This window comes from Mobula birostris, chromosome 6, assembly GCF_030028105.1.
Source record: "Mobula birostris isolate sMobBir1 chromosome 6, sMobBir1.hap1, whole genome shotgun sequence".
Taxonomy (NCBI): Eukaryota; Metazoa; Chordata; class Chondrichthyes; order Myliobatiformes; family Myliobatidae; genus Mobula; species Mobula birostris.
The window spans coordinates 117,733-571,104 of record NC_092375.1 but is presented as its reverse complement, the minus strand read 5'-3'; the positions used below and the strand labels follow the sequence as shown (position 1 = coordinate 571,104).

The window sequence follows — 453,372 nt, the reverse complement described above, 5'->3', positions numbered from 1 at the left end:
AGAGAATTTAAAGAGCTAGGTAGAAAGCTGAGAAGCAAAAGCAGTAATTTCTGGATTGCTGACTGTGCCACCCGCCAGTGAGGGTACAAACAGGATAATCTGGCAGATAAATGCGTGGCCGAGTAGCTGGTTCAGGAGGCAGAGCTTCAGGTTCTTGGATCATTGAGATCCCTTGTGGGAGAGGTATGATCTGTTCAAAAGTGATGGGTTGCTAATATTCTCCCGGGCAGGTTTGTTAGAGCTGTTGGGGAGGGTTTAAACTAACTTGGTGGGGGGGGTGGGAACCGAAGTGAAGGGAATCAGGAAAGGACAGATGGTAAAAGAAAAAGCAAAGATAGCGTGCAGTCAGATTGTCAGGATGGGCAGGCAGGTGATGGGAGTTAATTGCAACCAATAGGCTCAGTATCAAATCATTAGGGATGCAGAATCAGAAAGGATAGCAAATACAGTACTCAAGGTGTTGTATTAAAAGCGCGTAGTATAAGAAATAAGGTGGATGATCTTTTTGCAATATTATAGATTGCCAGGTATGATGTTGTGGCCATCTTAACTACATTCTACAGAGGCGTGGCTGAGAGTGTGCTGACCTTTTGCATCACAACCTGGTACTCCAGCTGCAGTGCTGTCGACAAAAAAGCCTTGCAGAGGGTGGTTAGGGGAGCAGAGAAGGTTATTGGGGTCTCCCTACCTTCTGTCCAAGACCTCTTTAGGAGTCGATGCCTCCAGAAGACATGGTACATCATTAAAGACCCCTCACACCCTCTCCATGAACTGTTTGTTCTTCTGCCATCAGGCAAACATACAGGAGCATCAAAACTAAAACCATAAGGCTACTAAACAGCTTCCTCCCACAGGCAGTCAGACTGCTAAATAGCTGCTCCACCTGACTCTGCTTTGGACACTTCAACTTGCACTAGACACTTATAACTGATTTTAACTGACATGTGGCTGTTGTGTTTTACTATTTATTATGTTTATTATTTAGCATTGCGTTTGTTATGCTATGATTGCACTGCCCCTGAGAAACGCTGTCTCATTCTGCCCTGCAGAGCTGATGTATGGTTAGAATGACCATAAAGTTTTTTGAATCTTGAAAAATCTTGAAAAACAAGGCTACACTAGACTATGTAAAACAACACAAAAACTACACTAGATTACTGTTAAGTGGATCAGCAAATTTGTGGATGATATCAAGAATGTGGTGTAGTGGACAGCGAGGAAGACTATCATGGCTTGCAGTGGGATATGGACTTGCTTGAAAAATGGGCTGGAAAATAGTAGATGGAATTTGCAGAAGGACAGAAGATTCTGCCTTTTAACTTAGCTCCTAACTTCCGGAACTCCCTATGCAGAACCTTGTCACTGTCATGGTCTGATCATGAAGTCTGCATTCCAATTCGTGGTCCGGTCCATAGTTCCTTATTCCAGGGTTTCTGGTTTTCCCCAGTTTCTGTTATAGGCACATGATTCTCATTTTGGGCTGAGACATAAATACCTCTGCAAACCAGGGATTCTCTGCCTGGATACTTCGCCTGACTGCCTGCTCACCTAGCCTGGATACCCTATCTATATTGCTGAAGTTTTACTGCAGGAGCAAGCCCGGAGCCTTGTTAGGTCAAGATAAGGAACTATCTTTCGTTATGTGGAATTGTCTCTCTGTGTCCACGCCTTTGCTAGGTGGGTCCGGCCGTTTGCCGCCACCTTGTGTTGGGATCTGTCTCTTCACATTCAGCGTTCTGTGTATGAGTCCCGGCCCCACATCCTGTTCCCAAGGAGGGGTCCTGGCTCTCTGTTATGCTTATGAGTCCCAGCCCTACGTCCTGTTCCCAAGGAGGGGTCCCGGCTCTGTGTTCTGTGCACCCGTCTCTCCTAGTCCAAGGTTCTGTGCTCCCCAAGGCCCTTGTCCAGTCCATGCCTAGTCCAGTCCTATCCGATTCCTGTCCATGTGCCTTTAACTGTCCTTGTGTCTCGCCCTACCCAGGAGTTCCTCACCCAAGCCATGTCCATTCCTGTAGCCTCGTCTTGTCCTCGCCTAGTTCTGGAGTCCGAGCCCGAGTCAAGTCCCAGGTTCTGGGTCCTTGCCCAGTCTCTGGCTCGGAGTCCATCCCCAAGCCTCGAAGTACTCTAGACCTAAGACCCAAGACCTCAAGCCTCAAGACCCCAAGCCTGTCTCCAAACTCAAGCCTTAAGACCCCAGCCTCCAGTCCTGTAGTCATGTCATGCCTTTGCCTGGTTCTGGGCCCCAAGCCCGCGTCAAGACCCAGGTCCTGGGTCCTTGTCCAGTCTTTGGCTCAGGTTCCTAGTTCTTAGATCCTTGTCCTGTTCCTAGTACTTCAGTGTCTGTGCCTTCCATTAGGGTCCGTTCCCACCACCCGCCAATGTGACAGTCACTCGTCCTACCCATGTCATTGGTACCTGTATGGACCATAATTTCTCACTGTTCACCCTCCCATTTAAGAATGCTGAGGATTCAATCTGAGATATCCTGGATCCTGGCACCCGGGAGGCAACATACCATTCGGGAATCTTGTTCTTGCCCATAGAACCTCCTGTCGGTTTCCCTAACTAACGAACCCCCTGTCACCACAACGTGCCTCTTCTTCCCCCTTCCCTTTTGAGTCACAGAGGGAGACTCAATGCCAGAGACTCGATCACTGTGACTTTCCTCTGTCAGGTCATTCCCCCCACACCTGCCCTCAGACAATATCCAAAGTGATATAACTGTTGTTGAGGGGGAAGCTCCTTAACCCTTCCCTCCTCCTCACTGTCACCCATCTGGGAGGGCAGGACGACCTCCAGTGTCCCTGACGACCACAACTGTGAGAAGCTGCAGTTTCTAACAATCTGCTTTGAGGAGCTGGAGGTGGAACTGGATGAACTCCAGATCAGCCGGAGTTGATAGATAGGACATACTGTATAAAGAGGTAATTACACCCAAGGTGCAGGACACAGGAAACTGGGTGACAGGAAGGGGAAAGGGATGAAGGAGCCAGTGCAGAGTACCCCTGTGGCCATCCCCCTCCACAATAGGTATAACACTTTGGAAACTGATGGGGGAGGGGAATGACATGGTTGGGTCACTAGCACTTAGTCTGCCTTTGTGACTCAGAAGGGAATGGTGGGGGGGGGAGAAGATGCACACTTTGGTGACGGGAATTCATTAGAGGAACAGACATGAGGTTCTGTGGGCAAGAACGAGATTTCCAGATGGTATGTTGCCTCCGGGTGCCAGAGTCTGGGATATCTTAGATCGACTCCTCAGCATTCTTAAGTGGGAAGGTAAACAACCTGAAATTATGGTCCATGGAGCTACCAATGACATGGGTTGGATGATTGACAAGGTTTTGCATAGAGAGTTCAGGGAGTTAGGTGCTAAGTTAAATGGCAGGATCTCCAGGGTTGTGATCACAAGATTGATACCCATGCCACATGCTAGTGAAGCCAGAACTACAAAGGTTAAACAGTTTAACATGTGCTAAGGAGTTGGTGTAGGAGGGAGGGCAGAAGATTGTTGGATCATTGAGCTCTCTTCCAGGGAAGATGGGATTTGTACAGAACGGACTGTTTGCTCTTGAACTGGAGGGGGATTAATATTGTAGCGGAAAGTTTGTTAATGCTGCATGGTCAAGTTTAAACTCGAGTTGTAGGGGGATCTGAACCAGAGTGCCAGAACAGTTAGAGGAGAGGATGGGGACAAGATGTTGGTAAGACCTCAGACAAAGTTAGGAATCAAAAGGTTGAGCATGGTGTGACTAGTGTCCTGAGCTGCGTATATTTCAATGCAAGAAGTATCATAGAAAAAGCAGATGATAGTGCTGAAGATGAGGTAGTTGGTTTACAAACTGAGTCAATGTGTAGAGAGGACAGGATGTTGATATGGCAAAATTGCATTCAACGATATGAGTTGCACGTAAAAGGAAGACAAAATCGAAAAAGGTGAATACAGGACTGAAGGTGCTATAATTGAATGCACGCAGTACAGAGAATAAAGCAGGTGAAGTTGCAGTACAATTTCAGACTGGCTGATATGATGTTGTAGGTGTCACTGAATCGTGGTTGAAAGGAAGTGATAGCTGGGAGGTTAATTTTCAAGGATATTGAAAGGACAGGCAGGAAGATGGAAGGTGCTGAATCATTGTGGGTAGAGTGAAGTAAGCACAAGGATAAAAAGATCCTGATTGGGGTTGTATACGGACCCCCAAACAGTAGTTAGGATGTGGTCTACAAATAACAATGGGAGATGGATAAATGCATGCCAAAAGGGCAATGTTACAGTAGTTATGGGGGACATTGGTTCAAAGGTTCAATTTAATGTCAGAGGAATGTATACAATATACATCCTGAGATGCTTTCTCTTCACAAACCATCCACGAAAACAAAGAAGTGCCCCAAAGAATGAAGGACAGTTAAACGTGAGAACCCCAACCGCCCCCCCATACGTAAGTGGCAGCGAGCAGCAATCCCCTCTCCCTCCATCAGCAAAAAAAAGCGCATGATAGATCGGAAAAATCAGATTGGTGCTGGCTTCCAGGATGGAGAATGACTGGAGTGCCTGTGACATGGCTTTGTAGAACAGCTCGTGGTTGAGCCCATCAGGACTGGGTATTGTGCAATGAACCAGAATTGATCAGAGAGCTTAAGGTAAAAGAGCCCTTGGGGAAAATAATCCTACTATGATCGAATTCACCCTGAAATTTGAGAAGGAGAAGATAAAGTCAGATGTATCGTCGTTACAGTGGAGTAAAAGGAATTACAGAGGCATGAGAGGGGAGTTGGCCAGAACAGCCACAGCTGTTGGGAGTGGTTTAAACTAATTTGGCAGGGGTTGGGAACCAGGATGATAGAGCTGAGGATGAGCCAGCAGGTTTACAAGTAGATGATGGGTGTAATTATGAATATAAGGAAGGACAAGCCAATGATTGGGTACAAATGCAGACAGAGCAAGAGTTAAATTGTACCACAGAAGCAAAATTCAAAAGGGTGAAGAATGCAGGACTAAAGGTGCTGTATTTAAATGTGCGTAGCATTCGAAATAAAGTGGACGAACTCGTGACACAATTTGAGATCGGTCGGTATGACGTTGTGGGCATCACTGAGTCGTGGCTGAAAGAAGGCCATGGTTTTCATCTTAACATCAAAGGACATACTTTCAATCAAAATGACAGGCAGGAATGCATAGGTGGTGGTGTGGCTTGTTGGTAAGAGATGGAATTATATCTTTAGAAAGAGGTGACATAGGGTCAGAGAATGTTGAATCTTTGTGGGTGGAGTAAAAAATTGCAGGGCCAAAAAACATGGGAGTCATATATAGGCCTATATATGGGGTTGAGATTGCAGAGGAAGCTGGAAAAGGCATGTAATAAGGGTAATGGCACAATCGTAATGGGGGACTTCAATATGCAAGGGGATTGGGAAAATCAGGTTGGTGACAGATCGCAAGAGAGGAAATTTGTTGAATGCCTACAAGGTGGCTTTTTAAAACAGCTTGTGCTTGAGCCTACTCAGGGAAAGGCTATCTTAGATTGGGTGTTGTGCAATAACCCAGATCTTGGGGAGCTTAGGAAGCAGTGAACGTAATATGATTGAATTCATACTGCAGTTTGAGAGGGAAGTCACATGTATGAGTATCACAATGGAATAAAGGGAGTTAGAGGCATGAGAGAGGAGCTTGCCCAGGTGGATTGGAGGGGGATACAGGCGGGATGACGGCAGAGCAGAGATGGCTGAAGTTTCTGGGAACAGTTCACAAGGCACAGGATAGATATGTCCCACAGGGGAAGTTCTCAAATGGCAGGGATAGACAACCGTGGCTGACAAGGGAAGTTAAGGACTGCAAAAAAAACCAAGGAAAGGGCATAAAAGGTAGCAAAAGTGAGTGGGAAGTTGGATGATTGGGAAGCTTTTAAAATCCAACAAAAGGCAAGTGAAAAGCTTTGAAAAGGGAAAATATGAAATATGAGGGCAGACTAGCCGATAATATAAAGCAGGATACCAAAAGTTTATTTTCAGTTATGTAAAGAGTAAAAGGGAGGTTACAGTTGATATTGGACCACTGGAAGGTGATGCTGGTGAGGTAGTAATGGGGGACAAAGAAATGACAGATGAACTGAATGGGTAATTTGCATCTGACTTCATTGTGGAAGACACTAGCAGTGTGCCAGAGGTCCGTGAGTGTCAGGGAGCAGCAGTGAGTGCCTTTGCTGTTACAAAGGAAGAAGTGCAAGGCAAACTCAAAGTTCTTAAGGTCGATAACTCACTTGGACCAGATGGACTACATCCCAGAGTCCTGAGAGAGGTTGCTGAAGAGATAACGGATGCATTGGTCATGATCTTTCAATGGTTCCAGAGGACTGGAAGATTGCAAATGTCACTCCACTTATTAAGAAGGGAGGAAGGTAAAAGAAAGGAAATTATAGGCCAGTTGGCCTAAACTCAGTGACTGGGAAAGTGTTGGAGTGTATAATTCAGTTTGCGGTTTCAAGGTACTTGGAGACTAATGATAAAATAAGTCAAAGTCAGCATAAATCTGTTAGAGTTCTTCAAGGAAGTAGCAAGCAGGGTGGACAAAGGAGAGGCAGTGGATGTCATTTACGTGGATTATTAGAAAGCGTTTGATAAGGTGCCACAAATGAGGGTGCTTAACAAGATAAAATCCTATGATGTTACAGGAAAGATACTGGCATGGGTAGAGGAATGGCTGACAGGCAGGAGGAAGCAAGTGGGAATAAAAGGGGCCTTCACTGGTTGGCTGCCGGTGACTAGTGGTGTTCCTCAGGGGTCAGTATTGAGACCACTATTTTTCACATTATTTGTCAATGAATTGGATAATGGAATTGATAGCTTTGTGGTAAATTTTGTGGATGATACGAAGATAGGTGGAGGGGTAGGTAGTGCTGAGGAAGCAATGTTATTGCAGCAGGACTTGGGTAAATTGGAAGAATGGTCAAAAAAGTGGCAGATGGAATAGAGTGTTGGGAAATGTATGATAATGAATTTTGGTAAAAGGAACAATAGTGCAGACTATTATCCAAATGGGAAGGTTCAAACATCAGAGGTGCAGAGGGACTTAGGAGTCCTCATGCAAGACTCCCAGAAGGTTAATTTACAGATTGAGTCTGTGGTAACGAAGGTAAATGTAATGTTGCCATTTATTTAATGGGGAATAGAATATAAAAGCAAGGAGATAATGCTGAGCCTTTATAAGACACTAGTCGGGCTGCTCTTAGAGTATTGTCAACAGTTTTGGGCCCCATGTCTCAGAAAGAATGTGTTGTCATTGGAGAGAGTCCAGAGGAGGTTCACGAGGATGATTCCATAAGACCATAAGATATAGGAGTAGAAGTAGGCCATTTGGCTCATCAAGTCTGCTCTGCCATTCAATCATTTGCTGATCTAATTCTTCCAGTCATCCCCATTCCCCTGCCTTTTCCCCATACCCTTTGGTAGATCTGTGAAATTTGTTGCCACGAGAGGCTGTGGAGGCCAAGTCACTGGGTTTATTTAAGGTAGAAATAGATGGTTCTTGATTAGCCAGGCCATCAGAGAAGATTCATGACAATGATTCCAGGAATGAAAGGATGACCGTATGAGGAACGTCTGGCAGCTCTTGGGCTGTATTCCCTGGAGTTCAGGGGAATGAGGGGGGAATCTCAAAGAAACATTCCTAATGTTAAAAGGCCTGAATGGATTATATATGAAGTTATTTCCCATGGTAGGGGAGTCTAGAACAAGAGGGCACGAATTCAGGATTGAAGGGCATCCATTTAGAACAGAGATGCAGAGAAGTTAATTCTCTGAACCCCCTTCAATGTCAGTATATCCTTTCTAAAATAAGGAGCCCAAAACTGCACACAATACTCTACAAGTGTGGTTTCACAAGTGCCTTATAGAGTTTCAACATCACATCCCTGCTCTTATACTCTATACCTCCAGAAATGAATGCCAACATTGCATTCGCCTTCTTCACAACTGACTCAACCTGGAGGTTAACCTTTTGGGTACCTTGCGCAAGGACTCCCAAGTCCCTTTGCATTTCTGCATTGTGAATTCTCTCCCCATCTAAATAATAGTCTGTCCTTTTATTTCTTCTACCAAAGTGCATGACCATACACTTTCCAACATTGTGTTTCATTTTCCACTTCTTTGCCCATTCCCCTAAACTATCCAAGTCTCTCTGCAGGTTCTCTTGTTTCCTCAACACTACCCGCTCCTCCACCTATCTTTGTATCATCAGCAAACTTAGCCACAAATCCATTAATACCATAGTCCAAATCATTGACATACATCGTAAAAAGCAGCAGTCCCAACACCGACCCTTGTGGAACTCCACTGGAAGCCTGCAGCCAGCCAGAATAGGATCCCTTTATTCCCACTCTCCGCTTTCTGCCGACCAGCCAATGCTCCACCCATGCTAGTAACTCCCCTGTAACTCCATGAGCTCTTATTTTGCTAAGTAGCCTCATGTGCGACACCTTGTCAAAGGCCTTCTGAAAATCCAAGTACACCATGTCTACTGCATCTGTTTTGTCTACCCTGCTTGTAATTTCCTCAAAGAATTGCAGTAGATTTGTCAGGCAGGATTTTCCTTTCAGGAAACCATGCTGGCTTTGGCCTATCTTGTCATGTGCCTCCAGGTAAGTCGTAATCTCATCCCTAACTATCGATTCCAACAACTTCCCAACCACTGATGTCAGGCTAACAGGTCTATAGTTTCCATTCTGCTGCCTCCCACCCTTATTAAATAGCAGAGTAACATTTGCAATTTTCCAGTCATCCGGTACAATGCCAGAATCTATCAATTCTTGAAAGATCATCATTAATGCCTCCGCAATCTCTCCAGCTAGTTCCTTCAGAATCCGAGGGTGCACTCCGTCAGGCCCAGGAGATTTATCCACCCTCAAACCACTAAGCTTCCTGAGCACCTTCTCAGTCGTAATTTTCACTGCACAAACTTCACTTCCTTGACACTCTTGAATGTCCAGTATACTGCCGATGTCTTCCACTGTGAAGACTGATGCAAAATATGCATTCAGTTCCTCTGCCATCTCTGTATCTCTCATTACAATATCACCATCATCATTTGGTATTGGTCCTATACCTACTCTCGAACTTTCTTTTACCCTTTATATACTTAAAAAAGCTTTTAGTATCTTCTTTGATAATAGTCGCCAGCTTCCTCTCATAATTCATCTTTTCCTTCCCAATGACCTTAGTTTCCTTCTGCAAGTTTTTAAAAGCTCCCCAATCCTCTATCTTCCCACTAGCTCTGGCTTCCTTATACTGTATGCCCTCTCTTTTGCTTTAATTTGGCTCTGGCTTCACTTATCAGCCACGGTAGTGTCCTTCTTCCATTTGAAAATTTCTTCTTATTTGGAATAATCTGTCTTGCACTTCCCTCATATTTCACAGCAACTCCAGCCATTGCTGCTCTGCTGTCCTTCCTGTAAATATCCCTTTTCAGTCAACTTTGGCCAGTTCCCTTCTCATGCTATTGTAATTTCCTTTATTCCACTGAAATACCGACACATTGGATTTTATTTTTTCCCTCTCAAATTTCAGTGTGAACTCAATAATATTGTGATTACTATTCCCTAAGGGTTCCTTAACCTTAAGCTCTCTTATCACCTCCGGATCATTGCACAACACCCAATCCAGCACAGCCGATCCTCTAGTGGTAAGACTTTTGGCAGTGTGGAGGATCAGAGGGATCTTGGGGTCTGAGTCCATAGGACACTCAAAGCTGCTGTGCAAGTTGACTGTGTGGTTAAGAAGGCATATGATGCATTGGTCTCCATCAACCATGGGATTGAGTTTAAGAGCCGAGAGGTAATGTTACAGCTATATAGGACACTGGGCAGACCCCACTTGTTCTCAGTTCTGGTCACCTCACTACAGGAAGGATGTAGAGACTATAGAAAGGGTGCAGACGAGATTTTACAAGGATGTTGCTTGGATTGGGGAGCATGCCCTATGAGAATAAGTTGAATGAACTTGGCCTTTTCTCCTTGGAATGGTGGAGGATGAGAGGTGACCTGATGGAGGTGTATAAGATGATGAGAGGCATTGATCATGTGGATAGTCAGAGGCTTTTCCCAGGGCTGAAATGGCTAGCATGAGAGGGCACAGTTTTAAGGTGCTTGGAAGTAGGTTGAGAGATGTCAGGGGTCAATTTTTTATGCAGAGAGTGGTGAATGCGTGGAATGGACTGCCGGCAATGGTGGTGGAGGTGGATATGATAGGGTCTTCTAAGAGACTCCTGGATAGATACATGGAGCTTAGAAAAATAGAGAGCTATGGGTAACACTAGGTAATTTCTAAAATAAGTATATGTTAGGCACAGCATTGTGGGCCAAAGGGCCTGTATTGTGCTGTAGGTTTTCTGTTTCTATGCTTTTCTAAGTAACAAGCAGAATCGACAAAGGAGAATCGGTTGATCTTGTGTACTTGGATTTTCAGAAGGCATTTGACATGAGCTACTTAACAAGCTGTGGGCCCATGGTATTACAGGAAAGATTCTAGCATAGATAAAGCAGTGGCTGACTGGCAGAAGGCAAACAGTGGGAATAAACAGAGCCTTATTTGTCTGGCTGCCAGTGACTAGCGCTGTTCCGCAGGGGGTCTGTGTTAGGACAGATTCTTCTTACGTTATATGTCAATAGTGTTGGCACGTGGCCAAGTGATTAAGGCGTCGGTCTAGTGATCTGAAGGTCGCTATTTCGAGCCTCAGCTGAAGCAGTGTGTTGTGTCCTTGAGCAAGGCACTTAACCACACATTACCCTGCGACGACACCGATACCAAGCTGTATCAGCCCTAGTGCCCTGCCCTTGGACATCGGTGGTGTGGAGAGGGGAGACTTGCAGCATGGGGAACTGCTGGTCTTCCATACAACCTTGCCCAGGCCTGTGCCCTGGAAACCTTCCAAGGCGCAAATCCATGGTCTCACGAGACTAACAGATGCCTATTATTAATTATGTGTTAATGATATGAAGGAATTGATTGCTTTGTTGCAAAGTTTGCAGATGATACAAAAATAGTTGGAGAGGCAGGTAGTTTTGAGGAAGTAGAGAGTCCTACAAAGGACTTAGACAGATTAGGAGAATGGGCAAAGAAATGGCAGATGGAATACGGTATTTTGAAATGTATGGTCATGCACCTTGGTAGAAGAAACAAAAGGGTTAACTATTTTCTAAATAGAGAGAAAATACAAAAAAAACCTGAGGTGTAAAGGGACTTTGGAGTCCTTGTGCAGGATTCCTGAAGGTTAATTCGCAGGTTGAGTCAGTGGTGAGGAAGGCAAATGCAGTGTTAGCATTAATTTCAAGAGGACTAGAATTTAAAAGCAAGGGTGTAATGTTGAGACTTTATAACCATCAGTGAGGCTTCGCTTGGAGTATTGTGAGCAGTTTTGTGCTGAAACTAGAGAAGGTTCAAAGGAGGTTACAAAAATGATTCCGGGATTGAATGGCTTGTCATATGAAGAGAGTTTATGGTTCTGGGCATGTATTCAATAGAATTCAAAAAAATGAGGGGTGACCTCACTGAAACCTATCGAATGGTGAAAGACCTTGATAGAGTGGATGTGGAGAGAATGTTTCCTATGGTGGAAGAGTCTAAGACCAGAGGGCACAGCTTCAGAATGGAGGGGTGTCCTTTTAGAATGGTGATGAGGAGGAATTTCTTTAGCCAGAATGGTGAATCTGTGGAATTTGTTGCCACATGCAGCTATGGAGGCCAAGTATTAATGTATATTTAAGGCAGAGGTTGATCAATTCTTGATTGGTCAGGGCATGAAGGGATACGGGGAGAAGGCAGGAGATTGGGGCTGAGAAGAAAATTGGATCACCCATGATAAAATGGCAGACTCAATGGGCTAAATGGCCTAATTGTGTTCCTATATCTTATGGCCTTATGGTCTCTGAACTTCTCCTTGTGGTAGCTCATGGTCGAATTTCTCTCCTGGAGTTCTCTCAGGGACAGTAGAATGCTGCCTCACTCAATTGAAGTACAGACTGTAAGTCACAGGCTCAAACTATTCCAAAAATAAAATTAAGATAAAAAGAGTAAGTAGAAGATGTAGAAAAGCTGAAATGATTGACTATCAACATCAACGTCAGCAAGACGAAGGAATTGGTTGTTGACTTCAGAAGGAGTAGCGGACCGCATGATCCCATTTACATCGGTGGTGCACAAGTGGAACAGGTCAAAAGCTTTAAGTTCCTCGGGGTCAATATCACAAATGACCTGACTTGGTCCAACCAAGCAGAGTCCACTGCCAAGGAGGCCCACCAGCGCCTTTATTTCCTTGAAAGCAAAAGAAATTTGGCCTGTCCCCTAAAACCCTCACTAATTTTTATAGATGCACCGTAGAAAGCATTCTTCTAGGGTGCATCACAACCTGGTATGGAAGTTGTCCTGTCCAAGACCGGAAGAAGCTGCAGAAGATCGTGAATACAGCCCAGCACATCACACAAACCAATCATCTGTCCTTGGACTCACTTTACACCGCACGCTGTCGGAGCAGTGCTGCCAGGATAATCAAGGACACAACCCACCCAGCCAACACACTTTTCGTCCCTCTTCCCTCCAGGAGAAGGCTCAGGAGCTTGAAGGCTCGTACAGCCAGATTTGGGAACAGCTTTCCAACTGTGATAAGACCGCTGAACCAATCCTGACCCGGATCTGGGCCGTACCCTCCAAATATCCAAACCTGCCTCTCAGTTTTTTGCACTACCTTACATTCCCTTTTCTATTTATGATTTATAATTTAAATATTTAATATTTACTATTGATTTGTACTCCAGGGAGCGCGAAGCGCTGAATCAAATATCACTGTGATGATTGTACCCTCTAGTATCAACTGTTTGACGACAATAAAGTAAAATAAAGTATCTCGAAGACGTCGCTCAAGGAATCATTGTTCACTGGCGCAATCTTGACCGGAAGAGGTTCAACTATCCTAATTGGCATCTCTACTGTCCTATCTGAGCAGCTATGAAGGAGTGAAGCAAAAAAAACTTTTCTTTGCTTTCTCTGACAGAGAGAGAGAGAGATGCATGAAAGTTTCAAAGTGCATTCATTATCAAAGAATGTATAAATTATACAGCCGTGAGACTTAGATCATAGAATAGTACAGCACAGTACAGGCCCTTCAGCCCACAATGTTGTACCGACCCTTAAACCCTGCCTCCCATTTAACCCCCCCACCTTAAATTCCTCCATATACCTGTCTAACAGTCTCTTAAATTTCACTAGTGTATCTGCCTCCACCACTGACTCAGGCAGTGCATTCCACGCACCAACCACTCTCTGAGTAAAAAACCTTCCTCTAATATCCCCCATGAACTTCCCACCCCTTACCTTAAAGCCATGTCCTCTTCTATTGAACAGTGGTGCCCTGGGGAAGAGGTGCTGGTTATCCACTCTATCTATTCCTCTTAATATCTTGTACACCTTTATCATGTCTCCTCTCACATCCTTCCCTCCAAAGAGTAAAGCCCTAGCTCCCTTAATCTCTGATCATAATGTACACTCTCTAAACCAGGCAGCATCCTGGTAAATCTCCTCTGTACCCTTTCCAATGCTTCCACATCCTTCTTATAGTGAGGCAACCAGAACTGGACACAGTACTCCAAGTGTGGCCTAACCAGAGTTTTATACAGCTGCATCATTACATCGCGACTCTTAAACTCTATCCCTCGACTTATGACAACTAACACCCCATAAGCTTTCTTAACTACCCTATCTACCTGTGAGGCAACTTTCAGGGATCTGTGGACATGTACCCCCAGATCCCTCTGCTCCTCCACACTACCAAGTATCCTGCCATTTACTTTGTACTCTGCCTTGGAGTTTGTCCTTCCAAAGTGTACCACCTCACACTTCTCTGGGTTGAACTCCATCTGCCACTTCTCAGCCCACTTCTGCATCCTATCAATGTCTCCCTGCAATCCTCAACAATCCCCTACACTATCCACACCACCACCAACCTTTGTGCCGTCTGCAAACTTGCCAACCCACCCTTCTACCCCCACATCCAGGTCATTAATAAAAATCACGAAAAGTAGAGGTCCCAGAACAGATCCTTGTGGGACACCACTAGTCACAACCCTCCAATCAGAATGTACTCCCTCCACTATGACCCTCTGCCTTCTGCAGGCAAGCCAATTCTGAATCCACCTGGCCAGACTTCCTTGGATCCCATGCCTTCTGACTTTCTGAATAAGCCAACCGTGTGGAACCTTGTCAAATGCCTTACTAAAATTCATGTAGATCTCATCCACTACACTACCCTCATCTATCTGCCTGGTCATCTCCTCAAAGAACTCTATCAGGCTTGTTAGACACGATCTGCCCTTCACAAAGCCATGCTGTCTGTCCCTGATCAGACCATGATTCTCTAAATGCCCAGAGATCCTATCTACAAGAATCTTTTCCAACAGCTTTCCCACCACAGACGTAAGGCTCACTGGTCTATAATTACCCGGACTATCCCTACTACCTTTTTTGAACAAGGGGACAACATTCGCCTCCTTCCAATCCTCCAGTACCATTCCCGTGGCCAACGAGGACATAAAGATCCTAGCCAGAAGCTCAGCAATCTCTTCCCTTGCCTCATGGAGCAGCCTGGGGAATATTCCTTCAGGCCCCGGGGACTTATCCGTCCTAATGCATTTTAACAACTCTAACACCTCCTCTCCTTTAATATCAACATGCTCCAGAACATCAACCTCACTCATATTGTCCTCACCATCAAGTTCCCTCTCATTGGTGAATACCAAAGAGAAGTATTCATTGAGGACCTCGCTCACTTCCACAGCCTCCGGGCACATCTTCCTACCTTTATCTTGTTTGCTGAGCAGTTGCAAAGGAAGGAACCCAAAAGACCAACACCCCCATGTTCACAGAGAAAGAGGGAAAAAACAGAAAACAAATCATATAAATTCCCTGGAGTAGGCCCAAAGCCTTGGTATTCAGTTCATCATATTGGTGGGGCAAATCATTGTAAAGTTCATAGACATAAAGCACCGCAGCCGGGGCAGTCTCACAGCCTCAGCACCGTGGAGAGAGAAGTCCACAGTCCATCTGGACTGGCGTTTAAATTGTCCAAACTTCACACTAGGACCTGCACTCTGCTGCTAGCGAATCGCTCCAGGCCTAGATTTTGCTGCCCAAGGAGTGTTCTCAATGTCTTCTCTGCCCACTCTTTACAAGGATGTTGTCTGGATTGGGGAACATGCCTTATGAGAATAGGTTTAGTGAACTCAGCCTTTTCTCCTTGGAGCGACGGAGGATGAGAGGTGACCTGATAGAGGTGTACAAGATAATGAGAGGCATTGATCGTGTGGATAGTCAGAGGCTTTTTCCCAGGGCTGAAGTGGCTAACACGAGGGGGCACAGTTTTAAGGTGCTTGGAAATAGGTACTGAGGGGATGTCCAGGTTAAGTTTTTCCACATAGAGACTAGTGGGTGCATGGAATGCACTGCTGGCGGCGGTGGTGGGAGCGGATACAATAGGGTCTTTTAAGAGCCTCTGAGATAGGTACATGGAGCTTAGAAAAAGAGAGGACTATGTGCTAGGGAAATTCCAGGCAGTTTCTAGAGTGGGTTACATGGTCGGCACAACATTGTGAACCAAAGGGCCTGTAATGTGCCGTAGATTTCTATGTTCTATGTTCTCTCCAAATCGGCTCAGCGCCAGAGCAATCCAGCCTCATCACACTCTGGACACCCTGCCTTTCCAGTCTGTATGGGCTGGCATTTAGATTGTCCAAAGGTGGATAGGATCCGGGCCTTGAACACACCGCCATCGGACCTGGATTTTGCTGCTAAAGAATCTGTTCTCAGCCTCTCCAATTCGGCTCGGCATTTAGAGCAGTCCGTCCTCGTACCTGGGTAAGATGGCTGGGCATCAGAACTGCTCTGTCCTTTCTTCTCCCCTCCAAATCGTTCACTCCGACCAGCATGACTCCAACTCCAGGTGCCTCGATCTTGCAGCGCACCAGTGGGGCACATCCTGCCTATTTGCTTTGGCTTCACTTGCTTCGTTGTTGCTTGCGGTTATAGTTTACCATCATTTACTTCAAAAAGGTGTTATTAATAATGGTTTTACTTGAATTCCTTTGCTTTCAAATTACCAGTGAGCTGTAACATTGCTGTCTTAAACCGGCAAAGTTTGTCAGCATTCTGTAGGCGAGTTCATTTAACGGATGATAAGTTTGTCTCTGTATCACTACTTCATAAACCATTTGTTTTCCTTTCTGTATTGCCTATTTTATATAACCAATTAACATGATTTCTTTTCGTTTAAGGTGTGTGTAGTGCCTCCCTTTGTTTGCAAATACCCTGAGCTGAATCAGGAGAGACCAGAGACGGCATTATAAAATATTTTTGTTATAAGGAGTTAGCACACAGATTGGTTTAATGAGCAGCTTTATTTAGTTTAGCTCGGACCGCTGTTCTTGCTGCCTGTAGTAAGTTTGACGAGTCACTGGCGAGGACTCAACCTTCCTGAGGAGGGCTGAGGCAGCCTGTACTTCACCATCTCCATTTCCAGGTCTATAAAGGTCAGTGGGGTGTAATCGTGGTGCTGAGTGTTCTTGTAAGTAGAAGGATCCGACACTTCCTCAATAGGCTCCACGACTGCTTCTGCAGAAAACACAATTAACATTATTATAATTTATACTGGGTACCCGGCCTCCTGAAATGTCCCAACCTGCAGAACAGCCCGTGAAACCCCCCAGCCTCCTGGATGATGCCTCAGGAAGTGATGTCCATCATTAAGAGCCTCACCATCTGGGTCCTGCCCTATTTCCTTGCTGCCATCAAGCAGAAGCTGCAGAGGCCTGAAAACCCTCACATCAAAGTTCCACAATAACTTCTTCCCACTGCCAATAGGTTCTTGAACCTACGCAAAAAACCTTGAATAGTTCCCTCCTACTGCACTAACATCATTCTCTTTATTTTTCTTTATTCTGCTGTGCAAGACTGTATATTTTATGTTAAGTTTAAGTTGATGTAATTTATCCTTGTCACGTTTGTAATATACTCTGTGACCTCTGCAAAAGCCAATTTTCACAGGATTTATACTCTGGGTATGTGTGCCCATGAAAAGTAAAAATAAAGTTTAATGTCACATGAACAAGTGCATGGATGCACAGGTGCAATGAAAAACATGTACCAGCACCTCAGGTGCCTAAATATTTAATGTCATTTTCTTAAGTTTCTGAATTTGCACTCATATGGTTTTTGGCCTGAGCCTAACTACATATACATAGAGGGGTGGAACAAAAAGAGATATGGGCCAAACACAGGAAATTGGGAACTGCTGGCTGGGCACTGGTTGGGTTGAAGGGCTGGTACACACCATAAAACATAGAAGCAGAAATAGGCCATTTGGCCCATCAAGTCTGCACCACCATGCCATCATAACTGATTTATTGTCCCTCTCAAACCTTTATTTTGTCTGCTCCCTGTAACCTTTAATGCCCAGATTAATCAAGAACCTATCAAACTCCACCTTAACTATACTCAGTGACCTGGCCTGCAGTCACCTCGGCAAAGAATACCACAAATTCACCAACCTCTAGCCAAATAAATATTTCTTCATCTTCATTTTCCCCCATTTACAAAACAGTTTATGCCTTTATTCCTTCTGCCAAAGAATATGACTATATACTTCACGACACAATCTGCCTCTTTATCTATTTCCTTATCTGTCTGTCCATCTGCAGACTCCCTGCTTCCTCAAAACTACCTGCCCCTCTTACTTACCTTCACATTGCCTGCAAACTCTGATTACAAACAGCTTTCCATAGCGGGAGTATTGCTATATTACCATTATCCTAATTGGTATTAACTTATCTTTATAATGCTCACATTACAACACTTCTCCCCCTTTAAATTCGAACATTCCTTAAAAGTTAAAGAACTGAGAAACAAAAAACAGTGGTGTCATTAGCTTGCATACCCCTGAAACTTATACCAGTGTCTCAGTAACAGTTTACCAATACAAAACACTTGAAAAACGTGGCAGATTCAACATTCAGTCTAACAAAGGAAACTGTCCACTCGAATATTCAGTCTGTCAGGAGGTTTGTGAGAGCACTGTGCTGCAATGGTTTGTTGACTTGCTGCCTGAGATAAAGAAACGAGGAGCACGAGGAACTGTCAGATGATGCGTGGCTATTGGATTTAGGGTTTCTGACAGACCTAATGGCTAAATTAAACGCACTTAACAACGAGCTCATGGGAAAAGACCGACACCTGCCCCACATGATAAGCGCAATCAATGCGTTTAAGGCCAAGCTTGGTGTTTGGATTTCAAATTTAAAGAACGGGAGGCTGACACACTTTCCCAACTTGGAGAAATTGTTATAGGCCATCAAGAAAAAAAATGCTTTTCGTCCTGAGCAGTATTGTGCTTATCTAGACAAACTGGCAATAGAGTTCGATCGGCGTTTTGGGGAGTTAAATGTTGTGAAAGATATTGCTGCATTTATTTCAAACCCATTTCTGCCGATCGATATAGAACAGATAGCAGCCAAATTCCGGCAAGTATTTGGTGTGCCAAGTAATACTGAAATGGAAATAATTGATTTGCAAAATGACATCCGAGCTTAAAGCAAGATCAAGGGATGGTGAGTTTTGGGGGCTTGTCAGGGAGTCTTTCCTCATCTCACATGGGTACTAAAAGTCAGTGCCTACTTCGGGTCACTTATCTGTGCAAAATTGCATTTTCACAGCTGAAAATTATTAAATCTAAGTACAGGAGCTGTCTTACTGACAGACAGACTGTCTCAGACTGGCTGTCTGTAGTTATCAGCCAAATTTCAGGGAACTAGCAGAAAGTATTCAGCACCGGTCATCACACTGAGTGCAACAATCAATTTTTAATCATTTATTTTTCATGTTGAAATAAAATTAAATAATGAAACTTAGAATTAAAGGTGTTGTAATGCGAGCATTATAAAGATAAGTTAATACCAATTAGGATAATGGTAATATAGCAATACTCCCGCTACAGAAAGCTGTTTGTAAACGAAGGTTGTTTCTGGGGTTGTGGGGTTTTACTTCTGGTCTTTTCTGCGCATGTGTGTATAAAGCCCCTCCGCCGCATTGGTTTTGCCATCCCAAATAAAGTTGTTCCTTTGGACATGAAGTTGTCAAGTGGTCCTTTTTCAAAGTAGAAGTTACTATATATGACTCACATATGTGCTCTAGGGGTAAAATTTGCTTTTGCATCAAAAGGTTTATCAGGCATAATGTACTTGCGTATTTATTTATGCAAACATGAGGAAATCTGCAGATGCTGGAATTTCAGGCAACACACATAAAAGTTGCTGGTGAACGCAGCAGGCCAGGCAGCATCTATAGGAAGAGGTACAGTCAACGTTTCAGGCTGAGACCCTTCGTCAGGACTAACTGAAAGAAGAGCTAAAAAGAGATTTGAAAGTGGGAAGGGGAGGGGGAGATCCAAAATGATAGAAGAAGACAGGAGGGGGAGGGATGGAGCCAAAAGCTGGACAGTTGATTGGCAAAAGACATATGAGAGGATCATGGGACGGGAGGCCCAGGGAGAAAGAAAGCGGGAGGGGTGAAGCCCAGAGAATGGGCAAGGAGTATAGTGAGAGGGATAGAGGGAGAAAAAGGAGAGAGAGAAAAAGTATATTTATAATAGATAGATAGATAACTAACTAACGGATGGGGTCCGAGGGGGAGGAGGGGCATTAATGGAAGTTAGAGAAGTCAATGTTCATGTCATCAGGTTGGAGGCTACCCAGACGGTGTTGTTCCTCCAATCTGAGTGTGCCTTCATCTTGACAGTAGAGGAGGCCGTGGATAGACATGTCAGAATGGGAATGGGATGTGGAATTAAAATGTGTGGCCACTGGGAGATCCTGCTTTCTTTGGCGGACAGAGCGTAGGTGTTCAGCAAAATGATCTCCCAGTCTGCGCCAGGTCTCGCCAATATATAGGAGGCTACATCGGGAACACCGGACGCAGTATATCACCCCAGCCGGCTCACAGGTGAAGTGTTGCCTCACCTGGAAGGACTGTCTGGGGCCCTGAATGGTAGTGAGGGAGGAGGTGTAAGGCATGTGTAGCACTTGTTCTGCTTACAAGGATAAGTGCCAGGAGGGAGATCGGTGGGGAGGGATGTGGGGGGGGGACGAATGGACAAGGGAGTCGCATAGGGAACGATCCCTGCGGAAAGTGGGGGGGGGGGGGGAGGGAAAGATGTGCTTAGTGGTGGGATCCCGTTGGAGGTGGCGGAAGTTATGGAGAATTATATGTTGGACCCGGAGGCTGGTGGGGTGGTAGGTGAGGACCAGGGGAACCCTAATCCTAGTGGGGTGGTGGGAGGATGGGGTGACAGCAGATGTGCATGAAATGGGAGAGATGTGTTTGACAGCAGAGTTGATGGTGGAGGAAGGGAAGCCCCTTTCTTTAAAAAAGGAGGACACCTCCTTCGTCCTGGAATGAAAAGCCTCATCCTGAGAGCAGATGCAGCAGAGATGGAGGAATTGCGAGAAGGGGATGGCATTTTTGCAAGAGACAGAGTGAGAAGAGGAATAGTCCAGGTAGCTGTGAGAGTCTGTAGGCTTATAGTAGACATCAGTAGATAAGCTGTCTCCAGAGACAGAGACAGAAAGATCTAGAAAGGGGAGGGAGGTGTCGGAAATGGACCACGTAAACTTGAGGGCAGGGTGAAAGTTGGAGGCGAAGTTAATGAAGTCAACGAGCTCAGCATGCGTGCAGGAAGCAGCGCCAATGCAGTCATCGATGTAGCGAAGTCGACTGTCCAGCTCTTGGCCTCATCCCTCCCCCTCCTGTCTTCTCCTATCATTTTGGATCTCCCTCTCCCCCTCCCACTTTCAAATCTCTTACTAGCTCTTCTTTCAGTTAGTCCTGACTAAGGTTCTCGGCCCGAAACGTCGACTGTACCTCTTCCTAGAGATGCTGCCTGGCCTGCTGCGTTCACCAGCAACTTTTATGTGTGTTGGTTGTGTATTTCTTTTTTTTTTCCAGGATCTACTGGGAAAGTTTCAAAGCTCAACTGGTCGATCGCGATTGACCGGTTAGCGACCACTACTTTATGGAATTTGTTTTTATTAGTCGAGGTGCTAAGTTCAAAGTCAGGAGGATATGTTGCAACCTTATAAAACTGTGGTTGGGCCACATCTGGATTATTGCATACAGTTCTGGTCAGCCCACTATAGGAAGGATGTTGAGGCTTTGAAGAGGTTGACCAGGTTGACCAGAATGCTGCCTGGTTTAGAGGGCTGCGCTATCATGAGAGGCTGGATAAACTTGGGTTGTTTCCTCTGGAGCAATGGAGGCTGAGTTGAGATCTGATGGAGGCTTACAAGATTAGGAGAGGCATAGATAGAGTACACAAGGAGTATCTATTTCCCAGGATAGAAATGTCTAATACCAGAGGGCATGTATTGAAGGTGAGGGAGGTAGGTCCAAAAGGGATTTGAGGGGTAAGCTTTTTACTCAGAGTTGTGGATGCCTGGGATGCACTGTCTGGTATGGAAGTAGAGGCAAATACATCAGAGGTTTTTATAAGCCATTTAAATGGGCACATGGATGTGAAGAAGATGAAGGGATGTGGACATTGTGTAGGAAGGAGGGATACTACGCCCACTTTGAAAGGGAGAATATAACTGCAGCTGTGAAGATACCTATTGCACCTGGTGACCCTGTGATCTCTGTCTTGGAGGCCGATGTTAGGATGTCTTTAAAGAGGATGAACCCTTGCAAAGCGGAAGGCCCTGACGGAGTACCTGGTAAGGCTCTGAAAACTTGTGCCAACCAACCGGTGGGAGTATTCAAGGACATTTTCAACCTCTTACTGCTAGGGGCAGAAGTTCCTACTTGCTTCAAAAAGGCAACAATTATACCAAGTGCTTAAAAAGAATAATGTGAGCTGCCTTAATAACTATCACTCGTAGCACTCACATCACTCAGTGATGAAATGCTTTGAAAAGTTGGTCATGACTAGACCGAACTCCTGCCTCCGCAAGGACCTGGACCCATTGCAATTTGCCTATAATCACAACAGCAGATGCAAACTCCATGGCTCTTCACATGGCCTTAGACCACCTGGACAATACAAGCACCTGTGTCAGGATGCTGTTCATCGACTATAGCTCAGAATTTAACATCATCATTCCCGCAATCCTGATTGAGAAGTTACAGAACCTGGGTCTCTGTACCTCACTCTGCAATTGGATCCTTGACTTCCTAACCGGAAGACCACAGTCTGTGCAGATTGGTGAGAACATATCCTCCTCACTGACGATCAACACTGGTGCACCTCAAGGGTGTGTGCTTAGCCGACTGCTCTACTCTCTATACCCATGACTGTGTGGCAAGGCATAGCTCAAGTACCATCTATAAATTTGCTGACGGTACAACCATTGTTGATAGAATCTCAAATGGAGATGAGAGGATGTACAAGAGCGAGATATACCTACTAGTGGAGTTGTGTCGCAGCAAAAACCCTGCACTCAACATCAGTAACACAGAAGAGCTGACTGTGGACTTCAGGAAGAGTAAGACGAAGGAACACATACAAATCCTCATGGTGGGATCAGAAGTGGAGAGAGTGAGCAGTTTCAAGTTCCTGGGAGTCAGGATCTCTGAGGACCTAACCTGGTCCCAACATATCCATGCGGCTATAAAGAAGGCAAGACAGTGACTATACTTCATTAGGAGTTTGAAGAGATTTGGCATGTCAACACATACACTCAAAAACTTCTATAGGCGTACCATGCAGAGCATTCTGAAAGGCTACTTCACTCTCTTATATGGGGGGGGGGGGAGCTACAGCGCAGGATTGAAAGAAGCGGCAGAGAAGCGGTAAATTTAGTCAGCTCTATCTTGGGTACCAGCTTTCAAAGTACCTAGGACATCTTCAAGGAGCAGTGTCTCAGAAAGGCAGCGTCCAGTATTCTATGTTTTACTCTTTATATATCGGAAAAAATCTTGGTATCCCCTTTTATATTATTGTCTTGCTACCTTCATATTTCATCTTTGTTTTTTCAGTTGCATTCTGTTTGTTTTTAAAAGCTTTCCAGTCCTCTACCTTCCCACTAATTTTTGCTATATTATACACCCACTCTTTGGCTTCTATGCTGTCTTGGACATCTCCTTTCAGCCGTGGTTGCCTCATTCTCCCTTTAGAATACTTCTTCGTCATTGGGATGTATCTATCCTGCACCATCCAAATTGCCTCCAGAAACTCCAGCCACTGCTGTTCTGCTATCATCCCTACTCGTGTTTCCTTCCAATCAACTTTAGCCAGCTTCTCTCTCATGCCTCTGTAATTCCCTTTGTTCTACTGTAACACTGATAAACCTGATTTTAGCTTCTCCCTCTCAAACTGCAGGTTGAATTCTATCATATTATGATCACTGTTACTTAAGGGTTTCTTCACCTAGTAAAATCTGGTTCATTACAGAAAACAATCAGAATTGTAGTTTCCCTAGTAGGCTCAAAAAAAGTTGATTAAGATGGTGCCATGTACCAAATCTACAGTATACTACTAATTTCTACAATTATCTTAGCATTTTCTTTTCAAGTAGCTGATAGTCACATCAGATACGATAGACTGACCCTTCTGAGCATCAGAAAGATGGCATTTACCCACTATGTACTGCCTTTCCTACACTGGGAACCCCTGCTTGAGCGATGCATGGGAGACTCATCTCTTACACCGCCACTACCTCGGAAAAAGCGCTGGAGGCAAGGGAGAAGGGCCAACTCTCCCTAACATACTCCTGACTAACATTCAGTCCCTGGATAACAAGCTTTGTGAACTGAGAGCCAGAATCTCCTGTCAGCGGGAAACAAAGGAATGTAATATTTTGTGCTTCATGGAGACCTGGCTGATGGAGGAGATACCGGACCACACTATCGAACCCTTTGGGTTCTCCCTGTTCTGGGCAGACAGTTGTAATAACCTCTCTGGGAAGAGTAAATGAGGTGGGGTATGCTTTATGGTCAACAATCCTCTTGTTCCCCAGACCTGGAGTTCCTGGTGCTGCTGTGCAGACCCTCCTGGCTGCCTAGGGAGTTCATGGATGTTACCATCACAGCGGTGTACATTCCACTGCAGGCTGATACTGACCTGGCTCTCAAGGAACTGTACAAGACTATCAACACGCTGGAGACTGCACACCCAAAGGCTGCCTCCATCATCACCGGTGACGTTAATCGAGCGTCACTGACGAAAGTCTCTCCGAAGTTTCGTCAGCACATCTAAATGAGCACTCCTGGAGATAAGACAGTTGATGACTGCTACACTCCCTTCCCCAATGCTTACAAAGCTCTCCTTCGCCCAGTTTTTGGAAAATCAGACCACTCTTCGATCCTGCTTTTGCCAACGTACAGGCAGAAGCTGAAATAAGAGGCGGCCATAGTTAAAACCGTCCACTGTTGGTCCGACCAATTGGTCTCCATGCTGCAGGACTGCTTCGATGACGTTGACTGGAATGTTTTCCATGATGAGGATGTCTCCAAGTTCACTGATGGAGTCATGTGCTTCATCCGAAGTGCATTGACGATATTGTCCCCCTGAAGTCAGTCAGGGTCTTCCCGAACCAGAAACCCTGGATCAATAGTTCCGTGTGAGCAGCACTTACCGCGTGACACAGAGCATACGGTGTCGGCAATCAGCAGGAGCAGAAGAAAAGCAGCTACCATCTGCACAAAGCTATCAAGGCTGTGAGACAACAATACAGGGAGAAGATTGAGCCAAGATTCACAATGAATAGCACACGTGACTTGCGGCGAGGGCTGCATACCATCACAGACTTCAAAGCCGAACATTGTGGTGCCACCAACATTGCAGCCTCTCTCCCAGATGAGCTCAATCGCTTTCACGCTCGGTTCGATGTCGCCAACTCTGAGTCTTCGAGGAAAGCCACCGCTACAACCTGCAACCTGGTCATCACTGAGGCTGAGGTACTCAGATGTTTCCAACGAGTGGACAGTCGCAAGGCTGCGGGACCGGATGGCATCCCAGGGCGAGTACTCAGGATGTGCGCAGCACAACTGGCAGGAGTGTTTACAGACATTTTGAATCTCTCCCTCTCCCAGTGTAGGGTGCCCTCCTGCTTCAAATTATCCACCATTGTCCTTGTACCAAACCAAGGTATAATGCCTGAATGACTGGCGTCCTGTGGCATTCACCTCAATAATAAGCAAATGCTTTGAGAGGCTGGTCAAGGCTCACATCTGCATCATGCTACACCCAAACTGGACCCCCTACAATTCATCTACCAACACAACCGATCAACAGACGACGCAATAGACACTGCTCTACAAACTGTCCTTACACATCTGGAGAAGAAGGATGCTTAAGTGAGAATGCTGTTCTTGGACGAAAGTTCAGCATTCAACACCATAATTCCATCCAGGCTCGACAGGAAGCTCAGACCTCAGCCTTGGCCCTGCCTTGTGCAGCTGGACTCTGGACTTCCTGTCAGATCGTCGGTAGGTGCTAAGAGTGAGCTCCCTCACCTCCACCCCTCTGACTCTTGTGACGGGGCCCTGAATTACCCCTATGAACTGTGCTCAATTACCCCTATGAACTGTGCCTTTGAAAAGAGAGAGAGAGTTATTTAACACTGACATGTTGTTTTGAGAGAGAGAGGAAGGCTAGCTGTTGGACTGTCACTTTAAGGCATGAGAAAGAACTGGCTAACTTTTGGATTTCTGCTGAGTTGGAGACAGCACCGAGAAGCTCATAAGTTGCTATGGTGACCGAGGGCATTATTTGATGGACACTCAATGTTAATGATTTTTCGGCAGTGTGTTGATACTTCTCAGGGACATTTGCCTGCTTGCATTTCTTACACAGAGAGAGGAAGGAGGAGTTATTTGAATGACAGCTGGTATCCAGTACGGTGAGATAAATAGGAGGTCAGATAATATAGACCTCAGACACATGTTTTGGACACCGAATGAGCTTTGTTGTGCCCGCAGAAAAAGTGGGTTTTTGGAGGATCGATCAGTGGCTCTTGCAGTGAAAAGGAAAGGGCAGTGACCAGTGGGGAGTTGTCCATGTGTCCACGCTTGCCTGGGTGATAGCTCCACCACAGAAAACCGGTCCCCTTTGTTGTGGTCACAGTCGGTGACTTTTAAAGGATTTCGAAGGACAACGAGAAGATCGACGGCGTCAGCTCACCTGAAGACTCAAATCTCTCCCTCCCTCTCTCTCTCTCTCCATCACTACTCAACTCAACACCACGAACTGAACTGAACTTTACTCATCATCGTAAGACTATCTTTTTACCCCTAGACTTAAAGAAGCATATATTTCCACACTTACTAATATATTTACTTATATATATAATCATTGCTAACCTATTTGATTTATCTACATTTCTATTACTGTATTGTGTAGTTACTAATAAATACCATTAGTTAATAGCAATGGACTCCAAAGTGTTTTCTATTTCTGCTGGTTCTTTATTCCCCTCATGGGGCACGTGACACTCTCAACACAGGATCTCCTTAAGGCTTCCTTTACTCTCTGTATACCCATGACTGTATCGCCACGCACAGCTCTAATCTGTTAATTCATTTTGCTAACAACGCTACATTGATTGGCCTTATCTCAAACAATAACGAGGTGGCCTACAGGTTGTTCTCTGGTAAAGATGTGATCGGTAGGTGGGAAGCCTTCAAAGGAGAAATTTTGAGAGTGCAGAGTTTGTATGTTCCTGTCAGGATTAAAGGCAAAGTAAATAGGAATAAGGAACCTTGGTTCTCAAGGGATATTGCAACTCTGATAAAAGAAGAAGAGGGAGTTGTATGACATGTATAGGAAACAGGGAGTAAATAAGGTGCTTGAGGAGTATAAGAAGTGCAAGAAAATACTTAAGAAAGAAATCAGGAGGTCTAAAAGAAGACATGAGGTTGCCTTGGCAGTCAAAGTGAAGGATAATCCAAAGAGCTTTTACAGGTATATTAAGAGCAAAAGGATTGTAAGGGATAAAATTGGTCCTCTTGAAGATCAGAGTGGTCGGCTATGTGCGGAACCAAAGGATATGGGGGAGATCTTAGATAGGTTTTTTGCGTCTGTATTTACTAAGGAAACTGGCCTGAAGTCTATGGAATTAAGGGAAACAAGTAGTGAGATCATGGAAACTATACAGATTGAAAAGGAGGTGGTGCTTGCTGTCTTGAGGAAAATTAAAGTGGATAAATCCCCGGGACCTGACAGGGTGTTCCCTCAGACCTTGAAGGAGACTAGTGTTGAAATTGCAGGGGCCCTGGCAGAAATATTTAAAATGTCGTGTCTACAGGTGAGGTGCCGGAGGATTGGAGAGTGGCTCTTGTTGTTCCATTGTTTAAAAAAGGATTGAAAAGTAATCCGGGAAATTATAGGCCGGTAAGTTTAACGTCGGTAGTAGGTAAGTTATTGGAGGGAGTACTAAGAGACAGAATCTACAAGCATTTGGATAGACAGGGACTTATTAGGGAGAGTCAACATGGCTTTGTGCGTGGTAGGTCACGTTTGACCAATCTATTGGAGTTTTTCGAGGAGGTTACCAGGAAAGTGGATGAAGGGAAGGCAGTGGATATTGTCTACATGGACTTCAGTAAGGCCTTTGACAAGGTCCCGCATGGGAGGTTAGTTAGGAAAATTCAGTCGCTAGGTATACATGGAGAGGTGGTAAATTGGATTAGACATTGGCTCAATGGAAGAAGCCAAAGAGTGGTAGTAGAGAATTGCTTCTCCGAGTGGAGGCCTGTGACTAGCGGTGTGCCACAGGGATCAGTGCTGGGTCCATTGTTATTTGTCATCTATATCAATGATCTGGATGATAATGTGGTAAATTGGATCAGCAAATTTGCTGATGATACAAAGATTGGAGGTGTAGTAGACAGTGAGGAAGGTTTTCAGAGCCTGCAGAGGGACTTGGACGAGCTGGAAAAATGGGCTGAAAAATGGCAGATGGAGTTTAATACAGACAAGTGTGAGGTATTGCACGTTGGAAGGACAAACCAAGGTAGAACATACAGGGTAAATGGTAAGGCACAGAGGAGTGCAGTGGAACAGAGGGATCTGGGAATACAGATACAAAATTCCCTAAAAGTGGCGTCCCAGGTGGATAGGGTCATAAAGAGAGCTTTTGGTACATTGGCCTTTACTAATCAAAGTTTTGAGTATAAGAGCTGGAATGTTATGATGAGGTTGTATCAGGCATTGGTGAGGCCGAATCTGGAGTACTGTGTTCAGTTTTGGTCACCAAGTTACAGGAAAGATATAAATAAGGTTGAAAGAGCGCAGAGAAGGTTTACAAGGATGTTGCCGGGACTTGAGAAACTCAGCTACAGAGAAAGGTTGAATAGGTTAGGACTTTACTCCTTGGAGCACAGAAGAATGAGGGGAGATTTGATAGAGGTATATAAAATTATGGTGGGTATAGATAGAGTGAATGCAAGCAGGCTTTTTCCACTGAGGCAAGGGGAGAAAAAAACCAGAGGACATGGGTTAAGGGTGAGGGGGGGAAAGTTTAAAGGGAACATTAGGGGGGGCTTCTTCACACAGAGTGGTGGGAGTATGGAATGAGCTGCCAGATGAGGTGGTAAATGCGGGTTCTTTTTTAACATTTAAGAATAAGTTGGACAGATACATGGATGGGAGGTGTATGGAGGGATATGGTCCGTGTGCAGGTCAGTGAGACTAGGCAGAAAATGGTTCGGCACAGCCAAGAAGGGCCAAAAGGCCTGTTTCTGTGCTGCAGTTTTTCTATGGTTTCTAAGAAGTCATCTCCCTGACACGGTGGTGTCAAGAAAACAAACTCTCCCTCAATGTCGCAAAAACAAAGGAGTTGGTTGTGGATTACAGGAGGAATGGAGACAGGCTAACCCTTATTGACATCAATGGATCTGGGGTTGAGAGGGTGAGCAGCTTTAAGTTCCTCGGCATCCACATAACCGAGAACCTCATGTGGTCTATACATACCAGCTGTGTGGTGAAAAAGGCACAACAGTGCCTCTTTCACCTCAGACAGTTGAGGAAGTTTGGTATGGGCCCCCAAATCTTAAGAACTTTCTACAGGGGCACAATTGAGAGCATCCTGACTGACTGCATCACTGCCTGGTATGGGAAAGTACCTCCCTTAATTGCAGGATTCTGCAGAGAGTGGTGCGGACAGCCCAGCGCATCTATAGTTGTGAACTTCCCATGATTCAGGACATTTACAAAGACAGGTGTAAAAAGGGCCTGAAGGATCATTGGGGACCCGAGTCACCCCAACCACGGTCTATTCCAGCTGCTATCATCCAGGAAATGGTACCGCAGCATAAAAGCCAGGACCACCAGGGACAGCTTCTTCCACTAGGCCATCAGACACTAGACACTAGAATACTACAGCACAGTACAGGTCCTTCGGCCCTCGTTGTACTGACCCATATATTCCTTAAAAAAAGTACTAAACCCACACTACGCAGTAACCCTCTATTTTTCTTTCATCCATGTGCCTGTCCAAGAGGCTCTTAAATACCCCTAATGTTTTAGCCTCCACCACCATCCCTGGCAAGTCATTCCAGGCACCCACAACCCTGTGTGTAAAAAAACCCCTGATGTCTCCCCTAAACTTCCCTCCTTTAACTTTGTACATGAGCCCTCTGGTGTTTGCAATTCGTGCCCTGGGAAACAGGTACTGGCTATCCACCCTATCTATGCCTCTCATAATCTTGTAGACCTCTATCAAGTTCCCTCTCATCCTCCTATGCTCCAAAGAGAGAAGTCCCAGCTCTGCTAACCTTGCCTCATAAGACTTGTTTTCCAATCCAGGCAACATACTGGTAAATCTCCTCTGCACCCTCTCCATAGCTTTCACATCCTACCTATAATGAAGTGACCAGAACTGAACACAATATTCTAAGTGTGGTCTCACCAGAGATTTGTAGAGTTGCAACATGACCTCTCTACTCTTGAACTCAACCCCCCTATTAATGAAGCCAAGCATCCCAGAGGCCTTCTTAACTATCCTATCAACCTGTGCAGTGACCTTGAGGGATGTATGGATTTGAACCCCAAGGTCCCTCTGTTCATCCACGCTATTAAATAACTGACCATTAACCCTGTACTCAGCCTTCTGATTTGTCCTTCCAAAATGCATCACCTCACACTTACCCGGATTGAACTCCATCTGCCACTTATCTGCCCAACTCTGCATCCTGTCTATATCCTCTTGTAATCTTCAACAACCTACAGCTCCATCCACAACTCCTCCAATCTTTGTGTCATCCGCAAACTTACTCACCCATCCTTCCGCATCTTCATCCAGGTCATTTATAATTATCACAAAGACCAGGGGTCCCAGGACAGATCCTTGCGGCACTCCACTAGTCACTGACCTCTAGGCAGAATACCTTCCTTCCACTACTACCCTCTGCTTTCTTCCTGTAAGCCAATTTTTTATCCAAACAGCCAATGTTCCACTGATCCCATGCCTCATGACTTTCTGGATGAGTCTCTCATGGGGGACCTTGTCAAATGCCTTGCTAAAATCCATGTAGACCACATCTACCGCCCTACCCTCATCCATTTCTTTTGTTACCTCCTCAAAAAACTCAATTAGGTTCGTGAGGCACGACCTTCCCTTCACAGAGCCATGTTGACTATCCTTGAGTAGACTGTACTTCTCCAAATGCTCGTAGATCCTATCCTTAAGAATCCTTTCCAATAGTTTGCAGACCACCGACGTAAGACTCACCGGTCTATAGTTCCCAGGATTCTCCCTATTACGTTCTTTAAACAAGGGGACTACATTTGCCATTCTCCAATCCTCTGGCACCCCCCCTGCAGCCAAAGAGGATTGAAAGATCATAGCTACTGCTCCAGCGATCTCTTCTCTCACTTCCCACAGCAACCTGGGGTATATCACGTCCAGCCCTGGGGACTTATCAATCTTGATGTTTTTAATAAGATCCAACACTTCTTCTTCCTTAATCTCCACCTTGTCCAGCACACAGGCCTGTTCTATTTCGACCTCACCCTGATCAAGATCCTTTTCACTTGTGAATACTTGTGAGGGGATCCAGGAGTGCCCCTATTAACTGTTTGAAGTGAGACAGAGAGAGTCATTTATCATTGATGGTTTGTTTGGAAAGGAGAGGGAGACAGAGTTATTTACCACCAATATGTTGCTTTTGAAAGGAGAGAGAGAGACGAAGATTAACGGTTGGACTGTCACTTTAAGGCATTGGAAGTAACTTTGGATTTTTACTGAGTTTGGAGTTGGAGACAGCACCGAGCAGCTTGAAAGTTGCTATGGTGACCGAAGGCAGTGTTATTTAATGGACACTCGATGTTATGATTTTCGGCAAGTTGTTGATATAACTTCCAAGGACTTGTTGCCTGCTTGTGCATTTCTTCACAGACAAAGGAAGGAGGGACTCTTTGAATGACAGGTGATGCTCAGCCTGGTGAAATAAATGGGAGGTCAGATGATACAGACCTCAGACACATGATCTGGACACTGAATGAGCATTGTTGTGTCCGCAGTGAAAGTGGGTTTTCGAGGATCGATCAGGCGGATCAATCCAAATTGCTATTCCAGCGGTGAAGAAGGGGTTGACTGGTGGGGAGTTGTCTATGCGTCCACCCTTGCCGGGGTGATAGCTCCACCACAGAAAAAGCTGTCCCCCTGGTTAAAGTCACAGTCGGTGACTTGTAAAGGATTTCGGAGGACGACGAGAAGATCAATGGCATCAGCTCACCTGAAGACTCAACTCTCTCTCTCTCTCCCCATCGCTATTCAACTAAATACCACGAACTGAACTGAACTGAACTTTACTCAACATTGTAAGACTGTATCTTTTTACCCCTAGACTTAAAGAAGCTTGGTTTTCATACATATATATTCCACACTTCCTTTTATATATAATCATTGCGAACCTGTTTGATTTATCTACATTTATATTACTATATTGTGTAGTTACTAACAAATATTAGTAGTTTATAGCAATACTGGACTCCAAAGTGGTTTCTATTTCTGCTGGTTTCTTTACCCACGTCACAGGGTACGTGACATATTGAAGCAAAGTATTCATTTAGGACCTCCCCAACCTCCTCCACCTCCAGGCACGTTGCCTTCTTTATCCTTTAGCGGCCCCACCTTCATTCTTATCATCCTTCTGTTCTTCACATACGCATAGAATGCCTTGGGGTTCTCCTTAATCCTACATGCCAAGGCCTTCTCATGTCCCCTTCGAGTTCTCCTAAATCCTTTCTTAAGCTCCTTCCTGGCTACCCTATATTTCTCATGAGCCCCTCCTGATTCCTGCTTCTTATATCTAATATATGCTTCCTTCTTCCTCTTGACGAGTTGCCTCACATGTTTCGTCAGCCACTGTTCCCTTTTCCTGCCAGTTTTTCCTTGTCTCAGCAGGATAAACCTATCCTGAAACCAGCCCAAGTGGTCCCTAAACTTCCTCCACATTACTTCTGTGCTTTCACCCTTGAACATCTGTTTCCAATTTACTCTCGCTAGTTCCTGCCTCATCCCTTCATAGTTAGCCCTTCCCCAGTTAAGCACTTTCCCATTTTGTCTGTTTTTATCCTTTTCCATAGCTATGCTGAAGCTAAGGGAGTTGTGGTCACTCTCACCAAAATGCTCCCCCACCAAGAGGTCTGCCACCTGACCAGGTTCATTACCCAGAACTAGATCAAGTATGGCCTCTCCTCTCGACGGCCAGTCCACATACTGTGTCAGGAATCCTTCCTGAACACACCTGACAAATTCAGCCCCATCTATCCCCCTTGCAGTTAGGAGATGCCAGTCAATATGAGGGAAGTTGAAATCACCCATAACTACAACCCTGTATTTCCTGCACCATTCTAAAATCTGCCTGCTTATCTGCTCCGCGGTGTCCCAAGGGCTATTTGGAGGCATGCAGATTACTCTCAGCACAATGATTGATCCCTTCCTATTTCTGACTTCCACCCACACTGACTCAGTGAGGAAGGTGCAAGACAGGTATATTCCAAAAAAGAAAAAATTTTCAAATGGAAAAAGGATGCAACCGTAGTTGACAAGAGAAGTCAAAGCCAAAGTTAAAGCAAAGGAGAGGGCATACAAGGAAGCAAAAATTAGTGGGAAGACAGAGGATTGGGAAGTTTTTAAAACCTTACAAAAGGAAACTAAGAAGGTCATTAAGAGGGAAAAGATTAACTATGAAAGGAAGCTAGCAAATAATTATCAAAGAGGCTACTAAAAGCTTTCTCAAGTATATAAAGAGTAAAAGACAGGTGAGAATAGATATAGGACCGATAGAGAATGATGCTGCAGAAATTGTAATGGGAGATAAGGAGATGGTAGAGGAACTGAACGAGTATTTTGCATCAGTCTTCACTGAGGAAGACATCAGCAGTATACAGGACACTCAAGGGTGGCAGGGAAGAGAAGTGTGCGCAGTCACAATTACGACAGAGAAAGTACTCAGAAAGCTGAATAGTCTAAAGGTAGATAAATCTCCCGGACCAGATGGAATGCACCCGCGTGTTCTGAAGGAAGTAGCTGTGGAGATTGCGGAGGCATTAGCGATGATCTTCAAAAGTCGATAGATTCTGGCATGGTTCCGGAGGACTGGAAGATTGCAAATGTCACTCTGCTATTTAAGAAGGAGGCAAGGAAGCAAAAAGGAAATTATAGACCTGTTAGCTTGACATCGGTGGTTGGGAAGTCATTGGAGTCAATTGTCAAGGATGAGGTTACGGAGTACTTGGAGGCATATGACAAGATAGGCAGAACTCAGCATAGATTCCTTAAAGGAAAATTCCTGCCTGACAAACCTATTGCAATTTTTTGAAGAAATTACCAGTAGGCTAGACAAGGGAGATGCAGTGGATGTTGTATATTTGGATTTTCAGAAGGCCTTTGACAAGGTGCCACACATGAGGCTACTTAACAAGGTAAGAGCCCATGGAATTACGGGAAAGTTACATACGTGGATAGGGCTCTGGCTGATTGGCAGGAAACAGAGAGTGGGAATAAAGGGATCCTATTCTGGTTGTCTGCCAGTTACCAGTGGTGTTCCACAGGGGTCTGTGTTGGGGCCGCTTCTTTTTACATTGTACATCAACGATTTGGATTATGGAATAGATGGCTTTGTGTCTAAGTTTGCTGACGACACGAAGATAGGTGGAGGGGCCGGTAGTGCTGATAAACGGAAAGTCTGCAGAGAGACTTGGATAGATTGGAAGAATGGGCAAAGAAGTGGCAAATGAAATACAATGTTGGAAAGTGTATGGTTATGCACTTTGGCAGAAGAAATAAATGGGCAGACTATTATTTAAATGGGGAGAGAATTCAAAGTTCTGAGATGCAACCGAACTTGGGAGTCCTCGTACAGGATACCCTTAAGGTTAACCTCCAGGTTGAGTTGGTAGTGAAGAAGGCGAATGCAATGTTGGCATTCATTTCTAGAGGAATAGAGTATAGGAGCAGGGATGTGATGTTGAGGCTCTATAAGGCGCTGGTGAGACCTCACTTGGAGTACTGTGGGCAGTTCTGGTCTCCTTATTTAAGAAAGGATGTGCTGACGTTGGAGAGGGTACAGAGAAGATTCACTAAAATGATTCTGGGAATGAGAGGGTTAACATATGAGGAACGTTTGTTGCTCTTGGACTGTATTCCTTGGAGTTTAGAAGAATGAGGGGAGACCTCATAGAAACATTTCGAATGTTGAAAGGCATGTCAGAGTGGATGTGGCAAAGTTGTTTCCCATGATGGGGAGTCTAGTACGAGAGGGCATGACATAAGGATTGAAGGGCGCCCATTCAGAACAGAAATGCGAAGGGATTTTTTTTAGTCAGAGGGTGGTGAATTTATGGAATTTGTTGCCACGGGCAGCAGTGGAGGCCAAGTCATTGGGTGTATTTAAGGCAGAGATTGATAGGTATCTGAGTAGCCAGGGCATCAAAGGTTATGGTGAGAAGGCAGGTGAGTGGGACTAAATGGGAAAATGGATCAGCTCATGATAAAATGGTGGAGCAGACTCGATGGGCCGAATGGCCGACTTCTGCTCCTTTGTCTTGTGGTCTTATGCCCTTTTTACATGCACAATCTTGTGGGCTGGAAGTCCTAACTCCTTGTTCTGGATGAGGAGATATCCTCTCCATCATCCTGCCATGACCCTCTCAGGATCTTAACACTCCCGCTTTTGACACACCAATGGATAACATGTCCAACCTTTCATATAGGATAATCATCCCATTCCAGACATCAGTCAGTAAACTTTCTGTAACACATTAAACCGGAAACAATACTATCTCTGTGGTATAACTCCCTACATTTGTATCCCCCCAGCAATAAATAATAACATTCTGTTTGCTTTCACAGTGTCTCAATCTCTCCAGGAGGCTAAAGCCATTCAGCATGTCTCTCTTCACTCTCACCAATTTTTTTTATCAATGTACCATAGATCTTACCTGGATGCATCATGGCTTGGTACAGCAACTTGCTTTGCATGTGACAGTAAGAATCTACAGAGAGTTGTTCTCACAGCTCAGCGCATCACAGGAACCGGCCTTCCCTCTCATGGACTCTGTCTATACTTCTTGCTGCCTCAGTCAAGCAGCAAGCATAATAAGACCATAAAATACAGGAGCAGAATCAGGCCATTCGGACCATTGACTCTGCTGCACCATTTCATCATAGCTGATCCATTTCCCTCTCAGCCCCAATCTCTTCCCTCCTCCCCGTACCCCTTCATGCCCTGAGTAATCAATGATCTATCAACCGCTGCCTTAAATATACCCTATGATGACCTCCACAGCCACCTGGGGCAACAAATTCCACAGATTCATCACTCTCTGGCTAAAGAAATTCCTCACCTCCATTCCAAATGGACATCCCTCTATTCTAAGGCTGTGTCCTCTAGTCTTGGACACCCCACCATAGGAAGTATCCTCTCCACATCCACGCTGTAGAGGCCTTTCAAAATTCCACAGGTTTCAATGAGATTCCCCTCCATTCTTCCGAATTCTAGTGAGTACAGGCCTTGAGACATCAAACACTCATCATATGATAAGTCTTTCAATCCTGGAATCATATTCATTGAACCTCCTTTGAACCCTCTCCAATGCCAGCACATCCTTTCTTAGAAAAGGGGCCCAAAACTGCTCACAATACTCCATGTGAGACCTCACCAATGCCTTATAGTGCCTCAACACTACATCCTTGTTTTTATATTCTAGTCCTCTTGAAATGAATACTAATACTGCATTTGCCTTCCTCACCACCGACTCAACCTACAAATTAACCTTTAGGGAATCCTGCACAAGGACTCTATGCACCTTTGCAACTCAGATTTTTTAATTATGCAGTCCATTTAGAAAATAGTGTACAATTTTATTTCTTCTACCAAAGTGCATGACTATACATTTCCTGACACTATATTTCATCTGCCACTTCTTTACCCATTCTCCTCTCTTCTCTCACCACTGAACAGGCAAATGATACCAATGCCTTAAAGCACATCTAACCAAGTTAAAGGACAGCTTCTGTTACAGGACTATTGAACAGTTCTCTAATATGATAAGGTGGACACTTGACCTCACAACCTACTTGGTTATGGCCTTGCATCATCGTTTATCTGCAGTGCACTTTCTCTGCATCTATTAGTCTTTATTCTGCATTCTGTTATTATTTCATCTTACTTAAGGATATGGCAAGAAAGTGTCGGGCGTTAAGTGGGATCTGGGATCAGCCATGTTGGAATGTCAGAGTAGACTCGATGGGCTGCCTGGCCTAATTCTGCTCCTATGTCTTATTTATTTAGTAATCCAGCGCAGAGTAGGCCCTTGTGACCCTTTGAGTCACGTTGCCCACCCCAGTCACCCCCAGCACCCCCAACTAACCTGTTTAACCTTAACCTAGGCACGCAACAATTTACAATAACCAATTAACCTACCCGGTATGTCTTTAAACTGTGGGAGGAAACCGAGGACCTGGAGAAAACCCACACATTGCACACACTCCTTCTAGAATGGCCCTGAAATGGAACTCCATATTCTGGAACGGCCTAAGCTGTATAGCTTTGCCACTGTGGTGCTGTTCTATCTCACTGCACTGTGTAATGATCTGATCTATATGAACAGTGGGCAAGACAAGCTCTTCACTCTACCTTGGTACAATTGGCAATAATAAACCCGTTCCAATATCTATTTCTCATTCAGTATGTAATCATCTAGATGAATGGCATACAAAGCAAAGTTTTTCAGAAAACTGGAGACAAGGATTCCAGCTCCGTCTGGGGCTTGGATCCTCTTATTTTTCACTATACATGTGACAATAGTAAACCAAATTACCACTGTTCTATATTCTAAATGCTTTGTGATCGTTCTCCAAATCTCAGTGGTGTCAGACAATCCATTGGGGATGAGCCCACTGGACTTGGACATATCATCCTTCCTCACTACGTGTTAGCTTGGCTTCTCCATCTTAGCCTGGCTGGGCTTGATGTCAATGGTTTGAGGTTCTCTCTAAGGCCTTTCACACCAAATGTGTTTTGTCTATCCCCACTCCACCCCTGATACTGGGAGTGACAATCTATACGCCAGCCCTGGCTCACAACATTGATGAAAGCAGAGAGTACCCATTGGCGTATCTGTAGCATTGGCTGAAGATGAGGCCCAGGAATCTTCTATCAACTCCTCCTCTATCTGGTGCTCTCTCAGTGTTTCACTCTGTGCCAGTGGCAACCCTGCCCTTTGTAAGCTGCCAGATGTGCCTTCCTCACGGGCGATTTTGGTATCTGGAGGTGTTGCTGCAGCCTCAGTGTGTCTCCTTTGGCCTCCTGCTTTGGGATGGGCAACTTGTGCTTCCTGTCCTCCTGCTGTAGTGCTCGGTTGAGTGGGCAGTTCTCTCACAGAGCCGCTGGAGACAGCAATTCCTGGCTCTGACTGGGGCTTGCTGGCTCTTGGCTCCTCTTGTTTCCTTTCCTTCATCCACCCCGTATTCCTGGTTGGGGAATCGTGTCTCAGAAACTTAACGGGACTTTTTAAGGCATCCCCAGTCATAGTTTCGTCATCAGAGTCGGAGCTGGAGTCAGATTCTTCACCAGCTGCAGCTCTATCATCCACTGGCACCTCTGTAGCACCAGACTGACAGGCTGTCACTGTCTGTTCCTTGCCTTCAGCAGCATCAAAGAAAACCACCTTCTTCTGCCTGCTCTTGGTGAGTGGCAACTGCTTCAGGCCAGAAGTTTTTCTGGGAAAATTCAGCAGGGTTTTCCTGGAAAGGAGGTTTGCCCGTTCTCTGGTAGTCATGTCTGTGGCTTGAACTGAAACTCCATGGGGCCCGGCTCCTGTGCGACAGAGGAGTCAGAAGGAGTCAGAACACTACATTGGCACTTACTGCAAAGCAGTCCAGCTTCATTCACTGGTGCAGTAATAATACCATTCAGAGCATCAAGATTAGATGTTATAGCCTTGAGCTGGCCAAAGGAGAGATAATATTAGCCGGCAACCAAGTTAGAAAGAATTTCTTTAAAGGAATAGGGGTTTGCTTCCAGGACCACCAACTAAATTAGCAGATTGTGAGAGCAGAGCCTGCACCACATTAGTGACAGAGCAAGATGGCTTCAATGTACATACCAAAAAATCACACACAGGTGAGAGGGAGAGGGGGAGGGAGAGAGAGGGGAGAGAGGGAGGGGACAAAGAGGGTAGAGGGAGGTAGAAAAGGGGGTGAGGGGGAGAGAGGGGAGGGGGAAGAGAGGGGGAGGGGGAAGAGAGGGGGAGGGGGAAGAGAGGGGGAGGGGAGAGGGAAGAGAGGGGGAAGAGAGGAGGGGGAAGAGAGGGGGAAGAGAGGAGGGGGAAGAGAGGGGGGAAGAGGGGGGGAAGGGGGGGGGAAGAGGGGGGAAGAGAGGGGAGGGGAGAGGGAGAGAGGGGAGGGGGAGAGAGGGGGGAAGAGGGGAGGGGGAAGAGAGGGGAGGGGGAAGAGAGGGGAGGGGGAAGAGAGGGGAGGGGGAGAGAGGGGGAAAGAGGGGAGGGAGAAGAGAGGGGAGGGGGAAGAGAGGGGAGGGGGAAGAGAGGGGAGGGAGCAAGAGAGGGGGAGGGGGAAGAGAGGGAGGGAGGAGAGATGGGGAGTGAGGCATGAGAAAGAGAGGTAGAGGGAGAGGGGAATCAGTGGGATAAGATGTGGGAGAGATGGGGCGAGATGGGGAGAGATGGAGAGGAGGAGAGAGGGGGCGAGAGTAGGGGGTTGAGAGAAGGGACAGAAAGAGTCAGTGGAGGGAGAGTGGAGAGAGAGGGGAGAAAGAGGAGGGAGAGATGGTGGAGAGATGGGGTAAGGGGAGAGAGAATGGGGAGGGGAGAGAGGGAGAGTGGAGAGAGAGATACAGAAGAGAAGGGGTGAGTGAGAGGGGAAGAAAGGGGGAGAGAAGGGGAGAGAGAGGGTAAGAGAGGTGGAGAGTGAGGAGAGAGAGAGGAGGAGCGAGAGAGGGAGAAAGTGGGGGGAGAGATGATCGGAAGAGATGGGGAAGGGGAGCGATGGGAAGAAAAGGGGGGGAGAGAGACAGGATAGAGAGAGGGGTGAGAAAGAGGAGAGGGGAGAGTGGGGTGAGGGGAGATGGAAGGGAGAGGGGAGAGGGCAGAGGGGGTAGAAAGGGGATGGGGAGAGGGAAGGGAGAGGGAGAGAGAGGGGAGGGAGGAGAGAGATGGGGAGTGAGGCTTGAGAGAGAGAGGTAGAGGGGAAATAGGGGGATAGAGAGGTAGAGAAGGGGGAGAGAGAGAGGAGAGAGGTGAGGGGAGAGAAGGAAGGGGGAGGGGGAAGAGAGAGCAGTGAAGAGAGAAGGGGAAGAGAGAAGGGGATGAGAGAAAGGGAGAGAGGGAGGCAGAGAGAGGGGCGAGATGAGGGGGGAGAGAGCGGGGAGAGATGGAGAGAGAGGGGGAGAGGGGCAAGAAAGGTCAGATAGAGAGGGAGGGTGGGGGTGAGAGAGTGAGAGAGAGGGGTCCCACAAGGATCGGTTCTGGGACCTCTACTTTTCGTGATTTTTATTAACAACCTGGATGTGGGGGTAGAGGGGTGGGTTGGCAAGTTTGCAGATGACACAAAGGTTGGTGCTGTTGTTGATAGTGTAGAGAATTGTCAAAGATTGCGGAGAGACATTGATAGGATGCAGCAGTGGGCTGAGAAGTGGCAGATGGAGTTCAACCCGGAGAAGTGTGTGGTGGTACACTTTGGCAGGACAAACTCCAAGGCAGAGTACAAAGTAAATGGCAGGATACTTGGTAGTGTGGAGGAGCAGAGGGATCTGGGGGTACATGTCCACAGATCCCTGAAAGTTGCCTCACAGGTGGATAGGGTAGTTAAGAAAGCTTATGGGGTGTTAGCTTTCATAAGTCGAGGGACAGAGTTTAAGAGTCGCAATGTAATGATGCAGCTCTATGAAACTCTGGTTAGGCCACACTTGGAGTACTGTGTTCAGTTCTGGTCACCTCACTATAGGAAGGATGTGGAAGCATTGGAAAGGGTACAGAGGAGATTTACCAGGATGCTGCCTGGTTTAGAGAGTATGGATTATGATCAGAGATTAAGGGAGCTAGGGCTTTACTCCGGAGAGGAGGAGGATGAGAGGAGACATGATAGAGGTGTACAAGATATTAAGAGGAATAGATAGAGTGGATAGCCAGCACCTCTTCGCCAGGGCACCACTGCTCAATACAAGAGGATATGGCTTTACGGTAAGGGGTGGGAAGTTCAAGGGGGATATTAGAGGAAGGTTTTTTACTCAGAGAGTGGTTGGTGCGTGGAATGCACTGCCTGAGTCAGTGGTGGAGGCAGATACACTAGTGAAGTTTAAGAGACTACTAGACAGGTATATGGAGGAATTTAAGGTGGGGGGTTATATGGGAAGCAGGGTTTGAGGGCTGGCACAACAATGTGGGCCGAGGGGCCTGTAATGTGCTGTACTATTCTATATTCTATGAAAGAGGGCTGACAGAGAGGGTGAGAGGGGAGAAAGAGGGGAGAGGAGCAGAGAGAGAGAGAGGGGGGGAGAAGGGCAGAAGAGAGATGGGGAGAGAGAGGGGGAGAGGGGAGGGGGAGAGAGAAGAGTGAGAAGGTGGAAGAAGCAAGAGAGTGGGAGGGGACAGAGGGAGTGGGGAGAGATGGAGGAGGGGAGAGAGAGAATGGGGAGGGGGGAGGGACGTAGAGGGGGAGGGGGGAGGGGAGAGGGAGAGTGGAAAGAGGGGGAGAGATACAGGAAGAGAGGGGGCGAGTGAGAGGGGGAGAGAGGGAAGAGAGGGGGGGGAGAGAGTGTGGAAGAGATGGGGGAGAGAGAGGGGAGAAATGGGGGAGAGAGTGGGGAGAAATGGGGGAGAGAGTGTAGGGAGCGGGGGAGAGCGGGGAGTTAAAGCGGCAGAGGCAGGGGAGAAATAGGAAGAGATAAAACTAGAACACACATGAAAGAGCAGCCATGTGCATGGGAGAGAGTAGTATTGGTTGTATACAAGATAACAATCGTCCACATGAGAAAATTGAAAACCAGATGCATCAGAGAGCAAGAGCAACTAAACATGAGAAAGAGCATGGTCACGGAGAGTCTTCTGCACTCTGTGGAAAACAGTCCCAAACTGTTCAGTCTTTCCCCATAACTCCAGTCCTCAAGTCCAGCAACATCCTTTGCATTTACAGGCAGCAATAAGAGGAATAAAGCTGACCATTTCACCGATTTGTGCCTCCAGCCTCCCCCTGTACATCAATGAACGTGAGGGTGCTGCTATTTTGCACTTACATTTGATTTCCCATCTCACACTTAAACTCCATCAGTTATTGTCCACCATATTTCTAACTGGTTTATATCTGACTGAATTCTTTGATGATTTCCTCAAAATTCCTACAATTTTTCATTTTGCTGTAACCTGGTGAATCACTCCACCTACATGTTCACTGAAGTAACAGAGCACTGATCCCCGTGAAACACCGCTGGTCACAGACCTTCAGACACATTAACACTATCTTATTGTTTTCCATGATTGAGCCCATTCTGAATCTGCTGGATCTCATGGGTCTGATGTGTCTTAATCTTCCAGATCAGACAGGCATGTGGAACCTTGTCAAAAGCTTTACTGAAGTCTGATGTCCAGGAGGGGAGGGGAGGGGTCTGAGTTTGAGAGGCAGAGGCAAGTGGATGATAAATGGAGGCAGCTAACAACGTACAGAGGAGATGTCAGGGTAAGCTTTTTACGCAGAGAGTGGTGAGTGCGTGGAATGGGCTGCCAGCAACAGTGGTGGAGGTGGATATGATAGGGTCTTTTAAGAGACTTTTGGATAGGTACATGGAGCTCAGAAAAAGAGGGCTATGGGTAACCCTAGGTAATTTCTAAAGTAAGGACATGTTTGGCACAGCTTTGTGAGCCGAAGGACCTGTATTACGCTGTAGGTTTTCTATGTTTCTACGTTTCTTTTTTCTTTGGCGTGTGCCTGCATGCGTGTACATGCCTGTGCGTGTGCGTCTGCATGTGCGTGTGTGCGTGCCCGTGATGATGGATTTTTCATGGCTTTTTTACAAGGCGTGGAGCGAGAGAGAGAGAGACACTGAGACTGTGTGGCACACCGCTCCTCACACAGACATTTTCACAGTATTCTCCCTTTGTTTTACGAGGTCGAGTTGCGATCTCGACACTCAACCCGGCACGGATGGAAAGCGTACTCGGGGACGGACCTGACTAGTTTCAAACTCGGGAACCTCCGCTCCCGGGTCCGGCGCTGATGTCGTTGCCCCACCAGCCGGCCCTGTTTCTATGTTTCTAAAAGAGAAAAGGCAGATGGAATGAGGTGGGAATGGGAGAGTGAAGGTGGAGACAGATGCTGGCAGAAGATAAGCAGGAATTCCAAGGGCTACCAGTGTTGAAAACTAAGTATGGTACGGATGGGCCACTGCAGAGTATAGGAAAAAGGTGCAGAAGTTATGAACTAGGCCAACTCCAGCACGGATACTATGTAACCCTAGGTTTATATCTAAAGTAGGGACATGTTCGGCACAGGTTTGTGGGCCGACGGCCCAGTATAGTGCTGTAGGTTTTCTATGTTTCCAACATCATCAAGGACACACCCAACCCAGTTATTCTCTCTTCTCCCCCCTCCCATTGGGCAGAAGATACAAAAGCTTGAGATCATACACCGCCAGCCTCAAGGACAGCTTCTATCCCACTGTTATCAGACTTGAACAGACCTCTGTCTGCCCTTTGGCCACAGTCAAGGAGCAAAATTAGCCAACACTTTTTTTTGTTTGAGAAGAGAGGAAGGTAGAAACCGGGAAATTATAGGTAGTTAAGTCATAGGGAAACAATTGGAGAAGTTTCGTAAAGAGATTAATTCCTATCTGGAAGAGCATGGACTTATTAGGGATAGTCAATGTGGTTTTTTGTGGGGGACGTCACATTTGATTTGAGTTTCTGAGGAGGTGACAGAGATGAATAGAGTCACAGAGCACTGCAGCACAGAAAGAGGCCCTTCAGCCCAACTAGCCTATGCTGAAATGTCATTCTGCCTAGTCCCATCGACCTGCACCCAGACCAGAATACCCCATACCCTCCTCATCCATGTACCTATCTAAATTTCTCTTAAATACTGCAATTGAACTCGCATCCATCACTTCAGCTGGCAGTTCATCCCACACTCTCACAAGTAAAGAAGTTCCCCCTTATGTTTCCCTTTAATATTTCACCTTTCACCCTTAACCTATGACCTCTAGGTCTAGTCTCACATAACCTCAGAGGAAAAGCCTGCTTGTATTCACCCTGTCTATACACCTTGTAATTTTGAAAACTTCTATAAGATTTCCCCTCGTTCTCCTGCACTCCAGGGAAAAAATTCCTAATCTATTCATCCTGTCCCTGTAACTCAGGTGATCCAGTCCTGACAACATCTGGTTTAGGATGCTGACTTAATCACAGGGCCAGATTCTTGATTGGACACGGTATCAAAGGTTACGGGAGAAGGCTGGGAACTGGGGTTGAGGAGAGGAAAAAAAGGATCAGCCATGATTGAATGGCGGAGCAGACTCGATGGGCCAGTTGGCCTAATTTTGCTCCTAGGTTGAGTGAACTCGGCCTTTTCTCCTTGGAGCGACGGAGGATGAGAGGTGACCTGATAGAGGTGTATAAGATGGTGAGAAGCATTGATCATGTGGATAGTCAGAGGCTTTTTTACAGGGCTGAAATGGTTGCCACAAGAGGACACAGGTTTGAGGTGCTGGGGAGTAGGTACAGAGGTGATATCAGGGGTAAGTTTTTTTTACTCAGAGAATGGTGAGTGCGTGGAATGGGCTGCTGGCAACAGCGGTGGAGGCGGATACATAGAACATACAATAGTACAGCACAGTACAGGCCCTTCGGCCCACAATGTTGTGCCGACCCTTAAACCCTGCCTCCCATATAACCCCCCACCTTAAATTCCTCTATATACTGTCTAGTAGTCTCTTAAATTTCACTAGTGTATCTGCCTCCACCACTGACTCAGGCAGTGCATTCCACGCACCAACCACTCTCTGAGTAAAAAACCTTCCTCTAATATCCCCCTTGAATAAGATAGGGTCTTTTAAGAGACTCTTGGATAGGTACATGGAGCTTAGAAAAATAGAGGGCTATGGCGAAGTCTAGTAATTTTTCTAAGGTAGGGGCATGTTCGGCACAACTTTGTGGGCTGAAGGGCCTGTATTGTGCTGTAGGTTTTCTATGGGGGACACCTCCCGCTCCCTTGCCAAGGAGAGAGAGAACCTGTGGGTTGTCAAATTCAGATGAAATGGGAAACTCCTTGGGTAACTGCAGGGTCTGTGTCTTTGCTATTGCTTAGCACACGCTTGGGCTCCGTGATTGTACTGATGCGCGTTTCATTTTGCCGGTGGGGGGAGCGGGATCGCTGCTCGCTGCCGCTTACGCGCGGGGGGGGGAGTTGGGGGGGACTTCGGGGTTCTAAAGTTTAACTGTCGTTCATTCTTTGGGGCACTTCTCTGTTTTCATGGATGTTTTGCAAAAAATTTCAGGATGTATATTGTATACACTTCTCTGGCATTACACTTGACCTTTGATGTCTTAGGATCTAAAAGGCCAAATCAAGGTGGCGGGGCTGGGGCTGGGCCCAAAAATGAGGAACAAGGCAATGTTTGTGGCCATTACAGAGACTTGGATGTCTTAGAGCAGGAATGGCTGCTGAATGTGCCAGGGTTTAGATGTTTCAAAAAGGACAGGGAGCGAGGCTAAATAGGTGGGGTGTGGCTTTGCTAATTAGGGAGTGTCGTAGCTGCAGGAAAGGAGGAAGTCATGAAGGCAATATCCACTGAGTCAGTGTGGGTGGAAGTCAGAAATAGGAAGAAGGCAGTAACTCCACTGGGTGTTTTTATAGACCACCCACTAGAGGAGCAGACAGGGAGGCAGATTCTGGAACGGTGCAATAATAGGGTTGTTGTGATGGGAGACTTTAACTTTCCTAATATTGACTGACACCTCCTGAGAGCAACGGGCTTAGATGGGGTGGAGTTTGTTAGGTCTGTTCAGGAAGGTTTCTTGACACAGTATGTAGATAAGCCTATAAGAGAAGAGGCTGTATTTGATCTGGTATTGGGAAATGAACCTGGTCAGGTGTCAGATCTCTCAGTGGGAGAGTATGTTGGAGATAGTGATCACAACTCTATCTCCTTTACATTAGCACTAGAGAGGGACAGGAGCAGACAATTTGGGAAAACATTTAATTGAGGTAGGGGGAAATATGGTGCTGTTAGGCAGGTATGGGAGCATAAATGGGAGCAGATTTTCTCAGGGAAATGCATGGCAGAAATGTAGTAAATGTTCAGGGAACATTTGCATGGAGTTCTGCATAGGTATGTTCCACTGAGGCAGGGAAAGGATGGAAGGGTAAAAGAACCATGGTGTACAAAGAATGTAGAAAATCCAGTTAAGGAGAAAAGCTTACGAAACATTCAATAAGCTACTGCAGAGGTCCAGAAAATTACAAGGTTGCCAGGAAGGAGGCTAAGAATGAAGGTCGGAGAGCAAGAAGGGGCAATGAAGGCCTTGGCAAGAAGGAAAACCCCAAGGCATTCTACAAGTATGTGAAGAGCAAAAGGATGAACCATGTGAGAATAGGACCAATCAAGTGTGACAGTGGACACATGTGCATGGAGTTGAAGAAGGTAGCGGAGGTACTTAATGAATACTTCGCTTCAGTATTCATCAGGAAAAGTACCTTGGCAATTGTGGGAATGACTTACAGTGGACAGCATTTGACAAGGATCCACACGGTAGGCTTATTCAGAAAGTTATAAGGCATGGGATCCAGGGAAGTTTGGCCAGGTGGATTCAGAATTGGCTTGCCTGCAGAAGGCAGAGGGTCATGGTGGAGGAAGTACATTCAGATTGGAGGATTGTATCTAGTGATATTCCACAAGGATCTGTTCTGGGACCTCTACTTTTTGTGATTTTTTATTAACGATCTGGATGTGGGGATAGAAGGGTGGGTTGGCAAGTTTGCAGACGACACAAAGGTTGGTGGTGTTGTAGCTAGTGTAGAGGATTGTCGAAGATTGCAGAGAGACATTGATAGGATGCAGAAGTGGGCTGAGAAGTGGCAGATGGAGTTCAACCTAGAGAAGTGTGAGGTGGTACACTTTGGAAGCACAAACTCCAAGGCAGAGTACAAAGTAAATGGCAGGATACTTGGTAGTGTGGAGGAGCAGAGGAATCTGGGAGTACATGTCCATAGATCCCTGAAAGTTGCCTCACAGGTGGATAGGGTAGTTAAGAAAACTTATGGGGTGTTAGCTTTCATAAGTCCAGGGATAGAGTTTAAGAGTCGTGATGTAATGATGCAGCTCTATAAAACTCTGGTTAGGCCACAGTTGGAGTACTGTGTTCAGTTTTGGTCGCCTCACTATAGGAAGGATGTGGAAGCATTGGAAAGGGTACAGAGGAGATTTACCAGGATGCTGCCTGGTTTAGAGTGTATGCATTATGATCAGAGATCAAGGGAGCTAGGGCTTTACTCTTTGGAGAGAAGGAGGATGAGAGGAGACATGATAGAGGTGTACAAGATAATAAGAGGAATAGATAGAGTGGATAGCCAGCGCCTCTTCCCCAGGGCACCACTGCTCAATACAAGGGGACATGGCTTTAAGGTAAGGAGTGGGAAGTTCAAGGGGGATATTAGAGGAAGGTTTTTTACTCAGAGAGTGGTTGGTGTGTGGAATGCACTGCCTGAGTCAGTGGTGGAGGCAGATACACTCGTGAAGTTTAAAAGACTACTAGACAGGTATATGGAGGAATTTAAGATGGGGGCTTATATGGAAGGCAGGGTTTGAGGGTCGCAACAACATCGTGGGCTGAAGGGCCTGTAATGTGCTGTACTATTCTATGTTCTATGGACTGAAACACTTGAGCATATAGACATTAAGAAAGAGAATGTGTTGGAGCTTTTGAAAAAAATTAAGACTCTTGGCAGTGTGGAAGATCAGAGAGATCTTGTAGTCCGTGTTCATAGGACACTCAAAGCTGAATCACAGGTTGACAGTGTTGTTAAGAAGGCATATGGTGTGTTGCCCTTTGTCAACCGTGGGACTAAGTTCAAGAGCCGTGAGGTAATGTTACAGCTATATCAGACCTTGGTCAGACACCACTTGGAGTACTGTGCTCAGTTCTGGTCATCTTACTATAGGAAGGATATGGATACTATACAGAGAGTGCAGAGGAGATTTACACGGAATGAGAATAGGTTGAGTGAACTTGGCCTTCTCTCCTTGGAGCGATGGAGGATGAGACGTGACCTGACAGAGGTGTGTAAAATGATGAGAGGCATTGCATGTGGATAGCTAAGGGCTTTTTGCCAGGGCTGAAATGGCTAACATGAGGGGGCACAGTTTTAAGGTGCTTGGAAGTAGGTATAGAGGGGATGTCAAGGGCACGTTTTTCACATGGAGAGTGGTGGGTGCAAGGAACGCGCTGCCAGCAACAGTGGTAGAGGCGGATCCAATAGGGTCTTTTAAGAGACTCTTAGATAGGTACATGGAGCTTAGAAAAACTGAGGACTATGCAGTAGGGTCGTGGTCACCGACCTTTTTAAGCCCAAGATCACCTACCTCGACCTTAGTGAAAAGCAAGATCTGCCTACTAAATCGTTTAGAGAAAACACAGCTCAGATTGTACTTCCAATTTGAGGCCTTTTATTTGGGCTAAATGTATTTGAATTACACAAAATACTTTTGTCAAACTTTCAAATTAGTTCAAACAAGAAAACACTGTAACTGGCATATCAAACAGGCCATAGCTGTTTCTTTAAGAATATTACAATACTTCACACATTTAATTCTAAGTTTCATTATTTAGTTTTATTTCAACACGAAAAATAAATGAATAAAAATTGACTGTTGCACTCAGTGTGATGAGTGGGGCTGAATACTTTCTGCTAGTTCCCTGAAATTTGGCTCATAACTACAGGCAGCTAGTCTGAGACAGTCTGTGAGGTGTCTGTCAGTAAGAGAGCTCCTGTACTTAGATTTAATAATTTTCATCTGTGAAAATGCAATTTCACACAGATAAGTTGACCCGAAGTAGGCACTGACTTTTAGCGCACGTGGTGAGATAAGGAAACTTCTCCCTGCTGACAAGCCCCCAAAAGTCACCGTCCCCTGATCTTGCTTTAAGCTTGATGTCATTTTGCAGATCAATTATTTCCATTTCAGAATCACTTGGCACACCAAATACTTGCTGGAGTTTGGCTGCTATCTGTTCTATATCGATCGGCAAAAATGGGTTTGAAATAAATGCAGCAATATCTTTCATGACGTTTAACTCCCCAAAACGCCGATCGAACTCTATTGCCAGTTTGTCTGTGAGCACAGTACTGCTCAGGGCGAAAAGCATTTTTTTCCATGATGGCCGGTAACATTTTTTCCAAGTTGGGAAAGTGTGTCAACCTCCCTTTGTTTAAATTTGAAATCCAAACACCGAGCTTGGCCTTAAACGCATTTACTGCGCTTATCATATGGGTTAGGTGTTGGTCTTTTCCCATGAACTCGTTGTTAAGTGCGTTTAATTTAGCCGTTATGTCTGTCAGAAACGCTATATCCAGTAGCCACGCATCATCTGACAGCTCCTCATGCTCCTCGTTTCTTGTTGACAGGAAAGTCTTTACCTCAGGCAGCAAGTCAAGAAATCGTTGTAGCACTTTGCCGCGACTCAACCACCGAACATTAGCATGAAGAATTATGTCTCCGTAAGCAGCGTCGAGCTCATCCAACAACGCCTTGAATAAGCGTTGCTGAAGTGCTTTTGTTCGAATCAAGTTTATCAGTTTGACCACCAGTGTCATTACATGAGATAAGTCCACAACCTTCCCAGCCAAGGCCTGCTGATGAATCACACAGTGATAATCCAGGAAGTTGGGAAAATGAGGGTCATTACGGCACAGTGCTATAAAACCAACGCGCACACTGCGCACTACTGGAGCCCCATCAGTAGTAATTGCCACCAGTTTATGAATGGGGATGTCATTTTCACGGTTATATTTTTTAAACTCATTGTAAATATCCCCACCTCTCGTTCTCTCCTTTAATTGCGAAAGCGTCAGGAAGTCCATAAGACAAAGGAGCAGAAGTAGGCCATTCGGCCCATCGAGTCTGCTCCGCCATTTTATCATGAGCTGATCCATTCTCCTATTTAGTCTCACTCCCCCGCCTTCTCACCATAACCTTTGATGCCCTGGCTACTCAGATACCTATCAATCTCTGCCTTAAATACACCCAATGACTTGGCCTCCACTGCTGCCCGTGGCAACAAATTCCATAGATTCACCACCCTCTGACTAAAAAAATTTCTTTGCATTTCTGTTCTGAATGGGCGCCCTTCAATCCTTAAGTCATGCCCTCTCGTACTAGACTCCTCCATCATGGGAAACAACTTTGCCACATCCACTCTGTCCATGCCTTTTAACATTCAAAATGTTTCTATGAGGTCTCCCCTCATTCTTCTAAACAAGGAATACAGTCCAAGAGCGGATAAATGTTCCTCATATGTTAACCCTCTCACTCCCGGAATCATTCTAGTGAATCTTCTCTGTACCCTCTCCAACGTCAGCACATCCTTTCTTAAATAAGGAGACCAAAACTGCCCACAGTACTCCAAGTGAGGTCTCACCAGTGCCTTATAGAGCCTCAACATCACATCCCTGCTCCTATACTCTATTCCTCCAGAAAAGAATGAAAACATTGCATTCGCCTTCTTCACTACTGACTCAACCTGGAGGTTAACCTTAAGGGTATCCTGTACGAGGACTCCCAAGTCCTGTTGCATCTCAGAACTTTGAATTCTTTCCCCATTTAAGTAATAGTTCTGCTCGTTTATTTTTTCTGCCAAAGTGCATAGCCATACACTTTCCAACATTGTACTTCATTTGCCACTTCTCTGCCCATTTTTCCAACCTATCCAAGTCTCTCTGCAGACTCTCCATTTCCTCAGCACGACCGACCCCTCCACCTACCTTCGTATCGTCAGCAAACTTAGCCACAAAGCCATCTATTCCGTAATCCAAATCGTTGATGTACAATGTAAAAAGAAGCGGCCCCAACACTGATCCCTGTGGAACACCACTGGTAACCGGCAGCCAACCAGAATAGGATCCCTTTATTCCCACTCTCTGTTTCCTGGCAATCAGCCAACGCTCTATCCACGTATGTAACTTTCCCGTAATTCCATGGGCTCTTATCTTGTTAAGTAGCCTCATGTGTGGCACCTTGTCAAAGGCCTTCTGAAAATCCAAACATACAACATCCACTGCATCTCCCTTGTCTAGCCTACTGGTAATTTCTTCAAAAAATTGTAATAGGTTTGTCAGGCAGCATTTTCCTTTAAGGAATCCATGCTGAATTCTGCCTATCTTGTCATATGCCTCCAGGTACTCTGTAACCTCATCCTTGACAATCGACTCCAACAACTTCCCAACCACTGATGTCAAGCTAACAGGTCTATAATTTCCTTTTTGCTTCCTTGCCCCCTTCTTAAATAGCGGAGTGACATTTGCAATCTTCCAGTCCTCTGGAACCATGCCAGAATCTATCGACTTTTGAAAGATCATCGCTAATGCCTCCGTAATCTCCACAGCTACTTCCTTCAGAACACGAGGGTGCATTCCATCTGGTCCAGGAGATTTATCTACCTTTAGCCTATTCAGCTTCCTGAGTACTTTCTCTGTCGTAATTGTGACTGCGCACACTTCTCTTCCCTGCCACCCTTGAGTGTCCGGTATACTGCTGATGTCTTCCTCAGTGAAGACTGATGCAAAATACTCGTTCAGTTCCTTTGCCATCTCCTTATCTCCCATTACAATTTCTCCAGCATCATTTTCTATCGGTCCTATATCTACTCTCACCTGTCTTTTACTCTTTATATACCTGAAAAAGCTTTTAGTATCCTCTTTGCTAGCTTCCTTTCATAGTTCATCTTTTCTCTTTTAATGACATTCTTGGTTTCCTTTTGTAAGGTTTTAAAAACTTCCCAATGCTCTGTCTTCCCACTAATTTTTGCTTCCTTGTATGCCCTCTCCTTTGCTTCAACTTTGACTTCTCTTGTCAACCATGGTTGCATCCTTTTTCCACGCGAAAATTTCTTCTTCTTTGGAATATACCTGTCTTGCACATTCCTCATTTCTCGCATAAACTTCAGCCACTGCTGCTCTGCTGTCTTTCCCGCCAGTGTCCCTTTCCAGTCAACTTTGGCCAGTCCTCTCTCATGCCACTGTAATTTCCTTTACTCCACTGAAATACCGACACATCAGATTTCGGCTTCTCTTTTTCTAATTTCACAGTGAACTCAATCATGTTATGATCACTGCCTCCTAAGGGTTCCTTCACCTCAATCTCTCTAATCACTTCTGGTTCATTACACAATACCCAATCCAGTACAGCCGATCCCCTAGTGGGCTCAACAACAAGTCCTCATTTGTTGTAAAATCCTGGAAAGCCATTCTGACAAATACAACAAGCTGAGCTGTTTGCATTACGTCCAGGGATTCATCGAACTACAGTGAAAAATATTCACAGAGTGACAAGTCCTTTAACACTTGTTGATCCACGTCCTCTGACCGTGACCCTACCCTCCTTGTCACTGTTGCAGGGCTAAGCGGTATATTATGTATTGCGGTTGTGATGTCGCTTTTGTTTTTAAAGTCATTAAAAACAGTCTCTGCGGTAATGACCATTGCTTCCTTGAATAAATTGCCATCTGTTAAAGGCTTCTTGTGTTTAGCCAAAAGGTGACTTACACGAAATGATGCTTCAATAGCAGCCTGTTTTGTGAAAAACGATTGCTGGGCCTTCAACCCCAATTTCAGCCCCTCAACTTTCCTGGCACGAATTGCGCTCTTTGAGGGGTAGGTGTCTTTAAATTTCTGGTGGCTGGTGTTGCGGTGCCGCTCCAGATTCCCTCTTTTAGACAGTGCTTATGTTTGGTGGCACAACATACATACACACTTGTCTTTCATCAAGGTAAATAGAAATTCCTCTTCCCATTCTGGATGGAAGTTGTACGTTTTCGCCTTCTTTCATGGAGCCTCCGCCATGCTAGCTAGCTACCTTGCAGGATATCACAAGTGAGTGCCCTATATTGATGTTTGCGACAGTTTCTACTCTTATCTAACCTAATTGGTCACTTTGATGCAACACAAGCTACGCTGAAAATGCGGTGCATGGCGGGGGAGCTACACACATGCGCACTGTGCAGAAAGAACCGAACTAAAACCCCACAACCCGGAAACAATCTCTCTTTACAAATAGTTTTAAATAGCGAAAATATTGCTATATTACCATTATCCGAATTAGTATTACTTATTTTTATAATGCTCACATTACAACAGTATTTGTGTATTTATTTTTCATTTTTTTCGGGATCGACTGGGAAAGTCTCAAAGATCGACCAGTTGATCGCGATCGACGGGTTGGCGACCCTTACAGTAGGGAAATTCTAGGCAGTTTCTAGAGTAGGTTACACGGTTGACACAACATTGTGGACCGAATGGCCTATAATGTGCTGTAAGTCTCTGTTTTATGTTTGGCCAATTATGTGCAGGGCCAGATTGAAAAGGTTAGGTTGTCAGGGTTGGAGGCAAGCTCGCAGCTCAGTGCAGTACTGGACTGAGGCTGTGGCCTGCATTTAGCAGGCTCCGGGATTGGCTGCAGTGATGACTGGCTTCCACTTTGGACTCAATCTCATGAAATTTAGTTTTGACTTTTATTCGTTCTCTTTTTATTGTTTGCACGATTTGTTCTTTATTTGCACATTGAATGTTCAACAGTCTTTTTTAAGGGATTCTATTGGTTTTCATTTTTTTTTGTGGCTGCCTATAATGAGACGAATTTCAAGGTATTACATATTATATGTACTCTGATAACAACAGAATCTGGAACTTTGATCAGGGATTAGACAACACACTGGATCCCTCATTGTTGACTGATTATGGCAGATGATGATCTAGCTGCCGCTTTTCATGTGGGCGATCTGTTAGTTTCTGTGCAAGGAAGGGAGGTGGGTGGGTTGGGGTTTGAGAGTTTTGTTTCTATTTATTTTTCATGTGGGGGAAAGGTTGATGTCTTTTCTTTCTACAACTCCCATGGAGTTTCTGTATTTCATAGCTATCTAGAGAACCTAGAGAAGACAAATATCAGAGTTGTATTTTACATGCACACTTTGACAATGAAATGAACGTTTGAACTTTTTAGATCCAGAGATCTGGGAGACTGTATACACAATTGGCATGCCACAGAAGACAGAGGGTAGGAGTGGAGCAGTGTTATTCTGACTGGAAGTTTGTGACTACTGGAGTTCCACGTGGATCAATATTGTGACCTCTTTTGTTTGTGATGTAGATAAATGGTTGGGATAAAAGGTAGGTGGACTGATTAGAAGTTTAAGTAAGATGGATAGGGTGGATAGCGAAGAAAGTTGTTAAAGGATATAGCAGAGTATAGATCATTCAGAAATATAGAACATAGAATAGTACAGCACAGTACAGGCCCTTCCTCTCCAATGTTGTGCCGACCCTCAATCCCTGCCTCCCATATAACCCTCCACCTTAAATTCTTCCATATACCTGTCCAGTAGTCTCTTAAACTTCACTAGTGTATCTGCCTCCACCACTGACTCAGGCAGTGCATTCCACGCACCAACCACTCTCTGAGTAAAAAACCTTCCTCTAATATCCCCCATGAACTTCCCACCCCTTACCTTAAAGCCATGTCCTCTTGTATTGAGCAGTGGTGCCCTGGGGAAGAGGTGCTGGCTATCCACTCTATCTATTCCTCTTATAATCCTGTACACCTCTATCATGTCTCCTCTCATCCTCCTTCTCTCCAAAGAGTAAAGCCCTAGCTCCCTTAATCTCTGATCATAATGCATACTCTCTAAACCAGGCAGCATCCTGGTAAATCTCCTCTGTACCCTTTCCAATGCTTCCACATCCTTCCTATAGTGAGGCGACCAGAACTGGACACTGTACTCCAAGTGTGGCCTAACCAGAGTTTTATAGAGCTGCATCATTACATCGCGACTCTTAAACTCTATCCCTCAACTTCTGAAAGCTATCATCCCATAAGCTTTCTTAACTACCCTATCCATCTGTGAGGCAACTTTCAGGGATCAATGGACATGTACCCCCAGATCCCTCTGCTCCTCCACACTACCAAGTATCCTGCCATTTACTTTGTACTCTGCCTTGGAGTTTGTCCGTCCAAAATGTACCACCTCACACTTCTCTGGGTTGAACTCCACCTGCCACTTCTCAGCCCACTTCTGCATCCTATCAATGTCTCTCTGCAATCTTTGACAATCCTCTACACTATCTACAACACCACCAACCTTTGTGTCATCTGCAAACTTGCCAACCCACCCTTCTACCCCGACATCCAGGTCGTTAATAAAAATCACGAAAAGTAGAGGTCCCAGAACAGATCCTTGAGGGACACCACTAGTCACAATCCTCCAATCTGAATGTACTTCCTCCACCACCACCTCCTGCCTTCTGCAGGCAAGCCAATTCTGAATCCACCTAGCTAAACTTCCCTGGATCCCATGCCTTCTGACTTTCTGAATAAGCCCACTGTGTAGAACCTTGTCAAATGCCTTACTAAAATCCATATAGATCACATCCACTGCACCACCCTCATCTATATGCCTGGTCACCTCCTCAAAGAACTCTATCAGGCTTGTTAGACACGATCTGCCCTTCACAAAGCCATGCTAACTGTCCCTGATCAGACCATAATTCTCTAAATGCCCAGAGATCCTATCTCTAAGAATCCTTTCCAACAGCTTTCCCACCACAGACGTAAGGCTCACTGGTCTATAATTACGCGGACTATCCCTACTACCTTTTTTGAACAAGGGGACAACATTCACCTCCCTCCAATCCTCCGGTACCATTCCCGTGGACAACGAGGACATAAAGATCCTAGCCAGAGGCTCAGCAATATCTTCCCTCGCCTCATGGAGCAGCCTGGGGAATATTCTGTCAGGCCCCAGAGACCTATCCATCCTAATGTATTTTAACAACTCCAACACCTCCTCTCCCTTGATATCAACATGCTCCAGAACATCAACGTCACGCATATTGTCCTCACCATCATCAAGTTCCCTCTCATTGGTGAATACCAAAGAGAAGTATTCATTGAGGACCTTGCTCACTTCCACAGCCTCCAGGCACATCTTCCCACCTTTATCTCTAATCGGTCCTACCTTCACTCCTGTCATCCTCTTGTTCTTCACATAATTGAAGAATGCCTTGGGGTTTTCCTTTACCCTATTCGCCGAGACCTTCTCATGCCCCCTTCTTGCTCTTCTCAGCCCCTTCTTAAGCTCCTTTCTTGCTTCCCTATATTCCTCAATAGACCCATCTGATCCCTGCTTCCTAATCCTCATGTATGCTGCCTTCTTCCACCTGACTAGATTTTCCACCTCACTTGTCACCCATGGTTCCTTCACCCTACCATTCTTTATCTTTCTCACCGGGACAAATTTATCCCTAACATCCCGCAAGAAATCCCTAAACATCGACCACATGACCATAGTACATTTCCCTGCAAAAACATCATCCCAATTCACACCCACTGACTCAGCCTGTAAATTAACCTTCTGGGAGTCTTGCATGAGCATTGACGAGGATTATGCTGTGCTGTACTTCCTACAGGACAGATATGCACGGTGGTAGATTATTTCTATATTACCAAAGCATAGAAAATCAACGCAGAGCAGAAAGGTTTCTCTGGAACTGTTTACAACATACGCCATTGTTTCAGTACTGCGTGCATTTCTTGTCAAACTGTAGGAAAGATGGAATTGCATTGCGAAGGGTGCAGAGGAAATTAATGAGGGTGTTGGGAGTTCAGAGCTGAAGGAAGGTTTAAAAATTGTACATAAAAAACCCTGGTCACACCCCACTTGGAGTACTGTGTTCAGTTCTGGTCACCTCACTACAGGAAGAATATGGATACTATAGAGAGAGTGCAGAGGAGATTTACAAGGATATTTCCTGAATTGGAGGGCCACCTTATGAGGATAAGTTGAGTGAACTTGGCCTTTTTTCCTTGGAGCAATGAAGGATGAGAGGTGACCTGACAGAGGTGTATAAGATGATGTGTGGATTGTGTGGATAGCCAGAGGCTTTTCCCAGGGCTGAAATTGCTAATACAAGGGGGCATAGTTTTAAGGTGTTTGGAAATAGGTACCGAGGAGATATCAAATTTTTCACACAGAGAGTGGTTGGTGCATAGAATGCACTGCCAGCGGCAGTGGTGGAAGCTGATACAATAGGGTCTTTTAAGAGCCTCTTGGATAGGTACATGGAGCTTAGAAAAATAAAAGGTAGTCTCTGGAGTAGGTGACATGGCCAGTACAATATTGTGGGCCAAAGGGCCTGTAATATGCTGTAACTTTCTATGTTCTATGTATCAGTGATGGGGTCAGAATACTCGGAACCAGAAAGAGATGAAAATCCCTGTCACATTAAAGCAATACTTGGATGGGTTCTCAAATAGTCGTTACCTGCAGGTCTTAAAGTGCAGTATATATTTGGTTGAGTAAATGCTTTTCATTTGGCAGGATATGATGGATAAACTCTGATAATAGCAGTAACTGATTCCAATAACCTGGTCCAGTTCTTGGAGACCTTGGGGTACTGAGGAGCAGCTCCTTGCCTAGTGACTAGAGACCTGAAGAGGCACGTTTTAAATCCTTGGTGTCTGCATTTCTGAAATTGGCGTTTACTACCACTTTACTTGCAATGAATCTAAGGTCCATCTAAGGTCCTTGCTGATTCCTACCCCAATGAGCGTGAAGCAGAGACCTTAACTTCAGATTGAAGCAAAATTTATTTCCCCTACCCTTGATTTTCTTCTTCTGTGGCCTGGGTGCTTTGGTGGTGAAAGCTGCCAAAGTTCCCAATTTCTCGAGAAGTAGCATCTGAGAATACAATATAAATATATTACTTTTATTATAAAATCATAAAAGATGTATAACACGATTTAGAATAATTTAGAAAGGACTACGCAATCTCATTCCAGATTGGTACAATTCCAGATTCCCACAATGGGGGGGGGGGGGAGGAGAACCAGAGGACGAAACAAGACTCGGCGGTAAATTGGGACTGACAACAAGCACATCCTTGGATCCCTACTCTCCAAACTTACTCCTTCCCGTCGCCCCCTCCCACACTTTCACACCGACCTCACCCTACCCGTCGAGTTTCGCAAACGCCGAGCCGCAGAAACGACGCCGCCATTGTCCGAGAGCGGAACCAAACGCCTTAGGTTCGGTGCACGAAGGATGGAGGGAAGCAAAGTAGTGGTGCACAGCGCCGGCCTGTCGAGCCGACGGCGCATGCTCTTGGGGGAACGTGGGTCGGGGGTCATGTTGTTCGGTTGTTGTGGTGCCGCGCTTTTCTTTAGTCGCGGCGCTCGAGTCCTGGGGTTAAGTCTGGGACATTGCGGGTGAGAGGGTCCGAGAGACATGGAGGGTGAAAGGGGCCGGGGAACTCGAGGGATGGAGGGAGGGAGGGAGGGAGGGAGGGGGGTTAGAGAGTCCGGGGTATTCAGGCTGTGGGAAGTTGGTGGGTCCGGCGGATTAGGGGCTGGGGTGTTTCGGGGGAGGGGAGTGTGAGGTGGCTGGAGAACTCGGGGTGGGTGAAAGGGGCTGGGAGACTTGGGGAAATGAGAGACTCGGTGGGTGATGTGGGTTGGGAGGTGAGGTCTTATACTGCTGTACTCTTAAGCTATCTTCCTATCCTCTTCCCTTCCCTCCTCGCCTGCCCTCTTCCTCTTTTTTTCCCACTTTTGGAATAATTTTGACTAATTACTTCTTAATTTCTTTGCAGGGAACCTTTTGTTTATGACTGTACAGCTGAAACAAGGTGTGTTTACATTTTAATTCACTAAACTCACTTTGAACTCTTATGAGAAGCTGGGTAGCTGTGCTAGAAATAATGGAAATTTCAGAGCACCAAGTGTTGGCCTTGTACTTTGCAGGTGCAGCCTCTTGTGATCTCTGCCTGCTCTTTCATTATCTTTGCAATATTTTTACTGTGAATCAAATGGGTGTTCTTGCGTGAATGAAATCACTGGTGAAAAGTACTGGTAGATATGAAGCAGCCTCTTTATTCAACAAAAGAAGGTACAGCAGGCATCGTCTGGAGATGCTTTCAGTTGAAATGTCTGTCTATGCCGAGCATTATTCACATTTTATGTGCTGAAGGATAAAGAACATTTAGGACAATTCAAACAAATGAAAGGGTTATCACGCGAGGAACATTTGATGACTCTGGGTCTGTACTCAGTGGAATTTAGAGGATGAAGGGAGGAGATCTCATTGAAACCTTTAGAGTATTGAAAGGCTTAGAGAGAGTTGATGTGGAAAGGATGTTTCCCATGATGGGTGAGTCAAGGACAAGAAGGCACAGCCTCAGGATAGAGGGGTGTCCATTTTAGCCAGACAGTGGTGAATTTGTTACCACAGGCAGCTGTGGAGGCCAGCTTGTTGGGTGTATTTAAGGCAGAGATTGATAGGTTCTTATATTATTCTCCGTATCTTCCACCACCTCCAACGGGATCCCACCACTAAGCACGTCTTTCCCTCCCCCCCCCCCCCCCCCATCCCGCCCCACCGATCTCCCTCCTGGCACTTATCCTTGAAAGCGGAACAAGTGCTACACATGCCCTTACACTTCCTCCCTAACCACCATTCAGGGCCCCAGACAGTCCTTCCAGGTGAGGCGACACTTCACCTGTGAGTCGGCTGGGGTGATATACTGTGTCCGGTGCTCCTGACGTGGCCTGTATATTGGCGAGACCCGATGCAGACTGGGAGATCGTTTCGCTGAACACCTACGCTCTGTCCGCCAGAGAAAGCAGGATCTCCCAGTGGCCACACATTTTAATTCCACATCCCATTCCCATTCTGACATGTCTATCCACGGCCTCCTCTACTGTAAAGATGAAACCACACTCAGTTTGGAGGAACAACACCTTATATTCTGTCTGGGTAGCCTCCAACCTGATGGCATGAACATTGACTTCTCTAACTTCTGTTAATGCTCCTCCTCCCCCTTGTACCCCATCCCTTATTTATTTATATACACACATTCTTTTTCTCTCTCTGCTTTTTTTCCCTCTGTCCCTCTCACTATACCCCTTGCCCATCTGGGTTTTTCCCCCTCCCCCTTTTCTTTCTCCCTGGGCCTCCTGTCGCATGATCTTCTCATATCCCCTTTGCCAATCACCTGTCCAGCTCTTGGCTCCATCCCTCCCCCTCCTGTCTTCTCCTATCATTTTGGATCTCCCCCTCCCCCTCCCACTTTCAAATCTCTTACTAGCTTTTCTTTCAGTTAGTCCTGACGAAGGGTCTCGGCCCGAAATGTCAACTGTACCTCTTCCTAGAGATGCTGCCTGGCCTGCTGCATTCACCAGCAACTGTGATGTGTGTTGCTTGATAGGTTCTTGATTGGACATGGCATCAAAGGTTATGGGGAGAAAGGCAAGAAATGGGGTTGAGGAGTTGGAAAGAAGGATCTGCCATGATTGAATGACAAAGCAGACTTGATGGGCCAAATAGCCTAATTCTGCTCCTATGTCTTATGGTCAAATCCATATTTACAATCTTCCCACCATCGCACCCAGAACAAGTATTAATCACTGTCACATCCATGCAGTGGAATGTGGATTGGAATCATACATGTGCAGGCATCGGTTAAGTGGTGCCTGTTTCCCAGTCTCTGAACCTATTGTTCAGAGCTGCATTAAAATCAAATCAACAATACATATTCAGAAGACTGGTGGCTGGAGTCATTTGCTAAATGTAAATGTACTGAACCCAAAAATCATTCTACAGACCCTCCTCTCCTCTTGGCCCTTCTGGACAGAAGTGAATTTGTACCAGGAAATGACTGCCTAAAGGAGGATCTACTCAAATAGGGCAGCAGAAATGCTGTGACTTGGAACCCCCCCCCCCCAATTATTTTATGTACATCTACATCTTTAAAAAAGGAGGAAGGCAGCAGAAAGGAAATTATAGACCAGTCGGCCTGATCTCAGTGGTTGGAAAGGTGTTGGAGTCATATGTTAAAGATGACGTTATGGAGTACTTGGTAAGATAGGACGTCATCATGGTTTCCTTGAAGGAAAACCCTGCCTGACAAACCTGTTGGAATTCTTTGAGGAGATTACAGGTAGAAGAGATAAAAGGGGATGCAGTGGATGTTGTATATTTGGACTTTCAGAAGGCCTTTGACGAGGTGCCACTCATGAGGCTGCTTACCAAGATAAGAGCCCATGGTATTACAGGAATGTTACTGGCATGGTTAGAACATTGGGCTGATTGGTAGGAGGCAGCGAGTGGGAATAAAAAGATTATTTTCTGGTTGGCTGCCAGTGACTAGTGGTGTTCCGCAGGGTGCGGTGTTGGGACTGCTTTCTATGTTATATATCAATGATTTAGATGATGGAATAGATAGCTTCGTTGCCAGGTTTGCAGATGATACGAAGATTAGTGGAGGGGCAGGTAGTGTTGAGGAAACAGGTATGGTGCTGAAGGACTTAGATTAGGAGAATGGGCAAGAAAGTGGCAAATGAAATACATTGTTGGCAAATGCATGGTCATGCACTTCGGTGGTAGATATAAATGTGCAGATTATTTTCTAAATGGGGAAAAAATCTGAAGATCTGAGATGCAGAGGGACTTGAATCCTTGTGCAGAACACCCTAAAGGTTAACTTTCAGGTAGAGTTGGTGAAGGAGGCAAGTACAATGTTAGCATTCATTTCAAGGGGTCTAGAATACAAGGGCAGGGATGTAATGCTGAGGCTTTATAAGACACTGGTGAGGCCTCACCTTGAGTACTGTGAATAGTTTTGGGCTCCTCATCTAGAAAAAAGTATGTTGGTATTGGAGAAGGTTCAGAGGATGTTCACAAGTATGATTCTGGGAATGAAATGGAACATTTGATAGCTGTGTGTCTGTACTTGCTGGAATTTAGAAGAATGAAGGGGGATCTCATTGAAACCTTTCCACTGTTGAAAGGGAGAGAGAGTAGATGTGGAAAGGATATTTCCCATGGTGGGGGAGTCTCGGACAAGAGGGCACAGCCTCAGGTAGAGGGGCGCCCTTTCAAAACAGATGCGGAGAAATTTCTTCAGCTAGCGGGTGGTGAATTTGTGGAATTTATTACCACAGGCAGTTGTGGAGGCCAGGTCATTGGGTGTATTTTATGGCAGAGCTTGATAGGTTCTTGAACATGACATCAGAGGTTACGGGGAGAAGGCTGGAGAGTGGGGCTGAGGAGGGGAAAAAAGGATCAGCCATGATTGAATGGCGGAGCCAACTTGAATCGGCCAAATGGCCTAATTCTGCTCCTATATCTTATGGTCTTATCTACACTATCATCCCTAATTGCTAACTAAACAGCGAGATTGTTACAAAGATTTGAACATGTGTTTCAAAATGTGTCTTCATTCGTACACTTGTTGGCTGTTTTCCTGTTGGCTGACTGCAGCTTGATCAGATTCCTTGTTTTCACCCCTTTGTTCTCTGGTCCCTTTCCAGGAGCACCAGGAAGGTCACAGGCCCTCTCATCGATGTGCAGGAGGGGTTGGGATGGTTTCTATTTGCAAGGTGCTGGCATCCTCTTCCGAACTGACTCACCCAGCTCATTTGTATTCACTCCCCATTCAGGCTGTGGGTGACTGCTTTCAGATGCTGTGTGCAATCTTGGTCTTCCTTGCTATTGGAGTTGTGGAGCCTGCTGTCTCTGCTTTAACTTAAAACCCTCCCATCTACTTTTCCCAATATCTTTTTTGATATTCAACTAATTATCTGTCTTGGCATTTGCTGTGTATGGTTTTCCATCAGTTATGGTTGGGTCTGGTACGGCCAGCTGTTGTTCATCTCTTAGGTTCTCTGTAATTACATGGATGCTGGGTACACTTGATCCCCACCTACTCGTCTGTGGGAGTCATATGGATTAACTTGAGTCCAGTGTTTCCACTGGCTGCCTCGCTGCGTCTGCACACAGACACAAGTGTCACTTGTTAAGAGTACCCTCTGTGGTCCTATCCATCTGGGAGCAAACACTGCCCTCACTATGACTTGGTCACTCAGCTGTGGGAGGCCTATCTCCTTTCCCTCCGGATGTCTCTGATTAGCAATATGCTGCTATTGTTTTGCTCAGTCCTCCAACACCAAGTTGGTTACAAAGGTCTTTCACACACTGTTGTTCTATACTGGTAAGCCCTAGGCTCACTGCAACCTGTAACTACCCCATAGGGAGTTGCATTATTTGCCCCATCAATGATTCGTAGGGGCTGAGACCCAGTGCGCAGTTTGGGGTTGCTCGTAATCTCATCAGGATTCCTGGTAATACATCAACCCATGTCTTTCCCATCTCAACTCTAGCTTTGGCTAAGGCGCTCTTGTTTGTTTTGTTCATCTTTTATACCATTCCTGAACTTTAAGGGTGGTAGAGTATGTGGAACCATTGTTGAATCCTTAACAGTCGGCACATTTCCTTCATCACTTTCCCTGTGAAATGTGCCCCCTGCTCGGAGTCCATCTGAACTGGGATTCCCCACCTCGGGAGGTTTCCTGAACTAGAATTCATGCAGCAGTGCTAATGGTGCATTCCCTTGCACAAATGCAATGTCCTGCTGCAACCAATGTGTCTGTTTCGTTGAGTAATAAATTGAGCCATGATACTGTGACCATTACAGAGACTTGGATGACTCAGGGGCAGGCATGGTTACTCAGAGTGCCAGGCTTTAGATATTTCAGAATTGGAGGAGCAAATCTAAAGAGAGATAGCAGGTAACTGCAGGAAACATAAAGTTGTGGTGATAGGGGATTTTAATTTTCCACATACAGATTGGGACTCCCATACTGTTGGGGGTCCAGATGGTGTCGAGTTTGTAAAATGTGTTCAGGAAAGTTTTCTAAATCAATATATAGAGGGACCAACTAGAGGGGATGCAATATTGGATCTCCTCTTAGGAAATGAGTTAGGACAAGTGATGGAAGTGTGTGTAGGGGAACACTTTGGTTCCAGTGATAATAACACCATTAGTTTCAACTTGATCATGGACAAGGATAGATCTGGTCCTAGGGTTGAGGTTCTGAACTGGAAGAAGGCCAAATTTGAAGAAATGAGAAAGGATCTAAAAAGCGTGGATTGGGACAGGTTGTTCTCTGGCAAGGATGTGATCAGTAAGTGGGAAGCCTTCAAAGGAGAAATTTTGAGAGTGCAGAGCTTGTATGTTCCTGTCAGGATTAAAGGCAAAGTGAATAGGAATAAGGAACCTTGGTTCTCAAGGGATATTGCAACTCTGATAAAGAAGAAGAGAGAGTTGTATGACATGTATAGGAAGCAGGGAGTAAATAAGGTGCTCGAGGAGTATAAAAAGTGCAAGAAAATACTTAAGAAGGAAAGTAGGAGGGCTAAAAGAAGACATGAGGTGCCTTGGCAGTCAAAGTGAAGGATAATCCAAAGAGCTTTTACAGGTATATTAAGAGTAAAAGGATTGTAAGGGATAAAATTGGTCCTCTTGAAGATCAGAGTGGTTGGCTATGTGCGGAACCAAAAGAAATGGGGGAGATCTTAAATGGTTTTTTTGTGTCTTTATTTACTAAGGAAACTGGCCTGAAGTCTATGGAATTAAGGGAAACAAATAATGAGATCGTGGAAACTGTACAGATTGAAAAGGAGGAAGTGCTTGCTATCTTGAGGCAAATTAAAGTGGATAAATCCCCAGGACCTAACAGGGTATTCCCTCGGACCTTGAAGGAGACTAGTGTTGAAATTGCAGGGGCCCTGGCAGATATATTTAAAATGTCGGTGTCTACGGGTGAGGTGCTGGAGGATTGGAGAATGGCTCATGTTGTTCCGTTGTTTAAAAAAGGATTGAAAAGTAATCCGGGAAATTATAGGCCAGTAAGTTTGATGTCGGTAGTGGGTAAGTTATTGGAGGGAGTACTAAGAGACAGAATCTACAAGCATTTGGATAGACAGGGACTTATTAGGGAGAGTCAACATGGCTTTGTGTGTGGTAGGTCATGTTTGACCAATCTATTGGAGTTTTTCGAGGAGGTTACCAGGAAAGCGGATGAAGGGAAGGCAGTGGACGTTGTCTACATGGACTTCAGTAAGGCCTTTGACAAGGTCCCGCATGGGAGGTTAGTTAGGAAAATTCAGTCGCTAGGTATACATGGAGAGTTGGTAAATTGGATTAGACGTTGGCTCAATGGAAGAAGCCAAAGAGTGGTAGTAGAGAATTGCTTCTCAGAGTGGAGGTCTGTGACTAGTGGTGTGCCACAGGGATCAGTGCTGGGTCCATTGTTATTTGTCATCTATATCAATGATCTGGATGATAACGTGGTAAATTGGATCAGCAAATTTGCTGATGATACAAAGATTGGAGGTGTAGTAGACAGTGAGGAAGGTTTTCAGAGCCTGCAGAGGGACTTGGACGAGCTGGAAAAATGGGCTGAAAAATGGCAGATGGAGTTTAATACAGACAAGTGTGAGGTATTGCACTTTGGAAGGACAAACCAATTTAGAACATACAGGGTAAATGGTAAGGCACTGAGGAGTACAGTAGAACAGAGGGATCTGGGAATACAGATACAAAATTCCCTAAAAGTGGTGTCACAGGTAGATAGGGCCGTAAAGAGAACTTTTGGTACATTGGCCTTTATTAATCAAAGTATTGAGTATAAGAGCTGGAATGTTATGATGAGGTTGTATCAGGCATTGGTGAGGCTGAATCTGGAGTATTGTGTTCAGTTTTGGTCACCAAATTACAGGAAGGATATTAATAAGGTTGTAAGAGGGCAGAGAAGGTTTACAAGGATGTTGCTGGGACTTGAGAAACTCAGTTACAGAGAAAGGTTGAATAGGTTAGGACTTTATTCTCTGGAGCGTAAAAGAATGAGGGGAGATTTGATAGAGGTATGTAAAATTATGATGGGTATAGATAGAGTGAATGCAAGCAGGCTTTTTCCACTGAGGCAAGGGGAGAAAAAAACCAGAGGACATGGGGTAAGGGTGAGGGGGGGTGAGTTTAAAGGGAACATTAGGGGGGGCGGCTTCTTCACACAGAGAGTGGTGGGAGTGTGGAATGAGCTGCCAGACGAAGTGGTGAATGCGGGTTCTTTTTTAACATTTAAGAATAAATTGGACAGATACATGGATGGGAGGTGTATGGAGGGATATGGTCCACGTGCAGGTCAGTGGGACTCGGCAGAAGATGGTTCGGCACAGCCAAGAAGGGCCAAAAGGCTTGTTTCTGTGCTGTAGTTATTCTGTGGTTTCGATGACAGGGAGGGAGGCAAAAGAGGTAGGAGCGTGGTGCTGCTGATCAGAGATAATGTCATGGCTGCAGAAAAGGAGGATGTCATGGAGGGATTGTCTACTGAGTACAGCAGAAATGTGTGCAAATGTTCAGGGGATGTTTGCGTGGCATTCTGCACAGATACATCCCAATCAGACTTGGAAAGGATGGTAGGGTACAGAAACAGTGGTGTACAAAGGCTGTTGAAAATCTCATCAAGAAGAAAAGAAAAGTTTACGAAAGGTTCAAAAAACATAGAAACATAGAAAATAGGTGCAGGAGTAGGCCATTCGGCCCTTCGAGCCTGCACCGCCATTTATTATGATCATGGCTGATCATAATAAGTAGTTAATGATAGAGAGCTAGAAGATTATAAGGCTAGCAGGAAGGAGCTTTCTTTCTTTAATATTTTTATTGATTTTACATAAAAGAATACGGAGTACAGGATGATATATTATATATCAATTACAATATATTTAATTCACACTTATAGTCTCATTACCCCATATTCATGTAAATTAAATTGATTTGTAATATTGGAAAGTAATAATTTTATTATACAAAAAAATCTAAACCCACTTCCAAGAAAAGCTGTTTGGTAAAGAAAGATAAAGGAAAAAAATCCTTATCATATACTAAAACATTATTAGCCAACATCTGTACATAATAACAAAGCAGAGATTTTGAAAATAATTCAAAAATGGTCCCCACAATGTTAAAGTCTTGTCTAGATTCAGAAATTGAACAATGAATCTTCTCTAAATTTAAGCATGACGTAACATCACTTAACCATTGAGCATGAGTAGACGGAGCAACATTCTTCCACTTAAGCAACAATGCCCTCCTAGCTATAAGAGAAATAAAAGCCAAAATGTGCAAATCAGGTGTCTCCAAGATAATATCTTTTCCTCCAACAATACCGAATCAGGCAGTCAAAGGGTTAGATTTAAAATTGACTTTGAAAAGTACAGAAAAAGTTTGGAATATTTCCTTCCAATATTTTTCAAGACTCAGGCATGTCCAGAACATATGAGGCTTCTCCATTGTTACATCTGTCATAATAGGGAGATATATCCAAATAAGAAGGAGACAGCTTACCTTTAGTCATGTGGGCCCTATGGACCACTTTAAACTGTAGGAGGGAATGATGGTCACATAATGATGAGGTATTAACCAATTTAAAAATTTCATTCCAAGTTTCCTCAGACGTTGAAGTCTGTTAGTCTTGTTCCCAGAGATCTTTAATTTTGTCTAAAGGAGTGTTTCTGGTTCCCAACAGCATACCATAAATATTAGGTATTGATCCATTATGAAAAGGTTTCAAATTAAAAATTACATCTAATAAATTCTTATCGGGACTTTTAGGGAATGTATGTGATTGAGATCGCAGAAAGTCTCTAATTTGTAAATATCGAAAAAAGTGGGTTTTTGGTAAGCTATATTTAGCTGACAACCGCTCAGACGAAAAGAGACTTCCTCTAACAAACAAATCCTGGAAGCATTTAATACCCAGTCTATCCCAATTTTTGAAAACTACATCAGTCGTAGAAGGTTTAAAAAAATAATTAGTAAAAATGGGACTTGAAAGAGAAAATCTCAATAAACCAAAATATTTTCTAAATTGTACCCAAATCATCAAAGTATGTTAATTACAAAACTATCAGTTAGTTTACTTAAAAATAAAGGAATTGAGGATCCGAGACGAGAGATGATAGAAAATTTATTAACAGAGTTAGCTTCTAAAGAAACCCAAACCTGACAGTCCTCTTGGTTAATATAATATGACCAAAACGTGAGGTTCCGTATATTGACTGCCCAGTAATAAAACCTAAAATTTGGTAAAGCTAAACCTCCATTCTTTTTAGCTTTTTGAAGATGAACTTTATTTAGTTGAGAAAGTTTATTTTTCCATATATATGAAGATATGATAGAATGAAGAGAATCAAAATAGGATTTAGGAATAAAAATGGGTAAGGCCTGAAAAAGGTATAAAAATTTAGACAAGATAGTCATTTTAATGGAATTAATTCGGCCAATCAACGATAATGAAAGGGGCGACCATTTTGATAGTGCCCTTTTTACGTAATTCAGTAGGATAAAAAAATTTGCTTTAAATAATTATTTATAATTCTCAGTAATTGTTACACCCAAATAAGTAAATTGATCTCTTACAATTTTAAAAGGAAGGTTAGTTTTAATTGATACCAAATTATTCAAAGGGAAAAGTTCACTCTTATGAAAATTTAGTTTATATCCTGAAAACTGACCAAAACAGGAGAGTAAGGAAAGTACGGAAGGTAATGAAGTCTCAACATTAGAAATATAAAGCAGTAGGTCATCAGCATAAAGGGAAACTTTGTGAATAGTACCTCTCCTTAAAATACCAGTGATATCATTAGTTCTCGAAAAACAATAGCTAAGGGTTCTAAGGCCAGATCAAAAAGCAAAGGTCTCAAAGGACAACCTGGTCTAGTTCTATGTTGAAGTTTAAATGGTTTGGAATTCTGAGAGTTAGTAAGAACCTGAGCAGAGGGAGATAAATAAAGTAACTTAATCCATTGAATAAAATCGGGCCCAAAGTTAAATTTTTCTAAAGTTTTAAATAAATAATTCCATTTAACCCAATCGAAAGCTTTCTTATCATCTCAGGATAACACACATTCCGATATCTCTTTTAGAAGGAGAATAAATAACATTTAATAAATGACAAATATTAGAGTGGGAATATCGATTTTTAATAAATCCAGTCTGATTGTCAGAAATGATAGATGGTAAAATATTTTCAATCCTACGAGCCAAAACTTTGGATAGGATTTTAGTGTCAACATTAAGTAAGGCGATTGGTCTGTATGAAGAGCATTCAGTTGGGTTCTTATTCTTTTTAAGAATAAGTGAAATAGAAGCTTCATTAAAAGATTGTGACAACCTACCCAACTTAAAGGAGTCCGAGAGGACTAAATATAAGTGAAGTATAAGCAATGAGGAAAAAGCCTTATAAAATTCTCCAGAAAATCTATCAGGACCCGGAGCCTTCCCCGAGTGCAATGAACATACAGCCTCGGCAATTTCCTCATAAGAAATAGGTTGATCTAGCTTTTCAGTTATCATCAGAAAGTGTAGGGATGTTTAATTGGTCTAAGAAATTATTCATTACAGTATTATCTTTAGGAGGGGCAGAACTATAAAGTTTAGAATAAAATTCTCTAAAGGTATCATTTATTTCTAAATGATCAGTTGTCCTCTCACCATTAGCTTTACAAATTTCTTTAATTTGCAGTTTAGCTATAAAGGTTTTTAATTGGTTAGCCAGTAATTTATCTGTTTTGTCTCCATGAATATAAAATTGACTTTTATGATAGGATTATGAAGACACGTAGTCCTTTTTTATTGTCATTTAGTAATGTATGCATTAAGAAATGATACAATATTTCCTCCGGTGTGATATCACACAAAACACAGGACAGACCAAGACTAAGAAAACTGACGAAACCACATAATTATAACATATAGTTACGACAGTGCAACAGTAATGACTTGATGAAGAAGTCCATGAGCACAGTAAAGTTCGAAGTCTCTCAAATGTCCCACATCTCACGTAGACAGGAGAAGGAAGAAAAACTCTCCCTGCCATCTTATCCTTCAGATCTTATCTTTTAGGAGTTGAATTTCAATTGGATATGTTTAAAGAAGATCATATTTAGTTTTAATTTCAACATGCCTTTTATATAAAGCAGGTTCTGGAGCCAAGGCATATGTTTGATCTAATTGTTTCAACTGATTAGCTAATTCAATTCTCTCTCTATTAGCTTTTTTCTTAACAGTTGCAGTATAAGAAATAATTTGTCCTCTAATATAAGCCTTAAAGGCGTCCCATATAATAAGACTAGAAGTCTCTTTCCGAGTATTCGCTTAAAAAAAGTAATTTGTCTCTCCAAAAATTAAAAAAATTCCTTATCTAATAGGATTATCTATGGATTAAAATGTCAAAATTTGTTTATTTGAGGGAGACCAGGGAGATTAAAGATAAAAACACAGGAGCATGATCTGAGACAGCAATTTCTTTATATTCATAGGGTCAAGCTAATGGAATTATTTGGCTGTCAATAAAAAAAATCAATCCTGGAATTCATGTTATGGACATGGGAAAAAACGAGTGCTCCTTATCTATTGGATGTAAGGAATGCCAGACATCACTAATATCACATTTAATTAGAAAAGATTGAATAAACAAGGCTGATTTACTAAATGTCACTGGTTTAGAAGATGATCGATCTAAAACTGGGTCTAACCAGCTGTTAAAATCTGGCAAAAGTGATAAAAATTGCTCAAAAAACCCTGGATCATCTATATTCGGGGCATACAAATTAGCAAATACCATTAATTTATTATCTAATTTTCATGATACTATAGCATAACACCCATTGCTATCAGACACTACTTTATGTTGAGCAAAAGAAACTGTATTATCTATAAAACTCGAATCTTCCCTAGACTTATCCTGAAAGGAGGTATGAAATTTTAGCCCTTTCCAATGACCAAAGAGGTGTAAATTATCACATTTATGAACGTGAGTTTCTTGTAAAAAAAAATTTAATTGGGACCTTAAATTTTTTAATGTAGGTAAATGTCTTATTCCGTTTCACAGGGTGGTTTAATCCTTTCACGTTAAAACTGAGTAAATTAATCGTATGATCCATTCTTAATACTACTTAAAAGAAAGATTAGAATAGTAACCTCTGGAATGTATATTAAATCCAAACAGTGAACTTTGAGATAGGATAACCAGGCAACAAGTGTGGCTAAGAGACCAAAACAGCTTACAGAAAAGAAAACACCCAACCCTCCACCCCCCCACCCAAAGTCAAAAAGCCGACCAATAGACAGTCAACAGCTAAACCTAATGACATTGCTCTCCCAAAAAAAAACCTACTGGCATAGCTCAAAATAAATTTCCAAGGTTAACTGCATTCCAACCTAGACATTCCAACCTGGCAATGATCTTTGCATCATCAATGGGGATGGGGGAGGTTCTGGAGGATTAGAGGGTTGCAGATGTTGTTCCCTTATTCAGGAAAGGGAGTAGAGATAGCCCAGGAAATTATAGACCAGTGAATCTTACTTCAGTGGTTGGTAAGTTGATGGAGAAGATCCTGAGAGGCAGGATTTATGAACATTTGAAGAGGCATAATATGATTAGGAAAAATCAGCATGGTTTTGTCAAAGGCAGGTTATGCCTTACGAGTCTGATTGAATTTTCTGAGGATGTGACTAAACACATTGATGAAGGTAGAGCCATAGATGTGGTATATATGGATTTTAGCAAGGCATTTGATAAGGTACCCCATGCCAGGCTTATTGAGAAAGTAAGCAGGCATGGGAGCCAAGGGGAGCCCAGTTTTGCATCCTATCAATGTCCCGCCGTAATCCCTGACAGCCCTCCACACTATCCACAGCACCTCCAACCTTTGTGTCATCCGCAATTTTACAAACCCATCGCTCCACTTCATCCAGGTCATTTATAAAAATCACGAAGAGGAGGGGTCCCAGAACAGATCCCTAAGGCACACCACTGGTGACCGACCTCCATGCAGAATATGACCCGTCTACAACCACTCTTTACCTTCTGTGGGCAAGCCAGTTCTGGATCCACAAAGCAATGTCCCCTTGGATCCCATGCCTCCTTACTTACTCAATAAGCCTTGCATGGGGTACCTTTTCAAATGCTTTGCTGAAATCCATTTATGCTACATCTACTGCTCCACCTTCATCAATGTGCTTAGTCACATCCTCAAAAAAAAAACAATCAGGCTCATAAGGCACGACCTGCCTTTGGCAAAACCATGCTGACTGTTCCTAATCATATTATGCCTCTCCAAATGTTTATAGATCCTGCTTCTCAGGATCTTCTCCATCAACTTACTGACCACTGAAGTAAAACTCACTGGTCTATAATTTCCTGGACTATCTCTACTCCCTTTCTTGACTAATGGAACAACATCTGCAACCCTCTAATCCTCTGGAACCTCTCCTGTCCCCATTGATGACGCAAAGATCATCGCCAGAGGTTCAACAATCTCCTCCCTCGCCTCCCACAGTAGCCTGGGGTACATCTCGTCTGGTCCCAGTGACTTATCCAACTTGATGCTTTCCAAAAGCTCCTGCAGATCCTCTTTCTTAAGCTCTACATGCTCAAACTTTTCAGTCCACTGTAAGTCATCCCTACAATCACCAAGATTCTTTTCCATAGTGAATACTGAAGCAAAGTACTTATTAAGTAGCTCTGCTATCTCCTTTGCTTCCATACACACTTTTCCAGTGTCACACTTGATTGGTCCTGTTCTCTCACGTCTTATCCTCTTGCTCTTCACATACTTGTAGAATGCCTTGGGGCTTTCCTTAATCCCTGTCCGCCAAGGCCTTCGCATGGTCCCTTCTGGCTCTCCTAATTTCTTTCTTAAGCTGCTTCCTGCTAGCCTTATAACCTTCTATATCACTTTTTGAATCTTTCGTAAGCTCTTCTTCTTGACTAGATTTACAACAGCCTTCGTACACCACTGTTCCTGTGCCCTACTATCCTTTCCCTGTCTCGATATAGTGTTAATGGTAAGATTCTTGTTGGTGTGGAGGATCAGAGAGATCTTGCGGTCCAAGTCCATTGGACACTCAAAACTGCTGTGCAGGTTGACTCTGTCGTTAAGAAGGCATACGGTGCATTAGCCTTCGTCAACCGTGGGATTGAGTTTAAGTGCCGAGAAGTAATGTTGCAGCTATATAGGACCCTGGTCAGACCCGACTTGGAGTACTGTGCTCAGTTCTGGTCACCTCACTGCAGAAATAACGTATAGAAAGGGTGCAGAAGAGATTTACAAAGATGTTGCCTTGATTGGGGAGCATGCCTTATGAGAATAAGTTGAGTGAACTTGGCCTTTTCTCCTTGGAGTGGCAGAGGTTGACAGGTGACCTGATAGAGGTGTATAAGATGATGAGAGGTATTGATCATGTGGATAGTCAGAGGCTTTTTCCCAGAGCTGAAATAGCTATCATGAGAGGGCACAGTTTTGAGGTGCTTTGAAGTAGGTACAAAGAAGATGTCAGGGGTAAGTTTCTTACGCAGAGAGTGGTGAGTGTATGGAATGGGCTGCCGACAATGGTGGTGGAGGCGGATACGATAGGGTCTTTTAAGATACTCCTGGATAGGTACGTGGAGCTTAGAAAAATAGAGGGCTGTTGGTAAGCCTAGGTAGTTCTAAGGTAGGGACATGTTCGGCCCAGGTTTGTGGGCCGAAGGGCCTATATTGTGCTGTGGGTTTTCTATGTTTCTATGACCACTTGTACAATAAGATGGACTCTTGGCATCACAATTTACCTTATTGCGATCATGGGCTTTATTGTTTACCAGTGTATTTCTGGGTCTGTCCAAATAATGACTATAATGCTCACATTACAACACCTTTAATTCTAAGTTTCATTATTTAATTTTATTTCAACACAAGAAATAAATGAATAAAAATTGACTGTTGCACTCAGTGTTATGACTGGGGCTGAATACCTTCTGCTAGTTCCCTGAAACTTGGCTCATAACTACAGACAGGCAGTCTGTGAGGTGTCTGTCAGTAAGACAGCTCCTGTACTTAGATTTAATAACTTTCATCTGTGAAAATGCGATTTCACACAGAAAGTTGACCCGAGGTAGGCACTGACTTTTACTGCACATGTTATGAGGTGAGGAAGCTTCAACCTGCTGACAAGCCCCCCAAAAGTCACCGTCCCTTGATCTTGCTTTAAGCTTGATGTCATTTTGCAAATCGGTTGTTTTCCATTTCAATATCACTTGGCACACCAAATACTTGCTGAAATTTGGCTGCTATCTGTTCTATATTGATCGGCAGAAATGGGTTTGAAATAAATGCAGCAATATCTTTCATGACGTTTAACTCCCCAAAACGCCGATCGAACTCTATTGTCAGTTTGTCTAGGTAAGCACAGTACTGCTCAGGGCAAAAAGCATTTTTTTTGTCTTGATGGCCTGTAACATTTTCTCCAAGTTGGGGAAGTGTGTCAGCCTCCCGTTCTTTAAATTTGAAATCCAAATACCGAGCTTGCCCTTAAACGCATTTACTGCGCTTATCATGTGGGGCAGGTGTCGGTCTTTTCCCATGAGCTCATTGTTAAGTGCGTTTAATTTAGCCATTAGGTCTGTCAGAAACCCTAAATCCAATAGCCAGGCATCATCTGACAGTTCCTTGTCCCCCTCGTTTCTTGTCAACAGAAAAATCTTTATCTCAGGCAGTAAGTCAAGAAATCGTTGTAGCACTTTGCCGAGACTCAACCACGGAACATCAGCATGAAGAATTATGTCTCTGTAAGCTGCGTCGAACTCGTCCAATAACGCCTTGAATAAGCGTTGCTGAAGCGCTTTTGCTTGAATCAAGTTTATCAGTTTGACCACCAGTGTCATTACATGAGATAAGTCACGACCTTCCTGGCCAAGGCCTGCTGATGAATCACACAGTGATAATCCAGGAAGTTGGGAAAATGAGGGTCATTACGGCACAGTGCTATAAAACCAACGCGCACACCGCGCATTGCTGGAGCCCCATCAGTAGTAATTGCCACCAGTTTATGAATGGGGATGTCATTTTCACGGTTATATTTTTTAAACTCATTGTAAATATCCTCACCTCTCGTTCTCTCCTTTAATTGCGAAAGAGTGAGGAAGTCCTCCTTTGTTGTAAAATCCTGGAAAGCCATTCTGACAAATACAACAAGCTGAGCTGTTTGCGTTACATCCAGGGATTCATCGAACTGCGGTGAAAAATATTGACAGAGTGACAAGTCTTTTAACACTTGTCGATCCACGTCCTCTGACCGCCCTCCTTGTCACTGTTGCAGGGCCAAGTGATATATTATGTATTGCGGTTGTGATGTCGTTTTTGTTTTTAAAGTCATTAAAAACAGTCTCTGTGGTAATGGCCATAGCTTCCTTGAATAAATCGCCCTCTGTAAAAGGCTTCTTGTGTTTAGCCAAAAGGTGACTTACACGAAATGATGCTTCAATAGCAGCCTTATTTTGAGCAGCGTGTTTTGTGAGATTGCTGGGCTTTCAACCCCGATTTCAGCTCATCAACCTTCCTGGCATGGATTGTGCTCTTTGGGGGGTAGGTGTCTTTAAATTTCTGGTGGTTGGTGTTGTGCCGCTCTTTTAGTCAGTGCTTGTGTTTGGTGACACAACATACATACACACACTTGTCTTTCACCAAGGTAAATAGAAATTCCTCTTCCCATTCTGGATGGAAGTTGTACGTTTTCGCCTTCTTTCGTGGAGCCTCCGCCATGCTAGCTAGCTACCTTGCAGGATATCACGAGTGAGTGCCATATATTGATGTTTGCGACAGTCTGTACTCTTATCTAATCTAATTGGTCACTTTGATGCAGCATAAGCTACGCTGAAAAAAATACAACAGCTAAATCAAAAGAGAGAGGCGCTAACTTTTCAGGAAAATCTAAAATTAATGCTAATTACTAGCAGACTATCCGAAATGCTAAACATGAATTCACGCTCTCAAAGGCAAAAAATTTGAAAGAAAGAAAGAACAGTACAATTGATCAAACTTTTGCATAACTGACGTTATATAAATAGCAGCATAATAGAGTCAAAACCGACTAAAGTTGATCAAATTTTAGTTGTTATGAATGCATAAGTGAGTCACTTTTACCCACACGTGTTATATTCTTTCGCCATTGGACAGTTTGCCCGTTTGTTCGTTTATGTTTAAGATAAATGAAGCTCTCCACGCTCCATGGAAATTTGACAGACAGAGGCAATAGTCACATGACGTCAGCACACATGTGACGCACAATGCTGGCAGTGGAAAGAGAGAAACACAATAACCAGGGAAAGCAACTAAGTGTGGGTTAAAAACGACTCACATATGTGCTCTAGGGGTAAAATTTGCTTTTGCATCAAAAGGTTTATCAGGCATAATGTATTTGTGTATTTATTTTTCTTTCTTTTTCTGGATCTGCTGGGAAAGTCTCAAAGATTGACCGGTTGATCACGATCGACTGTTTGGCGACCACTACCCTAAAGGTTAATTTGCAGGTTGAGTCAGTGCAGTGAGGAAGGCAAATGCGATGTTAGCATTCATTTCAAGAGGACCAGAATATAAAAGCAAGGATGTAATATTACAGTGACAAGGCTTTATAAAGCACTGGTGAGGCCTCACTTGGAGTATTGTGAGCAGTTTTGGGCCCTTTTTCTTTGGAAGGATGTGCTGAAACTGGAGAGGGTTCAAAGGAAGTTCATGTAAATGATTTCAGGATTGAATGGCTTGTCATATGAAGAGCATTTGATGCTCTGGGCCTGTATTCACTAGAATGAGGGGTGACCTCATTGAAGCCTATTGCATGGTGCAAGAGCTTGATAGAGTGGATGTGGAGAGGATGCTTCTTGTGCTGGGAGATTCTTAAGACCAGAGGACACAGCCTCAGAATATAGGGGCATCCTTTTAGAACAGAGAATTTCTTTAGCCAGAGTGGTGAATCTGTGAAATTCTTTGCCCCAGGCGTCTGTGGTGGCAAACTCTTCATTTATTTTTAATGCCGAGGTAGATAGATTCTTGATTAGCCAGGGCATGAAGTGATATTGGGGGGGTGAAGCCAGGAGATTGGGGCTGAGAGGAAAATTGAATTAGCCATGATGAAATGGCAGAGCAGACTCGATGGGCCAAATAGCCTAAGTCTACTCCTATAGCTTATCGTCTAATTTTAAAGTACTCACCCACTTAGGCTATTAAGATTGCTGGCTACACGATGGGTTGCACAAAGGTATGTCGCTCCTGACACCAAATATTGTGTGAATGAAATCACTGGAGAAAAGTACTGGTAGCTACGAAGCAGCTTCTTTATTTGATAAAACAAGGTACAGCAGGTATTATATGGAGGCACTTTCGGTCGAGAGGTGTGCCTTTGCCCAGCACTACACGCATTTTATGTGCTAAAGGACAAAGAAAATTCAGGACAATTCAAACAAATCCATAGCTACAATCTTCCCACCATCACACCCAGAACAAGTGTTAATCACTGTCACATCCATGCAGTGGAATGTGGATTGGACTCATGCACCTGCAGGCATCAGTTAAATGCCTGTTTCCCAGTCTGTGAACCTATTGTTCAGAGCTGCATTAAAATCAAATCCAGAAGTAAAGACTGGTGGTGAAACAATTTCAAGAATGTAAATGTGCTGACCCAAAAAATCGCACTAATGTGGGTACAAAAATATTAACATTAACTAAAACTTGTGAGAGCAGTTGTTTATGCTCCCTTTCCCTTCCCCAGATTTCAGTGTTAGGCAGGATAATGCTTTAGCCAAAGTTGGGAACAGTCCTTGCTTTTTATTGTCTATGGTACACCAGACCCTCGAGTGAGCACAGAAGAGATTCTGACAGCTGGGCTGAGACCTGAGTGTGTTCATTTGATTGCTAGAAGTGCTTGTAAACCCAAGAGATTTTGCAGATGCTGGATATCCAGAGCAACACACACAGTCTTACCTGCTGAGTTCATAGAATACATAGAATAGTACAGTACAGGCCCACAATGTTCTGCTGACCCTTAAACCCTGCCTCCCATAGAACCCCCCCACCTTAAATTCCTCCATATACCTGTCTAGTAGTCTCTTAAATTTCACTAGTGTATCTGCCTCCACCACTGACTCAGGCAGTGCATTCTACGCACCAACCACTCTCTGAGTAAAAAACCTTCCTCTAATATCCTCCTTGAACTTCCCACCCCTTACCTTAAAGCCATGTCCTCTTGTATTGAGCAGTCGTGCCCCGGGGAAGAGACGCTGGCTGTCCACTCTATCTATTCCTCTTAATATCTTGTATATCTCTATCATGTCCCCTCTCATCCTCCTTCTCTCCAAAGAGTAAAGCCCTTGCTCCCTTAATCTCTGATCATAATCCATACTCTCTAAAGCAGGCAGCATCCTGGTAAATCTCCTCTGCACCCTTTCCAATGCTTCCACATCTTTCCTATAGTGAGGCAACCAGAACTGGACACAGTACTCCAAGTATGGCCTAACCAGAGTTTTATAGAGCTGCATCATTACCTCGCGACTCTTAAACTCTTTCCCTCAACTTATGAAAGCTAACACCCCATAAGCTTTCTTAACTACCCTATCTGCCTGTGAGGCAACTTTCAGGGATCTGTTGACGTACCCCCAGATCCCTCTGCTCCTCCACACTACCAAGTACCCTGCCATTTACTTTGTACTCTGCCTTGGAGTTTGTCCTTCCAAAGTGTACCACCTCCCACTTCTCCGGGTTGAACTCCATCTGCCACTTCTCAGCCCACTTTTGCATCCTATCAATGTCTCTCTGCAATCTTCGACAATCCTCCACATTATCCACAACACCACCACCAACCTTTGTGTCGTCTGCAAACTTGCCACCCCACCCTTCTACCCCCACATCCAGGTTGTTAATAAAAATCACGAGACGTAGAGGTCCCAGAACCGATCCTTGTGGGACACCACTAGTCACAACCCTCCAAGCTGAATGTACTCCCTCCTCCACAACCCTCTGCTTTCTGCAGGCAAGCCAATTCTGAATCCACCTGGCCAAACTTCCCTGGATCCCATGCCTTCTGACTTTTTGAATAAGCCTACCGTGTAGAACCTTGTCAAATGCCTTACTAAAATCCATGTAGATCGCATCCACTGCACTACCCTCATCTATAAGCCTGGTCACCACCTCAAAGAACTCTATCAGGCTTGTCAGACACAATCTGCCCTTCACAAAGCCATGCTGACTGTCCCTGATCATGAAGCCCTCCCTCCTGCACCAACTTCTTAGCCATGTATTTAGCTGCATTATCTTCCTATTTCTAGCCCCACTAGCACGTGGCATGGGTAGCAAACCTGAGATTGCAACCCTGGAGGTCCTGTCCTTCAACTTTGCACCTAACTCCCTAAACTCTCTTTGCAGGACCTCTTCCTGCTTCCTATCCACATCATTGGTTCCTACATGGACCATGACATCTGGCTGCTCACCCTCCCTCTTGAGAATACTGAGCACTCGATATGAGATATCACGGACCCTGGCACCAGGGAGGCAGACCACAGACCATCCGGGATTCTCGATCTCTCCCACAGAACCTCTTACCTGTCCCCCTAACTATCGAGTTCCCTATCACTACTGCTCTCCTCTTTTCCCTCCTTCGCTTCTGAATTGACGGTCCAATCTTGGTGCCAGAGACGCAACCACTACAACTTGTCCCTGGTAGGTCATCCTCACCAACGGTATACTTATTATTGATGGGAACGGCCTCAGGGGTGCTCTCCTCATTCTGTCTATTCCCCTTCCCTCTCCTGACAGTCGCCCAGCTACCTGTCTCCTGACTTTCAGGGGTGAAAAATCTCCCTGAAACTCCTGTCTATTTCTGCCTCTGCCTCATGAATGATCCGAAATTCATCCAGCTCCAGCTCCAGTTCCCTAACTTGGTTTGTCAGGAGCTGCAGCTGGATGCACCTTTTCCAGCATTTTGTGTGTGTTGCCAGAAGCACTTTGTGACTTCCCATACAAAGCAGAGATAATGAGAGGCAGAGGGGGTAGATGATAGTTGTATCTTGAAGAGAGATGTGCCTTGCTGTGAAATGGGGGTGAGATTGGAATCGGATTTATTATCACTGTCGTACGATGTGAAATGTGTTGTGATGATTTTACTGGCTGTTCTGAAACTAAGATGTCTTCATATTCTCCACTTATGGGTGTTCCTTTCAGGGAGGCTGATGCTGGAGACAGTGATGAGATTGTGGCCTTTGCCTTTTCTCCCTCGGGAACCTATCTTGCTGTGAGTGCAGACAACAAGCAGCTGATCCTGTTTCGGACGAGACCATGGCAGTGCCTTAGTGTGCGGTAAGATTGGCAAAAAAAGTGCCCTCCCTTGCATCTGTGCTCTTGCTCCTCTCTCAAGCATGTACATCTTGCTTCTCTGATTCTATAGATATGCTGTTCGTCGATCCACCTCCCTTGCAATTACTGCAGGCGAGGACCAGATCTTACTCGCTGACAAATCCGGGGATGTTTACAGCTTCTCCATCCAGGATCCACAGAGTCCAGGGCAACTGCAGCTTGGACACCTCTCCATGCTGTTGGCAGTGGTGAGCATATGGGTTCGGGCTGGATGGAGGGGAGCTGCTGGGATGTCCACCGAGGATACTGGGCAGATGTGCTGCATTTATATGTAAATTGCGTCAAGCAGGTGGGCTCAGTGCCTACAATAGTATGCTCACTGTGTATTGGCACGAGGAAAAAATGCTTGGCTCAGTGACAAGTTAGAGCATTTGAAGGCCGAGGGTCAGGGTCTTGCACCCTCTGTTGACACTTGGGGATAATGATTGCCTCTCAGGACTCAAGGCAGAGTTGAATTTATTGTCACATGCATAAGTATGGACAGGCCATATAGCACTGCCCTTCAGCCCATGTCATCTGTGCTGACCTGTTTTCTGCCTAGTCCCGTCAAACTGCACCCAAACCGAGTCTTCCATATTCCTCTCATCCATGTACCTGCCCAGATGTTTCTTAAATGTTATCATTGAACCTACATTCACTACTATTGCTGGGAGCTTGTTCCACACTCAGGCATGAAATTGTTCCCCTTAAAAATTTAACATCTCACCCTAAAACTATGATGTTTGGTCCTAGTCTCACCCAACCTCAGTGGAGAAAGCTTGCACAAGTTCACCGTATCTATTCCCATCATAAATCTGTGCACCTCTATGAGATTTCCCTTCATTCTCCTGTGCTCCAGGGAACATAATCCTAATCTATTCAACTTGTCCCTGTCACTTAAGTCCTCACCTTCTGACAACATCTGTGTGCATTTGCTTTGTATTCTTTCAAGTTTATTTATATCTTTCCTTTAGGTACAGGTGACCAGAACTGCATACAATAGTGTAAATTTGACCTCGCCAATGTCTAGTACAACTTCAACATAAAATCCAAACTCGTGTACCTGGTGCTCTAATTTATGAAGTCCAATGTGCCAAATGTGGGTGGCAGGGTGGAGATACATCTCTATCAAAGGAGGTGAAGCTGCTTCTTCCCTCTGCTAGCCTGCAGATCACCCTTGGGATCCCTCCCCCTGAGCAGGGTCACATCAAGCCATGCGAGTAGGTGGTGGATGGTCATATGAGTATCTGGTGCACATCACAAGTCCTGGTTATGCGACCACTGATGCCAGGCAGATAATCACTGAAGAGTGTTGATAATGGCTGGGGTCGTCCTTGTAAAGGCACTGCCCAGAAGAAGGCAATGGCAAACCACTTCTGTAGAAATTTGCGAAGACCACGATTGCCCGCTGTCATGCAACACAACACATGATGATGATGAATGGGCCAAAAGTTGTTTTAAAGACTTTATTTATCTGTGATGCAACTTTCGAGGAATTATGGATCTGTATTCCCAGATCCCTCTGTCCTACTGCATTCTTCAGTGCCCTACCATTTACTGTGCAAGTCCGACCATGGTTTGTCCTCTCAAAATGCAACACCTCAAACTTGTCTGCATTAAATTCCATCTATTATTCTTCAGCCCATTCTTCCAGCTGGTCCAGATCCTGCTGCAAGCTTTGGAAGTCTTCCTCGCTACCCTCAATCTTGGCGCAATGAATAACTAAACTACAGCCCCGAATATGGTCTGCTGCCCCCACCACCACCAAAGTCTTGGCACAGTGAGTGTCACGGCCTTATAGCATTCACAAAAAAGCCATACGTTATATAGAATGTTTATAAGGGAAAACAATTAGAGTCCATTTTAGTGCAAAGTGGTTGTAGTGTGGTAGTGGTTGGAGTTTTGCTATTTGGCTCAAGACCCAAATGGTTCAAGGGTAGCAGCTGGTTTTAAAGCTGGTGGTGTGGGATATCAGGCTTTTGTAGCTCCTGCCTGATGATTGCTGCAAAAAGATGGCATGGACCTGGCAGTACCTCCTGTTGATACTACCAGTGCTGAGGTGGGATGTGCCTGTGAAGTACTGGGCAGTGTCCACTGCTTCCTGCAGCTTTTTATTTTCCTGTGCATTTGACTTACCATACCAGCCATGATTCACCAGTCAGGATACTTTCAACAGTATATCTGAAGACCAGGGATTCCTAACCTGGGGTTCAGTAGACCCCTTAGTGAATGATAACAGTTCATGGCATAAAAAAGGGTTGGGAACTCCTGCTGTAGAGTTTTGTTAGTGTTCCGTTACAAGCCAAGCTTCCTTAATAGAGGGTGGCCTACTTTCCTCATGATTGCCCCTGTATGCTGGATGCAGGACCATAAGACGTAGCAGCAGAATTAGGCCCACCAGCCCATTCTCTACTATTCCATCCAGGCTGATCCCGGATACCACTCAACGCTATACACCTGTCGTCTTGCCATATCTGTTTGAAGCCCTGACTGAACAGTAAATGATCATCTTCCACCTTAAATATATGCATGGACTGGGCCTCCACCACAGTCCGTGGCCGAGCATTCCACGGATTTACTTCTCTGGCTAAAAAATGCCCTCCTTACCTCTGTTCTAAAAGATCACCTCTCAGTTTTGAAGTTGTGCCCTCTAGTTCTGGATATCCACACAATAGGAAATATCCTCTCCACATCCACCCTATCTAGTTCTTTAAATATTCGGTAGGTTTCAATGAGATCCCTACCCCCCACCAGCATTCTTTCAAATTCCAGTGAGTACAGGCCAAAGCTGCCAAACTCTCCTCATATGTTAACCCCTTCATTCCAAGAATCATCCTCGTGAACTTCTTTTGGACTCTCCAATGACAACACATTCTTTCTGAGATGTGGGGCCCAAAGTTGTTGACGATACTCCCAAGTGCAGCCTGACTAGTGTCTTTTAAAGCCTCAGCATTATCTCCTTGCTTTTATATTCTATTCCCCTTGAAATAAATGCCAACATTGCATTTGCCTTCTTTACCATAGACTCAGCCTGTGAATTAACCTTCTGGGAGTCTTGCACAGGGACTCCTAAATCCTTCTGCACCTCTGATGTTTGAACCTTCTCTCCATTTAGATAATAGTCCGCACTATTGTTCCTTTTACCAAAATGCATTATCATACATTTCCCAACGCTGTATTCCATCTGCCGCATTTTTGCCCATTCTTCCAATCTGTCTAACTCCTGCTGCAATCACATTGCTTCCTAAGCACTACCTACTCCTCCAGCTATCTTCGTATTGTCTGCAATCTTTGCCACAAAGCCATCAATTCTATTCTCTAAATCATTGACAAACAATATTAAAATCGGTGGTCTCAATACGGACCCCTGAGGAACACTAGTGACTGGCAGCCAACCAAAAAAATCCCCTTTTATTCCCACTCGCTGCCTCCTGCTTGTCAGCCATTTTGCTATCCATGCCAGAATCATTCCTGTAATGCCATAGGATATTATTTTAAGCAGCCTCATGTGTGGCACATTATCAAACGCCTTCTGAAAATCCAAGTAAACGGCATCCACTGTCTCCTTTGTTCCCCTTGCTTGTTATTTCCTCGAAAACTCAAACAGATTTGTCAGGCAAGATTTCCCTTTACAGAAACCATGCCGACTTTGACTTATTTTATCATTAGTCTCCAAGTACCTCGAAACCTCATCCTTAATAATAGACTGGCCTATAATTTCCTTTCTTTTGCCATCCTCCCTTCTTAAAGACTGGAGTGACATTTGCAATCTTTCAGTCCTCTGGGACCATGCCAGAATCAAATGATTCTTGAAAGTTCATGACCAAAGCATCCGTCATCTCTTCAGCAACCTCTCTGAGGGCTCTGGGATGTAGCCCACCTGCCCCAGGTGATTTATCCATCTTAAGACCCTTGAGTTTGCTGAGCAATTTTTCCTTTGTAATAGCAATGGCACTCGCCCCTGCTCCCTGACACTCACAGTCCCCTGGCATGCTGCTGGTGTCATCCACAGAGAAGACAGATGCAAGTACCCATTAAGTTCATCTGCCATTTCTTTATCCCGCATTACAACTTCACCATAGTCATTTTCCAGTGGTCCAGTATCAATTGTAATCTCCCTTTTACTCTTCATCTAACCGAAAAAAACTTTTGGTATCCTGCTTTATATTATTGGCTAGACTGCCCTGATATTTCATCTTTTCCTTTCTTATAGTTTTTTTAGTTGTCTTTTGTTGGATTTTTCAGGTTTCCCAATCATCCAACTTCCCACTCACTTTTGCTACCTTATATGCCCCTTCCTTGGCTTTTATGCAGTCCTTAACTTCCTTTTGTCAGCCAAGATTGCCTACCTCTGCCATTTGAGAACTTCTTCCTCTGTGGGACATATCTATCCTGCGCCTCGTGAACTATTCCCAGAAACTTCTACCATCTCTGCTCTGCCACCAGTATCCTCCAATCCACCTGGGCAAGCTCCTCTCTTATACCTCTGTAATACCCTTTATTCCATTGCAATACTGATACATGTGAGTAATGCTTCTCCCTCTCAAATTGCAGTATGAATTCAATCATATTATGATCACTACCTCCAAAGGGTTCCTTTATGTTAAGCTTCCAAATAATATTTCGGTTATTACACAACATCCAATCTAAGATGGTATTTACCGGACTTGGCTCAAGCACAAGCTGCTCCTAAAAGCCATCTCATAGGTATCCAACAAATTTTCTCTCTTGCAATCCGACACCAACCTGATTTTCCCAATCCTCTTGCATATTGAAGTCTGCCATTACAACTGTATCATTACCATTATTACATGCCTTTTCCAGCTCCCTTTGCAATTTCAACCCCACATTTTGGCTACTGTTTGGAGGCCTGTATATGATTCCCTTAAATGTTTTTTTTACCCTTGCAGTTTCTTAATCCCACCCACAAAGATTCGACATTCTCTGACCCTATGTCACCTCTTTCTAAAGATGTAATTCTATCTCTTACCAACAGAGCCACACCGTCACCTATGCATTCCTGCCTGTCCTTTTGATACAAAGTATATCCTTTGATGTTAAGCTTTCAACTATGGCCCTATGTAAACACAAATAATCTGCAGATGCTGGGGTCAAAGCAACATTCGCAACACGCTGGAGGAACTCAGTAAGTCGGGCAGTATCCGTGGAAACGATCAGTCAACATTTCGGGCAGGAACCCTTTGTCAGAACTGAAGAGGGAAGGGGCAGAGGCCCTATAAAGAAGGTGGAGGGAGGGTGGGAAGGAGAAGGCTGGTAGGTTCCAGGTGAAAAACCAGTAAGGGGAAAGATAAAGGGGTGGAGGAGGGGAAGCAAGGAGGTGATAGGCAGATGAAGAAGGAATAGGGGAAAACACAATGGGTAGTAGAAGGAGGTGGAACCATGAGGGAGGTGATAGGCAGCTGGGGGAGGGGGCAGAGTGACATAGGGATAGGGGAAGGGAGGGGGAGGGAATTACCGGAAGTTGGAGAATTCTGTGTTCATACCAAGGGGCTGGAGACTACCTAGACTGTATATGAGGTGTTGCTCCTCCAACCTGAGTTTAGCCTCATCATGGCAGTAGAGGAGGCCATGTCTGGACATATCCGAATGGGAATGGGAAGCAGAGTTGAAGTGGGTGGCTACCGGGAGATCCTGTCTGTTGTGGCGGACGCAGCAGAGGTGCTGGATGAAGTGGTCCCCCAATCTGCGTCGGGTTTCACCGATGTGGAGGCTGCACCGGGAGCACCGGATGCAATAGATGACCCCAACAGACTCACAAGTGAAGTGTTGCCTCACCTGGAAGAACTATCTGGGGCCCTGAATGGTGGCAAGAGAGGAGGTGTAGGAACAGGTGCAGCACTTAACGCCTACAGGGATAAGTGTCGGGTGGGAGATCCGTGGGGAGGGACGTGTGGATCAGGGAGTCGTGGAAGGACCGATCCCTGCGGAAAGCGGAGAGTGGTGGAGAGGGAAAGTTGTGCTTAGTGGTGGGGTCCTGTTGAAGGTGGCAGAAGTTGCGGAGGATAATGTGCTGCTGGGGTGGTGGGCTGACTCTCGTAACTACCTCGACTATACCTCTTCCCACCCCGCCACATGCAAAAATGCCAATCCCTATTCCCAGTTCCTCCATCTCCGCCACATCTGCTCCCAGGATGAGGCTTTCGGTTCCAGGACACTTCAAATGTCCTCTTTCTTTAAGGGTCGTTGTTTCCCTTCTGCCGTCATCAATGATGCCCTCACCCGCATCTCCTCCATTTCCCGCACTTCGGCCCTCACCCCATCCTCCCGCCATAACAACAGGGACAAAGTTCCCCTTGTCCTCACCTACCACCCCACCAGCCTCCGTATCCAGCACATTATCCTCCACAACTTACGCTACCTTCAACAGGACCCCACCACTAAGCACATCTTTCCCTCTCCACCCCTCTCCGCTTTCCGCAAGAATTGGTCTCTCCACGACTCCCTGATCCACACTTCCATCCCCACGGATCTCCCACCCGGCACTTATCCCTGTAAGCATAAGTGCTACACCTGTCCCTACACCTCATCTCTTGCCACCATTCAGGGCCCAAAACAGTCCTTCCAGGTGAGGTAACACTTCACTTGTGAGTCTGTTGGGGTCATCTATTGCATCCGGTGCTCCCGGTGCGGCCTCCACATCAGTGAAACCCGACGCAGATTGGGGGACCGCTTCATCGAGCACCTCCGCTCCGTCCGCCACAACAGACAGGATCTCCCGGTAGCCACCCACTTCAACTCTGCTTCCCATTCCCATTCGGATATGTCGAGACATGGCCTCCTCTACTGCCACGATGAGGCTAAACTCAGGTTGGAGGAGCAACACCTCATATACCGTCTAGGTAGTCTCCAGCCCCTTGGTATAAACATAGAATTCTCCAACTTCCGGTAATTCCCTCTCCCTCCCTTCCCCTATCCCTATTTCACTCTGCCTCCTCCCCCAGCTGCCTATCACCTCTCTTATGGTTCTGCCTCCTTCTACTACCCATTGTGTTTTCCCCTATTCCTGCCTATCACCTTTCCTGCCTATCACCTCCCTGCTTCCCCTCCCCCACCCCTTTATCTTTCCCCTTACTGGTTTTTCACCTGGAACCTACCAGCCTTCTCCTTCCCACCCTCCCCCAACCTTCTTTATAGGGCCTCTGCCCCTTCCCTCTTCAGTCCTGACGAAGGGTTCTGGCCTGAAAAGTTGACTGATCGTTTCCACGGATGCTGCCTGACCTGCTGAGTTCCTCCAGTGTGTTGTGAGTGTTGCTATGACCCTATGTAGATGGGGAGAGAATTCAAAATGCAGAGATGCAAGGGGACTTGGGAGTCCTTGTGCAGGGTACCCTAAAGGTTAACCTCCAGGTTGAGTCAATAGTGAAGAACGCAAATGCAATGTTGGCATTCATTTCTAGAGGTATAGATATAAGAGCAGGGATGTGATGTTGAGGCTCTATAAGGCACTCGTGAGACCATACTTCGAGTATTGTGTTTTTAAAAACGCAAACAACAGGAATTCTGCAGATGCTGGAAATTTAAGCAACACACATCAAAGTTGCTGGTGAACGCAGCAGGCCAGGCAGCATCTCTAGGAAGAGGTGCTCTTCCTAGAGATGCTGCCTGGCTTGCTGCATTCACCAGCAACTTTGATGTGTGTTGTTCGAGTATTGTGTGCCATTTTGGGCTCCTTATTTTAGAAAGGATATACTGACATTGAAGAGGGTTCAGAGAAGATTTGCGAGAATGATTCCAGGTATCTAATCTAATCTAAGGAATTGAAAGGGTTACCTTATGAGGAACGTCTGGCAGCTCTTGGGCTTGTTATGTACTGTAACGTTTTAGAAATAAGCCAGCAGCAAGCGATTTCACACTGAGTTGGGTTTTAATGTTAAAACCACTGTCTTTATTAGTAAACAACAGGAATTCCGCAGATGCTGGAAATTCAAGCAACACACATCAAAGTTGCTGGTGAATGCAGCAGGCCAGGCAGCATCTCTAGGAAGAGGTACAGTCCACGTTTCAGGCCGAGATCCTTCGTCAGGACTAACTGAAGGAAGTGTTAGTAAGAGATTTGAAAGTGGGAGGGGGAGATCCAAAATGCTAGGAGAAGACAGGAGGGGGAGGGATGGAGCCAAGAGCTGGACAGGTGATTGGCAAAGGGATATGAGAGGCTCATGGGACAGGAGGTCTGGGGAGAAAGACAAGGGGGGGGGCAACCCAGAGGATGGGCAAGGGGTATAGTCAGAGGGACAGAGGGAGAAAAAGGAGAGTGAGAGAAAGAATGTGTGTATAAAAATAAATAACGGATGGGGTACAAGGGGGAGGTGGGGCATTAGCGGAAGTTAGAGAAGTCGATGTTCATGCCACCAGGCTGGAGGCCACCCAGATGGAATATAAGGTGTTGTTCCTCCAACCTGAGTGTGGCTTCATCTTTACAGTCGAGGAGGCCGTGGATAGACATGTCAGAATGGGAATGGGATGTGAAATTAAAATGTGTGGCCACTGGGAGATCCTGCTTTCTCTGGTGGACAGAGCGTAGGTGTTCAGCAAAGCAGTCTCTCAGTCTGCGTCCGGTCTCGCCAATATATAGAAGGCCACATCGGGAGCACCGGACGCAGTATATCATCCCAGCCGACTCACAGGTGAAGTGTCGCCTCACCTGGAAGTCTTCCACCCCAGCTGACTCACAGGTGAAGTGTCACCTCACCTGGAAGCACCGGACGCAGTATATCACCCCAGCCGACTCACAGGTGAAGTGTCGCCTCACCTGTGAGTCAGCTGGGGTGGAAGACTTCCAGGTGAGGCGACACTTCACCTGTGAGTCGGCTGGGGTGATATACTGTGTCCGGTGCTCCCGATGTGGCCTTCTATATATTGGCGAGACCGGACGCAGACTGGGAGACTGCTTTGCTGAACACCTACGGTCTGTCCACCAGAGAAAGCAGGGTCTCCCAGTGGCCACACATTTTAATTCCACATCCCATTCCCATTCTGACATGTCTATCCACGGCCTCCTCGACTGTAAAGATGAAGCCACACTCAGGTTGGAGGAACAACACCTTATATTCCATCTGGGTGGCCTCCAGCCTGGTGGCATGAACATCGACTTCTCTAACTTCCGCTAATGCCCCACCTCCCCCTCGTACCCCATCCGTTACTTATTTTTATACACACATTCTTTCTCTCACTCTCCTTTTTCTCCCTCTGTCCCTCTGACTATACCCCTTGCCCATCCTCTGGGTTCCCCCCCCCCTTGTCTTTCTCCCCAGACCTCCTGTCCCATGAGCCTCTCATATCCCCTTTGCCAATCACCTGTCCAGCTCTTGGCTCCATCCCTCCCCCTCCTGTCTTCTCCTATCATTTTGGATCTCCCCCTCCCACTTTCAAATCTCTTACTAACACTTCTTTCAGTTAGTCCTGACGAAGGGTCTCGGCCTGAAACGTGGACTGTACCTCTTCCTAGAGATGCTGCCTGGCCTGCTGCGTTCACCAGCAACTTTGATGTGTGTTGCTTGAATTTCCAGCATCTGCAGAATTCCTGTTGTAAACAAATGTTAGCAGTGTTACGTTTATATGTGTGTAATATGGCTTCCAAACTAAGTTAAGCTTGGGGAAACAAAGCTTAGAGTGTTGAGATGCTAAAGTAGGAAAGTTCAGTTCATCCACAGAAGGAATGTTGGGAGAGAGATATTTGTAATCCAGGGTAGAGAGAAGGCAATTATGTCGAATTCCACAAGTTCCACAATGGTAATTAATAAATGTCAGTTGTCGAAGATCCTCCTTCGAGCCGTTCCAAATGCATATATGAATTACTACCAGAGCGATCTGTCACAGGAATGTTGTCTGTTACCACATAACATACCCAGGCAAGGGTTAACTTCGAGTGGTCTCACAGAACATTCATCCACTCCTATGGATTATAAGAAGTGACAGCCACACATTTGATGTGCACTGGATTGATAATCAACCCACCCTTGTGGGTAGAGCAGAGTTCCTAATCCCCAGCTTCGACAAGCTGGAGCTGCTACCCTTTTCCAGTTTCGCTCCTCCCTTCCCCGTTCTCTCTCTGACTCTCATCTGTATAAACCACAAGTGGTTTCTGAGCTGGGCAAACATAAACATCAAAATGCTGCAAAGCTAGAATAAGTGACAATAATTCTTTCCCTATGGTAGAATAATTTCTTTGATGGTATTGAATTTCCTTGAAAAGTAAGCTACAGGATGTTCAACCCCATCGCAATTATTCTCTTGTAGTAACACTGCCCCTGCAGCTTCATCACTGGCATGCACAGCTATAGAGAATGGCTTCGAAAAATCAGGTGCTCGGAGCACAAGTTGATGACATAAAATGGCTTTTAACTGATCAAATGCTTCCTGACAAGGTTCTGTCTAAACAAACATTTTTGCCCTTCCTCAGGAGGTTAGTCAAAGGAAGAGCAATATCAGCAAAGTTCTTACAAAACTTACGATAATATCCAACCATTTCCAGAAATCTTCAGAGAGCCTTTTTCCCAGTTGGAATGGGAACTTCAGAAATTGCCTGAACTTTTCCGTGAACAGTAGCTAACTCATCTTGACCCACCACATAACCAAGATAGGTTACAGTGGCATGGCCAGATTCACTCTTTACTAAGTTAACTGTAAGGTTGGCCTTCGAAAGCCTTTCAAACAACTCTTCCACTGCAGAGATATGTACTTCCCCAGGTGTCATTCCCTGTGACTAAATCATCAATATAGGCATCAGTGTGTTCTAACCCTCGAATTACAGAATTAATGATTCTCTGGAACGTTCCTGGAGCATTTTTCATTCCAAACAGCAGAACATTGTATTCATACAACCCAGAAGGTGTCACAAACGCAGAAATTTCTCTACCTCTATCTGCCAATGGAACACACCAATATTCTTTCAACAGATCAGTCTTTGTAAGAAACTTAGCTTTTCCAACTTTGTCCATGCAATCATCCACCCTAGGGATGGGATAAGCATCTGTTTTTGTTACAGCATTCACCTTTCTATAATCAGTGCAAAACCTAATATACCATCAGGTTTAGGCACAATAACGCAAGGTGAACTCCAATCTGAATTAGAAGGCTGAATAATACCATTTTTCAGCATGTATTCAATTTCTTGTTCAGCCGATTTACATTTTTCCACATTCCTGTGATAGGGGTGTTGTTTAATCGGCTTGGCATTCCCTACATCTACATCATGTGATGTGACTGTGGTTAGATTCGGAACATCAGGAAATACATTTTTAAACTTCAAAATTAATCCTTTCATTTGTTGTCTTTGCTGTGGTTGTAAGTGAGCCAACTTGTTATCAATGTTTTCTAAAATAGCTGAATTTGTTATTCTTACTGAGACAATGTTTGGTTTAAAATGAATCTCAGCAGAATCAACAATTACTTTCCCAGGGTCTTCAGTCTCACCGCGGCTGTCAACAGCCATCACAGCTGCTGGATGTGTCTCACCAAAGGTCATTTTCTCATCATAAGCTTTTATCATATTGATATGACAAAGCGGTGTTTTTTGTTTATGATCAGGTGTTTTGATTATGAAATTCACTTCACTAACCTGAGATTCAATCTCATAAGGACCTAAAAATCTCGCCAGAAGAGGGTTTGAACTTGTAGGTCAGGGGTCCCCAACCTTATTTGCACCGCGGACTGGTTTAATATTGACAATATTCTTGTGACCAGCCGACCCGGGGGGGGGGGGGGCAGGGGGTGTTCAAGTAGGGTTAAACTCACCTCAACATGTCTTTTAAAGTTAGGGTTGCCAACTTTCTCACTCCCAAATAAGGGACAAAAGTAGCAGTCAAATCCTGGGATACTTTACCCCAGGAAAGACTACCATGACCATGAAGCCTTGCGCAGGCACCTGTGTGCGCATGTGATGTGCGCATGCGTGTATGTGCCGATTTTTTTCCCCCACAAGTCGGTTTTGCCTTCATCTTCCTGACTATACTGTACATACATTATTTCTACTTTATATAGGCTGTGTATTTATCATATCATTCCTGCTTTTACTATATGTTAGTGTTATTTATTTTTGGTTTTATATGTTATTTGGTATGATTTGGTAGGTTACTTTTTGGGTCTGGGAACAGTCAAAAAATTTTCCCATATAAATTAATGGTAATTGCTTCTTCGCTTCACGCCATTTCGGCACGAAAGGTTTCATAAGAACGCTGTACCTTAGCGGAGGAAATACAGGACAAGGGCAGTCCTGTATGGGACAAACCAATTTAGCCCAATGTATGGGATGTCCCGGCAAATACGGGACAGTTGGCAACCTTATGTTCAAGTTCAACAGTGCGTGACAGGGAATGAGGGAAGGTGCAGCTGACTCATATCGTTTCCTCATGGCCCGGTAGCACATGCTTTACAGCCCGGTGGTTGGGAACCGCTGTTGTAGGTAACAGTATTAAAACCTTATCTCCCGGCTTAAAAATTCTCTTTATCGCCTGTCGATCATGCCAAACCTTCATTTCACTCTGGGATGTTTTCAAGTTTGGTTTTGCTAATTTGCAAACTTTGTACAGCCTGTCCTTGAATGTTAGCACATAGTCTAACAAATTAATATGTAAGTCTTTATTAACCCACTGTTCCTCTAACAAGGTCAAGGGACCCCTCACTCCATGACCAAATACAAGTTCAAAGGGGCTAAAGCCCAGTGATTCCTGTACTGATTCTCTTACTGTGAACAAAAGCAAATGTACCCCCTCATCGCAGTCCTTTTCATTTTCAACACAGTATGTCTTAATCATTGTTTTGAGGGTAGAATGAGATCTTTCTAAAGCCTCTTGTGATTCCGGATGGTATGCAGACAACGTAAATTGTTTAGCTCCCAGTTCATAAACTACCTGCTGGAATAATCCGGATGTAAAATTACTTCCTTGATCAGACTGAATTTCTTTAGGCAAACCAAATAAGTAAAAAACTTTATGAGAGCGTTTGACACAGTTTTAGCTTTGATATTTCTGAGAGGTATGGCTGCCGGGCAGTGCACATGATAGTTAGCAAATACTGATGGCCAGCTTTAGTCTTTGGCAATGGGCCAACCCAATCCACAATAACTTTAGAAGAAGGTTCACCGAATGCAGGTATTGGCCAGAGTGAGGCCACTGGAGTGACCTGATTAGGGTTACCAGCAACTTGACAAGTGTGACAGGTTTGGCAAAAGGTCACAACATCTTTCCTCAAATCAGGCCAGAAAAATTCTTTCATAATCTTGTTACAGTTTTAATCACACCAAAATGGCCACCTGATATACCCTACTGGCACTTTCTTAATCTCATCATCTGAGAGAGCTTGTTCTTTTAAAGCTTCAATCTCAGGGTCTCGATTCTGTTCTGCTATAAACACCTTCCTAGACAAAGATAAATCTTTCTCATCAGATTTAATAACTGGATCATGGTGAAACAATGAGGGCAGAAAAGTCTCTGACAAGTCATCACAACCTAAATCCCGATTTTGGCTATCATGGGTAGCAGAATCATGCTGCACAGAACTATCTGCATTGGCTGACATCTTAGCCATACTTCGAGTTACTGCGCAGGAAGGATAAATGTTAAAATCCATCTGTGGGTCATCAGTGGTTGGCTTAGTTGTCAGCTGCACTGCAGGAACAACTTTACCATCTCCTAGGTCATTTCCTAACAACAAAGAAACATCATCAATTGGTAAACTGGGCCAGAGTCCTATTTTAACAGGTCCTGAAACTAATCCTGATTTCAGAATTACCTTGTGCAGAGGTATCGAAACAACGTGGCCTTCAATGCCATTGATAAGGTTTACCTCATCAGTGTCAGTCTCATCACTAAATTTTAGAACACTTTCTAACACAAGTGACTGAGAAGCCCCAGTATCTCGAAGGATTTTCACTGGTAGTGGGGTTGATCCTTCCTTTACTGATACAAACCCATCTGACATAAAATGATCGAATCCTTTCTTAACTCGGTCAGACTTCTCAGTTCTTAATTGAGCCTCATCAGAATGTGGGTTTATAGGTGCTTCACAATGCTGAATACAAGCATTTGGGACTGCCTCCTTTTCCTTTTTCTTTAGAATGGAACAATTAGCCATAACCTGACCAACTTTCTTAACAATAGTAACAAATAAGACCAGAATATTTCTCCTTCACTTGCTTCCCTTCATTCTTTTGTCACTAGCCCCAGATTTAATTTCTGGTTTACCCAGGTTATCCGTGCTACTCTTTCTGAAGCTCGTACTCGGGGTAAACGTAACCTTGTGGGTTAAAGCATTCTCATCTGCTAATTCAGACTCCTGCAAAGGGTGGCAGCATCCTTTTCATCTAAATATGTCTTTATGTCATCAGCGACACACCTTTTAAATTCTTCAATTAAGACCAACTCTTTCAAGTTGTCAAAATCATAATCCACATTCTTAGATATGCACCAGTAGTCAAAACACACAAACTTCTCATAAGCAAATTCCACATAAGTCTGGTTAACAGATTTCCTCAAATTTCTAAACCTTTGCCTATAGGCTTCTGGAATCAATTCATGGGCTTTAAGCACAGCGTGTTTCACTGTCTCGTAATTAGCTGCATCTCCAATTGACAAAGCAGAGTAAGCTTGTTGAGCCTTACCCCTAAATACATTCTGTAACAAAAGAGACCAGCTTTGTTTCAGCCACTTTTGACTCTGAGCCACTTTCTCAAAATGCTAGAAGTATTTATCAACCTCAGCTTCATTAAATGGAAGGACCAATTTAACTTCCTGACTGGCCACAAATTTCTCAGCAGAGTCAAAAGCAAGACCCCTTTGCTCTAGCTTACCTAACTCCTCTAACTCAAACCTCCTTTGTCTTTCATTTGCCCCCTCTGTTTTTCTGCTTCTTCCCTCTGTTTGTCTGCTTCTTCAGCTGCAAACTGCCTCTGTTTGTCTTTTTAAGCAGCTTCTAATCTAAGTCTCTCTCGGTTGAACCTTAATTGGTCCAGCCGTAACTGGAGCTTGGGGTAACTGGTTTACTTTCAGGAAACAAATCTAACGCCCCCTCATCAAGCACCTTCGCAGCTATATAGTGCTCAGCTATTTTCCTCTGAATCTCTGGCTTTCTCATAGATCGTTTTATTAAAACAAGTCTCAGCTTTTTAGCAATGGCCACCAATTTGTTCAGGCTGTATTCCCTGGAGTTCAGGAGAATGAGGGGGGATCTCATTGAGGCATACTGAATGTTAAAAAGGCCTGAACAGATTAGATAAGGCAAAGTTATTTCCCATGGCAGGAGAGTCTAGGACAAGAGGGCATGACTTCAGGATTGAAGGACGTCCATTTTGAACAGAGATGCAGAGAAATTACTTTAGTCAGAGGGTGGTAAATCTGTGCAAATTTTTGCCATGAGTAGCTGTGGAGACTAAGTTATTGGGTGCATTTAAGGCAGAAATAGATAGGTTCTAGCCAGGGCATCAAAGGGTATGGGGAGAAGGCTGGGAGTGGGGTTGACTGGAAGAATTGGATCAGCCCATGATTGAATGGTGGAGCAGGCTCAATGGGCTGAATGGCCTATTTCTTCTCCTATATCTTATGGTCTTTCAGCCACAACTCAGTAACGCCCAACTGTCATACTGACCAATATCTAATTGCGCCACGAGTTCATCCACCTTATTCCGAATGCTACACACATGTAAATACAGCACCTTTAGTCCTGCATTCTTCACCCTTTCGAATTTTGCTTCTGTGGTACAATTTAACTCTTTGCTCTGTCTGCATTTGTACCCAATCATTGGCTTGTCCTTCGTTACATTCATGTTACACCCATCAACTACTTCTGGCTCATCCTCAGCTCTATCATCCTGGTTCGCACCCCCCGCCATAATAGTTTAAACCACTCCCAACAGCTCTAGTAAATCTGTCTGCAAGAATATTTGTCCCCCTTAGATTCAAGTGCAACCTGTCCCTTTTTGTACAGGTCCCACCTGCCCCAGAAGAGGTCCTATTTATCCAGAAATCTGAATTCCTGCTCCCTGCTCCAATTCTTCAGTCATGCATTTATCTGCTATCTCCTATCCTCTCTGTAATCCTGTGATTACTACCCTTGAGGTCCTGTTTCTCAGCTTCCTTTCTCACTCTCTGTATTCTATTTTCAGGATCTCCTCCCTTTTTCTTCCTATGTCGTTGGTACCATTATCTACCACAACTTCTGGCTGCTCATTCTGCCTTTTCAGAATATTGTGGATACGTCCAGAAACGTCTCAGATCCTAGTACCTGGGGGGCAAACTACCATCTGTTTTTCCTTTTTGCATCCACAGAATCCCCTGTCTGTCCCCCTGACTATGAAGTCCCTTATAACTGCTGCCATCCTCTTTAGTTCCTTACCCTTCTGAGCCACAGGGCCAGGAGCACAGCTGATGTTGCTTCCTCCACGATATGAATTTAACGCTACTGACTCCACCACTGATCCCCCCAGTGTAAACTGGTGCTTGTCCGCCCTCCTTTTCCTGAAGTCAATAACTAGGTCTTTAGTTCTGCTGATGTTGGGTGAGAAGTTATTGCAGCACCATTCAACCAGGTAACCAGAGAGAGCTCAGAGGAGATTTACAAGAATGTTTCCTGGATTGGAGAGCATGCCTTATGAGAATAGATTGAGTGAACTTGGCCTTTTCTCTTTGGAGAAAAGGATGGAGGATGAGAGATGACCTGATAGAGGTGTATACAGTGATGAGAGGCATTGATCATATGGATAGCCAGAGGCTTTTTCCCAGGGCTGAAATGGCTAACACAAGGGAGCATAGTTTTAAGTGGCTTGGAAGTAGGTACAGGAGGAATGTCAGAGATAAGCTTTCGCAGTGTTGGGTGTGTGGAATGCACTGCCAGCGATGGTGATAGAGGCAGATACAATAGAGTCTTTTAAGAGACCCCTAGATAGGTACAAGGAGCTTAGGAACGCAGAGGTCTATGCAGTAGGGTAATTCTAGGCAGTTTCTAGAGTAGGTTACGTGGTTGGCACAACATTGTGGGCCGAAGAGCCTGTAATGTGCTGTTGCTTTTTATGATCTATGTTCTATGTAACCTGTCTCCCTCTGGTAAACTGACTCATTGTCACCTGTGATTGGTCCAACATAAGATTTCTAATCCTGCTAGTAATTGCTGTGCTTCTCCCAACAGGTGGTTAGTCCAGAGGATCAATTTGTGATTACAGCAGACCGTGATGAGAAGATTCGAGTCAGTTTACTGGAGCAGCCGTATACCATTGAGGCCTTTTGTTTGGGACACCGCGAGTATGGTCACAGTTGTAACTGTCTTGTGCATGGACTGGGAGCACACGGCACCCTCTGGGTGTGCCTTTGCTTGGGTCTCTTGGCACACTCTAATGTTGCTGGGATAGCTATGAACATACCTGTCTGCAGTGAGCCCTCCTCATTTTTAATTGATGACCCCTGGCAAAGTACCTAAAAATCTCAAGTTGCTGACCTCTGGGCAGTCCACCACAAACACAAGGAATATTGGTTTTCCAAACACAGTTCAGATTTAATGCCATCCATTAATCCTCTGCCTTCCCATTCTCCTTCAACAGAAGCCCAGTTCCTTGTGCCTCTTCTCCTGTGGTTTCCAGCCTAGAGGTGACCATGGCAATTCTAAGGATGGGAAAAGACCATTCATCTCTGTTTCCATGTGTTACATCATCTGTCCTCTGATCTGACCCAATGAAGTGTTTATGTGAATGGGGCCTGAAACATGGAATGTTGCTGACATGTTGGGGATGTTATCTGAAACATACAACTAGGTATACAGATATGGCAAGTAATCAAGAAGACTGATGAAACATTAACCTCAATTGCAAAGACTCCAGGATAGGACTCTGATTACTCTAGGAAACTTTTGATTTGACTTCAGATACAGAAAGGATGTGGTAGAATAGAGAGTGTACAAAAGAGTACTGGCATGTCTGAAATGGAGAGCTGTGGCTAAAGGAAGATTGCGTAGGTTGAGTGTTCTTTCTTGTAGGAGTTTAGAAGATTATGTGGGACAAAGGTTTAGTATCCTTTTCCTTGGGTGGGAGGCGTTTGAAACTAGAGGGTACAAGTTTAATGTGAGGGAGGGCAGGTTGTTATGGAATGAGATGTCAGTGGTAATGACTGATGCTTTTTTAAACTATGAATTAATATACCAACCTTGTCTGTTTCCACAGGTTTGTTAGTGAACTCTGCATTCCACCAAATTACCCCCAGCTGCTCTTGTCTGGCTCTGGGGTAGGAACATACCTTTTATGTTGTCGTTTCTGATGTAGTGATGTTTACAGTACAGTACTGAATCTAGAACTGCCTGACTGGGAGCCAGTAGATGCTAAGTTGCTGTGGGGAAAAAATAAGATTTGTTCCAGAATGGAAAGGATGCTATTAAAGAGGGACGTTATCTCTTTTACATTGTGACGAATGATCAGGGATTGAACATAATCTAATGACTGTAAAATGCAGTAGACTTGGGGCTACAGACCCCCCCCCCCATTAATGGTGGAGATCCATGGCTTAAATGAGGTTGGGACACCTGCTCTAGATGTTAAGTACCAGATATAAAAATCAGAAAATGTTGGAAGTAAGTAGTGGGTCAAGGGGCATCTGGGGAGGGAAACTGATTAATGACTTGTGAATAGATTGAATATTGTGGAGAAAGAAGCCTGAGTAGCGGAGGGAAGAAACAGGGAAACAAGGGGCTGAAAGGTGAAATGATAAATGGTAAGTGTCAAGTCTCCATGGTCAGTAAATTACGAACATGACTAGCAGAGACAGGAAGGGGAGGTAAGCATGATAATGGAAATAATGGAGATAATGGATTATTGAAGCAGAAAGTACAGCACAGAAATAGGCCATTTGTAACCACCTAGGCCATACTGACATCGTCTACCAGTCCCATCTAACTGCACCTGGACCATTATCCCTTCAACCTCCTCCCATCTCCCATCCACATACCCATCCAGACTTCTCTTAAAAATTGCAATCAAAACCATTATCAACCACTTCTTCTGGCAGCTATCCCACACAACCCATGCGTGGGATAACCCTAACCCCTTAAATAGTGGAATTTCTTAGTGGCCATCAATTTTAATTCCTATCCCCATTCCAATTCTGACATATTGATCCCTGGCTGCTCTTTTACCATGGTGAGGCCACCTCATTGAGTGTCTAGGCACCCTCCAACCTGGTGACACAAAAATCGATTTCTCCTTCCAGTTTTATTTTTCATTTTTTTTCTTTGTCCCTCTGCTTTCCCTCTTCTATTCCCCACTCTGGTCTCAGCTGCCTTTCATTTCCCCTTGGTGCCCCTGCTCCTTCCCTTTCTCTCATGGTCTGCTCTCTGTCCTTGTAAGGTTCTTTTTCCAGCCCCCTGGCTTCATCTATCACCTTCTAGCTAGTCCTCCTTTCCCCCTCCCCTCCCCCACCTTTTTATTCTGGCATCTTCCTGTTCCTTTCCAGTCCTGATGAAGGGGCTCGGCCTGAAATGTCAACTGTTTATTCATTTCCATGACCTTCTGAGTTCCTCCAGCATTTTGTGTGTGTTCCCCTTAAATATTTCACCTTTCATCCTAAATCTATGACCTCCAGTTCATAGCTTCAAAATAACATCCTAACTTTTGTATGCATTACTCTGATTTATGAAAGCAAATGTGCCAGAAGTTCTCTTTATGACCTTATTTACTGGGACAATGCTTTTAAGGAATTTAATCCCAGGTCCCTCTGTTCTTTCATACCCAGTACCCTACCGTTCATTGTGTAAGACCTACCCTGGTTTGTCCTCCCAGAGTGCAACACCTTACACTTGTCTGCATTAAATTCCATCTGTCATTTTTCCAGCTGGTCCGGATCCCACTGCAAATTTTGATAGTCTTTCTTGCTGCCTACTACACCTCTAATCTTGGCATCATTTGCAAATTTGCTGACCTAGTTTACCACATTATTACCCAGATCGTTGATATAGATAACAACCAGTAATGGACCCAGCACTGATTCCTATGGCACACCACACCACCAGTATGAATGATAGTCATCTGCTGTAGTGAGGAGTGGGAGATGACGTGGATAGCTCCAGGGTTCAAGGTGCAGCAGCAATAGGCTGAAAACTTGTTGATCAGAATAATGTTAGATGGAGCATTGTACATTGGGAATGTTGGTTTTAATTGTCCTGTTTCCCTATCTCTAGGATGGCACAATCAGGCTCTGGGAATACCAAAGTGGGATGGAGCTAGATTGCTTTAAGATGAGTGAAATTCAAGCTTCAGGATGCCAGAAGGTGAGTAGTCTCCGGAGTGGTCCTGGAAAGTGTCCATGTCATTCATTGGGGTCTGCAGGAGTGTTGGCAGTATTACTGTGCTGAGTCATAGCCAATGACCTATGTTTGAATTGCAGGCCAGGTGTGCTGTGGTACGGATCGTCCATTGCAAACAGGGAGATAACTTTGCTGTTCTTTGTGATGAGTAAGTGTAACTTGTATAATTCAGAAAGAATGGAAGCAACAGTAGACCATCAGTCCTTTTGATGCCATTCTCCAATTGGTTTAGAGACCATTTGCCCTTTTGATGCTGTTCTCCCATTGGTTTAGATCTGGGGTGGCGAACCTTCTACATTCCATGCGTCAATTTTTTCACGCACGAGTTCAGATGTGTCTCATACAACTCTTGTACCCCCATTCAATTCTTGTAAAAATATGTTAATATAGACGTTTTTACATGATATATTGATTTAATATAAAAACAAGATAAACATTACTTACCTTAATGAGACTTCTAACAAATATATTTTGTCGTCTTTTGATTTCTTCCTTTTTCTTAATCACATATTCTTTCAGTAACTCAGACCAAAGCACTAGCTTCAGTTTTCCTTCTATTTCAGTCTGATGTTGTGTTTTATAGTGTCATGTCTTCTATTATGTGAGAAAGTGTTTTCACAAACAATGCACAATGGTTTTCCTGAAGGACCCGCTATAAATAAGAACTCATTTTCCCACTGTTCATTGAATTCACGGTTACTATCACTTTCTGCTTTTCTTTTGCTCATTTTCTTTTGCACTGTGATGGGTAACTGAATGTAAAAACAAGGCTTAATTTTCGAAAAAGTACAAAACTACAAATGTTCACAAAGGACGAACAAAGCACAATTCTGTAGGGCACGAGTGTCAATTGTAAACTGACTGGCAAAAACCTGCAATGCACCGCTGGCGCAGACGCCTGGCGCCTCAGGATCAGACGTGTATTGAACAGTTATGGAACGACTTCTTAACAAAAGTCCTTCTTTCCTAGTTTAACTCATTGACCATTTTTTAAAAATTGAAAACAGATTAATATGAAAGAAAATAACATTCGCCAAAAGATGTGCACAATATAATAAAATCGCTAAAAATAATTGCTAAGTTTTAGATTTATTCTCAGTAAAACCCATTTCTAGCTCTAAGCTACTTGAATTCCTGTTATAGATTTTTTTTTCTACAAATTGGTTTTTAGTTAATACTTTTTGCATGAGTAGGCTTACTTTTTTTATTATTAACACTGGGGTGCCACTTCTAACCATTCAATGTCCCACTTTTGCCGCATGCCCCATAGGTTGACCATCCCTAGTTTAGATCATGGTTGGTCTTCCTCCTTGGTGCTATTTTCCTGTACAATGTACACATCACTGAGTGCCTTGTAGAAACCTATTGATTGATATTTTGTAGAAACTCAAGTGACTAGGGTTCCAAATATTTATCACGCTGGTGTGGAGAAAATTCACATCTGTTCTTTCCAGCCTGGAGGAAAGAATCCCATTCTGTGCAATAGTACATACAACAGAACAGCATGGGGACAGGCCCTGCAACGCACCATGCCTGTACCAATAGTGTGCCAGCGTAATTTCCCAAATTCGACACTCTGTGCCCTGAGTGAAGGCCAGCATGCCAAAAGTCTCTTCACCACCATGTCTATCTGCAACACCACTTTCAGGGAAAGATGTACTTGTATTCCTATGCTCCTGTCTTCTGCAAAACTCTCCAGGGCCCTAATATTTGCCCTATCCTGATTCGTCTTTCCAAAATGTAACACCTCGCACTGATCTGAATTAAAGTCCACTTGCAGCTCCTTGGTTCATTTACCCAGCTGATCAGGAACCTTCTGTAAATCCTGATAACCATTTTCACTGTCAACAGCACCATCTACTTTAGTCTCGTCTACAAACTTACTGACCATACCTTGTATGTTCTCATCCGAATCCAAATAACAATGAACCCAGCACCCAGCTCTGGAGAAAGCCACTAGCCTCCAGTCTGGATAACAACTTCTATTGTCCCCCTCGGCTATTTAACATAAAGCCACTTCTGGATGCAATTAACAACTTTTCCTGGATCCCATGTGACTTAAGTTTCCATAGCACCCTGTCTTCCAAAGGCCCTACTGAACTACATGTAGACCACAGCCACATTCTTCATCTGCAAGGCATTTTATCTGAAGCTCTGCATTATGGGGAACCATGACCAGTTTCTTAAAGTAGTCCATCAGCTTTACTCCACCTCTTCTAAGTCACTGTGCTTTAATCCATTATTCCCGACTCCTCCTGCACCATCTTTCTCCCATAAACTTAGAATTCTATCCCTTTCCCAGATATCCCACTTCCTAACCCTTTCCTAATCCATGTCAGATGAAGAATGCGGCAGTACTTCATCTTGAATTGTCTAATCCTGTGTCCTCACACTGAAAAGATATGTCAAAGGAGGAATTCAGCTGTCTCTGCCAACCTCGTTGATGCAGTGATTTCACATTCATACAAAATAATACTTCTGCGTGGTATTGAGTAACCAAATAGAAACTGACAGAATTTGTTGTTTCTCTCGTACGAGCCTTGTGCTTTCCCTGAGTTTAACAGCCTTAGATTAGGCTGTTAAATTATGGTTGTGAGTCACAGTCATAAAGAAGTACAGCACAGAAACAGGCCATTCAGCCCAACAAGTCCATGCCAAAACCATTGAAACTGCCTAATGTAGAACATAGAAATCTACCGCACATTATAAGGTTCGTCCATCATCATCGATGAAGACCTCGACACTATTAGTACTTCTTTTACGAGGTCGAGTTGCTAGCATGGATGGGGGACGTGCAAGGGAGCCGGCTGGATTCGAACTCGGGACCTCTCGCCCCGAAGTCCAGCGCTGATGCCACTGCGCTACCAGCCTACAACACATTACAGGCCCTTCGGCCCACAATGTTGTGCCTACTCTAACCTACTCTAGAAACTGCCTAGAATTTCCCTAGCACATACCACTCTATTTTTCTCCCATCGACCAGCACTGGGACCACAGCCATCCATGTGCCTATCCACATTTCTCTTAAATTTTGGAATCGAGCACTCATGCACCACTTGTGCTGGCAGCTCATTCCACACTCTCTCAACTCTCTGGTGGGTGAAGAAATTTCCCCTCATGTTCCCCTAAATTTTTCACCTTTCATTCACCCTTAACCCATGACATCTGGTTGTAGTCCCAGCCAACCTCAGTGTAAAAAGTTTGTTTGCGTTTACCCTATCTATACCCCTCTATCAAATCTCCTTTCAATCTTCTACGTTCTAAGGAATACAGTCCTAACCTATTCAATCTTTCTTTATAACTTGGGTCTTCTAGACCCGGCAACATCCTTGTAAATTTTCTTTGTACCCTTTCAAACTTGTTTATATCTTTCCTCTAGGTAAGTGACCAAAACTGCACACAATATTCCCAATTAGGCCTCACCAACATCTTGTACAACTTCAACATGACATCTCATCTCCTGTACTCAATACATTGACTTCTGCCATGTGCCAAATACTTTATCTACCAGTGACTCCACTTTCAATGAATTATGGAGCTGTAATTCCTGTGTAAGATCTATTCTAATTGGTCCTACTGGTGCAAATCCTTGCACTTGTCTGCATTACTTGCCATTTTTCCAGCTGAACCAGATCCCACAGCAAGCAACGATATCCTTCCTTGCTGTCTACTGCACCCCCAATCCTGGTGTTATTCGCAAATTTGCTGATCCAGTTAACCATATTATTATCTAGATCCTTGATACAGAAGACACAAGATAGTACAAAGTCAGCATGGTTTCCTTCAGGGAAAATCCTGCCTGGCGAGATTGTTGGAATTCTTTGAGGAGATTACACATAGGATAGATAAGGGGGATGCAGTGGATGTTGTACATTTGGACTTTCAGAAGGCTTTTGCCACACATGAAGCTGCTTACCAAGTTATGAGCCCATGGTATTCCAGGAAAGTTACTCACATGGTTAGAGTATTGGCTGATTGGTAGGAGACAGCGCATGGAAATAAAAGGATTCTTTTCTGGTTGGCTGCCAGTGACTAATGGTGCTCTGCAGGGGTTGGTGTTGGGACCACTTCTTTTTATGCTGTATTTAAATGATGGAATAGATGGTTTTGTTGCCAAGTTTGCAGATGATATGAAGATTGGTGGAAGGGCAGGTAATGTTGAGGAAACAGGTAGGCTGCAGAAAGACTTAGACAGATTAGGAGAATGGGCAAGAAAGTGGCAAATGAAATACAATGTTGGAAAATGCATAGTCATGCACTTTGGTAGTAGAAATAAATGTGTGGATTATTTTCTAAATGGGGAGAAAATCCAAAGATCTAAGATGCAAAGGGACTTAGGAATCCTTGTGCAGAACACCCTAAATGTTAAATTGCAAGTTGAGTCGGTGGTGAGGAAGGCAAATGCCATGTTAGCATTAATTTCAAGAAGTCTAGAATACAAGAGCAAGGATGTGATGCTGAGGCTTTATAAGTCACTGGTGAGGCCTCACCTTGAGTATTGTGAACAGTTTTGGGCCCCCCATTTTAGAAAAGATGTGCTGGCATTGGAGAGGGTCCAGAGGAGGTTCACAAGGATGATTACAGGAATGAAAGGGTTGTCGTACGAGGAGCATTTGATGGCTCTGGGTCTGTACTTGCTGGAATTTAGAAGGATGTGGGGGGGATCTCATTGAAACCTTTCGAATGTTCAAAGGTCTAGACAGAGTAGATGTGGAAAGGATGTTTTCCATAGTGGGAGAGTCTAAGACAAGAGGGCACAGCCTCGGTATAGAGAGGCGAGATGCAGAGAAATTTCCTTAGTCAAAGGGCGGTGAATTTGTGGAATTTGTTGCCAGGTGCAGCTGTGGAGGCCAGCTCGTTGGGTGTATTTAAGGCAGTGATTGATAGGTTCTTGATTGGACATGGTATGTAAGGTTACAGGGAGAAGGCTGGGAAGTCTGAGGAGGAGAAGAAAAAATGATCAGCCATGATTGAATAGATGGCCTAATTCTGCTCCTATGTCTTATGGACAAACAACAAAGGACCCAGCACCAATCCCAGCAGCATACTAGTCATGGGCTATTGGTCAGAGAGGCAACCACATACTACCACTCTGGCTTCTCTGACAAAGCCATTGTCTGATCCAATTTACTACCTGGTAGTGAATGCTGAGAGACTTAACCTTCTTGACCAACCTCCTATGTGGGACCTTGTCAAACGCCTTGTAGACAACATCTATTGCCTTACCTTCATCAACTTTCTTGGTAACTTCCTCAAAAAAACTTTCTAAGATTGGTTAGATATGATAGCACAAAACACGCTGATTATCCTTAATCAGTCCGTGTCTATCCAAATACTTATATATCCGGTCCCTTAGAATACATTCCAATAACGTTTCCCGAACTGATGTTGGGCTCACTGGCCTATAATTTCCTGGTTTCTGTTTAGAACCTTTTTTCAACAACAGAACAACATTGGCTATCCTCCAATCCTCTGGTACCTTTCCTGTCACTAAGGCTGATTTAAATATCTTTGCTAGGGCGCCAGCAATTTCTTCACCGTAGGGTCTGAGTGAACTCCTTGTCAGGCCCTGCAGATTTATCCATTTTGATTTGCCTCAGGACAGCACGCACCTCTGTCTGTAATCTATATCGGGGTCATGAAATTGTTGCCGCTTCTCCTTGCTTCTCTAGACTCCTGAGTAAATACATATGTAAAATAATTATTTAAGATCTCTCTCATCTGTTTTGGCTCCAGACATGGATTACCAATCTGATCTTCCAGAGGACCAGTTTTGTCATTTGCAATCTTTCTGCTCTGAACACACCTGTAGAATCCCTTAGGATTCTCCTTCACCTTGTCTGCTAGGGCAACTTCATGCTTTCTTTTAGCCCTCCTGAGTTCTTTCTTAAGTGTTTTCTTACATTTCTTATACTCCATAAGTACCTCTTTTGTTCCTACTTGCTATGCACCTCCTGTTTTTTCTCTTAATCAGAGCCTCAATATCTCTTGAAAACCAAGGTCCCATACACTTGTCACCTTTACCTTCGATTCTGACAGACACGTACCGGCTCTATGCTCTCAAAATTTCACTTTTGAAGTCCTCCCATTTACCAAGTACACCTTTGCCAGAAAACAGCTTGTCCCAATCCACACTTGCCAGATCATGTCTGATACCATCAAAATTGGTCTTTCTCCAATTTAGAATCTTAACCCACGGACCAGATCTATCTTTTTGCATATTTTCTTTAAAACTAATGGCATTATGTTTACATGATGCACAGTGTTCCCCTATACACACTCTGTCTCACTCTCTAATCTGATTGGGACTTCTGTGTACTGATTAACGAAACTTCCCTAACACATTTGACAAACCCGATCCCATTTCGTCCTTTTAGAGTACAGAAATCCCAGTCAATATGTAGAAATTAAAAATCATCTTTCTTACAACCTTATGTTTCTTGCGATCGCGCTACAAATTTGTTCCTCTTGATCTGTAGAACTGTTGAGTGGTCTGTAGTATAGCCCCATTAACTTGTTCTTTATCTTTTTTATTTCTCAGTTCCACCCATAATTCCTCACTTGGTGAGTTCTCCAGTCTATCCTGACGGAGCACTGCCTTGACATTTTCCCTGACTAGTAACACTCTGTCATGTCTAAAACAGAACCCTGGTATGTTGAGCTGCCAGTCCTGCCCTTCTTGCAACCAAGTTCCACTAATGGCTTGGCTGCAATGTCATAATTTCAGGGGTTGATCCTTGCCCTGAGCACATGTGCCTTTCCTACGATACTTCTTGCATTGAAATATACGCCACTTAGGACACTAGTCGCACCAGGCTCAACCTTTGATTCCTAACTTTGAGGTCTCACCAACATCTGTCTCCACAACCTCTCCACTAACTGTTCTGGCACTCTGGTTCCCATCCCACTGCAACTCTCATTTAAATCCCACCGTGCAGCATTAACAAACCTTCTTGCTAGGATATTAGTCCCCCTCCAGTTCAGGTGTAAACTGTCCCTTCTTTACAGGTCTCAACTTCCCTGGAAGAGAGCCCAGTGATCCAAAAATCTTATGCCTCCCTCCTACACTAACTCCTTAGCACATATTAAACTACAATCTTCCTACTTCTGGCCTTACTAGCCTGTGGCATTAGTTGCAATCTTGAGATCACAACCCTGGAGGTCCTGCCCTTTTAAGTGCTATGAATTTTTTGAAACTCTCATGCAGGGTTGCCTGTATTTGTTGAGTGTTTGAAGAGGCAGTACATGGGAAACTACTCTTTCTGTTTGGTGTTGCTATGTTTTCTGTACTTGTCAGCTTCTCCTCAGTACACATCTTCAAGTTGGATGCTGTAGCTCAGAAACTGAATCACCTGCATACAATCACAGTGAGACAACGAGCCTGGGATATAGCGTTTGATGATATATCACGTCTCTGGATCTTGGATGGAGAAATGGTGGTTGTGTATCAACCACAGGAGGGCCACTGGCAGGTAAGGGGTAGTTGTGTGCGATGAGGTGCAGGTGAGAGAAAGGTGGGGGCGATGGGTGGTGGTGAGGGGAAGTGTGTGGGGTGAGGATGTTGGTGAGGGGAAGGTGGAGGTGCTGGTGAGAGAAAGGTGGGGGCAATGGGTGGTGGTGCGAGGGGAAGTTGTGTGCGATGAGGATTCAGGTGGGAGCAGTGGGTGTTGGTGCAACTGAGGGGAAGGTAGGAGCGGTGGGTGGAGGTTCAGGTGAGGGGAAGGTGAAGATGGGTTTGCAGTTGAGGGGAAGGTGGGGGTGCAAGTGAGGAGAAGGTAAAGATGGGGTTGCAGGTGAGTGGAAGTTGGGACAATGGTAAGGAGAAGGTCAGGCCGGTGGGTGGAGATATGTGATTTAGTAGGTGCCAGTTATGGAGTGCATGAGAATTCAAACATCCATTCATAGAGGACTGCGTGTCTTCATAATCTAAACTAGAATTGCTGGGGGGTGGGAATCAAACTGAAGTGACAGAGGAAAGGGAGGTTGGCTCACAAATAGAGACAGTTTGGAGACACAGCAGAAGATAAGGTTAGATTAGATTAGATTCAACTTTATTGTCATTGTGCCGAGTACAGATACAAAGCCAATGAAATGCAGTTAGCATCTGACCAGAAGTGCAAAGAATAGTGTTATTTACAAAATAACTGTGAATAAAAAGTAAGTGCTACAGCACATAAATATAAAAGTACTGAGACAGTACAATATGGGTGCAATACTGCTTAGCGCTGTGATGTGAGGTTCAGCAGGGTCACAGCCTCAGGGAAGAAGCTCTTCCTGTGCCTGCTGGTATGGAAGCGGAGGCTCCTGTAGCGCCTACCGGATGGGAGAAGAGTAAAAAGTCCATGGTTAGGGTGAGAAGCATCCTCGAAAATGCTTTTCACCCTGCCCAGGCAACATAGGCAGGAGAGGGAGGATAGGCAGGTGATAGAGAAGGGACACGCTCAGTCCGATAGTTTGAGATGTGTCTATTTTAATGCAAGGAGTATCATGAATAAAGCCGATGAGCTTAGAGCGTGGATCAGCACTTGGACCTATGATGTTGTGGCCATTACAGAGACTTGAGTGGTGCAGGGGCAGGAATGGCTACTTCAAGGGCCAGGCTTTAGATGTTTCTGAAAGGACAGGGAGGGAGGCAAAAGAGGTGGGGTTGTGGCACTGTTGATCAGAGATGGTGTCACGGCTGCAGAAAAGGAGGAAGTCATAGAAGAGTTGTCTACTGAGTTTCTGTGGGTGGAAGTTAGAAACAGGAAGGGGGTCAATAACTCTAATGGGTGTTATTTTATAGACCATCCAATAGTAACAGGGACATTGAGGAGCAGATATGGAGACAGATCCTGGAAAGGAAGAATAATAACAGGGTTGTTGTGGTGGGAGATTGTAATTTCCCAAATATTGATTGGCATCTCCATAGAATGAGGGGTTTAGATGGGGTAGAGTTTGTTAGGTGTGTTCAGGAAGGTTTCTTGACAAAATATGTAGATAAGCGTACAAGAGGAGAGGCTGTACTTGATCTGGTATTGGGAAATGGACCTGGTCAGGTGTCAGATCTCTCAGTGGGAGAGCATTTTGGAGATAGTGATCACAATTCTATCTCCTTTACCATCGCATTGGAGAGGGATAGGAACAGACAAGTTAGGGAAATGTTTCTTAGGAGTAAGAGGAAATATGAGGCTAGCAAGCAGGAACTTGGAAGCATAAATCGGAAACAGATGTTCTCGAAAACGTACGGAAGAAATATGGCAAATGTTCAGGGGATATTTGCGTGGGTGTCTGAATAGGTACGTTCCAATGAGACATGGAAAGAATGGTAGGGTACAGGAACCATGGTGTACAAAGGCTGTTGTAAATCTAGTCAAGAAGTAAAGAGCACACGAAAGGTTCAAAAAACTAGGTAACGATAAGGATCTAGAAGATTATAAGGCCAGCAGGAAGGAGCTTAAAAATGAAATTAGGAGAGCCAGAAGGGTCCATGAGAAGGCATTGGCGGACAGGATTAAGGAAAACCCCAAGGCATTCTACAAGTATGTGAAGAGCAAGAGGATAAGACGTGAGCGAATAGGATCAATCAAGTGTGACAGTGGAAAAGTGTGTATGGAACTGGAGGAAATAGCGGAGGTACTTAATGAATACTTTGCTTCAGTATTCACTATGGAAAAGGATCTTGGCGATTGTAGGGATGACTTGCAGTGGACTGAAAAGCTTGAGAATGTAGATATTAAGAGGATGTGCTGGAGCTTTTGGAAAGAATCAAGTTGGATAAGTCACTGGGACCGGACGGGATGTACCCCAGGCTACTGTGGGAAGCGAGGGAGGAGATTGCTGAGCCTCTGGCAATGATCTTTGCATCATCAATGAGGACAGGAGAGGTTCAGGAGGATTGGAGGGTTGCAGATGTTGTTCCCTTATTCAAGAAAGGTAGTAGGGAGAGCCCAGGAAATTATAGGCCAGTGAGTCTTACTTCAGTGGCTGGTAAGTTGATGGAGAAGATCCTGAGAGGCAGAATTTATGAACATTTGGAGAGGCATAATATGATTAGGAATAGTCAGTATGGCTTTGTCAAAGGCAGGTCATGCCTTATCAGCCAGATTGAATTTTTTGAGGATGTGACTAAACACATCGATGAAGGCAGAGCAGTAAATGTAGTGTATACGGATTTCAGCAAGGCATTTGATAAGGTACCCCATGCAAGGCTTATTGAGGAAATAAGGAGTTATGGGATCCAAGGGGACATTGCTTTGTGGATGCAGAACTGGCTTGGCAACAGAAGGCAACGAGTGGTTGTAGACGGGTCATATTCTGCATGGAAGTCTGTGACCAGTGGTGTGCCTCAGGGATCTGTTCTGGGACCCCTACTCTCTGTGATTTTTATAAATGACCTGGATGAGGAAGTGGAGGGATGGGTTAGTAAATTTGCTGATGACACAAAGGTTGGGGGTGTTATGGATAGTGTGGAGGGCTGTCAGAAGTTACAACGGGACATTGATAGGATGCAAAACTGGGCTGAGAAGTGGCAGGTGGAGTTCAACCCAGATGAATGTGAGGTGATTCATTTTGGTAGGTCAAATATGATGGCAGAGTATAGCATTAATGGTAAGACTCTTGGCAGTGTGGAGGATCAGAGAGATCTTGGGGTCTGAGTCCATAGGACACTCAAAGCTGCTATGCAGGTTAACTCCGTGGTTAAGAAGGCATATGATGCACTGGCCTTCATCAATCGTGGGCTTGAGTTTAAGAGTGGAGAGGTAACGTTGCAGCTATAGAGGACCCTGGTCAGACCCCACTTAGAGTACTGTGCTCAGTTCAGGTTGCCTCACTACAGAAAGGACGTGGAAACCATAGAAAGGGTGTAGAGTAGATTTACAAGGATGTTGCCTGGATTGGGGAGCATGCCTTATGAGAATAGGTTGAGTGAACTTGGCTTTTTCTCCTTGGAGTGACAGAGGATGAGAGGTGACCTGATAGAGGTGTATAAGATAATGAGAGGCATTGATCATGTGGATAGCCAGAGGCTTTTCCCCAGGGCTGAAATGGCTAGCACGAGAGGGCATAGTTTTAAGGAGCTTGGAAGTAGGTAAAGAGGAGATGTCAAGGAAAGTTTTTTTTTATGTAGAGAGTGGTTAGTGCGTGGAATGGACTGCCGGCGGTGGCGGTGAAGGCAGAAACGACAGGGTCTTTTAAGAGACTCCTGGATGGCTACATGGAGCTTAGAAAAATAGAGGACTATGGGTAAAACCTGGGTAGTTCTAAGGTAGGGACATGTTCAGCACAGCTTTGTGGGCTGAAGGGCCTGTATTTTGCCGTATGTTTTCTGTGTTTCTATGTTAAAGTGAGAGGGGAGAGATTTATAAGGGTCCTGAGGTACAACTGTTTCTACATTGCATGTCATAGTTATAATGCAAAGGAAATTACAGTGGCATGAGAGAGGAACTGGCCAAAGTTGACTGGAAAGGGACACTGGCGAGAAAGACAGCAGAGCAGCAGTGGCTGGAGTTTATGCGAGAAGTGAGGAAGGTGCAAGACAGGTATATTCCAAAAAAGAAGACATTTTCGAATGGAAAAAGGATGCAACCGTGGTTGACAAGAGAAGTCAAAGCCAAAGTTAAAGCAAAGGAGAGGGCATACAAGGAAGCAAAAATTAGTGGGAAGACAGGATTGGGAAGTTTTTAAAACCTTACAAAAGGAAACCAAGAAGGTCATTAAGAGGGAAAAGATTAACTATGAAAGGAAGCTAGCAAATAATATCAAAGAGGATACTAAAAGCTTTTTCAAGTATATAAAGAGTAAAAGACAGGTGAGAGTAGATATAGGACCGATAGAAAATGATGCTGGAGAAATTGTAATGGGAGATAAGGAGATGGCAGAGGAACTGAACGAGTATTTTGCATCAGTCTTCACTGAGGAAGACAGCAGTATACTGGGCACTCATGGGTGGCAGGGAAGAGAAGGGTGTGCAGTCACAATTACGACAGAGAAAGTACTCAGGAAGCTGAATAGTCTAAAGGTAGCTAAATCTCCCGGACCAGATGGAATGCACCCGCGTGTTCTGAAGGAAGTAGCTGTGGAGATTGCGGAGGCATTAGCGATGATCTTTCAAAAGTCGATAGATTCTGGCATGGTTCCGGAGGACTGGAAGATTGCAAATGTCACTCTGCTACTTAAGAAGGGGGCAAGGAAGCAAAAAGGAAATTATAGACCTGTTAGCTTGACATCGGTGATTGGGAAGTTGTTGGAGTCAATTGTCAAGGATGAGGTTACAGAGTACCTGGAGGCATATGACAAGATAGGCAGAATGCAGCATGGATTCCTTAAAGGAAAATCCTGCCTGACAAGCCTATTACAATTTTTTGAGAAAATTACCAGTAGGCTAGACAAGGGAGATGCAGTGGATGTTGTATATTTGGATTTTCAGAAGGCCTTTGACAAGGTGCCACACATGAGGCTACTTAACAAGATAAGAGCCCATGGAATTACGGGAAAGTTACATACGTGGATAGAGCGTTGGCTGATTGGTAGGAAACAGAGAGTAGGAATAAAGGGATCCAATGCTGGTTGGCTGTTGGTTACCAGTGGTGTTCCACAGGGGTCGGTGTTGGGGCCACTTCTTTTTACATTGTACATCAACAATTTGGATTATGGAATAGATAGCTTTGTGGCTAAGTTTGCTGATGATACGAAGATAGGTGGAGGGGCCGGTAGTGCTGAGGAAACAGAGAGTCCGCAGAGAGACTTGGATAGATTGGAAGAATGGGCAGAGAACTGGCAAATGAAGTACAATGTTGGAAAGTGTATGGTTATACACTTTGGCAGAAAAAATAAATGGGCAGACTATTATTTAAATAGGAAAAGAATTCGAAGTTCAGAGTTGCAACGGGACTTGGGGGTCCTTGTACAGGATACGCTTAAGGTTAACCTCCAGGTTGAGTCAGTAGTGAAGAAGGCGAATGCAATGTTGGCATTCATTTCTAGAGGAATAGCGTATAGGAGCAGGGATGTGATGTTGAGGCTCTATAAGGCACTGGTGAGATCTCACTTGGAGTACTGTGGGCAGTTTTGGTCTCCTTATTTAAGAAAGGATGTGCTGACGTTGGAGAGGGTTCAGAGAAGATTCACTAGAATGATTCTGGGAATGAGAGGGTTAACATATGAGGAATGTTTGTCCACTCTTGGACTGTATTCCTTGGAGTTTAGAAGAATGAGGGGGGACCTGATAGAAACATTTTGAATGTTGAAAGGCATGGACAGAGTGGATGTGGCAAAGTTGTTTCCCATGATGAGGGAGTCTAGTACGAGAGGGCATGACTTAAGGATTGAAGGGCGCCCATTCAGAACAGAAATGCAGAGAAGTTTTTTTAGTCAGAGGGTGGTGAATCTATGGAATTTGTTGCCACGGGCAGCAGTGGAGGCCAAGTCATTGGGTGTATTTAAGGCAGAGATTGATAGGTATCTGAGTAGCCAGGGCATCAAAGGTTATGGTGAGAAGGCAGGTGAGTGGGACTAAATGGGAGAATGGATCAGCTCATGATAAAATGGTGGAGCAGACTCGATGGGCCGAATGGCCGACTTCTGCTCCTTTGCCTTATGGTCTTATGGAACAAACCCTTTGGCCGAACTGTTCTCTGCCTACTAGGACTGCAATCCAAGCTAGTCCCATTTGCCCATGTTTGACCCATATCACTCTGAGCCTTTCCTATCCATGTACCTGTCCAACTACTTTTTGCTAGAGCTGTTAGGAGTGGTTTAAACTAATATGGTAGGGGGATTGGGACCAGTATGATAGAGCTGAGGATGAGCCAGCAGTTTTACAAATAGATGACGTAATTTGAATGTAAAGAAAGAGAAGCTTTCTTTTTCGATCTTTTTTATTGAGTTTCAAATTGATAAACATAACAGTAATGATACAAAGTGATCGGGATTACATTAATAACGGTTAACGTATACAGACACAGACTCCGAGTATCATATTTAATTTAAACCTCCCAATCTCTTAATAACTGAACATGAAAAAGATTTTAAAAGAAGTTTTTACCCCCTACACTAAAAACAAAACAAAACAAAGGCTGGGCTGCCACATTTCATCAGTTAAAATCATTATTTGCCATTAACTCCGCTCCTCCATACACAAACAAAAAGTTATTGAAAAGGATTTGGAAAAGGTCAGCTTACATCATATGAAAATGTTGAATAAATGGCCTCTAAGTTTCTTCAAATTTAACCAAAGGATCAGTGGTACCACTCCTAATTTTTTCCAAGTTTGAACATGCTATAGTTTGGGAAAACCATTGAAATGTAGTAGGGGATTAGAATCTTTCCATTTAAATAGAATGGATCTTCTGCCTATTAATGTAACAAATGCAATCAAACAACAAGCTGAAGGGGATAAATGACTAAAGTCTATCATTGGTAGTCCAAAAATTGCAGCAATAGGATGAGGTTGTAAATCAATACGCAAAACTACTGAAATAATATCAAAAATGTCTTTCCAATATTTTTCCAAAAGAGGGCAAAACCAGAACATATGTGTCAAGGAAGCTACCTCAGAATTACATCTGTCACAGACAGGATTTATATGGCAATAAAAACGAGCTAACTTATCCTTGGACATATGGGCCCTATGAACCACCTTAAGTTGTGTCAAAGCTTGTCTAGCACACATTGAAGAAGTGTTAACTAGTTGGACAATTTTTTCCCATTTCTCTGTGGGTAAAGATACCTGAAGTACTCTTTCTCATTCATTCTTAATTTTATCAGACATACCTAAATGTATTTTCATAATTAAATCATAAACAATTGCTATTAAACTCTCCTGATAAAGGTTTAAACCTAAAATATCTTGTGTAATTTCAGTTTCATGTGATATCAGAAAAGTAGGTAAAATAACCTTCAAAGAGTTTCTAATCTGTAAATATCTGAAAAAATGTGATCTAGGCAAATTATATTTATTAGACAACTGTTCAAAGGATATGAGACAATTATCCATGAATAAATCACGAAAACATATTATTCCCTTCGTTTTCCATAAAAGAAAAGCTTGATCAGTTCCGGATGGTTGGAAGAAAAAATTGGGTATAATAGGACTTGATAGGATAAATTTATGCAATCCAAAAATTTAAGAAATTGAAACCATATTCGTAGTGTATGTTTAATTACTGGAGTACAGTAATCGTTTGTTTATTCAGTTTAGTAAGTGCAAAGGGAAGCGAAGCCCCTAAAATAGAAGCCAATGAGAACCACGTTCTGACTCACACTCGAGGTTCACCCATCTTGGACACTGAATTTCATCCAAATCTTGTGTCCGGTACTTTAGATATCGAATATTAATTGCCCAATAATAGAACCTAAAGTTTGGCAATGCCAAATAGCATTCTTTTTTTTTTAATTTCTGTAAATATTTCTTGCTTAATCTAGGATTTTTATTCTGCCATATATATGAAGAAATTTTAGAATCAATAATATCAAAAAAAGGATTTAGAGATGAAAATTGGTACCGCCTGAAATAGATACAATAAATTTAGGTAAAATAATCATCTTAATAGCATTGATTTGACCAATCGATGGGGACAATGGGGACCATTTAGTAAGCAGTTGTTTAACATGATCAATTTAGGGTAAAAAGTTAACTTTAAATAGATCCTCATGCTTCTTAGTAATTTTAACACCCAAATAAGTAAAATAATCAGTAACCAGTCTAAATGGTGATTGTCTATAGATTGGAACTTGCATATTTAATGGAAAAAGCTCACTCTCATTAAGGTTCAATTTATAACCAGAAAAACTACTAAACTGAGCAAGTAGTAATATTACTGCAGGGATGGATTTCTCTGGATTAGAGATGTATAGTAACAGGTTATCTGCATATAATGATACCTTATGCGTCTCATTCTCACGAATAATGCCAAATATATTGGGTGAATCACGGAGAACGATTGCTAAGGGCTCCAAGGAAATATCAAATAGTAAAGGGCTTAAAGGACAGCCGTGTCTAGTACCTCGAAAAAGCCTAAAAAAGGGGGATCTCTGATTATTAGTAAGTACAGTAGCCAAAGGTATATGATATATCAATTTAATCCAAGATAAGAATTTTGGGCTAAAATTAAATATCTCAAGGATGTTAAATAAATATTCCCATTCTACTCTATCAAACATCTTCTTGGAGTCAAGCGAAATAACACATTCTGGAGTTTTAGATGAAGTGTGTACAATGTTCATCACCTTCTAACATTAAAATTTTTATTTCTTCTCCCGTAATGGGTGCATCTAATGTTAAACATTCATTAAGTGGTAATTTTGGAATATCCAATTTTCCTAAAAGTTCATGCATTATGGTAGAATCGTCAGGAAATTCTGATTGGTATAAAGAGGTATAGAATTCTTGAAAAGATTTATTAATTTTGTTGTGGTCAACCATCAAAGTACCATCCCATTTACGAACTTTAATAATCTGACGTTTAGCCGAAGCAGCTTTCAGTTGGTTGGCCAGTAATTTACCCAATTTATCACCATGTATATAAAATTGACTCTTAGTTTTAAGTAATTGATTTTCAATTGGGGATGTTAATAACAAACTATGTTGCATCTGAAGTTCAACTCTCTTTTTGTAAAGCTCCAAATTAGGAGCAGCAGAATATTTTTTATCAATTTCTTTAATCTTATCAACCAATGTATGTATTTCATTATTAATTCATTTTTTTCAATCCAGCAGAATATGAAATAATTTGCCCACGGATATATACTTTAAAAGTGTCCCATAATATCCCACTGGAAATTTCTTCCCTAAAATTAGTTGAGAAGAAAAAGGCAATCTGTTCTTTCTTTAATAAAGTTAACAAAATTTAAGTCCTGAAGCAGAGTAGGATTGAACCGCCATTGTCTGGCACTGAAAGTTACATCAGTTAATTTGATTGATAGTTTCAGGGGCGCATGATCAGAGACGTACTCACAGGCAATAACAGATGAAACTAATCGAGAGTCAATAAAAAAGTAATCAACTCTAGAGTAATTCTGATATACATGAGTAAAGAATGAGACCTCTTTATTCTTGGGATGTAAAAACCTCCAAACTTCTAAAATTCTGGAGTCAACTAAAAAGGAATTAATAAAAATAGTGGATTTGCTTGGAAGTACATGACTGGGCGCAGACCTGTCCACATCGAGGGATTCAGGCAACAGTTAAAATCTCCGCCCATTATCAACGTATGTATATTCATTTAAATTAGGAAGAGATGCAAATAAGTGCTTAAAGAATTCAGAATAATTGGTATTTGGTGCATAGATATTAACCATAACAACTTTTTGGTTATAAAGTAAACCAGTAATTAACAGAAATCTACCATTCGGGTCTGAAATTGTTTCATAGTGAACAAATGAAATCAAGGAATCTATAAAAATAGAGACTGCTTTCACCTTAGCCTGTGAATTGGAGTGAAATTGTTACTATTTCCAAATCCTTAAAAAACGCTGATTATCCTCCTTCCTTACATGAGTTTCCCGGGCAAAGATAATCTGAGCATTAAGAAGGAGAAGCTAATGATTGGATACAGCTGCAGACAAAGCAAAGAGTTAAGTTGCACCACAGAGGTAAGATTCATAAGGATGAAGAATGCAGGATTGAAGGTGCTGGATGTAAAAGCGCGTAGCAGTCGAAATAAAGTGGATGAACTTGTGGCACAATTAAAGATTAGTAGGCATGATGTTGTGGGCATCACTGAGTTGTGGCTGAAAGACGGTCATATTTGGGAGCTTAAAATCAAAGGATGTACTTTATCGAAAGGACAGGCAGGAAGGCATAGGCGGTGGTGTGGCTGTATTAGTAAGAGATGGAATTACATCTTTAGAAAGCTGTGACATAGAGTCAGAGAATGTCGACTCTTTGTAGCTGGAGTTCCGAAACTGCAAGGGTGGAGAAAAAACTTTATGGGAATCATATATAGGCCTCTAAATAGTAGCCAAGATATGGGGTTGAGATTGCAAAGGGAGCTGAAAAAGGCATGTCATAGGGGTAATGGCAGAATTGTAATGGGGGACTTCAATATGTATGGGGATTGGGAAAATCAGGTTGGTGTCAGATTGCAAGAGAGGGAATTTTTGTTGAATGGCTTTTTAGAGCAGCTTATGCTCGAGCCTACTAGTGGAAAAGCTATCTTGGATTGGGTGTTATGTAGTAACCCAGATTTTATTAGTCAGGTTAACATAAAGGAACCTTTCGGAGGCAGCGATCATAATATAATTGAATTCATACTGAACTTTGAGCGGGAGAAGCATAAGTCACATGTATCAGTATTGCAATGGAATAAAGGGTATTACAGAGGCATGAGAGAGCAGCTTCTCAGGGTGATTGGAGCGGGATAATTGGCAGGGATGACAGCAGAACAGAGGTAGCTGAAGTTTCTGGGAAGGAACAGGATAGATATGTCCCACAGAGGAAGAAGTTCTCAAATGGCAGGGGTATTCAGCCGTGGCTGACAAAGGAATTTGAGGACTATTATCTAAATGTGGAGAAAATGCAAACATCGGAGGTGCAGAGGGACATAGGAATCCTCGTGCAAGACTCCCAGAAGGTTAATTCACAGGTTGAATCTGTGGTAAAGAAGGCAAATGCAATGTTAGCATTTATTTCAAGGGGAATAGAATATAAAAACAAGGAGATAATGCTGAAGCTTTATAAGACATTAGGCAGGCCACATTTGGAATATTGTCAACAGTTTTGTGCCCCTTATCTCAGAAAGGATGTATTGTCATTGGAGAGAGTCCAGAAGAGGATGATCCCAGGAATGAAGGGGTTAATGTATGAGGAGCGTTTGGAAGCTTTGGGCCTGTATTCATTGGAATTTAGAAGACTGTGTGGGGATCTCAGTGAAACCTACCGAATGTTGAAAGGACTATAAAAGTTGGGTGTGGAGCGGAAGTTTCCTATGGTGGGAGTATCCAGAACTAGAGGGCACAGAGTCAAAATTGAGGGGTGACTTTTTAGAACAGAAGTAAAGAGGAATATTTTTAGCCTAAGAGTGGTGAATTTGTGGAGTGCTCTGCCACAGATTGCAGTGGAGGCCAAATCCATGGGTATATTAAAAGCAGAAGTTGTTAGATTCAATATTAGGGCATCAAGGGATATGGTGAGAGGGCAGGTGTATGGGGTTGAATGGTATCCAGGATCAGTCATGAGAAATGTTGGAGCAGACTCTATGGGCTGGATAGCCTTATTCTGTTCCTATATCTTAAGGTCTTATGGTCTTTTATAAGTTGCTAATGTACCTTTTTTAAACAGTTCCTCTGGAAGATCATTCCATACACTGACCACTCTCAGGGTGATAAGATTGGCCCTCAGGTTCCTATTAAATCTCTCCCCACTCACCTTAAAACCTTTAGTTCTTGATTCTTCAACCCTACAAAGCACATTTAGTTCTCTTTAGTGCTCTTTAGTTCTTGATTCTTCAACCCTACAAAGCACATTTGCTCATTTCTGACCCTAATAATTTTATATGCCTCCTATAAGATCACCCCTTATTCTCCTGTACGCCAATGAAAAAAGGTGTCCTGATCTGCTCAATCTCGTAGTACTTCAAGTCTTGGCAATGTCATTATAGATCTCTTCTGCACTATCTTTTCTATAGCAGGGTTGACTAAAACTGAACAGAGTATTTGAAATGCGGCGTCACCAGTGTTTTGTACAACTACAATACAAGATCCTCATTTCTATACTCAACTCTCGAACTGAGAATGACAATGTGCCAAAAGCTACCTTCACCGCTCTGTTCACTTTCAATGCCACTCCTAACGAACTGTGAGTTTGAATTTCTAGGTCCCTTTCTTCTTTAAAACGCCGCAGGGCTCTGTCATTCACTGTCAAAGTCCTATGCTCATTTGACCTCCCAAAATGTGACATCTCACACTTAATAAAAAATTAAACTGCCGTCTCTCTAGGGCAGGAGTTCCCAATCTGGGGTCCTCGGACCCCTTGCTTAATGGTATTGGTTCATAACGTAAAAAAGGTTGGGAACTCCTGCTCTTGGGGATGGTGCATGTGTGGAGTGAGCTTCCAGAGGAAGTGGTAGAGGCGGCTACAGTTACAATATTTAAAAGACAGACACGTGCACATATAGGAGTGGTTTAGAGTAGGGGTTCCCAACCCTTTTTATGCCATGGACCACTACCATTAACCGAGAGTCCATGGACCTGCAGGATGGGAACCCTTGTTTTAGAGGCATATGGTTGAAAAGTAGGCAGATAGGACTAGCTTGCTTAGGCATCTTGATCAGCATGGGCTGAAGGCCCTGTCCCATGCTGTTCAACTATGAATCTAATCGCTGATGGGGTAACCCCCAATTCAAATGGGGCTGGAGAGCAAGTTCAGGCCCATGTCTGAGTGAAGCAGTGAGTTTAGCTGGTTCCTTATTGAAAATTATTTTAATTGATGCACAGCAACTGTACATAGCAACATAAAATTCTTTTTAACAGCGTATTCCAGAACATCCAGACCAACAGAAAATGGAAGAGGCAATCCGTGCCAATTGGGAGGAATTACGGGGTAAGAAAAGCCTGTGACTTTCCCCAGGAGGTCAGTGCCTGCTTCTCACAACCTTAGAATATTTATGACAAAAGGAGGCCATTCTCTCCTTTGGATCCTTGCCAATGTCGAGAGCATCCTGCCTAATCCTACCTTCCGGCGTTGTCTGTAGCTGAAATGGTCATGGCTCATATACACATGCGTGTGTTTAAATGTGATGAAGCATTGGGTGCTCTGTTCCAGATCCTTGTCACTCTCTTCTTCAAAGACACATTTCTCATTTTCCCTTCATCTTCAACCAATGAATTCTCTATGCAAATAGGCTTGAAGTGCTCCAGTTTGCTCCCACATTGCCCAAGATGTGGGCTGGAGGTTAATTACTGCTGTGGTGCAGCTGAGTGGCAGAAAATACGCAGAGCTGAGGAGAATGTGCAGGTCAAAGTAGGGTAGGGTAGAATAAAAAAGGGGGATTAATGTAGGAATACACACAAAATACTGGAGGAAACCTGTAGGCCAAGCACCATCTATGGGAAAGAGTAAACAGTCAACTTTTTGGGCCAAGACCCTTCATCAGGACTGAGTCGACTGTTTACTCTTCCTTAGCTGTTATCTGGCCTGCTGAGTTCCTCCAGCATTTTGTGTGTGTTGCTTGGATTTCCTGCATCTGCAGATTTTCTCTTGTTTGGGGTTAATGTAGGATTTGTGTGAATGAGTAGGCAATTATTGGTATGGTCTACAATGGATAAGAGTACTAGGAGATGTGTCTGTTAAGCTTTGTGGAAGCTTTTAATGAATTCCTCGTAGGAGGTTGGCTCACAAGATTGAACTAAATAGGATTATTGGTGTAGATTGAAATTTATTGTTGGACAAAACTGAAGAACATTAGGTGGATAAGTCCTCAGGGCCTGATACAATATACCCTGAGTTGCAGAGAGATGCAAGAGATGAGATTGCTGGGACTTTGAGTCCTCTGTAAGCACAAGTGTTGTCCTGGAGGACTGGTGAACAGCTATTGGGGAGGGTTTAAACTAGAATTGCTGGAGGGTGGGAACCGAACTGGAGAGACGAAGGAAGAGGCCATTGGCTCACAAATAGAGAAAGCTTAGAGACAGTGCGAGGGGGAGGATAGGCAGGTGATCAAGAAGGGATGCTCTCAGACCGATGGTTTGAGATGCGTCTATTTTAATGCAAGGAGTATTATGAACAAAGCAGATGAGTTTAGAGCGTGGATCGGTACTTGGAGCTATGATGTTGTGGCCATTACAGAGACTTGGATGGCTCAGAGGCAGGAATGGTTATTTCAAGTACCAGGCTTTAGATGTTTCAGAAAGAACAGGGAGGGAGGCAAAAGAGGTGGGTGCGTGGCACTGCTGATAAGAGATAGTGTCATGGCTGCAGAAAAAGAGGAAGTAGTGGAGTGGTTGTCTACAGGGTCTCTGTGGGTGGAAATTAGGAATAGGAAGGGGTCAGTAACTCTACTGGGTGTTTTTTATAGACCACCCAATAGTAATAAGGACATCGAGGAGCTATAGGGATACAGATTCTGGAAAGGTGTAATATTTGTTGTGGTGGGAGATTTTAATTTCCCAAATATCAATTGGCACCTCCCTAGAGCGAGGGGTTTAGATGGGGTAGAGTCGTTTGGTGTGCTCAGGAAAGTTTTTTGACACAATATGTAGATAAGCCTACAAGAGGAGAGACTGTACTTGATCTGGTATTGGGGTGGCATTAATTGGCTTGCTCAATTCTATATCAACCTCCTGCCTTTCCTTAACAGGCTCGGCCACTGCAAACAGCTACAGCAGTTTGTACAAGATGACTGTGGATAACGTAGCCCAGTATCAGTTGAAGAAAGAACTGCGAGTTCACCAGAGACAGAACAAAAGAATAATGGAGACAGGACAAATGGATGGACACAGCAAAAAAGCAAGGATGTGAAGGATGATATCATGTGTCCAGAGACATTTCTGCAGGATAGAGCAAATCGTCTGCACTGTTTGCTGGTGAAGTGCTCGTTAATGGATAAAAACTGGCTGCTGCAGTCCCCTGGCAATACGGGTATAAACTGGGGCAGGTACAAAAATTGTCACATGTATATCAAAACATCCAGTGAAAGTGATCTTAACGGAGACTGCAGCTTGGCACCATCTTCAACTGCTTTTTTGAAGAGGTTAAAGCTGAACAAAGCATTCTGAATGATTGGCAGAGTTCATTCATGTGCGTTTTGCACTCAGTATCAGTGACAAGCTTTACTCCACTTTTGGTAACTGCACTTCCCTTTGGCCCTCAAACCTGACCTGATCATTCAAAGAGTTTGTAATCGATCTGTGATATTAATCTAGTCATATTTTACCCATGTACCTTAATAAACTTGGCTGGCGCAATATATTGACCTTGGGTTTTAAATTAATGATTAAGTTGGCAGTTGTCAGGCTGAAGTTGTGGTGGTGTGTTAGGTTCCTGCTGGTGGAAGGGGTAGTTTGAATGTCCAAGTTTGGTGGGTCCACCAAGATGTGTTTATCCTTGAGCTTCCAGGTCTATCCATTTGTGTTGATATTCAGCAATTGTATCTGTACTGGTGTGAATGTGGTCTAATTAAAACCCATCAGATTCATTTCAGAAAACATTGTAAATCGCTATAAAGAATATGCAACAATTAACTAAAAACAAACAACATAATGGTGCTTAGTGATGAAGTTCAAATGAAAATAAATAGCAAAAAAGCTTAAAGTCTGCCTGGGCTGACTTTTTTTTAAAAAAAAAAGAGACATTTTCCATGTTTACTTCAGATTCCAGCATCTGCATGTTTTGTAATTGTTACTGGACTAACAACAAAGGTCAGAACTGATTAAACCAGAGGTAACTGGACAGTTGTAAGCAAAAGTTTGTGAACCTTTTGCAGTTACCTGGTTTTCTACATTAATTCCTCATAAAATGATCTTCATCTAAGTCACAGTAATAGACAAACACAATCAGCCTGAACTAATAACACACAAAAAATTGTACTACTACTTGTCAATACTGAGTAAACCATTTAAACAATCATTCTAGGTTCAAAAAGGATGTGAAGCTCTGGGGTAATGCCTTCTACAAAAGCTATTTGGAGTCAGGTGTTCTAGTTAATGAGATGAGATTGGAAGTGTGGGCTGCCGAGGTACCCTGCCCTATGTATAAAAAAAAGACACACAAGTCAGGTTACTGACATTGCCTGCTCTTCTCAAGAAAGATCCCTTTATGTGTACCATGCCTCAATCAAAACAATGTTCAGAAAACCTTAGAAGAAGAATTGTAGAAATGCAAGAAGCTGGAAACGTTGCTAAAGACCTGAGTGTTCATCAGTCCATAGGAAGAGAAATTGTCTACAAATGGCAGAAATTCTGTACTGTTGCTGCTTTTCCTAGGAGTGGGCATCCTGCAAAGATCACACCAAGAGGACAACGTGCAATGCTGAAGGAGGTGAAAAAACGCAAGGGTAATAGCAAAAATCCTGCAGAAATCTCCAGAACTTGATAAAGACCATAAGACATAGGAGATGAATTAGGCCATTCAGCCCATTGAGTCTGCTCCACCACTCCATCATGGCTGATCCCAGATCCTACTCAACCCCATTCACCTGCCTTCTCACCATATCCTTTGATGCCCTGACTGATCAGGAAACAATTAACTTCTACTTTAAATATTGTCACATACCCCGTGACGGGGATAAAGAAACCAGCAGAAATAGAAACCACTTTGGAATCCAGTATTGCTATAAACTACTAATATTTATTTGTAACTACGCAATACAGTAATATAAAAGTAAATAAATCACACAGGTTAGCAATGAATATATATATAAGTACGCAAATCATTAAGTGTGGAAATATATGTATGAAAAACCAAGCTTCTTTAAGTCTAGGGGTAAAAAGATACAGTCTTACGATGTTGAGTAAAGTTCAGTTCAGTTCGTGGTATTTAGTTGAATAGTGTTGGAGAGAGAGAGAGAGAGAGAGTTGAGTCTTCAGGTGAGCTGTTGCCGTCAATCTTCTCGTCGTCCTCCGAAATCCTTCATAAGTCACCCACTGTGACTTTAACCAGGGGGACCAGTTTTTCTGTGGTGGAGCTATCACCCCGGCAAGGGTGGACACATAGACAACTCCCCACCAGTCAACCCCTTCTTCACCGCTGGAAGAGCAATTTGGATCGATCCTCTAAAACCCACTTTCTCTGCGAGCACAACAATGCTCATTCAGTGTCCAGATCATGTGTCTGAGGTCTGTATCATCTGACCTCCCATTTATTTCACCAGGCTGAGCATCACCTGTCATTCAAAGAGTCCCTCCTTCCTTTGTCTGTAAAGGAATGCGAGCAGGCAACAAGTCCTTGGAAGTAACATCAATAATGTCCTGTTGGTCACCATAGCAACCTTCGAGCTGCTCAGTTTTTATCTCCAAAGTTAACTCCTGTGTCAGTCCAACCATCAATCTTGGTCTCTCTCCTTTCCAAACAAACCATCAATGATAAGTGTCTCTCTCTGTCTCTCTTCAAACAGTTAATAGGGGCACTCCTGGATCCCCTCACAATATACCCACAGACTTGGCCTCCACCCTAGTCTATGGATTCACTACTCCCTGTTTAAAAAAACCTTCTCCTTCCCTAAAAGTTTGCCCCTCAATTTTGAAGCTGTGCCCTCTAGTTCTGGATACCCCCACCATAGAAAACATCCTCTCCACACCCACCCTATCTTGTCCTTTCAGTATTCAGTAGGTTTCAATGAGATCCTCCCTCCCACCTGCATTCTTCTAAGTTCCAGTGAGTACAGGCCCAACCAAAGGTGCCAAATGCTCCTAATATGTTAACCCCTTAATTCCCGGAATCATCCTTGTGAACCTCCTCTGAACTCGCCAATGACAGCACATCCTTTCTGAGATAGGGGGCCCAAGACTGTTGACAATACTTCAACGCAGCAATACTTATAAAGGCTCAGCATTATCTCCTTGCTTTTATATTCTATTCCCCTTGAAATAAATGCCAACTTTTTAAATTTAAAGTGTCTGTTCATCTGTTCACTATAAAAATAACATTGAACAAGAATGGTGTTCATGGAAGGACACCACAAAGGAAAGAACTGCTCTCCAAAAAAAAAAACCTTGCTGCGTATCTCAAGTTTGCAAAAGACCATCTGGATGTTTCACAATGCTTCTGGGACAATGTTCTGTGGACAGATGAGACAAAAGTTGAACTTCTTGGCAGAAATGCATATCACTATGCTTGGAGGGAAAAGGGCACTGCACACCAACACCAAAATCTCATCCCAACTATGAAGCATGGTGGAAGGATCATCATGGTTTGTTTCCTATGGTGGGGGTTTCCAGAACTAGAGGGCACAGCCTCAAAATTGAGGGGCAACCTTTTAGAACTGAGGTAAGGAGGATTTTTTTTTAGCCAGAGGGTAGTAAATCCGTGAAATGCTCTGCCATAGACTGCAATGGAGACCAAGTCCATGTGTATATTTAAGGTGGAAGTTGATCGTTTCCTGATCGGTCAGGGCATTAAAGGATATGGTGAGAAGGCAGGTGTATGGAGTTGAGCGGGATCCAGGATCAGCCAAAATGGAATGCTGGAGCACACTTGATGGGCTGAATGGCCCAATTCTGCTGCTATGTCTTATGGTAAAGGTGGTTCTATCAGTTATTAAATACAAGGGTTCATATGCTTTTTCCAGCCTGGACAGTAAATGATTAAACAACGTGTTCAATAAAGACATGAAAAGTATAATTGTTTGTGTTACTAGTTCAGGCAGATTGTTATTTATTATAGTGCAAAGCTCCTTCAGAAAGTAAGGAGGCATGGGATCCAAGGAGACTTTGCTTTGTGGATCCAGAATCACCTTGCCCACAGAAGGCGAAGGGTGGTTGTAGATAGTCTGTTTTCTGCATGGATGTCGTTGACCAGTGGTGTTCCGCAGGGATCTGCTCTGGGGTGCCGCCTCTTTGTGATTTTTTTAATTGACCTGATGAAGAAGTAGAAGGATGGGTTAGTAAGTTTGCTGATGACAGAAAGGTTGAGGGTGTTGTGGATAGTGTGGAGGGTTGTCAGAGGTTCAAGGGCCGAGAGGTAATGTTGCAGCTATATAGAACCTTGGTCAGACCCCACTTGGAGTACTGTGCTCAGTTCTGGTCACCTCACTATAAAATGTGGTCTGATATTGCCTGAATTGGAGGACGTACCTTATGAGAATAGATGAGTGAATTTGGCCTTTTCTCCCTGGAGTGGCAGAGGATAAGAGGTGACCTGATAGAGGTTTATAAGATGATACATTGATCATATGGATAGCCAGAGGCTTTTTCCCAGGGCTGAAATGGCTAACACAAGGAAGCATAGTTTTAAGGTGCTTGGAAGTAGGTACAGAGGGGATATCAGGGGTAAGTTTTTCACACAGAGAGTGGTGGATGTGTGGAATGCACTGCTGGCGGTGGTGGTGGAAGTAGATACGATAGGGTCTTTTAAGAGCCTCTTAGGTACATGGAGCTTAGAAAAATAGAGGCTATGTGTTAGGGAAATTCTAGGCAGTTTCTAGAGTAGGTTACATGGTCGGCACAACATTGTGAGCTGAAGATTACAGAATATGCTGTAAATTTCTATGTTCTATTGTGACTTAGATGAACATCAGACCACATTTTATGAATAATTAATGCAGAAAACCAGGTAATTGCAAAGGGTTCACAAACATTTTCTTGCAACTGTACAAATACAATAGTAAATCAGCTTGGAATTATAAAAACAAACTGGTTTGAGCAACTACGAACATGAAAGTATTGGATTGTGGTTCACTGTCCATGGACAAGGGAACTGTGCTGTGTATGTCTCAGTGTGACCCCTATATGTGACTAGACCCACCAGTATGGTTGTCTTCTAATTTCCTCCTCAGCTGAAGGTAATTAAACAATAAAGGAGCATCCAAATTCCTGTGAAGAAGTGAATAAAAAAAAAAAGCTTATGATGTAGAATGTAACATTGGCATAAATAGACACAGTTCTAGCTAACAGGAAACCCTAGGCATAAGCGAGTCTCTCTCTGGTACAATGTAAAGAATGGTACTAGTTCTGGAACAAACTGGCTTTGCTGGAAGGAGTTAGAGCGTGGTTGTTGAGATGGAAGTTGGTTTTTCAGATCCGAGCCTGTGACCAATGGTGTGCAGCAGGATTTATTGCTGGGTTCACTCATTGTCAGGCACAATTTAGATGAGTATTATTAATGTGGTTGGTAAGTTTGTAGATTACATCAAAATAGGTGATGTCGTGGATGTGAAGATGGTTATCTAAGTTTACAAGGGGTTCTAGACCAATTTGGGAAGTGGGCTGAAGAAAGGCAGAAGGAATCAGGCAAGTGCAAGGTGTTTCACTTTGGTAAGTTAAGCCAGGGCAGGACTTGGACAGTACATGGTATGGCCCTGGAGAGTGCAGTACCACGGAGGAAACTAGTGCTACAGGTAGACTCATGGAAAAGTACAACACAGAAGCAGGCCCTTCAGCCCATCTAGTCCATACTGAAACCATTTAAGCTGCCTACTCCCATCAACCTGCACCTGGACCATAGCTCTCCACACCTTCCTATCCATGTACCTATCCAAACTTCACTTCAATGTTGCGATCGAACTCACATGCATCATTTGTGCTGGCAGCTCATTCTGTGCTGTCATGACCCTTTGAGTGAAGAAGTTTCCCCTCATATTTAAACTATGACCTCTGGTTGTAATCCCACCAACCTCAGTGGAAAAAGCCCTGTAGATACCCCTCATAATTTTGTATATCTCTATCAAATATCCTTCCAATTTTCTATGTTCTAAGGAATAAAGTCCTAACCTATTCAATCTTTCCTTATAAACTTGGGTTCTCCATACCTGGCAACATCCTTGTAAATTTTCTCTGTACTCTTTCAACCTTATTTACATCTTTCCTGTAGGTAGGTGACGAAAACCGCACACAATACTCCAAATTAGGCCTCAGCAACATCTTATACAACTTCAACATAACATTCCACATCCTGAAATCAATACTTTGATTTACAGATACTTCATTGATCCAAAAGGAAATTACACTGTCACAGTAGCATTAGAAATGCACAGGTATAAATATTCGAAGAGAAGTAGAAAGAATAAGAAATAAGTTACCACAAACAGTCTAACAGGAGGGGGTCATCACTTCCCCAGCTACAGGTTGACTCATTATAGAGCCTCATGGCTGACAATAAGAATGACCTCATGTAGCGCTCTTTGCTGCAGCACAGTTGTCTAAGTCCATTACTAACAATACTCCTCTGTTCAGCCGAGGTGGCATGCAGAGAGTGAGAAACATTGTCCAGAATTACCAGGATTTTCCATAGGGTCCTTTGTTCTACCATAGCCTCCACTGTGTCCAGTTTGACTCCTATAACAGAGACGGCCTTTCTAATCAGTTTATTTGAGCCTGCTGGCATCACCCGTGTTGATGCCATTGCCCCAGCACACTACCACATAGAAAGTTGTACTGGTGACAACAGACTGGTTGAACATGTGAAGGAGAGGCCTGCATTCTCCAAAGGACCTGAGTCTCCTCAGGAAGTAGAGGCAACTCTGGCTGTTGTACACAGCCTCTGTGCTGGTGCTCCACTCAAGTCTGTCATCCAGGTTCACCCCCAGGTACTTGTAGGTCCTCACCACATCCATGTCCTCACCATCAATGGTAACAGACAGCAATGCAGGCTTAGTCTTCTTAAAGTCCATCACCATCTCAGCGATTCAGGAACAGCTTCTTCCCCTCTGCCATGAACATTGAACCCTTGGACATGACCTCACTTTTTGAAATATACAGTATTCCTATTTTTTGCATGTTTTTTAAATCTATTCAATATAACTTTACTGTAATTGATGTACTTACTATTATTTTTCATTTTATTTATTATTTCTTTTCTATATTATGTATTGCATTGAACTGCTGCTACTAAGTTAACAAATTTAACGTCACATGCCGGTGATAATAAATCTGATTTGTCTTACTAATGTTGAACTGCAGATAATTCAGCTTGCACCATTTGACAAATTTCTCCACCTGGGCCTTGTATTCATCCTCCATTCCTCCCTTTATACAGCCAACTATTGCTGAGTCATCAGAGAATTTCTACAGATGACATGACTCAGGCTAATGAGCCAAAGCTTTCTTAATGATCCTATCTACCCGTGACACCATTTTCAACGAATCATGGACCTGTTTTCCCAGATCCCTTTGTTCTACCACACTCCTCAGTGCCCTACTGTTCACTGTGTAAGACCTACCCCGGTTTATCCTACCAAAGTGCAACATCTTGCACTTTTCTGCATTAAATTCCATCTGCTATTTTTCAGCCCATTTTTATAGTTGATGCAGATCCCTCTGCAAGCCATGATAGCCTTTCCTCACTGTTCACTGCACCCCCATTCTTGGTGTCATCCACAAATTTACTGATCAAGTTAACCATGTTATTACAGTATTGGGATTGTTGATGTAGATGACAAATAACGATGGACCCAGTACCTACCCCCATGGTACTCCAATAGACAGGGCTCCAGCCAGAGAGGCAACCATTTACTACCGCTGTCTGATTTCTCCCACAAAGGCAATGTCTATTCCAGTTTACTGCCTTATCTTGAACGCAGAATGACTGAACCTTTTTGACCAACCTCCCATGCGGGACCTTGTCAAATACCTTGCTAAAGTCATGTAGACAACATTCACTGTCTTGCCTTCATCCACTTTCCTGGTAACTTCCTTGGAAAACTATATAAGTTTGGTTGAAAACAAGCTTCCAATAACTTTCCCACATCTGATGTCAGACTCACTGGCCTATAATTTCCTGGTTTATGTTTAGAACCTTTTTTTAAATAGAGCAGCAACATTAGCTATCGTCCAATCCTCTGGTACCTCACCTGTCACTAAGCATAATTTACATATCTCTGCTCGGGCCCTGCAACTTCTGCACTTGCCTCCCATAGGGTTCAAGAGAGGCACGTGTCACAGCCTGGGGATTTGTCTCAGTACGGCAAACTCCTCCTCCTCTGTAACCTGCAGAGGGTCCACAAAGTTGATGCCACTTTGCCTTCCTTTTATAGACTCAGTGTCTTGTTTGCTGAGTAAATACAGATGTCAAAAAAAAAATTATTTAAGATCTCCCCCAGCTCTTTGGATTACCATTCCGATTTTCCAGAGGAACAATTTTGTCCCTTGCAACCCTTTTGCTCTTAACATACCTGTAGAATTCCTCAGGATTCTCCTTCACCTTGTCTGCTTGGGCAACTTCAGGCTGTCTTTTAGCTCTCCTGATTTCTTTGTGTTCTCTTGCAGTATCTCTGAAAGTTGGGGCAGTTAGACAACAGTTTTAAACACCTTCATCGGTCAGGGCAGTTGTGATGTCATGTTAGAGCTACACAAGGTATTGTCACGTACCCCGTGACGGGGATAAAGAAACCAGTAGAAATAGAAAACACTTTGGAGTCTCATATTGCTGTAAACTAATATTTATTAGTAACTATGCAATACAGTAAATATCAATGTAAATAAATCAAACAGGTTAGCAATGATTATATATGTAAGTAAGTAAATCATTAAGTGTGGAAATAGATAAATGAAAAACCAAGCTTCAGCTATGGATAAAGAAAGGTCTTACAACCTACCTCTCATTTATAGATAAAAGAGTATTACAAAGTTTCCAAATCCTGCAGGACAAACATGGCCTAGAACACAATGACTTTTTTAGGTACCTTCAAGTACGAAACTATGTTAACCAGAGTTGTAGATATACAGACCTATCAACAGTAGAATTAGAATTTTTCAAGATTCTGAATTCGGCTTGCAGTTCAATACCTAGTAAATCAGTTTCTCGATTATATAATGCACTCTCCCATGCTAAAGATGTAAATACACTGTATATTAAAGAGAAGTGGGAGAAAGAAGCGGGGTTGGTACTTTCAGAGGAGGCTTGGGGGAAAATCTGCAGCTTTCAATGATCCTCGACTAATTCTTTGACTTGGAGAGAACATTGTTGGAAAAACATTATAAGATACTTCAAGACCCCATATCAGGAAAAATATAAAGATACAAACGTGACGTGTTGGAGAAGGTGCGGCTCCAAGGAGGCAAATCATTTTCATATTTTCTGGGATTGCCCTAAATTAAGTCTATATTGGGAAGGTATTCATAGAACATTAGTTAAGGTACTTAGGTCCCAGATACCTCTGAACTTTGAGACGCTCTATTTGGGGCATGTATTGTTTCTTGAACAGAAGGAAGATATAAAGTTGCTGCAGGCCCTCTTAGCGGCAAGTAAGAAATCAATCACTAGAAAATGGCTAAATCCAATACCACCTACATTAGAAGATTGGCACGAAATTATCTTGGAAATATTTAAAATGGAAAAGTTGACTTACCCCCTGAGAATTCAAAAAGAAAAATTTTATCAAATCTGGAATAAATGGATTGAATATATAACCCCAATGCGAGCAGACTTTAGATGACTCTCCTAATGATTTATACTGCTCTTCTCATCAACACAGTAATATTGCTAATGTAAGTACCCCTAGTCTAAATGTCTTTTTTTTTTGTTTTCTTTTGGAAAATAGAGAATTAACACAAGTAAAGGGAAAGATTTGGGAAAGGGATAAAAAATGAAAAAATTAAGTAAATAAGTACATAGGGATTGGATAATTATGTCTGCGGGCAGGAGCAAGCATGAACAAATTAGGATATAAACACCTACAACGTTACATAGGCTTATATACAACATTTTGAACCAGTGGAAATGGTCCAGATGAGTTATATGGAAACTATTACCATTTTTCTTAACAACTAATACCATTACTTAGCCTAATAGATTAGAATTACCACAGTACATAATTATCTATTTAAGTGTCTAATTTGCTTTTATATCATCTCAATGTGTACTTAAGAATGTATAAATAATTATAGTTTTATACATATAAAAAAATGGAAAAGGTTATATGTGTGAAAAAAGTACATGATATTTGTGAATTCCTTATCCAAATAAAAATAAAATTTTAAAAAAAAGAAAAACCAAGCTTCTTTAAGTCTAGGGGTAAAAAGATACAGTCTTACGATGTTCAGTAAAGTTCAGTTCAGTTCAGTTCGTGGTATTTAGTTGAATAGTGTTGGAGAGAGAGAGAGAGAGAGAGTTGAGTCTTCAGGTGAACTGATGCCGTCGATCTTCTCGTCGTCCTCCGAAATCCTTCATAAGTCACCAACTGTGACTTTAACCAGGGGGACTGGTTTTCCTGTGGTGGAGCTATCACCCCGGCAAGGGTGGACACATAGACAACTCCCCTCCAGTCAACCCCTTCTTCACCGCTGGAATAGCAATTTGGATCGATCCGCCTGGTCGATCCTCCAAAAACCACTTTCTCTGCGGACACAACAATGCTCATTCAGTGTCCCGATCCTGTGTCTGAGGTCTGTATCATCTGACCTCCCATTTATTTCACCAGGCTGAGCGTCACCTGTCATTTAAAGAGTCCCTCCTTCCTTTGTCTGTGAAGAAATGCACAAGCAGGCAGCCTGTCCTTGGAAGTAACATCAACAACCTGCCATTGGTCACCATAGCAACCTTTGAGCTGCTCGGTGCTGTCTCCAAAGTAAAACTCAGTAGAAATCCAAAGTTACTTCCAATGTCTTAAAGTGACAGTCCAACCGTTAATCTTCCTCCCTCCCTCCCCCTCCCCCTCCCCCTCCCTCTCTGCCTCTCTCCCTCTCTCTCTCTCTTTTCAAAAACAACATATCGGTGGTAAATAACTCTCTCTGTCTCTCTTCAAACAGTTATTAGGGGCACTCCTAGATCCCCTCACACCCCTTACCTCAGGGAAAAAAATTGTCGAAGACGATTTTTTAAAAAATGTCCATCACAGGGTTTTAAACAATACAGGGAAAAACATCAGATGACAAAGCAAAAATGGTTACAGTTTCCAACTTAACATCTGGATAACCAATCTGCTATGATATTATCAGTATCTTTTACATGTTTGATTTTTGTCATCTTCCTGCAATATCAGACTCCAATTTAACAACCTTCTATTTTTATCCTTCATCTTAGTTAGAAACATCAACGGATTATAACCCATGTAAACCACAAGTGGTCTCTGAGCAACAGAAAGGTTTTGAGGTCTCTGATCATAGGCCTCAAAATGTTGTAAAGCCAGAATAAGTGCCAATAACTCTTTTCAACAGTTGAATAATTTTTCTGGTGTACATTAAAGTTCTTTGAGAAATAAGCTACTGGATGTTCAATGTCATCCACTCCCTTCTGTAACAGTACTGCCCCAGCAGCTTCGTCACTAACACCTGTTGTTATGGAAAATGGCTTTGAAAAGTCAGGTGCTTTGAGCACAGGATGGTTTCCAGACGTTCAAATGCCTCCTGGCAAAGGTCACTCCATTCAAATCTTTGACTCTTCCTTAGGAGTTTTGTTAGGAGGAGAGCAATGTCAGCAAAGTTCTTACAGAATTTTCTATAATACCCAACCATTCCTAAAAACCTTCTCAAAGCTTTCTTGCTAGTTGGAACAGGAACTTCAGCAATCGCTTGAACCTTGGCCAGTACAGGAGCCAGCTGGCCTTGGCCCACCACATACCCCAGATATGTGACTGTAGCGTGGCCAAACTCACTTTTAGCGAGGTTCACAGTAAGACTGGCCTTGGAAAGTCTGTCAAACCGTTTATCTACAGCTGCAATATGCTCTTCCCACGTGTCATTCCAGACCACCAAATCATCGATATAAGCCCCTGTTTTCTAACCCTCCAATCACAGAATTGATTATTCTTTGAAATGGTTCTAAAAGAATTTTCATCCCGAAGTGTAAAACATTGTATTCATACAGTCTACACGATGTCACAAATGCTGGTATCTCTTTAACCCTCTCTGTTAAAGGAACACCCCGGTATCCTTTTAACAACTCAATCTTAATAAGGTATTTAGCCTTCCCCACTCTATCAATACAGTTATCCATTCTCTTTCTTTATTCCTTCTTGTTTCTAATTCCTTGTTCAACCCTTTTACTTTCCTCAAAGTTCACTCTGTGAAGATGCCATTTCATAGGCTGGGCTGAATTCATAATGATGTGATGCACTGCACCTGTGCACCATTTCAAAACACCAATTAGTCCTTTTACTTGTTTTTTCGGTTTTGGGTCCAACTTATCAGTAATATTTTTCAAAACAATGGAATTCTGACATCTGGGTGAGTCTAGATTCAATGAGTAAACATGTCTTTCCATTCCATTATCAGATTTCACAACTCCATTTTGTTCTACAACAATTGTCCCAGCTGCAATTCCAGTAAACAAGTGTCTTATTTTGACTCGACCATTTTGTAAACTTTCCTTAGCAAAGTCACAAAGCTTACTAAATCCCAGTTCTCTGAGTAGGGTCAAAGGTCCTTTTGGCCTGTAACTGAACACAGGTTCCAACAAATTACCCTTCACTGCCTTCTGAATCGGATCTCCAACAATAAATAAGAAAAGGGGAACCCCCTCGTTCCAATTTTCCTCATTTCTCACACAATGATGTCCACCTAAAGGCACACTGTAAGCCATGTTTAAAATTTCAGCCTTGTAACCTTTCAAAACCACCACATGACTTGCAGGCACTTGTGGCTGATCTCCACCTTCTCATCAACACCCCATCTTTAAGGTAACATCCCACTGACTCTCTCTGTACCTACTCTCCTGTGAGAGCCATCTCCCTTAAAGCCACCATTCCAGAATCTCACTTCTGTTCCTTGATACATTCCTTTCTCAGCAAAGACAAACCTTTCTTATACACCTTATCCTTATCAGCTATACTACCCTCCAAGTCCTGCTGAAATCTGGAAGGTAGAAAAGTCTGTGTCACATCATTATAATTTAAACCTCTGGTCTTGCTATAGGCCTCAACAGCAGCTTTGCTCATTAGCTGAATTGCTGAAATACTCTTATCTTGGACAGCTGTCAACATGCCTCCATTGTTTATTAATCTCAGTACAATCATCAGGCTGATCAGAATCATGTATACATTATGAAAGAGACCAAATAAACTACCCATCTGATTACGACCTATACTTCGACTTATATCCATAGCAACTTCCACTCCAAAACCACAACAATTCTTCTTCCTCTCCATAATATCACTCTGAATAACATCATGACCTTGCAGGTACTCAAATGTCCAAACAAAATTCAACAAACTAGTGCATCCTGTCTCAGCAGGCCTTTGTCCTGCAAGCAGGGTCAAAGGTCGTGCAACCAATCCAACCTTTTCCATCACTTTATCCAAAAGTCCAGGAACAGCACTTTTCCCATTACTTCCAGCAATATTGACCTCACCAGCTTTTAAAACACGGTCTACTACAAATGACTGAGAATCCTCACATTCCACTGGTACCAAGGTTAACCCCTTACTCACTGAACCAAGATCATCTGACACACTAAAACTGCATTCCTTTTTAACCAAGTCAGGCACCTCAGACTTCAACTGAGCCTCAACATCACGTTCAGAATCCTGGGAACTCACAGGTACTTCAACAACCTGAACACATTCAATCGGGACAACTGCCTCTTCTGGGCTGTCATCACTTGTCCCAGTTTCAAATTCAAGGTCATCTCGAACCTCCCAGCTATTCTCTGGCCAACTCCTTTCTGGAGTAAACTCAACCTCATGGGTTAAAACTTCTTCGTCTGCTTTCTCAACAAACCTCTTCAGGGTGGGGCATCCTCTGCAACTGGGTATGCCCTTACCTCATCAGGAACACAACTTTTAAATTCATCACACGAAACAAGCCCTTCCGAGCTGTAAAAATCATCAGGGACCAACACTAAACCTCTTTGCTGCAACCTCTCCCTTTTAAACTGTCTCTGCCTTTCTGCTACGTGATCTTCACGTTGCCATTTCTCCCTCTCAAGCTGTCTCTTCCTTTCTGCCTCTCTAGCCTCATGGACCCTTCGTCTCTCTGCCTCTCTGGCCTCTCTCTCGAGCTGTTTTAATTTCCATTCATGCTCCCTGTTTACTATTTCCAACAGAAGCTGAAGCTCATCCTCAGTAGATTCACCTTCCACGAACAACTCTAACGCCTCCTCATCAAATGTTCCCTTATCTATATAATATTCAACTATTTTCCTTTGAATTTCTACCTTCGTCATACCTCTCTTTACCTCAACTTTCAATTCTTTAGCCATGTCCCGCAACTCATACTTTTTAATTAACTTCAAAGTCACCAGGTCTGGTGATTTCAGAAAGTCTCTAACATCCATTTCTGCTGTTTTTCCACACAACCAAATCAAAAGTCCAAATCAAAAGGGATTTTCCTCCTATCAATTCAAACCAGCCTCCAGACCAATTTGTTCATATTGCGGACGCAGACCCCAATTAATTCACATACCCCGTGACAGGGATAAAGAAACCAGCAAAAATAGAAAACACTTTGGAGTCTCGTATTGCTATAAACTACTAATATTTATTAGTAACTACGCAATACAGTAATATAAATGTAGATAAATCAAACAGGTTAGCAATGATTTTATATAAAAGTAAGTGTGGAATATATATGTATGAAAAACCAAGCTTTAAGTCTAGGGGTAAAAAGATACAGTCTTACGATGTTCAGTAAAGTTCAGTTCAGTTCAGTTCTTAGTATTTAGTTGAATAGTGATGGAGAGAGAGAGAGAGAGAGTTGAGTCTTCAGGTGAGCTGATGCCGTCAATCTTCTCGTCGTCCTCCGAAATCCTTCATAAGTCACCAACTGTGACTTTAACCAGGGGGACTGGTTTTCCTGTGGTGGAGCTATCACCCCGGCAAGGGTGGACACATAGACAACTCCCCACCAGTCAACCCCTTCTTCACCGCTGGAAGAGCAATTTGGATCGATCCTCCAAAACCCACTTTCTCTGCGGACACAACAATGCTCATTCAGTGTCCAGATCGTGTGTCTGAGGACTGTATCATCTGACCTCCTATTTATTTCACCAGGCTGAGCATCACCTGTCATTCAAAGAGTCCCTCCTTCCTTTGTCTGTGAAGAAATGCACAAGCAGGCAACCTGTCCTTGGAAGTAACATCAACAATGTCCTGTTGGTCACCATAGCAACCTTTGAGCTGCTCGGTGCTGTTTCCAAAGTAAAACTCAGTAGAAATCCAAAGTTACTTCCAATGGATCCCCTCACAGTATTGAGCCACACCTGGGTTACTGTCTGCAATTCCGGTTGCCTTAGTATAGGAAGGATATGTCATAAAGCTGGAAAGGGTGCAAAAGAGGTTGACAAGGATGTTGTCTGGACTTGAGCCTTAAGGAGAGACTCAGTAGGCTATGGCTTTTTCCTCTAGAGCATTGGAGGTTGAGAGACCTTACAGACATTTATAAAATCATGAGGGGCATAAATAAGATGGTTGGTCGTGTGCGTGTGTGTGTGTGTGTGTGTGTACATCGATCACAAGCAATGAGGACCACTGTCATGAAGAAAGACTGGATGAACTAGGCTTGTACTCGTTGGAATTTAGAAGATTGAGCGGGGATCTGATTGAAACGTATAAAATCCTAAAGGGATTGGACAGGCTAGATGCAGGAAGATTGTTCCCGATGTTGGGGAAGTCCAGAACGAGGGGTCACGGTTTGAGGATAAAGGCGAAGCCTTTTAGGACTGAGATTAGGAAAAACTTCTTCACACAGAGAGTGGTGAATCTGTGGAATTCTCTGCCACAGGAAACAGTTGAGGCCAGTTCATTGGCTATATTTAAGAGGGAGTTAGATATGGCCCTTGTGGCTAGGGGGATCAGAGGGTATGGAGGGAAGGCTGGTGCAGGGTTCTAAGTTGGATGATCAGCCATGATCATAATAAATGGCGGGGCAGGTTCGAAGGGCCGAATGGCCTACTCCTGTACCTATTTTCTATGTTTTCTATGTCATCCTTGGGTGGGTGTGTTTGTTGTTTGGAGGTGGCCAATGAGTCCAATCCAGGCTAGGAAGTACCTCCCACATATAGGGCAAACGTGTAGTTGGGGTGCCTGCTTCTCGTTCTTTCTGCTGTTATCATTTCCTTTTTGCTTCAGTGTTGTGATCCTTTGTCAGCTTTGGTGGTGTCTTTATTGAGAAGGCTACACCAGGATGAGCAGTTCAAGGCTGTACGTTCCCAAGTAACGTGATCGATCTCAAGGGCCTTCTCATAGTCTTTGGTCCAAGGTAGAAACGTCTAAAATTAGAAGGTGCATATCTAGGTGAGAGGGGCAAGTAAAAGGGATTTAAGTGGCAAATTTTCCAGGCTAGTGGGTTTATGGAACAAACTGCCAGGGTAAGTGATAGATACAATGATATTTAAAATGTATTTAGTCAAGTATATGAATAAGACAGGTTTAAGGCCAGATACAGGGAAAATGTGAGTACCTTAAGTTGGGAACTTGATGGCGTCCCTATAGACTTCATCTCCCATCAGGAAGACTTTGAAGTTCTTTGCTTCTGTCTGGACAACAGACCCAACCAGCTCCCCCTCCACCACCACCCTTCTCCATCCAGTGGAACTGGTTTTATATTCAACAGCTCCTAAACTAAAAGTGTAGCTTATATTCCATCCAGATCATCTCCAACCCTCTGGCATGAACACTGATTTCTCTAGCTTCCTGTGAACACGCCCCTCTATTTCCCTCCTCCACTCTTGTGACCCTCTCACCCCTCTTTTCCTCCCCACCCTTATGATCTGCCCATCACCTCTGTGTGGTTCCCCTCTTCCTTCCCTTTAATCTATGATCCACCATCCTATCAGATTCTGTCAACAGCAATTTATCCCTTCCACCAATCCCCTCCCAGTTTCTTACTTCGTCCCACTCCACCACCTACGCACTTTCCCCTCTGCTAGTGTCACTTACCACTTGCCATCTTGTATTCCTTCCTCTGCCCCGTCCTTATTCTGGCTTCTGCCCCCTTCCTTTCCAGTCTTGATGAAGGGTCTTGGTCCAAAACATCAACTCTTTTCCTCCATAAATGCTGCTTGACTGGCTGAGTTCCTCCAGCATTTTGTGTGTGTTATTCTGGATTTCCAGCACCTGCAGAATCTCTTGTCCCTCTAAAGCTCTCCTTACAGAGTCATAGAGTGGTGATGATGCACAGCATTGGGAAACCAAAACTGCAGATATACCAAAGATTGCTGTTTTCTAAAAATATAGAAGAGTTTGTAGCAATTGGGGCAGTATTAGAAAAGCTGAAGAGACCAAAGGCAGACAATCAACCACTCTCTCTGACCTGTACCTAAGGCTTTTTTTAAAAAAAAGCAGCAAATGGTGGGGCGATTGGTTCAAGTTTTTCAAGCAGATTGGAAACTGCAAATATGCTTCCCCTGTTCAAGGAAGGAAGAAGACAAAAAGTGGTTAACTATAGCTCTGTAAACTTCACACTATTGGCAAGGTAGAATAGCACAGGAACAGGCCCTTCAGCCCACAATGTTGAGCTGAACTAATTAAACTACAGTGCATATAAAAAGTATTCACCCCCTCAGAAGCTTTCATGTTTTATTGTTTTACAACATTGAATCACAGTGGATTTAGTCTGGCTTTTTTTTACACTGATCAACAGAAAAAGACTTGCGTCAAAGAGAAAACAGATTTCTACAAAGTAATCTAAATAAATAACAAATATATAAAACAAAATAATTGATTGCATAAGTATTCACCCCTTTTAATATCACACCAAATCATCACTAGTACAGCCAATTGGTTTTAGAAGTTACATAATTAGTTAAGGTGTTCCAGCAATATATAAACCTTTGTGCAGTCAAGGTGTTTCAATTGATTGTAGTAAAAAAGTTACTTGCAGTACTGTGTTCAGTTCTGGTCACCTCACTACAGGAAGGATGTGGATTCTATAGAGAGAGTGCAGAGGAGATTTACATGGATGTTGCCTGGATTAGAGAGCATGCCTTATGAGAATAGGTTGAGTGAATTTGGCCTTTTCTCCTTGGAGCGACAGAGGATGAGAGGTGACCTGATAAAGGTGTATAAGATGATGAGAGGCATTGATCATGTGGATAGTCAGAGGCTTTTTCCCAGGGCTGAAATGGCTAATACAAGAGGGTATAGTATTAAGCTGCTTGGAAGTAGGTACAAGGGGGATGTCAGAGGTACGTGGTGTCCAAGGTGGGTGAGTACTTTATATAGGCACTGTATGTGCCCTTTTGCATACACAATGCCCATATCCCTCCATGAAAGGCCCCCAACACCACCCCTAGCAGTGCTTTTCAGGCACCCGTCATACTCAGTATGGGGTAGGGTGGGAAGTGGCCCCACAATTTCGTTTTAACTTACTCCCTGCCTTTCTGTGAAAACGTTTGTTCACAATAAAGCTTATGATAGTGTTAACATAGATTGAACATTGGAATGAATAGGAATAGAAACATAGAAAACCTACAGCACAATACAGGCCCTTCGGCCCACGATGCTGTGCCAAACACGTACTTACTTTAGAAATTACCTAGTGTTACCCATAGCCCTCTATTTTTCTAAGCTCCATGTACCTATCCAGGAGTCTCTTAAAAGACCCTATCGTATCCGCCTCCACCACCATCACCGGCAGCCCATTCCATGCACTCACCACTCTGCGTCAAAAAACTTGCCCCTGATATCTCCTCTGTACCTAGATCCAAGCACCTTAAAACTGTGCCCTCTCGTGTTAGCCATTTCAGCCCTGGGAAAAAGCCTCCGACTATCTCCACAATCAATGCCTCTCATCATCTTATACACCTCTATTAGGTTACCTCCATCCACTGCCTCTCCAAGGAGAAAAGGCCAAGTTCACTCAACCTATTCTCATAAGGCATGCTCCCCAATCCAGGTAACATCCTTGTAAATCTCCTCTGTGCACTGTCTATGGTTTCCACGTCCTTCCTGTAGTGAGGTGACCAGAACTGAGTGCAGTACTCAGGTGGTGTCTGACCAGGGTCCTATATAGCTGCAACATTACCTCTCGGCACTTAAACTCAATCCCATGATTGATGAAGGCCAATACACCTTATGCTTTCTTAACTGCAGAGTCAACCTGTGTAGCTGCTTTGAGCGGCCTATGGACTTGGACCCCAAGATCCCTCTGATCCTCCACACTGCCAAGAGTCTAGTGTCCAAAACATGTGTCTGAGGTCTATATCATCTGACCTCCTATTTATCTCACCGTACTGGGTACCAACTGTCATTCAAATAACTCCTCCTTCCTTTGACTGTGTAAGAAATGTACAAGCAGGCAAATGTCCTTGAGAAGGATATACACGCTGCCAAAAAATTGTAACATCGATTGTCCATCAAATAACGCCACCCTTGGTCACCATAGCGACTTATGAGCTGCTCGGCTCCAACTCAGCAGAAATCCAAAAGTTACTCCCAGTGCCTTAAAGTGACAGTCCAACAGTTAGTCTTCGTCTCTCTCTCTCTTTTCAAAACAACATGTCGGTGTTAAATAACTCTCTCTCTCTTTTTAAAAGCACAGTTCATAGGGGTAATTCAGGACCCCGTCACACCTTGTCTTAAATATATTTACACAGAATTCCACAGATGCACCACTCTCTGGGAAAAACAATTTCTCCCCATCTCTGTCCTAAATCTACTCCCCTGAATCTTGAGGTCATGTCCCCTAGTTCTAGTCTCACCTACCAGTGGAAACAACTTTCCTGCCTCTACCTTATCTACCCCTTTCATAATTTTATATGTTTCTATAAGATCTCTTCTCATTCTTCTGAATTCCAGTCAGTACAGTCCCAGGCAACTCAATCTCTCCCCATAGTCTAACCCCTCATCTCTGGAATCAACCTGGTGAACCTCCTCTGCACCGCCTCCAAAGCCAGTATATCCTTCCTCGAGTATGGAGACCAGAACTGCACACAGTACTCCAGGTGCGGCCTCACCAGTATCCTGTACAGTTGCAGCATAACCTCCCTGCTCTTAAATTCAATCCCTCTAGCAATGAAGGCCAACATTCCAATTTTCTTTCCCACTCAGATTAGTGCAGATCACTACACTCGGTCCCCTCTTCCAGATTGTTAATGTATATTGTGAACAGTTGCAGGCCCAGCTCACCACTGATTGCCAACCAGGGTAACACCCATCTATCCCAACTCTCTGCTTTCTATTGGTTAACCAATCCTCTATCCATGCTGATATGTCACCCCCAACTCTATGCAACCTTACCTTATGGATAAGTCTTTTGTGTGGCACCTTATCAAACACCTTCTGGAAATCCAAGTAAATAAGGTCCATCTGTTCCCCTCTATCCACTGTGCTCATTATATCCTCAAAGAACTCCAGTAAATGTGTCAAACAGGACCTGCATCTGCTAATTCCATGCTATGTCTGCTTGATGGATCCACTTCTTTTCAGATGCCTCTCAATTTCTTCTTTAATGATTGCTTCAAACATTTTCCCAACTACAGATGTTAAACTAACTGGCCAGGTGAAGTGTCGTCTCACCTTGAAGGAATGTTTAGGGTCCTGAATGGTAGTGAGGGAGGAGGTGTAAGGGCAGGTGTAGCAAGGATAAGTGCCAGGAGGGTGATCAATGGGAAGGGACAAATGGACAAGGGAGCTGAGTAGGGAGCAATCCCAGCAGAAAGCAGAAAGTGGGAGGGGGAAAGATCTGCTTGGTGGTGGGATCCCGTTGAAGGTGACGGAAGTTTCAGAGAATTATGTGCTGGACGTGGAGGCTAGTGGGGTGGTAGGTGAGGGCAAGAGGAACCCAAACCCCGGTAGGGTAGTGGGAGGATGGGGTGAGTAAAATGGAAGAGATGCGGCTGAGGGCAGTGTTGATGGTGGAGGAAGGGAAATCCCTTTCTTTGAAAAAGGAGGACATCTCCTTCGTTCCAGAATGAAAAGCCTCATTCTGACAGCAGAAGCGGTGGAGACAGAGGAATTGAGAGAAGGGGATAGCGTTTTTACAAGTAGCAGGGTAGGACAAAGTACTGTCCAGGTAGCTACGAGAGTCCGTGGGTTTATAATAGACGTCGGTGGATAAGCTGTCTCCGGAGACAGAGACAGTGAGATCGAGAAAAGGGAGGGAGGTGTCAGAAATGGACCAAGTAAATTTGAGGGCTGGGTGGCAGTTGAAGGCAAAGTGGATGAAGTCGACGAGTTCAGCACGGGTGCAGGAAGCAGCACCAATGCAGTCGTCAATGTAGCGTAGGAAAAGTGCGGGATGGTCAACAGTCTTAGAACATAGACTGTTCCACGAAGGTCACAAAGAGGCAGGCAGAGCTGAGACACGTGTGACTACCCATGGCTACCCCTTTTGTTTGAAACCTGTGAGTCTGTTGGGGTCATTTACTGTGTTCAGTGTTCCTGGTGTGACCTCCTGTATATTGATGAGACCCAATGTAGATAAGGAGACCGCTTCACCGAGCACCTACGCTCCATTTGCCAGGACAAGCGGGATCTCCCAGTGGTCACCCATGTTAATTCCACTTCCCATTCCCATTCCGATATGTATATCCATGGCCTTCTCCACTGTCGTGATGTGGCCACACTTCGGTTGGAGAAACAACACCTGATAGTCCATTTCAGTAGCCTCCAACCTGATCGCATGAACATCGATTTCTCAAACTTCCGGTAGTTTCCCCCACCTCCTCCTTCACCATTCCCCATCCCCCTTTCCCTCTCTCACCTTATCTCCTACCCCACCCATCGCCTCCCCCTGGTGCTCCTCCTTTTTTCTTTCTTCCGTGGCCTTCTGTCTCTTTCACCAATCAACTTCCCAGCTCTTTGCTTCATCCCTCCCCCTACAGGTTTCACCTATCACCTCATGTTTCTCTCTCCCTTCCCCCACCTTTAAAATCTACTCAGATCTTTTCGCTCCAGTGCTGCTGAAGGGTATCGGCCCAAAACATCAATGGAACTTTTTTCCATAGATGCTGCCTGGTCTGCTGAGTTCCTCAAACATTTTGTGCGTGTTGTATCTGCAGATTTTCTCTTGTTTGTTATTGGTGACTGGTGGTGTACCGTATGGTCGCAGGGTTGTACCAATGTTATTGGTGACTGGTGGTTCACTGTACAGCTGAATATTGGATGAATGTTATTGGTGACTAGTGGAGTATATATAATTATAGACCAGTTTGCCTGACTTCCTGGTTGGGAAGATGTTAGAGTCAATTGTTAAGGACGAGGTGATGGAGTACTTGGTGACACAGGACAAGATAGGACAGTCCTGAAGAAAGTGCTGTCGGCCAAGGGTTACGATGTGAGCCGCAACAACGCTCGTGTCAACCTGATGGTACGCCAGCTGGTGCAGGAGGACTCGCTGGTGAAGACTAGCGGCCTCGCTGGATCTGTACTCACTGGAATTCAGAAGGATGAAGGGGGATCTCATTGAAACCTTTCGAATGTTGAAAGTCCGACACAGAGTAGATGTGGAAAGGATGCTTCCCATGGTGGGAGAGTCTAGGACAAGAGGGCACAGCCTCAAGAAAGAGGGGCGCCCTTTCAAAACAGAGATGCTGAGAAATTTCTTTAGTCAAAGGGTGGTGAATTTATGGAATTTGTTGCCACATGCAGCTGTGGTGGCCAGCTTGTTGGGTGTATTTAAGGCAGAAATTGATAGGTTCTTGACTGGACGTGGCATGAAAGGTTACGGGGAGAAGGCTCTTTCCAATTAGATTAGATTAGGAGAGATAAATACGAGGGGACATGGCTTTAGGGTGAAAGGGGAAAGGTTTAGGGGGAACATTAGGGTAAGCTTCTTCACTCAGAGAGTGGTGGGAGTGTGGAACGAGCTGCCATCTGACGTGGTAAATGTGGACTCACTCTTAAGTTTTAAGAATAAATTGGATAGATACATGGATGGGAGAGGTCTGGAGGGTTATGGACTGGATGCAGGTCAATAGGACTAGCGGAATAAAGTTTCAGCACAGACTAGAAGGGCCAAATGGCCTGTTTCTGTGCTGTAGTGTTCTATGGTCCTATGGTTCTAAGGCTGGGAAATGGGGTTGAGGAGGAGGAAAAAAAAAGGACCAGCCATGACTGAATGGCAGAGCAGACTTGAATGGCCTAATTCTGCTCCTATGTCTTATGGTCTTATTGCACAGCTCAGGGTTGGGATCCATGTTATTGGTGGCTAGTGGTTTACTGCATGGCTCAGAGATGAACCAATGTTATTGGTGACCAGTGGAGCACTATACAGTTCAGAGTTGGGACTCACGTTACTGATGACTCGTGGTTTATTGCACAGCTCAGTATTAAACCAGTGTTACTGATGACTCGTGGTTCACTGCACAGCTCAGTATTGGACCAGTGTTACTGGTGACTAGTGGTTTACTGCACAGCTCTGTGTTGGACCAGTGTTACTGGTGACTGGTGGAGTACCACACAGCTCATTATTAAACCAGTGTTATTGGTGACTCGTGGTTTACTGAATGGCTTGCTATTGGACCAGTGTTATAGGTGATTAGTGGTGTGCTGCACGGACCAGTGTTGGGACCCATGTTATTTATATAAATGGTTTAGATGCAAATGCACAAGGCCAGTAAGTGTGTGGATGACACAACAATGGAAGATGTTGTTGATAGTGAAGTATGTTGTTATAGACTAGAAGGATATCTTGATCAATTCAGGAGGTTGGCTGAGGAGTGTCAAAAGGATTTCAATACAGATACAGGTAAGTGTAAGGTAATGCATTTTGGAAAGTCAAACCAGCATAACATTTGCTACTTGGAGTACTGTGTCCAGTTCTGGTCACCTCACTATAGGAAGGATGTGGAAGCATTGGAAAGGGTACAGAGGAGATTTACCAGGATGCTGCCTGGTTTAGAGAGTATGGATTATGATCAGAGATTAAGGGAGCTAGGGCTTTACTCTTTGGAGAGAAGGAGGATGAGAGGAGACATGATAGAGGTATACAAGATATTAAGAAGAATAGATAGAGTAGATAGCCAGCGCCTCTTCCCCAGGGCACCACTGCTCAATACAAGAGGACATGGCTTTAAGATAAGGGGTGGGAAGTTGAAGGGGGATATTAGAGGAAGGTTTTTTACTCAGAGAGTGGTTGGTGCATGGAATGCACTGCCTGAGTCAGTGGTGGAGGCAGATACACTAGTGAAGTTTAAGAGACTACTAGACAGGTATATGGAGGAACCTAAGGTGGGGGGTTATATGGGAGGCAGGGTTTGAGGGTCGGCACAACATTGTGGGTCGAAGGGCCTGTAATGTGCTGTAGTATTCTATGTTCTATGTTCTATGAATGGCGGGATACAAGGGAGTATATTGGAACAGAGGAGCTTCGGAGTACAAATGCATAGTGCATTCAAAGTGGTAGCACAGTTAGAAGGGAAAGTGAAAAAGGCATTTAGCACACTGGTCTTCATCAGTCAGGGCTCTGAATACAAGAGTAAGGGCATTATGTTGTGGTTGTATAAATTGTTGGTCAGGTTGCACTTCAGACAGTATGTATGGTACAGTCACCTTGTCATAGGAAAAATGTAGTTAAATTAGAAAGAGTATAGAAAAGGTTACAGATTGTGGCCAGGATTCGAGAACCTGAGTTATAGGGTGAGGTTGGACAGAATAGATTTTTTATTCCCTGGAACTTCAGAGCATGAGGGGACTACCTTATCAAAATTTAAAACTTATGAGAGGCATTGATAAGGTGGACAGTAAAGTTCTTTTCCCCAGGGCAGGGTGACCAAAACTAGGGTTAGGGTAAAGGGGGAAGACTTTCACACGAAAGGTGCTGAGTATTTGGAATATGCTGCCAGTAGGTACAATAGTAGTACTTGGAGAAGTACATGAAGGGGAAGAGGCTTAAAGGAATGTGGGCTAAATGTAGCAAATTGGGATTATTTGGGTGGGCACCGTGATCAGCATGGATTCGTTGGGCTGAAGGGCCAGTATCTGTGCTCTAGGACTTTGTAAATAGTATTCACAAGAAAAACACCAATATAAATTATACACAATTTTTACAAGAAGAAACAATTGGAACAAAAAAATGGAAAGTACATTTTAGTGATCAAAGTGTAGTGATTAAGGTTGTGCCTGTTGGTTCAAAGCCTTTAATTATCATCTGCTACCATAATTCTGAGAAGCTGCTGAATATTTCTAGCATTTTGCTTTTTTAATATTATGGTTAACAGAGTTTACATTTTATTGTTGATTAGGCAGAGATACAAAAGAGCAGCCGCTGTCTCACATCTTAATTTGCTTTCCCCCCCAGAACAAAAAAGAACCGAGTTCTGAGTTTACATTTGTTTGGGGACACGGATGAAACTTGCCATGGCATCATGAAAGCCCATCCCTAATTCACCATTCCCACTTGCTGCTTCTTGCCAATCATCAATGCTCTAACCATGCCAGTAACTTGTAATACCATGGACTCTTAACTTGGTAACCAGCCTCATGTGTGGCACCTTGTCAAAGGCCTGGAAGTCCCAATATACAACATCTACTACATCCCCTTTATCCCTCCTACTTGTGGGTTTATTTACGGTGGAAGATCGGTCAGGACATCAAAGAATATGTGAGAAGGCATGTGTATGGGGTTGTGGGATCCAGGATCGATGGGCTGAATGGCCTAATTCTGCTCCTATGTCTCCTGGTTTTATCCATTTTACACAATCTAGTTCTAAGGGTACTATTATTGAGGTAAACTTTTTAACATTTTGTTTTTATTTATGACTTAACGGTAAGTTCATCCGCTGTCAGAACGGAATTCAACTCACTTCTTTGGATTAAGGGTTCGGAATGCCGATAGTTCTATAACAGGCACTATAGACATCCTTTCTGGTATAGACACAAAATTCTCTGTGGATGCTGCCCGACCTGCTGAGTCCCTCCAGCGTGTTGTGCGTGTTGCTTTCTGGTATAGAGTTTTGACTATTTATATATTATTTTGAACAATACATATGAGTGATATTACCAAAAATAATTTTAAAATAGAAAGAAACATTGAATAAGTTACTTCAATATAAACAAAGCTTAGTTTGGTATCATTTGAATTGATTAATGAAGAGGCAAACCCAATCAAAATGGATGGGTTCAAATACAAATGACACTTCCACAGCTTTTCCTGAAACTAAACATCCATGTCACCGGAAAAAAATCTCCAGAAACGGGTCTCAGGGCCCAGTCAAACACCTAGAAATGATTCTCAGAGGCCAGACAAACCCTTGGAAACAGTCACTGGGCCCAGTCAAATCACTGGAAGTGAGCTGTGGGGATCAATCAAACACCCAGGAATAGGCCACTGGGACCTGCCAAATCCCCAGAAACAGGCTGCAGAGAAATAGGTGATGGGGGGCCTAGTCAAACACATGGAAACAGGCCATGTGGGCCCAGTCAAACACACGGAAACAGTCCATGTGGGCCCAGTCAAACACACGGAAACAGGCCATGTGGGCCCAGTCAAACACACGGAAACGGTCCATGTGGGCCCAGTCAAACACACGGAAACAGGCCATGTGGGCCCAGTCAAACACACGGAAACGGTCCATGTGGGCCTAGTCAAACACACGGAAACAGGCCATGTGGGCCCAGTCAAACACACGGAAACAGTCCATGTGGGCCCAGTCAAACACACGGAAACAGTCCATGTGGGCCCAGTCAAACACACGGAAACAGGCCATGTGGGCCCAGTCAAACACACGGAAACAGGCCATGTGGGCCCAGTCAAACACACGGAAACAGGCCATGTGGGCCCAGTCAAACACACGGAAACAGGTCATGTGGGCCCAGTCAAACACACGGAAACAGTCCATGTGGGCCCAGTCAAAAACACGGAAACAGGCCATGTGGGCCCAGTCAAACACATGGAAACAGGCCATGTGGGCCCAGTCAAACACATGGAAACAGGCCATGTGGGCCCAGTCAAATCTCCAAAAATGGTCATGGGGCCCAGTCAATCCCCAGAAATGGGTTTCGGAGCCAGACCAATCCCCAGGAATGAGTCACAATGCCCAGTCAAATCTCTGGAAACAGACCAAACACCAGGAACAGGTCCAGTAGCCAAAGAAGAAAGACCCTGAAACACGTGAGCTCAAGAAAAATGTTTTACAAATATTTGTGAAAATTTAACTTTTAACAGTGACTGGAATTACTATAAAATAAATGGACCAAATATGAAATATCTAATAGGAAGATGTGAGCAACTTGGAACATCAAATAATAAATGAGAATAGATTGCTGGCCCTGGGGCCTCCTTTGTCAGGCTCCATGTGCCACATCGCCACTGAGGGTTCCAGGAGTCATATCCTCGTTGCCACAGGAAGAAACAGCTGAACTACCAGGAGGTGCTTGCAGGAGATGAGCTGATGTTCCCCCCATTGTACAGGCAATAGTAAGGTTGGCATCTGACTGCCGGCAAATGTCTAACCTCGGTCATACAGATCACTTTCAGAGAGGCAACTTGCAGCTGAGAGACTGTTCCTTGAACAACCCTAAATGAAGACACATCATTAGAAGTGTAAAACAGGAGTTTCTGCAGATGCTGTGAATCCAAAGTAACACATTCAAAATGCTGGAGGATTTCAGCAAGGCTAGAGAAGGGCCTCAATCCGAAATTACTTAAGACCATCCTTAGCATGTTTTGAGGAGCTCAACTCAGTGTACCAGTTGCAGATGTGGTTATCCGCGAGGCAGGAGGTCTCCTACACTTCACAGAAAGAACACAACACAACCTCTGGAGCCATTTTCACTGCTCTAACTATAGACCATGAGACTGTAAGACATAGGAGCAGAATTAGGCCATTCAGCCCATTGAATCTGCTCCGTAATTCCATCATGGCTGATTCTGGATTCCATTCGATTTCATACACCTGCCTTCTCACCACATCCTTTGATGTCCTGACCAATCAGGAAATGATCAATTTTTGCCTGAAGTATTCGCACGTACATGGCCTTCACCGCAGTCTGTGGCAGAGCATTCCACAGATTCATTACACTCTGGCTGAAAAAAATTCCTCCTTACTTCTATTCTAAAAGATCTCTCCTCAGTTTTGAGGGTGTGCCCTTTAGTTCTGGATAACCCCACCATAGAAAACACCCTTTCCACATTCACCCTATCTAGTCCTTTCAACATTCGGTAGTTTCAATGAGATCCCCCCGCATTCTTCTAAATTCTAGTGAATATCAGCCCAAAGCTACCAAACACTCCTCATATGTTAACCCCTTTATTCCCGGAATCATCCTTGTGAACCTCCTCTGGACCCTCTCAAATGACAACACACCCTTCCTGAGATATGGGGCTCAAAACTGTTGACAATATTCCAAGTGCGGCCTGACTAGTGTCTTATAAAGACTCAGCATTATCTCCTTGCTTTCATATTCTATTCCCCTTGAAATAAATTGCATTTGCCTTCTTTACTACAGACTCGACCTGTAAATTAAACTTCTTGGAGTCTTGCATGAAGACTCCTAAGTCCTTTTGCACCTCTGATGTTCGAACCTTCCCTCCATTTAGATAATAGTCTGCACTATTTTTCCTTTTACAAAAATGCATTATCATACATTTCCGAACACTGTATTCAATCTGCCACTTTCTTGCCCATCCTTTCAATTTGTCTGTCCTGTGCAATCGCATTGCTTCCTCAGCACTACCTACCCCTCCTCCTATCTTTATATCATCCACAAACTTTGCCACAAAACCATCGATTCCACTATCCATGTCATTGACAAACAACAAGAAAAGTAGCCGTTCCAATACTGACCCGAGAAAAACTAGTCACTGGTGCCCAACCAGAAAAGGTCCCCTTTATTCCCACTCACTGCCTCCTGCCTGTCAGCCACTCCTCTATCATGCCAGCATCTTTCCTGTAACACCATAGGATATAAGCAGCCTCATGTGTAGCACATTATCAAATGCCATCTGAAAATCCAAATAAATGACATCCACTGTCTCCTTTGTTCCCCCTGCTTGTTTCTTTCTCAAAGAATTCTAACAGATTTGTCAAGCAACCCTAACCCTACCCCTTTAAAGAAACCATGCTGACTTTAACTTATTTTATTATTAGTCTCCAAGTACCCTGAAGCCTCACCCTTAGTAATAGACTCCAACACTTTCTCAAACACTGAGGTTAGGCTAACTGGCCTATAATTTCCTTTCTTTTGCCTTCCTCCCTTCTTAATAAGTGGAGTGACATTTGCAATCTTCCAGTCCTCCAGGACCATGCCAGAATCAAGTGATTCTTGAAAGATCATGACCAATACATCCATTATCGCTTCAGCAACCTCTCTCAGGACTGGGATGGAGTTCATCTGGCCCAAGTGACTTATCCACCTTCAGACCTTTGAGGTTTCCTAGCACTATGTACTGTACTACCCAATGAAGAAGTAGTAACTTACCTCACCCAAGCCTGATGAGCCACAGCATCCCACTCTAACACTGGTCCACTCACACAATGGTACTCCAAGAATGGCTGCTCCTTTTGTCACTGCCTTACTTTTATTTGACCTTGCTAATGAATTGTGATTTGGGCTCCCGGAAAATGCTGAAAGCCTGCAGACACTCCTTGTTTTATCTCACTGACTGACCTGTGAGCTGCTTTCTCTCTCACTCCCGATTTGATTGGGCCACTAGAAAAATGCAAAACATGCAACAGTTCCCTTTTAAATCTCACTCGTGGACCTGTGAGTTGCCTCCTCTGTTGCTTTTGATTTGATCCCACACATATTCCCCAGCTCCACACAAAATTTCCCTTTTGGAAACGAGATAAAATCTGCAGATGCTGAAGGAATTCAGCTGGCCAGGCAGCATCCATGGAAAATAGTACAGTCAATGTTTCGGGCCGAGACCCTTTGACGGGGTTAGGAACGTCGACTGTACTCTTTTTCACAGATGCTGGCTGGCCTGATGATTTCCTCCAGCATTTTGTGTCTGTAACCAAAACTTCCCCTTTAGTCCCTGAGGCAACTGCTCACCCAGTTGCACTCACAGCTACTATGATTAAGTGCTTTGAAAGATTGCTCAGGACCAGAATCAATTCCTAACTAAGCAAGGAAATGGACGTACTGCAATTTGCCTATTGCCACAATAGGTCTAAAGTGGATGGAATCTCACTGGCTTTCCACTTGGCCTTGGACCACCTGGACAACAGCGATACCTATGTAAAGCTAACAACAGGAATTCTGCAGATGCTGGAAATTCAAGCAACACACATCAAAGTTGCTGGTGAACGCAGCAGGCCAGGCAGCATCTGTAGGAAGAGGTGCAGTCGACGTTTCAGGCCGAGACCCTTCGTCAGGACTAACTGAAGGAAAGGCTAGTAAGAGATTTGAAAGTGGGAGGGGGAGGGGGAGATCCAAAATGATAGGAGAAGACAGGAGGGGGAGGGATGGAGCCAAGAGCTGGACAGGTGATAGGCAAAAGGGGATACCGTATCCCCTTTTGCCAATCACCTGTCCAGCTCTTGGCTCTATCCCTCCCCCTCCTGTCTTCTCCTCTCATTTTGGATCTCCCCCTCCCCCTCCCACTTTCAAATCTCTTACTAGCCTTTCCTTCAGTTAGTCCTGACGAAGGGTCTCGGCCTGAAACGTCGACTGCACCTCTTCCTACAGATGCTGCCTGGCCTGCTGCGTTCACCAGCAACTTTGATGTGTGTTACCTATGTAAGGCTGCTGTATATTGATTACAGCTCAGAGTTCAATGCCACTGTACCCTCAGTACTAATCAACAAGCTCCAAAGTCTGGGTCTTCCTGCCTCCATCTACAACTGAATCCTTGACTTCCTCAATGGGAGAACACAGTCACTGTGAATTGGAAATAACATCCCCTCGCTGACAATCGACATTAGTGCACTTCAAGACTGCATTTTAGCCAACTGCTCTATTGTCTCTACACCCCTGACTGTGTGGCTAGGCACAGCTCAGACACCATCTATATATTTGGCCAATGTAACAACTATTAGAAACATAGAAAACCTACAGCACAATACAGGCCCTTCAGCCCACAAAATTGTGCCGAACATGTCCCTACCTTAGAAATTACTAGACTTCCCCAGAGCCCTCTATTTTTCTAAGCTCCATGTACCTATCCAAAAGTCTCTTAAAAGACCCTATCGTATCCGCCTCCACCACTGTTGCCGGCAGCCCATTTCACGCACTCAACACTCTGAGTGAAAAACATACCCCTGACATCTCCTCTATACCTTCTCCCCAGCACCTTAAAACTGTGCCCTCTTGTGGCAACCATTTCAGCCCTGGGAAAAAGCCTCTAACTATCCACACGATCAATGCCTCTCATCATCTTATACACCTCTATCAGGTCACCTCTCATCCTCCATCGCTCCAAGGAGAAAAGGCTGAGTTCACTCAACCTATTCTCATAAGGCATGCTCCCCATTCCAGGCAACATCCTTGTAAATCTCCTCTGAACCCTTTCCATGGCTTCCACATCCTTCCTGTAGTGAGGTGACCAGAACTGAGCACAGTACTCCAAGTGGGGTCTGACCAGGGTCCTATATAAATGCAATATTACCTGTTAGCTCCTAAATTCAATTCCAAGATTGATGAAGGCCAATGCATCATATGCCTTCTTAATCACAGAGTCAACCTGTGCAGCTGCTTTGAGTGTCCTATGGACTTGGACCCCAAGATCCCTCTGATCCTCCACACTGCCAAAAGTCTTATTATTAATACTATATTCTGCCATCATGTTTGACCTACCAAAATGAATCACTTCACACTTACCTGGGTTGAACTCTATCTGCCACTTCTCAGCCCAGTTTTGCATCTTATCAATGTCCCACTGTAACTTCTGACAGCCTCCACAACACCTCCAACCTTTGTGTCATCAGCAAACTTACTAACCCATTCCTCCACTTCCGCATCCAGGTCATTTATAAAATTCACGAAGAGTAAGGGTCCCAGAACAGATCCCTGAGGCACACCACTGGTCACTGACCTCCATGCAGAATATGACCCGTCTACAACCACTCTTTGCCTTCTGTGGGCAAGCCAGTTCTGGATCCACAAAGCAATATCCCCTTGGATCTCATGCCTCCTTACTTTCTCAATAAGCCTTGCATGGGGTACCTTATCAAATGCCCTGCTGAAATCCATTTACACTACATCTATGGCTCTACCTTCATCAATGTGTTTAATCACATCCTCAAAAAATTCAATCAGGTTCGAGACTTGCCCTTGATAAAGCCATGCTGACTACTTCTAATCATATTTTACCTCTCGAAATGTTCATAAATCCTGCCACTCAGAATCTTCTGCAACAACTTACCAACCACTGAAGTAAGACTCCCTGGCCTATAATTTCCTGGGCTATCTCTACTCCCTTTCTTGAATAAAAGAACAACATCCGCAACCCTCCAATCCTCCGGAACCTCTCCCATCCTCATTGATGATGCAAAGATCATTGCCAGAAGCTCAGCAATCTCCTCCTTCGCCTCCCACAGTAGCCTAGGGTACATTCCATCCAGTCCCAGTGACTTATCCAACTTGATGCTTTCCAAAAGTTCCAGCACATCCTCTTTCTTAATATCTACATGCTCAAGCTTTTCAGTCTGCTGCAAGTCATCCCTACAATCACCAAGATCCTTTTCCATAGTGAATACTGAAGTAAAGTATTCATTAAGTACCTCTGCTATTTCCTTCAGTTCCATACACACTTTCCCACTGTCACACTTGATAGGTCCTGTCCTTTCACGTCATATCCTCTTGCTCTTCACATACTTGTAGAATGCCTTGGGGTTTTCCTTAATCCTGCCCGCCAAGGCCTTCTCATGGCCCCTTCTGGCTCTTCTAATTTCCTTCTTAAGCTCCTCCCTGCTAGCCTTATCATCTTCTAGATCTCTAACATTACCTAGCTCTCTGAACCTTTTGTAAGCTTTTCTTTTCTTCTTGTCTGGATTTATTACAGCCTTTGTACATTATGGTTCCTGTACATAGAACATAGAATAGTACAGCACAGTACAGGCCCTTCAGCCCACAATGTTGTGCCGACCCTCAAACCCTGCCTCCCATATAAGCCCCCACCTTAGATTCCTCCATATACCTGTCTAGTAGTCTCTTAAACTTCACTAGTGTATCTGCCTCCACCACTGACTCAGGCAGTGCATTCCACACACCAACCACTCTCTGAGTAAAAAACCTTCCTCTAATATCCCCCTTGAACTTCCCACCCCTTACCTTAAAGCCATGTCCTCTTGTATTGAGCAGTGGTGCCCTGGGGAAGAGGCGCTGGCTATCCACTCTATCTATTCCTCTTATTATCTTGTACACCTCTATCATGTCTCCTCTCATCCTCCTTCTCTCCAAAGAGTAAAGCCCTAGCTCCCTTGATCTCTGACCATAATGCATATTTTCTAAACCAGGCAGCATCCTGGTAAATCTCCTCTGTACCCTTTCCAATACTTCCACATCCTTCCTATAGTGAGGTGACCAGAACTGGACACAATACTCCAAGTGTGGCCTAACCAGAGTTTTATAGAGCTGCATCATTACATCGCGACTCTTAAACTCTGTCCCTCCACTTATGAAAGCTAACACCCCATAAGCTTTCTTAACTACCCTATCCACCTGTAAGGCAACTTTCAAGGATCTGTGGACATGTACCCCTACCATAACTTCCCTGTCTCATTGGAACGTACCTATGCAGAACTCCACACAAATATCCACTGAATATTTGCCACATTTCTTCCATACTTTTCCCTGAGAACATCTGTTTCCAATTTAAGCCTCCAAGTTCCTGTCTGATAGCCTCATATATTCTCCTTACTCCAATTAAACACTTTTCTAACTTGTCTGTTCCTATCTCTCGTCAATGCTATTGTAAAGGAAATAGAATTATGATCACTGTCTCCAAAATGCTCTCCCACTGGGAGATCTGACACCTGACCAGGTTCATTTCCCAGTACCAAATCAAGTACAGTCTCTCCTCTTGTAGGCTTATCTACATATTGTGTCAAGAAACCTTCCTGAACACACCTAACAAACTCCACCCCATCTAAACCCCTTGCTCTAGGGAGATGCCAGTCAATATTTGGGAAATTAAAATCTCCCATCACGACAACTCTTTTATTATTACACTTTTCCAGGATCTGTTTTCCTATCTGCTCCTCGATATCCCTGTTACTATTGGGCGACCGATAAAAAACACCCAGCAAAGTATTGACCCCTTCTTGTTCCTAACCTCCACCCATAGAGAGTCTGTAGACAAGCTCTCCATGGCGTCCACCTTTTCTGCAGCCGTGACACTATCTCTGATCAGCAGTGCCACACCCCCACCTCTTTTGCCTCTCTCCCTGTCCTTTCTGAAACATCTAAAACCCGGCACTTGAAGTAACCATTCCTGTCCCAGAGCCATCCAAATCTCTGTAATGGCCACCATATCATATCTCCAAGTGCTGATCCACGCTCTAAGCTCATCCGCTTTGTTCACAACACACCTTGCGTTAAAATAGACACATCTCAAACTGTCGGTCTGAGCACGTCCCTTCTCCATCACCTGCCTATCCTCCCTCACACAGTCTACAAGCTTTCTCCATTTGTGAGCCAACCTCCTCTTCCCCAGTCTCTTCAGTTTGGTTCCCACCCACCAACAATTCTAGTTTAAACTCTCCCCAGTAGCCTTAGCAAAGCTCTCTGCCAGGATATTGGTCCCCTGGGATTCAAGTGCAACCCGTCCTTTTTGTGCAGGTCATACCTGCCCCAGAAGAGGTCCCAATGATCCAGAAATCTGAATCCCTGCCCCTGATCCAATTCCTCAGCCACGCATTTATCTTCCACCTCATTCTGTTCCTATACTCACTGTCACGTGGCAGAGGAAGTATTCCCGAGATTACTACCTTTGCGGTCCTGTTTCTCAACTTTCTTCCTAACTCCCTGTAGTCTTTTTTCAGGACCTCCTCCCTTTTCCTACCTATGTCATTGGTACCAATATGTACCATGATTTCTGGCTGTTCTCCCTCCCACTGCAGGATATCTTGGATGCGATCTGAAACATCCCGGACCCTGGTACCTGGGAGGCAAACTACCATCCGAGTTTCTTTCCTGCATCCACAGAATCGCTTGTCTGACCCCATAACTATAGAATCCCCCATCACTGCTGTCATCTTCTTCCTTTCCCTACCCTTCTGAGCCACAGGGCTGGACTCTGTGCCAGAGGCATGGCCACTGTCGCTTCCCCCAGGTAAGCTGTCCCCCCCAACAGTACTCAAGCAGGGGTACTTATTGTCAAGGGGTACAGCCACTGAGGTACTCTCTTGTACCTGACTCTTCCCCTTCCCCCTCCTGACTGTGACCCACTTGTCTGTCTCCCATGGCCCCGGTGTGACCACCTGCCTGTAACTCCTCTCTATCACCTCCTCGCTCTCCCTGACCAAGCGAAGGTCATTGAGCTGCAGCTCCAGTTCCCGAACTCGGTCCCTTAGGAGCTGCAGCTCGACACACCTGGTGCAGATATGGCCATCCGGGAGGCTGGGACACTCCTACATCTGACACCAAGCACAGAAAACTGGCCTCTAAACTCATACTACTTCCTTTCCGCAATTAATACAGGTAAACCTACCTTGCCTTTTCCCATTACCGCCTAAGCCCATTGAGCAAAAGCTCTATCACTCTGCCGCCTCACACTCTGCTGCTCATTCTGAATGCCGCCCGCTGGATATGGTGGTCTTCTTTTTAAACCTTTCGCACTCTACTGGCTGATGTCACGTGCCTGCGCAGTCTTGCCTCTCTTTTACCCCGAGTAGTAAAAAACTCCCTTCGCTCCGAAAAATCAGCCCTTCACTCGCAGCCTTCTTACTCCGAATCAATTTCAGGAAGGGGAAGTCAGGGAACAAACAACAGTTCTGATCAAGGGATCAGCAGTCAAAGGGTGAGCAGTTTTAACTTCCTGGATGTCAACATCTCTGAGGATTTACCTTAGAACATAGAATAATACAGCACAGTACAGGCCCTTCGGCCCACAATGTTGTGCCGACCCTTAAACCCTGTCTCCCATATAATACCCCACCTTAAATTTCTCCATATTCCTGTCTAGTAGTCCCTTAAACTTCACTAGTGTATCTGCCTCCACCACTGACTCAGGCAGTGCATTCCATGCACCAACCACTCTCTGAGTAAAAAACCTTCCTCTAATATCCCCCTTCAACTTCCCACCCCCTACCTTAAAGCCATGTCCTCTTGTATTGAGCAGTGGTGCCCTGGGGAAGAGGCGATGGCTGTCCTACCTATTCCTCTTAATATCTTGTATACCTCTATCATGTCTTCTCTCATCCTCCTTCTCTCCAAAGAGTAAAGCCCCAGATTCCTTAATCTCTGATCATAATGCATACTCTCTAAACCAGGCAGCATCCTGGTAAATCTCCTCTGTACCCTTTCCAATTGTCCACATCCTTCCCATAGTGAGGCGACCAGAACTGGACACAGTATTCTAAGTGTGGCCTAACCAGAGTTTTATAGAGCTGCACCATTACCTCGCGACTCCTAAACTCTATCCCTTGACTTATAAAAGCTAACACTCCATAAGCTTCCTTAACTACCCTATCTACCTGTGAGGCAACTTTCAGGGATTTGCGGTCATGTACCCCCAGATCCCTCTGCTCCTCCACTCTACCAAGTATCCTCCCGTTTATTTTGTACTCTGCCTTGGAGTTTGTCCTTCCAAAGTGTACCACTTCACACTTCTCCGGGTTGAACTCCATCTGCCACTTCTCAGCCCACTTCTGCATCCTATCAATGTCTCTCTGCAATCTTCGACAATCCTCTACACTATCCACACCACCACCAACCTTTGTGTCGTCTGTAAACTTGCCAACCCACCCTTCTATCCCCACATCCAGGTTGTTAATAAAAATCACGAGAAGTAGAGGTCCCAGAACTAGTGGGACACCACTAGTCACAACCCTCCAATCTGAATGTACTCCCTCCACCACGACCCTCTGCTTTCTGCAGGCAAGCCAATTCTGAATCCACCTGGCCAAACTTCCCTGGATCCCATGCCTTCTGACTTTCTGAATAAGTCCGTGTGGAACCTTGTCAAATGCCTTACTAAAATCCATGTGGATCACATCCACTGCACTACCCTCATCTATATGCCTGGTCACCTCCTCAAAGAACTCTATCAGGCTTGTTAGACAGGATCTACCCTTCACAAAGCCATGCTGACTGTCCCTGATCAGACCATGATTCTCTAAATGCCCAGAGATCCTATCGCTAAGAATCTTTTCCAACAGCTTTCCCACCACAGACGTAAGGCTCACTGGTCTATAATTACTCGGACTATCCCTACTACCTTTTTTAAACAAAGGGACAACATTCGCCTCCCTCCAGTCCTCCGGTACCATTCCCGTGGACAACGAGGACATAGAGATCCTAGCCAGAGGCTCAGCAATCTCTTCACTTGCCTCGTGGAGCAGCCTGGGGAATATTCCGTCAGGCCCCGGGGACTTATCTGTCCTAATGTATTTTAAAAACTCCAACACCTCCTCTCCCTTAATATCAACATGCTCCAGAACATCAACCTCACTCATATTGTCCTCATCGTCATCAAGTTCCCTCTCATTGGTGAATACCGAAGAGAAGTATTCATGAGGACCTCGCTCACTTCCACAGCCTCCAGGCACATCTTTCCACCTTTATCTCTAATTGGTCCTACCTTCACTCCTGTCATCCTTTTTTTCTTCACATAATTGAAGAATGCCTTGGGGTTTTCCTTTACCCTACTCGCCAAGGTCTCATGCCCTCTTCTTGCTCTCCTCAGCCCCTTCTTAAGCTTCTTTCTTGCTATCCTGTATTCCTCAATGGACCCATCTGATCCTTGCTTCCTGAACCTCATGTACACTGCCTTCTTCCACCTGACTAGATTTTCCACCTCACTTGTCACCCATGGTTCCTTCACCCTACCATTCTTTATCTTCCTCACCGCGACAAATTTATCCCTAACATTCTGCAAGAAATCCCTAAACATTGACCATATGTCCATAGTACATTTCCCTGCAAAAACATCATCCAAATTCACACCCACAAGTTCTAGCCTCATAGCCTCAAAATTTGCCCTTCCGCAATTAGAAATTTTCCTGTCCTCTCTGTTTCTATCCTTTTCCATGATAATGCTAAAGGCCAGGGAGCGGTGGTCACTGTCCCCCAGATGCTCACCCACTGAGACATCTGTGACCTGACCCGGTTCGTTACCTAATACTAGATCTAGTATGGCATTCCTCCGAGATGGCCTGTCAATATACTGTGACAGGAATCCATCCTGGACACACTTAACAAACTCTGCACCGTCTAAACCATTGGAACTAATCAGGTGTCAATCAATATTAGGGAAGTTAAAGTCACCCATGATAACAACCCTGTTATTTTTGCACCTTTCCAAAATCTGCCTCCCAATCTGCTCCTTGGTATGTCTACTGCTACCAGGGGGCCTACAGAATACTCCCAATACTGCTCCCTCCCTGTTCCTGACTTCTACCCATACTGACTCAAAAGAGGATCCTGCTACATTACCCACCCTTCCTGTAGCTGTAATAGTATCCCTGACCAGTAATGCCACCCCTCCTCCCCTTTTCCCCCCTCTCTATATCCCTTTTAAAGCACTGAAATCCAGGAATATTGAGAACCCATTCCTGCCCTGGTGCCAGCCAAGTCTCTGTAATGGCCACTACAACATTATTCCATGTATGTATCCAAGCTCTCAGTTCATCACCTTTGTTCCTGATGCTGCTTGCATTGTAGTACACACACTTTAGCCCTTCTACCTTACTGTCTTTACACCCTTTATTCTGTTTCTCTTTCCTCAAAGCCTCTCTGTATGTTAGATCTGGCTTTACTCCATGCACTATACTTGCAGAACTTTATCCTCCACCACCTCACTATCTGCTCCAACACTCTTATTCCCCTCCCCCTGTAGATCTAGTTTAAACCGCGCCCCCCCCACCCCCGGAGCAGCACTAGCAAACCTTCCCGCAAGGATGTTAGTCCCCCTCCAGTTCAGGAGCAACCTGTCCTGTCGGAACAGGTCCCACCTTCCCTGGAACAAGACCCAATTGTCCAGAAACATGAAGCCTACCCTCCTGCACCAACTCCTTAGCCACGTATTTAGTTGCTTTATCTTCCTATTTCTAGCACCATTAGCACGTGGCATGTGTAGCAATCCTGAGATTGCAACCCTGGAGGTCCTGTCCTTCAACTTTGCACCTAACTCCCTAAATTCTCTTTGCAGGACCTCCTCCCTCTTCCTATCCACATCATTGGTCCCTACATGGACCATGACATCTGACTGCTCACCCTCCCTCTTGAGAATACCGAGAATTCGATCTGAGATATCATAGACCCTGGCATCAGGGAGGCAACAGACCATCCGGGATTCTCGATCTCTTCCACAGAACCTTTTATCTGTCCCCCTAACTATCGAATCCCCTATCACTACTGCTCTCCTCTTTTCCCTCCTTCCCTTCTGAGCTGAGGGTCCAGTCTCAGTGGCAGAGACGCAACCACTGCAACTTGTCCCTGGTAGGTCATCCCCATCAACAGTATCCAAAACAGTATACTAATTTTTGATGGGAACGGCCACAGGGGTGCTCTTCTCATTCTGTCTATTCCCCTTCCCTCTCCTGACAGTCACCCAGCTACCTGTATCCTGACTTTTTGGGGTGACTATCTCTCTGTAACTCCTGTTTATTTCTGCCTCTGCCTCCCGAATGATCCGAAATTCATCCAGCTCCAGGTCCCTAACTCGGTTTGTCAGGAGCTGCAGCTGGATGCACCTTTTACAGGTGTAGTCATCAGGGACAATTGTGCTCGCCCTGACTCCCCACATACTGCATACGGAGCACTCAACTGCCCTAACTGCTGCCTCCATTACCTACTCCTACGTTAATTAGAGTAATTAAAGGAACTTACCCGGCCTTACCTCACTGGGAACAAGCTCGTCCTCAGCCTCTGCTCGCCGAAGCCCCTCCAGCCAAAGCCTTCCTACTCTGTCTCCCACTACTCCATCGCCCACTCTGTTCATCTGCTTGCTTTTTAAAGTCTCCCACTGTCTCACAGGCTGACCTTCACGCGCTTGCGCAGTTGTGCCCCGTTCAAACTGCCGAAGAAGTGACTTGGGACCAACATATTGATACATTTATGAAAGAACGCCCATCACCAGCTATACTTAATTGGGAATTTGAGGAGATCTGGTATGTCATCAAAGACTCTAAAAAATTCCTACACTTGGACCATGGAGAGCATTCTAACTGGTTGCAGCATCATCTGGTATGGAGGAGCCAAAACACAGGACTAGAAAAAGCTACAGGAAGTTGTAAACTCAGCCAGGTCTATCATGGGCACCAGCCTCCCCAGCATCCAGGCCATCTTCAAAAGACAATGCCTTAAAAAGGCAGCATCTATCATTAAGGATCCCATTCATATTTATACATTGGTTAATTAGGGCAGCTGCTTAATTGGGACAGGAGACTGTTGCTGAATAGTTTTTACTTTGCGTCAGTTGCATGTATTTGTGTTCAGAAAGCAGTGACTTTTATGACTAATAGTTGGGGAGAAATAAGCAGTAAGGCAATTCGGAACTGTTTCAAGCATTCAGGCTTGGAAAATGAAACAATTTCACTACTTCAACAAGTTAGTAACCATGACGAATTTGATGGTATTGATAATCATCTTGATGTTACAATGAAAATGAAGATTTGGAGGATGCAATTGTCAAAAGCATTGTTTGAAGGCAGACTGTTGTCTGCACTGATTGCACTGATTTTTTTCATTTACAATCAATCAAAAGAACATGACACTATACACTGGATTAATTCTTCCATCAATAACTATTAGGAAGAATATACAGTTTTATAGTACTGCAGTAGCATTGATAGTGTTCTAACTCTCCTGAGGCTCCGGAGGGTTCCTATGCTGTGGAAGACGTCCTGCCTCGTCCCTGTGCCGAAGACGCTGCGCCCCAGCGGCCTCAATGACTACAGACCTGTGGCATTGACCTCCCACATCATGAAGACTCTGGAGAGACTTGTTCTGGAGCTGCTCCGGCCTATGGTCAGGCCACACTTAGATCCCCTCCAGTTTGCCTACCAGCCCCGACTAGGAGTTGAGGATGCCATCGTCTACCTGCTGAACTGTGTCTACGCCCACCTGGACAAGCCAGCCAGCACTGAAGGTCATGATTTTTGACTTCTCCAGTGCGTTCAACACCATCCGCCCTGCTCTGCTGGGGGAGAAGCTGACAGCGATGCAGGTGGATGCTCCCCTGGTGTCATGGATTCTTGATTACCTGACTGGCAGACCACAGCACGTGTGCTTGCAACACTGTGTGTCCGACAGAGTGATCAGCAGCACTAGGGCTCCACAGGGAACTGTCTTGTCTCCCTTTCTCTTCACCATTTACACTTCGGACTTCAACTACTGCACAGAGTCTTGTCATCTTCAGCAGTTTTCAGATGACTCTGCCATAGTTGGATGCATCAGCAAGGGAGATGAGGTTGAGTACAGGGCTACTGTAGGAAACTTTGTCACATGGTGTGAGCAGAATTATCTGCAGCTTAATGTGAAAAAGACTAAGGAGCTGGTGGTAGACCTGAGGAGAGCTAAGGTACTGGTGACCCCTGTTTCCAAACAGGGGGTCAGTGTGGACATGGTGGAGGATTACAAATACCTGGGGATACAAATTGACAATAAACTGGACTGCTCAAAGAACATTGAGGCTGTCTACAAGAAGGGTCAGAGCTGTCTCTACTTCCTGAGGAGACTGAGGTCCTTTAACATCTGCTGGACGATGCTGAGGATGTTCTACGAATCTGTGGTGGCCAGTGCCATCATGTTTGCTGTTGTCTGCTGGGGCAGCAGGCTGAGGGTAGCAGACACCAACAGAATCAACAAACTTATTCATAAGGCCAGTGATGTTGTGGGGATGGAACTGGACTCTCTCACAGTGGTGTCTGAAAAGAGGATGCTGTCTAAATTGCATGCCATCTTGGTCAATGTCTCCCATCCACTACATAAAGTACTAGGTGGGCACAGGAGTACATTCAGCCAGAGACTCATTCCACCAAGATGCAGCACTGAGCGTCATAGGATGTCATTCCTGCCTGTGGCCATCAACCTTTACAACTCCTCCCTTGGAGGGTCAGACATCCTGTGCCGATAGGCTGGTCCTGGACTTATTTCATAATTTACTGGCATAATTTACATATTACTATTTAACTATTTATAGTGCTATGACTATTTATTATTTATGGTGCAACTGTAACAAAAACCAGTTTCCCCCTGGGATCAACAAAGTATGACTATGACCATACTATGACTATGACTAATTTGTTTTTTATTTCATTTAAATGCATAATTTATTACTAATTTATCAGCCTCCAACCTGATGGCATGAACATCGATTTTTCAAACTTCCTGTAATGACCCCAACCAACTGTGCCCCCACCCCTCCACGCTTCTCCATTTCCCATCCCCTTTTCCCTCTCTCACCTTGCCCACCCATCACCTCCCTCTGGTCTCTTCCCCTCTTTTTCCTTTCTTTCATGGCCTTCTGTCTCTTTCACCAAATCACTTCCCAGCTCTTTACTTCATCGCCCACCCCCCCCCTCCAGGTTTCACCTATGGGCTGGCGTTTCTTTCTCCCCCCCTCCCCCACCCATTAAATTACTCCTCAGCTTTTTTTCTGCATCCTGCCAAAGGGTATCGGCCTGAAATGTCGACTGTACTTTTTTCCATTGATGCTGCCTGGCCTGCGTAGTTCCTCCAGCACTGTGTGCATTACCCCAGGTTTAAGACCATTTTTTAATTTTATTAATACAGTTATGCTGCTGGGTATTTTATTTTCTGCAGATTTTCTCAAAATGCAATGGTGCCTTTAATTATATTATACAATCGAGTATTTCAGTGTTTTTTTGCTTTTGAGAATAGTCATTCAATTGATTAAATTAGGCCTGTTGTAATAGCAATAAGATGTGTCTTGTTCACATTTTGTCCAATAAGATGCCCTGGAACATTCTACAGGGATTGGGGGTAGCTATTTTCTGGAGAGAGTGCAGGAGTTTGGAGGAAGAAGGAGAAAGAAGAAAAATGGAAATGCGCAGCAAACATGAACTGATTTGGAAGGACAGATACTGCTGTCGGAAAATCTTCATGTAGACAATGGTCTCAAGGAGAATGCAGAGATAACTTAATTATCTAGTTATCACATGACCTTGGAGACAGTTCGACGCTTTGTCCTTGGACATTGTGTGATATTTATTTACGTATTGCTGTGTCTGTGTTTTCAGGCAGAATTGTTTGGTACCAGGAGTAAACAAGTGAAGCAAACCAGATTGACTATGCAACAATGAGCTCCAATGATTATGTGCATGTTATAGGACAATTAATATATGTGTGACGGTCTCTTTTCTTTATTGTGGTTGTTATAATTTAAAATATTTTGTCAATACAATTTCAATCTAAACTTATACTGGTGTGAGTTAAATTATTGTTTCCTGATAAACAGTAAATTTGCATGGGTGTATCAGTATTCTTACAAGTAATAATTCTACTTTCCCTTAAAGGAACATACAAACTTTTGTTTTGTATTCACCCAAATCATATTTCCCTAGACATCTTTATTTATCTGAAATGGTCTTCTCATTACTGTAGAGTTACAGTATGTTACTGTTGGTTTGCATTCACTGTACTAGTTAATTCGTTATGAGCCAACGGTAAAAAGGTTACACTAATTTAAATGGTAGTTTAAGCAACACACACAAAATGCTGGAGGAACTCAGCAGCTCAGGCAGCATCTATGGAAAAGAGTATTGTTGACATTTCAGGCCAAAACATCGACAATTCTCTTTTTCATAGATGCTGCCTGGCCTGCTGAGTTCCTCCAGCATTTTGTGTGTGTTGCTTGGATTTACAGCACCTGCAGATTTTCTCCTGTTTGTGATTAAATGGTAGTTTCTCTTTTTATGTCTTTTTAACTATTTCCATGAAGCTGGTGAACTGGGGCAGCCACAAAATTGGGCCAAAATGTACTGGACTCAATGTGTCCCAACAATCTGGAATCCACTATATTTCTTATTGTAATGTATAGTTTGTGAAATTATGTATTGCACTGTACTGCCACTGCAATACAACAAATTTCACAGCATGCTAGTGTGATATTACCAATGATTAATTCCTGTACTCCCTGGAGTTTAGAAGCATGAAGCAGGATCTCATTGAAAGCTATTGAATATCGAAAGGCTTTGGTAGAGTGGAGGGCACAGCTTCAGAATAGAGGGACTTCCATTTAGAACAGAGAAGAGGAGGAGTTTTTTTTTAGTCTGAGGGTAGTGAATCTGTGGAATTCATTGCCACAGACAGCTGTGGAGGTGAAGTCATTGAGTATATTTAAAGTGGAGCTTGATAGGTTCTTGATTAGTCAGGGTGTCAAAGGTTATGGGAAGAAGGAAGAAGAATGGGGTTGAGCGGGATAATAAATCAGCCATGACGGAATGGTTGAGGAGACCTTACGGGCTGAATAGACTAATACTACTCCTGCAGTATGTCTTATATTCTTATATTAAACCTGATTTTGATTCTGCTTTTACCCCACTGACTTTCTTGGTTCTAATGTATTTAAAAAAGGCTCTGGTTTTGTGGAGCAGAACCATTCCAACTCCTCCTATAGGCCTCTTATCTGCTTTCTGAGGATCCCCCTACTTTCAGTCAGTCATATGGCATGAAAACAGGCACTTCTGCCCAACCATCACTGAATTGTGGCTGAAGAATGGTTGTAGTTGGGAGCTGAATGTCCAAGGTTACACATTGTATCGGAGGGATAGGAAGGTAGGCAGAGGGGATGGTGTGGCTCTACTAGTAAAGAATGGTATCAAATCAGTAGGAAGCTGTGACATAGGATCGGAGGATTTTGAATCCTTGTGGGTTGAGTTAAGAAACTGCAAGGGTAAAAGGACCCTGATGGCAGTTATATACAGGCCTCCCAACAGTGGCTGGGAGGTGGACCACAGGTTACAACAGGAAATAGAAAAGATGTGTCAAAAGAGCAATGTTATGGTAGTCATGGGAGATTTTAACATGGAGGTCGATTGGGAAAATCAGATTGGAAGTAGATCTCAAGGGAGTTAGTTTGTTGAATGCCTAAGAGATAGCTTCTTAGAGCAGTTTCTTGGGGATCAGCTATACTGGCTGGATTGGGTGTTATGTAATGAACCGGAGGTGATTAGGGAGCTGAAGGTAAAAGAACCCTTAGGAACCAGTGATCACAATATGATTGCATGCAACTTGAAATTTGATAGAGAGAGAGTAAAGTCTGATGTAGCAGTATTTCAGTGGAGTAAAGGAAATGACAGTGGTATGAGAGAGGAGCTGGCCAAAGTAAATTGGAAGGAGCTGCTGGCAGGGATGTCAGCAGAGCAGCAATGGCATGAGTTTCTGGGAAAAATGAGGAAGGTGCAGGACATGCGTATTCCAAAAATGAAGAAATACTCAAATGGTAAAATAGTACAACCATGGCTGACAAGGGAAATCAAAATTATGATAAAAGCAAAAGAAAGGGCAAACAACAAAGCAAACATTAGTGCGAAGATAGAGGATTGGAAAGTTTTTAAAAACCTACAGAGAGCAACTGAAAAAATCATGAGAAGGGAAAAGATGAAATATGAAAGCAAGCTAGCAAATAATTTCAAAGTGGATAGTAAAAAATTTTTCAAGTATGTTAAAAATAAAAGAGAAATGAGAATGTACATAGGACCGCTAGAAAATGAGGCAGGAGAAATAATGCAGAAGAACGTCTGGCAGCTCTTAGGCTGTATCCCTGGAGTTCAGGAGAATGAGGGGGGATCTCATAGAAACATTCCGAATGTTAAAAGGCCTGAACAGATTAGATATGGCAAAGTTATTTCCCATGGTAGGGGATTCTTGTACAAGAGGGCATGACTTCAGGATTGAAGGACGTCCATTTAGAACTGAGATGCAGAGAAATTACTTCAGTCAGAGAGTGGTAAATCTGTGGAAATTGTTGCCACGAGCGGCTGTGGAGGCCAAGTCATTGAGTGTATTTAAGGCAGAGATAGATAGATTCTTGATTAGCCAGGGCATCAAAGGGTATGGGGAGAAGGCAGGGGAGTGGGGATGACTGGAAGAATTGGATCAGCTCATGATTGAATGGCGGAGCAGACTCGATAGGCCGAATGGCCTGCTGCTGCTCCTACATCTTATGGTCTTATGGACTCATGGAGTTGTCGGAGGTTACAGAGGGACATCGATAGGATACCAAACTGTCTGAGAAGTGGCAGATGGAGTTCAACCCAGGTAAGTGTGAAGTGGTTCATTTTGGTAAGTGTAATTTGAAGACTATAAGATTATAAGATATAAGATTAATGGTAAGACTCTTGGCAGTGTGGAGGATCAGAGGGATCTTGGGGTCCATGCCACTGGACACTCAAATCTTCTGTGCAGGTTGACAGTGTTGTTGAGAAGGCATATGGAGTGTTGGCCTTCAACTGTGGGATTGAGTTCAAGAGCTGAGAGGTAATGGTATAGCTATCTAAGACCTTGGTCAGACCCCACTTAGAGTATTGTGTTCGGTTCTGGTCACCTCACTACAGGAGGGGTGTGGATACTATAGAGAGAGTGCAGAGATTTACGTGGATGTTGTCTGGACTGGACAGGGTGCCTTATGAGAATAGGTTGTGTGTACTTGGCCTTTTCTCCTTGAAGCGACGGAGGATGAGAGCTGACCTGATAGAGGTGTATAAGATGATGAGAGGCATTGATCAGGTGAATAGTCAGAGGCTTTTTCCCAGGGCTAGCACGAGAGGTCATAGTTTTAAGGTGCTTGGAAGCAGGTACAGAGGGGATATCAGGGGTAAGATTTCACACAGAGAGTGGTGAGTGCGTGGAATGGGCTGCCAGTGACAGTGGTGAAAGCAGATACGATAGGGTCTTTTAGGAGACTAAGACAGGTACATGGAGCTTAGAAAAATAGAAAGCTATGCAGTAGTTTCTGGAGTGGGTTACATGACCGCCACAACTTTGTGGAGCAAAGGGCCTGTAATTGCTGTAGATTTCCATGTTCTATGTTCTGAATGAATGTTCTGGGCTGAATAGCCGAATTCTGCTCCTAAGTCTTATGGTCTTAGATGATACTGCTCTAGACAGTTGCTGCAGTTCTGCTAACCACACCATGGGAAGCTTATGGTTGCACTTGAGAGGGTACAAAGGAGATTTTCCAGGCTGCCGTCAGGGATGGAACATTTCATTTATGAGGACAGACTGAAAAGGCTGGTGTTGCTTTCATTGAAAAACTGAGGAGAATCCAATGGAGGCGTACAAAATGATGAGGAACATTGTTGAGGTTGACAGAAGTTGTCTAAAACCATGGAATGTGGAATGTCCTGCAAGAGGGGCTAGTGTAGATAAGCACTCCCAACAACAAAGTAGCATCCAGACAAGCACTGAAAGTGCAAGGCATAGAAGGTTACAAATTAGAGAAGAGATAGAAAATGCATGACAAAAGGGCAATTTAGAAACAGTTAAGGGGGATCTTAATAAGCTGGTAGATTGGGAAAATTAGGTTGATGCTGGATCCCATGAGAGAGAATTTCTAGCATGCCTAAGAGACTGATTTTTAGAGTAGATTGTGGTTGAGCCCACTCGGGGATCAGCAATTCTGGTTTGGGTGTTGTGTAATGAACTTGAATGGATTAGAAGCTTAAGGTGAAGAACCCTTCAGGGAAAATGATCATCATATCATCGATTTGCCCTGAAATTTGAGAAGGAGAAGCTAAAATCAGATACATCAGTATTACAGCAGAGTAAGGGAATTGCAGAGGCATGAGAGAGGAGTTGGCCAGAATTGATTGGAAAAGAACACTGGCAGGGAAGATGGCAGTGCAACAATGGCTGGAATTTCTGGAAGCAATTCGGAAGGGACTGGATAGGTACATCCCAAAGAGCAATTAGTATTCTTGAGGCAAGATGACACAACCATGGCTAACAAGAGAAGTCAAAGCCAACATAAAAGCCAAAGAAATGACATATAATAAAGCAAAAATTAATGGGAAATTAGAAAATTGGCAAGCTTTTAAATTAACAAAAGGCAACTAAAAATGTCATTAAGAAGGTAAAGATGGAATATAAAAGTAAGAACATAAGAACTTAAGAAATAGGAGCAGGAGTAGGCCATCTGGCCTGTTGAGCCTGCTCCGCCATTCAATAAGATCATGGCTGATCCGACCATGGACTCAAGTCCACCCACTTGCCTTTTCCCCATAACCCTTAATTTCCCCTACTGTCCAAAAATCTATCCAACCTTGTCTTAAATATATTTACCAATGCTTCACTGGGTAGAGAATTTCACGGATTCACCACTCTTTGCGAAAAACAGTTCCTCCTCATCTCTGACCTAAATCTACTCCCCCGAATCTTGAGGCTATGTCCTATAGTTCTAGTCTCACCTACCAATGGAAATAACTTTCCTGCCTCTATCTTATCTATTCCTTTCATAATTTTCATAATATCCTTTTCATCTCCTCTCATCTTTCTGAATTCCAGCGAGTAAACTGGCCAATAATATTAAAGAAGATATCAAAAGTTTCTTCAGATACATAAAGTGTGAAGGAGAGATGAGAGTGGATATTAGACCACTGGAAAATGATACTGGAGGTAGTAATTTGGGACAAGGAAATGGCGGATGAAATGAATACCCTATAAGTATTTTCCATCAGTCTTCACTGTGGAAGACACTAGCAGTATGGTGGAAGTTCCAGCTGTCAGGCGTCATGAAATGTGAAGTTACCATTACTATGGAGAAGGTTCTTAAGGAAACTGGAAGGTTTGAAGGTAAATGCATAACCTGGACCAGATGGTATACACCGCAGGGTTCTGAAAGAGGTAGCTGAAGAGACTGAGACATTAGTAATGATCTTTCAAGAATCATTATATTCTGGAATGGTTCTAGAAGACTAAAAAATTGTAAATGTCACTCCACTCTTCAAGAAGGGAGGGAAGCAGAACAAAATTAATTATAGGCCAGTTAATGTGACCTCAGTGGTTGGGAAGATGTTGGAGTCAATGGTCAAGGATGTAGTTCTGGAGTACCTGGGAGCAAATGATAAAACAGGCCAGAGTCAGCATGGTTTCCTCAAGGGAAAATCTTGCCTGACAAATCTGTTAGAATTCTTTGAAGGAATAACAAGCAGGATAGACAAAGGAGAATTGGTTGATGTTGCGTACTTGGATTTTCAGAAGGCCTTTGACAAGGTGCCACACATGAGGCTGATTGACAAGCTACGAGCCCACGGTATTGCAGAAAAGACTCTAGCATGAGTAAAGCAGGGACTCATTGCAGGAAGCAAAGCGTGTGAATAAAGAGAGCCTTTTCTGGTTGGCTGCTGGTGACTAGTGGTGTTCCACAGGGGACTGTGTTGGGACCAAGCAACACACATCAAAGTTGCTGGTGAATGCAGCAGGCCAGGCAGCATCTCTAGGAAGGGGTACAGTCAACATTTCGGGCCGAGACCCTTCATCAGGACTAGCTGAAAGAAGAGCTAGTAAGAGATTTGAAAGTGGGAGGGGGAGAGGGAGATCCAAAATGATAGAAGACAGGAGGGGGAGGGATGGAGCCAAGAGCTGGACAGGTGATTGGCAAGAGGGATATGAGAGGATCATGGGACAGGAGGCCTAGGGAGAAAGAAAAGGGGGAGGTGGGGGAAAAACCCAGAGGATGGGCAAGGGGTATGGTCAGAGGGACAGAAGGAGAAAAAGGAGAGAGAGAAAAAGAATGTGTGTATATAAATAAATAACGGATGGGGTACGAGGGGGAGGTGGGGCATTAGCGGAAGTTTGAGAAGTCAATGTTCATGCCATCAGGTTGGAGGCTACCCAGACGGAATATAAGGTGTTGTTCCTCCAACCTGAATGTGGCTTCATCTTTACAGTAGAAGAGGCCGTGGATAGGCATATCAGAATGGGAAGGGACATGGAATTAAAATGTGTGGCCACTGGGAGATCCTGCTTTCTCTGGCGGACAGAGCGTAGTTGTTCAATGAAACGATCTCCCAGTCTGCGTCGGGTCTTGCCAATATATAGAAGGCCACGTCGGGAGCACCGGACACAGTATATCACCCCAGCCGACTCACAAGTGAAGTGTCGCCTCACCTAGAGGGACTTGTCTGGGGCCCTGAATGGTGGTAAGGGAGGAAGTGTAAGGGCATGTGTAGCACTTGTTCCACTTACAAGGATAAGTGCCAGGAGGGAGATTGGTGGGGAGGGATAGGGGGGATGAATGGACAAGGGAGTTGCGTAGGGAGCGATCCCTGCGGAAAGCAGGGGGGGAGGTAGGGAAACATGTGCTTAGTGGTGGGATCCCGTTGGATGTGGCGGAAGTTATGGAGAATTATATGTTGGACCCAGAGGCTGGTGGGGTGGTAGGTGAGGACAAGGGGAACCCTATTCCTAGTGGGGTGGCGGAAGGATGGAGTGAGCCCCCTCCTGTCTTCTCCTATCATTTTGGATCTCCCCCTCCCTCTCCCACTTTCAAGTCTCTTACTAGCTCTTCTTCCAGTTAGTCCTGACGAAGGGTCTCGGCCTGAAACGTCGACTGTACCTCTTCCTAGAGATGCTGCCTGGCCTGCTGTGTTCACCAGCAACTTTGATGTGTGTTGCTTGAATTTCCAGCACCTGCAGAATTCCTAGTGACTGTGTTGGGGCCACTTCTTTTCACATTATATGTCAATGATGGAATTGATGGCTTTGTTGCAAAGTATACAGATGATACAAAGATAGGTGGAGAGACAGGTGGTGTTGAGGAAGTAGAGAAGCTACAGAAGGACTAAGATAGTTTATGAGAATGGGCAAAGAAATGGCAGATGGAATACAATGTTGGGAAGTGTATGGTCATGCACTTTGGTAGAAGAAATGAAAGGATTGTCTATTTTCAATATGGAGAGAAAACAGAATAAACTGAGGTGCAAAGGTACTTGGGAGTCCTTTTGCAGGATTTCTAGAGGTTAATTTGCAGGTTGAGTCTGTGGTGAGAAAGACAAATACGATGTTAAGCATTCACTTCAAGAGTACTAGAATATAAAAGCAAGGATGTAACATTGAGACTTCATAAAGCACTATTGAGGCCTCACTTGGAATATTGTGAACAGTTCTGGGCCCTTTATCTTAGAAAATACATTCTGAAATTGGAGAGGGTTCAAAGGAGGTTCACGAAAATGCTTCCGGGATTCAATGGCTTGCCGTATGAAGAGCATTTGATGGCTCTGGGCCTGTATTCACTAGAATTCAGGAGAATGAGGGGTGACTTCATTGAAACCTATCAAATAGTGAAAAGCCTTGATACAGTGGATGAGGAGAGGATGTTTCCTAAGGTGGGACCATCCAAGACAAGAGGACACAGCCTCGGAATAGAGGGGCTTTTAGAACGGAGATGAGGAGGAATTTCTTTTGCCAAAGTGTGGTGAATCTCTGGAATTCTTTGCCACGGGCAGCTGCGGTGTCCAAGCCTTTAAGTATACTTAAGGCAGAGGTTGATAGATTCATGATTGATCGGGAATGAAGGGATGCAGGGAGAAGGCAGGAGGTTGGGTTTGAGAGGAAAATTGGTTATGGACCGAGTGCTGGTACTGCGATGAATGTAAATAGATACTTGCTGGTTGCATGGTCATCGTGAGCCAAACAGCTTGTTCCTGTGCTGAATCACTGGGGACCTTGCATCAGAACTACCGAGTATTGAAGGGAATTAATCCTTGTGCTAATGAAAAGCTCTCAGATTCCTACTCACCTCAAGAGCAATTTCACTTCTTTTTACTTCCGAGGGTTAAGGATTCATTTTTCTTCTTTTGCACCTGAAAATTGAACAATTCAGGATTAATCTGGGTTGTAAAATCCTGTGGGATTAATCGGGGTTGTAACAGTCATTCACGTGCTTGGCCATTAAATGTTGCCATGATAATTGGAAAGCATAACCTGCTGGATATTTGCAATAAGAACAAAAAATGCTGAAAATATTCAACTGAGGAGAAAGAACCCATGATAAAAGAGCTGAATGATCACTCGTCGGAGCTGAGGAAAGTCAGAAGACAATGCCTGAAGTAACACACACTTTAAGTTGCAGGGAAGTGAGAGAACACTGAGGAGGAGAGGAAGCTGAACGTAGAGGTGACCAGGCAGAGAGAGGGAGATGGTCAGTCATAACCTGCTTAACATCGCCTCATAATTCAGGCCTCAAGTCCAGGCAACTTTCTCAGAAATCTTCCAGTTCAGTGATGTCCCTCCCATAACAGGGTAACTAAAACCCAACACAACATTCCAAGTGTAGCTTCACCAGCGTCTTGTCCAATGCAAGATAACATCCCACCTTCATTACGCAATAGTTTGACTGATGAAGGCCAATATGCCCAATGCTGCATTCACCACTCTGTGTACCTCTAACACCACTTTCAATGAATTATGTACTTGTACTCTTAGATCTTTCGTCCATAACCCTCCCCATGGCTGAATCACTCCCCGTGAAGTCATTATTTCATACAAATCATGAATGACAGTGATGTTTCATTCCCAGAAGAGCCCTATGCTTTTTATACACACTTTGAAAAGGAGGATGAAACTACAGCTATGAGGATCCCTGTAGCACCCGGTGACCCTGTGATCTCCGCCTCAGAGGCAGATGTCAGACATTCTTTCAAGAAAATGAGCCCTCACAAAGCAACAGGCCCTGATTGAATACCTAGTAGGGTTTTGAAAACCTTTGCCAACCAGCTGGCAGATTGGTTTCAATCCTGCTTCAAAATGGCAACAATCATACCAGTGCCCAAGAAGACCAGGGTGAGCTCCCATAATGACCATCTTCCAGTAGTCTCACATCTATGGTGATGAAGTGCTTTGAGAGGTTGTTTATGGCTGGAATTAACTCCTGTCTCAGCAACAACCTAGGCCCAGGGCAAATGGCCTATTGCCACAATAAGTCTACGGCAGATGTGATCTCATTGGCTCTTCATGCGGCCAATCATGGGCCACGGATGTAGAGAGAGTAGAGCAGAGGGTGAAACACACGTCCCTGAGGGGCACCAATGTTGATTGCCAGCAAGGTGCAGATGTTATTTTCTATCCACACAGGCTGTGGAAGTTGAGGATCGCATTAGTTGCTGAGGGAGGTACAGAAGTCCAGGTTTTGCAGCTTGATGACACAGGTATTGTTGGCAGAATTTCAGGTGGTGATGAGAGGGTGTACAGGAGTGTGATATATCAGCTAATTGAGTGGTGTCGCAGCAACAATCTTGCACTCAAGATCAGTAAGACTAAAGAACGGATTGTTGCATTCAGAAAGATAAGACAAGGAAACACACACCAATCCTCATAGAGGGATCAAAAGTGGAAAGAGTGACAATTTCAAGTTCCTAGGTGTCAAAATCTCTGAGGATCTATCCTAGACCAAAGATATTGATGCGGCTACAAAGAAGGTATGACAGCAGTTATATTTCATTAGGAGTTTGAAGAGATTTGACATGACACCAAAGGTACTCACAAATTTCTACAGATGTACCATGAAGAGCATTCTATCTGGCTGCAACACTGTCTGGTGTGGGGGGTGGTGGCGTGTAGCTATCGCACAGGATCGAAATAGGCTGCAGAGATTTATAAACTTAATCAGCTCCATCATGGGCACCAGCCTCCATAGTATCCAGGACATCTTCAAGGAGCGATGCCTCAAAAAGGCAGCATCCATCATGAAGTATCCCCATGACTCAGGACATGCCTTCTTCTCATTGCTACCATCAGGAAGAAGATACAGGAGCCTGAGGCACACACTCAATGATTCAGGAACAGCTTCTTCCCCTCTGACATCCGATTTCTGAATGGACATTGAACCCAGGAACACTACCTCATTTTTAATTTTCTTAAATTTTTGTACTACTTATTTAATTTAGCCATATAATATAAATATATAGTGCCTATAAAAACTATAAAAAGTATTCACCCCACCCCACCCCCATTGGAAGTTTCCATTGTTTGTTGTTTTACACCATCGAAACAGTGGATTTAATTTGGCTTTTTTGATACTGATCAACAGGAAAAGACTCTTTCATGTCAAAGTAAAAACAGATCTCTACAAAGATAGCTGGAGAGGTCGAGGAAACAGAGCCTGCAGAGAGACTTGGATAGATTGGAAGAATGGTCAAAGAAGTGGCAAATGAAATACAATGTTGGAAAGTGTATGGTTATGCAATTTGGCAGAAGAAATAAATGGGCAGACTATTATTTAAATGGAGAGAGAATTCAAAGTTCTGAGATGCAATGAGACTTGGGAGTCCTCGTGCAGGATACCCTTAAGTTTAACCTCCAGGTTAAGTCGGTGGTGAAGAAGGCGAATACAATGTTAATCATATAACAATTACAGCACAGAAACAGGCCATCTCGGCCCTTCTAGTCCACGCTGAACTCTTACTCTCACCTAGTCCCATCGACCTGCACTCAGCCCATAACCCTCCATTCCTTTCCTGTCCATATAGCTGTCCAATTTAACTTTAAACGACAACATCGAACCTGCCTCAACCACTTCTGCTGGAAGCTCGTTCCACACAGCTACCACTCTCTCTGAGTAAAGATGTTCCCCCTCATGTTACCCCTAAACTTTTGCCCTTTAACTCTCAACTAATGTCCTTTTGTTTGAATTTCCCCCATTCTCAATGGAAAAAGCCTATCCATGTCAACTCTATCAATCCCCCTCATAATTTTAAACACCTCTAACAAGTCCCCCCTCAACCTTCTACGCTCCAAAGAATAAGGACCTAACTTGTTCAACCTTTCTCTGTAACTTAGGAGATGAAACCCAGGCAACATTTTAGTAAATCTCTTCTGTACTCTCTCAATTTTATTGACATCTTTCCTATTATTCAGTGACCAGAAATGTACACAATATTCCAAATTTGGCCTTACCAATGCCTTACACAATTTCAACATTACATCCTCACTCCTATACTCAATGCTCTGATTAATAAAGGCCAGCATACCAAAAGCTTTCTTCACTACCCTATCCACATGAGATTCCACCTTCAGGGAACTATGCACCATTATTCCTAGATCCCTCTGTTCTACAGCATTCTTCAATGCCCTACCATTTACCATGTATGTCCTATTTTGATTAGTCCTACCAAAATGAAGCACCTCACATTTATCAGCATTAAACTCCATCTGCCATCTTTCAGCCCACTCTTCCAACTGACCTAAATCTCTCTGCAAGCTTTGAAAGCCTACTTCATTATCCGCAACGCCACCTATCTTAGTATCATCTGCATACTTACTCATCCAATTTACCACCCCATCATCCAGATCATTAATATATATGATAAACAACATTGGACCCAGTACAGATCCCTGAGGCACACCGCTACACACCGTCCTCCAATCTGAAACACAGTTACCCACCAATACTCTCTGGCGTCTCCCATCCAGCCACTGCTGAATCCATTTTACTACTTCGATATTAATGCCTAACGATTGAACCTTCCTAACTAACCTTCCATGTGGAACCTTGTCAAAGGCCTTACTGAAGTCCATATAGACAACATCCACCGCTTTACCCTCGTCAACTTTCCTAGTAACCTCTGCAAAAAATTCAAAAAGATTTGTCAAACATGACCTTCCACACACAAATCCATGTTGACTGTTCCTAATCAGACCCTGTCTATCCAGGTAATTATATATACCATCTCTAAGAATACTTTCCATCAATTTACCCACCACTGATGTCAAACTCACAGGCCGATAATTGCTAGGTTTACTCTTAGAACTCATTTTAAACAATGGAACCACATGAACAATACGCCAATCCTCCGGCACCATCCGTTTCTAATGACATTTGAAATATTTCTGTCAGAGCCCCTGCTATTTCCACACTAACTTCCCTCAAGGTCCTAGGGAATATCTTGTCCGGACCTGGAGACTTATCCACTTTTATATTCCTTAAAAGTGCCAGTACTTCCTCTCCTTTAATCATCATACTTTCCATAACTACCCTTCTTGTTTCCTTTACCTTACACAATTCAATATCCTTCTCCTTAGTGAATACTGAAGGAAAGAAATTGTTCAAAATCTCCCCCATCTCCTTTGGCTCCGCATATAGCCATCCACTCTGATTCTTTAAGGGACCAATTTTATCCCTCACTATCCTTTTGTTATTAATATAACTGTAGAAATCCTTTGGATTTATTTTCACCTTACTTGCCAAAGCAGCCTCGTATCTTCTTTTAGCTTTTCTAATTTCTTTCTTAAGATTCTTTTTACATTCTTTATATTCCTCGAGCACCTCATTAACTCCAAGCTGCCTATATTTATTGTAGATCCCTCTCTTTTTCTGAACCAAGTTTCCAATATCCCTTGAAAACCATGGCTCTTTCAAACTTTTAACCTTTCCTTTCAACATAACAGGACCATAAAGATTGACACCCCCAAAATTTCACCTTTAAATGACCTCCATTTCTCCATTACATCCTTCCCATAAAACAAATTGTCCCAGTCTACTCATTCTAAAACCTTTCGCATCTCCTCAAAGTTAGCCTTTCTCCAATCAAAAATCTCAACCCTGGGTCCAGTCCTACCCTTCTCCATAATTATATTGAAACTAATGGTATTGTGATCACTGTACCCGATGTGTTCCCCAACATATACCTCCGTCACCTGCCCTATCTCATTCCCTAACAGGAGATCTAACACTGCCCCTTCTCTAGTTGGTACTTCTGTGTATTGCTGCAAAAAGCTATCTTGCACACGTTTGACAAACTCCAAACCATCCAGCCCTTTTACAGAATGGGCTTCCCAGTCTATGTGTGGAAAATTAAAATCTCCCACAATCACAATCTTGTGCTTACTACAAGTATCTGCCATCTCCTTACAAATTTGCTCCTCCAGTTCTCGGTCCCCATTAGGTGGTCTATAATACACCCCTATTAGCGTCACTACACCTTTCCTATTCCTCAATTCCACCCAATTAGCTTCCCTAGACGAGTCCACTAATCTATCCTGCCAGAGCACCGCGGTTATATTTTTTCTAACAAGCAATGCAATACCTCCCCCTCTTGCCCCTCCTATTCTATCACACCTGAAGCGACGAAATCCTGGGATATTTAGTTGCCAATCACACCCCTCCTGCAACCATGTTTCACTAATAGCTACAACATCATACTTCCAGGTATCAATCCATGCTCTAAGCTCATCTACCTTTCTTACAATGCTCCTAGTAATAAAATAGATGCATTTAAGAAACTCTCCACCTCTTACTCTCTTTTTATCCTTAATGGAGTAAACAACTTTATCTTTTTCTTCCTTGTCCCCTACATCTTTGGTCTGAGTGCTCCTGATCTCTGTCCCCTGCCTATCCTCCCTCACACACTGTCTACTAGCTTTCTCTATTTATGAACTAATCTCCTCTCTCCTAGTCTCTTTAATTTGATTCCCACCCCCCAACCATTCTTGTTCAAAGTCACCTCAGTAGCCCTCGCTAATCTCCCCGCCAGGATATTTGTCCCCCTAGGATTCAAGTGCAACCCGTCGTTTTTGTACAGGTCACACCTGCTCCAAAAGAGGTCCCAATGATCCAAAAATTTGAATCCCTGCCCCCTGCTCCAATCCTTCAGCCACGCATTTATCTTCCACTTCATTGCATTCCTACTCTCACTGTTGCGTGACACAGGCAGTAATCCCGAGATTACTACCTTTGCGGTCCTTTATCTCAACTCCCTTCCTAACTCCCTATATTCTCCTTTCAGGACCTCTTCCCTTTTCCTACCTATGTCATTGGTACCTATATGTACACGACCTCTGGCTCCTCACCCTCCCACTTCAGGATATCTTGGACGCGATCTGAAACATCCCGGACCCTGGCACCAGGGAGGCAAACTACCATCCAGGTCACCGGACTGCGTCCACAGAATCGCCTATCTGACCCCCTTACTATCAAGTCCCCTATTACTACCTGCCCTCCTCTTCATTTCCCTACCCTTCTGAGCTACAGGGCCGGACTCTGTGCTGGAGGCAAGGCCACTGTTGCTTCCCCCAGGTAGGTTGTACCCTCCAACAGTACTCAAACAGGAGTACTTATTGTCAAGGGGCACAGCCACTGGGGAACTCTCTATTACCTGACTCTTCTGATTCCCCCTCCTAACCGTGACCCACTTCTCTGCCTCCTGTGACCCCGGTGTGACCACCTGCCTGTAACTCCTGTTGGTATTCATTTCTAGAGGAATAGAGTATAGGAGCAGGGATGTGATATTGAGGCTCTATAGGGCACTGGTAAGACCTCACCTGGAGTACTGTGGGCAGTTTTGGTCTCCTTATTTAAGAAAGGATGTGCTGACGTTGGAGAGGGTACAGAGAAGATTCACTAGAATGATTCCGGGAATGAGAAGGTTAACATATGAGGAATGTTTGTCCGCTCTTGACTGTATTCCTTGGAGTTTAGAAGAATGAGGGGGTTCCTCATAGAAACATTTTCGAATGTTGAAAGGCAAGGACAGACTGGATGTGGCAAAGTTGTTTCCCATGATGGGGGAGTCTAGTACGAGAGGGCATGACTTAAGGATTGAAGGGCGCCCATTCAGAACAGAGATGCAAAGAAATTTTTTTAGCCAGAGGGTGGTGAATCTATGGAATTTGTTGCCATGGGCAGCAGTGGAGGCCAAGTCATCGGGTGTATTTAAGGCAGAGATTGATTGGTATCTGAGTAGCCAGGGCATCAAAGGTTATGGTGAGAAGGCGGGGGAGTGGGACTAAATGGGAGAACGGATCATCTCATGATAAAATGGTGGAGCAGACTTGATGGGCCAAATGGCCAACTTCTGCTCCTTTGTCTTATGGACTTAAGTGATCTAAATTAATTACAAATACAGTATAAAACACAAAATAATTGATTGCATAAGTATTCACCCCGTTCAAGTCAGTATTTAGTAGATGCACCTTTGTCAGCAATACAGCCTTGAGTCTATATGGATAGGTCTCTATCAGCTTTGCACATCTGGACAGTGCAATTTTCCCCCATTCTTCTTTACAAAACTGCTCAAGCTCTGTCAGATTGCATGGGGATCATGAGTGAACAGACTTTTTCAAGTTCAGCCGCAAATTCTCGATTGGATTGAGGTCTGGACTCTGACTTGTTCACATTAGGACATTAACTTTGTTGTTTTTAAGCCATTCCTGTGTAGCTTTGGCTTTATGCTTGGGGGTCATTGTCTTGCTGGAAAACAAATCTTCTTCCAAGTTGCAGTTCTCTTGCTGACAGCATTAGGTTTTCCTCCAGGATTTCCCTGTATTTTGCTGCATTCATTTTATCCTCTACCTTCATATGCCTTCCAGGGCCTGCTGTAGTGAAACATCCCCACAGCATGATGCAGCCACCACCATGCTTTAGAGTAAAGATGGAGTGTTTTTGATGATGTGCGGTGTTAAGCTTACGCCAAACATAGCGTATAGTCTGATGGCCCAAATAAGCGTCAATTTTGGTTTCATCAGATCCTAGAACCTTGTTCCACCTGACTTCAGAGTCCCCCACATGCCTTCTGGCAAACTCCAGCCGAGATTTCATGTGAGTTTTTGTCAGCAGTGGCTTTCTCTTTGCCACTCTCCCATGAAGCTGTGACTGGTGAAGCACCCAGGCAACAATTGTTGTATGTGCAGTCTCTCCCATCACAGACACTGAAGCTTGTAACTCCTCCAGAGTTGTCATAGGTCTGTTGGTGGCCTCCCTCACTAGTCCCATTCCTGCATGGTCACTCAGTTTTTTAGGACGGCCTGCTCTAGGCAGATTTACAGGTGTGCCATATTCTTTCCATTCTTGACGATTGGCTTAACTGTACTCCAAGGGATATTCAGTGACTTGGCAATTTTTTTCTATCCATCTCCTGACTTGTGCTTTTCAATAACCTTTGTGTGGTGTTGCTTGGAGTGTTCTTTTGTCTTCATGGTATAGTTTTTGCCAGGATACTGACTCACCAGTAGCTGGACCTTCCAGATACAGGTGTATTTTTACTACTGTATCACTCAGGCTCGATTAACTCAAGTTCATCTAGGGGGAGCTGGCGTCTGCCCCAGCAAATGGTGTAATCACGTTTGTGTGGATGCTGTGTAATGCACCCCCAGTACAAACCCACAACGTAAAATATCAGACAGTACACAATGTGCGATGAAATGATTACAATTTATAATTCTTACTTTGGCTATGTGGTTAGTAGAGAAACAAAACATAAAATAAAAAAGGGCACCACGTTTAATAAAATAGTTTGTGCACAATAAATCGTTGGAGCTCACGCAGCTGGTCTCCTTTCCACCGATCGATCTCCTCTGAACTCTGTCGACCCTGGGCTGGGACCACCCCCAGTGGTCTAGCAGAGAGCTCCACATGTGTCCGCCCTCTTCTCTTCTCCTCAACGGAAAGCCCGCACACTCACTCCAGTTCCCACACATACAGATAGAATAACATGACTTCCATTGGTTAGTTCCCCGTTATCTGTAGTTATAGCCCAAACATCGCAGCCACAGAGAAACATTACCTCATCAGTTAACATTACAGAGAAGCCATTTCATTATAATACTGCAGAGAAGCCATTTTATTAGCCTTAGCAGTTAACATGAAAGAGAAACCACTACACTACAATCTAACCACTACATATAGGTACCAATGACATAGGTAGGAAAAGGGGAGAGGTCCTGAAAGAAGAATATAGGGAGTTAGGAAGGGAGTTGAGAAAAAGGACCACAAATGTAGTAATCTCAGGATTACTGCCTGTGCAACGTGACAGTGAGAGTAGGAATGGAATGAGGTGGAGGATAAATGCATGGCTGAGGGATTGGAGTAGGGAGCAGGGATTCAAGTTATTGGATCATTGGGACCTCTTTTGGCGCAGGTGTGACCTGTACAAAAAGAACGGGTTGCACTTGAATCCTAGGGGGACCAATATCCTGGCGGGGAGATTTGCGAGGGCTACTGAGGTGACTTTAAACGAGAATGGTTGGGGGGAGGGAATCAGATTAAGGAGACTGGGAGAGAGGAGGCTAGTTCACAAATAGAGAAAGCAGGTAGACAGTGGGTGAGGGAGGATAGGTAGGGGACAGAGATCAGGAGCACTCACACCAAAGATGTAGGGGACAAGGAAGAAAAAGATAACAAGGTTGTTTGCTCCATTAAGGATAAACAGAGCGTAGGAGGTGAACAGTTTCTTAAATGCATCTCTTTTAATGCTAGGAGCATTGTAAGAAAGGTGGATGAGCTTAGAGCATGGATTGATACCTGGAAATATGATGTTGTAGCTACTAGTGAAACGTGGTTGCAGGAGAGGTGTGATTGGCAACTAAATATTCCAGGATTTCGTTGCTTCAGGTGTGATAGAATCAGAGGGGCAAGAGGGGGAGGTGTTGCATTGCTTGTCAGAGAAAATATAACAGCGGTTCTTTGGCAGGATAGATTAGTGGACTCTTCTAGGGAGGCTATTTGGGTGGAATTGAGGAATAGGAAAACAGAACATAGAATAGTACAGCACAGTACAGGCCCTTTGGCCCACAATGTTGTGCTGACCCTCAAACCCTTCCTCCCATATAACCCCCCACCTTAAATTCCTCCATATACCTGTCTAGTAGTCTCTTAAACTTCACTAGTGTATCTGCCTCCACCACTGACTCAGGCAATGCATTCCACGCATGAACCACTCCCTGGGTAAAAAACCTTCCTCTATTATCCCCCTTGAACTTCCCACCCTTTACCTTAAAGCCATGTCCTCTTGTATTGAGCAGTGGTGCCCTGGGGAAGAGGCGCTGGCTATCCACTCTATCTATTCCTCTTAATATCTTGTACACCTCTATTATGTCTCCTCTCATCCTCATTCTATCCACAGAGTAAAGCCCTAGCTTCCTTAATCTCTGATCATAATCTATACTCTCTAAACCAGGCAGCATCCTGGTAAATCTCCTCTGTACCCTTTCCAATGCTTCCACATCCTTCCTATAGTGAGGCTTTGTGAAAAGTGTTGTGATGCTTATAGGGGTGTATTATAGACCACCTAATGGGGACCGAGAACTGGAGGAGCAAATTTGTAAGGAGATAGCAGATATTTGTAGTAAGCACAAGGTTGTGATTGTGGGAGATTTTAATTTTCCACATATAGACTGGGAAGACCATTCTGTAAAAGGGCTGGATGGTTTGGAATTTGTCAAATGTGTGCAAGATAGTTTTTTGGAGCAATACATAGAGCAACCAACTAGAGAAGGGGCAGTGTTAGATCTCCTGTTAGAGAATGAGGTAGGGCAGGTGACGGAGGTATGTGTTGGGGAGTACTTCAGGTCCAATGATCACAATATCAGTAGTTTCAATATAATTATAGAGAAGGGTAGGACTGGACCTAGGATTGAGATTTTTGATTGGAGAAAAGGCTATCTTTGAAGAGATGTGAAAGGATTTAGAAGGAGTGGATTGGGACAATTTGTTTTATGGGAAGGATGTAACAGAGAAATGGAGGTCACTTAAAGGTGAAATTTTGAGGGTACAGAATCTTTATGTTCCTGTTAGGTTGAAAGGGAAGGTTAAAAGTGCCATGGTTTTCAAGGGATATTGGAAACTTGGTTTGGAAAAAGAGAGGGATCTTCAATAAATATAGGCAGCTTGGAGTTAATGACGTGCTCGAGGAATATAAAGAATGTAAAAAGAATCTTAAGAAAGAAATTAGAAAAGCTAAAAGAAGATACGAGGCTACTTTGGTAAGTAAGGTGAAAATAAATCCAAAAGGTTTCTACAGTTATGTTAATAGCAAAAGGATAGTGAGGGATAAAATTAGTCCCTTACAGAATCAGAGTGGACGGCTATGTGAGGAGCCAAAAGAGATGGGGGAGATTTTGAACAATTTCTTTTCTTCGGTATTCACTAGGGAGGAGGATATTGAACTGTGTAAGGTAAGGGAAATAAGAAGGGTAGTTATGGAAAGTATGGCGATTAAAGAAGAGGAAGTACCGGTGCTTTTAAGGAATATAAAAGTGGCTAAGTCTCCGGGTCCGGACAAGATATTCCCTAGGACCTTGAGGGAAGTTAGTGTGGAAATAGCAGGGGCATTGACAGAAATATTTCAAATGTCATTAGAAATGGGGATGGTGCCGGAGGATTGGCGTATTGCTCAAGCTGTTCCATTGTTTAAAATGAGTTCTAAGAGTAAACCTAGCAATTATCAGCCTGTGAGTTTGACGTCAGTGGTGGGTAAATTGATGGAAGGTATTCTTAGAGATGGTACATATAATTATCTGGATAGACAGGGTCTGATTAGGAACAGTCAACATGGATCTATGCATGGAAGGTCATGTTTGACAAATCTTATTGAATTTTTTGATGAGGTTACTAAGAAAGTTGACGAGGGTAAAGCAGTGGATGTTGTCTATATGGACTTCAGTAAGGCCTTTGACAAGGTTCCACACGAAAGGTTAGTTAGGAAGGTTCAGTCATTAGGCATTAATATCGAAGTAGTAAATTGGATTCAGCAGTGGCTAGATGGGAGATGCCAGAGAGTAATGGTGGATAACTGTGTGGATAACTGATTGGAGGATGGCGTGTAGCGGTGTGCCTCAGGGATCTGTACTGGGTCCAATGTTGTTTGTCATTTATATTAATGATCTGGATGATGGGGTGGTAAATTGGATGAGTAAGTATGCAGATGATACTAAGATAGGTGGCGTTGTGGATAATGAGGTAGGTTTTCAAAGCTTGCAGAGAGATTTAGGCCAGTTAGAAGAGTGGGCTGGAGTTTAATGCTGAAAAATGTGAGGTGCTTCATTTTGGTAGAACTAATCAAAATAGGACATACATGGTAAATGGTAGGGTATTGAAGAATGCTGTAGAACAGGGAGATCTAGGAATAATGGTGCATAGTTCCCTGAAGGTGGAATCTCATGTGGATAGGGTGGTGAAGAAAGCTTTTGGTATGCTGACCTTTATTAATCAGAGCATTGAGTATAGGAGTTGGGATGTAATGTTGAAATTGTACAAGGCATTGGTAAGGCCAAATTTGGAGTATTGTGTACAGTTCTGGTCACCGAATTATAGGAAAGATGTCAATAAAATTGAGATAGTACAGAGGAGGTTTACTAAAATGTTGCCTGGATTTCATCTCCTAAGTTACAGAGAAAGGCTGAACAAGTTAGGTCCTTATTCTTTGGAGTGTAGAACATTGAGAGGATCTCGATAGAGATGTTTAAAATTATGGGGGGGATTGATAGAGTTGATGTAGATAGGTTTTTTCCATTGAAAATGGGGGAGATTCAAACAAGAGGACATGAGTTGAGAGTTAAAGGGCAAAAGTTTAGGGGTATCATGAGGAAGAATTTCTTTACTCAGAGAGTGGTAGCTGTGTGGAACGAGCTTCTAGCAGAAGTGGTTGAGGCAGGTTCAACGTTGTCGTTTAAAGTTAAATTGGATAGATATATGGACAGGAAAGGAATGGAGGGTTTTGGGCTGAGTGCAGGTCGGTGGGACTAGGTGAGAGTAAGAGTTCAGTACGGACGAGAAGGGCCGAGATAGCCTGTTTCCATGCTGTAATTGTTATATGGTTAATTTTATATGGATTTCAGTAAGGCATTTGATAAGGTTTCCCATCTGAGGCTCATTCAGAAAGTAAGGAGGCCTGGGATGCAAGGAGACCTTGCATTGTGGATCCAGAACTGGCTTGCCTACAGAAGGCATAGGGTGCTTGTGGATGGTTTGTATCCTGCATAGATGTCAGTGACCAGCAGTGTTCCGCAGGGATCTGTTCTGGGACCCCTCCTCTTTGCGATTTTTATAAATAACCTGGATGAGGAAGTAGAAGGGTGGGTTAGTAAGTTTGCTGATGATACAAAAGTTGGGGGTGTTGTGAATAGTCTAGACAGTTGTCAGAGGTTACAGCAGGACATCAGTAGGATGCAGAACTGGGCTGAGAAGTGGCACATGGACTTCAACCCAGTGTGAAGTGGTTCATTTTTTGAGGTCAAATTTGGGGACAGAATATACCATTAATGGTAAGACCTCAGCAGTGTGGGGGATCAGCAAGATCTTGGGGTCCATGTCCACAGGATACTCTAAGCTGCTGCACAGGTTACATAGAATAGTACAGCACAGTACAGGCCCTTCGGCCCACAATGTTGTGCCGACCCTCAAACCCTGCCTCCCACATAAGCCCCCGCCTTAAGTTCCTCCATATACCTGTCTAGCAGTCTCTTAAACTTCACTAGTGTATCTGCCTCCACCACTGACTCAGGCAATGCATTCCACGCATGAACCACTCCCTGGGTAAAAAACCTTCCTCTAATATCCCCCTTGAACTTCCCACCCCTTACCTTAAAGCCATGTCCTCTTGTATTGAGCAGTGGTGCCCTGGAGAAGAGGCGCTGGCTATCCACTCTATCTATTCCTCTTATTATCTTGTACACCTCTATCATGACTCCTCTCATCCTCCTTCTCTCCAAAGAGTAAAGCCCTAGCTCCCTTAATCTCTGATCATAATGTACACTCTCTAAACCAGGCAGCATCCTGGTAAATCTCCTCTGTACCCTTTCCAATGCTTCCACATCCTTCCTATAGTGAGGTGACCAGAACTGGACACAGTACTCCAAGTGTGGCCTAACCAGAGTTTTATAGAGCTGCATCATTACATCGCGACTCTTAAACTCTACCCCTCGACTTATGAAAGCTAACACCCCATAAGCTTTCTTAACTACCCTATCCACCTGTGAGGCAACTTTCAGGGACCTGTGGACATGTACCCCGAGATCCCTCTGCTCCTCCGCACTACCAAGTATCCTGCCATTTACTTTGTACTCTGCCTTGGAGTTTGTCCTTCCAAAGTGTACCACCTCACACTTCTCCGGGTTGAACTCCATCTGCCACTTCTCAGCCCACTTCTGCATCCTATTGATATCTCTCTGCAATTTTTGACAATCCTCTACACTATCTACAACACCACCAACCTTTATGTCATCTGCAAACTTGCCAACCCACCCTTCTAACCCCACATACAGGTCGTTAATAAAAATCACGAAAAGTAGAGGTCCCAGAACAGATCCTTGTGGGACACCACTAGTCACAATCCTCCAATCTGAATGTATCCCCTCCACCACCACCCTCTGCCTTCTGCAGGCAAGCCAATTCTGAATCCACCTGGCCAAGCTTCCCTGGATCCCATGCCTTCTAACTTTCTGAATAAGCCTACCGTGTGGAACCTTGTCAAATGCCTTACTAAAATCCATATAGATCACATCCACTGCACTACCCTCATCTATATGCCTGGTCATCTCCTTAAAGAACTCTATCAGGCTTGTTAGACACGATCTGCCCTTCACAAAGCCATGCTGTGTGTCCCTGATCAGACCATGATTTTCTAAATGCCCAGAGATCCTATCTACAAGAATCTTTTCCAACAGCTTTCCCACCACAGACGTAAGGCTCACTGGTCTATAATTACCCGGACTATCCCTACTACCTTTTTTGAACAAGGGGACAACATTCGCCTCCCTCCAATCCTCCGCTACCATTCCCGTGGACAAAGAGGACATAAAGATCCTAGCCAGAGGCTCAGCAATCTCTTCTCTCGCCTCGTGGAGCAGCCTGGGGAATATTCTGTCAGGTCCCGGGGACTTATCTGTCTTAATGTATTTTAACAACTCCAACACCTCCTCTCCCTTAATATCAACATGCTCCAAAACATCAACCTCACTCATATTGTCCTCACCATCATCAAGTTCCCTCTCATTGGTGAATACCGAAGAGAAGTATTCATTGAGGACCTCGCTCACTTCCACATCCTCCAGGCACATCTTCCCACCTTTACCTCTAATCAGTCCTACCTTCACTCCTGTCAGCCTTTTTTTCTTCACATAATTGAAGAATGCCTTGGGGTTTTCCTTTACCCTACTCGCCAAGGCCTTCTCATGCCCCCTTCTTGCTCTCCTCAGCCCCTTAAGCTTCTTTCTTGCCGCCCTATATTCCTCAATAGACCCATCTGATCCTTGCATCCTAAACCTCATGTATGCTGCCTTCTTCCACCTGACTAGATTTTCCACCTCACTTGTCACCCATGGTTCCTTCACCCTACCATTCTTTATCTTCCTCACTGGGACAAATTTACAGTGTTGTTAAGAAGATATATGGTGGGTTGGCATTCATCAACCGTGGGACTGAGTTCAAGAGCCGTGAGGTAATGTTACAGCTATACAAGACCTTAGTTAGACCCCATTTGGAGTACTGTGTTCAGTTCTGGTCACTTCATTATAGGAAAGATGTGGATACTATAGAAAGAGAGTGCAGAGGAAATTTACATGGATGTTGATTGGATTGGAGAACATGCCTTTTGAGGATGGGTTGAGTGAACTTGGCCTTTTCTCCTTGGAGTGATGGAGGATGAGAGATAACCTGATAGAGGTGTATAAGAGGCATAGATCGTGTGGATAGCCAGAGGCTTTTTCCCAGGGCTGAAATGGCTAACATGAGGGGGCATAGTTTTAAGGTGCTTGGAAGTAGGTACAAGTGGGATGTCAGAGATAAATTTTTCACACAGAGTGATGGGTGCATGGAATGCACTGCCAGTGAAGGTGATAGAGGTGGATACAAAAGGGTCTTTTAAGAGACTCTTAGATAGCTTGGAAAAATAGAGGGCTAAGTGGTCGAGAAATTCTTGGCAGCTTCTTGAGTAGGTTACATGGTAGGCAGAACATTGTGGGCTGAAGGGCCTGTAATGTGCTGTATAGTTTCTGTGTTCTATGTTCTATGAAACACCTTGACTGCACACAGTTCTCCAAAAACAGATCTCCATTTAACTAATGATGTGACAACTAAAACCATTTGGCTGTACCAGTGATGATTTTGTGTGTCATATTAAAAGGGGGAGATTACTTATGCAATCAACTATTTTGTGTTTTATATTTGTAATTAATTTAGATCACTTTGTAGAAATCTGTTTTCACTTTGACATGAAAGAATCTTTTTCTGTTGATCGGTGTTAAAAAAAAAACAAATTAAATTCACTGTGATTGAATGTTGCAAACAATAAAACATGAAAACTTCCAAGAGAGGTGAATTCTTTTTATAGGTACTGTAAATATACACATATATACTTACCGTAGCTCCCATTTCTTTTTCTACTATGTATTGCATTATACTGCTACCTCAAAGATAACAAATTTCACATTTGCTGTGACATTAAACCTGGTTCTGATTCTGATTCTGTCATCCGACCTCAGATTCCCCAAAGTGCAACACTTCATACTTACCTGGATTAAACTCCATGTGCCACCTCTTGGCCCACTTATTACATAGAAACATAGAAACATAGAAAATAGGTGCAGGAGGTGGCCATTCGGCCCTTCGAGCCTGCACCGCCATTTATTATGATCATGGCTGATCATCCAACTCAGAACACCGCCCCAGCCTTCCCTCCATAGCCCCTGACCCCCGTAGCCACAAGGGCCATATCTAACTCCCTCTTAAATATAGCCAATGAACTGGCCTCAACTGTTTCCTGTGGCAGAGAATTCCACAGATTCACCACTCTCTGTGTGAAGAAGTTTTTTGTCATCTCGGTCCTAAAAGGCTTCCCCTTTATCCTCAAACTGTGACTCCTCATTCTGGACTTCCCCAACATCGGGAACAATCTTCCTGCATCTAGCCTGTCCAATCCCTTTAGGATTTTATACGTTATTCGGAGAAGGAAGTCTGAGAATCGGAGCGGGAGTGCGGAGGAAGCCATTTTTGAATTTTTCGGTTTTTTTTCCATCGGCGTTCAGAAAGGCGGGACTATGCAGGCGTGTGAAGTCAGGCAGTGAAGCGCGGAAGATTTAAAAGGAACAGAGCCTTATACAGCGGGCGGCGGAGTGAGCCGGGAGCAGAGTGAAGGCTTAAGGGCTTCGGCTCAACAGGCTTAGGTGGAAACGGGCGAGTCGAAGAGGGTTTGGTATTCATTTTTTGTTGTTATTTGAGGAGAGGGATAGTATGAGTGTGAGGGCAGCTTGTTGTTCTCGGTGCCAGATGTGGGAGGCCCTGGAGTCTCCAAGCCTCCCGGACGTCCACATCTGCGCCAGGTGCACCGAGATGCAGCTAAGGGACCGCGTTAGGGAACTGGAGCTGCAGCTCGATGACCTTCGTCTGGTCAGGGAGAGAGAGGAGTTACAGGCAGGTGGTCACACCGGGGCCACGGGAGGCGGACAAGTGGGTCACGGTTAGGAGGGGGAAGGGGAAGAGTCAGGTAATAGAGAGTACCCCTGTGGCTGTGCCCCTTAACAATAGGTACTCCTGTTTGAGTACTGTTGGGGGGGGGGGAAGCTTACCTGGGGGAAGCAACAGTGGCCGTGCCTCCGGCACCGAGTCCGGCCCTGTAGCTCAGAAGGGTAGGGAAAGGAAGAGGAGGGCAGTTGTAATAGGGGACCCGATAGTAAGGGGGTCAGATAGGTGATTCTGTGGACGCAGTCCAGAGACCCGGATGGTAGTTTGCCTCCCTGGTGCCAGGGTCCGGGATATTTCTGAACGAGTCCAAGATATCCTGAAGTGGGAGGGTGAGGAGCCAGAGGTCGTGGTACATATAGGTACCAATGACATAGGTAGGAAAAGGGAAGAGATCCTGAAAGGAGAATATAGGGAGTTAGGAAGGGAGCTGAGGAAAAGGACCACAAAGGTAGTAATCTCGGGATTACTGCCTGTGCCACGTAACAGTGAGAATAGGAATGCAATGAGGTGCAGGATAAATGCGTGGCTGAGGGATTGGAGCAGGGGACAGGGATTCAAGTTTTTGGATCATTGGAACCTCTTTTGGCTCAGGTGTGACCTGTACAAAAAGGATGGGTTACACTTGAATCCTAGGGAGACCAATATCCTGGCGGGGAGATTTGTGAGGGCTACTGAGGTGACTTTAAACTAGAATGGTTGGGGGGTGGGAATCAAATTAAAGAGGCTAGGCGAGAGGAGGTTAGTTCACAACAGGGGGATGGGAACAAGTGCAGAGAGTCAGAGGGGTGTAAAATGAGGGTAGAAGCAAAAAGTAGTAAGGTGAAAAGTAAAAGTGGCAGGCTGACAAATCCAGGGCAAAAATCAAAAAGGGCCACTTTTCAACATAATTGTATAAGGGCTAAGAGTGTTGTAAAAGCGAGCCTGAAGGCTTTGTGTATCAATGCAAGGAGCATTCGTAACAAGGTGAATGAATTAAAAGTGCAGATTGTTATTAATGAATATGATATAGTTGGGATCACAGAGACATGGCTCCAGGGTGACCAAGGATGGGAGCTCAACATTCAGGGATATTCAACATTCAGGAGGGATAGACATGAAAGAAAAGGAGGTGGGGTAGCATTGCTGGTTAGAGAGGAGATTAACGCAATAGAAAGGAAGGACATTAGCCCGGAGGATGTGGAATTGATATGGGTAGAGCTTTATAACACTAAGGGGCAGAAAACGCTGGTGGGAGTTGTGTACAGGCCACCTAACAGTAGTAGTGAGATTGGGGATGGTATTAAACAAGAAATTAGAAAAGTGTGCAATAAAGGAACAGCAGTTATAATGGGTGACTTCAATCTACATATAGATTGGGTGAACCAAATTGGTGAGGGTGCTGAGGAAGAGGATTTCTTGGAATGTATGCGGGATGGTTTTTTGAACCAACATGTCGAGGAACCAACTAGAGAGCAGGCTATTCTAGACTGGGTTTTGAGCAATGAGGAAGGGTTAATTAGCAATCTTGTCGTGAGAGGCCCCTTGGGTAAGAGTGACCATAATATAGTGGAATTCTTCATTAAGATGGGGAGTGACATAGTTAATTCAGAAACAAAGGTTCTGAACTTAAAGAAGGGTAACTTTGAAGGTATGAGACGTGAATTTGTTAAGATAGACTTGCAAATGACACTTAAAGGGTTGACGGTGGATATGCAATGGCAAGCATTTAAAGAACGCATGGATGAACTACAACAATTGTTCATCCCAGTGTGGCAAAAGAATAAATCAGGGAAGGTAGTACACTTGTGGCTGACAAGGGAAATTAGGGATAGTATCAATTCCAAAGAAGAAGCATACAAATTAGCCAGAAAAAATGGCTCACCTGAGGACGGGGAAAAATTCAGAGTCCAGCAGAGGAGGACAAAGGGCTTAATTAGGAAAGGGAAAAAAAGATTATGAGAGAAAACTGGCAGGGAACATAAAATCTGACTGTAAAAGCTTTTATAGATACGTGAAAAGAAAAAGATTGGTTAAGACAAATGTAGGTCCCCTACAGACAGAAACAGGTGAAGTGATTATGGGGAGCAAGGAAATGGCAGACCAATTGAATAACCACTTTGGTTCTGTCTTCACTAAGGAGGACATAAATAATCTTTCAGAAATAGTAGGGGAGTGAGATGGAGGAACTGAGGCAAATACATGTTAGTAGGGAAGTGGTGTTAGGTAAATTGAAGGGATTAACGGCAGATAAATCCCCAGGGCCAGATGGTCTACATCCCAGAGTGCTTAAGGAAGTAGCCCAAGAAATAGTGGATGCATTAGTGATAATTTTTCAAAACTCTTCAGATTCTGGACTAGTTCCTGAGGATTGGAGGGTGGCTAATGTAACCCCACTTTTTAAAAAAAGAGGGAGAAAGAAACCGGGGAATTATGGACCGGTTAGCCTAACATTGGTGGTGGGGAAAATGCTAGAGTCAGTTATCAAAGATGTGATAACAGCACATTTGGAAGGCGGTGAAATCATCGGACAAAGTCAGCATGGATTTGTGAAAGGAAAATCATGTTTGACGAATCTCATGAAATTTTTTGAGGATGTAACTAGTACAGTGGATATGGGAGAACCAGTGGATGTGGTATATTTGGATTTTGAAAAGGCTTTTGACAAGGTCCCACACAGGAGATTAGTGTGCAAACTTAAAGCACACGATATTAGGGGTATGGTATTGATGTGGATAGAGAATTTGTTGGCAGACAGGAAGCGAAGAGTGGGAATAAACGGGACCTTATCAGAATGGCAGGCAGTGACTAGTGGGGTACCGCAAGGCTCAGTACTGGGACCCCAGTTGTTTACAATATATATTAATGACTTAGACGAGGGAACTAAATGTAGCATCTCCAAGTTTGCGGATGACACGAAGCTGGGTGGCAGTGTTAGTTGTGAGGAGGATGCTAAGAGGATGCAGGGTGACTTGGATAGGTTAGGTGAGTGGGCAGATGCAATTTAATGTGGATATATGTGCGGTTATCCACTTTGGTGGTAAAAACAGGAAAACAGATTATTATCTGAATGGTGGTCGATTAGGAAAAGGGGAGGTGCAACGAGACCTGGATATCATTATACACCAGTCATTGAAAGTGGGCATGCAGGTACAGCAGGCGGTGAAAAAGGTGAATGGTATGCTGGCATTCATAGCAAGAGGATTCGAGTACAGGAGCAGGGAGGTACTACTGCAGTTGTACAAGGCCTTGGTGAGATGTGCAGTTTTGGTCCCCTAATCTGAGGAAAGACATCCTTGCAATAGAGGGAGTACAAAGAAGGTTCACTAGATTGATTCCTGGGATGGCAGGACTTTCATATGATGAAAGACTGGATCGACTAGGGTTATACTCGTTGGAATTTAGAAGAATGATGGGGGATCTTATTGAAACGTATAAAATCCTAAAGGGATTGGGCAGGCTAGATGCAGGAAGATTGTTCCCGATGTTGGGGAAGTCCAGAACGAGGGGTCACAGTTTGAGGATTAAGGGGAAGCCTTTTAGGACCGAGATTAGGAAAAACTTCTTCACACAGAGAGTGGTGAATCTGTGGAATTCTCTGCCACAAGAAACAGTTGAGGCCAGTTCATTGGCTATATTTAAGAGGGAGTTAGATTTGGCCCTTGTGGCTAAAGGGATCAGGGGGTATGGAGAGAAGGCTGGTACAGGGTTCTGAGTTGGATGATCAGCCATGATCATACTGAATGGCGGTGCAGGCTCGAAGGGCTGAATGGCCTACTCCTGCACCTATTTTCTATGTTTCTATGTTTCAATAAGATCTCCCCTCAATCTTCTAAATTCCAGCGAGTATAAGCTTAGTCGGTCCAGTCTTTCATCATATGAAAGTCCTGCCATCCCAGGAATCAATCTGGTGAACCTTCTTTGTACTCCCTCTATTGCAAGGATGTCTTTCCTCAGATTAGGGGACCAAAACTGCACACAATACTCCAGGTGTGGTCTCACCAAGGCCTTGTACAACTGCAGTAGTACCTCCCTGCTCCTGTACTCGAATCCTCTTGCTATGAATGCCAGCATACCACTCACCTTTTTCACTGCCTGCTGTACCTGCATGCCCACTTTCAATGACTGGTGTATAATGACACCCAGGTCTCGTTGCACCTCCCCTTTTCCTAATCGACCACCATTCAGATAATAATCTATTTTCCTGTTCTTGCCACCAAAGTGGATAACCTCACGTTTACCAACATTAAATTGAATTTGCCCACTCACCTAACCTATCCAAATCACCCTGCATCCTCTTAGCATCCTCCTCACAGCTAACACTGCCGCCCAGCTTCGTGTCATCCGCAAACTTGGAGATGCTGCATTTAGTTCCCTCGTCTAAGTCATTAATATATATTGTAAACAACTGGGGTCCCAGTACTGAACCTTGCGGTACCCCACTAGTCACTGCCTGCCATTCAGTTAAGGTCCCGTTTATTCCCACTCTTTGCTTCCTGTCTGCCAACTAATTCTCTATCCACATCAATACCTTACCCCCAATACCGTGTGCTTTAAGTTTGCACACTAATCTCCTGTGTGGGACCTTGTCAAAAGCCTTTTCAAAATCCAAATATACCACATCCACTGGTTCTCCCCTATCCACTCTACTAGTTACATCCTCAAAAAATTCTATGAGATTCGTCAGACATGATTTTCCTTTCACAAATTGAGGCGGGAGGAGAAGATGGCAGCGCAACGCAGCGTGTGTAGCTCTCTGGTGAAAATGATATCATATCCGTTAAATAGGGGCCGTGGACAATTCTGATTTGATGGAGAATGGACGTGAAATCACAGAGGAACATCTGGAGAAATTTCTGAAACGCCCGTTCGCTGCTGTCGTTACTATGTGGTCGTGAGTCTTTCGGAGGGTAGCCCTCAAAATCCCCAGCCTTGCCTGCTTTTGGCGACCGAGAAGGAGGTCAAATTGTTCGGACGGAGATGGCGCTCAGTACTCGGTGTCGGAGAGCTGATCAGAGCTCGAAGTTTTCAGATGATTCAGAGTCGGATTGTAGTCGGCATGGGAGGGAGAGTTTTTCTTCCTTCTCACGTCTGCGTGAGATGTGGGACATTTGAGAAACTTTTAACTTCACTGTGCTCACGGACTTCTTCATCAAGTTAGGGTATTGTTACACTGTTTGTAACTATATGTTATAATTATGTGGTTTTGTCAGTTTTTTTCAGTTTTGGTTTGTCCTGTGTTTTGTGACATCACACCGGAGGAAATAAAGTATCATTTCTTAATGCATGCATTACTAAATGACAATAAAAGAGGACTACGTGTCTTCATAATCAAAATCCATGCTAACTTTGTCCGATGATTTCACCACTTTCCAAATGTGCTGTTATCACATCTTTGATAACTGACTCTAGCATTTTCCCCACCACCGATGTCAGACTAACCGGTCTATAATTCCCCGGTTTCTCTCTCGCTCCTTTTTTAAAAAGCAGGGTTACATTAGCCACCCTCCAATCCTCAGGAACTAGTCCAGAATCTAAAGAGTTTTGAAGAATTATCACTAATGCATCCACTATTTCTTGGGCTACTTCCTTAAGCACTCTGGGATGCAGACCATTTGGCCCTGGGGATTTATCTGCCTTTAATCCCTTCAATTTACCTAACATTACTTCCCTACTAACATGTATTTCCCTCAGTTCCTCCATCTCACGAGACCCTCAGTCCCCTACTATATCTGGAAGATTATTTATGTCATCCTTAGTAAAGACAGAACCAAAGTAGTTATTCAATTGGTCTGCCATGTCCTTGTTCCCCATGATCAGTTCACCTGTTTCTGATTGTAAGGGACCTACATTTGCCTTAACCAATCTTTTTCTTTTCACATATCTATAAAAGCTTTTATAGTCAGTTTTTATGTTCCCTGCCAGTTTTCTCTCATAATCTTTTCTCCCCTTCCTAATTAACCCCTTTGTCCTCCTATGCTGGACTCTGAATTTCTCCCAGTCCTCAGGTATGCCGCTTTTTCTGGCTAATTTGTATGTTTCTTCTTTGGAATTGATACTATCCTTAATTTCCCTTGTCAGCCACGGGTGCACTACCTTCCCTGGTTTATTCTTTTGCCAAACTGGGATGAACAATTGTCGTTCATCCATGCGATTGCATATCCACCGTCAACCCTTTAAGTATCATTTGCCAGTCTATCTTAGCTAATTCACGTCTCATACCTTCAAAGTTACCCTCTTTACGTTCAGAACCTTTGTTTCTGAATTAACTATGTCACTCTCCATCTTAATGAAGAAATCCACCATATTATGGTCACTCTTACCCAAGGGGCCTTGCACGACAAGATTGCTAACTAACCCTTCCTCATTGCTCAATACCCAGTCCAGAATGGCGTGCTCTCTAGTTGGTTCCTCAACATGTTGGTTCAGAAAACCTTCCCGCATACATTCCAAGAAATCCTCTTCCTCAGCACCCTTACCAATTTGGTTCACCCAATCTATATGTAGATTGAAGTCACCCATTATAACTGATGTTCCTTCGTTGCACACATTTCTAATTTCCTGTTTAATGCCATCCCCAACCTCACTACTACTGTTAGGTGGCCTGTACACAACTCCCACCTGCGTTTTCTGCCCCTTAGTGTTATGCAGCTCTACCCATATTGATTCCACATCCTCCCAGCTAATGTCCTTCCTTTCTATTGCGTTAATCTCCTCTCTAACCAGCAATGCTACCCCACCTCCTTTTCTTTCACGTCTATCCCTCCTGAATGTTGAATATCCCTGAATGTTGAGCTCCCATCTTTGGTCACCCTGGAGCCATGACTCTGATCCCAACTATATCATATTCATAAATAACTATCTGCACTTTCAATTCATCCACGAGAAGAGGTTTTTATTCACCCAGATAGTTAGAATGTGGAATGCTGACAGGGTGGTGAAAGCAAAGATTCCTACAACATTCAGGCTGTAACGAGACTGAATCAATAAGGTACAGAAGGCTGAGTGTGATGAGATAAAATCACTGTGCCGTGTCAGTGTGATGAGACAAACGAGTAAGGAAAAGATGTCAAAGGAGGTTTTCCCACGTATTACCTCATTCAAGGTGTCATCAATTTGCTTTAGCTCTTCGTAGTGATTCCGTGAATCTCTCAGTGGTTGCACCATGGAATCTTCGATCTGTGGGAAAAGCTGAGCAGCGGAAGGTGTCATCAATAAACAGCTATAAGTATTGGGTGAAAATCAATGAAATCAGAACACTGGACCTAGGGTAAGGGTCAAGGGTCGCTCTTTTCACCAGGCCTTGGGTGAGGGTCAGGGCCTCACTGTCCACTGGACCTTGGCGAGGGTCAGGGACTGGCTATGTCTGCCGGGCCTTGGTGAGGATCAGAGCCTCGCTGGGTCTGCCGGGCCTTGGGTGAGGGTCAGAGCCTCACTCTGTCCACTGGACCTTGGCGAGGGTCAGGGCCTCGCAATGTCTGCCGGGCCTTGGGTGAGGGTCAGAGCCTCACTCTGTCCACTGGGCCTTGGTGAGGGTCAGGCCTCACTCTGTCCACTGGACTTGGTGTGAGAGTCAGGGCCTCAATCTGTCGGACTGGGGAGGCCTTCAGCATTTCAAACTTTTACAAAGTTTGAGGGCACAAGAAGAGACATGACTTGGGTCTCTGGTGAAACAGCTTTTGTCATAAGAGAGCTTAATTAGATGAGGCCTTTGCTGATGAATTTAGAGGAATGAACAGTGATCTCAGTACAGTCATGGGTTTCCAGAGACTGATGGTCACTTGGAGGTTTCTTGGGAATGGTGATCTCAGGCTTAGCAGAGTAGTTGAAGGGTGCTTCCTCTCAATAGTATGTCAGGAGCCAGGAATCACAGTCTTAAAAGGTCAACCATTTAGGTTTGAGAATGATAATAAATTTCTTCAGCCAGCAAGTGGTGACTCTGAGCAAGAGTTGTGGGGTCTCCATTTTCTGGAGCAGGGAAGCATTGCTGATGCTGAAGATCAATCATCCATGATCTCAGTAACTGGAGTTGTAGGAGGAGCTTAGGAGGACACAATGGCGCTTAACAGTGACTCCTTCGCTTGCATCTTCGGAAACAACCCTATTTCCATCTTTAATATCTCTATTTTTCACTTTCAGGGTTCTTTTGAAGACCCTGACCTGGAGTTACAAGCTGATTTTGGTTCTTTGCAGAAATGGACCCGCTCTTAGGGTCTCACGACTGGCCATTATTCAATCTGTCAAAGATGTAGCCGAGGAGATTAGCTCGCCTTTGGAGTTCTGGGATCTCAAGGCTCTGGAGATGGGCGGACCAAAGGTCCGTGTCTCAGCAGGAAATCAGTGTTTCATGGGAGACGGAAGATCTCTGGCTGTGACCCGAGATCTTTGGGCACAGAGCTCAGAAAAAGCGATGCAACAGACTTTTAACACCATAAGTTGGCAAGTTGTTTGTTATGTCTCCCGTCTCGCTGTGAAACAGAGACATTTCTTTCTCCCTTCTTAGAGAGAGAGAGAGAGAAAGAGAGAGAGAGAGCCTGTGGTATGTCAAATACCAGGTGAACGAGTAGTGTTTGGGGTACTGCAAGTCTGTGTCTTTGCTGTTGATTTGCTGCACGCTTGAGTGCTCAGTGGTGGGTGCCAATGCTTTTTTTTGTGCTGGTGGGGGAGAGGGGATCATCACTTTGCTGCTGCTTGTGTGCAGGAGGGAGGGAGCTGGGGGGGTGCTTTGGGGCTCTAACATTTAACCATCATTCATCCTTTGGGACACCCCTCTGTTTTCATGGATAGTTGCAAAGAAAAAGAATTTCACAATTGATATTGTACACATTTCTCTGACATTAAATGTACCTTTGAAACCATTATAAGCTTGAGGGTCTGAATGGCCAGCTGCTGTTCTTATGACCCCTGTTCATGTGTGTGTGTGTGTGTATATACACATTTGCCTACATGACCATTATGTGTGTGTATATACACATTTGCCTACATGACCAGTGTGTGTATGTGTGTATATACACATTTGCCTACATGACCAATTGATTCACCCTCTTCTTACTCACTTTCATCACCGTCTCAAACAATGGGATCAGCACAAAGTTGATGAAGCCGATCTGGGCTGTGGCTTTGGTCACCTTGTCCCTGTCCATGAAAGGTGCGACAGGGAGACCCTCTGCTTTCTCCCGATCGCTCTGCAATGGAACAGTTCCAGAGGGAGTCAGTAAATCTGGATCGGAAGGGATCTATGGGGGCAGGGAGAGGGAGGGATTTTGGGGGGCATGAATAATCAATGGAAGTGGTTGGATTTTGGGAAGGATTTTGATTTGGACATCATGATTAATTCCTGTGAGTAATATTTATTTTGGGGAACAGATTGATTGAATGAGGAGCGAATGGACCATTAGTTGTGGGGGCAACACACACAAAAAGCTGGAGGAACTGGGCAGCATCTATGGAAATGAGTATAGTCAACGTTTCAGACCGTGGCCCTTCAGCAGGACTGGAGACAAAAGATGAGGGTGATAGGGGAACGGGAAGAGGGAGGGGTGAAGAACTGGGAAGTTGATCAGTGAAAGAGATTCATGGCTGGAGAAGCGGAAGTCCAATCGGGGAGAACAGAAAGCCATGGAAAAAAGAAAAGGTGGGTGGTGGGGGGGAAGGAGCACCAGAAGGAGGTGATGGACAGGCAAGGAGATAAAGTGAAAGAAGGAAAAGAAGATGGGGAATGGTGAAAAGGGGAGCCATTAATGGAAGTTTGAGAAATCGATGTTCATGCCATCAGGTTGGAGGCTATCCAGACGGAATATAAGGTGTTGCTCCTCCAACCTGAGTGTGGGCTCATCACGTGAGTGGAGGAGGACAAGGACAGACATTTCAGAATGGGAATGGGAAGGGGAATTAAAATGGGTGGCCGCTGGGAGATCCCGCGTTTTCTGGCAGACAGAGAGTAGGTGCTCGATGAACCGGTCTCCCAATCTATGTCGGGTCTCCCCGATATACAGGAGACTACACGGGGAGCACCGGACACAGAAAATGACCCCAACAGACTCACAGGTGAAGTGTCACCTCACCTGGAAGGCCTGTTTGGGGCTCTGAATGATATTGAGGGAGGAGGTGTAGGGCCAGGTGTAGTACTTGCTCCACTTGCAAGGATAAGAGTCACTGGGAGATCAGGGGGAGGGACAAATGGAGAAGGGAGTCGCGTAGGGAGCGATCCCTGTGGAAAGCAGAAAGGTGGGGGAGGAAAAGATCTGCTTGTTGGTGACAGAAGTTGCAGAGAATTACGTGCTGGACGTGGAGGCTGGTGGTGTGGTAGGTGAGGACAAGAGGAACCCTATCCATGGTTGGGTGGCAGAAGGATGGGGTAAGGGCAGACATGCGTGAAATTGAAGAGACGCAGTTGAGGGCAGGGTTGATTGTGGAGGAAGGGAAGTCCCTTTCTTTGAAGGAGGAGGACATTTCCTTCATTTTGGAATAAAAAGCCTCATCCTGAGAGCAGATGCGATGGAGATGGAGGAATTGAGAGAAGGGGACAGTGTTTTTACAAGTTACAGGATGGGAAAAGGTATAGTCAAGGTAGCTATGGGAGTCTGTGGGTTTATAATAGGCATCAGTAGATGTGCTGTCCTCAGAGACAGAGACAGAGAGATGGAGAAAGGGGAAGGAGGTGTCAGAAATGGACCAGGTAAATTTGAGGGCAGGAAGCAAGGGGGTGAAGTTGACAAGTTCCATATGGGTATAGGAAGCAGCACCAATGCAGACGTCGATGTAGTGTAGGAAAAGTGGGGGGGCATCTACCAGTGTAGGCTATTTCCATTTCCAACACCTCCCTCCCCTTTCTCAATCTCTCTATCTCTGTCTCTGGAGACAACTTATCGACTGATGTCTATAATAAACCCCCAGGCATGTAAAAATGCTATCCCCTTCCCTCAATTCCTCTGTCTCCACCGCATCTGCTCTCAGGATGAGGCTTTTCATTCCAGAATGAAGGAGATGTCCTCTTCCTTCAAAGAAAGGGACTTCCCTTCCTCCACAATCAATCCTGCCCTCAACCGCATCTCTTCAATGTCACGCATGTCTGCTCTTACCCCATCCTCCTGCCACCCCACTAGGAATAGGGTTCCTCTTATCCTCATTTACCACACCACCAACCTCCATGTCCAGAACGCAATTCTCCGCAACTTCCGCCATCTACAATGGCATCCCACCAACAAGCAGATCTTTTCCTCCCCGTTTCTGCTTTCCGCAGGGATCACTCCCTAATCGACTCCCTTGTCCATTCATCCCTCCCCCTGATCTCCCAGTGGCTCTTATCCTTGCAAGTGGAGCAAGTACTACACCTGGCCCTACACCTCCTCCCTCAATATCATTCAGAGCCCCAAACAGGCCTTCCAGGTGAGGCGACACTTCACCTGTGAGTCTGTTGGGGTCATTTTCTGTGTCCGGTGCCCCCGGTGTGGTCTCCTGTATATCGGGAAGACCCGACATAGGTTGGGAGACCGGTTCACCGAGCACTTACTCTCTGTCTGCCAGAAAACGCGGGATCTCCCAGCGGCCACCCACTTTAATTCCCCTTCCCATTCCCATTCTGAAATGTCAGTCCCTGGCCTCTACTGCTGCAATGAGGACGCGGTCCGGTTGGAAAAGCAACCCCAGATTTCTGTCCGGGTTGCTTCCAACCTGACAGCATGAACATCGATTTGTTGAACTTCAGGTGATTGTGGCCCCCTCTTGCTCACCATCCCCCATTCCCATTTCCTCTCTTACCTTATCTCCTTAATTGCCCATCACCTCCCTCTTTTTCTTCCATGGCCTTCTGTTCTCTCCTGTCAGATTCCCCCTTCCCCAGCCCTTTATCTCTTTCATCAATCGACTTCGCAGCTCCTTACTTCATCCCTTCTCCCCTCCCGGTTTCACATGTCACCTACTACCTTGCATTTCTTCCTCACCCCCCCCACTCTTACTCTGATGCATCTCCTCCATTTCCCGCACTTCAACCCTCACCCCATCCTCCCGCCATCACAACAGGGACAGAGTTCCCCTTTCCTCACCTACCACCCCACCAGCCTCCGGATCCAACACATTATCCTCCGCAACTTCCACCACCTTCAACAGGACCCCACCACTAAGCACATCTTTCGCTCTCCACCCCTCTCTGCTTCCACAGGGATCGGTCCCTCCGCGACTCCCTGATCCACACGTCCATCCCCACTGATCTCCCACCCAGCACTTATCCCTGTAAGCGTAAGTGCTACACCTGTCCCTACACCTCCTCTCTTGCCACCATTCAGGGCCCCAAACAGTACTTCCAGGTGAGGCAACACTTCCCTTGTGAGTCTGTTGGGGTCATCTATTGCATCCGGTGCTCCCGGTGCGGCCTCCACATCGGTGAAACCCGACGCAGATTGGGGGACCGCTTTGTCGAGCACCTCTGCTCCGTCTGCCACAACAGACAGGATCTCCCGGTAGCCACACACTTCAACTCTGCTTCCCACTCCCATTCAGATACGTCCATACGTGGCCTCCTCTACTGCCATGATGGGGCTAAACTCAGGTTGAAGGAGCAACACCTCATATACCATCTAGGTAGTCTCCAGCCCCTTGGTATGAACATAGAATTCTCCAACTTCTGGAAATTCCCTCCCCCTCCCTTCCCCTATCCCTATGTCACTCTGTCCTCTCCCCCAGCTGCCTATCACCTCCCTCATGGTTCCACCTCCTCCTACTACCCATTGTGTTTTCCTCTATTCCTTCTTCACCTTTCCTGCCTATCCCCTCCCTGCTTCCCCACCCCCACCCCTTTATCTTTCCCCTTACTGGTTTTTCACCTGGAACCTACCAGCCTTCTCCTTCCCACCCTCCCCCCGCCTTCTTTATAGGGCCTCTGCCCCTTCCCTCTACAGTCCTGACGAAGGGTTCTGGCCCGAAAAGTTGACTGATCGTTTCCACGGATGCTGTCTGACCTGCTGAGTTCCTCCAGCATGTTGTGAGTGTTGCTTTGACCCCAGCATCTGCAGATTATTTTGTGTTTCTGATGTAGCGGTATTTCAGTGGAGCAAGGGAAATGACAGTGGTATGAGAGAGGATTTGGTCAAAGTAAACTGGAAGGAGCTGCTGGCAGGGATGTCAGCAGAGCAGAAATGGTGCGAGTTTCTGGGGAAAAACGAGGAAGGTGCAGGACATGCGTATTCCAAAAATGAAGAAATACTCAAATGGTAAAATAGTACAACTGTGGCTGACAAGGGTAATCAAAGCTATTGTAAAAGCAAAAGAAAGGGCAAACAACAAAGCAAAAATTAGTGGGAAGATAGAGGATTGGAAAGTTTTTAAAAACATACAGAGAACAACTAAAATTATTAGAAGGGAAAAGATGAAACATGAAAGCAAGGTAGAAAATAATATCAAATTGGATAGTAAAACTTTTTTTAAGTATGTTAAAAATAAAATAAAAATGAGAGTGGATATAGGACCACTAGAAAATGAGGCAGGAGAAATAATAACGGGGGACAAGGAGATGGCTGCTGAACTAAATGAGTATTTTGCGTCAGTCTTCACTGTGGAAGACACCAGCAACATGCCTGATGTTGTAGTGTGTGAAGGAAGAGAAGTGGGTGCAGTTACTGTTACAAGAGAGAGGCGCTCAAAAAGCTGAAAGACCTAAAGGTACATATGTCACCCAGACCAGAGGAACTGCACCCTAGGGTTCTGTAAGAGGTAGCGTTAGAGATTATGGTGGCTTTGGAAATGATCTTTCAAAAATCATTGGACTCTGACATGGTGCCAGAGGACTGGAAAATTGCAAATGTTGCTCCACTCTTTAAGAAAGGAGGAAGGCAGCCGAAAGGAAATTATAGACCAGTTAGCCTGACCTCAGTGGTTGGGAAGATGTTGGAGTCAATTGCTAAGGATGAGGTGATGGAGTACTTGGTGACACAGCACAAGATAGGACAAAATCAACATGATTTCCTTCAGGGAAAATCCTGCCTGACGAACCTGTTGGAATTCTTGGAGGTGATCACAAGTAGGATAGATAAAGGGGATGCAGTGGATGTTGTATATTTGGACTTTCAGAAGGGCTTTGACAAGGTACCACACATGAGGCTGCTTACCAAATTAAGAGCCCATGGTATTACAGGAAAGTTACTAACATGGTTAGTATATTGGCTGATTGACAGGAGGCAGCAAGTGGGAATAAAAGGATCCTTGTCCGGTTGGCTGCCAGTGATTAGTGGTGTTCTGCAGGGGTCGGTGTTGGGACCACTTCTTTTTATGCTGTATATAAATGATATAGTTGATGGAATAGATAGCTTTGTTGCCAAGTTTGCAGATGATATGAAGATTGGCAGAGTGGCAGATAATGTTGAGGAAACAGGTAGGATGCAGAAGGACTTAGACAGATTAGGAGAATGGGCAAGAAAGTGGCAAATGAAATACAATGTTGGAAAATGCATGATCATGCACTTTGGTAGTAGAAATAAATGTGATGAATTTGTGGAATTTGTTGCCACATGCAGCTATGGAGGCCAGGTTGCTGGGTGTATTTAAGGCAGAGATTGATAGTTTCTTGATTGGTCATCAAAGATTACGGGGAGAAGGCTGGGAACTGGGATTGAGGAGGAGATAGAAAAATAGGATCATCCATGATTGAATGGCAGAGCGGACTCATTGGGCCAGATGGCCAAATTCTGCTCCTATGTCTTACGGTCTTCTTGGGTGTCAATATCTCCGAGGAACCCAACGTATCAATACGGCTACAAAGGAGGTATGACCGCAGCCATAATTCACTAGGAGTGTGAGGATATTTGGTATGTCACAAAAGATTCTTGCAAATTTCTACAGATGTACCGTGGAGAGCATTCTAACTGGCTGCATCACCGTCTGGTGTGGGGGGTGGGGATGGTAGTGGGGGAGCTACTGTACAGGATCGAAATAAGCTGCATAGAGTTGTAAACTTAAGTCAACTCCAGCACAGGCACTACCCTTCGTAATATCCACAACATCTTCAAAGAGCAATGCCTCAAAAAGATGGCATTCATCATTAAGAACCTCCATCACCCAGGACCTGCCTTGTTCTCATTGTTACCATCACGGAGAAGTCACACACTCAGCAATTCAGGAACAACTTCTTCCCCTCTGCCATCCAATTTCTGAATGGACATTGAACCCTTGAACACTACCTCACTACTTTATATAGAACATAGAACATAGACCATAGAATAGTATAGCACAGTACAGGCCCTTTGGTCCACAATGTTGTGCCGACCCTTAAACCCTGCCTCCCATATAACTCCCCACTTCAATTTCCTCCATATACCTGTCTAGTAGTCGCTTAAATTTCACTAGTGTACCTGCCTCCACCACAGACTCAGGCAATGCATTCCACGCACCAACCACTCTCTGAGTGAAAAACCTTCCTCTATTATCCCCCTTGAACTTCCCACCCCTTACCTTAAAGCCATGTCCTCTTGTATTGAGCAGTGGTGCCCTGGGGAAGAGGCGCTGGCTGTCCACTCAATCTATTCCTCTTATTATCTTGTACACCTCTATCATGTCTCCTCTCATCCTCCTTCTCTCCAAGGAGTAAAGCCTAGCTCCCTTAATCTCTGATCATAATGCATACCCTCTAAACCAAACAGCATCCTGGTAAATCACCTCTGTACCCTTTCCAATGCTTCCACATCCTTCTTATAATGAGGCGACCAGAACTGGACACAGTACTCCAAGTGTGGCCTAACCAGAGTTTTATAGAGCTGCATTATTACCTCGCGACTCTTAAACTCTATCTCTGCACCTATGAAAGATAACACTCTATAAACTTTCTTAACTACCCTATCTACCAGTGAGGCAACTTTCAGGGATGTTTGGACATGTACCCCCAGATCCCTCTGCTCCTCCACACTACCAAGTATCCTGCCATTTACCTTGTACCCTGCCTTGGAGTTTGTCCTTCCAAAGTGTACCACCTCACATTTCTCTGGGTGAACTCCATCTGCCACTTCTCAGCCCACTTCTGCATCCTATCAATGTCTCTCTACAATCTCCGACAATCCTCTACACTATCCACAACACCACCAACCTTTGTGTCATCTGCAAACTTGCCAACCCACCCTTCTACCCCAACATCCAGGTCGTTAATAAAAATCACGAAAAGTAGAGGTCCCAGAAATGATCCTTGAGGGACACCACTAGCCACAACCCTCCAATCCAAATGTACTCCCTCCACCACAACCCTCTGCTTTCTGCAGGCAAGACAATTCCGAATCCACCTGGCCAAACTTCCCTGGATCCCATGCCTTCTGACTTTCTGAATAAGCCTACCGTGTGGAACCTTGTCAAATGCCTTACTAAAATCCATATCGATTGCATCCACTGCACTACTCTCATCAAAATGCGTGGTCAACTCCTCAAAGAACTCCAGCAGGCTTGTTAGACACAATCTGCCCTTCTCAAAGTCATGCTGATTGTCCCTGATCAGACCATGATTCTCTAAATGTCCATAGATCCTATCTCTAAGAATCTTTTCCAACAGCTTTCCCCCCACAGACACTATAATTACCAGGACTATCCCTACTACCATTTTTGAACAAGGGGACAACATTTGCCTCCCTCCAATCCTCCGGTACCATTCCCGTGGACAACGAGGACATAAAGATCCCAGCCAGAGGCTCAGCAATCTCTTCCCTCGCCTCGTGGAGCAGCCTGAGGAATATTCCGTCAGGCCCCGGAGACTTCTCCGTCTTAATGTATTTTAACAACTCCAACACCTCCTCTCCCTTATTATCAACATGCTCCAGAACCAAAGGAAATGGGGGAGATCTTAAACAGGTTTTTTGCGTCTGTGTTTACTAAGGAAACTGGCATGAAGTCTATGGAATTAAGGGAAACAAGTAGTGAGATCATGGAAACTGTACAGATCGAAAAGGAGGAGGTCCTTGCTGTCTTGAGGAAAATTAAAGTGGATAAATCCCCGGGACCTGACAGGGTGTTTCCTCGGACCTTGAAGGAGACTAGTGTTGAAATTGCAGGGGCCCTGGCTGAAATATTTAAAATGTCGCTGTCTACAGGTGAGGTGCCGGAGGATTGGAGAGTGGCTCATGTTGTTCCGTTGTTTAAAAAAGGATCAAAAAGTAATCCAGGAAATTACAGGCCAGTAAGTTTAACGTCGGTAGTAGGTAAGTTATTGGAGGGAGTACTAAGAGACAGAATCTACAAGCATTTAGATAGACTGGGACTTATTAGGGAGAGTCAACATGGCTTTGTGCGTGGTAGGTCATGTTTGACCAATCTACTGGAGTTTTTCGAGGAGGTTACCAGGAAAGTGGATGAAGGGAAGGCAGTGGATATTGTCTACATGGACTTCAGTAAGGCCTTTGACAAGGTCCCGCATGAGAGGTTAGTTAGGAAAATTCAGTCGCTAGGTGTACATGCAGAGGTGGTAAATTGGATTAGACATTGGCTTGATGGAAGAAGCCAGAGAGTGGTGGTAGAGAATTGCTTCTCTGAGTGGAGGCCTGTGACTAGTGGTGTGCCACAGGGATCAGTGCTGGGTCCATTGTTATTTGTCATCTATATCAATGATCTGGATGATAATGTGGTAAATTGAATCAGCAAGTTTGCTGATGATACAAAGATTGGAGGTGTAGTAGACAGTGAGGAAGGTTTTCAGAGCCTGCAGAGGGACTTGGACCAGCTGGAAAAATGGGCTAAAAAAATGGCAGATGGAGTTTAATACTGACAAGTGTGAGGTATTGCACGTTGGAAGGACAAACCAACGTAGAACATACAGGGTTAATGATAAGGCACTGAGGAGAGCAGTGGAACAGAGGGATCTGGGAATACAGATACAAAATTCCCTAAAAGTGGAGTCACAGGTAGATAGGGTGGTAAAGAGAGCTTTTGGTACATTGGCCTTTATTAATCGAAGTATTGAGTATAAGAGCTGGAATGTTATGATGAGGTTGTATAAGGCATTGGTGAGGCCGAATCTGGAGTATTGTGTTCAGTTTTGGTCACCAAATTACAGGAAGGATATAAATAAGGTTGAAAGAGTGCAGAGAAGGTTTACAAGGATGTTGCCGGGACTTGAGAAACTCAGTTACAGAGAAAGGTTGAATAGGTTGGGACTTTATTCCCTGGAGCATAGAAGAATGAGGGGAGATTTGATAGAGGTATATAAAATTATGATGGGTATAGATAGAGTGAATGCAAGCAGGCTTTTTCCACTGAGGCAAGGGGAGAAGAAAACCAGAAGACATGGGTTAAGGGTGAGGGGGGAAAAGATTAAAGGGAACATTAGGGGGGGGCTTCTTCACACAGAGAGTGGTGGGAGTATGGAATGAGCTGCCAGACGAGGTGGTAAATGTGGGTTCTTTTTTAACATTTAAGAATAAATTGGACAGATACATGGATGGGAGGTGTATGGAGGGATATGGTCCGTGTGCGGGTCAGTGGGACTAGGCAGAAAATGGATCGGCCAGCCAAGAAGGGCCAAAAGGCCTGTTTCTGTGCTGTAGTTTCTATGGTTTATATGGTAACATCAATCTCACTCATATTGTCCTCACCATCATCAAGTTCCCTCTCTTTGGTGAATACCAAAGAGAAGTATTCATTGAGGACCTCGCTCACTTCCACAGCCTCCAGGCACATCTTCCCACCTTTATCTCTAATCGGTCCTACCTTCACTCCTGTCATCCTTTTGTTCACATAATTGAGGAATGCCTAAGGGTTTTCCTTTACCCTGCTCACCAAGGCCTTCTCATGCCCCCTTCTTGCTCTTCTCAGCACCTTCTTATGGTCCTTTCTTGCTACCCTATATTCCTCAATAGACCCACCTGATCCTTGTTTCCTAAACCTCATGTATGTTGCCTTCTTCCACCTGACTAGACTTTCCACCTCACTTGTCACCTATGGTTCCTTCACCGGGTCAAATTTATCCCTAACATCCTGCAAGAGACCCCTAAACATCAACCACATGTCCATAGTACAGTTCCCTGCTAAAACATCATCCCAATTCACGCCTGCAAGATCTAGTCTTACAGCCTCATAATTTGCCCTTCCCCAATTAAAAATTTTCCTGTCCTCTCTGATTCTATCCTTTTCCATGATAATGCTAAAGGCCAGGGAGCGGTGGTCACCGTCCCCCAGATGCTCACCCACTGAGGGATCTGTGACCTGACTCAGTTCATTACCTAATAATAGATATAACCATATAAACCATATAACAATTACAGCACGGAAACAGGCCATCTTGGCCCTTCTAGTCCATGCCAATCTCTTACTCTCACCTAGTCCCACCGACCTGCACTCAGCCCATAACACTCCATTCCTTTCCTGTCCATATATCTATGCAATTTAACTTTAAATGACAACATCGAACCAGCCTCAACCACTTCTGCTGGAAGCTCGTTCCACACAGCTACCACTCTCTGAGTAAAGAAGTTCCTCCTCATGTTACCCCTAAACTTTTGCCCTTTAACTCTCAACTCACGTCCTCTTGTTTGAATCTCTCCCATTCTCAATGGAAAAAGCCTATCCACGTCAACTCTATCTATCCCCCTCATAATTTTAAACACCTCTATCAAATCCCCCCTCAACCTTCTACGCTCCAAAGAATAAAGACCTAACTTGCTCAACCTTTCTCTGTAACTTAGGAGATGAAACCCAGGCAACATTTTAGTAAATCTCCTCTGTACTCTCTCAATTTTATTGACATCTTTCCTATAATTCAGTGACCAGAACTGTACACAATACTCCAAATTTGGCCTCACCAATGCCTTACACAATTTCAACATTACATCCCTCATCTAGTATGGCATTCCCCCTCGTCGGCCTGTCAACATATTGTGACAGGAATCCGTCCTGGACACACTTAACAAACTGTGCCCCGTCTCAACCCTTGGAACTAATCAGGTGCCAATCAATATTAGGGAAGTTAAAGTCACCCATGATAACAACCCTGTTATTTTTGCACCTTTCCAAAATCTGCCTCCCAATCTGCTCCTCGGTATCTCTGCTGCTACCAGGGGGCCTATAGAATACCCCCAGTAGAGTAACTGCTCCCTTCTTGTTCCTGACTTCTACCCATACTGACTCAAAAGTGGATCCTGCTACATTACCCACCCTTTCTGTAGCTCTAATAGTATCCCTGACCAGTAATGCCACCCTCCTCCCCTTTTCCCCCCTCTCTATCCCTTTTAAAGCACTGAAATCCAGAAATATTGAGAATCCATTCCTGCCCTGGTACCAGCCAAGTCTCTGCAATGGCCACCACATCATCTTCTCCCTCCTGCTGTCTGGAAAAAGGCACCGAAGCATTTGGGCTCTCACGACCAGACTATGTAACAGTTTCTTCCCTCAAGCCATCAGACCCCCCCGGAGCAGCAATCGCAAACCTTCCCGCAAGGATGTTAGTCTCCCTCCAGTTCAGCTGCAACCCATCCCGTCGGAACATGTCCCACCTTCCCTGGAACAAGGCCCAATTGTCCAGAAACATGAAGCCCTCCCTCCTGCACCATCTCCTGAGCCACGTATTTAGCTGCATTATCTTCCTATTTCTAGCCTCACTAGCACGTGGCACAGGTAGCAATCCTGAGATTGCAACCCTGAAGATCCTGTCCTTCAATTTTGCACCTAGCTCCCTAAATTCTCTTCGCAGGACCTCCTCCTTCTTCCTATCCATGTCATTGGTCCCTACATGGACCATGACATCTGGCTGCTCACTCTCTCTCTTGAGAATACCGAGAACTCGATCCAAGATATCGTAGATCCTGGCACCAGGGAGGCAACAGACCATCCGGGATTCTCAATCTCTTCTACAGAACCTCTTATCTGTCCCCCTAACTATCGAATCCCCTAGCACTACTGCTCTCCTCTTTTCCCTCCTTCCCTTCTGAGTTGAGGGTCCCATCTCGGAGCCAGAGACGCAACCACTGCAACTTGTCCCTGGTAGGTCGTCCCCATCAACAGTATCCAAAATGATATACTTATTATTGGTGGGGACGGCCACAGGGGTGCTCTGCTCATTCTGTCTATTTCCCTTACCTCTCCTGACAGTCACCCAGCTACCTGTCTCTTGATTTTTTAGTGGTGAAACTCCTGTTTATTTCTGTCTCTGCCTCACGAATGATCCAAAGTTCATCCAGCTCCAGCTCCAGTTCCCTAACTCGGTTTGTCAGGAGCTGCAGCTGGATGCACCTTTCACAGGTGTAGTCATCATTTTTAATTTTCAGTTTTGCAATACTTACTTAATTTAACTATTTAATATTTATACATACTTTAATTCACATTTTTCTCTATTATTATGCATTGCATTGTACTGTTGCCTCAAAGACAACAAATTTCATACATACGAATACTGCTGACATTAAACCTGATTCTGATTTGGATTCTGATTGTAGGGGAGAGGTTAATGGGCAGCTGGAACAGGGTAGAGGAAGAAGATTGGAGAGATGGACAAAATTTTATGAGGCACTGGTCAGACCACATCAGAAGTATTGTGAGGAGTTTTGGGTCCCATATCTAAATGAAAATGTGCTGGCATTGGAGAGGGTCCAGAGAAGGTTCACGAGAATAATCCCAGGAATGAAAAGGGTTAATGTATGAGGAGTGTTTAATGGCTCTGGACCTGTACTCACTAGAATCTAGAATAATGGGGGGAGGGCGCGGGATATCTAACTGAAACGTACCGAATATTGAAACACTTAGGTAGAGCGGATATGGTGGATGTTTCCAATAGCGGGAGAATCTAAGACCAGAGGGAGCAGCCTCAGAATAGAAGGACGTCCACTTTGGACAGAGATGAGGAGCAATTTCTTTCGCCAGAGGGTAGTGTATCTAAGGAATTCATTGCTACAGACAGCTGTGGAGACCAAGCCTTTGAGTATATTTAAAGTGGAAGTTGATAGGTTCTTGATTAGTCAGTGCGAAAAAGGTTACATAGAAGGAGAACGGGGTTGAGAGGGATAATAAATCAGATATGACTCCACAGAGCAAACTCAGTGGGTTGAATGGCCTAATTCTACTGTATCTTAATGTCCTACAAGGGGAGGAACCTCCCTCGCCCTCACCCCACTACCCAATAATTTCCCATTTCCCAATCAATATCCTGCCCCAATCAGATTTGCTCCATCCAAATCAGTTCCATACCCCAAATCAATCCTACTTCCTCAATCAACCCATTGCCTTCATATACATTTCTCCAATAAGATGAGGGATGTCTAGATGCTGGAATAACTCAGTGGGTCAGTCAGCATCTGAAGAGGCAAAAAGGTGTAGGTCGATGTTCCATGTCCGAGAGGAACAGCCAGTGTACAGGTCTGAAGTGAGAGCAATCTGTCCCTGGAGCAGGTCTCAAACTGAATGTCAGTTTACATGCCTCTTCATGTTCTAGCATGTACAGGTCTTCTAAGTCTTCGATGGAGGAAGGGAGAAGACTTAAGTTACTCTGTGTTTGATACTGGAGGAACTCAACGGGTCAGGCAGCATCCATGCAGGGAAATGGATAGTTGACATTTTGGGTCAAAGGTCGAGACCTTTCCTCCAGACTAGATGGCATAGTGGACAATGGCCTGATGATCACTGTGGGGTCATAGAACGGTATGGGAGGTGAGTGGTTTTCGGGAAGATGGGTTGATTGAGGAAATGAGGTTGGTGAAATGTGTAGATGTGATTTTGTGGGAGTGAGACTGATTGGAGCAGGACATTGATAGGGAAATACGATAGACTGTGAGAGGCGAGGGACTAATGGGAAGTCAATTGTTTACAGGAAGGGGACTGATTGTACGTGGCTGTTAGTTACCAAGTGGGAGACTAATTTGGAGTGTAGGTTGCAATTGATTTACAGGAGATGGATTATTTATGGTGAAGAGGATTGACTAGGTGGGTGGCAGATGAATGAATTGGGATGAGTCTGATTTTGGGGAAGGGGATTATTGGGGGGGAGGGAGAAAGATTTGGACAGGGGGTTGACTGGGAGAGACAGATTGAAAGTGTTGGGGTTACTGATAAGCTTGGAGACTTTGATTAGTGCGGGGTTTTCTTTACCTGCATGAAGTATTCCTGCAGCAAGCAGTCCACCCAGGGCTCTGCCACCTCAATTGGCCTCACCTCATTTGAGATGTCACAGCATTTGATCAGAACCATTTGTAACTGGAGAAGAGAAAGAGGATGTTCATGCACCCTTCTTCCCCCATCCATCCTCCACTTTCTCCCTCTACGCTCTATGCTCCCCTTTACCCTTCTATTCACCCCTACGCTCTCTATTCTCCATGCTCCATCCTCCGCTCTGCCCCTCCCCCTCTGTCCACCACATCCCCCCTTCGTACTCCACCCTCCCACTTGTCCGTCCCCTCTGCCTCCACTCTCTCCCCTCCAATCACCCCGTCCCCCCTCATGTTCTTGATATTTATAGCTTATTGATTTATTTTGTGTTTGTGTCTTTTGCACTCTGGTTGTTTGCCCGTCCTGTTGGGTGCAGTCTTTCATTGATTCTATTGTGTTTCTTTGTACTTACTGTGTAAGCCCACAAGGAAATGAATCTCAGGGTTGTATATGATGACATGTATGTACTTTGATAATAAATTTACTTTAAACTTTGGTGTATCTGACCAGGAGCTGGGAGCACAAACCCCAGGGATCACCCACATGACCATCTGTCCTCGGGATCCCCTTGAAAGGCCATCTGTTCCCTTGTACCCCGCCCCCCCCGAATGACCATCCGTCCCCCAGGACCCCCAATGACTGTCCATCCCCTGGGGCCCCCAAATGACGGTTCATCCCCAGCAACCCCCCCAAATGATCAGGAAAATGGTAGAACCAGATATGATTGAGGTGTTGAAGAGATGTTTAAGAGACGTTGAAGAGATGTTGAACATGTGGCCAATGGACAGAAAATGGCTTGCATGCAGACAGAAGAGAATTAATTTGGTATTTCTAGCATAAACATGGTCAATTTAAAATGACCAATTAAGCTACCTGGTATATCTTTGGATTGTGAGAGGAAACTAGAATACCCGGGAAAACCCTTTCTTTATATGGGGAGGACGTACAGACTCCTTACAGAGGATGCCAGGAATAAAAGGGGCCTTTTCTGGTTGGCTGCCAGTGACTAGTGGTGTTCCTCAGGGGTCAGATTCGAGACTGCTGCTTTTCACATTGTTTGTCAATGATTTAGATAATGGAATTGATGGCTTTGTGGCAAAGTTTGTGGATGATACAAAGATAGGTGGAGGTGTAGGTAGTGCTGAGGAAGCAATGTGCTTACAGCAGGACTGAGACGAATTGGAAGAATAGACAAAAAAGGGGCAGATGGAACACAGTGTTGGGAAATGTAGCTGGGATGTGGACCACAGATTACAATGGCAAATAGAAAGGGTGTGTTAAAAGGGCAATGTTATGGTAGTCATGCAACATTTCAACATACAGGTTTATTGGGAAAAAGGAGCTTAAGAAGGGGCTGAGAAGAGCAAGAAGGGGGCATGAGAAGGCCTTGGCGAGTAGGGTAAAGAAAAACCCCAAGGCATTCTTCAATTATGTGAAGAAAAAAAGGATGACAGGAGTGAAGGTAGGACCGATTAGAGATAAAGGTGGGAAGATGTGCCTGGAGGCTGTGTAAGTGAGCGAGGTCCTCAATGAATACTTCTCTTCAGTATTCACCAATGAGAGGGAACTTGATGATGGTGAGGACAACATGAGTGAGGTTGATGTTCTGGAGCATGTTGATATTAAGGGAGAGGAGGTGTTGGAGTTGTTAAAATACATTAGGACGGATAAGTCCCTGGGGCCTGACAGAATATTCCCCAGTCTGCTCCATGAGGCGAGAGAAGAGATTGTTGAGCCTCTGGCTGGGATCTTTATGTCCTCGTTGTCCACGGGAATGGTACCGGAGGATTGGAGGGAGGCAAATGTTGTCCCCTTGTTCAAAAAAGGTAGTAGGGATAGTCCGGGTAATTATAGACCAGTGAGCCTTACTTCTGTGGTGGGAAAGCTATTGGAATAGATTCTTAGAGATAGGATTTATGGGATTTATGGGCATTTAGAGAATCATGGTCTGATCAGGGACAGTCAGCATGGCTTTGTGAAGAGCAGATCGTGTCTAACAAGCTTGATAGAGTTCTTTGAGGAGATGACCAGGCATATAGATGAGGGTAGTGCAGTGGATGTGATCTACATGGATTTTAGTAAGGCATTTGACAAGGTTCCACACGGTAGGCTTATTCAGAAAGTTAGAAGGAATGGGATCCAGGAAAGTTTGGCCAGGTGGATTCAGAATTGGCTTGCCTGCAGAAGGCAGAGGGTGGTGGTGGAGGGAGTACATTCGGATTGGAGGGTTGTGACTAGTGGTGTCCCACAAGGATCATTTCTGGGACCTCTACTTTTCGTGATTTTTATTAATGACCTGGATGTGGGGTTAGAAGGGTGGGTTGGCAAGTTTGTAGACGACACAAAGGTTGGTGGTGTTGTAGATAGTGTAGAGGATTGTCGGAGATTGCAGAGAGACATTGATAGGATGCAGAAGTGGGCTGAGAAGTGGCAGATGGAGTTCAACCTGGAGAAATGTGAGGTGGTACACTTTGGAAGGACAAACTCCAAGGCAGAGTACAAAGTAAATGGCAGGATACCTGCAAGTGTGGAGGAGCAGAGGGATCTGGGGGTACATGTCCACAAATCCCTGAAAGTTGCCTCACAGGTGGATAGGGTAGTTAAGAAAGCTTATGGAGTGTTAGCTTTCATAAGTCGAGGGATAGAGTTTAAGAGTCACGATGTAATGATGCAGCTCTATAAAACTCTGGTTAGGCCACACTTGGAGTACTGTGTCCAGTTCTGGTCACCTCACTATAGGAAGGATGTGGAAGCATTGGAAAGGGTACAGAGAAGATTTACCAGGATGCTGTCCAGTTTAGAGAGTATGCATTATGATCAGAGATTAAGGGAGCTAGGGCTTTACTCTCTGGAGAGAAGGAGGATGAGAGGAGACATGATAGAGGTATACAAGATATTAAGGGGAGTAGATAGAGTGGACAGCCAGCACCTCTTCCCCAGGGCACCACTGCTCAATACAAGAGGACATGGCTTTAAGGTAAGGGGTGGGAAGTTCAAGGGGGATATTAGAGGAAGGTTTTTTATTCAGAGAGTGGTTGGTGCGTGGAATGCACTGCCTGAGTCAGTGGTGGAGGCAGATACACTAGTGAAATTTAAGAGACTACTAGACAGGTATATGGAGGAAATTAAGGTGGGGGGTTATATGGGAGGCAGGGTTTGAGGGTTGGCACAACATTGTGGGCCGAAGGGCCTGTACTGTGCTGTACTATTCTATGTTCTATGTCCTATGTAAAATCAGGTTGGAAATGGATATCAAGACAGTGAGTTTGTTGAATGCCTGCAAGACGGCTTTTTAGTGCAGTTTGTCATTGAGCCCACTAGGGGATCAGCTATACTGGATTGGATGTTAGGTAATGAACTGGAAGTGACTAGGGAGTTTAAGTTAAAAGAACCCTAAGGAGTCAGTGATCACAGTGTGACTGATTTCAACTTTAAATTTGAGAGGGAGAAGTCTGACATGGCAGTATTTCAGTGGAGTAAAGCAAATTACAAGGCTTATTGAGAAAGTAAGGAGGCATGGGATCCAAGGGGACATTGCTTTGTGGATCCAGAACTGGCTTGCCCACAGAAGGCAAAGAGTGGTTGTAGATGGGACATATTCTGCATGGAGGTCTCTGACCAGCGGTGTGCCTCAGGGATCTGTTCTGGGACCCTTACTCTTCGTGATTTTTATAAATGACCTGGATGAGGAAGTGGAGGGATGGGTTAGTAAGCCTGCTGATGACAGAAAGGTTGAGGGTGTTGTGGATAGTGTGGACAGCTGCCAGAGGTTACAGCAGGACATTGATAGGATGCAAAGCTGGGCTGAGAAGTGGCAGATGGTGTTCATCCCAGATAATTGTGAAGTGGTTCATTTTGCTAGGTCAAATATGATGGCAGAGTATAGCATTAATAGTAAGACCCTTGGCAGTGTGGAGGATCAGAGGGATCTTGGGGTCTAAGTCTATAGGGCGCTCAAAGCGGCTGCGCAAGTTGACTGTGGTTAAGAAGGCTTATAGTGTATTGGCCTTCATCAATCATGGAATTGAATTTAGGAGCTGAGAGGTAATGTTGCAGCTATATAGGACCCTGGTCAGACCCCACTTGCAGTACTGTGCTCAGTTCTGGTCACCTCACTACAGGAAGGATGTGGAAACCATAGAAAGGGTGCAGAGGAGATTTACAAGGATGTTGCCTGGATTGGAGAGCATGCCTTATGAAAACAGGTTGAGTGAACTTGGCCTTTTCTCCTTGGAGTGACAGAGGATGAGAGGTGACCTGATACAGGTGTATAAGATGATGAGAGGCACTGATCGTGTCGATAGTCAGAGGCTTTTTCTCAGGGCTGAAATGGTTGCCACAAGAGGACACAGGTTTAAGGTGCTGGAGAATAGGTACAGAGGAGATGTCAGGGGTAAGTTTTTTGCTCACAGAGTGGTGAGTGTGTGGAATGGGCTGCCAGCAACGGTGGTGGAGATGGATATGATAGGGTTTTTTAAGAGACTTTCGGATAGGTACATGGAGCTTGGAAAAATAGAGGGCTATGGGTAAGCCTAGTAATTTCTAAGATAGGGACATGTTCAGCACAACTTTGTGGGCCGATGGGCCTGTGTTGGGCTGTAGGTTTTCTATGTTTCTATGTTACAGTGGTATGAGAGAGGAACTGGCTAAAGTAAATTGGAAGGAGATGCTGGCAGGAATGTCAGCAGAGTAGCAATGGTGTAAGTTTCTGGGGAAAATGAGGAAGGTGCAAGATAGATGTATTCCAAAAATGAAGAAATATTCAAATGACAAAATAGGACAACGTGGCTGACAAGGGAAGTCAAAGCTACCGTAAATGTAAAAGAAAGGACATACAACAAAAATTAGTGGGAAGATAGAGGATTGGGAAATTTTTTAAACCCTACAGAGAGCAACTCAAAAAATCATTAGGAGGGAAAAGATGAAATATGAAAGCAAGCTAGCAAACCATATCAAAGTAGATGGTAAGAGTTTTTGGACATAGGACCGCTAGAAAATGAGGCCTGAGAAATATCAAAGAGATGGCTGAGGAACTCAATGAGTATTTTGTATCAGTCTTCACTGTGGAAAATACTGACAGTGTGCCAGATATTGAAGGGCGTAGGGAAGAGAAGAGGGTGCAGATACTATTACAAGGGAGAAGGTGCTGAAAAAACTGAAAGACCTAAGAGTACATATGTCACCCAGACCAGATGAACTGCACCCTAGGGTTCTGAAAGAGGTAGTTGTAGAGATTGTGGAGGCATTAGAAATGATATTTAAAAATCATTTAACTCTGGCATGTTAGCAGAGCACTGGAAAATTGCAAATGTTGCTTCACTCTTTAAGAAAGGAGGAAGCAGCAGAAAGGAAATTAAAGACCAGTTGGCCTGACCTCAGTTGTTGGGAAGATGCTGGAGTAAATTATTAAGGATGAGGTGATGGAGTACTTGATGAGACAGGACAAGATAGGCGAAAATAAATCAAAGATAGCATGCAACAGAGATGATAGAAAGGACAGGCAGGAGATGAGGCTTAATCACAGCCAGTGGGATAAGTTTCAGGGCAATAGGGGTGTGGTGTAGTTAAAACAGAAAGCAACAAATACTGGACTGAAAGTGTTATATTTGAATGCATGCAGCATAAGAAATAAAATGGACAATCTTGAAATTCAGCTGCAGATTGGCAAGTATGACGTTGTGGCCATCTCTGAAACTTGGCTAAAGAATGGCTGTCATTGGGAGCTGAACGTCCAAGGACATATGGTGTATCAGAAAGATAGGTTAGTAGGCAGAGGGGGTGGTGTGGCTCTGTGTATAAGAAATAATATATCATTGGAAAGGGATGACATAGGATTGGAAGGTGTAGAGTCTGTATGGGCTGAGTTAAGAAATGGCAGGGGTAAAAGGACCCTAATGGCAGTTGTATACAGGCCTCCAAACAGCAGCTGGGATGTGGATTACAAATTACAGCAGGAGATAGAAAAGGTGTGTCAGAAGGGCAATGTCATGATAATCGTTGGGGATTTTAACATGAAAGTGGATTGGGAAAACCAGGCCAGTACTGGACCTCAAGAGAGAGAATTTGTAGAATGTCTAAAGGATGGCTTTTTAGAACAGTTTGTCGTTGAGCCCCCTAGGGGATTGGCTATGCTGGATTGGGTGTTGTGCAATGATCTGGAGGTGATAAGAGAGCTTAAGGTTAAGGAATCCTTAGGGAACAGTGATCACAATATGATTGAGTTCATTTTGAAATTTGAGAAGGAGAAACTAAATGCCATTGTGTCAGTATTTCATAGTTGGATGCATCAGCAAGGGAGATGAGGCTGAGTACAGGGCTACAGTAGGAAACTTTGTCACATGGTGTGAGCAGAATTATCTGCATCTTAATGTGAAAAAGACTAAGGAGCTGGTGGTAGACCTGAGGAGAGCTAAGGTACCGGCGACCCCTGTTTCCATCCAGCGGGTCAGAGTGAACATGGTGGAGGATTACAAATACCTGGGGATACGAATTGACAATAAACTGGACTGCTCAAAGAACACTGAGGCTGTCTTCAAGGGTCAGAGCCGTCTCTATTTCCTGAGGAGACTGAGGTCCCTTAACATCTGCTGGACGATGCTGAGGATGTTCTATGAGTCTGTGGTGGCCAGTGCTATCATGTTTGCTGTTGTGTGCTGGGACAGCAGGCTGAGGGTAGCAGACACCAACAGAATCAACAAACTCATTCATAATGCCAGTAATGTTGTGGGGATGGCACTGGACTCTCTGACGGTGGTGTCTGAAAAGAGGATGCTGTCCAAGTTGCATGCCATCTTGGACAATGTCTCCTATCCACTACATAATGTACTGGGTGGGCAAAGGAGTACATTCAGCCAGAGACTCATTCCACCAAGATGCAACACTGAGATGGCCTGTGCCCATCAAACTTTACAATTCCTCCCTTGGAGGGTCAGACACCCTGAGCCAATAGGCTGGTCCTGGACTTATTTCCTGGCATAATTTACATATTACTATTTAATTTTTTATGGTTTTATATTGCTATATTTATACTCTATTCTTGGTTGGTGCAACTGTAACGAAACCCAATTTCCCTCAGGATCAATAAAGTATGACTATGACTCTCTCACTCAGAACCCTAGCATGTTTGAAAATGGGCACATTCTTGGTGGCCTGTTCCTCTCACTGGCTTATCGATTTTTCCGTCACCATTCATGCACAGATGTGACAGGACTGCAGAGTGTATCTGATTTGCTGGTTGTGGGATCATTTGGCTCTGTGAATTGCAAGCTGCTTCTGCAGTTAAACATGGAGGGTGCCACAGTAGCACAGTGGTTATCCTGACGCTATTATAGCTGGGGACTTCAGAGTTCACAGTTCAATTCCTCCCTTGGAGGGTCAGACACCCTGAGCCACAGGCTGGTCCTGGACTTATTTCCTGGCATAATTTACGTATTACTATTTAACTATTTATGGTTTTATTACTATTTAATTATTATGGTGCAACTGTAATGAAAACCAATTTCCCCCAGGATCAATAAAGTATGACTATGACTATGAATAAAGGAAGTTACAATGGCATGAGAGGGGAACTGGCTGAAGTTTACTGGAAAGGGACACTGGCGGGAAGGACAGCAGAACAGCAATGGTTGGAGTTTCTGCAAAAAATGAGGGAAGTGCAAGACAGATATATTCCAAATAAGAAGAAATTTTCGAATGGAAGAAGGACACAACCGTGGCTGACAAATTGAGTCAGAGCAAAGTAAAAGTAAAAGAGAGCGCATACAAGGAAGCCAAAGCTACTGGGAGGATAGAGTATTGGGAAGCTTTTATAAACATTCAGAAGGAAACTAAGAAGGTCATTGGGAAAGAAAAGATGAATTATCAAAGGAAGCTGGCGACTAATATCAAAGAAGATACTAAAAGCTTTTTTAAGTACATAAGGGGTAAAAGAGAGTTGAGGATAGATATAGAAAATGACGCTGGAGATATTGTAATGAGAGACGCAGAGATGGCAGAGGAACTGAATGTGTATTTTACATCAGTCTTCACAGCCGAAGACATCGGCAGTATACCGGACATTCAAGAGTGTCAGGGAAGTGAAGTATGTGCAGAGAAAATTATGACTGAGAAGGTGCTCAGGAAGTTTAATGGTCTGAGGGTGGATAAATCTCCTGGACCTGATGGAATGCACCCTCGGGTTCTGAAGGAAGTAGCTGGAAAGATTGCGGAAGCATTAATGATGATCTTTCAAGAATTGATAGATTCTGGCATTGTACCAGGTGACTAGAAAATCGCAAATGTTACTCTGCTATTTAAGAAGGGTGGGAGGCAGCAGAAAGGAAACTATAGACCTGTTAGCCTGCTGTCAGTGGTTGGGAAGATGTTGGAATCGATTGTTAGGGATGAGATTATGGAGTACCTGGAGGCATATAAGACAGGCCAAAGCCAGCATGGTTTCCTGAAAGGAAAATCCTGCCTGACTAACCTATTGCAATTCTTTGAGGAAATTACAAGCAAGGTAGACAAAGGAGATGCAGTAGATGTGGTGTACTTGGATTTTCAGAAGGCCTTTAACAAAATGCTGCATGCGGGGCTGCTTAGCAAGATAAGAACCCATGGAATTATAGGGGAGTTTCTAGCATGGGTGGAGCATTGGCTGATCGGCAGAAAACAGAAAGTGGGAATAAAGGGATCCTATTCTGGATGGCTGCTGGTTACCAGTGGAGTTCCATAGGGGTCGGTGTTGGAACTGCTGCTTTTTATGATGTATGTCAATGATTTGGACTATGGGATTAATAGATTTGTGGCTAAATTTGCCTATGATACAAAAATAGCTGGAGGAGTGGGTAGTGTTGAGGAAACAGAGAGCCTGCAAGAGAGACTTAGATAGTTTTGGGGAATGGGCAAAGTAGTGGCAAATGAAATAAAATGCTGGAAAGTGTATGGTCATGCACTTTGGTGGAAGAAATAAACAGGGAGACTATTATTTAGATCCTTGTGCAGGATACCCTAAAGTTTAACCTCCAGGTTGAGTCAGTGCTGAAGAAGGCGAATGCAATGCTGGCATTCATTTTAGAGGTATAGAATATAAGAGCAAGGATGTGAAGTTCGTAATGCAATAAATAAGATGAAGAAAGGAAAGGCAGCAGGTCCTGATGAATTAACAATAGAACAAATTATCGCCCTTGAAGATCATGGAATTGAAAAACTTACTGATTTAATCAATGACATTTATGAGACTGGAATAATACCAGAAGCGATGAAAAAAATCAGTATTTATCACTCTTCCTGAGAAACCTGGAGCAATAGAATGTGAATTACATAGGACCATAAGTTTAATGAGTCAAATCACCAAGATACTTCTAAGAATTTTGGTGACAAGAGCTAAAAGTAAGATACAAGCTGAAATAGGTAAAGAACAATGTGGTTTTGTGAAAGACAAAGGTACAAGAAACACAATATTGATGTTAAGGATACCATCAGAACAAGCTATTCAAGTGCAAAAAGATTTGTTTGTTTGTTTTATTGACTACACAAAAGCATTTGATAAAGTGAAGCACAATAAGTTATTTGAAATATTACAGGAAACTCTAGATCTAGATTCGAAAGACCTCCGCCTAATCAGAAATCTGTACTGGGAACAAACTGCCACTGTAAGAATAGATGGAGAAGTGAGTCAGTTTACGAAAATCAAGAGAGGCGTTAGACAAGGGTGTGTTTTCTCCCCTGATTTATTTAATGTGTACAGTGAAACAATATTACAAAAAATAAGAGACATCTTGGGAATCAAAGTTGGCGGTGAAAACATCAATAATTTCAGATATGCAGATGACACTGTGTTAATTGCAAGGACGGAGGAAGAACTACAAAACTTAATTGATATAGTTGTTGAAGAAAGTGCAGAAATGGGTCTATCTATCAATTACAAAAAGGCAGAATGTATGGTGATATCCAAAAAGAAGGAGAATCCTATCTGCAGGCTGAGAATAAACAGGGAAGACATAAAACAAGTACAGAACCTTTGCTACTTAGGAAGCTGGGTGACATCAGATGGCAGGTGCAACATGGACATCAAAAGAAGAATAGGGATGGCAAAAGACACCTTTACGAGAATGAAGAGTATACTGACCAATACTAAACTAAGCATGACAACCCGTCTCAGAGTACTGAAATGTTATGTTTATCCAGTTATGTTATATGGCTCAGAATGTTGGACAATATCTAGTAACAAGAGGAAACAAATTGTAGCAGCAGAAATGTGGTTTTTGAGGAGGATGCAAAGAATATCATGGACGAAACGAATATCTAACGAGGATGTCATGAACAGAGAAAACACAAAAAGAGAAATAATGTATGAGATTATGAAAAGGCAACGTGACTTCATTGGACATGTGATTCGGAAAGAGGAGTTAGAATGCACGGTAATTATGGGAAAGATTGAAGAGAAGAAAGTGAGAGGAAGACAAAGACAAATGATGATGGAGACAGCAGCCAGAGAACTGGAAATGAATACTAATGAATTCATCCACTTGACCCGAAACAGGAGTGTGTTGGGCTATGGCAGTCAAAGCTCAAACTGGACACGGCACCTGATGATGATGATGATACTGACATTGGAGAGGGTTCAGAGAAGATTCACGAGAATGATTCCGGGAATGAAAGGATTACCGTATGAGGAACATCTGGCAGCTCTTGGGCTGTATTCCCTAGAGTTCAGGAGAATGAGAGATCTCATAGAAACATTCCAAATGTTAAAAGGCCTGAATAGATTAGATGTGGCAAAGTTATTTCCCATGGTAGGGGAGTCTAGGACAAGAGGGCATGATCAGCCTATGATTGAATGGTGGAGCAGACTCGATGGGCCGAATGGCCTACTTCTGCTCCTATACGTTATGGTCTTATAGTCAGCATGATTCCCTTAGGGGAAAATCTTGCCTGACAAACCTGTTGGAATTCTTTGAGGAGATTACAAGTAGAATAGATAAACGGGATAGAAAACATAGAAAATAGGTGCAGGAGTAGGCCATTCGGCCCTTCGAGCCTGCACCGCCATTCAGTATGATCATGGCTGATCATCCAACTCAGAACCCTGTACCAGCCTTCCCTCCATACTCCCTGATCCCTTTAGCCACAAGGGCCATATCTAACTCCCTCTTAAATATAGCCAATGAACTGGCCTCAACTGTTTCCTGTGGCAGAGAATTCCACAGATTCACCACTCTCTGTGTGAAGAAGTTTTTCCTCATCTCGGTCCTAAAAGGCTTCCCCTTTATCCTCAAACTGTGACCCCTCGTTCTGGACTTCCCCAACATCGGGAACAATCTTCCTGCATCTAGCCTGTCCAATCCCTTTAGGATTTTATGCGTTTCAATCAGATTCCCCCTCAATCTTCTAAATTCCAACGAGTATAAGCCTAGTTGATCCAGTCTTTCATCATATGAAAGTCCTGCCATCCCAGGAATCAATCTGGTGAATCAATCTGGGATGAAGTGGATGTTGTATATCTGGACTTTCAGAAGGCCTTTGACAAGGTGCCACACATGAGGCTGCTTGCCAAGATAAGAACCTATGACATTACAGGAAAGTTACTGGCATGGTTAGAGCATTGGCTTATTGGTAGGAGGCAGTGAGTGGGAGTAAAAGGATCTTTTTCTGGTTGGCTGCCAGTGACTAGTGGTGTTCTGCAAGGGTCAGTGTTGGGACCGCTTCTTTTTATGCTGTACATCAGTGATTTAGACGAGGGAATAGATGGCTGTGTTGCCAAGTTTGCAGATAATATGAAGATTGGTGGAGGGACAGATAGTGTTGAGGAAACAGATAGGATGCAGAAGGACTTGTGCAGAAGATGTTCAAGGGTAAAAGCACAGAAGTAATGTGGAGGAAGTTTAGGGACCACTTGGGCTGGGTTCAGGATAGGTTTGTCCCACTGAGACAAGGAAAAAATAGTAGGAAAAGGGAACCGTGACTGACGAAACACGTGAGGCAACCCGTCAAGAGGAAAAAGGAAGCATATGTTAGATGTAAAAAGCAGGAAGCAGGAGGGGCTCATGAGAAATATAGGATAGCCAGGAAGGAGCTTAAGAAAGGACTTAGGAGAGCTCGAAGGGGGCATGAGAAGGCCTTGGCATGTAGATTTAAGGAGAACTCCAAGGCATTCTATGCGTATGTGAAGAACAGAAGGATAACAAGAATGAAGGCGGGGGCCGCTAAAGAATAAAGAAGGCAACATGTGCCTGGAGGTGGAGGAGGTTGGGGAGGTCCTAAATGAATACTTTGCTTCAGTATTCACAAGTGAAAAGGACCTTGATCAGGGTGATGTCGAAATAGAACAGGCCTGTGTGCTGGACAATGTGGAGATTAAGGAAGAAGAAGTGTTGGATCTTCTTAAAAACATCAAGTTTGATAAGTCCCCAGGGCTGGATGTGATATACCCCAGGTTGCTGTGGGAAGTGAGAGAAGAGATCGCTGGAGCAGTAGCTATGATCTTTCAATCCTCTTTGGCTGCAGGGGAGGTGCCAGAGGATTGGAGAATGGCAAATGTAGTTCCCGTGTTTAAAAAAGGTAATAGGGAGAATCCTGGGAACTATAGACCGGTGAGTCTTACGTCGGTGGTCTGCAAACTATTGGAAAGGATTCTTAAGGATAGGATCTACGAGCATTTGGAGAAGTACAGTCTACTCAGGGATAGTCAACATGGCTTTGTGGAGGGAAGGTCGTGCCTCACGAGCCTAATTGAGTTTTTTGAAGAGGTAACAAAAGAAATTGATGAGGGTAGGGCGGTAGATGTGGTCTACATGGATTTTAGCAAGTCATTTGACATGGTCCCCCACGAGAGACTCATCCAGAAAGTCATGAGGCATGGGATCAGTGGAACATTGGCTGTTTGGATAAAAAATTGGCTTACAGAAAGTAAGCAGAGGGTAGTAGTGGAAGGAAAGTATTCTGCCTGGAGGTCAGTGACTAGTGGAGTGCCACAAGGATCTGTCCTGGGACCCCTGCTGTTTGTGATTTTTATGAATGACCTGGATGAAGAGGCGGAAGGATATGGGGGAGAGTAAGTTTGCGGATGACACGAAGATTGGAGGAGTTGTGGATGGAGCTGTAGGTTGTCAAAGGTTACAAGAGGATAGAGACAGGATGCAGAGTTGGCAGAAAAGTGGCAGATGGAGTTCAATCCAGATAAGTGTGAGGTGATGCATTTTGGAAGGACAAACCAGAAGGCTGAGTACAGGGTTAATGGTTGGTTACTTAAGAGTGTGGATGAACAGAGGGACCTTAGGGTTCAAATCCATACATCCCTCAAGGTCGCTGCACAGGTTGATAGGATAGTTAAGAAGGCCTATGGGATGCTAGGCTTCGTTAATAGGGGGGTTGAGTTCAAGAGTAGAGAGGTCATGTTGCAACTCTACAAATCTCTGGTGAGACCACACTTAGAATATTGTGTTCAGTTCTGGTCACCTCATCGTAGGAAGGATGTGGAAGCTATGGAGAGGGTGCAGAGGAGATTTACCAAGATGTTGCCTGGATTGGAAAACGTCTTATGAGGCAAGGTCAGCAGAGCTGGGACTTTTCTCTTTGGAGTGTAGAAGGATGAGAGGCGACTTGATAGAGGTCTACAAGATTATGAGAGGCATAGATAGGGTGGATAGCCAGTACCTGTTTCCCAGGGCATGAATAGCAAACACCAGAGGGCATATGTACAAAGTTAAAGGAGGGAAGTTTAAGGGAGACATCAGGGGTCAGTTTTTTACACAGAGGGTTGTGGGTGCTTGGAATGACTTGCCAGGGATGGTGGTGGAGGCTAAAACATTAGGGGTATTTAAGAGCCTCTTGGACAGGCACATGGATGAAAGAAAAATAGAGGGTTACAGGATAGTGTGGATTTAGTACGTTTTTTAAAGGAATATATGGGTTGGCAAAACATCGAGGGCCGAAGGGCCTGTACTGTGCTGTAGTATTTTAGTGTCTAGTGTCTAGTGACTTAGACAGATTAGCAGAATGGGCAGGAAAGTGGCAAATGAAATACAATGTTGGAAAATGCACGGTCATACACTGGTAGTAGAAATAAACAGGGAAAAAATCAAAGACTGAGATGGAAAAGGACCTTGGAGTTCTTGTGCAGGACACTCCAAAGGGTAATTTGCAGGCAGAGTCAGAGGTGAGGTGAAAAAGCCAAATGCAATGTCAGCATTAATTTCAAGACGTCAAGAATACAAAAGCAGGGATGTAATGCTGAGCTTTTATAAGGCACCAGTGAGACCTCACCTTGAGTATTGTGAACAATTTTGGGCTGCTCATCTAAGAAAAGATGTGCTGGTATTGGAGAGGGTGCAGGGGAGGGTCACAAGGATGATTCCAGGAATGAAAGGGTTATCATACAAGGAACGTTTTGATAGCTCTGGGTCCGTACTCACTGGAATTTAGAAGGATGAGGGGGGTATCTCATTGAAAGCTATCGAAAGTTGAAAGGCTTAAACAGAGTAGATGTGGAAAGGATGTTTTCCATAGTGGAGAGTCTAGGACAAGAGGGCACAGCCTCAGGATAGAGGGGCATCCATTTAAAACAGAGATGCGGAGAAATTTCTTTAGCCAGACAGTGGTGAATTTGTGGAATTTATTACTACAGGCAGCTGTGGATGCCAAGTTGTTGGGTGTATTTAAGGCAGAGATTGATAGGTTCTTGACTGGACACAGCATCCAAGGTTACGGGGAGAAGGCCGGAGAGTGGGGCTGAGGAGAGAAAAGAAGAATCAGCCATGATTGAATGGCAGAGCAAATTAAATGGGCCAAATAGCCCAATTCTGCTTCGTTGTTTTATGGTCAAATCATGGGCTAGTCACTGAGACTGGTGGGATTGTCACTAAGGTTAGTAGATCTTTCTCTGAGATTGGCTGGTTGTCACAGAAACTGCAGAAGGAAACTAACAAGGTCATTAGGAAGGGAAGATCAGTGTATTCACTGAGATTGGTGAGATGTCGTTGAGATTGGCGGGGCTGTCACTGAGATTGGTGGGATTGTCAATGAGATCAGAATGGTTGTCACAGAGATTGGTGGGGTTGTCATCAAGATTGTTGGGGTTTTCACCGAGATTGCTGTATTCACTGAGATTGGTGAGATGTCACTGAGACTGGTGGGATGGTCATCGAGATTGGTGAGATCGTCACTGAGATCCTCAGGTGGGGTTGTCTCTGAGTTTAGTGAGATTGTTAGAGTTTTCCCTGAGATTGGTTGCATTGTCACTGAGATTGCTAGGTTACTGAGATTAGTATAGAAACATAGAACATGGATACATAGAAATCTACAGCACATTACAGGCCCTTCAGCCCACAACATTGTGCTGACCATATAACCTACTCTAGAAACTGCCTGGAATTTCCCTAGCGCATAGCCCTCTATTTTTCTGAGCTCCATGTACCTTTCCAAGAGTCTCTTAAAAGCCCTATTGTATCCACCTCTACCACCTTCGCTGGCAGTGCATTCCATGCACCCCCCACTCTCTGTGTGAAAAACTTACCCCTGACATCCCCCCTGTACCTACATCCAAGCACCTTAAAACTATGCCACTTTGTGTTAGCCATTTCAGCCCTGGGAAAAGCCTCTGACTATCCAATGATCAATGCCTTTCATCATCTTATACGGCTCTATTAGGTCACCTCTCACCCTCCACCACTCCAAGCAGAAAAAGCCAAGTTCACTCAACCTATTCTCATAAGGCATGCTCTCCAATCCAGGGAACATCCTTGTAAATCTCCTTTGCACTCTCTCTATAGTTTCCACATCCTCCCTGTAATGAGGTGACCAGAACTGAACATAGTACTCAAGTGGGGTCTGACCAAGGTCCTATATAGCTGTCCTCACGGCTCTTGAACTCGATCCCACAGTTGATGAATGCCAGCACACCATACACCTTCTTAACAACACTGTTAACCTGTGCAGCAACTTTCAGTATCCTATGGACATGGACCCCAAAATCTCGCTGATCCTCCACACTGCCAAGAGTCTTACCATTAATATTCTATTCAAATTTGACCTACTAAAATGAACCACTTCACACTTATCTGGGTTGAACTCCATCTGCCACTTTTCAGCCCAGTTCTGCATCCTATTGATGTCCCACTGTTACTTCTGACAGCCCTCCAGACTATCCACAACACCCCCAACTTTTGTGTCATCGGCACACTTACTAACCCACCTTTCTACTTCCTCATCCAGATGATTTATAAAAATCACAAAGAGCAGGGATCCCAGAACAGAGCCTTGTGGAACACCACTGGTCACCATCTCCATGCAGAATATGAACCATCAACAACCACCCTTTGCCTTCTGTGGCAAGCCAATTCTGGATCCACAAAGCAAAGTCCCTTGGATCTCATGTCTCATTACTTTCTTAATGAGCGTTGCATGGGGAACCTTATCAAATGCCTTACTGAAATCCATATACACTGCATCCACTGCGCTATCTTCATCAACGTGTTTTGTTATATCTTCAATGAATTCAATCAGGCTCATAAGGCATGACCTGCCCTTGACAAAGCCATGCTGACTATCCCTAATCAGATTATGTCTCTCCAAATGCCCATAAATCCTGCCTCTCAGGATCTTCTCCAACAACTTGCCCAACACTGAAGTCAGACTCACTGGTCGAGAATTTCCTAGGTTATCTCTACTCCCTTTGTTGAAGAAATGAACATTTGCAACCCTCCAATCTTCTGGTACTTCTCACGTTCCTATTGATGATACAAAGATCATTGCCAGAGGTTCAGCAATCTCCTTCCTCACTTCCCACAGTAGCCTGGGGTACATCTTGTCCGGTCCTGGTGACTTATCCAACGATGCTTTTCAAAAGCTCCAGCACATCCTCTTTCTTAATGTCTATACACTCAAGCGTTTCAGTCCATTGTAGGTCATCCCTGCAATTGCCAAGTCCTTTTCGCCAGTGAATATTGAAGCAAAGTATTCATTAAGTACCTCCGCTGCCTCCTCTGACTCCATACACATGTTTGCACTACCACACCTGATTGGTCCTATTCTCATATGGCTCATCCTCTTGCTCTTCACATACAGTACCTGTAGAATGCCCTGGGTTTTTATTACTCCTGTTCACCAAGGCTTTTCTTTTCTTAACTAGATTTTCCACATCCTTTGTATATCATGGTTCTTTAACGCTACCATCCTTTCCCTGCCTCAATGGAACATACCTTTGCAAACACCATGCAAATGTTAACCTGAACATTTGCCACATTTCTGCCATACATTTCCCTGAGAACATCTGCTTCCAATTTATGTTCCCAAGTTCCTGCATAATAGCATCATATTTTCCCTTTCCCTAATTAAACGTTTTCCAAATTTGTCTGCTCCTATCCCTCTCCAGCACAATGGTAAAGGAGATAGAGTTGTGATCACTAACTCCAAAATGCTCTCTCACTGAGAGACCTGACACCTGACCAGGTTCATTTCCCAATACCAGATCAAGTACAGCCTCTCCTCTAGTTGGCTTATCTACATATTGTCTCAGGAAACTTTCCTAAACACACCTAACAAATTCTACACCATCTAAACCCTTGCTCTAGGGAGATGCTAGTCAATATTAGGGAAGTTAAAATTACCCATCACAACAACCCTATTATTATTGTACCGTTCCAGAATCTGCCTCCTTATCTGATCCTCAATGTCTTTGTCACTATTGGGGGGAGTCTATAAAAAACACTCAGTGAAGTTATTGTTCTCTTCCTCTTTCTTACTTCCATCCATGATGACTCAGTAGACAATCCCTCCATGACCTCCTCCTTTTCTGCAGCCATGACACTATCCCTGATCAGCAGTGCCATGCTCCCACCTCTTTTGCCTCCATCTCTGTTCTTTTTGAGATATCTAAAGCCTGGCACTCAGCAGCCATTCCTGCCCCTGAGACATCCAAGTCTCTGTAATGGCCACAACATCATAGTTCCATGTATTGATCCATGTTCTAAATTCATCTGCCTTGTTTATGATACTCCTTGCATTAAAATAGACCCATCTCAAACCATCTGGCTGAGTGCATCTGCATCTGCTTATCTTTCTTCACAAACTCCCTACAAACTGTCTCTACTTGTGTGCCAACTGCCTCATCCTCTGCCTCTCCACTTTGGTTCCCAACCCTCTGCAAATCTAGTTTAACTCTCCCCAAAAGCATTAGGGAACCTCACTCCCTGGATATTTGTTCCCTCTAGTTCAGGTGCAACCTGCCCCACTTGTACAGGTCACTCATTCTTCAGAAAAGGTTCCAATGATCCAAGAACTTGAAACCCTGTCCATGCACCATCTCCTCAGCCACTCATTCATCTGTGCGATCTTCCTGTTCTGACCTTCCCCAGCTCGTGACACTGGGAGTAATCTGAAGATTACCACCTTGGAGGTCCTGCTCTTCAGCCTCCTTCCTAACTTCCTAACCTTACTGTTCAGGACCTCTACCCCTCTCCTGCCTATGTCATTGTTACCAATATGTACCACAACCTCTGGCTGCTCACCCTCCCCTTCAAGAATATTCTGCAACCACTCAGAGACATCCTGGACCCTAGCTCCCGGGAGGCAACACACTATCCTGGCATCTCTTTCGCTGATGCAGAATCTCACATTATCCTGGCATCTCTTTCGCTGATGCAGAATCTTCTATCTGCCCCCCCCCCAACTATCAAATCCCCTATGATTATTGCTCCATCTAACTTCACCCTACCCTTCTGAAGCTCAGAGCCAGCTGCAGTGCTATTGGTCTGACTGCTGCTGCCTTGCCCAGATAAGTCAAATACCCCTCAGCAGTATCCACAGGGGTAAACCTGTTACTGAGGGGAATGGCCACAGGGGGACCCTGAGCTGACTTCTTTCTCCCTTTACCTCTCTCGGAGTTCACCCATCTGCTCCCCGAATTCTGCACTCTGAGTGTAACCACCTGCTCAAAAGTCCAATCTGTCAATTGCTCTGCCTCTCGGATGATCCTAAGTTCATCCAACTCCAGCCCCAGCTCCTTAACATGGTCCTTCATGAGCTGGAGTTGGCTGCACTTCCCGCATGTGCAGTGTTCAGGGAGAGCATCAGGTTCCATGAATTCCCACATCCTACAGGAGGAGCATTCCACTGCCAGATTAGTGGGTTTGTACCTGAGATTGGCATGGGTTGTCACTGAGATTAGTGTATGAACTGAAATTGATGGGGTTGTTACTGAGGTTGTTGGTGTTGCCACTGAGACTGGTTGGTTTGTCATAGAGATTCGTGGGGTTGTCAATGATATTGGTGAGGTTCTCACTGAGATTGAGGGAGTTGACACTAAGACTGGTGGGGTTGCCTTTGAGATCGGTGGGGTTGTCACTGAGATTGGTGTGCTGTCCCTGAGATTAGTGGCATCCCTGATCTTTGAGGAACGTGTTTGTAGACCGGATATTGAACTTTTTGCTGTTGGACTCCGGCCATATTCCACCGAGATACAACACTGGGCGTCATGGGAGGTTGTTCCTGCCTGTGGTCATCGAACTTTGCAGCTCCTCCCGTGGAGGGTCAGACACCCTGAGCCAATAGGTTGGTCCTGGATTTATTTCCATCTGGCATAGTTTGCATATTGTTGTTTGATTATTTGTGGTTTTTGTATTGCTATATTTATGCTCTATTCTTGGTTGGTGCGGCTGTAACAAAACCCAATTTCCCTTGGGATCAATAAAGTATATCTATCTATCTATCTATGTCACTAAGATTAGTGGGGTGTCCCTGAGATTAGTGTTTTGTCCCTGAGATTAGTGTTGTGTCACAGAGATTAGTGGGCTATCACTGAGATTGGTGGGGTGTCCAAGATTAGTGTTGTGTCCCTGAGATTAGTGGGGTGTCACTGAGATTAGTGGGGTGTCACTGAGATTAGTGTTGTGTCCCTGAGATTAGTGGGGTGTCACTGAGATTAGTGGTGTGTCACTGAGATTAGTGGGCTGTCACTGAGATTGGTGTGGTGTCACTGAGATTAGTGGGGTGTCACTGAGATTAGTGAGGTGTCACTGAGATTAGTGGCATGTCACAGAGATTAGTGGGCTGTCACTGAGATTGGTGGGGTGTACAAGATTAGTGCGCTGTCACTGAGATTAGTGTTGTGTCACTGAGATTAGTGGCGTGTCCCTGAGATTAGTGTTGTGTCCCTGAGATTAGTGGGGTGTTGCTGAGATTAGTGGCGTGTCACTGAGATTGCCGTATTCACTGAGATTAGTGGAGTTTTGGATCCTGCAGGTTAATATAGGAAGGCAACACTGAGTTAAGGGCCTTGTCGAATGGTACAGCTAGAACACGCGGTAGAATCACCTAAACTCTTATGTACCTTCAGCCCTCCTCCTCTCTCCTTTCCTTTCTGGGCTAATTCTGTGGTGTTGTAGCTCCCACCTTGAACACTCACACAAGTCACGTCATCCTTGTTGGTGAAATCAAAGTTGTCGATCTTTTGTTTGAATGAATCAAGAATCTCGCCATGCCGAGCCATATCTGTGGCCAAGATCAGTGTGATGATACCCTGCAATGGATGCCATACTTGGTCAGTTTGACTCTAGACAATGACACTAATCTGTTCCATCCTTCGTCCACTCTGATTCCCAGCACATGAACATTCCGTTCCTGCACTGTGGTCCAGATGTGGTGGCTCTTCATTTATGCTTCTGCCTTTAGCCCAAGCCCTCACCCTCACCTGTCGGATCTGTTTAGCAATCTCCGGGTCCATGTTGTTGAAGATGTTGCACTCGGGCTGCGAGAAGATCTGGAAAGCGACAGCGCAGTGATGGTTTTCCAGAGGTGAGATGTCGTTGTAGCGGACAGCTAGCTCAGTGCGAGCATTGATTTGATACCTATTAAAGAGAAGGGTACTGGTGTTGGAAATGTCAGCCATTCTTGTCTGGCGTGTGGTGTCAGGATTGGTCTCCTTTCGGATTAACCGGGTCACGATATGAACATTCCTGACTCGACCCTTGTTTTTATAACGACGTCGAGTGGCTAGCTCGACGCTCAACCAGGCACGGATGGAAAGCATGCTCGGGGGGTGGCCTGACTTAGATTTGAACTTGGGAACCTTCGCTCTGGAGTCCGGCGCTAATGCCACTGTGCCACCAGCCAGCAAGGCCTTACTGATCCATGTAGGTTACATCAACAGCACTGCCCTCAGCAAAATTATCAATGTTCAAAGTAAATTTATTATAAAAGTACACATATGCCACCATATACAACCCTGAGATTCACAACCAGAGTGCAAAAGGTAACAAACTGTGCAAATATAAAAAAAGAGAAAAAAAGAGACAGGGGAGTTATGGTAGGGTACAGGAACCGTGGTGTACAAAGGCTGTAATAAATCCAGTCAAGAAGAAAAGAAAAGCTTACAAAAGGTTCAGAGAGCTAGGTAATGTTAGACATCTAGAAGATGATAAGGATAACAGGAAGGAGCTTAAGAAGGAAATTAGGAGAGCCTGAAGGGGCCATGAGAAGGCCTTGGTGGACGGGATTAAGGAAAACCCCAACGCATTCTACAAGTATGTGAAGAGCAAGAGGATAAAGCTTAAAAGAATAGGACCTATCAAGTGTGACAGTGGGAAAGTGTGTATGGAACTGAAGGAAATAGCAGAGGTACTTAATGAACACTTTACTTCAGTATTCACTATGGAAAAGGATCTTGGTGATTGTAGTGATGACTTGCAGCAGATTGAAAAGCTTGAGCATGTGGATATTATGAAAGAGGATGTGCTGGAGCTTTTGGAAAGCATCAAGTTGGATAAGTCGCCGGGACCGGATGAGATGTACCCCAGGCTATTGTGGAAGGCAAGGAAGGAGATTGCTGAGCCTCTGGTGATGATCTTTGCATCATCAATGGGGACGGGAGAGGTTCCGGAGGATTGGAGGGTTGCAGATGTTGTTCCTTTATTCAAGAAAGGGAGTAGAGATAGCCCAGGAAATTATAGACCAGAGAGTCTTACTTCAGTGGTTGGTGACTCATTCCCCCGAGATGCAGCACAGAACGTCAAAGGAAGTCATTCCTGCCTGTGGCCATCAAACTTTACAACTCCTCCCTTGGAGGGTCAGACACCCTGAGCCAATAGGCTGGTCCTGGACTTATTTCATAATTTACTGGCATAATTGACATATTACTATTTAACTATTTATGGTTCTACTACTATTTATTATTTATGGTGCAACTGTAACGAAAACCAATTTCCCCCGGGATCAATAAAGTATGACTACTACTACTAAGTTGATGGAGAAGATCCTGAGAGGCAGGATTTATGAACGTTTGGAGAGGTATAATATGATGAGGAATAGTCAGCATGGCTTTGTCAAAGGCAGGTCGTGCCTTACGATCCTGATTGAATTTTTTGAGGATGTGACTAAACACATTGATGAAGGAAGAGCAGTAGATGTAGTGTATATGGATTTCAGCAAGGCATTTGATAAGGTACCCCATGCAAAGCTTATTCAGAAGGTAAGGAGGCATGGGATCCAAGGGTTATTGTTTTGTGGATCCAGAATTGGCTTGCCACAGAAGGCAAAGAGTGGTTGTAGATGGGTCATATTCTGCATGGAGATCGGTCACCAGTGGAGTGTCTCAGGGATCTGCTCTGGGACCCTTCTCGTCGTAAATGACCTGGATGAGGAAGTGGGGGGATGGGTTACTAAGTTTGCTGATGACACAAAGGTTGGAGGTGTTGTGGATAGAAACATAGAAACATAGAAAATAGGTGCAGGAGTAGGCCATTCGGCCTTTCGAGCCTGCACCGCCATTCAGTATGATCATGGTTGATCATTCAACTCAGAACCCTGTACCAGCCTTCCCTCCATACCCCCTGATCCCTTTAGCCACAAGGGCCATATCTAACTCCCTCTTAAATATAGCCAATGAACTGGCCTCAACTGTTTCCTGTGGCAGAGAATTCCACAGATTCACTACTCTCTGTGTGAAGAAGTTTTTCCTAATCTCGGTCCTAAAAGGCCTCCCCTTTATCCTCAAACTGTGACCCCTCGTTCTGGACTTCCCCAACATTGGGAACAATCTTCCTGCATCTAGCCTGCCCAATCCCTTTAGGATTTTATACGTTTCAATAAGATCCCCCTTCAATCTTCTAAATTCCAATGAGTATAAGCCTAGTTGATCCAGTCTTTCATCATATGAAAGTCCTGCCATCCCAGGAATCAATCTGGTGAACCTTCTTTGTACTCCCTCTATGGCAAGGATGTCTTTCCTCAGATTAGGGGACCAAAACTGCACACAATACTCCAGGTGTGGTCTCACCAAGGCCTTGTACAACTGCAGTAGTACCTCCCTGCTCCTGTACTCGAATCCTCTTCCTATGAATGCCAGCATACCACTCGCCTTTTTCACCACCTGCTGTACCTGCATGCCCACTTTCAATGACTGGTGTATAATGACATCCAGGTCTCGTTGCACCTCCCCTTTTCCTAATCGGCCACCATTTAAATAATAATCTGTTTTCCTGTTTTTGCCACCAAAGTGGATAACTTCACATTTATCCACATTAAATTGCATCTGCCATGAATTTGCCCACTCACCTAACCTATCCAAGCCACCCGCATCCTCTTAGCATCCTCCTCACAGCTAACACTGCCGCCCAGCTTCGTGTCATCCGCAAACTTGGAGATCCTGCATTTAATTCCCTCATCTAAGTCATTAATATATATTGTAAACAACTGGGGTCCCAGCACTGAGCCTTGCAGTACCCCACTAGTCACTGCCTGCCATTCTGAAAAGGTCCCGTTTATTCCCACTCTTTGCTTCCTGTCTGCCAACAAATTCTCTATCCACATCAATACCTTACCCCCAATACCATGTGCTTTAAATTTGCACCTTAATCTCCTGTGTAGGACTTTGTCAAAAGCCTTTTCAAAATCCAACTATACCACATCCACTGGTTCTCCCATATCCACTCTACTAGTTACATCCTCAAAAAATTCTATGAGATTCATCAGACATGAATTTCCTTTCACAAATCCATGCTGACTTAGTCCGATGATTTCACCGCTTTCCAAATGTGCTGTTATCACATCCTTGATAACTGACTCTAGCATTTTCCCCACCACCGATGTCAGGCTAACTGGTCTATAATTCCCCGGTTTCTCTCTCCCTCCTTTTTTAAAAAGTGGGGTTACATTAGCCACCCTCCAATCCTCAGGAACTAGTCCAGAATCTAAAGAGTTTTGAAAAATTATCACTAATGCATCCACTATTTCTTGGGCTACTTCCTTAAGCACTCTGGGATGCCAACCAACTGGCCCTGGGGATTTATCTGCCTTTAATCCCTTCAATTTACCTAACACCACTTCCCTACTAACATGTATTTCCCTCAGTTCCTCCATCTCACTGGACCCTCTGTCCCCTATTATTTCCGGAAGATTATTTACGTCCTCCTTAGTGAAGACAGAACCAAAGTTGTTATTCAATTGGTCTGCCATGTCCTTGCTCCCCATAATCAATTCACCTGTTTCTGTCTGTAGGGGACCTACATTTGTCTTAACCAATCTTTTTCTTTTCACATATCTATAAAAGCTTTTACAGTCAGTTTTTACGTTCCCTGCCAATTTTCTCTCATAATCTTTTTTCCCCTTCCTAATTAAACCCTTTGTCCTCCTCTGTCCTCCTCTGTGGAGGGCTGTCAGAGGTTACAGCGGGACATTGATAGGATGCAAAACTGGGCAGAGAAGTGACAGATGGAGTTCAACTCAGATAAGTGTGAAGTGGTTCATTTTGGTAGATCAAATATGATGGCAGAATATAGTATTAATGGTAAGACTCTTGGCAGTGTGGAGGATCAGAGGGGTCTTGGGGTCCGAGTCCATAGGACACTCAAAGCAGCTGCGCAGGTTGACTCTGTGGTTAAGAAGGCATATAGTGTATTGGCCTTCATCAATCTTGGAATTGAATTTACGAGCTGAGAGGTAATGTTGCAGCTATGGTTAGACCCTGGTTAGACTCCATTTGGAGTAATGTGCTCAGTTCTGGTCATCTCACTACAGGAAGGATGTGGAAGCCATGGAGAGGGTGCACAGAAGATTTACAAGGATGTTGCCTGGATTGGGGAGCATGCCTTATGAGAATAGGTTGAGTAAACTTGGCCTTTTCTCCTTGGAGTGATGGAGGATGAGAGGTGACCTGATAGAGATGTATAAGATGATGAGAGGCATTGATCATGTGGATAGTCAGAGGCTTTTTCCCAGGGTTGAAATGGTTGCCACAAGAGTACACAGGTTTAAGGTGCTGCGGAGTAGGTACAGAGGAGATGTCAGGGGTAAGTTTTTTACGCAGAGAGTGGTGAGTACGTGGAATGGGCTGCCGGCAACGGTTGTGGAGGCGGATACGATAGGGTCTTTTAAGAGACTTTTGGATAGGTACATGGAGCTTAGAAAAATAGAGGGCTATAGGTAAGCCTAGTAATTTCTAAGGTAGGAATATGTTCCGCACAACTCTGTGGGCCGAAGGACCTGTATTGTGCTGTAGGTTTTCTATGTTTCTATGTTTCTAAATAATAAATAAGCAATAAGTATTGAAAACACGAAGTGTAGAGCCCATAGGTTGTGGGAACTGTTCAGTGATGGGGCAAGTGAAGTTGAGTGAGGTTATCCCCACTGGTTGAAGAGCTTGATGGTTGAAGGGTAATAACCGTTCCTGAACCTAGAGTGGCTTGTCTCTTCAAACATTCAGTCAAATTTGTTAAAATGGGATCAAAAAATAAAAGGCTGAAGACTCTCAGGGTCAGGCAGTAGCTGAGAGGGAATCAATCGACACTTCAGATCGAGATCATTGTGGGGGAAGGAAATGACATTTTAAATCAAGATCGTTGTGGAGGAGGAATTAACATTTCAGATCGAGATCCTTTTGGGGAGAAGAATCGACATTTCAGATCGAGATCTTTGTGAGTGAAGGAATCAATAGTTCATGTTGATTTTGTTGTGGGTGATGAATTGACTTTTCAGGTGGTGATCATTGTAGGGAAGGAATCAATATTTCAGGTCGATTGTTTTGGAGAAGGAACTGACTTTTCAGATTGAGATCATTGTTGGGGAAGGAATTGACAATTCAGGTGCAGATCGTTGTTGGGGAGGGAATTGACTTTTCAGATCAAGATCATTGTTGGGGAAGGAATCGACATTTCAGGTTGAGATTGTTGTTGGGGAAGGAGTTGACATTTCAGGTGGAGACCATTGTGGGGAAGGAATCGACATTTCAGGTGGAGATCATTGTGGGGAAGGAATCAACTTTTCAGATCGAGATCGTTGGGGAATGAATCGACCTTACATATTGAGATCGTTGTGGGGAAGCAAACACTATTTCAGATCGAGATCGTTGTGGGTGACAGAATCGACATTTGAGGTCGATCGTTGTGGGGGAAGGATTCCCGGCGTTAATGACTGCTCTGTGGATGTGTGAATTTGATTGTTTCATAATGAAATTGCACTGTGTTCCAAGTTAATGAATAAACTGTCTAGGCTGATGCAGAGGTTCTGAAAAACAGCCTAGAGCTGTGAACAAACTCAGTGTGAGATGAAGGGGAACAAATCAGGTTAATGCAAAGATGGAAAAGACAGAAGTTATGATAGACAATGGTGAAGGAAAGGGATGGGTTACTGGAAGGCAAGATGGCAGGTGGGGAGAGGATGAAGAGGGTAAAACTCACATGTTGTTGTAACCCGGGTGATCGAGATCATGGCACACAGCAGCACTCATCAGTGTGAGGATATCGAGCTGGGTCAACTTCTCCTGCAACACAGATGCACTGATCTAGAGAGATGGGATGTCCGCACCACTTGCACATTCTGCTTTCTGCAACCCCACCTTCCCATCGATGACCCTCTGACTCAACATCTTTCCAGTTATTCCTGACTTTTTTAATTGCTATGATACCTTCATTGTCCCTAACGCTATTCTCTATAAGACTGGTAATGTTGAGACACTCTAATCTTTCATATCCATGAATTACATCTTCATTTATGATCCCAGCAATCTGAAAACTTGTGTCTATGATACTCGAATATAAAAATCATTATATTTCTCAATAAATAACAAGAGGGACTCTGTCTCCAGCTTAGCCATCAATTAATCACATCTTTTAGGAGATAAAATATTATCTTTAACATCTTTGAAGTGGAGAAAAACCAATTTATGAAGCCCCTAATTCTCCCATCCAACTTATCTTGGACATTTTGGGAAGACTAATTTAAAATTACCTAATAGTACAGTCAGGGGATGGTCTCCCTTCCTCCCAAATCCCCGCACCCCTCTCTCGCACCCCTTCCTCTCCCCCTCCCTCCCCATCTACCCCTGCTTCCCCCCTCCCTCCACCAGTCCCCTCTTCCTCCCTCCCCTCCTTTCCCTTCGCTTCTCCTTCCCTCCCTCTCAACTCACTTCTCTCCACTCTCTCTCCCTTCTTCTGTTCCCTATCCCTCTCTCTCCCTCCCTCTCTCTTCTCCCCTCCCTCTCCCTCCCTCTGCTCCTCTTACCTCTCCCTCCTTCTGTCCCACCCCTCTCTCCCCCTCTCTCTCTGCTCCCCTCTGCCTCTGTCCCTTCCTCCCCCAGATTCCCTCTCCCTCTCCCTCCCTCATTCTGTCTGCTGCACTCTCCCCTCTCTCTCCCTCCACGCCACTGACCTGCAGTTGACATAGCTCGATTATACTGTACATCATCTGAGTGACACAGAAGCAGTGACGGAAGTTGTGAAATGGGTTGTTCCGATAATTCTCATGAACACACAACTTAGGAAAAAAATGAAAATACATCCAGTTAAAGCAGACACACCCCCTAGCAGCCCCTCTACAAAACCTCTCCCATTAATTTCCACCACAGTTCACCCTTCCTGTGAAACTGACGTCCCACTGGTACTGCCCTGACGAAGGGACTCAACCCAAAATGTTGACCATGTATTCCTCTCCTTAGATGCTGCCTGACTTGCTGAGATCCTTCAGCATTCTGTGTGTTCCACTGGTACTCTGCCCTTGTTCCTCCTCCAATCTCTGAGTCACCACTCTGTCATTTCGTTTATTTCAGCCCCTACACTGCTCCATGCACACAATATACCATCTTCATCATCATCACGGAGACTATCATCATCAAAGATGATGGAGTTCAACCCAGATCAATGTGAAGTGCTTCATTTCAGTAGTAACTTTGCTGATGACACAAAGGTTGGGGGTGTTGTGAAGGGTTGTCAGAGGTTACAGCGGGACATCGATAGGACACGGAACTGGGGTGAGAAGTGGCAGATGGACTTCAACCCAGATAAGTGTAAAATGGTTCATTTTGGTAGGTCAAATGTGAAGATAGAATAAAATGTAAATGGTAAGACTTGACAGTGTGGAGGACCTCTGTGTCCATAAGACACTCAAAGCTGCTGTGCAAGTTGACAGTGTTGTTAAGAAGGTATATGGTGTATTGGTGTTCATCAGCCATGGGATTGAGTTCAAGAGGTAATGTTACAGTTATATAAGACCTTGGTTAGACCCCATCTGAGGTACTATGCTCAGTTCTGGTCACCGCATTACAAGAAGGATGTGGATACTACAGAGAGAGTGCAAAGGCCATTTACAAGGATGTTGCCTGGATTGGAGAGCATGCCTTATGAGAATAGGATGAGTGAACTTGGCCTTTTCTCCTTGGAGTGACAGAGGATGAGAGGTGACCTTACAGAGGTGTATAAGATGATGAAAGGCATTTTCCCAGTGAACGTGAGGGGGCATAGCTTAAGATGCTTGGAAGTTAGGTACAGAGAGGATCTCAGGGGCATGTTTTTCACACAGACAGTGGTGGGTGCATGGAATGCACTGCCAGTGACAGTGGTGGATAAAATAAGGTCTTTTAAGAGGCGTCTAGATAAGTACATGGAGCTTAGGAAAATAGAGGGCTATGTGGTAGGGTAACTCTTGGCAGCTTCTAGAGTAGGTTACATGGTCAGCACAATAACGTGGGCCAATGGGACTGTAATGTGCTGTAGATTTTTATGTTCTATTTTCTATCATTATGTGCCATGTCATATGACATAGACGATCATGGTCTTGACCATTAATGTTCTTGGCAAATTTTTGGACAGAAGTAGTTTGCCATTGCCTTCTTCTGGGCAGTGTCTTTATAAGATGAGTGACTTTAGCCCATCAATACTCTTCAGAGATTTTCTGCCTGGCACCAGTGGTCGCAGAGCCAGGACTTGTGATATGCACTGGCTGCTCGTACAAGCGTCCTCCACCTGCTCCCATGGCTTCCGGTGACCCTGATCAGGGGAAAGACAGACGCCACTCCCTGCATGCAGACTAGCAGAGGGAAAGAATACTTCCAGCTCCTTTGCTCGAGATGTATCTCCACCTCCCCCCACCACCCAATGCCATATTAGGTTTTAATATGTTCACATTTTCAGCATTACATCTTAGGCCACATTCGGAATATTGAGTGCAGTTCTGGCCACCACACACTGGAAAGGATGTCAAAGTGTGAGGGAGGGTTGGAAGAGATCGCCAGGATGTTACCTGGAATGGAGGATAGGAACAAGAAGGAAAAGTTGAACAAACAAATTATTTGTGCTGGTGCATCAGAGGCCGAGGGGTGAGATATACCCAGAGGTGTAAACAGGGTAGATCTTTGTTCTAGGATGAACATGTCAAATGCTTAGAGGGCATAGGTTGAAGGTGAGATGGGAAAACGTGTCTAGTATTGTATCAAACAAAGAGCGATAAGTGCCTGGAATGTGCTGCTGAGAGAAGTGATAGAAGCTGACACAATGCTCACATGGTACGGACCACATGGAGGCAGATAAGACTAGTTTAAATTGACATCATGGTCAGCACAGAGACCGTGGTCTGAAGGGCCTGTTCCTGTGTTGTACTCTTTGCATTTCATCTTCCTTCAGGCAAAGGTCCTCCTCTAAAACTGCGGGGAAGTTAGTTCCAGGGTTTAGATTGAATGACGATGAAGGACCAGTGACGTTGTTCCAAGTGCACATGGTGGTCACCCAGAGAACGATGCATGGCCAGGGAGAGGGACAAGTAGAAACACAATGACAATTAAGAAGTGTCAGGGTGAGTATTGAATTGTTAGGTTCAGAAGTTCTGGTCAGCATGGACACAATGGGCTGAATGGCTATTTCTATGCTAGGCGGAAGAGAAGGTGGCAGCGCGCATGGCCATTCCTGTGGTGATGTCTGTTATTTGTCAAGTAGGGTACTGTGCACAATTCTGATTTGATGAAGACTGATGTGAGAGTACGGAGGAACATCTGGAGAAACTTCCAAAATGCCCACTTCGCTGCCGCTGCTACTGTGTGGTCCGGAATCTCCGCAGGAGAAGGCCCCGAATCCTCGGCTTTGCTTGTTTCGGCGGCTGGGGCAAGGTCGAAAGCACTTGGGAGGCTGTATCAGAGGGGCTGGTCGGAGGCTTGAAGTTTTTGGACGGATGGACTCAGCGTCGGCTGTTGTCGGGTGCTTCCAATGCATCGGCAGTTGTCGGTGCCTGGAGGTTTATGGCGGGGAGTTTCTCCCTTTGCTGCCTGCTATCGGGGACTCGGGAGTCGATCGAAACTTTGAGACTTTTTTTTAACGTGCCCATGGTGTGCTCTTTATCAAATTATGGTATTGCTTTGCATTGCTGTAACTATATGTTATAATTATGTGGTTCTATCAGTGTTAGTCTTTGGTTTGTCCTGTTTTTCTGTGATATCACCCTGGAGGAACATTGTATCATTTCTTAATGCATGTATGCATTTCTAAATGACAATAAAAGAGGACTGAGTGTCCTCATAATCTAAGTCCCTCTAACTCTATGATGAGGCCAGTGAACCCTATTGGAAGGTGCAGCAGAGTTGAGGGTCCATGGCTGTCCTGCACCTATTCTATGGCAGTTCTGTACTCTCTCAGTAAGGCCCCTCCCAGTGTGACCTTCCCTCAGGATCGACCCCTCCTTCAGTAAGTTCTCTCCCACAGCGTAACCATCCCTCAGTGAGGCCCCTCAAACAGTGTGAGCCTCACTCAGTACTGCCCCTTCCATGGTGCGACATTCCATTGAACCTGCCCCTTCATTCCCCATGCCTTCCGACTGCCCCCTCTTAAGTTCATCTGTCTCACTGTGTTGATCCCCTGCTTATTTAATCTCCATTCTTGGCGGTTCCCTCTCCTCCCCCCACCCCACCGAGTCTCTGCTACTCTCCCTAGGGGACTCTCCTTACCAGCCACCTCTTCAGAGTCATGGGGTCGATGCTAAAGTCTTTGACCAGCCCCAGGCTGTGGTACATGTGCTCCAAGCAGCTGAGCATCTGTGTGGGCGGGGTGGGGATGGAGGTGGGAGGGAGAAGAGAAAGGTAGATCATGGCAATTTCTGGACAGTCACATGGAACAATCACAGCACGAGGTGAAGAGTCCTTCTCCCCAGGAGAAGAGCCCCTGTGGCTCCCACCAGCCTCGGAAATTTGCACTGTACTCATGGACACTGACTGATCCTTCTCCAGGTACACATAGGCACAGATGTAATCCTGGAAGAAGGGCAGGCAGTCAGCTTGAGCAAAACCCTTGAATGTCTGCTGCCTCTACCCGTGAATGGCCTAGAGTGAAATGACCGGGAGTGGGTGGGGAAATGACAGGGTGGCTGTAGCTCAGAAGTGTGGGCCATGAAATGTAGCTGGAACCTGAGGAACAGCCCTTCAGATACTGAGACACTGCAACCTATCACACTGTGTATACATGACACACTGTCTCCTCCCCACCACAGAAATGACAGGTGGCTCATAAACCAACTCTGGAACCTGGTACTGTATACAGTATAGCTCTGTGCAGCATTCTCCATCACTGGTCTCAGTGCTAAGGGGGAGGGCTCTGGCATAAAAAGACCTCATCTGGGATCTTTCCAACTTCTAATTGTGGTGGAGTTAGTGGGCATGTAATAGGGAGCACTGGCCTATGACTCTGTCAGACAGCCCCTACCTGACTTAATTTCCTCATGTGGATACATTTGATAGAGACTTTGCTCTCAAAAAACATACTTTATTTTAAATTAATTATTGTTAAGAATGAAGTTTCAGGATACTTGGAGGCACATGATTAAATAGGCCAAAGTCAACATAGTTTCCTTAAGGGCAAGTCTTGCCTGTTGGAATTCTTTGAGGAAATATCAGGCAGGATAGACAAAGGAGGGTCAGTGGATGTTGTGTACTTAGATTTTCAGAAAGCCTTTGTCAAGGTGCCATACATGAGTTTGCTTAAGGTAAGATCCCATAGTATTACTCAAAAGATAATATCATGAATAGGGTATTGGCTGACTGGCAGGAGACAAAGAGTGGAAATAAAGAGAGCCTTTTCTGGTTGGTTGTCAGTGACTAGTGGTGTTCCACAGGGGTCTGTGTTGGGAACGATTCTTTTTAATGTTATATGTCGATGATTTGGATGACAGTATTGTAGCTTTGTTGCATAGTTTGCAGATGATATGAAGACATGTGGAGGGCAGGGAGTGTTGAGGAAGCAGAGAGTCTGCAGAAGGACTTGGACAGCTTGTGAGAGTGGGCAAAAAGGTGGCAGATGGAATATTGTGCAGGGAAGTGTATTGGTCATGTACTTTATTAGTAGGAATAAAGGTGTGGACTATTTTCTAAACGGGGAGAAAATTGAAAAATAGGAGGTGCAAAGGGACTTGGGAGTTCCCTTATAGGATTCGCTGAAGGATAACTTGCAGATTGAGTCAGTGGCACTTATTAGTCTTGGGCCTCAAGCTGCAAGATCGCTTACTTCTCAGCTGCCAGGAGAGAGGCATCCGCGTTGGCACACTCTACCAGGGGCAGCGTAGTGCAGTTGTGTTTGACTGAAGATTTCAAATGGACTGGGAGTTCTAGACTATATACATATATAGTTGTGTGGTTACTAATATTCTATATGTGAAGACTGGCCCTCTAAGGTGCGGTGGCACTCGGCGGGTTATCAGATGATATTGGTGGGCTGGGAGGGTCTGAACTATAGGTATTCATGTTCTGTGTTGTATTTTACTGATATTCTACACGGGTTTGTTGACTTGTGTGTGCCAGGACTGGGCCTCAAGCCACAGCGTCGCTGGTGGGGGGTGGGGGCATTGGAACTCTTTCATTCCGTGATTGTGATCTTGTGTGTGAATGCTGATAATGTGTTGGCACCTTGACCCCATGGTAACGCTGTCTTGTTTGGCTGTGGTCATAAGTATTCATATATGGTTGAATGACAATTAAACTTGAATTGAATTAAATTGGTAAGGAAGGCAAATGCAACATTAGCATTTATTTGGGAGGACAAGAATATAAGAACAAGGATGAGATGCTGAGGCTTTATAAGGCATTGGTTAGATGTCCCTTGGAGTATTGTGCACAGTTCTGGGCCCTTATCTAAAATGTGCTGGAATTGGACAGTGTCCACAGAATGCTCATAATTCCAGGAATGAGAGGGTTAATGTATGAGGAGCTCTGTGCCTGTACTCGCTGGCATTTAGAAGAATGAGAGGGGATCGCACTGAAACCTACTGAATATAAAAAAGGTCTAGGTCGAGTGAACGTGGTGAGGATGTTTCCTATGGGGGGAGAGGGGACAGCCTCAGACTAGAGGGATGTCCATTTAAAACAGATGAGGAGGATTTTTTTTAGCCAGAGGCTGGTGAATCTGTGGAATTTATTGCCACAGGTGGTCGTGAAGGTCATGCCATTGAGTATATTTAAAGTGGAGGTTGATAGCTTCTTGATTAGTCAGGGTGTCAAAGGTTACGGGGAGAAGGCAGGAGAATGGGGTTGAGAGAGATAATAAGTGAGCCATGATGAAATGGTGGAGCAGACTTGATGGGCTGAATGGCCTAATTCTGCTCCTATGTCTTATGGTGGAGGAACCTACTGGAGTGGAATGCAGATGGAGAGCTCGAATGTGGAGAGGTTTTTTCAGGAAGGATGGAGGTTGTAGGATATGTGGAGAAGGGCAGGAGGGATCACGAGGAAGGGTTTATTGGGAGAAAATTCAGATTTTTTTAACTACTTGGAATAAAAGAGGCACGACTGCACAGGCGCGTGACCTCAAAGGGCGGAAGGCTTAAAAAGGGAAATGATCTTCAACACTTTTTTTTCGATTCACAGCAAGCAGGCAGCGGAGTAAGTCGCCGTTTCTCAGGAGAAAATTCAGATTTTTTAAAAAACTACGGGATAAAAGAGGCACAATTGTGCAGGCGCGTGACCTCAGAGAGCGGAAGGCTTAAAAAGAACACCGCCATATCCAGCGGGCAGCGTTGGAGTGGGCAGCGGAGTGAGCGGGTGCAGAGTGATAGGGCTTTGACTCAACGGGCTTAGGCGGAAACGGGAAGAGACTCCCTGCGACTGTTGAGTCTCATAGTAAGGGGTAAGTTACAGGTTTATTTATTTAGTACAAACAGTAGCATTAGAGGTATGCATCTAAGATTAGTGTTGTGCTTGGAGTGCCAAATGTAGGCACCCTGGGAGACTCCCAGCCTCCCCAAGGATTACATCTGCTGCAGGTGCATTGAGATGAGGCTCCTTAAGGACCGTGTTAGAGATCTGGAGCTGCAACTTGATGACCTTCAGCTAATTAGGGAAAGTGAGGAGGTGATTGATAATACCTATAGAGAGGTAGTGGACAGCATCTCCTTGACAGTCCCCCTCAGAAATCGATATATCATTTTAGACACTGTTGGAGAGGTTGACCTGACGGAGGAAGACCGCAGCGAACAGGACTCTGGCACTCTGAGAGAGAGCAAGGAGAAATGCAGTAGTTATAGGGGATTCCACAGTGAGGGGAACAGACAAGAGATTCTGCGAGCTGTACAAGGATACCCGGATGGTGTGTTGCCTCCCTGGTGCCAGGGTATGGGATGTCTCAGATCGGGTCCAGAGTATTCTGAGGAGAGAGGGCGAGCAGCCAGAAGTCTTGGTACATGTTGGTACCAATGACATAGAAAGAAAAAAAGAGGAGGTCCTGAAGGAAGATTACTGGGAACTAGGAAGAAAATTGAAAAGCCGGACCTCCAGAGTAATAATCTCAGGATTACTGCCTGAGCCTCGCGTTAATGAAGGTAAGAATAGCAGAATTAAGCAGATGAATGTGTGGCTAAGTAACTGGTGCAGGGGGCAGGGCTTCAAATTCTTGGATCATTGGGATCTATTTTGGGGGAGGTATGACTTATACAAAAATGATGGGTTACACCTGAACTCACAGGGTACTCTTTTCCTGGTGGGATTGTTTGATAATAGCTGTTATGGAGGATTTAACCTAAGTTGGCAGGGGGAAGGAAACCAGGGTGTTAGGGTTAAGGAAGAGGAAAATAGAAATAAATCAAAGATACTGTGCAGCAAAGATGGCAAGAAGGACAGGCCGGTGAATAGACAGGATAATTTGCTGTGCAATAGAAATATAGTAAAATTGGTAACAGATACTGATCTAAATGTACTGTACTTAAATGCACACAGCATTGGAAATAAAGTGGATGACCTTGCTGCACAGCTGCAGGTTAAAAGATATGACATTGTGGCCATCACCGAGTCATGGCTAAATGATGGATGTGATTGGGAGCTGAATGTCCAAGGGTACACAGTGTATACGGAAGAAAGGAAGGTGGGTAAAGGGGGTGGCGTGGTCCTGATGGTAAGCAACGATATCAAATCTCTAGAAAGAGGGAACATAGGATCAGAAGAGGTAGAATCCTTATGGGTCGAGTTAAGAAATGGCGAGGGTAAAAAGACACTAATAGCAGTTATATACAGGCCTCCAAACAGCAGCCGGGATGTGGACTACAGGTTGCAGCTGGAAATAGAGAAAGCGTGTCAGAAGGAAAATGTCAAGATAGTTATGGGGAATTTTAATATGCAAGTGAATTGGGAAAGTCAGGAAGGTACTGGATCTCAGGAGAGGGAGTTTGTAGAATGCCTACGGGATGGCTTTTTGGAGCAACTTGTCCATAAGCCCACCAGGGAATTGGCTGTTTTGGATTGGGTGCTGTTTAATGAACCTGAGGCGATTAGGGAGCTGGAGGTAATGGAACCCCTTGGAAGTAGTGATCATAATATGATTGAGTTCAGTTTCAAATTTGAAAAGGAGAAGCTGGTATCAGGTGTATTGATATTTCAGTGGAACAAAGGAAATTACAGTGATATGAGAGAGGAACTGGCCCAGGTCGATTGGAAAAGTAAACTAGATGGAGGGACGGTAAGTAAACTAGATGGAGGGACGGTAGAGCAGAATTGGATGAAATTCCTACAAGAAATAAGGACAGTGCAAGAAATATATATCCCAAGAAAAAAGAAAATCATGAGTGGAAAAATGGCACAAATGTGGCTAACGAGAGAGGTTAAGGCTAAAATAAAAGCAAAAGAGATGGCGTACAAAGAAGTAAAAATTAGTGGCAAAACTGAGAACTGTACGACTTCTAAAAACTTACAGAAGGAAACTAAGAAAGTCATTCGGAAAGAAAAGATGAGTTATGAAAGGGAGTTGGCAATTAACATTAAAAAGGATACCCTAAGAGTTTTTTTAAATATATGAAGAGTGAAAGAGTGACACGGGTAGATAGAGGACTGATTGAAAATGATGCTGGAGAAATTATACTGGGTAACAAAGAGATGGCAGAGGAACTAAATGAGTATTTTGCATCAGTCTTCACAGTGGAAGACATTAGCAACATACCTGATAGCCAGAGGTCTCAGGGAATAGAATTAGGTACAGTCAAGATTACTAGAGAGAAAGTGCTTGGGAAGCTAAATCGACTAAGAATAGATAAGTCTCCCGGACCAGATGAGGTGCACCCACAGGTCCTGAAGGAGGTGGCTTTGGAGATTGTGGAGACATTGGAAATGATTTTCCAGGAATCAATAGACTCTGGCATGGTTCTGGAGGACTGGAAGGTCACAAATGTAGGTCCGTTATTTAAGAGAGGAAGGAGGCAGCAAAAAGAAAATTACAGACCTATTAGTCTGACATCGATAGTTGGAAAGTTATTAGAGTCAATCCTCAAGGACAAGGTTATGAAATACCTCGAGGTGCATGATAAGATAGGCCCAAGCCAGCATGGTTTCATGAAGGGAAGATCCTGCCTCATCAACCTATTGGAGTTTTTTGAGGTAATCTCAAATAAGGTTGACAAGGGAGAGGCTGTGGATGTTGTGTATTTGGATTTTCAAGAGGCCTTCGATAAGGTGCTGCATAAGAGGCTGCTTAATAAGATGAGAGCCCATGGAATTACAGGAAAGATATTGAAATGGGTGGAGCATTGGCTGATAGGCAGAAAGCAAAGGGTGGAAATAAAGGGATCCTAATCTGATTGGTTGCCGGTTACTAGTGGTGTTCCACAGGGGTTGGTGTTGGGGCTGCTTCTTTTTACAATGTATGTCGATGATTTAGATTATGGATTAAATGGTTTTGTAGCTAATTTTGCGGATGACACCAAGATAGGTGGAGGAGCAGGAAGTGTTGAAGAAACGGAAAGGTTGCAGAGAGACTTGGTCAGTTTAGGAGAGTGGGCAAAGAGATGACAGATGAGATACAATGTTGAGAAATGTACAGTTGTACATTTTGGGAGAAGAAATAATCGGGCAGATTATTATTTAGATAGGGAGAAAATTCAAAAATCGGAAGTACAAAGGGACTTGGGGGTCCTCGTGCAGGATACCCTAAAGGTTAACCACCAAGTTGGATCGGCGGTAAGGAAAGCGAATGCTATGTTGGCATTCATTTCAAGAGGAATAGTGTATAAGAGTAAGGAGGTGTTGATGAGGCTCTATGGGGCACCGGTGAGACCTCATTTGGAACACTGTGTGCAGTTTTGGGCCCCCTATCTTAGAAAGGATATACTGATGTTGGAGAGAGTTCAGAGAAGATTTATGAGGATGATTCCCGGAATGCAGGGCTAACATATGAGGAGCGTTTGTTGGCTCATGGACTGTATTCAATAGAGTAGAGAAGAATGAGAGGGGATCTCAGAAACATTTCGAATGTTGAAAGGGTTGAACAGAGTAGATGCGGAAAGGCTGTTTCCCTTGGTGGGTGAGTCCAGGACAAGAGGCCACAGTCTTATAATTAGAGGGTACCCATTTAAAACAGAGATGAGGAGAAATTTTTTTAGCCAGAGGATCGTGGATTTATGGAATTCGTTGCCACATACAGCTGTGGAGGCCCAATCATTGAGGGTGTTTAACATATAGCATATACAAATATAACATATATAACAATTACAGCACGGAAACAGGCCATCTTGGCCCTTCTAGTCCGTGCTGAACTCCTACTCTCACCTAGTCCCACCAACCTGCACTAGGTCCATAACCCTCCATTCCCTTCCTGTCCATATATCTATCCAATTTAACTTTAAGGAGGAGATTGATGGGTATCTAATTAGTCAGGGTATCAAGGGATATGGGGAAAAAGCCAGAAATTGGAACTAGATGGGAGAATAGTTTAGATCATGGTGGAGTGATGGAGCAGACTCGATGGGCCGAATGGCCTACTTCTACTCCTTTGTCTTGTGATTGTAATGTGCAAGAAGGAAGGTGTGTTAGGAAGGAAGATGAGTGGTGGATTTCTAAGGAAGAATGTTTATGAAGAGGGCTGGTGTAAAGGGAGGGTGTGCTGAGGAAGTTTGCGTTGTGTTGGGGAAGGTATGCTATGAAGATGAAGCTGGAGAGACACAGCAAAGGAAATGACTGACAATTTTACTAAATAAACTTTTATGGGACTATGTTCACTGTAATCTGCAGCCTGTAATTTCCCATTGGGAGATATGCTTTTGAACTGTCTGTATAATTTCACATTTGTGTGGTATCCTGAAAGATTCGGCGAACTGGACTCTCGAGAATACAGGTACAGCAGTTGACCATTAATGGAATGGACGGGACTGGACTGAAACTCTACACCAATGGAAGCTGTGGGGCCTGGGAGCAGATTACAGATGAGGGCAGGAGAGGGGTAGAAGTGATTGTGAAGTAGGTAACAGAGGAGGAGGATGGACACTGTGAGTATTTGGGATGAGGAAATGCAAAAAGAGGAAAAGTAAGGTTTCACTCACTTCATTGGCTTCCCAATACCAGGCATCAAACGTTGGTTTCCTGAGCGTCTGAATGGTCTCTTCAGAGAGCACGTACTAGAAATGAAAGAGGCTCCAGTCATCCCAGACCATCATGTCTTTATTGAAATGTCCTGCTCAGACCCATCAAAGTCTGGATTTCTGTCTGAATCACACAATTCACAGTCAAACAGATAAGACAGCTGGAAAGACTTAGTGAGGGAGAAATTTGCTTCACAGTGCAGTGACACCAGTACTGCAGAAAGATGGAGCCATTGAGTTGGGAAAGGTATTACTTGAATTGGAAGAGTTTTAAAAGGGGCTTAGGAACAGTACAGCAAAGGAACACAATTACTGCACCCAACAAAATGGTAAATTAAACTCATTCTCTGAGGCTGTCTTTAAAGAGAGTGAGCCCTCGCAAGGCGGAAGAGCCCAATGGAGTACCTGACAAGGCTCTGAAAAGCTGTGCCAACCAACTGGTGGGAGTATTCAAGGACATTTTCAACCTCCCACTGCTAGGGGCAGAAGTTCCCACTTGCTTCAAAAAGGTAACAATTATACTAGTGCCTAAGAAGAATAACTTGAGTTGCCTTAATGACTATCGCCCAGTAGCAATCACAACTACAGTGATGAAATGATTTGAGAGGTTGGACATGACTAGACTGAGCTCCTGCCTCAGCAAGAACCTGGACCCACTGCAATTTGCCTATCAGCACAATAGGTCAACGGCAGATGCAATCTCAGTGGCTCTCCACTCAGCTTTAGACCACCTGGGCAACACAAACACCTATGTCAGGATGCTGTTCATTGACTATAGCTCAGCATTTAACACCATCATTCCTACAATCCTGATTGAGAAGTTGCAGAATCTGGGCCTCTGTACCTCCCTCTGTAATTGGATCCTCAACTTCCTAACTAGAAGACCACAATCTGTGTGGATTGGTGATAATATCTCTTCCTTGCTGACAATCAACACTGGCACACCTCAGGGGTGTGTGCTTAGCCAACTGCTGTACTCTCTTTATATGCATGACTGTGTGGCTAGGCATAGCTCAAATACCATCTATAAATTTGCTGACGATACAACCATCGTTGGTAGAATCTCAGGTGGTGACAAGAGGGCGAACAGGAGTGAGATATGCCAACTAGTGGAATGGTGCCGCAGCAACAACCTGGCACTCAACGTCAGTAAGACGAAAGAGCTGATTGTGGACTTCAGGAAGGGTAAGACAACAGAACAGATACCAATCCTCATGGTGGGATCAGAAGTGGAGAGAGTGAGCAGTTTCAAGTTCCTGGGTATCAAGATCTCTGAGGATCTAACCTGGTCCCAACATATTGATGTAGTCATTAAGAAGGCATGACAGCAGCTATACTTCATTAGGAGTTTGAAGAGATTTGGTATGTCAACAAAAACACTCAAAAACTTCTATAGGTGTGCCGTGGAGAGCATTCTGACAGGCTGCATCACTGTCTGGTATGGGGGGTGGGGTGCGGTGGCTACTGCACTGGACCGAAAGAAGCTGGAGGGTTTTTGCACATTTTTAAAATCTATTCAATATACATATACTGCAATTGATTGATTTATTTATTATTACAATTATTATTATTTTGTTTTCTCTTCTATATTATGTATTGCATTGTACTGCTGCTGCTAAGTTAATAAATTTCACGTCACATGATGGTGATAATAAACCTGATTCTGATTCACTTCTGCCTGAACATGGTCCATATCCCTCCATTCCCATTCCACCAAACTACCTAACAGCCTCTTAAATGTTATCACTCTGGGCGTGAATGAAACCTGCCCCGCACATCACTTTTAAATTCTACCCTGGGGAGAATTAATGCCCAGGGTCTATTAATGCCTCTCATCATCTTATAAATTTCTATTATCTTTCCCCTCAGTCTCTGATGCTCCAAGTAAAACAAGCCAAGTTTGCCCAGCCTCTCCTGATACAGCGCAGAGCCTCCTATCCACCTAGCACCCGATAATAATGGTAAACTTCTCTGCTCACTTTCCAAACTCTCCACATTGTTCTTACAATGAGGCAACCAGAACTGCACACAATACTCCAGGTGTATCCTAACCCAATGCTCTGACACTGTATGGCTTCTTTACAACCCTGTCTATTTTCATAACCATCTTCAAGGAGCTATGGATTTAGACCTCAAGCTCTATGAAAAAGGTTGTTTGTGTTTTACTCAGTGTGGTTTATATCAAGATCATGCTGCCAGAGGAGGTGGTGGAACCAGTTATAATTTAGACCATAAGACATAAGAGCAGAATTAGGCCAACTGGCCCATCGTGTCAGTTGGCCCATCAGGTCCGGGAGATTTATCCACCCTCAGACTATTAAGCTTCCTGAGCAGCTTCTGAAATCCTGCTTCGGGTTTGATTCGAAGAAGGAAGTCTGAGAATCGGAGCGGGAGTGCGGAGGAACACATTTTTGAATTTTTCGGGTTTTTTTTCCATCGGCGTTCAGAGAGGCGGGACTGCGCAGGCGTGTGACGTCGGGCAGTGAAGTGCGGAAGATTTAAAAGGAACAGAGCCTCATACAGTGGACAGTGTAGTTTGCGGGCAACGGAGTGAGCCGAGAGCAGAGTGAAGGCTTAAGGGCTTTGGCTCAACGGGCTTAGGCACAATGGGGCGAGGCGAGGAAGGTTTGGTATTCATTTTTTTTTGTTGTTATTTGAGGAGAGGGGCAGTATGAGTGTGAGGGTAGTTTGTTGTTCTCGGTGCCAGATGTAGGAGGCCCTGGAGTCTCCAATCCTCCCGGACGTCCACATCTGCGCCAGGTGTGTCGAGATGCAGCTCCTAAGGGACCGTGTTAGGGAACTGGAGCTGCAGCTCGATGACCTTCGACTGGTCGGGGAGAGAGACGAGTTGATAGAGAGGAGTTACAGGCAGGTGGTCACACCGGGGCCACGGGACACAGACCAGTGGGTCACGGTTAGGAGGGGGAAGGGGAAGAGTCAGGTAATAGAGAGTACCCCAGTGGCTGTGCCCCTTGACAATAGGTACTCCTGTTTGAGTACTGTTGGGGGGGAAAGCTTACCTGGGGGAAGCGACAGTGGCTGTGCCTCCAGCACAGAGTCTGGCCCTGTAGCTCAGAAGGGTAGGGAAAGGAAGAGGAGGGCAGTTGTAATAGGGGACTCGATAGTAAGGGGGTCAGACAGGCGATTCTGTGGACACAGTCCAGAGACCTGGATGACAGTTTGCCTCCCTGGTGCCAGGGTCCGGGATATTTCTGATCGTGTCCAAGATATCCTGAAGTGGGAGGGTGAGGAGCCAGAGGTCGTGGTACATATGGGTACCAATGACATAGGCAGGAAAAGGAAAGAGGTCCTGAAAGGAGAATATAGGGAGCTAGGAAGGGAGTTGAGAAAAAGGACCGCAAAGGTAGTAATCTCGGGATTACTGCCTGTGCCACGCGACAGTGAGAGTAGGAATGCGATGAGGTGGAGGATAAATGCGTGGCTGAGGGATTGGAGCAGGGGGCAGGGATTCAAGTTTTTGGATCATTGGGACCTCTTTTGGCACAGGCGTAACCTGTACAAAAAGGACAGGTTACTCTTGAATCCTAGGGGGACCAATATCCTGGCAGGGAGATTAGCGAGGGCTACTGAGGTGACTTTAAACTACAATGGTTGGGGGGTGGGAATCAAATTAAAGAGGCTAGGCGAGAGGAGGTTAGTTCACAACAGGGGGATGGGACCCAGTGCAGAGAGACAGAGGGGTGTAAAATGAGGGTAGAAGCAAAAAGTAGTAAGGTGAAAAGTAAAAGCGGCAGGCTGACAAATCCAGGGCAAGCATCAAAAAGGGCCACTTTTCAACATAATTGTATAAGGGCTAAGAGAGTTGTAAAAGCAAGCCTGAAGGCTTTGTGTGTCAATGCCAGGAGCATTCATAACAAGGTGGATGAATTAAAAGTGCAGATTATTATTAATGAATATGATATAGTTGGGATCACAGAGACATGGCTCCAGGGTGACCAAGGATGGGAGCTCAACATTCAGGGATATTCAATATTCAGGAGGGATAGACATGAAAGAAAAGGTGGTGGGGTGGCATTGCTGGTTAAAGAGATTAACGCAATAGAAAGGAAGGACATAAGCCGGGAGGATGTGGAATCGATATGGGTAGAGCTGCATAACACTAAGGGGCAGAAAACGCTGGTGGGAGTTGCGTACAGGCCACCTAACAGTAGTAGTGAGGTTGGGGATGGTATTAAACAAGAAATTAGAAATGCGTGCAATAAAGGAACAGCAGTTATAATGGGTGACTTCAATCTACATGTAGATTGGGTGAACCAAATTGGTAAGGGTGCTGAGGAAGAGGATTTCTTGGAATGTATGTGGGGTGGTTTTTTGAACCAACATGTCGAGGAACCAACCAGAGAGCAGGTTATTCTGGACTGGGTATTGAGCAATGAGGAAGGGTTAATTAGCAATCTTGTCGTGAGAGGCCCCTTGGGTAAGAGTGACCATAATATGGTGGAATTCTTCATTAAGATGGAGAGTGACATAGTTAATTCAGAAACAAAGGTTCTGAACTTAAAGAAGGGTAACTTTGAAGGTATGAGACGTGAATTAGCTAAGATAGACTGGCAAATGACACTTAAAGGGTTGATGGTGGATATGCAATGGCAAGCATTTAAAGATCGCATGGATGAACTACAACAATTGTTCATCCCAGTTTGGCAAAAGAATAAACCAGGGAAGGTAGTGCCCCCTTGGCTGACAAGGGAAATTAGGGATAGTATCAATTCCAAAGAAGAAGCATACAAATTAGCCAGAAAAAGTGGCTCACCTGAGGACTGGGAGAAATTCAGAGTTCAGCAGAAGAGGCCAAAGGGCTTAATTAGGAAGGGGAAAAACAATTATGAGAGAAAACTGGCAGGGAACATAAAAACTGACTGTAAAAGCTTTTATAGATATGTGAAAAGAAAAAGATTGGTTAAGACAAATGTAGGTCCCCTACAGACAGAAACAGGTGAATTGATTATGGGAAGCAAGGACATGGCAGACCAATTGAATAATTACTTTGGTTCTGTCTTCACTAAGGAGGACATAAATAATCTTCCAGAAATAGTAGGGGACAGAGGGTCCAGTGAGATGGAGGAGCTGAGGGAAATACATGTTAGTAGGGAAGTGGTGTTAGGTAAATTGAAGGGATTAAAGGCAGATAAATCCACAGGGCCAGATGGTCTGCATCCCAGAGGGCTTAAGGAAGTAGCCCAAGAAATAGTGGATGCATTAGTGATAATTTTTCAAAACTCTTTAGATTCTGGACTAGCTCCTGAGGATTGGAGGGTGGCTAATGTAACCCCACTTTTTAAAAAAGGAGGGAGAGAGAAACCAGGAAATTATAGACCGGTTAGCATAACATCGGTGGCGGGGAAACTGCTAGAGTCAGTTATCAAAGATGTGATAACAGCACATTTGGAAAGCGATGAAATCATCGGACAAAGTCAGCATGGATTTGCGAAAGGAAAATCATGTGTGACAAATCTCATAGAATTTTTTGAGGATGTAACTAGTAGAGCGGATAGGGGAGAACCAGTGGATGTGGTATATTTGGATTTTGAAAAGGCTTTTGACAAGGTCCCACACAGGAGATTAGTGTGCAAACTTAAAGCACACGGTATTGGGGGTAAGGTATTGATGTGGATAGAGAATTTGTTGGCAGACAGGAAGCAAACAGTGGGAATAAACGGGACCTTTTCAGAATGGCAGGCAGTGACTAGTGGGGTACTGCAAGGCTCAGTGCTGGGACCCCAGTTGTTTACAATATATATTAATGACTTGGATGCGGGAATTAAATGCAGCATCTCCAAGTCTGCAGATGACACGAAGCTGGGCGGCAGTGTTAGCTGTGAGGAGGATGTTAAGAGGATGCAGGGTGACTTGTATAGGTTAGGTGAGTGGGCAAATTCATGGCAGATGCAATTTAATGTGGATAAATGTGAAGTTATCCACTTTGGTGGCAAAAACAGGAAAACAGATTATTATCTGAATGGTGGGCGATTAGGAAAAGGGGAGGTGCAATGAGACCTGGATGTCATTATACACCAGTCATTGAAAGTGGACATGCAGGTACAGCAGGCGGTGAAAAAGGCGAATGGTATGCTGGCATTTATAGTGAGAGGATTCAAGTACAGGAGCAGGGAGGTACTACTGCAGTTGTACAAGGCCTTGGTGAGACCACACCTGGAGTACTGTATGCAATTTTGGTCCCCTAATCTGAGGAAAGACATCCTTGCCATAGAGGGAGTACAAAGAAGGTTCACCAGATTGATTCCTGGGATGGATGGACTTTCATATGATGAAAGACTGGATGAACTAGGCTTATACTCATTGGAATTTAGAAGTTTGAGGGGGGATCTTATTGAAACGCATAAAATCCTAAAGGGATTGGACAGGCTAGACGCAGGAAGATTGTTCCCGATGTTGGGGAAGTCCAGGACGAGGGGTCACAGTTTGAGGATAAAGGGGAAACCTTTTAGGACCGAGATTAGGAAAAACTTCTTCACACAGAGAGTGGTGAATCTGTGGAATTCTCTGCCACAGGAAACAGTTGAGGCCAGTTCATTGGCTATATTTAAGAGGGAGTTAAATATGGCCCTTGTGGCTAAAGGGATCAGGGGGTATGGAGGGAAGGCTGGTCCAGGGTTCTGAGTTAGATGATCAGCCATGATCATACTGAATGGCGGTGCAGGCTCGAAGGGCCGAATGGCCTACTCCTGCACCTATTTTCTATGTTTCTATGTTTCTCAGTTTGTAATTTTCACTGCACAAACTTCACTTCCCTGACACTCTTGAATGTCTCTGTAACTGATCCCACTGGCTGTGATTATGCCTCATCCCCAGCCTGTTCTTTCTATAATCTCTGTTGCATGCTATCTTTGATTTATTTATGTTTTCTCCTTCTTCAACCCTATCACTCCGGTTCCCATCCCCCTGCCAAATTAGTTTAAATCCTTCAGAACAGCTCTATTAATCCTGTCTGCTAGGATATTGGACCCCTTTGGTCCTTTTTTCACAAGTCAAAGCTCCCCCAGAAGAGGCCCCAATGATCCAGGAATCTGAATTCTTACTCCCTATGCTAGTCTCTCAGCCACGCTTTAATATGCCTGATCATGCTATTCTTGCGCTCGTTAGCACGTGGCACAGGCAGCAATCCCTAGATTACTACCCTGGAAGTTCTGCTTTTCAGCTTCCTACCCAACTCCTTGAATTCTCTCTTCAGGACCTCTTCTCTTTTTCTACCTGTGTCATTGGTGCCAACGTGTACCAAGACTTCTGGCTGTTCACCCTCTCCATTCAGAATACTCTCAGACTGCTCCGAGACATCCCATACCCTGGCACCTGAGAGGCAACACACCATGCAGGTATCTCTATCATAGAAACATAGAAATATAGAAAACCTACAGCACAATACAGGTGCTTCAGCCAACAATGCTGTGCCAAACGTACTTACTTTAGTAATTACCTAGGTTTACCCATAGTTTTCTATTTTTCCAAACTCCATGTACCTGTGCAGGAGTCTCTTTAAAGACCCTATCATATCCACCTCCACCACCGTCGCTGGCAGCCTATTCCACGCACTCACCACTCTCTGCATGAAAACTTACCCCTGACATCTCCTCTGTACCTACTTCCAAGCACCTTAAAAATGTGCCCTCTTGTGCTAGCCATTTCATCTCTGGGATAAAGCCTCTGACAATCCACACGATCAATGCCTCTCATCATCTTATACGCCTCTATCAGGTCACCTCTCATCCTCCGTCACTCCAAGGAAAAAAGGCCAAGTTCACTCAACCTATTCTCATAAGGCATGCTCCCCAATCCAGGCAACATCCTTGAAAATCTCCTCTGCATGCTCTTGATGGTATCCCCATCCTTCCTGTAGTGAGGTGACCAGAATTGAGCACAGTTCTCCAAGTGGGGCCTGACCAGGGTCCTATATAGCTGCAACATTACCTCTCAGAGTTGTGGTACATATTGGTATCAACAGCATAGACAGGCAAAGGGAAGAGGCCCTGAAGAGCAAATATGTGAGTTAGATAGCCAGCTGAAAAGCAGTACCTCAAATATATTAATCTCTAGATTGTTTCCTGTACCACATGCTAGTGAGAGTAAGAATAGGATGATTTGGCAGCTCAGATATTGGAGCAGGGGATAGGGTATCAGATTTCTGGATCATTGGGATCTCTTCTGGAGAAGGTCTGACTTGTACAAAATGGACGGTTTACACCTGAACTAGAGGGACAACAATATCCTTGCGGGTAGACTTGTTAGAACTAATTTAACATGACAAAGGGAAGTGAAGTGATAGGCTTGAGGATGGGACAGTTGGTATACAAGTAGATGCACTGTGTAATGAGACTGCGAGGAAGGTCAGGCAGATGATGGGGCAAAATTGCAGTCAATGCGATGAATTGAAGTGTAACATGGGAGCGAAATTGAAATGGGTGATGACTACAGGACAGTAGATGTCATATTTGAATGTTCAAAGTACACAGAATAAGGTAAATGTAGGCATTACTGAGTTGTAGCTGAAGGAAGATCATATCTGGGAGCTTAAGTGCAAGGATACACATTGTATAGAAAGGATAGGCAGGTATGCAGAGGGTTAGAGTGGCTCTGTTGGTAAAAAATTAAATTAAATCATTAGAAAGAGGTGACATAGGATCAGAGATGTAGAATCTTTGTGGGTAGAGTTAAGAAACTGCAAGGGTAAAAATACCCTGATGGGAGTTATATACAGCCCTCTGAACATCAGCAGGATGTGGGATATAAATTCCAATGGTGATAGAAAGGCAGTGATAAGTAATTAGGCAGTGTTACGACAGTCATGAGAATTTCAATATGCAGGTCGATAGGGAAAATCAGGTTGTGCTGGATCCCAAGAAGAAGAATTCATAGAATGTTTATGAGATAGCTTTTCAGAACAGTTTGTAGTTGAGCCCAATACAACTCTGGATTGAGTGTTGTGTAATTAACCAGTTTTGATATGGAAGCTTAGGTAAAGGAACCCTTAGGGACAGTGATCATAATATGATAGAATTCATATTAAACCTGCGGTTTGAGAGGGAGAAAATAAAATCAGATGTATCAGTACAGTATTACAGTGGAGTAGAGGGAATTACAGAAGCATGAGAGGAGCTGGCCAAAGTTGATTGGAAGTGGATACGAGCAGGGATGATGGTAGAACAGCAATGGCTGGAGTTTCTGTGAGCAATCAGAAAGCACATGATATATACATCTCAACAGAGAAGTATTCTAAATTACACAACAGTGGCTGACGAGAGAAAGTCAAAGAGAACATAAAAGCAAATAAGAGAGCATGTGGTGACCCACTTTCCAGCACACTCGAACCGGCTCACAAAACAGCGAGCGCCGGTAGAGAGGCCGGCCCCAAAAAAGGGCGCCAGGCCATCTTCACCAGCCGAGGGGAAACCCGCGCGTGGGAAGGGTTTGCGAATATGCATTCCCCATAGCAGTTCCGCCCGGGGGAGGGCAGGAACGGGAAGGCTTTAAAGGAGGCCGCGAAGTTTGAATAAATCTCTTTTTTCACAACTACAACTCACCGACTACGTATCGTTATTCTAGCGCTGTGTGTAGCACACCGCTACAGGCATATAATATAGCAAAAATTATTGAGCAGTTAGAGGATTGGGAAGCTTTTTAAAAATTAACAGAAGACAACTAAAAAAACCATAAGGAGATAAAAGATGAACTATGTAAAACCCCTTTTTACCAGGCATTTTTAAAAACACGGCTGGTTAGTCCCCCGCAAACCAAGAGGCTCGGCGGTGACAAAACCACTTTTCCTGGACTCTGTACATCTGGGGTCGATATGACTTGTGTCCTACCAGACCGGGAGAGCCAGGATGTTTTGACCACCCACCCCCAATCTGAGAGAATACTGTGTGTAAATGCTGTCCACTTGCAATTACCCATCAGCAAGAAATAACAGATCATACCCTGCATACAGTTATAAGAAAGGTGTACTTATGAATATCACTTAATCAAACAGTTATTAAAGAAAGAAAAGAAAAGGGCCCATTATAATTAAAACAGTCAACTGTGCACAAAGATGCAGCTCAGATCTTTCAAAAGCTGGAGGTGTCCATGTACTCACAGCCCCAACTCCTATTCACCGATCACTGATCGAAATTTCCATCTTGGACCCCATCGAATTGCGCATTCTAGTTGGATCAAATCCTACTGCTGGTTCTCTCGATCTTCTGCTCTCTCCATCTCCCTCCACGAAAAGGACCTCAACCCCTTTAGTGTCAGTCACAAAACCTCTCCACTCAGTTTTCTCCACAGCCTTCTCCCAATTCCATCATCCTGATTGGCTGACCCGACGTTCCTAAACAACATCACAACCCCTTATCTTTAACGGTAACCCATACGCTACCACAGCTTCTACAGAAAGCTATGAAATGAAATACCGCATAGCATCAGCAGTTAATGCTTAGCAGTAAAATCTTAACCAGGGCATTACATATCAAAGTAAATTAGCCAGTAATATAAAAGAGGATACCAAAAATTTTTTCAGATATATAAAGTGTAAAAGAAAGGCGAGAGTGGATATTGGACTTTTGGAAAATATCAGACAGAGGTAGTAAAGAGGGATAAAGAAACAACGGGAAACTTGCATACTTGCATCAGTCTTTACTGTTGTAGACACCAGCAACATGCTGAAAATTCGAGAGTGTCGGGGACAGAAGTGAGGTTAGTTGCTGTTACTAAATAGCAGGTGCTTGGGAAGCTGAAAGGTCTGAAGATGAATAAGTCACCTGAACCAGATGCATTGCACCCCAAGGTTCTGAAAGATGTAGCTGAAGAGATTGTGGAGGCATTACTAGTGTAATGTTTCAAGAATCACTAGATTCTGGCATGGTATCCGAGGACTGGAAAATTGCAAATGTCACTCCACTCTTTAAGAAAGGAGAGAGGCAGAGGAATGGAAATTATAGGTCAGTTAGCCTGACTTCAGTGGTTGGGAAGAGTTGGAGTACATTATTAAGGATGTTGTTTTGGGGTAACTGGAAGCTCATGGTGAAGTAGGCCAACTTCTGTATCGTTTCCTGAAGGGGAAATTTTGCCTGAGAAATCAGTTGGAATTCTTTGAGGGAATAACAAGCAAGAAAAAACAAAGGAGAGTCAGTGGATGTTGTTACTTGGATCTTCAGAAGGCCTTCGACAAGGTGCCACACATGAGGCTGCTTAGTGAGATAAGAGTTGATGGAAAGCTACTAGCATGGATGGAGCATTGACTGATTGGCAGGAGGCAAAAAGTGGGAATAAAGGGATCCTTTTCTGGTTGGCTGCCGGTGACTAGTGGTGGTGTTCTACAAGGATCTCTGTTGTGACCACTCATTTTTATGTTAATGTCAATAACTTGGATGATGGGATAAATGGTTTTATTGCAAAGTTTGATACAAAGATTGGTGGAGAGCCAGGTACTGTTGAGGAAGCAGGTAGGCTGCAGAAGGACTTAGACAGAATAGAAGAATGGGCAAGAAAGTGGCACATGAAATACAATGTTCAAAAGTGCATGGTCATGTACTTTGGTAACAGAAATAATATGCGTCATCAAGGGAATGGCGGCGTAAGGAAAAGGTCTCTCGACAAAAAAGGTAAACTGCCCCATAATCGAATTTAGACAAATACTTAATATTGCATAACTATATTAATAAAAGGGGCAAGGATGATGTCTAAGAACAAGATTAAAAAGTCCGCTCCGAAGGCTGATAAACATAAAGAGACGCAGCAAGGCGGCGGGCCTAGCTCCCCCACGGCAAGCCAGGACGGAGATAATGAGGGGGAATCGGTGACTCTGTCCTTGATTCTCGGAGAGATTCGCGAGTTCCGACAAGATAACAGCAAACAGCTGGAAGATATTAAAGGAGAAATAGTAAAAACTAACTCGTGGATAGATGAAGCCGAAGCGAGGATTGTTGGAATTGAAGAGAAGCTACAAAACGCAGAGCAGGTGATAGCAGAAATGCTGAAGCTGCAAGACCAGCTCCAGTAGAAACTAATAGATCAAGAAGGCCGCTCGAGAAGGGAAAATGTGAGGATTTACGGAGTTCCCGAAGGAACTGAAGGTAAACCCGGATTGATGATTCCCTTCGTGGAGAAGCCACTTAGAGAGAACCTTGATATACCGGCCGCAAAAGATCTACAGATAGAAAGAGCTCACCGCGCGTTGGCACCACAGCCCCCAGCAGGCGCCCAGCCCAGATCGATTCTGGTCAGATTTCTCAGTTACAGAACGAAGGAAGAGGTGCTTAAACGGGCATGGCAAGAGAAAGGTTTCATGTGGAGCAACTGGAAAATCAGTTTAGACCACGACTACGCACCGGGGATTCTTGCCAGACGGAAGGAATATACGGAAACACGGAGAGTCCTGAAGGATAACATCATCAGATTCCAGACCCTGTATCCAGCTCGGCTGAGAGTCTTTTACGACGAAGGGACAAAAACTTATGCTACGGTGGAGGAGGCAACGTTGGACCTGGCAGACCGGGGACTACCTATTAAAGTTATCACCCAACCGGAGTCGCTACTGGAGAGGATTCAGCAGAAGTTGTGGCAGTTAGTGCGGCGAAGACGCTCCACACGACCCAGAGTGTCAAACTACAAGGAAAAGCTGCAAATATTCAGACGCGATTGTACAGAGAACACAGATTAATTAAGAGAAATGACTGAAAAGAGTAAATCGGACTTAAAGGTAAAATGAAAACTGGTAACTGAAAATAAACTAGACGGAATAACTTGAATGATAGCAATATGGTCGAGACATAAATAGGAGAAAATTCTCTATGATTATTCAAACTGCTGAGGGCCCTCTAACACAGGGTGAAGATAGAGGTCATCCCTCTGAACTGAGGCGGGTCGGTGCTCAGGCTTCACTGTGGGAAGTCGGGAAAAATTTTCAAATGTTACACGTTCAAAAATGTCTAGGGTGTGGTTATATGTCTTGGTTTACTGTTGAGAAGGGATTGCTTACTGTTTGGTTAGAAAAGGAGAGTGCTTTTTTTTCTACTAGAGAAAAATGCAAACTCAATTGGTAAAAATAATTTCCTATAATGTTAATGGGGTTTTGAATCCAATTAAAAGAAATAAGATTATGTCTAAATTGAAAAAAGAGAGGGCACAAATAGCTTTCCTCCAGGAAACACATATGAGCCAATCTGAACATGGAAAATTAAAAAGAATGGGCTTTAAGCATGTATTTTATTCATCATATAAATTGAGCCACAAAAGAGGGGTAGCTACTTTAATATCAAGTACTTTTAATTATGAACATATTTCAGAGACTAGAGACAAAGAAGGACGGTTCGTAAAAATCACTGGAAGAATAGAAGGTACAGAAATAACATTGCTGAATGTTTATGCTCCTCCAGGTTGTGAATGGTCATTTTATAGACACATTTTTGACCTAATGGTCAGTTCTCAAGGGGTAGTAATTTGTGGAGGAGATTTTAATATTAGATTAAATCCTATATTAGATTCTTCAAGAATAGTTACTCAGAATAAACCTCTGACTCGGAAAGTGAATTCATTGATGGAGGAGTTGGGAATTATAGATGTCTAGAGGGAATTACACCCTACTAGTAAAGATTATACATATTACTCTTTCCCTCATTCAGCCTATTCAAGGATAGACTATTTCTTTATCTTTAATACAGATAGACTCAGGATAAAAAACTGTAATATTGCAACAATTGATCTGTCGGATCATAGCCCAGTCTCTATGTCTCTAATCCTGGAAAGGAAAATGAGGAAAACATTATGGAGGCTAAACTCACATATACTCAATAACCTGAAAGTAATGGAGAGATTAAGGGGAGAAATCAAAGAATATCTAGACCTTAATGACACGGGAGAAACATCACCATTGATCTTATGGGATACATTGAAAGCTGTACTGAGAGGGAAAATTATTTCCATTACCAATCACATGAAAAAAATCAATGCACAAAAATTAGCAGACCTTCAAGGAAAATTAAAACAACTTCAAGTTGTAGATAGCAACAAAAGTAATTCAAATCGAAAACAGGAAATTAGGAAATTGCAAAGTGAAATTGACGATACTTATACGTTGGAAACTCAAAGAAATTTTCTTTACCTGAGACAAAAGAATTATGAAGTAGGAGGTAAATCAGCTAGATTATTAGCATATAAATTACGAAAACAACAAGCAGACAATACAATTCATAAAATAAAGAATCCAAAGACAAAGCTTGTGGAGAGTACAATAGAGAAAATTCAAGAGAGTTTTGAAACATATTATCGAGAGCTGTACTCCCAACCCTGGGCCCCCAATGAGCCCTATATAGACAGTGTATTGAATTTTTTAGTTCTACCTAAACTTACAGATTTACAAAATGAAAGTTTATTAGAACCATTAGCTGTCAAAGAACTGAACGTAGCCATCTCTAGGTTAAAGGCTGGAAAGTCCCCAGGTTCTGATGGGTTTACCTCAGAGTGGTACAAGTCCCTGAAGACACAGTTAGCCCCATTACTACTTAACACCTTTAATTGGATCTTGCAGAGAGGAGAAACTCCACCTTCCTGGAGAGAAGCGATTATTTCAGTTATTCCTAAAGAGGGTAAAGATAAACTAGAATGTGGCAATTATCGGCCAATTAGTGTTCTTAATTTAGATTACAAACTATTTACATCTGTATTAGCGCGCAGATTGGAAAAGCTTTTACCTGGCCTAATCCATTTAGACCAGACTGGATTTATTCAACAAAGGCAAACACAGGACAACATAAGGAGAACTCTGCACATATTAGAACAGGTTAATAAGAACGAGACAGAGACAATGGTAGTAGGATTGGACGCTGAGAAAGCTTTTGATTCGGTTAGTTGGGCATTCCTATACAGAGTGTTAGGAAGATTCAGCTTTCAAGAAAAGTTTATTAAAGTAATTCAGACTCTATATGACAGCCCTACAGCCCGAATTAAGATAAATGGGGACCTCTCTGACTCCTTCATCTTAGAGAGAGGCACTAGACAGGGATGCCCAATTTCTCCTCTCCTTTTTGCGCTATATATTGAACCGCTTGCCCAACTAATAAGACAGAGCGAAATCGTAAAAGGTATTAAGGTGGCAGGGATTGAACAGAAAGTGGCGTTATTCGCAGATGATGTTTTGGTCTATCTGAGTGAACCAGAAAAATCATTTATACGATTGTTTACACTGTTGGATGACTTTGGGAAAATATTAGGTTATAAAATAAATGTAAAGAAAACGCAGGTTATGTCCCTAAATTATACACCATCCAAAAAATTGCAGGATACATATGATCTTAAGTGGGAAGCTAAATCATTAAAATATTTAGGAATAACCCTGCCGAAGGATCTTTCAACACTGTCACAGGTAAATTATGGGCCATTAATCTCAGAGATAAAAGCAGATATGCATAGATGGAATCTTATCCCCTTTTTAAGTTTAAATTCAAGGATAAATACTATAAAAATGAATATTCTTCCTCAGTTATTGTATCTTTTCCGTACTTTACCGGTGGAGGTGGATGATAATCAATTCAGGGAATGGGACAAATGGATTTCCCGCTTCATTTGGCAAGGAAAGAAACCTAGAATTCGATATAACACCTTACAGTTAGGGAAGGAAGGAGGAGGTATGGTTCTTCCTTGCCTGAGAAATTATTTTTATGCCTCACAGATAACCCCTCTATTATATTGGTGTAATAGGGAATATAAGGCTAGATGGAAGGAAATAGAATTTGGATTAGTTGACAGTTTTCCTCTTCAGGCCTCAATAGCTGACAAAGGATTGATGGCCCAGTTGGAAAAGTTTAAAAATGCTTGGATAAATCTTACATTAAAAGTATGGCAGAAGGTGGTTAATTCATGTGGAATTAATAACATGTTAAAACTCTTTAGATGGTGTGCATATGATACCGAATTCCTTCCCAACAGAGGAGATAAAAGATTTGAGCTATGGATAAAGAAAGATCTTACAACCTACCTCTCATTTATAGATAAAAGAGTATTATAAAGTTTCCAAATCCTGCAGGACAAACATGGCCTAGAACATAATGACTCTTTTAGGTACCTTCAAGTACGAAACTATGTTAACCAGAGTTGTAGATATACAGACCTATCAATAGTAGAATTAGAATTTTTCAAGATTCTGAATTCGGCTTGCAGTTCAATACCTAGTAAATCAGTTTCTCGATTATATGATGCACTCTCCCATTCTAAAAATGTAAATACACTGTATATTAAAGAGAAGTGGGAGAAAGAAGCGGGGTTGGTACTTTCAGAGGAGGCTTGGGAGAAAATCTGCAGCTTTCAATGGTCCTCGACTAATTCTTTGACTTGGAGAGAACATTGTTGGAAAAACATTATAAGATACTTCAAGACCCCATAGCAGGAAAAATATAAAGATACAAATGTGATGTGTTGGAGAAGGTGTGGCTCCAAGGAGGCAAATCATTTTCATATTTTTTGGGATTGCCCTAAATTAAGTCTATTTTGGGAAGGTATTCATAGAACATTAGTTAAGGTACTTAGGTCCCAGATACCTCTGAACTTTGAGACACTCTATTTGGGGCATGTATTGTTTCTTGAACAGAAGGAAGATATAAAGTTGCTGCAGGCCCTCTTAGCGGCAAGTAAGAAATCAATCACTAGAAAATGGCTAAATCCAATACCACCTACATTAGAAGATTGGTACGAAATTATCTTGGAAATATTTAAAATGGAAAAGTTGACTTACACCTTGAGAACTCAAAAAGAAAAATTTTATCAAATCTGGAATAAATGGATTGAATATATAACCCCAATGCGAGCAGACTTTAGATGACTCTGCTAATGATTTATACTGCTCTTCTCATCAACACAGTAATATTGCTAATGTAAGCAACCCTAGTCTAAACGTTTGTTTTTTTTTTTTGTTTTCTTTTGGAAAATAGAGAATTAACACAAGTAAAGGGAAAGATTTGGGAAAGGGATAAAAAAATGAAAAAATTAAGTAAGTAAGTACATAGGGATTGGATAATTATGTCTGTGGGCAGGAGCAACCATGAACAAATTAGGATATAAACACCTACAATGGTTGATACATGGGCTTATATACAACACTTTGGACCAGTGGAAATGGTCCAGAAGGGTTATATGGAAACTATTATTACCATTTTTCTTAACAACTAATTCCATTACTTAGCCTAATAGGTTAGATTTACCACAGTACATAATTATCTATTTAAATGTTTATTTTCCTTTTATATCATCTCAATGTGTACTTAAGAATGTATAAATAATTGTAGTTTTATACATATAAAAAAAATGGAAAAGGTTATATGTGTGAAAAAAGTACATGATATTTGTGAATTCCTTATCCAAATAAAAATAAAATTAAAAAAAAAAGAAATAATATGCAGACTATTTTCTAAACAGGGAGAAATCCAAAAATCTGAGATGCAAAGGGACTTGTGCAGAATACCCTAAAAGTTAACTTGTAGGTAGAGTCAATGTTGAGGAAGGCAAATACAATATTAGCATGCATTTCAAGAGATCTTGAATACAAGAGTGGGGCATGATGCTAAGGATTTATACGGCACTGCTGAGGCCTCACCTTGAGTATTGTGAACAACTTTGGACTTCTCATCCAAGAAAAGATGTGGTGGCTTTTGAGAAGGTTTTGGAGAGGGCATTGGTGAGCAAAGTTTAAAAGGGAGAGCTTTGTGGGAACTCGGCTATAACCGATGCACCAATCATGTGTTGGAGAGCAGGGAATTTTCCAGCATAAAAATCAGACACTACCTGCAGAGTGGTCATCATCAGACTTGGAGTTGTCTCATTTGGGCTTCCGTGAAAGCGGGCTTCAGCAAGGTGAGCAGTAAGTGGGCTTCATTTTTTCTTTGCATTTTTTTAGGAATAGAGACCACGTCTGTAGGGTTAGTACTTTGCTCTGGATGTCAGATGTGGGAATCCTGGGAGTCTTCCAGTCTCCCAGATGGCCACATCTGTGCCAGGTGCACCAAGATGCAGCTCCTGAGAGACCGTGTTAGGGATCTGGAGCTGTGGCTCGATGACCAACAGTTTATTAGGGAGAGTGAACAGGAGACAGAGACGAGCTACATGGAGTCAGTCACCCTGAGGCTGCAGGAGTTAGATAAGTGGGTAACTGTCAGGAACGGGATGGGAAGAGCTCAGGTAGTACAGAGCACCCCTGTGGCCATCCCCCTCAGTAATCGTTATCTCATTTTGGATGCAGTTGGTGGGGGGGGGGGGGGGGGTGACCTGACAGAGGACAACCACTGTGATTGGGTCTCTAGCACTGAGCCTGGTTCTATGGTGCAGAAGGGAGAAGAAGATGAGGAATGTGATAGTCATTGGGGATTCAATAGTGAGGGGAACAGACAGGAGGTTCTGTCAGCCTGATAGAATGCTTCAGTGATAGCGGGTTGAGGCAAGGTAAGTTACTTGCGAAGAATAGGAAGTATGTCTGTGAGGCTGGTTCTGTACGGGGTGTCAGATATGGGAAGTCCGGGACACTCCCAGCCTTCTGGACGGCCACATCTGCACCAGGTGCAACGAGCTGTAGCTCCTAAGAGACGGCGTTAGGGAACTGGAGATGCATCTCGATGACCTTCGTCTGGTCAGGGAGAGTGAGGAGGTGATAGAGAGGAGCTATAGGTGGGTAGTCACACCGGGGCCTGGGGAGACAGATAAATGGGTAACAGTTAGGAGAGGGAAGGGCAAGAATCAGATACAAGAGTACATCTGTGGTTGTCCCCATTAGCAATAAGTACTCCTGTTTGGGTACTGTTGGGGGAGACAGCCTACCTGTGGAAAGCATCAGTGGCCGCGCCTCTGGCATAGAGTCTGGCCCTGTGGCTCAGAAGGGTAGGGAAAGGAAGAGGATGGCAGCAGTAATAGGGGACTCTATAGTTAGGGGATCAGACAGGTGATTCTGTGGACACAGGAAAGATACCTGGATGGTAGTTTGCCTCCCAGGTGCCAGGGTCCAGGATATTTCTGATCGCGTCCATGATATCCTAAAGTGAGAAGGTGAACAGCCAGAGGCCATAGGGTTGTGGTACATATTGGTACCAACGACATAGGTAGGAAAAGGGAGGAGGTCCTGAAAACAGAGGACAGGGAGTTAAGTAGGAAGTTGAGAAGCAGGACCTTAAAAGTAGTAATCTGGGGATTACTGCCTGTGCCACGCTATAGTGAGTATAGGAATAGAGTAAGGTGGAGGATAAATGTGTGGCTGAGGGATTGGAGCAGGAGGCAGGGATTAAGATTTCTGGATGATTGGGACCTCTTTTGGGGTGGACGTGACCTGTACAAAAAGGACAGGTTGCACTTGAATCCAAGGAGGACCAATATCCTGGCAGAGAGGTTTGCTAAGGCTATTGGGGAGAGTTTAAACTAGAATTGCTGTGGGGTGGGAACCGAACTGAAGAGATGGAGGAAAGGGTTCACAAATAGAGAAAGCTTGGAGACAGTGCGAGAGGGAGGATAGGCAGGTGATAGAGAAGGGATGCGCTCAGACCGATGGTTGGAGATGAGTCTATTTTAATGCAAGGAGTATTATGAACAAAATGGATGACCTTAGAGCATGTATCAGCACTTGGTGCTATGATGTTGTGGCCATTACAGAGACTTGGATGGCTCAGGGGCAGAAATGGTTACTTCGAGTGCCAGGCTTTACATGTTTCAGAAAGGACAGGGAGGGAGGCAAAAGAGGTGGGGGCGTGGCACTGTTGATCAAAGATAGTGTCACAGCGGCAGAAAAGGAGGAAGTCATGGTAGGATTATCTGCTGAGTCTCTGTGGGTGGAAGTTAGCAACAGGAAGGGGTCAATAACACTACTGGGTGTTTATTATAGACCACCCAATAGTAACAGGGACATCGAGGAGCAGATAGGGAGACAGATTCTGGAAAGGTGTAATAATAACAGGGTTGTCGTGGTGGGAGATTTTAATTTCCCAAATATTGATTGGCAGATTGTGCCTTACGAGCCTGTTTGAATTTTTTGAGGATGTGACTAAACACATTGTTGAAGGTAGAGCAGAAGATGTAGTGTATATGGATTTCAGCAAGACATTTGATAAGGTACCCCATGAAAGGCTTATTGAGAAAGTAAGGAGGCATGGGATCCAAGGGGACCTTGCTTTGTGGATCCAGAATTGACTTGCCACAGAAGCCAAAGAGTGGTAGCAGACAGGTCATATTCTGCATGGAGGTCGGTGACCAGTGGTGTGCCTCAGGGATCTGTTCTGGGACCCCTTCTCTTCATGATTTTCATAAATGACCTGGCTGAGGGAGTAAAGGGATGGGTTAGTACATTTGCTGATGACACAACAGTTGGGGATGTTATGGATAGTCTGGAGGGCTGTCGGAAGTTACAACAGGACATCAATAGGATGCAAAACTGGGCTGAGAATTGGCAGATGGAGTTCAACCCAGGTAAGTGTGAGGTGGTTCATTTTGGTAGCTCAAATATGATGGCAGCATATAATATTAGTGGTAAGACTCTTGGCAGTGTGGAGGGATCTTGGGGTCCAAGTCCATAGGACACTCAAACCTGCTACACAGGTTGACTCTGTGATTAAGAAGGCATATGGTGCATTGGCCTTCATCAATCGTGGGATTGAGTTTAGGAGCCAAGAGGTAATGTTACAGCTATATAGGACCCTGGTCAGACCCCACTTGGAGTACTGTGCTCATTTCTGGTCACCTTGCTACAGGAAGGATATGGAAACTATAGAAAAGGTGCAGAGGAGATTTACAAGGATGTTGTCAGGATTGGGGAGCATGCCTTATGAGAATAGGTTGAGTAAACTTGGCCTTTTCTCCTTGGATTGACGAAGGATAAGAGGTGACCTGATAGAGGTGTATAAGATGATGAGAGGCATTGATTGTGTGGATAGTCAAAGGCTTTTTCCCAGGATTGAAATGGCTCTCATGAGAGGGCACAGTTTTAAGGTGCTTGGAACGAGGTACAGAGATGTCAGTGTTAAGTTTTTTTACGCAGAGAGTGGTGGGTGCGTGAAATGGGCTGCCTGCAATGGTGGTGGCGGCAGATACGATAGGGTCTTTTAAGAGACTTTTGGACAGGTACATGGAGCTCAGAAAAGTAGAGGGCTATGCACCAGGGAAATACTAGGCAGCTTCTAGAGTAGGTTACATGGTCAGCAGAACATTTGTGGGCCGAAGGGCCTGTAATGTGCTGTAGATTTCTATGTTCTAAAATGTTCAGCAGGTCAGGGAGTATCCATTGAGGGAAATAAGGAGTCAACGTTTTGGGTTGAGACCCTTCATCAGGACTGGAAAGGGTGTGCATAGTAGCCAGTTTAAAGGGTAGGGGGAGAGGGAAGAGCACAAGCTGGCAAGAGATGGGTGAGAGTAAGTGAGATGGGGAAGGTCGATGGGTGGGGGCATGAAAGGGAATGATATGAGAAAGGAAGGTGAGAGGTGGAGGGGGCAAAGGGCTGAAGGGAAATGAATCTGATAGGAGAGGGTATTAGATCATGGAATCAAGGGAGGAGGTAGAAAAGCTACATTCCTGTTTGGCATGAACAAGTTGAGCTAAAATCTTTATTTCTGTGCTGAATATGGTTGGAGTCTTTTCCAGAACAGAAATGTCAAATACTACAAGACGTGGGTTTAAAATGAGAAAGGAAAAGCTTAAAGCAGGCTTATGTCATACTTTTTATTTATTCAGAGGACGGCAGGTGTCTGGAATGTGGGACCAAGGAAGTGGTCTGTGTCCAGGAATATGGGATCAGTTTAAAACTAGCACCATGTTCAGGAAGACATTGTGGGCTGAAGTTCCCATTTCTATGAGAAGCGTTTAGACAGATACACAGGTAATGGAAGGATATGGGCCTTGTCCAGTGTGCCAGAGGGGCGGCCACTGTTGCCTCCCCCAGGTAGGCCGTCCCCCCCAACAGTACTCAAACAGGAGTACTTATTGTCAAGGGGGACAGCCACAGGGATACTCTCTAATACCTGACTGCTCCCCTTCCCTCTCCTGACTTTTACCCACTTATCTGTCTCCCAAGGCCCTGGTATGACTATTGCCTCTAGCTCCTATCTATCACCTCCTCACTTTCCCTGACCAGACGAAGGTCATCGAACTGCTTCTCCAGCTCCGTAACCCGGTCCCTAAGGAGCTGCAGCTCGATGCACCTGGTGGAGATATGGCCGTCAGGGAGGCTGGGAGTCTCCCAGACTTCCCACATCTGACACCCTGTGCAGAACACTGGCCTCACAGACATACTTCCTATTTCTATTCCTCACAGATAACTTATCTCACCTCAACCCATTATTGTCAAAGCCCAAATGAGCCAAAGCCCTACCACTCAGCCTCAGATCACTCCGTCGATGACCACTCCACTAGGCAGCATCTTCCTTTCATGCCTGAACCTTCCCTGCTATTTAACTCACGATTGGTGCTCTGGTTCTAGCCGCTGATCTGCCACGTACAATGGACTAACACTCTTGAAGCTCCCTTTTTAAATAACTGCAGCTGACCTGAGAGAAATCCCTCTTGGTAAAGCTCTGTTGATAGTGCATATTATTGTGTGTAGTTCTGGTAACTATAGTTACTCAATGGCCTAACTGCTGAAATCAAGTGTGCTATGTGCCTCTTCACCACCCTCTCAAACAGTGTCACTACTTTCAGGGAACTATATATGTCTGTTCTGCAACACTGCCAAGAGCTGCCCTTGTCACAAAGATACCAGGCAATAATTCTCTCCCACAATAGGGAATCTACAGTAACTACCCATCTTCAATTTCCCAACCTTTGCTGAGTCCTCCACCATCAACATCCTTGACCAGAAACTCAAACTGACCGCCAGAGAAGTACCGTAGCTAGAAGAAAGGTTCGGAAGCTGCCCAGTCTTACCACCCAAAGCCTTACCACCTTCTATGAGATATGAGATGAGAGCTTGGTGGAACACTCTCTACTTGTTTGGATGGGTTTCCCTCCAATAGCACTCAAGAGGGTTCACACCTTCCAGGACTAGTATCCCATCATCTAGCCTAAACACTCAATTCCTTCACTACCAATGCAAGTGGCTACAGTTTGTGCCACCAGTGGAATACACTCCATTACTCACCTAACTAACCTGACATCACCACCTAAGCCCAAGTCCACCAACAAAGATGTGGGCAGCTAATGCATAGGCACATACAAGTTACCATCTGACCTATGCATCATCTGGACAAGGAAATATTTATTTGAGTTGTTCGCTTGATCTAAATACTAGATTCAGGAGAATCTTCATCAGAAATGCTACATTGCCTCAAGGAGAGAGGGCTAGTAGGGATGGACAATACATGAGTTGTCATGTCAAGGTGCCCAGATTGTGAAAAGTGATTTGCAAATAAGCAGAGTTGGAACAGACTAAGACTGATCCCCATTGGTGAGGACCTCAGTTACCTTTGAAAATGACGGAACATCACGGCGTGGGATCAACTTCTTCTGGTCCAGTAAGCTGTATTTTAGAGCAGAGTTAGAGCACAACATCTACAGTGCCAAAGCCCACCCGAGTCACAGTCCTCATCCCCAACACAACACCTACAGTGCCAGAGCTCAGCACTGTCAGTCCTCATCCCCAACACAACAACTACAGCAGGGGTCCCCAACCTTTTTTACATTGTGGACCAGTTTAATATTGACAATATTCTTGCGGACCGCCGACCGGGGGGGGGGGGGGGGGGTGGTAAGGTTGCCAACGGACAAGAGTAGCCGTCAAATACGGTTTTTACCCAGAAAACTACAATGACCATGAAGCCTTGCGCGGGCACAAGTGCGCATGCGCGTCGTGACCTGCCGATTCCACCCCCCTCAGCCCAGCAAATCCTTTTTGGTGATTCTGTCCGTGGGGGTGGGTGTTAATCACTACTGGAATATAGGCGATAAGTGGGTAATACACTCAATTTTGTTTCTAAAAGGGTTTATCTAACGAATTTAATATTAAACACACAGCGCATATTTTCCTCGCATGAATATAGTGATAAGTCAATTATCAGGGAGGACAGGGGAGCTTGAAGTAAGTATTGAACAAACTTCCAGTAGAAGTGGTAGAGGCAGGTTCGATATTATCATTTAAAGAAAAATTGGATAGGTATATGGATAGGAAAGGTATGGAAGGTTATGGGCTGTGTACAGGTTGGCGGGACTAGGTGAGGGTAGTGTTCTAGAACAGCGGTCTCCAACCACTGGGCCACGGACTAGTACCGGGCCGCAGAGCATGCGCTACTGGGCTGCGAGGAAACGATATGATTTGGCGATATGAGTCAGCTGCACCCTTCCTCATTCCCTGTCACGGCCACTGATCAGCCATTACGCATGCGAGGTCATGACCCGCACGCCATCCATGTCAGCGCGGGAAGGAGATCAACTCCTCGAGCTTGCAAATGACGACGGGCTGAAAAGTATGTTTGACATAACACCTCTGCCGGCATTCTGGATCAAAGTCAAGGCTAAATATCCTGAGATAGCCACGAAAGCACTGAAAACGTTGCTTTCATTTCCAACATTTTTCTGCGATGCGGAGTTTTCTGCAATGAATGCAATGAAAACTAAACTGCGGAATAGACTGGACATAAGGAACCCCTTTCGAGTATCGCTGTCTCCCATCACCCCTCAATAGGACCGTGTTGTTGCAGAAAAACAAGCCCAGGGCTCCCACTGATTCAGCGATATTGGTGTGTTGCAATGATTTTATATATTTATACGGGGAAAAAATGTGCTGTGTGTTTAATATCCAAAAATGTTACTTAAAATGTTATGATGCTATTGACTTATAAGTGACTGTATAACAATTACAGCATGGAAACAGGCCATCTCGGCCCTTCTAGAACTCTACTCTCACCTAGTCTGAGTAGTTGATTGTGTAGGCCCAGTAGGGTACCCTGGCTGGCGAGGGCCTGTTGCAGGGGCTTCGTGTCCACTGGGTTGATTCTTGGCCAGTTTGTTCTGTTACAAGGAGTGACTGGGGGTGAACGCAAGTGCAGGACACAGACATGGAGATAGGGTCGAGAGGTGCTCACACAGTCGCGAACGTGGAACAGATAACCAGGGGGGTCTTGACATGGAGACGAGGTTTTCGTAGAATATCTAGGGACTGGAGCTAAACTTAGAACTAACGGTCCTAAGTGATCGGGAAACGAGATTAACACACGGGAATCGACCAACGAACTGGCGACCCATGGTTGTGACGCCAGAGTTCTTATCCTGCAGGCTCTGATGGAAACCAGTTGTGCTATAATTAAATGAACTAGCAGCAATTGGGAATCCAACGACTAGAATTAAGGCATAATCAAGGAGTTAGGAGCGAGATGGGGGACAGCCAGACGGGACCATGACAGAGTGTTCAGAGTGCCTTTGGTTCACCTCCAGTCCCCCCAGCTGAACACTTCTGCACCAGGTGCAGTGAGCTGCAGCTCCTAAGAGAATGTATTAACAAAATGGAGCTGCAGCTCAATGACCTTTGACTCATACAAGAGAATGAGGAGGTGATAGATAGGAGCAACAGGAAGGTAGTCACCCCTAGGTTGCAGAAGACAGGGAACTGGGTGACTGTCGGGAGAAAGAGGGGAAATGCATAGCCAGGGCAGAGTACACCCATGGCTGTACCCCTCAATAATAATTATACAACTTTAGATACTATTGAGGGGGTTGACCTACCCGGGGGAGCCACAGTGACCGGGTCTCTGGCACTGAGTCAGAAGAGCAGAGAGGTGAAGAGGACTGCAGTGTTGACAGAAGATTCCTAAATCAGAGGAACAGAAACGAGGTGCTGTGGGCACAATAGAGACATCCAGCTGGTATGTTGCCTCCTGGTGGCAGGATCAGGGATTACTCAGTTCGGGTCCATGGCATTCTCAAGGGTGAGGGTGAGCTGCCAGAAGTCTTGGTGCATATTGGCACCAATGACGTAAGTAGACGAGGTCCTGGAGAGAGATTTTAGGGAGCTAGGTAGAAGGCTGAGAAAAAGGGCATCCAAGGTAGTAATTCTGAATCGCTGCCTATGCCACATGCCAGTTAGGGTAAGAATAGGATGATTTGGCAAGTGAATGCATAGCTGAAGAACTGGTGCAGGGTGTGGGGATTCAGATTTATGGATGATTGGGGTCTCGTCTGCGGAAGGTATGACTTGTACAGATGGGACTTGAACTCGAACAGGTCCAATATCCTGCTGAATGGTTTCAGCCTGAAAAGTTAACTGTGCATTTTCCATAGATGCTGCCTGGCCTGCTGAGTTCCTCCAGTATTTTGTATGTGTTGCTCAGATTTCCAGCACCTGCAGATTTTCTCTTGTTTGGGGTCTAATATCCTTGTGGGCACGTTGGCTAGAGTTGTTCAGGTGGGTTTAAATGAATTTGGCAGGGAGATGGGAAATGGAGTGATATTGCTGAAGATGAGGTAGTTGGTTTACAAACAGAGGTAATGTGTAGTGAGACTCCTAGCAAGGAGAGGCTGTTGATAGGGCAAAATTGCAGTCAACAGGATGAGTTGCAACTTAAAAAGTGGACAAAATCAAAAAGGGTGAATACAGAACTGAAGGTGTTCTAAATGCTCGGAATAAGGTAGATGAACTTATAGCACAGTTACAGATCAGCATGTATGATGTTGTCGGCATCACTGAATCATGGCTGAAGGAAGATTATAGCTGGGAGCTAAATGTCCAAGGGTACACATTGTATCGAAAGGACAGGCAGGAAGGTAGAGAGGGCGGCGTTGCTCTGTTGGTAAAAAAATGAAGTCAAATCATTAGAAAGAGGTGACATAAGGTGTTGAATCATTGTGGATTGAGCTAAGGAACTGCACGGGTAAAAAGACTCTGATGGGAGTTATACACAGACCCCCAAACAGTAGTAAGGATGTGGTCTACAAATTACAAGGGGAGTTCAAAAATGCATGCCAAGTGGGCAACGTTACAATAGTCATGGGGATTTCAATATGCAGGTAGATTGGGAAAATCAGGTTGGTTCTGGATTCCAAGAGGGGGCATTTCAGAAATGCCTATAAGATGGCTTTTCAGATCAACTTGTGGTTGAGCCCACCAGGGGATCATCGATACCGGATTAGGTGCTGTGCAATGAACAGGAATTAGGGAGCTTAAGGAAAAACAATCCTTTGGGATAAGTGATCCTAATATGATTGAACTTATGATTTTTGAGGAGAAGCTAAAGTCAGATGTGAAAAAATTTTTTTAGTCAGAGAGTGGTGAATCTATGGAATTTGTTGCCACGGGCAGCAGTGGAGGCCAAGTCATTGGGTGTCTTTAAGGCAGAGATTGATAGGTATCTGAGTAGCCAGGGCATCAAAGGTTATGGTGAGAAGGCGGGGCAGTGGGACTAAATAGGATAAAATGGATCAGCTCATGATAAAATGGCGGAGCAGACCCGATGGGCCGAATGACCTACTTCTGCTCCTTTGTCTTATGATCTTATGGTCTTATGGGTGACTTTAACTTCCCTAATATTGATTGGCACCTGATTAGTTCCAAGGGTTTGGACGGGGCAGAATTTGTTAAGTGTATCCAGGACGGATTCCTGTCACAGTATGTGGACAGGCTGACCAGGGGGAATGCCATACTAGATCTAGTACTAGGTAATGAACCGAGTCAGGTCACAGATCTCTCAGTGGGTGAGCATCTGGGGGACAGTGACCACCACTCCCTAGCCGTCAGCATTATCATGGAAAAGGATAGAATCAGAGAGAACAGGAAAATTTTTAATTCGGGAAGGGCAAATTATGAGGCTAAAAGGCTAGAACTTGCGGGTGTGAATTGGGATGATGTTTTTGCAGGGAAATGCACTATGGACATGTGGTCGATGTTTAGAGATCTCTTGCAGGATGTTAGGGATAAATTTGTCCTGGTGGGAAAGATAAAGAATGGTAGGGTGAAGGAGCCATGGGTGACAAGTGAGGTGGAAAGTCTAGTCAGGTGGAAGAAGGCAGCATACATGAGGTTTAGGAAGCAGGAATCAGATGGGTCTATTGAGGAATATAGGATAACAAGAAAGGAGCTTAAGAAGGGGCTGAGGAGAGCAAGAAGGGGGCATGAGAAGGCCTTGGCGAGTAGGGTAATGGAAAACCCCAAGGCATTCTTCAATTATGTGAAGAAAAAAAGGATGACAGGAGTGAAGGTAGGACCGATTAGAGATAAAGGTGGGAAGATGTGCCTGGAGGCTGTGGAAGTGAGCGAGGTCCTCAATGAATACTTCTCTTTGGTATTCACCAATGAGAGGGAACTTAATGATGGTGAGGACAATATGCGTGAGGTTGATGTTCTGGAGCACGTTGATATTAAGGGAGAGGAGGTGTTGGAGTTGTTAAAATAAATTAGGACGGGTAAGTCCCCGGGGCCTGATGGAATATTCCCCAGGCTGCTCTACGAGGCGAGGGAAGAGAATGCTGAGCCTCTGGCTAAGATCTTTATGTCCTTGTTGTCCATGGGTATGGTACCGGAGGATTGGAGGGAGTGAGCCTTATCTCTGTGGTGGGAAAGCTGTTGGAAAAGATTCTTAGAGATAGGATCTATGGGCATTTAAAGAATCATGGTCTGGTCAGGGACAGTCAGCATGGCTTTGTGAAGGGCAGATCGTGTCTAACAAGCCTGATAGAGTTCTTTGAGGAGGTGACCAGGCATATAGATGAGGGTAGTGCAGTGAATGTGATCTATATGGATTCTAGTAAGGCACTTGACAAGGTTCCACACAGAAGGCTTATTCAGAAAGTCAGAAGGCATGGGATCTAGGGAAGGTTGGCTAGGTGGTTTCAGGATTGGCTTGCCTGCAGAAATCAGAGAGTTGTGGTGGAGGGAGTACATTCGGATTGGAGGGTTGTGACTAGTGGTATCCCACAAAATCGGTTCTGGGACCTCTACATTTCATGATTTTTATTAACCATCTGGATGTGGGGTTAGAAGGGTGGGTTGGCAAGTTTGCAGATGACACAAAGGTTGGTGGTGTCATAGATAGTGTAGAGGATTGTCGAAGATTACAGAAAGACATTGATACGTTGCAGAAGTGGGCTGAGAAGTGGCAGATGGAGTTCAACCCGGAGAAGTGTGAGGTGGTACATTTTGGAAGGACAAACTCCAAGGCAGGGTACAAAGTAAATGGCAGGATACTTGGTAGTGTGGAGGAGCAGAGGGATCTGGGGGTACATGTCCATAGATCACGGAAAGTTGCCTCACATGTAGATAGGGTAGTTAAGAAAACTTATGGGGTGTTAGCTTTCATAAGTTGAGGGACAGAGCTTAAGAGTTGTGACATAATGACACAGCTGTATAAAACTCTGGTTAGGCCACACTTGGACTACAGTGTCCAGTTCTGGTCGCCTCACTATAGAAAGGATGTGGAAGCATTGGAAAGGGTACAGAGGAAATTTACCAGGATGCTGCCTGGTTTAGAGAGTATGGATTATGTCAGAAATTAAGGGAGCTAGGGCTTTACTCTTTGGAGAGAAGGAGGATGAGAGGAGACATGATAGAGGTATACAAGATATTAAGAGGAACAGATAGAGTGGATAGCTCGTGCCTCTTCCCCAGGGCACCACTGCTCAATAATACAAGGGGACATGGCTTTAAGGTAAGGGGTGGGAAATTCAAGGAGGATATTAGAGGAAGGATTTTTACTCAGAGAGTGGTTGGTGCGTGGAATATACTGCCTGAGTCAGTGGTGGAGGGAGATACGCAAGTAAAGTTTAAGATACTACTAGACAGGTATATGGAGGAATTTAAAGTGGGGCTTATATGGGAGGCAGGGTTTTAGGGTCGGCACAACAATGTGGGCCAAAGGGCCTGTACTGTGCTGTACTATTCTATGTTCTATGTTCTATAATAGTGCAAAAATTAGTAGGAAGTTAGGGTATTGGGAAGGTTGCAACACCAACAGGAAGCAACTAATAAAGTAAAGGAAAAGACAGAACATAAAAGTAAGCTAGCAAATAATATTAAAGAGGACACCAAAAGTTTCTTCAGATATATGAAGTGCAAGAGAGAGGTGAGAGTGGATATTCAGGCCACTGGAAAATGAAGCTGGAGAGGTAGTAATGGGGGGCTAAGGAAATGGTGGATGAACTGAATAAGTATTTTTCATCATTCTTCACTGTGGAACACCCTAGCAGTATGGTGGAAGTTTCATGTGTCAGGGGTCATGAAGTGTGTGAAGTTACCATTCGTAGGAAGAAGATTCTTGCGAAACTGAAATGTCTGATGGTCGATGTCACCTGGACCAGATGGTGTACACCCAAGGGTTCTGAAAGAAGTGGCTGAAGAGATTGTGGAGGCATTGGTAATGATCTTTCAAGTATTACTCAATACTGGACTGGTTCTGAAAGAATGGAAAATTGCAAATCTCATTCCACTCTTCAAAAAGGGAGAGAGGCAGAAGAAAGGAAAGTGTACACTCTTCAAAAAGGGAGGAAGGCAGAAGAAAGGAAATTATAGGCCAGTAAGTCTGACCTTAGTTGTTGGGAAGATGTTGGAGTCGATTGTTACGGACGTGGTTTCAGGGCACTTGGAGCCACCTGTTAGATGGGTCATAGTTAGCATAATTTCCTCAAGGGAATAGCTTGCCTGACAAATCTGTTGGAATTCTTTGAAGAAATAACAAGCAGGATAGACGAAGGAGAATTGGTTGATGTTGTGTACTTGGATTTTCAGAAGGCCTTTAACGAGGTGCCACACATGAGGCTGCTTAACAAGCTACGAGCCCATGGTATTACAGGGAAGATTCAGGCATGGATAAAGCAGTGGCTACCGGCAGAAGGTAAAGAATTGGAATAGCGGGAGTCTTTTCTGGTTGGCTGCCGGTGACGAGTGGTGTTCCACAGGGGTCTCTGCTGGGACCGTTCTCTTCACATTATATGTTAATGATTTGGTGTATTGAATTGATGGCTTTGTTACAAAGTTTGCAGACGATACGAAGATATGTAGAGGGGCAGGTAGTTTTGAGGAAGCAGAGAGGCTACAGAAGGACTTGGATTAGAATGGGCAAAGTAGTGGCAGATGGAATACAGTGTCAGGAAGTGTATGGTCATGCACTTTGGTAGAAGAAATGAAAGGGTTGACTATTTTCTAAATGGAGAGAAAATACAAAAAAAAACAGAGGTGCAAAGGGACTTAGGAGTCATTATGTAGGATTCCTTAAAGATTAATTTCCAGGTTGAGTCTGTGGTGAGGAAGGCAAATGCATTTATTTCAAGAGGTCTAGAATATAAAAGCAAGGATGTAATGTTGAGACTTTATAAAGCTCTGGTGGAAGCTCACTTGAAATATTGCAAGTAGTTTTAGACCCCTTATCTTAGAAAAGATGTGCTGAAACTGGAGAGGGCTCAAAGGCAGTTCACGAAAATGATTCCAGGTTTGTCATATGACAGCTTGTCATATATATAACCATATAACAATTACAGCACGGAAACAGGCCATCTCGGCCCTTCTAGTCCATGCTGAATGCTTACTCTCACCTAGTCCCACCAACCTGCACTCAGCCCATAGACCTCCATTCCTTTCCTGTCCAATTTTACTTTAAATGGCAATATCGAGCCTGCCTCTACCACTTCTACTGGAAGCTCGTTCCACACAGCTACTACTCTCTGAGTAAAGAAGTTCCCCCTCGTGTTACCCCTAAACTTTTGCCCCCTAACTCTCAACTCATGTCCTCTTGTTTGAATCTCCCCTACTCTCAATGGAAAAAGCCTATCCACGTCAACTCTATCTATCCCCCTCATAATTTTAAATACCTCTATCAAGTCCCCCCTCAACCTTCTACGCTCCAAAGAATAAAGATCCAACATAGAAACATAGAAATATATAGAAACATAGAAAATAGGTGCAGGAGTAGGCCATCCGGCCCTTCGAGCCTGCACCGCCATTTATTATGATCATGGCTGATCATCCAACTCAGAACCCTGCACCAGCCTTCCCTCCATACCCCCGACCCCTTTAGCCACAAGGGCCATATCTAACTCCCTCTTAAATATAGCCAATGAACTGGCCTCAACTGTTTCCTGTGGCAGAGAATTCCACAGATTCACCACTCTCTGTGTGAAGAAGAACTTGTTCAACCTTTCTCTGTAACCTAGGTGCTGAAACCCAGGTAACATTCTCGTAAATCTCCTCTGTACTCTCTCTATTTTGTTGACATCTTTCCTATAATTCGATGACCAGAACTGTACACAATACTCCAAATTTGGCCTTACCAATGCCTTGTACAATTTTAACATTACATTCCAACTCCTATACTCAATGCTCTGATTTATAAAGGCCAGCATACCAGAAGCTTTTTTCACCACCCTATCCACATGAAATTCCACCTTCAGGGAACTATGCACCATTATTCCAAGATCCCTCTGTTTTACTGCATTCTTCAATGCCCTACCATTTACCATGTATGTCCTATTTTGATTAGACCTGCCAAAATGTAGCACCTCACACTTATCAGCATTAAACTCCATTTTCCATCTTTCAGCCCATTTTTCTAACTGGCCAAAATCTCTCTGCAGGATTTGAAAACCTACTTCATTATCCACAACACCACCTATCTTAGTATCATCTGCATACTTACTAATCCAATTTACCACCCCATCATCCAGATCATTAATGTATATGACAAACAACATTGGACCCAGTACAGATCCCTGAGGCACACCACTAGTCACCAGCCTCCAACCTGACAAACACTTTTCCACCACTACTCCCTGGCGTCTCCCATCCAGCCACAGTGGAATCCATTTTACTACTTCAAAATTTGTGTGGGCATGTGGCCAAGTGGTTAAGGCATTGAACTAGTGACCTGAAGGTCGTGAGTTCGAGCCCCAGCTGAGGCAACGTGTTGTGTCCTTAAGCAAGGCACTTAATCACACATTGCTCTGCGATGACACTGGTGCCAAGCTGTATGGGTCCTAATGCCCTTCCCTTGGACAACATTGGTGTTGTGGAGAGGGGAGACTTGCAGCATGGGCAACTGCTGGTCTTCCATACAACCTTTCCCAGGCCTGCGCACTGGAGAGTGAAGACTTTCCAGGTGCAGATCCATGGTCTTGCAAGACTAACAGATGCCTTTACTTTACTTTTACTTCAAAATTCATACCTAACGATTGAACCCTCCGAACTAACCTTCCATGTGGAACCTTGTCACAGGCCTTACTGAAGTCCATATAGACAACATCCACTGCTTTACCCTCGTCAACTTTCCTGGTAACCTCTTCAAAAAATTCAATAAGATTTGTCAAACATGACCTTCCATGCACAAATCCATGTTGACTGTTCCTAATCAGAGCCTGTCTATCTAGATAATTATATATACCACCTCTAAGAATGCTTTCCATTAATTTACCCACCACTGACGTCAAACTTACAGGCCGATAATTGCTAGGTTTACTCTTAGACCCCTTTTTAAACAATGGAACCACACGAGCAATATGCCAATCCTCTGGCACCATCCTCATTTCTAATGACATTTGAAATATTTCTGTCAGTGCCCCTGCTATTTCCACACTAACTTCCCTTAAGGTCCGAGGGAATATCCTGTCAGGACCTGGAGACTTATCCACTTTTATATTCCTTAAAAGTGCCAATACTTCCTCTTTTTTAATCATCATACTTTCCATAACTTCCCTACCTGTTTCCCTTATCTTACACAATTCAATATCCTTCTCCTTAGTGAATACCGAAGAAAGAAATTGTTCAAAATCTCCCCCGTGTTTTTTGGTTCCACACATAGCTGCCCACTCTGATTCTCTAAGGGACCAATTTTATCCCACACTATCCTTTCACTATTAATATAACTGAAGAAAACCTTTGGAATTATTTTCAACTTACTTGCCAAAGCAAACTCATATCTTCTTTTAGCTTTTCTAATTTTTTTCTTAAGATTCTTTTTACATTCTTTATATTCCTCAAGCACCTCATTTACTCCATGCTGCCGATATTTATTGTAGATATTTCTCTTTTTCCGAACCAAGTTTCCAATATCCCTTGAAAACCATGGCTCTATCAAACTTTTAACCTTTCCTTTCAACCTAACAGGAGCATAATGATTCTGTACCCTCAAAATTTCACCTTTAAATGACCTCCATTTCTCTATTACATCCTTCCCATAGAACAAATTGACCCAATCCACTCCTTCTAAATCCTTTCGCATCTCCGTAAAGTTATCCTTTCTCCAATCAAAAATCTCAACCCTGGGTCCAGACCTATCCTTCTTCATAATTATACTCAAACTAATGGCATTGTGATCACCGGACCCAAAGTGGTCCCCAACACATACCTCCGTCACCTGACCTATCTCATTCCCTAACAGGAGATCCAACACTGCCTCTTCTCAACATAGAACATAAAGCATAGAATAGTACAGCACAGTACAGGCCCTTCGGCCCACAATGTTGTGCCGACCCTTAAACCCTGCCTCCCATATAAACCCACACCTTAAATTCCTCTATATACCTGTCTAGTAATCTCTTAAATTTCACTAGTGTATCTGCCTCCACCACTGACTCAGGCAGTGCATTCCAAGCACTAACCACTCTCTGAGTAAAAAACCTTCCTCTAATATCCCCCTTGAACTTCCCACCCCTTACCTTAAAGCCATGTCCTCTGGTACTGAGCAGTGGTGCCCTGGGGAAGAGGTGCTAGCTGTCCACTCTCTCTATTCCTCTTAATATCTTGTATACCTCTATCATGTCTCCTCTCATCCTCCTTCTCTCCAAAGAGTAAAGCCCTAGCTCCCTTAATCTCTGATCATAATGCATACTCTCTAAACCAGGCAGCATTCTGGTAAATTTCCTCTGTACCCTTTCCAATGCTTCCACATTCTTCTTATAGTGAGGTGACCAGAACTGGACACAGTACTCCAAGTGTGGCCTAACTAGAGTTTTATAGAGCTGCATCATTGCCTTGCAACTCTTAAACTCTATCCCTCGACTTATGAAGGCTAACACCCCATAAGCTTTCTTAACTACCCTATCTACCTGTGAGGCAACTTTCCGTGATCTGTGGGCATGTACCCCCAGATCCCTCTGCTCCTCCACACTACCAAGTATCCTGCCATTTACTTTGTACTCTGCCTTGGAGTTTGTCCTTCCAAAGTGTACCACCTCATACTTCTCCGGGTTGAACTCCATCTGCCACTTCTCAGCCCACTTCTGCATCCTATCAATGTCTCTCTGCAATCTTCAACAATCCTCTGCACTATCCACAACACCACCGACCTTTGTGTTGTCTGCAAACTTGCCAACCCACCCTTCTAACCCCACATCCAGGTCGTTAATAAAAAAATCACGAAAAGTAGAGGTCCCAGAACCGATCCTTGTGGGACACAACTCTCCAATCCGAATGTACTCCCTCCACCACGACTCTCTGCTTTCTGCAGGCATGCCAATTCTGAATACACCTGGCCAAACCTCCCTGGATCCCATGCCTTCTGACTTTCTGAATAAGCCTACCGTGTGGAACCTTGTCTAATGCCTTACTAAAATCCATGTAGATCACATCCACTGCACTACCCTCATCTATATGCCTGGTCACCACCTCAAAGAACTCTATCAGGCTTGTTAGATTCGATCTGCCCTTCACAAAGCCATGCTGACTGTCCCTGATCAGACCATGATTCTCTAAATGCCCATAGATCCTATCTCTAAGAATCTTTTCCAACAGCTTTCCCACCACAGACGTAAGGCTCACTGGTCTATAATTACCTGGACTATCCCTACTACCTTTTTTGAACAAGGGGACAACATTTGCCTCCCTCCAGTCCTCCGGTACCATTGCTGTGGACAACGAGGACATAAAGATCCTAGCCAGAGGCTCAGCAATCTCTTCTCTCACCTCGTGGAGCAGCCTGGGGAATATTCCTTCAGTCCCCAGAGACTTTTTTGTCCTAATGTATTTTAACAACTCCAACACCTCCTCTCCCTTAATATTAACATGCTCCAGAACATCAACCTCATTCATATTGTCCTCACCGTCATCAAGTTCCCTCTCATTGTTAAATACCGAAGAGAAGTATTCATTGAGGACCTCACTTACTTCCACAGCCTCCAGGCACATCTTCCCACCTTTATCTCTAATCAGTCCTATCTTCACTCCTGTCATCCTTTTGTTCTTCACATAATGGAAGAATGGCTTGGGGTTTTCCTTTACCCTACTTGCCAAGGCCTTCTCATGCCCCCTTCTTGCTCTCCTCAGCCCCTTCTTAAGCTCCTTTCTGGCTACCCTATATTCCTCAATAGACCCATCTGATCCTTGCTTCCTAAACCTCATGTATGCTGCCTTCTTCCACCTGACTAGGTTTTCTGCCTCACTTCACCCTTCATCCTACCATCCTTTGTCTCCCTCACCAGGACAAATTTATCCATAACATCGTGCAAGAAATCCCTAAACATCAACCACGTGTCCATCGTACATTTCCCTGCAAAAACATCATCCTAATTCACTCCCGCAAGTTCTAGCCTCATAGCCTCATAATTTGCTCTTCCCCAATTAAAAATATTCCTGTCCTCTCTGATTCTATCCTTTTCCATGGTCAGTGTCCCCCAGATGCTCACCCACTGAGACATCTGTGACCTGACCCGGTTCGTTACCTAATACTAAATCTAGTATGGCATTCCCCCTAGTCGGCCTGTCCACATACTGTGACAGGAATCCATCCTGGACACATTTAACAAACTCTGCCCCATCCAAACCCTTGGAACTAATCAGGTGCCAATCAGTATTAGGGAAGTTAAAATCACCCATGATAACAACCCTGTCATTTTTGCACCTTTCCAAGAACTTGCCTCACAATCTGCTCTTCGGTATCTCTGCTGCTACCAGGGGGCCTGTAGAATACTCCCAGTAGAGTAACTGCTCCCTTCCTGTTCCTGACTTCCACCCATACTGACTCAAAAGAGGATCCCGCTACTTTACCCACCTTTTCTGTAGCTGTAATAGTATCCCTGACCAGTAATGCCACTCTTCCTCCCCTTTCTCCCCCTCTCTATCCCTTTTAAAGCACTGAAATCCAGGAATATTGAGAATCCATTCCTGCCCTGCTACCAGCCAAGTCTCTGTAATGGCCACTATCTTACTATCTTTACACCCTTTTTTTCTGCTTCTCTTTCTTTCACACTTCACACTTATCTGTGTTGAACTCTATCTGTCACTTCCCAGCCTAGTTTTGCATCCTATCAACATCCCACTGTAACCTCTGACAACCCTCCACACTATCCACAACACCCCCAACCTTTGTGTCATCAGCAAACTTCATGGACATTTTTAATTTGTCCCTGGCCCAGGCAGTTTTCCCCACAAGCTTCAGGATCGCCACCATCGGGCCAGTGCCAAAGCATTCCACTGCCACAGGCCTGAATGACTTGCACCCAGTTACACTCACCCCCATCATTGCAAAGTGCTTTGAAAGGCTGGTTCTATCACATCCGAAATCCTGTCTGCCCACTACCCTAGACCCCCATCAATTTGCCTATCGCACCAACAATTCAACAGAGGACGCCATCTCCACAGCACTTCACTCTGCCCTGACCCACCTGGACAGCCCCAACTCTTATGTCAGAATGCTGTTCATTGACTTTAGTTCGGCATTCAATACCGTGATCCTCTCCAAGCTGATCGCCAAACTTCGCCAGCTTGGTATCAGCTCATCCCTCCGCAATTGGACCTTGGACTTTCTGACTAACAAACCCTAATCAGTTAAGTTAGACAACCTCTCCTTCTCCACTCTCACCCTGAACATTGTGTGCCTCAAGGTTGTGTGCTGAGCCCTCTTCTGTACTCCCTATTCTGTACTCCCTATTCACCTATGACTGCACTCCTTTACATGGTTCTAACTCCATAACTAAGTTCACAGATGACGCCACAGTGGTTGGCCTGATCAGAAGGGATGACGAGATAGCCTACAGGGACGAGGTCCAGCACCTGGCCACATGGTGTGCAGACAACAACCTGCCCCTTAACACCCAGAAGACCAAGGAGATCATTGTGGACTTCAGGAATGTGAGGAGCCACACTCACAACCCCATCTATATCAACGGAGTTGTAGTGGAGCATGTAGCAGGCTTCAAATTCCTTGGTGTCTTGTTCTCTAGTCGGTACCTCTATGTATTGCTGCAAAAAACTATCCTGCACACATTTTACAAACTCCAAACCATCCAGCCCTTTTACAGAATGGGCTTCCCAGTCTATGTGTGGAAAATTAAAATCTCCCACAATCACAACCTTGGCTTACAACAAATATCTGCTATCTCCTTACAAATTTGCTCCTCCAATTCTCGCTCCCCATTTGGTGGTCTATAATACACTCCTGTAAGTGTTACTACACCTTTCCCATTCCTCAATTGCACCTAATTAGCCTCCCTAGACAAGCCCTCTAATCTACCCTGCCAAGCACCGCTGTAATATTTTCTCTGACGAGCAATGCAACACCTCCTCCTCTTGTCCCTCTGATTCTATCACACCTGAAGCAATGAAATCTCGGAATATTTAGTTGCCAATCACACCCCTCCTGCAACCATGTTTCAGTAATAGCTGCAACATCATACTTCCAGGTATCAATCCATGCTCTAAGCTCATCCACCTTTCTTACAATGCTTCTAGCATTAAAATAGATGCATTTAAGAAACTCTCCACCTCTTATTCTCTGTTTATCACTAACGGTGCAAACAACTTTACTATCTCCTTTTTCTTCCTTCTCCCCTACATCTGTTCCTACACTCTGGTTCCCCTCCCCCCTTGTATCTAGTTTAAATCCACCGGAGCCTCTCTAGCAAACCTACCTGCAAGAATATTTGTGCCCCTCCAGTTCAGATGTAAACCGTCCCGCCGGAACAGGTCCCACCTTCCCTGGAAAACTGCCCAATTATCTATAAGTCTGAAGCCCTCCCTCCTGCATCATGTCTTCAGCTATGTGTTGATCTGCGCAATCTTATTATTTCTAAACCCACCTGCACATGGCACTGGTAGTAATCCTGAGATTGCTATCCTGAAGGTCCTGTCCTTTAACTTGGCGCCTAACTCCCTAGATTCACCTTTCATGACCTCCTCACTCTTCCTACTCACGTCATTGGCCCTACATGGACGAAGATATCCAGCTGCTCACCCTCCCTCTTAAGAATACTGAGAACTTGATCCAAGATATCGCGGACCTTGGCACCAGGGAGGCAACAGACCATCTGGGATTCTCGATCTCTTCCACAGAACCTTTTATCTGTCCCCCTAACTATCGAATCCCCTATCACTACTGCTCTCCTCTTTTCCCTCCTTCCCTTCTGAGCTGAGGGTCCAGTCTCGGTGCCAGAGACGCAACCACTGCAACTTGTCCCTGGTAGGTCGTCCTCATCAACAGTATCCAAAATGATATACTTATTATTGGTGGGGACGGCCACAGGGGTGCTCTGCTCATTCTGTCTATTCCCCTTCCCTCTCCTGACAGTCACCCAGCTACCTGTCTCCTGACTCTTAGGGGTGACTACCTCTCTGTAACTCCTGTTTATTTCTGCCTCTGCCTCCCGAATGATCCGAAGTTCATCCAGCTCCAGCTCCAGTTCCCCAACTCGGTTTGTCAGGAGCTGCAACTGGATGCACCTTTTACGGGTGTAGTCATCAGGGACAATTGTGCTCACCCTGACTTCCCACATACTGCATACGGAGCACTCAACTGCCCTAACTGCTGCCTCCGTTACCTACTCTTAAGGTAATTAAATTAATTAAAGGGATTTACCCGGCCTTACCTCACTAGGAGTGAAGCTCGTCCTCAGCCTCTGCTTGCTGAAGCCTCTCGAGCCAAAGCCTTCCTACTCTATCTCCCTCTACTCCGTTGCCCGCTACAACTTCGCCCGCTCTGTTAACCTGCTCACTTTTTAACTCTCCCGCTGCCTCACGGTCTGACTTTCACGCGTTTGTGTAGTCGTGCCCCGTTCGACCACTGAAGAAATGACCGACCCTTCTCAATCTGCTCATTTTTTAACTCTCCCGCTGCTCACAGTCTGACTTTCACGCACTTACGCAGTCGTGCCCCGTTCAACTGCAGATGAAGAGCATTTGATAGTTCTGGGCCTGTATTTACTGGAATTCAGAAGAATGAGGGGTGACCTCATTGAAACCTATCAAATAGTGAAAGCCCTTGATAGAGTGTATGTGGAGAGGCTGTTTCCTATGGTGGGACTCAGCAGGTCAGGCAGCATCCGTGGAAACGATGAGTCGACGTTTCCACGGATGCTGCCTGACCTGCTGAGTTCCTCCAGCGTGCTGTGAGTGTTGCTTTGACCCCAGCATCTGCAGAGTATTTTGTGTTTCCTATGATGGGAGAGTCTAAGACCAGAGCATACAGTCTTAGTATAGAGGGGCATCCCTTTAGAATAGAGATGAGGGCAATTTCTTTAGCTAGAGAGTGGTGACTGTATGGAATTTGTTGCCACAGGCAGCAATGGAGGCCAAATCTGTATGTATGTTTAAGGCAGAGGTTGATAGATTCCTGATTGGTCAGGGCGTGAACTAGCAGCACAATCAGTGGCAGGAACAGAGCACTGCAAGGAGGTTACTCGCAAATCAGTGAAGCTTGGATAAAAGGAGAGCTTCGCAGGCATTCCAACATTCCGGAGGTCCAGTCAGCAGTGGCAACAGAGCACTTCAAAGCAAATAAAAGTACAGAAGAGTCAAGCAGGGTGGCCATTGTTGGGACTAGTCCAGCAGTGAGAGCGGGAGTGTTAGGCTTTAACTCAAGGGGCTTTGACGAGAAGAGTCTGAAGCCAAAGAAACAGGTTAGAAGATTTGGTATTGGTAGCCCATCGTACAGTGGAGGCAGGATGGCAGATATGACAGTGGAATGCTTCTCCTGTAGGATGTGGGAATTCATGGAACTTGATGGTCTCCCTGAAGACTGCACATGCGGAAAGTGCAGCCAACTTCCTTCCATTCACTAGGATGATTCTGGGAATGAGAGGGTTTACATATGAGGAACGTTTCTCCGCTCTTGGACTGTATTCCTTGGAGTTTAGAAGAATGAGGGGGGACTTCATGGAAACATTTCGAATGTTGAAAGGCATGGACAGAGTGGATGTGGCAAAATTGTTTCCCATGATGGGGGAGTCTAGTACGGGAAGGCATGACTTAAGGATTGAAGGGCGCCCATTCAGAACAGAGATGCGAAGAAATTTTTTTAGCCAGAGGGTGGTGAATCTATGGAATTTGTTGCCATGGGTGGCAGTGGAGGCCAAGTCATTGGGTGTATTTAAGGCAGAGATTGATAGATATCTGAGTGGCCAGGGCATCAAAGGTTATGGTGAGAAGGTGGGAGAGTGGGTCTAAATGGGAGAATGGATCAGCTCATGATAAAATGGCGGAGCAGACTCGATGGGCCAAATGGCCAACTTCTGCTCCTTTGTCTTATGGTCTTATGGTCAACTCCAGCTCATGAAGGACCACATTCAAGTGTTGGAGCTGGAGTTTGATGAATTTAGGAGTATTCGGGAGACAGAACAATTGATAGGTATGACTTTTGAGCAGGTGGTTATATCCAGAGTGTAGAATTCGGGAAGCAGATGGGTGAACACTGAGAGAGGTAAAGGGAGAAAGAAGTCAGCTCAGGGTCCCCCTGTGGCCATTCCCCTCAGTAACAGGTTTACCCCTTTGGACACTGCTGAGGGGGATGACCTACTGAGCAAGGCAGCAGCAGCCAGACCAACAGTACTGTGGTCAGCTCTGAACCTCAGAAGACCATAAGACCATAAGACATAGGAGCAGAATTAGGCCATCTGGCCCATCGAGTCTGCTCCACTATTCAATCACGGCTAATCCTTTCTGTCATCTCCTCTTCAACCCCAGTTCCCGGCCTTCTCCCCGTAACCTTTGATGCCATGTCCAATCAAGAACCTATCAATCTCTGCCTTAAATACACCCTAAAACCTGGCCTCTGCATTTGCATGTGGCAACAAATTCCACAAATTCACCACCCTTTGGCTAAAGAAATTTCTCTGCATCTCTGTTTTGAAAGGGCGCCTCTCTATCCTGAGATTGTGCCCTCTTGTCCTAGACTCTCCCACCATGGGAAGCATCCTTTCCACATCTACTCTGTTTCGGACTTTCAACATTCGAAAGGTTTCAATGAGATCACCCAACTATCCTTCCGAATTCCAGCAAGTACAGACCCAGAGCAATCAAACATTCCTCATATGATTACCCTTTCATCCTTGTTAACCTCCTCTGGACCCCCTCCAATGCCAGCACATCTTTTCTAAGATGAGGGGCCCAAAACTGTTCACAATACTCAAGATGAGTATTAGTATTAGTATACCAAATAAAACCTCAGCATCACATTCTTGCTCTTGTATTCTAGACCTTTTGAAATGAAAATGTGGCATTTGCCTTCCTCACCACCAACTCAGCCTGCAAGCTAACCTTTGGGGTGTTCTGCACAAGGACTCCCAAGTCCCTCTGCACCTCAGATTCCTGGATTTTCTCGCCATTTAGAAAATAGTCCGCTCATTTATTTCGACTACCAAAGTGCACGACCATGCATTTTCCAACATTGTATTTCATTTGCCACATTCTTGCCCATTCTCCTAATCTGTCTAAGTCCTTCTGCATCCTACCTGTTTCCTCAACACTACCTGCCCCTCCACCAATCTTCATATCATTTGCAAACTTGGAAAAAAGAAGCCATCTATTCCATCATCCAAATCATTTATATACAGCATAAAAAGAAGTGTTCCCAACACCGACCCCTGTGAGACACCACTAGTCACTGGCAGCCAACCGGAAAAGGATCCTTTTATTCCCACTTGCTGCCTCCTACCAATCAGCCAATGCTCTAACCATGTTAGTAACTTTCCTGTAATCCCATGGGCTCTTATCTTGATAAGCAGCCTCATGAGTGGCACCTTGTCAAAGCCCTTCTGAAAGTCCAAATATACAACAGCCACTGCATCCCCTTTATCTATACTACTTGTAATCTCCTCAAAGAATTTCAACAGGTTCATCAGGCAGGACTTTCCCTGAAGGAAACCATGCTGACTTTGTACTGACTTGTCCTGTGTCACCAAGTACTCCATCACCTCATACTTAACAATTGACTCGAACATCTTCCCAACCACTGAGGTCAGGCTAACTGATCTATAATTTCCTTCCTGCTGCTTTCCTCCGTTCTAAATGGAGCAACATTTGCAATTTTCCAGTCCTCTGGCACCATGCCAGAGTCCAATGATCTTGAAAGATCATTTCTACTGCCACCACAATCTCTAACACTACTCCTTTCAAAACCCTAGAATGCAGTTCATCTGGTCCGGGTGACTTATGTACCTTTAGGTCTTTCAGCTTTTTGATCACCTTCTCTCTTGTAATATTAACTGCACCCACTTCTCTTCCTTCACACACTACATCATCAGGCATACTGCTAGTGTCTTCCAGAGTTAAGACTGACACAAAATTCTCATTTAGTTCATCAGCCATCTCCTTATACCCCATTATTATTTCTCCTGCCTCATTTTCTAGCGATCCTATATCCACTCTCATTTTTATTTTATTTTTAACATACTTGAATAAACTTTTACTGTCCACTTTGAAATTATTTGCTAGCTTGCTTTCATGTTTTATCTTTTCCGTTCTAATGATTATTTTAGTTGCTCTCTGTAGGTTTTTAAAAACTTCCCAGTCCTCAATCTTCTCACTAATTTTTGTTCTGTTTTGCTTTTACAATAGCTTTGACTTCCCTTGTCAGCCATGGTTGTACTATTTTACCATTTGATTATTTTTTCATTTTATTAATACACATGTCCTGCACCTTCCTCATTTTTCCCAGAAACTCTCACCATTTCTGCTCTGCTGACATCTCTGCCAGCAGCTCCTTCCAGTTTACTTTGGCCAACTCCTCTCTCATACCACTGTCATTTCCCTTACTCCACTGAAATACTGCTACATCAGACTTTACCTTCTCCCTATCAAATTTCAAGTTGAACGCAATCATATTGTAATCACTGGTTCCTAAAGGTTCTTTTACCTTCAGCTCCCTAATCACCTCCGGTTTATTGCATAACATCCAATCCAGTATAGCTGATCCCCTGGTAGGATCAATGACAAACTGCTCTAAAAAGCCATCTCTTAGGCATTCAACAAACTCACTCTCTTGAGATCCATTACCAATCTGATTTTCCCAATCTAACTGCATGTTAAAATCTCCCATGACTACCATAACATTGAACCTTTTGACTCACCTTCTCTATTTCCTGTTGTAACCTGTGGTCCACCTCCCAGCCACTGTTGGGAGGCCTGTATATAAGTGCCATCAACATCCTTTTACCCCTGTAGTTTCTTAACTCAACCCACAAGGATTCACCTCCCATCCTATGTCACATCTTTCTACTGATTTGATGCCATTCTTCACCAGTGGAGCCACATCACCCCCTCTGCCAACCTTCCTATCCTTCCGATATAACGTGTAACCTTGGACATTCAGCTTCCAACTACAACCATCCTTTAGTCACGATTTAGTGATGGCCACAACATCATACCTGGCAATCTGTAATAGGGCAAACGAGATCATCTGCCTTATTTCACATACAATGTGCATTGCGATACGTCACCTTCAGAAAGGTAGGGTGAAGTCAGGCGGAGCAATAGTCAAAGGGGATGATAGTTCGGGGGATCGATAGGAGATTCTGCAGTAGCAAAAGAGACTCCAGGATAGTGTGTTGCCTTCTGGGTGCTAGGGTCCAGGATGTCTCTGAGCAGTTACAGAATATTCTTGAAGGGGAGGGTGGGCAGCTGGAGGTCATGGTAAATGTTGGTACCAATGACATGGGCAGGAGAGGGGTAGAGGTCCTGCACAGTAAGTTTAGGGAGTTAGGAAGGGAGCTGAAGAGCAGGACCTCCAAGGTGGTAATCTCCAGATTACTCCCAGTGTCACGAGCTGGGGAAGGTCAGAACAGAAAGATAACGCAGATGAATGAGTGGCTGAGGAGATGGTACAGGGGGCAGGGTTTCAAGTTCTTGGACCATTGGAACTTTTTCTGAGGAAGGAGTGACCTGTACAAGTGGGGCAGGTTGCACCTGAACTGGAGGGAACCAATATCCTGGGAGTGAGGTTTGCTAATGTTACTGGGGAGGGTTTAAACTAGATTTGCAGAGGGTTGGGCACCGAAGTGAAGAGGCAGAGGATGCGGCGGTTGTTGCACAAGTAGAGACAGCATTTTGCAAGTTTGTGAGGAAGGATAAGCAGATGATAGAGCAATTCAGCCAGATGGTTTGAGATGTGTCTATTTTAATGCAAGGAGTATCATAAACAAGGCGGATGAACTTAGAGCGTGGATCAATACATAGAACTATGACTTTGTGGCAGAGACTTGGATGTCTTAGGGGAAGAATGGCTGCTGAGTATGCTGGGTTTGAGATGTTTCAAAAAGGACAGGGAGTGAAGCAAAGAGGTGGGGGGGAGGCATTGCTAATCAGATATAGTGTCATGGCTGCAGAAAAGGAGGAAGTCATGGAGGGATTATCTACTGAGTCTCTGTGGGTGGAAGTCAGAAATAGGAAGGGGGCAATAACTCTGGGTGTTTTTTATAGACCCTCTCAAACAGAGACATCGAAGAGCAGATAGGGAGGCAGATTGTGGAACAGTGCAATAATAATAAGGTTGTTGTGATGGGTAATTTTAACTTTCCTAACATCGATTGGCATCTCCCTGGAGCAAGGGGTTTGGATGGGGTGGAATTTGTTAGGTGTGTTCAGGGATGTTTTCTGATGCAATATGTAGATAAGCCCACAAAAGGAGAGGCTGTGCTTGATCTGGTATTGGGAAATAAATTTGGTCAGGTTTCTGGTCTCTCGGTGGGAGAGCAGCTTAGAGGTAGTGACCACGACTCTATCTCCTTTACCATAGCACTGGAGAGGGATAGGAGTAGGCAATTTGGGAAAACATTTAGTTGTGGGGTAGTTGGAAATATGATGCTATTATGCAGGAAATTGGGAACATAAATCGGGAGCAGATGTTCTCAGGGAAATGCACGGCAGAAATGTGGCAAATGTTCAGGGAAAATTTGCCTGGAGTTCTGCATAGGTATGCTCCATTGAGGCAGGGAAAGGATGGTTAGGTAAAAGAACCATGGTGTACAAAGAATGTAGAAAATCCAGTTAAGAAGAAAAGAAAAGGTTATGAAAGTTTCAAGAAACTAGGTACTGTTAGAGCGCTAGAAAATTACAGGATTGCCAGGAAGGAGCTTAAGAATGGAATTAGGAGAGCTAGAAAGGGCCATGAGAAGGTCTTGGCGAGCAGGATTAAGGAAAACCCTAAAGCATTCTATAAGTATGTGAAGAACAAGAGGATGAGCCATGTGAGATTAGGACCAATCAGGTGCAATAGAGGAAACGTGCATGGAGCTGGGGGAAGTAGCAGAGGTACTTAATGAATACTTTGCTTCAGTATTCACCAGTAAAAAGGACTTTGGCAATTGTAGGGATGACTTACAGCAGACTGAAATGCTTGAGTGCATAGAAATTAAGAAAGAGGATGTTCTGGAGCTGTTGAAAGGTATTAAGTTAGATAAGTCCATAAGACCATAAGATATAGGAGCAGAAGTAGGCTACTTTCCCATTGAGTCTGATCCACCATTCAATCATCGGCTGAGCCAATTCTTCCAGTCATCCCCACTCCCTTGCCTTCTCCTACCCTTTGATGCCCTGGCTAATCAGAAGCTATCTATCTCTGCCTTAAATACACCCAATGAATTGGCCTCCATTCATGAAGTGGCAACAAATTCTACAGATTTACCACCCTCTGCATCTCTGTTATAAATGGATGTTCTTGAATCCTGAAGTCATGCCCTCTTGTCCTAGGCTCCCCTACCATGGGAAGTAACTTTGCCATATCTAATCTGTTCAGGCCTTTTAACATTTGGAATGTTTCTATGAGATTCCCCCCTCATTCTCCTGAACTCCAAGGAATACAGCCCAAGAGCTGCCAGATGGTCCTCATATGGTAACCCTTTCATTCCTGGAATTCTTGTGAATCTTCTCTGAACCCTCTCCAATGTCAGTATATCCTTTCTAAAACAAGGAGCCCAAAACTGCACATAATACTCCAAGTGTGGTCTCACGAGTGTCTTATAGAGCCTCAACATCACATACCTGCTCTTATATTCTATACCTCTAGAAATGAATGCCAACTTTGCACTTGCCTTCTTCACAACCGACTCAACCTGGAGGTTAACCTTTAGGGTATCCTGCACAAGAACTCCCAAGTCCTTTTGCATCTCTGCATTTTGAATTCTCTCCCCATCTAAATAATAGTTGGCCCATTTATTTCTTCCTCCAAAGTACCTGACCATACACTTTCCAACATTGTATTTCATTTGCCACTTCTTTGACCATTCCCCTAAACTATCTAAGTCTCTCTGCAAGCTCCCTGTTTAACATAGACCATAGAACATAGAATAGTACAGCACATTACAGGCCCTTCGGCCCACAATGTCATGCCGACCCTCAAACCCTGCCTCCCATATAACCCCCCACCTTAAATTCCTCCATATACCTGTCTAGTAGTCTCTTAAACTTCACCAGTGTATCTTCCTCCACCACTGACTCAGGCAGTGCATTCCACGCACCAACCACTCTCCGAGTAAAAAACCTTCCTCTAATATTCCCCTTGAACTTCCCACCCCTTACTTTAAAGCCATATCCTCTTGTATTGAGCAGTGGTGCCCTGGGGAAGAGGTGCTAGCTGTCCACTCTATCTATTCCTCTTATTATCTTCTACACCTCTATCATGTCTCCTCTCATCCTCCTTCTCTCCAAAGAGTAAAACCCTAGCTCCCTTAATCTCTGATCATAATGCATACTCTCTAAACCAGGCAGCATCCTGGTAAATCTCCTCCGTACCCTTTCCAATGCTTCTACATTCTTCCTATAGTGAGGCGACCAGAACTGGACGCAGTACTCCAAGTGTGGCTTAACCAGAGTTTTATAGAGCTGCATCATTACATCGCGACTCTTGAACTCTATCCCTCGACTTATTAAAGCTAACACCCCATAAGCTTTCTTAACTACCCTATCTGCCTGTGAGGCAACTTTCAGGGATCTGTGAACATGTACCCCGAGATCCCTCTGCTCCTCCACAGTACCAAGTATCCTTCCATTTACTTTGTACTCTGCCTTGGAGTTTGTCCTTCCAAAGTGTACCACCTCACACTTCTCCGGGTTGAACTCCATCTGCCACTTCTGCATCCTACCAATGTTTCCCTGCAATCTTCAACAATCCTCTACACTATCTACAACACCACCAACCTTTGGGTCATCTGCAAACTTGCCAACCCACCCTTCTAACCCCACATCCAGGTCGTTAATAAAAATCACGAAAAGTAGAGGTCCCAGAACAGATCCTTGTGGGACACCACGAGTCACAACCCTCCAATCTGAATGTACTCCCTCCACCATGACCCTCTGCCTTCTGCAGGCAAGCCAATTCTGAATCCACCTGGCCAAACTTCCCTGGATCCCATGTCTTCTGACTTTCTGAATAAGCCTGCCGTGTGGAACCTTGAACATGGAATTATGATGTAGTGGCCATTACAGAGACTTGGCTGGCACCAGGGCAGGAATGGATTCTCAATATTCCTGGATTTCCGTGCTTTAAAAGGGATAGAGAGGGCGGAAAAAGGGGAGGAGGGTGGCATTACTGGTCAGGGATACTATTACAGCTACAGAAAGGGTGGGTAATGTAGCAGGATCCTCTTTTGAGTCAATATGGGTGGAAGTCAGGAACAGGAAGGGAGCAGTTACTCTACTGGGGGTATTCTATAGGCCCCCTGGTAGCAGCAGAGATACAGAGGAGCAGATTGATAGGCAGATTTTGGAAAGGTGCAAAAATAACAGGGTTGTTATCATGGGTGATTTTAACTACCCTAATATTGATTGGCACCTGATTAGTTCCAAGGGTTTAGATGGGGCAGAATTTGTTAAGTGTGTCCAGGATGGATTCCTGTCACAGTATGTGGACAGGCCGACCGGGGGAATGCCATACTAGATCTAGTACTAGGTAATGAACCGGGTCAGGTCACAGATCTCTCAATGGGTGAGCATCTGGGGGACAGTGACCACTGCTCCCTGGCCTTTATCATGGAAAAGGATAGAATCAAAGAGGACAGGAAAATTTTTAATTGGGGAAAGGCAAATTATGAGGCTATAAGGCTAGAACTTGCGGGTGTGAATTGGGATGATGTTTTTGCAGGGAAATGTACTATGGACATGTGGTCGATGTTTAGAGATCTCTTGCGGGATGTAAGGGATAAATTTGTCCCGGTGAGGAAGATAAAGAATGGTAGGGTGAAGGAACCATGGGTGACAAGTGAGGTGGAAAATCTAGTCAGGAGGAAGAAGGCAGCATACATGAGGTTTAGGAAGCAAGGATCAGATGGGTCTATTGAGGAATATAGGGAAGCAAGAAAGGAGCTTAAGAAGGGGCTGAGAAGAGCAAGAAGGGGGCATGAGAAGGCCTTGGCGAGTAGGGTAAAGGAAAACCCCAAGGCATTCTTCAATTATGTGAAGAAAAAAAGGATGACAGCAGTGAAGGTAGGACAGATTAGAGATAAAGGTGGGAAGACGTGCCTGGAGGCAGTGGAAGTGAGCGAGGTCCTCAATGAATACTTCTCTTCGGTATTCACCAATGAGAGGGAACTTGATGGGGTTAGGACAATATGAGTGAGGTTGATGTTCTGGAGCATGCTGATATTAAGGGAGAGGAGGTGTTGGAGTTGTTAAAATACATTAGGACAGATAAGTCCACGGGGCCTGACGGAGTATTCCCCAGGCTGCTCCACGAGGCGAGAGAAGAGATTGCTGAGCCTCTGGCTAGGATCTTTATGTCCTCATTGTCCACGGGAATGGTACCGGAGGATTGGAGGGAGGCGAATGTTGTTCCCTTGTTCAAAAAAGGTAGTAGGAATAGTCCAGGTAATTATAGACCAGTGAGCCTTACGTCTGTGGTGGGAAAGCTGTTGGAAAAGATTCTTAGAGATAGGATCTATAGGCATTTAGAGAATCATGGTCTGATTAGGGACAGTCAGCATGGCTTTGTGAAGGGCAGATCGTGTCTAACAAGCCTGATAGAGTTCTTTGAGGAGGTGACCAGGCATATAGATGAGGGTAGTGCAGTGGATGCTATCTATATGGATTTTAGTAAGGCATTTGACAAGGTTCCACATGGTAGGCTTATTCAGAAAGTTAGAAGGCATGGGATCCAGGGAAGTTTGGCCAGGTGGATTCAGAGTTGGCTTGCCTGCAGAAGGCAGAGGGTGGTGGTGGAGGGAGTACATTCAGATTGGAGGATTGTGACTAGTGGTGTCCCACAAGGATCTGTTCTGGGACCTCTACTTTTCGTGATTTTTTATTAATGACCTGGATGTCGGGGTAGAAGGGTGGGTTGGCAAGTTTGCAGACGACACAAAGGTTGGTGATGTTGTAGGTAGTGTAGAGGATTGTAAAAGATTGTAGAGAGACATTGATAGGATGCAGAATTGGGCTGAGAAGTGGCAGATGGAGTTCAACCCGGAGAAGTGTGAGGTGGTACACTTTGGAAGGACAAACTCCAAGGCAGAGTACAAAGTAAATGGCAGGATACTTGGTAGTGTGGAGGAGCAGAGGGATCTCGGGGCACATGTCCACAGATCCCTGAAAGTTGCCTCACAGGTGGATAGGGTAGTTAAGAACGCTTATGGGGTGTTAGCTTTCATAAGTCGAGGGATAGAGTTTAAGAGCCGCGATGTAATGATGCAGCTCTATAAAACTCTGGTTAGGTCACACTTGGAGTATTCTGTCCAGTTCTGGTCACCTCACTATAGGAAGGATGTGGAAGCATTGGAAAGGGTACAGAGGAGATTTACCAGGATTCTGCCTGGTTTAGAAAGTATGCATTATGATCAGAGATTAAGGGAGCTAGGGCTTTACTCTTTGGAGAGAAGGAGGATGAGAGGAGACATGATAGAGGTGTACAAGATAATAAGAGGAATAGATAGAGTGGGTAGCCAGCGCCTCTTCCCCAGGGCACCACTGCTGAATACAAGAGGACATGCCTTTAAAGTAAGGGGTGGGAAGTTGAAGGGGGATATTAGAGGAAGGTTTTTTACTCGGAGAGTGGTTGGTGCGTGGAATGCACTGCCTGAGTCAGTGGTGGAGGCAGATACACTAGTGAAGTTTAAGAGACTACTAGACAGGTATATGGAGGAATCTAAGGTGGGGGCTTATATGGGAGGCAGGGTTTGAGGGTCAGCACAACATTGTGGGCCGAAGGGACTGTACTGTGCTGTACTATTCTATGTTCTATGTAAATGCCTTACTAAAATCGATGTAGATCATATCCACTACACTACCCTCATCTATATGCCTGGTCACCTCCTCAAAGAACTCTATCAGGCTTGTTAGACATGATCTGCCCTTCACAAAGTCATGCTGACTGTCCCTGATCAGACCATGATTCTCTAAATGCCCATAGATCCTATCTCTAAGAATCTTTTCCAATAGCTTTCCCACCACAGACGTAAGGCTCACTGGTCTATAATTAAACGGACTACCCCTACTACCTTTTTTGAGCAAGGGGACAACATTCATCTCCCTCCAATCCTCCGGTACCATTCCTGTGGACAATGAGGACATAAAGATCATTTGATGAAAGAGAGATTGTCTAAAATCTTTTCTAATGTTGATAGTCCTTGTGATAGATGTAAAACTGTGATAGATGACTAGTGGGGTACCGCAAGGCTCAGTGCTGGGACCCCAGTTGTTTACAATATATATTAATGACTTAGATGAGGAAATTAAATGCAGCATCTCCAAGTTTGCAGATGACACGAAGTGGGGCGGCGGTGTTAGCTGTGAGGAGGATGCTAAGAGGATGCGGGGTGACTTGGATAGGTTAGGTGAATGGGCAAATGCAATTTAATGTGGATAAATGTGAGGTTATCCACTTTGGTGGCAAAAACAGGAAAACAGATTATTATCTGAATGGTGGCCGATTAGGAAAAAGGGAGGTGCAACGAGACCTGGGTGTCATTATACACCAGTCATTGAAAGTGGGCATGCAGGTACAGCAGGTGTTGAAAAAGGCGAATGGTATGCTGGCATTTATAGCAAGAGGATTTGAGTACAGGAGCAGGGAGGTACTACTGCAGTTGTACAGGGCCTTGGTGAGACCACACCTGGAGTATTGTGTGTAGTTTTGGTCCCCTAATTTGAGGAAAGACATCCTTGCCATTGAGGGAGTACAAAGAAGGTTCACCAGATTGATTCCTAGGATGGCAGGACTTTCATATGATGAAAGACTGGATCGACTAGGCTTATACTCGTTGGAATTTAGAAGATTGAGGGGGGATCTTATTGAAATGTAAAAAATCCTAAAGGGATTGGACAGGCTGGATACAGGAAGATTGTTTCAATGTTGGGGAAGTCCAGAACAAGGGGTCACAGTTTGAGGATAAAGGGGAAGCCTTTTAGGACTGAGATTAGGAAAAAGTTCTTCACACAGAGAGTGGTGAATCTGTGGAATTCTCTGCCACAGGAAACAGTTGAGGCCAGTTCATTGGCTATATTTAAGAGGGAGTTAGATAGGCCCTTGTGGCTAGAGGGATCAGGGGGTATGGAGGGAAGGCTGGTACAGGGAAGGTTGAGTTGGATGATCAGCCATGATCATACCGAATGGCGGTGCAGGCTCGAAAGGCCGAATGGCATACTCCTGCAACTATTTTCTATGTTTCTATGTTTCTATAGCTACACTGACACATATGTTTTGGTCTTGTTCTATATTGGAACAGTTCTGGAAGTCAGTTTTCTCAACAATTTCTAAAGCACTTAAAATTAATCTACAACCTAATAAATTAACTGTGCTTTTTGGAATAATTCCTTAAAATATTCATGGTATTTCTGTGTCTGGCCAACATGTTATTGTATTTGTTACATTGATAGCTTGGAGGGCCATTTTGTTGAAGTGGAAGGATACATCTGCTCCCACTTTGTCACAATGGTTCTCTCAAGTGATGCTATGTCTTAGTTTGGAGAAAATTAGAAGTCAAACCTTTGAACCTTTATTTGATTTTGAGAAAAGATGGGGTTCATTTGCTCGTTATTATCATTTGAGCTAATTGATATGATTTTTCCACGATCTAATTGTAAATTTTTTGATATATTTTCTTTTCTTGCTGGCGGTTTGATGTTTATTTTTAGAAGCATTTTGTATGACGCATGGCTCCGGGGTTGTACACCTAATGGGTTCTTTTTTTTTCACTTTTCTGCTTCGTAGGTTTTTTTTGTTATCACAAAATTTTTTTTCAATCTTTAAGTTAATGTCTTTTTTGGGACATTGTAAGTATTGTTACTTCAATGTACTCATGTTATTTTTTTGTATAATATAACAATAAAAAGATTTGAAAAGAAAGGAAAGATCCTAGCCAGAGGCTCAGCAATCTCCTCCCCCGACTCGTTTCCTCCACCTATCTTTGTATCATTGGCAAATTTAGACACAAATCTATTCATACCATAGTCTAAATCATTGACATACATCGTAAAAAGCAACTGTCCCAACACCGACCCCTGTGGATCTCCACTGGTACCCGGCAGCCAGCCAGAATAGGATCCCTTTATTCCCACTCTCTGTTTTCTGCTGATCAGCCAATGCTCCACCCATGCTAGTAACTTCCCTGTAAATCCATGGGCTCTTATCTTGCTAAGCAGCCTCATGTGCGGCACCTTGTCAAAGGCCTTCTGAAAATCCAAGTACACCACACCTACTGCATCTCCTTTGTCTACCCTGCTTGTAATTTCCTCACAAAATTGCAGTAGGTTAGTCAGGTAGGATTTTCCTTTCAGGAAACCATGCTGGCTTTTGCCTATCTTGTCATATGCCTCCAGGTATTCTGTAATCTCATCCCTAACAATCGATTCCAACAACTCCCCAACCACTGATGTCAGGCTAACAGGTCTATAGTTTCCTTTCTGCTGCCTCCCACCCTTCTTAAATAGCAGAGTAACATTTGCAATTTTCCAGTCATCTGGTACAATGCCAGAACCTATTGATTCTTGAAAGATCATTGTTAATCTCTTCACAATCTCTCCAGCTGCTTCCTTCAGAATCCGAGGGTGCGTTCCATCAGGTCCAAGAGATTTATCCACCCTCAGACCATCCTGAGCACCTTCTCTGTCTTAATTTTCACTGCACATACTTCACTTCCCTGACACTCTTAAATGTCCAGTATACTGCAAATATCTTCAACTGCGAAGACTGATGCAAAATATGCATTCAGTTCATCGGCAATCTCTGCGTCTCTCATTACAATATCTCCAGCGTCATTTTCTATTGGTCAGATATCTAACCTCAACTCTCTTTTATCCTTTAAATACTTAAAAAGCTTTTAGTATCTTCTTTGATTTTAATCATCAGCTTCCTTTTGTAATTCACCTTTTCCTTCCGAATGATCTTCTTAGTTTCCTTCTGCAAGTTTTTCAAAGCTCCCCAATCCTCTATCTTCCCACTAGCTCTGGCTTCCTTGTATACCCTCTCTTTTGTTTTTACTTTGGCTCTGATTTCGCTTGTCAGCTACAATAGAGTCTTTCTTCCATTCGAAAATTTCTTCTTACTTGGAATATATCTGTCTTGCACTTCCCTCATTTTTCACAGAAACTCCAACCATTGCTGCTCTGCTGTCCTTCCTGCTAGTGTCCCTTTTCAGTCAACTTTAGCCAGTTCCCCTCTCATGCCATTGTAATTTCCTTTATTCCACTGAAATACTGACATATTGGATTTTATTTTTTCCCTCCAAATTTCAATGTGAACTCGATCATATTGTAATCAGCGCTCCCTAAGGGTTTCTTAACCTTAAGCTCTCTTATCGCCTTCGGATCATTGCACAACACAACCGATCCCCTAGTGGGCTCAACAACAAGCTGTTCTGAAAAGCCAGGGCCAGACGAGACATACCTCAGGCAACTGTGGGAAGTGAGAGAGGAGATTGGTGAGCCTCTTGCGATGATCTTTGTATCATCAATAGGGACGGGAGAAGTACCAGAGGATTGGAAGGTTGCAAATGTTGTTCCCTTATCAAACAAGGGAGTAGAGATAACCCAAGAAATTATAGACCAGTGAGTCTTAATTCAGTGGTGGGCAAGTTGTTAGAGAAGATCCTTAGGGCAGGATTTATGTACATTTGGAGAGACATAATCTGATTAGAGATAGTCAGCATGGCTTTGTCAAGGGCAGGTTGTGCCTTATGAGCCTAATTGAATGCTTTGAGTTGGTAACAAAACACAATGATGACGGTAGAGCAGTGGATGTAGTGTATATGGATTTCAGCAAGACATTTGATAAGGTACCCCATGCAAGGCTCATTCAGAAAGTAAGGAGGTATGGGATTCAAGGGGGACTTGCTTTGTGGATTATGGTTGATATTCTGCATGGAGGACAGTGACCAGTGGTTGGTGCATGGAATACACTGCCTGAGTCAGTGGTGGAGGCAGATACACCAGTGAAGTTTAAGAGACTACTGGTCAGGTATTTGGAGGAATTTAAGTTGGGGGCTTATATGGGAGGCAGAGTTTGAGGGTCGGCACAACATTGTAGGCCGAAGGGCCTGTACTGTGCTGTACTATTCTATGTTCTATGTTCTATCTCTTCTGGGACCCGTCCTCATTATGATTTTTATAAATGACCTGGATGAGGAAGTAGAGGGGTGGGTTAGTAAGTTTGTTGATGGTACAAAAGATGGGGGTGTTGTGGATAGTCTGGAGGGTTGTCAGAAGTTACAGCGGGACATTGATAGGATGCAGAACTGGACTGAGAAGCGGCAGATGGAGTTCAACCCAGATATGTGTGAAGTGGTTCATTTTGATAGGTCAAATTTGATGACAGAATATAATATTAATAGGAAGACTCTTGGCAGTGTGGAGGATCAGAGAGATCTTGGAGTCCATGTCCATAGGACATTCAAAGCTGCTGCGCAGGTTGACAGTGTTGTTAAGAAGGTGTGTGGTGTGACAGCCTTCATCAACCGTGGGATTGAGTTCACGAGCCATGAGGTAATGTTACAGATATACAAGACCTTAGTTAGACCCCACTTGGAGCACTGTGCTCATTTCTGGTCACCTCACTACAGGAAGGAAGTGGCTACTGGAGAGAGAGTGCAGATGAGATTTACAAGGATATTGCCTGGTTTGAAGAGCATGCCTTATGAGAATAGTTTGAGTGAACTTGGCTTTTTCCCCTTGGAGCAACGGAGGATGAGAGGTGACCTGATAGAGGTGTATAAGATGATGAGAGGCATTGATCATGTTGATAGCCAGAGGCTTTTTCCCAGGGCTGAAATGGTTAACACAAGGTGGTATAGTTCTAAGCTGCTTGGAAGTAGGTACAAGGAGGATGTGAGAGGTAAGTTTTTCGTACAGAGAGTGCACGCATAGAATGCACTGCCAGTGAAGCTGGTAAAGGCGGATACAATAGGGTCTTTTAAGAGACTCTTAGATAGGTACATGGAGCTTGGAGACATAGAGGGTGATGCGGTAGGAAAATTCTAGGCAATTTCTAGAGTTGGTTACATGGTTGGCACATCATTGTGGGCCAAAGGGCCTGTAATGTGCTGTAGATTTCTATGTTCTATGATTCTATGAAGGTATACGGAGAGAAGGCAGGAGATTGGTTTGCTAGAGCTGTTGGGAGTGGGTTAAAGTAGTATAGCAAGGGATAGGAACCATTTTGATAGAGGATGAGCTAACGGGCTTACAAGAAGATGACGGAAGAACAAGCCAATGATTTGGTAGAAATGCAGATAGAGCAAAGAGTTAAATTATGCAACAGAAGTAAAATTCAAAAGGGCAATGAATGCAGGACTGACGGTGCTTTGGGAATAAGGTGGACGAACTTGTGGTGCAATTAGAGATTGGTTGGTATGACATTGTGGGCATCACTGAGCCATGGCCAAAAAAAGGCCATAGTTGGGTACATCAAAGGATATACCTTGTATCAAAAAGACAGACAGGAAGACATAGGTGGTGGTGTGGATCTATCAGCAAGAGATAGAATTACATCTTTAGAAAGAGGTGACAGAGGGTCAGAGAATGTTCAGTGTTTGTGGGTGGAGTTGAGAAACTGCAAGGGTGAAAAAAGGCCATTATGTGAATCATATATAAGCATCCAAATAGTAGCCAAGATGTGGGGTTGTGATTGAAAAGGGAGCTGGAAAGAGCATGTAATAAGTTTAATGGCACAACTGTAACGGGAGACTTTAATATGAAGGGGATTGGGAAAATCAGGCTGGTGTTGGATCACAAGAGAGGGAATTTTTTGAATGCCTGCAAGATGGCTTTTTAGAGCAGCTTGTGCCTACTTGGGGAAAGGCTGTCCGAGATTGCGTGTTGAATAACAACCCAGATCTTATCAGGGAGCTTAATGTAAAGGAACCCTTAGGAGGCAGTGATCATATTATAATTGAATTCATACTGCAATTTCAGAGGGAGAAGCATAAGTCACATGTATCAGTATCACAATGGTATAAAGGGATATACAGAGGCATGAGAGAGAAGTTTGCCCAGGTGATTTGGAGAAGGGTACCGGTGGGGACGATAGCAGAGGTGGCTAAAGGTTCAAGGAATAGTTCACAAGACGCAGAAAAAATATGTCCCACAGAAGAAGTTGTTCTCAAGTGGCATGAGTAGGCAACTGTGGCTGACAAGGGAAGTTGAGGACTGCATAAAAGTCAAGGTAAGGGCATATAAGGTAGCAAAAGTAAGCATGAAGTTAGATGATAAGACAACTTTTAAAGGAATATTGGAGAGTGGCTCATGTTGTTTCATTGTTTAAAAAAGGATCGAAAAGTAATCCGGGAAATTATAGGCCAGTAAGTTTAATGTCGGTAGTAGGTAAGTTATTGGAGGGAGTACTAAGAGACAGAATCTACAAGCATTTGGATAGACAGGGACTTATTAGGGAGAGTCAACATGGCTTTGTGCATGGTAGGTCATGTTTGACCAATCTATTGGAGTTTTTCGAGGAGGTTACCAGGAAAGTGGATGAAGGGAAGGCAGTGGATATTGCCTACATGGACTTCAGTAAGGCCTTTGACAAGGTCCCGCATGGGAGGTTAGTTAGGAAAATTCAGTCGCTAGGTATACATGGAGAGGTGGTAAATTGGATTAGATATTGGCTCAGTGGAAGAAGACAAAGCGTGGTAGTAGAGAATTGCTTCTCTGAGTGGAGGCCTGTGACTAGTGGTGTGCCACAGGGATCAGTGCTGGGTCCATTGTTATTTGTCATCTATATCAATGATCTGGATGATAATGTGGTAAATTGGATCAGCAAATTTGCTGATGATACAAAGATTGGAGGTGTAGTAGACAGTGAGGAAGGTTTTCAGAGCCTGCAGAGGGACTTGGACCAGCTGGAAAAATGGGCTGAAAAATGGCAGATGGAGTTTAATACAGATAAGTGTGAGGTATTGCACGTTGGAAGGACAAATCAAGGCAGAACATACAGGGTTAATGGTAAGGCACTGAGGAGTGCAGTGGAACAGAGGGATCTGGGAATACAGATACAAAATTCCCTAAAAGTGGCGTCATAGGTAGATAGGGTTGTAAAGAGAGCTTTTGGTCCATTAGCCTTTATTAATCAAAGTATTGAGTATAAGAGCTGGAATGTTATGATGAGGTTGTATGAGGCATTGGTGAGGCCGAATCTGGAGTATTGTGTTCAGTTTTGGTCACCAAATTACAGGAAGGATATAAATAAGGTTGAAAGAGTGCAGAGAAGGTTTACAAGGATGTTGCTGGGACTTGAGAAACTCAGTTACAGAGAAAGGTTGAATAGGTTAGGACTTTATTTCCTGGAGCGTAGAAGAATGAGGGGAGATTTGGTAGAGGTATATAAAATTATGATGGGTATAGATAGAGTGAATGCAAGCAGGCTTTTTCCACTGAGGCAAGGGGAGAAAAAAACCAGAGGACATAGTTTAAGGGTGGGGGGGGAAGTTTAAAGGGAATATTAGGGGGGGCTTCTTCACACAGAGAGTGGTGGGAGTATGGAATGAGCTGCCAGACGAGGTGGTAAATGTGGGTTCTTTTTTAACATTTAAGAATAAATTGGACAGGTACATGGATGGGAGGTGTATGGAGGGATATGGTCCGTGTGCAAGTCAGTGGGACTAGGCAGAAAATGGTTCGGCACAGCCAGAAGGGCCAAAAGGCCTGTTTCTGTGCTGTAGTTTCTATGGTTCTATGGTTAATAAAGAATTCGGAGAAGGAAGTCTGAGAATCTGAGCGGGAGTTATTTTGATTTTTTCTTCTTATTACTGGAGTTAAGAGAGGTGGGACTGCGCAGGCGTGTGACTTCGGGCAGTGAGGTGTGGAAGATTTAAAAGGTCAGAAATCCTGATTCGGGTTTAATTCGGAGAAGGAAGTCTGAGAATCGGAGCGGGAGTGTTGCGGGAGCCATTTTGATTTTTTCTTCTTATCATTGGAGTTAAAAGTGGCGGGACTGCGCAGGCATGTGACGTCGGGTAGTGAAGCGTGGAAAATTTAAAAGGAACACAGCCTTATACAGCGGGCAGCAGAGTGAGCAGAGAGCAGAGTGAAGCCTTAAAGGCTTTGGCTCAATGGGTTTAGGCAGAAACGGGCGAGGCAAAGTAGGTTTGGTTTTCAATTTTTCCTGTTCTTTGAGGAAAGGGAGAAGTATGAGTGTGAGGGCAGCTTGCTGTTCTCGGTGTCGGATGTGGGAGGTCCTGGAGTCTCCTAGCTTCCGGGACATCCACATCTGCACCAGGTGCGCCAAGCTGCAGCTCCTAAGGGATCGTGTTAGGGAACTGGAGCTGCAGTTCGATGACCTTCGTCTGGTCAGGGAGAGTGAGGAGTTGATAGAGAGGAGTTACAGGCAGGTGGTCACACCGGGGCCATGGCAGGCAGACAAGTGGGTCACGGTTAGGAGAGGGAAGGGGAAGAGTCAGGTAATAGGGAGTACTCCGGTGGCTGTGCCCCTTGACAATAAGTACTCCTGTTTGAGTACTGTTGGGGGGGACAGCTTACCCGGGGGAAGCAACAGTGGCCGTGCCTCCGGCACAGAGTCCGGCCCTGTGGTTCAGAAGGGTAGGGAAAGAAGAGGAGGGCAGTAGTAATAGGGGACTCGATAGTAAGGGGGTCAGATAGGCGATTCTGTGGACGCAGTCCAGAGACCCGGATGGTAGTTTGACTCCCTGGTGCCAGGGTCCGGGATGTTTCTAATTGCGTCCAAGATATCTTGAAGTGGGAGAGTGAGGAGCCAGAGGTCGTGGTACATATAGGTACCAATGACATGGGTAGGAAAAGGGAAGAGGTTCTGAAAGGAGAATATAGAGAGTTAGGAAGGGAGTTGAGAAGAAGGACTGCAAAGGTAGTAATCTCGGGATTACTGCCTGTACCACGCGACAGTGATAGTAGGAATGCAGTGAGGTGGAGGATAAATGCGTGGCTGAGGGATTGGAGCAGGGGGCAGGGATTCAAGTTTCTGGATCTTTGGGACCTCTTTTGGCGCAGGTGTGACCTGTACAAAAAGGACGGGTTGCACTTGAATCCTAGGGGGACCAATATCCTGGCGGGGAGATTTGCGAAGGCTACTGGGGAGACTTTAAACTAGAATGATTGGGGGGTGGGAATCAAATTGAGGAGACTAGGAGAGAGGAGGTTAGTTCACAAATAGAGAAAGCCAGTAGACAGTGTGTGAGGCAGGATAAGCAGGGGACAGAGATCAGGAGCACTCAGACCGAAGATGTAGGGGAGAAAGAAGAAAAAGATAACAAAGTTGTTTGCACCATTAGGGATAAACAGAGAGTAAGAGGTGGAGAGTTTCTTAAATGCATCTATTTTAATGCTAGGAGCATTGTAAGAAAGGCGGATGAGCTTAGAGCATGGATTGATACCTGGAAATATGATGTTGTAGCTATTAGTGAAACATAGTTGCAGGAGGGATGTGATTGGCAACTAAATATTCCTGGATTTTGTTGCTTCAGATGTGATAGAATTGGAAGGGCAAGAGGGGGAGGTGTTGCATTGCTTGTCGGAGAAAATATTACAGTGGTGCTTTGGCAAGATAGATTAGAGAACTCGACTAGGGAGGCTATTTGGGTGGAATTGAGGAATGGGAAAGGTGTAGTGACGCTTATAGGGGTGTATTATAGACCACCTAATGGGGAGCGAGAATTGGAGGAGCAAATTTGTAAGGAGATAGCAGATATCTGTAGTAAGCACAAGGTTGTGATTGTGGGAGATTTTAATTTTCCACACATGGACTGGGAAGGCCATTCTGTAAAAGGACTGGATGGTTTGGAGTTTGTAAAATGTGTGCAAGATAGTTTTTTGCAGCAATACATAGAGGTACCAATTAGAGAAGGGGCAGTGCTGGATCTCCTGTTAGGGAATGAGATAGGTCAGGTGACGGAGGTATGTGTTGGGGAGCAGTTCGGGTCCAGTGATCACAATGCCATTAGTTTCAATATAATTATGGAGAAGGATAGGACTGGACCCAGGGTTGAGATTTTTGATTGGAGAAAGGCTAACTTTGAGGAGAGGCAAAAGGATTTAGGAGGAGTGAATTGGGACAATTTGTTTTATGGGAAGGATGTAATAGAGAAATGGAGGTCATTTAAAGGTGAAATTTTGAGGGAACAAAAACTTTATGTCCCTGTTATGTTAAAAGGAAAGGTTAGAAGTTTGAGAGAGCCATGGTTTTCAAGGGATATTGGAAACTTGGTTCGGGAAAAAGAGAGACATCTACAATAAATATAGGCAACACACATCAAAGTTGCTGGTGATCGTAGCAGGCCAGGCAGCATCTCTGGGAAGAGGTGCAGTCGACGTTTCAGGCCGAGACCCTTCGTCAGGACGGTCTATATAGGCATCTAGGAGTAAATGAGGTGCTTGAGGAATATAAAGAATGTAAAAAGAATCTTAAGAAACAAATTAGAAAAGCTAAAAGAAGATATGAGGGTGCTTTGGCAAGTAAGGTGAAAATAAATCCCAAGGGTTTCTACCGTTATATTAATGGTCAAAGGATAGTGAGGGATAAAGTTGGTCCCTTAGAGAATCAGAGTGGATGGCTATGTGCGGAGCCAAAAGAGATGGAGGAGATTCTTAACAATTTCTTTTCTTCGGTATTCACTAAGGAGAAGGATATTGAATTGTGTAAGGTAAGGGGAACAAGTAGAGATGTTATGGGAACTATAATGATTAAAGAAAAGGAAGTACTGGCGCTTTTAAGGAATATAAAAGTGGATAACTCTCCGGGTCCTGACAGGATATTCCCTAGGACCTTGAGGGAAGTTAGTGTAGAAATAGCAGGGGCTCTAACAGAAATATTTCAAATGTCATTAGAAACGGGGATGGTGCCAGAGGATTGGCGTATTGCTCATGCTGTTCCATTGTTTAAAAAGGGTTCTTAGAGTAAACCTAGCAATTATCCGCCTGTGAGTTTGATGTCAGTGGTGGGTAAGTTGATGGAAAGTATTCTTAGAGATGGTATATATAATTATCTGGATAGACAGGGTCTGATTAGGAACAGTCAACATGGATTTGTGCATGGAAGGTCATGTTTGACAAATCTTATTGAATTTTTTGAAGAGCTTACTAGGAAAATTGATGAGAGTAAAGCAGTGGATGTTGTCTATATGGACTTCACTAAGGCCTTTGACAAGGTTCCACATGGAAGGTTAGTTAGGGGAAGGTTCAATCATTAGGCATTAATATTGAAGTAGTAAAATGGATTCAGCAGTGGCTGGATGGGAGACGCCAGAGAGTAGTGGTCGATAACTGTTTGTCAGATTGGAGGCCGGTGACCAGTGGTGTGCCTCAGGGATCTGTACTGGGTCCAATGTTGTTTGTCATATATATTAATGATCTGGATGATGGGGTGGTAAATTGGATTAGTAAGTATGCAGATGATACTAAGATAGGTGGAGTTGTGGATAATGAAGTGGGTTTTCAAAGATTGCAGAGAGATTTAGGCCAGTTAGAAGAGTGGGCTGAAAGATGGCAGATGGAGATTAATGCTGATAAATGTGAGGTGCTGCATTTTGGTAGGACTAATCAAAATAGGGCATACATGGTAAATGGTAGGGCATTGAAGAATGCAGTAAAACAGAGGGATCTAGGAATAATGGTGCATAGTTCCCTGAAGGTGGAATCTCATGTGGGTAGGGTGGTGAAGAAAGCTTTTGGTGTGCTGGCCTTTATAAATCAGAGCATTGAGTATAGGAGTTGGGATGTAATGTTGAAATTGTACAAAGTATTGGTAAGGCCAAATTTGGAGTATTGTGTACAGTTCTGGTCACCAAATTATAGGAAAGGTGTCAACAAAATAGAGAGAGTACGGAGAAGATTTACTCGAATGCTCCCTGGGCCTCATCTCCTAAGTTACAGAGAAAGGTTGAACAAGTTGTGTCTTTATTCTTTGGAGTGTAGAAGGTTGAGGGGCAACTTGATAGAGGTATTTAAAATTATGAGAGGGATAGAAAGAGTTTTTCCATTAAGAGTGGGGGAGATTCAAACAAGAGAACATGAGTTGAGAGTTAAAGGGCAAAAGTTTAGGGGTAACATGAGGGGGAACTTCTTTACTCAGAGAGTGGTAGCTGTGTGGAACGAGCTTCCAGCAGAAGTGGTTCAGGCAGGCTCGATGTTGAAATTTAAGGTTAAATTGGATAGCTATATGGACAGGAAAGGAATGGAGGGTTATGGGCTGAGTGCAGGTTGGTGGGACTAGGTGAGAGTAAGGGTTTGGCACGGACTAGAAGGGCCGAGATGGCCTGTTTCCGTGCTGTAATTGTTATATGGTTATAAAATCCAACAAAAGGCAAATAATAAGCTATAAGAAGGGAAAAGATAAAATATGAGGCACAGAGGAGCTGCCAGGAGTAAGTTTTTTAGGTATGGAGGAAATGTTGGGGTAGTTTTTTACGCAGAGAGTGGTGAGTGCGTGGAATGGGCTGCCAGTGACAGTGGTGAAGGCGGATATGATAGGGTCTTTTAAGAGACTCCTGGACGGGTACATGGTGCTCAGAAAAATAGAGTGCTATGGGTAACCCTGGGTAATTTCTAAGATAAGGACATGGTTGGCACAGCTTTGTGGGCTGAAGGGTCTGTATTGTGCTGTAGGTTTCCTATGTTTCTATGAGGACAAACTAGCTGGTAATATAAGGCAGAATACCAAATTTTTTTTTCAGTTATATAAAGAGTAAAACGGAGGTCAGAGTTGAAATTGGATCAATGGAAAATGATGCTCGTAAGGTTGTAATGGGGGAGAAAGAAATGGCAGATGAATTTAATGGGTACTTTGCAACTGACTTCACTGTGGAGGATACTAGCAGTATGCCAGAGGTCTGTGAGTGTCAGGAAGCAGGGGTGAGTGCCATTGCCATTACAAAGGAAATAGTGCCAAGCAAACTCAAAGGTCTGAAGGTGGATAAGTCACCTGGGCCAGATGGACTAAATCCCGGAATCCTGAGAGAGGTTGCTGAAGAGATATGTCATGGTCCGGTCTGTGAAGTCCGCATTCCAGTTCACGATCCGGTCCGTGGACTCAGGACTCCGGGTCTTCCAGCTGTCCTTTGTTTTGGTTGGGTTAATCATAAGCACCTGATTCCCATCTTGGGGCTTGGAATATAAGTGGCCTTGGGGTCATGTGTGAGCTGCTGGTTTGTCTTGTCAAGATTCCCTGGGAGCAATCTGCCAGTGGAAGGCTAGAGTGACCACTTACCAGCTTTAGGCTGCGTTGGTGAACCATTGCCTCCTGGAGCCTTGCTGTCAGTAGTCAGAGCTGTCTTTGCAGTATGGATTTGGCTGTTTCCCGGGCCAGCTGAGTGGCTGTCAACCACTCCAAACTAGGTTGGAATCCAGCTGTTTCTGTAGCCAGCTGAGGTTGCTGGCTGTAACTGCGACTCGGAGCTTCCCCAGAGCAGGGATGGAACTGTCTGTCGTTCTTTGGTGTTTGTCTCTTCTTGTCCTCACCTCCGTGGGGTAAGTCAGGCTGTTTTGCTGTTGCCCTGTGGGGGGAATCTGTCTTGTCTTGTCCTTGCCTCCATGGGGTAAGTCAGGCCATTCTGCTGTTACCCTATGGTTGGACCTGTCCCCTCTTGTCCTTGCCTCTATGGGGTAAATCAGGCCGTTCTGCCATTGCCTTGTGGGGGATCTGTCTTGTCTTGTTCTTGCTTCCGTGGGGTAAGTCAGGCTGTTCTGCCGTTGACCTGCAGGGGGATCTGTCTTGTCTTTGCCTCTGTTGGGTAAGTCCGGCTGTTCTGCCGTTACCCGATGGATGGACCTATTCCACCTTGGTGTGGAGATAAAGCTGAGTCCCGGCTTGTCTAAGGATAAGTCCCGGCTCTTATTCTATGTACTGTCCAGTCTCATGTTAGTGTCGTGTTAAAGATGAGTCCCGGCTTTTCGAAGGATAAGTCCTGGCTCTATGTTGATGTACAATTCTCAGTCTGTCTCCGAGCTCCAGCCTCCAAGTTATCAGCCTCCGCATTCTTAAGACCCAAGACCCCAGCCTGTCTCCAAGCCTCAAGACTCAAGACCCCAGCCTCAAGCCTCAAGCCTCTAGACCCCAGCCACGTCATGCCCTTGCCTAGTTCTGGGGTCCGATCCCAAGGCAAGACCCAGGTTCTGGGTCCTTGTATAGTCTCTGGCTCGGAGTCCAAGCCCAGGCTCCTAGTTCATGGTTCCTTGTGCGGTTTACCTGTTTCTTGTCCATGTCCTAGCCCAGGTCCCGCATCCTAGTCCTGTCCCTAGTACTTCAGTGTCTGTGTCTTGCTTTAGGTCCGCTCCCAGCGCCCCCCGTTATGACAAGATATGGATGCATTGGTCATATTCTTTCAAGAACCACTTGATTCTGGCATGGTCCTGGAGGATTGGAAGATTGCAAATGATACTTCACTCTTTAAGAAGGGAGGAAGACAAAAGAAAGGAAATTATGGGCCTATTAGCCTCACCTTTGTGGTTGAGAAAGTATTGGAGTCTATTATTAAGGATGAAGTTTTGAGGTACTTGGAGACTAATGATAAAATAAGTCAAAGTCAGCATGGTTTCTGTAAAGGGAATTCTTGCCTGACAAATCTGTTAGAGTTCTTTGAGGAAGTAACAAGCAGTGTAGACAAAAGAGAGGCAGTGGATGTCATTAACTTAGAGTTTCAGAAGGCATTTGATAAGGTGCCACACATGAGGCTGAATAATAAGATAAAATATTATGGCATTACAGGAAGGTAGCTGGCATGAACATCAGAATAGCTGGCAGGCAGGAGGCAGTGAGTGGGAATAAAAGGGGCCTATATTGGTTGGCTGCCAGTGACTAGTGGTGTTCCTCAGGGTCAGTATTGGGACGACTGCTTTTCACATTGTTTGTCAATGAATTGGATAATGGAATTGATGGCTTTGTGGCAAAGTTTGCAGATGATACAAAGATGGGTGGAAGGGTAGGTGGTGGTGAAGAAGCAATGTGATTGCAGCAGAATGAAGACAAAGTGGAAGAATGGGCAAAAAAGTGGCAGATGGAATACGATGTTTGGAAATGTATGATAATGCGTTTTTTAAAAAAGAACAATAGTGTGGACTATTATCTAGATGAGGAGAAGGTTCAAACATCAGAAGTGCAGAGGGACTTAGTAGTCCTCATGCAAGATTCCCAGAAGGTTAATTTACAGGTTGAGTCTGTGGTAGAGAAGGCAAATGCAATGTTGGCATTTATTTCAAGGGGAATAGAATATAAAAGCAAGGAGATAATGTTGAGGCTTTATTATACACTATTTCGGCAGCACCTGGAATATTGTCAACAGTTTTGGGCCCCATATCTCAGAAAGGATGTGTTGTCATTGGATAGAGGACAGAGGAGGTTCATGAGGATGATTCCAGGAATTAAGGAGTTAACACATGAGGAGCATTTGGAATTTTGGGCCTGTACTCACTGGAATTTTGAAGAATGCAGGGGGATCTCATTGAAACCAACTGAATGTTGAAAGGATTAGACAGGGTGGACATGGAGAGGATGTTTCTTATGGTGGTGGTATCCGAAACTAGAGGGCACAGCCTCAAAATTGAGGGGCGACCTTTTAGAACAGTGGTAAGGAGGAATTTTTTTTAGCCAGAGAATAATAAATCTGTGGAGTGCTCTGTCACAGACTGCAGTGGAGGTCAAGTACGAGGGTATATTTAAGGTGGAAGTTGATCATTTCCTGATCAGTGTGGACATCAAATGATATGGTGAGAAAGCAGGTGTATGGGGTTTAGTGGGATCAGGGATCAGCCTGATGGAATGGTGGAGAAGGGCTTAATGGCCTAATTCTGCTCCCATATCTTATGGTCTTATGATTCTATACATTTCTGAAGTGACTCTTCATTCTCTAAATCAAGCAATCCTGGGCCATAACTCCAAGCCTCACCATCAGTCTGCAGTCAATTCCCAAGCCAGGAACCAATACAAAATGCCAAGTACAGAAAAGCTTTACAAGGATGGTACTGGGACTGGAGGACTGAGATATGAGGACCAGATTGGACAGGCTGGGACAGTTTTCCTTGGAGCAAAGGAGGTTGAGGGGTCATGTTATGATAGGCATAGAATCATGAGAGACATAGAGAAGGTTGGGTTAGAGATGGTCATGGCATTTTCAGAGTAAGTGAGTCTAAAGGTATAGGTCTAAGGTGAGAGTGTCACAAACGTGAGAAAATCGGCAGATACTGTTAATCTGAAGCAACACACACAAAATGCTGGAGGAACTCCATAGTCCAGGCTGCATCTATGGAAAAGAGTAAACAGTTGACGTTTCAGGCCAAGACATTATCAGGATTCATCAAAATTGAGGGGGCGACCATTTAGTTAAGGCGGAATTATTTTAGCCAGAGAGCAGTGAATCTGTGGAATGCTCTGCCACAGACTGCGGTGGAGGCCAAGTTTGTGGGTATAGTTAAAGCGGAAGTTGATTGTTTCCTGATCGGTCAGGACATCAAAGAATATGGCGAGAAGGCAGGTGTATGGGGTTGAGTGGGATCTGGGATCAGCCATGATGGAATGCCTGAGCAGACTCAATGGGCTGAATGGCCCAATTCTGCTCCTATGTCTTATGGTCTTATGGACTCACGAAAGGTCTCAGCCAAAAATGTCGACTGTTTACTCTTTTCCATAGATGCTGCTTGGTCTGTTGATTTCCTCTGGCATTTTGTGTGTATTAAGGTGAGAGTAGAAAGGTTTAAAGGGGTCCTAAAGGGCAAGTACATGGAACAAGCTGTGGGAAAATGTGGCAGAGACAGGTACAATTACAATGTTTAAAAGAGATCTGGACAGTTATAGGGATAGGAAAGGTTTTGAGAGATGTGAGCCCAGTACAGTCAATGGGATTAGCTAATAAGGTACCTTGATTAGTATGAATGAATTGGGCTGAAGGGCCTGTTTTTATGCTGAGTGATTCTGTATGCAGATGTTAATCTTTATGTCAGAGCCTGGATCTAAATCAACATAAGAACATAAGAAATAGGAGCAGGAGTCGGCCATCTGGCCCATCGAGCCTGCTCTGCCATTCAATAAGATCATGGCTGATCTGGCCATGGACTCATCTCCACCTACCTGCTTTTTCTGCATAACCCTTAATTCCCCTACAATGTAAAAATATATCCAAACTTATCTTAACTATATTTACTGAGATAGCCTCCACACTTCATCGGGCAAAGAATTCCGCAGATTCATCACTCTCTGGGAAAAGAAGTTTCTCCTCATCTTTATCCTAAATCTACTCCCCTGAACCTTGAAGCCATGTCCCCTCATTCTAGTCTCTCCTACCAGTAGAAACAACTTTCCTGCCTCTTATCTATCCCCTTCATCCCAGATAGCACATCCAGGACAAGTACCCGAGAATTCAATCCCAGATGTCATTGACAGCTGCAGTCCAGACCCATAAAGTGCTCCCCTCTGAGCTGCAGCTTAAGTCTTAGGGCCGACCTCAGACTACAGGATCTATTATAGTCCCTGGCCTTTTCCTCAGCCCCCCATCTACAAACACCAGCATTCGGCTCCATCAGTGCTCAGTTCCAGTCTCCGGTGTCAGCACAAATGGAAGTGCACCGCCTCAGCCTGCAATCCCAGGCCATGATGCCGAGACTCATAACCCCAACTATAACTAAGACCCAAACCAGTCTCGTCTCAAACCTGTACCTCACCTCAGCTTCTAAACCCTGTCCTGTACCCATGTCACGTAACACATCAGCTTGTCTGTCAAACACATTTCCAACAGTGCATCTGGAGAACTCTTACCCGTCACTTCTTCTTGCTATTTCATCGCGTAGTTTTCGAATGTCATTTCGACATTTCTCGATTTCAACGACCTTCAGCCCTTCCACTGCCACAAAACAGAAAGTTGAATGAAAACCCTACGGTAACACAGGTCCTGCAAGCTCTCCCATTCACATTTCCCCACTATTTTGATTCCTAACTTTGTCTGATATCTGCCTCCACAACCTCGCCATCAACTGTCCGCGCACTCTGGTTCCCACCCCGCTGCAAATCTAGTTAAATCCCACCATGCAGCATTAACAAGCCTTCCTGCTAATAAATTAGTCCCCTCCAGTTCAGGTGCGAACTGTCACTTCCGTACAGGTCCTATCTTTCTGTACAGGAAAACATAGAAAGGGTGCAGAAGGGATTTACAAGGATGTTGCCTGGACTGGGGAGCATGCCTTATGAGAATAGGTAGAGTGAAATCGGTCCTTGGAGCGACAGAGGTTGAAAGGTGACTTGATAGAGATGTTCAACATAATGAGAGGCATTGATCATGTGGATAGTCAGAGGCTTTTTCCCAGGGCTGAAATGGCTAACATGAGAGGGCACAGTTTTAAGGTGCTGGGGAGTCGGTACAGAGGAGATGTCAGGGGTAAGTTTTGTACGCAGAGAGTGGTGAGTGTGTGGAATGGGCTGCCGGTGGCAGTGGATGCAGAAATGATAGGGTCTTTTAAGAGACTCCTGGATGGCTACATGGAGCTTAGAAAAATAGAGGGCTATGGGTAAAACCTAGGTAGTTCTAAAGTAGGGACATGTTCGACGCAGCTTTGTGGGCCGAAGGGTCTGTATTGTGCTGTATGTTTTCTATGTTTCTGTGTTTCTATGCCATCTTTTCTGGAAGAGAGCCCAGTGATCCAAAAATCTTATGCCTTCCCTCCTACACCAATTCCTAGGCCAAGTATATAATAGAGGAGGGGAGAAGATGGCGGCGCGATGCAGCTCGCAGTGGCCACTCTGGTGGTGATATCTGTTATCTGTGAAGTAGGGGCCGTGCACAATCCTGATTTGATGGAGACGGATGTGAGAGCATGAAGGAACATCTGGTGAAACTTCTGAAATGCTTGTGTAGCCCCCCTGGCCACCCTCAGGGTCGCTCGGCTTGCTGTCGTCTAGGAAAACAGCCTCAGCCCCACCAAACTGGGTAATTAGTTTGTGTGGATGCTGTGTGATGTACCCCATGCTGCCCAAATAACAGACAATACACCAGATGCAATTAAATGATATACAGTTTATAGATATTACTGGAACTATATAATTAAAAGAGAATAAAATATAAAAGGAAAATAAAAGGTGCCACACTTATCAAAGTTCCATCTCTTCGTGCACAAAAAAACCGTTGGAGCTCAAGGACCTTCTTCTGCACCCTGCGACCCCCTCGGACCACCTCGACCGGCCGCCTGGGACCAACAACGGTGGTCGACCAGACGCTCCACACGAATCCGTCTCCGTCTCCTTGCCGAATGTCCCGCTCGGGGTCCGACCCCGTTAGCGGACTCACAGCACCTTGTCCATCCTCTGTCTCGCTCTCCCGCCTTCTGCTCCCAAAACCCCCTCGCAAACAGTATCTTCAAATACACCAAAACCATAACAACTATCCCAATTGGTTAATAACGTATTTCTTATCACCCTCTAAACCACAACAAGCTGCTAGCACAAACTTTCTCAGCGTTTAACACAACAAAGCCGCATTCCCCAGATTAACATAACAAAGACGCCATTTTAATTAGCCTCCGCAGTAACATAAAAATCGAAACCCCCGTACACTCTCCCCCCACCAAATAAAGTCATGTCCTCATGACTTCTAAATAACTCGCCACCCAGTCCTACAGCCACACAACACACACATACACAGATACACACAGTGACAGTGCTCCCCAAACAGTGGACCTTACTCCCGTCCCACGGGTGCTAAATAGGCCAACCTATCTGGGAGCTTCTTAACCCTCTGAGACCTCCGTACCCCCTCACCTAAACCCAAAAGGCTCAGACACTACTAGGGATACCTCGGGCCTGCTTGCCAACTCCTCTCTCACTCAGGCCACCACTACAGCTCGGAGCCCCCAGTCCCGTGTCCAGGGCCCCGCCTCTCCTCCTTCCCAATCCTGCCGCAACTCAGAGTGCCCACAGCTAGCCCTCCCCACTACACCTGACTCAGTGGGAGAAGGGCCAAAGGTCTCTTCCTCAATCACGGGGAAGTTAGCGAAAGGCAGCATGTTCCACATGTGCAGCACATCATCCTTCGAATCCATATCCTTCCTCATTCCCTCGATCGATAGCTGCTGGTTAAGTTTCTCCAAACTGAAACATTTAGCCGGGGCTACCCCTTCAGCCTCCTGCAGTCGAGACGTCAGCTTCTTCGGGGACTCCTTCAACTCTCGCCACAGCTTCAGCAGTTCTGACTCAGGGTTCCTGGCCATCTCAATCTGGGACGCAGATACCCCACCAGCTTCTTCCTCCCTGACCTGAAAAGCAGCAGTTAAAGGATGTTCAGCCTCCGGTTGTTTCTTCTTGAGGGCGTCCTTCAGGTCAACGTTCAGTTTTTCCACTTCATTTAAACTCGCGATAGTCATCTTCAGGTTCCTTTCAAGCGTCCGCCTCCCTTTTCCGAGATCTGTCCTCCATTTCTTTACCTCCTCGGGAATGTAGTCAAACTCCCCTCCCTGGGCTCTCGGTTTTCTGTTGACCTTAGTCAGAACACTTCCATGATCTTCCCCAACTTGCAAGTCTTCCAATCTGTTCTGAATCGACGTCTTGAGTTTCTGCTGATCCCTTCGAAGGCAGGCCATTGTTTCTTCTTGCTGGATTAATTCGTCAGTATATGACCGCAGTGCAGTGCAAATCCCCTCTCTTCCCTGTGTCTCATTCAGATTGACGACCTGGGTTTCCATCCCCCAGTCCACCACCGTCTGTCTCAACACCAGGAAGTTCAACTGGTATGTCGGGTCATTTTCCTCACATTGCACCAAACTCCTCCGGCCAAAAACTCCTCCACATTTGACACTTTGCTTCGGTCGCCCAGGCTCAGCCACTCATCTCGCCTCATAGTCCCCCCAGGCGAATCCAAGCTCTAGGCGGTCATCCACATACGTCAAAACTCCACACACCTTCATTTCCCCCATGGTCTTCCTCATGCCCTGTGGGAAGGATGCAGGGGCTCCGGATATGCCCTTGGGCATCTTTTCAGATCGGAAGAATCCTAGGGAACTAGTAAAGGCCATCTTCAGCTCAACAGCCGTACTCCTCAGGATCTGGCAACATCCACCCCTCAGATGCAGCACATTAAACCACATCGCATAATCCACACACACGCTGCCTTCATCTTCCACGCCGCTAGGGTCCAGTTGCCGCAACCTCTCTCTCACTGAGGTGTCTTCAGCGGTCAACTCCCCTCTTTCAAATAACTGACAGCTGTCACTATGGTATAAGTGAACCTGACAGCTCTAATACCGTCACCAGCCCGCCTACTCAAACTTTCAACCAATCCCTGTCGTTCTCCCTCAACCGAGCACTGCCACTCATCTAACAACTGAGAGATCTGCTCCGCCCACGTCTCACACGCCTCCGCCCCTCTTGAGGTGGACACTATCCCAAGTGCCAGGCGGAGCCTGCCAGAGCTAGAACATTTATTCGCAGACTCTACCTCCAAATCAAACCACTCTTTCCTCTCTCTCCCAACCGCATGGACAGCCCCTAGTGCCACCTCCAACTCGTCAATGCTAGTCTGAACTCGAACAAAGACCTCACCCACCACGCATACAGCAATCACCAGCAAATAACCCACAGAGACACACATTACAGATTTAAACAGGGCACCCACACAGCATACCAACAGACTCAAGCATCCCGGACAAAGCCCCCACAATGTAACCCCCCTGGCCACCCTCAGGGTTGCTCAGCTCGCTGTCGTCTAAGGAAACAGCCTCGGCCCCGCCAAACTGGGTGTCAAAGTTCAATCTCTTCGTGCACAAAAAAACCCGTCGGAGCTCAAGGACCTTCTTCTGCACCCTGCGACCCCCTCGGACCACCTCGACCGGCCGCCTGGGACCAACAACGGTGGTCGACCAGACGCTCCACACGAATCCGTCTCCGTCTCCTTGCCGAACGTCCCGCTCGGGGTCCGACCCCGTTAGCGGACTCACAGCACCTCGTCCATCCTCTGTCTCACTCTCCCGCCTTCTGCCCCCAAAACCCCCTCGCAAACAGTATCTTCAAATACACCAAAACCATAACAACTATCCCAATTGGTTAATAACGTATTTCTTATCACCCCCTAAACCACAACAAGCTGCTAGCGCAAACTTTCTCAGCATTTAAGACAACAAAGCCGCATTCCCCAGATTAACATAACAAAGACGCCATTTTAATTAGCCTCCGCAGTAACATAAAAATTGAAACCCCCGTACACTTGCTTCACTGCTGCTGTTACTGTGTGGTCCGGAATCTCCGGAAGAGAAGGCCCTGAGTCCTCAGCTTTGCTTGTTGCTTGGCAGCCGGGGTGGGTTTGAAGCGCCCAGCAGAGGATGGTGCTCGGTGCTTGGTGTCAAAGGGCTGGTCGGAGGCTCGAAGTTTTCGGACGTACTCAGAGTCCACTGCAGTCGGGTGCTTCCAATGGTGCTGCATCGGTAAGTTTGCGCCGCTTGGAGGTTCATGGCAGGGAGAGTTGCTCCCGTCTACCGTCTGTGTGAGATGATGAGGCTATCGGGACTTTGAGACTATTTTTTTACCGTGCCCATGGTCTGCTCTTTATCAAATTATGGTATTGCTTTGCACTGTTGTAACTATATGTTATAATTATGTGGTTTTGTCAGTTTTAGTCTTGGTTTGTCCTATGTTTCTTGTAATATCATTCTGGAGGAACATTGTATCATTTTTAATGCATGCATTTCTAAATGACAATAAATGAGGACTGAGTGTCCTCATAATCTGATCTAATATTCAATTTAATGATTTAGCTTTATAATTCTTAATTTGACATTTTAGCCCTGGGAAAAAGCCTCTGACTATCCACATGATCAATGCCTCTCATCATCTTGTACACCCCTATCAGGTCACCTCTCATCCTCTGCCGCTCCAAGGAGAAAAGGCTGAGTTCACTCAACCTATTCTCATAATGCACGCTCCCTAATCCAGGCAACATCCTTGTAAACGTCCTCTGCACCCTTTCTATAGTTTCCATATCCTTCCTGTAGTGAGGTGACCAGAAATGAACATAGTACTCCAAGTGGGGTGTGACCAAGGTCCGAGAACTGTAACATTACCTCTCGGCTCTTAAACTCAATCCCACTTGATCTTCCTAGTTCTGGACTCACAAGAACGTGGCACGATAAGCAATCCTGAGATCACAATCCTGGGGTTCCTGCACTTTAATTTAGCTAACACCCTGAACTCCCTATCACTATTAAGGACAACCAACATGGCTTCATGCGTTATAGGTCATGTCTTACCAAATTTAAAGAGATTTTGAGGAAGTAATAGGAACATGGATGAAGGCAAAGTCATGGAAGTTGTCTACATGGACTTTAGTAAGGTAATTGACAAGGTCCCTCTTGGGAGGCTGGTCAAGGAGGTTCAGTTGCCTGGTATTTGATATGGGGCAATAAATTCGATTAGAAATTGGTTTTGTGGGAGAAGCCAGAGAGTGGTAGTAGGGGATTGCCTCTCTGACTGGAGCCTGTGACTAGTGATGTGCCACAGGAATCAGTGCTGGGGGATCCTTTATTGTTTGTCATCTATATCAATGATCTGGATGATAATGTGGTTAACTGGATCAGCAAATTTGTGGATGACACCAAGACTGGGGATGTAGTGGACAGTGAGGAAGGCTATCATGACTTGCAGGGAGATCTGCAATAGCTAGAAAAATGGGCTGAAAAATGGCAATGGAATAAATGCAGACAAGTGTGAGGTTTTACACTTCAGTGGGACCAACCAGGGTAGGTCTTAGACAGTGAACTACAGGGCACTGAAGAGTGCAGTAGAATAAAGGGATCTGGGAATACAGGTCCATAATTCATTGAAAGTGGCATCACAGGTAGATCGGCTCGAAAAGAAAGCTTTCGGCATATTGGCCTTCGTAAATCAATGTATTGAGCGCAGAAGATGGGATGTTATGTTGAAGTTGTGTAAGACATTTGTGAGGCCTAATTTGGAGTATTGTGGGCAAGATGTAAACAAGATTGAAAAAGTGCAGAATAAATTTACTAGGATGTTGCTGGGTCTGGAGGACCTGAGTTATAAGGAAAGATTTGATACAAGTATACAAAATTATGAGGGGTGTTGATAAGGTAAATACATGCAGGCTTTTCCCACTGAGGTTGGGTGGGACTACAACCAGAGGTCATAGGTTAAGGTGAAAGGTGAAATATTTAAGGGAAACATGAGGGTAAAGTTCTTCATTCAGTGGGTCGTGAGAGTGTGGAATAGGTTGCCAGTACAAGTGGTGCATGCGAGCTCGATTTCAAATTTTAAGAGAAATCTGGGTAGGTACATGGATGGTAGGGGTATGGAGGGCTATGGTCCTGGTGCAGGTCAATAGGAGTAAGCAGTTTAGATAGTTTCAGCATGAACTAGATGGGCCAAAGGACCTGGTTCTGAGCTGTACTTCTCTATAACTCCATCACTCAAAAGCTTTGTCTTTCAATACAACCACCCGTCATTCTTCTAAATTCTAGTTAGTTTTGGTAAAGCTGCATGAAAGTCCACTGTGTAGATAACTCATGTACATTTGTTAGAGAGACCAATATTGCCCAGTGTCCCAACAGTCTTCACAAAACCGTGACCATCCCAGTAATAGACTGTGTTTCTAGTTTCTCTCCTGTGCTTTGTGAGCTCTCCTCTCTCTGTCTGAGCAGCTGCTTTTCTCTTTCTCTCTCTCTCTCCCTTTTCACCTTCTCTATCTCTTTTTTTCTATCTCTCACACTCAAACTGGGATGAACTACAACAATTCTTCATTCCAGTTTGGCAAAAGAATAAACCAGGGAAGGTAGTGCACCCGTGGCTGACAAGGGAAATTAGGGATAGTATCAATTCCAAAGAAGAAACATGCACGTTAGCCAGAAAAAGCGGCTCACCTGAGGACTGGGAGAAATTCCGAGTCCAGCAGAGGAGGACAAAGGGCTTAATTAGGAAAGGGAAAAAAGATTGAGAGAAAGCTGGCAGGGAACATAAAAACTGACTGTAAAAGCTTTTATAGATATGTGAAAAGAAAAAGATTGGTTAAGACAAATGTAGGTCCCTTACAGTCAGAAACAGGTGAATTGATCATGGGGAACAAGGACATGGCAGACCAACTGAATAACTACTTTGGCTCTGTCTTCACTAAGGAGGACATAAATAATCTTCCGGAAATAGTAGGGGACTGAGGGTCTAGTGAGATGGAGGAACTGAGGGAAATACATGTTAGTAGGGAAGTGGTGTCAGGTAAATTGAAGGGATTAAAGGCAGATAAATCCCCAGGGGCAGATGGTCTGCATCCCAGAGTGTTTAAGGAAGTAGCCCAAGAAATAGTGGATGCATTAGTGATAATTTTTCAAAACTCTTTAGATTCTGGACTAGTTCCTGAGGATTGGAGGGTGGCTAATGTAACCCCGCTTTTTAAAAAAGGAGGGAGAGAGAAACCGGAGAATTATAGACCAGTTAGCCTGACATCGGTGGTGGGGAAAATGCTAGAGTCAGTTATCAAGGATGTGATAACAGCACATTTGGAAAGCAGTGAAATCATCGGACAAAGTCAGCATGGATTTGTGAAAGGAAAATCATGCCTGATGAATCTCATAGAATTTTTTGAGGATGTAACTAGTAGAGTGGATAGGGGAGAACCAGTGGATGTGGTATATTTGGATTTTCAAAAGGCTTTTGACAAGGTCCCACACAGGAGATTAGTGTGCAAACTTAAAGCACACGGTATTGGGGGTAAGGTATTGATGTGGATAGAGAATTGGTTGGCAGACAAGAAGCGAAGAGTGGGAATAAACGGGACCTTTTCAGAATGGCAGGCAGTGACTAGTGGGGTACCGCAAGGCTCAGTGCTGGGACCCCAGTTGTTTACAATATATATTAATGACTTAGATGAGGGAATTAAATGCAGCATCTCCAAGTGCGCGGATGACACGAAGCTGGGCGGCAGTGTTAGCTGTGAAGAGGATGCAGGGTGACTTGGATAGGTTAGGTGAGTGGGCAAATTCATGGCGGATACAATTTAATGTAGATAAATGTGAGGTTATCCACCTTGGTGGCAAGAACAGGAAAACAGATTATTATCTGAATGGTGGCCAATTAGGAAAAGGGGAGGTGCAACAAGACCTGGGTGTCATTGTACACCAGTCTTTGAAAGTGGGCATGCAGGTACAGCAGGTGGTGAAAAAGGCGAATGGTATGCTGGCATTCATAGCAAGAGGATTCGAGTACAGGAGCAGGGAGGTACTACTGCAGTTGTACAAGGCCTTGGTGAGACCACACCTGGAGTATTGTGTGCAGTTTTGGTCCCCTAATCTGAGGAAAGACATCCTTGCCATAGAGGGAGTACAAAGAAGGTTCACCAGATTGATTCCTGGGATGGCAGGACTTTCATATGATGAAAGACTAGATCGTCTGAGCTTATATTCGCTGGAATTTAGAAGATTGAGGGGGGATCTGATTGAAACATATAAATTCTAAAGGGATTGGACAGGCTCACACACTCAAACACACACATTCACTCACATTCACTGTCACACAACTCACACACACACTCACACCCATACTCACTCACATTCACTCTCTCAGGCACACTCACACACACACACACACACAGTCACACAGACTCACTCACTCACACTCATTTTCCCTTGCTTTCTATGCTGGGTATTTCATGTAACGCACATTGTTCTGTATTCATCACAACATACGTACACTCCACTCTCTTCTCCAGAATGGCCAATCGATTGGTAACTTCAGATTTCAGTTCTGTAATCTTGAAAGCCCTGATTGAAAGAGAAAGTATTTAATGAACCAGCCTCATGTGTAAGTTAGCGGGAGTGATATAATGTCTTTAACAACATGGGACTTACCTGGAGAATTGTTCTGCAACCTGAGCCAGAACACTCTGGAAAACTTCATCTTTCTCTGGATTAAAATGAGAAAAGTGAAAAACATTGATTCTCACAGCTAATTAGGATGAATTGCTAAATTGCTATTTCCCCAAACACCATTTCCTTAATCATGACATTCAGAGTATGTGGACTCTCCGTTGGTTCCTCCTATCTCCTACTCTTATTCCACCCTGCTTTTGATCTTCACAATCTGCTTTCCCTAATTATCCATATCTCCTTCCCTGGTGACACTTCCCTGCCATAAACCTCCATTGGAAGCACCTGACCACAGCCAACTCTGAGTCTGTCCAAAAACTTCGAGCCTCTGACCAGCCCCTCTGACACAGCCTCTCCGAGCACCATCTTCTGCCGAGCGCTTTGACCCCACCCCAGCCGCCGAGCAACAAGCAAAGCTGAGGACTCGGGGCCTTCTCCTCCGGAGATTCTAGATCACACAGTAGCAGCGGCAGCGAAGCAGGCATTTCAGAATTTTCTCCAGATGTTCCTCCATGTTCTCATGTCTGTCTCCATCAAATCAGGATTGTGCACGGCACCCTACTTGACAGATGACAGATATCATTCACCAGAGTGGCCGCTGCGCCCTGCATCACACCGCCATCTTCTCCTCCTCTCTGACCCACCTCTGTCCATCAGACTGGTGTGCAATGTGTCCCCTTATGACATTAGTGCCATTTTGTCACAAACTATGAAAGATGGATCTGAACGTCCCACTGCATTTGCTTCAAGATCACTGGAGAACCTAGTATGGAGATTAAAGAAGTTCCACCACTACCACCACAGATAAGAGTTTACTCTACTGACAGACCACCAGCTCCTTGTGTCCATTTTCAATCCCAGTGATGTCTGCTACCTGGTTGCAACATTGGGCATTTTTCGTAGGAGCACACTCTTGTGATATAGAATTCAAGGGTACTAAACAACACACAATGCCACATCTTTTACAGCTGACAATTGAAGAAAAGACTTCATACTGTGACCCAACAGAGGTGTTCCACACAGCATTAGTGGACAGGTTGCTGGAAACAAATTCTGAAATACAAAGAGAAATAAGGAATGACCCGACATTGTCAAAAGTCAATGACATCACCATGTGAGGATGGCCAGTTCAAGGTAATTTAATGTTTCCAGATTTCTCAGTGAGATGAGACCAACCGTCTGTATGTCAAAGAACACTGATCTGTGGATCTCGTGTGTGGTTCCCTCTAACCTGCGCACCAGAGTGTTAGAGGATCTGCATGAAGGACACCTGGCTCCAGTCAAAATGAAGAGTCTTGCCAAGAGCTACATGTGGTGGCCAGGAATAGACAGATTGAAGACTTGACTAACAGCTGTTCGGGATGCCCGAAGTTCAAAATCCACCCCATAGACACTGTTACACCCGTGGGAATGGCAAAGAGTGCACATTGACTCCACGTTCCTGATTGCTGTGGATGCTCATTCAAAGTGGCCAGAGGTCATACCTATGAAGTCAACCAGATCAGAGAAGACTGATTCTACTCTGAGGACTATCTTCTCCAGAAATGGCTTAAGTCCCAAGTTGCCTTCTGACTCCTCAGAACTGGACTTTAAGTCAACCAAGTTGTCTAGAGTGCCTCCAGAATATTCAGACTTGCTGGAAGTATTCAACAAGGAAGCCACAACGCTTCCTCCATATCGACTTGCTACCAGATACTTGTCCTCCCTGGGGAAGGCTCTATGCCTTATCCATTCCACAGAGACAAGCCATACAAAGTATAGTAAGAAGACTTTGCCACCTGGGTTTACTTGACCATCCACTTGGCCTATTGGAGAGGGATTCTCTTTTGTATCTCAGGAGGATAGCGGACAGGGGTTGAATAAGTTTACTATTAAGAACCGGTATCCACTCCCTCTTATGAATATGGCATTCAGACCATTACAGGGAGCAACTGTCTTCGTGAAACCTGACCTCTGGAATGCCTACAGCCTTATCCAGATTGGAGAGGGAGAAGAATGAGAGATAGCCTTCAACACTTCCACTGGACATTATGATTATCAATGATGTGCTCCAAGAAATGCTCAACTGCTTTGTATTTGTTTATTTGGATGATATTCTTATTTTTTCTCGAATACTTCAGGAATATGTCTAACGTGTACAAGTTCTTCAATGGCTATTGGAGAATCAACTTTTTGTAAACTTGAGAATGGCAAGTTCCATGTCCCCAGAATTTCTTTCCTTGGATTTGTCATTTCCAACAGGAATATACAGATGGACACTGAAAAGACCCAAGCGGTATGGAATTGGCCACAACCCACATCGGTTAAATAGCTCCAATTCTTTTTAGGGTCTTTATACTGGTGAGACTGGTGCAGATTGGGAGACCACTTCACCGAACATCTACACTCTGTGTGGTCCCAGTGGCCACCCATTTTAATTCCACTTCCCATTCCCATTCCGATATGTCCATCCATGGCCTCCTCCACTGTCGTTTCCATTTGGGTAACCTCCAACCTGATAGCATGCACATCGATTTCTCAAACTTCCAGTAATGCCTCACACCCCTTCACAATTTCCCGTCCCCTTTTCCCTCTGTCATGTTATCTCCTTGCCCGCTCAATGGCTCCATCTGGTGCTCCTCCCCCCGTTTTTCTTCCTTCCATGACCTTCTGTCTCTTTCACCAATTAACCTCCTAGCTCTTTGCATCATTCCTCCCCCTCCAAGGTTCACCTATTGCCTAATGGTTCTCTCTCCTCTCACTCCACTTTTCAAATCTACTCCAGCTTTTTCCCTCCAGTCCTGCCGAAGGGTGTAGACCTGAAACATCGACTGTACTCTTTTCCATAGATGCTGCTTGGCTTGCTGAGTTCCTCCAGCATTTTGTGTGTGTTGCTCGGATTTCCAGCATCTGCAGATTTTTCTTGTTTGTCTTTTTAGAGTTTGCCAAATTCTATTGTTGCTTCATTCGCAACTTCAGTTCTATTGCAGCCCCATTTATGAATCTCACAAAAAGGTCTGCAGGGCCTCCCGTTGGACTTCAGAGGCAGAAGCCACTTGCTGCAACTTTAAAATCGGATTTACCACAACATCTGTACTTGTTCCCCATGATCCCGACCTATCTTTTGTAGTGGAGGTTGATGCCTCAGACATCAGTGTAGGAGCCCAGCTATCTCAATGAATCATCTCTGACCAGAAATTACACCTTTGTGCCTGCTTAAATAAATGCCTGTCTCCCGCCAAGATGAATTATGACATTGGCAACAGAGAGTTGTTTACTGTCAAGCTGGCGGTTAAAGAGTGGGGACATTGGCTGGAGCCAGCAAAATGTTGCTCTGTGGTTTGCACTGATCATAAAACTTAGTTTATATCCAAGATGCAAAGAGGCTGATCTCCCAGCAGGCACATTAGTCACTGCTTTTCTATGGATTTCATTTTAATATAACCTACAGACATGGTTCCAAGAATCAGAAACTAGATTCTCTCTAGACAGTTTGATACATCCGACAAGGAAGAAGTACCAGAGACCATTTTTCCTGGTTCATGGCTGGTGGCTCCCATTAGATGGAGATCAACTCTATTGTGCGAAAAGCCGATCCAGGCAATGGACTTCCCGGTCATATCATTGTCTCTGACATAGTTCACTCTAAGGTATTGAATTGGGAACATGCCTCCAACATGGTTGGGCACCCGAGAATTTCACACACATTAGAGTTCATTAGGAGATGATTCTGGTGGTCAGGCATAACCAAGGACATCAAGGACTATGTTTCAGTGTGTGATTGTGTCTGAAATAAGGAACCTAGATCACTGCTCCAAGGTCTTTTATAACCTTTGCCTATTCTCACCCATGCCTGGTCTTGTGTTTCCATAAGGCCATGAGATGGAGGAAAAGAATTAGGCCATTTGGCCCATCAAGTCTGCTTTACTATTTCATCATGGCTGATCCATTTCTTTCTCAGCCCCAATCTCCTGTCTTCTTACTGTATCCTTTAAATATACCCAATGTGTTGGTCTCTACAGCTACCTATGGCAACTTATTCAACCGATTCACCATGCTCTGTCTAAAGAAATTCTTCCTCGATCTCATTTCTACATGGACATCCCTTTATCCTGAGGCTGTGTCCCCGGTCTTAAACTCTCTCCATGAACACTTCTTTCGAGGCCTTTTAACATTCAATAGGTTTCAATGCTATTTCCACCCCTCATTCTTCTGAATTACAGTGAGTACAGGCCCAGAGCCATCAAACACTCCTCATATGATTAGATTATGAGGACACGCAGTCCCCTTTTATTGTCATTTAGTAATGCATGCATTAAGAAATGATACAATGTTCCTCCAGTGTGATATCACAGAAACACAAGACAGACCAAGACTGAAAAACTGACAAAAACCACATAATTATAACATATAGTTAGAACAGTGCAAGCAATACTGTAATTTGATAGAAGAACATAGAAACATAGAAAATAGGTGCAGGAGTAGGCCATTTGGCCCTTCGAGCCTGCACCGCCATTTATTATGATCATGGCTGATCATCCAACTCAGAACACCGCCCCAGCCTTCCCTCCATACCCCCTGACCCCCGTAGCCACAAGGGCCATATCTAACTCCCTCTTAAATATAGCCAATGAACTGACCTCAACTGTTTCCTGTGGCAGAGAATTCCACAGATTCACCACTCTCTGTGTGAAGAAGTTTTTCCTAATCTCAGTCCTAAAAGGCTTCCCCTCTATCCTCAAACTGTGACCCCTCGTTCTGGACTTCCCCAACATCGGGAACAATCTTCCTGCATCTAGCTTGTCCAATCCCTTTAGGATCTTATACGTTTCAATCAGATCCCCCCTCAATCTTCTAAACTCCAACGAGTACAAGCCCAGTTCATCCATTCTTTCTTCATATGAAAGTCCTGCCATCCCAGGAATCAATCTGGTGAACCTTCTCTGTACTCCCTCTATGGCAAGGATGTCTTTCCTCAGATTAGGGGACCAAAACTGCACACAATACTCCAGGTGCGGTCTCACCAAGGCCTTGTACAACTGCAGTAGTACCTCCCTGCTCCTGTATTCAAATCCTCTCGCTATAAATGCCAGCATACCATTCGCCTTTTTCACCGCCTGTTGTACCTGCATGCCCACTTTCAATGACTGGTGTATAATGACATCCAGGTCACGTTGCACCTCCCCTTTTCCTAATCGGCCACCATTCAGATAATAATCTGTTTTCCTATTTTTGCCACCAAAGTGGATAACTTCACATTTATCCACATTAAATTGCATCTGCCATGAATTTGCCCACTCACCCAACCTATCCAAGTCACCCTGCATCCCCGTAGCATCCTCCTCACAGCTAACACTGCCACCCAGCTTTGTGTCATCCGCAAACTTGGAGATGCTGCATTTAATTCCCTCATCCAAGTCATTAATATATATTGTAAACAACTGGGGTCCCAGCACTGAGCCTTGCGGTACCCCACTAGTCACCGCCTACCATTCTGAAAAGGTCCCGTTTATTCCCACTCTTTGCTTCCTGTCTGCTAACCAACTCTCCACCCACACCAATACCTTACCCCCAATACCGTGTGCTTTAAGTTTGCACACTAATCTCCTGTGTGGGACCTTGTCAAAAGCCTTCTGAAAATCCAAATATACCACATCCACTGGTTCTCCCCTATCCACTCTACTAGTTACATCCTCAAAAAATTCTATGAGATTCGTCAGACATGATTTTCCTTTCACAAATCCATGCTGACTTTGTCCGATCATTTCACCACTTTCCAAATGTGCTGTTATCACATCCTTGATAACTGACTCCAGCAGTTTCCCCACCACCGACGTTAGGCTAACTGGTCTATAATTCTCCGGTTTCTCTCTCCCTCCTTTTTTAAAAAGTGGAGTTACATTAGCCACCCTCCAATCCTCAGGAACTAGTCCAGAATCTAACGAGTTTTGAAAAATTATCACTAATGCATCCACTATTTCTTGGGCTACTTCCTTAAGCACCCTGGGATGCAGACCATCTGGCCCTGGGGATTTATCTGCCTTCAATCCCTTCAATTTACCTAACACCACTTCCCTACTAACATGTATTTCGCTCAGTTCCTCCATCTCACTGGACCCTCTGTCCCCTACTATTTCTGGAAGATTATTTATGTCCTCCTTAGTGAAGACAGAACCAAAGTAATTATTCAATTGGTCTGCCATGTCCTTGCTCCCCATAATCAACTCACCTGTTTCTGCCTGCAGGGGACCTACATTTGTCTTTACCAGTCTTTTCCTTTTTACATATCTATAAATGCTTTTACAGTCCATTTTTATGTTGCCTGCCAGTTTTCTCTCATAATCTTTTTTCCCCTTCCTAATTAAGCCCTTTGTCCTCCTCTGCTGAACTCTGAATTTCTCCCAGTCCTCAGGTGAGCCACTTTCTCTGGCTAATTTGTATGCTGCTTCTTTGGAATTGATACTATCCTTAATTTCTCTTGTCAGCCACGGGTGCACTATCTTCCTTGATTTATTCTTTTGCCAAACATGGAACAGACCATGGGCACGGGAAAAGTCTCAAAGTCTCTCGAAACTCCCAACATCTCATGCAGACGGTAGAAGGAAGAAAACTCTCCCTGCCATGATCCTCCAGCGCCGCAAACTTGCCGATGCAGCATCCTGGAAGCACCCGACCACAGTCCGACTCTTAGTCCGTCCGAAAACTTCGAGCCTCCGACCAGCCCTCCGACACCGAGCACTGAGCACCATCTCTGCCGAGCACTTCGACCCCAGCAACAGGCAAAGCCGAGGATTTGGGGCCTTCCCTCGGGAGATTCTCGATCGCACAGTGGCAGCGGCAGCGAACCGGGCATTTCAGAAGTTCCTTCAGATGTTCCTCTGTGCTTCTCACGTCCGTCTCCATCAAATCAGGATTGTGCACGGCCCCTATTTAACAAATACGATATCATTTTACCGGAGAGGCCGCGTGCGCTGCGCTGCATCGCCATCTTCTCCTCCCTCCTCTCTGATAAGCCTTTTAATCCCGGAATAATTTTTGTGAACCTTCCTTGAACGTTCTCAGCACATCCTTTCTTAGATAAAGGGCATACACTGCTCACAATACTCTGAGAAGCCTCACCAGTGCCTTATAAAGCCTCAGCATAACATCTTTGCTTTTATATTCTTGTCCTCTTCAATTGAATACTAACATTGCATTTGCCTTCTTCAACATTGACACAAATTGCAAATGAACTTTTAGGGATTCCTACATGAGGATTCCCAAGTCCCTTGGCACCTCAGATTTTTGAATTTTCTCTCCATTTAGAAAACAGTCTACTCTTTTATTTCTTTGACCAAAGTGCATGACCGCACACTTTCTGACTGTATTGGATCTGCTACTTCTTTGCCGATCTTCCTAATCTGTCTAAGTCCTTCTGTAACCTTGCTAGTTCCTCAAAACTATTTTCCTCTCCACCAATCTTCATATCATCTGCAAGCTTGGACACAAATCATTAATTCTGTCATCCAAGTCATTGTCATATAATGGAAGAAGAATTGGTCCCAACACAGATCCCTATGGAGCAGCAGACAAACAGAAAAAGTTCCCTTTATTTCCAGTCTTTGTCCCCCACCAATCAGCTGCCGCTTCAGTCATTCACAATTAAAAGAAAATCTGCAGATACTGGAAATCCAAGCAACACACACACACACAAAATGCTGGAGGAACTTAGTAGGCCAGACAGCATCTTTGGGAAAAAGTACAATCGATGTTTCAGGGCAATACCCTTCGGCAGGACTGGAGAGAAAAAGATGAGTAGATTTTAAAGGTGGGGGAGGGCAGAGAGAAGAAGCAGGATCTCCCAGTGGCCACCCATTTCAATTCCACTTCTCATTCCCATTCCAATATGTCAATCCATGGCCGCCTCCTCTGTCACAATGTGGCCACACTCGGGTTGAAGGAACAGCACCTTATATTCCATCTGGGTAGCCTCCAACCTGATGGTAAGAACAGAGATTTCTCAAACTTGTGGTAATGCCCCTCCCACCCTCTCCTTCACCAGTCCTCATCCCTTTTCCCTCTCTCACCTTATCTCCTTGCCTACCCATCACCTCTCTCTGGTGCTCCTTCCTCTTTTTCTTTCCTCCATGGCCCCCTATTCCCACCTATCACACTCCTTCTTCTCCAGCCCTGTATCTCTTTCACCAATCAAATTCCCAGCTAATTACTTCATTCCTCCCCCTCACCTATCACCTTGTGTTTCTCTCAAAGATATGCCACTTTATCCCCCTTTCCAAACTTCCTACATCTTCAGAGATGGCCAATCTTATGTTATAAAATATCTTCAAGATATACATCTTTCCCCAGGATATTGTCTCAGACTGTGACCCACAATTCATGTCTAAGTTCTGGAAGCCTTTTGTCCACTCCTTGGGGCTTCTATTAGCCTTTCTTCTGGGTTCCATCCACAAACCAATGGGCAGATAGAGAGAGTGAACCAGGATATGGAAAGATCCTTTAGGTGTTTGGTTTCAGGAAACCTGACTACATAGTGTGACCAGCTTATATGGCCAGAGTTTGCATATAATAATCCTTTACACGCCAGCGGGATGTCACTCTTTGAATATCAGTTCATGCACAGTCCTCCTCCATTCCCTGGGTAGGAGTCTGAGGTGGGTGTCCCTGCTGCCAATAAGAGGCGTAGGTAGAGATGTTCAAAAGTCAGATCAATTTTAATGGCCAGCTTCCAATAGCAGCAGCATCAGGCTAATCATCGAAAGCAACCAGGTCCTTCATTCTGTTTTGGCCAGCAGGTTTGGCTTTTCACTTGAGACTTTCCTATGTGGGTGGAATCTTGGAAATAGGCTCCGAAATACATTGGTCCTTTCAAAGTTCCACAGAGAATCAATCCAGTATCATGCTGCCTGCAATTATAATAAAACTTTGGATCCTCAGTCAATTACAGACTATCAAAGCAGATATCCAGATCACCTTGGGCCATCATGTGCCAGGGTGCCAGCCATGGAAGTGGGGATCCTGTCATGAACTCTTCAGACCAGCGTGGGGCACTGCAGAGAGTCAGGCCTGCGTATTCCAACACCTGAACATCATTGATTTGTTTAAACTAGAACTTGTTAAGCGACTGGTTTAGTTGTTAAGTTTTCCTTGTGTTTTTCATGCAACTTGTTTTTTAATACAGGTTCCTTGTGAATCCAGTTGTTAGTTTGTTGGGGTTTGGTTTTAACATGCACTATTTAAGTTTATCATGACTAGCATTTATTGCTGAGTCTTGAATTTGGGTTCAGAGTGAACTAATGGTCTGTGTACTCTATCCCTCTCAAGTAAGTCCACTGAGTCATTTGTTATTCTTCTCTTCTGTTCTTCAAATAAATCCTCATCATTGCTTTCTGCCTTTGAGTCTGGAGTTTACTCCATGCCTGAAGATCTTGTTATAATTCTGTAGATGATGACCACCCCCCCCCCCACCCAAATTTGTTAGGTTCTCTGAGAAGGAGCTTGAAAGGTGTGCAGTCAGAGTTAGGAGGTGAAAAGTAAAGGTGACTTCACCCAGGTCGAGCAGGGAGCTTTAAAAATCAGTGCTTCATAACCACGTTTTCAGAGCTTGAACAGTGGGCAAATTCAAATAAAATAAGGCAGTGACCATTGTTGGAGCAGGACAGTGTAAAGAGTGCAAAGACTTTTGACTTTGGCTCGAGGCTTGGGTGTTAACAGACGTGGGTGAGTCTGGTAAGCTTTTTCTTGTTAATTTTTTATCTGTAAGTGTATCATTTGGGCAGTGAGAATGACTCCAGTGGCTGTGCTTTGTTCTGTGTGTAAGATGTGGGCATTCTGGGAAACTAGCATTTCAGGTAACCATATCTGTATCCGGTGCTCTGAGCTGCAGCTCCTCAGAGAATGTTAATGAACTGGAGCTACAACTCGATGACCTTCAGCTCATAAGGGAAATTGAGGAAGTGATAGATAGGAGCTACAGCAATGTAGTCAGTCCTTGACTGCAGGAGGCAGGTGAATGGGTGACTGTCAGGACAAGGAAAGGAAATTGGTAGCTGGTACAGATGACCCCTATGGCCATTTCCTTTAATAACAAGTATAATGTGTTGGATACTGTTGGGTGGGGGTGGAGAAATGACCTACTGGGGGAAGGGGTCATAGTGATCGGGTCTCTGGCTGTGGCTCAGAATGAAGGGGGCAGAGGAGGAAGTGGTGGTGATAGGAGATTCCATATCTAGAGGAGTAGATGAATGCTTGTGGATGCAATAGAGAGATGTAGGTGGTACACTGCCTCCCAGGAGTTTGGGTTGAGGATGTCTCAGATCAAGGCCACAACATTCTAAAGGGGGAGGGTGAGGGTGAGCAGGCATAAGTCTTGGCTGATTTGGTACCAATGAGATTGGAAGGAAAAGAGAGGGGATCCTAAAGACAGAATTTAGAGGGCTACGTAGAAAGCTGAAAAGCAGTATCTCCAGGGTAACAATCTCTTGATTGTTGCCTGTACCACACGCCGGTGAGAGCAAGAATAGGATGATTTGCCAGATGAATGCATGGCCGAGGAACTAGTTCAGGGGGGTAGGGTTTCAAATTTATGGATCATTGGGATCTTTTCTGGGGAAGGTATGACCTGTACAAAAGGGAGGGATTACACCTGAACCCGAAGGGGACCAGTATCTTTGTGGGCAGATTTGTTAGAGCTTTTGGGAAGGGTTTAAACTAATTAGGCAGGGGGATGGGAACTGGAGTGATAGGGCTGTGGATAAGAATGGTGCTTTACCAGTAGAGGTAGTGTATTGTGAGACTGTCAGAAGATAGGGCAAAATTGTAGTCAGTGGGATAGGTTGCAGTGTAAAAGGCTGACAAAATAGAAAAGGGTGACAAATACAGGACTGAAGGACACAGTATATGAAGTAAGGCAGATGATCTTGTGGTGCAGTTAGAGATTGGCAGGTATGACATTGTGGGTATCAGAGACATGGTTGAAGGACAATTGTAGTTGAAAGCTTACCATCCAAGGATATAATTGTATCAAAAGGGCAGGCAGGTTGGCAGAGGAAAAGCAGTAGCTCTACTGGTTAAGAAAAAAATGAAATCAAATCTTTAGAAAGAGGTGGCACAGGATTGGAAGATGTGGAATCCTTGTGGGTAGAGTTAAGAAGCTGCAAGTGTAAGACTCTGATGGGAACAGGATGTGGTCTACAAATTACAGCAGGAGATAGAAAAAGAATGTCAATAAAGCAATGTTATATTACTCATGGGGGATTTTAATATTGGGAGAACTGGTGAAGTGCCTCTGAGATGACTTTTTGGGGCAGCTTGTGGTTGAGCCCACTAGGGATTCAGCAATTCTGGATTGGTTGATGTGTAATGAACTGGATATGATTAGGGAGCTTAAAGTTCTGAAACCCTGAAGAAAAAGTGATCATAATATAATAGAATTCACCCAGCAATTTGAGAGGGAGAAGCCAAAGTCAGATATATCGATATTAGAGGGGCATAGAGAGGCTCTGGATGATTGGAAAGGAACTCTATCAGGAATGACAACAGAGCAGGAATAGCTGGAGTTTCTGGGAGCAATTTGGAAGATTCAGGATATATGCATCCCAAAGAAGAGAAAGTATTCTAAAAGTAGGATGACACAGCTGTGACAGACAAGGAAAGTCAAAGCCACCATAAAAGTAAAAGAGAAAGCATACAATAAGAGCAAAAACTGTAGGAAGTTAAGAGGATTGGAAAATTTTTTAAAACCAACAGAAGCTGACTTTTTTTAAAAAAAATGCTGAGGAAATGAAATATGAAGCTAAGCTAGCCAATAATATCAAAAATGATAATGAGGTTTTTCAGATGTATAAAGAGTAAAAGGGAGGTGAGAGTAGCACTGAAAATGGCACTGGACAGATAGAAACAGGGGGCAAGGAAATGGCAGACAAACTGAATCAAAGTCTTGCACCAGTCTTCATGATGGAAGACACCAGTGGTATGCCAGATTTTTTTTGAGTGTGGCAGGGGTAGAAGTGAGTGCAGTTGCTATTACTAGGGCGATGGTGCTTGAGGAACTTAGGAGCCTTGTCTAAGAAAGAATGTCCTGACATTGCAGAAGGTTTAAAGGAGTTTCATAAAAATGATTTTGGGAACAGAAGGGTTACCAAATGAGCAGCAATTGATCATTCCAGCGGCCTAGTTAGCAGCGGGAGCAGTGCACAGTGAGGAGGTCACTTACAGGTCAGCTGCGCTCGTTTTAAAGAAGACCTTCGTGGGTGATCAATGTCATTCCTGCGGCTTGATCAGTGGCAGGAGCAGCGCAAAGAAGTATAAATGAAACTACAGAAGGGGCAAATGGAGCGGCCATTGTTGGCAGTGGGCCAGTGGTGAGAGTGGGAGTGTCAAGCTGTCCCGGAAGAGGCATTGGCTCTGAGTATGTTTCTGTAAAGTTTCCCTTTTTTCTTACTGTGTCAGGGGTACTTAGTGTGGTTTAAATGGCTGCTGTGTGTTCTTCATGCCAGATAATGGAGTCCTGGGAGACCCAGAGTCTCCCAAGGAACTACATCTTTGTAAAGTGCATCCGGCTGCAGCTCCTTGAAGACCATGTTAGGGATCTGGAGCAGTAGCTGGATGACCTTTGGCTTGTACAGGAGAGTGAGTGAGGAAGTAGTCATCCCAGAGTTGCAGGAGGTGGATAGCTGGGTGACTGTCAGGAGGAGGAATGTGAAGGTGAATACGCAGTGAGTGCAGAACATCCCTGTGGCCATTTCTCTTTATAATAAGTATACCATTCTGGATACTGTTGTGGTGGTTGACCTCCCAGGGGGATGCCATGGAAGCCAGGTTTCTGACACTGAGCACAGGTCAGTGGTGCTGAAGGAAAAGAGACAGAAAAGTTGAATGGTAGTGCTGTGTGACTCAACAGTCAGAGGACCAGATAAGAGATTCTGCAGATGTGAAAGTGACACCCAGCCTCCCAGGTACCAGGATCAGAGACATCACAGATCATGTCCATAGCATTTTGCAGGGGGAAGGAGAGCAGCCAGATGTCCTGGTACATATTGGTACCAATGATGTAGGAAGGAAAAGCAAATCAGGTTGGTAACGTATCTCAAGAGATGACTTTTTTTGAGCAGTTTATCATTTAGCCTATTAGGGAACAGCTATACTGGATTGGATGTTATGTAATGAACCGGTTACAATGAGTTCAACTTGAAATTTGATAGAGAAAATGTAAAGTCTGACATGGCAGTATTTCGGTGGAGTAAAGGAAAGTACAGTGGTATAAGAGAGAAGTTGGCCAAAGTAAATTGGAAGAAGCTGCTGGCAGGAATGACTGCAGAGCAGCTTAATTTTCTTTGGAAAAATTGAAGGTACAGAATAGATGTATTCCAAAAATGAAATGCTAAATGGTAAATTAGTACAACCTTGGATAACAAGAGAAGTCAAAGCTAATGTAAAAGCAAAAGAGAGGGCATACAACAAAGCAAAAATTAGCAGGAAGGCAAGAGGACTGGGAAGCTTTTAAAAACCTACAGAAAGCAGCTAAAATAATTATTAGGAGGGAAAAAGATGAAATACGAAAGCAAGCTAGCAAACTATATTAAGGTGGATAGAAAAAGCTTTACAAGTGTGGGGGGAAAAAAAAGAGATAAGAGTGGATATAGGACCGCTAGAAAATGAGGCTGGAGAAATAATGAGAGACAAGGAGATAGCAGAAGAACTAAGTGAGTATTTTGCATTATTCTTCACTGTGGAAGGCACTAGCAGAGTAAAGGGTGTTGATGGGTGTGAGGGAAGTGAGTGTTGTTACCATTACAAGGGAGAAGGTGCTCAAAAAGCTGAAAGACCTAAAGATACACAAGTCACCCAGACCAAATGAACTGCACCCTAGGGTTCTGAAAGAGATAGCTTAGAGATTGTGGAGGCATTCGTAATGACCTTTCAAAAATCATTGGACTCTGGCATGTTGCCAGAGGACTGGAAAATTGCAAATGTCACTTTAAGAAAGGATGGAGGCAGCAGAAAGGAAATGATAGACCAGTTAGCCTGACCTCAGTGGTTGGGAAGATGTTAGATTCAATTGTGAAGGATGAGGTGATGGAGTACTTGGTGACACAGGACAAGATAGTACAAAGTCAGCATGGTTTCCTTCAGGGAAAGTCCTGCCTGATGAACCAGTGGTTGTAGATGGGTCACATTCTACACGGAGGTTGGTGACCAGTGGTGTGCCTCAGGGATCTGTTCTGGGACTCCTACTCTTTGTGATTTTTATAAATGACCTGAATGAGGAAGTGGAGGGATGGGTTAGTAAGTTTGCTGATGACACAAAGGTTGGGGATGTTGTGGATAGTGTGGAGGGCTGTCAGAGGTTACAGTGGGACATTGATAGGATGCAAAACTGGGCTGAAAAATGGCAGATGGAGTTCAACCCAGAGAGGTATGAGGTGGTTCATTTTGATAGTTCAAATATGATGGCAGAATATAGTATTAATGGTAAGACTCTTGGCAGTGTGGAGGATCAGAGGGATCTTGTGGTCCAAGTCCACAGGACACTCAAAGCTGCTGTGCAGGTTGACTCTGTGGTTAAGGAGGCCTTCATCAACCATGGGATTGAGTTTAGGAGCTGAGAGGTAATGTTGCAACTATATAGGACCCTGGTCAGACCCCACTTGGAGTACTGTGCTCAGTTCTGGTTGCCTCACTACAGGAAGGATGTGGAAACCATAGAAAGGGTGCAGAGGAGATTTACAAGGAAGTTACCTGGTTTGGAGAGCATGCCTTATGGGAATAGGTTGAGTGAACTCAGCCCTTTCTCCATGGAGTGATGGAGGATGAGAGGTGACCTGATAGAGGTGTATAAGATGATGAGAGGCATTGATCGTGTGGACAGTCAGAGGCTCTTTCCCAGGGCTGAAATGGCTAACACGAGAGGGCACAGTTTAAAGGTGCTTGGAAGTATGTACAGAGGAGATGTCAGGGGTAGGTTTTTTATGCAGCGAGTGTGAGTGTATGAAATGGGCTGCCGGCAACAGTGGAGGCGGATACGATAGGGTCGTTTAACAGACTCCTGGACACGTACATGGAGCTTAGAAAAATAGAGGGCTATGGGTAACCCTAGGTAAATTCTAAGGTAAGGACATGTTTGATAAAGCTTTGTGGGCCGAAGGGCCTGTATTGTGCTGTAGGTTTTCTATGTTTCTTTGAGGAGATTACAAGTAGGATAGATAAAGGGGATGCAGTGGATGTTGTACATTTGGACTTTCAGAAGGCCTTTGACAAGGTGACACACGTGAGGCTACTTACCAAGTTAAGAGTCCATGGTATTACAGGAAAGCTACTGGTATGGTTGGAGCATTGGCTGATTGGTAGGGAGGCGGCAAGTGGAAATAAAAGGATCCTTTTCTGGTTGGCTATCTATGACTAGTGGTGTTCCGCAGGGTCTGGCAAATGCAATATTAGCATTCATTTCAGGAGGTCTAGAATATAAGAGCAAGGATGTGATGCTGAGGCTTTATAAGGCAATTCCGAAGCCTCACTGAGTATTGTGAACAGGTTTGGGTTCCTTATCTAAGAAAAGATGTGCTGGCATTGGAGAGAGTTCAGCTGAGGTTCACAGGGATTCCAGAAATGAAACAGTTACATGAGGAACGTTTGATAGCTCTGGGTCTGTGCTCGCTGAATTCAGAAGGATGAGGGGGAATCTCATTGAAACCTTTTGAATGTTAAAAGGCCTAGACAGAGTAGATGTGAAAAGGATTCTTTCTATGGTGAGGAGTCTAGGACAAAAGGGTACAACCTCAGGATAGAGGGGCGACCATTTAAAACAGAGATGCGGAAATATTTCTTCAGCCAGAGGGTGTTGAATTTGTGGAATTTGTTACCACAGGCAGTTGTGGAGGCCAGGTCGTTGGGTGTATTTAAGATGGAGATTGATAGGTTCTTGATTGGCCACAGCATCAAAGGTTATGGGGAGAAGGCTGGGGAGTGGGGCTGAGGAAGGGGATAAAAGGATTAGCGATGATCGAATGGTGGAGCAGACTCCAGGGGCCAAATGGCCCAATTCCACTCCTATGTTTTATGGTCTCTTGGCCTGTACTCACTGGAATTGAGAGGAATGCGGGGTGATGTTATTGAAACCTATTGAATGTTGAAATGCCTAGATAGAGTGGATGTGAAGAGGATGTTTCCTGTAGTGGGGTAGTCTAGGATCAGAAGGCACAGCCTCAAAATAAAGGACATCCATTTAGAATGGGTGAGGAGAAATTTCTTTAGCCAGATGGTGATGAATCTGTGAATTTCATTGCCACAGGCATCTGTGGAGGCCAGGACACTCTGCTTTTGAAGCAAAGGTTGAAAGGTTTTTGATTAGTCAGCATGTGAAAGGTTATGGGGAGAAGGCAGGAGAATGGGGTTGAGAGGTAAGTGGATCTTCCAGCCCTTTGTCACCTCTTTCTGATGATTTGATTTCATTTTTTACCAACAGAGCAACACCACCCTCCTGCCTTCCTGCCAGTCCTTTCGATGCATTGTGTATCCCTCTACTTTAAGCTCCCAGCTATAATGGTCTTCCAGCCATGATGAAAAGGCAGAGCAGACACGATAGGCTGAATAGCCAGATTCTGCTCTTCATTCTTGTGGTGTTCTGACGCAATATGTAGTCAGGCTGGCTAGAAGTGAGGCCATACCAGATGTGGTACTAGGCAGTGAAACTGGTCTGGTGACAGATCTCTCAAAAGGTGAACTTTTTAGGAGATGGTGACAACTTCCTGGGGTCTCTTCTGGGGAAGATATGACCTGTACGAAAAGGATGGGTTACATCTGAATCTGCAGGGGACCAATATCCTTGTGGGCAGGTTGGCTAGAGTTGTTCAGATGGGTTTAAACTAATTTGGCAGGGCGATGGGAACTGGAGTGATATTGTTGAGGACGAGGTAGTTGGTTTACGAACAGAGGCAATGTGTATTGAGGCTCCTAGCAATGAAAGGCTGATGATGGGCAGAATTGCAGTCAACTGAATGAACTAGCAACGTAAAAGGCGAACAAAATCAAAAAGGGGAAATAGAGGACTGAAGGTGTTATATTTAAATGCGTGCAGTGTACGGAATAAGGTAGATGAACTTGAAGCACAGTTACAGAATGGCATGTGTGATGTTGAATCATGGCTGGAAGACGATTATAGCTGGGAGCTTAAAGTCCAGGGATACACACTGCATCGAAGGGACTGGCAGGAAGGCAGGAGGGTGGTGTTGCTCTGTTGGTTAAAAAAAAATGAAATCAAAGCATCAGAAAGAGGTGACAAAGGGTTGGAAGGTGTTGAATTGTGGATAGACCCAAGGAAATACAAGGGTAAAAAGTCTGGGAGTTATTACAGACTCTGATCTGATATGATCATAATATGATAGAAATTCACCCTGCAATATGAAGAGGAGCTAAAGTCAGATGTATCAGTATTACAATGGAGTAAAGGGAATTACAGAGGCATGAGAGAGGAGATGGCCAGAAATGATTGGAAAAAATACCGTAAGGATGACAGCAAGGCAGCAATGGCTGGAATTTCTGAATGCAATTTGGAAGGCACAGGATATACACATTCTAAAGGCAAGATGACACAACTGTGGTAAACAAGGGAAGTCAAAGCCAACATAAAAGCCAAAGAGAGGGTATATAATAGAGCAAAAATTAGTGGGAATTTAGAGGATTTGGAAGCTTTTAAAAGCCAACAGAAGGCAACTTAAAAAGTCATTAAGAAGGTAAAGATGGAAGACGCTAGCCAATAATATTAAAGAGGATACTAAAAGTTTCTTCAGATACATTAAGTGTAAAAGAGAGGTGACCGTGAATATCAGCCCTCTGGAAAACAATGCTGAAGAGGTAGTAATGGGGGGTAATGAAATGGCAGATGAACTGAATAAGTATTCTTCACTGTGGAAGAATCTAGCATTATGGTGGAAGTTCCAGGTGTCAGGGGTCATGAAGAATGTGAAGTTACCATTACTAGGGAGAAGGTTCTTGTGAAACTAAAAGGTCTGAAGGTAGATATGTCACCGAGTTCAGATGGTTTATACCCCAGAGTTGTGAAAGAGATGGCTGAAAAGGCATTAGTAAGGATCTTTCAAGAATCACTAGATTCTGGAATGGTTCTGAAAGAATGGAAAATTGCAAATGTTACTATACTCTTCAAGAAGGGAGAGCGGCAGAAGAAAGGAAATTATAGGCCAGTTAGTCTAACCTCAATTGTTGGGAAGATGTTGGAGTCGATTGTTAAGGACATGGTTTCAGGGCACTTGGAGCCACATGTTAGATGGGTCATAGTTAGCATAGTTTCCTCAAGGGAATAGCTTGCCTGACAAATCTGTTGGAATTCTTTGAAGAAATAACAAGCAAGATAGACAAAGGAGAATTGGTTGATGTTGTGTACTTGGATTTTCAGAAGGCCTTTAACAAGGTGCCACACATGAGGCTGCTTAACAAGCTTCAAGCCCATGGCATTACAGGAAAGATTCTAGTATGGATGAACCAGTGGCTGACTGACAGGAGGCAGAGAGGGAATAAAGGGAGTCTTTTCTGGCTGGCTGTCGGTAACTAGTGATGTTCCACAGGGGTCTCTGTCGGTGACCGATTCTTTTTGCATTATATGTTAATGACTCAGTGATGGAATTGACAGCTTTGTTGCAAAGTTTGCAGATGATATGAAGATAAATGGAGGGACAGGAAGTTTTAAGGAAGTAGACAGCCTACAGAAGGACTTAGACGGATTAGGAGAATGGGCAATGCAATAGCAGGTGGAATACAGTGTCATGAAGGATATGATCATGCACATTGCTAGAAGAAATGAAAGGGATGATTATTTTCTAAATAGAGAGAAAATTCAAAAATCTGAGACACAAAGGGACTTGAGAGTCCTTGTGCAGCATTCCTTACTGATTAATTTGCAGGTTGGATCTGTGGTGAGGAAGGCAAATGCAATGTTAGCATTCATTTTGGACTAAAATATAAAAGCAAGGATATAATGTTGAGACTTTATAAAGCATAGTTCAGGCCACATTTGGAGTTGTGAGCAGTTTTGGGCCCCTTAGAAAGGTTGTGCTGAAACTGGAGAGGAATCAAAGGTTGTTCATGATTAAACAGCTTGTCATACGAAGAACGTTTTATGGCTCTGGGCCTGTATTCAAGGAAATTCAGAAGAATGAGGGATAACCTAAATGAAACCTATCAAATGGTGAAAGGCTTGATAGAGTGAGTGTGGAAATGACATGAAGTTTGGTGGTGGTGTAGATAGTGTAGACAGTTGTTGTAGTTACAACAGGACCTTGATAGGATGCAGAGCTGGGCTCAGAAGTGGCAGATGGTATTCAATCCCAAGAAGATTCACTTTGGAAGGTTGAACTTGAAGGCAGAGTACTGGATTAATGCAGATATGTTAGCAGTGCAGAAGAACAGAAGGATTTTGCGGTTCACGTCCATGGATCCTACAAAGTTGCCACAAATGTTCATAAGGTGATTAAGAAGGTTATTGTGTGTTGGCCTTCATTAGTTGGGGGACTGAGTTCAAGAGCAGCAAGGTAGTGCTGCAGCTATATAAAACTCTGGTTCAACCACATGGGGTACTGTGTTCAGTTCCTCATTATAAGAGGATATGGAAACTTTAGAGAGGGTGCAGAGGAGACTTTTATGAGGATGCTCCCTGGATTAAAGTGTATATCTGATGAGGAAAATTTGAGCAAGCTAGGCTTTTCTCTTTGGAATAGAGGATGAGAGATGACTTGATAGTGTATGAGAGGCATAGATCAAGTGGACAGCAAGGGTTTTTTTCCTCAGGTAGACTGGCTAATAAGAGGACATAATTTTAAGGTGATTGAAGATTATGTCGGAGGTAGGTTTTTCAGAGTGATGTGTGTGTGGAATGTTCTGTCTGGGGTTATGGTAGAGCCAGATCTATTAGGAACATTCAAAAGACTCTTAGATAGACACATAAATGATGGAAAAATACGTTACGTGGGAGGGAAGGGTTAGAGTGATCTAGAAATGGGTTAGAAGTTTGGCACAACATGATGGGCTGAATGGTCTGTACTGTGCTGTAATGTTCTACTTTCTACAACAGCTTACCTGATAATTGCACACCAGACAAAGTGATGACCCTGTACGGAGTGCTGGAATTAAGAGATGAAAAGAGGTTGGTTAATATGGGGGAGAAGCTGAGATACAGTAATGCTGATACTGGAAATTGTAAGTAACATCTTAACATTTCGAGTATACATTAAAGATTTTGTTGTTCAGTTAATGACTAGTTACTAAAACCATAAAACCATAGGACAGAGGAGCAGGATTAGGCCATTCAGCCCATCGAGTCTGCTCCTCCGTTCCATCATGGCTGATTATGGATCCCACTCAACCCCATACACCTGCCTTCTCGCTGTATCCTTTGATGGCCTGACCGATCAGGGAACAATCAACTTCTGCCTTAAATGTGCACGTGGACTTGCTCTCCACCACAGTCTGTGGCAGAGTATTCCACAGATTCACTATTCTCTGGCTAAAAATATTCCTCCTTGCCTCTGTTCTAAAAGGTCACCCCTCTATTTTGAGGCTGTGCCCTTTAGTTCTGGATACCCTCACTAAAGGAAACGTCCTCTCCACATCCACCTTATCAAGTCCTTTCAACATTCAGTAGGTTTAAATGAGATCCCTCCCCCGCCCCCCCCCACCCTGCATTCTTCGAAATTCCAGTGAGTACAGGCCCAAAACTGCCAAACACTCCACATATGTTAACCCCTTCATTCCTAGAATCATCCTCCTGAACCTCCTCTGGACTCTCTCCAATGACAACACATCTTTTCTCACCTATGGGGCCCAAAACTATTGACAATACTCCAAGTGTGGCCTGACTAGTGTCTTATAAAGGCTCAGCATTATCTCCTTGCTTATACAGTCTATTCCCTTTGAAATAAATTCCAACATTGCATTTGCCTTCTCTACCACAGACCCAACCTGTGAATTAACATTCTGAGTGTCTTGCACAAGGACTCCTAAGTCCCTCTGCACCTCAAATGTTTGAACCTTCTTCTCATTTAGATAATAGTCTGCACTATTGTTCCTTTTACCAAAATGCATTAACATACATTCCCCAACACTGTATTCCATGTGCCACTTTTTTGCCCATTCTTCCAATTTAAATCCTGCTGCAATCGCATTGCTTCTTCAGCACTACCGCCCCTCCAGCTATCTTTGTATCATCCGCAAACTTTGCCACAAAGCCATCAATTCCATTATCTAAATCACCGACAAACAATGTGCAAAGTAGCGGTCCTAATACTGACCCCTGAGGAGCACGACTAGTCACCGGCAGCCAACCAGAAAAGGCTCCTTTTATTTCCACTTGCTGCCCCCTGCCTGTCAGCCATTCCTCTATCCATGCCAGTATCTTTCCTGTAACGCCATATGAGCTTATCTTGTTAAGCAGTCTCATGTGTGGCACCTTATCAAATTCTTTGTGAAGTTCCAAGTAAATGACATCCACTGCCTCTCCTTTGTCCACCCTGCTTGTTGCTTCCTCGAAGAACTCTAACAGATTTGTCAGGCAAGATTTCCCTTCAAAGAAACCATGCTGACTTTGACTTATTTTATCATAAGTCTCCAACTACCCCAAAACCTCATCCTTAATAATAGACTCCAACACTTTCCCTAACCACAAAGGTTAGGCCATCTGGCCTATAATTTCCTTTCTTTTGCCCTCCTCCCTACTTAAAAGTGGTGTGACTTTTACAATATTTCACTCCTCTGGGATCATGCCAGAATCAAATGAGTCTTGGAAGATCATGACCAATGTATCCGTTACCTCTTCAGCAACCTCTCTCACGTCACTAGATGTAGTCCATCTGGTCCAGGTGAATTATCTACCTTAAAGCCTTTGAGTTTGCCTTAGCATTTGTTCCTTTGTAATAGCAATGGTACTCAGTCCTGCTCCCTGACACTCATGGACTGCAGACACACTGCTAGTGTCTTCCACAGTGAAGACTGATGCAAAGTACCCATTAAGTTCATCTGACATTTCTTTGTCCCCCATTTCTACCTCACCAGCATCATTTTCCAGTGGTCCAATTTTTAACTCACCTGCCTTTTACTCTTTATAACACTGAAAAATAAGCTTTTAGTATCCTGCTTTATATTATTGGCTAGTTTGCCATCATATTTCATCTTTTCCCTTCTTAAAGCTTTTTAAGTTGTCATTTGTTGTATTTTAAAAGCTTCCCAATCATCCAATTTCCCATTCACTTTTGCTACCTTATGTGCCTTCCCCATGGCTTTTATGCAGCCCTTAACTTCCCTTGTCTACCTCTGCCATTTGAAAACAATTTCTTCTGTGGGACATATCTATCCTGTGCCTGTGAACTATTCCCAGAAACTTCAGCCATCTCTGCTCTGCCGTCATCCCCACCAGTATCCCCCTCCAATACACCTGGGCAAGCTCCTCTCTCATGTCTCTGTAATTCCCTTTATTCCATTGTGATACTGATGCATGTGACTTGTGCTTCTCCCTCTCAAACTGCAGTATGAATTCAATCATATTATGATCACTGTCTCGTAAGTCTTTCTTTAAATTAAGCTCCCTAATGAGATCAGATTTATTACACAACACCCAATCTAAGATAGCCTTTCCCTGAGTAGGCTCAAGTAGAAGCTGCTCTAAAAAGCCATCTTGTAGGCATTCAACAAAATTCCCTCTTGTGATCTGACACCAACCTGCATATTGAAGTCCCCCATTACAACTGTGTCATTATCTTTATTACATGCCTTTTTCGGTCCCCTTTGTAATCTCAACCCTACATCTTGGCTACTATTTGGAGGCCTATATACGATTCCCATAATGGTTTTTTTTCACCCTTGCAGTTTCTTAACTTCACCCACAAAGATTCAACATTCTCTGACCCTAAGTCATCTCTTTCTAAAGATGTAATTCCATCTCTTACCAACAGAGCCACAGCACTGTCTATGCCTTCCTGCCTGTCCTTTTGATACAAAATATATCCTTTGATGTTGAACTCCCAACTATGGCCTTCTTTCAGCCACAATTCAGTGACGCCTCGAATTTCATACTGACCAATCTTTAATTGCGCCATGAGTTTGTCCACCTTATTCCGCATGTTATGCACATTTAAATACAGCAGTTTCAGTCCTCCGTTCTTAACCCTTTTGAATTTTGCCTCAGTAGTACAATTTAACTCTTTTGCTCTGTCTGCCATATTAGTTTAAACCACTTCCAACAACTCTAGTAAACCTTCCTGCAAGAATTCAAGTGCAACCAATCTCTTTTGTGCTACGGAGGTGGAGCTAGAACAGTGAATACCTTTCTGTATTTGAAGGCATAGTGGGATCAATGGAGATGATGGCATTGTCTGAATCCAGCAGAGAAATCGCCGCACTCCTGCAACACACTTGGAACAATTAGACTAAATCTGTTTGATAAATAATGGCCATTTCATAAATCCATCTTTGGGAACAGGACAAAAGTGAAGATAATGATCATCATAGCTGGTCTCCATTTCCTATAGGAAACACTTATCAACTATACATCTTCCCTTTTGACTCTTCTATCTCTGTTGGGTCAGAGTACAGTCGATGGTTTACAGTACAACGGGATGGAGAATTACAATGATTCTCAGTGTCTTGAGTAAAGAAGTTTCTCCCCACTCTATTTTTACATACTATTCCTTTTTGCAATAAATTATAACATTCTATTTACATTCATTTATGTTGTACCTGCACACTGACTGTGTTTTATATATAATTGATATATAGATTCCCTATGTACAACAGTGTTCTCAGAATCAGTATCAGCTTTATTATCACCAGCAGATATCCTGAAATTTGTTAACTTAGCAGCAGCAGTTTAATGCAATACACAATATAGAAGAAGAAAAATAAATAAGTAAATCAATTACAGTACATGTATAGTGAATAGAATAAAAATTGGGCAAAAACAAAAATAATATATGTTTAAAAAAAAAAGTGAGGTAGTGTTCATGGATTCAATGTCCATTTAGGAATCAGGTGGCAGAGGGGAAGAAGCTGTTCCTGAATCACTGAGTGTGTGTCTTCAGGCTTCTGTACCTCCTACCTGATGGTAACAGTGAGAAAAGGGCATGCCCTGGGTGCTGGAGGTCCTTAATAATGGACACTGCCTTTCTGAGACACCACTCCCTAAGATGTCCTCGGTACTTTGTAGCCTAGTACCCAAGATGGAGCTGACTAGATTTACAACCTTCTGCAGCTTCTTTCAGTCCTGTGAGTAGCAGCCCCCCCCCCCCCCCACCGCATACCAGACAGTGATGCAGCCTGTCAGAATGGTCTCCACGGTACAACTATAGAAGTTTTTGAGTGTTTTTGTTTCTACTATCTTTCTTATACATTTTACCAAAATGGATAACTTTACATTTACCTACAATGCACTCTGGCATCACATTGGATGCATGGGATGTTATGGAAGATGACTTCCAAGACTCTGTGCTGAACCCATTGATGTTTGTCCTCAATATCAATGAATTGGATAAGAATGTATAAGACACGAGAAAGTCTGCAGATGCTGGGAGTCTGAAGCAACTCTCACAAAATATATATTAATGATTTAAATGAGGGAATTAAAAGTAACATTAGCAAATTTGCAGATGACACAAAGCTGGTTGGCAGTGTGAAATGTGAGGAGGATGTTATGAGAATGTAGGGTGACTTGGACAGGTTGGGTGAGTGGGCAGATGCATGGCAGATGCAGTTTAATGTGGATAAATGTGAGGTTATCTACTTTGGTGGTAAGAATGGGAAGGCAGATTATTATCTAAATGGAGTCAAGTTAGGAAAAGGGGAAGTACAATGAGAGCTAGGTGTTCTTGTACATCAGTCACTGAAAGCAAGCATGCATGTACAGCAGGCAGTGAAGAAAGCTAATGGCATGCTGGCCTTCATAACAAGGGGAATTGAGTATAAGAGCAAAGAGGTCCTTCTGCAGCTGTACAGGGCCCTGGTGAGACCACACCTGGAGTGCTGTGTGCAGTTTTGGTCTCCAAATTTGAGGAAGGACATTCTTGCTATTGAGGGAGTGCAGCGTAGGTTCACAAGGTTAATTCCCGGGATGGCAGGACTGTCATATGTCAAAATATTGGAGCGACTGGGCTTGTATGCTCTGGAATTTAGAAGGCTGAGAGGGGATCTTATTGAAACATATAAGATTATTAAGGGATTGGACACGCTGGAGGCGGGAAGCATGTTCCCGCTGATGGGTGAGTCCAGAACCAGAGGCACACAGTTTAAGAATAAGGGGTAGGCCATTTAGAACGGAGTTGAGGAAAAACTTTTTCACCCAGAGTGTGGTGGATATATAATATAAAATAAAATGCTCTGCCCCAGAAGGCTGTGGAGGCCAAGTCTCTGGATGCTTTCAAGAAAGAGATGGATAGAGCTCTTAAAGTAAGTGGAATCAAAGGTTATGGGGATAAGGCAGGAACTGGATACGGATTGTGGATGATCAGCCATGATCACAGTGAATGGTGGTGCTGGCTTGAAGGGCCAAATGGCCTACTCCTGCACCTATTGTCTATTGTCTAAAATGCTGGATGAACTCAGCAGGTCAGGCAGCATCACTGGAAATGAGTAAACAGTTGACATTTGGGGTCCAGACCCTTCTTCAGGACTGAAATGGAAGGGGGGAGACAAGAATAAAAAGTTGGGTGGGGGGAGGAGAAGGAGGCTTGCAAGAACGTGATAGATGAAGCCAAGAGGGTGGAAAAGGTAAATGGCTGGAGAAGGATGACCCTAATACGCAAGGAGAGTGGACCATCAGAGCAAGGGAAGGAGAGGACCTGGGGGGAAGTGGTAGGCAGCTGAGAAGAGGTAAAAAGCCAAAGTGGAGATTAGAAGAGGGGAGGGAAAGGGAATTTTTTTTTAACTGGAAGGAGAAATCAATATTCATGTCATCAGGTTGGAGGGTACCTAGATAGAATATCAGGTGTTGCTCCTCCACCCTGTGGGTAGTCTTAACATGGCACAAAAGGAGACCATAGACCAGCCATGTTGGAACAGGAATGGGAACTGGCCACCATTGTAGAGGAGGCTGCATCAGGAACACTGGGCATAATAGATGACCCTAGCAGATTCGTGAGTGAAGTGTTGCCTCACCTGAAAGGACTTTTTGGAGCCCTGAGTGGAAGTGAGGAAGGATGTGAATGCCTAGGTGTAATACTTTGCTACTTGCAGGGATAAGTGCTGGGTGGGAGATTAGTGGGGAGGGACAAATGGACAAGGGAATCACAGAGGGAATGATCCCTACGGAAAGTGAATGTGGGGGGACGGAGGTAAAAATATGTTTAGTGGTAGGATCCCTTTGGAGATGGTGGAAAGTATGGAGGATGATGGGATAGTAGGTCAATACAAACTACAGACTCACTTCAAGGACTCTCGCTATTGCAAAGGAAAACGTGCGAGGCAAACTCAAAGGTCTTAAGGTGGATAAGTCACCTGGGCCAGATAGACTACAGAAAATCTGCAGATGCTGGAAATCCAAGCAAGATACCCAAAATGCTGGAGGAACTCAGCAGACCTGGCAGCATCTATGGAAAAAAAGAGTACAGTTGATGTTTTGGGCTGAAGCTCTTTGGCAGGACAGACCTGCAGAAGGGTTTCTGTCACCATGGTTTGGATATGGCCCAAGTGCGAGTGAGAGTCATTGAAGCAGGTCAATAGATCGCAGGCTTTAATTTAAAAAATGGAAGATAACACAATAAACGCTAGGCCAAACAGGGCAGCTAACTAAAACTCTCAAAAGGGAAACAAAGCCTACACTGCGGCCGAGAAGAAAATCTAAACATTAAGCGACTACCGCTAGTCTTCAGGGTCAGTTGATTTTGAAAGTCCAGTGGCTCAGGGAAGGCCAAATGCAAAACAGCTACGAAGCTTTGCTATGCTCTGTCCAAGTCTTGACAAGCACTACGACGACAAGAATGGAGTTAAATACTATCACGATTAAATAACAATTACCTGACACGTGCAAATGCAATTGCCGTATCTACTGTGCTGCCGAATCTGTGGTTGTGACAGTTTCAGCCCAAAACGTCGACCTTACTCTTTCCCATAGATGCTGCCTGGCCTGCTGAGTTCCTCCAGCATTTTAGAAAGATAGAAACATAGAAAACCTATAGCACAATACAGGCCCTTCGGCCCACAACGCTGTGCTGAACTATGCTTACTTTAGAAATTACCTAGGGTTACCCATAGCGCTCTATTTTTCTAACCTCCATGTACTGTCCAGGAGATTCTTAAAAGATCCAATTGGTATCTGCCTCCACTACCATCGCCGGCAGCCCATTCCATGCACTCACCACTCTCTGCGTAAAAACTTACCCTGACACCACCTCAGTACCTATTTTCAAGCACCTTAAAACTGTGCCCTCTTGTGTTAGCCATTTCAGCCCTGGGAAAAACCTCTGGCTATCCACACAATCAATGCCTCTCATCATCTTGTACACCTCTATCAGGTCACCTTTCATCCTCTGTCGCTCCAAGGAAAAAAGGCCAAGTTCACTCAACCTGTTCTCATAAGGCATGCTTCCCAATCCAGGCAACATCCTTGAAAATCTCCACTGCACACTTTCTACAGTTTCCACATCCTTCCTGTAGCAAGGTAACCAGAACTGAGCACAGTACTCCATGTGGGGTCTGACCAGGGTCCTATATACTGTAGCTGTAACATTACCATTTTGTGTGTGATTCTGGCATGGTCCTGGAGGACTGGAAGATTGGAAATGTCACACCACTCTTTAAGAAGGGTTGAAGGCAAAATAAAGGAAATTATAGTTCAGTTAGCTTAAACTCAGTGGTTGAGAAAATTTTGGAGTACATTATTAATGATGAGGTTTCGGGGTACTTGGAGACTATTGATAAAATATCTCAAAGTCAGCATGGTTTCTGTGATGGGAAATCTGGCCTGACAAATCAGTTAGAGTTCTTTGAGGAAGGAACAAGCAGGGTGAACAAAGGAGAGGCAGTGGATATCATTTACTTGGATTTTCAGAAGGCGCCACATATGAGGCTGCTTAACAAAATAAAATCCTCTGGCATCACGGGAGAGACACTGGCATGGATAGAGGCAGGCAGGAGGCAGTGAGTGGGAATAAAAGGGGGCCTTTTCTGTGACTAGTGGTGTTCCTCAGGGGTCAGTTTTGGGACCACTACTTTTCACATTGTTTGTCAATGATTTAGGTAATGGAATTGATAGCGTTGTGGCAAAGTTTTCCACAAAGGTAGGTGGAGGGGAGGTAGTGCTGAGGAAGCAATGCAATTGCAGCAGGACTTGAACAAAGTGGGAGAATGAGCAAAAAAGTGGCAGATGGATTGTAGTGTTGGGAAATGTATGATAATGCATTTTGGTAAAAGGAACAATAGTGCGGACTATTATCTAAATGGGGAGAAGGTTCAAACTCAGAGGTGCAGAGGGACTTAGGAGTCCTCATGCAAGACTCCGAGAAGGTTAATTTACAGGTTGAATCTGTAGTAAAGGCAAATGCAATGTTGGAATTTATTTCAAGGGGAATAGACTATGAAAGCAAGGAGATAATGCTGAGCCTTTATAAGACACTAGTCAGGCCGCACTTGGAGTATTGTCAACAGTTTTGGTCCCCAGATCTGAGAAAGGATGTGTTGTCATTGGAGAGAGCCCAGAGGAGGTTCACGAGGATGATTCCAGAAATGAAGGGGTTAACATATGACGAGGGTTTGGCAGCTTTGGCCTGTACTCACTGGAATTTAAAAGAATATGTGGAGATCTCATTGAAACCTACTGAATGTTAGGAAATGGGGGAGATCTTAAATAGGTTTTTTGCGACTGTATTTACTAAGGAAACTGACATGAAGTCTATGGAATTGAGGGAATCAAGTAGTGAGATCATGGAAACTGTACAGATTGAAAAGGAGGAGGTGCTTGCTGTCTTGAGGAAAATTAAAGTGGGTAAATCCCCGGGACCTGACGGGGTGTTCCCTCGGACCTTGAAGGAGACTAGTGTTGAAATTGCGGGGGCCCTGGCAGAAATATTTAAAATGTCGTTGTCTACAGGTGAGGTGCCGGAGGATTGGAGAGTGGCTCATGTTGTTCCGTTGTTTAAAAAAGGATCGAAAAGTAATCCAGGAAATTATAGGCCGGCGAGTTTAATGTCGGTAGTAGGTAAGTTATTGGAGGGAGTACTAAGAGACAGAATCTACAAGCATTTGGATAGACAGGGACTTATTAGGGTGAGTCAACATGGCTTTGTGCATGGTAGGTCATGTTTGACCAATCTATTGGAGTTTTTCGAGGAGGTTACCAGGAAAGTGGATGAAGGGAAGGCAGTGGATATTGTCTACATGGATTTCAGTAAGGCCTTTGACAGGGTCCCGCATGGGAGGTTAGTTAGGAAAATTCAGTCACTAGGTATACATGGAGAGGTGGTAAATTGGATTAGACATTGGCTCAATGGAAGAAGCCAAAGAGTGGTGGTAGAGAATTGCTTCTCTGAGTGGAGGCCTGTGACTAGTGGTGTGCCACAGGGATCAGTGCTGGGTCCATTGTTATTTGTCATCTATATCAATGATCTGGATGATAATGTGGTAAATTGGATCAGCAAATTTGCTGATGATACAAAGATTGGAGGTGTAGTAGACAGTGAGGAAGGTTTTCAGAGCCTGCAGAGGGATTTGGACCAGCTGGAAAAATGGGCTGGAAAAATGGCAGATGGAGTTTAATACAGACAAGTGTGAGGTATTGCACGTTGGAAGGACAAACCAAGGTAGAACATACAGGGTTAATGGTAAGGCACTGAGGAGTGCAGTAGAACAGAGGGATCTGGGAATACAGATACAAAATTCCCTAAAAGTGGCGTCACAAGTAGATAGGGTCGTAAAGAGAGCTTTTGGTACATTGGCCTTTATTAATCAAAGTATTGAGTATAAGAGCTGGAATGTTATGATGAGGTTGTATAAGGCATTGGTGAGGCCGAATCTGGAGTATTGTGTTCAGTTTTGGTCACCAAATTACAGGAAGAATATAAATAAGGTTGAAAGAGTGCAGAGAAGGTTTACAAGGATGTTGCCAGGACTTCAGAAACTCAATTACAGAGAAAGGTTGAATAGGTTAGGACTTTATTTCCTGGAGTGTAGAAGAATGAGGGGAGATTTGATAGAGGTATATAAAATTATGATGGATATAGATAGAATGAATGCAAGCAGGCTTTTTCCACTGAGGCAAGGGGAGAAAAAAACCAGAGGACATGGGTTAAGGGTGATGGGGGGTGGGAGTTTAAAGGGAACATTAGGGGGGGCTTCTTCACACAGAGAGTGGTGGGAGTATGGAATGAGCTGCCAGATGAGGTGGTAAATGCGGGTTCTTTATTAACATTTAAGAATAAATTGGACAGATACATGGATGGGAGGTGTATGGAGGGATATGGTCCGTGTGCAGATCAGTGGGACTAGGCAGAAAATGGTGCAGGATTTTGGAAGAGATAAGGGAAGTCCAAAAAGATATAAAGCAGCAACTCAATGATATAAAGTCAGCTCGCCAACGTCAATCAGACAATAGCGGTGGCAGAGACTCGAATTGAGAAGGTGGAAGATCGCGTGCAAAACGTGGAACAGATACTAAGTAAGACAATAAAAATATTAAATCAACGGGAAAGTAAATTGCTTGACCAGGAGAGAAGATCGCGATGGAAAAATATCGGGATTTATAATGTTCCCGAAGGAGCGGAGGGATTGTCGATGATGGACTTTGTAGACAAGCTACTGCGGGACGCACTGGAGATTCCCCTGACTGTGGAGATTGAAATTGAGAGGACGCATCGTTCACTGGTCCAGCGGCCTCCCAGAGACAGACAAAATGAACCGCGCTCAATAGTACTTGTATTCCTTCGATCCAAGAGCAAGGCGGAGATTCTACAAAGGGCCTGGGGTAAGAAGAGGGTTTTTTGGAACGGGAAGTTAATATACTTCGATCATAATTACCCCCCCCCCCCGGCGGTCCTACAGAAACGGAAGGAATATTCCGAAGCGAAACGCATATTAAAGCAAGAAAAGATTAAATTCCAAACCCCGTACCCTGCTAAACTGAGGGTATTTTACCAAGAAGGAATGCGACTGTACCAGACGGTGGAAGAGGCGACTACAGACATGAACAACCAAGGACTGTCCATTAGCGTGGTCAAACCAAGGGAAAGTCTGACTGAGCAGTTATCCCGATCTGCTTGGGAAATAGTAAGAGAACCGAGAAAGCAGGGGACGGGAACACGACGAGAGAAGGATATTAGGAAGAGACTGTGAGTTCTCGGAAGACAGCCCTCGCCTCCTCCAGAAGAGCCATGAGGTTTGGCTAACTTTAAAAATGCTGATAAACTGAACGGAAGCAAAAGTAGATGGTGATATACCTATCTCGAGAAATACGTGTTATAATGTGGATTTTATATTACTCAATTTTTTAAAACTCATTTATTCATTCCTTTTTCCCCACCTAAATGACAGTATATACATGGGAGGAATACACAGGGAAATCATTTCTGTGTAATGGACATAGTTTCTTTTACTTACTTTTATAGGTACTGCAGCGGGGGCCCTCAACCCACAGGTAGGAGGGGCTATCCCCCACGACTAGACTTTTCTTCTAGCCCAACCCAGGGTCATCTAGAGACCCCAGCCTTGGAATCACACCTTCGTTACCTTTTTTAATTATTCACATTTCTTGGCTTATTTGTTCAGGGAGTAAATCGATTAAGTTATCTTCTGCAAATTTCAATGATATACAAACAGGTAAATACACATGGCGAAGGTCAAAGTAAAATTCATTTCTTTTAATGTCAGTGGGCTTTTGAATCCAGTCAAGCGCAGTAAAATTCTACCGAAAATGAAAAAAGAACAAGCCTATGTAGTATATTTACAGGAAACTCACTGAAGTGATAATGAGCTTGGAAAATTAAAGAGAATGGGCTTCACTAATTTGTTTTTCTCCTCATATAAATCAGGACATAGAAGAGGAGTTCCTATCCTCATCTCAAGTATTTTAAATTTTGAAAAAGTATTTGAAATGGGAGATAAGGAGTGCAGATATATTCTGTTAAAGGGGAATATAGATGGAAATAGTTATTTTATTGAATATATACGCACCCCCAGGAAGTGATATTAGTTTCTTCCAGAAAATTACAAATATTATGGTAACGGAAACAGAAGGTCTCTTGATATGTGGGGGAGACTTAAATTTACAATTACAACCAAAGTTAGACTCTTCCAATAGAAAAACTTCTGAAACTAAGTTCCTACATAAGAAAGTTAACACTCTTTTTGAGGATGTTGGTCTGATTGATATATGGAGGAACCTTTTCCCCGACAGAAGGGATTACACTCATTATTCTGCCCCCCCCCCATTCTGTTTCTACAGGAATAGACTATTTCATAACTTTTGGAAAAGATAAAAACAAATTAATCACCCATGGAATTGGGACAATAGATGTAAGTGATCATTATCTGTTGATCTTGACCTGCAACCAAAGAATACTATTTGGAAAATAAATTCAAGTCTACTCAATGATCCCTATTTTAAGGAACAAATTAAAAAAGAAATTGGTCTTTACAATGATAATGGAGAGGTTTCACCTCCCATTCTATGGGATACTCTGAAGGCTGTCTTAAGAGGGAAAATTATAGCGATATCTTCATATAAGAAAAAAATAAGGAATAGAACATTAGAGGAATTACAAAATATGCTGAAGGAACTAGAAAGAAAATACAAATCGAGTTTGGCACAGGATACACTAGAGGAAATTTTAAAAATTAGGAATGAAATTAATAGTTTCGCTACACAACAAACTAGAAAAAAATGTTTCTGAAATAGACACTATGAAAGTGGATCTAAATCTATGAAAGTACTGGCATGGAAACTGAAAAAATATAGCAGAAAATACAATTCATAGAATAAGGGATCCAAGAACAAAAGTGATTTATAAAAAAAAAAAATAAGCTAAGTGAAATTCAAGAAGCTTTTGAAATGTTTTCCAAAGTTCCAGGGGGAAGCATAACCCAAACTGACAGAACAAAATAGAACGATGACTGCTGACATAACTGAAGCTGAACTTAAAAACTGCAATTAGTAGGCTTAAATAAAGCAAATCACCAGGATCAAATGGATATACAACAGAGTGGTATAAAGAGTTTAGAAGTGAGTTAATTCCTATTTTACTCCCCACACTGAACGGGACCCTAAGAAGGCGCAAATGCCACCCAGCTGGAAGGAGGCCATAATCTCAGTTATACCGAAAGAAGGCAAGGATAAAATGGAATGTGAGTTATTTAGACCAATATCTGTTCTTAATTCAAGATTCAAAGATTCAAACAACTTTATTGTCATTCTAACCATACATCAGCTCTGCAGGGCAGAATGAGACAGCGTTTCTCAGGAGCAGCACAATCGTAACATAACAAATGCAACACTGAATAATAAACATAACAATAAATAGTAAAACACAACAGCCACATGTCAGTTAAAATCAGTTATAAGTGTCCAGTGCAAGTTAAAAGTGTCCAAAGCAGAGTCAGGTGGAGCAGCTATTTAGCAGTCTGACTGCCTGTGGGACAAAGCTGTAGCCTTGTGGTTTTAGTTTTAATGCTCCTGTAATGTTTGCCTGATGGCAGAAGAACAAACAGTTCATGGAGAGGGTGTGAGGGGTCTTTAATGATGTACAGTGTCTTCTGGAGGCATTGACTCTGAAAGAGGTCTTAGACAGAAGGTAGGGAGTCCCCAATAACCACCTTTGCTCCCCTAACAACCCTCTGCAAGGCTTTTTTGTCGACAGGACTGCAGCTGGAGTACCAGGTTGTGATGCAAAAGGTCAGCACACTCTCAACCACGCCTCTGTAGAATGTAGTTAAGATGTTAGTGGGGAGTTTTGCTTGTTTAAGCTTCCTCAGAAAGTTCAATCTCTGCTGGCCCCGTTTCACAATCCCAGTGGTGTTCCTGGACCAGGTGAGATCATCCGAGATCTGCACCCCAAGGAACTTGATGTTTTCCACTCTCTCCACTGTGGAGCAGCTGATGCTGAGGGGTGTGTGCTCAGGCTGAGACCATCTGAAATCAACGATCATCTCCTTGGTTTTGGTGACATTAAGCATCAAGTTGTTATCCCTGCACCAGCTCTCTAGGTGTTTGACCTCCTCCCTGTACATAGTTTCATTATTTTTGCTGATGAGCCCCACCACTGTGGTATCATCTTCAAATTTAATGTGGATTATAGAATATTTACTTCCATCATGGTCAAACGATTAGAAGAGTTTCTACCCACACTGATACATAATGATCAGACAGGTTTTATACAACAACGCCAAACACAACACAATATACAAAGGACACTTCACATTATGGGTCATATTATTAAAAAAAAATGAATTTGAAGCAATAGTGATAAGCGTGGACGCTGAAAAGGCATTTGATTTGGTTAATTGGAATTTTCTCTATAGAGTTTTACATAGATTTGGTTTACATGACACAATTATTAAAACTATACAGGCACTGTATGACAATCCTACTGCCAGGATTAAAGTCAATGGATATTTATCAAATAGTTTTACCCTAGAAAGGGGCATGAGACAGGGTTGTGCATGGTCACCACTACTCTTCGCATTATATCTGGAACCATTATCTCAATACATCAGACAAAATGAAGATATCAGGGGAATTACTATTAAAGGGACAACATAAATTGGCCTGTTATGTGGATGACATTTTGATCTGTCTAGGGCAACCAACATGCTCTCTACCTAAATTGATGCAATCCTTTGAACAATATGGCCAATTATCAGGATACAAGATCAACATAGATAAAACCCAACTACTTTCATATAACTATAGCCCACCAAGAGAAATTGAAAGTAGATATCCTTGGGCATGGCAAACAGAGTCCGTCAAATATTTGGGCATCATTATGCCAAAAGATTTGGTAAAATTATCAGAATGCAATTATCAGTATGTGTGTGTGTATGTATGTGTGTGTGTGTGTATATATATATATATATATTAATTATAACAAGATGGAACCTAATTCCTTTTCTTGGTCTCAATGCAAGGATTGAATCTATTAAAATGAATTTACTGCCCAGACTACTATATCTCTTTCAGACCCTACCAATAGAGATTAAACAAAATCAATTCAATAAATGGAACAAGATGCGATCAAGATATATATGGCAAGGTAAAAGGCCTAAGGTTCGTCTCAAAACTTTGCAATTAGCCAAGGAAAAGGGGGGATGAGGCCTACCTTCTCTTAGAGATTATTATTTTGCAGCACAGTTGAGAGCTGTGATATGCTGATGCAACCCATCATATGGAGCTCAATGGAAAAACATTGAGGAGAGGATGCTTTTCATCCCCATACAGGCAATTTTGGCTGATAACCTACAAAGTTACATAAATAATATTGACAACTCGTGGGTGAAATGGACTCTTAAAATATGGAAGACTATTATAAAAGAATATAAACTGGAGAGAGACATTGCAATTCTTAAATGGTGTGCATATGACTCGGATTTTACGCTGAATAAACTGGATGCTAGATTTAAGGACTGGACAACTAAAGGAATAACAGCTATTTGCAATATAATGAAAGAAGGAACACTGTTCAGTTTTGAAATGCTCAAAGAGAAACATTTGTTAGAAAAACAAGACTTTTACCAGTATTTACAGATGTAACCAAGGCAAGTACATGTCTGATAGAGCTATTTAGAAAAGCATATTATTCAGACAACAGTAGTAGAATAATTTCAAGAGTTTATAAGGGTTTGTGAAATCTTAAAACACATTTGACTTCATACATTAAAACAAAATGGGAGAAGGAAGGAGGGATAATAATATCTGAGGAAGACTGGACAATAATATGGAGGTATCAATGGAAGTGTACCAGTTCACAGAAATGGAGGGAGTTCAGGTGGAAAAACTTGATAAGATATTTTATTACACTCGCTCAGAAATCCCATTATGATAGTAACTCCCCTGCTTGCTGGAGAAATTGTGGAAATCAAAATGCAAACCATTATCATATTTTCTGGGAATGACCCGTTATCAAAGTGGGATACATAATGCCCTACAAGGCATCTTTAAATGTAAAATACCCTTAGAAAGTAAGACCATATATTTTGGGTATATACCTCAAGAATAGTTGAAAAGAGATAAATATTTAATGAATGTACTGCTGGTGCCTGGTAAAAAGACCCTTACCAGGAAATGGTTGTTTCAGGCGAGCCCAACTTTAAATGTATGGATGGAAATTACAATGGATATTTACAAAATGGAGAAGATAACAGCATCTGTTAATCATAAGTTGGAACAATTGTATTCATACTGGAAAAATGGTTTAACTACATAACACCTTAAAGGCCTGATTTTATTCTCACAAGTCAATGAATATGTTGTAAGAAAAAATCACTCCCTACTCTGTACATCGTTTTCTCCTTTCGATTGTTTTCTTTCCTCTCCTTTCTATAAGTGTATACCTCAGATAAGTATTATGTGGAGATTTGTGACAAATATATGATATATATGTACAGTATCTGAAGTACATCTAATGGAAATGTTTGATGAAATTCAATTTAAAAAAACTACAAAAAGAAGGAAAAATAGAGGGCCATGTGATAGGGAAATTCTACAGTTGGACAGCACAACATTGTGGGCTGAAGGGCCTGTCATGTGCTGTAGATTTCTATGTTTCTATGAATGTGAGCAGTATACAGAATAAGGCAGATGAATAGTTGCTGATTAGCAGGTATCATGATGTAGGCATCACTGAATCATGGCTGAAAGATTATAACTGGGAACTTAATGTCTAAGGATACACGTATCGAAAAGATAGGCAGGAAGGCAGAGGGAGCACATTGCTCTTGATAAAAAAATGAAATCAAATCATTAGAAAAATGTGACATAGGGTCAGAAAGTATTGAATTATTGTGGATAGAGCTAAGGAACCACAAGGGTAAAAAGACCCTGCTGGGAGTTATATACAGACTCCCAAACAGTAGTCAGGATGTGGCCAATAAATTACAATGGGAGATAGAAAATCCATGCTGATAGGGCAATGTTACAATGGTCATGGGGGACTTCAATATTCAGGTAGATTAGTAAAATCAGGTTGGTGCTGGATTACAGGAGGGGGAATTTCTAGAGTGCCTATGAGATGGCTTTTTAGAGCAGCTTGTGGCTGAGCCCACTGGGGGATCAGCTATTCTGCATTGGATGTTGTGGAATGAATCAGAATTGATCAGAGACCTTAAGATAAAATATTCCTTAGGGGCAAGTGATCAAGAATTCACCTTGAAATCTGAGAAGGGGAAGCTAACGTCAGATGTATCAATATTACAGCTGAGTAAAGTGAATTACAGAGACGTGAGAGAGGAGTTGGCTGGAATTGATTGGAAAAGAACACTAGCAGGGATGACAGCAGAGCAGCAATGGCTGGAATTTCCTGAAGCAATTTGGAAGGCACAGGACATATACATCTCAAAGAGGAAGTATTCCAAAGGAAAGATGACATAATGTAGCTAACAAGAGAAGTCAAAGCCAACATAAAAGCCAAAGAGAGGGCATATAATAAAACAAAAATTAATGGGAAGTTAGAGGAATGGGAAGCTTTCAAATACCAACAAAAAGGCAACTAAAAAGTCATTAAGGTAAAGATGGAATACAAAATTAAGCTGGCCAAAAATATTTAAGAGAATACCAAAGGTTTCTTCAGGATACATAAAGTGTAAAAGAGAGGAGAGAGTGGATATTGGATCACTGGAAATGATGCTGGAGAGGTAGTAATGGGGAACAATGAAATGGCGGATTCAAGCATTTCAAGGTTCTGGAAAACTGGAGAATTGCAAATGTCACTCTACTCTTCAAGAAGGGAGAGAGGCAGAAAAAAGGAAACTGTATGCCAGTTAGTCTGACCTCAGTAGTTGGGAAGATGTTTGAGTCGAGTGCAGGGCTACTGTAGGAAACTTTGTCACATGGTGTGAGCAGAATTATCTGCAGCTTAATGTGAAAAAGACTAAGGAGCTGGTAGTAGACCTGAGGAGAGCTAAGGCGCTGGTGACCCCTGTTTTCATCCAGGGGGTCAGTGTGGACATGGTGGAGGATTACAAATACCTGGGGATACAAATTGACAATAAACTGGACTGGTCAAAGAACACTGAGGCTGTCTACAAGAAGGGTCAGAGCCGTCTCTATTTCCTGAGGAGACTGAGGTCCTTTAACATCTGCCGGACGATGCTAAGGATGTTCTACGAGTCTGTGGTGGCCAGTGCTATCATGTTTGCTGTTGTGTGCTGGGGCAGCAGGCTGAGGGTAGCAGACACCAACAGAATCAACAAACTTATTCGTAAGGCCAGTGATATTATGGGGATGGAACTGGACTCTCTCACGGTGGTGTCTGAAAAGAGGATGCTGTCTAAATTGCATGCCATCTTGGTCAATATCTCCCATCCACTACATAATGTACTGGGTGGGCACAGGAGTACATTCAGCCAGGGACTCATTCCTCCAAGATGCAGCACAGAACGTCATAGGAAGTCGTTCCTGCCTGTGGCCATCAAACTTTACAACTCCTCCCTTGGACGGTCAGACACCCTGTGCCGATAGGCTGGTCCTGGACTTATTTCATAATTTACTGGCATAATTTTACATATTACTATTTAACTATTTATGGTTCTATTGCTATTTCTATTACTATTTATTATTTATGGTGCAACTGTAACAAGAACCAATTTCCCCCATGGGATCAATAAAGTATGACTATGACTATTAAGGTTGAGGTCTCAGGGTACTTGGAAGCACATGATAAAATATAGTCAATGTGGTTTACTCAAGGGAAACTCTTGCCTGACAGATCTGTTGGAATTCTTTGAAGAAATAACACACAGAATAGACAAAGGAGATTCGGTTAATGTTGTGTACTTGGATTTTCAGAAGGCCTTTGACAAGGTGCCAGACATGAGAGTGCTTAACAAGCTATGAAGCCATGGCATGACAGCAAGGATACAATAGATATCTTGTTTGGCAAAGACCATTGCAGTGTTTCCATGCTGTATGACCTGAATGAATGATATTTACATTGCCTATAAAAAGTATTCACCCCCCCCCCCGGAAATTTTCATGTTTTATTGTTTTACAACATTGAATCACAGTGGATTTAATTTGGCTTTTTTGACACTGATCAACAGAAAAAGACTCTTTCGTACCAAAGTGAAAACAGATCTCTACAAAGTAATCTAAATTAATTACAAATATAAAACATAAAATAATTGATTGCATAAGTATTCATCCCCCTTTAATATGACACACCAAGTCATCACTGGTGCAGCCAAACATAATGAGTTAAATGGAGACCTATGTGCAGTCAATGTGTTTCAATTGATTGTAGTAAAAGGTACGCCTGTATCTGGAAAGTCCAACTGCTGGTGAGTCAGTATCCTGGCAAAAACTACACCATGAGGACAAAAGAACACTCTAAACAACTCTGCGAAAAGGTTTTTGAAATGCTCAAGTCAGGAGATGGATACAAGAAAATTTCCAAGTTAATGAATATTCCTTGGCGTACAGTTAAGTCAATCATTAAGAGATGGAAAGAATATGGCACAGCTGTAAATCTGCCGAGAGCAGGTTGTCCTCAAAACCTGAGTGACCCTGCAAGAAGGGGATTTGTGAGGAAGGCCACCAAGAGACCTATGACAACTCTGGAGGAGTTGCAAGCTTCAATTGCTGAGATGGGAGAGACTGCGCATACAACAACTGTTGCCCAGGTGCTTCACCAGTCTCAGCTTTATGGGAGGGTGGTAAAGGGAAAGCCTCTGTTGAAAAAACCCACATGAAATCTCAGCTAGAGTTTGCCAGAAGACATGTAGGAGACTCTGAAGTCAGCTGGGACCAAAATTGAACTTTTTTGGCCATTGGACTGAACACCATGTTTGGCATAAGCCAAACACTGCACATCATCAAAAACACACCATCCCTACCATGAAGCACGGTGGTGGCTGCATCATGCTGTGGGGATGCTTCACTGCAGCAGACCCTGGAAGCCTTGTGAAGGTAGAGGGTAAAATGAATGCAGCAGAATACAGGGAAACCCTAGAGGAAAACCTGATGCAGTCTGCAAGAGAACTGTAACTTGGAAGAAAATTTGTTTTGCAGCAAGACAATGACCCCAAGCATAAAGCCAAAGCTACACAGGAATAGCTTAAAAACAACAAAGTTAATGTCCTGGAGTGGCCAAGTCAGAATCAAGATCTCAATCCAATTTAGTTTGTGGCTGGATTTGAAAGGGGCTGTTCACTCACGGTCCCCAAGCAATCCGACAGAGCTTGAGCCATTTTGTGAAGAAGAATGGGGAAAAATTGCAGTGTCGAGATGTGCAAAGCTGATAGAGACCTATCCACACAGACTCAAGACTGTATTGCTGACAAAGGTGCATCTTCTAAATACTGACTTGAAGGAGGTGAATACTTGTGCAATCAATTATTTTGTGTTTTTTATTTGGAATTAATTTAGATCACTTTGTAGAGATTTGTTTTCACTCTGACATGAAAGAGTCTTTTTCTGTTGATCAGTGTCAAAGAAGCCAAATTAAATCCACTGTGATTCAATGTTGTAAGACAATAAAAAACATGAAAACTTCCAAGAGGGGTGAATACTTTTTATAGGCACTGTATATATTGGATATAGTTCAGGGAATATTTACCAGATGATCCCGGGAGTGGATAAATTGTCTTACAAGGAAAGGTTGGACAGATATCTGCTGGAGTTCAGAAGAGAGAAAGAACTTAAATTTTATTATATTTTATTAATTTATGTTAACATCTTGTTTTTGTGCTGTGTGTAGTATATGCTTTGTGGGTGCTCTGTGGTCTGGAGGTTGTTTGGTTGTATATGTGTATAGACAGATGATACTAGACTTGAACTTCACTGAAATGTAAGATCTTGAGGGACTCTGTGGTGGATACAGACTATGTGTGTTTCACAGAAATTTACAGCACATTACAGGCCCTTTGGCCCACAACGTTGTGCTGACCATGTAACCTATTCTAGAGACTACCTAGAATTTCCCTAGCTCAGTTTTCTTCTGAGGGAGGACCTGCAACTACCAACATTATTTAAAGTAAGGACAGTCATTTATTTCAGAGGCAAATCAAAACTCTTTCTCTAAAGATTCTGGAACTCTTCCTCAAAGGATGTGTTGAATATGAGGCATGGTAAGATAAAACTCCACCATGGACAGTCTCAAGCCTGGCAGCGAAAGGAGCAGGTTTGGGCATGGGGCCTGCAGCTCTATCCCTAAAAGCTAAGAGCTATAAAAGCTTTAAAGACCCTATCCTTGGGAGAGGAAGGTTCCCAGTAAGGGTGATGGGCTTAAGGGGGATGGTTAGAGAGAATTTTGTGATGTAAGGACTGAATGGTTTCTGAAGGTAGACTTGAAAATGGATTTGAGTTTACAATCAGGTATACAGGCTCCTAGTTCATGTCTCAGAAAGAGATTTCCAGAACCACGAGAGAAAATTATTTTCCTCATCTTTACTCGTCTGTAAGATTAGGGGGATTAGAGAGTTTTATCACATTTAAACACTATTTAGAAGTGCTCTTTACTAGAACAGGAATAACCTAGTGCTGAAAATTAGGTTCAGGCTGAGCAGTTTTCTTGCAACTCATGTAGACACTTTGGCCTAAATGACTTCCTCAATTCTCTCTGACTCAGTGTCTAACCCAATGTCCTTAGCCTGAGAGGGCCTGATAGGTCCGTAGGGAGGAGAATTCACTCTGATTCTAATCCCTGCTGTCCTTGACCTGAAAGTATTCAGGCCTGGGAAATTGACAGAATTATTTAAAATATCTGAGCATGTGTCACATTTGTGAGAGCCTGTGACTGTATTGTCTCTGACTGCAAGGATGTGATTGATCTCACCGAGCTAGTCCAGCTGTGTTGCACAGCAGCTCCCTGATGTCACTTGGGCTGCAATAGCGGCTGAAAAGCACCTGTTGAAACAAAAGAGCAGAGAAAGGAAGAAAACATTAAGGCCAGGCTGTGTAGTAGATGATAACACAGGATACGGGCAGAGAAGGAAGGATGAAAGGAACCTTGCTTATCACGTGAGGTGGTGTATCTAGTCAACCAGATATGGGAAGCGTATGTAAGCTATAGGAACCTAAAATCAAACAGAGCACTTGAGGTGGCTTTGTGAATAACGTAGAAGATTACCCAAGGAAACAAGAGGATAGATACTCAGTGGCCACTTAACTGTGTATTTCTTGTACCTAATAAAATGGCCCTTGAGTATATGCTTATGGTCTTCTACTGTGGGCCATCCACTTTAAGGTTTGACGTGCTGTGCATTCAAAGATGCTCTTCTGCACACCTCTGTTGTAACACGTGGTTAGTTGAGTTACTGTCACCTTCCAGCCAGCTTTTTTTAACAAAACTACAAAAGTTTATTCACTCAATAAAACACAAAGTGCAAACATCAAGACAGTGAACAAATTCAAACAGCCAATTCCCTGGGGGAGCCCACCGTTCCTGGAAATCCCCCACTGTACCCATTGTGATTTGCGTACTCCCTCTCCGAAGACACCCGGACATGGAAGTATTCTCAGAAGAGGAGCAGACAGTTGGCCTTGACTGTTTGTTACCTGGACCCATGAATGGCCATCTTGGTCAGGCCCAGGAGCAAGCCCAACAGTAGATCCTACGAGTGACCTGCCCTTTTCCATACTGGGTGCACTTATATCAGGAGTGTGATGCTGAAGTGTATTCAGAAACTGAGGAGCAGCCCCTTCAGATATTCAGACAGGAGCTGCAACCTCTTACACTCCATATCTGGCCATTCTGCTCTGACCTCTCTCACTAACAACGGATTTTTGTCTACAGAACTGCTGCTCACAGGATTTTTTTTTCCACTATTCTCCTTGGTACCTTGGCAATTGTAGGGGTGACTTACAGTGGACTAAAATGCTTGAGTGTATAGACATTAAAAAGAGGATTTGCTGATGCTTTTGAAAGCTACTAAGTTAGATAAGTCGCTGGGACCAGACAGGTGAGATATACCCCAGGCTACTGTGGGAAGTGAGGGAGGAAATTTCTCAGCCTCTGGTGATGATCTTTGCATCATCAACAGAGACAGAAGTACTGGAGGATTAGAGGGCTGCAAATGTTGTTCCCTTGTTCAAGAAAGGGAGTAGAGATAACCCAGGAAATTATAGACCAGTGAGTCTTTCTTCAGTGGTGGGCAAGTTGTTGGCGAAGATCCTGAAATGCAGGATTTAATGAGCATTTGGAGAGGTATAATATGATTTGGGATAGTCAGCATGTCTTTGTCAAGGGCAGGTCATGCCTTACAAGACTGATTAAATTCTTTGAGGATGTGACTAAACACATTGATGAAGGTAGGGCAGTGGATGTAGTGTATATGGATTTCAGTAAGGCATTTGATAAGGTTCTCCATGCAAGGCTCATTCAGAAAGTAAGAAGGCATGGGATCCAAGGAGACCTTGCTTTGTCGATCCAGAATTGGCTTGCCATGGAAGGCAAAGGGTGGTTGTAGATGGTTTGTATTCTGCATGGAGGCTGGTGACCAGTGGTGTGCCTCAGGGATCCTTTCTGGGACCCTTACTCTGTGATTTTATAGATGACCTGGAAGAGGAATTAGAGGGTGGCTTAGTAAATTTGCTGATGACACAAAAGTTGGGGGTGTTGTGGATAGTTTGGAGGGTTGTCAGAGGCTACAGAGGGACATCGATAGGATGCAGAACTGGGCTGAGAAGTGGCAGATGGAATTCAACCCAGCGTGAAGTGGTTCATTTCGGTAGGTCAAATTTGAAGACAGAATATAATATTAATAGTAAGACTCATGGCTGTGTGGAAGATCAGCGAGATCTTGGGATCCGTGTCCATAGGACACTCAAATCTGCTGCACAGGTTGGCAGTGTTGTTAAGAAGGTGCATGGTGTGTTGGCATTCATCAACTGTGGAACCGACTTCAAGAGCCAGGAGGTAATGTTACAACTATATAAGATCTTAGTCAGATCCCACTTGAAGTACTGTGTTCATTACTGGTCACCGAACTACAGGAAGGATGTGGATACTAAAGGGAGAGTGCAGAGGAGGTTTACAAGGATGTTGCCTGGATTGGGGGGTGTACCTTATGAGAATAGATTGAGTGAACATGGCCTTTTCTCTTTGGAGCAACGGAGTATGAGAGGTGACCTGATAGAGGTGTATAATATGATAAGAGGGCATTGATCATGTGGATAGCCAGAGGCTTTTTCCCAGGTCTGAAATAGCTAACAGGAGGGGGCATAGTTTTAAGGTGCTTGGAAGTAGGTACAAGGGGGATGTCTGAGGTAAGTTTTTCACACAGAGAGTGGTGGGTGCATGGAATGCCTTGCCAGCAACAGTTGTAGAGGCAGATACAATTGAGTCTTTTAAGAGACTCTTAGATAGATACTTGGAGCTTAGAAAAATAGAGGGCTATGCAGTTGGGAGCTTCTAGGTAGTTTCTAGAGTAGGTTACATGGTTGGCACAACATTGTGGGCCGAAGGGCCTGTAATGTGCTGTAGATTTCTATTTTCTATGTTCTATGTTCTGTAATCTCTAGAGATTGTTATGAATGAAAATCCTAGGAGATCTAGCACCAACAATCATTTCATTATCAAAATACTTCGATCACATTCTCTTCATTCTAATACACACACAGCTCCAGTTGGCCAATCAACTTTGCAGATGACATGACATTAATGGCCTTATTTTCAACAATGCCGAGGCAGCCTGCAGAGGAGAAGTCAACACCCGACACAATAGTGCCAAGAAACCAACCTCTCTCTCAATGTTGAAAAAAACAAAGGAGTTGATAGTGGATTACAGGAGGAATGGAGACAGACTAGTCCCTTATTGACATCAGTGGGACTGTAGTTGACAGACGTGCGTAGTTTCAAGTTCCTCAGGAAACACATCACCGAGGATCTTAAAAACGCAAACAGGAATTCTGCAGATGCTGGAAATTCAAGCAACACACATCAAAGTTGCTGGTGAACGCAGCAGGCCAGGCAGCATCTCTAGGAAGAGGTACAGTCAACGTTTCAGGCCAAGACCCTTCGTCAGGACTAACTGAAGGAAGAGTTAGTAAGAGATTTGAAAGTGAGAGGGGGAGAGGGAGATCCAAAATGATAGGAGAAGACAGGAGGGGGAGGGATGGAGCCAAGAGCTGGACAGGTGATTGGCAAAGGGGATTTGAGAGGATCATGGGACAGGAGGTCCGGGGAGAAAGACAAGGGGGGGGGGGAACCAGAGGACAGGCAAGGGGTACAGTCAGAGGGACATAGGGAGAAAAAGGAGAGTGAGAGAAAGAATCTTACCGAGGATCTTACCTGGACTGTACATACCAGCTATGTGGTGAAAAAGCACAACAGCCCCTCTTTCACCTCAGAAGGCTGAGGAAATTCATCATGAGCCCCCAGATCCTCAGGGCTTTCTACAGGGGCACCATCGAGAGCATCCTGACTGGCTGTGTCATTGCCTGGTATGGGAACTGCACTACCCTCAATCGCAAGGCACTGTAGAGAGTGGTGCAGACAGCACAGCACTTCTGTGAATGTGAATTTTCCACTGTTCAGGACATTTACAGCAGCAGGTGCTTGAAAAGGGTCCGAAGGATCATTAGAGAATCCAGCTACCCCAAACACAAACTGTTCCAGCTGATACCGTCTGGCAAATGGTACCACAGCATTAAGACCATAAAATACAAGAGCAGAAGCAGGCCATTTGGCCCATTGAGTCTGCTCTGCCATTCAATCATGGGCTGATACAATTCTTCCAGTCTCCCCTCTCCCTTGCCTTCTCCCATACCCTTTGATGCCCCGGCTACTCAAGAATCTATCTATCTCTGCCTTAAATACACTCAATGACTTGGCCTCCACAGCCGCTCCTGGCAACAAATTCCACAGATCTACCACCCTCTGACTAAAGTAATTTCTCTGCATCTCTGTTCTAAATGGGCATCCTTTAATGCTGAAGTCATGGCCTCTTGTCCTAGAACCCTATACCATGGGAAATAACTTTGCCATAACTAATCTGTTCAGGCCTTTCAACATTTAGAATGTTTCTATGAGATTCCCCCCTCATTCTGCAGAACTCCAGGGAATACAGCCCAAGAGCTGCCAGACGTTCTTCATAGGGTAACCCTTTCAGTCCTGGAATCGTTCTCGTGAATCTTCTCTGAACCCTCTCCAATGTCAGTATATCCTTTCTAAAATAAGGAGCCCAAAACTGCACACAATACCCAAGTGTGGTCTCACGAGTGTCTTATAGAGCCTCAACATCACATCCCTGCTCTTATATTCTATACCTCTAGAAATGAATGCCAACTTTGCACTTGCCTTCTTCACCACTGACTCAGCCTGGAGGTTAACCTTTAGGGTGTCCTGCACAAAGACTCCCAAGTCCCTTTGCATCTCTGCATTTTGAATTCTCTCCCCATCTAAATAATAGTCTGCCCGTTTATTTCTTCCACCAAAGTGCATGACTGTACACTTTCCAACATTGTATTTCATTTGCCACTTCTTTACCCATTCCCCTAAACTAAGTCTCTCTGCAGGCTCTCTGTTTCCTCAACACTACCTGCTCCTCCACCTATCTTTGTATCATCGGCAAATTTAGCCACAAATCCATTAATACCGTAGTCCAAATCATTGACATACATCGTAAAAAGCAGTGGTCGCAACACCGACCCCTGTCCACTGGTAACCAGCAGCCAGCCAGAGTAGGATCCCTTTATTCCCACTTTCTGTTTTCTGCTGACCAGCCAATCCTCCACCCATGCTAGTAACTCCCCTGTAACTCCATGGGCTCTTACTTTGCTAAGCAGCCTCATGTGCAGCATTTTGTTAAAGGCCTTCTGAAAATCCAAGTACACGACATTGCAGTAGGTTTGTCAGGCAATATTCCCCTTTCAAGAAACCATGCTGGCTTTGGCCAATCTTGTCATGTGCCTCCAGATACTCTGTAATCTCATCCTTAACAATCGATTCCAACAACTTCCCAACCACTGATGTCAGGCTAACAGGTCTATAGTTTTTTTTCTGCTGCCTCCCACCCTTCTTAAAGAGCGAAGTAACATTTACAATTTTCCAGTCATCTGGTTCAATGCCCGAATCTATCAATTCTTGAAGATCATCATTAATGCCTCTGCAATCTCTCCAGCTACTTCTTTCAGAACTCAAGGGTGCATTCCATCAGGTCCAGGAGATTTATCCACCCTCAGACTATTAAGCTTCCTGATCACCTTCTCAGGTGTAATTTTCACTGCACAAACTTCACTTCTCTGACACTCTTGAATGTCTGGTATACTGCAGACGTGTTCCACTGTGAAGACTGATGCAAAATATGCATTCAGTTCCTCTGCCATCTGTGCATCTCTCATTACAGTATCTCCAGCGTCATTTTCTATTGGTCTTGTATCTACCCTCAACTCTCTTTTACCCTTCATATACTTAAAAAAAAGCTTTTAGTATCTTCTTTGATACTAGTCGCCAGCTTCCTTTCATAATTCATCTTTTCCTTCCTAATGACCTTCTTTGTTTCCTTCTGCAAGTTTTTAAAAGCTCCCCAATCCTCTATCTTCCCATTAGTTCTGGCTTCCTTGGATGCCCTCTCTTTTGCTTGTACTTTGGCTCTGACTTCATTTGTCAGCCACGGTAGCGTCCTTCTTCCCTTTGAAAATTTCTTCTTATTTGGAATATATCTGTCTTTCACTTCTCTCATTTTCAGCAGAAACTCCAGCCACTGCTGCTCTGCTGTCCTTCCTGAAAATGTCGCTTTCCAGTCAACTTCGGCCAATTCCCCTCTCATGCCATTGTAATTTCCTTTATTTCACTCAAATACCGACACATTGGATTTTATTTCTTCCCTTTCAAATTTCAATGTCAATTCGATTATATTGTGATCATTGTTCCCTAAGTGTTCCTTAACTTTGAGCTCTCTTATCACCTCCGGATCATTGCACAACATCCACTCCAGCACAGCCGATTCCCTAGTGGACTCAACAACAAGCTGTTCTAAAAAGCCATCCCTTAGACATTCTACAAATTCTCTCTCTTGAGGCCCAGTACTGGCCTGGTTTTCCCAATCCACTTTCATGTTGAAATCCCCAACGATTATCATGACAATGCCTTTCTGACACGCCTTTTCTATCTCCTGCTGTAATTTGTAATCCACATCCCGGCTGCTGTTTGGAGGCCTGTATACAACTGCCATTAGGGTCCTTTTACCCTGACCATTTCTTAACTCAGCCCATAGAAACTGTACACCTTCCGATCCTGTGTCATCTCTTTGTAATTATTTAATATTATTTCTTTTACACAGAGCCATACCACCCCCTCTGCCTACTAACCTATCTTTCCGATACACCGTTTATCCTTGGACATTCAGCTCCCAATGGCAGCCATCCTTTAGCCAAGATTCAGAGATGGCCACAATGTCATATTTGCCAATCTGTAGCTGAATTTCAAGATTGTCCATTTTATTCCTTATGTTGCATGTATTCAAATATAACACTCTCAGTCCTTTGTTGCTTTCTGTTTTAATTGCACCATGCCTCTAATGCCCTGTAACTCGTGCCACTGGCTGTGATTAAGCCTTATCTCCTGCCCATTCTTTCTATCATCTCTGTTGCACGCTATCTTTGATATATTTCTGTTTTCCCCTTCCTTAGTCCTATCACTCTGGTTCCTATTCCCCTGCCAAATTAATTTAAACCCTCCCTAACAGCTCTATTAAATGTGCCCGGTAGGATATTGGACCCCTTTGGGTTCAGGTGTAACCTGTCCTTTTATTGTAGGTCGTACCTCCCCCAGAAGAGGCCCCAATGATCCAGGAATCTGAAGCCTGCCCCCTACACCAGTCTCTCAGTCACACATTAATATGCCTGATCATGCTATTCTTGCACTCGTTAGCACGTGGCACAGGCAGCAATCCTGAGATTATTACCCTAGAGGTCCTGCTATTCAGCTTCCTACCCAACTCCCTGAATTCTCCCTTCAGGACTTCCTCCCTTTTTCTACCTATGTTTTTGGTACCAATGTGTACCAAGACTTCTGGCTGTTCACCCTCTCCCTTCAAAATACTCTATACCCGATCTGAGACATCCTGTACCCTGGCACCTGGGATGCAACGCACCATGTAGGTATCTCTATCAGGCTGACAGAACCTCCTGTCTGTTCTCCTCACTATGGAATCCCCTATCACTACCACAGTCCTCATCTTCCTCTTTCCCTTCTGCACCACGGAACCAGGCTCAGTGCCAGAGACCCGATCGCTTGCTACCGGATATATCTATCCCGCACCTTTCTCAGTTTTTCCAGAAACTCACGCCATTGCTGCTCTGCTGTCATTCCTGCCAGCATCTCCTTCCATTTCACTTTGGTCAACTCCTCTCTCATACCACTGTAATTTCCCTTACTCCACTGAAACACTGTTCCATCAGACTTTACTTTCTCTCTATCAAATTTCAAGTTAAACTCAACCATATTGTGATCACTGCCTCCCAAAGATTCTTTTACCTTAAGCTCCTTAATCACCTCTGGTTCAGTATGTAACATCCAATCCAGTATAACTGAATCCCTAGTAGGCTCAATGACAAACTGCTCTAAAAAGCCATCTCGCAGGCATTCAACAATCTCACTCTCTTGGGATCAATTTCCAAACTGATTTTCCCAATCGACCTGCATGTTGAAATCTCCCATGACTATTATAACATTGCCTTTTCCATTTCCTGTTGCAATCTGTGTTCCACACCCCAGCTACTGTTGAGAAGCCTGTATATAGCTGCCAACGGTGCCCTTTTACCCTACAAGGTCTTTTAAACCTATGTCACTACTTTCTACTGATTTGATGCCATTCTTTACCAGCAGAGGCAAGCCACCCCCTCTGCCTACCTTCCTGTCCCTCTGATATAATGTATAATCTTGGACATTCAGCTCCCAACTACAACTATCCTTCAGCCACGACTCAGTGATTTAGAATCTCAGTTTGTGGACCAGACCTATCTTTTTCCTTATTTACTTTGAAACTAATGGCATTGTGATTGCTAGATACGAAGTGTTCCCCTACCAAACTTGTCACCTGCCCTGTCTCAATCCCTAATAGTAGATCAGGTGTTGCACACAATCTCGTTGGAACTTCTACGTACTGATGAACTAAACTTTCCTGAATACATCTGACAAACTCCATCCTATCCAGTCCTGTGATACAGCAAAGGGTTGTCCCTCTTCAGCCCACAATATTGTGCTGAACCAATTAAATTAGTTATGAAATGTCCAACTGAATTAATCCCTTCTGCCTATACAATATCCACATATTTCCATTTCCCTCACATTCACGTGCCTATCTAAACATCTCTTAAAGGTCCCCAATGTTTCTCCCCTGCCACTATCTGAGAGAGCTCATTCCAGGCACCTACCACTCTGTGTAAGAAAACTTTACAACTCCACCTTCAATATGTGCTCTCTGGTATCAGACATTTCAACCCTGGGAAAAGATACTGTCTAACTACTCTATCTCTGCTTCTCATAATCTTATAAACCTCTATCAGATCTCCCATCAGTATCCACCGCTCCAGAGAACATAGCCCAAGTTTGTTCAATCTCTCATTGTAGCACATGCCCTCTAATCCAGACAGCATCCTGGTCAACCTCTTCTGCACCCTCTCCAAAGCCTCGACATCCTTCCTGTAATGGGGTGACCGGACTGTATGCAAAACTCCAGATGCAGCCTAACTAGAGTTTATGAAGTTGCAACATAACTTCCTGACTTTTGAATGCAAAGCCTCGACTAATAAAGAAAAGCCTATCATAAGCCTTCTTAACCACCTTATCAACCTGTGTAGCCACTTTCATGGAGCTTGAACTTGGACCCCAACAGTGTACTGTTTCTTTACATTTGGCCTACTGAGGTGAAATGCCTCACATTTATCTGGGTTAAACATCTGCCATTTCTCCACCCATATCTGCAACTGATGTATATCCCACTGTATTCTTTACCAGTCTTCTATACTATCCACAACACCACCAATAATATCATCTGCAAACTTACTAACCCACCCATCTACATTCACAACCCACCCAGGTCATTCATGAACAGCTGAGGTCCGAGTACAGATCCCAGTGGAACACCTCTCATCACAGACCTCCAGCTCAAAAAAGTCCCTTGGATTACTACCCTCTGTCTTCTGTGGCAAGCCAGTTCTGAATGTAAGTGGCCAATTCACCATGGATCCCATGCATTGGAATCTGGATGAGCCTCCCATGAGGGACCTAGACAACTTTATTAGACCTATATGCTTTATTAAAATCTCACGGATGTACTGTATATGGTGACATATATGCACTTTGATAATACATATACTTTGAACTTTAAAATCTATGAGGACAACACCCACAGCTCTACCTTCATCAATTATCCTCATCACTTCATCAAAAAACTCCATAAGACTATAAGACCATAAAACATAGGACCAGCATTAGGCCATTCAGTCCATTGAGTCTGTTCCGCCATTCCATTATGGTTGATTCAAGATCCCAGATCCCACTCAATCCCATACACCTGCCTACTCGCCATATCCTTTGATGCCCTGACTGATCAGGAAACAATCAACTTCAATCTTAATTACACCCTCGGACTTGGCCTCCACTGCAGTTTGTATAAATGGCAGACGGAGTTTAATACAGACAAGTGTGAGGTATTGCACTTTGGAAGGACAAACCAAGGTAGAACATACAGGGTAAATGGTAAGGAACTGAGGAGTGCAGTAGAACAGAGGGATCTGGGAATACAGATACAAAATTCCCTAAAAGTGGCGTCACAGGTAGATAGGGTCGTAAAGAGAGCTTTTGGTACCTTGGCCTTTATTAATCAAAGTATTGAGTATAAGAGCTGGAATGTTATGATGAGGTTGTATAAGGCATTGGTGAGGCCGAATCTCGAGTATTGTGTTCAGTTTTGATCACCAAATTACAGGAAGGATATTAATAGGGTTGAAAGAGGGCAGAGAAGGTTTACAAGGATGTTGCTGAGATTTGAGAAACTCAGTTACAGAGAAAGGTTGAATAGGTTAGGACTTTATTCCCTGGAGTGTAGAAGAATGAGGGGAGATTTGATAGAGGTATATAAAATTATGATGGGTATAAATAGAGTGAATGCAAGCAGACTTTTTCCACTGAGACAAGGGGAGAAAAAAACCAGAGGACATGGGTTAAGGGTGAGGGGGGGAAAAGTTTAAAGGGAACATTAGGGGGGGCTTCTTCACACAGAGAGTGGTGGGAGTATGGAATGAGCTGCCAGACGAGGTGGTAAATACTGGTTCTTTTTTAACATTTAAGAATAAATTGGACAGATACATGGATGGGAGGTGTATGGAGGGATATGGTCCGTGTGCAGGTCAGTGGGACTAGGCAGAAAATGGTTCGGCACAGCCAAGAAGGGCCAAAAGGCCTGTTTCTGTGCTGTAGTTTTTCTATGGTTTCTATTATCACACCAGCATCATTTTTCAATATCAATGCTGACTTCCCATTTACTCTATATATAGTTGAAAAATCTTTGTTATCCTGCTTTATATTATTGGCTAGTTTGCCCTCATATTTCATTTTTTCCTTTCTTATAGTTTTTATAGTTGCCCTTTGTTGGATTTTAAAAGCTTCCCTATCATCCAACTTCCCACTCATTTTTGCTACCTTAATGCCCTTTCCTTGGCACTTATGCAGTCCTTACTTTCCTTGTCAGCCATGGTTGCCGACCCCTGCCATTTGAGAACTTGTTCCTCTATGGGACATATCTATCTGCACCTTATGAACTATTCCCCAAAATTTCAGCCATCCCTGCTCTGCCATCATCTCTGCCAATATCCCTCTCCAATCCACCAGGGCGAGCTTTTCTCTCATGCCTCTGTAATTCCCTTTATTCCATTGTGATAATGATACATGTATCATTGGATACATCTTGGATCTTGGATAGATCTTGGATCTTTTCCTTCGATACATTGACGACTACATTGGTGCTGCTTCCTGCATCCATGCTGAGCTCGTCAATTTCATCAACTTTACTTCAAACTTCCACCCAGCCCTCAAATTCACTTGGTCTATCTCGGACACTTCTCTCCCCTTTCTCAATCTCTCGGTCTCCATCTCTGGAGACAGACTGTCCACTGACATCTTCTACAACCCCAATGACTCTCATAACTACCTCAACTATACCTCTTCCCACCCCGCCACATGCAAAAATGCCATTCCCTATTCCCAGTTCCTCTGTCTCTGCTGCATCTGCTCCCAGGATGAGGCTTTCCGTTCCAGGACATCTCAAATGTCCTCTTTCTTTAAGGATCGTGGTTTCCCTTCTACGGTGATCAATGATGCCCTCACCCGCATCTCCTCCATTTCCCGCTCTTCGACCCTCACCCCATCTTCCCGCCACCACAACAGGGACAGAGTTCCCCTTGTCCTCACCTACCACCCCACCAGCCTCTGGATCCAGCACATTATCCTCGGCAACTTCCGCCACTTTCAACAGGACCCCACCACTAAGCACATCTTTCCCTCTCCACCCCTCTCCGCTTTCCGCAGGGATCGATCCCTCCGCGACTCACTTATCCGCACGTCCATCCCCATGGATCTCCCACCCAGCACTTATCCCTGTAAGCGTAAGTGCTACACCTGTCCCTACACCTCCTCTCTTGCCACCATTCAGGGCCCCAAACAGTCCTTCCAGGTGAGGCAACACTTCACTTGTGAGTCTGTTGGGGTCATCTATTGCATCCGGTGCTCCCGGTATGGCCTCCTCTACATCAGTGAAACCCGACGCAGATTGGGGGACCGCTTCATCGAGCACCTCCGCTCCATCCGCCACAACAAACAGGATCTCCCGGTAGCCACACACTTCAACTCTGCTTCCCACTCCCATTCGGATATGTCCGTACATGGCTTCCTCTACTGCCATGATGAGGCTAAACTCAGGTTGGAGGAGCAACACCTCATATACCGTCTAGGTAGTCTCCAGCCCCTTGGTATGAACACAGAATTCTCCAACTTCCGGTAATTCCCTCCCCCTCCCTTCATTTATCCCTATTTCACATCACCTCCGTCATAGTTCCGCCTCCTACTACTGCACATTATTTCCTGCCAATCACCTCCCTGCTTCCCCTCCCCCACCCCTTTGTCTTTCAAATTACTGTTTTTTTCAACTACCAGCATTCTTCAAACCCTCCCCAAAGTTCTTCCTTCAGTTCTGACGAAGGGTTTCGGCCTGAAACGTCGACTAATCTTTTCAACTGATGCTGACTGACCTGCTGAGTTCCTCCAGCGCATTGTGAGTGTTTCTTTGGGATCTCTTCTGGGAGAGGTATAGAACATAGAACATAGAACATAGAATAGTACAGCACATTACAGGCCCTTCGGCCCACAATGTTGTGCCGATCCTCAAACCCTGCCTCCCATATAAACCCCCACCTTAAATTCCTCCATATACCTGTCTAGTAGTCTCTTAAACTTCACGAGTGTATCTGCCTCCAACGCTGACTCAGGCAGTGCATTCCATGCACCAACCACTCTCTGAGTAAAAAACCTTCCTCTAATATCCCCCTTGAACTTCCCACCCCTTACCTTAAAGCCATGTCCTCTTGTATTGAGCAGTGGTGCCCTGGGGAAGAGGCGCTGGCTATCCACTCTATCTATTCCCCTTATTATCTTGTACACCTCTATCATGTCTCCTTTCATCCCCCTTCTCTCCAAAGAGTAAAGCCCTAGCTCCCTTAAACTCTGATCATAATGCATACTCTCTAAACCAGGCAGCATCCTGTTAAGTCTCACACTTTCCAATGCTTCCACATCCTTCCTATAGTGAGGCGACCAGAACTGGACACAGTACTCCAATTGTGGCCTAAACAGAGTTTTATAGAGCTGCATCATTACATTGCGACTCCTAAATTCTATCCCTCGACTTATGAAAGCTAACACCCCATAAGCTTTCTTAACTACCCTATCTACCTGTGAGGCAACTTTCAGGGAACTGTGGACATGTACCCCCAGATCCCTCTGCTCCTCCACACTACCAAGTATTCTGCCATTTACTTTGTACTCTGCCTTGGAGTTTGTCCTTCCAAAGTGTACCACCTCACACTTTTCTGGGTTGAACTCCATCTGCCACTTCTCAGCCCACTTCTGCATCCTATCAATGTCTCTCTGCAATCTTTGACAATCCTCTACACTATCTACAACACCACCAACCGTTGTGTCGTCTGCAAACTTGCCAACCCACCATTCTACCCCGACATCCAGGTCATTAATAAAAATCACGAAAAGTGGAGGTCCCAGAACAGATCCTTGTGGGGCACCACTAGTCACAATCTTCCAATCTGAATGTACTCCCTCCACCACGACCATCTGCCTTCTGCAGGCAAGCCAATTCTGGATCCACCTGGCCAAACTTCTGTGGATCCCATGCCTTCTGACTTTCTGAATAAGCCTGCCGTGTGGAACCTTGTCAAGTGCCTTACTAAAATCCATATAGATCACATCCACTGCACTACCCTCATCTATATGCCTGGTCACCTCCTCAAAGAACTCTATCAGGCTTGTTAGACACAATCTGCCCTTCACAAAGCCATGCTGACTGTCCCTGATCAGACCATGATTCTCTAAATGCCTATAGATCCTATCTCTAAGAATCTTTTCCAACAGCTTTCCCACCACAGACGTAAAGCTCACTGGTCTATAATTCCCTGAGCTATCCCTACTACATTGTTTGAACAAGGGGACAACATTCACCTCTCTCCAATCCTCCGGTACCATGCCCGTGGACAACGAGGACATAAAGATCCTAGCCAGAGGCTCAGCAATCTCTTCCCTTGCCTCATGGAGCAGCCTGGGGAATATTAGGTCAGGCCCCGGAGACTTATCCATCCTAATGTATTTTAACAACTCCAACACCTCCTTTCCCTTAATATCAACATGCTCCAGAACATCAACCTCACTCATATTGTCCTCACCATCATCAAGTTCCCTCTCATTGGTGAATACTGAAGAGAAGTATTCATTGAGGACCTCGCTCACTTCCACAGCCTCCAGGCACATCTTCCCACCTTTATCTTTAATCGGTCCTACCTTCACTCCTGTCATCCTTTTGTTCTTCACATAATTGAAGAATGCCTTGGGGTTTTCCTTTACCCTACTCGCCAAGGCCTTCTCATGCCCCCTTCTTGCTCTTCTCAGCCCCTTCTTAGCTCCTTTCTTGCTTCCCTATATTCCTCAATAGACCCATCTGATTCCTGCTTCCTAAACCTCATGTATGCTGCCTTCTTCCACCTGACTAGATTTTCCACCTCACTTTTCACCCATGGCTCCTTCACCCTACCATTCTTTATCTTCCTCACCGGGACAAATTTATCCCTAACATCCCGCAAGAGATCTCTAAACATCGACCACATGTCTATAGTACATTTCCCTGCAAAAACATCATCCCAATTCACACCCGCAAGTTCTAGCCTTATAGCCTCATAATTTGCCCTTCCCCTATTAAAAATTGTCCTGTCCTCTCTGATTCTATCCTTTTCCATGATAATGCTAAAGGCCAGGGAGTGGTGGTCACTGTCCCCCAGATGCTCACCCACTGAGAGATCTGTGACCTGACCCGGTTCGTTACCTGGTACTAGATCTAGTATGGCATTCCTCCTAGTTGGCCTGTCCACATACTGTGACAGGAGTTCGTCCTGGACACACTTAACAAACTCTGCCCCATCTAAACCCTTGGATCTAATCAGGTGCCAATCAATATTAGGGAATATTAAGTCACCCATGATAACAACCCTGTTATTTTTGCACCTTTCCAAAATCTGCCTCCCAATCTGCTCCTCTGTATCTCTGCTGCTACCAGGGGGCCTATAGAATACCCCTAATAGAGTAACTCCTCCCTTCCTGTTCCTGACTTCTACTCATACTGACTCAAAAGATGATCCTGCTACATTACCCACCCTTTCTGCAGCTATAATGGTATCCCTGACCAGTAATGCCACCCCCTCTCCCCTCCCCCCCCATCCCTTTTAAAGCAGTGAAATCCAGGAATATTGAGAATCCATTCCTGCCAGTGCCAGCCAAGTCTCTGTAATGGCCACTACATCATAATTCCATGTATGCAAGCTCTCAGTTCATTACCTTTGTTCCTGATGCTTCTTGCATTGAGGTACACACACTTCAGCTCTTCTGCCTTACTACCTTTACACCATTTATTCTGCTTCTCTTTCCTCAAAGCCTCTCTATATGTTAGATCTGGCTTTACTTCATGCACTTCTTTCACTGCTGTATCGCTCCGGGTCCCATCCCCCTTGCAAATTAGTTTAAACCCTCCCGAACCATGCTCTGTATGATCTGTTCAAAAGTGATGGGTTGCACCTGAACCTTAGGGGAACAGATATTCCTGTGGGCAGGTTTGTTAGAGAAGTTGGGGAAGGTTTAAATTAATTTGGCAGAGTGAAGGGACTCAGGATAGGATGGATGGTAAAAAATGCATAGATAGTGTGTAGTCAGACTGCCAGAAAGTGCAGGCAGGTGATGGGACATGAATGTAGCCAGCAGGGTGAGTATCAGTGCATGAGGGATGCAGAATCAAAAAGGGTAGCAAATTCAGTATTCAAAGTGTTATATCTCATTGCACGGTGTGTAAGAAATAATGTGGGTGATCTTGTTGCACTATTACAATGATGTTGTGCCCATCACTGAATCGTGGCTGAAGGATGGTTGTAATTGGGAGGTAAATACCCAAGCTTACACGTTGTATCGGAGGGATAGGAAGGTCAGCAGAGGGGTGGCAGGGGAAAAGGGGAAAAGAATGGCATCAAATCAGTAGAAAGATGTGACATAGGATGGGAAGATGTTGAATCCTTGTGAGTTGAGTTAAGAAACTGCAATGGTAAAAGGACCTTGAAGGCAATTACATACAGGCCTCCCAAAAACAGCTGGGATGTGGACCACAGATTATAACAGGAAATAGAAAAAGCATGTCAAAAGGGCAATGTTATGACAGTCATGAAAGATTACAGTATGCAGGTTGATTAGGAAAATTAGGCTGGAAATGGATCTCAAGAGAGTGAGTTTGTTGGATGCCTGTGACATAGATTTTTTAGAGCAGTTTGTCATTGAGACCACTAGGGGATTAACTATACTGGATTGGGTATTACGTAATGAACCAGAGGTGATTAGGGAACTTAAGGTAAAAGAACCCTTAGGAGGCAGTGATCACAATATGATTGAGTTCAACTTGAAATTTGATAGGGGGAAAGTAAAGTCTGATGTAGCAGTATTTCAGTGGAGTAAAGGAAATTACATTGGTATGAGTGAGAAGTTAGCCAAAGTAAATTGGATGAAGATGCTGGCAGGGATGACAGCAGACTAGCAAAGGTGTGAATAATGAGGAAAGGTACATGATAGATGTATTCCAAAAACAAAGAAATACTCAAATGACAAAATAGTACAACTTTGGCTGACAAGCCAAGTCAAAGCTAATTGATAAGTAAAAGTGAGGGCATATAACAAAGCAAATGTAATGCCTTAGGAAAGAGTTCATGGCTGATGTAATGGTTTCTCTGTGGCTGCAGTGTTTGGGTTATGACTAGAGATAACGGGGGCTGTGGAATGTGTACTGGCCAATGATGGGAGGTGTTTTTCTTTCTTATGAGAGAAGGGATTTTGTGGTCTTTTGTCAGCTAGAGATGAAGAGAGAAGCCGCGAGTGGAGAGAGTTGGTAGACCACAGGACAGAGTGGACTTGGAGCGAGGGTCCGGGAATTGCCGATGCTTGAAGGAGGTTGATGGAGAAGAAATGGACAGACAACTATGAGGTCCACCATGCACGTTAGTCTGTTTCATTAAAATGGGCCCTTTTTCTTTTCGTTTTCTTTACTAACCCTATCATCAGACCAAGAATTATAAAGCTCAATCGTTTAATTACATATAGTGTACTGTCTGATATTTTGTGGTAAGGATTTTTAACCAGGCAACACATCATGCAGCATCCACACAAACAAGATTACTCAAGTCTGGCTGTCTTCCCCTGGACAAACACATGCTGGCCGAACCTGAGTGTTACACAAAGATTAGCGGGAAGACAGAGGATTGGGAAGCTTTTACCAGCCTACCGAGAGCAACAAGAAGAGTCATTAGGAAGGAAAAGATGACATATGAAAGCAAGCTAGCAAACTGTATCAAAGTAGACAATAAAAGCCTTTTCAAGTATGTAAAAAATAAAAGAGGGATGAGAGTGGATTATAGGACCGCTAGAAATTTAGGCTGGAGAAAGAATAATGGGGGCCAAGAGATGGCAGATGAACTAAATGTGTTTGGAAGTAGGTACAGAGGAGATGTCAGGGGTAAGTTTTTTTTAAAAACGCAGAGAGTGGTGAGTGTGTGGAATGGGCTGCCGGCGGCAGTGGTGGAGGCAGAAACGGTAGGGTCTTTTAAGAGACTCCTGGATGGGTACGTGGAGCTTAGAAAAATAGAGGGTAAGTTCTAAGGTAGGGACATGTTTGGAACAGCATTATGGGCCAAAGGTCCTGTATTGTGTTGTATGTTTTCTATGTTTCTGTGTTTCTAAGTGAGTATTTTGCACCAATCTTCACGGTGGAAGACGCTAGCAGTGTGTCAGATGTTGAAGGGTGTGAGGGAAGAGAAGTGAGTGCAGTTACTATTACAGGAGAGAAGGTGCTCAAAAAACTGAAAGATTTAAGGGTACATAAGTCACCCCGGACCAGATGAACTTCACCCCAGATTTCTGAAAGGGGTAGCAGTAGAAATTGAGGAGATGTCAGTAAGGATCTTTCAAGAATCATTGGAAGCTGGCATGATGCCAGGGGACTGGAAAATTGCAAATGTCACTCCACTCTTTAAGAAAGGAAGAAGGCAGCAGAAAGGAAATTATAGACCAGTTAGCCTGAAATCAATGCAGGAGTCAATTGTAAAGGATGAGGTGATGGAGTACTTGGTGACACAGGACAAGATAGGACAAGTCAGCATGGTTGCCTTCAGGGAAAATCCTTCCTGATGAACTTGTTGGAATTCTTTGAGGAGATTACGAGTAGGATAGATAAAGGGAATGCAGTGGATGTTACATATTTGGACTTTCAGAAGGCCTTTGACAAGGTGTCACACATGAGGCTGCTTACCAAGTTAAGAGTCCATGGTATTACAAGTAAGTTACTAACACAGTCAGAGCATTGGCTGATTGGTAGGAGGCAGCGAGTAGGAATAAAAGGATCCTTTCCTGGTTGGCTGCCAGTGGCTAGTGGTGTTCCACGGGGGTCAGTGTTGTGATCAATTCTTTTTATGTTGTATATAAATGATATAGATGATGGAACAGATGGCTTTGTTGTCATGTTTGCAGATGGTACAAAGATTGGTGGAGGGGCAGATAGTGTTGAGCAAGCAAGTAGGCTGCAGAAGGACTTAAACAGATTAGTAGAATGGGCGTAGAACATAGAAATTTACTGCACATTACTGTAGATTATGATGGCAGAATATAGCATTAATGGTAAGACTATTGGCAGTGTGGAGGATCAGAAGGATCTTGGGGTCCGAGTCCATGGGACACTCAAAGCTGCTAAGCAGGTTGACTCTGTGGTTAAGAAGGCAATACGGTGCATTGGCCTTCAACAATCGTGGGATTGAGTTTAAGAGCTGAGAGGTAACATTGTAGCTATATAGGACCCTGGTCAAACCCCACCTGAAGTACTGTGCTCAATTCTGGTCGCTTCACTATAGGATGGACATAGAAACCATAGAAAGGGAGCAGAGGAGATTTACAAGGATGTTGCCTGTATTGGGGAGCATGCCTTATGAGAATAGACATAGACATAGGCATAGAATAGTACAGCACAGTACAGGCCCTTCGGCCCACAATGTTGTGCCGACCCTCAAACCCTGCCTCCCATATAAGCCCCCACCTTAAATTCCTCTATATACCTGTCTAGTAGTCTCTTAAACTTCACTAGTGTATCTGCCTCCAACGTTGACTCAGGCAGTGCATTCCACGCACCAACCACTCTCTGAGTAAAAAACCTTCCTCTAATATCCCCCTTGAACTTCCCACCCCTGATCTTAAAGCCATGTCCTCTTGTATTGAGCAGTGGTGCCTGGGGGAAGAGGCGCTGCCTATCCACTCTATCTATTCCTCTTATTATCTTGTACACCTCTATCATGTCTCCTCTCATCCTCCTTCTCTCCAAAGAGTAAAGCCCTAGCTCCCTTAATCTCATAGGTTGAGTGAACTTGGACTTTTCTCCTTGGAGCGATGGAGGATGAGAGGTGACCTGATAGAGGTGTATAAGATGATGAGAGGCATTGATTATTTGGATAGTCAGAGGCTTTTCCCCAGGGCTGAAATGGCTAGCATGAGAGGGCATAGTTTTAAGGTGCTTGGAAGTAGGTACAGTGGAGATGTCAGGGGTAAGTTTTTTTTAAAAAACGCAGAGAGCGGTGAGTGCGTAGAATTGGCTGTTGGCAGCGGTGGTGGAGGCAGGAACGATAAGGTCTTTTAAGAGACTCCTGGATGGCTACATGGAGCTTAGAAAAATAGAGGGCTATGGGTAAAGCCTAGGTGGTTCTAAGGTAGGGACATGTTCAGCACAGCTTTGTGGGCCAAAGGGCCTGTATTGTGCCGTATGTTTTCTATGTTTCTATTGCTTTGGAAACTGCCTAGAAGTACCCTAATGCATAGCCTTCTATTTTCCTAAGCTCCTTGTGTCGATCTAAGAGTCTCTTAAAAGACACTAGTATATCTGACTCCACTACTGTCGCCAGCAGTGCATTCCATGCACCCACCATTCTGTGTGAGAAACTTACCTCTGACATCCCTTCTGTATGTACTTCCAAGCATTTTAAAACTATGCCCCCTTGTGTTAGCCATTGCAGCCCTGGGAAAAAGCCTCTGGCTATCTGCATGATCAATGACTCTCAACATCTTATACACCTGTATCAGGTCACCTGGGGAACCTTATCAAATTCCTTACTGAAATCCATATACACGACATCCACTCCTCTACCTTCATCAGTGTGTATTTTTACATCCTCAAAGAATTTAATCAGGTTCGTAAGGCATGACCTGTCCTTGACAAAGCCATGCTGACTATTCCTAATCAGATGATGACTCTCCGAATATTCATAAATCCTGTCTCTCAGGATCTTCTCCAACAACTTGCCCACCACTGAAGAAAGACTCACTGTTCTATAATTTCTTGGGTTATCTCTACTCCCTTTCTTGAACAAGGGAACAACATTTGCAACCCTCCAGTCCTCCAGTACTTCTCTGTCCTTCTTGATGATGCAAAGATCATTGCCAGAGGCTCAGCAATCTCCTCCCTTGATCTCATAGTAGCCTGGGGTATATCTCATTCAGTCCCGTTGACTTATCTAACTTAATATTTTTCAAAAGCTCCAGCATATCCTCTTTCTTAATGACTCTATGCTCAAGTATTTCATTCCAGTGTAAGTCATCCCCACAGCTGCCAAAGTCCTTTTCCCTGGTCAATGCTGAAGCAAAGTATCCTTTAAGTACCTCTGCTACCTCCTCCAATTCCATGCACAAGTTTCCACATTGCACCTGATTGGTCCTACTCTCTCACAGCTCATCCTCTTGCTCTTCGCATACTTGTAGAATATCTTATGCTTTTCCTTCTCGCCAAGGCCTTCCCATGGCCCCTTCTAACTCTCCTAATTTCATTCTTAAGCTCTTTCCTGACAACTTTGTAATTTTTTAGACCTCTAACAGTACCTAGTTTCTTGAACCTTTCGTAAGCTTTTCTTTTCTTCTTAACTGGATTTTCTACATAGTTTGTACACCATAGTTCTTTTACTCTACCATCCTTTCCCTGCCTCAGTGGAACATGCCTATGGAGAACACTGTGCAAATATTCCCTGAACATTTGCCACATTTTTCCCGTGCATTTCCCTGAGAACATCTGCTCCCAATTTATGCTCCTAAGTTCCTGCCTAATAGCATCATATTTCCACTTACCCCAATTAAATGTTTTCCCAAATTTCTTGCTCCTATCCCTCTCCAGCACTATGGTAAAGGAGATAGAGTTGTGATCACTACCTCCAAAATGCTCTCTCACTGAGAGATCTGACATCTGACAAGGTTCATTTCCCAATACCCAATCAAGTACAGCTTCTCCTCTAATGGGCTTATCTACATATTGTGTCAGGAAACCTTCTTGAACAAACCCAACAAACTCCGCCCCATCTAAACCCCTTGCTGCAAGGAGATGCCAGTCAATATTAGGGAAGTTAAAATCACCTATCACAACAACCCTATTATTATTGCACCGTTCCAGAATCTGCCTCCCTATCTGCTCCTCAATGTCTCTGTTACTATTGGGAGGTCTATAAAAACACCTGGTAGAGTTATTGCCCTCTTCCTGTTTCTAACTTTCACCCACATTGACTCAGTAGATAAACCCTCCATGATTTTCTCCTTTACTGCAGCCATGACACTATCCCCATTAACAATGCCATGCTCCTACCTCTTTTGCCTCCCTCCTTGTCCTTTTTGAAACATCTGAAGTCTGGCGCAACATCATAGTTCCACGTATTGATCCATGCTCCAAGTTCGTCAAGAGAGTGGCAATGAAGTACAATGTTGGAAAATGCATTGTCATACAATTTGGTAGTAGAAATAAACGTGCAGATTGTTTTCTAATTGGCGAGAAAGTCTAAAAATCTGAGATGCAATTGGACCTGGGAGTCCTTGTGCAGAACACAAGTAGAGCCAGTGGTGAGGAAGGCAAATGCAATGTTAGCATTCGTTTCAAGAGATCTAGAATACAAGATCAGGGATGTGATGCTGAGGCTCTGTTAGGCACTGGTGAGGCCTCACCTTGAGTTTTGTTAACAGTTTTGGGCTCCTTATCCAATAAAAGATGTGCTGGCATTGGAGAAGGTTCAGAGGAGGTTCACAAGGAGGTTCTGGAAATGAAAGGATTATCATACAAAGAATATTTGATAGCCTTGGGTCTGTACTCACTGGAATTTAGAAGGATGAGGGGAGATCGTATTGAAACATTTCAAATGTTGAAAGGCCTAGACAGAGCAGATGTGAAAAGGATGTTTCCCATGGTGGGGGAGTCTCGGACCAAAGGGTACAGCCTCAGGATAGAAACATAGAAAATAGGTGCAGGAGTAGGCCATTTGGCCCTTCGAGCCTGCACCGCCATTTGGTATGATCATGGCTGATCATCCGACTCAGAACCCTGTACCTGCCTTCTGTCCATACCCCCTGATCCCTTTAGCCACAAGGGCCATATCTAACTCCCTCTTAAATATAGGCAATGAACTGGCCTCAACTGTTTCCTGTGGCAGAAAATTCCACAGATTCACCACTCTCTGTGTGAAGAAGTTTTTCCTAATCTCGGTCCGAAAAGGCTTCCCCTTTATCCTCAAACTGTGACCCCTCATTCTGGATTTCCCCAACATCGGGAACAATCTTCCTGCATTTAGCCTGTCCAATCCCTTTAGAATTTTATACGTTTCAATCAGATCCCCTCTCAATCTTCTAAATTCCAGAGAGTATAAGCCTAGTCGATCCAGTCTTTCACTGTATGAAAGTCCTGCCATCTCAGGAATCAATCTGGTAAACCTTCTTTGTACTCCCTCTATGGCAAGAATGTCTTTCCTCAGATTAGGGGACCAAAACTGCACACAATACTCCAGGTGTGGTCTCACCAAGGCCCTGTACAACTGCAGTAGTACCTCCCTGCTCCTGTACTCGAATCCTCTTGCTGTGAATGCCAGCATACCATTCGTCTTTTTCACCGCCTGCTGTACCTGCATGCCCACTTTCAATGACTGGTGTACAATGACACCCAGATCTTGTTGCACCTTCCCTTTTCCTAATCGGCCACCATTCAGATAATAACCTGTTTTCCTGTTCTTGCCAACAAAGTGGATAACCTCACATTTATCCACATTAACTTGCATCTGCCATGAATTTGCCCACTCACCAAACCTATCCAAGTAACCCTGCATCCTCTTAGCACCCTCCTCCCAGCTAACACTGCCTCCCAGCTTCGTGTCATCCGCAAACTTGGAGATGCTGCATTTAATTCCCTCGTCTAAGTCATTAATATATATTGCAAAAATACTGGGGTCCCAGCACTGAGCCTTGCGGTACCCCACTAGTCACTGCCTGCCATTCTGAAAAGGTCTCATTTATTCCCACTCTTTGCTTCCCGTCTACCAACCAATTCTCTATCCACATCAATACCATACCCCCAATACCGTGTGCTTTAAGTTTGCACCCTAATCTCCTGTGTGGGACTTTGTCAAAAGCCTTTTCAAAATCCAAATATACCACATCCACTGGTTCTCCCCTATCCACTCTACTAGTTACATCCTCAAAAAATTCTATGAGATTCATCAGACATGATTTTCCTTTCACAAATCCATGCTGACTTTGTCCGATGATTTCACCGCTTTCCAAGTGTGCTGTTATCACATCTTCGATAACTGACTCTAGCATTTTCCCCACCACCAATGTCAGGCTTACTGGTCTATAATTCCCCGGTTTCTCTCTCCCTCCTTTTTTAAAAAGTGGGGTTACATTAGCCAATCCTCAGGAACTAATCCAGAATCTAAAGAGCTTTGAAAAATTATCACTAATGCATCCACTATTTCTTGGGCTACTTCCTTAAGCACTCTGGGATGCAGACCATCTGGCCCTGGGGATTTATCTGCCTTTAATCCCTTCAATTTACCTAACACCACTTCCCTACTAACATGTATTTCCCTCAGTTCCTCCATCTCACTAGACCCTTGGTCCCCTACTATTTCCGGAAGATTATTTATGTCCTCCTTAGTGAAGACAGAACCAAAGTAGTTATTCAGTTGGTCTGCCATGTCCTTGTTCCCCATGATAAATTCACCTGTTTCTGTCTGTAGGGGACCTCCATTTGTCTTAACCGTTCTTTTTCTTTTCACATATCTATAAAAGCTTTTACAGTCAGTTTTTACATTCCCTGCCAGCTTTCTCTCATAATCTTTTTTCCCTTTCCTAATTAAGCCCTTTGTCCTCTTCTGCTGGACTCTGAATTTCTCCCAGTCCTCAGATGAGCCGCTTTTTCTGGCTAATTTGTATGTTTCTTCTTTGGAATTGATACTATCCCTAATTTCTCTTGTCAGCCACGGGTGCACTACCTTCCCTGGTTTATTCTTTTGCCAAACTGGGATGAACAGTTGTTGTAGGTCATCCATGCGATCGTTAAATGCTTGCTATTGCATATCCACCGTCAATCCTTTAAGTATCATTAGCCAGTCTATCTTAGCTAATTAACGTTTCATACCTTCAAAGTTACCCTTCTTTAAGTTCATTTAGAGGAGTGAATATTTCAAACAGAGATGCGGAGAAATTTCTTTAGCCAGAGGGTGATGAATTTCTGCAATTTATTACCACAGGCAACTGTGGAGGCCAGGTTGTTGGGTGTATTTAAGGCAGAGCTTGATAGGTTCCTGACTGGACATGGCATCAAAGGTTATGGGATGAAGGCCAGGGAGTGGGACTGAGGAGGGGATGAAAAAGATCAGCCATGATTGAATGGCAGTGCAGGTTTGTTTTTTTTTTTTGCATTGGCCTGCGTGCGTGCGAGTCTGTTCGTGTGCGTGCGCATCTGCGTGTCTGTGCGTGCATCCGTGATGATGTCTTTTTCATGGCTTTTACAAGGCGTGGAGCGAGAGAGAGAGACTCTGTGGCGCGCCACTCCTCACACAGACATTTTTGCAGTATTTTCCTTCTATTTTACAAGGTTGAGTTGTGATCCCGACACTCAACCCGGCACGGATGGAAAACGTACTCGGGAGCGGACCTGACTAATTTTGAACCCGGGAACCTCCGCCGATGTCGTTGTGCCAACAGCCGGCCCGGCAGTGCAGATTTGATGGGACAAATGGCCTAATTCTGGCCCTATGTCTTATGGTCATATGGTCTTATGTGACTTATGCTTCTCTCTCTGAAATTGCAGTATGAATTCAATCATTTTATGATCACTTTCTCCTGAGGGTTCCTTTACAATAAGCCTCCTAATTAAGATCTGAGTTATTACACACCACCAAATCTAAGATAGTCTTTCCTTTTTTAGCTATTCTACAAAGCCATTTTGTAAGCATTCAACAAATTCCCTCTCTTGCTATCGAACACCAACCTGATTTTCCCAATCCTTCACACCTCTGACACTCAACACAGGAGCACCTCAGGGCTGTGTACTAAGTCCCCTCCTTTACTTCCTGTATACCCATGATGGCGTCGCCACCTACAGCTCTAATGTTCTAATTAAATTTTCCAACACTACATTGATCGGCCTAATCTCAATCAATAACGAGGTGGTCTACAGGGAAGAAGTCATCTCTCTGACACAGTGGTGTCAAAAAAACAACACACTCTCAATGTTACAAAAACAAAGGAGCTGGTTGTGGATGACAGGAGGGATGGAGACAGGCTATTGACATCAATGGATCTGGGATTGAGAGGGTACACAGCTTTAAGTTCCTCAGCAGCCACATCACTGAGGACCTCACGTGGTCTGTACACACCAGCTGTGTGGTGAAAAAGGCATAACAGCGCCTCTTTCATCTCAGACGGTTGAGGAAGTTTGGTATGGGCCCCCAAATCCTAAGGATTTTCTACAGGGGGCATAATTGAGAGCATCCTGACTGGCTGCATCACTGCCTGGTATGGGAACTGTACCTCCCTTAATCATAGGATTCTGCAGAGAGTGATGCGGACAGCCCAGCGCATCTGTTGTTGTGAACTTCCCATGATTCAGAACATTTACAAAGAGGTGTGAACAAAGGGCTCAAAGGTTCATTGGGGACCTGAGTCACCCCAACCACAATCTATTGCAGCTGCTATCATTTGGGAAATGGTACCGCAGCATAAAAGCCAGGACCAACAGGCTCTGGGACAGCTTCTTCCACCAGACCATCAGACTGATGAACTCACACTGATTTGAGTGTATTTCCATGTTACATTGACTGTTCTATTTATTATAAATTATTATAAATTACTATGATTGCACATTGCACATTTAGACAGAGATGTAACATAAAGATTTATACATGTATGTGACAGATGTATGAAATAAAGTCAATTTGATTCAATTCAGTTCAATACCCTTGCATATTGAAGTCTCCCATTACAATTGTGTCATTACCCTTATTACATGCTCTTTCCAGCTCCCTTTGCAATCTCAACCCCACATCTTGGCTACTATTTGGAGGCCTTTATATGATTTCCATCATGGCTTTTTTTTATTACCCTTGCAGTTTCTTAACTGCACTCACAAATATTCAACATTCTCTGACCCTATGTCACCTCTTCCTAAAGATGTAATTGCATCTCTTACCAACAGAGCCACACCACTGCCTATGCCTTTCTGCTTGACCTTTCAATTCAAAGTATATCCTTTGATGTTAAGCTCCCAACTATGGCCTTTGTTCAGCCACGATTCAGTGATGCCCACAACGTCATACCGACCAATTTCTAATTGCGCTATGAGTTCATCCACCTTATTCTGAATGCTACATGCATTTAAATACAGCACCTTCAGTCCTGCATTCTTTGCCCTTTTGAATTTTGCCTGTGTGGAACAAATTAACTCTTTGCTCTGTCTGCATTTGTACCCAATCATTGGCTTGTCCTTCGTTACATTCATGTTACATCCATCATCTACTTGTACACTCAGTCAAGTTAGTAAGACACAACTTAACCCGTACAAATCCATGTCAGGTGTCCATAACTAGGCCATGGTTTTCCAAATGCTCATGAATCCCAACCCTGTGAATTTCCTCCAGTAACGTCCCTACCTCTGGCATGAGATTCACCAGTCTATAGTTTCCAGGATTATCCCTGGGTCCCTTCATGAATAATGGAACAACATTAGCTGCTTGACAGTCCTCTGGGACCTCGCCTGTGGTGAGAGAGGACACAAAGATATTGATCAAGGCACCAGTAATCTCATTTGATTCTCGCTTTCTAAGCTTTACATATTTTCCCTTTTTCTTTTTGACCAAATTCATCACCTCTCTCGATATCTTCTGACTGGAACATACATGTCCTGTACTCTGCGCAGTTGGTCCTTAAACACCCTCTACAAGGATGTGTGCATAACCCTCTATTTTTCTAAGCTCCATGTACCTACCTAAGAGTCTCTCTGTTACAAGGTGGGTGTTGATGGCGGACCCAAATGCAAGACACAGACACTGAAGTACTAGGAACTGGGCAATGAGTTTATCAAGAAAGCAAGAGGAGAGAGGAAGAAACAACGTTGGCCATTGACACAGGCCCTGGACGAGACTAGGATTCAGGGCCTGGTAGGACTTGGGCGAGAAGCACGGCACCCAGACGTGGAACTAGGAACAAGGAGCCTGGACTAGGAACTCGGAACTCCAGAACCAGAGTCTGGACAAGGATCCACAACCTGGGACTCGGAACCAGAGTCTTGACTCGGAACCAGAACCTGGGTCTAGGCTAGGACTCGGGACTAGGATCTTGGCAAGGACAGGACGAGGTAATCCAACACAAGATGAGGTACCCCAGCACAGGACGAGGAATCTCCAGCACTGGGCTGGGCGAAGAACCCCTGGGCTGGATGAGGCACCAGAACTAGATGAGGACATGAAGCTCAGATTTGGACAGGGCTAGAACACGGCACTTGGACTTGGTCTTGGAACACAGGAACACAGAGCCTTGGATGTGGACTGGATGCTCAGAGCCTCGGACATGGACTGGACAAGGTACTCCAGGGCAGGACGTGGCTCATGGACCAGGTTTGGCTTGGCTCTTGGACTCGGCTTGGTTAGGCTCTTGGGTACGGAGCCGGGACTCCTCCTTGGAGCGCAGGGCCAGGACCCTTTCTAGGACGCTGGGCCGGGATGACTGCTGAGGTAAACTGCCGAGGATTTAGATGGAGACAATCCAGCACAGGATGAGGAATCTCCAGCACCGGGCTGGGCGAGGCACCAGAACTAGATAAGGACAGAAAGCTCAGATTTGGACAGGGCTGGAACACAGCGCCTGGAACTTGGAACACAGAACACAGAGCCGGGACCCCTCCTTGGGAACAGGGCTTAGGGCCGGGGCTTTATACAGAGTCAGGACCCCTACTTGGGGACAGGACCGAGGGCCGGGACTCTTCTTTGACACCGCCACTAAACACAGGGACACAAAGAGACAGTTCCAAACTCAACAATAGATACATCCTTATCTTGGTGTGGCAAGGCTCCGGTCTCACTCCGGCGGTTGAACTAGGCAGCGATAAAGGCAAGGACACAGGTGAGGTTGCAGGCGAGGTAGCAGGCGAAAGTAACAGATGAAGATTACAGATGAAGATTAGTGCCGAAGTAACTGTTGAGATGAACTGCCAACGTAACTGCCAGGGATTCAGATGGGGAGGGGAAGGGAACAATCCAGCAGGAAATCCTTGGCTTGAGAGGTATGTGTCAGCCCAAAATGAGAATCAGGTTCCTCAATTAAGGCACCCAATGGTACAAGGGAAAACAGGAAAACCCAGAATAAGGAATTGACGGACCAGACCGTGAACCGGAATGCAGTCTTCACAGATCAGACCATGACACTCTCAAAAGAACCTATTGTATCTGCTTCCACCACTGTCGCTGGCAGCCCATTCCACGCACCCACCACTCTCTGTGTAAAAAACATACCCCTGACATCTCCTCTGTTCCTATTTCCCAAGCACCTTAAAGCTGTGCCCTTCATGCTAGCCATTTTGGACCCGGGGAAAGCCTCTGGCTATCCACATGATCAATGCCTCTCATCATCTTATACACCTCTATCAGGTCACCTCTCATCCTCCATCGCTCCAAGGAGAAAAAGCTGAGTTCTCACAACCTATTCTCAGAAGGCATGCTCCCCAATCCAGGTAACATCCTTGTAAATCTCCTCTGCACTCTCTCTATAGTATCCACATACTTCCTGTAGTGAGATGACCAGAACTGAACACAGTACTCCAAGTGGGGTCTGACCAACACTGTTGTTAAGCAGCTTCGAGAGTCCTATCGAGACAGAGCACAGGATCTTGCTGATCCTCTCCACTGCCAAGTGTCTTACCATTAATACCGCATTCTGCCTTCAAATTTGACCGACCAAAATGAACCACTTCACACTTATCTGGGTTGAACTCCATCTGCCACTTCTCAGCCCAGTTTTGCATCCTATTGATGTCCCGCTGTAACCTCCGACAACCCTTCACACTATCCACAACAACCCCAACCTTTGTGTCATCAGCAACCTTATTAACCCACCCTTCTTCCTCACCTACTTCCTCTTCCAGGTCATTTATAAAAGTCACAAAGAGGAGGGATCCCAGACAGATTCCTGCAGGACACCACTGGTCACCGACCTCCATGCAGAATATGAACCATCGACAACTACCCTTTGTCTTCTGTGAGCAAACTGATTCTGGATTCACAAAGCAAAGTCTCCTTGGATCCCATGCCTCATTACTTTTTGCATGAGCCTCGCATGAGGAACCTTATCAAATGCCTTACCGAAATTCACATACACTACATCCGGAGAAACCGGGGAATTATAGACCAGTAAGCCTGACATCAGTGGTGGGGAAAATGCTAGAGTCAGTTATCAAAGATGTGATAACAGCAAATTTGGAAAGCGATGAAATCATCGGACAAAGTCAGCGTGGATTTGTGAAAGGAAAATCATGTCTGACGAATCTCATAGAATTTTTTGAGGATGTAACTAGTAGAGTGGATAGGGGAGAACCAGTGGCTGTGGTATATTTGGATTTTCAAAAGGCTTTTGACAAAGTCCCACACAGGAGATTAGGGTGCAAACTTAAAGCACACGGTATTGGGGGTATGGTATTGATGTGGATAGAGAATTGGGTGGCAGACAGGAAGCAAAGAGTGAGAATAAACGGGACCTTTTCAGAATGGCAGGCAGTGACTAGTGGGGTACCGCAAAGCTCAGTGCTGGGACCCCAGTTGTTTACAATATATATTAATGACTTAGATGAGGGAATTAAATGCAGCATCTCCAAGTTTGCGGATGACACGAAGCTGGGCAGCAGTGTTAGCTGTGAGGAGGATGCTAAGAGGATGCAGGGTTACTTGGATAGGTTTGGTGAGTTGGCAAATTCATGGCAGATGCAATTTAATGTGGATAAATGTGAGGTTATCCACTTTGGTGGCAAGAACAGGAAAACAGATCATTATCTGAATGGTGGCCGATTAGGAAAAAGGGAGGTGCAACGAGACCTGGGTGTTATTGTACACCAGTCATTGAAAGTGGGCATGCAGGTACAGCAGGCGGTGAAAAAGGCGAATGGTATGCTGGCATTCATAACAAGAGGATTCGAGTACAGGAGCAGGGAGGTTCTACTGCAGTTATACAAGGCCTTGATAAGGCCACACCTGGAGTATTATGTGCAGTTTTGGTCCCCTAATCTGAGGAAAGACATTCTTGCCATAGAGAGTGCACAAAGAAGGTTCACCAGATTGATTCCTGGGATGGCAGGACTTTCATATGATGAAAGGCTGGATCGATTAGACTTATACACTCTGGAATTTAGAAGATTGAGGGGGGATCTGATTGAAACGTATAAAATTCTAAAGGGATTGGACAGGCTAGATGCAGGAAGATTGTTCCCGATGTTGGGGAAGTCCAGAACGAGGGGTCACAGTTTGAGGATAAAGGGGAAGCTTTTAGGACCAAGATGATGAAAAACTTCTTCACACAGAGAGTGGTGAATCTGTGGAATTTTCTGCCACAGGAAACAGTTGAGGCCAGTTCATTGGCTATATTTAAGAGGGAGTTAGATATGGCCCTTGTGGCTAAAGGGATCGGGGTATGGGGGGAAGGCTGATACAGGGTTCTGAGTTGGGTATCAGCCATGATCATACTGAATAGCGGTGCAGGCTCGAAGGGCTGAATGGCCTACTCCTGCACCTATTTTCTATGTTTCTATGCCCTCATGATCTTATATTTGTCCATTAGTTCAATCTCTTACATTCTAGGGAATAAATCCTTGTTTCTCCACCTCTCCTTGAAATTGAGGTCCAAGTCCAGACAACATCCTAGTAAATCTTTTATGCATTCTTTTTTTCTTTTTAATAGTTTTCCTATAATGGAGGGATTAAAATGCACACAATACTGCAAGATGTGGCCTCCCCAATATCTTGTATAACTGATCATAACCTCCAAACTCTTATACATAGTGCCCTGACTGATGAAGGCCAGCATGCCTTCCTTATCAGCCTGTCTAGAACATAGAACATAGAATAGTACAGCACAGTACAGGCCCTTCAGCCCACAATGTTGTGCCGACCCTCAAACCCTGCCTCCCATATAAGCCCCCACCTTAAATTCCTCCATATACCTGTCTAGTAGTCTCTTAAACTTCACTAGTGTATCTGCCTCCACCACTGACTCAGGCAGTGCATTCCACGCACCAACCACTCTCTGAGTAAAAAACCCTTCCTCTAATATCCCCCTTGAACTTCCCACCCCTTACCGTAAAACCATGTCCTCTTGTATTGAGCAGTGGTGCCCTGGGGAAGAGGCGCTGGCTATCCACTCTTATCTATTCCTCTTATTATCTTGTACACCTCTATCATGTCTCCTCTCATCCTCCTTCTCTCCAAAGAGTAAAGCCCTAGCTCCCTTAATCTCTGATCATAATGCATACTCTCTAAACCAGGCAGCATTCTGGTAAATCTCCTCTGTACCCTTTCCAATGTTTCCACATCCTTCCTATAGTGAGGTGACCAGAACTGGACACAGTATTCCAAGTGTGGCCTAACCACAGTTTTATAGAGCTACATCATTACATCGCGACTCTTAAACTCTATCCCTGGACTTATGAAAGCTAACACCCCATAAGCTTTCTTAACTACCCTATCCACCTGTGAGGCAACTTTCAGGGATCTGTGGACATGTACCCCCAGATCCCTCTGCTCCTTCACACTACCAAGTATCCTGCCATTTACTTTGTACTCTGCCTTGGAGTTTGTCCTTCCAAAGTGTACCACCTCACACTTCTCTGGGTTGAACTCCATCTGCCACTTCTCAGCCCTCTTCTGCATCCTATCAATGTATCTCTGCAATCTGTGACAATCCTCTACACTATCTACAACACCACCAACCTTTGTGTCATCTGCAAACTTGCCAACCCACCATTCTACCCCAACATCCAGGTCGTTAATAAAAATCATGAAAAGTAGAGGTCCCAGAACAGATCCTTGTGGGACACCACTGGTCACAATCCTCCAATCTGAATGTACTCCCTCCACTACCACCCTCTGCCTTCTGCAGCCAAGCCAATTCTGAATCTACTTGGCCAAACTTCCCTGGATCCCATGCCTTCTGACTTTCTGAACAAGCCTATCGTGTGGAACCTTGTCAAATGCCTTACTAAAATCCATATAGATCACATCCACTGCACTACCCTCATCTATGTGCCTGGTCACCTCCTCAAAGAACTCTATCAGGCTTGTTAGACACGATCTGCCTCTGGTCTCTTTGAGCCAATATCAGATGTAGTTAAACCATTAAGCTGGCTTACAACAAGTAACTTGATGTTTCAGTCATCCTCGTCCTTTAAATAATCTGATACTATTTTGTACCAATTTTCTTCAAACAGCAATGATTAAATGGTGGATCAGCCTCAATGGTCTGACAGGTCTGATTCTCTCCTGCATCTCATTCTGGTCCTACAATAGGAAGCAATGCCCTTCTGATAACGATCCCCGAAGATTAATCCCTGTCGCACTGAGTGTACACTGTAACCAGTGTTTCTACCTTTTGTATGCGTCCCTCGATGTCCAGGAAGATAGCTCTGGGCTGGTAGGCGGACGATGCAGATCCCATTGCACTGCAATGAAGTTGATGCTGAACTGCTCGCTCAGCCTCCTTTGTAGACTAGCATTTAATCTTAGCTCCTCACACTCAGCTGCTTACTCTGCTACTGACACACTGACCTGCTCTCTGCTCGCTCCTTTCTCAGACACAGCTATCCACCCGCACAATTGTTTAGCATGGTGCTCAGCTCTTGTTTCTAGCCACTCAGGATCTCCATAGCAACATACAGAAGAGACAGAAGCATCTGGTCTTAAATTCTGTAATTACCACAGTTTGAAAGGAACCCTTTAGAAATTAGAGATCATTAGTAGGATTAAGCTGACCCAGTCCTTTCAGCCCTAGAGCTAAGCAGAAGACCATGCCAAGGGTAGTCAAAAGTAAGGTGACTATTCTAAACCAAAAAGTAAAACATTGAAATGTTGGTTGTACATTATACACTTCCAGGATAGACAGAGCATGGATTAGATGGAATAAAACTCTTTCTACACTGCCACATTGAATGCTGCCAGAACAGTGTCAATACTGGTGAGATATGGTGTAATCTTCCTCCTTTCTTTCCATTCAAACATTCATAAGACATCTCCCTTTAAGACAGAGCCTTTTTCCCATGCCACCATGGAGATAAACTGCTCCCCCCACCCCATAGGACTCAGCCATTCCTGTTATGGGTGGCATATTTTTTCCATCCTTGCGTACCTTGGGAAGGTGATGGTGAGCAGGACACCAGCCTTTCACCTGTTCCTGTACCTACTGTATTTATATGATTGACCTGTTAGGTTTTAGAGTGATGGAGCTATATAGCACAGAAACAGGCCCTATGGCCCAAATTGACAAGAGGAGGCATGAGATCGAGGGAAACCGCTGTGTGGATACAGAATTGGCTTTCCCACAGAAAGCAGAGTATGGTGTATTCTGCCTGGAGGTTAGTGACCAGTAGTGTTCCAAAGGGATTTGCTCTGGGACCGCTGCTCATTGTGGTTTTTATAAAACACTTGGATGAGGAAGTGGAAGGGTGGGTTAGTAAGTTTACAGATAACACAAATGTTGGTGGTATTATGAATAGCATAGAAGGTTGTCATAGTTTATAACAGGATATTGACAGGATGCAGAGCTGGGCTGAGAAATGGCAGACGTTGGTTGCAATTCTGGTTGTGAGGTAATGTTGCAGTTCTATAAAACCTGGTTATACCACACTTGGAATATTGTATTCATTTCATAATGGGTAACCTCATAATAGGAAGGGTGTAGAAGTTTTAGAGAGGACAGCCAGCACCTTTTTCCCAGCACAGCAATGGTCAGTGCCCAAAGGTGGAGGGAAGTATAGGGGGGATGTCAGAGGTAGGCTTTTTACACAGAGAATGATATGTGCTGAGTTGGTGGTAGAGGCAGATACATTAGGGACACTTAAGAGAGATTTAGATAGGCACATGGATGAAAGAAAAATGGAAGGCTATGTAGGAGGGAGGGTTAGATTGATCTTGGAGTGGTTTAAAAGGTTGGCATAACATCACATGCTGAAGGGTCTGTACTGTGCTATACTGTTTTATGTTCGATGTTCATTTGTGGCAACCAAGTTGCCTAGTTTAGCTAGTCCTATTTTCCTGCATTTGCTCCATATCCCTCTAAACCTTTCCCATCCATGTAACTATTCACTTAACTGTCATAAATGTGCCTGCCTCTACCACTTCCTCTTGCAGCTCATTCCATAGACATCACTCTCTGTGTGAAAAAAATGTCCCTCAGCTCCCTTTTAACTGTTTCCTTTTTCACTTTAAAGCTATGCCCTCTAGTTTTCGATGCCTTACCCCATCAAAAAGACTGTGGCTGTGCACCTTACTGAGGTGCCTTTGATTTCTCTGGGCCTGTACTTCATGGAGTTTAGATGACTGAGGGGGGAATCTACCTGAAACCTGCTGAATACTGAAAGCCCTGGATAGAGTGGACATGGAAGAGGCTCTTTCCATTTGTGGGAGAGTCTAGGAGTCATAGAGTCATACAAAAGTACAGTACAAAATAGACCCTTTGGCCCATCTAGTCCATGCTGAAACATTTAAGCTTCCTACTCCCATCAATTTGCACCAGGTCTATAGCCTTCCATACCCCTACCATCCACGTACTTATCTAAACTTCCTTTAAGTGTTGAGATCGAGCATTCATGCACCACTTGCACTTATAGCTCATTCCACCATCACACAACCCTCTGAGTGAAGAAGTTTCCCCTCATGTTCCACTTAAATTTTTCACCTTTCACCTTTAACACATGAACTGTAGTTGTAGTCCCACCCAACCTCAGTGGAAAAAAACATGCTTGATTGACCCTACCTATACCCCTTATAATTTTGTATATACCTCTATCAAATCTCTCCTCAATCTTCTTTGTTCTTAGGAATAAAGTCCCAACCTATTCAATCTTTCCTTATAACTCAGGTCCTCCAATCCAGCAATATCTTTGTAGATATTCTCTGTACTCTTTCACCTTATTTACATCTTTTTTGTAGGTACATGAAAAAAAACTGCAGGCAATACTCCAACTTAGGCCTCACCAATAGCTTATACAACTTCAACATAACATCCTGTCTCCTGTATTCAATAATATAGAAACATAGAAAACCTACAGCACAATACAGGCACTTCATCTCACAATGCTGTGCCAAACATGTAATTACTTTAGAAATCACCTAGGGTTACCCATAGCCCTCTGTTTTTCTCAGCGCCATGTGCCTATCCAGGAGTCTCTTAAAAGACCCTATCGTATCCGCTTCCACCACCGTCGCCAGCAGCCCATTCCATGCACTCACCACTCTTTCCGTAAAAAAACTTAACCCTTGAGATCTCCTCTGTACTTATTTCAAAGCACCTTAAAACTGTGCCCTTTCGTGTTAGCCATTTCAGCCCTGGGAAAAAGTCTCTGACTATCCACATGATCATAGAACATAGATCATAAAATAGTACAGCACAGTACAGGCCCTTCGGCCCACAATGTTGTGCCGACCCTCAAACCCTGCCTCCCATATAAGCCCCCACCTTAGATTCCTCCATATACCTGTCTAGTAGTCTCCTAAACTTCACTAGTGTATCTGCCTCCACCACTGACTCAGGCAGTGCATTCTACGCACCAACCACTCTCTGAGTAAAAAACCTTCCTCTAATATCCCCCTTGAACTTCCCACCCCTTACCTTAAAGCCATGTCCTCTTGTATTGAGCAGTGGTGCACTGGAGAAGAGGCGCTGGCTATCCACTCTATCTATTCCTCTTATTATCTTGTACACCTCTATCATGTCTCCTCTCATCCTCCTTCTCTCCAAAGAGTAAAGCCCTAGCTCCCTTAATCTCTGATCATAATGCATACTCTCTAAACCAGGCAGCATTCTGGTAAATCTCCTCTGTACCCTTTCCAATGCTTCCATATCCTTCCTATAGTGAGGTGACCAGAACTGGACACAGTACTCCAAGTGTGGCTTAACCAGAGTTTTATAGAGCTACATCATTACATCGCGACTCTTAAACTCTATCCCTCGACTTATGAAAGCTAACACCCCATAAGCTTTCTTAACTACCCTATCCATCTGTGAGGCAACTTTCAGGGAACTGTGGACATGTACCCCGAGATCCCTCTGCTCCTCCATACTACCAAGTATCCTGCCATTTACTTTGTACTCTGCCTTGGAGTTTGTCCTTCCAAAGTGTACCACCTCACACTTCTCCGGGTTGAACTCCATCTGCCACTTCTCAGCCCACTTCTGCATCCTATCAATGTCTCTCTGCAATCTTTGACAATCCTCTACACTATCCACAACACCACCAACCTTTGTGTCATCTGCAAACTTGCCAACCCACCCTTCTACCCCAACATCCGGGTCGTTAATAAAAATCAAGAAAAGTAGAGGTCCCAGAACAGATCTTTGTGGGACACCACTAGTCACAATCCTCCAATCTGAATGTACTCCCTCCACCACCACCCTCTGCCTTCTGCAGGCAAGCCAATTCTGAATCCACCTGGCCAAACTTCCCTGGATCCCATGCCTTCTAATTTTCTGAATAAGCCTACCGTGTGGAACCTTGTCAAATGCCTTACTAAAATCCATATAGATCACATCCACTGCACTACCCTCATCTATATGCCTGGTCACCTCCTCAAAGAACTCTATCAGGCTTGTTAGACACGATCTGCCCTTCACAAAGCCATACTGACTGTCCCTGATCAGACCATGATTCTCTAAATGCCTATAGATCCTATCTCTAAGAATCTTTTCCAACAGCTTTCCCACCACAGATGTAAGGCTCACTGGTCTATAATTACCCGGACTATCCCTACAACGTTTTATGAACAAGGGAACAACATTCGCCTCCCTCCAATCCTCTGGTACCATTCCGCTGGACAACGAGGACATAAAGATCCTAGCCAGAGGCTCAGCAATCTCTTCTCTCTTGCCTCATGGAGCAGCCTGGGGAATATTCCATCAGGCCCCGGGGACCTATCTGTCCTAATGTATTTTAACAACTCCAACACCTCCTCTCCCTTAATATCAACATGCTCCAGAACATCAACGTCACGCATATTGTCCTCACCATCATCAAGTTCCCTCTCATTGGTGAATACCAAAGAAAAGTATTCATTGAGGACCTCGCTCACTTCCACAGCCTCCAGGCACATCTTCCCACCTTTATCTCTAATCGGTCCTACCTTCACTCCTGTCATCCTTTTTTTCTTCACATAATTGAAGAATGCCTTGGGGTTTTCCTTTACCCTACTCGCCAAGGCCTTCTCATGCCCCCTTCTTGCTCTTCTCAGCCCCTTCTTAAGCTCCTTTCTTGCTTCCCTATATTCCTCAATAGACCCATCTGAGCCTTGCTTCCTAAACCTCATGTATGCTGCCTTCTTCCACCTGACTAGATTTTCCACCTCACTTGTCACCCATGTTTCCTTCACCCTACCATTCTTTATCTTCCTCACCGGGACAAATTTATCCCTTACATCCCGCAAGAGATCTCTAAACATCGACCGCATATCCATAGTACATTTCCCTGCAAAAACATCATCCCAATTCACACCCGCAAGTTCTAGCCTTATAGCCTCATAATTTGCCTCATAATTATAAAGGCCAGGGAGCGGTGGTCACTGTCCCCCAGATGCTCACCCATTGAGAGATCTGTGACCTGACCCGGTTCATTACCTAGTACTAGATCTAGTATGGCATTCCCCCGGTCGGCCTGTCCACATACTGTGACAGGAATCCATCCTGGACACACTTAACAAACTCTGCCCCATCTAAAACCTTGGAACTAATCAGGTGCCAATCAATATTAGGGAAGTTAAAGTCACCCATGATAACAACCCTGTTATTTTTGCACCTTTCCAAAATCTGCCTCTCAATCTGCTCCTCCGTATCTCTGCTGCTACCAGTAGAGTAACTGCTCCCTTCCTGTTCCTGCTTTCCACCCATATTGACTCAAAAGAGGATCCTGCTACATTACCCACCCTTTCTGTAGCTGTAATAGTATCCCTGACCAGTAATGCCACCCCTCCTCCCCTTTTTCCGCCCTCTCTATCCCTTTTAAAGCACTGAAATCCAGGAATATTGAGAATCCATTCCTGCCCTGGTGCCAGCCACGTCTCTATAATGGCCACTACATCATAATTCCATGTATGTATCCAAGCTGTCAGTTCATCACCTTTGTTCCTGATGCTTCTTGCATTGAGGTACACACACTTCAGCCCTTCTACCTTACTGTCTTTACACCGTTTATTCTGCTTCTCTTTTCTCAAAGCCTCTCTGTATGTTAGATCTGGCTTTACTCCATGCACTTCTTTCACTGCTCTATCGCTCTGGGTCCCATCTCCCTTGCAGATTAGTTTAAACCCTCCCTCAATGCCGTTCATCATCTATACTCCTCTATTAGGTCACCTCTTATCCTCCGTCGCTCCGAGGAGAAAAGGCCAAGTTCACTCAACCTATTCTCTTAAGGCATGCTCCCCAATCTGAGAAACATCCTTGTAAATCTCCTCTGCACCCTTTCTATAGTTTCCACATCCTTCTTGTAGTGAGGTGAGCAGAAATGAGCACAGTATTCCACGTGGGGTCTGATCAGGGTCTTATACAGCTGTAACATAACTTCTCGGCTCTTGAACTCAATCCCACGGTTGATGAAGGCCAATGCACCGTATGCCTTCTTAACCACACAGTCAATCTGTGCAGCAGCTTTGAGTGTCCGATGGACACAAACCCCAAGATCCGTCTGATCCTCCACATAGCCAAGAGTCTTACCATTAATACTATATTCTGCCATCATATTTGACCTACCAAAATGAATCACCTCACACCTATCTGGGTTGAACTCCATCTGCCATTTCTCAATGTCCTGCTGTAACCTTTGACAGCCCTCCACATAATCAACAACACCCCCAACCTTTGTGTCATCAGCAAATTTACTAACCCATCCCTCTACTTCCGCATCCAGATCATTTATAAAAATCACAAAGAGAAGGGGTCCTGGAACAGATCCCTAAGGCACACCACTGGTCATCGACCTCTGTGCAGAATGTGACCCATCTACAACCACTCTTTGCCTTCTGTGGGCAAGCCAGTTCTGGATCCACAAAGCAATGTCCCCTTGGATCCCATGCCTCCTTATTTTCTCAATAAGCCTTGCATAGGGTACCTTATTAAATGCCTTGCTGAAATCCATATACACTACATCCACTGCTCTACCTTCATCAATGTGTTTAGTCACACCCTCAGAAAATTCAATCAGGCTCGTAAGGCACGATCTGCCTTTGACAAAGCTATGCTGACTATTCCTAATCGTATTATGCCTCTCCAAATGTTCATAAATCCTGCCTCTCAGGATCTTCTCCATCAACTTACCAACCACTGAAGGAAGACTCACTGGTCTATAATTTCCTGGGCTATCTCTGCTCCCTTTCCTGAATAAGGGAACATCTGCAACCTTCCCCCGGAACTTCCCCTGTCCCCATTGATGATGCAAAGATCATTGTCAGAGGCTCAACAATCTCCTCCCTCGCCTCCCGCAGTAGCCTGGGGTATATCTAGTCTGGTCCCAGTGACTTATCCAACTTGATAAGTCAAGTTGGATAACTTGACTTATCACACTCCAGCTCCAGCACATCTTCTTTCTTAATGTCTATATGTGCAAGCTTTTCAATCCGCTGTAAGTCATCCCTGCAATCGCCAAGATCATTTTCCGTAGAGAATACTGAAGCAAAGTATACATTAAGTACTTCCACTACCTCCTCCAGTTCCATACACACTTTTCCACCGTCACACTTGATTGGTCCTATTCGCTCACATCTTTTCGAAACATAGAAACATAGAAAATAGGTGGAGTAGGCCATTCGGCCCTTCGAGCCTGCACCGCCATTCAGTATGATCATGGCTGATCATCCAACTCAGAACCCTGTACCAGCCTTCCCTCCATACCCCCTGATCCCTTTAGCCACAAGGGCCATATCTAACTCCCTCTTAAATATAGCCAATGAACTGGCCTCAACTGTTTCCTATGGCAGAGAATTCCACAGATTCACCACTCTCTGTGTGAAGAGGTTTTTCCTCATCTCAGTCCTAAAAGGCTTCTCCTTTATCCTCAAACTGTGACCTCTTGTTCTGGACTTCCCCAACATCGGGAACAATCTTCCTGCACCTAGCCTGTCCAATCCCTTTAGGATTTTGGCCTTTATTAATGCTGGCCTTTACTAATCAGAGCATTGAGTATAGGAGTTGGGATGTAATGTTGAAATTGTATAAGGCATTGGTAAGGCCAAATTTGGAGTATTGTGTACCATTCTGTTCACTGAATTATAGGAAACATGTCAATAAAATTGAGAGAGTACAGAGGAGGTTTATGAAAATGTTGCCTGGGTTTCATCTCCTAAGTTACAGAGAAAGGTTGAACAAGTTAGGTCTTTATTCTTTGGAGCGTAGAAGATTGAGAGGGGACTTGACAGAGGTGTTTAAAATTATGAGGGGGATTGATAGAGTTGACGTGGAAAGGCTTCTTCCATTGAGAGTGGGGGAGATTCAAACAAGACGTGAGTTGAGAGTTAAAGGGCAAAAGTTTAGGGGTAACATGAGGGGGAACTTTTTTACTCAGAGAGTGGTAGCTGTGTGGAACAAGCTTCCAGCAGAAGTGGTTGAGGCAGGTTTGATGTTGTCATTTAAAGTTAAAATGGACAACTATATGCAGGAAAGGAATGGAGGGTTATGGACCAAGTGCAGGTGGGACTAGGTGAGAGTAAGAGTTCAGCACAGACTAGAAGAGCCGAGATGGCCTGTTTCCGTGCTGTAATGGCAGGCGGTGACTAGTGGGGTACCGCAAGACTCAGTGCTGGGACCCCAGTTGTTTACAATATATATTAATGACTTGGATGAGGGAATGAAATGCAGCATCTCCAAGTTTGCGGATGACACGAAGCTGGGTGGCAGTGTTAGCTGTGAGGAGGATGCTAAGAGGATGCAGGGTGACTTGGATAGGTTGGGTGAGTGGGCAAATTCATGGCAGATGCAATTTAATGTGGATAAATGTGAAGTTATCCACTTTGGTGGCAAAAATAGGAAAACAGATTATTATCTGAATGATGGCCGATTAGGAAAAGGGGAGGTGCAACGAGACCTGGCTGTCATTATACACCAGTCATTGAAAGTGGGCATGCAGGTACAGCAGGCGGTGAAAAAGGCGAATGGTATGCTGGCATTTATAGCGAGAGGATTTGAGTACAGGAGCAGGGAGGTACTACTGCAGTTGTACAAGGCCTTGGTGAGACCACACCTGGAGTATTGTGTGCAGTTTTGGTCCCCTAATCTGAGGAAAGACATCCTTGCCATAGAGGGAGTACAAAAAAGGTTCACCAGATTGATTCCTGGGATGGCAGGACTTTCATATGAAGAAAGACTGGATGAACTGGGCTTGTACTCGTTGGAATTTAGAAGATTGAGGGGGGATCTGATTGAAACGTATAAGATCCTAAAGGGATTGGACAGGCTAGATGCAGGAAGATTGTTCCCGATGTTGGGGAAGTCCAGAACGAGGGGTCACAGTTTGAGGATAAAGGGGAAGCCTTTTAGGACCGAGATTAGGAAAAACTTCTTCACACAGAGAGTGGTGAATCTGTGGAATTCTCTGCCACAGGAAACAGTTGAGGCCAGTTCATTGGCTATATTTAAGAGGGAGTTAGATATGGCCCTTGTGGCTACGGGGGTCAGGGGGTATGGAGGGAAGGCTGGGGCGGGGTTCTGAGTTGGATGATCAGCCATGATCATAATAAATGGCGGTGCAGGCTCGAAGGGCTGAATGGCCTACTCCTGCACCTATTTTCTATGTAAATTGATAGATATATGGACAGGAAGGGAGTGGAGGGTTATGGACAGAGTGCAGGTTGGTGGGACTAGGTGAGAGTAGGAGTTCGGCACAGACTAGAAGGGCCGAGATGGCCTGTTTCCGTGCTGTAATTGTTATATGGTTAATTTTATACATTTCAATAAGATCTGCCCCTCAATCTTCTAAATTCCAGCGAGTATCAGCCTAGTCGATCCAGTCTTTCATCATATGAAAGTCCTGCCATCCCAGGAATCAATCTGGTGAACCTTCTTTATACTCCCTCGATGGCAAGAATGTCTTTCCTCAGATTAGGGGACCAAAACTGCACACAATACTCCAGGTGTGGTCTCACCAAGGCCTTGTACAACTGCAGTAGTACCTCCCTGCTCCTGTACTCGAATCCTCTTGCTATGAATGCCAGCATACCATTTGTCTTTTTCACCACCTGCTGTACCTGCATGCCCACTTTCAATGACTGGTGTACAATGACACCCAGGTCTCGTTGCACCTCCCCTTTTCCTAATCAGCCACCATTCAGATAATAATCTATTTTCCTGTTTTTGCCACCAAAGTGGATAACCTCACATTTATCCACATTAAATTGCATTTGCCCACTCACCTAACCTATCCAAGTCACCCTGCATCCTCTTAGCATCCTCCTCACAGCTAACACTGCCGCCCAGCTTCGTGTCATCCGCAAACTTAGAGTTGCTGCATTTAATTCCCTCGTCTAAGTCATTAATATATATTGTAAACAACTGGGGTCCCAGCACTGAGCCTTGCAGTACCCCACTAGTCACCGCCTGCCATTCTGAAAAGGTCCCATTTATTCCCACTCTTTGCTTCCTGTCCGCCAACCAATTCTGTATCCACATCAATACCATATCCCCAATACCGTGTGCTTTAAGTTTGCACACTAATCTCCTGTGTGGGACCTTGTCAAAAGCCTTTTGAAAATCCAAATTTACTACATCCACTGGTTCTCCCCTATCCACTCTACAAGCTACATCCTCAAAAAATTCTATGAGATTCGTCGGACATGATTTTCCTTTCACAAATCCATGCTGACTCTGTCCGATGATTTCACCGCTTTCCAAATGTGCTGTTATCACATCTTTGATAACTAACTCTAGCATTTTCCCCACCACCGATGTCAGGCTTACCGGTCTATAATTCCCCAGTTTCTCTCTCGCTCCTTTTTTAAAAAGCGGGGTTACATTAGCCACCCTCCAATCCTCAGGAACTAATCCAGAATCTAAAGAGTTTTGAAAAATTATCACTAATGCATCCACTATTTCTTGGGCTACTTCCTTAAGCACTCTGGGATGCAGACCATCTGGCCCTGGGGATTTATCTGCCTTTAATCCCTTCAATTTACCTAACACCACTTCCCTACTAACATGTATTTCGCTCAGTTCCTCCACCTCACTAGACCTTTGGTCCCCTACTATTTCTGGAAGATTATTTACGTCCTCCTTAGTGAAGACAGAGCCAAAGCAGTTATTCAATTGTTCTGCCATGTCCTTGGTCCTCATGATCAATTCACCTGTTACTGACTGTAAGGGGCTTACATTTGTCTTAACCAATCTTATTCTTTTCACATATCTGTAAAAGCTTTTACAGTCAGTTTTTACATTCCCTGCCAGCTTTCTCTCATAATCTTTTTTCCCTTTCCTAATTAAGCCCTTTGTCCTCTTCTGCTGGACTCTGAATTTCTCCCAGTCCTCAGATGAGCCGCTTTTTCTGGCTAATTTGTATGTTTCTTCTTTGGAATTGATACTATCCCTAATTTCCCTTGTCAGCCACGGGTGCACTACCTGCCCTGGTTTATTCTTTTGCCAAACTGGGATGAACAATTGTTGTAGTTCATCCATGCGATCGTTAAATGCTTGCCATTGCATATCCACCGTCAACCCTTTAAGTATCATTTGCCAGTCTATCTTAGCTAATTCACGTCTCATACCTTCAAAGTTACACTTCTTTAAGTTCAGAACCTTTGTTTCTGAATTAACTATGTCACTCTCCATCTTAGTGAAGAATTCCACCATATTCCACCATTTAGGGATAGAGTTTAAGAGTCGCGATGTAATGATGCAGCTCTATAAAACTCTGCTTAGGCCACACTTGGAGTACTGTGTCCAGTTCTGGTCGCCTCACTATAGGAAGGATGTGGAAGCATTGGAAAGGGTACAGAGGAGATTTACCAGGATGCTCCCTGGTTTAGAGAGTATGCTTTATAGAAACATAGAAAACATAGAAAATAGGTGCAGGAGTAGGCCATTCGGCCCTTCGAGCCTGCACCGCCATTTATTATGGTCATGGCTGATCATCCAACTCAGAACCCCGCCCCAGCCTTCCCTCCATACCCCCTGACCCCCGTAGCCACAAGGGCCATATCTAACTACCTCTTAAATATAGCCAATGTACTGGCCTCAACTGCTTCCTGTGGCAGAGAATTCCACAGCTTCACCACTCTCTGTGTGAAGAAGTTTTTCCTAATCTCTGTCCTAAAAGGCTTCCCCTTTATCTTCAAACTGTGACCCCTTGTTCTGGACTTCCCCAACATCGGGAACAATCTTCCTGCATCTAGCCTGCCCAATCCCTTTAGGATTTTATACGTTTCAATCAGATCCCCCCTCAATCTTCTAAATTCCAACGAGTACAAGCCCAGTTCATCCAGTCTTTCTTCATATGAAAGTCCTGCCATCCCAAGAATCAATCTGGTGAACCTTTTTTGTACTCCCTCTATGGCAAGGATGTCTTTCCTCAGATTAAGGGACCAAAACTGCACACAATACTCCAGGTGTGGTCTCACCAAGGCCTTGTACAACTGCAGTAGTACCTCCCTGCTCCTGTACTCAAATCCTCTCGCTATAAATGCCAGCATACCATTCGCCTTTTTCACCGCCTGCTGTACCTGCATGCCCACTTTCAATGACTGGTGTATAATGACACTCAGGTCTCGTTGCACCTCCCCTTTTCCTAATCGGCCATCATTCAGATAATAATCTGTTTTCCTATTTTTGCTACCAAAGTGGATAACTTCACATTTATCCACATTAAATTGCATCTGCCATGAATTTGCCCACTCACCCAACCTATCCAAGTCACCCTGCATCCTCTTAGCATCCTCCTCACAGCTAACACTGCCACCCAGCTTCGTGTCATCCGCAAACTTGGAGATGCTGCATTTAATTCCCTCATCCAAGTCATTAATATATATTGTAAACAACTGGGGTCCCAGCACTGAGCCTTGCGGTACCCCACTAGTCACCGCCTGCTAGGTGCTAGGGCTTTACTCTTTGGAGAGAAGGAGGATGAGAGGAGACATGATAGAGGTGTGCAAGATATTAAGAGGAATAGATAGAGTGGATAGCCAGTGCCTCTTCCCCAGTGCACCACTGCTCAATACAAGAGGACATGGCTTTAAGGTAAGGGGTGGGAAGTTCAAGGGGGATATTAGAGGAAGGTTTTTTACTCAGAGAGTGGTTGGTGCGTGGAATGCACTGCCTGAGTCAGTGGTAGAGGCAGTTACACTAGTGAAGAGACTACTAGACAGGTATATGGAGGAATTTAAGGTGGGGGGGTTATATGGGAGGCAGGGTTTGAGGGTCGGCGCAACATTGTGGGCCGAAGGGCCTGTAATGTGCTGTAGTATTAAAAAAAAATATTATGGTCACTCTTACCCAAGAGGCCTCGCACAACAAGATTGCTGACTAACCCTTCCTCATTGGTCAATACCCAGTCTAGAATGGCGTGCTCTCTAGTTGGTTCCTCAACATGTTGGTTCAGAAAACCATCTCACATACATTCCAAGAAATCCTCTTCCTCAGCACCCTTACCAATTTGGTTCACCTAATCTATACGTAGATTGAAGTCACCCATTATAACTGCTGTTCCTTTATTGCACACATTTCTAATTTCCTGTTTAATGCCATCCCCAACCTCACCACTACTGTTAGGTGGCCTGTACACTACTCCCACCAGCGTTTTCAGCCCCTTAGTGTTACGCAGCTCTACCCATATCAATTCCACATCCTCCAGGCTAACGTCCTTCCTTTCCGTTGCATTAGTCTCCTCTGTGACCAGCAATGCTACCCCACCTCCTTTTCTTTCACGTCTATCCCTCCTGAATATTGAATATCCCTGAATGTTGAGCTCCCAACCTTGGTCACCCTGGAGCCATGTCTCTGTGATCCCAACTATATCCTATTCATTAATAACTATCTGCACATTCAGTTCATCCACCTTGTTACGAATGCTCCTTGCATTGACACACAAAGCCTTCAGGCTTGTTTTTACAACACTCTTAGCCCTTATACAATTATGTTGAAAAGTGACCCTTTTTGATTTTTGCCCTGGATTTGTCTGCCTGCCTGCCTGCCACTTTTACTTTTCACCTTACTACTTTTTGCTTCTACCCTCATTTTACACCCCTCTGTCTCTCTGCACTTGTTCCCATCCCCCTGCCACATTAGTTTAAATCCTCCTGAACAACAGTAGCAAATGCTCCCCCTAGGACATTGGTTCCAGTCCAGCCCAGGTGCAGACCGTCCTGTTTGTACCAGTCCCACCTCCGCCAAAACTGGTTCCAATACCCCAGAAATCTGAATCCCTCCCCCTTGCACCATTTTTCAAGCCACGTATTCATCCGATATATCCTCCTATTTCTACTCTGACTAGTATGTGGCACTGGTAGTAATCTAGAGATTATTACCTTTGTGGTCCTACTTTTTAGTATATCTCCTAACTCCCTCTTGCTTTTCACATACTTATAGAATTCCTTGGGGTTTTCCTTAATCCTGCTCGCCAAGGTCTTCTCATGACCCCTGATGGCTCTCCTAAGTTCATTTTTAAGCTCCTTCCTGCTAGCCTTATAATTTTCTAGATCTCTATCATTACCTAGTTTTTTGAACCTTTTTCAAGCTTTCTTTTCTTCTTGACCAGATTTTCAACTGCTTTTCTACAACACTGTTCCCGTACCCAACCACCCTTTCCCTGTATCATTGGAATGTACCTGTGCAGAATGCCACACAAATATCCTCTGAATATTTGCCACATTTTTGTTGTACATTTCGCTGAGAATATCTGTTCCAAATTCCTGCCTGATAGCTTCATATTTCCTCTTACTCCAGTTAAACTTGTCTGCTCCTATCCCTCTCTAAAGCTATGGTAAAGGAGATAAAATTGTGATCACTATCTCCAAAATGCTCTCCCACTGAGAGACCTGACACCTGACCAGGTTCATTTCCCAATACCAGACTAAGTACAGCCTCTCTTCTTGTAGGCTTATCCACATACTGTGTCAGGAAACCATCCTGAACACACCTAACAAACTCCACCCCATCTAAACCTTTCGCTCTAGGGAGATGCCAATCAATATTGGGGAAATTAAAATCCCCCGTCACGACAATCCTGTTATTACTGCACCATTCCAGAATCTGTCTCCCTGTCTGCTCCTCGATGTCCCTCTTACTATTGGGTGGTCTATAAAAAACACCCGGTAGATTTATTGACCCCTTCCTATTTCTAACTTCCACTCACAGAGACTCAGTAGACAGTCCCTCCATGACTTCCTCCTTTTCTGCAGCCATGACACTATCTCTGATCAACAGTGCCACGCCCCCACCTCTTTTGCCTCCTTCCCTGTCCTTTCTGAAACATCTAGAGCCTGGCACTCTTAAGTAACATAGAACCAGCATACTCTTTACCTAAATTGATGCAATCCTTTGAACAATATAGCCAATTATCAAGATACAAGATCAACATAAAACCCAACTACTTTCATATAACTATAGCCCACCAAGAGAAATTGAAAGTAGATATCCTTGGGCATGGCAAACAGAGTCCGTCAAATATTTGGGCATCATTAAGCCAAAAGGTTTGTCAAAATTATCAGAATGCAATTATCAGCCTATATATAAAAAATTAAGGAAGATTTAACAAGATGGAACCTAATTCCTTTTCTTGGTCTCAGTTCAAGGATTGAATCTATTAAAATTAATGTACTGCCCAGACTACTATATCTCTTTCAGACCCTACCAATAGAGATTAACCAAAATCAATTCAATGAATAGAACAAGAGGCTATCAAGATATATATGGCAAGGTAAAAGGCCTAAAGTTTGTCTCAAAACTTTGCAATTAGGCAAGGAAAAGGTGGGGGTTGGGGGATGGAGCCTACCTTCTCTTAGAGATTATTATTTTGCAGCACAGTTGAGAGCTGTGATATGTTAGTGCAACCCATCATATGGCGCTTAATGACAAAACATTGAGGAGAGGATGCTTTCCATCCCCATGCAGGCAATTTTGGCTGATAACAACCTACAAAAGTACATAAATACTATTGATAATCCATGGGTGAAATGGACTCTTAAAATATGGAAAACTATTATAAAAGAATATAAAATAGAGGAAGCTATTGCAATTCTTAAATGGTGTGCATATGATTCAGATTTTACGCCAAACAAACTGGATGCTAGATTTAAAGACTGGACAGCTAAAGGAATAACAGTTCTTTGCAATATAATGAAAGAAGGAACACTGTTCAGTTTTGAAATGCTTAAAGAGAAATACTTATCAGAAAAACAAGACTTTTATCGGTATCTACAGATGCGACAGTATGTTAATAGGAGGGTTAAAAATGTAACCAAGGCAAGTACATGTTTGATAGAGCTATTTAGAAAAGCATATAATTTAGCTAACGGTAGTAGAATCATTTCAAGTGTGTATAAGGGTTTGTCAAATCTTAAAACACATTTGACTTCACACATTAAAACAAAATGGGAGAAGGAAGGAGGGATAATTATATCTGAGAAAGAATGGACAATAATATGGAGGTATCAGTGGAAGTGTACCAGTTCACAGAAATGGAGGGAGTTTGGATGGAAAAACTTGATAAGATATTTTATTACACCCTCGCAGAAATCCCATTATGATAGTAACCTCCCTGTTTGCTGGAAAAATTGTGGAAATCAAAATGCAAACTATTATCATATTTTCTGGGAATGCCCCGTTATCAAAGACTATTGGAGTGGGATACACAATGCCCTACAAGACATTCTAAAATGTGAAATACTCTTAGAAAGTAAGACCATATATTTTGGGTATATACCTCAAGAATGTTTGAAAAGAGATAAATATTTAATGAATATACTGCTGGTGGCTGGTAAAAAGACTCTTACCAGGAAATGGTTATCACAGGAGAGCCCAACTTTAAACGCATGGATGGAAATTACAATGGACAGTTACAAAATGGAGAAGATAATGGCATCTGAATCATAAGTTGGAACAATTTGATTCATACTGGAAAAAATGGTTCAACTACATAACACCTTATAGGCCTGATTTTATTCTCACAAATCAATGAATATGTTGTAAAAAAAAGATCACTCCCTACTTGTACACAGTTTTCTCCTTTGATTGTTCTTTCTTTTCTCTCTGTTCTATAGGTGTGTACCTCAGATAAATATTATGTGGAGATTTGTGGCAAATATGATCATATGATATATATGTACAATATCTGAAATACATCTTACAGAAATGTTTGATGATGAACTTCAATAAAAAATAAATTACAAAAAAAGAAGAGAAATGAGAATGGAAATAGGACCACTAGAAAGTGAGGCAGGAGAAATAATAACTGGGAACAAGGAGCTGGCTGATGAACTAAATGAGTATTTTGCGTCATTCTTCACTGTGGAAGACACTAGCACTATGCCTGATGTTGTAGCGTGTGAAGGAAGAGAAGTGGGAACAGTTACTGTTACAAGAGAGAAGATGCTCAAAAGCCTTAAAGACCTAAAGGTACATAGTCACCCGGACCAGAGGAAATGCACCCTAGGGTTCTGACAGAGGTAGCATTAGAGATTGTGGTGGCATTAGAAATGATCTTTCAAAAATCATTGGACTCTGGCATGGTGCTAGAGGACTGGAAAATTGTAAATGTCACTCCATTCTTTAAGAAAGGAGGAAGGCAGCAGAAAGGAAATTATAGGCTAGTTAGCCTGACCTCAGTGGTTGGGAAGATGTTCAAGTCAATTGCTAAGGATGAGGTGATGGAGTACTTGGTGGCACAGGACAAGATAGGACAAGTCAGCATGGTTTCCTTCAGGGAAAATCCTGCCTGATGAACTTGTTGGAATTCTTTGAGGAGATTACAAGTAGGATAGATAAAGGGGATGAAGTGGATGTTGTATATTTGGACTTTCAGAAGGCCTTTGATAAGGTGCCACACACGAAGCTGCTTACCAAGTTAAGAGCCCACGGTATTACAGGAAATTTACTAACATGGTTAGAGCATTGGTTGATTGGTAAGAGGCAGCAAGTGGGAATAAAAAATTCCTTTCTGGTTGGCTGCCAGTGACTAGTGGTGTTTCGCAGGGGTCAGTGTTGGGACCACTTCTTTTTATGCTGTACATCAATGATTTAGATGATGGAATAGATGGCTTTGTTGCCAAGTTTGCAAATGATACAAAGATTGGTGGAGGTTAGGGTTAGGGTTAAGATTGGCAGAGGGAGAAAGAGGTCAGCTCAGGGTCCCTCTGTGGCCATTCCCCTCAGCAAAAGGTAACCCCTTTGGATTCTGCTGAGGAGGATGATCTATCTAGGCAAGGCAACAGCAGCCAGACCAATAGACCTGTGGTCAGCTCTGGGCCTCAGAAGACCATAAGACCATAAGACATAGGAGCAGAATTAGGCCAGCTGGCCCAACGAGTTTGCTCCACCATTCAATCATGGCTAATTCTCCTTTTTATCTCCTCCTCAACCCCAGGTCCTGACCTTCTCCCCATAACCTTTGATACCATGTCCAATCAAGAACCTATCAATCTCTGCTGTTAAATACACCCAACAACCTGGCCTCCACAGCTGTATGTGGCAACAAATTCCACAAATACACCACCCTTTGGCTAAAGAAATTTCTCCGCATCTCTGTTTTGAAAGGGCGCCCCTCAATCCTGAGGCTGTGCCCTCTTGTACTCTGTCTAGGCCTTTCAATATTTGAAAGGTTTCAGTGAGATGCCCCCCCATTCTTCTGAATTCCAGTGAGTACAGACCCAGAGCCATCAAACGTTCCTGGTATGATAACCCTTTCATTCCTGGAATCATCCTCGTGAACCTCCTCTGGACCCTCTCCATTACCAGCACATCTTTTCTGAGATGAGGAGCCCAAAGCTACTCACAGTACTCAAGGTGAGGCCTCACCAGAGCTTTATAAAGCCTCAGCATCACATCCTTGCTCTTGTATTCTCTATCTCATGAAATGAATGCTAACATGGCATCTACCTTCCTCACCACCGACGCAACCTGCAAGTTAACCATCAGGCTGTTCTGCACATGGATTCCCATGTCCCTCTGCATCTCAGATTTTTGGATTTTCTCCCTGTTTAGAAAATAGTCCGCACATTTATCTCTGCTTCCAAAGTGCATGATCATGCATTTTCCAACATCGTTTTTCATTTGCCACTTTCTTGCCCATTCCTACCTGTTTCCCCAATACTACCTGCCCCTCCACCAAATATTTTGTGTTTTATATTTGTAATTAATTTAGATCACTTTGTAGGGATTTTTTTTCACATTGACACGAAAGAGTCTTTTTCTGTTGATCAGTGTCAAAGAAGCCAAATTAAATCCACTGTGACTCAAAGTTGTAAAACAATAAAACATGAAAACTTCCCTGGGGGCGGGGGAATACTTTTTTTTTAGGTACTGTAGATTGCACCTACTGCTATCTATAAAAATCCACCCAGTGCTCCATGTTTCCTAGCTGAAACGGATACTACCTCCTCCCTGGCTCCAGTCACCCAACCTCTCCTCCTCCCTACCTGCTGGATGGTTCCCTGATCTATACTGGCATCACATCGGGTACATGCAGGGTCCAGTACCTCATGAATTGGGAAGAGTATGGTCCTGAAGAATGTTCTTGGTTCCTGGTGGATGACAACTGGACAAATCTCTCACTCAGGACTTCCAGCAGACACAATTGTGTGGTGCATTGGGAGTTGCGCATAGGGAGGAGGAGCCCTGTCACAACCATGGATTTTGCTCTGGGGTCTACGCAGCCCTGCAGGCAGTCTGCGCAACACATTCTACAATTGCGCTAGTGGGCATGCATGTTCCAGCTAATTACTGTGTCATTGTAGTGGTATTTAACTCCCGTGTTTTCTTTGTGACCTTGTCATGACTTGACCCAAAGCACAACAAAGTTATGCTCCCTACTTACCTTTGTCTGCGGAAGAGGGCTACTGTTTCGACTAATGCTGGAAAGGAGCAGCATTCTTTCTGTATTTAGGTATTCCTTTCAGCTGTGCTGTTGCCACTTAGCTTTCAGTTTGAGAGCTTTAGTTAACAGCTCTGTTGGCCTAAATTCTGCAGCTATGTCGACTCAGGCCTAGGGGGCCGGCATCGGGCAAAATTCTGCAACAGTTCTCATTAAAGTCAGTGAACTGTCCACCTGCTTCAGTGTCTCTCTGCACATGTTCACAACAGCCCTAAGATTCAATTTAAGACCATGAGACCATAAGACGTAGGAGCATAACTGGGCCATTCAGCCCATTGAGTCTGCTCCACCATTCCATCATGGCTGATTTCAATTTCAAGTAGCAAGGTATTCTCCAACTGACTATATATTTACAATGAAATGACACAACATTCATCAGACAATGGTGCACCAATATATTACCACAAATAAGTCAATAAAATATAATCTAAAATACATGAAAAGAGCACAGTACAGATAAATTGACCCTCCACACACTACACTTCCATAGAACCATAGAACCATGGAACACTACAGCACAGAAACTAGGACATTCAGCCCTTCTAGTCTGTGCCAAAACTTTATTCCGCTAGTCCCATTGACCTGCACCCAGTCCATAACCCTCCAGACCTCTCCTATACATGTATCTATCCAATTTATTCTTAAAATTTAAGAGTGAGCCCACATTTACCACGTCAAATGGCAGCTCGTTCTACACTCCCACCACTCTGAGTGAAGAAATTCCCCCAATGTTCCCTCTAAACCTTTCCCCTTTCACCCTAAAGCCATGTCCTCTCGTGTTTATCTCTCCTAAACTAATTGGAAAGAGCCGACTCCCATTTACTCTGTCTATACTCCTCATTATTTTGTAAATCTCTATCAAATCTCCCCTCATTCTTCTACGCTCCAAGGAATAAAGTACTAACCTGTTCAATCTTTCTCTGTAACTCAACTCCTGAAGACCCAGCAACATCCTAGCAAATCTTCTCTGCACTCTTTCAATCTTACTGATATCCTTCCTATAGTTAGGTGACCAGGACTGCACACAATGCACCAAAATTTGGCCTCACCAGTGTCTTATACAACCTCACCATAACATCCCAACTCCTGTACTCAATACTTTGATTTATGAATGGCAGGATGCCAAAAGCCTTCCTTACAACTCCGTCTACCTGTGACGCCACTTTCAAGGAATTATGCATCTGAACTCCCAGATCCCTTTGTTCCTCCACACTCCTCAGTGCCCTACCATTTACTGTGTATGTCCTACCTTAATTTGTCCTTCCAAAATGCAACACCTCACACTTGGCTGCATTAAATTCCATCTGCCATTTTCTGGCCCATTTTTCCAGTTGGTCCAGATCCCTCTGCAAGCTTTGAAAGCCTTCCTCACTGTCCACAACGCCTCCAATCTTAGTGTCATCAGCAAACTTGCTGATCCAATTTACCACATTATCATCCAGATCATTGATATAGACAACAAACAACAATGGTCCCAGCACAGATCCCTGAGGCACACCACTAGTCACTGGCCTACAGTCTGAGAAGCAATCATCCACTACCACTCTCTGTCTTATCCAACATAGCCAATTTCGAATCCAGTTTACAACCTCTCCATGGATACCTCGTGTCTGAACCTTCTGAACTAACCTTCCATGTGGGACCTTGTCAAAGGCCTTACTAAAGTCCATGTAGACAACATCCACAGCCTTTTCTTCATCTACTTTCTTGGTAACTGCCTCAAAAAACTCTACAAGGTTCGTTAAACACGATCTACCACGCACAAAGCCATGCTGACTATCCTTAATCAGCCTTTGGCTGTCCAAATACTTGTATATCTGATCTCTCAGAACACCTTCCAATAATTTACCTACTACTGATGTCAGTCTCATCGGCCTGTAATTACCTGGTTTACTTTTGGAGCCTTTTTTAAACAGAACAACATTTGCTACCCTCCAGTCCTCGGGCACCGCACCCGTGGCTAAGGACATTTTAAATATAAAATAACCTGCAGATGCTAGGGTCAAAGCAACAGTCACAACACACTGGAGGAACTCAGCAGGTCGGGCAGTATCCGTGGACAAGATCGGTCCTGATGAAGGGTTCCGGCCCGAAACGTCGACCGATCTTTTCCACTGATGCTGCCCGACCTGCTGAGTTCCTCCAGCGTGTTGTGAGTGTGACATTTTAAATATTTCTGCCAGGGCCCCTGCAATTTCAACACTAGTCTCTCTCCGAATGGCCTACTCCTGCACCTATTTTCTATGTTTCTATGTTTCTATGTTTCAAGGTCCAAGGAAATATCATGTCAGGCCTGGGGGATTTATCAAACTTTATTCGCTGTAAGGCAGCAAGCACCTCCTCCTCTTTGATCTCTATATGTTCCATGACACTACTGCTTGTTTCCCTTCCTTCTATATACACTCTGCCAGTTTCCTGAGTAAATGCTGATGAAAAAAAACTGTTTACGATCTCCCCCATCTCGTGACGCTCCACACATAGAGGAGCACTCTGATCTTCTAGGGGACCAATTTTGTCCCTTACTATCCTTTTACTCTTAATATACTTATAGAAACCCTTTGTGTTTACATTATCTGCCAAAGCAACCTCATGTCTTCTTTTTGCCTTCCTGATTTCCTTCTTTAGTATTTTCTTACATTTTCTATACTCTTCAAGTACCTCATTTTTTCCTTGTTGCCTATACCTGCTATACACCTCTCTCTTTTTCTTAACCAGATCACCAATATCCCTTGAAAACCAAGGTTCCCTATGCCTGTTAACTTTGTCTTTAATCCTGGCAGGAACATGCAAACTCTGCACTCTCAAAATTTCACCTTTGAAGGCCTTCCACTTACTGAACACATCCTTGCCAAAAAACAATTTATCCCAATCCACTCTTCCTAGATCCTTTCTTATTTCCACAAAATTGGCCCTTCTCCAATTTAGAACCTCAACTTGAGGACCAGACCTATCCTTATCCATAATTAACTTGAAACTAATGACATTAGGGTTATTTGCCAAGGAAAATCTCACATGCAATTGTGGTTGTTGTGTACATCCCTCCCTCTGCCAACCCGACGTCGGCATGTAACATCATTTACACCGTCATAGCCAGATTACAAACCCAGCACCCGAGTGCCCTTATTACCATCTCGGGTGACTTCAACCATGTTACCATGGCTAGAACACTGCCCAACTTCACGCAGTATGTGAGCTGTACAACCAGAGGGGAGAGGACTCTGGATTTGATGTATGCTAACGTTAAGGATGCATACAGCTCCTCTCCCCTCCCCCCCATTGGGAAGGTCAGATCACAACCTGGTGCATCTAAAACCCTGCTACGTGCGTCTGGTGAAGAGTAAACCTGCAACCTCGAGGACAGTGAGGAGATGGTCGGAGGAGACTTATGAGGCGCTCCAGGGTTGTTTTGAGGTGACAGACTGGCAGGCACTCTGTGAGCCACATGGAGAGGATATTGATAGGCTCACAGAGTGCATCACTGGTTACATCAACTTCTGTGTGGACTGCAATGTTCCGACAAGAACTGTCCTTTGTTATTCAAATAACAAGCCATGGGTAACAAAGGACATTAAGGACATCCTGAACACTAAAAAGAGGGTGTTTAGAGATGGAAATAGGGAGGAGCTGAGGGCAAAATAGAGGGACCTGAAAGCCAGGATCAGGGAGGCTAAAGACAGGTATAGGAGGAAGCTTGAGTGGAAACTCAGCGGAACAACATGAGAGAGGTCTGGAGTGGGATGAGGACCATCACTGGGTTCTGGCAAACTAGTAACAGAGGAGCTGAAGGCAGTGTGGACAGGGCCAACGAACTTAACATGTTCTTTAACAGATTTGACGTTGTGGTCCCTGCCCATCCCCCACGTGAGTCATCTGTTGTCGGCCCCCAACCATCACATATTCCACTCTCCCCTCCTACCCCTCCTCACAGTCCCCCACCCTGCTCTCATGACTATACCCCTTCCCCACATGAAACCACCACGGTGGGCTTCACAGCTGAACAGGTGAGAAGACAGTTGAAACGTCTCAACCCAAGCAAGGCTGCAGGCCCGGATGGTGTCAGTACCAGGGTGCTCAAAGCCTGTGCCCCTCAGCTATGTGGAGTACTTTGCCATGTCTTCAACCTGATCCTGAGTCTCCAGAGGGTTCCTGTGCTGTGGAAGACATCCTGCCTCGTCCCTGTGCCGAAGACGCCGCGCCCCAGTGGCCTCAATGACTACAGACCGGTGGCATTGACCTCCCACATTATGAAGACCATGGAGAGACTTGTTATGGAGCTGCTCCGGCCTATGGTCAGGCCACACTTAGATCCCCTCCAGTTTGCCTAACAGCCCTGACTAGGAGTTGAGGATGTCATCGTCTACCTGCTGAACCATGTCTACGCCCACCTGGACAAGCCAGCAAGCACTGTGAGGGTCATGTTTTCTGACTTCTCCAGTGTGTTCAACACCATCCGCCCTGCTCTGCTGGGGGAGAAGCTGACAGCGATGCAGGTGGATGCTTTCCTGGTGTCATGGATTCTTGATTACCTGACTGGCAGACCACAGTACGTGTGCTTGCAACACTGTGTGTCTGACAGAGTGATCAGCAGCACTGGGGCTCCACAGGGGACTGTCTTGTCTCCCTTTCTCTTCACCATTTACACCTCGGACATCAACTACTGCACAGAGTCTTGTCATCTTCAGAAGTTTTCTGATGACTTTGCCATAGTTGGATGCATCAGCAAGGGAGATGAGGCTGAGTACAGGGCTACGGTAGGAAACTTTGTCACATGGTGTGAGCAGAATTATCTGCAGCTTAATGTGAAAACAACTAAAGAGCTGGTGGTGGACCTGAGAAGGGCTAAGGCACTGGTGACCCCTGTTTCCATCCAGGGGGTCAGTGTGGACATGGTGGAGGATTACGAATACCTGGGGATATGAATTGACAATAGACTGGACTGGTCAAAGAACACTGAGGCTGTCTACAAGGGTCAGAGCCGTCTCTATTTCCTGAGGAGACTGAGGTCCTTTAACATCTGTTGGACGATGCTGAGGATGTTCTACGAGTCTGTGGTGGCCAGTGCTATCATGTTTGCTGTTGTGTGCTGGGGCAGCAGGCTGAGGGTGGCAGACACCAACAGAATCAACAGACTTATTCGTAAGGCCAGTGATGTTGTGGGGATGGAACTGGACTCTCTCACGGTGGTGTCTGAAAAGAGAATGCTGTCCAAGTTGCATGCCATCTTGGACAATGTCTCCCATCCACTACATAATGTACTGGTTGGGCACAGGAGTACTTTCAGCCAGAGACTCATTCCACCAAGATGCAGCACTGAGTGTCATAGGAAGTCATTCCTGCCTGTGGCCATCAAACTTTACAACTCCTCCCTTGGAGGGTCAGACACCCTAAGCCAATAGGCTGGTCCTGGACTTATTTCCTGGCATAATTTACATATTACTATTTAATTATTTATGGCTTTATTACTATTTAATTATTTGTGGTGCAACTATTACGAAAACCAATTTCCCTCGGGATCAATAAAGTATGACGATGACTATGATTATGGTCACTGGACCCAAAATGTTCGCCTACCTATACTTCTGAAAACCTGACCTGTCTGATTCCCTAACAGGAGATCAAGTATTGCATCCTCTCTCATTGGTACCTCTATATATTGATTTAAAAAACTTTTCTGAACACATTTGACAAACTCCAAGCCATCTAGCCTTTTCACAGTGTGGGAGTCCCAATCAATATGTGGAAAATTAAAATCCCCTACTATTACAACTTTCTGTCTCTTATATCGGTCTGCTATCTCTCTACAGATTTGCTCCTCCAATTCTCCCTGACTATTGAGCGGTCTATAATACAACCTTATTAGTGTGGTCGCACCTTTCCCGTTCTTCAGCTCCATCCACATGGCCTCTGTAGACAAGCCCTCCAGGCTGTCCTGTCTACGCACAGCTGTGATAGTTTCCCTGACTAGTAATGCCACTCCTCCCCCTTTCATCCTTCCCCCTCTGTCACATCTGAAACAATGGAACCCCGGAACATTAAGCTGCCAGTCTTGCCCCTCCTGCAACCAAGTCTCACTAATAGAAATAATGTCGTAATCCCACGTGCCAATCCACACCCTAAACTCATCTGCCTTACTTACAATACTCCTTGCATTGAAACAGATGCACCCGAGAACACTTCTATCAGGAACAAACCTTCGATTTCTCTCTGTATATGCAGTCCTTGTATGACCTTTATCCTCCTCCACCTCACTATCTGCTCTAACACTGTGGTTCCCCTCCCCCTGCAAATCTAGTTTAAACAGCACTAGCAAACTTACCCGCAAGGATGTTAGTCCCCCTCCAGTTCAGATGCAAACCGTCCCGTCGGAACAGGTCCCACCTTCCCTGGAACAAAGCCCAATTGTCCTGAAACATGAAGCCCTCCCTCCTGCAACAACTCCTTAGCCACGTACTTAGCTGCACTATCTTCCTATTTCTAGCCTCACTAGCACGTGGCACAGGTAGCAATTTTGAGATTGCAACCCTGGAGGTCCTGTCCTTCAACTTTTCACCTAACTCCCTAAAATCTCTTTGCAGGACCTCCTCCTCCTTCCTATCCAAGTTATTGGTCCCTGCATGGACCACAACATCTGGCTGCTCACCCTCCCTCCTGAGAATACCGAGAACTCGATCCGAGATATCATGGACCCTGGCACCAGGGAGGCAACAGACCATCCGAGATTCTCGATTTCTCCCACAGAACCTTTTATCTGTCCCCCTAACTATCGAATCCCCTATCACTACTGCTCTCCTCTTTTCCCTCCTTCCCTTCTGAGTTGAGGGTCCAGTCTCAGTGGCAGAGACGCAACCACTGTAACTTGTCCCTGGTAGGTCATCCCCACCAATAGTATCCAAAACGGTATACTTATTGTTGATGGGAACGGCCACAGGGATGCTCTGCTCTTTCTGTCTATTCCCCTTCCCTCTCCTGACATTCACCCAGCTACCTGGCAGTTCATTCCACTCTCTCACCCTGTGAGTGAATTTCCTCTTCATGTTCTCTTTAAACATTTCCCCTTTCACCCCTAACCCATGACGTCTTGTTCTAGTCTCACTCAACCTCAGTGGAAAATGCTTGCTTGCATTTACTCTATCTATACCCCTCATAATTTTGCATACTCCTATCAAATCTCCCCTCAATTCTTTACATTTTAGCGAATAAAACCCATTCAATCTTTCCCTATAACACAGGTCCTCAAGCCCTGACAACATTCTCCCAATATTATTTTTCACCAAGATTAAAAAGGCAGTTCTTTGCAACTGATTTTTGGAGTTGGACTGTGACCAATCACTGAGCGGGAGTACATGAAGAGAGCTACCTTTTCAATCAGGTCTGTGCTCAAGATTGGCAGAATCTTAGCAGTAGTTTTTCAGAGTTGGACTGCAATGAATTACTGAGTGATATTTATCAGAAATGGTGAATAAAAATAACGCAAGTGCAAGCAGTGCGGCCATTGCTGTGAGTGGATCAATGTTTGGAGTGGCTTTGACTTAGGTGAGATCAGGTTTGGGTGAGGATCAAAACCCTCCTTAAGGATCTGCAATCTCTCTACAAATTTGTTCCTCTGTTTCTTTACAGTGGAGTAAAGAGAATTACAGAAGCATTAAGAAGGTAAAGAAGGAATATGGAAGTAAGCTAGCAATAATATTAAAGAGGATACCAGAAGTTTCTTCAGATGCATAAAGTGTAAAAGAGAGGTGACCTGTTACTTATTACATACACCTGTTAGGGTGCATTCTCCAGTTACCTTATAAGATAACTGTAGCCTTCAGCCAGGAGCAGATGTCATCAGGTGGTTCCCAACCTTCACTGGGTGTTTCCACCCTCAACCACGACACTCTCCAGTTGGTGGGCCGGCAGTGGTGGCCAAATCGCTGCTCATCTGCTCCTGGCTTCCAGCTCCCCTCCTCTCACCTACTCCAAATCCAACAAGAGGCTCATTCAGCCTCTTCCCCCATTCTATGAGCTGCTTGTTTTTTGCTCCTTTCGTCCAGGCCCAGATCTGACAACAACTGCCATGCTGATTTGGCTGGGAAACCACTGCAGCCGATCTCCACAGGGAACAACCATGCCTGCCATCCCTTGTCTTTACACTCCTGCACTAAGGGCTGGTACTTCAAGGCCTTTCTCTCGTGGGCCTCTTCCCATCCCTCCTCCCACCGCACAGTCAGCTCAATCAGAATTATTTTCTTGTCTTCGGTTGACCACAGTACAATGTCCGGGCGTAGGGTTGTGTGCACCACATCCGGGAACTGCAACCTCCTTCCCACATCGACCCTCATCTCCCAGGACATGGCCGTTAGCAGCAGATTGGGCTTTGGTTGTTTGGTTACGAAAGCCCTAGCTCCCTCTTTGATGAAGGTGATGGCCTTCCTTAAATCTGTGCCAACCATCCTCTTCTTGCATCTCTCCCGCTCTAGTGTGTCAGCAAGAGCCAGAAGCACCTTATCATGGTGCCACCTATACCGTCCTTGAGTTAGAGCTGTTTTACACCCAGACAGTATATGAGCCAGTGACCCCTTTTGACCACAGAGCTTACAGTTCAGGTCCTCTCTCATTCCCCATGTGTACAAATGTAATAGTGAAGGAAGGGTGTCACACACGGATCACAAGCGGAAGGAAATACAGAAGGGCTCCAGTCTCCATAACTCTGCCCATGAGATCTTGGGCTTAAGCAGATCCCATTTTGTCCAGGCACCCTGGGACCCTTGTTCCACTGCCTTTGAAATCCGCTTCTCTTCCTCACGGATCCGTACTTCTGCCTGTGTCATGTCTCACCTGTTCCTTATGCTTGCGTTTCCCCACTTCTGGAAGTGAACTGAGCCGAGGCCTTGACCCCCGATGCAGGGGTTGCTGATGATACCTTGCAGCTTCAGAGAACACACTGCCTCCTCCACAGCCGCGTTGGCTGCCCACTTGCGCCCAGATATTGGATATTGGATATTGGACTGCTGGATTGGACCACTGTTTTCCAATGCTGGAGAAGTAGTAATGGGGGACAACGGAAATAAGTATTTTGCATCATCTTCACTGTGGAAGACAGTAGCAGTATGATGGAAGTTCTGGGTGTCAGGGGGAATGAAATTTGTGAAGTTACCATAACTAGAGAGAAGGTTCTTGGGAAACTGAAAGGTCTAAAGATGGATGTCACCTGAACCAAATGGTGTACACCCCAGAGTTCTGAAAGAGGTGGCTGAAAAGATTGTGGAGGCATTAATAATGATCTTTCAAGAATCACTAGATTCTGGAATGGTTCCAGAAGATTGGAAAAATGCAAATTTCATGCCTCTCTTCAAAAAGGGAGGAAGGCAGAAAAAAGGAAACTGTAGGCCAATTAGTCTGAACTCAGTGGTTGGGAGATGTTGGAGTTGATTTTTAAGGATGACGTTTCTGTGTTCTTGAAGATACATAATAAAATAGGCCACATTCAGCATGATTTCCTCAAGGGAAAATCCTGCCTGACCAAACTGTTGTAATTCTTTGAAGAAGTAACAAGAAGGATAGAGAAAGGAGAATCAAATGATGTTGTGTACTTGGATTTTCAGAAGGCCTTTGACAAGGTGCCACACATGAGGCTGCTTAACCAGCTATGAGTCCATGGTATTACAGGAAAGATTCTAGCATGGACAAAGCCGTAGCTGATTTGCAGGAGGCAAAAAGCTGGAATAAAGGGAGCTTTTTCTGGCTGACTGCCAGTGACTAATGGTGTTCCACAGTGTCTGTGTTGGGACCAATTCTCTTTTTACATTATATGTCAATGATTTAGATGATGGAATTGATGGCTTTGTTACAAGGTTTGCAGACGGTGGAGGTGGAGGGACAGGTAGTTTTGAGGAAGTAGAGAGGTACAGAAGGACTTAGACAGATTAGGAGAATGGACAAAGAAATAGCAGATGGAATATAGTGTTGGGAAGTGTATGATCGTGCACTTTGGTAGAAGAACTGAAAGAGATGACTATTTTCTAAAAGGAGAGAAAATATAAAAAAATTGAGGTGCCAAGGAACTTGGGAGTCCTTGCATGGGATTCCCTAAAGGTTAATTTACAGACTGAGTCTGTGGTGAGGAAGACAAATGCAATGTTAGCTTTCATTTCAAGAGGACTAGAATGTAAAAGCAAAGATGTAATGTTGAGACTTTATAAAGCACGGGTGAGGCCTCACTTGGAGCATTGTGAGCAGGTTTGGGCCCCTTATCTTAGAAATGATGTGCTGAAACTGGAGAGGGTTCAAAAGAGGTTCATGAAAATGATTACAGGATTGAATGGCTTGTCATATGAAGAGAGTTTGCTGGCTCTGGACCTGTATTCACTAGAATTCTGAAGAATGAGGGATGACCTCATTGAAACCTATCGAATGGTGAAAGACCTTGATAGAGTGGATGTGGAGAGGATGTTTCCTATGGTAGGAGAGCCCAGGACCAGAGGTCATAGCTTCAGAATAGAGCGGTGTCCTGTTAGAATGGAGATGAAGAGAAATTTCTTTAGCTAGAGAGTGGAGAATATGTAGAATGCTTTGCCACAGGCAGCTGTGGAGGCCAAGTCTTTATGTACATTTAAGGTAAAGGTTGATAAATTCTTGACTGGTCAGGACATGAAGGCAAGAGATTGGGTTTGAGAAGAAAATTAGGTTAGCCATGATGAAATGGATGAACAGACTGGAAGGGCCAAATGACCTAATTCTGGTCTAAATCCTACAGACTGTTGGGTAGCAATTAATATACAGTAATCGCATTAATGTGGTCATACCTTTCTTATTCCTCAATTCCACCCATAAAGCTTCACTAGATGAGCTCTCCAGTCGATCCTGAATGAGCACCGCCATGACATTTTCCCTGACTGGTAATATCCCTTCCTCCTTTAATCTCTCCCACTCTATCACATCTAAAATAATGGAAAACCAGAACTATAAGCTGCTAGTCCTGCTCCCCTGCACCAAGACTCATGAATGGCTACAATGTCATAATTCATAATTAGGTGTATAAGATGATGAGAGGCATTGATCGTGTGGATAGCCAGAGGCTTTTACCTGGGGCTGAAATGGCTGACATGAGGGGGCATTGTTTTAAGGTGCTGGGAAGTAGGTACAAGGGGGATGTCAGAGGTAAGTTTTTCCACACAGAGTGGTGGGTGTGGAATGCAATGCCAGCGATGGTGGTGGAGGCGGATACAATAGGGTCTTTTAGATAGGTACATGGAGCCTAGGAAAATAGAGGTCTATGCACTAGGGAAATTCTAGGCAGTTTCTAGAGTAGGTCGGTACAACATTGTAGGCCGAAGGGCCTGTAATGTGCTGTAGATTTCTATGTTCTATGTTCTAATTCCATGTGCTGATCAACGCCCTTAGCTCACCCAACTTTCCTACAAAACTCCTTGCATTCAAATCCAAACAGTTCAGAGCACTAGTCCCAGCCTGAATTTGTATGAAGGCTCAACAGCATCTTTCTCCACAATCAGTCTATTATCTGTTCCAGTGCTCTGGTTCCCATCGCCGTGTAATTTTACCTAAACCCCTCTCCACTTTTGTCCTCTCCTTAGCTTAAGGATAAGCTGAGCAGAATGAAGATAAGATGTTGCATATTAGTTTGATTTTGTGTCAATAACCATACCTGTTGGAAATTAAAGGATAGATAAAGGAGATGTAGTAGAGGTTGTATATTTGGACTTTCAGAAAGCTTTTGACAAGGTGCCACATATGAGGCTGTTTACCAACTTAAGAGTCCATTGTATTACAGGAATAGTTACTGGCATGGTTAGAGTATTGGTTGATTCGTAGGAGGCAGTACGTGGGAATAAAAGGATCCTTGTCTTTTTGGCTGCTAGTGGTGTTCCGCAGGGGTTGGTGTTGGGACCACTTCTTTTTATGCTGTATATAAATGATTTAGATGATGGAATAGGTGGCTTTGTTGCCAAGTTTTCAGATGATATGAAGATTGGTGGAGGAGCGGGTAATGTTGAGGAAACAGGTAGGCTGCAGAAGGACTTAGACAGATTAGGAGAATGGGCAAGAAAGTAGCATATGAAATACAATGTTGGAAAATGCATGGTCATGCACTTTGGTAATAGAAATAAATGAGTGGACTACTTTCTAAATGGGGAGAAAATCCGAAAATCTGAGATGCAAGGGGACTTGGGAGTCCTTGTGCAGAGCAACCTAAAGGTTATCCCTCAGGTAGTTGGTGGTGAGGAAGGCAAATGCCATGTTAGCATTCATTTCAAAAAGTCTAGAATACGAGAGCAGGGATGTGATACTGGGGGGTCACCTTGAGTACTGTGAACAGTTTGGGGCATCTCATCTAAGAAAAGATGTGCTGGTATTGGAGAGGGTTCAGGGGGAGTTCTGGGAATGAAAGGGTGATCATACAAGGAATGTTTGATAGTTCTGCATCTGTACTTGCTGGAATTTAGAAGGATGAGGGGGGATCTCATCGAAACCTTTCGAATGTTAAAAGGCCGAGACAGAGTGCATATGATGATGATGTTTCCCATGGTGGGAGAGTCTTGGACAAGAGGGCACAGCCTCAGGATAGAGGGATGTCTATTTTAAACAGAGATGCGGAGAAATTTCTTTATCTTGAAGTTGGTGAATTTGTGGAATTTGTTAACACAGGCAGCTGTGGAGGCCAGGTTTTTGGGTGTATTTAAGACAGAGGTTGATAGATTCTTGATTGGACATGGCATCAAAGGGGTTGAAGACAGGAAAAAAGGATCAGCCATCATTGAATGGCGGAGCATACTCGATGGGCCAAATGGCCTAATTCTGCTTCTATGTCTTAAGGTCTTATGGTCTAAGTTTATTAAGGTCACTGCATACAGTTCAGCTGCTTGTGACATTGAGTGCCATCAAAACATGTTAACATGACATAGCCAAGCTTCGTTGAATGATGATGTACAAATGGACCAGTCACTCACATCTGCTCCTAATCAGCCTCATCCCAGTTCAGCACCTGAACATGGAGATCAAAAGGCAATCAAGCATAAAAGCTAAATTCTAAAAAAACTGTTTGCTAAGTATAAATAAAACATTGTCTTAGCTTTCAGCAACTAGGTAGCACTTCTGAGAGAGACAGACAGAAAGTCAGACAGAGAGTCAGAGATAGGGGAGAGTCAAAGACAGGAAGAAAGAGAGAGAGGGGAAGGTGAGAGGGCAAAAGTGAATTAATGTTTCAGTTCATGACCTTTCATCAGGATTGGGAAAAATGAAAGTAAAAGAAGTTTTATGATTCAGAAAATGAAGAAGAGAAAAAGAAAAAGAAGTTTGGAATAAGTAAGAATAATGATACAAAGAGCTCTAATTGGGATAGATGTTATTCTTCTGTGTGTCTGTAAGTTAGTGTGATGCACGGGTTTTTGGGCAGAAGGCGAGAGAGTGAGAGACAGAGGATAGACCAGGTGCTGTGAGTCCGCTAACGGGGTTGGACCCCGAGCAGGAGTCTGAGGTCCAGGGTGTTCGGCGAGGAGAGGAGACGGAGACGGACAGGTGTGGAGCGTCTGGTCAACCACCATTGTTGGTCCCAGGCAGCAGGTCGAGGTGGTCCGAGGGGTCGCAGGGTGAAGAAGGAGGGTCCCAAGCTTCAACTGTTTGTGCATGAAAAGATTGAACTTTGATAAGTGTGGCGCCTTTTATTTTCCTTTTATATTTTATTCTCTATTAATTATATAGTTCCAGTAACATCTATAAACTGTAAATCATTTAATCGTATCTGGTGAATTGTCTGTTATTTGGGCGGGGTGGGGTACATCACACAGCATCCACACAAACTATTAGCCAGTTTGGCGGGGCCGAGGGCTGTTTCCCTAGACAACAGCGAGCTGACCGACCCTGAGGCTGGCCAGGAGGGTTATAATGATATGGAGGGATATAGACCATATGTGTGCAGATGGCATTAGTTTGAATTGGTATCATGGCTATTCTGTATAAACTAAATTTATTGGCTAAAATGTGAGTGAAGCCACACACAGACTGATGTGTATGGACATTGAGGAATATATATTTAATGAGATTAAGGAAAGATGTAAAAACAATATAGTTGTTGTCCTGGGGGACTTCAACTTCCTTAATATAAACTGGGACTTTAGATGGGGCTGAAATTGTTAGGTGCATACAGGAGGGTTTCTTAAATCAATATGCAGATAATCTAACAAGAGGATGGACTGTACTGGACCTGGTGCTGATAATGAGCCTGGCCAGACAACTGAACTTTCAGTGGGGGAGTAGTTAGGGAACAGTGACCACAGTTTTAAGATTGCTATAGTTAACAATAAGTATGGACCTTGTGGGAGAGTATTAAATTGGGCATTTGCTTGAATGTGGAGGAACTGGGTGAAGTCCTTAATGAGTACTTTACATCAGTATTTTCCAAGGAGGAGGGCATGGAGGGTAGGGAGATCAGCGCTGAGTGTACTGATATGGTAGGGCACTTTGAGGTAAAGGAGGAGGTTACGTTGGGTCTCTTAAAGAGTATTAAGATGGTTATGTCTCCTTTGGACTTCCTGTTGCACCAGAAATGCTTTCTAGCACTTACATGTAGCCTACGGAAGTAGCTAAGGGTTTCTTTGCCTTTAAGGACCTCACTACTTCAGCAGCTGGATCTTTCAGACTCCCTACAAGTTGCTGTCTGTTCACATTATCAGAGCACTGCCACTCATCCAACATCTGAGAGGTTACTCCTGAGAACATTCTCAGCCTACAGTAACTTTGACTCTCTGCTGGTGCTCTTTGCTATTTATTTGCCAGGGACATAAAGGTTGATACCAACTCAGAATTCTCACTCCTCGCTGGACCTTCCACATCAGACCACCCCTTCCCCTCACTCCGCAGAAACAAGAGCAACTTGTTTTTAAAGTCTCCACCTTTAGCTATGGGAAACTCAGCTTCCTATTCACCTACACTCCCCTCTTCTGAGAAGGTATGGATGGCCTATGGCCCAGCTCTCCTAAGACCCCAATGGTAATAGGCAGGTCCACATCTTTCCCTGCCACTTGGTCAAACTGCTGCACCATGAAGGTACTTTTCCCTAATGCTAAAGTACTAATAAAAAATCCATCTGGGCTGCAGATATCCTCCCCGCTCAGAACACAAGCATTAGTTAAAGGTAATCTCTTAATCGCATCAATGATTAATCCCTGCAGCGTCCATAGCCATGTATCTCAATCATTTTCCTGGACAATAGTTTAACACAGGCTTAAAACACGTAAAACGACTTCATCATTTCTCAGGGTAATCACACAGCATTCAAGGAACTCCATTCAGGACTACTCTTCTCTTTCTTCTTCTTCTTCGGCTGTCCATCAATTTCAATGTTAGCTGATGCCTTGCACAGTAATAAGACAGACGGTGTTGTGCCCCCACCATACAGTCTCTCTGAGATTCCAGCTCTGATGCTCAATGGTACACAGGAGTGTAACAGACTTAGCGGAGAAGGAAGCTGCCCCACAGTGACAACTAACTAGTCTAGTGATACCATCCGTTGACCAGCCCTCTGGTTCCTTCGCATGCCACCAAGGTGGCTGTTCCATTGACCCTTTTGGATTCATCTGCCACAGACACCATCAGACACCCTGCTACTGGCATCCTCGTTGGGTGCAGCCTTTGCCTGAGGAGGCATAACCTACAAAGTAGCAAAGGCATGCTTACCTCCTTGATTTAGCTAGCCACGAGCTAGTCTAGTAGTATACCGATGGAAACATCACCTTCACGGCTAGGTTAGACATGCCAGAGGACAAATCTCCGCTGTACTTCGTTGATGTTCGGCCAGTGTCACTCCTACACCACGGTGAGGCGCCAAGGTAGGATTTTATAGGATTTGGTCAAATCGGGACTAAACACCAATATGAAGCCCTTTTCGCTGGTTATCTCTAGAAATGCAATTTTTTAGCCCCTCGCTAAACAGCCACTGCACTCCACTGTGAAAAACCCAGGCTTCTTAAGTCTTGGATGTATACAACTTTGGTCCTGAAAAATTCATGAGGTTGGTATGTTTCGCCCCAATTTGTGTGATTTACTGCCCCCAGCAATCGCATGAAATAACAAAACGCACACTACTTACAATTGTAAAGAAAGTATATTTATGTATATTTATAACTAAAGGAAAGAGAGAACAAAAACAAAAGTGGCCTATTATGATTAAACAGTCAAATGTGCACAGGCTGCAACTAAATCTTCAAATGACCATATTCACTGATCCTTGGCAGACCTCTGCGCCTTGGGCTCCATCAAGTCGCGCATTCTCACCGCATCGAATGCTACAGCTGGTTCTCTCCAACTTCATATTCCACCTGCCACGTACCCTATGACGGGCTAAAGAACCAGCAGAAATGGAAAATACCTTGGAGTCCAGTATTGCTATTAACTAATGGTATTTATTAGTAACTACACAATACAGTAATAGAAATGCAGATATATCAAACAGATTAGCAATGAATATATATATAAGTGTGGAAGTATATGAAGTCTTCAAGTCTAGGGATAAACAGATAGTCTTACGATGACTTCAGTTCAGTTCATGGTATTGAGTTGAGTAGTGATGGAGAGAGAGAGAGAGAGATTTGAGTCCTCAGGTGAGCTGATGCCATCGATCTTCCCGTTGTCCTCCAAAATCCTTTAAAAGTCACCGACTGTGACCACAACAAAAGGGGACCGTTCTTCTATGGTGGAGATATCAACCCAGGTGAAGGCTGGACACATAAATAACTCCCCACCGGTCATGCCCTGTTCATACTGTGAGAGCCACTGATTGATCTGCCTAACCGATCCTCCAAAACCCACTTTTTCTGTGGGCACAACACGTGTCTCAGGTCTATCATCTGAACTTCTATTTATCTCCCCGTGCTGAGTACGAACTGTCATTCAAATAGCTCCTCCCTTCTCTGTCTGTAAGAATTTACAAGCATGCAGCGACCTTGTAGAAATGTAAACATACAGCGAGCAGGAGCAGCAGTAAGGGCAGGAGTTTCAGGCCAGGAGCTACAGAGCAGGAGATTCAGGGCAGGAGTTTCAGGGGAGGGGATTTAGGGCAGGAGTTTCAGGCCAGGAGTTTCAGAGCAGGAGTATCAGGGCAGGAGATTCAGGGCAGGAGACTCAGTGCAGTAGATTCAGGGCAGGAGTTTCAGTGCAGGGGGTTCATGGCAGTAGTTTCAGGGCAGGAGATTCAGGGCAGGAGTTTCAGGGTTTGAGTTTCAGGGCAGAAGTTTCAGGGTAGGAGTTTGACGGGACGGGTTTCGGGGCAGGAGTTTCAGGGCAGGACTTTGAGGGGAGGGGATTTAGGGCAGGAGTTTCAGAGCAGGATTATCAGGGTAGGAGATTCAGGGCAGGAGTTTCAGTGCAGGAGGTTCATGGCAGTAGATTCAGGGCAGGAGTTTCACGGCAGGAGTTTCAGGGTTTGAGTTTCAGGGCTTGAGTTTCAGGGCAGGAGGTTCAGGGCAGGAGTTTGACGGGACAGGTTTCAGGGCAGGAGTTTCAGCGCAGGAATTTCAGGGCTGGAGATTCAGGGCAGGAGTTTCAGGGCAGCAGTTTCAGGGCAGGAGTTTCAGGGCAGAAGATTCAGGGCAGGAGATTCAGGACAGGAGTTTCAGGGCAGGAGTTTCAGGGCAGGAGATTCAGGGCAGGAGATTCAGGGCAGCAGTTTCAGGGCAAGAGATTCAGGGCTGAAGTTCCAGGGCAGGAGTTTTAGGGCAGGAGATTCAGGGCAGGAGTTATCGGCAGTAGTTTCAGGGTTCGAGTTTCAGGTTGGAGTTTCATGGCAGCAGTTTCAGGGCAGGAGTTGCAGGTTAGGAGTATCAAGGCAGTAGTCCCAGGTCAGGATTTTCAGGTGTGGAGTTGCAGGGCAGGACTTTCAGGGCAGTAGTTTCAGGGCAGGAGTTTCACGGCAGGAGTTATGGGACAGTAGTTTACAGGAAGGAGTTTCAAGGGTCGAGTTTCCAGGCTGGGGTTTCAGGGCAGGACTTTCAGAGCAGGAGTTTCAGGGCAGGGGTTACATGGCAGGAGTTACAGGGTAGGAGTATCAAGGCATGAGTCACATGCCAGGAGTTTCAGGGCAGGATTTTCAGGGGTGGAGTTTCAGAGCAGGAAATTCAGGGCAGGAGTTTCAGAGCAGGAATTTCAGGGCAGGAGATACAGGGCAGGAGTTTCAAGGGTCTAGTCTCAGTTCGGGCATTCAAGGCAGGAGATTCAGAGCAGTAGTTTCTGTGGTTGAGTTTCAGGAAAGGAGATTCAGTGCAGAAGTTTCAGGCAGGAGTTTCGGGGGTCAAGTTTCAGGGGTCGAGTTTCAGGGCAGGGATTTCATGGCAGGGGTTTCAGGGCATGGGAATCAGGGCAGGGGTTTCAGGTCAGGAGTTTCAGGGGTCCAATTTCAGGGCAGGAGTTTTGGGGCAGGTAATATGGGGTTGAAGATTTAAGTCAGGAGTTTCAATGCAGGAGTTTCAGAGCAGAGGTTTCAGGGCAGGAGATTCAGGGCAGGACTTTCAGGGCAGGAGTTTCAGTTCTGGAGTTTCAGGGCAGAAGTTTCAGTGTCAAGTTATAGGGCAGGGGTTTCAGAGCAGGAGTTTCAGGGCAGTAGATTCAGGGATCGAGCTTCAGTGCAGGAGTTTCAGTGCAGGGGTTTCAGGGCAGGAGATTAAGGACAGGGGTTTCAAGGCTTCAGTTTCGGGGCAGGAGTTTCAGGGATCGATTTTCAGGGCAGGAGTTTCAGTGCAGGAGATTCAAGGCAGGAGTTTCAGACCAGGAGAATCAGGGCAGGAAGGAGTTTCAGGGTGGGAGATTCAGGGCAAGAGTTTCAGGGCTGGAGTTTCGGGGCAGGAGTTTCAGGGATCGATTTTCAGGGCTGGAGATTCAGGGCAGGAGTTTCAGTGCAGGAGATTCAGGGCAGGAGTTTCAGACCGGGAGTATCAGGGCAGGAAGGAGTTTCAGGAATCGATTTTCAGTGCAGGAGATTCAGGGCAGGAGTTTCATGGCAGGAGTTTCAGCGCAGGACATTCAGGGCAGAAGTTTCAGAGCTGGAGTTTCAGGGCAGGAGTTTCAGGGCTGGAGTTTCAAGGATCGATTTTCAGGGCAGGAGTTTCAGGGCAGCAGTTTGCAGTGATGGGTTTCAGGGCAGGAGTTTCAAGGCATGAGTTTCAGGGGACGAGATTCAGGCCAGCAGTTTCAGAGCAGGAGATTTGTGGCAGGAGTTTCAGTGCATTAGATTCAGGCAGGAGTTTCAGGGCAGGAGATTCAGGGCAGGAGTTTCAGGGCTGGAGTTTCAGGGCATGAAGGAGATTCAGGGCAGGAGATTCAGGGCAGCAGTTTCAGGGCTGGAGTTTCAGGGCAGGCGTTTCAAGGATCGATTTTCAGGGCAGGAGTTTCAGGGCAGAAGTTGCAGTGCAGGGGGTTCATGGCAGTAGATGCAGGGCAGGAGTTTCAGGGCATGAGTTTCAGGGGACGAGACAGGGCAGGAGTTTCGGAGCAGGAGATTCGTGGCAGGGGTTTCAGTGCATTAGATTCAGGCAGGAGTTTCAGGGCAGGAGAATCAGGGCAGAAGTTTCAGGGATCAATTTTCAGGGCAGGAGTTTCAGGGCTGGAGTTTCAGGGAAGAAATGTCAGGGATCAATTTTCAGCCCAGGACATTCAAGGCAGGAGTTTCAGGGCATGAAGGAGTTTCAGGGCAGGCGTTTCAAGGATTGATTTTCAGGGCAGGAGTTTCAGGGCAGAAGTTGCAGTGCAGGGGGTTCATGGCAGTAGATGCAGGGCAGGAGTTTCAGAGCAGGAGTTTCAGGGCAGGGTTATAGGACAGGAGTTGCAGGGTAGGAGTATTAAGGCAGCAGTCCCAGGGCAGGAGTTTCAGGGCAGGATTGTCAGGGGTGGAGTTGCAGGTCAGAACTTTGAGGTCAGGAGTTTCATAGCAGGAGTTTCAGGGCAGGAGTTTCAGTGCAGGAGTTTCAGTGCAAGAGATTCAGGGCAAGAGATTCAGGGGAAGAGTTTCATGACAGGAGTTTCAAGGCAGGAGTTATGAGGCAGTAGTTTCCAGGAAGGCGTTTCAGGGGTCGAGTTTCAAGGCCGGGGTTTCAGGGCAGGAGTTTCAGAGCAGGAGTTTCAGGGCAGGGGTTACAGGGCAGGAGTTGCAGGGTAGGAGTATCAAGGGAGGAGTCACAGTGCAGGAGTTTCAGGGCAGAATTGTGAGGGGTGGAGTTTCAGGGCAGGAAATTCAGGACAGGAGATTCAGAGCGGGAATTTCAGGGCAGGAGATACAGGGCAGGAGTTCCAAGGCAGGTTTTTCAGGGCAGAGGTTGCAAGGCAGGAGTTTCAAGGGTCTAGTTTCAGGGCAGAGGATCAGGGCAGGAGTTTCAGGACAGTTGCTTCTGTGGTCGAAGTTCAGGAAAGGAGAATCAGTACAGAAGTTTCAGGCAGGAGTTTCGGGGGTCAAGTTTCCGGGATCGAGTTTCAGGGCAGGGGTTTCAGGGCATGAGAATCAGGGCAGAAGTTTAAGGGCAGGAGTTTCAGGCGTCGAGTTTCAGGGCTGGAGATTTAGTGCACGAACTATGGGGTTGGAGATTTAGGGCAGGAGTTTCAATGCAGGAGTTCCAGTACAGAGGTTTCATGGCAGGAATTTCAGGGCAGGAGATACAGGGCAGGAGATTCAGGCCAGGAGTTTCAGGGCATGAGTTTCAGCGGTTGAGGTATAGAGCAGGGGTTTCAGAGCAGGAGTTTCAGGGCAGTAGTTGCAGGGGTCGAGTTTCAGTGCAGGAGTTTCAGGGCAGGGGTTTCAGGGCAGGAGTTTCAGGGCAAGAGTTTCGGCGGTTGAGGTATAGAGCAAGGGTTTCAGAGCAGGAGTTTCAGGGCAGTAGTTGCAGGGGTTGAGTTTCAGTGCAGGAGTTTCAGGGCAGGGGTTTCAGGCCAGGAGATTCAGGGCAGGTGTTTCAGGGAAGGTGTTTCATGGCAGAAGATTCAGGGCAGGTGTTTCAGGGCATGAGATTCAGGGCAGGAGTTTCATGGCAGAAGATTCAGGGCAGGCATTTCAGGGCAGGGGTTACAGGGCAGGAGTATCAAGGGAGGAGTCACAGTGCAGAAGTTTCAGGGCAGGATTGTGAGGGGTGGAGTTTCAGGGCAGGAAATTCAGGACAGGAGATTCAGAGCAGGAATTTCAGGGCAGGAGATACAGGGCAGGAGTTCCAAGGCAGGTTTTTCAGGGCAGGGGTTGCAAGGCAGGAGTTTCAAGGGTCTAGTTTCAGGGCAGGGGATCAGGGCAGGAGTTTCAGGGCAGTTGCTTCTGTGGTCGAAGTTCAGGAAAGGAGATTCAGTACAGAAGTTTCAGGCAGGAGTTTCGGTGGTCAGGTTTCAGGGATCGAATTTCAGGGCAGGGGTTTCATGGCAGGGGTTTCAGGGCATGAGAATCAGGGCAGAAGTTTAAGGGCTGGAGTTTCAGGCGTCGAGTTTCAGGGCTGGAGATTTGGTGCATGAACTACGGGGTTGGAGATTTAGGGCAGGAGTTTCAATGCAGGAGTTCCAGTACAGAGGTTTCATGGCAGGAATTTCAGGGCAGGAGATTCAGGCCAGGAGTTTCAAGGCAGGAGTTTCAGCGGTTGAGGTATAGAGCAGGGGTTTCAGAGCAGGAGTTTCAGGGCAGTAGTTGCAGGGGTCGAGTTTCAGTGCAGGAGTTTCAGGGTAGGGGTTTCAGGGCAGGTGTTTCAGGGCTTGAGTTACAGGGCAGGAGTTTCATGGCAGAAGACTCAGGGCAGGAGTTTCAGGGCTTCAGGGCAGGAGTTTTAAGGCTGTAGTTTCAGGGCAGGACTTTCAGGGCATGAGTTTCAGGGCAGGAGTTACAGGGGAGGAGTTTCTTGGCTAGAGTTTCAGGGCAGGAGATTCAGGGCATGAGTTTCAGTGCAGTAGATTCAGGGCATGAAGGAGTTTCAGGGCCGGAGTTTCAGGGCAGGAGTTTCGGTTCAAGGGATCCAGGGCAAGAGTTTCGTGGCAGGAGTTTCAGGGCAGGACATTCAGGGCAGGAGTTTCAGGGCAGGAGATTCAGGTCTGGAGTTTCACGGCAGGAGTTATGGGGCAGTAGTTTCCAGGAAGGAGTTTCAGGGGTCGAGTTTCAAGGCTGGGGTTACAGGGCAGGGGTTTCAGAGCAGGAGTTTCAGGGCAGGGGTTACAGGGTCGGTGTATCAAGGGAGGAGTCACAGGGCAGGAGTTTCAGGCAGGATTGTCAGGGGTCGAGTTTCATGGTAGGAAATTCAGTTCAGGAGTATCAGAACAGGAATCTCAGGACAGGAGGTACAGGGCCAGAGTTACAAGGCAAGTTTTTCAGGGCAGGGGTTTCAAGGCAGGAGTTTCAAGGGTCTAGTTTCAGGGCAGGGGATTCAGGGCAGGAGTTTCAGAGCAGAAGTTTCAGGGCAGGAGTCTAATTGGTCGAGTTAGGGTTAGGATGCGAGTATGCAGGCAGTGGGCAAAATATCCCTCTAGTGTTTGTGGATCTCTTACTGGAGATGCAGTATCACTTCACCCTGCCACTTTGTTTTTGGCCCACGTTGTCATCATCTCGGTCCCCGACTTGCCTTTATTGGGATCTTCCTCCTCTTTAACCTCCATTCTGGATTTTAAGTTAAAATGGTGGAGTTCTTGCCTATGGAGAGTGTTTTGGATTTGGGGACTTTTTTATGGGGACTTGGGGGCCGTGCAGTAGCTAATTGAGGGGTGTGTGGGGAGGGGCATGCCCAGGGGTAGAGTTAGGTAATGCAGGTTGAGGGTTCACGGCGAAGGGAGGTGGGGTGGGGTGGCAAATGGTATTGCGGGGGGGGGGGGGGTTGCCCTTGTTGTAGGGGGGAGGGCTGAATTAGGAGCCTAACTGCTGGTGATATTGGGTAAATTTGGCCCCTTGATGCGGTGAGGGTTTGGGTTTATGGGAGTGTGTAGCAGGGTTGGAGGTGTTAGGTTTAGTGGTAGGGCAAAGGACTATTATATAAGCCCTTTAGTGTGGTGTGGTTTGGATTATTTGGGGTGCCCGGTCCATTGGAAATTAGGGTTAGGGTTTAGTTGGGGTGTGTGGTCCTCCAGGTGTTAGGATTAGATTGGGGGGGGTAGGGTTGAGGGGGGCCCGCTGGGCGGCGGGAGGTATAACTGGTGATGTGGGATGAGTTTGCCCCTCTGGCGAGAAGAGGATCTGTGTTTATGGGGTGTGAAGATGTTAGGTTTCAGGGCAGGGTCATGTGCTGGGGATGTAAGCTGGGAAGTTGGGGCAAGTCCTGTGTCTGGATTAAACCGGTTGTTACGCGTCTGTTCTTCCTAGTGGTTATCTCCTGTAGCGTTATAATTTCTAATTTTACTCCTCTCTACTTGGGGAATTAGGTTCTGTTCTGGGGCCTAGTTGTTAGGCTCTATTTCCAAAGTAAGGCGAACCTTTCCTATTTAATGGTCCCCTGTCTTAATTTGTTTCAGGTTGGGTGACTGAAGGGGATCTTCCCCTTCTTCCCTACTCTAGTTTTCTCAATTTTTTAGAAAATTACGGGGTGCAGTGTTGGCCCTTCGGTGAGTACATTTTATGTTGCTGACCTGGTTTTTTAGGCCTCGTTTAGGCCGTTTGAGGAATGCGTCTGTAGTCTTTCAATCCATCTCCTCTCTGCTCTTTTTCTTTGGAGGTTTGACCAGTTTATGTTGGTTTCCAGGCCCAGGATTGCTAAGGAGTACATTCCATGCTCCAGGAAGTGCCTACTAACTGGTCTGTTTTGGTTTCCTCTTCTGATATTACCGAGGTGTCCTGTGAGTCTGGTTCTCAGGCTGTTGCCTGTCTCCTCTAACTATATGATATGGCATTGTTTACACTGGATTGCATATACTACATTCTTTTCTTCGCAAGTTGTCCTCTGCTCTATCTCAGCCCACTTCCCTGTAGCTCTGTTGTGTATGCTTTTTGAAATTCTGATGTATATGCACGCCCTGCAGTTTCCCACCTGGCAGTTTGGCGCTGTTCGTACTTTGGTACTGACTAGTAGGTCTTTTAAGTTTCTACCCCTTTTGAAGGCTGAAACTATGGTGTATTGTCCCAGTGTCTCCCCCTTCCTCCTTTAGATTTTCAAAGTGTGTTTTGACTGTCTTGTGGATATTCACTGCCATCCCACTGTATCCTGTTATCAAGGGTAGTTTCTGTGTTGTGTTGTCGCATAGTCGGGGATTTGTGATACTTTTTAAAAAGTCAGATTTGATGTGTCTGAGTCTCCGTCTGCTGCAGCCCCTGTATCTAAGTGCAGAGAAGAGGATAGTAGTGGCTTGGTGGAAGTCCTCTGCCCTGGTGCAAATGCGATGAAACCGGGTCAGCTGTCCTTTGACAATGTCCCTAAAGGTGTGTTTGGGATGGTGGCTCCCGGTGTGTAGGAGGGTGTGTGTGTCTGTGGTTTTAAAGAATACTTTGGTGGCTAGTTTCTGGCTGCCGTTTTCTGGTGCTAGTTTAAATACCGTAGTGTCCAGGAAGTCAATTTTCTCCCTATTTGTTGTGGCCTTAACCTTAATGGATGGATGATGAGTGTTTAGGATTTGAATAAATTCCTCTAATTCTACCTCTGAGTGTGTCCACACTCCCCAGATGTCATCCAGGTATCTATAGAGACACATGGGTTTTTTGGGACACTTTCGATAAACTGCTTCCTCCCACTTTGCCATGTATATATTGGCATAAACTAGAGCAAACTTCTTTCCCATCGCTGTGCCCTTGACTTGAAAGTAGAATTCATTGTTGAATTCAAAGTCATTTTTAGTCAGGCTGAGGTGAAGGAGATCCACCGAGGCCTCGTCTGGTCTCTGTAGCTGGGGGTTCTTCTGTAGGATATCCCTCACTGCTTCTATACCCCTGTTGGTTTCTATATTGGTGTACAGGCTTTCAATGTCCATGGTGAAGAGTATGGCCTCAGGGGGCACTGACATGGAATTGACTATCCGGACAAAGTGGTACGTGTCCTTGATGTAACTGGAGTGTTTCTGCGATAGTGGGTTAAGGAAGGCATCAATGTATTCTGCTATCCTGTATGACTCACTGCTGCAGTCCGACACGATGGGCCTGCCGGGTGGTATTTCTCCCGGAACGGTCCGTGAGTCTGGGCTCTTGTGTATTTTAGGGAGGATATAGAACTTTCTTGCTCGTGGCTGCATCCCTGTCAGGTAATCCACTTGCTTCTTCCCGAGGTATCTAGTCCTCTCTAGTTCTCACAAAATGTTCCTAATCTCTGTGTGTGTTTTCCGGTATATGGGTTCCCTTAGTTTAGCGTAGTGTTCCGTGTTGTTTAATTGTCTGTGTGCCTCAAATAGGTATTGCTGTTTGTCCATGATAACTGTGCTGCTCCCTTTATCTGCTGGTTTGATAACAATATCCATATTTTCTCTCAGTTCTTTCAGGGCTGCTCTCTCCTTCCTAGTTAGATTGGGTTTATCCTGTACTTTTCTCTCCCTCTCTATTATCTCATCCAGTGTGCTCTCAAATTGTAAGACCGCTTCTGACCTGTACCTCCTCTTGGGCATCCAGTCTGAGGGAGGGGTGAAAAGGGTCTTGCTACATTCTGACTCTGCAAAAAAGTCGACCAGTACCAATGTCCTATAGAACTTATCCATGTCCCCCTCCATCTGCTCCTTGCACGTGTCGGCGCTGGGAGGACTAACTAGCTCCAGCGCCCTCTCGAGGACGGTGCCAGAACTCCCACTGCACGTGTTGTTCTCCGGACCTGTTGATCTGAGACAGTCCTGCAGCACAATTACCGGACTCAAGTTCGTTTTACTCGTCGCCGACGGATGCGGTGCAGCCTGAGTCGTCTTTTTCTGGGGCTCGGGTGTGATACGGGTCCGGTCACGGCTGACCCAGAAGCCGTCCCTGGAGGTGGAGGGTCTGTTCCCCTCTCCCCCTTGGGATGCAGTTTCCATTGTCCGTGTGGTCATTGTGGCCGCATTAGAGTTAGGGTTAGGATGCGAGTACGCGGGCAGTGGGTAAAATATCCCTCTAGTGTTTGTGGATCTCGTACTGGAGATGCAGTATCACTTTACGCTGCCACTTTGTTTTTGGCCCACGTCATCATCATCTCGGTCCCCAACTTTCCTTTACTGGGATCTTCCTCCTCTTCAACCTCCATTCTGGAGTTTAAGTTACAATAGTGGAGTTACTGCCTATGGATAGTGTTTTGGATTTCGGGTCTTTTTAATAGGGAATGTGTGCTGTGATCTGGGGGTTGTGCGGTAGCTAATTGAGGGGTGCTGTAGGGAGGGACAGGCCCGGGGGTAGGGTTAGTTAATGCGGGTTGAGGATTCACAGCGAAGGGAGGTGGGGTGGCAATTGGCATTGCAGGGCTGGGGGTGTCTGCTGCAGTAGCGAGGAGGGCTGAAATAGGACCCTAGCTGAGCTGGAGTGTTTCTGTGATAGTGGGTTAAGGAAGGCATCAATGTACTCTGCTATCCTGTATGACTCACTGCTGCAGTCCAACACGATGGGCCTGCCGGGTGGTATTTCTCCCGGAACGGTCCGTGATTCTGGGCTCTTGTGTATTTTGGGGAGGATATAGAACTTTCTTGCTCGTGGCTGTATCCCTGTCAGGTACTCCACTTGCTTCTTCCCGAGGTATCTCGTCCTCGCAAAATGTTCCTAATCTC

The 453,372-nt window shown here is 44.4% G+C and overlaps 3 protein-coding genes across 6 annotated transcripts; 1 reads left to right on the top strand and 2 right to left on the bottom strand.

Annotated features, from left to right (window-relative positions):
- Nucleotides 1–16,411: 16,411 nt before the first annotated feature.
- On the bottom strand, nt 16,412–57,880 carry ndufv3 (NADH:ubiquinone oxidoreductase subunit V3). Of its 2 annotated transcripts, none has more exons than XM_072259790.1 (4): nt 57,750–57,880; nt 57,397–57,475; nt 37,633–38,343; nt 16,412–16,644 (listed from the first exon to the last, which is right to left on the bottom strand). In XM_072259790.1, the coding sequence occupies exons 1-4, from the start codon at nt 57,792–57,794 to the stop codon at nt 16,484–16,486; spliced, it is 996 nt and encodes a 331-aa protein (XP_072115891.1). In that variant the 5' UTR covers nt 57,795–57,880; the 3' UTR covers nt 16,412–16,483. The 2 variants fall into 2 exon arrangements, with proteins under 2 accessions (XP_072115891.1, XP_072115892.1); XM_072259791.1 differs by having other exon boundaries at nt 57,740–57,828.
- wdr4 (WD repeat domain 4) lies at nt 57,674–123,361 on the top strand. 3 transcript variants are annotated; one of them, XR_011886237.1, is made up of 11 exons: nt 57,674–58,002; nt 58,386–58,421; nt 79,661–79,795; nt 79,884–80,040; nt 96,968–97,080; nt 97,992–98,052; nt 99,998–100,087; nt 100,204–100,271; nt 107,421–107,595; nt 117,604–117,697; nt 120,575–120,644. XR_011886237.1 is itself a non-coding variant. In XM_072259788.1 (11 exons), the coding sequence occupies exons 1-11, from the start codon at nt 57,839–57,841 to the stop codon at nt 122,559–122,561; spliced, it is 1,230 nt and encodes a 409-aa protein (XP_072115889.1). In that variant the 5' UTR covers nt 57,824–57,838; the 3' UTR covers nt 122,562–123,361. The 3 variants fall into 3 exon arrangements, 2 of the variants coding, with proteins under 2 accessions (XP_072115890.1, XP_072115889.1); XM_072259788.1 differs by lacking the exon at nt 117,604–117,697 and adding an exon at nt 122,401–123,361 and having other exon boundaries at nt 57,824–58,002; XM_072259789.1 differs by lacking the exons at nt 117,604–117,697; nt 120,575–120,644 and adding an exon at nt 122,401–122,532.
- Nucleotides 123,362–139,893: 16,532 nt separating this feature from the next.
- pde9aa (phosphodiesterase 9aa) lies at nt 139,894–407,144 on the bottom strand. The gene is made up of 21 exons (XM_072262191.1): nt 407,076–407,144; nt 374,142–374,212; nt 355,508–355,585; nt 352,270–352,313; nt 332,191–332,245; nt 332,033–332,103; nt 323,127–323,204; nt 313,611–313,637; nt 297,929–297,948; nt 277,287–277,328; nt 253,820–253,894; nt 245,988–246,074; nt 242,432–242,536; nt 241,462–241,544; nt 235,482–235,638; nt 235,197–235,310; nt 214,760–214,864; nt 200,782–200,910; nt 198,821–198,916; nt 174,320–174,383; nt 139,894–139,973 (listed from the first exon to the last, which is right to left on the bottom strand). Exons 1-20 carry the CDS (start codon nt 407,142–407,144, stop codon nt 174,333–174,335), a joined length of 1,557 nt encoding a protein of 518 aa, XP_072118292.1. The 3' UTR covers nt 139,894–139,973; nt 174,320–174,332.
- Between the last annotated feature and the right edge of the window lie 46,228 nt (nt 407,145–453,372).

Bases quoted from the DNA above. Each gene is read 5' to 3' on its own strand.
- ndufv3 (XM_072259790.1), bottom strand. From the start codon at position 57,794: ATGGCGGCGTCGTTTCTGCGGCTCGGCGTTTGCGAAACTCGACGG. The intron at 57,476-57,749 runs GTAGGGTGAGGT...TTGTATTCTCAG, and splicing joins GCGTTTGCGAAACTCGACGG to ATGCTACTTCTCGAGAAATT. The intron at 16,645-37,632 runs GTACTCTCTGCT...TGTTTTCTGCAG, and splicing joins TGCTACAGATACGCCAATGG to AAGCAGTCGTGGAGCCTATT.
- wdr4 (XM_072259788.1), top strand. From the start codon at position 57,839: ATGGAGGGAAGCAAAGTAGTGGTGCACAGCGCCGGCCTGTCGAGCCGA. The intron at 58,003-58,385 runs GTGAGAGGGTCC...ATTTCTTTGCAG, and splicing joins TTAAGTCTGGGACATTGCGG to GGAACCTTTTGTTTATGACT. The intron at 107,596-120,574 runs GTAAGGGGTAGT...TCTTTTTAACAG, and splicing joins CACAGGAGGGCCACTGGCAG to CGTATTCCAGAACATCCAGA.
- pde9aa (XM_072262191.1), bottom strand. From the start codon at position 407,144: ATGGGATCTGCATCGTCCGCCTACCAGCCCAGAGCTATCTTCCTGGAC. The intron at 332,104-332,190 runs GTAAGTCCCATG...TCTTTCAATCAG, and splicing joins GTTGCAGAACAATTCTCCAG to GGCTTTCAAGATTACAGAAC. The intron at 277,329-297,928 runs GTCATTGATCCT...TTACTGGACCAG, and splicing joins ATGGCTTTTTAGAGCAGTTT to AAGAAGTTGATCCCACGCCG.